General features: G+C 36.6%; 1 protein-coding gene across 6 annotated transcripts; it reads right to left on the bottom strand.

Moving 5' to 3' along the window:
• Positions 1-70496: 70496 nt before the first annotated feature.
• On the bottom strand, positions 70497-364836 carry LRFN5 (leucine rich repeat and fibronectin type III domain containing 5). 6 transcript variants are annotated; one of them, XM_056133639.1, is made up of 7 exons: positions 363324-364836; positions 253309-253411; positions 224768-224943; positions 87914-89318; positions 84544-85256; positions 77456-77499; positions 70497-70891 (listed from the first exon to the last, which is right to left on the bottom strand). In XM_056133639.1, the coding sequence occupies exons 4-7, from the start codon at positions 89296-89298 to the stop codon at positions 70874-70876; spliced, it is 2160 nt and encodes a 719-aa protein (XP_055989614.1). In that variant the 5' UTR covers positions 89299-89318; positions 224768-224943; positions 253309-253411; positions 363324-364836; the 3' UTR covers positions 70497-70873. The 6 variants fall into 6 exon arrangements, 5 of the variants coding, with proteins under 5 accessions (XP_055989614.1, XP_055989613.1, XP_055989618.1 ...); XM_056133638.1 differs by lacking the exon at positions 253309-253411; XM_056133643.1 differs by lacking the exons at positions 84544-85256; positions 253309-253411.
• Positions 364837-576716: the final 211880 nt, after the last annotated feature.

Raw genomic sequence — 576716 nt, forward strand, 5'->3', positions numbered from 1 at the left:
CAAGAAATCCCTTTAGATTTAATTGTTAAAATTTCGGAATTTCAAAATTGTGCAGCCACTACTACAGCCACACGACATCATATGTTATCATAACCAGCAATAGAAAAAGAATTGTCTACTGTTGTCTTTTCAGCAGATCTGAGTGTTGAGGTAAAAATCTCAAATAATAATGGTGGATCTGGTGTCAAAATATTGAATGTAATCAAAGTAGAGAGAGAGTAATGTTGAAATCATCTGTCCCACAGGTAGAGGGCGGGTGTGGGAGGGGGGTATACTGGGGTTTTTGGTGGTGGAGAATGGGCACTGGTGAAGGTACGGGTGTTTCATTGTATGACCGAGACTTAAACCTGAAAGCTTTGTAACTGCTGTCACGTTTATTCAATAAATAAAATTATAAAAAATGAAAAATAATAGACTTGACTTTCCAAATTCAGCTTTATTAGGAATAAACTTATTCTAATTGTACATCTATTTTTCTCTTAAAAATGGAATCTTTTGTATTCCTAAGACACTGATTTTTGATCATGATATAGCAGTCTTAAATATCTTTTAGTTTTAACATGACAAGCAGAGAGTGGTATTTTAGATGTTCTATAATATACTTTTCAATGTCATTAGCTATATATCTAAGAACATCATTTTATGCTATTATAAGTTTACATGACTAAGTTTACCTTTTGAATATAAATACACGAAGTAAAATCAAGGTCAAGAATAATGTGAAAATGAGACTCTTTAATATAAATAACATGCCAACAAAGTTTAAATTGAATTTTAAATAAATCAGCTTTTAGAAACAGCCCCGAGACAGCCGGTTTTCAACCCCTGAGCCGCGTGGGACGGGCACAGAGGCCCAGCTCTGGGCAACAAAGCTGAACGGCTCCAATTCCAACAGGTACAGCCCGCCCCCAAGGGCGTGGGTTCCTCTCTGGGCACGCGCAGCTAGAAACAGCCCCGAGACAGCCGGTTTTCAACCCCTGAGCCGCGTGGGACGGGCACAGAGGCCCAGCTCTGGGCAACAAAGCTGAACGGCTCCAATTCCAACAGGTACAGCCCGCCCCCAAGGGCGTGGGTTCCTCTCTGGGCACGCGCAGCTAGAAACAGCCCCGAGACAGCCGGTTTTCAACCCCTGAGCCGCGTGGGACGGGCACAGAGGCCCAGCTCTGGGCAACAAAGCTGAACGGCTCCAATTCCAACAGGTACAGCCCGCCCCCAAGGGCCTGGGTTCCTCTCTGGGCACGCGCAGCTAGAAACAGCCCCGAGACAGCCGGTTTTCAACCCCTGATCCGCGTGCGACGGGCACAGAGGCCCAGCTCTGGGCAACAAAGCTGAATGGCTCCAATTCCAAACAGGAGACATTCCCAACTCCTCGCCCAGTGCCAGGGACTCTTTCCGGAGCCGCGGCCGCTAACGCGGCCGCGAAATATTTTGCCACTACATATGCCATAGGAACCATAAGCTAACTTCTTAGATGGAAACTTCTCTATTTTAGCTCAGCCACTAGAAATACAGTTGCCAATAACTCATAAGCCTATCTTAACTCACACTGCATATCAAGCAGAATAGTAACACTGAACGTGAAGGACTAAACCACACCTCTCACAATGGTAAAGCAACGCAAAAGCCCACCAAACATTCATATTGAAGAGTCTAGCCCAGATGACACCAACAGTACTGTAGTGTTAGACAACCTCTCTGACAAGGAATTCAGAAGGGAGCTACTTAGGATGCTTAGGGAATTAAAAGAAACAATGGAAACCAATGCCAATAGAAGACAAGAGGATCTGAAGGCAGAAATGAGGAAAATGCAGTCAGAAATGTCAGACCTGAAAAATCTCGTAGGCGAATTGAAAAGCTCAGTGGAAGGCCTCAGCAGCAGAGTAAGAGCGGCTGAGAACAGAATCAGTGAGCTCGAAGATGAACTTCAGAGACTCTCCAGAAAAGAGCAGAAAATGGAAAAGAGACTCACAATTCGGGAACAGATGGCAAGAGAAGATCGTGATGAAGCCAAGAGGGGTAACATAAGAATTATTGGAGTCCCAGAGGGACAGGAAGAAAACCTCGATGAAGAAGAAACTGTCAAAGACATCATTGCTACAACATTTCCAGAGCTGAAGAAAACTTGTGACCACATTCAGGAGGCCCGAAGGGTACCAGCTAGAAGAAATCCGAATAAAAATACCCCAAGACACATTCTGATCAAAATGACCAAAACCTTAGACAGAGACAAAATTCTGAAAGCAGCAAGATCGAAGAAAGAAATCTCTTACAAAGGAGCATCCTTAAAATTCACAGCTGATTTTTCTGATGAAACCCTCATGGCCCGAAAACAGTGGTGGGACATAGTAAAAAAACTCAATGAAATAAATGCCTCCCCCAAAATACTTTTCCCAGCAAGACTCTCATTCATAATAGAAGGAACAACACACAGTTTCACAGACAAACAACAGCTCAGGAACTTCATAGACTCAAAACCATGGTTACAAGAACAACTAAATGGGCTACTTTAAGGCAAGAAAGGCCCCTCAAACACACCCAATTTTAACAGAACAATGGGACAAAATCCCATAACAATAATCTCTCTCAATGTCAATGGGCTAAACGCACCAATTAAAAGACATAGAGTGGCAGGATGGATTAGAAAATTGAACCCAACATTCTGCTGCCTGCAAGAAACGCATCTCAATAGTCAAAGCAAACACAGACTCAGAGTCAAAGGCTGGAAAACAATCCTACAGGCAAACAGCTCCCATAAAAAAGCTGGGGTAGCCATCCTTATATCAGACCACATTGATTTCAGAGTGAGGAAGGTCATAAGAGACAGTGAAGGCCATTACTTATTGATCAGAGGATCTGTACAACAGGAAGAACTTACAATAATAAATGTATATGCACCTAATGAGAGACCAGCAAAGTACTTAAAACAACTACTCATAGATTTGGAAAAAGACATCAATAGCAACACAATACTAGTGGGAGACTTCAACACTGCTTTGTCACCTCTTGATAGATCAACCAGACTCAAGCTTAGCAAGGACATACTTCATTTGAGGGAAACAATGGAAGAAAGGGACTTAGTAGATATATACAGGACACTTCATCCACAAAAAGCTGAATACACATTCTTCTCAAGCGTACATGGAACATTCTCCAAGATAGACCACATGCTGAGCCACAAAACATGCCTCCATAAAATTAAGAAGGTAGAGATTGTATCAACAATCTTCTCAGACCATAATGCGCTGAAATTAGAAGTAAATCACACAGAAAAACAGAAAACTAAATCAAACACCTGGAAATTAAACAGTGCACTATTGAACAACGAGTGGATTAGACAGGAAATCAAAGAGGAAATCAAAAGATTCCTAGAAACGAATGAAAATGAGAACACGAGTTACCAAAACTTATGGGACACAGCAAAGGCTGTGTTAAGAGGAAAGTTTATAGCTCTACAAGCATTCCTCAGGAAGGAGGAGCGAGCACACATAAGTAACCTAACCTCACAGCTTAAGAGCTTGGAGAAGGACCAAAAAAAGGAGCACAACCCGAACAGGAGAAAGGAAATAATAAAACTCAGAGCAGAGATTAACGAGATGGAAACCCAAAAAAGAATCTGAAAGATCAATGAAACCAAGAGCTGGTTCTTTGAGAAAATTAACAAGATCGATAAGCCTCTAGCAAAACTCACAAAGAAAGGGAGAGAGAAAACCCTAATAAACCGAATCAGAAATGAAAAGGGGGTCATTACAACAGAAACCACAGAAATTCAGAGGATCCTCAGGGAGTACTTTGAGAAGCTTTATGCCACGGAACATCAAAACCTCGAGGAAATGGATAAATTCCTAGACTCCTACAGACTCCCAAGGCTGAACCAAGAAGACCTGGAATACCTGAACAGACCTATCACCATCAAGGAAATTGAAATGGTAATAAAAAGTCTCCCCAAGCACAAAAGTCCTGGCCCGGATGGATTCACTAGTGAATTCTTCCAAATCTTTAAAGAGGACTTACTCCCAATACTCTTTAAGCTTTTCCACGAAATTGAAATATCAAAAACACTTCCAAACAGTTTCTACGAAGCAAATATCACACTGATACCAAAAGCAGACAGAGATACCACAAAGAAAGAGAATTACAGGCCGATATCCCTGATGAACACAGATGCAAAGATCCTCAACAAACTACTAGCAAATAGAATCCAACTACTCATCAAAAAGATCATACACCATGACCAAGTAGGATTCATCCCAGGGATGCAAGGATGGTTCAACATTCGGAAATCAATCAACATAATCCACCATATCAACAAAAGAAAAGATAAAAAGCATATGATCATATCAATAGATGCAGAGAAAGCATTTGATAAGATCCAGCACCCCTTTATGATGAAAACCCTAGCCAAAATGGGTATAGAGGGGACCTTCCTCAACATAATTAAAGCCATCTACCACAAGCCTACAGCAAGCATCATCCTCAATGGGGAAAAACTGAGAGCCTTCCCTCTAAGATCAGGGACGAGACAGGGATGCCCACTCTCTCCACTGCTGTTCAATATAGTACTGGAAGTACTTGCAATAGCGATTCGGCAGGAAAAAGATATTAAGGGCATTCAGGTAGGAAAGGAAGAAATCAAGCTCTCACTATTCGCAGATGATATGATACTCTACTTAGAGAACCCAATAACTTCCACCAAAAAACTCTTAGAAACAATAGACTCGTATAGTAAAGTTGCAGGTTATAAAATCAATACCCAAAAGTCCATGGCTTTCCTATACGCAAACAGTGAGAGAGAAGAAAGCAACATGAAAAAAACAATCCCATTCACAATTGTGCCCCAGAAAATCAAGTACCTAGGAATCAGCTTAACTAAGGAAGTAAAGGACCTGTACAAAGAAAACTACAAAACGCTACTTCAGGAAATAAAAGAGGACATGAGGAAATGGAAAGATATCCCCTGCTCATGGGTCGGGAGACTTAACATTGTCAAAATGGCAATACTACCGAAAGCATTGTATAAATTCAATGCAATCCCTATAAGGATACCCATGACATTCTTCAAAGAAATGGAGCAAACACTCTTGAAATTTATATGGAACAATAAGCCCCCACGAATAGCTAAAGCAATTCTTGGGAAAAAGAAAATGGGAGGAATCAACCTCCCGAACTTCAAACTGTACTACAAAGCAGTAATAATTAAAACAGCATGGTACTGGAACAAAGGCAGAACTGCAGACCAATGGAACAGGGTTGAATACACTGACATCTCTCCTCAATCATATGCTCATCTAATCTTTGATAAAGGTGCAAGTAATGTGAAGTGGAGTAAGGAAAGCCTCTTTAATAAATTGTGTTGGCATCACTGGACGGCTACATGCAAAAAAATAGGCTCAGAACTCTGCCTAACACCATGTACAAAAGTAAGATCAAAATGGATTAAAGACCTCAACATCAGACCAGAAACCATAAGGTACATTGAAGATAAAGTTGGCAAAACCCTCCATGACATTGAAGCTAATGGTATCTTCAAAGATGCCACGCCACTGGCCGAGCAAGTGAAAACAGAGATAGATAAATGGGACTATCTTAAACTAAGAAGCTTCTGCACCTCCAAAGAAACAGTGACCAAAATACAAAGACAGTCTACAGAATGGGAAAGGATATTCACCGAATACACATCTGACAAGGGGTTGATATCCAGGATATACAAAATACTGGTTAAACTCCACAAGAAGAAAACATCCAACCCCATCCAAAAATGGGGCAATGAAATGAACAGAAACTTTCTCAAAGAAGAAATCCGAATGGCAAAAAAGCACATGAGAAAATGCTCTACATCATTAATCATCAGGGAGATGCAGATCAAAACCACAATGAGATACCATCTCACACCTCAGAGACTGGCCCAAATTCAAAAGAACAAAAGCAACCGATGCTGGCGTGGATGTGGCGAGAAAGGGACACTCCTTCACTGTTGGTGGGAATGTCCACTGGTTCAGCCCTTCTGGAAAACAGTATGGACGATTCTCAAAAAATTAGAAATTGAGCTCCCGTTTGACCCAGCAATACCACTCCTGGGAATATATCCCAGAGAGGCAAAAATGTATAGTCGAAGTGACATCTGCACTTGTTTGTTCATTGCAGCCCTCTTTACAATAGCCAGAAACTGGAAGAAACCTGAATGCCCAAGAACAGATGACTGGTTAAAGAAACTTTGGTACATCTACACAATGGAGTACTATGTAGCTCTTAGAAAAGATGAAGTCATGAACTTTACATACAAGTGGTACAATATGGAAAGTATCATGCTAAGCGAAATGAGTCAGAAAGAGAGGGATAGACATAGAAAGATTGCATTCATCTGGGGGATATAAAGGAACAAAGTATGAGATTAATACCCAAGAATAGCTGAGATCAGCACCAGGAGGATTACTCCATAACTTAGAGGCCAGCCGGGTATCCTAGAGGAAAGGGCTATTCAGATAGAGAAGGGAGCACCAAATAAAGGATGTTTGGAGGATCCTCCCAGGAGGGGAGATGCATGTCGAAAGTAGACTATGGACTGAACATGTTTGCCACTCAATGCCTCTTTTGCAGACCACAACACCCAAAAGGAGAGAGAGGACACAGGGGATTGCCCTGCCACAGAGACAGGGGGGATGGGGGGATGGGGGTGGGAGGGATATTATCCATGGTGGTGGAAAATGGGCACTGGTGGAGGGATGGGTATCTGATCATTGTATAATTGAAACCAAAGCACAAAAAATTGTAAATCTACAACTTTAAAAAAAATAAAATAAAATAAAGGGGGGAAAAAAAAAAAAAGAAAAAAAAATCAGCTTTATACTAAGTTAGATAATGACAATTTACTAAATGTTATCAAAAGAGGCAGAGGTTATAGAGAAGGGTGGACCAAATGAAGAGTGGATATAAAAACTACTTACACAAGCTCAAGGTCTCAGGTTCTCTGAATATAGAAACCCTAAATTTTCATCTTTATATAGAGTGAGATTTTTTTATATATATGTGTATATATGTGTATATATAAATTCTTTCTATTTGTGTTTGTTGAGATGTATTCATAATATATATTCACAATTTTATGATAGCTCAATATTAAACTTTGGTGGTAGTTTTAGTAAGTCATATGCACAGATAGTAATGTCAAGCTAAACTTATGAAATTCTCTAGTATTCATAATCTATGATAAATCAATTGAATAATAAATAAACATATAAAATATGCACTCTAAAAGTAGACATTGCATCGAAAGTAATAAAGTATTTCTATGCTGTATTTTATTAGAACTGAGTTAGTTTTAAGGCTATAAGTAGGGAATTCAAGTAAAATTTCAAAAACATCACTCTGGACCCCAACACTACCAAAATTAAGCATATGGTAATCTCAGACATGGTATAAACAATATAACCCTTTATAAAAAATAATTTCACTGAAGCAAAAAAAATAATAATTTTTTATTATAATTATTATTCCTCTGACCTAGCCTTTATGGCACGAGTTTTAAAGCATTTAAAAATCTATGATAAAAAAATTTTACACTTAAAAATAGTTATTTAGGAAAAAAATAGAAATTGTATCCATCTCAGTGGTTAGGGACAATTTCCTGGCATGTACTGGGTCAAGTTCAAATCCTAGAACAGCATGCACCTCTAATACTGCCAGTTGTGGTACTAAAGTCACCACTGATAGAGTGGTGTCAATCCCTGGCATTGAGCAATATTGAAACAGTATCTACCTAGCATTGAAACACTATCTAGGCTGGTTCTTAGCATTAAAATACTGCCTAGCTGGCAAAGTATTCCCAGGAATGACCCTCAAAACTCTCTGACCACAACTTCGTAGAAGCCCTTCTTCCCTCCAAAAATAGAAAACTTTGTTAAAAACTGCAAAATTGTAGAACTGACTATAAACAAACGTTTTTACCATGATATAAATACTGTTCTGGTTCTGGAACAGTACAATACAGTACTGTTCCAGAACCAGCCACCACTCTCCACACGCACAAAGGTACCAGCAGAGGAACAAAGGCATGCGGGTCGCGGGGCTGAGATCTCCCAGCCTGCTCGGATCGGGGCTGAGTATCCTTCACCCAGATCCTCCAAATTCCAGTAGGCAGGGGTCACACCCAACAAATGGCCCCCTGATAAATACTGTTACATATATAACAATGCTAGAACAGATCAATTCAAAAAAGCATGTAGTTATGCCAGAAGCTATTTAATGACATCACATTTCTATGCAATACATTAGGTAAACTCCAGTTTGTAGTTTGGACTTCTGCATTAGTTACAGACATCCCAACTCTTCAGCTGCATTCTGTCCTTCAATTAAAATTCACTTTGACTGGGGGTATGGTGCTGCCAGCAGGTCAATCTGTACCTGTGAGGCGAGTGCATCAACAGTCTGATGGCACCGTCAGATTTCCAGATACCCCAAACTTGCTGCTGTGCCTTTGGCCAGACCCCAAAAACATGGGGCAAAGTTTACCATCCGGTCCCCCAAGCCTTCCTCCAAAGCAGAACATAATAATTTATTTTGCATTGCTTGTTATGAATGATCCAAAAACGTTTTCTTATAGAAAATGTGTGAAGATTGTTGTATTATCCTGGAGACATTAAGCCGTTGTATAGAGTATGAGATATCACACAGCCACATTCGCCATCACATGCTCCAGAAATTCTAAAACTTTAGGCTAATACAGCTAGAATTAAAATTTTAACTATATGGTGACTTTGGGATCCAGAGGAATCTCTTTGGTGTGTTGCTTTCTTTCTCTTCTGAATTCCGAGGTTTCTTTGTAAGTCTCTGAATCATGATTGTTAATTAGCTTAAATGACACCAAAGGCAGTTCAAAGGGCGTGACTGCCAGGTTACTGGAAGTGCAGAAAGATGGTGGAGAGATCACCTATTCCCAACTGGAGTGAGTCTGGAGATTATGGTCACAAGTCCCACATACCTGAGTTTTTCAGCAGATTCCCTCATGGATGAGGTTTGTCCAAGCATGTGGAGCCTTGAGGGTGCACAATGGTGACAGTTCTAGAGATTTTTGACTGCCAGAGTTCTTTGGGGGCAGGTGGCAGTGCTCACCTATCCTGTACGAGTTACTCTTGGTGAGATAGCCTGGCATGATGTCGTGTGGGATCTCTGCAGCATTTTGACTTGTAATTTTTCTCTAAAAAGAAGTTAGAAGTTCAGTGACTTATGACTACAGGGAATTTGATGAGTATTATGAACCCAAAGTAGGTTCATGTGTCTTACACTGAGGAGGAAAATTGGCATGATTATATAAATAGAAAAATGGAGACTAAAACAACCAATATGTCATGGGTAGTTTGCCAGGCTTTGCTATGCGGGTGAGATACTCTGGGTAGCTTGCTGGGCTCTTTGAGAGGGGTGGAGGAATCAAACCCGGCTTGACCGGGCTGGCTACATGCAAGGCAAACGCCCTTCCCACTGTGCTATCGCTCCAGCGATTTGAATAAAAATATTTAATGCCAGCTAAAAAGTTGTAAGTTCTATGAATTTTGAGGGCTGGAGCAATAGCACAGCGGGTAGGGCATTTGCCTTGCACACAGCCAACATGGCTGACCCAAGTTCGATTCCTCTGCCCCTCTTGGAGAGCCTGGCAAGCTACCAAGAGTATCTTGCCTGCAGGGCAAAGCCTGGCAAGCTACCCATGATGTATTCAATATACCAAACATAGTAACAAGTTTCACAATTTCACTGGGCCCGCTGGAGCAAATCAATGAACAATGGGAGTATAGTGATAGTGATGGTGATAGTGATGAATTTCAAAGGCATGGTCACAGAATTATGATCCAAAATCTTGACAGGCTCAGCTGATGAGACAAATTTGACAAGACACACTTGCTGGAGCTTGAGCGGGCCCAGTAACGTCTCCATTGGAGATTTTGTTGTTACTGTGTTTGGCATATGGAATACATCATGGGTGGCTTGCCAGGCTCTGCCATGCGGGCAAGATACTCTCGGTAGCTTGCCGGGCTCTCTGAGAGGGGCGGAGGAATCGAACTCGGGTGGGCCACGTTGGCTGCGTGCAAGGCAAACTCCCTACCACTGTGCTATCCCTCTAGACCTTAATCAAAATAATTATAAGTTCACAAGGGATATTATATCCAAAAACCTGACTGCACAAAAATGTTCAGATATAAGAGTGGTTTAGAAGCAGAAAGTTAGTTTAAAAAAAAAATTAAGAAGCTTAACGGTTTCAATGCACTATCACTGTCACTGTCACTGTCCTCCCATTGTTCATAGATTTGCTTAAGTGGGCTCAGTAACATCTCCATTTTGAGACTTGTTGTTACTGTGTTTGGTATATTGAATATGTCACCGGTAGTTTGCCAGGCTTTGTTGTGCACATTCACTCAATATTAATTTGCAATATTAGGCAATGTTTTGAGGAAGATTTTAAGACATTTTATCCTTTTCTTTCTTAATTATCTAAACTAGATATCTATAATTTTATACCATTTGTGGCCAAACCATAAGTAAATTGCTTTTAACTGCCAATCTGCCTTTTAAAATTATTTAAGACAAAAAGAATCCTTTTAGTTAAATATGATCAAATAAAATTATGTTTTTAAAATATTATAAATTATCAAAACCATGTACAAGTCTCACAATGTTACTGGGTCCACTCAAGCAAATCGATGAACAACGGGAGGACAGTGACAGTGATGTGTAGTTCTATTCTAAATCACAAGATATCTTTTGAATAGGTACTTGTATAACTTGAATAAGAACTACTGGGGTAAAAGTTGTAAAGAAGGCCAAAAAGAGTATAGGTGTCATGATATTTGCCTTACACATAGACAGCGTTAGTTCAATCCCTGACACCACATATGGTCCTTGAGCACTTTCCAAAAGTGATCCCTAAGCACAGAGCTAAGAGTAATCCTTGAGCATTCCAAGATGTGACCATAAAGGAAAAAGAAAGTAAATAAACAAAAATGCTAAGAAGCATATTTTTAATTTCTTATAAAGTGAACAGCTGAGGAGAAAGTACTTAGAAATCTTCTTATGTGTCAGGTGTTAATTGAATCACAAACTAATTAGCCCTTTGCTTATTTGCTTAATTATCTAAATTTTTTATAATTCAAAATAATTTTCTGTTGTATGGGTCTACAGGTGAAATTAGCCAGATGAAAGTGTAATGTGTCTCTGAACAATGGAAATAATCAATAATGGATATGGGGTGAAAAATCATTTGTTAATTTATTTCAACCAGGTCTCGTTAAATGGAGCTCTTAGTTTAGTTATAATAGATTCATGAAATCTTCAAAGAACCTCACCTTATGTTGGTATTTGAGCATAATTAAGAAAGGAAACATTACATTTTAAAGATGGTAATTTTGAATATATTTTAGTAGAATTTATTAAATTAACAAATGATTTTTCCCAGAACGAGCAGACGCCATTGGGCTACACTAGCACGTGATGGGGACAAATGGAGACATTATCGGAGCCCGCTTGAGCAAATTGATGAGTAACAGGATGTCAAATGATCAAGTGACATGTATTTATATAGAAATACATATATACATAATCATATATTTCTATGATAATATATATAGAAAATGTGATATAACTACAATATACAAGAATTTATAAACTACTAGATACTAAACTAAATGCTAGAATCATCAAGAAAAACCTTTTTTTCCCTCTAGAGAAATTCATATTCTCCTGTCAACATGTATCTCCCACCAACGCACATCTCTAAGTAAATGTTCTCTAAATAAAACTAATTTACTTCACTAAAAAAAAATCAGTAACAGTATTATAAGGTCTTTGCATAAAAGGATTATGCTATTTAAATAGTATTTTTAAAAAATCCATAGCAATCAAAGTTACCTATGCTATAATTATATAAAAGTACAGAAAATGAATAATGCTAGAGGGAGGGCAAGAGTCTGGAGCAGTTTGTAACTGTCTGCAGGGCTTTTGTTCCTGAGGATAGTCTGTCTTCCCAGGTGGTCTGGCCACCTCTCTAGGAAAGCCATCCTAGTACTTGACATGGAATTTTGCATTTCAATGGTTTCCTGGGCTCCTGAGATGGGTCTTTTGTGTCAAAGACCTTCATGCCTTCAGGCTGTTTTAAGTTTCAGATCTTGTTCTTCCCAACATGCATTATGGGTCTCTGATCTTTCTGCCTTCATCAGTAGCACTGCACTGCCCTCCTATTGTTCATAGATTTACTTGGCACCAGTAATGACTCCAATATGAGACTTGTTGTTACTGTTTTTGGCATATAGAATACACCATGGGGACCCTGCCAGGCTCTGCCATGTGGGCTGGATAATCTTTGTTGCTTGCTGGGCTCTCTGAGGGGGACGGAGGACTGGAACCCAGGTCTGCCACAATTCCTTGTAGCTTCATTTTAGCTGACTTAAATTTACATTTTAGACAACCCTACAAATTCTGACTCTCCATGAGCCTGAGTAGTTTACACTTTGCCAAGACCATGAATTCTGTCCAGCTCTTGGGCTCACAAGAGATCAAGGGATAATAGACAACAATACCCTGGGTCATAATAAAAAAAAATAATAATCTAAAAGCTCTAAATACATATAGGCTATTGCACTTTACACAAAGGGGCCTTTACTTTAACAGACATCTTTGGGAAAAAATATGAAAATTCTATAATACTTTGATAAAGATTCAGGCAGATAGGAAAGGGCCCCCAATGCAATGGAATTCCTGAGAAGTTTTAAAATCATTAGACCTGAGACTGGAAAAAGCCCACCTTGTGGACATAGGAACTAAGGTCTGATAATACTTCACCTGGTGCCAACAGAGCCAGAGAAGTCTGGACACCTCTCCAAGAGAAACTCTAGCAGGAACAAAGGCCAGGAAAGGAATTTCAAAGAGCATCCTTGACCACTGCCAACTCTACTGATGTTGGTGCGCCGCATGGGTGACCTATGTGAAGCGGGAGGAGAAAAATGGTCACTTTCACCCCATCCGTCTCCACCACCCAGGGCCCAGGACTACTGGGTTCTTGTCTCACCTTGCAGAAAGGAATTTTAGGAGTAGACAAGCAGTGAAATAAATAGATTTTATTTGGAGGGTGTTTTCAAGGCGTGGAGGGGGAGAGAGTGAGAGAGCAATGTACTCAAGAGAGAATGTGGGCTTCTCCAAGGGTAGAGAGAACCTCTACACACATCCCAGCATTAGACACGAAAGCGTGAAAGTACACATCTAAAGAGCAGAGATGTGGGCAACACATGTGCTCCGCTACCACAGGTGCTTGGATGCATGGGCACAAGCAGCACATGGGCTCAGGCAGCAAATGCACCCCCTACCTTTGTTCAAGGTGGCTTTTATAGGGTTTCTCCAACCTGCCCCCAGGTGTGCCCTTGCTAAGGAGGTTGGGAGGGGTGGGGTTGGGAAAGGTGATGGTCTTCTTTGAAATCCCTTTCCTGGCCTTTTGTTCCCACAGGAGCTTCTTTGGGTCTGTTGCTGAAGGCAGGTGAGGGTCTTATTAAGCCTTAGTTCCTGTTTTCCTATTTTCTGCAGGGCTGGCTTTTGCCATTGCCTTGGGAGGGGGCCTTCTCTGTCTACTGTCTACATCATTATTATCAAGTCTGTTTTCTGTATCCACAGGGTGGATCAGTTTTAGGATTTTCTTGCCAGAAGTTCTATTGACCTAATTTCATTGCCCAGGGCCTTTCCCTATCTATCTGCCTACATCACAACCTCTTTAGCAACAATCCTAGCAATACACTCTTGCTTAGGTAGAGCCTCAGGTGGGCCAGCTTGGAAAAAGCCCTATAATAGCCACCTTAAACAAAGGAAAACATGCATATGCTGGCCAGCCAATGTGCTCTTTGTGATCATGTGGCTGAGCACATGTGGTATCTGAACACACATCTTGCCTGCATCTCCTCTCTTGAGATGAGTACTAGGGTTTTCTCCATCCTTGGAGAAGCTCGCATTCTCTCTTGAATATGTTACTCTCACTTTTCTCTTCTTCCTTACCTTCCTCAAAACCTCCAAATAAAATGTTATCACATCACTGCTTGTACTTCTGAAATTCTTTTCTTGGAAAAAGTCAAAGTCCTGTAAGGGCTGGGTAAGGCCTAGGGCTGACTTTACTTTCTAGCTGAGAGCCTTCCCAGCTGAGTTCAGGGAGGCAAAGGTGGATAAGGAGAAAATGGCCATCTCTGTCATCTCTGTCTCACATAAGCCACCTGTGGGGGGCTCACCGACTTCAATTAAGTAACAAAGTTTTCCTATGAATAAAACACAGACCTTGCCATAACTAATTTAGTACTATACTAAGTTCTTCCCCTGCTGGGGAGTTTCTTTCTCTCCTACCTTCTTTCCAATATGCTTTTCTATTTTCTCATTTTCTAACTCTGAACATCTTTATTACTTGGAACTGTGGATGAACAGAGAGACCTGCCCTCACCGCTCACTCTTGCATCACTTCTCTTTCTCTCCCCTCACATCTTTCTAAATAAGATTTAGTTAAAACTGTCTTGCTCAGCTAGAAGAACACAAAGATCTATTTTTCTTCACTCTTTCACCTCCTCCTGAAACTCATTTCTGCTAGGGAAGGCAATGGACCTGGGATGTCTGTACTAAGGTTAGGGCTGACTTTCCTTTCATGCTGAGAGTAATTCTCACTCCAGCCTGAGTCTACAGTAGGCCACACAGAACATGACGACTTCAGATGCAGCCTCTGGAGCCATTGGCTTTAGGCTGCCTCAATGAGCTGGTGGGATATGAACCAGCTATATGTAGTTTTACCAATCCAGACCCAAGCCTGACATTTCTGCTCAAGGTAGATTGAGCAGAGAAGTGGAAAAACTATTTTCTGGAGGCTGTCTCCCTCAACTCCACATTTTACCAAGCCATCTGTCACAAAGGAATAGTTGTGCAATGAAACAGAATACTTACTGCAGAGCAGAAAACTTTTGGGTGGGACAAAATTGAAAAGGTTATTGAAATTGACAAAATTGAAAATGTAATTCTGCTGTTCCAGGTGCTTTTTGTCATTCATGTGAAATACAAATATTTGAGGTTTGACTTCATGGGACTCACCAGTACATTCGGATTTGCAGTTGAAATTTAAAACTATGTAAGTTATTATAACAAACCAAAGAAAGTTACTGAAAAATAAAAGACATGGACAGAAATGTGGCTCAGTGGTAGAACAAATACATGTGAGGTCCTGGCTTTAATACCAGGCACAGAAAAATAAAAATAAAAAAGAAAGAAAGAAAATGAAAAAAGATAGCCCTCTAACTAATATAAATTTACAAGCCCAAGCAAAGTTTATACTATTAAACATTTGCACAGATGGATTCTTAAGATTTGGCTTATTTTTGGCTCCTCTGCCAGGCATAGTGCTGCTATAATAATGATAATAAAGTACAAGTCTTTCTTTAAGTTGCAGATTAAAACAGATGATAAAAGAGGTCATTTGTTTTGCTTAGACACAGCTTTACTCTAGGGTTATCAGGGAGGGTACTGGCACTACATTACTATTAGAGTTATAACAAAGAAACATCATGAGCCATTTTGGAGGAATGGAGGAAATCCACTAAAAGTTTTTAGATAGCCTACGACAGAATTTCCACCAACATCACCTGTCCCCATCCCTCCAACCCCTGCCAATCTTTGCAGAAAGATAGACGAAGAGCATATATTATTCTTTTAGTACTAATTTATCCTAAAGCTTTTTCCAATCAACTTAATAATTTAGAAAATTTCTTTTTCAATCTATAATGATTAACTGGAAAGTGTCTTACTGACATAGAATTTGTCTGGGAATGTGCAAGCAAACAACACAATAAGAAACTCCATTAATATTCACTGAATATGTTACTTCATTTAAAAATCTTATAAGCTCTAAGTCTTAGAACATCTTTTGATGGACCTATAACCATATTTCAAAAAACAAATTCCCTTACTAACACAGGCACATTTTCTTCTACTTCTGTTTGTTTTGTTTTGTTTTGTGTGGGGGCCCTCCCAGTGGTGCTCTAGCCTTACTCCTGGCTCTGAACTCAGGTGTCACTTTTGGTAATGCTCAGGAGACAGTACATGGTGCCATGAATAGAACAGGTGGTAGAAACCTGCAGTTAAGCATACTATCTCTCCGACCCTTGTATTTGTATAGGCTTCTTTCTTTCTTTCTTTCTTTCTTTCTTTCTTTCTTTCTTTCTTTCTTTCTTTCTTTCTCCCTTCCTTTCTCTTTCTTCCTTCCTTCCTTCCTTCCCTCCCTCCCTCCCTCCCTCCCTCCCTCCCTCCTTTCTTCTCTCCCTCCCTCCTTTCCCTTCCCTTCCCTTCCCTTCCCTTCCCTTCCCTTCCCTTCCCTTCCCTTCCCTTCCCTTCCCTTCCCTTCCCTTCCCTTCCCTTCCCTTCCCTTCCCCTTCCTTCCTTCCTTCCTTCCTTCCTTCCTTCCTTCCTTCCTTCCTTTCTCCCTTCCTTTCTTTCTTTTTTTTTTTTGTCACTCTAAGTGGTAAAATTGTACTAAACACAAATTACAAAGCACAAATTTGTTCACTGATTGGGAAAGTGCATTTTACTACACAAATTAGATTGTGTATTAAGAACTTTATTTCACCCAACTGTAGTGTTAATTTAAGTTTGTATATGAATACAGCTGTTAAATAAAACCGACATGAATGTGTAGTGGAGAAACTTCAAAAGATCAATGAACTAAACAGAGAAAGTTCTGTCATGGAGTTATACTTTGGACAAGATTTGCGTAGTGCAAAATTACCAAACAGGTGGAAGTTAGAAGTCTAGATAGATGCAAATATTCAGTTATATAGTTGGTGTGCATATACTCACATATATATTGAACATAGTAATTGTTTATTTAGGTCATCAATTAATTTGGGGATTATTCACTTTTTTCTATATTAGAAATTCTTAAAGACACATATTTTTAGTTTTGTGTTTATTTTCTCAGGGTTACTCCTGACTCTTTGCTCAGAAATCACTTATGGAACTTCTCAGGGGGTCAGAAATGGTTTAGAAGAATCATGGATCACTTAAGAAATATGTGTAATACATGTCTCTAAATGTAAAAACATAAAGATTCATAGAAAAATTTTGAGCACATTTCAGTCTATTTTAGACATTTTAGTTCTCTTTTCCTTTAATAGACTATTAAAGGAATATTATTTCTCCAATAATACTGTTTTTGGTGATAATAAGTTAAGATAAATCATAATATTTTAGATAGTTGTAATGATAATGGGCTAGAGTGATAGCACGGCGGGTAGGGCTTTTGCCTTGCAAGTGTCCAACATAATGGGCTGGAGCGATCGTACAGCGGGTATGGTGTTTGCCTTGCAAGTGTCCAACATGGCCGATGCGAGTTCGATTTCTCCACCCCTCTCAGAGAGCCTGACAACCTACCAAGAGTATCTCACCCGCATGGCAAAGCTTGGCAAGGTACCTGTGACATATACGATGCCAAACATAGTAACGATTGTCACAATTGAGACGTTACTGGGCCTGCTCGAGCAAATCGATGAACAACGGGAGGACAGTGACAGTGATGATAATATAGTTTAGTAAGAAATTCATAGTAGTAAGTGGTTTCCAAGAAAAGTGCTATATCCACAGCCTCTTGACATATAACTCTGAACTTTATAAATAGTTCTTACGAATGGAATGCAAGTAGAAGTGACATGATTTATTTTCTAGTTTTAGATAAAGGTAGTTTATCCTTCTCTATGATTTTCTTTTTGCCTCCAAAGGCTAGAAACTTAAATAAAAAAGCCTTGTTAATTATAAAGCTAAGTCCAGATAATTTTTACATAAAGAAAAAGTGCCTGTTAAGTTAAAACAATTACATGAAATGCTTAAGTAAATAACAAAATTGGGGGGAGGACGTCAGAGAGATAGTATTATGGACAAAGCAATTGCTTTGTACACAGCTGACCCAAGTTTGACTGCAAGCACTACATTTGGTTCCTTGAGCACTGTTTGGAATGATTCCTTAACACAGAGCTAGGAGTAAGCCTTAGCACAGCTATATGCTTTCACGCAAAATAAAACAAACAAAAATTAGTCAATCACAAAATCTGATGAACTATTTGTTATAGAAACAAGCATTCTCCAAATCAATAATCTTGAATGGAATATAACCAAATATGTAGTATGCATAATTTAATTTCTTAGTCTCTAAAAAGTGCTATTTTCACATTTTTAACATGTATACAAAGTAGTTGGGAAAAGAATTTTAAATAGATCTAGCACTAAACAGTGTATAATGATTAAAAGCATATAAACTTAAAATAGATCCATAAAAATGTAAAATGTGAATGAAATGCTCTGTTGTTTTTTTTTTTCTCATCATATCATGATATACACAGAGAAAGGAGCCTAGGATACAATGTGTTCTCCAACATACATGTCTTCAAGTGATACATGCAGAATTAAGTTTTATAAAATTGCAATTATATTATCTAACTTGGGGAGATTTCTAATTATTTGTAAATTCTTCCTATTTGATCTTATAAATCAAAAGTTGATTTTATTTCTGGACACAACCGGCAATGTCAGGGGTTAATGATAACTATGCATTCAGAAATTACTCTTGGTATTGCTCCTGGGACAAAATGTGATGCTGAGGATTGAACCCTGGTCAGTTGTGTGCAAGGTAAATCTTTTACTCACTGTTCTATCACTCAAGCCTACAAAATCAAATCACTCAAATCACTCAAAATCTATCACTCATGCCTACAAAATCACTCAAGCCTACAAAATCACTCAAATCACTCAAAATCTATCACTCAAGCCTACAAAATCTATCACTCAAGCTCTTACAAAAGCACTCCATTAAGATAGTGTTCATCTTCTGATTATGTCAATATACTATCCATTAAAAAGACTTGAACCAGAGAGATAGTACAGGAGTTAAGGCACTTGCTTTGCACATGACTGATCTGGCTTCAATCCCATGAACTGCATTTAGTCTTTGGTATACCCCCACAGTGATCCCTGAATATAGAGAGTGGAATAAGCACAGAGCATTGACAGATGTAACCTCCCAACAAAAACAAACCAACAAAATTGATACATTTCCCCACCTAAAACTGCATAATAAAATTATAAAGTTTTGAAATACAATTAAAAATTTGTTTTGGGGAAATTTTAACCTCTAGTCATTTTTTAAATTATTTATATTATTTTAATTGAAAATCTGTATTATCTTATTTCCAATTACTTAAAACTACATTAGACAGGATTTCAACATCTCAAAAGAAATAAAATTGATGATATGTTTAGCACAAATTAAACTTGAGGAAGTTAAAATATTTATGAGAAGAAAAATATAGAACACAAAACTTTTCTTATGAATTTTATCAGTTAGAAAACAGGAAAAATTTTTTGTATTTATTTTTGGATTATTTCTATCATGTTTTGAAATTTTCTAAAGAAAATTTTTTTCACCTAATTTTATTTTTATGTTATAATCAAATAATTACTTTCAAAGTCATGAGGTAAGTTTTGAACATTTTATAGTCAAATAAAATTTGTTTCTTGGCTTCATGACTATAGTATAGAAATTTATGACTATAGTGAGTTAACCTGTCTACTGATTTGCTCTGAAGATTTCAAATTCAGAACTGTAACATCAGCTCTCACTGACTTCCCAATCATTTGACCCACCTTATTTCCTACGTGCCAGGCTCATTTTCAAGTGACCTACCCACATATAATATAGACCTTGAAATTGCACTTTTTCTTCCTCTCCAACTTGGAAGTCTCCCCACACCCCTCCTCCACCCTCCCCACACCTCTCCCATTCCCAAAACCATTGATTGTGGAGAAACCTGACTAATATATTAGTTATTTGAAAATATAAGTGAAAATATGCATGCATTTTAGCTGTTTCATTTTGAACTGTTTGGCAAGCCGACTCTCTCAGTATGCTTACTCTTTCAATATGCTATATATATATATATACACACACACATATACATATATGCTCATGCATTCAGGAATTACTCCTAGTGGTGCTCGGGGGACCATCTGAGATGCTGGAAATCGAACTCGGGTCCGTCATAAGGCAAGGCAAGGCAAGACAAGGCAAACACCTTACCTGCTGTGCTATCGCTCCAGCCCCTTTACTAGATATTTTTATAAAAATCTAGTCCCTTCCAATTAAAAGAGAAAGGGCAGAGTCAGGAAACACTTAGGTCCAAGGCTTATTGAAAATTCCACACATTCTTGGCTTGGACTCTTTAGTACCATACTGCAAGATAATGATCATTTGTTAGAAGTTTAATAAGAAAGTGCTTCCAGGAGAAATCAATGATGAACCACATAACAACATTGGGAAGGAGAAGAAACCAAATAAAGATGGAGTTTCAAAGTTAGGCTCACCTTTATACTCCAAGGGAACTTTAAAATGAAAATTATATTTCACTGTAATGCTGGCATTTTAGACTTTCACATCAGTCTACTAGTCAATTGTTGTTTAAGAGCTTCCTATGGTGATATAATTATTCCCCAGGAAATCTTATATTTTTACATGTAGGTAAAATAGTTAAATAGATCTTAGATGTTTCCTGAGAGTCACAGGTATAAATCTTAGAGCCAAAAAACAAAGAAGCCAACAGTGGATTTTTTAGCAAAAGAAAAATAAATTTAAAAATATCTGATGGCTTGTGAGCAGAAAACCAAGAGAATGTTTTATGCACATTACAGCTAAGAATCATTTGATCATAATAAGCATAGTACAAATCCATGAGACTGAATAATTGATACACTTTCATGTCTACAGTGAAATTCCACTCAGATTAGAAAAGTCTTCTTGGTGCCCCACGTTGTAATTCAGTGGCAGAGAGCCTGTCTAGAAGGTGTGAGGCCAGGAATTTGCTCCCAAGCCATACTATGGGGAATCACAATGCTCTGGGGAATCCTAGTGGTTATGCTGTTTCATGATTCCTGATAGTAGAACAGTGTTATTTCCATCAACCTGTAACTAAGGGTGTGTGGAGCATCAGAGCTAAAATATGCAATTCCCAGAAGGCACCGCAGCCAATTGTACAACCTCGAACCATTGCAACAGCAAAGAAAGGAAAGGGATGAAATTTAAAATTAAATGTTTTATTTTATGTAATTCTGAGTTAACAAGAATAGAGATGATAACTATAACTGTTGAAAGGCACCAATTTTCACATTTACAAGCACTCAGACATAGTAACTTAAAAATATGTCATGTGAATCTACCCTAAAAGTAGCACAAGTGGAATTCATTATTCAGGGATTACTTATAGTAATGAGATATGTTCTACTTCAGAATCCTGAGGAGGGGAAGATACCATTAAAGGCAACCAAGATTGGTCCTGCTAGATTTAATGGTTGCAATTAAAAAAAAAAAAACCTTAAACTAAAACATCGTAGCACTGTTGCACTGTCCTTCCATTGTTCATGGATTTGCTCAAGCTGGCTCCAGTCTCCATTGTGAGACTTGTTGTTACTGTTTTTAGCATATTGAATATGCCACAGGGCGCTTGCCAGGCTCTGCTGTGTGGGCTGGATACTCTCTGTAGCTTGCCGGGCTCTCCGAGAAGGATGGAGAAATAGAACCCCAGTCGGCTGCGTGTAAAGCAAACACCCTACCCGGGTGCTATTGCTCCAGCCCAAAAACATTGTAGATGTATCAAAACTTAGAACAAAAAGTGTTTATCAGTTCACAAAATAATAGACTTTATGTTTGCTCGAAGGCAGAAAAAGAATTTAGTACGTTAGCAATGGTTTGCACCAATGATTCTTTTGTGCTCAAAAGTTGTATAAAATTAACTTCTCATGAGCATCAATTTAGAAAACTTTTTCAAAATGATAGTCTATTAAATGTTTAATTTAAGTATAATTATTAAACAAACGTCTGTGTCTTTTTTTTTTAATAGTTTATTTCTTTATTGAATCACTGTGGGAAAAGTTACAGAGCTTTCGGGTTTAGGTCTCAGTCATGTAAGTATCAAACACATTTCCCTTTACCAATACTTATTTTTAACCGTGAACCCCAATAGAACCCCACCTCCCACCCCTCCCAATTCCTGTGAGGCAGATGAGTTCTAGTTAATACTCTATCTACTTTGACTAGATACATTGTTTCGATAGAGGATGCACAATGATTGTTTAGAGTTTACGACCCCCCCCCCCCCCAATCAGATATGCTGAAACAGCGTTGCGAAATGATTTGTTTTCTACAGCTTGGTTTAAGAATAAAATGATGTCGCGCGGCCGGGATTTCTGCTGTTTTACTTAATAACCCTGGAAGTATTTCTATTAAAAGTTAGATAGTTAAGAGATTGGTTTCTGTGCTCTGGAGTCGTGGCCGTGCCGGAGAGCCGCTCGTGGGGGGCAGCTGACGACCTCGGTCGGGCGTGAAGGATGGCCCATTCCGCCCCCCCTTCCCATGAGGCCCCTGCCGCCCCCCGCCCCCGGCTCAATCCTGCTGTCCTGTCCACAAGGCTCCCTTGCGGCCGCCATCTTTCTTTCCAGAGAGGAGCGGGCGAGCGGGACAACACCCTTTCCCCTCCGGGCAGGCTTGGTGGCGCGGTTTAACACATAGTCCATTTGCTTTTCTGCTCCAAGCGGCTGGTTCTCTGTGCTAAGTCCTTGTGCCTCTGGGGCCGTGGCCGTGCCCCAAACGTCTGTGTCTTAATGCACAGTAATTTCTTACATCCATCTTGTTAAAAGTATATGTATTTGCATATTACATCTTACTTTATATAATCATATAGTATACTACATGTTAATGTCCCTATAACATGATAATGCTACATAGATCTCTATATATAAAGCAAAATGGAAATGATAGAATTGGGTAACCAATGACAGGAGCACTCTATAATAATCAGACTATCCGTTTTTCTTTTATGTACAAAACATGCAATTAAGATATCTGAAATTTCATTAGTACGATTATTTTCATAATTAATTTTATTATTAGAAGTGAATCACAAAGCCTTTGTGGTCAGAATAAATTTGAAAATTATATCTCAGTGCTGATCAAATCCATTGACATGCTTACTCATGCTTCTCCTTAGATAAGACCATATGCTCCAGAAAATAAAAAATTAATGAGGTAATAAACAGTTTTCTCAAAGAGCATATAACTAATTACTAAAGTTCTTCTTAAATCAACTTTGGAAAAAAAGTGAAATATATGAATTAGAGAGCAAAAAAAAATGCTATTACACACCAGAGTGTACTAAAATAGTTCATTTCATGAATTTTTTTTGAAAATAGTATCCAGACAACTTACAAAGTTTGAATTCTAGCTTATAAAAGTTGTCTGGATACTATTTGGACTAAGATATTATATTACTCTCATGTAATACATGAAGCCAATTAAACCTGTAAACATTCAACCAGTTGAATCTGCTTTTTTTAACTTAACTTACAGGAGCACATGTCACACTTTCTCTAAAGATATGAAAATACATAGTCTTGGGTAAAGAAAGCAACTTTTATCTTGTAGACTGTTACAGGACAAATATGCTAGCTGACTCTGAGATTTGCTGGTTTTATGTTTTTATATTCTAAGATTCTTTAAACCTGTAGCAGAAAACTAATATAGAAACAATGTAAAAGGTATAATACAGATTAAAAATGCTAGCAACGGCTTCTTTTCTTTCTGCTGATGAGAAATCTTATTCACTAGCATGTATCACTTACAAAGGTAGAGATATTAGAGTTTAATTGCAAAATATGAAATTTAATATCCATTTTTGCCAGAGTTATGGTATTCTTCCTTTTTTCTTCTAAGAGAATTTTGGCTTACTTAGGTTTAAAATTAATTTAGTATGTATGTATTTTCAACTTGAACTAGTATATATGCATTTATATGTGTGTATATACTATACACTTACTGTTCATATGTTATACAAATGTATATACAAATATCTTGTCAGTTGTTATTCTATTTTTAAACATCAGCGGTCAATAAAATCATACTTAATACAGAATTTAATATCAGTCTTTAATATTATTGTTCTTATAATGTTCTAATGACTTTCTTCATCACTAATTAAACTACTCTAGAACATATTATTATATGTAGTGATAAGGAATGCTGGGAATCAAACTCGGGTTGGCCGTGTGCAAGGCAAATAGGCAAATGCCCTACCCACTGTGCTATCGCTCTAGCGCCCCCCCCCATTGCTAGTTTTTAAACTAATATATCTGTCCTTCAAATGATCATGTAGAACAGACTAATGTATGGAGATTAGCCAGAAGAATATTTTAATAGCTCAGATAAAATTATTGTTACTGACTCAAAAAGGATCATATGCAAAGATATGGATAAATGAAATTTCTTAGTGGTTTAGGACATAGAAGTATAAATTAGCCTCTGGAGGTTATGAGATATAGAGACATAAGTAGATAGATTAAGTAGTCAATACTATCAAAAGCTTTAAATTTATTGTGATTTGTTTGAATTAGGATGTTGAAGAAGGAATATTGTAGTGGCATATTCTTTTGTTATTTTATTTTAGGCACCATTATTTATAGTATTTTAATGATAGGGTTTTTATGCATGAAGAATTCTATCAAGGAAATTTCCACCAGAGTGTTCTATTCTTGACATTACTGTCTCAGTGCCCCTCCCTCAGTCCTATTCCCCCATTTCCCAAGCCACATTAATCTTCCTGTGAAAAATGAGTCCTCAGTTTCTGTTGCCTTTAGGCATTTGTTAATTTCTTACAATATTTCTTTATGTTTCAGGTATGAGGTGAATAATTGTGTATCTGTGTCTCTTTTAACTTCACTCAGTATGATACGCCCTAAATTCATTCATGTAGTGTGGAATTGCACGATTTTATCTTCTCTTAAAAAAAGTTACCTTGGGGGCTGGAGAGATAGCACAGCAGGTAGGGCGTTTGCCTTGCATGCAGCCGACCCGGGTTCGATTCCCAGCATCCTATATGGTCCCTGAGCACCACCAGGAATAACTCCTGAGTACAGAGCCAGGAGTAACCCCTGTGCATCTCTGGGTGTGACCTAAAAAGCAAAAAAAAAAAAAAAAGAAGTTACTTTAAAAAAAATTTTGGTCCCACCCAGCAATGCTCAAGGGATTATTCTTGTCTTTACATTTCTTCTGGTGGTCTTCAGGGGAGCATATGGGATATCAGGGATTTTACCTGGGTGGTAAGCCTTCAGGACAATCATGCTAACCCATGAACTATTATTTCGACCTTGATTTTATCTGCTTATACCCAAGTAATATACCATAATTCCTTTTCTGGTCATCTGTTTCTGAACACTTGAGTACTTCTGTATTTTGGTTATATATTAGTGCCTTATTAAACATAAGAAAGTGAATATTTTTTTCTGAAAAGTTTTTAGAACTTCAGGGTAGACACCAAGAAGTGAAATTTCTGTGCTTTTTGATTCAAGCTGTCTTAAGAATTAAACCATTATTTTTCTCTGCATAAATTACTTGTGAATAAAAAGTACTTTATTGTTAGGCAAAACAAGATAAAACAAAACAAGTTAATTAGAACATTTTAATCTACAGATAATAAAACCTTTAGACGTAAGTCGATGTGTGTCAGCAAAAAACGATTCAAAAGTAGGATTTACCTTGGATACCAATTAGAAAATGTGTTAGTCTAATTAGAGCTAGATGGAGATAAGACCTTTGTATACTTGATGCAACTTTAAGAAAAATCATGGACATTAACCTTGAAACTATGTATTTCATAGAGCTACAGCTCTATGTAGCTCTATAGCACTGTCCTCTCATTTTTCATTGATTTGCTCCAGTGGGCACCAGTAATGTCTCACAACAAATTGTGAGATTTGTTACTGTTTTTGGCATATCGAATATGTCACGAGGAGCTTGCCAGGCTTTGCTGTGCAGGCAAGATGCTATCAGTAGCTTGCCAGGCTCTCCAAAAGGGGCAGAAGAATCAAACCCAGGTTGGCCATGTGTAAAGCAAGCGCCCTACCCGCTGTGTGATTCTAATGATAGTAACAACTGCATCTTTCTTTTAGTAAAGTAAGAATTAGTTATAGTATGACCTCATGGTGATCAAGCATCTTTCATTTCATTTCTTTCAGTAATATAGACTTTTTTTGCCTCAGTATATAGCCTAGATTACACTATTGTAAGAACACATATTTGATAACTTGCACATAACAATCTTTGAATTATTTATTGGGATAAATAAAGGATTGGGGTGAGAAGAAAGAAGTCAATTCTCCCTTAAGTCACTTGCAAAGCATTAAGAGAAATAATATGTATAGTAAGTAACTAAAAGATAAATGTTTGTTCTTAATAAAAGAGAAAAAAATTATATGGGACTTTGAATGAGAAGGTACAAGCATATCAAGCCATGTAAAGGCCAGTGTTGGGAGCCTTGGAAAATAAAGAACATAATGCATTCAGAAAGATACCAAATGTTTTTAAGGAAACTCTATGGCCACAGTAATAAACCAGCAACAGTAACAGGAAACAAATCAAAACAAAAAGACAAACAGTGTGTGCTCTCAGTAATTTGTTTCTACTTATTCAGAGAAAGACACATTACAATTTGTAAACAAATTGGTGGTGTGAACATAAATGAGATCAGAGGACTTTGACAGAAAATGTTTCATGGAAAAATGAATAGAAAAGACAATCGAAGACTGTGGTTATGAGGTGAAAGGAAAGGTATTAACAGAGATGGAAAGTCCATAAAGAGGATTCGTATTCCAGGAATGGTGAGCATTTATATTTTTTAAAGGTATTTTGGAGGAAAAAGCAATAAAATACATATTTATTGCAACAAGGGGAAAGGTAGACAAAAGAGACAATGGAGATAAATAATAAAATTTTGGCTCCAAATGCAGTTGGCAACCTTGGTCGTTTCACAAACAAGTCAAGATTTGCTTGGCAACTAAATGCATGATGTATCAAAAGAAATCGAGAGAGAAGAAATGATGTCAGAAAAAATCCAAATGCATTTGCTGGTATAAAACTATATTCCATTTTTTTACCCCTTGAGAAATGAAGGACTTATTTCCCCATCTGCTAGGAGTGCAGCCAGCAGACAGCTCTCAGTTGTCAGACCCCTTTAGGGAATCCCCTGGCAAAAGGGAACTACTCTGCCAAATATAACACCCCCTTCCCAGAGTGGCATACATCCAGTAATTCTTGGCTTAGCTGTGGAGATCTCTGAAAGGTATGCCATCTTTAGGCTGCCTTGGTCAACTGGGTCTTTCTTTTTACTAAATTGCAGCATATTTCCTAAATTATACACTGCATCCTTTCTGTTCCTTTCACAGTTCATCTCAGAAAACTTGACAATATATCTCCTGCACAATAACCTTTGATCTGTAGTTGACTTCACAGGGAGCATATGTCATGAACTTTTTCTTTTTCTTTTTTTTTTTTCACATATGAGACTGTAAAAAAACTATTCTTTGAGTTCTCAACATTGCCTCTATGGCTATGATAACAAGGATTTGGCATTTGTGTTCCACTGTTGAATGCCTCTGCTTTTATATTGAATTGTTGCTACTATTTTGACTTCCATAACTGAGTACTTCCATGGGACACAGAGCTCCTAAAAAGCAAACAAACAAATAAAAAAATGCTAACAATTGCAACAAATATCTGTAATCATTGTTTTTTTCTCATTTTTAAAAATGAGTAGCTATTTTGCAAATATTTTTCTCATTTCAATTACTTTGGGTTATCTTTCCTTGCCACTGTCACTGTCACTGTGCTCCCATTGTTCATTGATTTGCTCGAGTGGGCCCAGTAACATCTCTATTGTGAGACTTCTTGTTACTGTGTTTGGCATATTGAATACTCTTGCTAGCTTGCCAGGTTCTCCGAGAGGGGCGGAGGAATTGAACCCGGCTCAGCCAAGCTGGCTGTGTGCAAGGCAAACGCCCTACCACTGTGCTATCACTCCAGCCATTTTTCCTTGCCAAGAGAAATTATTTAAGAGAATTTATTTGATAATTTAAAGTAATTTAGAAAAGAATGAGTTGAGCCCTCTTGTTTTTAATGCACCTTGATATAATCAACATCACCTCACCTCTAGGCTGGATAATCTTGTATACTAAATTATTCACTCTCGATCTCTTATCAATAAAATTCGAAGAGGAGTCACAGAGTGACAGGAGGTAGTCACAATGGAGAGTTTCCTCACATAGGGGTTGCCTCAACATGATGTTACTGGAAGCTAATTACCAACAAAATGATGACTAGAAAAATGCACAAGCTCTTGGCCAGTGTAGATACTATGATGCAACAGTCTCACTAAGAGTCAAGATGCATCTGAGATCCACTTAATCGATCTTCGTGTAAGCTGGTTCCTCACCACTCCTAGGTAAAGCAAGGTTGTGTTCTTCACAGGAAAAGGCCAAGTTAGTACTAACCTCCTTGTATCTCTCTCAAAAAAGATTTTCAGAACACAGTTATCTCTTGAATGGAATGCATGGCCTGCAGAGTTACTTTGGGAAAATGATTACATAGTAATCTTTTCAAAACTTCCTTAGCTTGAGATTCTTCTTATAGACAAGAGTCTTTGCCACAGCACTGTCTAGGGAAAGGATATTGAACTCTGATGTTCTCTTCATTTACAGAGTCCAGTAAGGACTTCTGTTTTGCTAACTTATTTCCTGATATCTTCTATTCTTTGGATTTGTGCTGGCAACTTTAGTGTTGACCTTGTGAGATGATAACTCATTTTGAAATCATTTCTTAATTTTCTAAGTAGCACTGTAGCACTGTCCTCCCGATGTCCATCAATTTGCTCTAGCAGACCCAGTAACGTCTCCATCGTGAGACTTGTTGTTACTGTGTTTGGTATATTGAATGTGTCAATGGTAGCTTGCCAGGCTTTGCCGTGAGGGCAAGATACTCTCGGTAGCTTGCTGGAGTCTTCGAAAGGGGTGGAGGAATCGAGCACGAACTAGCCAGGCCGGCTGTGCACAGTGCAAACGTCCTACTGCTGTATTTCTTTAAATTTTATGACTCATTGAAGTCAATAACAGGGAACCCTGTCTACTTTGCGAGTTAACTCTTCTTTCTCCAGTGATGATAAATTAGGCCCCCAGGAATTATGGAGAAGGGGGGTTCATTTGTTGATAATATGATTTATTCCATAAAAGGTTCATAGAAACTATCCTATTGCCTCAGTTTATAGTGTTAAATGACAACAAATTTTAACAAGTAGAGATGAACAAGTTAACATAACCCAATCAATCTACCTATGCACATTTTTTATTTTAATTTTTTCTATTTTGATTTAAAATCATTTTAATTTTTTAATTTTAATATTAGGAGGTCACTCCTGGCAGCACTTGTGGGGACCATGTGGTATTGATTAATCAGACTTGGGACTTCCTTGTACAATGCCTGTGCTCCAGCCCTTTGATCTAGTCCCCATAAGTCCCCATTATGCTCACTTTTTAAAATGGTATTTATTTTATGTGTTTGGCAACCTGCTTACAGTCATGCTTAAAATGCTATAATTTTCTGAATGTTTCATATTTTAAACACTTTTAAAATATAATTCTTATTATTAGGCGACATTTTCCTTGAGAGAGTAAAAAGATCAAGGTGAAACTTAATATGAATGATAAAGTAAGCATACCTGTGTTATTTGTTCTCCATATATTTAACAAGAAGCAGAGCTTTTAAGAAGTTAATTATTTTCTCATTTTCTTAGAAGAAAAGCCACATTGCTGAATAAATGAAAAATCACAAGCAAAGTTAAAGGTCACAACTTCTAACATTTAGTTCATTTGAATAAGAACACTTCAATTAAAGTCAGAATAGTTCAGACTTTTATCAGCATCAGAAAACATTAGTTTGAGACCAATCCACCGGGTTAAGAGTGGAAATCATAATTAACCAATTAAGTGCTCGTTCCAGGGATGTGCCCAGCTGAAATAAAAAAGCCAGGAAAGCCGTTTAATGAACTTTCCTTTTCTATTAGACTTATAATTTGATCTAATAGTTTTGAATGTATGCTAGGATACTTAACAGATAAAATGCTTTTGTTATATACACATTTAATGTGCCAAAGCAATAGCACAGAGGGGAAGGAATTTGTTTTGTTCACAGTTGAACTGAGTTCACTACTAGACACAACATATGGTGCCCCATGCCTTCCAGGAGTGATTCTTGAGGGCAGAACAAGGAATAATCCCTGAACACTGTTGGGAGTGTTGGCAAGAACACTGTCCTTGCCAAAATTAAAAAAAAAAGTTGTTATATTATATTATAGACTTTGTTTCTAAATGTATAAACATAATCTTTTAATTATGCATATATTTGCCTAAATAATCGCTTGTCACTTGTCATCACATTTATCATCGATTTGCTCGAGGAGGCACCAGTAACAACTCCATTTGTCCCTGTTCGATGCTAGCTTGGCCCAATGGCATATTGGGTGCTCTTTCAGGGTCTGGGGAATGAGGTGCGTTATTGTTACTGTTTTTGGCATATCAGATACGCCACGGGTAGCTTGTCAGGCTCTGCCGTGTGGGCTGGATATTCTCGGTAGTGTTCCAGGCTCTCCAAGAGCAATGGAGGCTTTTGGGGGACGGCCTCTAATCACTTTTATAGGTGTTCCCAGTCTATTGAATGCAAGTTTTTGGTCGACTGGTGAGCCATGTGCACCAGGAAAAACTGCATTGCTCTCTTCCAGGAGCTTCATTTTATAGTCTCTGGATTTAGGCCATTGATGAGATTACATGAAGCTGGGGGCATTTTGTGGGTGTGACTGCCAAGCTATTGGAAAAAAGAGATATGGGTGGAGGAGGTCCAGTCCTAATCCTAAATAATATATTTATTAAATTTTAATATATTTATCTGACACACTATTTCATCAGTAAAGAAGCGAACAGCACCCGGTCAAGACAAGGTCAGACCCAAATACCTGAATAACCTACCTTCAGTACTCATCAATAAACGGGCTCAGCTCTTCACACGCTACCTGCTGAATGAGTTTCCGTACCAATGGAAAACCAGCAGGACTGTACTACTATGCAAGAAGAAAGACATCCACGACATTGACAACTATTGTCCGATCTGCCTGTTGTCTGTCATCTACAAGCTGATCACTCGAGTCATCCTGAATAGGATTGGCACAACTCTGGATGAAGGACAACCACATGAGCAAGCTAGGTTCCACAAAAGATTAGGCAAGATCAACCATATCCACACGATAATCAAGCTTATTGAGGTTTCTCAGGAGTTCAAGATGCAGCTCTGTCTAATGTTCATTGATGTAAAGAAGGCCTTTGATTCTGTTGGGATGGAAGCAGTCATCGAAGCCCTAGCCAAACAGGGCATTCAAACTCAAAACATCAGGATCCTACATGAGCTGTATTATGGATTCACTACCAGGATCCCACCACTCTACAAAGAAGTGATCATCCATGTCAAGAGAGGGATTCGGCAGGGCGATACCATTTCACTGAAACTCCTCAGTGCCACCCTCGAGAACATCATGTGACAACTAGAATGGGAAGGAATGGGAGTGTAGGTAGATGGTCGGCAATGACACCACCTCTGCTTTGCTGACAACATTGTTCTAACATTAGCTAAGTGGCACAAATGCTGGCCAACTTTGACCATGAGTGTGGAAAGGTCAGACTACAGCTGAATCTCGCTAAGACAATGTTTACAAGAAATGGTCTCATTCCTGATGCTCCATTTATTCTCAATGGAACATACATCTCCAAATGAAACAGTTATGTGTACCTAGGTTGAGAAGTCAACATGATGAATGACCTGGCACCTGAGTTGTGCAGGAGGAAGAATGCAGCTTGGAACACCTTCAAGAACATTGAAGAAATAGCTAAAAGGATGAAGAACCTCCGGCTCCTGGCACATCCCTTCAATTCGACTGTTCTTCTTGTATTAACATACGCCTACAAAAACAGGATGAGAAAGCTATTTGGGTCTCCCAAAGAGGAACTGAAAGAGCTATCTTGAAGTATCATGTTTCACTCAAATGAGAGAAAGAATCCGGAGTTCCAACCTCTTTCCATGATGTCTCATTTGCCAAGGTGTCAAAAATCAGATGGGCTGGACACGTAATAAGATTTGGAGATGACCACTGAACTAGAGCCGTTACTGACTGAATTCCATGGGACGTAAAATGATGGCATGGCTGCCCACATATGAGATGGTCAGACATCTTCATCAAGACCCTGAATGATTGGTTTGAGGCTCTTCATGTTTCTAGAATGAGCCGATGCCATTGGGCTACACTAGCACTTGACAGGGACAGATGGAGACGTTAGTGGCACCCTTTTGAGCAAATCGATGAGTAATGGGATGTCAGGTGATCAAGTGATCAAGTGATTAAATTTTAAAAGAAAAAATTACTTTCCTACAATGTCATATATTAACAATGCTAAATTTTGAAAATGCATTTTTTAAATAATGTAGCAGTACTGCTATTTATTCAGTCATTGATTAGGCTGATTGAAGTGGGCAGAAACTCCACATTTTTTTTTCAAAATGTTAATTTTATTTTTATTATTATTATTATTGGACTGGAGTGATAGCACGGTGGGTAAGGCATTTGTCTTGCACGCAGCAAACCCGGGTTCAATTCTTCTGCCCCTCTCGGAGACCCTGGCAACCTACCAAAAGTATCCCGCCCCCACATTGTAGAGTCTGGCGTGCAACCAATGACTTATTCGATATGCCCAAAACAGTGACAACAAGTCTCACAATGGAGATGTTACTAGTACCTGCTTGAGCAAATTGATGAACACAGGAGGATACTACAGTGCTGTTATTATTATCATTGTTGTTGTTATTATTTATCACCGTGAAATACAGTTATAAAGCTTTCGTGTTTGAGTTTCAGTCATACAATGATTGATCACCAAACTCTCCACAAGTGCACATCTCCCACCACCAAGCTCCCCAGTATCCCCCTCCTATCCTACTCCTACCCCTGACTCTATGAGAGTCTATCTCCCCCATATTCTCTTTTGTATTGATTGTTATGAATAGTATAAGATGTCGAGGCCACACTCTCCTGGAATTGTAAAATTTTAGATGGTTAAGGTCTGGAGAAATCTCTGAAAGAGCTGCTCATTTCGGAGATTCTTTTGTGCATTGCTGGATCATGGCTATTTAGGAGCTTAAGTAGCAGGCAGGGGCAGTTTGTAGGCGTGACCTCTAGGGTCCTATGGGAAGCGGGGAGATGAGAGGGACTAGCTTATTCACTATTCCTTGAGGTCTGGAATTTGCTGTCACAAGCCCCATGTACCTGCACTTCTCATTGGGTTCTGGAAATTGACAGCTGCTGGGGTTCTTAAGGGGCAGGGAAGGGATGATGCCTGTCCTTGTCTGAGGCATCCAGGTGAAGTTCACTTGATCACTTGACTTTCCGTTAATCTTCAGTCTGCTAGAGCGGGCACCAGTAATGTCTCCATTTGTCCCTGTCACGTGCTTGTGTAGCCCAATGGTGTCTGTTCATTCTAGGAACACAAAGAACCTCAAGCTGATCGTTCAGGATCTTGATGAAGAGGTCTGACCATCTGGTAGGTGGGCAGCCATGGGGTCTTTTGATGTCCCATGGAATCCAGTCGGTAACAGCTCTAGTCCAGCGGTCGTAGCCAAATCTCATTACATATCCGGCTCATCTGATTTTTGACGCCTTGGCAAACGAAATAGTGTTCCTGATTCTTGATCCTTCACAGAGGTCAGAACTCTGGATTCTTTCTATCATTTGAGTGAAACATGATACTCCACTCTCTTTGAGTGAAACATGATACTCTCTTTGATTTCACTGTTCTTCCTGCATTAACATATGCCTCAGAGACCTGGGCCCTACACAAACAGGATGAGAAGGCTATTCAGGTCTCCCAAAGAAGAATTGAAAGAGCTATGCTTGGAATATCACGTTTCACTCAAATGAGAGAAAGAATCCGGAGTTCCAACAGGGGTCAACAATCAAGAATCAGGGATGCTGTCTCCTTTGCCAAGGTGTCAAAAATCAGATGGGCTGGTCATATAATGAGATTTAAAGATGACGGCTGGACTAGAGCTGTTACCAACTGGATTCCACAGGATGTCAAAAGAACCCATGGCTGCCCACCTACCAGATGGTCAGACTTCTTCATCAATATCAAGAATGATCGGATTGAGGTTCTTCATGTTCCTAGAGCAAACAGACTCCATTGGGCTACACTAGCACGCGACAGGAACAAATGGTGACGTTACTGGCGCCCGCTCGAGCAAATCGATGATTAACGGGAAGTTAAGTGATTTAAGTGACTAAGTGATGATACTCCAAGCATAGCTCTTTCGATTCCTTTTTGAGAGACCCAAATAGCGTTCTCATCCTGTTTGCACAGGGTCCAGGACTCTGAGGCATATGTTAATGCAGGAAGAACAGTGGAATCAAAGAGATGTGCCCTGATACGAAGTTTCTTTGTCCTCTTACCTATTTCTTTGACACTCTTGAAGGTGTTCCAAGCTGCAATCTTCCGCCTGCACAACTCAGGTGCCAGGTCATTCATCATGCTGACTTCTCAACCTAGGTACACATAAAAGTTGCATTCGGAGATGGTCATTCCATTGAGAGCGAATGGAGCTTCAGGAATGAGGCTGTTTCTCATAAGGATTGTCTTTGTAAGATTCAGCTGTAGTCCAACCTTTCCACACACATGGTCAAAGTCGGCCAGCATTTGTGCCACTTGGCTAATGTTTGGTGTTATTAGAACAATGTCATCAGCAAAGCAGAGGTGGTGTAGTTGCCAACCATCTATCTTCACTCCCATTCCTTCCCATTCCAGTCGTCACATGATGTTCTCGAGGGTGGCACTGAAGAGTTTCAGTGAAATGGTATCACCCTGCCGAACCACTCTCTTGACATCAATGATTGCTTCTTTGTAGAATGGTGAGATCCTGGTAGTGAATCCATAATACAGCTCACTTAGGATCCTGATATATTGAGTTTGAATGCTCTGATTAGCTAGGACTTCAATGACCGCTTCCTTCTCAACAGAATCAAAGGCCTTCTTTAAATCAATGAACATTAGACAGAGCGGTATCTTGAACTCCTGAGAAACCTCAATGAGCTTGGTTATCGTGTGGATATGGTCGATGGTGCTGAATCCTTTGTGGAACCCGGCTTGCTCACATGGTTGTCCTTCACCTAGTGTTCTGTCAATCCTATTTAGGATGACTCGAGTGAACAACTTGTAGATGACAGACAATAGGCAGATAGGGCAATTGTTGCCAAAGTCGTGGATGTCTCCCTTCTTGTACAGTAGTACAGTCCTGCTTTTTTTTTATTGGAATGGAACCTTGCATTCAGATAGGTAGCATGTGAAGAGATGAGCCAGCATAATGATGAGTACTGATGGCAGGTTCTTCAGGCGTTCAGGTCTGACCTTGTCTGGGCTGGGTACTGTTTTTTTTTTTTTTTTGCTTTTTTTGGGGGGGGGTCACACCCGGCAATGCACAGGGGTTATTCCTGGCTCTGCACTCAGTAATTACTCCTGGTGGTGCTCACGGCCCATATGCGATGCTGGGAATCGAACTCAGGTCGGCCTCATGCAAGGCAAATGCCCTATCTGCTGTGCTATTGCTCTAGCCCCCTGCTGTTTGTTTCTTTACTGACAAAATGGCATGTTGGATTTCGGAAGGGAGAACATTGGGAATGACATATCATTCCTGCAGAATTTGGTATGTGGGCAGGTGGACATGGCTATCGTAGAGATCTGAGTAGAAGTCATGGATAATCTTCTCCATTGCCGTTCTGGAAGATGTGATAGATCCATCAGGATGTCGGAGGGCAGTCGTCTTGGTCTTGTATTTGGCGAAGGACAGGCGGGCATTTCCCGGCTTCTGCCGCATCTACAAGCACTTCTGCTCTTCTCTCTTTGAGGTCTGACTTTATCACATCTTTGCACTGCTTTGTGAGCTCGGACATTCGCTTGTGGTTGCTTGAGGCTTGCGCCAAACCATGTTGGCAAATAAGCTCAAGAGTTTTTGAAGACAGGCATTTTTTTTGTGGCTATCTCTCTCTTGGCATTCCTCGCACAAACATGGAGGTGCTGAATCAGTCGAACCAGGTGAAATTGGCCTGTCTTAAAGTACAGAGGCATATCTGCAGAAAGCTGCTCTATTCGGAGATTCTTTTGTCTATCTCTGGATTATGGTTCTTGTTTCCATCTTTTCCAGAGAAATAAACTATTGCATATGCTCTGCAGGGCATGCCTCCTTGACCGCAGTGAGCTGCACTACCAGCTAACTGTGGCTTTTGAACTCTTTCATCATTTATAGGTCTCTGAAATAAGGCCAATGTGTACCTTGGTTGAGAACTCAACATGATGAATTACCTGGCACCTGAGATGAGCAGGAGGAGAGAGCGGCTTGGAATGCCTTCAAGAGTATTGAAGAAATAGCTAGAAGGATAAAGAATCTTCGGCTCTGGGCACATCTCTTTGACTCCACCATTCTTCCTGCATTGACATATGCCTCAGAGTCCTGGGCCCTACAAAAATAGTACGAGAACGCTATTCGGTTCTCTCAAAGAGGAATCGAAAGAGCTTTGCCTGGAATATCACACTTCACTCAAGTGAGAGAAAGAATCCGGAGTTCTGACCACCGTCAACGATCGAGGATCAGGGATACTGTCTTATTTGCCAAGGTGTTGAAAATCAGATGGGCTGGACACGTAATGAGATTTGGAGATAACCACTGGACTAGAGCTCTTACTGACTGAATTCCACGGGACGTCAAATAGATCATGAGGTGACCCATCAACAAGATGGTCACTCTACTTTATCAAGACCCTGAATAATCAATTTGAGGCTCTTCATGTTCCTGGAGTTAGCAGACACCATTGGGATACACTAGAATGTGACAGGGATGGATGGAGACGTTACTGGCACCCGCTTGAGCAAATCAATGAGTCAAGCAAATCAAGGATGTCAAGAGATCAAGTGATTATTTCGCATAAATGAAAAGTGAATATATATTAACTTGGGCTGTAGTGCTAGCACAGCGGGTAAGGCATTTGTCTTGTACCCAGCCGATCTGGGTTTGATTCCTCGGTCCCTCTCAGAGAGCACGGCAAACTACTGAAAGTATCTCACCCACACGATAAAGCCTGGCAAGCTCTCTGTGACATATTTACTATGCTAAAAACAGTAACAAGAAGTCTCAAAATTTGTTGGGAGACGTTACTGGTGCCCACTTGAGCAAATCCATGAACAATGGGAGGACCCAATACCAATATATTAAATCATAACTTCTAGCTCAAACCTACTAAAATTGTCAAATAATGCATTTAGAAAGCAAAATCTCTGTTGGGATAGTGAATTCTTGCTCTTCCCTCCCGGGTTCTTGGATTGTCAAATATCTAAAATACTGATCATAAAACGAACTAATAGAAGAGAAAGAAATGCAAAGAATATGAGGCCCCCCCCAAAAAAAGCTCAAAAATGACTATTGTCTTGTAAATTATCTTAATCTAAGGAAAAAAATAGATGTTGGCACTGTGGAGAAAATAAAGCAACTCATATGAAGATGATAAAGGAAAAGTTTGGTGAACAAATGGTCACTGCCCAATAAAAAATATTTCTTACAATTTCACCTAATGTTTCTCTCACTGATGCAGTTTTCCCCTCTATCATATACACACATATGATCCTTTAAATTTTCAAGAGAAGTGAAAATATCTACATCTACTAAATGACTTCAGAAATACACTAAACATACTTGCATTAATTTTCAACGTATTTCCATATCTATTAAATAATTTATTTTATAATGTATTTTGTTCCCCCTTGATACTCACTGAGAAAAATATTTTGCTAATATTTTTGAATAATTTTAGAAAATGGACAACATATATTTAAGTTAATGAAAGTGAATTTAAAATAAATATTAGAAAATCATAAGTAAGTTAACTTTTAACTTAAATTAAAATTATGTCTTACTTCAAGATACGTATATTTTATACATGCTTTCATTTCTTATTTTTATAAGCTGAAAATCTATGTTTCTTTCTTAAATATTTGCTTCTGCTAGATATTTGTATTCAATACACATAAATTAAAAATAAGATTAACTCAGTTTCTTGAAATACTTGAGTTTTGGTACCCACTTCTTTGGTTACTCATGGGATATAATTCCACTCCACAAACATCAGATGTCTCTGGAAAAGTTCACATTCAATCTCCCAGATCCCTGAAGCAGCAAAAATAGAAAGACTAAGGCACAAGATAGCCCACCTGGGGAGCAGTGAGGTTCTTTGGGTTGGTGTAGTTACAACCTGAATAATTGCAGGGTGTTTACTAGAAAAATTTAGTTTTCTAGATCTCTGGAGTCCTGAAATAAGCAATAGATCAGGCTAGCCACCAAAGAAAGAGCTCATATTACACAGCACTACATATGGTAAAGAAGGCAAAACAACCAAGAATAGGAATAAATCTCTTTTATGATCTCCTTAATGAAATCAAAGCAACATCTTCTGGTGCAAGACTCAGTGATCCACCTTGGGAGAAATGCACCTACACCAAATTTTTGAGGCATTGAAACAGCTCATGAATCTTTGGTTGAATGATACATGGCTCCTAAGTATACCATTGGGAGAAAGATAGTTCATCCAAGAGTCAAATGTTCTGCAGCATTATTTTTCAGTTGTGGAACCAAGTTGTTGTAGTTTATTCCTTCCGTGGTGGGTTTAAAACAAATTTGTCATGTGCTGAACGGCACATATGATCTTTGGGGACAGAAGAGGTATGATGAGAAGGGGAATTAAACAGAGAGGACAGATGAAAGGATAAGTAGCACTTGGAATTCCAGACATCTGACAAACCAAAAGAGGCTTTTCTTTTAGTAGTTTTCAAAGATTCTAGAATCTTGGAATCTGGTGTAGAGCTAACCTGATCTATTACTTATTTCAGGACTCCAGAGATCTAGAAAACTAAATTGTTCTCCTAGTAAACACCCTGCAATTATTCAGGTTGTAACTACACCAACCCAAGGAACCTCATTGCTCCCCGGGTGGGCTATTTTGTGCCTTAGTCTTTCTATTTTTGCTGCTTCAGGGATCTGGGAGATTGAATGTGAACTTTTCCACACTTCAGCCTTCACTTTTCTGATAGCTAGGAAGTCAAGTTGTCTTGGAGACTTTTACTTATCTTATGTCATGACAGAACTGCTTGGCTATGGCTCTTGGGTAAATCCTATCTGATCATCCAAGCTCCTTGGAGGGGGAAATGAGGGCAGAGGAAGAGTTTAGGCTTATTCCTGTGTTATCAGCAGATCTCAGTCAAGTCTCTGAGCAGGAATAGGGAAATAAATGACAAGATACACTTTGATCAATATATGTCCATCATATATGACTGTGATAGCACAGCGGTAGGGCGTTTGCCTTGCATGCAGCCAACATGGCCGACTCGAGTTCGATTCTTCCGCCCCTCTCAGAGAGCCCGGCAAGCTACCGAGAGTATCTTGCCCGCACGGCAGAGCCTGGCAAGCTCCCGGTGACGTATTCGATATGCCAAACACAGTAACAACAAGTCTCATGATGGAGACGTTACTGGGCCCGCTCGAGCAAATCCATGAACAATGGGAGGACCGTGACTGATATATGACTGAAAACAGGAGCAGGCCTAACAGAACTGGGATAGAAAAAAATACACAGCATCCTTGTTGTGGGAAAGGGGATTGGGAATGAAGGAAATTGAAGTGTCCAAATGAGCTGAGCTAGAGCCAGAGCTGAAATCAAAACTTGGTTATGTGACCCAGAAATAAACTATAGAAAGTTTCTCGGGGACCATATGCAGTGCCAGGGTTCGAACTGTGGTTGACTGAGTGCAGGGCAACCTCCCTGCCTGCTGACTCTCTCCAGTCCCTTATCTTACTATTATTTTTTTGAAGGTTATAAATATCATCTGCCTTTATATCAACTGGCTTTATTACTCCTTGGCCTGGAGTGGTAGCACAGCGGGTAGGGTGTTTGCCTTGCACGTGGCTGACCTGTGTTCGATTCTTCATCCCTCTAAGAGAGCCCAGCAAGATACCGAGAGTATCCCACCTGCACAGGGGGCAGAGCCTGGCAAGCTCCCTGTGGCATATTTGATATGCCAAAAACAGTAACAACAAGTCTCACAATGGAGACATTACTGGTGCCTGCTGGAGCAAATCGATGAACAACGGGAGAACAGTGCTACAGTGCTACAGTGACCCAGAAAATGAATTATCTAACTTTGCTACTGTATGAGTAAAAGGGATACTTTAAATACTTTTATTAGAAAACAGGTCTAATAAAGGGTTTAGCTTTATGAAATCAAAGAAACCAGCAATAATGTAATCTCTGGGGCCAGAGAACTAGCATACTGGACAAAGTTCAGGCCTTGCACAAGGCCAGCCATATGAATATCCTATATGGTCACCTTCAGGACTCATTCTTGAGCATTGGGCACTGCCAGGTGTGATTTGAAAAACACAAAACAAATTAAAAAAACAACAACCAAATGAAAGATGAAATTTTGTTGACAATCTAAAACAACTGCAAACCTAAGTATATAGTTCGATTTACTGGACAGAATGCAAAAGAGCACACCCAGCTGATACAAGATTGTTAATAGCACAGTTGTTCAGGAATTTTGTTGTTGTTGTTGTTTAGGAATTTTTAGAGGAGAATACAATATGCAAGGCCTTGTTGATTCCCCCAGAGTGCATATTCCTGAGCTGAGTATTAATCATCGAGGAATGACAGGTCACTTGCAATTTCTTTTGACACCAGCTCCAGTCAGAGAAAAAATTTCTGAGGGAGGATGCCTCTCTTTTATGTTAAGGCAGGATCACACCAATAGAGGAAGACACCCATCTACCATCTGCCTAGAAGTGACTCAGTCAATGATGAGGATGTGGAATGGTCCTGTGTTTGGTTCTGAAAACATCTTTGGAAACAGAAGTCAGGAAGAACCCACTTTTAAAACACAAATAAGCCAATTGTTCACCATATCTCAATTGGTGCTTTTGGAAAGTTTATTAAAAAAAAGGTTAAGAATATTATAAATAAATGCTACAAACAAAATTGTACTTATAATAGTTTTGTTACCATATTAAAATGCCTATTTTAATAAATATAGAAACACTAAAAATAAAAGAAAAAATATATAGTGCTTTATCAATGTTTGATGTTCAGTTGTATGGTATCATGATTTCTTTCAAATGATACTCTCATTTAAGAAATTCAGTTTTTATAAGGGGTTTATGTACAGTTGGGTTTCATTGAGGAATCATGCATCTAAAATTTATCTCATAGAGAATGATTGTTCTATAGGTGCTTAGAATTAAGCAGCTATGTATCCAATCAAAAAATGGAACAAGAAATTGGCAAGATAAAAATAATTTCAACTGAAATTGATCTCAATAATTGCATTTTGTTTTGACAATTGTGCGTCCTTTATAAGAAGACGAAACTCAACTACTGTAATTACACTAAATCAATTATAATGTGTAAGCACAGGAGAGATACTGAAGGCCCAATAAAATCAACAGAGAGATCTTATTATATCTTTCTTACTTTCAACTCCATGAGTGAGGCAAATGAAATACTAAATGCCTATTCTGCCTACTGATATAATTAGAAGATTTATTCAGAATTCCAGATATGTTAAAGTTAAGTGAAGTGAATATTTTTAAAAAGTCCAAGACAATAAATGAAGAATGAAAAGGATGAAAATTGATATATCTAATTTTCAGAATAGTAGGAAAAAAAGACTTCTGTGTAAAAGATTCTGGGGTGTAGCATCAGCAAGTAACAATGTGATTTTCAGAATCACTTATAACACTAATAACATTTATAGTCAAATTAAAATTACTTGATAACAGCTTTCAGGAGAAAATAAATCATAGAAGAAATGTAATTTAACTATATATGTGCATGATACTTCATCCTAGTTGGTAAGGGGAGAAGTTAAAGGAAGGCAAATAGTATTTATATTTCTTCTTTAGATATTCTATAGAAGCTTTGAATAGCTTGATCTTTGAGAATTGTATTATAATGATCAGATTTTCTAGACTAGGGACAGTTTCACTCAAGGAATATGACCTAGACCTTAGTTGTTCTTGTTAACAGTCAAATAGCTGAAGATGATTTTATCATTCTAGTAAAACTAAATAAGAATTTTTTCACATATCCTTTTCATCTATAGTCACAATGATGTCACTGGGGAGGGGGGTGAGGAGCCAGGGAGGTGGCAGTCACTATAAGTAGAGTTCTGCAATTCACCACATATTCCCGGGAAAATACCTGGGGATGTTAGGCCTAGAAAAATCTGCCACCAGCACCTGCACAATGTAGACTCTAAGGTTCCACCGTCTTGACAAGGCAACAATCAATTTACACTCGAGGTTCACTTGATCTGTATGGCATTGGGAACTAGTCCTCATCACATGATTGCTTGAAAACTGCACACTCAGGCTGGAACCAAGAATTTTGAGGCAAATGAAAGTCATGACTTTTACAGAAATTTTCTAGGTTCTTTCACTACTGTCACATAAAAAGATTACAGAAAGAGACAAATTCTAAAGTAAAATCTTTCATTGACTTTAACAGAAACTTCCCTGCTGAAGTAGCACATGATGTTTGCATAATGTACCTTCAATCTCTGGTGACCAATATGGCCTATAATATTTTGATACACTAATTACTATATGAAACTACAGGAGAAGATGAAATGTGCTACTAGGCCTCATTATATCACTACTTTATTGTAAAATGAAAAACTATCCTTTCTAACTATTAAAATTGCAACCTATAACCTAGGAGTTATAAATGAAGTCAATTGCATAGAAACTCAAACTGAAAGGTTTTCTTTTGATCCAAATCTTGGAGCATCAAGGTCAGAGACACAGCATACCAGCCATGATTCCATGGTCATAGAGAAAACATTGCACAATGGCAAACTAGAAGACTTCAGTCTAAAGCTCTTCACCTGAAATGTTCCCTTTAGGTCTAATAAGGATTATGAGAGGATATATTCATTCAGGGCCAGAGAGGTTGCTCAATGATCTCAGAAAATGCTTTGCATGTGGAAGGCCCTGTTCAATCCTACCACTCAAACATTTCCCTAGAGCACAGCCTTGAGAAACTCCCAAGCAAACATTGGGAGTAGCCTTTGAACATTGTTGAATGTCTTCCAAGAAATAGAAACAAACAAAAAATGAAGCTTGAAATGGTGTGGCAAATAGATAACACCTAAAAAGGTGAAGGTATCTTAACATTTTAAGTGCATGTCACATGCAAGTGTCTGGATACTTGCAAATGTCTATATTCCTTGCACGCATTTAAGATGCAAAAAGAGAAATTGCAGGAAATTAGAATACACATGGTCACTGTCACTGTCCTCCTGTTGTTCATTGATTTGCTGGAGTGGGCCCAGTAATGTCTCCATTGTGACAATTGTTACTGTGTTTGGCATATCCAATACGTTATGGGTAGCTTGCCAGGCTTTGCTGTGCCGGCGAGATACTCTCGGTAGCTTGCTGGGCTCTCCAAGAGGGGCAGAGGAATCAAACTCGGGTCGGCCATGTTAGCCGCTTGCAAGGCAAATGCCCTACCCGCTGTGCTATCGCTCCAGCCCTAGAAAACGCATATGCCAAATAACTCTATATGTATTGCTCTGTAATAAACAATGTACTCTCACTTTAATCTAGCGACTCACTGAGGCAAATACTCCTCTCAAACAAAAATGTGCTTTTCACAAACTTCATTTTATTACAAACTTCATTTTATCATACCTATAACCCCTTCTAACCTTTCTCTGCATGAAGTTTCAAAATTCCATTTTTCAGCTCATTCTACAGACGAGAATCATTTTTGTCTTCCTTTGTTGTGGCAGCCTAGTCCGGCCTTGAGATTTTATCGGCCTCTCCTTTCTCATCTTTCTCAATGCTGCCATATTGGTGACGCCTTCAGGGTCAGGGGAATGAGACCCATTGTAATTACTAGTTTTGGCATATGGAATACACAACGGATAGTCTCTGCCGTGCAGGCGGAATACTCTCGGTAGTTTGCCAGGCTCTCCGAGAGGGATAGAGGCTTTTGGGGTGGCCTCTAATCACCCTTGTAGGTGTTACCATGGCTCAAACCATATTTGAACCCTATCAAATATGGTACAGCAATTCTGGAAGATGGGTATTTAGTGTCTTATAATGTGTCAAGTGCTGCTTTGCGGCCGCGCAGTCCGGAAAGTGTCCTGGAGTGTGGCGGCAGCTGGATAGTGGAGGTAGTGGAGGTAGTGGAGGTCTGTGGTGAGGTATTTGTCTCGTACTGGTATGGGTATGGTGGGTCTTCTGTGCACAATCCAATCCCTGGGTCTCTGGTGGTTGGTGGAAGCAGAGAGGGCAGGGTAGGGTGGGGCTCCTGATTTTAATCTCTTTGTTACCTGTGGTTGGTGGGAGCAAGCAGAGAATCTCTGTTCCCTGGTCTGTTGAGCCTGAAGTCCAAGGTCTCAGAGTTCCGCTTGTCAAGAGCATCTAAGAAATAGCTATGAGGATGAAGAATCTCTGGCTCCAGGCACATCTCTTTGATTCCACTGTTCTTCCTGCATTAATGTACGCCTCAGAGACCTGGGCCCTACGCAAGCAGGATGAAAACGTTATTCGGTTCTCTCAAAGAGGAATTGAAAGAGCTATGCTTGGAGTATCACGTTTAACTCAAATGAGACAAAGAATCTGGAGTTTCGACCTCCATCGACGATCAAGAATCAGGGATGCTGTCTCGTTTGCCAAGGCATCAAAAATCAGATGGGCTGGTCATGTAATAAGATTTAGAGACGACCGCTGGACTAGAGCCATTACCGACTGGATTCCACGGGATGTCAAAAGACCTTGTGGCTGCCCAACTTTCCGGTAATTCTGAACTTTGTATTTATACTGCTTTGTATTTGAAGTGCTGTGTATTTGTACCTGTTTTTCTATTTCTCATAGCCTTTTTATATTTTACTATAGAACAATGTTCTTTGGTTAAACACAGAAAAATTATTAATGCTATGCTCCTAATATTTGGGAGTTGATTGACTGAAATAGATCTACTACTGGATATAATTACTTGATCATAATTACTTGACTAAGGCTTCAGTTGCTGTAGTTCCTACTACCCCAAAAGGGAGGTCCCTCCATGGGACTGGAATGGACCCAGGGCGAGTGGCAAAGCTACCCAGGAATCAAAATGGAATGTTCTAGAAAGCATAAATGCATGATTTTGATGCAAGCTATTATGACTTAAGAGACAGGACCCCCATGGGGAAGAATAAGCAGAACCGGCCTGAAGACTTAGTCTGGGATTTTCTGTCAAAGCCTTGCTTGCTCTTGGAGCCCAGAGAACTAAGTGTTAAAATTCATCCCAGAGAACTAAATGTTGGGATCTTTGTCTCTTTTACTGTGTTTCTCCAAACAACTGCAAGTATTAATAACTTAAACAACTAGAGGTAAAGATAAAAGCAGTGTAGATGTCCCTGGGAGAGAGTGTTTCCTTGAGTTAATCTCCCCAAGAGAATTTCCTCCACCAAAGGTTTATCTGTGCAAATCATCAATCACACGTATGTCCTTACCTCAACCCCCTTCAGATGTTCTATAAATATGCTTGCAGCTCTGCATTAAAAGTGTCATTTTCACCATCACGCTGTGGTCCCCCATCTCCCTATCTGTCTGCTGGGGAGGCCTGGAGAAGTAGGAAGCAGTTCTGGGCCACTGAATGCACACGCTTTGTAGCACCCCCACATTTTACTTTGTCAACTCACAGTTATAGCAATCAGATATTCATTAGTTTTCTTAGTTTTACAACTAAAAATGTGTATTTTCTGGCATATGTTCTCAGGACTGTCATTCTGTTAAAAGAAATGACTATTATATTCAACTAGATAATTGTTATGACCATATTTTGAACCTCATGGTCAGGGTTATTACTTACCAGACTTGAAAGGAAATATTATTTTCTAGTCTTCAAATGCATCTTTTCTTCAGCAAAATAAAGTATAGACCATTGTGTGAGTACAAGCAACACATCTGGGAACTTAAATAAGATAAAATCAGAATGGAACAAACTGCTTGGCACTGATATAACTTAAATTATAATAAGAATTTGATGAAAACCGTAAGGTTTCTTGCAGAGAACTTTAGAGATGTGAGATAAAGAGGTGATAACTATAAGTACTAGAAGCAAGATAAGGAAAAAGGATATGCCTCTTTATTGTCACAGTTCTCTTTTCTAAATTGGAAACAAATAGCAGCAAATAACATTCAAGGGGAAAAAAAGACATTTATTTTGAGTTCAATTCTTTTGACTACTATATTTGGCTTTCTTCTACAGCCCCTTAGAACTCAAAAAGGTTCCGGGGGTTCTACCTTTTCTCAAAAAATTTAACTCTTTAAGAACCTTTCTAAAATCTTATTTCTGATAAGGCCATTCACTTGCATCTGTTTCAGGTATATATTCAGAATCACTCAAGAATATATTATAGGGATACAAAGAAAAGATGCCAGGTATATAGTTCACAAGACTCCAGTGCAGAATATATGCTTTGCACACTAGAGGATTGGAATCAATCTGCAGTACCACATGGTCCAAAAAGAACAACTTCTGAGCACCAAACTGGCTCTAGCTCCTGAGCATACTCCGGTGAACTTTCACTTCTCCCCTTCAAAAAAAAGTGCTAAAAAAAAAGACAGTTGTATTTTACTCACATATAATTTAATTACTGTGTTTGGCATATCGAATACGTGACGGGGAGCTTGCCAGGCCCTGCCATGCGGGCGAGATACTCTCGGTAGCTTGCCGGGCTCTCCAATTGCAATGCATGGAAACGCATTCATTGTGAAGTCAAAAATAACAAAATATATTGAATACTAAAGGGAGTAGAAGGGTGTTCCTACTCAAAATATCTGTGTATATTTTCCTCTTTCTGATACCAATAAAATGTTTATCAAGTTATTCTATCTTTCTAACTATAACTATAATGACTATAACGGTAATGACTATAACGGTCCTCCCATTGATCATCAATTTTCTCGAGCGGGCCCAGTAACGTCTCCATTGGAGACTTTGTTGTTACTGTGTCTGGCATATCGAATACGTCACGGGAAACTTGCCAGGCTCTGCCGTGCGGGTGAGATACTCTCGGTCACTTGCCGGGCTCCCCGAGAGGGGCGGAGGAATCGAACTCGGGTCGGCCATGTTGGCCGCTTGTAAGGCAAACGCCCTACCGCTGTGCCATCTTTCTAACTATAAAATCAATATTAGAGTTATAATAGAGAAAAATAACCTGCTGGTTTTGTAATGAATTGGGTTCATTAAAAAATGTATATATTTACCAGTGGTATCAAGAGAAGTGTCAATATATAACTGATGGGAAATGCAAGGAAAAATACTGATTTATGGGACATCAAATGTAATGGCAGTTATTAAAGAAAGGATGAAATGAATAACAATTTAAAAATTATAACATTTGTTTTAAAAAATTTTTAGATATGCAAATTGAAATCATGCGTAGATAAAGAAATAATTAAGTGGAAAAAATCAAACAAATCAGCACTAGGAAACCCCCTAAGCAACTTTACAACTTTCTAGTAACATTTTACTATATATCAACTCCTTAGAACTAATCAACTAATACTTTTCCAGGAACATATTTATGAAATATATTTATAAACTCCATAGAGAAAGGAAAGAGAAAGGAGAATAAAGGTTGTTATTGTTCTGATAATATTTTATGGTCTATTTTCTAAAAATGAGAGCTCAAATAATCTGGAACAGAGTAATAAATTATAGTGGGGAAAGCTGTAGATAATCAACTTTTTAAATAAGGGAACAAATTAACAATTACTATATTTTCCCTTCCCTCATATCAGTAATATATTACTGACTTTGACCTGAGTTAGAAAATACATTATTTCTACTGCAATTGTTTCAGTTGCATACATATTAAATTATTTAAATCCCATTAGCTTTACTATCTCTTAAAAAGTAAAACTATAAGATCATTAGTGATGATAATTGGCATTACAATGTTTGACATTTTTTTCTATTTCCCTTTAAAATTAAATTTTAAATTTAGAGAAGAAAGCATGTAACATATATATTGGGTTATATATTTATGCTCTACATGTGACATTTTTATTATTATAATTATAGTAGTAGAAACAATGTGTTTTTATTAGTGATGAAAAATGGCAATGTGAAAAGAAATTTATAGTGGCATTTTAAACCTCATCATTATGACTAGCAAATGTAACTGACTTTGTTAATATAATATACATGGATGTTATTTAGGAAATAAGAAATAACTAAAATTTGGCACACTATATTTATGATTATGTACAGATAAAGAATTTTCCTAGAAAGATGTAGATAAAAACTGTTATGGAAAAGAAAAATTTTTTTGAAAAACTGAAGGACAATAATTATAGAATTTCCAACATTAACAGGCTGAAACTGTTGGCAAATTATGATTATCATAAGAAGCCACATATTTGCATTTCTTGACTATAATAGTTTTCCAATTTCCATCTGCCACACTGTTGAGAGCCTCATCTCCTGTTGTCATCCACAGTAAAGTAAGCCTGATTGCTCAGCACCAAGCTTTCACAAATTGAATCTCTGGGCCAAAACATTTGCTAATAATCACAGTTACAAATAAGGAATAATCAATATAGCCTACAATTGTTGCATTGCTTTTTCTGTTTTTGTTTTTTAAACCACTTTTATGATTATTTACTTTCTGTTGTAAAAAATGCAATCATTTCCTGGGACTTTCCCTCAAAAAATTAATTTTTGCTCTTAGAATGAAGTCAAAATTAATTTACTTTTGAATAGAATGTATAATCTTAACAGAATAAAAGGTATGATCTTGATACCAATGTGAAATCACATCTCATAGTCAAGATGTTAATACTGAATGAGAATCTCAAAAGTAAAATCCCAAATACCAAAAAACGTAGATTCCAGTCTTACCTGTGTCTACTGGTTTCAGTCAATTGAATATTTTTTCTTCTTTTAAATTTCCATTTTTTCTGTTTTCCTTTATAAAGCTTATTTTGCTCTACATAATATCAGCTTTATTCTTCTAACTGAATTTTATATGAGATCTGTCAACCATATTAAAAGCTCTGAGATGGATGTTAACTGAAAATCTATCCAATTTTCAGGGTCCATTCAATTAAAAGATAGCTGCTAGTAGTAAAGTGATTTAAAATTTGTCCCTAAAAAGACCATAGGAAGTACATGTTTACTCTTTGTTCCCTGATTGTACCAATATTGATAACATGCTGTTGTTAAGAGAACTTACATTATAGCGATAATATACTAACATATTTGAATAATATAAGCACCAGCTTCTAATTAATTACATAGTTGTACATAGGTGGACTTTTTCCTCATTATTTGTTCAAAAATGCTCTAAATTTTATCTCTATTTTTATGGGTATTACAAACTGAAATTTGTCATACAAATAGTAACTTGCTCACTTGCAATGACTTTCTTTCAATAAGAAATTTCAAAGATATGAGGAAACAAAGTAAAAGTTAATGCTGATGACCTTTTTTGAGCAGTATAATATCACTTAGAGGTAAATATAATCATACCAAACCAAAAACATAATATCTTTGAAAAAGATGTGCATGAGGTTATAGAGCAATGAAAATTAATTTCTTCAAAATTCCAGATATCTTTTATGATTCAATTAAATATCTTATAATTTTACCTTTCAGTACATCAGTAAGACTAAAATATAGTACTTGAAAGGAATTTTACAGCATTAGTTTATCCCAATGTATTCCCACAACAACTCCCCATTTTGATCTCAAAATATTTCCAGCATTATATTTACAAATGGAAATAAAACTTCAAATTTAAATTTGAGTCAAGCAGGCACAGACATCAGTTATACTCAAAAACTACTTATATTTGTATTGTTTAAAACTTAGAACTTATACAAGGCTTGTATTTAGTAAGATGACACTTCTGTTAGCACTTTGGTTGTCTAATTCTTTGTTGTGAACAAAACATTTGTTCAAACACAGATTTACTCTTTAGATCCTGAGGGTTTTTGTTTGTTTGCTTATGAAATATTTGTATGCAAAATTCAGATGCTTAAGAAATTAAAGTTCATTATTTATTTAGGTGTTTTTTTGGGGGGTTAAACCCAGTAAATGCTTAGGCTGACTCTTGCCTCTGCACTTTGGGGTCACTCCTGGTGGGGCTTTCAGGATTACCAGCAGTGCTAGGAGTCAAATCTGGATCTGCCTCATGCAATGCAAGCATTGAACCATTGTATTTTTTCTCTAGCTCCAGAAGTTACAGTTTATTATAAAGTGTAAGTAATGGGTCCAGATCCCTCCCTGATGTCTAGGTCTCTCCTTTACCAGTGTATGACATCACTTATCCTGTCCCCTGATCCCAGGGGCCAGATTACAGAATCCTGGTTTTGTCCCTGAATCACATACCTGCTTCCAGGCATATGATAAAACATTACTATCTTAACACTGTATCTTTGGGACAGCTTTGAGTGTGGAGAAACAAGGAAATATATGTTCCAAAGGTGAGGATAGGGTAGATGAACAACCGTATATTGCCTTGGATCCATTTACTTGGTCAGTTGATGGTTGCGTCCTCTTGATGTTTCATGTAACAACTAAAAGCTTATTAATACACGTATAATTTTACTTTCATCCTAATAAAATTTCCAGTTCGAATTTGAGTGTGCAAATTTCCCTACACCAACAAGCAATTCTCAGACTCCAGCAAGTCAGTACTTAATCTGACACAACCCATAGGTAATATGATTTTCTACAGACGAATTTTAGTAGCACTCAATTTCCCAAGGCTAACTTTCACTTCAAATGCTAAGTGAAAACCCAAAGTATGTTTTAACTATTTCTGACAGATGCTACAAATCAGAACCCTTCTTCAGATTTAATTGATTAGAACAGCTGATAGAATTCAGGAAACCCATTTACTCCCTAGTCTGTTACAATGTATTATAAATGATATAACTTATCAGTACCCAGACCAAAAATAAGCATAAAGAAAAGTGTACAGCAAGTGTAAGAAAATTTGATGACCTCTCCAGGAGCTACAATTCACCCTTAGCCAAATGTCACCAACAGCAAAGCACTCCAAAATCTTTTTGGTGGGAAGCTTTAATTTAGTTGCGATTGATTAACTCATTTATTGACCAGTTTAAACCAATTTGGTCTCTCCAGTGCTTCCCAAGTCTGAGTCTGTCTGGGTTTGGGGCAAAGGGACCTACCATAGTAGCCTTGAGTTACATTAGGGGACACTTCCTGCTGTTTGTTCCATTAAAGAAAAATAGGTTTCCAGTAGAGTGCTGAGTGAGTTTTTTTCTGTTTTTTGATTGTTGGTTTGTTTTCCTGTAAAAGTGGCTGGAGGCCAAAAACGTCCGGAAACTTCTGCTTGCCTCTCCCCCTCCATTGAGATCTAGAGCTTGAGCCTTCTAATCACAAGGTCCTTTTACTTAGCAAAGATCCCCATCCTTAACTAGGGTTAAAAACTTGTATTTCATTAACATAGCAATAAGCAATTTAATACTCTCAACACTTAGGAAATTCACATGTTGGGGATCTGAGAGCCAGGAACTTAGAATGGGTATCAAATATATAAGTAAAATGTATTTTGTTAGGAGTGGAGCGATAGCACAGCGGTAGGGTGTTTGCCTTGTGGGCAGCCAGCCCGGCCGAGCTGGATTCGATTCTTCCGCCCCTCTCAGAGAGCCTGGCAAGCAACCAAGAGTATCTCGCTTGCACCGCAAAGCCTGGCAAGCTCCCCGTGACGTATTCGATATGCCAAACACAGTAACAACAAAGTCTCAAAAATGGAGACATTACTGGGTCCACTCGAGCAAATTGATGAACAATGAGAGACAGCATTTTGTTCATCTTACTACAGTAGGGTCTTAGCACCAACAGGTGTGGTCCAAAAACCCAAACAAACAAAAATTAGAATTCTAGAAGAATTGTACTAAAAAATTGATATTAACCTAAATAATGTGGATTAAAATTATAAAAACATATGACATGTTTAGAAATAGACTAGAAATAGACTCAATGATAGACTAGAAATAGTCTAGAAATAGACTCAATGATTTGAATACAATGTCTGTCTGTCAAGGTGTTTGTTAGAGTATTGGTTTCACTGAACAAGGCAGGAAAGAAAGTAGGAGTTAGTCAACAAAGGTGCAAATGAGAAAATTTAAAACTCTTAAATATTAAAAATATGTTACTCTAGTGTATATTTAACATATATTTTAAAAAGAATGGATTTAAAAAGAGAAATAAACTTCTAAACAAAATATCAGTTAAAAGGAAATGTTAATGAGCTAGGAAAGGAATTTAAAACCACAGAAGCAGATAAAAGGATTATTCTACTATGGAGCCAGAGAATAGGGCACAGCAGTTAGAGCACTTGTCTTGCACCAGCAGGAGTGAGTCCAGTGACCCCTATACTTTGAGCCAGGAGTAAGGCCTGAGAATTTCTGGGTGTGACAGACACAAAACACAAAAACAAGGAGTACCCTGAAAGGAAGCAGACTACATATAATTTAAAAACTCTGATATGTCCAAAATATTGCAGGAACAGATAAAACAAATAGAAAGTTTAGAAAATACACCATTGCATTAATACTCTTAGAAGGGTTGAGATTCTTACCTACTTGCCTTTGGTGGCCTGCGGGACTTGGAGTAGAACTTAGATTGCTGGTCTGGAAGGTTAGCAAGGTAAGACTGGCCCTTAGTACAAATATCATTAACAAAAACCTACCAGTCGCACATGTTTTGCTCTCCAAGAAATAGTAGCACTCTGTCATTTTAATAAAGTTATATTCACCTTTGAGCATGATATTGCTTTTCCTTGTTATAGCACTGTAGCACTGTCCTCCTTGACATTGATTGTTGTTCATCGATTTGCTCAAGCAGGCACCAGTAACGTCTCCATTGTGAGACTTATTGTTACTGCTTTTGGCATATCGAATACGTCAAGGGTCACTTGCCAGGCTCTGCTGTGAGGGCGGGATACTCTTGGTAGCTTGTTGGGCTTTCCTAGAGGGACAGAGGAATCAAACCCAGGTCGGCCGCATGCAAGGCAAATGCCCTACCCTCTGTGCTATCACTCCAGCCTTGTTATAGTTTATAAAATATATTTATATATTATATATTTATATAATATCTATCATTATAGTTTATTTAATATATTTTTAAAACAAATAGATTTTATTTGGAGGATTTTTAAGGTGTGTGTGGGGGGGAGAGAGAGACAGAGTAGCGTACACAAGAGAGAACACAGGCTTCTCCAAGGATGGAGAGAGAGCCGCTACACAATCCTAGCATTAGACATGAAAGCATGAAAATACACATCTCAAGAGGGGAGATGCAGGCGACACATGTGCTTGGGCACCACATGTGCTCAGCCACATGGGCGTAAGCACACATGGGCTCAGGCAGCATTTGCACCTATTTAATATATTTTTATATCAGACACACACCCAGAGGTGCTTGGAGGTCAACTGAACACACCAGAGTTGGACAGGAACCATGAAAGCTACATTTACAAGTGCTTGTGGACCACACAGAGCTTGAACTAAGCTCAGGGTATCCTGACATCCTAGCTTAGACTCTCCTACTAGACCTATATAAACCCAGACCTATAGACAAATTTATAATTTTCAGAGCAATTCTGTTTTGCCAAATTCATATAATGTTAATATAGCAATTTATAGTTAGGAAAAGGATACTATTTTATATATAGAAATGTATATTCTTATATTGCATAGGGATTTGTTTAAAGTAAAATGATTCCCAAACAGATGAGTCTGTAATATAAATAAAAAAAAAATATTGGATAATTAGTTAATTAGTTCAGTTTAAAAAACATTCACTGAGTACCTAGAAAGTGTTGTATACATGCATGTTTCCTAACCCCTATCCATCAGCCTATGGCTAATTATAAGCAGTTTAATACCTCTAAATTAACATAACATCTGTTCGCCTTAGCAGATTGCTTAATATTTGTTGACTAATGAGTAGGTTAAGTTCAATTCAGCCTACCACTGGGATCTAATCTATATACAAGTAGCATTAGATCTAATTAAACACAATCTTTATAAGGCATGGATTTCAGTAAAACTTTTACCAGGTACTTTAATATCCTAAATGTTATCTATGGGTGCAGGGAAAGTCCAGGGTGTTTAATATCCTGTTTCTTGTGTGGGCTTAGTCTTCTGAATAGACAGGGGTGGCAACAAAAGTTGTTTTGCCTCATTTACTTCCGTATCCACTTTCAAATACAGATGATCTAGGTAGTCTATGTCTTACATTGTTATGAAAATTACAGTCTCATTATTATAGATTAAGCAACATTATGTTCCCTCCCATATAAAAAACTTGAACTAAAATGGAGCATTTGAAAGAACCATACAGATGCACTACTTCATTAGATTTGATGGATTATCCAAGTGTGTAAAGAGGACATTTGAAATTAACATCCTTACTTAACATTTCAACCCAATCCCATGAGTGCTAATGAAAATAAGGATCAACATATATCAATAATTATATAAATGTATTATTACTAAAAGATGAAAATAAAATGTAAAATAATTATGTCAACAATTAACATAGCTTTAAATATCTGTTCTCTAATATGCAGTTTATTTTATGCCAGTATAAAATTTTTCAAGCAAACTAGGAAAGAGATGCTGTGTCATCTTTTTTCTTACAGTGAGCTTAGTATTTCCAGCTCTCTTTAAAATGAAGCATTCTATTTTTAAATATAAAGACTTCAACTGTAGTTTAGTATGAATGTATTTATAAGTGATGCTTAAATAATTTAAGCCAAGTCAATTAGACCATTTTTGTGACTAAAATCAATTTTTATTTGTTGGATGAAGCAGCTACTTCTCTAATATACTTGGATTGTGCTTCCAAACCCCAAATGCTATCCCATGAGTTTGAAAACTATAAATTATTTTTCTAGTTCCACAAAAAAGTCATTGTTATATGGAGTAATGGTTATAAGGGAGAGTCAGAAATACTGAATTATATTATTCTGTATGTGAATAATTTTTAAGATGGGAAATGAGTCAAATAACTAAAGGCAAAATATATTTATATTTTAATATAGCACATAAAATATAGGGATATTTAAACATTTTCATTTGTAGAGTATCACATTGTGGAAAGTTGGAGGTAAAAGATGTAGTTATTATTAATCAAAATGCAAATAAAGGTGTCAGAGAGATAGTACAGCAGGTAGTGCACTTGCCTTGCACAGGTTTGATTCTTAATACCCATATAGTAACCCAAGCCTGCCAAAATGATTTCAATTTGCAGAAGCGGAAGTAAGTGATGATTACTTCTGTGTGGCACCAAAACCACACCAAACCAAACCAAATAAAAGTTTACAAGTGAATATATCCATTGGTATTTGACTGAGCACAGACTAAGCATTAGAAAAGAGAGATGGTGTTAAATTCATTACTATATCAATTCAGGGACCCAGCCCCGGCAGCCAACCTCCACTACCCAACCACTGCCACGCTCCAGGCCACTTTCTGGACTGCATGGCCACAAAGGAGACACATGACACATTATAAGACATTTCCTACCCATTTATGCCTCTTGAAGAACCTGGCAAGCTACCGAGAGTATCCTGCCTGCACGGGCAGAGACTGGCAAGCTCCCCATGGTGTATTTGATATGCCAAATAGAGTAACGATAATAAGTCTCATTCCTCTGACCCTGAAAGAGCCTCCAGTTGTTGGAAAAAAGACGAGTAAGAAGGAGCTGCTTAAAATTTCAGGGCTGGGAGGAATAGAGAAGCTATTGGTGCCCACTTGGGTAATTCAATGACCAATGGGATGACAGTGATACTATATCATTTCAGAATGGTCTCCTTTCATAGTCTCATTAACAGAATATTTGCCTTAATATGCTGTTGCTCGTAGGAAATTAAGCGTCACATTCTTATATAACTGGCTTCACCTCTAGACTAGGATTTCTTAATTTTTTTTCTCCTCTTGTGCTCCCTCCTACATTTTTTTCTTTCCTTTGGATCTTCCAGTACTTCCAGTACTGCCAGTTGGTCCCCTAGAAACTTTTTTTTTGGGGGGGGGGCACCTGGCGATGCAAGGGGTTACTCCTGGCTCTGCACTCAGGAGCTACTCCTGGCAGTGCTCAGGGGACCATATGGGATGCTGGGAATTGAACCCGGGTTGGCCACGTGCAAGGCAAATACCCTACCCACTGTGCTATCTCTCCAGCCCCCCTAGAAACTGTTTACTCTTCTTTTAGCCACACCCAAGGATGCTCAGTGGTTACTCCTGGCTCTGAACTAAGGAATTATTCCTGGTAGTGCATGTGTGTGTGTGGAGGGGGAGGGAGTAGATAGGATATGGGATTAAACCCAGTCAGCCACATGCAAAGCAAATGCCTTACCAGCTGTACTATTTCTCAGGCCCCGTAGTCTCTTAGGCTTTTGTTTTAGCGCCTCCCTCCCCAACGGTTTATACAATTTTCACTTGTGTATCACCTCAGAATATCTTGGGGTTCACAGGGAAGGATAGGGATCCTGACTGAGAAACACTTTCTAGGCTACTCAATATGTACTGTCTTTTATCAAACATTAAGTGCTTTCCATCTTTCATTCTAACACAGTTTCTAGTCTTAGATTTAGAAACATATCTGTACATTTTTATAATAGGTAAAGGTAAAGGTAAAGGCCCTCCCGTTGATCATCAATTTGCTCGAGCGGGCCCAGTAACGTCTCCATTAGAGACTTTGTTGTTACTGTGTCTGGCATATCGAATACTCTCAGTAGCTTGCCGGGCTCTCCGAGAGGGGCGGAGGAATAGAACTCAGGTCGGCATGTTGGCCGCTTGTAAGGCGAACACCCTACCGCTGTGCTATCGCTCCAGTCATCTTTTTTATTTACTAATTTCACCATTTAAGAACTTTCTTCAGTAGTCTACTCTACACTCTTCCTTAGATTTTGTATAAAATATGCAAATCTTTCCTTCACATGTATTCTTTTATTTTTCTTTCCTTTAGTATAATTTTCCTTCCCATCTAATCCCACTTCTTTGGACCTTTAGGATTTAGGATGTTTCAACTCATAATTTTTAACTTTAAAATGACCCAAAGTAATATAGATTCGATATACTTAGAATTTTGTTGTGTTTTAAGGGAAGGCCGCTCCCAGTGATGCTCAGGGGTTACTCTCAGTTCTCAGGAGTCAGTCCTAAAGGTGCCCCTGTGTGCTCTAATCAGTGCTCCATGTAAAGTACATACTTCTGGTCTATGCTTTCTTGCCCCAAACTTTGAATTTGATTCTTTCCTGATTTATCGAAAGGCAGGAAATTATTCTCTTACGATGCTCTGTAACAGTACAAAACATAGTACCCAGTTAAGATCACAAGAGTCAGTAAACTTCTGGCAACTATTTATTCTCCAATCTGGAGACAAGAGAGAAATGACTGACATGATTGCTGCAACATCCAAACTCACCAACAAATTTTACTTTAATGCTGCTTTCTCTATGTGTTTATGCTTAATAGCCATAAAGGCATTGAATTAGTTTCATGATATACTCAACATTTTATCAAATGGTTCTTGTGTTATAAATTTTTTCCCAATTTTTTTGGTTAGCGTGGGTGTCTAAGCACATTTAAGATATAATAAGCAAAGTTATGATTAGATTAGATTAAACTATGATAGGTTAGGTTGGTTTATATGACCACATTCTAACATTTATATTTTTTATGTGTAATGGTTTACTAGAAAGTAAATTGCAAATAAAGAAAGAACTGTATTTATATATTTAACTTCATAGTTCTGATTCCTAAGTATTCTCCCTGAGTTGTGTGTCTTTTGCTTAAAATTAGGTTTCTTCAGTTAAAAATTTTAGTTAAAATTGAATTTCTTTGCTTAAATTTAATTTATCTAATTTTATTAAAATGACCAAATTTTAACTAAAAGATCATCAATCTAATTTTAACTAAGATGATCAGTATTCTATGTTCATTTACTATTTCAAGGTAGAATTTGAATAAATTTATCATTTTTTTCTAACATAACTGGTTTATTTCATGTTTCTCTTGTGATGGACACTGGTGGAGTTGGGTTACTGTAATCATGAGACTCTACATTGACAATATTGCAAGTCACATTACCTCAAATAAAATTTAAAAGTTTTTTTGTTTGTTTGTTTGTTTTTAGTCAGATGGAAGCAAATTGTAAAGGTGGGAAGCATTGGCAGAGAGAAATGGAAAATGGTGAAGGAATCAGTGTTTAAAAATGGTATGCCTGAAGCCTATTCATGAAAAACTGAAATTTTATGGTGACTAAAAAAAAATTTTTTTTAAGATTTCTGAAACAAGTTATTTAAAGAGAGAATATAAATAAAATAATAACTATCTATTTCAACAATAGATGAAGAACAACATAAGCAACAAAAAGAGTTATTTTAAACACGTACTGTTTGTTAAATGGTTTGTGTTTGTTATTTAATGTTTTCACCATATCTCTGAAAGACATTATATTTATTCCTATTTTATGCTTAAGTAAGCAAAGGTTGAGCAACATTTCCAAGGTCCTATAGCCAGAAAATGGCACTAATAGGATTTGATTTACTCGTTGCACAGGTTATATATTTTTTAACATACCTGTTTGCTCCTCAAGCTATGCATTTTAGTGTATTTTGCATTTAACTCCATGTTATTATTTCAATAAAAAAGAATTGTAGAAACTAAAATATTTTTATACAGAGAGTGGTTTGTTTTGTAAATTAGGAAAATTATTAATATTAGCTGACTGTTCCTCGCTGGGATCCCTTGGAGGGGAGCGGGTTGAGCTTTCCTCCCCGCCCCGACCAGGGCTCCGGCAGCCGAAGACCTCCAGGACCAGCCACCACCATGCTGAGACCACTCTCCGCACACATGAAGGTACTGGCAGAGGGACAAAGCCACGCGGGTTCCGGGGCCGAGATCTCCAAGCCTACTCGAATTGGAGTCGAGCATCCTCCACCCAGATCCTCCAAATTCCAGTAGGCGGGGGTCACACCCACCAACTGGCCCCCTGGCGCCGTGTAATCCCATCAATGGCCAAGACTCAGAGACTATAAAATCCAGCTCCCGGGATCCGCGGCCGCGTGACATCTTATCAGGACATTTTTTTATGATATCTTATTATCTCATTCCTACTTTGGACAAACTTGCAGGCTATCGAATGTAGCCTGCCCACAGGGCAGAGTCTGGCAAACTCCCCGTGGTGTACCAAATATGCGGAATACCAGTAACAATGATGAGTCTCATTCTCCTAAAGAGCCTTGAATATAATCTCAGGGCTAGGATGAAAGAGACGTTACTGGGGCCTGCTCGAGGCAATCGACGAATAACAGGATGATGAATGAATGAATGAATGAATGAATATTAGCAAGCTTAGTAAGACAGAAACACTAAAGATTTGAAAAAGTAAGCACTAAAAAGAATGATATAGTCAACAAAAGAGGAACCTGAGGTAAACAAATGTCGTGTAATAAGAATAATTTTAAATGTTCTGAGTCAAAATTATGAAATACAGCTTAATACAAATTATAATTTGAAACTTGTATAAATTATATGACAAACACTATTTTGCATATCCAATGGTAGAAACCATATTTGTTTAACATTGTCATAAAACTATAGCTCGAGAAGAAGAATAAAGTTAAAAGAAAAAAATAACAAGATTTTCTAATTGTACAACAAAAATATTTCTCAGAATATTTATATTCAGTTCCTTGGAAGAAATAAGAAGTCTGCTTTACTTACTTAAAAAAATACCTAGACATTGAGGAGAGGGAGAGATAGTACAGCAGTTACTATAACCACTTACATATTGCCACTCTGGTTTGAAATCCTGACACCACATGTAGTCCCTTGAACACCATCAGGGCTCCTTCTAAGCAAAGCCAGTAATAGCTCCTAAGTCCTCCATTATGACACCCCCCCACCCCCCGCCTCAAACCACAGTAAGAGGAAAAAACTAACTAGATGACTGAAAATTCTTTACTTTATCTTGCCTCTAACTTCAAGGTTTCTTTGTAGTAGAATCCTCTTTTATAGATTACCAGTGATATTATTATGTTTCTCAATTCACCATATTTCATGTTAAATAGTTGACTTACATAGCACCCAACTGTTGCTTTTAGTATACAATTTGAGGGGCAGACTTTTTGGCTATAAAAATACAGAGTTTTAAAGTTTTATCAAAGGGGCTGGAGCGATAGCACAGCAGGTACGGCATTTGCCTTGTACATGGATGACCCAAGTTTGATTCCCCGCATCCCATATGGTCCCCCAAGCACCGCCAGGAGTAATTCCTGAGTGCACAGCCAGGAGTAATCCCCCAAAAAGCAAAAATATGAATAAAATAAAATAAAATAAAGTTTTATCAAACTGGAAAGACAATACAGGGATTTAGGTACATGCCTTGAATTCAGTTTACCATCTAATCCTGGGCACCACACGCACTGCTAGATGTGGCCCTGGAGGACCCTTGCACACTCCTCAGGGCCAAATACCTTCAACAGCATCGTTTCCTTGGACACTTGCTTTGAACAGCTGACTTATTTGGAGAAAAAATGTTGTGAAATGTCCCAAAGTCTTCTGAGCACTTATTGGGTGGATCCCAAATTAAAATAAAATCAAACAAAATAAAGTTCTACCTAATGGAACTATACTAGTTATATATCATCATCAATTTAAATAAAATAGTAGGGCAATTTTAACATTTTAATGACTTAATATGCTTTGGTATCATTAAAATATTTTATGAATTACTAATATTTACTTACTCATTTCCTCTATATAACAATAATATTTGGGCGGGCAGATTGATAGTACAGCATGGTAGTACCGTAGTACTACCGTAGTATCCTTGCCTGCATGTGAATGGCCTGGGTTTGATCCCCAGCATCCCATATGGTCCCACAAGAACCACCTGAAGTAATTTCTGAGTGCAGAGCCAGGAGCAATTCCTGAACATCATCAGGTATAACGACCTACCCCCATCAAAAAAAAAATTTACTACAACTAGAGGTCACATTTTGAGATCTGTATAAATATGAAATTCTATGGACTTGCCATATTTTTTTCAGAAAAGTTTAATATATTCCTGTCTTGTCAGCTATTGGTAAAAATAATTAGGGGTATTATATAATGAGCATCTTTCAATATAAGCTAAATATCATGTCTGTTTTGATACTAGTATTTTTAAGAACTTATTAGAATAATAAATTTATAAAATTAAACATTGTAACTAATTCAATGAAAATTTAATGAAAATTTAATACGTATGAAAATTAGTTAAAATCCTATGCCTAGAAATATTTCAGAGTTGTAGTCAAGGAGAACTGTTGTAGAGTAGAACAAGCCCTCAAACTGTGATTACATATAGAATGCTGAGATGGTATCATTAATCACAGTGGGATTTAATATTTTCAATTTTACTTTGAAAATAATATATATTTTAATGTAAATAATGTTGTAATGTAATGTTACCTTGATAGAAAAAATAATGAAAAAAATACTAGAAAAATATAATCAAGTACTTTTTAAGGAACGCACTGAACTTCTTAGGTAATGAAAGCAAGAAACATATAGGTGACTGTTACCAATTTTTATGTAATATTTATGTTGTATGATACTGCATCTTTGCATCTAACACCTATCAATCCTTGCAATAAAAACATTTTTTAAATACTTACTATTTTTGAACAAATACTCTTAACTTTAAAATTTAAACTTTCCTGCTAGTTTATTGTGACATTCAAGTAACTAGTTCTCAAAATGTCATTCTCCATCACTTATTATTAATAACTTGTGATAGTAGTAGGACGCAAAGTCTGAAATACTTCATTTCCACACAGATATACTTATCAGATAAGAAACATAATTTTTGAATTAATTATAAAGACCATTAATTTCTGATATAACTAAAAATATTTTGTATAATTTTAAGTGTAAAAACTAGTTCATTGAAAAGAAGGTTTATCTGTATTAAGTTATTTATTACTGAATTTAAAAAATATAGGAATATCATTAGGAAAAATGGGCCATAAAACTAGAATTCTGGATGAGTTAATTACATATTTCCAAATATCTGTTCAAAAGCAATGTTAGAATTCTGGTGTTTGGTTATTCTGGTGTTTGGACTTGGTTTACTATCTAAAAAATAAAGTGATCTTTTTAGATTACAAGATTAGAGATATTTAGGATAGAAAGGGTACATAAAAATAATCATGTCAAGTGTTAACTTTTCATCCTATTACAAATTATATTTTAAGAACATAAATAATTACCACAGTTCTTGGTGGCTGCTTATTCAATCATTTGCCAGTCAGACAATAGAAAAATGAGTGCTCAAATATCATCAGCATGAAATGATCGGGAAAATTTTCTATTATTAAGAGAAGCAAAGTAAAAGAAACAGATTTATCCCTTTTTTTATGGTAATCTCTTCTGATTAAACTAAGTAAAATTCCAATTAGTACTCATAAAGATAAGTAAAAAATATGAAGAAAAAATAAAGCTCATTACAATTGCCAAGGAAGTCTTGATTAATCCACTTGATCCAAACCCTTTAGTGCAGTGAAGCAAGCCATGTTATAGAAGGAAGTACTTTTGAGAAAAACCTTTGAACTTGAGTGAATAAATGTGATTGTAGAGGTTGTGACAAGTAAAAAATATTGTGTAAATGTGCAGAAAGTTGATAAAAAATAATTTCTTTTTACTAGAAAGAATAAGAGAATAGCAGTTAATAGCAGTTACTCAAGAACAGTAGCTTGAATTTTGCATTATATAACATATAGCTACATACATATCCCTAGTCTCAAAAATATAAATTTATGATTCTATCATAAAATTTGTGCATTATAAAAGGAAATAAGTCTTGTGCATGTCATCTTTTTCATCTGTTATTTACTGTAATTTAAAGTATCAAACTCAGAAATAGAAACCTTTTAATTTGTTTTTTTTCTCCAAGTACTATTTATGCTTATAGTACATTAGTATATCTTATACCAGATATTGCATTTTTATTCATATATTTACATCTGTAATAAGCTCTGAATTTAATAACAACATTATTTTTAACTTAGTAGATTGATTTGATATGCACATTGACTAAGGTTACTTATTTGTTATCTCAATCACCCAAAATATTAGGCATGTGATTCTAACAAAAATGCTATGGAAAATTAATATTTATTTAGTAAATGCAGCTTCATTAATATTTGTTAGTTAATTGTTTTTGCTAGTTATTTTATAATTTAATTACAGAGCACATTTCCACATTCTTCTTTCTTATTGCCAGTTCAAAATTATTTTGTTCTCTCTGCAAGATTATTGCATTATGTTTATGTATGAAATATGCATGACATATTCAAAACACTATAGAGAGCATTGTAGAAAATTTGAACTTGAATAAGACATATCACCTTATCTCAAAGCTATTACAGGTATGGGGGGAATACACACATTTCTATAAATAGAAGTTACAAAAAGCTGGACTATAGTTTGAGTTGATTATAGCTAAAGTAGTGAGGTTATTTTCAATTTGAAACCATAAGCACTTGTATTGTAATTTGGTAATATTGTAATTAATTTGGTAATATTGTAATTACCAAATTTCACTCATCTTAAATAACACTGTTTTCATATGAGAAGTCTGTGGGAAAAAGTTAGATATGAAGCAGAAGGAAGAACAACAACAACAAAAAAAGTTACATTGAAACTGGTCTTTCTGGCCTTAAGAATAGTGCTGAATGAATTTCTGCTGTTTATAAGCCATGGGTTTGTATATTTTGTTAAGAGTAGCTTAGATGGACTGATGCCAATTGTCTGCACATTTACCTATTAAACATTAATATTTTTGTGTTATTAAATAATTTATTTCTGTATCCTCGTAGGACATAATATAACACCTAGTGGAAGTAGTATAACACCTAGAAAAATTAAAACGTAAATGAATAGTTGAGAGTTAAAGAAGTTTGATAGAAGAAGTTAGACATTTTTGTAATTTTTCTTTGGGAAAAAATAGAGATTATATAGGGGATTAGAACATGTTCTCTGTGAACATTTTCTCACCAGTTCACTAAAATCTCATGAAATTTATGCAGAGTACTTTTTCTCATTTCAAGCATTAAATTGCATATATTATTAATATTAGACATAATTATATAATTATATCTTAATTATATAAATACACAATTCAGTGAATCATTTTGTATATTAAAATGGAAATGAAAAAATAATTGAACTTTATAATTTTCTTATTTCTGATCTTTTGTACATTTCACAGTCCCTAAGAGTCACAGATATACCCTATGTGAGTTCAGTCTTTGTAAGGACGTTGATGTTCCATTTTCTTACACAAACAACAAAAAACCAACTTACAACAGTTCTTTCAAGGTGTCCTTAAGAATAGTAATTGATCTGTATACAGGTTGAGGTAATAGATCTTTTTACACTTTTAACATATATTTACATATAAGTTATGGTATTAAGAATTACATATACATAGATGATGTATTGTAATTCCTTTGGAAAATTTCATAGTTTTATTTTTGTTGTATCTATTATCTTTTGTGTTTCAACAAAGATCCTTGAGGTAGACAGTTGCTTGCTAACCTCATTACTAACATGTAGAGAAATTTTTTTGTTTTGCAGGTGAGTTGTTGCTGTTACTGTGTCTGGCATATCGAATACGTCACGGGGAGCTTGCCAGGCTCTGCCGTGCGGGAGAGATACTCTCGGTAGCTTCTCCGAGAGTTGTTTAGGTACCATTTTGGTAATGTAGAAACACACTCCTACAGGTTGATAATATGTTAATGACAGAGAGACTGGCATACAGATTAGTTAAGAAGATTTAGGTAGCTGATGGGTCTAGGGTTGTAAAACTGGATTTTAGTTAGGAAAACAGAATGAAATATTGAGGTTAATAATGCAAGAGAAATTTTGTTACAAAGAAGAGAAATATATGTGATAAGTTTAAACCTACCAATTGAGACAGGTAAACTTAAATTAATTCAGTTAATAATCGTTATAATAAAATTTATTATTGATAATGAAATACTAAAACCAGTCTCTTCATTAAGAGACTAAAACCACTGTAATGTGTATAACTAACAATGACTCAACGTACATGAGTCAAAGAATTGAAGCTACACAATTCTGCACCAATATACTAACCCTAGCCCTTTCATAAACTACTTCAATGGTGAATATAAGTGATTTTATAAAAAATAAATTAGAGAACACTACACATGAATATATATATATATATCCTAAATATCCATGAAGAAACTGGATATTCCTAAAATGTACAAACTTTCTCTACTAACTCAAGAGAAAAATACAAGATCTCAACAGACATAATCCCATGAAGAAATCAAATCAATAATCCAAAATATCCCAACACATAAATTATAGGAACAAATAGTTTCTCTTGAAAATTGAAAAAAGAACACTTGGAATTTATATCAGTTTTTGGAGCTGGAGCAATAGCACAGCGGGTAGGGTGTTTGCCTTGCACGTGGCTGTCCCGGGTTTGATTCCCAGCATCCCATATGGTGCCCTGAGCACTGCCAGGAATAGTTCCTGAGTGCAGAGCCAGGAGTCACCCCTGAGCATCGCCGGGTATGACCCCAAAAGCAAAAATAAAACCCCCCAAAACAGAATTTGTATCAGTTTTTAAATTATTCAAAATAGAGAGAAAAAGAGGAACAAATCAATTCATTATGAAAGATCAGATACTAAAGTCAGAGAAAAATAATAGAAATAAACAAAATTGTATACTGAGAGTCACTGAGTATAGATACACAAAATTCCTTAACAAAATGCTGACATATTGAAATGATTATACACTGTGACAATGTAAGTCTTAGCTAATGATGTTAATGAAGGTAATATGCCTCATTAAAATCAAAAGTAAAAACAATGTATAATAATCATAATTAACACTAAGAAAAAATGGAAACCATAATACAACAGCCTTTATGATTGAAATAACAAAAACAGAAAACTAGGAACAGAGGTAATTCTTCAACATAAAAATGACTAGTTTTGTAAAACTCAGATCACATCATACTAATCTTGATACACTGAAAGATTTATCTGAGATAAAAGCAAAAAGAAGATGTTCATTTTCACCACTACTATTCAATAGTGTACTGAATTTTATAGTCAGAGAAATTAGATAATAAGAGAAATGAAGTATTCAATATTAAATTATATTAAATTAATCTAATAATAAATGATCTCTAATCACATAACCCATAATCTATGTATGAAAATCTCTGAGGATTCTCAAAAAATGCTACTAAATCTCTGAGGATTCTCAAAAAATGCCACTAATAAATAAATGTGGCCAAAATTCAGGGAGCTAATAAATAAATTTGACCAAAATTCAGGCTGGAAGATTCGCATCCAGAAATTCTATTTTTGTTATAGTATCAACAATGAAGAACTTAAAATGATAATTAAGAATATAGTTTCATTTTAAAGAGTATTAAGAAGCTTAAGTTCTTAGGAATAAATTTATTCAAGAAGGTATGTGTACTGAAAATTGAAAACATTCTTGAATTGAGGTTCCAGGTGAAAATAAAGTCACTCCAGGATCATGGATTGAATGCAATATTTTTATAATTATAAATATCAACCAATGTGATTTATGATTTCAATATAATTCCTAACAAGATACCATCTGCTATTCTTCAGATAGAAAAGACTTTCCTTAAGTTCATATGGAATTGTGGTCAGCACAAAATAGCCCTACTATCCTGAGAAAGAACATAAAGAATATACATCTTTTGGTTTCAAAAGTTCCAGGGCAAGATTAATGAAAATTGAATCAATAAAGGCAGGTAGACCTATGGAACAGAAGATGGAGTTTAGAAATAAACACATAATACAACTATTGCCAATTGATTTTGAAAAGTCTGCCAGCCAAAATGACTTTCCAAGTGAGGAAAAGAATGTTTTTCAATCGGTGGTGCCTGGATGATAGGATTTTCACATCTAAAAGAATAAATGCTGTGCCTTATCTCAAAACACATAAGCAATTACTCAAATGGATCAAACACCTGAATGTTAGAGCTAAAACCACAAAGCTCATAGAGGAAAACACATGTAAAAAAATATGTACCTGAATGAGAAAAGTACAACATAAAAGAAAAAAAACATAATTAGATTTCAAATATTTAAGCAGTTTGTTCATTAAAGGGCAACATAAAAAATGAAAGCAACTGACACAACAATTTATGAATAGTCTATAGTTTCAAGTAATATATTTCAGAATGATTGAATATCTTTAACAGATTGAGTACCTCTAATTTTATAACAAACTAAAATCTACATTAAAAATGGGCTAAGGACTTGAATTGACAATTTCCCCAAAGTGATATACAAATGACCAATAAGATTGTAAGCTCAGTCTTATTAGTGATTAGGGAAACGCAATTCAGTAATTCCGTAAAATAATTCAAACTTACAAGGTTGATTTTGTAGAAAACTAGAATTTTAAATGTGGAGAAATTAGTGTCCTTGCATACTTACAAAGTATTAGAGTAAATGTAAAATGATATGTTTGCAGTAAAAAATAGTTTGATATTACCAAAAATATTCAGCATTTTAGTAATACCAAATTACATCCTTAAGTTTATAGTCAAATGAACTAAAAACTGATGTGATGTAAACATATATTTATGGATATACTATGAACAAAACAAAAATTGTGTTAAAATGTTCCACATGTATAAAATAGAATACCATAATTTAACAATGAGAAATGTATATCTTAATGTGACACCTACAAAATTACACGTGAAGTGGCAAATATTTTTTTCTTTGTGTAAGTTATTAATTTAAGCAATAATAATTTCTTATAAATATTTGACTCTAGAAATTGCTGAATTTAAAATTGACTTTTAAGCTGTGCTTATGCAACATTAAAAACACTTATTTTTGCTATCTTTTGAAGATTATGGTGTAGTATACATACATAAATGTCAACATGTGTATATTTAGAGGGCAGCTGGTCACTTGCAATTATTTCATTGTTTTCAAAGCTTTTATTTATTTGATGATCATTAACCCTAATTAATTATAAGTATAGCACTTGACTCGAATAACACAGTAACAACAATTCTCACAATGGAGATGTTACTGGGACTGCTCGAGCAAAATCGATGAACATCGGGAGGACAGTGCTACGGTGCTTGCAGGACTGGAAACTAGTGTGCCTGGCAGGCTGAATAACACTAAAGCACTATCCTCCCATTGTTCATCAATTTGCTTGAGCTGGCCCAGTAATGTCTTTATTGTGAAACTTGTTGTTACTGTGTTTGGCATAACGAATACATGTCTGTAGCTTGCCAGGCTTTGCCCTGCGGGCGAGATACTCTTGGAAGCTAGTCAGGCTCTCCAAGACAGGGAGAGGAATCGATCCTGGCTCGGCTTGGTCTGCTGTGTAGGCCATGTGCTATTGCTCCAGCCCAATAAGTATACATCTAGTTTATTTTACTTTCATATTCTGTATAAGAAGCAAACATCTTCTCATAAAAACAGTTACTTATTGTACACTTACAATGTTGGATACTGTGTCATCTTTTTCATGAGTAAAAAAAAAATTAGAAAAGAGATAAAATATGTTTGAGTGTATAAGTCGGAGCTTTGGATTTAGGTTTAGCAGATAAAGTTGAAAACAGAATGTTTAAAATAATTATTTTAGTTTTAACACTAAAATGTGTTCATTACAAAACAGTAGCATGAGCATCCTAAAGATGTGATAAGATTAGGTTAAATTGTAATTAAGAAAAACAATAGCGGTCTAAGATGGCAGGATGACTGTCAAACAGAAGGCCTTTGAAGAAAGGTTAGTAGCTTTTACAAAGAGAGATTGTAAAGAACTTAGCTCTAGGGGCTGGAGAGATAGCACATAGCACAGTGGGTAATTTGCCTTGCACACAGCAGATCCAGGTTTGATTCCCAGCATCCCATAAGGTCCCCAGAGCACCACCAGGAGTAATTCCTGAGTGCAGAGCCAGGAGTAACCCCCGTGCATTGGCGGGTGTGAGCCAAAAAGAAAAAAAAAAGAACTTAGCTCTATACTGAGATCCAGGAAAGTTATTTGAGTTCTTAGAAGTTTATATTTAAGGAGAGTAGTTGGGTACAACAGAAACAGACTCCTCAAAACAAGATTTTTTGTTCAGTTTAGCTCTTTTTGACACCATAAACATTTATGTATGCATATACACAATTACAGAAAAATAAATGGTATTAACAAGAGAATGAAGTCAATAAGTCAGTCACAATTTAACTACATTTTAACACAATCCTGTTACTTTTCTCTCAATCATACATTGTGTGTGTGTGTGTGTGTGTGTGTGTGTGTGTGTTGAAGTGTGTGCACATATGTTTAAATGGTTATCTAGTGTGGTTGGGTTCAGCATAGATCCAAACTTCTGTCTGATGCTGATATTCTGTAACATTTCTTTGAAAAGTTTTATATTTATATTAGTTTAAAAGATGTGAAATGGTAAAGAAAAAGATCAGCTTATATTTATTAAAAGACAATAGGTCTTGATTTTTTCAGTTCTAAATAATTAAACAAGATTTTAAACTACATGTTGCTTTTAATCAATTGATAACCAATAGAACTAAAAAAAAAAACTTAACCTCTAATAATATTCCTCAAATCTGAAAGCAATTGCTAATAAAAATGCAATTTTTAATTTTTATTTTATCTTATTGCTTGTACTAAAGCAGCAATAAATTTTTGTGATAAGCGCCTGCTAGAGCAAATTGATGAGTAATGGGATGTGAAGTGATCAAGTGATCAAGAATATTTCCCTTATATAAATATAAAAATTTAGTGTGAATATCTGGTCAATTTTACTTAATTCAGTGGTTGTACTCTACAATCAGATATTAAATGTTAAGCTTTAATACTGCTGTAGATGTATATTAACATTTATTAATTAATATTTTATTTCTTTTTATGTTGCTAAATGATATCTTTATTTATACAGAATTATTCAAAATTAAAGACATAAACACTTAGATAAAATGTAAAAACTAAAATCATTAAAACATCTTTGCACTAGAATAAAAGGAAAGTAGCTGAATTAATTAGAATATGTCTACATTGAAGTTTTCTGAAGTTTCATTACATGATCACTCATCACTCTGTCTTAACACCGAGGCATAAAATTTCTATAAAGTTGTTTAAGTATCTGCACTGTTCTAAACAGAATTGGTTACACCTCAGTAAGAAGAAAAATACATTATTTTCTAAATTTGTGATCCTTGAAGGTTTTTACACTACATAAATGTGAAATAGTATTGTTGATCACTGCAATTATCATTTCACCATTCAATTGAAGTAGTTGATATTTTCAAAAATCAGACAATGTGCAAATTCTGTCATAATAAAACATTTATTTCTTAAAGTGATATAGATTATTCAAGATTCTACAGTCTTAAATCATGGATGGCAATGTAACATGGATTGATACAGAACTCGATACCAATGTAGGCTTTTTTTCTTTCCTTCTTTAAAAAAAAAAATAACAAACACTAGTAGGCCAGAAGAAAAAAAATGATTTTAAAAGGGTATGAACCATGTTCTGATGGAGCCAGTTCCGCCATCATCAGTAACAACTGCTTTAGCTCCAGTGATAGCTTCTTTCAGGACACCACTTCAACAATTATCCTTGTGAATTAAAACATTTTTAAATTTTATCCAGTAAAAATATCAGTGGCAACGTTTTTTTCAGGAGAAAGAAGTAGTGCTCTTCATATTAATTCCAGCCTCTGAAATTGAAGAAAAAAAAAGGGGGGGGGGGAGAAAAAAGAAAGAAAAAACTTAGTTAATGAGATCATTGTACAAGCAATCTTGCACTACTTGAACTTTAAATTTAGGCAGGAGTTTCATGCTATAGAATACATGTCATATCTCTGAAATCTATTTACATGTACACATCAGATCTTAAAACACTGACTGCTAACTTCAAATTGGTGAATATATATAAAGGAACAACGTTAAAAAGAAACATAAAAATTTAAGTAGATGTTCAAGTTGAATTGTGGCATGAAATTTTCATTTTTCACTAATTTTTATATTTATATCAATAGAAAAATAATATTAGTCATTAGTGCATTTCATTTAAGTTTTCACAAAAATTCAAATGAATTTTAAAAAATAGACATTTTACATCAAAGTCTTCATCATATTCTGATGATGTCTAATGATACTCTCCTGATTTTTACATGGTCAGTGGAGAATTTTTTAGAGTTTAATTATACATAGCAAAGGCTATTTTTTTTCATTAATTGCTTGTTCACCCACATGTGCAATGTGAAAATGGGCAAATTTATGAGTAGAGAATTTTTGAGAATATGAAAAATTATATATAATACTTAAATATGAAGCAAAATATTTTCATCCACTAGAGTTATTAGAATGCATAAACTTTGATATGCCTATAATTTCTATCTTGTAAAATATTATGGGAAATAATTTTTGAGAAACCTATGATTTTGTACACATAAAATATTTTCTTCTTCCCATTGCAGAACAACTGCATGTTTATAAGCTTGGGGGTTATAAAATATGTGGCAGAAATAAATAATAAAATATAAAGCACTGTGGCACTGTCCTGTTGTTCATCAGTTTGCTTGAGTGGGCCCAGTAAGTCTCCATTGTAAGACTTCTTGTTACTTTGTTTGACATATTGAATACGTCATGGGGAGCTTGCCAGACTTTGCTGTGAGGGTGAGATAGTTTCGGTAGCTTGCTGGGCTCTCCAAGAGGGGCAGAGGAATCGAACTCGGGTCGGCCATGTCGGGTGCGTGCAAGGCAAATGCTTTACCCACTGTGCTATAAAGTTTTAGTTAAATTTTTAGTTAATATTTTCGTTCAAACTGCTGATATGTTTGTTTAATCATTTTTATTTGTTTTTGGTCCATACCCAATGATAGTTGGGGCTTACTCCTGTCTCTCCACTTGGGGAATCAATTCTGGTGGGCTTGCAGACCATATGGCATGCAGAGGACCAAACCCAGCTAGGAAATGGCCCAGCCCAGTAGATCTTCTCGCTGGCCAAGTATTTGTTTATTCTTATGTGATAAAATTATTTATGAAAGTGTGGAAAATTCTAAGGATTATATTATGGTAGTCATAAACAATGTAGTAATACATAGTATAAATGTAACGCTAAATAGTATAGAAATATTAAAAGGCAGATCATATATGTGCTTTCTATTTATAAAAGTAGTTACATTTGAATGTACTCAAATAGAAGCACCTATCTATAATATGATACTTTCCCTGGAATATAACAAAAAAATGGCAAAATCACTTCACATTAAAATGTAATTCATCTAATTTAATCTCTTCTGAATTCATACTGTAGTTCATTTTTTTTTGTTGTTTGTTTTGGGGACACATCTAGTTATGCTTAGGGATTACTCCTGGCTCTGCACTGAGGAATTACTCCAGGTGGTGCTAGTAAGGTATTGGGATCTAACCCACTCCCTGTGTGCAAGGCAAACACTTTACAAATTGTACTATTACTCTGGCCCCAATATAGTTCATTTTTGTGAAATATATATGTGTACATATACATTTCATGTTTATATTCCCAAACAGAAAATATACCTGGAGAAAGATATAGTAAGTAGCATAACTAGTAATGTTATTTGTTCTACAAACTAACATATTCAAAAGAGTTTCAGATTTAATTTAACATCAAATAATAACAATATTAGCATAATAGAATTTCAGCTCCTATAAAAGCTGTTACTTCGGGGTATAGGAAATAAGAATTTCTAGTTTTGTGAAACTGCAGTGTAAAGATTTTCTGTTTTTAAATTACACTAACAACATGATGTCATATGATGCAGCACAATAAAATTTTATTTATTTAAGATAATCAAAACAAAACTTGACTATATCAACTAGGACAACTCTTACAATGATTTCATAAGACTAAAAGCATGAAAAATAAAGTTATAAAGTTATAATAACACCACAAAAATCAAAAAATAGATTATCATTTTTAAAATGTTAGAAAAACTAAAAATAATAAGCTGGGGGATAATTTAAAAATGATTGCAGAGCCATATGTAATCCCAGAGCATAGCCAGGTATGTTCTGGTATCCCCACACCACTCCCCCATGAAATAAAAAAAAATTCTAGGTATGTGTTTATTCTATTAGTATTTAAAAAATTGCTGAGGTCTATCTAATTAAATAGCATTACATTTATAGGTATAGCAATATTTTTAAATAAGCAAAGGCAGAAATCTCCATAGAAATTTATAAATACTTTTTGTATTGGTGGTGTGTTAGGGTTACACCTGGCAGTGATTAGGGCTTCTTCCTGCTATTGTGTTTATTAGGAATTACTTCTGGAGGTTCAGTGAACTATATAGGGCGCTGGGGTCAAGTCATGGTGAAAGAAAGGTAAATGTCTTGAGGTCTGAAATATCTCTCAGGTCCAAGATTTATAGATGCTTAAATTTGCAGAGTTCCCTATGTAGTTGACTATATAACCCTGTAAAAAATTCTAAACAGAAAAAGCTTAGCTATCATCTGATTTTGGTTTCATTAGGTGTACTATGAAGTAAAAATGAGTTTTGAGCACTTTATTTTCTATATTTTATTTTTCTTGTTGAGCACAGATTAGTTGTAAAACATTTAAAAATAGTAAAGAGTTGCTACACAAGTAAAAATATTTTTAGCTATGCTGCACCATGGATACAGGGAGCTTTTCTCTATTACTGCATTTGTTTTCTCTTGTTATTTGGCCATACCTGAAAGTGCTTGGGTCATCTGATTTGTTTTATATGCTTGGAATTTGCTACTGGTAGTGCTTGAGGAAACATGAAGTGCCACTGATCCAAACTCTGCCTCTTTATGCTTATTCTATTTGCAGCAGAAGGTTTTTTTTGGTTTGTTTTTTCTGTTTTTATTTTTTTTTCCAATTTTTTGCTTTTTGGGTTACAACCAGAGATGCACAGGGTTACTCTTGACTCTTGCACTCAGGAATTTCTCCTTGTGGTACTCAGGGGATCATATGGCATAATGGGATACTGGGAATCAAATCTGAGTCCGCTGTGTGCAAGGCAAATACCCTACTCGCTGTACTATCGCTCCAGTGTGCAGCAGAGTTTTTAATGTCAAAGTTTAAATTAAAAAATACTTTGGTACAAATAAAATAATCAGAAACTAAGCTTATTCAAATCAGAAAGTAATTATCTTAAAGTAATCATTGAATAAGCAATATTTCCAACCAAAATACTTGCTTTGAATAACCAACCAATATGTTTGGTTGGTTTGAACACAGCAAAAATGCTTTTTAATAAAATTTATTTAAGTAATTTTAGTGTAAATATGAAATAGTCAACAGTTCTATTTTAGCTATCAAAACATGGGTAATTATTTGTTTTAAACATAAAAATTTTTTTACTTTTGCTATAATTATTATTTTATTCATCCATTCTTTTTTCTACTACTCTCAGTTCACCACAGTGTGATTAGAATCTTAGACCTTTATTATAGGAAGATTGAATGTGGTGTATTTAACTACTTATGCTTCTTCTGTTTTCTATGCATATGCAGAAAGGAGTCTATGGAAGAAAACTAGCATACAGCATATTCTGACTAATGAGAATAAGATAAATGTACTAACTCTACTTTCAGGGGAAAAAAGATCATCGTAGCAGATACCTCACTATGATTAGCCACAAAAACCAAAGCTGAGAAGTGAGAAACTGTGAGCAGAACTGTCAGCACTCTGCCTCGCCTCATTCACACGTGGAGAGGTACTGCTCAAAGTGTGAAAGGCCACAAGAAGTCTGAGATCGCATGGACCAGCCTCTTCAAAGGTGCATCACTGTTCCTTGTGATGACAGCAGTACAAATGAGAGGTCTGTTACAGCGGAAATTATTCAGCAGACACCAAGAGCAGTTACACTAACATCCGATGGAGACTTAAATCTGTTAATAGGAATGTAGCAAGGAGATGGCTGATGAATGATGTACCACTAAATTTTGCCAAAATTATTCTTTTTTTCTTGGGATTTATCTTGCTAATGTTCATAGAAAAAATAGCAAAGTAATGAAAAAAAGTTTCTATGACAATGTGATAAAAGTAGTTTTTTACAGAGAACAAAGATTTAGCATGGCTTCTAAAGTAGCCTATTCCACACAGTATACTCTTCTTCCACTATGCAAATCTAATACAAAAGACACCCACTCATGCATTTGCTACCTATAGAAATGAAAAATCACTGACAAATTATGTACTAGATTATCAATATCTGTGTCTGAGTGGAAAATATGAATAATTTATGATAATTTATCTTTAGCATTATTTTTCAAAGTGCAAACACTACTAATAATTTTGGACACAAAATCCTAAAAGTCATACAGTTATCACATTAGCAGACCCTATAGTTTAGCTAGTAGACTACAGATGCCCATAAGGAGGAAATATGACTAGCTGGTGAATTACTAGTAATTGAAAATGACTGAATGATTCTCTTGCCTCCAATATTGTATTCCAATTTTGGGGTCACACATGTGGTATTTGGGGGCTACTCCAGGCTGGTGCTCAGCATTTGCTCCTAGCAGTTTTCAGGGGAAATTTAAATGACAGGATAGAAGCTAGGAGCTTCACAAATGAAGCAGCCACTTGAGCTTTTTGAGTTACTTCCCTGCTCCCTACTTCCAAATCTTGACAAGGCATTTAGCACTATCTTGGATCATACTTCTAAAAAGAGTAAACATCATCTTCCTTTTCTAAAGGTTTATAACTTTCAAATTTATAACCAAAGTAAATACCCAAGGATGAAAAAAATAGAGATCAGAGCTAGAGAGAGGGAAGAAGGTATGAAGAAAAAAGATGAAATAAATATGGAAAAGGGGGGCAAGAATAAGGGGCAGAGAGGGAGATATTAAAAATGAGAAACAGGGATGGAGGCGATTTACAAGAAAGACAAGCACACAAAGTCAGTTCTGTACACAAAATAGAACACAAAGCATGTGCCAGACACTGTGCTACTGATTGTTTCCAGAAAGCCATCTGTTCTATTTTTTCTTCAATATAGTGATGGAATTCTAAACTCAGTAAAGAACTTATATATTGAAAGACAATTTTTTTTGTTAATTGGGAAAAGGATTCAATTAGAGAAACCAGGAATCACTGTCCAAATTATTGTTGTCCTTTCAATAAGAAATGTTTTAAAAATCCAAGACCTTATTTTTACAACTATCAAATAAATCAATAGCCTTTTTAGAACTTTTTAAAGCAGTAGATTTTTTTTTTTTCTGTGCCAAACCTTAAGCAAATTGCTGGTGCTTCCAGCTGTTTGAACAGATTGCTAAAGTGCTATTCTGCTCTGGAAACACACTTTCTGATCCAATTAAAATACAGGCATCAAATACTCATTTGAAACTTAAAAAAAAAGTAATTGGTTGCTGACAAAAGGAATACCATGAATATTTCATGTGTAGTCTTCTGCTCCATTTTAAAGTGGTTTCATTCATTTTAGATGCTAAAACTCTACTATTCATCAACTTGCAATGAGGCATTATATGTCATCTCAGCGCATAGAGGTCATGGATAGGGTTGATACATTCTTTTGTTTTTGTTTTTTGGGTCATGCCTGGCAATGCACAGGGGTTACTCCTGGCTCTGCATTCAGGAATTACTCCTGGCGGTGCTCGGGGGACCATATGGGATGCTGGGAATCGAACCCGGGTTGGCTGCATGCAAGGCAAACACCCTACCCGCTGTGCTATTGCTCCATCCCCAGGGGTGGATACATTCTTATGGTAAGAGGCTATCTTCAAATTGTAAAAGTTGTGTACAACTTCATTACACCAGGCATGACCAAAAGAATGACTTCAAAGTCATGTCTATAATTAGTGTTACTAATATTTTTATAGTCTCTATCAGAAATGTTGAGTTAAACAGAAATCGGTCTAAATTTTACATTACAATTTATGTTTAACTGTACTTCAGGCTATAGCACTGGAAATTACCTTTCTTTCTTTTTTCCTTTTTTTTTAAATTTGGTTCTTGGGTCACACCTGGAGATGCTCAGGGGTTGCTCCTGGCTCTGTACTCAGGAGTTACTCCTGGAGGTGCTTGGGGGACCATATAGAATGCGAGGGATCAAACCCAGCTTGACTGCATGCAAGGCAAACACCCTACCCGCTGTACTATCACTCCGGTCCCTATAGCAATGGAAATTAAGTTTTCATGAAAAATTTAAGCTAGTAAGATTAGTCACAAAAAATTGAAATTATTTATTAAAAATTATAGCCACTTAAGTGCTGAGGTATGAGACAGGTAACAAGAATCTCACCTGTGTTTCCTGGACAATCGGGTCAACATTAGTCAGCAAAGCATCTGGGAATAAAATTTTCAATGTCATGAACAGTTCATTTTTTAAGAAACAGATCCTAAAATACTTCTCATGACCTCCAAATGATTTCTCTTAACAAAAATTGTATCTAGACTTTTAGGCTTGCTTTTCAAAATTGCCAGGTCTTAGGTTAATTGCAATTGACTTAATATTTTTTAATAGTTTATCATTCTCTATAGCTACTTCTTGATGATATATAATATTATAAAGGTAAAAATTTTAAATATTTCTTGAATTAGTAAAGGTAATTAATAAAGGAATTAATAAAATGAGCAATAATAAAGATAGAATATATTTTTCCTCCACATGTTTAGTAAGAGAATCTGACTTCCATTTACCTTCTAAAATGTGTATGTATGTGTGTGTGTGCATGTGTGTGTGTGTGTGTGTGTGTGTATGTGATACCTTCTGGTCTTTAGGGTCTCAGCACTCCCATCTCAGATTTGGGGTTCATCTTTGGTGGTATCTGGGGACTATGCAGTGTGAGCAATCCAACCTGGAGTTCCCATATGCAAAGCATATACTCACTCACATATACTCTAGCATCTTTGAGCCATCTCCCTGTCCCAAAGTTAAAATTTCAATGAATAGTTTACATTTGATTTATATAGAAAGATAAATAAAACAAGGCAAACAGAATTCAAGAAGGAAATTATTTTCACTAGATTCACCACACAGAAAATTAAATAACATTTATAATATAAAACATTGTTTAACCTCCAGATAATAGAACACTTTATCAAATGCCCAAGGTATTTATTTTTCAAGGGTAAACCTTGTACAAATAATAGTTATTCTAATTGTAAATATTCTATTTTAAAGTGACTATACATGTATGTTCAAATTGGCTACAAATATTTATTTTATAATTCTACATAACACATGTTCTCTCTTCAAAATGCCTTATTTCAAATCAAATACTTCCAATCATTATGAAGTGATATAATTATAAAAAGTAGGTGTTTTGGAAAAAAAACTGTTTTCAGGGTTCACAAATGTGAGTGTGATGATTATTAAAAATAAAATTTTTTTATAAACTCTAATGCAAATACTAATATAAATTTAAAGTGGTCGTCAGACGTTGTGCTGGAGCAATAGCGTAGCGGGTAGGGCATTTTTGCCTTGCAAACGGCCAACCCAGGTTCAATTCCTCTGCCTCTCTCGGAGAGCCCAGCAAGCTACCGAGAGTATACCACCCTCACAGCAAAGCCTGGCAAGCTACCCATGTCGTATTTGATATGCCAAAGACAGTAACAAGTCTCACAATGGAGACATTATTGGTGCCCGCTCGAGAAAATTGATGAACAATGGGAGGACAGTGACAGTGACAGTGTTAGATGTTATGTTTTACAAGAAATCAATATGCTTTGGGTATACAGAAAATCTAGAATATTTACTGTCATAGAGCCAACAAAGTATACATCATAAACTTTCCCTTAATATCACTACCAAGTGGATTATTCTGAAGTAAAATAGAAATATTTATCTTTTTTGGTTTTTAGAAAAGCTTAAACATACACCCACCTCCAAATACAAAAAGAAAAAGTTTTAATATCTTTACTCCAAACATATTTGAATGTCATTAAAAATGATAAATGTTATCTATCTAAAAATTAGATGTTATCTATCTAAAAATTATATGCAATTAAAAAATTGTACTGGTAGTTATGATTAGCATATCCAGAAAAACAAAATAACAAATTTCTTTTAAGTAATTTAAAATCTACTGCTGTATGATAAATAACAACTTTGCAGAGCTGTTCTGGATTTTGTCAGCTTATTTAACTCTAATTTTGCTCACCCGATTTAAATTTATGTTGCAGGACAAAATATTGTGATGGTATCTGATTAATTACATTAATAGCATCAATATACATATTATTATATACAGATATGCAGGTTTATACCATCTTTTTATTTTATTCAATGTTAACTTTTAATTTTGAATAGCTGAGCATAATCATATGACAATAGTATACAGATTATTTTTTGTATTTGCTATTTGTAACTATGATAAAGTTGTAAATGCATCAAGATCAGTTTAATGCAGCAATTTTAAACTTAAGAAATATTCCCAGTTGCAAACTGCTACTTCCTATGGTCCAGTTCTGATAATACCACATTTAAGGATAAGTAAATCACAATATGTTTAATCATTAATTTTACTACTTTTAAAAATAAGATATTTCTTTCTCATTAATTTAACGTTATCATACGTTATCTCATTAATTTAATGTTATTATTATTATCACCATTGCTAAGCAAGGAGAAGAAGAAAAATGTCTTTTTCCTGTCTATGTTGAAGCTCTTTCCTCAAAACATTTCTCACACTGATAGTGGAATCCACATGCACTGCTGAAGATACAGTACTTCTCCTCTGACACTGTCAAGGCTGAGCAAGAAAAAGCTTAGCCTTAAGTCTAATATCAATAAATATTGCTTTCTCCATAATATAAAATGTTACTGGAAGTTCAACATGCTTAGAAGAAAATGGGTGCATATTTGCTATCCTCTTTGAAAACATTTGCAGTTTCCCATTACAATTTTATTTATAACACAAACTTTGTGCCAGAGGATTTTGAATATTATTAGTATTAAAAAGAACTTTTCCTCCCTGAGGGTTTCAGCAGGTGGGGATATGGGGGAGGTAGGTATTTGGATCACACCAGGCAGTGTTTAGTGATCATTCCTGGTTCTATGCTCTAGTGACACTTTGTGATGCTTCTGTGGATTTGAATAGGGACAGACTCACCATTGTCTCATGCATAGCAAGTGCCTTACTTCTGTGCTATAAAGGCCTTTAAAGAGTGGGGGGCGGAGAGTGATGGGAGGGAACCTGGGACACTGGTGCTGGGAAATGTACACTGGTGGAGGGAAGGGTGTTAGAACACTGCATGAGTGAAGTCCAACCATGAACAGCATTGTAAAAAGAAATACATACATATATATATACATATATATATATATAAAGAGTGTTTTAAAGTTTATTATTGTGACTAAATAGGGTTAAATACTAAAACTTGGTAACCAAAAGGCAATTAGTTTATGTGAACATTAGGATATATTTCTATTAAATTTTTATTTTCATAAATTAAATGTTTAGCTTCTTTCCAATATTACAATTAAAGTAAGTTTAATTTGGAAATGTTTTATAAGTGTTTTAAAATGAAGTAGCATGTACTTCACACAGAAAAAAGATAAAAAGTGATCCCTGTAGACAAATAGGATGCATTAAAGTTATTTTTAACTCCTCAAATATCTTCTCCAAAAATATATATCTTCCATAACACAAGTTTTTTATATTTATAGGTGAATATAATACTAAAAAACTTACATTCAAAAAATAAGTAAAGTATATTAACCAAGCAGTTAAAATTGTTTTAAAGCATAAAATAACATAGTGTGGCTTAATCTCACTAATTACTTTAATGACTAGATAAACATCAGAAGGAGACAAACAATCACATCAATGATGCAACTTGGCATATGATGCATCTTAATGTATCTAATTAAAAGTATTGCATTCAACGTACATACCTCTGTGTTAATATATTTGGATACTGAAAAAACAATACTTGTCAAACCAAAGTTTGTATTATCAAAAGCAGCAACTGTGATGAACTATTAAATGCCTTTCCCTTGAAACACTCAGGTATAATTATTTTAAAGGTTTACTTTTATAATAGTTTGGCATTTTCAAATTGCAAGACAATTTTCCAATAAGAATAAAAATTAGCACATGAACACAAATATTTTAAATGTCTGGACTAAATATATTGTTTGTTATTTTTTCCATATTTAAAAAACTTAATCCATACTGTAAAATGGCTAAAAATAAAAGAAAAATAAGATGGTGATGCAAAAGTACAACCTATACATAGTCAACAGCAATAAACAGAAAACCATACACACATACATACTCACATACACAGCTGGTTAAATGAAAAATGCAATAAGTGACAGAAAAAAAAAAGCACAAGAGACAGAGTTTCTCACTTATAGTAATGTAATATTGGGATCACAATTCTCCACTGTGCTAAGTAATCAAACTTCTAATAATTTTCCTTCTCCCTGGTCTCATTTATTTATCTATTTATTCATCTAAATAATGATTCTGTTTTGAACAGTTACCCTATTAACTCAAACTCTCCACAGATTAATATTCCAGAATCTTCACATTGAAATTAGGCAAGAAATGAACATTTTTTTCATAAACTTTTAAACAAAATAGAAAACCATTTGAATCTCTTGATAACAATTTTTTTCATCTATCAAAATATAAACTCTTGGCAAGACAGAAACACAGACTCATTATCAATTTCAAAAACTAATGTTGAAGCATTTGGTTAATATACCTTGAAGTATATTGTGATAATAATAAAAATTTGAAGTTTCAGTGGTTTTAGTCAGACAACAATTTTCACACAATTAAATGCTATATAGTTTTAGATATTTATAATAAATGTAGTCTATTTAAAGTTCCATTAAAAACATAGGCATTTGAATTTAAAAATCAAAAAATGATTTTTAAAAATATAGACAACTGGAAAATACAAAGTAAATTCATTCATTAATTAGAAAAGATATGCTAAGGAAACACTTATATTTTATGATGCTAGAGTTTCATTGTTCAAAAACTTTCCTAATGACAGAAATTTCTTCCATTCTTTTAGTTTTGAAAGCATTTATATTTTTAAGGATCTTTCAAATACTGCATAAATAAATACGAGAGAAAGGAAAAGCACTGTTCTTTTGTTAATCAGCACCTCATGAAGCATTGTGTAATTGAGGTTTAAAAAAATGTTTAGCTAGTACTAGAGCATTACCATAGAAATGAAGCTGAAAGCACACTTCACTTTGAAAAATGCTTTTGATTTTATAAAATACTACCACACATGCAATCTCATTTATATTTTACAAGAACTATATACCCAGCTTATAGAGGCTGAATAGATTTTGGAAATGTGAAAGGCAAACTTCAGAAAGGGAAAAAGGGCAAAAAAGGGATTTAGGAACTAACAACTAAGTTAGTGAAAAAAAAAAAAAAAGCCCAAAAGACAGTGTTTTGCAAGACCGGTGTAGAAAGTGATCTCTAACTGCTTTAATCTTACTTAGTTTTGAACGTCAACATGATAAACCATGTATAATAAGATGTGCCTCTACCAAGTTATAAGGAACTGAACATTTTATACGTCTTTTTTAGGAAAAGGAAATTAAACAATTTTTGGCATACTTCCCCCCTGTTTTAAATGGCATTTCAAGAGATCTGGCATTACAAGAGATCTAACACAAGAGTTAGTAAACATTAATATGTTCAACTTATGGCAAAGAATCACTTTTGATAAATTATCTATGGTATGATTTTTTTTCATTATTGTTCATTTGGGGGCCACACCTGGCAATGCTCAGGCTTTCTTCTGTTTCTGTGCCATGTTTCAAGAGACCATCTGGGGATATTGAGGATCAAACCTGGGTCTGCCTCATGTAAAGCAAAGGCCTATCTTCTGTCCTATCATTTTGGCCCAATCTTATCACATTATGGATGAAATTTGGTGTGCAGTATTCCCATATGAGTCATTCTTAAAAACAAAAAACCTCAAGGCTCACCTTGTTTAAACTTCAATAAAACAATATCAAGGTAACAGATAATGTTGTAAGGTTCTCAGTAAGTAGATAAGAACATTTATCTATAGATTTTGATTTCAGTGAATGTCTAAAAATGCTATATTGTCAAATATTAAATAATATTAAATAATTAAATAATATTTCACAACAATACGTATTATTTTTTGACAATGAAACCATTACATGCAATGATTTCTAATTCAATTTCATTACAGGTTTTGGTTAAAGAAATAATGCATTTACTCTGAGACAAACATTCAAACTGAGAATTAAGAGTGCTGAGGGAAAAACAAAACCACTACCTGGTTAATGAGCAATGACTTTATATTGCTTTTATATGTAATTTTACTTGACAATAAAACTACTACACATCTCTTAGATAAAGGAAGTCTAGGAATTTCGATTGAATTTTAACTTGTTTTATACTTAATGCAAATTAAAAACATATCATTTGTTCCTTCAGGAAGTATGTAGTGTAGGAGTGCGAACACTGTTGGATAATATGAATATATGTAATATGATGTAAAACTGAAGTAGATTAATTTTCATAAATACAATGTCAACTGAATTTTCTTCCACTTCCTAGGGAAAAATTTTTGTCATAAATAAGAGAAAATTATAAAACCACTAAGGCACTTGAACCAATAATCTGTTTAGAAGGGTACTTGCTTTAACATTATTTAAATATACTTATTAAATATTTTAATTTAAATAATATAACAGAATTGTTCTCTACAATATTTGCCTAGAAATAAATCCCATTGTCATGGAAAGAAAATATACATTATACTTGTTAAAAATATCAATAATTTGTTGGCCCTGGAAAAAAATGGAAAAAATATTTATGCAAAATCTTTTTCTTTTTATTTTTTTGAGATCTGCAATTGCAGAACCTAGAAGCCAGTCTTAGATTAGGAGAAGGCACTGCTGTTATGCCATGCATTTTTCCCTACATCATTTTATATCTTAAACATATGTATATATAGGTGTATATATCTACATATATACACCTATATATGCACGTACACACATATGTATACATACACATCACATTGTACACTACACCATTTTGGCTCTATTAGCCTTATGTCAGAGAGACAAGCCTGAAATTCCAAATTTTACTTTCCTATGTCAGTTCTAAAATTATTTTTTTCATTAAAAAGAAATAATAATTTACACAGCACTTTCCAATATCCACTCAGAACTTGAATGAGCTATTTTTTCACTACGCTCATCAAAATTGTTGGAGTGAATTAACATCCCATTCATAGACATGCTTCTTTTAGAAAATAGTCCACTTGTGTTTGGTGAGTGAATAAAGCAATGGTATTTCTTTAATTCTCCATTCAGGGAATACCTGTGCCTTGCTCTGGATCTCTCAGCTGGCAAAGTGTAAAACTTACTTGGCTTTGAATGTGCTCTTTTAGATGTGGGCCCCTCTGTAACAGATTCAGGAGGTCGACTAGCTAACTGCAATGCAGTTGAATTGTTTCTGTTAGTGTTTTGGGACTCAATACTTGTGACAGCTTCATTCTGTGGTTCGGTACTTGGCTTTCCGCCAGTCTTTCTTTTCTGCTTTTGGGACACAGAAGTGCTTGAAGTCCAGGTAGGAGGCAAAGCAGAGGTAGTGGTAGAGGAGTCCTGACTTGAACAAGTTTCTGTAGATTGTATCACATTGTCATTGGCAACTTTACAACACTGGGCATTCTCTTCATGTCCCACCGCTTGCTTGGACACCGATTGGGGCAGTGTCACACTGCAGCCTTGGATCTGTGCCCCGTTAGTTTGTGAGTAGACGTTGCTGACCTTGGTGACTTTGTGCTGCCCATTATTATTACAAACCTTATACCGGATCATTAGAATAATGATGAAAACCAGCACAGACGCTACAATTATTCCACCAATAATAATAATCATGGTTCCACCCAAAAACTGGGACTGCATGAAATGGCATCGCACGTAATCCTGTTCCGTAGTAAACTGGATGCAACCCACAACTCTTGTGGCAGTGAGGGAAGTGATGCCATCATCATATATTGCCAAGACACACAAGTCATACATAGTTCCAGCAGCCAGGTTATTGACAAGAAAAGTTTTGCTCGTAGGAGGTATCATTCTGAAGGACAATGGAATTTGTGTTAATATTATAAGTGAAACAAAATATATGCACATAGAGAGTCATTCTTTCTTGAGTTCTGTTTCATTTTAGTATTCATTAAGATAAGCACATTCATAACAGATATGAAATATGGGAAATGATCTAATCTTATATTTAGCCTGTTAAAATAGCTAAAAGTCATTGTTGGTGTCTGCATTATATTAATGGTGCCTGCACAGTGCCTTGACAAGATTACTAATTACATTGCTTGGCAAAGCAGAACTCCTAATAAAAGCCACTGCTAAAAAATCATTTATGACAAATTGCTTTTGAAAGGTGTGACTGTGACATTATCTGACTACTAAACAAATCCATTTAGCACTTACAACACCTCTGTGACTAAAAGCCAATTTGAAGGAAGGGAAAACACCGACAATTACATTAGAAACCCAACTAGAAATACATTTCATAGTTTCCAAATCAGTTTTAAGCAGTTATGGAATGGTACCCAGTAAATATGCCTTTAATATCTAAATATTATTGCTAAGGTTAAATACTTTATTTATAGTCTTAGATATCTCATACCTTTAACAATTGGTTCCTAGCATTTTAATCTATGAATGCATATATTTATAAATGTATAACTAATGAAAGTGCATGAATATTATCATAGAAATCTGAACAAAGATGTTAACCAGAGCATAAATTGTACCTCCCTGATAAAATTTTATTTCATATATAGCACCTAAAATTGGATAAGAATTTGTAGAAATTTCTGAATAAATTATATTGTAAAATCTTCTGTGTATGCTAAGTTTCCACAAAGTTCCTTTTCTTAGAATGAACCAAATATAACCTAGACAATGATTTAATACAGAAAAAAATGCTCAAAAATTTATTTATTCCATGAATTTTGGTTTTAGGAATTTGGCAGTGCTTCTCTACTGTTCTATTTAAATAATATGATCTAAATATATCAAGGAGTATTTAAACTGGAATATGTACTGTGATTAAAATCCCAACCACTTAGCAAGTGCATGATCAATTTCAATACACTTTAATGAGCATCTTAATTCAATATTTCCAGTGGACAATATGAGGCATTGTTCACTATTCCACACATGGCAAAAATTAAGGTCATGGATTCAAGTAATTTCCTCAAGATCACATGAAATTTAACTGTTGTGGGAATTTAAAATCTGAGACTTTGAAAAATAAAAAGTAACATATTTCATAATTAATTTAAAGTATATGGATAAAATGGCTAATGGTGTGTGTGTATATATATATATACATATATATACCTGTAAATATATGTGATATAAAATATAAATATGGGATGGTATATATCATTGACAATAGGTTAATCATTGGCTATAGCCTTGATGAAGAGCTGATTTTTATCAGACAAGGCTACTTTGTGCCAATGTACATGTGTCAGAGTGTATATTCCCATACAATTGATGGTGGTAGGTATTTTAGAAACCTAGGTGGTAAATACATAGGTAGTAGGTATTTATATATATTTTTAAATACGAGAAAATTAAAATACATGCAATTTGAACCTTATTTAGGATTAATTACATAGCTATTTAGATTGTTTTTCTGTCACACTAGTCTGTGATTTTTTTTAAATTTCTCTCATTTCTATAAGTGAAAATCTGAGTGAAAATCAACTATCTTCCCAAGTTCACTTGTGTGTATATGGTCTAAATATATCTATTCCAGAAGAACAGAAAGAAAAAAAATGAACATCATAATTTTGTGTCATATAGAAAGAGTTGTCTACCAGAAGTAAAATTTTATGGAGGGATTAAATGTATATTTCCAACTGAATATTGGACAAGATGTGACCATAAATCAATGAGGCTGAATTTCAGAAAAACATACCAGAAATTCCTTAGTCAGATGCAAAATTCTACATCAATGTCCTTACCTGGAAATTATACAGTTAGCTCCAGTGATACGTTCACTGCTCAAAATATTTATAAAATTTCTTTTTTGGAACTCTCTTAAGAACCATTATATATGAGACAACACACACGCACATAAATCAATCACTCAAAAATCAGTCTCATTAGTTTATAGTTACATCCTATATTTTTGACCAAAAATGGCAATACCCATCTTGATCACCCACCTTATTCATAAGACTTGGCTCCAAGTGGCTTTTGCTTGTTTCCAAAATTCAAATTCACCCTCAAAAGACGAAGATTTGCCACCACTGAGGATATTCAAAATAGTATGACGAGGTTCTAAAGATAATTCCAAAAGTGCTTTGAGCAATGGCAGCATCATTGGGATAATGGTATAGCCTCCCAACGTGACTTCCTTGAAGGAAAGAACACTCATGTGGATGTGTAAGTTCTGGTATGTTTTTGAATTTTTTTAAATAAATCAATCTTGTTCTCTGATAGTCACATCTCTTAAATGAGGGGGGAAAAGTAAGCATAATATTAAATATAAGCTTGATCTCTCTAACAATATCACCATTTTCAATACTTCCCCACATGTATACACCTTTCATAAGCTTTGCATTAAGAACTGTTTTAAAAAAATGGAGTCTTGGATACAATACAGAGTAGCACCATCAATTTAGAAAAAATAAGCAGTACTTAAGCATGCTTTCTACTAAGATGCATGGGAAATACAAGACTTTGCTTACTTTTTCTTACCTGTAAACAAGGGTGTCATCATAAGTACCATTGTACTGGATCTGAAACATACGTATTCCGGGGATATTTCTTTGAAAATTAAATTTAAGTAGTGCCGTAGATGATGTTGCTTCTGCCACCACAATCTTATCTTGACTCATTTTAGTATCACCATTGCTGCTGCTTGCATTTGAACCTGACTTAGTAGAAGTAGAAATATCTGAAGAACCAGGGTCAGGCTCATGAATATGGTTTGTACTATTTAATATATGGGGGAGTTTAATTATATGAAGATCCACTGTTTGAGTGGCTTCCCCAGCAGGATTGGAAGCAATGCAGGTAAAAGCACCTGTATCTTTTACAGTTGTTATCATAATGTCGAGCGTTCCATTGTCATACACCAGAGATCTTGTTGCATTTGAAATAAGCTTTCCTTCTGGAGAAATCCAGTGAATTGCAGGCTCAGGATCTCCTCTGGCTTTGCACCTCAGTGTTGCCCTCTGACCTTCCAGGACTCTCATCTCATGTGTGTGCCGAGTAATGAGAGGAGGCTCACACAAAAACTCTTCCTCAGGAATTGACCAAAAATAGCGTCCGGTTAAAAGTGCTGGCGAAGCACACGTCTCTAAGTCATCTTCTCTGGACAGACGCCTCAACCACAACAACTCACAATTGCAATGCAAAGGGTTTCCACCAAAACTTAATGCAAATGTCGATGGGCTTATTATTCCTGAGGTCGCTAGTACCTGAGCTCGCTGAAAGAGAGGGTCAGGTGGTAGCTTCTGCAATTTATTTGATGTTACATCTAGTCGAGTCATCTTGTGCAAGTGGGAGAAGGTTCCTTTAGGAATGTTATCAATCATGTTGTGATCCAAACTGAGGGTGTGCAAGCTAACCATTTTCTCAACAGCATCCCAAGGAATTGTTTCTAAATTGTTATAGGACAAATCCAGCTCTTCAAGGGCAAATACATCATCAAATGCAGTTGAAGAAATCAAAGTCAGCTGATTGTTGTTCAATATCAAATGATGGAGATTGGAGAGTCCACTGAACATGTCATTTGTGATTTTAGTCAATCTGTTGCTATTCAAATGGAGTGCCCTCAAATTTCGCAAGTCAGCAAATGCATGAGGTGTAATGAAACTTATTGTATTCCGAGATAGAGTCAGATCCACCAAGCTAGTCATATTGGCGAAATCTTTCCTTTTAATGTTTGTAACAAAATTGTCTGCCAATCGCAGTTCTACAGTTCTTCTGTCAATGTTTGGTGGAACAAATAAAAGCCCTTTCTTGGCACATAGGGTTGCAAGATTCGGAGACAAAATCTGACAGACACAACGCTTTGGACAGATCTGAGCTTTCACAGCTATGCCAATGAAAAACAGATAAAAAAGAAATTTTTCCATTGTAGATCAGATGTAAGACCCTGTTAAGATAAGATACAAAATAAACTGTTAACATCCAAACCCTTGATGAGTATTTGTATTTTACTAAAATAATCATTTAATGCAAATAGGAATCCATAAACAGGTTACTTCTTAACAAACAAGCAAAAGAGGTCTACTTAAACTGGAGATTAATAGACAGTAGGATAAGTACATACAGACATGTTTGTATGTATGTATGTATGTATGTATGTATATATTATACACATACATATATACAAGCATACATATATTTATATGTTTTGCAGCTTCACATTTAAAGTCAAACTGAAAAACAAAGAAGTCAACAAGTTGTCAGAATTTTGTCAGTTAAGTGTTATTAAGTGTAAAAGAAGGCATGGGCATTCAGTCCCAGGGAGGCTGGGAATCCAGGCAAACATCCCCTAAACTTTGAAAGACATCTTGTTCTGCAAAAGAAAATTCAAAGCTTAATGAAATAGTTAAGGATTATAAAGTAGTTCTCTTTACTAGACTGAGTAGATATGAACACATATAAATGAGATATTTTTAACTGAGTTAACTGTAAGTTATAATATTTTGAAGTAACTAACTGATTAGATTTTACATATCTTTACAAACTTGGAGATAGACCACCACCACATCCTCACTGCAAACCTCATGCTCAAAGTTAGTAAGGCTGAACGTTTAGCAAAAATTAGTTGAACTCCTTACACAATTAACTATTTTACATGAAATCGTTTTTTAAAGATATTTCATGGAAAGAACTCACTAATATACTTGACATTGGGTTAAAAAGGATATTGTGGTCCTTTATCCTTTTTTTAGAATCTTAATATATTGATAAATTTCAAATTTCATTAAACATTTACAGTTTCACTTTTAGTTTTTAAGGCTTCTTTTCCCCCTTTTATGAGGGGTTCATACCTGGTGGTGCTCAGGGTATATTCCTGGTTCAGCACTCAGGGATAACTCCATGTGAAGTTTGGGGACCATATGGGATGCTGGGGATTAAACCTGGGTCAGTCATGTGCAAGGCAAGTGACTCAAACATTGTTTTATTTCTCTATTCACATCATTTTCAGTTTTATCTTAGATACATAGTTACGAACTAGTCCTAAAAATAAAAAATATGCTATATTTATGTGAACAAAAGTTCTTATTTAAAATTTTAAACAGGGAGAGGGCTAAATAAACATTGAAAACAAAGTTTATTAAATAGAAATAAGTGCAACATAAGAAATTACTATACATATAATGTATCCAACTTTTAATCCAGAATATCCTTAGAGGTTTGCTTTAATGTATTCCTATTTTCTGTTAGATAAAATATGATTAAAATTTATGCCTATTTTCTGCTATGTAAAATATGATTAAAATTTATGTCTATTTTCTGCTATGTAGAATGTGATTAAATATTATTCTCAACAAATGAAATATAATTTTACTTGTACAAAAAATATAAATGAACTCTGTGATTACTCATGGAGGCACAGTTGAAATCACAGGAAAGGGAAAGAAAACCTGTAAGGCAAAAACTGTCATCTTGATTGAAATAAATGACAGAGCAAAAAGGAGATTAAATTTATGGAACTGAGTTTTAAAATGGAAATGGATATCAGAATAAAGTACTCCAGTAAAATAGTTAGTAAAAGACAGGACAAAAATACAGTTAGTAATGAACAAGTGACTTAAATGAAGGAGGTAGAGCAATTAAAGAAGTTAAAAAAAATCTCAGTGGTTTGTGAAAAAAAATTAGGAAGTCAATTTTAGCTGGAATCTTCCATTCCATGTGTAGTATAGCTTACCATTACTGGCTAATGTACCTATTGGTTGCTTCAAAGTTCTTGTGACTATGAATGAAATTGCTGTGCATACTTACATGAAACCTTTTTTATAGATGCCAAGTTTAACTCTTTTTTTCAAATACTGAGAAGAGCAAAGCAGTAAGATTGTATTCATTTTTTGTTTTTAAGGAGAGGGAAAACTTTCTCCAGTGTGGTTGTGCTGTAATTCTCCCCAGCTCTATATAAATTCATTTTATTTCCTATGTTTTCAACACATGGTGTTATCATAAATATGTGAGATGTTCTTTATAACAGATGTGTCATTGTTTTCTATGGATGATACCAGTAGCTATCAAAAAAGAACAAGAACAATCCATGTTGGTGTGGCTGCTGGGAAAAAGGGACTCTCACTGCTGGTGGGAATACTGACTGGTTAGTGTTTTTGGAAAACAATATGGACATTTCTCCAAAGAGTAGCACTTAATACAGCAATTACAGCAATACAATCCAACTCCTGGGAAAATACTCCATAGGTCCCAAAACACAGTGCAAGAAAGGCATCTGCACTCCTATGTTCATTGCAGCCTATTCAAAATAGCTAAAATCTGGAAATGACCCAAATGTCCAAGAACAGATAATTGGATAAATAAACGATTGTGCACAATAGAATACTACTTGGCTGAAAGAAAAGATGAAGTCTTGCAATTTGCTGATACACAGATGAATCTGGGGAGAACCGTGGTAAGTAGAATGAGTCAGAGAGAGAGAGAGAGAGAGAGAGAGAGAGAGAGAGAGAAACACTGAATGATCTCACTCATATACAAAAGATAAATAAACATAGCATAGCAATAACTAACACCCAAAGACAATAGGAACAAATCGAAGGAGATAAGGGGGTGGAGGTATAGGTCAATCTTGGGACCACAAGAAAATGATAAAGGGGAATGGTTGCTCTGGACCAGGACTAGGTGCTAGAAGTAATATGCACAATACCCTATCAATGACAGTACTGTAAACCATGGTGCCTAAAAAGGGAAAAAATTTTAAAGTGCCTGTGATAGTGGCAGATTGAGGGGCAGGAGGAAAAACAGCAACATTGGTGGAGAGACGTGGACACTGATAAAGGGATTGGTGATGGAACATTGTACATTCAAACCTAAATTATGAATGAATGACTTTGTAATACATGGTGAGTCAACATTTTTAAATAATAAATAATACAAATTAAGAGATATAATGTGGAATATTTTCATACTTTTTAATACATTTCTGTCTATATTTGTTGTTGTAATTGGTTTTTAAAACTTTATTTTGCAACCATAACCAGGGACAATAGAAACAATTTCTCTTGACTCTGTGTTTAGGGGGGTTACTCCTGGCAGGCCTTAGGGGATCATATGGAGTGCTAGGAATTGAGTAGGGTCAGTCACGTGCAGTGGAAGTTTCTTAACCCCTGTGTTATCTCCCTGGACCATTTATATCTTCTTAAGTGATATGTAAGTCAAGGTCCTTGGCCCATTTTACATTCATGTCTATTTTTTACAATATTATACGGTTTCAGGGGTTCTTTGTATAATTTTTATAATCAACATTTATCACTTGTCTCTTTTTCAAATAAATTTTATCAGCATTTAGCTTGTCTTACCATTCTGTTAGTGTTTCCACTTGAAGAGATATGTTTAATGATAGTGTGTCTTACAGCTTATCACTTATTTATGGACCATATTTTAGGGTAAAAAGTAAAAAAGTAAAGGCCCTCCCGTTGATCGTCGATTTGCTCGAGCGGGCCCAGTAACGTCTCCATTGGAGACTTTGTTGTTACTGTGTCTGGCATATCGAATACTCTCGGTAGCTTGCCGGGCTCTCTGAGAGGGGCGGAGGAATCGAACTCGGGTCGGCCATGTTGGCTGCATGCAAGGCAAATGCCCTACCCACTGTGCTATCGCTCCAGCTCCAATATTTTAGGGTAGTATACAAAAAGACCATAACCATAACTTCGGTCACTTAGGCTTTCTATTATGGAATTTTATACATTACATTTGATTCTCCAATCCATTTGCATTACTTTTGTATGGGTTGTAAACTTATTCACATTCCTTTTAAAGCACAAGAATATCCAGTTATTCTAGCACCATTTGTTGAGTCTTTTCTCCATTGCATTTCCATCTACTTTGTCTAAGACTTTAACAATGTTCACAAGGATCTTTTTCTGAACACTATTCTACTCTATGATATATCTGTCCTTTCTTTCACTAATTTGTATTCTATTACTGTGACTCTATAGTAAGCTTTTCAGTCAAAGAACATGGGTCTACCCATTGTTTTTCTCCTTCAATATTGGGCTAAAATGACTGGCTTTTTTAAATCTTTTCATATGAACTTCAGAATTTGCTGATTATTTATATAGTGACTTTGAATCTTAGATTTTGCTATAGGAGCCATCTTATGTGTCTAATTGTTAGTACACCTGTTCTGTGAATTTAATTCCTGAGTTCACACATGCTAACATATAATCCTAGTAACAGTGCTTTTTCTGATCCCTGATATCACATAAAGACATGCAACATCTGGCATATTACAACCAAGTGTGTGACTGTCACACACTAACTGTTACAACTAACATTCACATTTCTTGCCCAAGTGAGCACTGCTATTTTAATGTGTGAGCACCTCAACAAATTATGAGACCTATCATAACAACAACAACCAAATTTCCACAACTCAGATCATCACAATAATGCAACAAGTAAAAGGAAAATAAATTTTGAAAACTTTTTTTTTAAAGAAGAGTTCACTTTGTGTATTTTAGACAGCAGATTTTACCTAAAAAGACTTACAAAATTGTGTTCCGGGAATCTTCCTTAAGATTTGCATCTCTTTGGGAGTTTAGTGCTATGAAAGTAAGGTATTGAGTAGGAAGTGTTCTATAACCTCAAGATTAGGTCTGTCTTTTAGTGAATTTATCTCTTTCAACTGTTAACTTGAAAAGCATTTCTCAACATTTTTCTTCCCCCTTGGATGAGATGGTTGGCTGACTAAACTATAATTGAATTCAGTTCTTTTAATGGCAAGATAGAACAGGTAGAATTAGTATTTCCTACAGTTGAGATAGAAAGTAATAAAACTGCAATGAATTAAGCTACTAGCTAAGAAGTACTAAGCACTTTATCACACTGGTTTTCAACTGTTTTCATACTAAATAGTGATTGGAATCTATTAATCCAACATATTCAAAAGAGTTATTCCTTCCACATACATTCGTGCCCTCACAACACCTCTCTATCACACACAAACAACCCACTGCCCCCCTTATCTAGGGACACATGAGGAGCAAAAAGTATTCCGGGGCTACTGCCAGTTGAGTGATTGGTTAGGGAAGGGTCACTCCAAGTGGAATGTCGGAGACCATTTGGTGCCTGAGATCAAACCCAGGTCTTCTGTATCTATAGAATGTTCTGTAGTCCACTGGGTTATCTTTTCCAGCCTACCCTCAGTTGGAAGCAGAAGGAAATATTCTCAGATATTGCGGTGATATCTGGTGAAGCCCTTAATAAAACTGGATTCTTCTATACTTTTTTTTTTAACTCCAGGTTTGTCTGCTCTCAGAGTCTAGCAATTCAACGTTACAGTCAAGGTTATGCTATCCTGGTATTGATTCCATTGTTGTTTCTATGCTGAGTCACTATTCTACTAAGCTCAGGCTTCCTGTATTTCCCATCTCTCTTTGGAGCAGTGATTTGCCCTGTGCTCTCCGTTCTGGACATATGAACAGATCAGTTCAGTTTCAGATCATTCAATACTATTCAAAGTTTTTACTGCAGTTATATGATGTAGAAACTTTCAAATTTCTTACATGCATTATAAGAAACAAGAAGTTTAACAGCATTTTAATAACAATATGTAGATTGTTATTTATAAATACAAAAATAAGAAACATTTTATGTAAAAAGTAGCTTCTCTTGTTTATACCCACTGGTGTTGATTGAGAGTCATGCTTTTTTTATTTTTTATTTTTTTAATGGGGGGACGTTGAAGGGATGTTTGGATCACAGTTGGCAATGCTCAGGGCTTACTCCTGATCTATGCTCAGGGATCATTCTTGGCAGTGCTCAGGACATGCTGAGGATTGAACGGGAGTGTGCAAGGACAGTGTTCTAAACTGTGTTCTACCTCTCTGGCCCCAAGGCATGGAACTTGTATCTAGAAAACAGAGATAAACTGAGAGCAGAAACTTTTTTTTTATATCTGTATATTTTAAGGCAACAAAAAATGAAGGAAGAAGAGGAAAACTTACATGGCAAGCCGCCCAGACTTTCTGCTTTAGAAGTCTGGGTAAGCAGAATAAATGAAAGAGTCACTCAGGGATTGTTTTGCTGTAAAAGATTGACAGAAATGAGGGAATATTCAGGCCCTTGACTCCCAAATAGATGTTTCTGATGTTCAACCTTAAAAAGTTTGAGTTGCTTTACTTTAGAGAAGTGAGGACATCATAAAGGGACTATTTCCCTTCACATAATGTTGAGTATCTCAGTCAGAGTCAGAAGAAAAACAATCCAGGATAATCTTAGATCACAGAGCAATCCCATTCACCACTTAAAGCCACAAGCAGAGTGGTAAAGCAGGGGCATCTTCATGTTTTGGAAATCAGATAATTCACCTGTGAAATAGAGATGGATCTCCAAAATCACCTTGGCAGTAAGATGCTAAGCCTTACTCAATAAGGACTGTCCACCATACTCTCAAACCATTGAAGTCAAGAAACTTGAATGAAGGTAGCAAATTTTAATAATTGTTCTTAACTGTTAATCTGAGTTTAATGGATTATAATAGAACCTCAGTTTGTATCACTGCATCCTGGAAGTCATCCATTAAAAATTATATGTATATATACATAATATTATATATAACATATATAATATATACATATATATTTGGGGGTTAGAGAAATAGTATAGGTGGTAGAGTACTTTCTTTGCATGTGGTCAACTAGGGTTTTATCCCCCGCACCCCATATGATGCCCTGAGCCTTGTCAGGATTGATCCCTGAGTGCAGAGCAAGGAGTAATCCCTGAGCACGATTGAGTCTGAACAAAAAATTAATCGACCTACCTATTACTACATTTTTATTGTAAATATGCTGCATATATGAAAAAAACACACAGGAATAAAGGGATGATGCAGGGAATAAGACACTTTCTCTGTACATGTTGAATCGTCATTGTTTGTAGCACAGCGGGTAGGGTGTTTGCCTTGCACGCAGTTGACCTGGCCCACCCAGGTTCGATTTCTCCACCCCTCTCGGAGAGCCCGGTAAGTTACTGAGAGTATCTAGCCCTCATAGCAAAGCCTGGCAAGCTACCTGTGACGTATTCAATGTGCCAAATACAGTAACAATGGTGTTACAATGGAGACGATACTGGGCCCGCTTGAACAAATCGATGAACAACGGGAGAACAGTGACAGTGACAGTGACCTGCATATGATCACTAGAGCACTGCCCCCAGGTGTCCTGCACAGAACCAAGAATGGGCACTGAGTAAAACACCACCCCAATTTAAAATAAATAAATATGTAAGAAAATGCAAGGAAAGAATATAAGAAAATGTTCAAAGAGTACAAAAAAGACATTAGAATGTCAGATAATATAAAAATATTCACAGTATCAAATTAACTGCAAATCTCAACCAATATTATCATTATCCTACCTTATTCAACTATCAAAATAAACATACCAATACAAATTCTTTTTTTTTTTTTTTTGCTTTTTGGGTCACACCAAAAAGCACAGGGGTTACTCTTTTTTTTTTTTTGTAGATTTACAATTTTTTTGTGCTTGGGTTTCGATTATACAATGATCAAATACCCATCCCTCCATCAGTGCCCATTTTCCACTACCGTGGATAATATCCCTCCCCCCCATCCCACCCTGCCTCTGTGGCAGGGCATTCCCTTCTGTTCTCTCTCTCCCCCTGGGTGCTGTGGTCTGCAAAAGAGGCATTGAGTGGCAAACATGCTCAGTCCATAGTCTACTTTCAAGATGCATCTCCCCTCCTGGGAGGATCCTCCAAACACACTTTGTTTGGTGCTCTCTTCTCTATCTGAGCTGCCCTTTCCCCTGGGCACAGGGGTTACTCTTGGCTTTGCACTCAGGAATGACTCCTGGTGGTGCTCAGGGGACCACCTGGGATGCTGGAAATCAAACCCAGGTTGGTCACATGCAAGGCAAATGCCTTCCCACTATACTATCCCAGCCCCACCAATACAATTTTTTGTGAGGATAAAAAAAGAAATAGAAAAAAAGAGAAATAGAATGCTTATCCACTGCTGGTGAAATCTCAAATTTTACAATATTTTCAAGAGTTGTTGAGAAGTTTTCTTCTAACATTAAACTTACTCCTACTTAGTAAGTTACACAGCAGTAATCTTTATATATTTATCCATAAAAAATTAAAATGCAGGTATTCAAAATCATATGTCCAGGAATGTTCAAAACACTTCTACTAATATTACTCAAAATAACATAACTTCGGTACAAGAGAGATAGTATAGTGACGAAGGTGCTTGCTTTACATACATTCAACTTGTGTTTGGTCTCTGGCACCTCAGATAAGCCCCAAGATCCAGGATTGACCACAAATACAAATACAAACACACAAGAATTGTAAAAGTTTTGAATCTGACACAACACAAATTCCTATCAATGGGAAAGTGATTAAGACATTGTACTATATTTGTACAACTAAGCAAGTTATAGTAAATAGTTACTGATATCACAGTAACATGGTTTTGTTATTGCTAGAATCTTCAAAAATATTTGAAGCCTTAATCCTAACTCATATGAATGTGACTTTATTTGGAAATATGGTCTTTGAGGATGATCATCCTCAATGACAAAGTGAGGTCATTGGCATAGGTTAATTTAGTATGATCATATCCTTGGAGCATCAGGAGAATTTAGACACAGAAACAGACATGCATATATGCAAGACAATGAGAATTATTCTTGATTAAAGAAATAGCTAAGGCTGCCAGAACCTAGGAGAGAAAAATTGAACATATTCTCTTTCACAATCCTCAGAGGAACCAATAAAAGAACCAAAGAAATTCCTCAAAGGAATCAAGCAGACACCTTGTATCTGGACTTTTCAATTGCAGAATTGCAGGGCAATACATTTCTGTTAAACCATCCAATTTGTGGTACTTTGTTATTGCAACTATAGCAAATTAATACAAATCTAAAAATCATTTTGCTAATCAGAGTAGTTCAGATTAAAAGATTGCATATTTCAATTTTCCAAACACATGTGCATTTAGAACAGGTGAATGCAGTCTTCATTGATAAGGTTGCCTAAACTGGGAAACAGTATAAGGAAATTTGGTGGATAATGAACATAATTCTAAACTTTCAAATTGTAATGTAATTTGTTAACTATATACTAATATTCAGTGTATTTTATTTATGCAAAGCTGACTTCAATGCATTGTTAAAATAAGAAATATGGACCCTCTATTATTTTTTCAATATTTATCTCAAGTGAAAAACATGTAGAGTGATACATTTTGGTAGCTAATGATAATCTAGACAAATTTTAGAAATATATAGCACAGTGGGTAGGGCATTTGCCTTGCACGCAGCCAACATGACCAACACAGGTTTGATTCCCAGCACCCCATATGGTACCCTGAGCACCGCTAGGAGCAATTCCTGAGTGCATGAGCCACAAGTAACCCCTGAGCATCGCTGGGTGTGACCCAAAAAGCAAAAAAAAAATCTGCTTTTAATGTCATGTATCTTTAAAAACTGTGATGATTTGGATTCCATTTCATAAATGGATTACTTTATCATAAGATAACATATATAGTTCCTGGTGTGATATCTCTGCTGACCAGATATTAGAAAGTAAGAGCATACTTAGAATTAAATGTGGATCACTTTCTTTAATTTATTTTATGACTCTTGTATGTAATGAAGAAATATACAAATTGTATTCATTGAACAATTTTTTCCTTTATTATCTTGCGAAAATTGGAAGTTTTAAAATTGGTAAAAGATGATAAGGAATAATATAAAGCAAAAGAAATACACTTCCTACAAGTTCATATTCTAATCCTGGGCATAGTTATTAGATTATAATAAAGGCCCTCCCATTGATCATCAATTTGCTCGAGCGGGCCCAGTAACGTCTCCATTGGAGATTTTGTTGTTACTGTGTTTGGCATATCGAATATGTCACGGGGAGCTTGCCAGGCTCTGCCGTGCAGGCGAGATACTCTCGGTAGCTTGCCGGGCTCTCCGAGAGGGGCGGAGGAATCAAACTCGGGTCAGCCATGTTGGCTGCGTGCAAGGCAAACGCCCTACCGCTGTGCTATCAGTTATTAGATTGGTGATGATTATTTGAATAAAATTAGTAAGACTTATAAAAGCAGAGTAGTAATCGTGTTTTGTTTGAATATGTGATTTAAAATATAAATATCATCAATCCCACCACCCTCATTCTTTTCTGGTTAAGTGGAACAATTTCTTTCCCTAGTAAACAGAAGCAACACAGATTCTAAAAATTAATCATAATATGAGATTAGGGTTGTATCTCAGTAAATAATGCTACAGATGCAACTTTGTAGATAATATTTACACTTTTTCAACACCATGTGTACTTTCAAAAAATTCCCTCAGACACAAAGTACCATGTTTACAAACAAAAAAGAAAACTGGAAAATGATTTTTAAATACTTTCTCCATCATTGTAGCCCATCACTGTTACATAGCATATGCTCGAGAGAATCAGTATCTATTTGTCAGCTAGAGTGGGGTATAAAAGCAAATTTAGATTTCACACCCAACTGGGACTATAATCTATTCTCTGCAGAAACCAATATGGTACCATTATATATGTTGGCATTAAAGGAAAGCCACTGGGCATCTCAGGAGCTGCAATATCATTTATCAGAGCTCTACTAATTCAATTAGAGTCCCATTTCTCGGAATAATGCTTGAGACATATGCTGATTAGCTGTTTTAGGATGTGTCAAATGAATGGTTTTATAAAAGAATATTCTATAATTATTTAAATAATGAAAAACTTTTGATAGCTTCACTTCAAATATTGTAGATTTTCTACTTAACACTTTTCTATATGCTATAATCATAGTATTACAACTCCATTCATCAGTAAAACACAAGCTGAGAATATTCTGTTTGGCTTTTTAAATTCATGCCTTAAAATATGATAATTGTAACCTAAAACAATTATCCTTTAGTCTTTGATTATTACAGTTGTATAAAATTCTAAATACATTTAACATCATAAATTTTAATTCACCAATGGATCAATTTACTCATCTTTAGCTCTTTAATGTCATGTATCTTTAAAAACTGTGATTTTTGCAGAATGTATTTAAAATTTTCATCGAATAAAAGGTATTTTGCTAGAGTCTAATGTATTCAGAAGACTGGGTTAGTACTAGGACAAGAATATTTACTATTATAAGAAAAACTGTTAAAAGTTTTAAGTTAACATACAGTTTGATATTTAAATTTACATTATTCTGATGATTCTGCAAAGTCATTCAGACTTTTGATCTCAACTATGTGTAGATACAATTACATTTAAATTCTTCATTATATATGTATACATAAACACATTATTTATGCTAAATTATTGCTGAGAGGTCAATTAATTAATCAAACCAACATTTCAAAATTTGGTACTATTTCTTAGAAAGAAACAAGCATGATAGAAACAATTATTTTAGCAATGAAGAAATGAAATCGAGGTATTTGTAACTGACACTTAAACCACTTTACTAAAATACAGTCCTTTACTAGATGGGGTTTTACAATGCTCTTTGTACAATGAATATATGCATATATATTTGTATTGATTTGCTTTCTAAAATTGATGTAAAAGTTATATTCAAAGATATTTTCCATATGTACAACATTTGACTTTGCTTTTTCTGTGTCGCACCCAGATGTGATCAGGGCTCACTCCAGCCTCAGTGCCCAGGTATCCCTGCTGGTAGTGCTCAGATGACTATATGCAGAATCTGGGATTGAACCAGAGCTGACTGCATGCAAGTCAAGTGCCACCTCTGTTATATTACCCCTTTGGCCCCAACTGCTTTAAGGTAGGGTGCTTACCTTGCACACAACTGACATAGGTGTGATCTCCAGCATTCCATATCGTCCTGTGAGCACTGCCAGGAGTAATTTCTGAGTGCAGAGCCAATAGCAATCCCTGAGAAATACTTAGTGTGACCCAATGATAGACCTTTACAAAACTTGCTACTAATAGAAAAATGATATGGATGTTTTATGAAATATCTGTATGTACCCCATTTAAAATGACACAATTCCATATAAAGGCATTATATGCTTCTATTTTATATGATATAAAATTTAAGTAATTCTAAATAATTCTTGATACATTGGGCTGTGGGCTGGAGTGATAGCACAGCAGTAGGGCTTTTGCCCTGTGTGCAGCCGGCCCAGCCCAGCCAGGTTCGATTCCTCCGCCCCTCTCGGAGATTCCAGCAAGCTACTGAGAGTATCTCACCCGCACGGCAAAGCCTGGCAAGCTACCAGTGATGTATTCAATATGCCAAACATAGTAACAACAAGTCTCATGATGGAGACATTACTAGTGCCTGTTTGAGCAAATCGATGAACAATGGGAGGACTGTGACCATGACCGTGACATTGGGCTGGAGCCATAGCACAGTGGATAGGATGCTTGCCTTGCACGTGGCTGACTTAGCTGACCCGAGTTCAACTCCTCCGCCCCTCTGGAGAGCCTGGCAAACTACTGAGTATGTCGCCTGCATGACAAAGTCTGGTAAGCTACCCATGACGTATTCAATATGCCAAAAACAGTAACAACAAGTCTCAAAATAGAGACATTACTGGCCCCACTTGAGCAAATCGATGAACAATAGGAGGATAGTGCTACAGTGCTACATTGAAAGTATGCAAAGATTATACTTTCATAAGATTAAATGAGGTTTGCTAATATTATTCACTGTGTTTTTTTTGGGGGGGGGGTTATACAGCACTCAGAAATAAAAATTGTTGATTTTCACACTGCCATGTTAACCCCTTATATTTCTCAAGTTGACTCCTTAAATTCAATCCCTTAAATAAACAAAATTTATTTACCCAGTACCTCTTCATAATAAGAATAAATTTAAGGGGAGCTTGTAGTTCTCTATGTTGGGAATTAAAGGTGACTTGGGCTCTAAATGGCATTTAATTACAGTCCTTTATTCAGTCAAAACATGACTGCTTACCCAAATACTTAGACGAAAAATCTAAGAATTCTTTTAAAAATACAAATTCTATCTCATAGAAAAGAAACAAATTTCTGTGTATGAAGAGTTTTATATATCATCTCACTGATCTGTGTTGATTTGTCTTTTTCTTAGCCACATAAAAATCTTATTTACAGAGACTCTATAATGTCATTGAGGCAAATACTACTAGCAGCCTTGAAGAACAATACACTCTGTCTTACAGAAAATTGCTTAGAGAGAGATAGCAGCCTCAAACAATCCAGTGCTATAATATCCTGTAAACTCCTAACAATTATAAGACTAAGTATTTTAAGTTGGGTCAGCAGCACAGGTGGCAAATATGTCTGAAATAAATCGTAGCTGATAGTGAGCCCCCCCTTATAGGTGTTCAAATATAGCTGAAGATTTGGAAAGGGGTTAAGATTAAATGTTCATAGAACTGAGCACACAGCAGCAAGGAAACTGGGCCAGCAGGCTCCACAACTCCCGGAGAATTCTCCTGGCCCTATACCAAGTCAATATCAAAAGTAGGTCCCAGATGGGGTAAGTGTTGTCTCCCCACCTTCTCCAGATGAAATCCCGGCGACCATGAGCTTCTATAAGCATGACTCTGGTATGCAGGTACCAGGACTATTCTTCTAAACCACACGGCCGCTTATGTAGCTGCACAACCTTTCCTGATGTACGAAGTGAGCAATGGAAAGTAAATGATCTAGTGTCTGTCCCTGAAAGGCAGGCTTGAACAGTCGTGTGAAAATCTGAGCAAAATATAATGCCCAACTGAAATGCATCTGGACTGTGTATTTAAGTACGGTGCTATGCCACCCTTGGAGTGGAAGGGTGTTTGTCCCTCTGCTATCCCCCCTTGCGACAACAGCATGGTGGCCTCCATCTTTTAGAGCCAAATGAACAGCCAGGTATGAGACTGCATTGACAAGGCATGCGGGGCTTCATGGGATGGAGGCTGGAAACAGCCCTGCTCCCCACCCTGACAAAGCCCTGGGTTGCCACCCACAAACGCCTCCTCCGGCTCCTGAACGACCATGATCCCAGAGGCACACAAACCAATCTCAGAACCCAGGGCCTTTTGGCAGAAATTCCTCTAGGCTTATTACTAAAATATCAGAAATCCACAATCGTGTGGCCACTATTGCAGCCACACGGCATCATATGTTCTTCATAATCATCAATAGAAAACAAATTATCTAATGATGTCTTTTTGGCAGGTCTGAATGTGGGGAAAATTCCAAATAATAATGTTGGGTTTTTTGTCATAATATTAAATATGATCAACATAGAGAGAGAATAAAGTGGAAATCTGCCACACAGGTGGGGGGAGGGGGATACACTGGGGTACTTGGTGGTGGAAAATATGAACTGGTGAAGGGACAGGTGTTTGATCATTGTATGACCGACTGAGACTTAAACCGAAAGACTTTGTGACTGTTCTCATGGTGATTCAATAAATAAAACTTTAAAAAATAATGTACGTAGACGTGTAAAATTACATTTAAATTTTCAACTAATAAAGAAAATAATATATCTAGTTGATGTAAGTTATGTGCGCAAGTAGATGGTAACTTTTTAGCAAAACTCTTATAACCCACAGTATGTTAAATTATAAATTATATTTTGTTTTTTATTGTGCCAGACACAGTGGTGTTCAGGGCTTAACTCAATATTCTGTGCTCAGGAATCACATGTGGCAGTGCTTAGAGGATTATATGTGGTATCAGGAATTGAATCTGGGTCAGCCATATGTAAGACATTTGCCTCACTGTCTGTATTATCTCTCCAGCTCATGTTAGGGACTTTAAAGGGGAAATGAAGTTAGAGATAACCAACTTCCATGTCTGATAAAGTCATTGAAAGTTTACACTGTGAAAAAGAACAGAGGAGGAAGGCTGAAAAAATCAGAGAATGGAAGAAGATTCTGTGAAAAATAGTTAATGTAGTTGGTGTTCATACCAATTCTAGAGCCATATAATTTACTGGGAATCTATCAGGTAAAGAGAAATTTATTTACTGTAATATTATAATGTGGTTCTACATCAACTTCAAATTGAAGACGTTTGTATCCCTGTGCCTCCCACAATATCTTTTGGAAAAGGCAAAATGGTCTTTTTCCTTCCTTCCTTCCTTCCTTCCTTCCTTCCTTCCTTCCTTCCTTCCTTCCTTTTCTTTGTCTTTTTCTCTCTTTCTCTCTCTTTCTTTCTTTCCTTCCTTCTTTCTTTTCAGGTAAAATGAACTCACATTCCATATCTGAGCTGGTATTGAATAAGGGAATAATTTCAGCAAACGTCTGAAGACATTATTAATTATGTAAAAGTCCAATCTGGATTTAATAGATAGGTTTCCCTTTTACTTCATCTGATTACAAGATGATCAAGTTTCAATGGACACATGAGAAAACAAAGGAAAAGAATATGCGTTACTGCAAATGTAAATGACAATGAAGTCCCAATACCACCATCACATAGTACTAAACAATCCCTATTTTCTTGCAATTTCTAAGAATATTGCATATCTCATCTCGGAATTCATTATGATTTTATGACAACTTGAAATGAAGTGTCATAGCAGAAGATTATATGTTCCTGATGTCTCAAACCTAGTAAATGATTGAGCTCCCTTTCCACATTTTTTTTCTTTTTTGTATTCTGAAAAATGAATCTCTGAGACTTTGTGATGTCATTCTATCCATTATGTTTGTTTCCCGATGGTGTTCAGCATTTCAAGTAACTAGACTCAGTAGTTATATTGGCACTACTATGCTGTTGCCATAGCAATTAAAATAGCACATTTGTGAAGCAATGTAAGCAGGATGATCAGCAGAGATGTTGTTTGACACATTCAAGCATCTAGAAAATCTGAATAACTCTGGGGGGAAAATGTAGTTTAGATTTTCTCATGACATTATTATGGGCATTAAGGTATCAAGTTATCACCAATGAAAATCAAAATGAAAATCTGAAAGATGTTAAGAGGTAAGATAGACATAGAACAGATGAAAAAATGTATTAACTGAGGGTTTAAATACTAAATATGTGTGTGGGTGGAAAGTTCCGGGAGTACTCCTACAGAAATATTTTGACAAACTAACACCATATGGAAGCTTTTAAATTACTGAAAGTGATTTCTTTCTCCATTCTGTGTTTGTGTCTTTTTTCCCTCCAACCTTATACCCTCTATTGTTCCTTCTCTTTCAGAAATACTCTCCTCTCTACACAATCTCCTTCCAATTTTACTGATAGTGTTTTACCCTATACAATATAATACTCACTTTGGCGTGGTGTTTTGCATATTACAAGTTAACAATTTCATGCAAAAATTTTATCATCCTTTATATAAACAATTATAAATTTACAAATGGCACAGAAATCTGGAATTTTTCCTTTTCAATGTTAAATTGGCAATTTGTGTGATTTACATTCATCTTTAAGAAGACAAAAATTATCATATCTACAACTGAGAATTTGATTTTATCTCTTTATTTTTTTGTTTGTTTTTGGGCCATACCCAGAAATGTTCAGCACTTACTCTTGGCTCTGAGCTAAGAGGAACCATATGGGGTGCTGGAGGTTGAACCTGAGTGAGATGCATGTGAGGCAAATACTACCTCTGTACTATAGCTCCAGCCCCTTGATTTTTTCATTAAACTTGATTTTGCTGCTACTCTAGTATTTCCCTCTAACATATTTCAAACTCTTTTCCTTGTTTTAAGAATGACTTGTTCAAGGAATTAATTTCTAAAATTTTTGGTTAAACGAGTATGGTGCCGCCAGCAGGTCAATCTGTCAATCTGTGAGGTGAGTGCATCAGCAGCCTTCAGGTGGCGCCTTCAGACTTCCAGATACCCAAAAATTGCTGCTGTGCCTTTGGCCAGACTCCAAAAACTTGGGGCAAAGTTTACCAAGAAAGTAAATAGCCAAAAGTTAGGTATGTGGGAGACACACCCACAAACAAACTCCAGCTCATCTATATAATTGGAGGCATGGCCTCTCTGGTTCCTGATTAAACTGCTTAACGGCCATGATGGGAGTGATGCTGGCCTTTTCCTCCTTGTGCCAATGAAACCCCAAGTAACCGCCGACGAATGGCCTCCTGGCTCCTGATCAAGCCGCTTGATGGCCATGACCCCAGAGACTCAGAAACAAATCTCAGAACCCAGCGGCTTTTGGTAGAAATGCATCCGGTCCCTGTAGTAGGATACTGGTGATGGGCCAACCCAGGTGGGAATAGGTTTTGTGCCTTGGCCTGTTCCCAAAGGTGTTTCGGTGGCTACCATCCTCCAAAGGCTATTGGACAGTCAGGTTTGGGTCCACAGTGACGAGAAATTTGGGGCCTCACAGGATGGGGGTGGAGCCGGCCCTTTCCTCCCCATCCCAACGAGACCCCGAGTTGCAGCCCACGAACAACCTCTCTGGCTCCTGATCAGGCTGCTTAATGGCCATGATCCCAGAAACTCAGAAACAAATCTTGGAACCCAGAGGCTTTTGGCAGAAATCCGCCTGGACCCTGCAGTAGGATACTGTTGCCAGGCCACCCCAGGAGGGAAAGGGTGCTGTCCCTCTGCCTGGACCCCCTTGGCGTTTCGGTGGCTGCTATCCTTCAAAAGCCATTGGACAGTCAGGTTTGGGCCCGCAGTGATGAGGCATTCGGGGGGCCTCACAGGATGGGGGTGGAGCCAGCCCTTTCCTCCCCGTCCCAACAAGACCCCGAGTCACTGCCCAAAAATGACCTCTTTGGCTCCTGATCAATCTGCTTAACGGCCATGACACAAGAGACTCAAGAATAAATCTCAGAACCCAGCAGGTTTGGGCAGAAATCCCTCCAGATTTAATTGTTAAAATTTCAGAATTTCCCAATCACGCAGCCACTATTGCAGCCGCTTGATATCATATGTTATTCATAACCAGCAATAGAAAACAAGTTGTCTACTGTTGTCTTTTTGGCAGATCTGAGTGTTGGAGTAAAATCCCAAATAATAATGGTGGGTCTGGTGTCAAAATATTGAATGTAATCATAATAGAGAGAGAGAGAAACTTGGAAATCATCTGCCCCACAGGTAGGGGAAGGGTGTGGGATGGGGGTAAACTGGGTTTTTTGGTGGTGGAGAATGGGCACTGGTGGAGGTATGGGTATTTCATTGCATGGCTGAGACTTAAACCCAAAAGCTTTGTAACTACTCTCATGGTGATTAAATAAGTAAGATTATAAAAAATGAAAAAAAATGTAAGATGGAGTTGATGCACAATTCAATCAGCTTAATCAATGGCTGAATAAATAGCAGTATTCCTACATAAAAAAATTATTGGTTAAATTTTTGTTATTTACTAAGTAAAATTCTTTAAGACTCCTTCCATTAAAATACAAATATATACAAAATATGTCCAAACTCTAATTCAGCCTAAGTCCTAGTTCTCCATTTTGTTTTTCTTTGAGAATGACTATGGCCACACCCAGCTATGCTCAGGGCTTATTTCTTCTTTCTGTTTCTGTGTCTAGTGTTCATTACTGACAGTGTTTAGGCAATCACATAATACCCAAGATTGAAGTGGAATCAGTTGCATTCAAGGCAAGTACTGTCTCTTAGTCCTGCCATTGTCCTTATTCTGTCTTTCACAAAACAGCCTAAATGGACCTTTTAAAATTTGAAGCCAAACAAAAACATGTTTTGGCTTTCCATCTCACATGGGGAAAATGTTTAATCCTTTTAATGTTGGCAAATTCCTGGTTATGTAAGAGTACCTAAAAGCCCCAAATTTCTCTCACTCAGTTGATTAAATGATTGTGTATCTCGCCCACATGGCAAAGTCTGGCAAGCTACCTGTGACATATTCGATTTGCCAAACACAGTAACAAGTGTCACAATGGATATGTTACTGGGCCCACTCGAGCAAACTGATGAACAATGGGAGGACAGTGTCAGTCACAGTGCCAGTGACCTTACTAAAATTAAAACCATATATAAGTAAAACTGAGGTTGTTCCCTTCCCCATTTGAGCCCTTCATTAGTAAGTGGCTGTGACAGTTATGATCTTGAGACCAAGGACAGGAGAATAAGAGAATGCATAGTCAACAACTTTTAAGATGCCGTAAAGTTGGACGAAATTGAAAGCTGTGACCATGACTACAGACAACTGAACCCCTCCCCAGTTTATGAGCTGGTTGGTAACACCTCCGATAGAGCTTCTGAGACCATCCACTCAAAAAGTGAGTAGACTTGGATTAGAGAGTTTGTTATCTTCTTTTCTCTATTTACTAGAAAATAATACATATTTTTCTTCCATAATTGACTTCAGGGGGATGAGGTGTGAGAGGTGTAGCATCATTACCCAATAAAGACTACTCTTGGCTCTGTTTAATCCAATCTTAGCAAACTTGGCACTTGCTATTTGTAGAACAAATGTATAAGCTATTGCACAAGACTGCATTCTCTCTTTTTTCTTTATGGATATCATCATTCATTTTAATGTATCTTTGTAGCTAAATGTCTTGATTCCAGATTTCTTTTGTTTAAAATGTAATTATTATAGCTTAGATCACATGGTTTACAGCAGTGTCAATGTTTATAGTTTTGCTATGCACTGTTGGCACACTTATTTACCAACAAAGTACATAGGAGATTTAATTTAAATGTCATCTTCAGCGTACTCTACTAACTTAAATTATATTTCCTCAGTTGCTTTGGTAACTGGTTGATTTTCTGGCTCCACCTAGTAAAATGTTAGTTTTATGACAGCAGGGATATTTTATCCACTCTGTTCAAAATCATTATATCCTCATTACCTAGAGGAAATTTTCACTAAAATGTCTATACATCAATTTTTTGAATAAATGGAAATTGAAGTCCAGCTATTACCACATGTCTGAGAAATTACTCAAAGAGCTTAATAACTCAGATATCAACAAAATATTATTTTTAAAGAAGTTATGCCCCCATCTTCCACTTCCTTTGTTTTAATTTGATGAGACAACCTGATATCACAAACTTAGCTGCAGTTCCTAGGGAGGACCATCACACAAACGCGACTGTGGTGATGCTCCCTCAGATAGCACACTTCTACTAGTAGTGCTCACATACACTTAGTTGTGGCACAGTGGGACACAACTTGCGTTTCTGTTTGTATAACATTTTGGCATATAGAGAGTGGTTTGGGATGGAACTTGAGGCTTCAGACCAGCAAGGTAAACATTCTGTCACTTGAGCTATATTCATGTGCCCTTGATTATAGTTGTTAAATTATGATTTCAGTGCAGACAGGAATGCAAAGAAGATATTCACAAATTAATAAAGAGAATAGATGTCCAGAGTTTTAAGACCTTTTTAAAAAAATTCTCAATATTGATAGTCAGTTTAAGTGTAAAACTGAAAATAAGATAAAAGTCCGAAATTGGTAGACTTTGGACAGAAGAGAAAAACTGATTAATTCCACATCTTTAAACTGTGAGAGAAGTGATAGATTAATAGCATCTACCAATCCTGTCACATATTTCTAAAGAAAATATTAGATAGCATTTATGCATTTTGCAAATGCTTCTGGTTTACAGTTTGTTTTACCTTCCATTACTCCACTGTGCTAGCCTGTCCCTGAAGGTACAAGAAGAAATTTTATTCACCTAAAATTTAAGTAAAATATTAAGAATAAAAGCAATGGCTCATTCTAGATGCTCATAACTGGAAGCAGCAGTGGTAAGAGTCATCATAGTGGCAGGTTATCAAGCAATAATAAAAGTAACTATGCAGAAAAGCCCATTATCAACTCAGAATGAGTTATAATATATCAATTTGGTGACTTTTTAATCAAGCTATGTGTTTGTTTCTGGCTCATAAAAACGTGGAACTTCTAAAATATAGTAGCTTAAATAACTGTATCATGAGAAAACAGATAAGCAACTATCTATATAGAACATATACTATTATATATCTTAGAATATGTATATGTGTATGCTTATATATGCATATAGATGATGGTTGGGAGCTACAAGTTGTCAATTCAATTACTATTCTTCTCTCTCTTTTTTTTTTTTTACAATTGAGCCTCATATTTTACCTGTTTTATTCTTTCAGAGTATGAAGCATTTATTTTCTAGCTTTCTATATGAAAGCATTTTCTATATGAAACATATATTTTCTATATGAAGCATTTATTTTCTCGCTTTCTATATCTCAGTGAGGTATAATCATGTAAGTTTCTTCTTTCCAAAGACAGATAAGTGAAATAATGACAAGAAAGAACTTTAGAGAGGGCTGCTAAAATAGAGATAACTGAGATGACTTGAACTCTACTCATATTTTTGTTCATCAGCCTTTTTTTGAACTATAATTTGGAAGTGTCTGGAACTTGAGCATTTAGATACGTAAGATAGTTGAAAATATGGGGCACAGAGTTGAACCTGCAGAGTTCATATGTCAGTCGTAGAAGATTCATATAATTAATTTGGTCGTGGTAAGCCCCTTGGTTACAGTTTAGCCACCTGCTATGAAAGGATGAAGTGACCACAACTTTTTAGCTGTAAAGACCAAGATCACCTTTACTCTGCGACAACCAAAATACTTAAACAAAAGTTTTTATGCTCTGAATTTTCATTTTCTCACATCTACACTGATTTCTATATCAGGGATAGTAACATCCTAAATTCAAAATATCTATTTTCTTGTAGAGTCAGGATATTAAATAGGGTGATGTGGGGACAAGAATGCAGCTCATCAGAAATTTCTGTTGGCTCTGCTTCCTCTCAGAAACCTCAGTTTTATCTCTGAAAAATAGCTTCTCCTTTCTGTTCACATAAAAGTGGCATGTTCATAAATTAGCACAGGTGACCTCTAAGATGGAAGAACAGTGTCGATGGAGGAATTCCTGATTACTATGGAGTTGTTCTACCAACTTGAACTTTCCTTTTAATGTATTTAAACTATTTTTCAAGTCTCTGTTATTCACAGCCAGACAAATAAATATCAGTTAGTTTAATTATAATAAAAAATTAAAGAAAATACACATATGCTAAGAATAACTGGAAATAAACCTGCCATGGCTTGAAATATTCATGTGTAGTGTATGTAAAGTATAAACTTGAGAGACAGAGCAGAGGGTGTGTGGTGATAGAAGCTAAGACACTTGTCTGCGTGCTGTGCTACCAACCAAGGTTCAATCCCTGGCACCATTTATGGTCCCCCAAGCACTACCAGGTATAATAACTCAGCATAAAACCTGAAATAAGCCCTTAGCACAATCAAGTGTGGTCCAAATCTCCAACCCCACCACCTCCAAACACATCAAAATACTTTTTAAATGTATTATCTAAGTTGAAGACATACTTTCTATAAAACAAAAATTGTTAAAACAAGATTAGATTTTTTTTAATACTAATTCACACTTGCTAACAGTAAGTCATATAAATATAAAAGTCATCTAGTATTTAAGAAATCATTTTGACAGGTATTGCTTTGGGCTATAATGCTTCCCACAAATTGTCAAAAACAAATGTTTTATGATGATCAAAGTGAGTAAACACACATAACATACATCTGCAATGTATCAGCAGGCTGGCACTATTCATTAAATCTCTGAGGCATATCTTGATAGTGTGTTAGTTAAGACAGTTCATTACTTCATGGAAATTTTTTTTTTAAATTAGGCATTGGATTATTGACAGATATTCTCTATGAAAACAAAATGTAAAAATAGTGTTCTGACTTGGTCATTGATTTAATACGTGGAATAAATCCAATTACTGAATTACTTCCTCAATTTTGGTCTGAGCAATTGACTGGAGAGAGATATTAAAGATCAGTGGTTTTCAAACATAATACTGTCAGCCGGTGGTTAAAAGTCACTGATACAGAAACAGAGCAGAGATAACGTTTTATAAAAAATAGTAAGTATGCTTAGGAAAAATTTATTTAGAGGGCATTACTGTTCTCTAAATCAGGGATGGATAACACAGAAAACACGATGTCACTCTCAAAGCCTGTGGGTATCTAATCCTTATAGGATATGATGAATCTGGTTGGTGTGCAGAAACAGAAATTTTTTATCTGAAATTGCTTGATAGAATTCTAGTTTCTGCATTGGGATCATATTTACTATTGGGATCATGTTTAGCTATTGTTTTACACAATAATGCTTTATTTGAATTTTTATTTATTTTCAAGTATCAGTTGTCAAAGCCTATGCTATATACAACTTTAAAAATGAGATCATCTTGTACCTAGTACTTGCTTTTAGGGTTTTGAGAGCAGTGCCAGACATCGAGTCCTGTAAAATAATCTATGCATTCTTTATAAATAAGTAAAAAACTTTCAGAAGCAAATTAAGAAATATGTAGCATGTCATAATTCTACTGCAGTATTGAAATGTATTTTTTCAAATTGAAGGGCTAGGAAATATGTGGTTTCTAGTCAAATCTCTACCTGAGAGTTAAACACAGACAATACTTTATACACTGTAGTGTTTAAAGACCTTAAGCAGATGAGTTAGGCAATATATGCCCAGACTCATTATATACATGGATATTATAAACTACCAAGTTTTTGGTGATATATCTCAACAATAAAAAAAATACACGTATACTACTTAAGCTTAAAAATGGAATATAATCTACTTATCTATCATTTCATACCAGGTTGTTTATGTGGTATATATGCACAGTGGACTATTAAAAGGAACAAAGAAAGCATTCAATTTGCTACAACTTGGTTGGAACTGGAAAATATATTAAGTGAATAAAGCCAGAAGTAGAAGGATAAGCACAGAATGATCTCACTTTACAGTAGTACACAGAATAACCAGATGAAGGTATACAATGTACTAATGGACCTTGCCTAGATCCTCTTAACCCTAGACATAGGGAAGAGAATAGGTAAGGAAAGAAATCAAGGATCATCAAGATTCTTCGAACTGCATATGGTCTCTTAAGCACCTCCAGGAGTGATCCTTTGAGTATAGAGCCAGGAGTAAGTCTTGAGCAAAATCAGGTGTGGTGCCAAAATAGCAAAACAAACAATACAAAGGAATTCCACTAAAAAAAATGAAGCATAAAGACCACCAAAGAAGATATACACAGATGGTTAACTTATTATCAGGAAAATGCAAAGCACAATGAATTAGCCAAAAACTGAGAGAATGGCTTATATCAAAAAAAATTATTCAGTGTTTGCTCAGTTTCACTCTGTGAGATCATTCAGAACAGAAACATTAAACAGTTTTTAAAATGGTATTAAAAACAATGTATGAAAGTTGTCAGAGATGTGGAGAAAAAAAATCCTCATTCATTATGGCTAGGAATATAAATTTGTACGCTCTGTAGCAAAAACAGTAGGGAGACTTATATAAAAAAATAAAATATACAACCATTATTATGGTTGAATAATTCCACTACAAGAGCACTAAACACTAAATTTAAATGATTTTAAAGACTGCACACCTCTATTTCGTGCGGCAAAATATATGATAATCAGCCTATGAAAACAACTAAATACCCAATGACAGAGGGATGAGTAAAGATTTAATAATGTACAAAATGGAAAACTGCTCAGTTATTAGAAAAGATAAAATATTTTATTCTGCTACAATATGGATAAATGTGGATTGTTTCAGAATAAGCAAAACAAGTCACTAAGAGAAAATGATCTCACAAAGCAAAACTGATCAAATATTGGATGATCTCACACAAATGTATATAAAGAAACAAAACAAGGGAACAGACACTACTCAATAAAATACCCTTCACACAGCTAAGAATTGAGGTTACCAAGAGTTTGAGGACAGTAGATTGAACAGGTTCAATGGACTGGTGGAGGGATATCGACACTTGGTGATGGATCTGGTGTCACAATAAAATATTCCCCAAACACATAACCACACCCTTATAAATCAAAGTCACCTCAATAAAAAAAAATAAGTAATATATAAATAAGGATATAAAAATTTAAAAACACATGAATTATTCAGATTATTTTTTCAGGCAGTATGATCAAGTTAGAAAGAAAAACATCCAAAAATATGCATCAGTATGGAAACTGACAGTAAATTCAAATAAGCATGGATAAAAACATAAATAATAATGAAAATTAGAAAAATAAATTATAATAAAAATTCTGCATGTCAAAGCTTGTAGGATATGGCTAAAATCAAAGAGGTACATGTATAGCCTACAAAATAAATGTTTGTGGGAGCCATGAAGCGCTAGTGTTAGGGTGAGGTATGTGCCTGACATGCGTTTGATTCCCAGAACTATCTGGTTCCCTGAGCAACACTGTATTTGGCCCTAGAAGCCCCCCATTTCCCAGGTGGCTTTTGTATCACCAGCAGCTCAGGCTCATAGTAGAACTGCATCTTAGAGCTTTTGCAGTGATCCATCAGCCCAGTTGGTTAAGAATTTCCAGTATGGTCCCAGGAAGTCCTGGGAACCACTTTGGAAGACTAACTAAATTAAAGTTACTTTGAATGAAAAAAGGAACTAAAAACAGTCAATTATAGATAAACTTCAGATGTTTCAAAAGTAGCACAGTGGATAGGGCGTTAGCTTTGCACACGGCTGACCTGGGTTTGATTCCTCCATCCTTCTTGGAGAGCCCGGTAAGCTACCGAGAGTATCCCATCCGCACAGCAGAGCCTGGCAACTTCCCCGTGGTGTATTTGATATGCCAAAAACAGTAAAAAGTTTCACAATGGAAACGTTACTGGTGCCCACTCAAGCAAATCGACGAACAACAGATTGACAGTGCTACAGTGCTACAGTTTTAAAAGTAAGAGCAAATGAAGCATACAAGGGAATTAAGAGGAAAATGATAAGGATGAAAGAGAAAATTACTGAAAATAGAAAATAAGTATATAATAGAAATATTGCACACACAAAAAATAATATTTAAAATAACTACTGAGGGCTATGGAGAGAGCTCAAGAAGGTGCTGGAAAGCCTCCTTTGTATAAGAGGCCTGGGTTTGATCGTTTGCAACACATAGTTTCCTGGTCATTGTTTGGGAGCGAACACAGAGCACTGAGTGAGCAGTAGTACTACAGTACCATGAAATTTGATCCGAAAAAAATAAATAAATAAAAATAAACTCCTGAATTGATTAACCACAGTCATGAATGATTAGGAAAAAAAAAGATTTCATTAGAAAGAATAAAGGTATTTAAAAATATATGGTAAAGGTAAAGGTAAAGGCCCTCCCGTTGATCGTCGATTTGCTCGAGCGGGCCCAGTAACGTCTCCATTGGAGACTTTGTTGTTACTGTGTCTGGCATATCGATAAAAATATATGAAGCTATTAAAATAAATAGGCCATCCATATTTGAAATCTTATCATTGCCAAATTTTTATAGGCATTAATATTCAAGTGTGGTATAAAATTATAAAATTTAAAACTTCAATTATTATTTATGAAGTGAAATTTATAATTAAAATACTTCTATAAGAAAATCATCAGGACAGATATTGCAATGATTAATATTTCCAAATAAGTAAAGAAGAAATAATAGCATTTGTACATGCTCTTTTAGAGAAAAAGAGAAATGAAATTCTCTCAACTCAAATTCTAAAGACATTATAACATTAATACTAGTTACTGGTGCCCACTAGAGCAAATCGATGAACAACGGGATGACAGTGCTACAGTACTACAGTGCAACTGATAAAGATGATATTGGAAGAAATTAAATACTATTCTCACTAAGGAAGACTAAGGTGGAGTATGCCTAACTCATCATATATAGAATAAAAATGCACAATGGTACCTTTGGCTACATTCAGAGATTAATTTAAACATTTTAAAAGTGATCTGATATTCATTACAGAGTATAGAATAAAATATGTGATCAAATAAACATATATAATAAAATATTATGATTAAAATAAATACTTGTTTCAGTTTTAAGAGGGTGAACATTTTAGACTTAAAATGGAAATACTTAGTCACAGAAATCCCATATTAGAGTTACTTTTCTTCATGAAAAAATATGAATGCCCAAGAATTCTTCATCCAGCAAGATTATCATTCCTATTTAAAGAATTATGAAGAACTTCAAGGAGAGGCAAAATCTTGCGATTTGGTGGACATTTTATTCTATGATACTTTTATATATTTTGTATTTACTAGTTCTATTACTGTTTTAATTTAGTTTACTTTTAACTCAATGTTCATTTTATACTTTTTGGTTTCATCAGATCATTTTTACAATATGATCTTAGCTATTTTCCTATTCCATCTTATTGAGAATAGTATACTTTTCCTTGTGACATTGTTAATTATTATTTGCAAATAATACTTTTATTGTTTTTTAATCTTACTGCATAAAGTATCTTTCTGTTTAGCATTATAAATTATTTTGCTGATATTAAGTTATATGTCTTTCTAAATTTCATTTGTTACTGTAATTTGTTTAGAAACACCCAACATTTACAGAGTTGGATTGCTTCTGTTCACTAATCATCCTTTCTCCTTCAGTACTGAAAGACTTCCTACCAAAGAACTGCCTGTCAGTCCAGGTGGTTCCATAAAAATGAGAAGTCAGAGTGTTCTGCCTTCCTGCCCTAGACATGCAGTGATCCTGAGTCAAATGAATCATGGCCTTAACTGTCTTGTCTTGGATGGAAATGAAAAGGAAACCCTTCCTTGTTTTATTTAATTTTTAAATAGTTTCTGCTACTTGGTAAACTGAAACAGAAATACTATGCTGTGACCAGTAAAAAAAAACAAAAAAAACAAACCTTTCATATCTTGGTGTAGGCAGCAACCAAGTATGCATGATGATAAAATGTTAGATGAGAAATAATTTTCTTCATAGTAACCTACTTTGTTAAATCCATTAATATTGAAAACCTATGTCTAGTTATCTGTTCTTATAAAAATGGAAATAATATATTAGACATATAAAAATAAAACTCTAGAATTGGGAAAGAAATCACATTTTTGCTTTCTAAAACTCTGTTGTGCTAAAATGTATTTATAACTTATTTTGCAAACAAAGCAAATTCATTATTAATTTTTTGTTGTTCATTATATTCTGTGTAAGTAATACAATGATTTCTAAATTAGGTGTTCCTTTAAATCTTTAAATTACAAAGAGACTTTGGTGTCTGTGTATTTCCTTGTTGAAAATAGGAATTGAGGATTTTATTTTATTTTATTTTATTTTCTAGACAGCTGGCATTGTGGCTAAGCTGGCAATGAGATCTAGCTGCACTGAGAGTTCTAGGATTCCAATTCCAGAATACTTAGCCAAGATTCAAACAAAAGAATGCAATTTGATTATGTATAATCCATGTATAATCCACTACTTTGTCTAACTATGAACCACTGGCTAGATTCAAACACAGTGTGAAATATAGGGTGGAGAAACTAATGTGAGAACTAGTTATATTATGAGAGAGACCTTGAAGTAAAGAGGTTCTTTGTATTTTATTTTTAAAAGTAAGAGTGGTAAACTGTAAAAGAAATAAAAATAAAATGTGTCATATTTACTAAGAGCACTACTGGAAAATTTCAGAGATATTAAAACTGGTATTTTTCTCTGTCCAGTAATTTATGTCAAAGTGGCCTCAAACTTCTTTTTTTTTTTAATGTAGGAGTACTGCTATTTATTCAGTCACTGATTAGGATGATTGAATTGGGCATGAATCCACCTTACTTTTTTTTCCCTTTTTTATAATTTTATTTATTGAATCACCCTGAGAGCAGTGACAAAGTTTTCAGGTTTAAGTCTCGGTCATAAAATGAATCACCCATACCTTCACCAGTGCCCATTCTCCACCCCCCAAAATCCCAGTTTACCCCCATCCCACACCGTTCCTCTACCTGTGGGGCAGATGATTTCCAAATTTCTCTCTCTCTACTTTGATTACATTCAATATTTTGACACCAGACCCACCATTATTATTTGGGATTTTACCCCAACACTCAGATCTGCCAAAAAGACAACAGCAGACAACTTGTTTTCTATTGCTGGTTATGAATAACATATGATGTCAAGCAGCTGCAGTAGTGGCTATGTGATTTTGAAATTCTGAAATTTAAACAATTAAATCTGGAGGGATTTCTGCCCAAACCTTCTGGGTTCTAAGATTTGTTCCTGAGTCTCTTGTGTCATGGCTGTAAAGCAGCTTGATCAGGAGCCAGAGAGGTCATTCTTGGGCAGTGACTTGGGGTCTTGTTGGGACGGCGGGGGAGGGGGGGAAGGGCCGGCTCCAACCCCATCCCATGAGGCCCTGCATGTGTCATCACTGAGGGCTCAAACCTGACTGTCCAATGGCCTCTAGAGGATGGAGGGCACCGAGCTACCAAAGGGGAGCAGGTGGAGGGACAGCACTCATTCCCCCCTGGGGTGGCCCGGCAACAGTAACCTACTGCAAGGTCCGGACTCATTTCTGCCAAAAGCTGCTGGGTTCCAAAATCTGTTACTGATTCTCTGGGATCATGGCCATCAAGTAGCTTTATGAGGGGCCAGAAAGGCTATTTGTGGGTGGCGTCTTGGGGTCTCATTCAGGCAGGGAAGAAAGGGCTGACTCCACCCCCATCCCAGGAGGTCCCCCTTGTCTCATCACTGCGAGCCCAAACCTGACTTCCCAGCGGTCCCTGGAGGATGGTGGCCATTAGGCCACCAGGGAGAACAGGCCAAGGCACAAAACCTATTCCCACCTGGGGTGGACAGTGCCGGTAACCTACTGCAGGACCAGACAATTTTCTGCTAAAAACTGCTGGATTCCAAGATTTGTTTCTGAGTCTCTGGGATCATGGCCGTTAAGCAGTTTCATCAGAACTCAGAGAGGCAATGTCTCCAGCTGAACCGGAGGTGGTTTGTGGGTGTGTCTCCCACATACCTAACCTTTGACTGTTTACTTTCTTGGTAAACTTTGCCCCAAGGTTTTGAGGTCTGGTCAAAGTCACAGCAGCAATTTGGGAGTATCTGGAAGTCTGAAGGCTCCATCAGGCTACTGATGCACTCGCCTCACAGACAGGTTGACCTGCTGGCGGCACCATACCCCCTCAAAATTCTTTAGATTTGGATAGCTGGATATCCTCTCTTGAATTAGATAATTTTTATTGAATATAGTTTTCAAGAATTTGAACTCATTTTAGTACTATCTCAATACTGCTGTAAGATGCAAATTGCTGAAAATTTTCCCTCTCTGTAGGTGCTCAATAGATTTTTTTTTGTGATTTTTGAAGGCAGAAGTTTGGTTACTATCTATACCTGATATTAAAATTAGAGAAAATGACATCACCAATCAGTCTATGAAATATTTCATTTCTCTCAAATGATTACCAACGCCTGTGATTTTACCTATAAAATTGTATTTGGAGAAAGGTAAATTTTATGAGAAGATTAATGGAAATTTATTACATTATAAGCAATAAAATTACTTGAAGCCACTCTATACAAGAGTGGTATGATTATAAAAATAAAATGAATTGATTTATTTAACTTGACTTCTCATGACACATGGCTGGTATGATCTCTTAATTCAGTGCTGCAGATGGTGGTTATTTGCTCAATTTTCAGGAACTCTAGAGCTGGTTCACCTCACAAAGATAGATTTAAATTGCCCACAAAGGGAATAATTGTAGCAAAGACATCCACAATTATACAAATCAGGTTTTATCCTCCACTTCCAAAAGCTGGATAGCTAGCTGCCAAAATATTATTAGTAAATAATCATTGTCTTAACTATATCGTCACTGAGACCACCAGGACCATTACTCTACACCAACATTTCTTAGGAAAATAGAGGTAGAAAGAAAACTAAGGAGAATAATATCAGAACGTTTGGGAAGCAAAAACTACTAAAACTATTAAAACACTTCCAGTGTGACTGGAATTATAGGAGAGCACAAAAAAGTGAAAAATGTATTTTTTCATGGAGAAATGTTTCTAATTAAAAATTAAGTACTTAAGTTTTGCATAATGGTGGAGAGTAAGAAATTTGTAGAAGACGGAGGAGATAAGACCAAAAATGAGTTTCTTTGAAGGGAAGTTTGGCTTTGAAGAAGAACATAAAAAATAAAGTTTAGAGACGCACTGAGGATCCAAGGACAGATTTTCACTTTGTTATTCTGCTTAAAATTTTTAGAACAGTGCAAGTCCATTCTAGACAAAAGAAAATGCTAAAGTAGAAAGAATGAATCTGTGACAGGAACGGACTTCAGAGAGTAAGACCTCTCTGAGGTCAACAGGTAATGAAACTAAAAGTATTATCTGATCAGAAACAGAAAATAAAGATGAATTATATGCAGAAGTTTTTGAAAAGTTTTACTTGGCAGCAGGAAGTTGAGAGTTTTTAATAACCTCTTTTTTTTTTAAAGAGTCACATATTCTACTGTCTTTCTTTGAAGGAATCACGCACTGGGAAATGCCTGACGCCAGAGAAAGGATTTAGAATAGCTCTTGAGGGTCGTGAGCCAGGTTGTTGCCCAAAGAACAGTTAAAAAAAATGAAAAATTATAGTCCTAATCTTGGACCTCTCCTCAGTTGCTTTTTCCAGTTATTCTTTCAGTTGACTCAAAGAGATGCTTGAAATGCAAAACAAACAAACCCATCTCTCAAAATAAAAATACTTGTAAATATAAATTTAAAAGTTAAAATATAAAACCTGCTTCAAATTTGTCTCTAAATTGTTTTATTGCTTTCTGACTTTCTGCTCTTGCCTTTTCTTAGTGAGTGAGACATCATCATCCAGTTCTTTCATTTCATCTCTGAAGAAATAGCCATTTTCCCCTTCTTTTGTGAAACTCATTTTTAATCTTGACGTTTCAAAGTTCCCATGTCCACAAGGTCCTTAATGACTTTATTGCTAAACATGACTTACTATCTCCTTTATCTTCAAATAGCACATTACCAAAACTAATGTTCTACTAGCACTCTAGCAAAAAAGAAATCTGTGAGAAAATATAATTATTTTTCTTATATTTATGTTTCTTTCCCAACTGTGAAATATTTATACATAGGGAGCGTATCTTATACACCTATGTTATCATAAATGTCCTCAATAGGTTTTACGATAGTATTTAGAATATAAGGGATGCACAAAAGACATTTTTAATAAATTTAAGAACAATGGATGTATTAAAAATGAGTATAATGTACCCAATAGTAGAGTTACAATAGAGAAATTAGAATTATAAAAAATAGTGACATCAACTATTAATAACTATTGGTTTCCTGGAAGTGAAAAAATAAATAATAAATGTACTGCAAACACAAAATCTACAATAAAAACAGTTCTAAGAACTATACAATTTCATTTAGTTCCCAAGTATTTTACTTTGTAGATAATATAAACAATGTTTTATTTCTGTTTCCACAAAAACAGTATAATTAAATGAGTTGAAATTGTGTTGTGGGAAGGGTTCTAAATTAAATTGTGTGGGCTCTAGTAAAACATTTTGTAGCTGAATGCATAGAGGATCTTAAACATTAAGATCTTTGCATATTAAATTTTATCAATAAAATTAGAATAACAATGATACATATCTCTATTATTTGTGAAAATAAAATATGAAAAGAATGTTGCATAAGTGAAATGAGATAGAAAGAGAGGAACGGACATAGAAAGTTTGCACTCATTGGTGGAATATAAAGTAACAGAATGGGAAACTAACACCCAAGAACAGTAGAGATAAGGACCAGGAAGATTACTCCACAGTTTAGAAGGCGGCCTTGCATGCTGGTGGAAAAGACAGCATAGAAAAAGGACCACAAAGTAAAGCGTGCTAGGAGGGCCTGCTCCTGATAGGAGATGCGGACTGAAAGTAGACTATAGACCGAAGATGATGGCCACTTAATACTTCCACTGCAAACCACAACACCCAAGGGAGAGAGAGAACAAAAGGGAATGCCCTGCCACAGAGGTGGGATGGGGTGGAGGGGACGGGGCGGGGGGGTGGTGGTAGGAGGTAAAGGGTAAAGGCCCTCCCGTTGATCGTCGATTTGCTCGAGCGGGCCCAGTAACGTCTCCATTGGAGACTTTGTTGTTACTGTGTCTGGCATATCGAATACTCTCGGGAGCTTGCCGGGCTCTCCGAGAGGGGCGGAGGAATCGAACTCGGGTCGGCCATGTTGGCCGCTTGTAAGGCAAACGCCCTACCCGCTGTGCTATCACTCCAGCCCTGGATGTGAGGGCGATCTGGCTGCGACATCTGTCACCCCATTGATCGCCAGGGTTGATTCGGCTGATCTGGCTGGCTAGGCGGGTGTCCCCTTCCTCCCTCACCGCTCCATGTGCGTCCCTCCCGAAGCTGCGCGCTCGGTCGAAGAGGACGGCCTTCCCCGATAGAGACGGACCGGTCTTCGGTCGAGGGTATACGAGTAGCTGCGCTCCCCTGCTAGAACCTCCAAACAAGCTCAAGGTGGTAGGAGAAATGCTGGAAACATCAGTAGTGGAAAATGGGGGCACTAGTGGAGGAATGGATACTCCATCATTGTATGACTTAAATGCAAGCACAAAAGCTTCTAAGTCTGTAACTGTACCCCACGGTGATTCACTAATAAAAAAAATTAAAAAAGAATGTTGCATATGGCAAATTTCCATATTCAGTAATATATACTTATTAATAATTTTGGAGAAGTTCAAAGCAGTATTTGTATATGTGCATATAAAAGTATGTCTTTAAATTGATTCAGAGAATTTGAAATGATGTCAAACAATCTTGAACACACTTTACAAGATTCTTTCTCCTCTTATACCTTTACTAGGGTAGTAACACCTTGAGGCAAAGTGCTGCTTACTCTTTACATTTTATTTCCAGCACCTTGAACAATAGAAATGGATCATGGGTAATCAAAAATCTTTGATAAATGCATGAATAGGTCAAAACCACACATTGGGTTTCTAAGGCTTGATTATGTGTTTATAAAAAGCAATTTTCATTATTTATTAGATATTTAGAGCACAAGGAAACAGAAAAATAGTGCTTTAATGAATACATTCTGTACTCTTCCACAAAATGATTACTGAGATTTGACTTTTTGATGATGATAAATAAAAATTTTAATTTCTGTGCCAATATGTCAGCAATCAGCAGAATATATTCATAGATGACAATTCACTTCACAGCAAAAAATTAATTGCCTAGAAATGCCAGAATATTCAGATAATAAGGAGGATAAAATATTATATTGATTTCTAAAACACTTATAAATAAAATAATTATTGGGAAAATTTAAGGTTATATGTACAAAGTTACTATAAACAAGAAAAATTTCTATAAGGATGCATAATTTTAGAAAATCAATCTTATTTCATTCTATTCTGAATGGGAGAACAGTTTTTTGTGCACTTTTTGTTTGGGTCTTGGTGAACAAAAACTGATTTAGCAATAGGTCTAATGAAATATTTATAGAAATGTTTATGCAGTTCTCTAATAGTCATCAGGAGTTTCTTAATGGATATGAATCCCTTTGGAGTTATAATTTCCAAAGTGGAGATATGTATGAGATGCTAAGTAGTTAAAATGTTTAGCTATAATTTAGCAGACAACCCTGCCCCACCCCTAACTCCAACCCCCCTACCCCAAACCCACTTCTGTATCTAGGACATTCTTGTACAACTGTGTGAAGAACACTGTCCTCAAGTCTTGCCTCAGGCTTGGAATAGCACAGATAGCAGAAGGAAAAATTATGCGAAGCTAAAATGTAGTTAGATAAGTTCAGCATTATTAAAATATCACACATTCCAAATTACCAAACAGTAGGTCTCATTATCTCCTTCCAGATATATAGTCTCATCACTCTACTGCTCACAAATCTCTCATTTTTCCTGGTATATTATGGAATAAATCTATGCTCAGCATGATATTCAAGGCCCTTCATAATCTGTCCATAATATTGTATGTGAATTATATTCTACTATATAACTTTACTCACCCTACATTTCAGCCAAATAAGCTTTACTACTTCTGTTCCTACATTTGCCTTTCCTGCAATCTCCATCTGAAATTCCCTTTGCACAGAATTTTGCCCATCAAAATTTCATTCATTGTAAGAGTTTAAGCAGAATGTATTTTCCTCCATAAAACCTTTCAAGATCACTGAGTTTAAAGCACACATCTTATCTATTTATTTATTTTTTGAGCTTTTATAGAATTTTATCTGTTTTACTCCTGGAGCATTTAATTAATTTGTGTCTGCAGTCAAGGATCTTTGCAGACAGACAACACCATGATTCTTGAAAATATATGCCAGTTTACTTTGTGAAATATTGTTTTATCAACTGGAGAACTAAATGTTCTAAGGGCACTGAATGTAAAACCAACATGATAATCAGACTTACCCCCACAAATAATAACTAAATTTTTATCCATATTGAATCCATCAGAAAAAATCAGAAAAAAAGAAACAATTTTCTTCCAAAATGAAAACTACCAATCTATAATATATGCATATTGAAATCTATTTTTTTCTCTAATCATCATTTTCCTCCAAGGCTTCTACTTTCTCAAGGAAATAATTTTACTAATCAGTGCCTATGGTTAATGATTGGGAATCAAGTTAGGCATTGGTTTCATGCTAGAATGCATTCAATTTAAAAAAAATTAGCATTTTTAAACTTTTCTCAAGTACAACAAATGCAGCAGTTTTTAATTTTTTAAATAAATATATAGAAAGGCCTATAAACTCCCTTAACTTAAACTTGCAATTCTCAGGAAATTCCCATGTTAAATAAGGGGATTTTAAATAAATAAACTGCTTTGTGGCATTTTGTACTTTTAGCCATCTAATCTGTCTATAAAAAATAAACTAAATATTTTATTTACAGTATTTTAAGTAACCCTTATTATGAGCAGCTACAGAAATGAAACAATTACCATAACTTTCCAAGTTAAATAGCTTTATCTATTTAATTCAAGTTCATTTATGAAAACAGTGCTTTTACATATTTAAAAAGATTTTTTTTCTGCAAAATTATGATTCCAATTGAGGAATCTTTGCATAAGTGTTTTATACTTATTCTAAATGCCATATGTAACATAATAAAAAGTCCAGCTTTTTCTCTTTGATTCATGCATTTAAATAGAAGTTTGGCTTTAGAACCAGTATATTTATGATGTATCTGCAAAAATCATATTAAATACCTTCCTTTTTTCTATTACTGTTTTTATAATAAAATTCCTATATTAGTATTCTAAGACTGCTTTCAAATGTCGGTAATAAGAATTTCTTTCAAGTTTCATTATTTTGCACAATTAACACACATGGTTATTCAGGTTTCATATTCACAGGTTGCTTATAATCATCAGGTATAATACAGTGGCTACAGTCCTAAAACTTTTTATTAGAGTACTTAAATTTCATACTGAAGTATTGTTATTACTGAGCCAGATAATTCTTCAATTGCAATTATTGTACTTGACTAAGACAGGCTGCTTTTATTATATATAGCTTTCAACAATGAATTTATTATTATGAATATTTGGTATAAAAAGAAGGAAAAGAAGAAAAGCTTTTATCCTTTTCTAAGAATATCTTTCTTTCCCATCCACTTGTTTACTATAAAAACATATTGCAACAGTAACACTTTTGTCTGAAATGCTGTAATAACAGTCATAATTCCTCTTCCAAGGTATTTCAAAAGTGGGCTCAGATATGGATATGGTGCTTTGTACATGTACCAAGACTTTTTCAAAATAATGGACTTTAAAAATGATAGTGATAATTGCAAAATGGTGATACTTTATGAGACTAATGTGGTACAAAATATAATGAAACTGAAATTACTGATTGAAATAATACTGGAAAATAAGGAAATAAAATACCAACAGTATCAAAGAAAAATTCAATTTTATTCCTTTAAATTTTTATTTAAATAAATAGTTAAATATGAATTATCATTGTTCCTTCTTTAAGAATATTAAATGCTTCTGTGTAGTCCCTAATATCTTACAATATTGAAAACTGTAAGACATTTTTCAAGGTTCAAATCCAGGGCTTTCTATATGCAACATCTACTCTTTACAAGTGTCTTTACGTTTTCAGTCCCATATGAGATTTAGAAGAACATGGCTGTAATAATAAATAACAGACCCCAATACTGAACCTTAAGAGACAGGTCTTTCAGAATTGAAAAAAAAATTAGATGGAAACATACTTTAAACAAGCACAGTTCAATCAGTTCCAAGTCTGATTTATGTGACTAGATTTATTCAACCAACACCTCAACTATATTCTCATCCTAGTTGTTACTTTTCTTTAAAATATCTTTTATTATTAAGATAACATGATTATAATAGTGTTAATATTTATGCTTTTGGTGTTCATAGTTACTGCACCTTTACTACCACAAAAATGCCTAAGATCCTCCACTACAATCCTTGTGTTACTTCTAGTATGACTCCATAATCTGTTACTTTTAATTATCACTAATTAGTCATACCTTTAATGAGCAACACAATATACATGTATCATGTCATATGTGATAGGTCAAGAACTCAAAATCAAACATAACTAGTTTTTCTTCCCTCATCACAAGTTCATATCTAATTTCTGAAAGGGATGGAAATATCATTCACGTAGCAAGCAAAACTACAAATAAATTATAACAAGCATACTTTTCTATGAAGTCTTTTAACAAAATTAGTTGATCACTACATAAAATATCAAATTTCTTAAGCATACTTAATATATTCACTTACCAAAGATGAATAAATAATTCAGAATTTATAAAGGGAGAAAGAAAGAACAATTAAATAAAGTTTGATTTATTTAATTGATGAATTAATTTTGAGCCAACACAAGAAAAAACAAAAGTGCCCAAACAACTGCACAGAGATGAGAACAAATCACTCTAGCTAGGGGAAACAGAAACAACACCATCGGAATGGGAATTTTTGAGGTGGCTCTTGAAAAATAGAAAGGAACTTATCACTGGGAATAGAAAAATCACAAATCATTCAAGAAAATGAGGTGGGAAGAAGGAGGTGAACTGATTCTTATTTTTCAAAGAGATACCAATAGAGAATCCTCTATAGGGGATTCAGAAAGGCATTCTTTCCTTCACCAGACATTCCTGACATTATTATTCAGGCTACATTGGAAATAAAGGCTACATAGGAAACATGTCAAATCAAACATGTCAGTACTTTAAAAGGAAACTTTTACAATAAGCCTTTGAAGTTTTGGGGGATAGGTGAAAATGGATATCTAGCGATAATATAACAAACTTTGGGAATTTGGGAATAGTTCACTTCTTCATTTTCTCATCTATGATAGAGGGTGAATAACTCTGAAGAAATAACATGCAAGAAGGAAAAACACAATCAATGAAATTTTTAATAAAGTGGGATAAAATAAGAAAGTAATAGTGAACACATAATGAAAAATAATTTGTGAGATATTAAGGATTTGTGTTCAATATTTAGAGCAAGGGAAATAGTATCTTATGAGTGATGTTATGAGCTTTTATAGACATGTTTTTTAACTTTTATGTGCAAATAGATATATATATGTATATATATATATGGGTAGCATCAGGCATATGAAGTTAAGCAGATTTATTTATGGTAGAATAATTAGAACTTTTTACTTTAACGTATTATAAATCAACACGAGCAAATATGACAGAATTTGAAAAAAAATTAAACATTTTTAGAAGGTGTATCTAGTTCACTTTCAAAGGAAAATCTGATAGTTTATTAATATCAGGGAGTCAGGATGGGAAGAGTTATAGGACCCAAAAAAAGGAGTAAGGAAATAATATTTCTTAGTTGTCTTTTGTTTTCATAAAATTTATAAAACGTTCTTATGGTCAGTTTTAATTTAAACTTTAATAATTGTGGTGCTGACCTCTAAAACAGTTTCCTTGCCTCTGTAAATTTTATTTTTATGAAATTAAATATTAAGTATATTCTTGTTTATAAGTAAAAAGTAAAGTAAAGGCCCTCTCGTTGATCATCAATTTGCTCGAGCGGGCCCAGTAACGTCTCCATTGGAGACTTTGTTGTTACTGTGTTTGGCATATCGAATACATCACGGGGAGCTTGCCAGGCTCTGCCATGCGGGCGAGATACTCTCGGTAGCTTGCCGGGCTCTCCAAGAGGGGCGGAGGAATCGAACTCGGGACGGCCATGTTGGCTGCATGCAAGGCAAACGCCCTACCGTTGTGCTTCTCTTTAAATACATTGTTTGTGAAATTAATCCATGTTGGTTTATACCATTCTAATTACTATACAGGTGGTATAGATGCAGCTCATTGGTAATGCATGTGTTTTGCACAGGTACAACATGCCTGAGAAAGAGTTCATAGCCAGCACCCTCTGGGTATAAGCTAACTACTCAGTTTTTCCAACACCAATTGATGAAAAGGCTTTCCTTGATCCTTCATGAAAATGTATATTATATGTTTTTATGTAATTTTGATATTGTTTATATTATATCACACAAAGTTTTATATTATGTATTAAAATTATATATAAATGATATAATTTAGAAAATATGTGTCTATTTATTTTCAATCTTTTTATTAATTGAATCACTATGAGATGAGCAGTTACAAAGCTATTTATGACTGGGTTTCAATCAGACAACATTTCAACACCTATCCCTTGACCAGTGTACATTGTACATTTCCCACCACAAATGCCCCCATTTTCCCTCCTGCCACCACCCTCTATAGCCTGCTTCTATGGCAGGCACTCCTACTCCTCTCTTTCTCCTCTCTCTCTCTCTCTTTCTCTCTCTCTCTGTATTATGGTTTGCAAGCAACTGTTTTAGCCTTTTTGGAAAACAATATGGGTATTCCTCAAAAAAACTAGAAATTGAGCTTCCATATAACCCAGCAATACCACTACTGGAAATATACCCCGGGAGCCAAAACACACAGCAGAAATGCCATCTGCATTTTCTATGTTCATTTCAGCACTATTCGAAATAGCCAGAATCTGAAAACAACCTGAGTGCCCAAGAACAGACTGGTTAAAAAGACTGTGGTACATCTACACATTGGAATACGATGGAAATATTAGAAAAAATGAGATCATGAAATTTACTTATGATGAACATGGAGAGTGTCATGCTAAGTGAAATGAGCCAGAAGGAGAGGGACAGTCATAGAATGATTGTACTCATTTGCGGAGTATAAAAAAACAAAACCACAAATATAGTTTGGGACGAATAACCATGGACAGTTATTCAGAAGGACAGAAGGATTGGGAAGACTGGCCCATTGTTGGAAGCATACCTCAAGTGCTGAGAGAGACAGCAGTTGGTATAGAGAAGAGACCACTGTGACAATGATAGTTGGAATGATCACTCTGGATAAGAGCTGAGAGCTGAAAGTAGATAAAGGACTAAACATGATAATTTCATTATTTGTTGCTATCTATCTCAACTGTAGCACTGTAGCACTGTCCTCCCATTGTTCATCGATTTGCTCGAGCTGGCCCAGTAATGTCTCCATTGTGAGACTTGTGACTGTGTTTGGCATGTTGAATATGTCACGGGGAGCTTGCCAGGCTTTGCTGGGCAGGCGAGATACTTGCGGTAGCTTGCTGGGTTCTCCGAGAGGGGCGGACGAGTTGAACCTGGGTCTGCCCGGTCGGCAGTGTGTAAGGCAAATGCCCTACCACTGTGCTATCGCTCCAGTCCACCTATCTCAACACTGATACAAATTCATTAACTAAGAATATGTGTGCACAACTATAATACAAATATATGTACATGTATATATACATAGTGGAAAATTACATAGCAGAAAGAAAAGATGAGATTTTGCAGTTTGATGAGATCTGGACGGAAATAAAAAAAATCAACTATTTACCAGCAGATTGCATCCATCTGTGTGATATGCAGAGAAATATACTGAGGGAATAGATCAAGTACTTGGTCTTTAATTACAGAACTGGGATCATCAAACTGCAAATAGGAAGAAGGAAAAAGCAGATGAGGGGTGTGCATAGACATGATGATGGAAGGACTCTAGCATGTTGGAAATAGTGACAGTGCTGCTATCCCTGCAGTGTTTGTTCATTAAAATAATGAAAAATCAACACTCTTGTAAATATGTTACATACAACACAGTAATTTTTTTGAAGTAGCAACAAAACCAAATGTCAAATATTAGGAATCAAGTTTCCCTGTTGGTTTTTAACTCCTTATGTGACAATGAAAGTCATGTTACTAATTAATCAAAAGTAACTTAAAGCATCAAGAACATAATTTGACTTTAATAAATTAATTTTCAATAACATTGAATTGCTTATATAACAATTTCCTTATATATGTATATGTACATATATTAAAAACCATATTTTAAATAATGTTGGAAGACTATACAGAAAAATTGTATTAATTATAATTATTCATATAAGCAATGTTTTGTTTAATAATTTTTAACATTGAATTTTAATTTTTTGTGTACTGTTAGTTACTGGTAAAACATAAATTGTTAATTATATGCAATAGTTTCATAGTTTAAAAACAAATTAATATGGTATGCTGGATCAGAACAAAGTTTTTTATATTCCTGTATGTTAGAATCATACGTGAGATTTGGAGTCACACCATTTTGCAAGTTAAAATGAGATGTAGAATAGTAGAAAATTAGAGAACACACACACACACAAACAGAAACACACACATACCACAATAATAGGGAATGGAGAGGTAATTCAGGAATTAAGGCCTTTGCCTTGCATGCAACCTATCCAAATTTGATTTCCAACATCACTTATGTATATTTTAAATTTATAATTACTTATTCATAAATAAAACCTGGGAATATGTGTTCAGAAAACAAACTGCAGAAAATTATCCAAAATAGCATAAATTCAAAAAATTATCATGCACATTATATATAAAGATCTGTAAATATCAATCAACAAAGACAAAAAGTTCATACATCATAAATATCCTATACAATCACTTCATTTAATGAAAATATCCGAGGTATAAATGACATAAAAATAAGTTCAAAATAATTTATAAAAGCAAAATACAATTTACAATAGTCAAGATCTGTAAACAACTTGAATAAACAAGAAAACATGACTAGATAAAGAAAATTATGGTACATATACACAGTGGAATACTTCTAAGACGTAAAAACTAATGAAATCATGTAATTTTCCTCTACGCAAATGAATGCATATAAACAAAATTATGGGAAATACCTGGCAGACCTGGGTTCGATTCCTCTGCCCCTCTTGGAGAACTTGGCAAGCTACTGAGAGTATCTCGCCCGCACGGCAAAGCCTGGCAAGCTTCCCATGACGTATTTGATATGCCAAAAACAGTAACAAAAAGTCTCACAATTTTTTGTGAGATATTACTGGTGCTCACTCAAGCAAATCGATGAACAATGGGAGGACAGGAGGAGAAGAAGGATGCTGAAAAAATCAGTCAAAAAGAGAGGGACAGATATAAAATGATCTTTTTTATATGTGGCATATTAAAACACTGTAAAGATGCAAAAGTGGTCAAGGACAACTGTTTTGGTGGGTTGGCCTACAGAACTGAGTTTATGTGAGTGTGGTGTTTTTGGGGGACAAGGCAGACAGGAAGGACACTGCTTTATGAAAAATAGCACTTTGATAGTGAGTGTGATCTTTAAAGGATATATTCAAGAAGCCTATCATTAACTATATTATAAATCATAGTCCTCAACATAATACAAAACTATTTCTCTTTTTAACGTACTATTTAAGTATGTTATGTAATTATGAGTAATAATGTCTAACTTTAATAACAAGCTCAAATTTATCTTAAAATGTGGAAAAGAAGCAGACATGAGATTGCTCCAGGTATTCATGTACCCTACAATTAAAAAGTTATATATTCATAAGAAGTAAGTTAATCTATCAACAAAAAAGACCTCAACAGGTATTTTTTTTTTTTTTTGCTTTTTGGGTCACACCCGGCGATGCACCCGTCTTTGCCTGGCTCATGCACTCAGGAATTACTCCTGGGAATGCTTGGGGGACCATATGAGATGCTGGGAATCGAACCTAGGTTGGCTGCGTGCAAGGCGAATGCCCTACCCACTGTGCTATTGCTCCAGCCCAAAATAAGAATCTTTAAAAGTAGCTTTATTCACAATAGCTCCAAACAAGAAAAAAAATCACAGGACAAGGAGAAGATAATTAATACACTGTTTTTGATTAATAGCACTGCGCTGTAGCACTGTCCTCCCGTTGTTCATCAGTTTGCTTGAGTGGGCACCAGTAACATCTCCATTGTGAGACTTGTTGATACTGTGTTTGGCATATCGAATACACCATGATAGCATAGCAGGTAAGGTATTTGCCTAGCATGTGGCTGACCCGGATTCAATTTCTCTGTCCCTCTCGGAGAGCCCGGCAAGCTACCAAGAATATCCCACCCATATGGCAGAGCATGGCAAGCTCTCCATGGCGTATTCAATATGCCAAAACAGCTTTTGATTAATATAATGTAATATTATAAAATAATACAAATAATGAATCATTGACTTATATAAGTGTCCAAAATACATCACTGAATAAAAAATAAAAGACACAAAACAATGCAAACCCTCTTATGCAAAATGGGTAGATACACATGTGCAGTATCTTTTCTTCTGATTCCTATACATACCAACAAAGAACATACACATATAAACCATAATTATTAATTTCTTGAAGTAGTTTTTTCAAAATCACTGACTTTAGAACTATTTGATGTTATTTAAAGAAATTCTCTTTCTTCATTCTTAAAATACATGCTTCCAGAAATTCCTTTTTCATTTTTGAATTTTCCAAAAAATGACACTGAGAAATAACACTCATATAAACTTTCTATGTTACCCTATGAAAGCTATTGAACTTGCACTGACATAGAGTTTCAGTTCTCCTAATTATTTGTTGAAGAATATAAATTATTTGTTTCTACATATTAGTTGCTATGAAATAAAGATTTCCATTTTTATATATACCTAAAGAATTGTTTTCATATATATGTATAAAGTATGATTGGTCAGCATTTCTGGAATTCATGCAGAATTCTTGGACATGAATATTTTGGAGTAAAACTTGAAATCTTATGACTAAAATAAGTAACATACTCATTTGTTGAGCATATCTTGATTATAAAAAATAAAAGTAAAATAGTCATCCCACTAAGTAGATTTTTATTTTAATTGATTACAAAATAATTCCATCTCTGACTTTGTACACAAAATAAATTACAATACTAGTAAATTTAATACCAAGAAAGGTTAATTATGTAAAAATTAAATAACAATATGTTCACTTATAATTAATTTTGTGGTCTTCGAGGCTGTGAAGGATATGACTATTTTAGTTCTCTCAGTTGGCTTATAAGAAAATAGGATGTTGAGGTTACAACTTTTTCTACTTAAAGAGTTAAAGGGGTAAGAGGTATTCATTATTGATGCATACAGAAAACATTTAGCTTGGAAGTGATAGACCAGAGTTCTTTAAGGGCTATTTTAAATTGCACTTCAGCACCAATAAAAGAGTTTACATTCTACATCCGTAGTTTTTGATGTTTTGTGCATATTATTTTACTGAAATATTTAAAAGGTATGATTAAATAATAATGGGATGTATTCCAAGGCGTCTTTGCCTGAATGTCTTTCTGTAATAGCTTATTTGGAAATAGCCATGAAAGAAATTTCACTGAGTATTAATATCTTTAACAGAACAAAGCAATTTAAAAATATTCAGTCATTAACCTACATAAAGTTTCTGAATTCTTCAGTGACATCAATACTTTCATACTGATAAGAAAAAAGGCATATAAGTATTTTGTAACTTCCTTTAAACTATACACTTAACTAACCAGTTTGATCCACTTTTTGTCTATTTTTTTGATATTGTAGATTATTTAATAGCTTAGACATTATCTGTAGCATGAGTAATCTCTTATTGTTAACACTTCCAACTTGCCTTTCATGGCTAATGCACATACTCTAATCACCCTTCTAAATAATCATGAAATTAAAACTAAAGATTGGCACTACATGGATGAATGTAGGAGAGGAGAAATTAAAAAGAAATAGAATGCCACAATAGTGTGTCTATTTATAGGAAGAACAGCATGCATATCTTGATTTGGTGACTCTTTGCCTGTTCCCCCTTTGTATTATCAAAGCTGAGAATATGTGCGCACAGCATGCTTTAGCATTACCTGCTGGTGAGGAATTGAATTAGCTGAAGCCAGGGGAGTTCAATTGAAAGACCTCAGCAAGGGTATAGCAGTAGTTTCACCAGAAATTTAGATAAGGAAGAAAAAGCTGATCTTTGTTAAGTTCCTTTCACAGAAATAGCTATGGTGAGTTGAACCCTTTCACACAAATTTTACAGCTATTGTTACTATCAAATAAAACATTGGATTCCTATTTTAGCCTGAATCTGTAATTCTTACAGAGTGCCTATGCCTGGCGACAAAGATTTGACCTTACTTGGGACAGAAGCACCAGAGAAAAAGCAAGATGACTGCAACCTGCGTAGCAAAAATGACTTAATAAGGACAATAGTGAATGTAAAGAGAGAGAGAGAGAGACAGACAGACAGACAGACAGAGAGAGAGAGAGAATGCTATTGGAGTCATTGCATTCTATTAAAAATGACATATTTCTTAACAGAAATTATTGTGTTTCATTTTACATGGAAAACACCATTCTTTATTTTTTTAAGGCAAGGAACTTGGCGAGGATATTGACTAAAATACTCAAAATTCGTTAGTTTTGCTGTCTTTTCAAATTTTTAATTTAAATAGAAAAGAGTCAGAACTGCAAATATAAAGCCTGGGAAAATGAAAATCATGGCTGCAGAACATTCTGACTTATTAATAAAATTAAAACAGCTGCTAAAATATGGAAATAATCAAGGGCATTTAGAGAATACTGGTATAATTCAACATTAAAACTTGAAGTTCCAGGAAAAAAGTTAAAAAATAACAAAAAACATAGTTCTTCAATAGCATGGTTCCACCGATGGGAGAAGAAGATATAATATTTTGAAAGTTGCTTTTCTTTTACTTGCCTTAAAACATAAAGGTTTCTGGTCATTTGTTTAATAGTAATAAACCAGGAAAACCCACATATTCACAGTCACATTTGTCTGTTAGAAGTCAACAAAACCCACAGGAAATCATATACAAGCTAATTTTACTCTCTTTACAAACATATTAAATATTAATTCATTTGTAACATACTTAATGTCTTTATAAGATCAGTGCTATGTTGTGCATGATTGAATTCTAATGAAATCCTATTTTCTATTTTTAATCTTATCTTTATTCCATTTCCTCTACTTTAATCTTATTTCTTATCTCATTATTTCTTCACTATATCTCACTTATCTTTTCACTTTAACCTTATTTCTTATCTTTATTTTCTCATTTCTTCTACTTCATCATAATAGTTTCTTTCAAAACACCAAGGAAAAGAACATAAAAAGGCACTAGACTTACATGCCTAGAAGGGTCAGACATCACTGTTCATATCCTCTTTTTAACCTACATTATTTATAATTCTTTTGAATTTATGTAAATTTTGTGTTACATTACTTGGAGATATAAATGCAGAGGTTAGGTATCAATTTCCAACTAAGTTGAATAGTGCTTACGGGTATTAGAATAGAGTGGTAAAGGAAAGAAAAAAGACCCTTTCACTCAGATTGTAGCTCTGCTAAAATATTGCCTCTTTCCTGCCAAGATATATATATATATATATATATATGTATATATGTATTTCTCTTGGGTAAATGGTGATATAGAAGTTTTGTCTATATCACAATTATAAACTCCTCTCCATGTGATACATAATCTTAAAATGTTATAAACTGATACATTATGTTATCTATAAAGAAAAGAAAGGTTTTCCTGGATATTTTTATCTGATCTTAATAAAAAAACATAAAATAGGTTAACATAGTTCTTTTTGATGTTTCCAGGACTTTCAAAAATGTGTTATTGCACTGTAAATGTACTATGATAAGAGTAATCCACCTTCTATTTTTCAATATTTTGATGTGCTTAAAAAACACAAAAAATACTTATCTGTTAGACATTATATCCTTTTCAGATGGTGCATGCTTATTTTATCAGATTTTACACATTGTTATCTCAGTGCATGTCAATGATCTGTATATGGTTATGCACAGATACACACAATTCCTACGTTTTAAATGCTGAGTGTATCTGTGAAATATTGGCCCATAGGACAAGATTTAATTAGAATTCTATTAGCATTTAGTTTTCATTAGTCTGTATTACAAGTTTCAAGACAACTATCATTTTATGAACTACCAGATAAATTGTTTTAGCTATTTTAAAGCAGCAACTCCTTAAACATAGCAATTCATCTGCATGACAAAGAGTTTGCACATGTAAGAATTAAATTTTTTAAGCAGGCCTCTGGCATAATTGAAAAAGAATTCCTGCTTGTTTTTACTGGCCTACTTCATTTAGAAAATACATGTAAGCTTATATTAGTCTTCAAAGTGGATTGTTACTTCTGTAATTTTCAAGTTGTTTTTACTTAATAAAATTTAGTTTTCTGAGTAATAACCTATCTTATTTCTGATTCTGCACTATAGTTCAACCTCTCAGGATTAGTTGAGAGGTCCATAGTGCAGATGAGTGAGGCCAGAAGTGCAGAGAAAGCTTATTTTATTGTCCTTTCCTACACCCTGGGGGAAAATATAGATTTCTCTTACGTACATGCTTTTCAAATACTAACTTGACTAATGGGGCCATTGATATACCCAAGATTTTCTTCAAAATGTTATTCTGTTGTTGTTGTTTAGAGAAGGGGGGTGGGGGGTTGGGTGGAGGCTGCATTTACCAGTGCTCAGGGTTCCTTTTTGGTTCTACTCTCAGGGATCACTCTAAACAGTGCTCAGGGTACTATAGGAGATGCCAGAGATTGGATCCCATTTGGTCACGTGCAAGGCAAACATGCCATCTGCTGTACTATCTCTCTGATACCCAATGTTGCTTCTTTACTGGGGTGTTGGGAAAACACTTAAAAGTTTTCTTAGAGCCTCCAAACTTCTTGTTCTCTGATTTAAGAAAGCAACAAATTGAGCCTTTTGTTTCCCCAGGATTACCTGTAGAAAATTTCTTCTCTTGGAGCAATCCTGTTAGGAGAACTGGCAAAATCACTTGTTTAGCACTCCTCTCAAGTATCCACTAGACCCAAAGAAAATTCAGTGTCCTGTCCTCTTTCAGTCAAATAGGGTCTACACATACTTCCCTTCTCTCTTCCCACTCTGTGTCTTGAGGCCTTCCCTCACTCTTTAGGAAGGCACAGTCTGAACAGAAAAATCACTAACTAGACATCTACCAAAGAGGAAAAGGACTATCAGACAAGAAATACATTAGAGCCAACCATGAAGGAAAAAAAAAAAACGGGGAAAGTTCTTTCTTTGTGCTCAGATGACCTGAATTTGATCCCAGGCACCATGTATGATCACCCACAAACCACCAGGTCTTATCCTTGAGCACAGAGCCAGGAAGAAGTAAGCCCTGAGCACTACTGAATATAGTCCCTCAAACAGGCAAAGTCAAAATGAACAAAAACAATTAACACGCAGTACATCTTAATCTTGAACATTGCATTATCATGTCAATTATAACTTAATTTTAAAAACCACTGAAAAATAAGGGAATAATGTCAATCTTAAAATATTCCAGTTTCTAGGTCTGTTTCTCAGTATAATAGTGTACTCATCATAACAAGTATAGAGTATGAAGAGTGAATACTATGTCTCATAAAAGTCAAGACTGTATTTGCAACCTGAGTAAGATCTGATCCCAGTCCATGCCATATGGTTTCAAAACATGAGTGTTATTACGTTTTTAATCTCACATTTCAAACCAAAAGCCCTCAAAATGTTGCTTCTAATATACTATGATGAATAAAATGTGTATGCACAAAAGACATGTTTCCATACACATGTTAATGCTGTATATATGTATATATACACACATATAAAATATGCTCATTTATATGGGCCTTCATTTTACTCCACACGTTCGTAATGTATGTTTTAATAATACAAGAATATTATCTAAACTTGCTGAGATTAGCCAAAAAAATTAAGAAAAATCTTTGCCAACAGTATTTATTAGAATAAAATTTCTTAAGTTTAAATTCTTAAAATTGTGACCCCTTTTTGCCTGAAAACGTAACATGGGCAAATGTGCAAGAAACAACACATTGCTCATTACACTTGGGATTTTGAATTAATGTTTGACGATGGTATGTTCAGAAGTTATGCTCTTGCCAAATTCTTTCTGATCTCCACATTCAAATGAGATACGACCCACAGTTTTAGAAGTTAGATGATGGAAAATACCAAAATTAATATTGACCTATGTGTTCCAGACATATTAATTTTCTAAAAATAATAAAGTAACAATTTTCACTTGAATAGAATGAGGAACTAAAACTAGAACTTGATTTCACTGAAATGTACACCAGTTTTTCTTCCCCCTACTTCAAATAAGATATTTCAATCCTTATAGAGTTGTCACATTATTATTGCGATAAAGTGAATTCTGAAGAGGAATAAAAAGCAATTTCCAAAGGTTAAAAAAAGCTTTTTAAAAAAAACTGATTAAAATTATTTTTTGATTACATACTATTTATGGATGACCCATTACTTTCATCTAGAATCATTACTTTAATATGAACTTTAAAATTTCTATCTACATTCCCCAAATCTTTTTCTTTCCACTTCATTTATTCACCCATTAGTTTTTAATGTTCCCCTGCCAATTCTTACCTCTATTTAAAGTTATGAGACCTATTTGACTTCAAACTACTTGACAGGTGTTCTACATTAGTACATAAGCATCTGCTTAAATTGCTTAGGCCAGAGGTTTATTTGAACTCCCTGTTTGCTGCCCAGCTTTGGGTCTATATAAAAAATAGGAAGGGCCTTCTGTTCCATTGTGTCACTGCAATACTGTAGACTACTGAAACATAGCAATGAATATTTATCACTATCCCTGTCTGCAAAAGTGGTATTCTATATGTTTAATAAGGTTATTCTCAATTCTCTTTCCTTCTCAACAGATACAAAAACTGGCACTGATTTTAGTTACTTTCTATATCTATACTTGATTTTGTCTCTGTTTTGTCTCTAAAATCACTATTTTAGGAAATAGCAGTAAACTGTCATGTTACCCCTGGTTACTAATATTTTTTTCCTAATAACATTTTAATCCAGAATTCTTCTGAAATCCACTGGAAACTCCTACATAGTTATTAATCTTTTAAGATAATTGTCTAGTAATTAGATAAAATATAAAGGATGTACTTATAAATATTAGAGTGAAATGTATATATATTATTCAATTTAATTTCTATAAAGAAAATATTGGTCAACTCAGCATAGATCAATTCTCCTAGGGTAAATTTTGGGTAAATTGCATAAAGTCTCTAGTAGTGTTGGATGAATAAAACCTCAGCTCTAGATCTGTACTAATACACTAATACAAAGATATAATAACAACTTCACCCTATTAGGTTGATAAGTGAACAAGTCAAAAGAAAATTTAAGAAACTCTTTCCCTGCAAAGAGGCTTAAGAAAATAGCAAGTGTAGGAGAGATACTGAAAAAGCTGGGGAAAAATGAATGCTAAACTAGACATGACCCAAAGTCAGTAATTGACAATATATGGCATGTTCAAAGAAGTGCATTAGATATTTTTAACCTGTTTGAAAATTATAAACATGGACAGATAAAAAATCTGCTATTAACATACCTTAGGAGTAATCCTGAAGGACATTATGAAGGTACATCTTAATTAATTGGAAAATTAAATTAATAGGAAAATATGTGTAGTAATAGACTAGCACTCTTGAATTTATTGGCATTTTCATGTCTATAATGACTCTAAAATAGCTTACACAGATGAAAAATGAAATGACATTTTCAAGACCTAGTTAAGATATTACCTAGTGTGGTTAAACCATTGGAAAATGGTGGTGGGAGTTGCGATATGAGTGAATTAATTAGGGTTAGATGAAGTATGTATGTGAGGTTCTCATGATGGGACAGCAGCCTTATAAAATGCAAATCAACAAATTTATATGTGAAAATACAATAAGAAAAGTCTGCTATCTGTAAATAAGCCAGCACTGTTTGGGTCTCTCAAGAGCCAAATTGGTCAGTACATAATAAACTTAGCACCTTTCAGGACTAAATGTGAAAAAAAAATGTCTGATGCTTAAATTACACAGTTTATTGTGTTTCCTTATGAAAGTTTGAACTAAACATGACAAAGGAAGAGGAAAGAAATGGAATCTGAAGAGTAAAAAAATTATAAATGACACTTTGGACCATATAGATAGAGAAAATAAGAACCATGGTAGTTTCATTGCCACAACAATAATAAAGCTAGTTACAGAATGTGTGTATGTGTGTATATATGAATATATGTAGCACTGTCCTCCCATTGTTCATCAATTTTCTCGAATGGGCACAGTAACGTCTCCACTTTGACACTTGTTGTTACTGTGTTTGGCATATTGAATACGTCACGGGTAGCTTGCCAGACTTTGCTGTGCAGACGAGATACTCTCGGTAGATACTTGCCAGGCTCTCTGAGAGGGGCGTAGGAACCGAACCTGGCTCAGCTGGGCTGGCTGTGAGCAAGGCAAATGCCCTACCGCTGTGCTATCGCTCCAGCATAGATGTAATATATATCATATAAAGTATAGGTTATATGTGTGAATGTGTTTAAGAAAAATATACTACTCATAACTACATAGTTCTTTTTTTGTTCTCTACTTCGTTTTAGAGTCCAAGTTGTATCACTGTAGCACTGTCCTCCCACTGTTCATCGATTTGCTCAAGCGGGCCCAGTAATGTCTCCATTGTGAGACTTGTTGTTATTGTGTTTGGCATATTGAATACGTCCCAGGTAGCTTGCCAGGCTTTGCCGTGTGGGTGAGATACCCTCGGTAGCTTGTCGGGCTCTCTGAGAGGGGCAGAGGAATCAAACCCGGGTTGGCTGGGCTGGCTGCGTGCAAGACAAACACCCTACCACTGTGCTAGGCTACAAGTTGATTAATATATAATTGTGTATACATTATATACAAATGAAAACACATGAGAATTTGGGCATATCTATATATCTGTGCAATTAGAATATAAAACATTATATTGTTACATGTTATGCATATGTTTATATAGAGAGTGTTAATATGTGTGTGTAAATATGTATGTGACCTCCACACAGCTCTTTTCCATCACACCATCTCCTATTCATAAAAAGTACTCTTGAAGGACTGGAGATATAGTACAGTAGATAGGACACTTTCTTAATACATGGTCAACAGGATTTGATCCCCAACATCCCATACAGTTCCCTGAGTACCACCCGGAATGATCCTTGAGTGAAGAGCCATATGCAAGCCTTGAGCACTGCTGGGTATAGCTCAAAAAGTAAATCTATCTATCTATCTATCTATCTATCTATCTATCTATCTATGTTAGAGATTTTTTTCTAATTCAATTTAAATTAACAGGTATCAAAGGAAACTGACAAAAATTACTCAATGACAGATAAGTAAATTTTTTTAATTCTTTTTTGATTAGGTAAGCATGTTCTCAAATTATGTGGAAAAGTTGCATAGCTTTTATTATCTCACAAATTTGATGAAAATGTGATTAAGGAATAAAGTAAATGCCAATGGTAGTCAGTAGTGTTGTGACATGTATAAATCTGTAAATTGGAGTTTTGTTCACTAAATTTTCTGGTATGAGGCTCTTACATTAGCAATTTGCATAGTATAGGGAAAATAAATGAAGTAATAGCTATTACTCTCTGAAGGTAGTTGCAATTAGGTGAGGGGATAGAAAACTCAAAGATTCTGGTACATTCATGTCATTACTTTTGTCACTGCATATCGAGCTTTTGCTAGGTTCAGGCAATGCTTTCCACAATCCACATCAGAAGAAGCACCCCCAGTACCTATAGATTTTGCGACTAATTTCCTTAGATACTCTGCCAAATCCATTTTCACTGACCTCCTGATCTCAGATTTTCTGCCTGTGCCAATGAGACAAGTGAGAGACATGAGACAAGTGAGAGACAACGATTATTCTTTGGCATTTCAAATTTCATTCCTGAATTTCACCTTTTTCTAATACATTATTTATTCCTCAGCACTCACTGTAGTTTTTTTTCTCCCTGATCATAAATTGACTGGTACAGCAGAATGGATATATAAGCTACAATAAAAGCTTTCATAAGTCTACATATCAAGTAACAGTAGGAATATAGTAAATAAACTATTAAGAATCATAAGGAAAAACTTATTAGATATTGAAATTGACATGTTTAGATTTTATATTTTAACATCATGTATGTGAAAATTCAGTTCAAAATTAAAGTCCATGAACATCACCATATATTGATTATATTTGCTTGAGAGGAAACTTTGTCAAATTTAATCAAATAAAGTATAAACCATATAACTCGATTGAAATTCAAAGTACAAAATAAGCAAATACCAAAAAATGTAAAATAAACATTTGGAATATAATAAATGCAATACATTTATTACATAAAATATAAGTTTTTTTAAAACATCTATAAGAAAAATACTTATCTAAAAGCTTATTTATATATTTAAGGATAGTGTAGAGATAACTAAAAAGTTCAAGCATTTTCATATTAATAACAAAGTTGATAATCTACAAATTTAATTCACTGTCCTCCCATTGATTTCCTCGAGCGGGCCCAGTAACATCCCAACTGTGACACTTGTTACTGTGTTTGGCATATTGAATATGTCACAGGTAACTTGTCAGACTTTGCCTTGCTGGAGAGATACTCTCAGTATACTCTCAGTAGTTTGCTGGGTTCTCCGAGAGGGGTGGAAAAATCGAAACTGGGTCTGCAGGGTCAGCCACGTGCAAGGCAAACGCCCTCCCCGCTGTGCTAAAAATATTTAAGTAACACATGAAATAGTTTATTTATTTATTTTGGATAGAACAGTGGGGAGGGTGTTTTCCTTGTAAGCAGTCAACCTGGTGGGCCCAGGTTTGATTCCTCTGCCCCTCTCGAAGAGCCTGGCAAGCTACTGAGAGTATCTTGCCCACACGGCAAAGCCTGGCAAGCTACCCATGACATATTTGATATGCAAACACAGTAACAAGTCTCACAATGGAGACGTTACTGAGCCCACTTGAGCAAATTGATGAACAATGGGAGGACAATGCTACAGTGCAGTGCAGGTTTTTGGGCTACATGTGGTAATGCTCAGAGGTAATTCCTGGCTGTGCTCTCTGAGATTACCCCTAAAGATGCTCAGGGGACTGTATGCGGTATTGGGGATTGAACCTGGGTCATCAAGGCATGCACCACACATGAAATATTTTATGTATTTTTTTAAATTTTGGAGAAAAATTTAGGAAATTAATAATGAAAGAATATAGAATCAGGGCTATAGAAATCATCAAGTGGGTATAATTCATGATTTGTATAAAACCTACCCAGGTTTGATCCCCAGTATCCCATATAGTGCCCTGCTAAGTGATGCCTGACGCAGAGCTAGCAGTAATCCTTGAGCATAGCCAATTGTGGCCCAAAACCAAAAATGCAAAAATAAAAAGATCCAAAATCATAAAATGCACTAGTTAAGGATGAAGACAAAAAAAAAAACAATAGCTTTGAAGCCATAGTCTTATTAGTAACAAAATAAACATACAAACACAACAATATTTTAGTGAACAAATGAATATAATCACTTAAAGAAAATTTAAGGTACTATGATGCATTTTAGATCACTAATATCATTAAAATTTCTGGAATGTGACAGTGAATATAATATTACTTAAAAAAAACATGCAGGACAAAACCAACAAGTAAATGATTATTAATAGCACTGAAAAAAATGTTGTAAACATTTCTTTTAAAAAGCACTAGCATTTACAAATTTTTTCACTTCTAAATGCAAAATATGGGGCTGGAGAGACAATACAAGCGGATAGGGCATTTGACTTGCACGCGGTTGAGCAGGGTTCGATTCCCAGCATCCCATATGGTACCCTGAGCACCATCAGGAGTAACTCCTGAGTGCAGAACCAGGAGTAACCCCTGTGCATTGCCGGGTATGACCCAAAAAGAAAAAGAATAATAAAAATAAAACGCAAAATATTTCAGTGTCCTTTATATTGCTCTGTAGTACAAAAACTAAAATACATAGTCTGCAAAACATGGTTATTTACCACTTGAAAATAGTTATTTTAAAAACATAAAATAAATACAAATCATACATGTGTAAGCACTTGACATTTTGACTATTATGGTCAACTGTGCTTAATCTAGAGGTCAAGGAAAGATTCTCAAAGGATTTGAGAAGCAATATGTAAAAAGTTCCCATATGGGAAAAGTGAAATTGAAAGGTGTTTACTAAGCAGTTAGTGCTGAAGGAAAATTGAGAATTTATTTAAATAAAATAGAAATTATGAAATTTAACAGAGAATGGTACTATCAAAACTGCCTTTGAAAAAAGTCACTACAGCTCAGTATAGAAAATGGACTGGGGAACTTGAGAGTGAGAAAAAATATTAGGAAGGCATTACAATAATCAAACTGAGAGCTTATCATGACATGAAATAAAGTATTATTTTCCCAATTTGAAATAGTTATAAAATCTATTTCTTCAGTACATTGTGCATTGTACTGGAAAAATAGTGATCAGGAAAATAAAAAAATGTGAGTATTGGTTCTGGAAGTAAAGAACACAGTTATCAAATTTGAACTCCCTGTTTCTGATTTGTGAAAATGAATGAAAGATGATGGGATGGCTATCTCTGAGAGAAGAAACAAGGGGAGATGATGTCGCTTGGTGGTATGATGGTGTAAAGAAATAAAGACACCATTTGTTACAGAGAGAAGGATGTTGCATGAATTTGATATTGTATATAAGTTGAACATACTTTTAAATAAATTTAAAGATAAAAAAGATGAAAAAGAAAATAGAAGAAGGAGAAGGAAGAAGGAGAAGAAAGAAGAAGAAGAAGAAGAAGAAGAAGAAGAAGAAGAAGAAGAAGAAGAAGAAGAAGAAGAAGAAGAAGAAGAAGAAGCATCTAGCAAAATGGGCCTGAACATCAGTGTAGAACACTAGGACAGAGAAAATTATTCTTGAAAAGTCATCATCAGTTCAATAATTAAAGTCTTAAAAGTAGAACAGACCGCCTAAGGGAAATGTATAGAATGATATTAGATAGTTAAATCCTTTATTCAGAGAATTTTGATATCTGAAGATATATGGAAATATGTCAAGATGATAGATGATATATTGCTTGCATGGCAGAGCCTGGTAAGTTATCCATGGTGTATTTGATATATCAAAACCAGTAAATACAATGGGTCTCATTCCCCTGACCCTGAAAGAGCCACCAAGATGGCAGCATAAAGAAGGATGAGGAAGAAGAGGCTGATAAAATCTCAAGGCCGAATTCAGGATGACACAATGAAGAAAGACAAAAATGACTGTCTACTTTCAATCCATGTACACTGGCTTCAGATGCATCCATCAAGGACCTGATGGTACAAGTGCGAAAGATCAAGTATGACATCATTGGTCTGACAGAGACAAGAAGGCAACAATCACATCATGCCAGTTTCGACACTGGGGAAGAACTGTTCCTCAGAATATGTGACAAAAGAGGCGTCGGAAGTGTCTGTGTCCTTGTCAACATGAACTTGTCCATGAGCATTGGTTCATTTGAATGCCTACAAACCTGAATAGGACAATTACACTTGAATAGATGTGGCTTACTGCCAGCAGTTTCTATCTACGCACCAACATCCAATTATTTTGAAGGAGAGATTGAGAAGTTCTACATGGAGCTGGAGAAGTTCTATAAAGAAGACCACACCTTCTACAAGATCATTGTTGGTGATTTTAATGCCAAGATCGGGCCGAGAAGATCAGCCAAGGAACTCCACCATGGCCTAGAATGGAACGAACAGGGTGAAAGACTGTCTAAGTTCATCATGTTGACCAAGACAATCCATGGTAACTCACAGTTCCAGAAGGCCAAATCTAATCATTGGACATGGTTGTCTCCCAATGGACGGTTCCACAATGAAATTGACCACATCATATTCAATGGATGGTTTTTCCTGAATGATGTTGCTATTGTCCCAAAATTCTAAATGGGATCAGACCACCATCTTCTTCCTGCAAAATTCTACTTCATGCAGAGGAGAGAAAGGGCTGCAAAGTTTAAGAAGAGAACTCCCAGAATAACCACCAACTGGGAGCTATTGTGGCAACATGGGAAGATGCCATTGTTGACAACATTGACAGGAATACAATCAACTGGTTCAGTACCTCCATGATTATGCAAGGAACACCAAGAGAGAGATAGCCACCAAAACAAACAAACAACAACAACAACAAAAAAAACGCCTGTTTTTTGAAAATTCTTGAGCGCATTTGCCAACATGGCTTGGTGCAAGCATCAGGCAACCACAAGCGAACATACAAGCTCGCAAAGCAGTGCAGAGAAGCAATCAAGGAAGACCTCAAAGAAAGAAGAGCAGCAGATGCGCCAGAAGCTGGGAAAAGCATTCTTAATGCCCGTCTATCCTTTGCCAACTACAAGACCAAGATGACTGTTCTCTGACGTCCTGATGAATCTATCACATCTTCCAGAAGGGCTGTGGAGAAGATTATCCATGACTTCTATTCGGATCTCTTCGATAGCCATGTCCACCTGCCCACATACCAAATTCCGCAGGATGGATATGTCGTTCCCAATGTTCTTCCTTCAAAAATCAAACATGCCATTTTGTCGGTAAAGAAGCAAACAGCACCTGGCCCAGAGAAGGTCAGACCCAAACACCTGAAGAACCTGCTGTCAGTACTCATCAATACACTAGCTTGGCTCTTCACATGCTACCTGTCTGAATGCAAGTTTTCATCCCAAAGGAAAACCAACAGGACTGTACTACTGTACAAGAAGGGAGGTACAGCCCGCCCCCAAGGGCCTGGGTTCCTCTCTGGGCACGCGCAGCTAGAAACAGCCCCGAGACAGCCGGTTTTCAACCCCTGAGCCGCGTGGGACGGGCACAGAGGCCCAGCTCTGGGCAACAAAGCTGAACGGCTCCAATTCCAACAGGTACAGCCCGCCCCCAAGGGCCTGGGTTCCTCTCTGGGCACACGCAGCTAGAAACAGCCCCGAGACAGCCGGTTTTCAACCCCTGAGCCGCGTGGGACGGGCACAGAGGCCCAGCTCTGGGCAACAAAGCTGAACGGCTCCAATTCCAAACAGGAGACATTCCCAACTCCTCGCCCAGTGCCAGGGACTCTTTCCGGAGCCGCGGCCGCTAATGTGGCCGCGAAATATTTTCCCACTACATATGCCATAGGAACCATAAGCTAACTTCTTAGATGGAAACTTCTCTATTTTAGCTCAGCCACTAGAAATACAGTTGCCAATAACTCATAAGCCTATCTTAACTCACACTGCATATCAAGCAGAATAGTAACACTGAACGTGAAGGACTAAACCACACCTCTCACAATGGTAAAGCAACGCAAAAGCCCACCAAACATTCATATTGAAGAGTCTAGCCCAGATGACACCAACAGTACTGTAGTGTTAGACAACCTCTCTGACAAGGAATTCAGAAGGGAGCTACTTAGGATGCTTAGGGAATTAAAGGAAACAATGGAAAGCAATGCCAATAGAAGACAAGAGGATCTGAAGGCAGAAATGAGGAAAATGCAATCAGAAATGTCAGACCTGAAAAATCTCGTAGGCGAATTGAAAAGCTCAGTGGAAGGCCTCAGCAGCAGAGTAACAGCGGCTGAGAACAGAATCAGTGAGCTCGAAGATGAAGTTCAGAGACTCTCCCGAAAAGAGCAGAAAATGGAAAAGAGACTCACAATTCGGGAACAGATGGCAAGAGAAGATCGTGATGAAGCCAAGAGGGGTAACATAAGAATTATTGGAGTCCCAGAGGGACAGGAAGAAAACCTCGATGAAGAAGAAACTGTCAAAGACATCATTGCTACAACATTTCCAGAGCTGAAGAAAACTTGTGACCACATTCAGGAGGCCCGAAGGGTACCAGCTAGAAGAAATCCGAATAAAAATACCCCAAGACACATTCTGATCAAAATGACCAAAACCTTAGACAGAGACAAAATTCTGAAAGCAGCAAGATCGAAGAAAGAAATCTCTTACAAAGGAGCATCCTTAAAATTCACAGCTGATTTTTCTGATGAAACCCTCATGGCCCGAAAACAGTGGTGGGACATAGTAAAAAAACTCAATGAAATAAATGCCTCCCCCAAAATACTTTTCCCAGCAAGACTCTCATTCATAATAGAAGGAACAACACACAGTTTCACAGACAAACAACAGCTCAGGAACTTCATAGACTCAAAACCATGGTTACAAGAACAACTAAATGGGCTACTTTAAGGCAAGAAAGGCCCCTCAAATACACCCAATTTTAACAGAACAATGGGACAAAATCCCATAACAATAATCTCTCTCAATGTCAATGGGCTAAACGCACCAATTAAAAGACATAGAGTGGCAGGATGGATTAGAAAATTGAACCCAACATTCTGCTGCCTGCAAGAAACGCATCTCAATAGTCAAAGCAAACACAGACTCAGAGTCAAAGGCTGGAAAACAATCCTACAGGCAAACAGCTCCCATAAAAAAGCTGGGGTAGCCATCCTTATATCAGACCACATTGATTTCAGAGTGAGGAAGGTCATAAGAGACAGTGAAGGCCATTACTTATTGATCAGAGGATCTGTACAACAGGAAGAACTTACAATAATAAATGTATATGCACCTAATGAGAGACCAGCAAAGTACTTAAAACAACTACTCATAGATTTGGAAAAAGACATCAATAGCAACACAATACTAGTGGGAGACTTCAACACTGCTTTGTCACCTCTTGATAGATCAACCAGACTCAAGCTTAGCAAGGACATACTTCATTTGAGGGAAACAATGGAAGAAAGGGACTTAGTAGATATATACAGGACACTTCATCCACAAAAAGCTGAATACACATTCTTCTCAAGCGTACATGGAACATTCTCCAAGATAGACCACATGCTGAGCCACAAAACATGCCTCCATAAAATTAAGAAGGTAGAGATTGTATCAACAATCTTCTCAGACCATAATGCGCTGAAATTAGAAGTAAATCACACACAAAAACAGAAAACTAAATCAAACACCTGGAAATTAAACAGTGCACTATTGAACAACGAGTGGATTAGACAGGAAATCAAAGAGGAAATCAAAAGATTCCTAGAAACGAATGAAAATGAGAACACGAGTTACCAAAACTTATGGGACACAGCAAAGGCTGTGTTAAGAGGAAAGTTTCTAGCTCTACAAGCATTCCTCAGGAAGGAGGAGCGAGCACACATAAGTAACCTAACCTCACAGCTTAAGAGCTTGGAGAAGGACCAAAAAAAGGAGCACAACCCGAACAGGAGAAAGGAAATAATAAAACTCAGAGCAGAGATTAACGAGATGGAAACCCAAAAAACAATCCGAAAGATCAATGAAACCAAGAGCTGGTTCTTTGAGAAAATTAACAAGATCGATAAGCCTCTAGCAAAACTCACAAAGAAAGGGAGAGAGAAAACCCTAATAAACCGAATCAGAAATGAAAAGGGGGTCATTACAACAGAAACCACAGAAATTCAGAGGATCCTCAGGGAGTACTTTGAGAAGCTTTATGCCACGGAACATCAAAACCTCGAGGAAATGGATAAATTCCTAGACTCCTACAGACTCCCAAGGCTGAACCAAGAAGACCTGGAATACCTGAACAGACCTATCACCATCAAGGAAATTGAAATGGTAATAAAAAGTCTCCCCAAGCACAAAAGTCCTGGCCCGGATGGATTCACTAGTGAATTCTTCCAAATCTTTAAAGAGGACTTACTCCCAATACTCTTTAAGCTTTTCCACGAAATTGAAATATCAAAAACACTTCCAAACAGTTTCTACGAAGCAAATATCACACTGATACCAAAAGCAGACAGAGATACCACAAAGAGAATTACAGGCCGATATCCCTGATGAACACAGATGCAAAGATCCTCAACAAACTACTAGCAAATAGAATCCAACTACTCATCAAAAAGATCATACACCATGACCAAGTAGGATTCATCCCAGGGATGCAAGGATGGTTCAACATTCGGAAATCAATCAACATAATCCACCATATCAACAAAAGAAAAGATAAAAAGCATATGATCATATCAATAGATGCAGAGAAAGCATTTGATAAGATCCAGCACCCCTTTATGATGAAAACCCTAGCCAAAATGGGTATAGAGGGGACCTTCCTCAACATAATTAAAGCCATCTACCACAAGCCTACAGCAAGCATCATCCTCAATCGGGAAAAACTGAGAGCCTTCCCTCTAAGATCAGGGACGAGACAGGGATGCCCACTCTCTCCACTGCTGTTCAATATAGTACTGGAAGTACTTGCAATAGCGATTAGGCAGGAAAAAGATATTAAGGGCATTCAGGTAGGAAAGGAAGAAATCAAGCTCTCACTATTCGCAGATGATATGATACTCTACTTAGAGAACCCAATAACTTCCACCAAAAAACTCTTAGAAACAATAGACTCGTATAGTAAAGTTGCAGGTTATAAAATCAATACCCAAAAGTCCATGGCTTTCCTATACGCAAACAGTGAGAGAGAAGAAAGCAACATGAAAAAAACAATCCCATTCACAATTGTGCCCCAGAAAATCAAGTACCTAGGAATCAGCTTAACTAAGGAAGTAAAGGACCTGTACAAAGAAAACTACAAAACGCTACTTCAGGAAATAAAAGAGGACATGAGGAAATGGAAAGATATCCCCTGCTCATGGGTCGGGAGACTTAACATTGTCAAAATGGCAATACTACCGAAAGCATTGTATAAATTCAATGCAATCCCTATAAGGATACCCATGACATTCTTCAAAGAAATGGAGCAAACACTCTTGAAATTTATATGGAACAATAAGCCCCCACGAATAGCTAAAGCAATTCTTGGGAAAAAGAAAATGGGAGGAATCAACCTCCCGAACTTCAAACTGTACTAGAAAGCAGTAATAATTAAAACAGCATGGTACTGGAACAAAGGCAGAACTGCAGACCAATGGAACAGGGTTGAATACACTGACATCTCTCCTCAATCATATGCTCATCTAATCTTTGATAAAGGTGCAAGTAATGTGAAGTGGAGTAAGGAAAGCCTCTTTAATAAATTGTGTTGGCATCACTGGACGGCTACATGCAAAAAAAAATAGGCTCAGAACTCTGCCTAACACCATGTACAAAAGTAAGATCAAAATGGATTAAAGACCTCAACATCAGACCAGAAACCATAAGGTACATTGAAGATAAAGTTGGCAAAACCCTCCATGACATTGAAGCTAATGGTATCTTCAAAGATGCCACGCCACTGGCCGAGCAAGTGAAAACAGAGATAGATAAATGGGACTATCTTAAACTAAGAAGCTTCTGCACCTCCAAAGAAACAGTGACCAAAATACAAAGACAGTCTACAGAATGGGAAAGGATATTCACCGAATACACATCTGACAAGGGGTTGATATCCAGGATATACAAAATACTGGTTAAACTCCACAAGAAGAAAACATCCAACCCCATCCAAAAATGGGGCAATGAAATGAACAGAAACTTTCTCAAAGAAGAAATCCGAATGGCAAAAAAGCACATGAGAAAATGCTCTACATCATTAATCATCAGGGAGATGCAGATCAAAACCACAATGAGATACCATCTCACACCTCAGAGACTGGCCCAAATTCAAAAGAACAAAAGCAACCGATGCTGGCGTGGATGTGGCGAGAAAGGGACACTCCTTCACTGTTGGTGGGAATGTCCAGTGGTTCAGCCCTTCTGGAAAACAGTATGGACGATTCTCAAAAAATTAGAAATTGAGCTCCCATTTGACCCAGCAATACCACTCCTGGGAATATATCCCAGAGAGGCAAAAATGTATAGTCGAAGTGACATCTGCACTTGTTTGTTCATTGCAGCCCTCTTTACAATAGCCAGAAACTGGAAGAAACCTGAATGCCCAAGAACAGATGACTGGTTAAAGAAACTTTGGTACATCTACACAATGGAGTACTATGTAGCTCTTAGAAAAGATGAAGTCATGAAATTTACATACAAGTGGTACAATATGGAAAGTATCATGCTAAGCGAAATGAGTCAGAAAGAGAGGGATAGACATAGAAAGATTGCATTCATCTGGGGGATATAAAGTAACAAAGTATGAGATTAATACCCAAGAATAGCTGAGATCAGCACCAGGAGGATTACTCCATAACTTAGAGGCCAGCCGGGTATCCTAGAGGAAAGGGCTATTCAGATAGAGAAGGGAGCACCAAATAAAGGATGTTTGGAGGATCCTCCCAGGAGGGGAGATGCATGTCGAAAGTAGACTATGGACTGAACATGTTTGCCACTCAATGCCTCTTTTGCAGACCACAACACCCAAAAGGAGAGAGAGAACACAGGGGATTGCCCTGCCACAGAGACGGGGGGATGGGGGGATGGGGGTGGGAGGGATATTATCCATGGTGGTGGAAAATGGGCACTGGTGGAGGGATGGGTATCTGATCATTGTATAATTGAAACCAAAGCACAAAAAATTGTAAATCTACAACTTTAAAAAAAATAAAATAAAATAAAGGGGAAAAAAAAAAGAAAAAAAATAATGAAGTTCCCTCCAGTCCCAGACCTAAAAAAAAAAAAAAAAAAAAGAAGGGAGACATCCACGACATTGGCAACTATCACCTGATCTGCCTATTGTCTGTCATCTACAAGCTTTTCACTTGTCATCCTGACTAGGATTGCAGAACACTAGATGAAGGACAACCATGCGAGCAAGCTGGGTTCTCGAAAAGATTCAGCACAATTGACCATATCCACACGATAACCAAGCTCATAGAGTTTCTCGGAAGTTCAAGATACCACTCTGTCTAACATTCATTGATTTAAAGAAGGCCTTTTATTCTGTTGAGATGGAAGCGGTCATCGAAGCCCTAGCCAAACAGGGCATTCAAATTCAATACATCAGGATCCTTCGTGAGCTGTATTACAGATTCACTACCAGGATCTCACCATTCTACAAAGAAGTGATCATCCATGTCAAGAGAGGGGTTCAGCAGGGTTATACCATTTCACCAAAACTCTTCAGTGCCACCCTTGAGAACATCATGTGACGACTGCAATGGGAAGAAATGGTAGTGAAGATAGACTGTAGGCAACTCTACCACCTCCACTTTGCTGATGACATTGTTCTATTAACACCAAACATTAGCCAAGTGGCACAAATGCTGGTGAGTCTGACCTTTCCACACTCATACAACCATGAGTATGGAAAGGTCAGACTACAGCTGAATCTAACAAAGACAATGTTTATGAGAAACTGTCTCATTCCTGAAGTTCCATTCACTCTCAACAGAAGGAATATCATCTTTGAATGCAACAGTTATGTGTACCTAGGTTGAGAAGTCAACATGACGAATGATCTGGCACCTGAATTGCACAGGAGAAAGAGAGCGGCTAGGAATTCCTTCAAGATCATTTAAGAAATAGCTAAGAGGATGAAGAACTTCCGACTCTTGGCACATCTCTTTGATTCCACTCTTCTTCCTGCATTAACATACGCCTCAGAGACCTGCGCCCTATGAAAACAGGATGAGAATGCTATTCGAGTCACCCCAAGAGAAATTGAAAGAGCTGTGCTTGGAGTTTCACGCATCACTCAAATGACAGAAACAATTTGGAGTCCAGATCTCCGTTTATAGTCAAGAATCAGGGACACGGTCTCATTTGCCAAAACGTCAAAAAAAATGGGCTGGACATGTAATGAGATTTGGAGACAACCTCTGGACTAGAGCCATTACCATGGGATGTCAAAAGATCGTATGGCGGCCCACCTATGAGATGGTCAGACTTCTTCATCAACATCCTGAACAATTGCTTTGAGGCTCTTCGTGTTCCTAGAATGAACAGACACTATTGGGCTCACTGGCATGTGACAGAGATGAATGGAGATGTTACTGGTGCCCGCTCAAGCAAATCGATGAGTAACAGAATGTCAAGTGATCAAGATGATAGAGAAGAACAAGACACAGCAGGGAACCAAGATTGTCTAGCGACATGGAAGCCAAAGAAGAAAACTGATTGAAGGAAGGGTTGCTTAACAAAGATAAGTGTTGATGGGGGCTGAAGGAATGGGAAAACCAAAGTTGGTCTGTTCTATAATTTCCTAAAGGAAGGCAATTTTAGTAAAGCGATAAGAACAAAAGTAAATTTTAGTTCATTGTGGATTAATAATAGTAAGAAAATTATTTTAAGAATCTGGGTTATGAGCGGCAGGACACTTTGTGTGATGAAAAGGCAAGGGATATAATAAATATAAGCAAATATATTCCTGATAAAGTACACATCATGATGAATATTTATCTAGTAAAATTTACTAGAGAATCATGACTGCATTCAAGAGATTAATTATACTTAAATTTGATGTACAAGATCACTGTATCACTGTGATACAGTACAAGATACAGAAGAAAAAAAATCTAATCAATTATTGGTAAATGGACAGTTTCCTGGAAGGAAATAGTTCTTTCTTATGTCAAAGGAATAAACAAGAAGAATCTATGCATATATAATGTAGATTATGCAAGTTCTCTTGTGAATTTTTTTTCTATGAAAGAATATCTGCCAAATGACTGGACTGGGAACAAGAGAAGCATGTTAATCAGGTAAATATAGTATCAGCGGGAAATGCTTATAATTTGTCTAAATTGCTAATCGTGAATATTATATGAAGTAAACTATAATATTTCTATAAAATATATTTAAAATAAATCAATGGATAGATACAGTCTATGAATGTAAATATTCATGATCTCAGTGCCTTTTTTGTCAATATAGAAAATTAATTCAGTTCTCTTTGAAAATTCATTTCTCTGTTTTGTTTTTGTATATTTTAGATTATATAACACAATAAGTTTATATTCAAAGAAGTAATATCTTTCATCAAGGGGTGAAGAGTATAGTGGAAGGAGGGAAAGTATATTAAACATGCAATTATATAAGCTATTACTACAAAGAAACTTTGCAGAATGCTTTATGATATAATAATATCACTGTCACTGTCACTGTCCTCCTGTTGTTCATTGATTTGCTCGAGCGGGCCCAGTAACATCTCTATTGTGAGACTTGTTACTGTGTTTGGCATATCGATCACATCATGGGTAGCTTGCCAGTCTTTGCCGTGCGGGCAAGATACTCTCGGTAGCTTGCTGGGCTCTCTGAGAGGGGTGAAGGAATCAAACTTGAGAACATTTTTTTTGGCTTTTTGGGTCACACCCGGCGATCCACAGGGGTTATTCCTGGCTCTACACTCAGGAATCACCCCTGGCGGTGCTCAGGGGACCATATGGGATGCTGGGAATTGAACTCAGGTCGGCCGCTTGCAAGGCAAACACCCTATCAGCTGTGCTATTGCTCCAGCCCCAACTCGAGAACTTATTAAGGAAGTAAAATTTAAACAAAATTTTGGTAATGGCATATGGCTAAGTATTAAAACATGAAAGAAATGTATGAGAAGAAGGGGAAGAACATTACAAGATAAGAGAACATGTGTAAGATCTCATTGTAAGGAAATGCTTGCAGCTTTAGAACATTTTGAAAAGTGTTACTAATTCAGTGGTTGTTAGAAATAGGATGAAATTATGTTATAGTTTCTAAAAGGTGTCTAGAGACCAGAAAAAGTAGTTCATTATAGCGATTTTCAACTCTGAATAAATCCAATAGTTAATTTAGGACTGGAGATAAACACAGCATTACAATAAACAAGGAGAGAAAAAGTAGAGTTTGAACAATCTTTTTTGATAGTAAATCTTGAGATTAAATTAAAGGATTGAGAATTAAGTACAGAGTCAAAACTGTAGTATAGAGGTTAAGCAAATTGCTTTGTATGCAAGCCACTCTTGTTCAATCCCTGGAACTAAAACCTGGCTCCAGACCATATCCCATAGTACTGGCTGGGCAGAGAATCTGGAATACCCTGAACACAGTGGCTTATGGGACCAAAATGGTGTGTGTAGGGTAAGGAGAGAGAGAGAGAGAGAGAGAGAGAGAGAGAGAGAGAGAGAGAGAGAGAGAGAGAGAGAGAGAGAGAGAGAGAGAGAGAAAGAGAGAGAATTTTGTAGAATCTATAGAATTTATTGATTTATTACATTAGATTGAGTAAAGAATTACTTCCCATTTCTGATTTGGGAAACTAAATATGTTGAAAAACGTGAGAATATGTGAGAGCTTTAAAAGAAACGTGAGAATTTTAAAAGAAATACATGAGCTCAAGTTGAACATGCTCACTTAAAATAATTCATAATATTCTTTGAGCAGGTTGATTTTATTGAGTGAATTAATATTTTAGAATGACATAAAACTAAAATAAAATCTGTACTTAGGTAAAAATAAATAGAAGGAACCATATTACTTTCAGAATTGTGAGTGGAAGTGTTTGCACCCACACCTGGCAGTTCTCATCTACTCCTGGCTCAGTCTTCAGAGATAACTCTTGGCAGAAGTCAGAGGACCATTTGTTATGCCAGGGCTCAAAGTTGGATTGCCTGCCTGTAATAAAAGTACCTTAACCTCTTCACTCTCTCTTTTCACCCAAATGCTTCATTTTCTATCAGATATATGAATAATAATAATGTTTTACTGTCATAAGTTTATTACTGATGGTAGCTAAACTATTTCCCTTTGTTTTGCTAAAATATCATAGTGAAACATTATCACTTCTTTTAGTTACCATAGGCAGATATAATTCACTAAGGACATAAATCAACTATCAACATTAAGCAGAACATTGAAGCAAGGGAAGACATGTGTAAATGTAATATGTCATGATGATTGAAAAGAATACCAGACACAGTAGGGAAACCAAGATTTTCTGGCAACATGGAAACCAAAGAATTACACTGCTTGAAGGAAGGGATGCTTAACAAAGCCAAGTGTTGATGGGGGCTCAAGGAATGGGAAAACCAAAATAGGTCTGTTCTATAAGTTCCCACAGGACTGCAATTTTAGTAAAGTGATAAGAATTTTAAAGGCTATAGCTAAAAATTTTTATGAAAATCAAGTAAAGAAAACTGATATGGATGATAATGTCTTATATTTTTCTTTTACTGCTCCAGTAGGAAAATGAAAAATAATTGATATACGGGTAATTAAATTATTGATATGTTAGAAAATTATTAATGGAAATAAAATGTCAAAAAATGGTTCTAAATTTTAGGTTTTAAATTATATTATAAGAAAACTTAAATATAACTAGAAAAAAATAATTTCCAAAGCACTCAGGATTTGATCTGAAAACAATTTAGAATTAAATACTGCTAAAATTATGAGGGAGGAGTGACTAGTGAAAAATGACATAATTTTTTTCATTCTTAGCGGGTAGGGCGTACGCCTTACAAGCGGCCAACATGGCCAACCCGAGTTTGATTCCTCCGCCCCTCTCGGAGAGCCCGGCAAGCTACCAAGAGTATTGGATATGCCAGACACAGTAACAACAAAGTCTCCAATGGAGACGTTACTGGGCCCGCTCGAGCAAATCAACGATCAACGGGAGGGCCTTTACCTTTACCTTTACCTTTTAATAATTTTATTTATTGAATCAGCATGAGAGCAGTTACAAAGCTTTTGGGTTTAAGTCTCAGTCATACAATGAAACAACCGTACCTTCACCAGTGCCCATTTTCCACCACCAAAAACCCCGGTATAACCCCCTTCTCACAGCCTCCCCCTACCTTTGGGGCTGATGATTTCCACATTACTCTCTCTCTACTTTGATTATATTCAATATTTTGACACCAGACCCACCATTATTATTGAGGTTTTACTCCAATATTCAGATTTTCTGAAAAGGCAACAGTAGACAATTTGTTTTCTATTGCTAGTTATGAATAACATATGAAGTTGCATGGCCAGAGTAGTGGCCACGTGATTTTGAAATTCTGAAATTTTAACAATTAAATCTGGAGGGATTTCTTCCAAAAGATGCTGGGTTATGAGATTTGTTCCTGAGTCTCTGGGATCATGGCTATTAAGGAGCTTGATCAGGAGCCAGAGAGGCCGTTTGTGGGCAACTATTCAGGATCTTGTTGGGGCAGGAAGAAAAGGACCATCCTTTTCTTCCTGCGAGGCCCCATGTGTCTCTTTACTGTGGGCCCAATACTGACTGTCCATCCTCTGGACGATGGTGGCCACTGAGTCCCCAAGGGGGAGAAGGTGGAGGGACAGTACCCTTTTTTCCCGGGGATGGCCTGGCTCCAGTAACCTACTGCGGGGACAGGACACATTTCTGCCAAAAGCCACTGGATTCTGAGATTTGTTTCTGAATTTCTGGGATCATGGCCATTAAGAAGCTTAATCAGGAACCACAGAGGCCGTTTGTGGGCGGTGACTCGGGGGGTCTCATTGGGGTGGGGAGGAAAGATTGTTGCTGCCATAGGTAAATCTGTACCTGTGCAGCTAGTGCATCAGCAACCTGGTGGTGCCTTCAGACTTCCTGATACCCCAAAATTGCTGCTGTTCTTTTAACCAAACCCCAAAAACTTGGGGCAAAGTTTATCAAAAAAGTAAATGGCCCAAAGTTAGGTATGTGGAAGACACACCCCCAAACCACCTCTGACTCAGCTATATAATTGGAGGCAAGGCCTCTCTGGTTCCTGATCAAACTGCTTAACAGCCATGATCCCAGAGACTCAAAGACAAATTTCAGAACCCAGCCGCTTTTGACAGAGATGTGTCTAGTCTCAGCAATGAGTTACCAGCGCTGGATCACCCCAGGGGATAAAGGGTGTTGTCCCTCGACCTGTTCCCCCTTGGCGGCTCGTTGGTCGCCATCTTCCAGAGGCCATTGGACAGTCAGTTTTGAGCCTGCAGTGAAGATACACATGGGGCCTCACTGTATGGGGCTGGAGCAGGCCCTTTCCTCCCCACCCCAATGAGACCCCAAGTTGCCATCCACGAACGGCCTCTCTGGTTCCTGATCAAGCTGCTTATCGACCATGATCCCAGAGACTCAGAAACAAATCTCGGAACCCAGCAGCTTTTGGCAGAAATGCGTCTGGTCCCTGCAGTAGGTTTTTTCATTCTTTCAAATCTCATTTCAATACAATTTACTTCTATTGCTTTTCAATGTATCTGGCTTGATATTTTCTGGTGCTTATGTATAACTATGTTTTCCAAATACAACTGCTTCCAAGTAAAAATCTAATAACCTTTGAGATGTTTCTATTTGTATTCTCATGCATTTTAAAAAACACATGCATATATTCTAGTGTTTCCCACAATTTATATCTCCACAGATATTAGAATAAATATAAGACATCATTTTTGTGCAGCCAAGAAATGAAATTGCCATCATAATCATATCTTTTAAATTCTCTCTTTTATTTTATCTGCTTACAAAATATTAGTATGATAACATAAAAAGCAACTTATAAAACAACATTAAATTGCCATAAATGTGAGAAGTAATAGACGTTGTACAACTTTACACTAAAAAACTAGATATCAATCTTAATTTATATTTCATAAAAAGTATGGTTTTTGGTGTTTAAACATATTTTTCTTTCAGAATTGAGAATTAGGTAAAGTGAATTCATGTATTGGGAATTTTCATGTATTTATGAGATCTTAGAAAATTAGCTTTGCAAAAATTAGCGTGAATTAGGAAAATTAAATTTCAACAGTGCAGTATGTTGGAGAGGTAGGATAGAGTTTAAGGCATTTGCCTTGCATGCAGCTGTGGCTGTGACGATGGTTCAAATCCTGTAACTGCATAAGGTCCCCTGAGGACTGAGCCAGGAATAGCCCCTGAACACAAAGCCAGGTTCAACCCCGCACATTTCCAGGTGTATCCCCACCACGCACTAAAAACGCACTGATAGTTCATTCCATTCTATAAATCTTTATAGTTATATGTCATTGCCAATATAGTTAGTATTATTTCCCCCATTTTATATATGAGGACAATATAATTATTTCAAAAACATATTTAAAAGCTTTTATCTAGTGACTTACGGGTAAAAGATTCAAACCCTAGCACACAAGATCCAAATTTGTGGTTTTAATCATCATTTCACAATGTTTTGCAGTTTAATAATTAAAAAAATCTACTAAATTTAGTATTTAATAGTCAACATCAAATATTCTTGGATCTATGCTAGATCTAACTATAGACTGAGCATCATTTATGATGTGAGATGGGCAGTTATTGAAATAGATGGGTTACTAAATTTGAAAGCAAGCACTTCTCAAATGGACACAGAAGAAGTCTGGTGTGCACTGGAAAACAGAGTATTCTTGCTTACTTAGGTGGAAAAACATTCCAAACTAAAGTTACAACATAAAAATATCTCAAGAAGTTAAATGCAAGCATGACATTTTAAGAGCAACAAAAAGTTAACTATGATTAGAATTTCATGTGAAAAGAAAATATTGAGATTATTTTAAAAGGGGAGAAGTGACCCTTAAGTTTTCCATATAATGTTCATCAATGCAAGGACAGACTTCTGGAAGGTTATAGATTAAATGGTCAGAGTTAATCTGAAAATCAATTCTTTTTCGACACTCTTGCCTTACAAAACTCTTCTACAATGATAGCAAAGAAAAAACACAATGAAGTAATATATAATAAAAATAATTGAAGAGACAGGGACTCAAGGTATCTTAACACATTGGCATGGTTGAAAATAGAGATAGATACAATAGACTTAAAGAGGAAGAGAAAACAGTTAATGTGTCATCAAAAAAAAAAGAACTTTTTGACTCAATGGAAAATTACCTGCAAGGAAGGGGAAGAACATAAAAAGCCACAAGTTTTCATTAACAGTCTATTATTAATAGTAAAGGTTACTAAATATCTAGTTAAAATCAGTGGAATGAATTACCAAACACATTTTTTCTCATCTCAGGATAGAAAAACCTTTGTGTTTTGCTTAAATTGACCCACAAACCAATATTTGAAAACAATTAGAAAAAGAATTTTTTTTTAGAAAATGAAAACTAAATTAACATAATAAATTAAAATCAAAATAACCAAGTAAAAGACATATGAAAGTAGGATGTAAAATATAGTTTTATATAATGTTCACATCCAGAAAGTAAAATAAAGTGACAATTAATGAAAAGTAAGAGGGGGGGAAAAAGTAGAATATTATGATCCAGAGAGCCAATAAGTAATATAGTTTCATGAAGTAAGAAATAGAGGAATTGTAAGATTGCATTCCTATTCTTATTAGTTCTGAGAAAATGAGTTACCTTTGCATAGTCCTAAAAATATTAATCTTGATCAGGAAAAATATCTTAAATATCTTAATGCACTTGGTTAGCATGTGGGAAGCTGGAGTTACATCCTGGTGTTTCAAAGTGACTTTAACTGTATTGAATTAGGGAACTATTATATCCTATTACAACTTCACTTTGAATTTCCTACCATATAACAAAAAATAAATAAAATGAATGAAATTAAAAAGTTTACTACTTGAAATTCTATGTAAAGAATTAAAAAGAAATAAAAATAATAATATTTATTGGGTTCTTACTATATCATGACTTTTTTTGGTGAAATCATGCAATTCTATAAAACAGTCTTACTAGAAAAATAAATTAGAAGGTTATTTCAATTATCTTGTGACAGATAACAGATGTTTGAATTAGACTAAGTGAAGAGGGAGATGATTTTTTGACATCTATTTTGTAGGCGTATTTCATAATGTGTCATGGTAGATTAGACAGTAGAACGGGGGGGGGTGTAAAAGATATCTTATTGTTTTGAGTTGAACAACAATTCACATCTCAAGTTTCAATGATTTTTCAGGCTATTCATAATATATTTCCAGAATAATTTGCAAAGATCATGAAAATATTTAAATATTTTTAAATTGATTTCTTACTAAATTTAATCACAGATCTCCTATCTGGGCAAACCCTAGTAATTGAATCCTGATTCCAAGAATAACATTTCTGAAATCAGATGGATTTCTGTTACTCAGTTGTGACAATATGAGAGTGAAAAAAGAAAGTTTCTCATAACATGATGAACTTAGGACTTATAAGGAAGGAATAGGGATGGACAACAATATATCGATAGGCTGAATTGGTTATTCTTTCTTTAAATGGAACTGAATTATATGGTTCTTTTAAATGCATAAACTTTCCACAGCAAGAAATTACGGGGGGGGGGGGGGGAGTGGAAACTGGATATAATTAATCTTTGTGGATAAGGTCATCTGGAGCCAAATTGACTGCCATATCCTTATTCAAACCAAAAGCACAACTGATTTTTCATGTTGGAACTGAAGAGAAATCTTGTGATATAACTGAGGTAAGAGTCAGGACATAATGGTAAGAGCCAAAGATAAAGAAATTTGTCATTCTTTCATTTGCAAATGGGATACTGGTATTATAACTGTCGTTTTTAGAACTCTTGCAAAGGTCAAAGGAAGAAAAGTGTTTGAATGTGAATTCACTTCCTTCAAGTATGCTTTGCGGAGCACTAGGTGGAACCTGATGTCAAGTAACCTGCAGACTACCCATTCAGAAATAAGATGAATACAATGGGCAAAACCTTTAATGGGAGCCCAAGAGCAAAGAGCACAACAAAGACTTAAGTATTGAATATGTTTTCTGGGGCCAGAGCAGTAGTACAGTGGGTAGGTATTTTGCTTTGCAAGTGATGAACTTGGGTTCGATCCCTGGCACTCCATATAGTTCCCAGAGTCCTGCCAGAAGTGATCCTTGAGCACAAAGTCAGGAGTAAGCCCTGTGCATCACTGTGCCTTCTTCCCACTCAAAACACAAACAAAAACAACTCCTTTATGACCTGTTCTTCACTGAAAGAATTGTTTAATTTGTCATCAGAGTTTAGCATGTAGTGAAATTTAAGATAGAAGGTGATCCATCTTCTAATAAAAAAGGAAGGAGGGATTTTGCCCTTCATTCTAAATCATAGAATCTGAAAAAAAAAGAAAGAAAAGCAAACAAAAAAAGAGAACTAGACCACCGTGGACTAGATTACAATTTCCCAAGAAACAAAGATGCGGATCATACAAAATAGAAGAATAACAAACCTCTCGACTGACTATAAAACTGAGGGCATCAAGCAGTGGACTGAGGAGACGGAGGGAGAAGGAAGAAGCAGGCTCATTAGGACCATGATTGTGGGGCTCCAACACTTGGGGATTAGTGGAGGTGCAATAACTTTGGGCAACAAAAGTATAAGCATCAACACAATGGAAGCATTTACTTCAACAACAATAAAAATAAAAAAAAAACAGTATTTAGATAACATTTTTAAAAAATAGTCTAAGAATCCACCAATTTTATTTGATAAAATTTATTAACTCTTCAGCATAGTAAAATAACTTAAAGCCAAAAAATGTATATTATATTCTCTGTTAAAAAATAAATAATACGAGCATGAGAACACTAAATCTTTCTTAAGTTGTGATGATTGCCACAATTACAATGTGGCAAAGGAACTTGATGAGTAAAATCACTGTGCCTTTGATTAAGAGTAGGTGATAGAGAGGTGTCGTGCCTTCAAATGCAAGCAGTGTATATTAGGGAGGATAGTACCTATAAAAACAAAATGTCAAGAACATTATGTAAGGAATGAAAATGCACGGTTTATGGAAAAATAATAAATGAATATGGACCAGTTTAGCCATGCCACTGGTTTATTTGTCACTGAGTTATCTTTGGCACATGTTCACTTTCAAAACTTTAACTCTCACAGTTCTAGAGGCCACTCCAATAAATTCAACAATACCCCTAACAACCAAGTAAATCATCATAATTGAGATGTTTGTGTCACTGGTTCTTTAACCAAAGCACTGCTAGGAATGATGCCTGAGCACAGAACCAAGTGTAAAGCCTGAGTACCAAAGAGTGTTGCTTAGTTATCCTCCCATCAAAGTGAAAAACAGAGACTCTCTTTTTTCACTTTACATTACTGTATTGATATTTATTAATAATTATTCAAGTAATCAGGGTTGGAGCAATAGCACAGCGGGTAGGGCATTTGCCTTGCATGAGGCCGACCTATGTTTGATTCCTCCGTCCCTCTCAGAGAGCCCAGCATGCTACCAAGAGTATCCTGGCTACACAGCAGAGCCTGGCAAGCTCCCTATGGCATATTCAATATGCGAAAAACAGTTACAACAAGTCTTACAATGGAGATGTTACTGGTGCCTGCTCGAGCAAATTGATGAACAATGGGAGGACAGTGCCACAGTGCTACAGTGCTATCCAAGTACTCTACTTTGCCAAATATCTATCATATTGTTTAAACAATGGCCACAATTCTCTTGTAAAAGTTTGGCTTTGGTTTTCCAGTATTAAACCCTTCATTTTAAAAAAAGTAATTCTCGGCCATCTTGACAGCATTTAGCCGAAGAGAAGGACTACATGGAGGGCGGGATCCACAGATCCCGAAGGAAAAAAAAAAAAAAACAGGTTCCAAAAAGAGCCGAGATCATCGGGAAGTCCCAGATGGGGTAGGTACCGCATCCCGCCTCCCCCAGATGGAACCCCGGTGACCAGAAACCTCTACAAGCACAGCTCGAGTATGCGGGAACTACGACTTTTCCTCAAAAATGCCGGGACTACACCTCCCAGGTAACCTCAGATTCCGGAAGTCACGCCCACAGCCCGCCCCCCAGCGCCATCTTGACAGCATTTAGCCGAAGAGAAGGACTACATGGAGGGCGGGATCCACAGATCCCGAAGGAAAAAAAAAAAAAACAGGTTCCAAAAAGAGCCGAGATCATCGGGAAGTCCCAGATGGGGTAGGTACCGCATCCCACCTCCCCCAGATGGAACCCCGGTGACCAGAAACCTCTACAAGCACAGCTCGAGTATGCGGGAACTACGACTTTTCCTCAAAAATGCCGGGACTACACCTCCCAGGTAACCTCAGATTCCGGAAGTCACGCCCACAGCCCGCCCCCCAGCGCCATCTTGACAGCATTTAGCCGAAGAGAAGGACTACATGGAGGGCGGGATCCACAGATCCCGAAGGAAAAAAAAAAAAAACAGGTTCCAAAAAGAGCCGAGATCATCGGGAAGTCCCAGATGGGGTAGGTACCGCATCCCACCTCCCCCAGATGGAACCCCGGTGACCAGAAACCTCTACAAGCACAGCTCGAGTATGCGGGAACTATGACTTTTCCTCAAAACCGCGCGGCCGCATAAGCGGCCGCGCGACATCTCTCTATGTACAAAGTGATTCATGGGAAGTAAACCACCTAACGTTTCTCTCTGAAAATCATAGTTAAGCTTTGAGCACGGCCACAGCCCCAGAAACACAAGTACTTAATGCATAACCCAGCAGCTTGGAGCAGAAAAGTGAACGGGTTTTGTGTTAACCCAGGCCATCAAGTCTGCCAGAGGGGAAAGGGTGTTGGTCCCTTCCGCCCTCCTCCCTCTGGAAAGAAAGGTGGCGGCCACATGGGAGCCTTGTGGACAGCAGGCATGAGCCGGGGGAGTGGGGGCGACTAAAACCTCATGGGACGGGGGGCGTTCCGGTCCGTCCTTCACGCCCTACCGAGGCCACCAGTTGCCCCCCACGAGCGGCTCTCCAGCACGCCCACAGCCCCAGAAGCACAAGGACTTAATGCAGAACCCAGCAGCTTGGAGCAGAAAAGTAAAAGGACTATGCGTTAATCCAGGCCATCATGTCTGCCCGGAGGGGAAAGGGTGTTGGTCCCTTCCGCCCTCCTCCCTCTGGAAAGAAAGGTGGCGGCCACATGGGAGCCTAGTGGACAGCAGGTATGAGCCGGGGGTGTGGGGGCGACTAAAACCTCATGGGAAGGGGGGCGTTCCGGTCCGTCCTTCACGCCCTACCGAGGTCACCAGTCACCCCCCACGAGCGGCTCTCCAGCACGGCCACAGCCCCAGAAGCAAAAGGAATTAATGCAGAACCCAGCAGCTTGGAGCAGAAAAGTGAAAGGACTATGCGTTAATCCAGGCCATCAAGTCTGCCAGAGGGGAAAGGGTGTTGGTCCCTTCCGCCCTCCTCCCTCTGGAAAGAAAGATGGCGGCCACATGGGAGCCTTGTGGACAGCAGGCATGAGCCGGGGGAGCGGGGGCGACTAAAACCTCATGGGAAGGAGGGCGTTCCGGTCCGTCCTTCACACCCTACCGAGGCCACCAGTTGCCCCCCAGGAGCGGCTCTCCAGCACGGCCACAGCCCCAGAAGCACAAGGACTTAATGCAGAACCCAGCAGCTTGGAGCAGAAAAGTGAACGGACTATGCGTTAATCCAGGCCATCAAGTCTGCCAGAGGGGAAAGGGTGTTGCCCCATTCGCCCTCTCTTCTCTGGAAAGAAAGATGGCGGCCGCATGGGAGCCTTGTGGACAGCAGGTATGAGCCGGGGGTGTGGGGGAGACTAAAACCTCATGGGAAGGAGGGCGTTCCGGTCCGTCCTTCACGCCCTACCGAGGTCACCAGTTGCCCCCCACGAACGGCTCTCCAGCATGGCCACGACTCCAGAGCACAGAAACCAATTTCTTAACTATCTGACTTTCAGTATAAATACTTCCAGGGTCAATAAGTAAAATAGCAGAAATCCAAAACCAACATTTAATTCTTGAACCCAGCTGTAGAAAGCAAATCACGTCACAATGCTTTTTCAGCATGTCTGATTTGGGGGGGGGGGTAAACTCTAAATAATAGTGGTGAATCTTTTATTGAAACAATGAATCTAATCAAAGCAGATAGAGTGTTAACTAGAATTCATCTGCCCCACAGGGAATGGGAGGGGTGGGGGGTGGGGTTTTATTGGGGTTCTTCATGGTAAAAAAAAAAGTATTGGTAAAGGGAAATGTGTTTGATATTTGCATGACTGAGACCTAAACCTGAAAGCTTTGTAACCTTTCCCAAGGTGATTCAATAAATAAAAAAAAAAAATTAAAAAAAAAAAAAGTAATTCTCAATATATATTTTTAAAGTTTTTCTATAAGGAATTATTTTAAATACTTTAGACCTCATATTTAAAAAAAGCATTTAAAATAATTTTTTATATATAGATATGTGTGTATGTATATAAATCACACAATATAAATTATCCTCTTAAGTGTACAATACAAGCTTTTATAGTATGTTAACATAATTGTTCAAATGCAACCACAATCAAATATTAGAACATTTTTATGACTTAACCAAAGGAAAAGCCCATTTTTACTTTACTTCTCCAAAGTAATCCCATTCCCTTAAACAACTATTAATCTACTTTTATCCTTTGCAAATATGTCTGTTTTGAACATAATGGAGTAATATAGTAGGCACTCTTTTCTTACTCACTTATTTTTATTAGCATAATGAAAGTACATTCATTTGTAGCACTTGTTGCTTCATTCACTTTTTTGAATAAATTTAAATTGCATAGATATGTAACATTTTGTTAATATATTCAGCACTTGGTGGACATCTCTGTGGTTTTTACTTTTGCTATTATGAATAAAGCTACAATAAGCATTTAAGTACTTGATTTTTATTATGTAAAATTCTCATTTTTCTGGTTATTTATACAGTTAGATATAGGATTACTGGGTCACATATAATGATATGTTTAACATTTTAAGAACCTACAAAACTATTTTTCAAAGTAGCTAAAATGTTTTATGCTCTTATTAGCATTGTATGAGGATTCTAATTTTTCCATGGTTATACCAATATTTGTTGTTGCCTGTCTTTTTATTGTAGCTACCCCAGTGAATATACACAGAGATATTTCGTTGTAGTTTAGGATATGCATCTCTCCAATGACAAATCAGAGATCATCATTTTATATGAGTACTGGCATTTCATATGTCTCCTATGGAAAAATGCTTATACAAAATTTTGCATATATATTTTTTAAATTACTAGGGTATATGAATTACAACACAATTTAAAGTCATCACTGTAAAAACTGGCTAGAAAGAGTTAAGATTTCCTCAATGATATGCAAAAGTAAAATGTACTAAGATAAATATTTCAGTGACTGTATACTTCACAGGAAGAAATTGCAGATTTATTCTGCTCTACCTATTTACACTCCTACCCCAGCAAAATACTAATAATACCCTAATAAATAACTCTTTTTTATTTTCCTTTTTGGGTCACACCTGGTGATGCAGAGGGGTTACTCTTGGCTCTGCAGTCAGGAATTACTCCTGGCGGTACTCATGGAACCATATGGGATGCTGGGAATCAAACCCTGGTCAGCCTTGTGCAAGGCAAGTCTATTAAATAATTCACTGAAAACTTTTCTCTGAATTGCCTCAAACCAAGATTATTTGGACATATCTTGGTGATTCATAATTTGATAATTTGAAGTAGTTCTGAGCAACAAAAATGCCTTAAGAAATTGTACCAGATCATTTAGTCCTTATTATGTTCCTTCAGTTCTGTCTACTCCATCATTCAATTTGAATAAAATTTGATGCAAGTTTTTCTTAAGAAAGCCTAAGAACTTTCAATGATACAAACTTGTGAAATTGATGTAGCTACCTTTTATATATTTTATCATGTTATAACATATACAAAAAATTAAAAATCTATGACACTCCAGGCAATTTTCACTTTCATTAATTTACCAATCTTGCTGATATTTTTCCCTATAGAAAATGTTTAAATAAAAGAAAGAGAGAAAGAGAGAGACATCCAATTGTTCAAAATATGTTCAGCTGAATACTCCAATTCAAAGCCTTGTTTCAGAGAAAAAGCAGGCATGTAATTTTTTAGTAATCCATTATTTTAAAATTTAAATTTAAGATACAGATGCTATTTATTGTTTTTCTTCTGTAGCTAATCTTAGTAATATTACCTCCATCTGTTCCTGATTCACATTGATCTCCCATCCTCCCTTCATCCACGGTAAAATTATTACCACTACTAACAGCCTAAAAACATTTTTAATATGAGTGATAGCTAATATAATGATGAGTTCTGGAATAAATGAACTGACACTTCAAAAAAAGAGAACGCATGATTCTATTCTGAATGTTTGTTAGTTGTAGAGTTAATGTTAATTTCTATTCACAGCACTATAAAGGCAATAAAAATGAGGAAATAAATCAAGACAATAAGGTATTCATTTAATAAATATTTTTGAGACATCATTATGTGTCGGCTACTGTTCTAAGTATATTACTGAAAATGATATTATAAAACAACAGAATTTAAAGTGTTCACATACAAGTGCTTTATTCACTGAATTGAATTAGCCTTTAGAATCTGATTTCTTCATCATGCAGTTTGACAAACATACATAAAGCTTGTAAACTGTATTTCCATTCGTTATCTTTAAAATCAATAAAAGTATTGAAATGAGTTATATTTCTTGGGCTAATTCATATATACTTGAGTGTATTATTTTAATAAAGTTTTATGTGCAAAGAATTGCATATCTTTTAGAAGCAACAATTTCTTTAAAGTAAGTATTGTTTTCTTGCTTGCCTGTTCGATTCTTTTATGAGCGTAATTTAATTAACTTAAAATATTCACTTCCTCATAATATAGAATAAAACACATATGTATCTTTATGTAGGATATGTAAGAGTCATAAAGTCCTCTTACCAACCCCATTGAACAAAACAAGAAAAATTATGCAAAAACAATTGAGTGATATAAAATTATCTGCAATAATAAGCAATTCCCCCTTTTTTTCTGATTTCTATTCCATCTCATTGCCAACTAAAAACTTGCTCTTTTTAGATAGCATCTGATTTCATGCACTTGATTAAACAACTTAAACTGAGAAGATGACATATTTGAATTCTAAGAATATAGGCAAAAACGACAAAAAAAACCCACCCCACATTGTTGATTCTGATTATCAATTTTCCTGGGACATTTAATGATAATTTTTTTTAAAACCGAAGCCAAGATTCTTATTTGAAACTATAACTTAGGGATCTGAAAACTCTAGTCTAGGAAAATTTTGTCCTAGTTTATTAAATTATACGAGTGGTTAAGGTCATAAGTTTTTTGCGTTTTAAAGCAGTGGAGGGATGACTCAAAAGAACTGGAATGACACATAAAATCTGTCTGAAAATCTTCTCATCTTACCCTCATTTCATCTCATCTCATTTCTCTACCCCAAGACATACACAGTTTCCTTTTGGGGGGGGTTTAAAACCCATTTTCACTTTGCCTCTAATATTTTAGGAAGGTTCTTTCAATTCCTTATTTTCTCTGTTTCACAGCAGGCATCACCATTTGGGATGTCAAGGACCTGGCAAGTGAGACACTAGACTGTCCCCCCACGCTTTGGCAATGCTGCTTTCCTCCTGCAGTGTTTGGAGTATCCTCTCATTATTTTGTAGAGCATAAATTTATGCAGTCACTACGAATCCTTCCAAATTGGCATGGTGAGATAAAACTTATTTACCATTTCCATCACACTCTGTATGTGGCTTCAAGTGCCCCAATAGCCAAGATGATGAGGACATGCTGCGAGCTCTAAACTCCTCAAGGACTTGTCATGAAGAGGAGAAACAGGACTGGGAGAAAAATAGAGAATTGGAACAATACTGATAGAGCAGAGGGAGTTTATCTCTGGCGTGACCGTCAGTAGTAGAGGAACATTTTGAAGTGTAAGAACAAGGGCTCTTGTCTGGTAAGATGTACAGGGCTTGCTTCCTTGTAAGTCAGAAAAAGAAAGTTTTATTGTGTTAAGGAATATAAATTTCAGGACGAAAGAAAGGCCAAGGAAAAGACAACAGCTTTGTTGCAGGATTGTGCCACCAATAAGCCTTTATTATCAGTGTATAGAAATACCTAATCTCATAATTTTTTGAGGGAGGACTTTTGTTCTATTTTCATATGCTAAGACTAAGTTCTTAATATGTTTGTGAAGTCAGGTTAATATCACCAATATTCCCATAGGCATATTATTTAGTGTTCATATTTGACTCAACATTGACTTAACTGACAATGTTAAGTATATTGATAATACCATTGTACGTAAAAATATTGATCATATTACAATGATTAGACTACATATGTTTTGTATAAATATACATAATATATCTGTATATATATGTATAATGACTCATAAAACCACTGTGCTTAAAATTTTTTCTGTTCATAATCTTGATATTTAGAGCAAGCATTATTTAGAGGGGAAATCTGCCTCTCCTTATGTAGTTCCTTAGAAAATTAGTGAATGTTCAGTTTTTCTTTGAATTTACAATATAATATTTTCCTTAGGGTCATCTTTTATAAATTATGAGAGACATCGCATGTAAATGGTTTTGTTTTGCTATTTACTGATCTTTAATTAGTTGTTATTTTTAATGCTAATTTGGAATCTTAGAAGTCTTTTGGGAAACAGAATTTACAGTTTCCATTGTAGATTCTCTTACATAATAAGTCCAGTAAGTGAATAAGGAATGGTCATATTGAATTTAAGGAATTTATTCATTTTTATTAAAAATGCTATTGAAATATGACTATTTTATAACAGCATATAAATTTCAGGAGCATAACATTATAATATTCCATGTTACTACTGTTGAAATTAACTTTCATCTTTCACAAATTAAACTAGACTTTTTTTTACCTGATTGACCCTCTCTTCTTACCTCTCCACCACTATAGTCTTCAAGTTTGTTTACTTGATGTTTCTATCTGAAATCATAGATTATTTCTTTTTCTCCATCTGACCTTTTTTACTTAATATAATTGCCTCAACCTACATCTATGTTGTTTAAAATGACAATATTTTTAGGGCTGGAGAGACAGTGTAGGAGATAAGGCACTTGCATTATATGGTGATAATTCCAAATCTCTGCACCTCATATGTTCCCCTGAGCATTACCAAGGGACATTCCTAGGATCAGAGTCAGGAATAGTCTGAACGCTACCAAGTATGGTCCAAAACCCGCTTACAATGACAGGATTTCATCTTTTAATAACAAAAAAGCATTTCTTTGTGTTTACGTGCCTCATATTCTTTATTTTCTTATTCACTGATGGAAATTTAGGTTATTTTTAAATATTGGCTAGTATAAGCAATGATACAATAAACATAAGAATGCATATCACTTTGAATTAGTAGTTTTATATTCTTCAGACAATTACTTAGAAGTAAAATAAATGCTCTAATAACATTTCTATGCTTAGTTTTTGAGAAATATCCACAATTTTTACATAGTAGCTGAAACAATTTACAATTCTACCAATAGTGAATAAAGGTTCTCTTCTCATCATAACCTGTGCAGAACTTGTTAAGATTTTTATTCTTGTCTTCTTGATAGAAGTTATTTCATAGGTATTAATTGTTATCTACTATGGTTTTGACTTGTTCACCTAATAATTACTGATGAATATTTTTTCATCTGCTCACTGCCTACCCTAATGTATTCTTTTTAAAAACTTATCTGTAGAGTCTTCTATCATCTTAAAATTGTGTGTTTCTTATTTTACATTTAAGTCTTATTAATCAAATTATTTTTTATTTAAGACACTTCTCATTTCAAACTTTTCCACACAGATGTACATTTTTCCAATACCATTTGTTGAAGAAATATTCCTTTCTTCATTCAAAGTGCATAAATCCTTTGTCGTAGACTAGTTTTCTACAAATATTTGTATCTGAGAAACTGTCGATTCTTTTTTATTGATTTATGTGTCTATTGTATTTCAAATCCATACTTTTTAATTACTGTAACTTTGTACTATAGCTTGTAGCTAGGGGACATATATATTTTTTATTAATTTTTTTCCTCAGTACTGCCTTGGTGATTCAGTCCATGTAAAATTTAGAATCTTTTGGCTCTAATTTTGTGCAAAATGCCATTAGAATTTAGATAAAGATTACACTGAATCTGTATATTGTTTTAGATCACACAGCCATTTAAATGATGCTGATTTTTTAAATACATGCACAGTAGTATATGCTGCCATTTACTTTGCATTTTCCATTTTGTTCAACAGTTTCATAATTCTTATTGTCCATGTATTACACATCCTTAAAAGGTAAAGGTAAAGGCCCTCCCGTTGATCGTCGATTTGCTCGAGCGGGCCCAGTAACGTCTCCATTGGAGACTTTGTTGTTACTGTGTCTGGCATATCGAATACTCTCGGTAGCTTGCCGGGCTCTCCGAGAGGGGCGGAGGAATCGAACTCGGGTCGGCCATGTTGGCTGCTTGTAAGGCGAACGCCATACCCGCTGTGCTATCACTCCAGCCCTTGTATGTATGTATGTATGTATGTATGTATGTATGTATGTATTTATTTATGCTTTTTGGGTCATATCCAGCAATGCACAGGGGTTACTCCTAGTTCATGCACTCAGAAATTACTCCTGGCAGTGCTTGAGGGACCATATGTGTGCCCAGCATGCGGATGACCTCAAGTCATCTCCCTACGTACCACTGAGACAGTTCAGTCACAACCCTAGGCTGAAGCAAAAGGCTGAACTACAGGCTGGGACCGAGAATCACCAGGACTAGTCTTGTAGTTAAATTTATCCTAGATAATTTTTATTTTTGATGTAATTGCAAACAGAATAGCTTTTCTGATATCGAACAAAAGTAGAAAAGAATAATACCCCCCCACCTCCCAAAAACCCAAAACTTATTTAGGTTTTACAAGTAATAATGGAACTCTGAAGAATTTTCTAAAAAAATCCTAAAGACTAGAAAATTGTAATCCTCAGGAATTCCTTTGAGAAGCTTTATACTATGAAACAAGAAAGCCTTGAGGAAATAGATAAATCCCTGGATTCCTATAGACTCCCAAGCCTGAACCAAGAAGACCTGGAATATCTGAACAGACCTATCACCGTCAATGAAATTGAAATGGTAATAAAAAGTCTCCCGAAGCACACAAGTTCTGGCCCAGATGGATTCACTAGTGAATTCTTCCAAATCTTTAAAGAGGTCTTACTCCCAATCCTCTTTAAGATTTTCCAGGAAATTGAAGTATCAGAAACACTTCCAAACAGCTTCTACGAAGCAAATATCACCCTGATACCAAAAGCAAACAGATACTACAAAGAAAGAGAATTAACGGCTGACATCCCTGATGAACACAGATGCAAAGATCCTCAACAAACTATTAGCAAATAGAATCCAGCGACTCATCAAAAGGATAATACACTATGACCAAGTAGGATTTATCCCAGGGATGCAAGGATGGTTTAACATTCAGAAATCTATCAATATAATCCATCATATCAACAAAAGAAAAGATAAAAACCATATGATCAAATCAGTAGATGCAGAGAAAGCATTTGACAAGATCCAGTACCCATTTATGATAAAAACTCTCAGCAAAATAGGAATTTTCACCAAAGGAACTTTCCTCAATACAGTCAAAGCCATCTACCATAAGCCCATGGCAAGTATCATTCTCAATGGGGAACAACTAAAAACCTTCCCTCTAATATTGGGCACAAGACAAGGTTGCCCACTTTCACCATCATATTCATTATAGTACTGGAAGTCCTGGCCATTGCAGTTAGGCAAGAGAAAGGTATCAAGGGCATACAAAGAAATTAAGAGGTCAAGCTATCACTATTTGCAGACAATATGATACTATACTTAGAAAACCCAAAAGACTCTACAGAAAAGCTCGTAGAAACAATAGGTCGGTTTAGTAAAGTGGCAGGCTACAAAATCAACACCCAAAAGTCCATGGCTTTCTTATATACAAATAACAAAAGAGAAGAAAGAGACATTAAAAAAAAAATAATCCCATTCACAATGGTACCTCAGAAAGTCATGTACCTTAGAATCAGCTTAACCAAAGAGGTGAAGGACCTATGCAAGGACATTTTCAAAACACTACTTCAAGAAATAAAGGACACTAGGAAATGGAGACACATCCCATGCTCATGGATAGGGAGGATTAACATTATAAAAACAACAATACTGCCCAAAGCACTATACAAATTTAATGCGGTCCCTATCAGGATACCCATTACATTTTTCAAAGAAGTAGACAAAACACTCCTGAAATTCATATGGAACAATAAACCCCCACTAATAGCTAAAGCAATCCTTGGGAAAAAGAAGATGGGTGGCATCACCATCCCCAACTTCAAACTCTACTATAAAGCAGTAGTTATTAAAAGAGCATGATACTGGGCTAGAAATAGACCTCCAGACCAATGGAACAGTTGAATATTCTGTCACAGATCCCCAAATATAAAACCACTTAATCTTTGACAAAGAAGCAAGAAATGTGAAGTGAAACCAGGAAAATCTCTTCAACAAGTGGTGCTGGGAAAACTGGATAGCTACCTGCAAAAAAATGAATCCTGACCTCTGTATAATGCCAGGCACAAAAGTCTGATCAAAGTGGAATAAAAACCTCAATATCAGACATGAATCCATAAGGTACATAGAGGAAAATGTAGGCAGAACTCTCCACAACATTGAAGCTAAAAGCATCTTTAAGGATGAAACACCACTGACCATGCAAGTGGAAGCAAACATAAACAAATGTGACTACATCAAACTAAGAAGCTTCTGCACTTCAAAAGAAGCAGTGATAAAAATACAGAAAAAGCCTACAGAATGGGAAAGAATATTGATCCAAGACCCATCTGCTAAGGGATTAATATCCAGGATATACAAGACACTAGTAGAATTGTACAAGAAAAAAACCTCCAACCCTATCAAAAATGGGGAGAAGAAATGAACAGAAGTTTCCTAAAAAAGAAATACAAATGGCCAAAAGGCACATGAAAAAATGCTCCACATTGCTAGCCATCAGGGAGATGTAAATCAAAACAACAATGAGATATCATCTCATACATACCATAGAGACTGGCACACATTCAAAAGAACAAAAGCAACCAGTGCTGGCTTGGATGTGGGGAAAAAGGGATGCTCTTTCACTGTTGGTGGGAATGCCACTAGTCCAGCCATTTTGGAAAACAATGTGGACAGTCCTTCAAAACTAGAAATTGACCTTCCATAGGACCCTGCAATACCACTACTGGGAATGTATCCCTAGGATGCAAAAAAGCACAGTAGAAATGACATCTGTACCTGCATGTTCATTGTAACACTGTTCACAATACCTAAAATCTGGAAACAACCAAAGTGCCCTAGAACAGATGACTTGTTAAAAAAACTTTGGTACATCTACAAAATGGAATACTATGCAGCTGTCAGGAGAGATGATGTCATGAAATTTGTGTATAAGTGGATAGACATGGAGAGTATCATGCTAAGTGAAATGAGTCAGAAAGAGAGGGACAGACATAGAAGGATTTCACTGATTTGTGGAGTATAAAACAACATAACATTAGGTTGACACCTAAGGATAGTAGATACACGGGACAGGAAGACTGTTCCATAGCTGGAAGCCTGCCTCATGAGCAAAGGGGAGAAGGCAGATGGAATAGAGAAGGGATCACCAAGAAAATGCTGGTTGGAGGAACCAGTTGGGACGGGAGATATGTTGAAAGTAGATAAAGAACCAAACATGATAACCTCTCATGTATTGCAAACCATAATGCCCAAAAGTAGAAAGAGAGTGTGGGGCGGAGGAATCGAACTCAGGTCAGTCATGATGGCTGCATGCAAGGCAAACGCCCTACCGCTGTGCTATCGCCCCTCTTGGAGAGCCCAGCAAGCTACCGAGAATATCTCGCCTGCATGGCAGAGCCTGGCAAGCTACCCATGACATATTCCATATGCCAAACACAGTAACAACAAGTCTCATGATGGAGACGTTACTGGGCCCGCTCCAGCAAGTTGATGAACAATGGGAGGACCATGAATTAAACTTTCTTAAGTTAACTTAATGTTAGTCATTCGAATGAATCAATGTTTATGGCCAAGTTTATGTTGACAAGGACACCGACACCACCAACACCTCTTTTGTCGCATGTTCCTAGGAACAGATCTTCCCGAGTGTCAAAAACAGCGTGATGTGATTGACGCCTTCCTGTCTCAGTCAGACCAATGATGTACTTGATCTTTTGCACTTGCACCATCAGATCCTCAATGGATTCACCCAATGCCAGAGTACGTGCGTTGAAAGTACAGACAGTCATTTTTGTCCTTCTTTGTTTTTGCAGCCTAGTCGGCCCTGAGATTTTATGAGCCTTTCCTTCCTAATCCTTCTTAATACTGCCATATTTCAGGTTCAGGAGAATGAGACCCATTGTATTTACTGGTTTTGGTATATCAAATACTCCACGGATAGCTTGCCAGACTCTGCCGTGTGGGTGGAACAGTCTCGTAGCTTGCCAGGCTCTTCGAAAGGGTTAGAGGCTTTAGGGTGGCCTCTAATCACTCTTACAGGTGTTCCCATGCTTCAAACCATATTTCAACGCATTCAAATATGGTGCAGTAATCTTGTATTAAGTGCTTTATGATGTGACGTGTGGCCGTGTCCTGGAGGGCTTCCACAGCTGGGTAGGTAGTGGAAGTAATGGAGGTCTGCCGGGCTGCTGGGAGCAGGCAGAGGATCTCTGCTCCCGGGTCCTTTGAGTCTGGAGTCCGAGGTCACAGAGTTCCGCTTCCCTGGCTCTCTGGGACTTCACTCATGTGTGAGTCCGGGCCTGAGTGTCCGGAAAGTGTCCTGGAGGGCATCCGAGGTTGGGTAGTGGAGGTAGTGGAGGTAACTCCCAACAGCCCGGCAGACCTCATTACCTCCATAGGACTAAAATTGGTATTAAAAGAAATACTGTCAATGATCTAACAAATAGGGGTCAGAGTGATAGTACAGGGGTGAGGGCAATTACCTTTCAACCTGGATTTGGTCCTGGGCATCCCATATGGTCCCCTGAGCACTGCCAGGACTGATTCCTGGGTGCAGAGCCAGAAGCAACTCCTGAGCATAGCTGGGTGTGACCATCCCCCTAAAAAGAATCTAACAAATAATGGAAAGTGAAGAAATTATTTATTTTCTCCTTTCTACTCTCATAGCCTGAAACATTACTTTTATATTAAAAGTGATGTTTGATTATAAACACCACCTAACATTTTAAAAATGTAAAACAACAAAGATAAAACAGAAGCAATAGTTAATACTTCCCCAGAATCCATTTCAAGTGCACACGATTAGGAACCACTTACATTTACCTCCACACCAACTCACATAAATTATATTAGGGCGAGAAAAATATTACAGTGGGTAGGACTTTTGCCTTGATGAAGCTGGCCTGAGTTTGATCCTCAGCATCCCAATATGGCTCCCATAGCTCACCAGTAGTGATCCCTCACTCCAGAGGCAGGAATAAGCTCTGAGCACAGGTAGGTGTAGCTGCCCCTCCCCCCACCCAAAGAAAACCAATAATGCATTCACTTCTAAAGAAATGTACATATGAGAGAGAGAGAAACACCTCTGAAGCTATCAGCAGAAAACACATATTAACAAACAGGAAAGAAAGAGTGGCTACAGAAAATACAGTATGCGTAAAGTTGCAGTATGGTAGAAGTTGCAGGAGAGCGGGTCTAATAACTAAGGTTAAAGCACGTAGTCTTTGGCTAAGAAAGTGTTGAATTCATATTAGAAATATAAAGCACACTGGAAAAGTAGCAAAATATTAAATATTGAATTTATAAGAGAGGATAATCTCAGAGTTATTATTTATTCATAATGATTTCCCCCCTCTTATAAAACACATACACATACACCACACACACACACACACACACACACACACACACACAGACACACTACCCTTGTACATATATTGTCAGGTAGCAATTCAATTGCCCTGGCCGGGGTGGGGAGGCGCAAATGTAAAGCTTTTCCTTTTAAAAAGATATTTAGCTTCCTTAGAAGTTTTAGAATACTTTTGTGGTTATTCAGGAAAAAAGGATCTTAATGTTTTCATATTTTGTTGTCCCTTGGCTTAATGCAGCATTCAACAATTTATCTGATCACCCTCAAGCTAAATTCACTAATCAATAAGCTTCGCTTTTTGCAGTGTTCCCAATTGGGTTTATGCTCCATTTTAAAATTTGAACAGACAATTAAGTTTTCTGGGTGATGTAGGAAAATCAGAGATCAAGATAAAATAAACATTAGGTTAAAAGAAGTAGTATAACAGCAATAAAAAAAAGGTGATCCATCATATGAAAACCTCAATTAGTAACCTCAAGAGATTAAAATAGCTATTATGTGGACACAAATTAATATATTATAAATGAACTATCAGAGACAATAATCAGCATATACAATAGGTTCAAATAAAGAAAAGTCAATAAGATTATGTAATAAAGTGAATAAACTGAACAATTTGGGGATTAAACATAGATAATATGATAAAAGTTGCAAGAGATATAAAAGATTAATACAAAATTTAAACCTCTAACAAGACAGAGTTTAAGAAAAGAGCAGTGAATTAATTATTAAAACTTCATGCGAGAGAATTTCCACTGCTTAGGATCATATTTCTGCTTAAAAGAGCTTGCTGAATATCCAAGATATATATCTCTAGACCTGATTACTAGGAAATCATCAGCCTTCTTTCCCACTCTCTGTTTTCGAGCAGGAATTTTGCCAACTCTGCTCACTGCTGTGTCTGAGTAGACACAATGAAATGTAGTCAGCACTTACTAACTATTTATTGGATGAATAAATAAATTAAACAGCCCTTAAAGCTTCTAGAGGAGGGGAAAAGAGATGAAAAAACGAAGACTTGCCACATGGGTATTAGAATTTGATATGCACCACTAGTGCCGGCAAGAAGTAGAACAAGGCCTTAAGCTAACCCACAAATTGAGAGTATTTTCAGACATCAGGGAACTCACCAAGATTTCTTCCCTAAAACCTTTCTCTGGAAGTATTTAAAATTTGCTGTAATAAACTGAGTAAACCATGTAAGAGTAAAAGTTATGGTCCAAGAAATAAACTGATCCATTGTTCCAACCAGATGAGTGACTAGCAGAGGTTCCAAGGCAATGTACGCAGCAGGCCTAGGAAGGAATTAGTTCAGGATAAAGCACGCTGTAGATATGTCCAAGTGAAAATCATCTGTGAAAAAATTTTGATAATCAGAAATAACTTGGAAATATTAGAATCTATTTTTTTATTTAAAAAGATTAATAAGAAGATTGGGTAAAATAGGAAGTCCACAGTAAATGCAAACACCATAAACTTTAAATCTGACAAAAATTAATTATATGGCATATTAAGAACAGCATTTAGAGTAAAATGTATTGTAAAAAAGACAAATAAATACCTCTAATATATTACATTCTCGATTAATAGATAAGTGGAAGATCCACTTAATTTATAAATTCTACTTAAATTTTTAACTGTAAAATTTTCCTTTCCAGAGAAAAACATTGACATTTACATTACATTTAAATACAGAATTTTCTGATAGGATTAAAATGTCATCAGAATAAGTATTTTTGAAGATAGAATGGTGATCATAAGATTCAACAATAAATAAAAATTTATCCCAATATCCCAAATCTTAATATGAAATGTTTTAAATTATCACAAAACAGCATAGTTAAGGTGTTACATTCATTAAACCATGGCACTTGGGAAAGTTTAGTACTGTAAAAATAACCTAGCATTGCTATGTATTTTATGTAATCCCTAAAAATTAATTTCCAGAAGGTTAAATATAATTTTTAATAAAAAATACTAAAAATGTATCATTTAATTTGCTGCACATCTAAAATGAGGTAGATAAAAACCTCTATGAAGACTATTGGAAATAATAACAACATTCACACATAAGGCAATTCTATTAATAAATTTAAACAAAATTTAATCTTTCAAAGGGTACCAAAATAGGAAAAATAGTAATAATAAAAATTTTATCGGAATTGAATGACTTAAGGCATAGAAAAATACTTTGAAATTATCTTCAAAATCTAATTAAAATATTTGGCAGTATCTCTCTTTATTGAAAATTTATGAAGAAAGAAATGGGACAGTTAGTTGCTCATTAGGTTCTTAACTAGGTCACTATGATCAACAAAGGTTGTGTTGAATTCTACTATCTATAGATAGAGTTACAGGATTAATCCTCCTTTATATTAGTCAAAAATTATCCAAAGAATTAATCTCCAATGAAGTAATATGAAATACAAATTTATTGTATGCTAAAGTATTCATGAGTAAAATATGAGAGAGAGAGAGAGAGAGGAGAGGAGAAAGCACAAAGAATAAATTTTTGAAGATAAAAATAGATAACAATGGGGCTGGAGTAATAGCACAGCGGGTAAGGGATTTGCCTTGCACATGGCTGAACCGAGTTCAATTCCCAGCATCCCATATGGTCCCCCGAGCCCTGCCAGTGATAATTTCTGAGTGCATGAACCAGGAGTAACTCCTGTGTATCGCTGGGTGTGAACCAAAAAAGAAAAAAAACACAAATAACAAAAATACTACCCAGGCATTAAAAAAGTATACTTTTGATGAATATTGATGAATATTAGTATTGAGAAATGTTCATGATAAGGTTAAATTAATGAGCTCATATAAAATATAACTCCAATATATTTATTTATCATCATTCAGTAAAGTTGTAAATTTACATAATATTAGATAATCATGCTAGCAGTCATTTTTAACAGTTTTTTTCATGTGAGTAATAAGTTTATTAATAGTTATTGTCTTCATGTTTTGTATAACCACACTTATTCCAATCAGAAAAATATTTTGAGAAAATTTATCAGTCATATTAAATATTATGTTCTAGGTAGGGATTATGACTACTTCAGTATTATTAACCAAATCTTTAAACACAGGAAGGGAAAACGGCCATCTATAGGGCATGAATGATGTACAGAAATATGAGCAAACTGAAAATCTCAGAGCATAGAATTTGAAGTCCCCTGAAGGCTCTAAAGAGCAAATATTTTTCTGTGAGGCCATGACTTGAATAAATTGTCACGCTAGAAGAACAATAGTAACAGAGATACAAGCAAACTGCAGACAATACCATCTAGGACTATAAGAATTGATACTCAGTGGGCTGAATGTGTTGCTTATTTGCAGGAAACTCAAGTTTAATCCCTGGCAGCACTGTTCTCCTGAGGACTGCTGGGAGATATATCTGAGCACACTACCAGGAAGAGCCCCCAAACACCTCTGGTTGTGCCTCCTACCCCAAAACACAATTAAAAAAAAAAGCAATGATAAATTGATAAATTTACAGCCTGGCAAGCGACCGAGAGTATCTTGCCCACACGGTAGAGCCCGGCAAGCTACCCGTGATGTATTGGATATGCCAAACACAGTAACAACAAAGTCTCCAATGACAATGTTACTGGGCCCGCTTGAGCAAATCGATGAACAATGGAAGGACAGTGACAGTGAAATTTACACTAGGGAGTGTATATAGGAAGTAAGGCAAATGACTTGTATATAATTGACCACAGATTGATTTCTGGCACTACACAGTCTTCTGAGCATGGCAATTTGTAGATGCGGAGGTTCCTCAGATACATGGGATGCACTGGAGGCCCTTAGTTCTGCCAGAGACTGGAGGAAACCCCAACACTGTAAGGCTCTGGTAGTACCTCATCCTTGGAGTCTTGAACTGGCCCACTTGGTAAGGAATGTTCCACAGATGTCCTAAGCACCATTAGGAATCCCCCCAAAACGAATCGAATGGTCAAGTTCGTGGAAGTGAGAATGTTTAAGGTGATCACTATATCACTGCATCAGTGTCATTTTGTTGTTCATAGATTTACTCAAACGGGTGTCAGTAATGTCTCCATTTATCCCCAGCCCTGAGATCTTAGCAGCCTCTCCTTACTTGTCCTTCCCAACGTTGCCATATTGGAGGCTCTTTCAGGGTCAGGAGAATAAGACCCATTGTTCTTACTGTTTCTGGCATATCGAATACACCACGGGTAGCTTGCTCTGTCGTGCAGGCGGGATACTCTAGGTAGCTTACTGGGTTCTTAACACACACACACACACACACACACACACACACACACACACACACACATATATGTATCTCTCTATGATTTGTTGCATACTGTTTGAACCCCATCAAATATGGTGTGGTATGTGGTACTTATGGAAAATGGGTAGGTAGTGTCTTATGATGGGTCCAGGAATATGTTCACTCATGCATGAGGCTCGGCTGGGTCCCTTGGGACCGGGGGGCTCTCATCTGCCCCCTCTGGGGTGTCCCGAGTGAAAATAGCCTGGCACAGAGTCTGGTGGAATGATTATCAGGGCCTCATTTTATGCTCATTTTATGTTTAAGGTGATAAAGTTAATAAAGTGCTGAGAATTTAGTTATGAAAATGGATGGTGAGAAGAGCTATAAAGGTAGTCAATTTTTAACCCTTATTCATTTCTAAACATCTTGAATCTGAAGAGCTTTGAGATGTTCAAGATGTTAGGTTTAAATATAATAGGAAACAATTGAATATATGTTGAAGAATTTAGAAGCATTTTCTGCTAAAGCATTACTGATATGCTTTAGTGCCTGATCCATGTAATTCTTTGGCAGATAATTGTTAAGCAGTCTGATAATCTAGTCTTATTTTTTTCTCTAGGAGTGGGGTGATTAATCTAATGTTCAGTGATTTCTAGTCAATATTATAGTCTTAACACATTGTAGTAACATTCATCCAGCTTCAGGAATTTCAGGAATCCTAATAAAGAATATATATATATATATATTAAATAAAGGCCACCCCTATCAATCCTCAGGAATCATGCAATTTCAGGGATCAAACTCAAAGCATTGCACAATCTAGAACTTTGCTCTACCAGTTTCATTATTTCCCTGAACAATAAATTTTGCACAATAAATTGTAGTATCACTATGAGGAACAAGTGGTTCTGTGTCAGAGTTGTTATGTAGATAAAATTGTTGTCCACTGAATAAATATTTAAATATCAGAAGCAAAAATAACAAAAAAAATCAGAATGCAAACTTTTTTTCTGTTAAAATTAGATTCCCAAACTCACAAAATTATAAGATTTTTTTTCACAGTTATTTCAAGAATAAAATTAATTAACATGCGTAGAATTTATGCATTTTTTAGTGTGCAGTAAGAAGTTTATCTCTGTGTGCTTGGTTTGTCTTATTAATACGTATCACATTTTCAGCAAAAGTATAATAATTTTATATACTACCCTACAGGACTACCATTGTTAAAGAAGTGTATTAATTTTTAACAATGTCATGAATTGTTAGATGCCATGAATTTAAAGACTCAGCAGTAATGACTTCATACTGGATAAATGACATTCAGAAGGTTTATCTAGCACATATTTTCAGTACAGCCTCACCTTTAAAGAAAGCATAGCACACATATATCATCCCTTTCAGGAATATGGCCTGGAAATTGAGACAGAATAAGCTGTTAAGGAGAAACATAGTATAATAAAGGTACTTCTATCAGTAATTCAGTAATAAGTCTTAGGTAAAACTGGGTTTACTTGAACTGTTAACAGAAAATATATTTAAAATTAGATAACTGAGTCAAAGTGAGCAATCTAAGTATTAATTAGCCTTGAAACTTCTATTTTCATAATTGAGTAAATACTTGAGGCAAAATTAACTGATATAAACATTCATATTATGTGATAATATAAATAGGAAAAGTTTAATTATTATTTCTATAAAACCTACTGATTTCACATTATTATTGAACAGAATGGTCACTTCTTTAAAAAGTCCACTGTGTATATGAGACAGATAGATAACTATACCTGAAGTCTTTTTTCTGCTGTTGACTGATCATCTGCATTTCTAAAGAAGATGATGTTTATCAGCCCTGAAATCACATTACCTTCTATTATAATTATTTTTATTATTACTTGTTTTTTATTACCTGCTTGTTGTGTCACACCCTACCATACTCAGGACGTATTCCTACCTGTGCACTCAGGAATGACCCAGGAGGTGCTCAGGAGACAATATGCTATTTTGGGGACTGGCAAATTGGCACATTGGCACATATTGAACAAGTCTACCTAATAGTATAATAATATGATTTCAAAATATACAGAACAAAATTTGTTAATATATACAAATATGTACATCAATCCAAAGCTATTCTTAAAATTTTTGACACATCTTTCCATATTATTGATAGGATATGAAGAAAAATTCAAAAACACATTGATTTACTTACATAACAAAGAGGTGATTCTATTGTCTATACATTGAGTATAATATTCAATAGTAAGTTACATAGTTATATCATGAAATGTGTCTTTTAGCTAAACGAGTATTTAAAAATATAAGCCTTATAACTTAAAAACTAAACCTTAAATTTAATTCAAACAAAAACAAAATTAACCATCTTAGGCAATTAGAAAATATGAATCTAAGTAAATCATAGGTAGTTCCAGAGAGATAGCTCAACAAGCTATGCATAAGCTTTTCATAGTTCTTCTCCTAACATGAGCAAGTGCTCTGAAAACCAAGGGAGTGGTCCTTAAGCCATAAGTAGGTCCTAGAAGAAGCAGTAACACTGCTCCCACCTGTGATGAAGTAAGCTGACTGACATATCCTCTCCTATATAAAACAACAAGAAAGACAGACAAAATACAATGCAACATTGTTTGTATAATGGACAATAGGTATCTCATAAATATAACTGCTGAAAGAAATAACAACCATAGAACAATTCATAATTTCCCTGCATGTTGTGTCTGAAGGTAGTTTCCAGGTTTCACTGCAGAAAAGAGGGAATTAAAAGAAGCTGGCAATTTTCTTAATGTGTGCAGGGATTAGAGTTCATATAGATCAAGTGAAGCAAACATATGAATATAATAGAGAAGAGGAAATGCATGAGAGAACTCCAGAGATCTGCATGTTGATCCCTTTGAATCTAACAACCAAAAATATAAAATTCATTGCCTTTATTATCTGTTTAAAAATCATCAAGAATTCAATGAAGCAAGAAAACGACCCAGAGGTAGGAAACCGCAATTAACAGAAAATCAAAGAGATAATTAAGATAACAAAGCTATTAAGATATCTTTGAAGACTACCTGTAATCACAAAAAGTAAGAGGAAAAGCAACCATGAGAAGAAAATGGATGATACAAAAAATCAACCACAGGAAACATCTAAATAGAAAAAAATGCAATATCATGCATGAAAAACAAACAGCAATATAGCAAGAAGATTACACACTGAAGAAGTAAATGAAAATAAATGTGGCCTGTGAGAATACCAAGCGATGTAATGTATATGCAGCTTGATTTCTAGAAAAGTTGCAGAGTAATAAAAGTTGTAGAGGCAATCAAGGCTTACATATTTCCAAAAACAATTAAAAACTAAAAGCAATAGATGGCATATGTTCACTACAAGCAGAAGAAATCTAAAAATGCTTCACCAAGAAACAGTTCATGCAATGTTTTGCAAAACACAGGAAAGAAAAACTCAAATAAAAAAATATGTACATTGGATACAGAACATAGGTGACAACAATGCTTGCCATTTCAAAGTTTGTGGACGAGGAGAATAGAGAGATACATTTAAGACACTAGAAGGAAAAAAAAAGGTATGTTAAAAAATTGAATTAACAAATACTTGAAGAATAGATAAATCTAAAGAATTTAGCAACTAAATTATAGCCCTACAGGCATTAAGAAGAGTAATTGAAAGAATGTGACCAGAGAAAAGAAGACACACAAGTGATAAAAATGTTTGCAATTTATAGAAAATATTCAATAAACAGGCAGAGAGGGAGTACTGAGGATAGGACACCTTTCTTGCATGTGATCAGCCAGGATTCATTCTCAGCATTACATCATATGGTTGCCTGAGCACATCCAGGGGGTGACCCCAAAGCAAAAATCAATCAAGAAAAATTCAAGTATTAAATAATACATTAAGAAATAAGGGAAAAATAAACCAGGAATCATATAACCAAAAAGAAAAGTTTAAAGATGGGAACCAAGATATATTATTAATCACAAGAATATAAATGAACTGTGTGTATAATCAAATTAAAACACAGAAATTATTAAATTGAACATAAAAACAAGACCGAACAATTTTCCTCTTGAAAGTCACTTAAAATTTTAAATGCAAATAAATTAATAGTGAAGAAAACAGTTGTGATTTAAATGATTACCCAAAGAAAGCTAAATGTTTATAAAAATTACATAAAGTGTTTCAAAGCAAACACAAAAGAGATTAAGAGGAAAACTTTAACAAATATATATATTTTTTTCCCAGAAATTTTGACAATACTAAATGTCTATTGAAATATTTACAAAGCTGGGATCAGCAAAAGTACAGTGAGTATGATGCTTGCTGTGTACTTGTTGACCTGGGTTCGATCCCTGGGATTCCTTAAGGTCCCCTGAGCAATTACAGGATGACAGGAGTCATCCCTGAGGGCAAAGTCATGAGTAAGTCCCGAACATGGCCAAATGTGGCCCAAACCACCCTCCCCCCACAAAAATATTTACAAAGCTTCATGTACTAAAAAATAAATACAGAATGAAAATATTTTTAATTAAAAAATCTAAAAATATTCAGCAACCAAATGACAATAAAAGATATAGTAAGGACCTTTATAGGAAGCACATTAACATAGGATCAAAAATGGAGATTTTCTTTTTTGTACATAGGGATTACTCCTGGCTCTGCACTCAGGAGTTACTCCTGGTGGTGCTCAGGGTACCATATGGGATGCTGGGAATCGAACCCCGGTTGGCTGCGTGCAAGGTAAACACCCTACCCGCTGTGCTATTGCTCCAGCCCCTGGAGTTTTTTTTAAAAAGCAAAAGACAAAACTTAAACAACTACTGTGTTTATGAAAACTGCAGTCATGAAATTCAGGAAATTTTGAAATAACTACAATGATGGAGGGTTAACGTTATCAAATATCAAAACTTGTTGTAAAGTTTCATTATTTATGACAAGTTGCTATACATAAAATTCATAACTATCTTCATTCACTGTTATACTACGCTACATTTATTATACAGCAATTCCATGGATACATTTAAAAGTTCAGAGTATAGCAGAGGGATGAGGAAACTTTTTACTAATATTTCAAATAGATATTAATATGAAAAATTAATCTATGCCAAGTATAAACACCAACAAAAATAATTTTTTAAAATAACTAATAAATAGAAAAATTATATAAGTATGAAATAATCTAAAAATAACACAAAACATATACATTATTTGGAAACTGTAGATCTCTTATTATACATAAACTAAAATCAGTAAGATGATTTAGGAAACAATATGAATTGCACTGCATTAAATATAAACTCTTGTGTTTTTCAAAATCTACCATTATGAAAGTAAAAGAGCATAAATTCATGACAAAATATAGCATTTATAATATACAATTGGAAAAATAATATTAAATGTAATATATAAAGTCCTGTTGGATAAAGGAGACACCAGATTGAATATGCAAATCTAAAAACATATAAAAATTCAATTAGTCAAAACACAAACTAAATCCTCTAAACCACCAACCAAAAAGACTACATTTAGAAACACTGATAGAAAAAGACAAGTATTGTATGGACTTAATAACAATATAATAAAAGTTATTAAAATCATAGACACAGGTGAGCAGAATTGTAAATACTAAGAGTGAGAAATGGAAGAAACAGTGTTGCTCAAAGGATAAATATCACCTATGGGTTAATTCTGAGAAAATTAGAAGCATCTCCATGATGATGGTTGTTGGGTAACATTGGGTTGTACTTGCTCCTCCCACAGGGAGCTTAGGTTTATTGAGTTACTCCCATAACAGTGTGCCTGGGGCACACTCAATTCCATCAGGCATTAATAATCTTATATTTCTTTTCTCTTTCCTTTATGTCCAATGCATGGTTTATTTAGCAGTGTCCTTTTTTTTATAGACTTGGGAAACAGTTGATGCTATGCTTTGTAACATGGGAGTTAATTGACTCCAAATAATATTTACTCCCGGCATCTGTTTTATATTTATCTGACATAAGCCTCAGTTGTTCTTCCTTCTTAACACTCCCAAAATGAGAGTCCCAGCAAGGGATAAGGATGGATTCAGGGCAAGCTGTAAACAACCCTGTCATCGGAAAGGGACAAGCTAAATGCCATAAGAAGTTTGTATATATATATAAATATATATATGAAGTTATTATATATATAACAAGTTATTATAATTTATTATAATATACTAAGTTAAAAGAGTATGGTCACAGAACAAAATCTGTCATAACGCAGAAAGAAGTAACTGAATAAGTATCCTGCTGGAGTTAGGAAAGACTAACCTGGCCTAAGGACTGTAGCCTGGGATAGATAGCGAGATGTCCTCAGGAAGAGCCAACCTTTAAGCTTAGTGTATCTTACTGTGTTCATACAAAATGACTAGAGATATTATAAGAAGTAAATTCACTATGATTGTTTAAATGTATTACTAGCTGAGGAAAGGAGAAAGCAATATACCCCAGATGGAATCCCACCCTTGAGTAGATCTCCTAGTAATCTAGAGTGCTGAGCCCTCAAGTGGTAATCCTGAGCTGTCCTTGAGTTAATCTAGAACTTCCCCTGAAGGAGTGGCTTTACCTCTGTTTGTTGTTATGACAAGGTTCAACTCCACTTATGTGTACCCCACCCTTCATGATTTCTATGTAACTATGCTGTAATAGGATAGATGGGACTACCATGAGGAAAAGGAGAGAAAGTATTATGCTGCAAGAAAAGAGGTTGAACTAGACTGGGAAGAAAGGAGGAGAAAGTACTATGGTGTAAGGGGAGAGACCGAACTAAGAACTACATTGGTGAAGAGAGAAATTGATTACCAACTAGCCTAGGATCCAGTTCCTCTATTCTTCCAGTTCTTTGTCCGTCCACTATTGTAGGCCTATGAGGGGAATGGTTCTCAGCAACCAAACACTCTTTACATGCGCCCATGCTTTTTTGAAACTCACATTGGTTAAAATGTTTATATTGCATTTGTATAGATTACTGAAATATACATATATCTCTATTTCTAATTTTTTCCCCCACGTAATAATATCAACAAAAAAAATCAGGATAAAGAGTATGTGTGCTGAAATATTACATTAAGTAATCTGATTACAAACTCTTAGAAATGGACATGTGTACATATTAAACTATACACCCTACAATTATAAATTGATACCTGTTAATCATGTACCAAAAAACAGGGGTAAAGAATAGACTAAACAACTTGGAAGTTGTAAATCTTTATAGTAAGAAAAGCTGAACAAATAAAAAAATCTGTGAGTTTTTTCATAAATCACCACAAACTTTGGTCCCTGTACCACAGGAAAACAATCAGACCATGAAATATGGACATTCAGGTTAATCTCAAACACAGCTGATAGCTGCACATCTGGGTAAAATCTTCTAAAGCCATAAAATGAGTGGAATAATTTAATGGGAAGCTTGACAAATAGTGGGACAATGAGAATGACAGTGAGAAGTTCCTAAAGGCTGCATTATTAAGGGCTACAACTTTTACTTCCACAAACCCAAAATGATCTCAGAAGTAGACAACAAAATAAAGCCTGCCAGTGGAATTGGAAAAATGAGCCTTCTGAAACACATACAGATTATTCTCCATTACAAAGTTTTCAAAGGAACAATTTTTATGAGAGTCATGACTGCCTCTTTTCCTTAGTTTTCCAATCACATGGGCTACCTCAATCTTTTCTAATTAACCTTATAGAGAGGAAAAAAGAGGACAATACAGTGACAGCTCTTAAATTCATATCTAGAAGTCACCTATAAGCAGATGCAGTCATAAGGTTAGAGAAGACTTCTTTCCTCAATTGTTATCACCACAAGCTCCAGTGTAATGAGTACTTTGCACTATAAATGAGTAGATTCTGAAATAGCTATAATACATAAAAACTCTCTGTGAAAAGTATTACAATAAATGTAAATTTATGAGGGAAGGAAAAAACAAGGACGCTAAAAGAAACTGAACTTCTGGCACCTATAATATAAGCTATTTAGCCGAACTACAAAACTACAAAACCAAGATGACTGCCCTCCGACATCATGATGGATCTATCACATCTTCCAGAAGGGCAATGGAGAAGATTACTCATGACTTCTACTCAGATCTCTTTAATAGCCACATCCACTTGCCCACATACCACATACCACATGATGGATATGTCGTTCCCAATGTTCTCCCTTCCGAAATCCAACATGCCATCTTGTCGGTAAAGAAACAAAGAGCACCTGGCCCAGACAAGATCAGACCTGAACACCTGAAGAACTTACCATCAGTACTCATCAATACATTGGCTCGACTCTTCACACGCTACCTGTCTGAATGCAAGGTTCCATCCCAATGGAAAACCAGCAAGACTGTACTACTATACAAGAAAGGAGACATCCACGACATTGGCAACTATCGCCCAATCTGCCTATTGTCTGTCATCTACAAACTATTCACTCGAGTCATCCTGAACAGGATTAGCAGAACACTAGATGAAGGACAACCATGTGAACAAGCTGGATTCCGAAAAGGATTCAGTACCATCGACCATATCCACACAATAACCAAGCTCATTGAGGTATCTCGGGAGTTCAAGATGCCGCTCTGTCTAACGTTCATTGATTTAAAGAAGGCCTTTGATTCTGTTGAGACGGAAGCGGTCATGGAAGCCCTAGCCAATCAGGGCGTACAAACTCAATACATCAGGATCCTTCGTGAGCTCTATTGTGGATTCACTACCAAGATCTCACCATTCTACAAAGAAGTAATCATCCATATCAAGAGAGGGGTTCGGCAGGGTGATACCATTTCACCAAAACTCTTCAGTGCCACCCTCGAGAACATCATGCGACGACTGGAATGGGAAAACATGGGAGTGAAGATAGATGGTCGGCAACTACACCACCTCTGCTTTGCTGATGACATCGTTCTAATAACACCAAACATCAACCAAGCGGCACAAATGCTGAACGACTTTGACCGTGAATGTGGAAAGGTCGGACTACAGCTGAATCTTACGAAGACAATGTTTATGAGAAACAGCCTTGTTCCTGATGCTCCATTCGCTCTCAACGGAACCACCATCTCCGAATGCAACAGTTATATATACCTAGGTCGAGAAATCAACATGATGAATAACCTGGCACCTGAATTGCGCAGGAGGAAGAGAGCGGCTTGGAATGCCTTCAAGAATGTTGAAGAAATAACTAAAAGGACAAAGAACCTCCAGCTACGAGCACATCTCTTTGATTCCACTATTCTTCCTGCATTAACATATGCCTCAGAGACCTGGACCCTACGAAAACAGGATGAGAACACTATTCGGGTCTCTCAAAGAGGAATCGAAAGAACTATGCTTGGAATATCACGATTCACTCAAATGAGAGATAGAATCCGGAGTTCTGATCTTCGTCAACGCTCAAGAATCAGGGACGCTGTCTCATTTGCCAAGACATCAAAAATCAGATGGGCTGGACACGTAATGAGGTTTACAGACAACTGCTGGACTAGAGCCATTACTGATTGGATTCCACGAGACATCAAAAGATCACGTGGACGCCCACCTATAAGATGGTCAGACTTCTTCGTCAAGACCCTAAATGATCGGTTTGAGGCTCTACATGTTCCTAAAACGAACAGATACCATTGGGCTACGCTAGCACGCAACCGGGATGAATGGAGACGTTACTGGTACCCGCTCGAATAAATCGATGAATAACGGGGATTAAGTGATTAAGTGATTTAGCCGAACATAATTCACATAAATCCCCATATTAATAAAAACTATCTATTTAAGTCCTACTATATAGAACCACACATTCAAAGTTTAATAAAAAAATTATAAAACAGGGAAAAATGCAAGAAAAATACAGACAGAATTGGCCAAGCAAGCATCAGTTCAAGACTCAGATATTCTAACTATCAAGTAGGGAATTTTAAATTATTAGGATTAATTTATTAAGATCCGCAAAAACAGAAGTAGATAATATACAAAAAAGATCAGTAATGTAAGTAGACAGCAACTTTGAGGGGGAAAATAACATCAAAAACAAATTAAAAATATAAAAGCATAAGGATATGAAAAATCTCCAAATAGCAGACTGCACAGAGTCAAGAAAGGATCATTAAGTCTGAAGACATGTTAATAGAATGTCTCCCAACTGAATGGGGAGAGGAGAGAAACACATAATTAGATTATCAAGGGGACTAGAAATAATGTAGAAAAATTAATGTTAAATAATAATTGTTGAAAATTTTCTAAAATAAAATAAGAACTATAAAATTATAGATCCAGGAAGCTAAGAGAATAACATACAAGCAAAAAAAATAACTGAGCACTATAATATGGCTTATTATTGTACTTTGCTATCAAATTTAAACTACAATAAGCCAAAGATAATGGGAAAATCTTGAAAAAATGGAAGGAGAAGAGTGATTTTACAAAGAGTAGGACAGAGACTAGTATTGAACTTGACTTCTCATCTGAAACCATGTAACAAAATGAAAGTGGGTTAAACTACATAAAGTGTCAAAAGGAAAAAAAAACCTGAGTTCTATATATAGTAAGTTTTTTTCAGAAATAAGGAAGAAAACTACTTTTTAAACAGAAAATAAATACTAATGATATTCATCACAGGCAAAAGTGTTATTAAGTAAATATCAAATAGTGATATGCACAAAAGTTTTGTTTATAGAAATCTGTAGCATGAACTCCACGTGTTAGAAAAAAGATACAAAAGCAATAAGATTCTACCTTAGGTGATGACAGGTGAACACTTACCAAATTAAATAAAATTAAATATTAAAATAAAATATGATATAGTAAATTAAAATAGGAAAGTAAAAACAATCTAAATCTTGATCCTTGAAAAGATCAGCATGATAGAGCCAAATATCTAAAGCTCAGGGTTAATAACACTGAAATTGCAAGACTAGCTTATTAATCAAATTTAAAAAGGTACCTGTCAGAATAGAGTCTGGAGCTGGGGTAGGTATTTAGGAGAGGGAATCTAGGAAGACAGGTGAAGGGAATTGACAGGAGTGACAGGATGGTGATGGAAAATTGTATGTCAAAAACCCAACTATTAATAATTTTGTAATTCTTGGTCATTTAATAAAATAAAATTTTAAAAATTAGAAAAAATGAACAGTATAATTGATAGATTTCTTGTCAGACAAATAAAGAAAACATCACTAATTCAACAAATATGAATAAGGAAATACTATTCTCTATGATCATAAATTTGATCATTTGGATAAATTACTTGAAGATACCAGCTTCGAGAATTCATAGCAGAAGAAACAAATATCAGAATATGCCTTTATTCTTAAAATGCCAAATCAACTAAGTAAAAATGAAAAATAAGATTGAAAAGAACCAAGCTGACTCTTTTATTCTACCAAAGAAATAAAGTTAAAATGTCACTCACTCCATAGAAACTCTTGAAGAAAAGAGAAATAGAGGTAGCATTACTTCATGAACTGTATATTGTTGGTATTGGCCTAACCAGTAAATAAATTAAAAGAAAAGAAAACTCTAGTCCAATAAATAATCTTAACATTGTTGAACAAATTCTTGATAAAATATTAGCAAATTAAGTCCAAATATATATGTATACAAATACATATAAACACAGTTGTAATTTTATTGAATAAAATTAATAATGTGGAAGTAGTGTCCACAAACTTGGCCAAGAGCATTGATTCATTCGAATGCCTAACAACCCGAATCGGACGTTTACATTTGAATAGATGTGGCTCACTGCCTGCAGTTTCTATCTTCGTTGTCTACGCACCAACATCTCATTATGATGAAAGAGAAATTGAGAAGTTCTACAGGAGCTAGAGAAGTTCTATAAAGAAGACCACACCTTCTACAAGACCATTGTGGGTGATTTTAATGCCAAGATAGGACCGAGAAGATCAGCTGAAGAACTTCACATCGGGACCCATGGCCTAGAATGGAACGAACAGGGTGAGAGACTGTCTGAGTTCATCAAGTTGACCAAGACCATTCATGGTAACTCACAGTTCCAGGAGGCAGAATCTAAACGATGGACATGGGAGTCTCCCGGTGGACGATTCCACAACGAAATAGACCACATCATATTCAATCGACGGTTTTGCCTGACTGATGTCGCTGTTGTCCCAAAATTTCGAACGGGATCAGACCACCGTCTCCTTCGTGCAAAATTCTACTTCACAGAGCGGGGAGAAAGGGCTGTAAAGTTCAAAAAGAGAACTCCCAGAATGACCACCAAAAGGGAACTCTTTGGTACTATTGCGGCAACATGGGAAGATGCCATTGTTGACAACGTTGATGAGGAATATGATCGACTGGTTCAGCACCTCCATGAATGTGCGAGGAACGCCAAGAGAGAGATAGCCACAAAAAATCGCCTATCTTCGAAAACTCTTGAGCTAATTCGCCAGCGTGGTTTGGCGCATGCCTCAGGCAACCGCAAGCTAACGTCCGAGCTCGCAAAGCAGTGCAGAGATGCGATCAAGGAAGACCTCAAAGAGAGAAGAGCAGAAGTACTGGTAGATGCGGCAGAAGCTGGGAAAAGTATTCGTAACGCCCGCCTGTCCTTCGCCAACTATAAGACCAAGATGACGGCCCTCCGACGTCCTGATGGATCCATCACATCCTCCAGAACGGCAATGGAGAAGATTATCCATGACTTCTACTCAAATCTCTTCGATAGCCATGTCCACTTGCCGACATACCAAATTCCACAGGATGGATATGTCATTCCCAACGTTCTCCCTTCCGAAATCCGACACCCCATTTCGTCCGTAAAGAAACAAACAGCACCCGGCCCAGATAAGGTCAGACCTGAACACCTGAAGAACCTGCCGTCAGTACTCATCAATACACTGGCTCGGCTCTTCACTTGCTACCTGTCTAAATGCAAGGTTCCGTCCCAGTGGAAAACCAGCAGGACCGTACTACTGTTCAAGAAGGGAGACATCCATGACAATGGCAACTATCGCCCGATCTGCCTATTGTCTGTCATCTACAAGTTGTTCACTCGAATCATCCTAAATAGGATTGGCAGAACACTAGATAAAGGACAACCATGAGAGCAAGCAGGGTTCTGCAAAGGATTCAGCACCATCGACCATATCCACACAATAACCAAGCTCATTGAGGTTTCTCGGGAGTTCAAGATGCCGCTCTGTTTTACGTTCATTGATTTAAAGAAGGCCTTTGATTCTGTTGAGACGGAAGCAGTCATGGAAGCCCTAGCCAATCAGGGAATTCAAGCCCAATACATCAGGATCTTCTGTGAGCTGTATTGCGGATTCACTACCAGGATCTCACCATTCTACAAAGAAGTGATCGTTGATGTCAAGAGAGGGGTGCGGCAGGGTGATACCATTTCACCGAAACTCTTCAGTGCCACCCTCGAGAACATCATGCGACGACTGGAATGGGAAGGAATGGGAGTGAAGATAGATGGTCGGCAACTACACCACCTCCGCTTTGCTGATGACATTGTTTTAATAACACCAAACATCAGCCAAGCGGCACAAATGCTGGCCGACTTTGACCGTGAGTGTGGAAAGGTAGGACTACAGCTGAATCTTACGAAGACAATGTTTATGAGAAACAGCCTTGTTCCTGACGCCCCATTCACTCTCAATGGAACGACCATCTCCGAATGCAACAGCTATGTGTACCTAGGTCGAGAGGTCAACATGACAAATGACCTGGCACCCGAGCTGCGCAGGAGGAAGAGAGCGGCTTGGAACGCCTTCAAGAACGTCGAAGAAATAGCTAAGAAGACGAAGAACCTCCGGCTCCGGGCACATCTCTTTGATTCCACTGTTCTTCCTGCATTAACATATGCCTCAGAGACCTGGGCCCTACGCAAACAAGATGAGAACGCTATTCAGGTCTCCCAAAGAAGAATAGAAAGAGCTATATTTGGAATATCACGTTTCACTCAAATGAGAGAAAGAATCCGGAGTTCTGATATCCGTCGACGATCAAGGATCAGGGACGCTGTCTCATTTGCCAAGGTGTCGAAAATCAGATGGGCTGGTCACGTAATGAGATTTAAAGACGACCATTGGACTAGAGCTGTTACTGACTGGATTCCACGGGATGTCAAAAGACCGCGTGGCCGCCCACCTACCAGATGGTCAGACTTCTTCGTCAAGATCATGAACGATCGGTTTGAGGCCCTTCATGTTCCCGGAGCGAACAGATGCCATTGGGCTACACTAGCACGCGACAGGGACAAATGGAGACGTTACTGGCGCCCGCTCGAGCAAATCGACGACTAACGGGAAGTTAAGTGATTAAGTGAATAATAAATAATAAATAAATATAAAATTATATATTTTATATTTAGGATATGATTATGAATGTAAACAATAATAAATAAAAATAAAAATTCCTGGAACACAGGGCTGGAGCATTGTACAGCGGGTAGGGCATTTGCCTTGCACGCGGCCAGCCCAGGTTTGATTTGCAGCAACTCATATGGTCTCCCGAGCACTGCCCGGAGTAATTCCTTACTGAAAAGCCAGGAGTAACCCCTGTGCATTGCTGGATGTGACCCAAAAGGAAAAAGAAAATTCCTGGTACATCAAGCTAGTTAAAAAACTGAATATTTAATATTCTATCACATAAAAAAATCATAGTGAAAAATATGTAAAATTAAGGCATCAGGAGGTACTAGTGCACTTAGGGTGAATGCCTGGCATGTAAGTTACTTTGCTTTGACTTCCTGCACCACATGGTTCCCAGGTGTCTCCAAATACCTTGTCCAATCACTGCCAAGTGTTCTGGCTATTCTGGGCACAGCAGAGCCTAGACAACATAGCATTATCAGGTCCTTGCTATGGATGGATGGGCTTGTTGTCAGAGAATTGTGGTGAAGACTCTAATATTGAGCAGATCACTTGGGAGTCCCTTACCCCATTCTCTGATAATCCCCAAAGTTGTTTATAATTGATAGATAAAAAGCACTTGGTAAAATTTAGCACTATTCTTAATGAAAATTCTAAGCAAATACATAAGTTTGTCAACTTGTTAATGAACATCTAAAAAAGCCTATAACTAATATATTGAATGACATTCAACTAGATATCTTACCTTTAAGACTTAGAACAATGAAAATATGTTTTTCATTCACCACTACTATTCAACTAACAGATATTGCTAGTGCAATAATGCAAGAAAATAAAATAAAAATTATGCTAATTTGTGGCCAGAGATATACAGGGTGAGGTGCTTACATGTCACATGGCCCACACTAGTTTCATCCTTGGCACTACGTATGATCTCCTAAGTACCACCAGGAATGATCGATTAGCCCAGAACTAGGAGTAAGCACTGAGTAAAACCAGCTATGGCCCAAGTCCCTACTTCCAAAACACTTTGCAAATTGATAAATTAGAAAAACTATCTCTGTCATAGAAAGTATAATTGGTCTTACATTTTAAAAGAATTCAGGGAATTAAAAAAATACCTCCTAAAATTCAAGGGAACCCAGAACAGAGATCTTCTACCCCCAATCTCTATGAAGATTCAGGGATAACACCCATAAGCCACACCCTGTTGGCACCAGGTAATCTCCTCATCAGCCACCCTACAGAAGTTAGTATTCTCCTCCCAGACAGGAGTATAAAATGAGGCTCCTAGAACCATGCCACCAGAGTCCACGCCAAATTGTGGGGTGGGTGAGAGCCCCCCCACCCCAAGGGACCCAGCACTGGCAGCGGACCTCCACTACCCAACCATTGCCACGCTCTAGGCCGCTTTCCTGACACATTATAAGACTCTTCCTACCCATTTTCCTCAATTACTGCACCATATCTGATGGGATTCAAACAGTAGGCAACAAATCATAGAGAAAATTAGCACTGTAGTAGCACTGTCCTCCCGCTGTTCATTGATTTGCTCGAGCGGGCCCAGTAACGTCTCTATGGTGAAACTTGTTGTTATTGTGTTTGGTATACTGAATATGTCATGGGTAACCTGCCAGACATTGCCGTGCGGGTGAGATACTCTCAGTAGCTTGCCGGGCTCTCCAAGAGGGGTGGAGGAATTAAACCAGGCTCTGTTGGGCCGGCTGCGCACAAGGCAAACACCCTACCGCTGTGTTATCGTTCCACCCATAAAGAAAATATATATAAATATATACCTCTCAGAGAGCTCAGCAAGCTGCAGAGAGTATCCCACCTGCATGAGCAGAGCCTGACACGTTCCCTGTGGTGTATTCAATATGCCAAATATAATAACGACAACAGGTCTCATTTCTCTGACTCTGAAAGAGTCTCCAGTCGTTGCAAAAAGATGACTAAGAAGAGGATGCTGAAATCTCAGGGATGGGAGAAATAAAGACATTACTGGTGCCCACTCAAGTAATTCGACAATCAACTTGATGACAATGATACAGTGATAACTCCTAGAATTAAACAGTAATTACAAAAAAAAGAAACTTATTCAAGATATGTAAATACAAATCTGTCCACATGTGCAACAGTATACTTCATTTGCAATGTGTTTGAATTTAAAAGTATCAAAAATCCATAAAAACAAAATCTTAAGAAATTCAAGTACATTAATGAAGAGATAACTATGTAACAATGATTATCAATAGCTATATGCAAGAGAAAGCAAAACGTAATGCAAAAAAAAAACAAAGTAAAAGTAATAGCAAATTCAGTATTAACCTATTTCTGTGAACTTCAAAACTGACAAAATGACATTGGCTATAGAAAAATCTATAAAAAGTAAAATTATATAAGAAAAATATTATGAAATCTATATCATTACATAGAGGACTAGGACAATATTCAACTTCTTGAACTGAGTGGTAGTTTCACAGCTATATATATTAAAATTGCTAAATGTAATCTGCTTGGGGGCTAATTAGCTAGCTCATAGGGCTGAAACATATGCTTTGTGTGAATGAAGCTGAATTCCATCCTCAATACTACATGGCCTTCAAAACACCAATCAGTATGGCCTTTGTACTACCAGTTTCTGCTGGATCACCTCAACATCTCAGGTCTCAGCCAGCATCATATGAGTGAGCCTAAGCACAGATCTGTCTCACCCAATTGGCTAAGTATTTGTGGTTGTGGCCCCTAGGTCTCATGCTCTTTGCCAGAGAGGCCTAAAACTCTAAATATGTGTTATGAAACTTCCTAAATTAAATATTACAATAAAATAAGAACCTGCGCAGATAGGGGACTTGCCTTCTGGGAAGCCGATTCTAGTTCCACCCCCAGCATATCATATGATCCCCCAAGGACTGACAGGAGTGACTCCTGAGTGCAGAGCCAGGAGGAAGTCTTGAGCATTTTCAGATGTGGACCCAAACCAAAATAAAATAAAAATTATTAAAAAAAAACAGCACCAGTTAAGCATAAAATCATAATCATAATGATGACAATAATAATAAAAATTAGCCACTGGGAGTAAATTCCATATATAAAAACCAAAGAGGATCCCATAGACTGGTAGATGAAAAAGCAAAAGATTTTATCTATGAAACTCCCTAAAAGATTTGAATTTTTGAAAATTATTACAAATACAGAGCTTTCCAAACTTTCTGTTTTCAGAAAAAAAAATCCCTCAACAACCAACTTGAAATTTACTTTCTTTAAGCAAACAGGAAAAACAGCGTTCCCTTCCCCACCACCACAATGCACCCAGGGTTACTCATTTTCACCCTCAGTAGCTCACGGGTGTTTCATCTTCCTATTTAAAAACACACTGCCCTAAATGAACTTAAGTAAACTGATTCATTCATTTTCTAGATGGGCTTAGATAAATTAAAACATTTTGGAAACTTATCTTTCTGATTTAAATTTCAAAAATGCTGTTTTAATTTCCTTTCTGATTATATGGGCTGGAGCGATAGCACAGTGGTAGGGCGTTACAAGCGCCTTACAAGTGGCCAACATGGCTGACCCGAATTCAATTCCTCCGCCCCTCTTGAAGAGCCCGGTAAGCTACCGAGAGTATCTTGCCCGCCTGGCAGAGCCTGGCAAGCTACCCGTGACGTACTCGATATGACAAACACATTAACAACAAGTCTCATTATGGAGATGTTACTGGGCCCGCTCGAGCAAATCAATGAACAACGGGAGGACCATGATCATGACCGATCTGATTATATGACTGTTTATTGGCTTATTTATTTTTTAAGTACATCTTCTGTTTAATTCTAAATTCTCACTATGATTCTGATCACATGTAACCAACTATAACCATTTGTATTTAAGTATGCCAAAATCACGCTTTTGCAGAGAAATTGGAGAATGTTGTTCTGGAACCGGAGGAAATTCTATTTTAAATAGATATAATCAAAGCAAAAAAGACTCAAAGCACAATTCTAACTTTTCTACACCAAAGTATAAAAGGAATTCATGAATTTTCTTGAATACATTTTAGTTTAAATTACAATGAAAATGAAAAATAAGATCATTTTCAAAGACAGTCAAAAACTTGTTTAGGGCTTGATTAGCTCCACCATCAAGATTCATTAAAAATTAACTTTGAAGGTCCAGAATTTGGCTAAGATTTAGAGTGCAGGTCTTGCATGTGTGAAGCTCTAGGTTGGATTGCCAATAGTAATAATAACAATGTGGTTTATTAAAACAGAAAATGCATAATATGCATTACTAAAAAACTGATTTAAAATAGGGCATTTAATTTTATAGTGCGAAAGTGTATATGCATATTTCAAACTGGTACTTACTTTAAATGTTAAATGATTTAATATAAATATCATGCACTACAGCAAAAATTAAAAGTAGTTTCTTTAAAGAAAAATTCAAAATAACCAAGGTTTCAATTTGCATTCAATATTAGAACAGATATCCTCACCATTAAATATGAAAGCAAAATAGTTTTATAATTATAGTTTTATAGAATTATAAATAAAATTATGTAATTTGAGGAACATTGATTGCCTCGAGCAGGCCCCAGTCACATCTCCTTCGTCCTAGCCCTGAGATTTTTTAAAAAGTGCCATTTGAAGAACAATAAAACTACTAAAACTAGTGCAATAGTTACCAGAAATAGTAGTGAAAAAATAACCATTTTTATTAATACTAAATAAATTTTTAACAATGAACATTCTAAATGTAATTTCATACAAAGATAAGAAAAACATAAATATATATAATAGTATATGTATTAGATTGACTAAAATACCTGAAAAGAATTATTGATAGATATACCAAGCATTTTTTAATTAAAAAATAAAATATTTACTCTCAAACTAAAATGAAAATTACATGCCTTCAATATAAAGTGAGAACATAATTTTTCCCAAAATACTTTATTTCAAATATAAAAACAGAAAAATAGATCAATATGTCATCATCAGTAAATTTTATAGCAGAAATGGAAGGACTATATTAATTTAATTTACAATCTATGAGAATAATGGAATTACGTTGTATTATTTACACAGAAATACTAAATAGAGCAATGAGATAAAAAACTAATCAAGAAAAATATTTATGTATATAAAAATAATATTTTACAGAGTTAGAATCTCAAATCAATGTGATAAGCATAGATTATTAGATAAACAATGTTAAAACAATTGATTATCAATATGGAAAAATGAATCAATTCAACTTTATTCGAAATAAATTTGAAATGTATTATTTGAAATGGTTTTCCATTAATTGTACTTTAAATTTCATTCTATTCTATACGATATGTAAAACTAAATTTATAATTTTAACAAACAAATAGGAAAATATTTTTATTTCTTCAGTAGTGGAAAATAATAGCTTAATTACCTCACACATACACATATCCAAAAGATACACACACATACAAAAGAAACAACTAGTAATTTTAAAACATCAAACTTTTTTTTAATTTTCTTATTTTTTATCTCTTGTTTTGTTTTTTGTTTTTTGGGTCACACCCAGCAATGCACAGGGGTTACTCCTGGCTTTGCACTCAGGAATTATTCCTGGCGGTGCTCGGGGGACCATATGGGATGCTGGGAATTGAACCTGAGTCAGCTGTGGGCAAGGCAAATGCCCTACCCACTGTACTATCGCTCCAGCCCCTTATTTTTTATCTTTTGGAATTTGGAGAGATAATAAGCAGATAGGGTGGGTGCTTTTGTCCAGGGCTGACTTTGGTTTCAGCCTGGGCATCCCCATGACCCCTTGAGGAAATCAGAGTGATCCCTGAACACAGAGACAGGAGTAAGTCCTGAACACCACTAGACGTGGCCATCAAACAAACAAAAAGCCAAAATAAAATTATTTTATCTGGGTAACAGTTCCCTTTCTTTGGTGTGAATTTGGGGTCCGTAACACGATTCCTGCTTGTAAAAACATAACATACTTCTTTGGTCACTTTAAGGCCTCAAGTTTAAATCAAATTCTGAATATCAAATTTTGAAAGGCTGATGAAAACTTTATGCTGATGACAGTACAGCACACTGAACTAATGCATCCATACTATATATACAATATTAAATGTGTCATTTATATTTAAGTGTTATCTCCAGATTACTTGTGTTGGATATTCTTGCATGATTTAGCTTAGTAAGTTCAGAATGTTTGTAGAACCACATGCAATCAGACCCAGAAATATTCTTAGCTACCACCAAATAATGGGGAAATTAGTAATCAATCCTCTACTATTTTCTGAAACAACATACATGTTTTCATTCATGTCACCAATTGGGGAAGGATCCTTTAATGAAAGTGCCATTTTTCCCTGTTCAGAAAGGAAATGGTTGAGTATGTTTTCTAAGAGATCTGCACAGGGTCAAAATAATTCCACAACCCTACTCCGTAAAAGGAATACAATGTAAATTATCTACATTATTCTAATTCCCTTCTCATTGCCAAAGATTTGGTTCTAATACTGAGACATAAATATATGTTTAATATGCCTTGTGGATATTAGTCTCTAGTCTGACTTTAAAATATTGTTTATTGGTATTTTTTGTCACATTTGGCTATTTTCAGAACTTATTTCAGTAACTCAGCACCTTCGAATTACTCCTAGAAGTGCTGGGATTTAATCAGTTGCTAGGATTAAACTTAGGGTGAATGCACACAAGACAAGCACCTTATCCTCTGTACCTCTTAGGACCAAGAAAACCATTATTTATATCTCAATCTCTGTACCAATATGGGTGTCATTAATGAATATGATATATAGTTAAGTTGAAAGTACTAAACATTGAATGATTGGAGTACATATGTGATCCTGAAAACTTATAGATAACTAGAATGCATATGAATTTTAAAACTACCATAATCTGGTTATATAAATTCAACTTAAGATAAAGTTCAGACAAAAAAACCTTTCATCAAAGGAAATCTAAAGCACTAATTCATGCAATATTCTTAATTTTAGTAGTAATAAAACAAATTCAAATTAATGAAAGAATGAAGAAACATTTCATACCAAACACGGTGATTCCAAGGTTACCTACATTGTAATATTTAACATATATATATATGAATCTTGTTTTAAATCTGAAACAGAAAAAATTCATCAACAAAAATTTGAAAATAAAATATAAAAAATACTTATGAAATATAAAGCTTATTTTAAATTTGAAAGAAGGTTGAACAATAACATTTTGGAAATATTCATACTATTTTCTTTTGGAACCTTGTTTCTTTCTAAGCCAGTTTAAGGTTCATAGAAAAATTAAGAAAAGTTAAAGATATTTTTTATATGCCCCTGTCCTATACTTGGGCTGGAGTGATAGAACAGTGGGTAGGGCATTTGCCTTGCACGCAGCTGACCCAGTTGGCCCAGGTTCGATTACTCTGCCCCTCTTGGAAAGCCCAGCAAGCTACCGAGGGTATCTCGCCTGAAAGGCAAAGCCTAGCAAGCTCCCCGTGAAGTATTCGATATGCCAAACACAGTAACCAGTCTCACAATGGAGGCGTTACTGGGCCTGCTCGAGCAAATTGAACAATGGGAGAACAGTGCTACAGTCCTATACTTGCATAGACTGACTATTATTAGCATCTCTGACCAGAACTGAAAATTTATTACAATAAATGAGACAGCATCACCACAAGTTCTTTCTTGGTCTAAATTATAGCATATTCTGAGTGTTTTTAAACCAGTGTATAATGAGATGTATTCATCAATGTAGAAAACAGAGAGTATTTTCAGAGCTCTAAAAATAATTTGTATTCATTCTCTTCTCCACCCCTATTCCCATGGAAACCAAATGGACAATTTACTGTATTCATAGTTTTGCCTTTCAAGAAGGTCATGTAATTGAAAACATACAGTATTCTAAACTTTTAGGCTGGATTATTTTACTTATTAAGTATTTGAGTTTCCCTATATCTGTCATGCATTGGTAACTCATTTGTTTATACCACTGGAAATAATTGTCAGGGTATAATATAGTTTATTTATCCATTAACCTACTGAAATACATCTTGGTTGCTTCCAAGTATGGAAAATATAAATAAAGCTGCTCTAAACATCTCTGCGTCTATAATTTTAGCCTTTGGTTAAATACCAAAGGTTCTGATTGCTCAATATATAGCAAGTTTACATATGAGGAATAATCTTATTTTTCACTTTGCACTTCCCCAGTGATATAGTATTCTAAACAGTATTTTTTCATGTGCACTGTTGCCATTTCTATGTCTCCTTAGTGCAATACCTGTTAAGGTTGTTGACTAGTGTTAAAGGATTTTTGGCTGTTTCGAATGTTGAGTTTTAAGAGTTCTCTATATATACATATATATGTATGTAAATATATATATATGGATAGCATTTATAAGATATGCTTTTGAATATATTTTCTCTCAAACTGTGGCTTATTTTATTTTCTTGACACTGCCTTTCACAGAGCAGAAGCTTTTGTTCTGAATGAAGTACAGTTTATAAATTAATTATACCAATTATATTTATATAATATGGATAATGACTTGAGTGTTGTATATGAAAAAAAAGGCAATATCATACCCAAGGTTTGATATTGTGTTTCTTCTGCCTTCTTTTCTAAGAGTATAGAATTTCATTTCAAATTTAGGCAACTAATTCAAATCACTTTGAGTTTTTTTTTCTTTTAACTTTCTTTCCCTTTGTTTTGTTCTTTTGTTTTAAGGGTCACATCTGGTAGTACTTATGGCTTAGGCTATGCCATCAGGGATCTATCCTGGCAGGCCTCAGGGCACCATATGTAATGCTGGAAAACAAACCCGGGTAGGCTGCATGCAAGGTAAGTGCTCTGTGCATGGTACTGTCTCTCCAACCTTCCCTTGGTTGTTATTGCTGTAATATTCCAAGAACTCACAACTGTTCCTCTATTCCTCCTCAGGATTTTCAGTGCATTGTCATTCCTATTTTTTCTTAGACGGCTGATAGAGATTATTTTATTTTTAAATTTATGTCATTTTAATTTTATCAACTTTTTATTGTTGTCATAATATAATTTAATCATGATCACGATCATCCTGTTGTTCGTCAATTGTCTCAAGCAGGCACCAGTAACGTCTCCTTTCTACCTAGCACTGAGATTTTAAAAGAGCCATTTCAATGCTCTTTCAGGATTAGGAGAATGAGCCCCATCATTGTTACTGGTATTTGGCATATACACGGGAAGTTTGCCAGACTCTGCCGTGCAGGCAGGATACTTTTTTTTGCCAGGTTCTCCAAAGGAAAGATAATAAGATATTGCGCCACTTCCGGGAGCTGGGTTTTATTGTCTCTGCGTCTTGGCCATTGATGGGACCAACCTGGCACTGTCAGCAGCTGGTGGGTGTGATGCCTACCTATTGAAAGATGAGGGGGTCTGGGTGGAGAAGGCCCAGTCCCAATCTGAATAGGCTTGGAGACCTCAGTCCAAGGACCCGCATGCCTGGGTTCCTCTGCCAATTCTTTCATGCATGAGGCCCGTCCGTACGTGTGGAGAGTGGTCCCAGCATGGCCATGGCTGGCTCCAGAGGTCCTCAGCTCCTGGGGCTCTGCTCAGGTCGGAGAGAGGGGAGAGAAACTCAACCCTCCCCCCTCCAAGGGGCCCTGGTGAGGACAGCCAGGCGCAGGGGCAGGAGACTACCATAATATAATATGTCACTGTCGCTGTCCTCCGGTTGTTCATCGATTTGCTCGAGCAGGCCCAGTAATGTCTCCATTGGAGACTTTTGTTGTTACTGTGTTTGGCATATCGAATACCTCACGGGTAGCTTGCCAGGCTCTGCCATGCGAGCAAGATATTTTAGTTCTGGTACATCATAGATCATACAATTGACTGGAGTGAGCTGCAGTTGCATATTTGGTTGCAAAGGTAGATATAAGGGAACACATTCAAAGATAAGGATTACATTCTCGCAGTGCCAAACCCATGCTCTCACACAAGCAAGGTTGGTTATTTATCTCTAGGGGATCTGAGTTCATTTTAGCATGTCAAGATTCTTTTTTTTTTGTTTTGTTTGTTTTAGTAAATGGATGTGAAGTTGTTTAATCATTGTTTATAAGAATAGACTACCTTTCCTACACCTTCACTGCTTTTCAAAGATAAACTTACTGTATTTTCAAAAGTCCATTTTTGGTTTGTCTATTCTCTCATCTAGTTGTGTATTATTTTGTTCATATTAATATTGTGCTGGGCTGGAGCAATAGTACAGCGATAGGGCGTTTGCCTTGCAGGCGGACAGCCCAGCCGGCTCAGGTTTTATTCTTGTGCCCCTCTTGGAGAGCCCAGCAAGCTACCGGAAGAGTATCTCACCTGCATGGCAAAGCCTGACAAGCTACCTGGTGACGTATTCGATATGCCAAACACCAAGTCTCATAATGGAGACGTTACTGGACCCGCTCCAGCAAATTGGTGAGCAATGGGAGGACCATGCTATTGTTGTGCTGAAGCAAGTCTTGAAGTCTTAAAGTTAGGAAGTGCCAGGTCATCAATTTGATTCTTCCTCAATGTGATAGTTTTTCTGGCTCCTTTCTGTATAAACTTTAGAATCAGTGTGTCAATATCCAGAACATAACATGCTTGGGTTTTCATTGAAATTGCTTTGAATCAACAGATCAAGTCGGCAAGAAATGGCATGTTATAAACATTAAATCTTTCTTTCTGTGACATGGAATAACTATTCAGTCATATTTATAATGTTTTATGTTATATTGCTTGAGATCCTTTTATAATCTCCAGAGGTATCATTTTAGATGATTAGATATTTAGGTTTATAATACAATTTAATAATTTTGTGTAATTTTAATCAAAGTTCTTTTGAGGTTTATACTTATTTTCAATTACACACTTTCATTTATTGAAGTGATTTAAAAATGTTGGTCAATTTGCATATTATTTCTGCATGTCTCAATTTTCAAGGAATTATATCATACTAAAGTGCCCCAAATATGAAAAAGGAAAGCAAGACATAAATTTCTGTAACTATTTTTCCTAAGGATTTTTAGTGTGTTGAAGTTGTCATTCTTATTTTTTTATACAGCTGATAAAGATTATTTTATTTTTAAGTTTCTGTTAATTTTAATGACTTATTTTTATTGTGTTATTATTTATAAGAGTATAATATAAATATTTTCATTACAGTTAATATTAAAACACCAATCCCACCACTATGCACCTTCCCACCATCGTAAGAGGAAAGTGTGTAAAGTTGTTGTATTTCATCCTGGAGCCATTTAAGCCCTTGTATAAGAGATTACAAACAAGTATGCTAAACCCACACATATCTGTACTACTTTTGGTAATTCAGTGGACTAGATTATAAGAGGTCACGTGGCTGCAAATGCAGCTGCTAGTTCCAGGACTTTCTATGTTGCTCTCTTCCAGGAGCTTTATTTCATAGTCTCTGGGTCTTGGCCATTGATGAGACTATATGGCACCTATAAGTGAACGTATTCCAGGACACATCATAAGACACTCCCTACCCATTTTCGATAATTACCACACAGCACTTGATGGGGTTCAGATAGTAGGCAACAAATCATAGAGGGAAATATATATATATATATATATATATATGTGTGTGTGTGTGTGTGTGTATGTGTGTGTGTGTGTGTGTACACACTTGAGTATACACACAAGTCTCTTGTCTCCCCACTAACATCATCTTGGCTTCAATTCTGCAGCAGCATCTCAAGGAACCCGAAGTGTGCCAGCTAAAAAAGAACCTAACAAAAACACTCCAAGATATATCATAGTTAGTATGATTGATGCCGTGAATTGAAAAAAAATTACTGCAAGTAGCAAGGTCAAAGAAGAAAAACACATACAAAGGACCACCCCTTAGATTCACAGCAGACCTATCAGAGGAAACCCTCCAAGCCAGAAGGCAATGGTGGGATATAGTGAAAAAACTCACTGAAATGAATACTCTATCTGGCTAAACTCTCACTCAAACTCTAAGGAACAGTACACTATTTTCTAGATAAACAGCAGCTCAGGAACTTCATAGACTCAAAACAAAACCTAAAAAAAGGGCTAAAGGGGCTACTATAAGATAAGACAAGCCCTACAAGCACAACAGACCCTTACAGAAAGATGAACAAAACCCCATAACAATAATCTCTCTCAACGTCAATGGTCAAAACTCACCAAGTAAGAGACACAGAGTGGAAAAATGGATTCAGAGACAGAACCCAACATTCTGATGCCTATAAGAAACTCATCTCAACAGTCAGAGCAAGCACAGATTTAAAATTAAAGGATGGAAAACAATCCTGCAAGCAAACAGCTCCCTCAAAAATGTTGGGGTGGCCATACTAGTATTCGACAACATCAATTTCAGGTTAGGGCTGGAGTGATAGCATGGCGGTAGGGCGGTTGCCTTGCACGCAGCCAACATGGCCGACCTGAGTTCGATTCCTCCACCCCTCTCGGAGAGCCCGGCAAGCTACTGAGAGTATCTGGCCTGCACGTAGGGCCTGGCAAGCTCCCCGTGACGTATTCGATATGCCAAACACAGTAACAACAAAGTCTCCAACGGAGATGTTACTGGGCCCGCTCGAGCAAATCGACGAACAACGGGAGGGCCTTTGCCTTTGCCTTTGCCTTTGCCAATTTCAGGTTGAAAAAGAGAAGGGACAGTGAAGACCATTTTCTCTTCATCAAGGGATACACACAACAGGAAGAAATCTCACTCTTAAATGTATATGCACCTAATGAGGGAACAGCTAAATATTTGAAACAACTGCTAACAGATTTTAATGAGGACATTGCTAGCAACACAATAGTAGCCGAAGACTTCTACATCTCCTTATCACCTCTGGCTAGATCAACACAAACAAAACTCAGCAAGGAAACATTGCCTTTGATGAAAGAAATAGAAGAGAGAGGGCATATAGACCTATACAGGGCTTTACATCCCAAAAAGAAAGAATACACATTCTTCTCCAGTGCACACGGAACATTTTCCCAAAAAGGCCATGTGCTAGGACACAAAACATACCTTAATAGAATCAGGAAGATAGAAATAGTATCAACAATCTTTTCAGACCACGATGCACTGAGATTAGAAGTGAATCAGACACAGACACGGAGAAGCAAACCAAACACCTGTAAATTAAACAACTCAATGTTGAACAATGAGTGGGTCAGGAAGGAAGTCAAGTATGAAATCAAGATACCTGGAAGCAAATGAGAATGAAGGCATGAGCTACCAGAACCTATGGGATTCAGCTAAAGCCATGTTAAGGGGAAAATTTATAGCTCTGCAAGCATTTCTCAGGAAGGAAGAAAGGGCCCACATAAACAACTTGACTTCACAGCTCAAGATCTTAGAAAAGGATCAACAAATGGAGCCCAAATCAGGGAGAAGGAAAGAGATCATAAAATTTAGAGCAGAAATCAATAACATGGAAACCAAAAAAACAATCTGAAAGATCAATGAAACCAAGAGCTGGTTCTTCAAAAAAATAAAGATAGATAAACCACTAGCAAGACTCACAAAGAAAGAGAGAGAGAGAGAGCCTTAATAAACCAAATCAGAAATAAGAAGGGGGATATCACATCAGAAACCAAAGAAATTCAAAAGATCATCAGAGAATACTTTGAGAGTCTGTATGCCATGAAACAAGAGAACCTAGAAGAAATGGATAAATTTCTGGATTTCTATCATCTCCCAAGGCTGAATCAAGAAGATCTAGAGTACAAGAATAGACCTATTAACATCAAGGAAATTGAAACTGTAATCAAAAGTCTTCCCAAAAACAAAACCCCATGTCCAGATGGATTCACTAACAAATTTTTCCAAACATTTAAAGAGGACCTATTGCCAGTTCTTCTCGAGCATTTCCAGGAAATTGAAGAAACAGAAACTCTCCCAAACAGCTTCTATGAAGTCCATATCTTTATATACAAACAGGAAACAAAGACACCACAAGAAAAGAAAACTACAGGCAGATCTCCCTGATGAAAAGAGATGTGGAAATTCTAAACAAAATACAAGCAAATAGAATTTAACAACTCATCAAAAAGATCATACACTATGACCAAGTGGGAATCATCCTGGGATGCAAGTTAACATTAGGAAATCAACCAATATAATCCATCATATCAAAAAAAGGAAAAGATAAAAGCCATATGATCATATCAATAAATGCAGAGAAAGCATTTGACAAGATTCAGCACCCATTTATGATGAAAACCTTCACCAAAATGGGTATACAGCGGACTGTCCTCAATATAGTTAAAGCCATTGGCAATACTTCCCAATGTTTATGAGAAACGGTCCTGTTCCTGACGTTCCATTCACTCTCAACAGGATGAACATCTCGAATGCAAAAGTTATGAGTACCTAGGTCAAGAAGTCAAACATGACGAAAGATCTGGCACATGAACTGCACAGGAGGAAGAGAGCAGCTTGGAACACCTTCAAGTACTTTGAAGAAATAGCTAAGGGGACGAAGAACCTCCGGCTCCAGGCACATCTCTTCGATACCACTGGTTTTCCTGCATTATCATACATCTCAGAGATGAGAACAATATTTGGGTCTACGAAAACAAGATGAGAACACTATTCGGGTCTCCCAAAGAGGAAATGAAAGAGCTATGCTTGCAGTATCACACTTCACTCAAATGAGAGAAAGAATCTGGAGTTCTGACCTCCATTGACGGTCAAGAATCAGGGACACTGTCTCATTTGCCAAAGTATCAAAAATCAGATGGGCTGAACATGAAATGTGATTTGGAGACACTGCTGGACTAGAGCCATTACGGACTGGATTCCACTGGATGTCAAAAGATCGCATGGCTGCCCACCTATTAGATGGTCAGACTTCTTCGTCAAGACCCTGAATGATCGATTTGAGGCTCTTCGTGTTCCTAGAATGAGGAGACACAATTGGACTACATTAGCACACAACAGGGACGAATGGAGACATTACTGGTGCCTCCTCGAGCAAATCAATGAGTAACGGGATGTCAAGTGATCAAATTAAAGCCATCTACCACAAGCCTACAGCAAGCATCATCGTCAATGGGGAAAAACTGAGAGCCTTCCCTCTAAGATCAGGGATGCGACAAGCATGCCCACTCTCTCCACTGCTGTTCAATATAGTACTGGAAGTACTTGTAATAGAGGTTAGGCAAGTAAACAATATTAGGGGCATTCAGGTAGGAAAAGAAGAAATCAAGCTCTCACTATTCACAGATGATATGGTACGATACTTAGAGAACCCTAAAACCTCTAAAAAGAAACTAGAAACAATAGACTTGTATAGTAAAGTTGCAGGCTATAAAATCAATACCCAAAAGTCCATGGCTTTCCTATGCGCAAATAGTGAGAGAGAAGAAATTGACATGAAGAAAACAATCCCATTCACAGCTGTGCCCCAGAAAATCAAGTACCTAGGAATCAGTTTAACTAAGGAAGTAAAGGACCTGTACAAAGAAAACTACAAAACACTACATCAGGAAATAAAAGATGACACAAGAAAATGGAAAGACATCCCCTGCTCATGGATTGGGAGAATTAACATTGTCAAAATGGCAATATTTCCCAAAGCATTGTACAAATTCAATGTGATCCCTATAACGATACCCATGACATTCTTTAAAGAAATGGAGCAAACACTGCTAAAATCCATATGGAACAATAAGCCACCAGGAATAGCTAAAGCAATTCTTGGGAAAAATAAAATGGGATTAATTAACCACCCTAACTTCAAACTCTACTACAAAGCAGTAATAATTTAAACAGCATGGTACTTGAACAAAGACAGAGCTGCTGACCAATGGAACAGGGTTGAATATACTGATATTTCCCCCCCAAACATATGATCATCTAATCTTTGATAAGGGAGCAAGATATGTGAAGTGGAACAAGAAAATCCTCTAACAAATTGTGCAGGCAAAACTGGATGGCTACATGCAAAAAAATGGGCTCAGATCTCTGCCTAACACCATGTACAAAAGTAAGATCAAAATGGATTAAAGACCTCAACATCAGACCAGAATCCATAAGGTATATTGAAGACAAAGTTGACAAAACCCTCCAAGACATTGAAGCTAATGGTATCTTCAAAGATGTCATGCTACTGGCCAAGCAAGTGAAAACAGAGATAGACAAATGGGACTATCTTAAACTAAGAAGCTTCTGCACCTCCAAAGAAACAGTGACCAAAATACTAAGACAGTCTACAGAATGAGAAAGGATATTTGCCCAATACACATCTGACCAGGGGTTGATATCAAGGATATACAAAGTTCTGTTTGAACTCCACAAGAAGAAAACATCAAACCCCATCAAAAAATGGGGCGATGAACAGAATCTTTTTCAAAGAAGAAATCTGAATGGAAAAAAGGCACATGAGGAAATGCTCTGCATCATTACTCATCAGGGAGATGCAGATCAAAACAACAATGGATACAATCTCACACTACAGGGACTGGCCCATACCCAAATGAACAAAAGCAACCAGTGTTCGAGCAGATGTGGCGAGAAGGGACCCTCCTTCACTGCTGGCAGGCATGTCAACTGCTTCAGCCCTTTTGGAAAATAGTATGAATGATTCTCAAAAAATTAGAAACTGAGCTCCCCTTTGACCCAGCAATACCACTCCTGGGAATATATCTCAGAGAGGCAAAAAAGTATATTCAAACTGATATCAGCACTTCTATGTTCATTGCTGCACTATTCACAATAGCCAGAATCTGGAAACAACCTGAGGACCCGAGTACAGATGACTGGTTAAAGAAACTGGTACATCTACACAATGGAGTACTATGTAGCTGTTAGAAAAGATGAAGTCATGAAATTTACATACAGGTGGTAATACATGGAAAGTATCATGCTAAGCGAAATGAGTCAGACAGAACAAACATAGAAAGGGCAAACATAGAAAGATTGCATTCATTTGGGGAACATAAAGTAAGAAAATAGGAGACAAACACCCAGGAATAACCGAGATAAATACCAGGAGGTTCACTTTATGGCTTGGAGGCCAGCTACACATGCTAGGGGAAAAAACAGCTCAGATAGAGAAGGGAGCACCAAATAGAGGGTGTTGCGAGGATCCTCCCAGGATGGGAGATGCATGCTGAAAGTAGACTATAGACCGAACATGATTGCCACTCAATGCCTCTTTGGCAAACCACAGCACCCAAAAGGAGAGAGAGAACAAAAGGCAATGCCCTGCCACAGAGGCAGTGTGGGATGGGGGTTGGGGGATGGGAGGGATACTGGGATCCGTGGTGGTGGAGAATGGGCATGGTGAAAGGATAGGTACACAATCATTGTATAATTGAAACCCAAGTACAAAAATTTGTACGTTTACAATTGTACCTTAAGGTGTTTCACTAATAAAAATTAAATAAAAAAATAAGGTGATTAACTGATATTTGTTTCTTAAGTAAATATTTTGTATTAAAGCAAACTGTCAATGTGAGCAAATATTTATTTTCTTCATTTGAAGCAGACTAAAATTAGAGTTTTTCATCTAGTAGGCTATCTTATAGACTGAAGTTACTAATCTATTATTAGGTACTCTGATATCTGAGCATAACTGGAGAAATGTTCCAAGACACAAATGAATGAAAATCTATTTAATTAAAATAAATATCTATTTCTACAGGACAGATTTGATAACTATGAAATCTGAAGTAAGAGAGAGCAAATACTTACTTGATCACAATAGTCAGTAATTAGTATAAAATAAAATTGGGTAATGATGAGCTATATTAGATTTGATGGATGTTAGATCATTTCTTAATATTTCCTTTAATATGTTCCTGTCTATCATTACTTTTCACGCTTTTTAATTCCAACCCTTTTACATGATCACCCATATAAACTTCACAAGGATTTTATTATGTTTATTATATTTTATAATATTTAGTAAAATATTGCTAAACATTATAATGACTCTCTATATACCCTTAACATTTTATTCATACATTACAATAGAAGTCAAAATTAAGAATTGTTAAATGTCTACTGGACACACAATTATATGAAAATTGTTCTGCAATCTACTTTTCATACTGTAATATCTCCTAGAGCAACCATATGGATAAAATTCATGACTGTCTTAGTCTTACTCTCATTTTGCTGCTAATGGCTACACAAAGAACCATTCTTTAGTTAAATATGATTTAAGAATATGTGGATTCTATTGTTTCATTTCAAGGTACATTTAAAATATTGTAAAAAGTAATAATATTACCTTGATAAAACAAATTATGTTAAAATTGCATATAATGTTATTTGTTGGTATTTCCTTTTTGCTTCTTTAATAATACAGACTTTTTATTATGATAGTTTATTCTCATTAATAATAAATGCATGTTTTCAGTTATGAACTATTTTTGTGTAGGAATCATCATTGCAATAGATATTAAAATAATCTTATAATATTCTCTGCAATGGAACTCTATCTTCAGCACATAAGTAAATAAGTAGTTATTAAAGATTATTTGTTTTCCATATATTAAACATTTTAAGGATTCAGGATTTCATATTGTAATTCACATCTGCATGGATCAGAGCTTAGGGAAAGATTACCATTTGAGACATCTATGAATTCCCTACTATATTTTCCAGTTCAAATGAAATGCTTTCTTTTTTTCTTCCTAAACTTGATCACTTCCATACCACTGAGTTTCTTAAACATTCTAGATGTTAAATGCTTTCATATTGTCACAATATTTATAAAATAAATGTACTATTTTTCTAAGTTAAATCTATGCTTTTTTATATTAATTTTCAGTTAGTAATGTCATGTCTATATTTTTTTATTTTTTCACTTTTACTTTTACATGTAGCTCTAACAATAACTGTTATTGTTTTTCCCTTTCATATTATTGACCATATTTCATGTTTATACACAGTTTCTTCCAGTCTATGAGTTTCTTAGTAAAAACATGGGTTTTTCTCTACAATAAGTCTTCTGATTGATTGTCATGGTTTGGCATGTTTTAGTGTAGCCCACATTGTATTTTTAAAATGATAAGCGGCACCTCAGTTTATCCAGAGAATTATGTGTCTGATAATGCTAAAATATCTTGATTGCATAGCGCACAGAGGCATAAGGGAGATTAAATTCATGGTCAGTATAATAGGTAACCCATAATGAATATTGAGATAATATCATTGGTTGAGTACACATACAAATTAGATGTTTTCGATGTGTTTCAGAGCCAATGCTGTGCAATTAATATTGTTATCATGACTCTCATGTCGGTTACCAGGAGTATTCTATACATGATATTGGTCTCTTGTAGTCCTAAATGTAAAGTTATCTTTATCTCCTGAAGCAATATAGGTTTCCATTTCTCTTCCCAGGACACTTTGTATTAACAAGTATATAGTAACAGAACCAACACTAGCTATTGGCAAGGAGAACAAAATTCTTCCTACTTTATGTATTGCAAACTAAAATACTTGCAATTTTGGTGTCCATGCTGAAGTCTTTGGGAGAACTGTGCATTATTTCTCCACTTATAGCTTTTTTCTTTGTTTAGTTTGGAGTTTTGGGCCACCTCTGGATGTGTTTAGGGTTAACACCTGGATCAGGGATCATATCTGGTGGTGCCAGGAATTAAATCCATATAAGCCATATGCAAGCAGGGCAAGCAACTTAATAGCTGTACTATCAATTTAGCTGAAAACTTCTGGAATTTTTATATAAATCAATACATTCACAGTAATAGTCCAACTATTAACTAAATCTATCTCTGAGACTGAGAAATTGGACTTTCAATAATAAGTGTGTTTTCATAAACTTAAATGCGAGTAATCTCTTGCCATTGAATTCACTGTTTGCTGCTTTTCATCAATATTTATTTTATGGTAGTTAATCTGAATGCCCTTTCTTATCCTATTGATCTATGATTATTATTTAGACAAAAATTCATAAAAGCAAAGAGTATCAATATATTGGAAAATAAGGCCTTGAATGGTGCCAAAATAGAAGGCAGATTAAGGCCACTGATAAAATAAACATTCACTGTGAATGTTTATTGATTCACACAGACCAGAACTTTGACAACAGGAAAATACAAATACAAAAATAGAGATCTGATTATTAATTAATAATAATTAACTGCTGTGTAACCCCATCAATGGTCAAGATCCAGAGACTATAAAATCAAGTTCCCAGAAGTGCGACTGCATTTGCGGCTGCGCGACCTCTTATTGTCTAGTTCTCACTCTCAGAGAACTGGGCAGGCTACTAAGAGTATCCTGCCTACATATATGCCTGACTGGGATCACCTGTAAAGGTGACTATAGGCTTCCCCAAAAGCCTTCATCCGTCTTGGAGAGCCCGGCAAGCTACCGAGAGTATTCTGCCTGCACGGCAGAGCCTGGCAAGCTACCCGTGGTGTACTCAATATGCAAAAAAAAGTAACGATGATGGTCCTCGTTCTCCTGACACTGAAAGAGCCCCTAATATGTCATCGGGCCACACTAGCATGTGACACGGATGTAGATGTTACTGGCACCCACTCAAGCAAATCAATGAACAACAGGGTGATAGTGATAGTGATAGTGAATAATTTATAAAGTTATATAGTTGCTTTGAAATAGGCTCTCTTCTATTTACTAAATAATGACTTTAATTTAACATCCATATTTAAGCAGACATTCATATTTAACATTTTTCATTATAATAGAAATAAAACAAGTTCATGCCACTTCTAACAATGCTCTCAGTTCTACAAATACAAAGGTTTGACTCTTACTAGTAAAAAATACAGAAAAAATATCATTGGAGTTTTAGAGAAAAATTATTTCTGTGAGTCTTCAACAAAGTGAGGCAGATAGGCATTATATAAACAGTATTTGCAGGGACAATATCTTGTTTCTGCTACCATATTGTTTCTATGATACTCCAGTTGATTTCAGATTTTTTTTTTGCCTTCTAAAAAAATACATGTTCAGAGTGGAATGAATGCAGGGAGGGCCCCATGTTCATGCCATGGAGCTTAAAAAATAGACAGATTGTCTTAATGTTGAGCAAAATGGACATGAATCATAACTGTGTTCATAAACTGGAAGGAAAATTAACATTATTCAGATGACTGCACAAAGACATAAAATTATAATGAATCATATATAGGAAGTGCCATTATATGATGTTACCTATGTTAAGAAGAGATGATTAAAGGCAAGGGGTATTGCCCAGTTTTAGAGCGCTTGTCTTGCATGAAGAGGACCTGAATTCAACTAAATCCCCAACCTTCCATCCCCCACGAACAAAGAGGATATAATCAGATTATATAAAAAAAAAAGATAGGAAGATGTAATGACTCATTATGGAAAATAAGAGTTGGGGGTAAAATGATTCATTAGGGAAAATCATATATGAAATATCTTGATGGGGGCCAGGGTTTAATGGCAAGGAAAAATTGAATGCCTCAATGAATGAAATGGAGAAAAGGAGAGGCACATGAAATGGCATGCATTGCAAAAAATAAAATATATTAACAACTGTTACTACATTAAATTAAAATATTCTGCACAGCAAAATAAACTCAAGCTATAGCAAGAAATCTCACAGAATGGGAGAAAATATTTTCACACAATGTAATAGATAAGGCGTTAATATCTAAGGCCTATAAAGTCCTCAATATCAACCAAAAGTTGATTAGGGAAATGAAAATCAAAACAATGTCACTGAAACATCATCTCTAATCAGTGAGAATGGAAAAGAAGTCTGGAAACAACCAGTGTTGTCATAAGAAACCCCATTCAACTGTTGTTGGAAATGTCATCTGGTTCAACCTCTATGGAAGAAATATGGATAGCTTTCAAAAAATAGGAATAGAACTCTCATATGATCCAAGCATACCATTTCTTGGTATCTACTCCAAAAGACAGTAACAATTATTTAAAAGAATATTTGCACAGCTACATTCACAATAGTGTTTAATTCAATAATAAAGATATTCAAATAATCTAAATGCTCACTTATAGATGAATGGATCAAGAAGTAGTGATATATATACATACATACATATATATGTGTATATATATATATACACAATGTAATATTATTCAGGTCTAAGAAAGGACAATAGAATAGGGCTGGAGCAATAGCATAGAGGGTAGGGCGTTTGCCTTGCATGCGACTGACCAGGATTCTATTCCCATCATCCCATGTGGTCCCCCAAGCACCGCCAGGAGTAATTACTGAGTGCAGAGCCAGGAGTAACCCTTGAGCATTGCTGGGTGTGACTCAAAAAGAAAAAAAAGAAAGGACAATAATCCTGATATTTTCTATCAGTTATTTGGATGGAACTGGAGAAAATCATGCAGAGTGAGGTCAATTAGAAGGAAAGTGATAGATGTAGAGTGATCTTTCTCATATGTGGGACTTACAGACACATAATGAGGCAAGAAAGTGCTAAAGGCAACAGAACAAGAGGGTAGATCCATAAAACATTGTGTGGAGGGGAAGGGTGTAGATTAAAGGAAAAGACTCTGGGAACTTATTGGGGGGATGGGTGCATTATGGGGAGTTGGGACCCTGTAAGAATAATAAACACTTGAAGCCACCGTTAACTGCACTGCAACTTACAATATTTTAATCAACAAAGATATGAAATAAATAATAAAAAGTATTCAACCACATAGAGAAGACAAACTAAGAAAATAAATTTTGTCTAATTTAAAAACAACAGTACTTAGAGAGGTAGTACTTTTTTTTTCCTTTTTGGGTCTCACCCAGCAATGCTCAGGGGTTACTCCTGGCTTTGCATTCAGGAATTACTCCTGAAAGTGCTTGGGGGACCATATGGGATACCAGGGATCGAACCCAGGTTGGCTGCGTGCAAGGCAAACACCCTACCTGCTATGCTATCACTCCGGCTCCCTAGAAAGGTAGTACATTTTATACAATTTTCTTGCTACCTATGGGGGATGGATCGAGTATGTGCATAGCACCTATCATAACAGGAAAAATGAAATGACAACATACTTCTTACTGTCTAATATACAGTAATGTAATACTAAATTCAATAACAACATATACTGTACTTGGGAAAATGAACAAAACCCTGGTTTGAGGCATGTTCAGTTTAAGGCACTCATGTAGGTATGCCCACTAAAACTTGGATAATAAGGAAAAAAATCATTGAGATTTTTGAGATTTTTGAGAAGTGCCACATAGGGTAAATGAATTGAGCATTAACTCAGGACATTCATTTTCAGTATATAATTTTTTTCTGTTTATCCAGGTTAATTAAGTAATATCTTTTGGCCTTGATTATAATTATTAATAAATGAGAAGATATTTTAATTCACTAAATATTGTGATTTACACTAGGGAATCTATGTCACACTTTTATACTAGGGAATCATTATTGTATTTGTCATTAAATGCATTCCCTTTTAAAAAATTTTTCATAAAAATCAAATGTTCTATTTAGAAGCATTGTGATGCTTCTGTTCTTTGAAAATGTTTAATTTTCCCTTTATAAGATAAATGCTAAAGGTAAAGGTAAAGGCCCTCCCGTTGATCGTCGATTTGCTCGAGCGGGCCCAGTAACGTCTCCATTGGAGACTTTGTTGTTACTGTGTCTGGCATATCGAATACTCTTGGTAGCTTGCCGGGCTCTCCGAGAGGGGCGGAGGAATCGAACTCGGGTCGGCCATGTTGGCCGCGTGTAAGGCGAACGCCCTACCCGCTGTGCTATCGCTCCAGCCCAGAAATAATGTCTCCTTTTGACTGTACATTTCCAAGTTACTGAGTCTAATTCATATAAACTTTTCAGCCCTGGAAATAGGTCTATTAATATTTATTTTTATAAATAGAATGATAATTTTCTATCTTTATTTTTGGGTTCAAATATTTGGGGATACTTTCAAGTTCAAGGAACAGGAAAATATACTCTTTAGTTGAGGAAATATACAAACATTTTAAACTACTGTAAATTGCTGGTATAAAGATAAGATAAATTAATGTTTAGTGAAGAGTACTGGGATGTGTCAAAATAGTATTATATCATTTAATTGTTAAACAACAATCTATGTTATCATAGCTAACAACTTTACTTATTTTAAAGTATTTAAATTTTGAATAATAATGTCATTAAAGTGTCAATCTTTAAAAAAACATGTAAGTTTTGTAAAATGACTATTATTTCTGTTCTGTGTGCAGAAAATTATCTTTATAAATATTAAGATATATTTACAATATGCATCTAGGTATAGATATCTCTTGTTCAAACTTTTTATTATTTGATGTTTAAAATGATCACTGCTTTAGTCAAACAAGAAAGAATAACAGGAACAAACAGACTATCATGTAGGTCAAAGCTAACTGGAAGTGCCACATAGAAAAAAACAAAGCTCATAATAAACACCACGTCTACTGTTCAACTCTAATAGCTAATGGATATTCCATTGCCTCATTATTTTACTACATTTTCATTCATTACTTCCTCTAAGCAATTTTTAAGTATTCATACAATTTTGTAAAATGATTTTAATGGATGTGCCATGAATTTTCAATGTGCTATTTGAAATTTGAGGAACCTAATTAGGGATATATTTATTTTCTCTTTTTTAGGGTGATTAATTCAATATAAGACTTTTAGCCAAATGTTACTCCAAAAGGGAAAAAGAGATAGAAAGGGAAAAGGAGGTTCTACTTCTATAGTCTAATGGACTGATAATTAAGGGGGTCAATGAATTGAGCATTAACTCAGGACATTCATTTTCAGTATATATTTTTTTTCTGTTTATCCAGGTTAATTAAGTAAAATCTTTTGGCCTTGATTATAATTATTAATAAATGAGAAGATATTTTAATTCACTAAATATTGTGATTTACACTAGGGAATCTATGTCACACTTTTACACTAGGGAATCATTATTGTATTTGTCATTAAATGTATTCCCTTTTAAAAAATTTTTCATAAAATCAAATGTTCTATTTAGAAAAGTCAGCCTTGTTTGTGGAAACAGAAAACTATTATCGAATGAATTATTTAGACATATAAAATATCTAAAGTCTTGTGATATTGCTTTTGAGACAAACCCTATAAATTCTATCTCTACAAAGTGTATAAATTCAGGAGCCAGAGCAGTACTAGAGAGGGTACAGTTTCTTCCATGCAGCTGACCAGGGATCAATCCCAGATGCCCCCCCCCCTTTGGTCCCTAGAGCCCGCCAGAAGTGATCCCTGAACGCAGAGACAGGATTAAGCCCTGAGAATCATTGGTGTGGCCCAAATACCACCCCCCATGTTTATTAAAGCATGTGAAATCACCTAAAGTTTAGACAAAATCTTCCAGTTCTCTCAATAAAGTAAAAGATGAAAACACACACTGTCCTCCCGTTGTTCATCGTTTTGCTCGAGCGGGCCCAGTAAAGTCTCCATTTTGAGACTTGCTGTTACTGTGTTTGGCATATTCAATATATACAGGGGAGTTTGCCGTGCAGGCGAGATACTCTCAGTAGCTTGCCAGGCTCTCCAAGAGGGGCGGAGGAATTGAACCAGGAGTTTGCCATGCGCAAGGCAAACGCCCTACTGCTGTGCTATCGCTCCAGCCCAAAAGATGAAAAATTAGAATGTACTTCTGAAGTTACTCTATTTGATAAAAGTTCAAGGACCAGATATAGACTAATTCTTAATATAAATGAGCAAATCCTGAACAATAGGATTACTAGTAAATAACATGGATAAAATATTACATTTAAAACTTTTATAACTTATCTTGCATCCTAACAGACCCATAATTTTGTGCTACAATTATATCTATAAAGAATTAATCAAAAGATAATGTATAATATATTTCCCTTTGTATTAGATTAAGCCCTTATATATTTGTCACCCTAGCAACAACATACTGGCTACTAGTTTTAAAATGCATGCAGTGAGAACACCATAATTTAAAAGTAAATTCTTATACCGTATCTATATTCTTTAAGAACCTAAACATTTCTGTTATTCATATACTGAAGCTATAGTACATTACAAACAAATAATTAAGATTACTTCTACTTTTTGTCTCCTACCTATTGTGTCCAAGGAAATTTCAATTGCCAATTCCCTGGTAATCAATAGACAATCAGAGTATATGAAACTTTTGTTCTTGTAAGTATTTACTCATAAGAAATTTTGGTGTCATGTCATTGTGATACAAAGATACCCAATGGGCAGCAAAAATGCTTATACCACATATTTTCAATAATGAAAAAAATAATCAAATTTAGAACAAGTAAACTATAAAATGACAAGATATAAAGTTTTTAAGTATAAACCAAGAAATTCTGAATTTATTCAAAATACTAGCTTTACTTATTCAAATCCTATTACCAAATTTATTCTGTAATTAGAAAGTCCAAGGACAATTTGTAGGAAGACAAATACAGTGTCTGGAAATCTGTTTTTGGTGGTGTGCAGTGTGATTTTTTTATACAGGAGTATTGTTTTCATTTTTATAATCTACATGTTCACTAAATTAAATTCAATTTTGCAATAAAATAACTTGTATTCATTTTTTTAGTTTGCATAATTATAGGATGTCACTAACTTTCAAACACAGAAAAAGCCGTTCCAAAAAATGCCAACAAATCAGGAAGAATACTACTTCCAGTACTGCCTCATACTCTTTGATCAGTACTGATTGTTGCAGTCATGGTAAAACACTTGATTTTCAAGAACAGAAAGAACAAGGATTTTAATCCATCAGTCAAGGAACTCAACAAAATATTCAGTCATTTTGAAAGTGTTTACATATGTGTAAATATTTTAATTAATCACTTCTTCATTTATGCTTCAAAATTGCAAATAAAAATAACTTAAGGTAATACACATGAAACAAAATTTTTAAAAATCAGAAAATTTCATACTTGAATAGGTTATCAACATTGAAAGTGGTCACTTTTGTATTCCGGAAAGCTATATTTCAAAAAAAGAAACAAAACAATCAAAACAATCATCGATGAATAATGCTAATTTTAGTTTGCATATTCATTTGAAAGATTTCTCATTAGTCTGCCCACATGTTTTTAGACCCATTGGAAAAAAATCAAACATGAAGGCAATTAACTTACTTCTGGAGCCTGAAGAGTTCCTCACTGCTGTGAAGGAGTCAGCACTCTGCCTGGCTGCTACAGAAGTCGGACAGGGTGAAAGCATCTCCAAAGCTGATTATAAGGATGGTGTCAGAAGTAAGGATGCTCAGCTACTACATTTCTTCTCAACACCTGTCTGAATGGCTACAGGGACTCTTCAAAAGGAGAGAAGCATAAAAAAAGTGTATCAAAATATGCTTAATTCGTACCTTTGAATACAGTTACTGCTAACTCTGTGGTAATCTCCAAGTATATCAGGAACATCACTAAATATAATTTAAATAAATTTGCATGATTATTTCTATTGCAATATGAAATATGCTTTTATTCCAATAGATTTGTCAGCAATCTGTTTTTTCTTCTCTCTCTCTATCACTCTCTCTCTTTTGGTTTTCATTGTTTGTTTTCTGTTTTGAGGGGCATACCTGGCTATGCTTAGGGCTTACTCCTGGCTCTGAGTTCAGGGATCACCCATAGTGGTACTCAGTGGATCACATTAGGTGCTGGGATTGATCTGTGTCAGCCAAGTGCAAGGTAAACCTATGCACTGTATGATCTCACTGACCTATTTTCACTTTTTGAAGAGTTTTGTGTCTTGTGATTGTGGATAGTTTTACCAGTTAAAAACTAGTAACTAGGGGCTGGAGAGATAGCACAGTGAGTAGGACGTTTGCCTTGCATGCGGCTGACCCGGGTTCGATTCCCACCATCCCATATGGTTCCCTGAGCACCATCAGGAGTAACTCCTGAGTGCAGAGCCAGGAGTAACCCCTATGCATCGCCAGGTGTGACCCAAAAAGCAAAAAAATAAAAAATAAAAACAAAAACAAAACAAACTAGTAACTAATTATCTTTGCAAAGTTAGTTAACTTTCAAAAATATCTAATATTTCAAAATATATAAGGCAACATTCGTTGACTTATACAAATGTAACTTAAAGTCTCAAGTCATACTATATTTTCTGTAGCAGAGAATCTATTTTGATTTCAACAAAAAACATATATGCTACTTATATTTTGGATAGTGTCATAAATTGTTCATGTCTATTCACTAATTCTTGTTTTGCTATTTAATCTAAAGTATTATTTATTTATCGGTACAAAACACAATATTTAACATTGTCTCCTAAGATTTCTATGAATACCAATAGCTATGCAGCCATTAAAATTTTTTATTGAGAACCAAATTTGAGTGTTTTAAAAATAATAAACTGCACTTTAGTCAGTGACTTATCTTTAAACTCAAAAGTGAGTAATAAAACCATCTCAATGAATGGCAATAAAAAAAGGATCACACAACAAAACTTTGAGCTTAATTTGTTTCTATTGTCCCTATTTGTAAAAATTTATAAATTATATAAATTCAGAACTAGGATGGATACTTGGTCTTAGCTAAAAAGAAATCTTTAGCCAGTGCTTAAGTTAATAACAAATTTAGAGTGATTAAAAATATGTATAGATTAATGATAATGTATAAAAGAGCTGATTTACTAATTTTTATAAATCTCTAAAATAATTCTACATAGTTTTAAAGAACTTGTATTTATTTTTTTTTTAACTATTTAGTTTTGTTCTCGAGTCACACACAGCAACTCTCAAGGATTACTGCTGGCTCTATGTTCAGGAACCACCCCTGATGTTTCTCATATGGTTGCAGGGGAACTAATTCAGGTTGGCCCATGTGCAAGGCAGGCACCCTACCTGCTGTACTATTTCTACAACACCAAGAATTTATTATCATTTTTAAATAAAGATGTTTATTACAGATTTTGGCATAACTCAAACCACATAAACCAGTACACAAATGGAAATCAATCATATGCCAACCATCTTTAGGTAGCCATTTTTTCCCATTTATTTGCTTTCATTCATGTTTTAAGTTATTTTTACATCAATATGTGCATGATAAAAATTCAAGAGACTAAAAATCAAATCTATTTTTGTGGCAGGACGTATAATCCTCAGAACCATTTTACACATGAGAACAACTTCTCTGAAATATTTCTGCATATGAAATTATGTGTATGGAGCTTTTAAATAAATAAGAATACTGTGCCTTGTTTTCCCCTTCTTATATCATTTAATATGCTAAGGAGCATTTCATATCCGTCATCTGTCATCAATTTTACTCATTCTACCAGTTGAGTGTTCATGCTACATATTGCTCCTAATGTGTCTCCATAAGTAAATGTGAAAGTTTCCATAGAGTTATCAAAAATTACATATTCAATATTGTTATGCAGGTATCTTGCACACATACATGTGATTAGATATGCAATCAATTTCTAGAAGTAAAATGTTTCAGTGGAGCATCTCATTATTTTTTATTACTTTGAAATTCTCATTACATTGCCCACTTTATAATAAAGGGATACCTAACTTTATAATTTTTTTTTTATAGGAAGAGGGGTTTGGACCATATCCAGTAAGTGCTCAGAACTTAATGCTGACTCTATGCTCAGGGATTACTCCTGGGAATATTTTGGAGAAGCATATATTGTGTTGGGAATTGAATCTTATGCAAGGCAAGCGCCTCGCTACCCTGAATATATCTCTGAACCTACAATTTAGTTTATATTACTGTATGATGATATCAAAACATATATATTACCAAGCACTTTTTTAACAAAAATAGCACTGATTTAACACTTTTTCAATGCATTCATTTTAGCTTGAAGAACATAGTAACTGCTCAAATACTATTTATATTCAAATTCCCAAGAGAAAGTTATTTTATGTGTGGTTGCATCATTTATTAATGAGAACATTTCTTTTTTTTGGTTATATTTTATTAAGCACTTACAAGGTTTTAGCTAACAGAGAAAGCCATGAAATATCTAAGTGAACTTTCCTAAAAACTAAATGGGGTAAAAATAAGCATTCATATATACCAATATAAAAAACAGGTATAAAGAAAAGTCAACACTCTTTGGGCAATTTCTTATCAATAGCATCTAGTTAATCTGATGCATGCACACAGGGTCATCATCTTCCAAATCAATATTCTTATATATTATGATGTAAAAAAATATAGGAAATCATTAGAGCATTCTACAGTAAAAACTGTCCCCATTAGAGTACTATCTTTAAAGTCTGTGTATTCTGATCCACAAGATAGGAGAGTTTGCAATGAGATTCTAATACTGTAATTTTCCACTGTCATGTTTAAAATATTTCCTTGTTCTTGAGAGGACGCTGAAAAAAATATAAGACATATGATTTCATTTCTTCCATGTTGTCATTACGTTGGTTTTCTTTTGCAGTCAGAAAAGTTGGCAGCTATTATTTTCTAGTACATGGTTTCCCAAGATATACAGTTTTTAGTAATTACATGCATTTCAGCACTAAAATCTGAAATTGTTTGGAAAACAAGGGCAAAACTCTGCAATTTGTGTCTTTGTAAAACAGAAGCATAGCCTCTCTTATCAAATAATGGTACTTTCCCTCCTTGATACATGATCATTGATTATCATTCATTTGTTGTCTCAATTTAGATTAGGAATCTGACTATTAGTAATGACATACCCTTAAAGCCACAAACTTGAATATAAATCAAAACAATAATATGTATGGCTTACTTGATTTTTAAATTCCTATTTTATTTCTATTTTGTTGGGGTTTATTTATTTTGTATTTTTTGTGTCCCAGGAATCACTCCCTGTAACACTTGACCCAACAATACAGTAGAGAGGATGGATCATGGTAACGCTGAAAATTGAAGCTGTGTCTCCGCCACAATGTTGGGCCCTTCAGAAATGTTGGGGCCACGTAGTGCCTGATGTTGAACTCAGTCTTTTATATGTCAGGTATGCACTCTATTCCTTGGCACTACCTCACCAGATCTTAACTTTCACTTTAAATAAATAAATGGGCTGGAGCAATAGTACAGCAACTAGGGCACAGGTCTTTCGTTCAGCTAACCCTAATTCTGTCACCAAGTCCTGCCAGGAACAATTACTGAGTGCAGAGCCAGGAGTAGACCGTGAGCATCATGGGGGTGTGGCCCCCAAAACTAAAAATCAAACAAATGCAAATGTAGTAAAAATATTGTTATTTCAAGGCATAATATGTCTGAAAGTGCCTGTCATGCTTTATTAATGCATATATGCAATAATTTTACTTTCTCCAGGAAGTTCTTTTCAGGATTCCCTATATTTTAACATGTTTGAACACTAATGAAACCCTTGAAATATTTAAAATCCCTCTTAACATAACCCTATGTATTCCCTTCAATTTCAATATCCACAGAATTTGAATAAGTAGTATGAATCTACCAAGTAGTATCATTGGATCATTACCCTCCTTCCTTCAGTTTTATATCTAAATGGTACGAGATAAAAAGAATGAGATACATAATATCAAATATAAAGATATCAGACTTTATGTTCACCTGTACTAAAAATGTTTAAAATTTAATATTTCAGCATTGGGATGTTTGAGCTACATGATACAAAAAGCTAGCTATTTTAAATATATGGATAAGTGAATCATATGATTTCACTGCACTTCATCCAATCTTATTTAATATTCATGTATTATATTGTTTGATGTAATATGGTCGAGATTTTTAATGAAATACTACAAAAATGAGGGAATAACAAATGCTACTTTATTAAGACAAAGAGGTTGAAAAGTTGGAAATGAAATGCAGAATAATTGGAAATTATTTTAAATTAATACATTTTTTGCACAAATATTCAGAAAAGTTCATATAAATACTATTACTAAATGCTTGCCTCATCACTAGTATTGCTAAACTTAATTTAAAAATTAAATTAGAGGCACTGATTGAAAATAAAAATGCATCTTTGCTAGTTTATATAAATGTAGTATCATATACTCAGCTATAGAAAAATGTTTATAAATTATTATACACTTCTTGGATCATATGATATATAAATTAATGCACCACTAGTGCATTTATTGCTTAATGTAAATGTCACATTGTAAATGAGAACAACTAATCATCCCTTTCCTCTAATAGCAAGAGTTCAGCAGTTAAATAAAACATAAATCTTGGTGACCTAAAAATTTTATTACTGCATTTGTAATTTCCCATTAACAGCTCAAGAAAATAACTTTAAGTAATGCTGTATTTTAGTAAGATACAACCCAAGGTGAAAATTTTTTGGGGATTTGAGAGTGGATAGTATTTTGGGTTTTACCTTGTAAGGAACAACCTCATTCACTAGTTTTAATGGTAAGTTAAAATAATGGAATTTTCATCATTAAAGCATACTAAATTAATAATCAATTTATTGCTCAAGCGGGCCCAGTAACGTCTCCATTGGAGACTTTGTTGTTACTGTGTCTGGCATATCGAATACTCTCGGTAGCTTGCTGGGCTCTCCGAGAGGGGCGGAGGAATCGAACTCGGGTCGGCCATGTTGGCCGCGTGTAAGGCGAACGCCCTACCCACTATGCTATCGCTCCAGCCCTAAAATGCATGATCACAGTATGAGTCCAATTTTTAAAATACTATTTAGTAGATGGTTTTTACTGAATTCTTATACCAAAATAAAGAACTTTCACATAGAAATCAATGAAGATATTACAGCAAGGAGTATTTTTCTTTATATAACCAACATTTCTTTAATAACAGGACCAAAACACTAAAAATTATAGAAAGAATATTTTAACATATAAATGTTTTACAATTAAATTGTTCTGCTAAAATTATCTTAAAATTTCTAAAACTTCAAAGTTCTAGAAGCATTTTCTTTTCCAAATGACAACCTTCAACTACAGAACTTTATTCTTTGGTAAAGGAAGAAAACTTGTTTCACTTCTTCCTAAGCTACCACAGCTTTGACAGTACAAACATTGCAGAAAAATGCTCAGGTCACACTATATTGATAACAGTATAATGCCCATAAGTAGAGAGAGAGAGAGTAAGAGGGAAACTGTAATAGCTGCTACATGTATACACTGCTGGTAAGAGAATATGAAGACAAGGTGGTAAAACATGGGACTAGAGACAGTACAAAACTCCAGCCCTAAATATGACAGGGCCCCTTCCTCAGAGTACTTCTGGGTTGTACTTTCAAGTAGCAATGGCTCTCACAGAACCACTCCGATGAAATTTCAGAACTGCCTTCCACACACTTCATGTCCCTGCCCCACGTTTTTTGCAGACTTGAGCCTTTGAAGACACACTATTCATCACTGTCAGAGCAAAAGAAGTACCAAGTGCTTAATTGAAACAGTACAAGTAAAAGAAATTTACCTGTATCTACATATCATGTGTTCTTCTCTGTTCTTCTATTATTTCATTTATTCTTCCTTCCTTCTGTCACTCCCTCTCTATTTTCAGTGACTCTATGAATTACATAAGTCCTTTTTTTCTCCTTGTTTTAAACCAATACATTACATATATCATTACTGTGTAATTTATAGGTCATACTTAAGCACACATTTGTGTAAGAATAGAATATGTGCTGAGAAACTGTAAGTTGCAAAAATAAATGCTATGCACTTTATATAAATCAGATAACTTTTGATTTTGATTTAACCCATTTATCAATCTATTTCACTTAATATTTTTTACCTCTTCAGTACACCAGTAAATTTTATGTCAGGATGAGACGCCAGTTGTTTGAGATAAGTGCACACTTGATATGGTTCTTACAGTAAACATCACAGCTGATTATCAGTTCCATATAATGCTCCATGTCAGTACCTGCTTAGATATTTTATATCTATTTGATTCCTGATCATTTTGTTCCACAATGAATCCATTTTTAAGACCCTTTACATATGCCAGTTTACTCTCACCAAGCCTGTCTCCCTCGCTTGTACTTTTCTCCCTCCTTCTCTGATTTTCCTTTCTCTTTCAGTCCTCCCTCTTTCTTCCTGTCTCTCCCCTTTCATTAATTTCCTAGACTTTATAAAATCTGAAAATGTTTTGTAAAAAATAATATTGTACACTACCTGAATATAACATTTTTAAACACATAAAATTTTAACACAATACAGCACATCTGCATAGGATATTAGGTACACATACTTTATGTTCATAGAAATAAAATATATTTGCTTGCATGGAACATATACATTAAGGCACTATATAAAATATAGAATGTAATGCTAAACATCTATATTTATACATTATATAATAAATTATTATTTGAAAATCACTGAAGAGCACTGGTGTGTTCAGATAAAACATACACTGATTGCAGTTTTTAGTTTTCTGTATATGTTGGGAATTGAAACCAATGTCTCCAACATATAAACTATATTCCTGATCTAAAGCATATTTCTCAATCTTAGTTTGACTATGGTCCCCTTCATACTTTGTTTCTTTATTCTGCCACCACCCCATCTTTGTAGATCATCCAGTCTCATACCATGCATCCCATTTGCATGATTTCCACCTGACATCTTCTTGGAATATCTTGGGGGTGACTTAATTCTTGGCTCAGAAACATTTGTTTAGAGCATATGTTTTAGACAGTGAGTTGGGAATAATCCTGTGAGCCAGGATAACTGTTATATTATAAATTATTTTAGATGGGTGAATAAAGATTTGGGTACGATCACAAGCAATCAAAGGATTCATGAAGACTGTGAGTTGAAAACATGACAAACATGCTGAAAGGTATATGGGTATAGAAAATATCTAAAGGAACAATAAGGACCTTCAACGGTTTAAGACATCTTTCTTGCATAAGGTTGACTCAGTTTGATCGTGCTCTATGGAATACTCTCAGAGAGTTAACAGAACTGACTAGAGAACAGACAGGAGTAGGCCTTTAGCCACCAGATGGGGCCCAACACTGCCCCGTTACAAAAGAATAAGGACTGCTTTTAAGCAGGGGACACCTAACGCCACATTTTCTATAATAGGAAAGTATATGGAAATGAAAGAGATGGGTACCTTTACATTAAAGAAATGATGAAAATTACTGGGAAAAATTCTATAATATTGTATTAAGAAGTTAAACGTATAAAAGGTATAAGTAAGGACATAGAACCATGGATGAATATAAAATAGTGTTTGCGACGCACTTTGAGACACATTATTTTATTAGAAAATAACCCTGCTGTCCTTGGTATTTTCTTGTTCAGCATTTTAACATTGACTTGCAAGAGGACAAAAGAAAATGTGCTTATTAAGTCTGTGAATCTAACTGACACAAAATTGGGATTTAAAAATGTCTCCATAGATTTAATGGAGAGGCCAAGATTGTAAAGTTGAAATGAGATGGGTAAAGATGCTTAGAATCAGAAACCAAACTATTAAGGCTCAATAGAAGAGATATATACTCAAAGGTAGTGTACAGGAAATATACTTCAATTGTTCATTTTCTCCATGATCATAAGGGTCATAATTTTCAGGGATGAAATGTACCATATATTAATAAAAGTAAAGACTACCCTTGAGGTCAGATGTTAGTACAGCTGGTAAATTGTTTGACTTGCACATGATCAACTGGGTTTAATCCCTGGCATCCCAAATAGTACCCTGAGCACACAAGGAGTGATCCCTGAGCACAGAGCAAAGAGTAAGTTCTGAGCACCACTGGGGATGAGTGACCCAAAAAAACAAAAAATAAAAAAATAACACACAGAAGAAAAGTTTTACAATTATCATTAATTATTTGGTACTCGTAAAGCCACATATGGAATACAGCGTATCTCTTTCTAAATTCTAGTGAAACATGCTGTGAAACCGACACCCAAACGGAGGGTGACCACTTCCAACCCCTGCTAATTTTTAAAATATTTTTAAATGCTACACTTGAATTACATCAAGTTGGAAAGAGCTAGATTTAAAAAAATGTTTTCACTTACATTTTTAAAGTGGAGATGTTAGACCCAGAGGTCATGAAACCGAATAAAGGATAAGAGTTGCATGAAGACTTGATTCCTACAATAAGACTACACATTTTGAATAGTCCTGCATTAGTATATATGTTTGGAGGCAGTGAATTCATACTGTGAAAATGAGTCTCATTTTATCTAGATATCAAAGATAACATTCTCATGTAGGACTTAAGGTTAGTAGAGATGGCCTTGAGGATACTTTGGAATGCTAATAATCTACCTGCAAGCTACTAATAATGCAGTCAGATTTAGGTTGGCATTTCTTCAAAGACAAAATGACTTTCCTGTATCATCAAAATGTAGCACCACATCAAGAGACTTCTTTCAAAGTGATGAAATGAATAGATACATGTAAACATCATCATGAATTTATAATATAATAAACATTTCAGACTCAATATGAATGTGAAATAAGGAACAAAAGAAAAATAAATAAATATAAGGAAATTTACCTGTTTCTTTTGCATATTTAAGAGAACAAATGAAATATTATTCAAACAATTATATGGGAATTATATAAATGTTTCAATTATTTTTCAACAGATCTTAACTCATAATTTTGGTATTTTAACAAGAAAACTGTAATGTTGTTTATAACTTTTTTTTTGCCTTTTGGGTCACACCAGGCAATGCACAGGGGTTACTCCTGGCTCTGCACTCAGGAGTTACTCCTGGTGGTGCTCAGGGGACCATATTCCCATATGCTGAGAATTGAACACTGTCAGCCGCATGCAAGGCAAAAGCCCTACCCGCTGGGCTATCTCCCCAGCCCCAGTTGTTTATAACTTTATAACTTTATAAAATAATGGTGTACATGTGAATTTTACTGTAAGTTCTCTTGATACTATGATTTTAAGTCTCTGAGTAAGGGTATATTTGATGTTTAATAAAGTCACTGCATGTACTAGCTAAATTGGCATAGGTGTAACTGTACCCAGAAAAGATAAAAATGAATGTTAATATTTTATTTGTGTACATTACTTTTTTCAAAATTTTTCTTGGAAACGATAGTACAGGGCTTAAGAGTGAAGAGATAGTACAGAGGTGGACAATCCTGGTTTAATTTTTGTATTTCATATTAATTACCCACACCACCAGAAGTAAACTCTGAGCACATTACCCAAGTAAGCCTTAAAAACAGATGGGTGTGGCCCAACTAAAATTAAAAGCAATCAAAGTAACTTTTCTTCACACTTTATTTAGTATGGCTTTCAGTAACAGTCTTATGAGGCAAGAACCATTTCTATTGATATTATTTCCAAGGCCAAATACAAGCCAATTGCATGCACTGATCCAGATATTTGGTAGCAGGGAGAGAACAGAATAGAATCTTTGATTTTTTTCATTTCTATTTTTGTCCTGTGGTTCTACCTCTCAGTACTGGGAGATACTTCTATCTCAGAGCTCAGGGATTGCTCCCAGAACTGTTTGGGAAAACCTTATGGTGCCATGGAGTTTCTATATACAATATAGGTTCCTATATAATGGGCTCCAGCCCACTAAACTATCTTTCTGCCCCTGAATCTCTGATTTCTTGTATATCATTTTCCACTCAACTGTTTTCTAAATTAATGGAAAATTTCCTCAAACACAGAAAACTTCAATATATTCATATCAAAAAAATAAAGCCCAGAGCTTTATGAAGAATTGAAGCAACAAGAATAAGTAAATTAGAATTAGTGAATAAGAATTAGTAAAATTAGTAAATCATTAATGAGCACTTTTTAATCAATTTTTTAAAAAAGTTATATAGCCAATTGCAGAAACAACAAACCTACAGGATGAAATGGCAACACAGCTCCTTAATTACAAAATATTCTTGAATGTCAAGGACTAAAGTCTCCCATCCAAAAACACAAAGTTGCAGAATGAATAAGGAAACAAATCCATCCATTTTCTGCTAAAATAAGACACATCTAAAGTCACAGGATAGACACACGATCAGAGTGAAAGTGTAGAAAACACTTATAGAAGCCAATGGAAACCAAAAACAGCTGGGATGGCCAAACTTGTATCAAACCAAACATTCAATCTAAAGAAACTAGAGACATGGATGAGAGCTATTTATTGATCGAGTGAAAAATAAACCAAGAAGTACTAACTCTAATCAACATATACACACCAAATATTGGGTCAGCAAAGTTTTTAAGTCTTTTGCTTAGAAACATAGGAAAACACATGAATGGAAACATAATAGTAGTGGGAGACTTCACCAAACCACTGTGACACCCAGAGAGACCTACTAAACAGAATATGAGTAAAGACACAGAAGGCTAAATGTCCAAGTCACTCAATCAATGATATTTTGGTGACAAAACCGTGAACATACAAAACAGGAAAAAGAGGTCAGATCATAAAGCACATAAAATAGGGGAACTGGTCCCTCCACCAATGAACTCTAGGGGAAAATTATTGGCACTTTTAAGGATGGTCATATTGAGGTAACCATAATACTTCCCTAATGTATAACAGTCTTTTTTAATCCCTGCTTCCACCCTGCTTCCTTGTTTTTGATGGTAATATTTTTGTGGTATAATTACAAGGGATTACATATGTTACAATTTTGATGCAATTTTAGCTGTGGTCTTCACCAGAGTTGGTGCATTTGGTTGTGGTACTTAGACTCGACCACAGTACCTAGCAAGGGTTTGTATATCTCTAGCAGTGGTGCTTATACAATGATAAACAGGGCTCATACTCTTAGTTGAGGACCAAATTACGAAGATTGTGGTACTCACAAAGGTGGGGAGGGGTTACTCACACAGTGCTCATACCTCCTGATATGGGTACTCACAGAACATTTTTAGTAATGTTATATATTTTGTAGGAATTATGCAAACATACCCATGTTAGGTCAGGAATCATTTTCGAGGACTGGGATTAATAATGAGAAAGTTTCAGACTGAAACGGCAGAGATGCCTGACCTATAATGAGCATATGTGAGAAGCCAAGGATTTGAATGCATGGCCAGAATTTCCTAACCTATGTGTGGGACATTCTGGTCGATGAAATGAGATAAGTGGGGAGGTCACTGTCCTCCCGTTGTTCATCGATTTGCTTGAGCGGGCCCAATAACGTCTCCATCATGAGACTTTGTTGTTACTGTGTTTGGCATATCGAATACGTCACGGGTAGCTTGCCAGGCTTTGCCGTGCGGGGGACATACTCTTGGTAGCTTGCTGGGTTCTCCGAGAGGGGTGGAGGAATCAAACTTGGGTCGGCTGCGCTCCAGCCCAAGTGTGTGTGTGGGGGGGTACTATGGATGAATATTAGTTAACTTAAACCCATGTCTAGATGATTGCAGAGCAGGCAGTCTAAACCAGTGCACTATCTCTCTGAGCCCTTACAGTTGTCGAGCCAATGTTACCTCAAAAAAATTTTTAGCTATCAAAGATCTAAAAATTGCTTTGTAAACCCAAGTCACAAAATGGTTAATTCTATTTCTTTTTTTTTAAAGGGGGCAATATCCAATGGGAGGAAGGGCCCCTCTTTCCCATGTAAGTCTCAGAGGCTGCCACACCCAACCTGCATCATATTAAGGACCCACAAATACTTCCTTCCTGACCTTCTGCTGGTGCTCCACCATCCCAGGTGAAGCTGCTTCTGGCTGATATTACTTCAGAATGGGAGGCAGAGCCTTTCTCCACCAGCTGTGTCCCAGCATTTCGACTCCCAACCTGTGTCATAGAAAGGGCCCACATCAAAGCTCCTGAAACATGTGGTCACATGATAGATCTACTCAACAAATTACATGTAGCACATAGGTATTCCTCCTATCATTCCTTAAGGACAGATAACAACCTCTAGCTAATGTCTCACCACATTCCCAGGGCTTAACTACAAAAGATCACCCCCAGAACTACTAGAATACTAGAAAATCAATGGGAAAAACATATTAAAACCCACCAAGATCAATGAGTGAGAATAGTAGCACAGAGGACATAAACAATACCAGTAAATCCTCAGACATGGTCTTTAATGACACTGGATGAGGATGTTCATGAGTTCAAACAAGAGCACAGGTAAAAAGTAGCAAAGCACAAAAAAAGTATGAGAGCCCACCAGAACAAATCTCAAATGAGATCATCTAGTAAGAAAACTTTCTTGGCACCCATCCCACAGCTGAGATCTCTGGGAAAGTCTCGAAGGTACAGAGAGGTAAACCCTCTCCCACCTAAAGAAAGCTGAGCTGCCATTCCCACACCCCCAAGCTGCCATCATGCCTCCAACAAGACCATCACTTAAATAATCTGGATTTTCTGGAGCACCTGGCTGTGTTTGCAGCAATGCAACATCCGCCAAATCTACAACACTTATACCCCAACAGTAGCATATCAGTTGGATGAAAATGTAACGTTAACCAACAAAAAACTTTAAAACAGAGGCTGAAGTGTTAATAAAGCAGGTTGAGTGCTTGCTTTTTGCGTGTTCCATCGGGGTTCGATCCCCAGCATCCCATACAGTATTCTGAGCACCACCAGTAGTAATTCCTCAGTGCAGAGCCAGGATTAATCTCTTAGCATCACGAGGTGTGACCCAAAAAGAAAAAAAAATTAAATAAAAGGCTTAACTTACAATAATAACCCTCAGACAAGGATTTAATATATCCATGGTAAGATACAAACAATTTCCACAAATTGCCTTATACGGAAATTTTTTTTAGCACTCTTTTAGCCATTTGATGGTAACAAGCGATATAAGATAAATTTTTGTGGGTTTGCTATGAGGACATACCTGAGGGGTAGTTGGAAAAATGGAGGCAATGGTGGAGGGAAGTTGACAGTGGTGGTGGGATTGGGATAATGAATCTTTGAAAACCAAACTACAGTGTTCAAACAAAGTGATAGGGGTGGGGGTTTGTGTAGTATAGTATGAAAGTCGAAATGAAAAAGCTATTAGTCAGAAATGGCAGAAATGAAGAATATGGTCATGATACAAAAAATTTAGTAGAAGCTCTGAAGAGCAGAATAAAAGAAACTGAGCAAAGGATTGAAGAATTCCAATATTACAAGAAACAAAACACTAGGAAACATCAGAAAGTGGAAAATAGTCTGAAAAAAAAATGAGCAACATACTGAAAACCTATGGGAGGAATAATGTAAGAATCATCGAAGTCCTTGAAGAACAGGAAGGAAAATGTGAACAGTAGAAAGAAATCATTGATAATAACTTCCCAGATTTGAGGATGACAGCCATTAAAATTCAAGAGACTCAAAGTGTCCCGGTGAAAAATAGACCCAGTTGAAAAAATTCAAAATATTACACTCAAAATGAGTATATCTAAAGATAGAGACAGAAAATTGAAAGTAACAAGACCAAAAAAGGAACTTAAATACAAAGAAAATCCCAAAAGATATACAGCAGATCTATTAAATGAGACTGTACAAACCAGAAGAATGTGGATAGATACAGCACAAAACCTCAATGAAATGAACACCTCAGCAAGATACTCTGTCCAGCTACATTATTATGCAGATTTGAAGGAAATATTCAGAAAGCTATGGATAGGCAACAGCTCAGAGAATTAATAACATTGAAACCAGTTTTTCAAGAAGCATTAAAAAAGCTCTTTCAAAGGACAGGACAAGATTCCCATCATATGATTATGGAACTCACTAATACTCACTAATATTGTATATGTTTGTCCTCTACTAGGTTGAGATAAGTTTTAAAAGATCATCACAAATTGAATTTCATTGATTTACCTTTGGATAATTCTATTTGCTATTCTTTTAAGGTTTTTTGATCAAGTAATATGAAATAAATTTATTGAATACTGCCAAAGGGACAGGTTGAAGCATGACAGACAAAGATAGTGGGATTTTTGTTGCAACATTATATGCCTGAAACAATTCTATTATGGAAATCTTTGTAAAAAAGTCATGGTATCTTAATTTTTTTTAAAAAAATGAGAAAAAGGGGAAAAATATAAGTTTTGATTTGTTTTAATAAAAAATAGAAAAAACATATACTTAATATGTAAAAGTTCATGTATCCAATGAGGTTATCATTTTTGAGATTGTTTTGTTAAAATATATTCTATTTGTTAATTATTATAATAATTTAACTGCAACACATTAACTTTAGGATTAAAATATTTTCATATGAGCAATTAAATCTCTTTTATTTAATCTCTTCACCATCCTAATTATGTTTGTACAAAGTCCTTACTACCTTTATCAAAATTTAGTACATCATTCTTACCTGCAATGAATACAATAGAGCTTCATAAATAGAATCTGTATTATTATCTTATCATTATAGATATATATATCCTACATATTTTTATTTTGCAACCACAGCAATGATGATCTCTATAAAGTGCAAATCAAATTATGTGTCACATACAAAATTCTAGAATGATATACAAGGCTCATAAACATATGGCTTCTACCATTCTTTATGCCCTAAGTTTCTATGTATGCCACAGACTTTCAAATACAACTTTAAAATCTTAAATTATACTTGCAAAGCTACAAACCAATTTTCTTTTTGCATATTTGAACACTTTGCAAGTTTCATCTTTAATGGGGAATTTCTTTTCATTCTTCTCCTTTGCCAAGCTATCTGATAAAGCCTAGTTAATTGTTTAATAGTAAGAGGGAAAAAATTAAGTGTTAAACAGTTAAAATTACATTAACATTATTATGATATACAAGGACCAATGCAGAAATTAAAACTGATTCAGGTAAAGATGATTTAGTTAGAAGATTTTCATGTCCTATGACATAGAATTTAGAGTAGCAGGAGAATAATGAATCTCGGTACAGATCTGTCTTATGTCCAGACAGTATAACACTAGCAAAGAGGAATGTGTGAAATTTTGACTCTCTCACTTACTAACTATAATTATGGGAAAATTTCTATCTCATATATTTTACAGGAGAATCAGTAAGAATGTGCAAAAGGAGAATTAACACACAGGGTTGGAATATAGTTGGCAGTCAAAAAACTTCTCTTTAAAAACAACAAATTTGTTAAAATTTCAAATAAATTTTAAAGTGGGAAATGAGATAATATGTTGAATACAAGCTTATGGAAAAAAACCCTCTGACTTTATATATACTAGAAATATACTATACAAAAAATTTGCAAAATACAATGACAAAGACCTGTATGTGCTCAGATACTGGTCATAGATGTGATTCTTTCACACTTTGCTACTGTCCAGAAAATTAATTAACTTTTAAAGTCATTAAATAATGTAAATATAAAAATAAGTGACTGGATTTTATAAAAATAAGTCTTTTCTCTGTTTGAAACTATACCAAGATATCAAATACCATTTTTCTCAAAGTACTAAGTATACTAGGTATTATTTAGTTACTACAAGACACAACTAGAGAAATTACTACAAGTTAGAGAAATCACTAATCTGATAATTTCAATGAAAATAGATTTGCAATAAATTTATAAATAATCAGTAAAGAAAAAGTTAACTTCCAATTGTGTGTTTATTTGTAAAAATTCATATCTTTTTCAAAAATACCATTTTGGAGAGTTTAATGAAAAATACAGGTAAAATTTATTCATTATGTATATATTTCTGATGGTGAATCAAGGAAAAGAAAATAACTTTAAAGCAGAAAAAATTATGCAAGAGTTTACCATCATAGTATATGGTCATCAAAATTAAAAGCATATCATATTATTAGTAAAGGTAAAGGCCCTCCCGTTGTTCGTCGATTTGCTCAAGCGGGCCCAGTAACGTCTCCATTGGAGACTTTGTTGTTACTGTGTCTGGCATATCGAATACGTCACGGGGAGCTTGCCAAGCTCTGCCGTGCAGGCAAGATACTCTCAGTAGCTTGCCGGGCTCTCCAAGAGGGGTGGAGGAATCGAGCTTGGGTTGGCCATATTGGCTGCGTGCAAGACAAATTTATTTTTAGTGTTTTAAAAAACAGAATGTTGTTTTTTAAAATCCTTAAGTGACTAAGAGATAGTTCAAGTAATAAAGCACATATATGCTAGTATTTGTCAGAGCCTGAGTTCTAAGCCCAGCACCATACCATGTAGTTTGACTGTGGTTATCCTCAAGCACTGCCACTCTTCTGCACCATCACAATGAAGTGTTACACCTGCACCACCTGGATAAGAACCACTGGAAGTGGCCTCTAGTCATCCTCCCAGCATTTCCCAGTGTAGGTTAACTACAAGATAGAGAAATCACTAAATGCTAGTTATGTTATAATGACAGGCCTCTTTACAGTAAGTCAACAATTAACTGGTATTCCTCAGACATAAGTCACATTTTAGTTTCCATATGCCACAAACTTAATACTTAAGTTTTTTTGTCTTTCTACTTACTGACATATGAAGACCATATCTATCATTCTATTAGAATTCAACAGACCATTCCATTCTTATGAGCCATTAAAACATCTTGTAAATTTGTAAACTTTGCTAAAAGTAAATTTAAAAATGATAAAAAAATTGAACAGAATAGAGACAGACATAGTCGTTATCTTTAATAATTGTCAAAATATTGGCCAGTAATGAGCATTTTCATTTTTAAGTTTTAAAGATTAGCATTTTATGGCATCTATGCAATAAAAAGATTTAAAAGACATCCATTTAAGACAATTATCACCATATATGGTTTTATTTATATCCATAATATGAAAATGAATGATATAAATGCTTTGAATCCCTCTTTTAAATTTTGTTGTGGGAAGCAAAGTCCAGAAATGTTCAGTTCTTACTCCTACCTCTGTGCTCAGTGATCACTCCTGGCAAAGCTCTGGGGACCATATGTGATTCTGGGGATCAAATCCAGGTATGCTATGTGCAAAGCAAGGATACTAACCCCTATATTATTTCTCCTTTCCCCATGTAGAGTGAACCCCCACATTTAAAAAAATATTAAATAGTAATAGCCATGTCATGTGTAAATAATTATGTGCTGGGCTGAAAGTGAATTTTTGAGGCCAAAATAAATTGATCTCTAGAATTGTTTTTTAGCAAATTTATTTTTGAAAGTTCTCACAAAACAACATACTTATCAATTTTTGATGGGGTCATTAAAATTAAAGTTGCCATTTTTATCAAAATGATAAAAATGTCTCTCATCTAAAATGCTCAGACATTCAACTGAGTTAAGAACATTAGAACCAAGAGACTCATAAAATTTTTTGGCTTCACGATGAATACTGCTATAAAATTTGGAAAATTTCCCAATCTTATGCAGTAAACTTGGTGGATTTTCTTAATCATAAAGAATTAAAGAGAAAGTTACACATCTAGAACAATACAATTCCTCTGTAACTAAAGATAGTATTAAAGTTTATTAATCTACTTTCTAAGAAAAATGAGTTTTAATTAAAACAAAAACATTGATCAGGATCATATTCTATCTTTCATTCATATTTCACATAATAAAATACACATAGGTAATGAGTTTATATTTGTTTCATTTTTATAGTTGAATGTTGGAATATAATTTTTTGAAAGGGTAAATGTGTTTTTCATTCTTTGTGAGTCTTTGATTTCATTAAGTTGATCTATTTATATAAGGCTAGACACTGTGAGATCTTTTGCTGAGTGATTATATTTGGGCTTTTATTTTCCTCTGGATATAGATTCTTTTTTGTTTAGTCTGAACTCTCAAAGAAGTAGTTACAGTATTTTATTTGTGTTTTCTTCAAAAAATAAGCAACACAAACTAATTTTGTCTGCATGTCCTTTTAGTGTTAGCTGACCCTGCAAGTTTACCCAATAAATGGGATTAATGGCAGATTGCCCAGTAAGGTACAGCTCTTTAAATTTTATAAAATCCACACACAGAGGAGTAATACTGCTGACATCATCACCAGAATCTCTCCATTAAAGGATAACTGACCTGAAAATAAGGATAGGTTTGTATAACTGCATCATCAAACACAAATAGAAGTTCTGCTTAAGACAAAAAAAAAAAGAAAGAAAAGAAACCTCCTTAGAGATAGTTAATGTGAATAAAGCTAAAAGAAAGATAAAGATGAATTTTAAAAAGATAATGAATTTCTTAGGAAGAATATATTAAACAAAAACAACAAAAACAACAGAAATGGAAATAGATCCAAATTGACCTAACTTGTTTTCTTATAGTAGACTCTCCATATTTCCAATAAACATTAAATAATACAAGCAGTGCATTCCAAAGCATTGAAGGGGACAATGGAAAATTCTGTATGTTTTTTACAACAGATGTCTTAGGCGAAAAAACTATACCACTGGAGAGATGGTATAATGATAGGGTGTTAGCCTTACACATGGCTGACCAATGTTAGATCACCTGCACCATATAAGTTCCCTCAAGCCCCACCAGGATCTCTGAGTTCAGAGTCAGGAGTATGTCCTGAGAACTGCTAGGTGTGGCCACAAAACCAATAAATAAAAATGAACAAACAGTGCCTTACTATCTAAATAAAAGTATTTAGAATTAACCTCTAAAGCAAAGGTTGGGTAGACTTCAAAATATATATAATTCAATATATATATATAGCTTCAATATGTATGTAACTATTTATTCATTTATTATTATCTTTCCCTTTTCAGTATTCACTCTAATACCACTACTAGAAAGTAATTTATATCCTGAAATCTTTTAAGTCATGCTGCAAATGGCCAGTCTGGTAAGACAGAATAGTTGCTCCTATAATTGATCGCACATCCATACTTTACACACTCCCACACACATGCCCAACAACTCAACACTTTCACAGCTGGAATGTTTTAGGCATATAGAGAATAAAAAGACTTTGACTTAAAGTCTCTTGTGCAGCCAAAGGTATTGTCAGTACAAAAATTCATATTTTTCAGATTTCAAATCTGCATATTTGAAAATTTTTTATTCTTCAAAGTATTTTTATGTTGTTAATTGTTTTTGCCATGCTGTTTAACTTTGTATGCTTTTCCTCAATTACTAATTTTACATTCCTACAATATTTCTGTACTAAATGCTATGTAAGGCTAATTGTTACCAATAAACAGTTCACCATTTTAACATAAAATTAACTTTTAAATTATCTTCATTGATAATTTCATTAAGTTTTACAAAATGCTATGTTACTATGACCCTGTTCTGGAATTACTTTCACATAAGCATAAGTTATACAAAAAAAGGTGGGGAAAAAGCCAAAGAAATAATATCACATAAAAATAATTATTCTATACATACAGTTACAGTATTTTATTTATTTTCATATGGGCTGGAGCGATAGCACAGCAGTAGGGCGTTTGCCTTACAAGCGGCCAACATGGTCGACCCGAGTTCGATTCCTCCGCCCCTCTCGGAGAGCCCGGCAAGCTACCGAGAGTATCTCGCCCGCACGGCAGAGCCTGGCAAGGTACCCATGTTGTATTCAATATGCCAAACACAGTAACAAGAAATCTCATGATGGAGACGTTACTGGGCCTGCTCGAGGAAATCAATGAACAATGGGAGGACAGTGATCGTGATTTATTTTCATGATGCCAAATGAATATGCTGCTATAACAAACACCATTTGTACTCATATAATATTTTACTAAGATTTATATTATTCATGTTACTACATTCTTATATTTATTAATTTTGTTTACCCATACTATAATTATATGGGATAAACTCTATAAGCTTAAGAAGTAAAACTAAAAGTTTTATAACAGAATAATTTGAGAGAAGAATATGGCAAGTCAAGGTTTGAAGAATATTTTAAAGGTAAGTGACTTATGCCTATGAGAGCCATTAAAATATAAGAGCAAAACAAAAACTGAACCTTTCTTTAGGTGCAAAGAAAGTATGGCTAAGAAGAGTGACAGTAACTGTTCATATGCAATTATGGGAGCACACAGAACTTTAATTTTAGCAACATAGTATCTCCATTGAAATAAATAAGCTATAGGTTTGCTTGTCGATAGTACTTCTAGAATGTTCCTGAAAGGTTACAGGTGTGTTACTTGCTCTAAGACATATAAGCAAGAAAAAGTGTATTTCTTACTTAACAAAGATTGAATTTTGCTAAACTTGCATGCCTAAGAAAGGGAAATTTGGTTGAAAGAAATACGGGAAGAAAAAAATAAGAAACCTTCTAGGAAAGAAAAGCGATTATAAAGACTTCATGTATAATTTTGAACAATCAAGTCAATAAAGTAACATACTCAGGGGCAAAGATCATGAAAACAGTAAGTGAGGAAAATCAAAACCGTGCATCACCCTTTGTGTCTAAATGGGGACAGTCTTAGCCAACAAGTCAAGCTATTTAAGTAATGCTGTACTTTTTATAAAACTCATTATATTATGATCATCAATCATTTCATCACTAGTTTTATAAGAGTGTTTTTAAAATAACTAGGTAAAAGCACAACCAAATAAATAATTTATGAGAAATTTCAACCAAATGTATCTTAATTTTTTTAGCATATAAGCAGTTAATACATCAAAGAATAACATTTTATAATGTTTATTTGCCCAACATAAGAAAAAGGATAATATTATATGAGAGTTCAGAGTAGTGAAATTATTACATAAAATAAAAACATATTGATAGCATACAGAAACCTGGATGCCCTTGAAATAAATTTTGATTACCTGGAAGATCTTAAAGAATATTTTAATTAGGGCTTATATATAGTGTTTTTGTCTCCCATGTAAGAAGTTTACGTTTCATTCCCAGCAACTCATGGTCCACAAGAATGACCTGAGTGACTCACTATCCATGAGCCAAAAGCAACCAACAAGTATCTCCAATTGTGGCCCTTAAAACTAATAAACAAAAAAACAAATTGAAAAATAAATATATTCACTGGGAATTATTTGAAAAAAAAAGTTTCAGTAAAAATCATACAGGTAGGTGTTGATTTATAGTAATTTAATAATATACAGATGCATGACAAATTGAATAGGTTAAAAGATAAATAGGAATATATATTCAAAATGTTGTGCTCCTAAAAGTATATAACAAAAACTCAGGAATTAAGGATGATTTCTGGGTGTTTATTTTGAAACAGCTAGCTAAATCCCGTGTGTGAAGTAGTGGAAAGTATCTGGTATGGGTTTGAAAAGATGAGAAGTTATCTCATTAGAATTAACATAATGAAATACAGAAATGATGCTATGTGATATGTAGAAATAAAGTTGGCAAATATAGATCAGTCAGATATCAAGTACAAACAGTGCATGAATTCAAGTAAACAAATTGAAAGCTGAAAACATGAACATAAGCATTAGGCTGCTCACTTGGCTATCCTAATTTCTTATCGTGACTTTGTTTCTTAATATTCCCCAGATATAAATACTATACATTAGCCAAAAAAAATAAATAAAAAACAAATTAAAGGACAAATATATTCACAGGGAGCTAAATGTTTTAGTGGTGCTACAATAAAAATAAGTTGAAAGGAGTCAGATAGTACAGTAGATAATGCCCTTGCCTTGTATGGGCCATCCCAGTTCGATTCCTGCTATATCATAGGGTTCTCCCAGTACTGCGTGCAGAGCCAGGAGCTACCCCTGAGAATCCCCGAATGTGACCCAAGCCTGCTCTAGATATAAATAAATAAATAAATAAATAAATAAATAAATTGTTTGTGGCTTTGGAGAGATGACATAAGAACTGACAACACTATAGTTTATGAACAAGATAAGTCTATAGATGAAAAAACACTGATCACATTTATCACATTTCTAAATTTAATTAATGATAAATTATACTGTATACTGTTACTACATCCCAGTTAATATGTTTTTAATTTTAAATTTCTTAGCCTTGTTTACTTTGATCATATGTATTCTAATAGGAAGAACAACTATATATTATATTTTTAAGGTATGCATATTTGTTTCCTAAAAGTAAAAGACAAAACTACTTTATACTATTTTCTATTTAAAATATTCTGTAATTTAACTTTTTTGTACTTTTAATTTTAACTTCACATAAATATATGAGTATTGTTCAAAAATTTTAGTACAAATTATTTCAGTCTTCATTGCAACACATTAGAACATAGAATTGGTTTCATAGGATTTTAATTTGCAATTTGATGGATACAAGAGTCATATTCCAAACTTAAAAGCTGTCTAAATTTTGTTAAATATGACAGATTAAGCATGAGTTTCAATGTTTGGAAAAATCATCTAAATAAGTCATTAAAAACCCATTTATTATATTGTATTGAAAGGGTTGCCATTAGTATATTTTTTTTAATTGCAATGAGAACATTTTGGATGAGATATGTTTTCCAAACAGATTTCTAAATATACAGTATAATATTATTATCTCTAGACAAAATGTTGTATAGCATATCTATAAAACTTATTCCTAGTCTCTAAGTGAAATTTTACAACTCAGTTGTTTCATGCCCAAACTTCCCAACTGACAACAATCGCTCTTTTTTTCTTTAAGTTTGACTTTTTTTAGATACATTATGAAAATTTAACCAAACAGTATCTGTTTGTCTATAATAGATTATTTCAGTTAGCATAATGTCCTCAGGCAGGTGACCTTTTTGTTGTACTTTACTGAAAACTTTAGAAAGTTTTTTAAAAATTTTCTGTTTGCATATGGGAATTCCTTAAAAAACTAGAAATTGAACTTCCATATGACCCAGCAATAACACTTCTGGGAATATATTCCGAGGGTTCAAAAAATTGCAGTAGAAATGACATCTGCACTTGTATATTCATTGCAGCACTATTCACAATAGACAGAATCTGGAAACAACCCAAGTGCTTGAGAACAGAGGACTGGGTAAGGAAACTTTGGTACATCTACACAATGGAATAATATGCAGCTATCAGGAAAGATATATAATGCAATTTGCTTATAAGTGGATGATCATGGAGAGTATTATGTTAAGTGAACTGAGTCAGAAACAGAGGAACAAGCATAGAATGACTGGACTCATTTGTGGAATATAAAATAACATAATATGAGACTGACACCCAAGGACAATAGAGACAAGGGCAGGAATATTGCTCCATAGCTGGAAGCCTGCATCATGGGTTGGGGAAGAAGACAGCTGGTATAGAAAAGTCAATGATGGTTGGAGAGATTGTTCAAGATGGGTGATGTCTGCTGAAAGATGATAAAGGACCAAACGTGATAGACTCGCAGTATTTATATTGATAATAGTATAATGTCCAAAATGTAGAGAGAGTAAGAGGGAAATTGTCTGCCATAGAAACAGGGGGAGGGTTAAGATGGTGGGGGGAGTGTATACTGGGGACATTGGTGGTGGAAGATGTGCACTGGTGGAGGGATGGGTGTTTGATCATTGTATGACTAAAACTCAAACATGAAATCTTTATAACTGTATCTCACGGTGACTCAATAAAAAAAATCTCTGCTTGTTTAATTTATTTCTACTCTGCCTTATCTTCCAATGCTCTAAAATATAAAGTACTAAAATCAATAAGGACAAAATGATTTAACAATTTTAGATTTGTTAGAAACAAAAAAGTTGTTGTTAAAGAAAATAAAGTTAATATTTTCTTTATTAAAGGTAAACTAAAGGTTATAAGATTACTAAGTGCGTTAAGTGGTTTCATGATTAAAATATTAGTGAGGAATAAAGGTTGTATGTGGGTGACTTGGAATAATGGCTCTAATAATAATAGGATAATTTCACCAGTAATTTCTTAAAATAGACATATGTATAATAGATATAAAACATCACACAATATGAATATTAAAAATATGCTATCCTCTTGAAGCATTTTCACATTATAAAAATTATATGTTTAAAAAGTAATCAATCTAAAATAATAACATATAAAAATTCACTACTTTTATTGAAATGGAAAGACTTAAACTGAATAAAAATAAATAAGTTTATAGCTGCCTTTTAAATGACATGAATGTTCAAAGTTAAGGAAAGAGTAAATAATGATAAGAAAAAAGTCCTGACTATACTGATTCTCTTTGTTTTTGTTTTTCTTTAGAGGTGCTCAGGGCTTACTTCTGTCTTTGCACTCAGGCATCATTTCTGCAGGCACACATGATCCCATATGTGGTGCCAGGAATCAAACTCTGATTGGTCACATGCAAGGCAAATGCCTGACCCCCGTTTACTATAGCTGGTACTCAAAGTGTCTTTGGTTTTTATACGATAACTTAAGGCAGAATACTCTGCCAGCTTTCAATTCTGGGATTCCTGGGGAAAAGCAGTTCAGAAAGGTCATTGCAGTTTTCCTCCTCTCCTTACCTTATTGCTGCGTTTTTAAGAACACACTGGATATCAGGGACCAAACTTGTTGCACCATGCAGGTTAGGCAGGGTTCTGTTTACTGGACACAAACTGCCACTCCAGTGCAAACGCAACCCAACCCTGCTCTCCACCCTGCAATGAAAATGTCACTGGATTCCAGGTTCATTGATACACTGTTCTAGCTTGCTCAGCTCAATCCTCAGGCTGCTTCCCCTGGAGGCTATAGAAGGACTTCTGAAACAGCCAACCCCTCAGTCCTGCCTGCTCTGCCTACTGCAAGAAGAGTTGCAGGAGCTTTTTTTTATTTTTTTTTTCTATTTTTGTTTTTGTTTGTTTGGGTTTTTTGGGGGGAATGGGGATGACAGTGGACTGTGCTCAGGGATCATGTCTGGTGGGCATTATGGGACCACATGTAGCACCAAGAATCTAACCCAACTATTGCAGCTTTCTAGCCTAAGAGACTCTTTCTAATCATAAAAGTTATCTGATTTTACATGTTTCAAGGGCCTCATAGTGATCACCTGATTAGTCTTATAGGAGTAGTGGGATGCCAGTCATTAAGAGTTGCTGTTGGTTCAGTCACTAACAAGACTAGTGGGGTTATTTTGACTGGCATATATTAATCAGTACTAGGATGTAGAGCATTGACCAATCATCTACACTTTAGGCCACAAACACAAAGCACTCGGGAAGAAATGAGAATTAAGAAAATCAACTATTATGTTTATTCAACATGGAAAGAGCTCCCACCCTAGAAGTGGCAAAATAAGTAATGAAACATTTAAATTTCAAAAATCATGCATTTTGTGTTATGATTTAAATAACGTACAATACTGTAAAATATAGCCCTAAGTGGGTAGAAAATTAGCATTTGCCTATTTTTAATAAAAGACACATTTCTCTGCCTTTTCTGATCTACTTTGAATAAATCAAAGGAAAGATACATAACCTGACAGTAAATGATATGGTTCACTAATTTCAGGAAGCTTTATACTCACTTTTAAAAATAATTCATTTTACTAGTAATGTTTCAAAGAGCAACACTAAGTAAGAAGAACATATCCTAGACTTATATCACATAACCATATACCTGTGAACTTTCTTTCTTAATTTAATTTTATTTTTATTAAGTTGTTCACAATATTTAATTACATTTAATATTTGAATATCTATCCCGCCACTATAAAACCTTCCAACATCATATTTTGGAAGTTTCCATCCCAAACCCCAACCACTGCCCCAAACACTACAAAATTATTTTGTATTGTTTGTTATGAATAAACCACTTAAAGTGTTCCACAAAAGTATCCTTACAGGAAAGTGTGTGAAGATTGTTGTATTTCACCCAGGGACCATTAAGTCCTATAAAAGAGTCTCCTGCCCACTGCCAGGCTGTCTTCACTGGGGCCCTTCAGAGGGGGGCAGGTTGAGTTTCCCTCCCTGCCCCAAGCAGAGCCCTGGCAGCCGCAAAACTCTGGTACCCAGCCACAACCATGCTCAAGACCACTCTCCACATGCTCGGACGAGCCTCACGCATGAAAGAACTGGCAGAGGAACCCAGGGGCTAAGATCCCCAAGCCTACACAGATCGGGGTTGGGCCTCCTCCACCCAGATCCCCCATTTTCCAGTAGCGAGGCAGTTACACCCACAAACTACCCTAAGCACCATAAAATCTCATCAACAATCAAGATCCAGAGACTATAAAACAAAACTCCCAGAAGTGCATGGCCACATATGCGGCCGTTCGACCTCTAATAGTCTGGGTCTCCTTCTCAGAGAACCCAGCAAGCTACCAAGAGTATCATGCCCGCACAGCAGAGTCTGGCAAGCTCCTGTGGCATATTTAATATGTCAAAAACACTAACAATGATGTGTATTATTTCCCTGACCCTGAAAGAGCCTCCAATGCGGCACCGTTGGGAAGGACGAGTAAGGAGAGGCTGCTAGAATCTCAGGGCTAGGACATATGCAGACATTACTGGTGTCCACTGGAGCAAATCAATGAATAACAAGACTACAGTGATACAGTGATAAAAGATTACTAACATGTTGTTAAAGGTTGAGCATTTTGTGCAAAAATATATTTCCCTCTAAGATTAGTTGCCTTGTCCTTTAATTCCCATCAAATGTTGTGTGCTACTCCTGGAATATTTAGTGCTATGAGGTATGAGATGTCAGTTCAGGAGTAGGTTAACTCATGGCTGAGGTTAAGCCCAAATGGAGAGCTGCCGGGAGCATGTCAGTGGTTGAGTTCTGGAGGTTTTCAGCTGTTGGAGCTGGGTTCTTTGGGGCAGGTAGGGGCCTCACCCGATGCCCTCCAGGATACGCCAAGTGAAAAATCCTAGCCCAGGGTGCGTTGACATGACTATAGTGTGTCGTTTTTATGCTCTCTTCTGAGAAATTTATAATAAGTCTCTGTATCATGGCCGTTGATGAGATTATCTAGTACCAGCCAGAGGTGGCTGTCGGCGTGACTGTCAAGTTGCTGGAAACAGGGGAGAAAGGGGGGAGGTCACCCATTCCTGGTTCTGTTGAACCTGGAGTTTTTAGTACTTGTGAACTTTCTGTCAGGTATTTAAGTTCAATAAAGCAGTATGGAATTTATTTCTAACAGAAGAGGACTTTGAGGTTTTTAATAGAGGGGCAAATTGTTTCACAAGGTCTGAGACAAAAATCTAAGACCATGGTTAGATCTTAGTATCTCTTTTCAACATCTGAATTACAACCTGTCTCCATTTCCTCCGCTTCTAAAAGGTGTCAGTGGGCACTTCCTTCTCAGTTTTAGAAGACATCATCAAGTTCTCTAACAACACAAAAGTGAAAAAAAGCACCTCCTGTTCCATAGCCAAAAGATGGAACATGGATACAGCACTTACAATATTAGTGATCTAAAGCCAATTTAGGAACTTTAGGTCTATCATCCACTTCTTGAATAGAAAAGAATTTTGAGACCAAAGAAAGCTTTGCAGAAAGACTTTTTCAGCAATTTAAAGAAATATTGTTGTGTTATCACCTTTTATATTTCATACAAAAGAGACTGTGATTCTCTTTCCTAAAATAAGTGGGAATCATCAGGGATTTTTCCAAGAGATTGATGCTTGCCTCTTAGAGGTTATAGAGGAAATTCACATAGATACTCAACTACAGCTTAGAAAACTAAATGTCAGAGATTATATGACCTGTATTATGTTTAGGAACATAGCAATGATAGAGGACTATACTTCAACCAATGATGAGTCTAAAGTCTGTATTTTTAGCTGATGAGATGTGAAACCCTGGGTATCATGTGGCTAGACATGTGACATCTATGTGAGGCGATTACAACTATGAAAACTGATGCCTTTTAAGCTTAGAAAGAAGCTCTTTGGTTTATTTCAGTTTTCTTCCAAATAGGCAAGAGATGAACATCAGGAAATTGAACAAGTATCATACATAGCAGTCCAGAAGAAATACTTAATCTCTGAAAAATGAAAAATCACTATCTTTAATTAATTTCTAAAGTATCTCACAAGAAAAGCTGGCTTACAAAATTCACCAATTCCAGGAAGCACTGATACCAGAGAGCATCAGTCCAAACAGTGAACAGTTTCCTTGTCTCTAAGTCATTTTCTTTCCAAATTCTAACCTCACTGCAAACCAGGAAAAAAATGAAAAAGGAAAAAAGGAGAAAAGCAAATGAGAAAAAAAAAAAAACATGCTGAAAGTAGACTATAGACCAAACATGATTGCCACTCTATGCCTCTCTTGCAAACCACAGGACCCAAAAGGAGAGAGAGAACAAAAGGGAATGCCCTGCCACAGAGGCAGGGTGGGATGGATGGGCTGGGGGGTGGGGGGGGGATGGGAGGGATGCTGGGACCCCTGGTGGTGAAGGATGGGCGCTGGTGGAGGGATGGGTACTTGATAATCGTATAGCTGAAAATCAAGCACAAAAATTTGTAAGTCTATAACTGTACCTTGTGGTGTTTCACTAATAAAAAATAATAAAAAATAAAAAATGAAAAAAAACTCAATCCCCACTCTGCCTTTCAACTGTTTTGGGTCTGAAACAGTACTGAGTTTTAAAAGAAGATATCATTAAACTTCAAGAAAAAGTAATTGAAAAATATGAGAATAGGGTATTTAATTTCTAACATTTTTGTAACCGTAAATAAAGGAATCTAAAAAAATGTGTAATATCTAACAGTGACTGAAAACATTGTAAAATTTGTCATTCAAGAAGAGATCAACATAGCTCACTTTGGAATAGTAGGAGATAGTAGGAGAAAGTAAATATATATATATACATATATATATATATTTGCTTTTGGGTCACATCTGGCATTGCACAGGGGTTACTCCTGGCTCATGCAACAGGAATTACTCCCAGCGGTGTTTGGGGGACCATATGGGATGTTGGGAATCGAACCTGGCTTGGCCGCGTGCAAGGCAAACACCCTACCCACTGTGCTATTGCTCCAGCCCTGAAAGTAGTTATTTTTTAATAAGTGAGTATGTCTGAGCAGGGCTGGAGCAATAGCACAGTGGTAGGGCGTTTGCCTTGTGCACAGCTGGCCCGGCCGAGCCGGGTTCAATTCCTCCGCCCCTCTCAGAGAGCCCGGCAAGCTACCGAGAGTATCTTGCCTGCATGGCAAAGCTTGGCAAGCTACCCATGACATATTTGATATGCCCAACACAGTAACAACAAGTGTCACAATGAAGATATTACTGGGACCACTTGAGCAAATCGATGAACAACGGGAGGACAGTGCTACAGTGCTATGTTTGAGCACTGCTTTTGTAGCAAAATGGTATCATACATCAGAATACTAATAAAAGCAAGCTCATAATTTATCAAATTCTCTTAATATTATATAATAGTAAAACTTTTCTGCATTGAGACTGAAGCTAAAAAGCAAAAGAACTCTACAAAGTAAAAATTATAAATATTTGAGTTAAATTTTTGGTGCTTACATGTTCCAGTTTTTCAGTTTTCAATATACTCATTTAAACTTATTCCCTCAAATTTTTCATGTATAAATAGGATAAATATTCTTTCACTTAATCTCATTTTTCTTTTCTCAATAAGACATTATTTTGTTTCATAGAGGGTTTTGACATTATCAGAAGACAGTTTTAAGTTTAAAAACAGGTAGGTATTACTAGTATGTAGAAGTAAAGACCAAAATTGTGCTAAACAAAGTACAGTTCACAGACGAGTCCCCTCCAACAAAGACTTACCTTACCTAAAAAATTAATGCTGCTGAGGTCAAGAGAATATGCTTTTAAGCAATGCCTATTAGGGATATAAAATATGTAAAATGTCAAACTCTGGAGTTGACATGGAAAAGACAATTACTGAAGGCTAATGTAACCCTTAAAATGGATCTGTCTACAAATAATGGAAAAATTCAACATAAGTGACCTGAAGAATTTGAAAAATACAAGCGGCAGGGGCTACAAACCAGAACTAGATCACAGCTAAGGGGTCAATGTTAAAATGAAGCATCAGGGAAACCTATGATTGATAAATGGGTTAGTAGAGAGGATGCTTGTAGATTTCTCCCATAGCCAAGCATCCACAGTTCTGGAGACTGAAAATCTTAGTCCTCAGTAGGAACCTCTCTTCTTCCCACTTCTCAGCACTGGTACCAGAGGTCCAGTCATTAAAACAGGTGCAGAAGTGTCAGTTGAAAAGCAATACATATGCCAATAACCTGTGCAAACAAACTAAAATGAGACCCTCCAGATGATATTGCTAATTTAAATTGCTAATTTAAAGCTTATATATCACAGGAAGGAACAAAAGCATGGAGCTTCAAACAAAACAAGGACATAAATGAGTATACAAATTACAGAACCAAACAAAAGCTCAGAGATAATTTAAATGCAATGAAACTAGATAACTTATATAAAGAATTCAGATTGATAGTTCTAATGATGATTATTGATACATGAACAGCAAATTATAATCAAAATAGTAAATACAATATAGAAAAGATACAAAATGCTTCATATATAAATAATATAAACAAAGAACATAATAGCTGAACTAAAAGGGACATGATCTATGTATTCAATTGTAGACCAGAAGTAGCAGCTCACAGAATCAGCAAGCAAAACTATGAAGCACTGGGGGGAAAAAAAGAGACAAGCAAAAATGTTAATGAATTATAAAAAAATATTGCCATGTGGAATTAACCTTGAGAATAACGATACCTACACTGTAGCAGTCCAAAATGGGTGACTGGAAGAAATAAAAAATTAAAAAAAAACTTACTTGAAGAAATAATAGTCCAGGATGTCACTAACTTGAGGAAGACAAAGGGCATTCAGATATGAGGCTCAAAGAATTACAAACAAAATAAACCCAAACAAATAGATACTAAACACACAATTTAAATATTTGAAACTATATGAGAAACACTTTAAAGCATGTACAGAAAAAATAATATTAGGAAGAATCCTTATAAGGTTATCCATAGATTTCTCAAAAGAACCCATGAGCCAGAATGAAATATCATGATACATTTAAAATGCTGAGAGTAAGAGGATTTTTCAATGAAGAATCTTCTAGCCTGATAGATCATCACTAAGAATTGAAAGAGGGGTAAAGTATTTTTCTAAAATCATAAATTTAAGGAATTGACCCTCAAAAAATACTAAAAAGACTCCAGTGAAATGAAATAAAAAACTAAATGAATAAGTTCTACCTCTCTCAAAATGTCACATCAGTTTTGGACTTAAAAGAAAATAAGTTAAAATGTGGAGGATTAGAATGACTTCAAGATTAATCTGTCTGATGGTTTATAGTTATACAACTTTAAGATAAATGTCATAATAATCTCCAAACAAAAACCCATTAAAAACATAAATAATAGAAATATTTTAAAGATGACACCAAAGGAAGATACTAAGACATAAGAGAATGCGAGTACAAAAAATAAAGAAAAATAATTACAATTTAAAACAACAAAATAACAATAAATTCTCAGGTTTCAGTAATTATCCTAAATGTTAGTGGTCCGAATTCACCACTAAGTAGCCACTAAGTAGCTGAATGGATCATAAATAAATAAATTCAACTTTTTTGTTTTTGACAGAAAACTACCAATGAATAAAACAGGGTCAAAATAAAAAATAAATATATTTTTAATAAAACATTTATTTTCTCATAGTCTTTTTAATTTGTTTAATTTTGTTTTCTTTTTCAACCACACAAGGTTGTTGCTCAGGGTAACTCCTGGCGTGGCACTCAGGTATCACTCTGGGCAGTGCTCAGGGGACCACCTGGGATGTCAGGGATTGAACCTGGGTCAGTTGATTGCAAGTCAAGTGCCTTACCCACTTTAGTATCTCTCTGGCTCCAAATTAAAAGTTTTTTAAACTATCCTACAAGCAAACAACAATCTAATTTTTTAAAGGAGGGGTAAGCAAATTTATACCTATCTGGTAAAATATATTTCCAGTATAACAAATAGTATTGATACAAGCATAGACATTTATAATGAATAAAAGCTTTAACAGTAAAAATATGTAGTGTTTATTAATATGTATTTACCAAATGATGGATCATCAAAATACACAAAGAAATTACTAATAGCAGTAAAGAATAATGTTAACATCACACAGTAATAGGAAGATATATTAACACCAAACTTGTGATCATGAAAAGATGAATCGTAGAATAGGGAAAAAACTGGGTCAGAGATAGAATGTTCTAATGACAGAGAAAAGAAACAAAGAGAAAAACAAAATAATATCAAATATCTGGTCTTAGTGGAACCCCTCTTTGATTTTTAAACAAACCATTGAAAAATAATAATTGCACTAAATATAGTCAGGAAAATAAATGCTTTATTTTCTCTTATTTTTCATTATACTTTAATATATAATTTCATTCCTTGTGAATATATTACTTGTGATTATGAGGGTCCTGGAAATCTTTCAACCCCTCTGTATTCTTCCCCCTCCCATCATATTTTATATAACATAATTGTCTGGGGGAATTTGAGAGAAGTGATCATACACTGTGAAAGTGAAAATTTCTAAAATATCATGATGATATTTAGTGTATTCGATAGCTAAATTTAAATTTCATTGTTTTTTGCATTTTGAAAAATAGCAGGAAACTCTTAATCTAAATAAAATTCCTATTAGAGCATACATCAAGGGGCCGGAGCAATAGTACAGCGTGTAGGGCTTTGCCTTGCATGCGGCCAACCCGGGTTCGATTCTCGGCATCCCATATGGTCCCCCAAGCACCGCCAGGAGTAATTTCTGAGTGCAGAACCAGAAATAACCCCTGAGCATCGCTGAGTGTGACCCAAAAAGAAAAAAAAAATGAGTATGCATCAAGAATTCACTATGGTGAAGGGAGTAGTTTAGTCTGAAATCATTAACCAGGAATTGTCTACAAATAATGTACACTGTAAGTTTAGTAACAATTTTTGTGTGTTAATTTTGTATCATGTATTACAGTCTTGCCTGTGGGAACATAAATTAATAACATATAGATCCTTTTATAATAAAAGTCATGATTCAACAAAAATCCTTGGGGAGAATCATGATTCAGTTTTGTTGGGCAATGAAGAGAAAGAGAAAGTTCCAAAGTGCATATTATCTAAAAATAAAGTGATTGTGACTCTCAATCTCCTGTTCCATTACAAAGGTCATCCATATAGATAGACCATGATACTGAGTCTTATACTTTCCATACTATTATATCATTGATTTTTCATCTTTATGCACTTACAGTTCATTTTCACTACCATATCTTACATTTAACATGCATAAATATGTCAAAATTTACATATTCATTACTCTGTGGACATTTGAATTATTTCTGACTTTTAGTCATTACTAGAAATGTAGTCATGAATATTCTTGTCTCCTCCTAGGTATCGAGTAGATTTTTCAGAAATTATATTCCTATAGTAGAAATGTCAGTTTATAAAACATGGGCATATTCAAATTTAAGACAATGACAAAATGTTTCACAAAGAAATTGCACCAATTTCCCTCTAACCAGAAGGCAAAACTACAATATGGTCTTGAACACGATAACAACTTGACTTATTGATATTTTGGAGTTTGCAAATAGAGGCACCTCTGTCACAAAAAGTTTTCTTTTTTTGTGTGTGTGGGATTGTTTATAGTTCTCTATTATATTTCATTAAACTTTGTTTTTGGAGAGAAGTACACTCAATTGCGTTGCAGCGCTTGCTTCTGACTCTGAGCTCAGAGATCACTCCTCGCAGATCAAGTATACTCCAGGAATCATATGGAGTGCTGGGAACCATATGGAGCACTAAAAATAGATCCTAAGTTAGTTGCATGCAAGGCAAGCATTTTTTCCAGGTTCCACTGGACTTGTTTTTTATTACCCCAGTGTTAATTCAACATTGTATTAATCACTTAAATAATATGATAAATGTTGTCATTTGGTAGTGGATCACCTAATATGGTCATTTGGAAGAAGAGTCAGGGTAGGACTTCCTAGAAATACTTTAGAATAGTTATTCCAGGGAGGTAGTTTCATGCTTGAATCTAGCAATACAATGCCGGTTCAGGTTCAGCATTACTGGGGGTAACCAAGGCCACCACAATAGTGCTGTCTGTCTGTGTGGAACATTCCAGTGTTATAAGCAGGTTGAAATCAGAAGTATAAATTCTAGAGAAGTCAGTGATATGCAACCCAGTGATGTAAGAAGTGTAGTTGTTTTTGGAACTTGTTAGACAAGGTTTAAACGAAGATTTCTCATCAGAATATTAAACCTACAGAGAAATTGAAATCTAAATTTCTTACTGGAAGAACATTAATGGTTATTAACAGTTGAAATTTTTTTGGACTTCAGAATCTTTACCTAGGAAGAGCTGCAGAACTAGACCCTGAAATTAAAGTGAAATAAAATTCAGAGAATGCAAGGCTTTAGTTACAAGCCTCAGGCAATTTTAATGAGGAATTTAGCTGTTTTTCAAACAACAGAGGAAAAGAAGCCATCAAAATAAAGTTTTCTTATGTTTCCATAAACATTGACAGTTCAAGTGTTTTCATGTGCTAATATCAAAGTTTAAACTTGAGACTTCCAAACTATCTTAGTAAGTCAGAAAGGACATCAGAAGACTGGCGTGTCCCCCCCTCCCCCTGCTTTTTGGGTCACACCAGGCAATGCACAGGGTTTACTCCTGGCTCATGCACTCAGGAATTAATCCTGGTGGTGGTTGGGGGACCATATACAATGGGGGGTATCGAACCTGGGTCAGCCCCATGCAAGGCAAACACCCTAACAGCTGTGCTATCGCTCCAACTTTCTACCCATTTTCCATAATTAATTACCACATCATGTTTGATGGGGTTCAGACAGTAGGCAACGCCTTTAGAGAGAAATATATATATTTATTTATATATGTATAAATATATATATATGCTTCTCTATATATTTATATATGCCTCTCTATATTATATATATATATATATATATATATATATATATATATATGCCTCTTGGAGAGCCTGGCAGGCTACCGAGAGTGTCCCACCCACACAGACAGAGCATGGCAAGCTCCCTGTGGCATGTTCAATGTGACAAAAACAGTAACTATAACAGGTCTCATTCCCCTGACCCTGAAAGAGCCTCTAATCATTGGGAAAGACGAGTTAGGAGAGTAGGAGAGGCTGGTAAAATATCAGGGCTGGGATGAATAGTGACATTACTGGCGACCACGCGAGTAAATCGAGGAACAGCAGGATTACAGTGAAACAGTGATTTAGTGAATAGGCCTTGGATTATCCTGTCTATATTATTTTTACAATTTTCAAGTTTAAATCTATTAAATAGATTGATTTTAAATGACATTGATGGTACAGATAACTTTTATGAGATGATAAGTAGAAATAAAACACAAAATTTATATTGTTTTAGAGTAAATTATAATAATTGAAGAAATATTTCATCCTTCTTAAAAAACAAAAGGTACTGTACAAAATGGGATACAGAATGTGTGTAGACAGAAAAATACTGAACATATATTAGATTCTCATTAGACACTATTTTTAATGTCTATCAATAAGTCATTTATTTTATATACCAGATTCCACTATCTTTTGTGCATTTTTTCAAATCCTCAATTTTACTAATTCTTTAGTTAACTGGTTGTTGACGTCATTTTAAAATATGACAACCATGAATATGATTCTTTTCTGAATTACTCTTAACTTGCTCTTGTTTCATTCATAGAGATTTTTATTCTCATGTATTTTCTAATATTTTCTGTTGAGTTTGTGTTACTTAAAAGACATCTATGAAACCATTTGAGTCCTGTATGGAAGTAAGATTTCTTTAGACAAAAAGTATCATTATTTTTTGCACATTATTTATACACATTATTAACCAGGAACTCAATTTGAAATATTTTATAGTTTAATATTTGCTTAAAACATAATTTACTATAAATCCAGATCAAAAATCTATTCTATAATATGATTTTCAATTCAAAGTTTGAAATTCTCAGGAACTTCTATATCAATCACCCACAGTCCTAATACTAAGCTAAAGGTAGAAAAATTTGCTTGTTTTTATCCTATTATGTCTGAAAAAACCTATCCTATTTTTATCATTTCACTGAGCGAAAGACTCATCACTAAGCCGCTCTCTAGGATTTTGGATTAAGATGTACATCTTTTTATCAGTGACTACATCTAAAATATGCCCTGGTTTTATCTCCATTTCCCAGTAATATATGCATCCATCAAAGAATGAAAGCTGCACTTCTCTCAGGCACTAGCAAACTTATAATTTCCTTACCTCTACAGACCCCTATTTTCACTTCATTTTAATGCTTTAGTCAATAACTATTAGTTTTCTGAGAGGATTTTTATATACATATGTAAAATACGTTTTGTATTTAGCCAGCATTTGTTGTTACCACAATAGGTTTGTTGAGGTATCTTCTGATAGTAACTGTCTTCACTTCTAACAGAAACCAAGTCATTAACACATTTTAATAACTTTCCCAATTATTAATTTTAGTAGCACTGTAGCTTTGTTCTTCCATTGTTCATCGATTTGCTCGAACGGGCACCAGTGACGTCTTCATTGTGAGACTTGTTACTGTTTTTGGCATATCAAATATGCCACGGGGAGCTTGCCAGGCTCTGCCCTGCAGGTAGGAGATTCTCAGTAGCTTGCTGGGCTTTCAGAGAGGGACAGAGGAATCGAACCAGGGTCAGCTACATGCAAGGCAAACACCCTACCCGCTGTGCTATCGCTCCAGCCCATTAATTTTAGTACTTTTTAAAATCAAGCCATGAAACTATAGACTACAGATAAATGTAAAATCCCAATAAAAATACATCTTGAAACTGGAGAGATAATACAGTGCATAGGGGGCTTGCCTTGATGCGACAAACTGGTTTTGATCTCTGGCACCCCACATAGTCCATTGAGACACACCACATGTATTCCTTGAGTACAGAGCCAGGCATAAGCCCTGAGCACTGCCAGGTGTGTTCCAAAGACAAACAAAAGAATGCATTTTATGATATATTCTTTTTGTTGATAATGATAAAAAAGCAAACTGATGTTACTTTTAGAAAACCAATACCTTATTTTGTCATCCACACATGTTGTTAGAAGAAAATAATAGACTGAGTATACATTTGGCATAATAAAACCACATTAACTTTTTCAAGAAATTCAGAAAATTAGCACTAATTTCTTCCTGAGACTTAGCCCAGGAATAATTTGCTGAAAATTCAGAAATATGCACGCAATAAAAATTCCTTAATATTAGGTTCTTTCAAAGTAATTGGGAACTGAAGCTATTGATCTAATAGTAGCACTGTAGCACTGTCCTCCTATTGTTCATTGATTTGTTCGAGCAGGCACCAGTAACGTCTCCATTGTGAGACTTGTTACTGTTTTTGGCATATCCAATACACCACAGGGGGCTTGCCAGGCTCTGCCATGTGGGCAGGATACTCTCTGTAGCTTGCTTGTCGAACTCTCCGAGAGGGATGGAGGAATTGAACCGAGGTCGACCTTGTGCAAGGCAAACACCCTACCCACTGTTCTATCGCTCTAGGGCAATCTAATAGTATTCAGAATTATTTCAAATATCAACACTAATGTTTTGATAATGTATGGATTCCATATAACTTCTAACTAGATAGTATGCAATGCATATATATATATTTTTTAAATGATTTTCTTTAAAAGTAAAATCTTTTAAATCCCATAATACCATGCTAATAATAAATCTATTAAAAAATTTTAAATTTTGTCTTAGAATAGCCCTGATATTTGAGTTACAAATTATGAAATATACTGTCGTTTAAAACTACAATTCTGTATTCTTTCACAATATTTGAGCTTATAATACATAATAATATCCACAAAGGCTTCAGTTAAGTTTAGTCCCAAAAGTAGAAACCTCAATTCAAATCTGAGTTTTCAATATTAGTTTATTTTTTCTAGATTGTTGCTCATTTCTTAAGTATTATTCAGTTTATCAAACAATGTGAAAAATGACTATTAAAAGTGATTCCAAGTCTAGAAAAATGATATTCCAGGTCTAGATCTGAAAAAAAGGCCAGATGAGTTCATATGACACATAATTAAGGAAGACTTTTTTTTTTTTGGCCTTTTGGGTCACACCTGGCTATGCACAGGGGTTACTCCTGGCTCTGCACTCAGGAATTACCCCTGGCGGTGCTCAGGGGACCATATAGGATGCTGGAATCGAAACCGGGTTGGCCACGTGCAAGGCAAATGCCCTACCCGCTGTGCTATTGCTCCAGCCCCATAAGCAAGGGCCCTCCCGTTGATCGTCGATTTGCTCGAGCGGGCCCAGTAACGTCTCCATTGGAGACTTTGTTGTTACTGTGTCTGGCATATCGAATACTCTCGGTAGCTTACCGGGCTCTCTGAGAGGGGTGGAGGAATCGAACTCAGGTCGGCCATGTTGGCCACGTGTAAGGCAAACGCCGCCCTACCCGCTGTGCTATCGCTCTGGCCATAAGCAAGGAAGACTCTTAAAAATAAATTGGTAAAAGGTAAAAGGTAAAGGCCCTCCCGTTGATCGTCGATTTGCTCGAGCGGGCCCAGTAACGTCTCCATTGGAGACTTTGTTGTTACTGTGTCTGGCATATCGAATACTCTCGGTAGCTTGCCGGGCTCTCCGAGAGGGGCGGAGGAATCGAACTCGGGTCGGCCATGTTGGCCGCTTGTAAGGCGAACGCCCTACCCGCTGTGCTATCACTCCAGCCCAAAAATAAATTGAAATAATTGAAATAAGAAGCACTAAATAAAGCTTATCCTTCTCAAGGATGGTACAAGCGCGAATGATCAAGTACGACATCATTGGTCTGACCGAGACAAGAAGGCACGAATCTCACCATGCCGTTTTCGACACTTGAGAAGAATTGTTCCTCGGAACATGCGATAAAAGAGGTGTTGGAGGCATCGGTGTCCTTGTCAACACAAACTTGGCCAAGAGCATTGATTCATTCGAATGCCTAACAACCCGAATCGGACATTTACATTTGAATAGATGTGGCTCACTGCCTGCAGTTTCTATCTTCCTTGTCTACGCACCAACATCTCATTATGATGAAAGAGAAATTGAGAAGTTCTACATGGAGCTAGAGAAGTTCTATAAAGAAGACCACACCTTCTACAAGACCATTGTGGGTGATTTTAATGCCAAGATAGGACCTAGAAGATCAGCTGAAGAACTTCACATCGGGACCCATGGCCTAGAATGGAACGAACAGGGTGAGAGACTGTCTGAGTTCATCAAGTCGACCAAGACCATTCATGGTAACTCACAGTTCCAGAAGGCAGAATCTAAACGATGGACATGGGAGTCTCCCGGTGGACGATTCCACAACGAAATAGACCACATCATATTCAATCGACGGTTTTGCCTGACTGATGTGGCTGTTGTCCCAAAATTTCGAACGGGATTGGACCACCATCTCCTTCGTGCAAAATTCTACTTCACAGAGCGGGGAGAAAGGACTGCAAAGTTCAAAAAGAGAACTCCCAGAATGACCACCAACTGGGAACTCTTTGGTACTATTGCGGCAACATGGGAAGATGCCATTGTTGACAACATTGACGAGGAATACGATCGACTGGTTCAGCACCTCCATGAATGTGCGAGGAAAGCCAAGAGAGAGATAGCCAAAAAAAATCGCCTATCTTCGAAAACTCTTGAGCTAATTTGCCAGCGTGGTTTGGCGCATGCCTCAGGCAACCGCAAGCTAATGTCCGAGCTCGCAAAGCAGTGCAGAAATGCGATCAAGGAAGACCTCAAAGAGAGAAGAGCAGAAGTACTGGTAGATGCGGCAGAAGCCGGGAAAAGTATTCGTAACGCCCGCCTGTCCTTCGTCAACTATAAGACCAAGATGACTGCCCTCCGACGTCCTGATGGATCCATCACATCCTCCAGAACGGCAATGGAGAAGATTATCCATGACTTCTACTCAATTCTCTTCGATAGCCATGTCCACTTGCTGACATACCAAATTCCACAGGATGGATATGACATCCCCAACGTTCTCCCTTCCGAAATCCGACACGCCATTTCGTTGGTAAAGAAACAAACAGCACCCGGCCCAGATAAGGTCAGACCTGAACACCTGAAGAACCTGCCGTCAGTACTCATCAATACACTGGCTCGGCTCTTCACTTGCTACCTGTCTGAATGCAAGGTTCCGACCCAATGGAAAACCAGCAGGACCGTACTACTGTTCAAGAAGGGAGACATCCATGACATTGGCAACTATCGCCCGATCTGCCTATTGTCTGTCATCTACAAGTTGTTCACTCGAGTCATCCTAAATAGGATTGGCAGAACACTAGATTAAGGACAACCATGCGAGCAAGCCGGGTTCCGCAAAGGATTCAGCACCATCGACCATATCCACACGATAACCAAGCTCATTGAGGTTTCTCGGGAGTTCAAGATGCCGCTCTGTCTAACGTTCATTGATTTAAAGAAGGCCTTTGATTCTGTTGAGACGGAAGTGGTCATTGAAGCCCTAGCCAATCAGGGCGTACAAACTCAATACATCAGTATCCTCCGTGAGCTGTATTGCGGATTCACTACCAGGATCTCACCATTCTACGAAGTGATCATTGATGTCAAGAGAGGGGTTCGGCCTGGTGATACCATTTCACCGAAACTCTTCAGTGCCACCCTCGAGAACATCATGCGACGACTGGAATGGGAAGGAATGGGAGTGAAGATAGATGGTCGGCAACTACACCACCTCCGCTTTGCTGATAACATTGTTTTAATAATAACACCAAACATCAGCTAAGCGGCACAAATGCTGGCTGACTTTTACCGTGAGTGTGGAAAGGTAGGACTACAGCTGAATCTTATGAAGACAATGTTTATGAGAAACAGCCTTGTTCCTGACGCCCCATTCGCTCTCAATGGAACGACCATCTCCGAATGCAACAGCTATGTCTACCTAGGTCGAGAGGTCAACATGACAAATGACCTGGCACCCGAGCTGCGCAGGAGGAAGAGAGCGGCTTGGAACGCCTTCAAGAACGTCGAAGAAATAGCTAAGAGGACGAAGAACCTCCGGCTCCAGGCACATCTCTTTGATTCCACTGTTCTTCCTGCATTAACATATGCCTCAGAGACCTGGGCCCTAGCAAACAAGATGAGAAAGCTATTCAGGTCTCCCAAAGAAGAATAGAAAGAGCTATGCTTGGAATATCACGTTTCACTCAAATGAGAGAACGAATCCGGAGTTCTGACATCTATCGACGATCAAGGATCAGGGACGCTGTCTCATTTGCCAAGGTGTCGAAAATCAGATGGGCTGGTCACGTAATGAGATTTAAAGACGACCGTTGGACTAGAGCTGTTACTGACTGGATTCCACGGGATGTCAAAAGACCGCGTGGCCGTCCACCTACCAGATGGTCAGACTTCTTCGTCAAGATCATGAACGATCAGTTTGAGGCCCTTCATGTTCCCGGAGTGAACAGATGCCATTGGGCTACACTAGCACGCGACAAGGACAAATGGAGACGTTACTGGCACCCGCTCGAGCAAATCGACGACTAATGGGAAGTTAAGTGATTAAGTGAAATAAAGCTTATACTAACCAATTTTAGATAATTTAATTATGCGGTAGTCAATAAACAATCAAACCAATCAATAAAAAATGTATTTGTGGGGTGATATGGGGTGCTTAGGGTGCAGGAATCCATCTATGAGGTATATCCTGGGCAAGGGAGCTCCTGAATGAGAAGAGATGGACACACGTCTGGGATGGGGAACATGCGACCAGCTTTATTGTCTGCAAGGCATTTATATACCTTAAGGTGGCGCTTGCGAAACAGAATGGGCTGATCTCTGTTGTGGCTAATGGTCAGTTGAAAGTCAAGATAGCCGTATAAGGATTGGAGAGTTACAAAGAGGCTAGCCAGATTACATCATTCAAGGGCCGCGTGGTGGGATGCCATGTGCTTGTGAGGAATGTACAGACTCACAAAGCCAAGATGGAGACCTCTGGCTACCCACATGTATTGATTATAGATGGAGTATTTTAGCAAACCAAAAAATATAGAAGTTTTATAAATAAAAGAAAGAAAAAAGTGTCCATCTTGCTTTTTTTTCTCAACAGAAATTGTGCCTAAGTAAAGCAGACAGTGAGATTATTTTGATTTCCAGAATATTTTCAATTAATTACTAAAAAGCGGTAGAACTTTCTTCATAGACATAACATCACCATATTGCAAACCTTCATAAAATAATAAATTTTAATAATGAGGAGCAAATTATTAATGAACAGTTGTTAAGTAACTGTGTAGCAGAAGTGTCACATTCATAGTACTATAAAGAAATTTAAGCCTTTTGCACTTCCTGATTTAAAAAACACAACAAAGAATATCAAACTTATATATTTGCTGGAATATAGCTCAGAGGATTAGTTTGCATACTTTGTATTCAGTAGGCCCACTTTAATTTTAGCACAATAGGGTCCCCCAAGAACTACCAGAAGCAACCTCCAACACTATGCTGGGAAAACACACACCCACACAAACACACACACATACATGAATTTAAACCTTATGAAGCCGTACTTAAGTGTAAAATCTTATCACGCCGAAGGTTGTATGTTCACGGGCTCACTGGATGGCACTGTCTCACCGCCTGCGTTCGGTGCTCTTGAGCCACTGTGTGTGGCCTGGATCAGAACGGCTGTTGGCCAAGGGCAGACGGAAGAAGAAACGAGGGCCAGGCCGGTCTATATCAATAGTAGTTTATTCCAATCCTCTTCACTCCTGTCTTTCTCTGCCTCCTTCTCTCCTGGGCCTCAATCTTGGAACCTCTCTCCTTCTGGCTCTGACTCTGGATCTCTGGAGCCCGAGCTCTCTCGCTTCTGACTCTTTTTCCGAGTTTACGTCTTAGTTTATATAGCAGTCACATAAGGCGGTGACATAAAGGTGGGTTGTATACTGATGAATCAACAAAGAGAGGTAAGACCACTCCTCCAGGAGATTAACTCAAGGATAAAATCTCATCTACAGAGATTACTTCAGATTACTAGGAGATCCACCCAAGGGTGGGATCCCAACAAGGGTGTGTTCTTCCCTCAGTTAGTAATCTACTTAAATAGTTGTAATAAATCTACTTCTAATATTTCTAGCAATGTCATTCTGTATGAGCACAGTAAGAGATATAAATTTAGTTTGGTTCTTTCTGAGAACATCTCACTATACATTTCGCAGTCCTCAGGCCAGGTTAATCTTCCTAGCTCCAGCAGGGTCCTAGTTTCGTCGTTACTTACTTTTGGATCATGATAGCACTTGTCCATTTTCATGCCCTCAACTTATAGTTGAGTATCGTGGCTCTTTGGCCTGGCCCATTTCGATGCCAAGGTAGCTCACTGCTTGCCCTGGGTCCATTCAGTCCCTCGTCGGGACCCTGCTTTTGGGGTGCTTGGAGCTAAGGGCAACTGAGTCAAGAAATCAGATGCCCAGGAGTAAATATTATTTGGAGTCAATCAACTCCCAAGTTACAAAGCATAATATTAACTGTCTTCCTGTGTCCACACAGAAAGGACATTGCTTACAATACAAGTTCAATGTTCTTAGATGGGTGTGACCTGACAAACCTAAGCTACCTGGGGAAGGACAAAAGAGTGTTTCCTACACTTAAGTACTAAAATTATTTTTGAAAAATATGTGAAAATGTTGCACTTAACAATATCTATTGTGTGTGTATCTACAAGAAACTGCATAAGAGTCTTCAGTGAATTCATTGCAGGGAGAAAAGACAAATCCGTAGATTAGATAGTATCCAAGAAATATCAACTAATTTCCATTGTTAGAACTCATTTCAATCTTGATTAGAAAAAATTAATTGTAAAATATCTTATGAGAAAATATGGAAATTTTAATTCTGATTGAATATTTGATTATATAATTAAAATAATGATAATTTTTAATATATCATAATAATACAGTGAATCAGCTTAACTAAAATGTTCTTACCATTTAGCAATGTCTGATCAAACATTAATCAAATAATATGGGTTGAAACTAACTTTTTTTGAGTTGATGTTCATGCGGCTGGAGATAGAGCAGGATTTAAGATGCATGCCTTGCATGTGGTCAACACTGGTATAATTCCTGGCATCACATGGTCCCCTGAGCAGTAAACAGTGCAACACAGGAGGTCCCTAAGCACTGTTAGAGTGGACCAGAGAAACTAAAACACCAGAGTGTGAACAGAATCACACCTGGGGCTCTCACAGTGAACTACCAGTCCAGCTAGCTAAGATTAGCCAGGATAGGTACCAAAGAGATAATACAGTGGGAAGAAGGGTGAGAGTTTTGCACATAAGCAACCCATGTTTGGTTCCTGGCACCCGAATAGTCCTCTGAAACCTAAAGGAGTAATTCCTAAATTCTGAGCACTGCAAAGTGTGATCAAAACACAACAAAATAAAGTCTGGAGAGTTCCTTGGCCTCCTAAAAACATTATGAAAAACCCCACCCCCCAAAAAAATTGAGATTCAAGAAAGAGACTAGGCAGATGAATGAAAGATGTTTAGCCACATGAGGATATTTATCAAAGGTGAAATTATTATATTTTTCTATTTGTTTTGTTGGGCCTTCCAAGCAGGGAAGGGTGCAGGAGACATTCATTATTGAAAGTAAACAGCACTGGACAATTCAACGTTAGGGCCTGAAGATGTGGGACTGTTTAATCATACACTATAAATATGTTATCCTATTGTTTTAAATTGAAATGATACATGGGAAGTTTAAAACATGGTGCTATGGATAACCTGGGGTCATATGAAGTTAAAAACAAGGCACAATAGATTACCTGAGTTCCCAACATATAATGATGTTAATAAAGAAGAATAAACAAGGGAAGCAAAAAATAAATTTAAAATTTTATAGTTATGCACAAAAAAAGAGGACTTCCATGATCTTATCACTGTTTTGTATAATTCTATGTGTGTTGTGTGTGTGTGTGTGTGTGGTGGGGGGGGGGGTGATATTTAGGAAATATAGCCAAAATACTAATGGGAATTTCAGAATGATTACAAAAGATATTTTATAAAACAAAATAATATGTATTAATTCTACACAAGTTCCTTTAGCCTTAAATTTTATTAGTTGTATTACTAAATAATTAAAATATGTGCCTTAAGTATCTCAAGACTTTTCATAATTTGGAACATAATACTTTGAGAACCAGAATCTTATGGCATTAATATTTATGTAAGAGCATGTTTGTAGTCTCCAAGAAAGCCACTGAAGTCACAGCTGCTACTTATAGAAGTGTGGTAAACTGTTTTGCTTTCTGATTTTTATTAATTTATCTTCATGTTTTAACCTAATAGATTTTTAGACTCATTTGCAATTATATTAGTTAATTTATAAGAAAAATTGCTTCATTCTCTTTTTGAAAAATGATATATTTTACTGCTTTAAAATATTTCTGGAAAAATGCAAGCGAACTAGTCAGGCCACATAATAACTTATCCATATAATTAATGGATGATGCATATAGCTGGCTGTCTTATATATATTTCCTTAAAAAATATGTTTCACATTTATCTTTCATTCTATAACAGCAATTTAATCAAGGGATAGAAATCAGAAAACTAGTTACTTACAATAACCTAATTTCTTCAAAGATGGATCATATATTCAAGCTAACATAATAGATACCATCTTTCATCTCCCAAACTATTTTTAGAAAGATAATAACTGCCTATTTTGTACATAACCTATGAACTAACTGGAAAGTAGTTTAATCCTTCACATTCACTGTTGGTAACAAAGGACAGACGATGTTAGAAGCAGATCTTAAATACCAACTAAGAAAAATTTGGAACGACTGTTTATAAACCTAGAAAGCAAGCTTACAAATTAATAACGTTTAAAGTACAAAAGAAAGGATTCTAATAGATTCTAATAACTTTTAGTATACTTTATGATAAGAAAGGGAAATGGTATAACTGTAAGTTTGGAAGATGGAAGTGAAGTCCACATATTAACAAAACACAAACCATATGATACCTGATACAAAGTACTAAAAAACTTTTATCACTGTTAAGAAAACATGGTTAAAATAGTGTTAATGTTTATGCTCTCACACTATGTTTAAAGCAATTTATGTTCTAAATTGTTATTGTGCCTCCTTTGCCACTAGAGTGCCAAAAAGATTCCATCATTTTCCTATGTCTCTTTCATACTTTCTCTCCTTTTCTTTTCACTTCCTCCCATCATCATCAATTAATAAGCATTTTATTTTGCAAAGTCAAGGATTTGTTTTCATTCCGTACTGTCTAATTCCTTGCTTTTTCCCCCTTTATATATTACATATGAGGTCACCCAGTACTTTTCCTCCTCTTTGGTTTCCATTAATACAAAACTATTTAATGTGTCAACAAGGTTGTTTACAGAAAATGTTAATATATGTAGATGGCTCTCCAAAACAGAAGTAAATATCAGCTAATCAGTTAAGAACCCAAATAGAGAAGGGAGCAATAGTACAGTAGGTAAGGAGTTTGCCACGGGGCTGACCCAGTTGGATCCCCACCATCCCATTTAGTCCTCCAAGCACCACCAGGAATAATTCCTGAGTGCAGAACAAGGATTAACCCCCTTGCATCGCAGAGTGTGACCCAGAAAGAAAAAAAAATATAGAACCCAAGTAGAACAAAAATGTTAGTGGAAGAAGACAATATTCACTATCCTTGTGTGAATTGAAATATAAATCTTCTCAGATATAACATTCTTGGCGTTAGGGCTTTGCGATTCAGGGAAGGATTTATTCCACCACCACCATCTTATTTTTCACAAATTTTGTGTTAGACTGAACTACCTGATGACAAACTTTTCAATTTTTATAACCATGAGGAGCAATTCCCATAATAATTTTCAACTCCTATATTTTTAGGTCAACTTAATCCAGTTTCTCTTTAGAACCTAAGTAAATATAAAACCATAACTTAAAAGTAAAACTGATCCAATGAAAATTTTAAGAAAAACCAGAGCCTTGAATTAGCGAGATGATATAGGGATTTAGGTGCTGTCCTTGCATGCATAGACTCTGGTTTGATTCCAGTGCCACATACAATCAATTGCCCAAGCATCTCTGGGAGTTATCATTGAACACAGAGTCGAGAGTATGTTATGAGCTCTCCCCAATAATGAGAGCCTAAATGATTTAATCTACTCTTATATCAAGAAGAATTGAAACTCTTTCCAATCAAAAATATTTTAAAGATTTTGAAGATTTTAAGGAGCATAGAAATCATCTGATTGATTTAAATATAATGCGATAGCACTGTAGCACTGTAGCACTGTCCTCCCATTGTTCATTGATTTCCTCGAGCGGGCCCAGTAACATCTTCATTGTGAGATTGTTGTTACTGTGTTTGGCATATCAAATATGTCACGGGTAGCTTGCCAGGCTTTGCCATGCGGACGAGATACTCTCTGTAGCTTGCTGAGTTCTCCGAGAGGGGCAGACGAATAGAACTAGGGTCCGCCGGGTTGGCCACGTGCAAAGCAAATGCCCTACCTGCTGTGCTGTCATTCCACATTGTATAATGCAATATAGATATCTAAAATATTTTGTGCTGATTTCTAGAAAGAAGATTATAAATGGAAAAGCACATGTTAGAATTTATATGTGACTGAATTCAATAACGAAGGATATAAAAAAAATTCCTTTTCATGAAGAAAGGTATTTTGTGAAAGTGTAAAGAAAGCTTCCTCTAGTTCAGGTGATGCTAATCTTTTTCTGAAGACTTGATATGCTGATAACAATTTCAACAGAATTTCATTACCTTAAGGACCAAATTGATGCCAAATGCCTCTGAGTACCTCTTTTCAGTGTAATAAAATCACCTTAAGTTCAGTGGTTGAAACAACTTGGAACTTAACAGGTTTGATGTCTCATTTTTCCATATCTCTGTGAATCATCTATTACCAGACTTTAATTTTGACTAAATAAATAGCTGTGTAGGCTACTTTTTATGACACAGTAAACACATATCATACTGATAATATGTGTGTAACTCTTTCATTTTTTTTTGGAAATTATGTCACTGTCACTGTCCTCCCATTTTTCATAGATTTGCTCAAGTGGGCCCAGTAACGTCTCCACTGTGACACTTGTTACTGTGTTTAGCATATCTTATTATCAAAATGATATTATTTATTCTTAGTTTCAAGAAATTCAAGAAATGATAATGAAAACAAAGAATAAACAATTTGACATCAAGTTGAAAAGATTTTACATTGCAAATGAAATTCAAGGTAAAATAAAAAGACTTGCTCCTGAATAGGAGAAAATATTTACACACAGTATTTCAGACAGATAGCCTAATATGTGACATATAAAACACTGGACAGTATCAAGAACAAAAACTCCATCTCAAAAAACAACATGTCAAAATCTAATAAGTCTATCACAAAAAGTGGAGAATGAGATTAACAGGCATTTCCCTTAGGATGACCTACAAAGTAGGTTATGAAAAAATGTTACACAAAAGAGAATTATCTAATCTAAAAGACTGCAAACAATCTTTAGTGGCAGGAATGTTGTAAAAAAAAAACAGAAAAACTCACCCATTTGCTATTGGTAGGAATATCTTCTAGTTTAGCCTCTACAGAAAAAAGTATAGAGACTTCTCAGAAAACTCAGAACAGAGCTTCCATACAATGCAGGATTCCACTCTTGGCATCTAACCCAAGAACACAAAACATTAACTTGAAAAAAAAATATATAGGCCTATCCTAATTGCAGTACTATTTGTAGTAGCCAAGATTGGAAAATGATCACAATGACCAATAACAGACAGTCTCTAGTTTGAATCTGACATGACATGCCATACACCTGCCAGAGTATATCATAGAAAGAGTATATCATAGAAAGAAACTGTGACATACAGATATTGGTGCGCTACTCAGTTATAAGAAAAGTAAATTAGCTATGGTATATAACTATACAAAAATGAAAATTTACAGTATGAACAATGACAAATTCTTGGCTGTTGTTTTTTAAACTGAGATTACCAAATGTAGGAAGGAGGTGGGGGGAGTATAAATAAGACTGCGCCTGAGGATGTTGGGTAACTTTGGTGGTGGTGTAGGTGCAGTAACTTTGTGCATCAAAGCCATACACATTAATACTATGTAGATATTTTACATAAAAAGAAATAATTTTAATTAGAAATTCATAATACAAGCTCCATTCAGTTCCAAGAGATTAAAGGTTTCCTAGAAAAACCCAATTTGGTAACACTGTATTTTCCAGTAATAATGAAAGATTTTTAAAAAGATGTTCAGCCTTATTACCATGGAGAATAAATTCATGTCATCATCAACACTTAGAATAACTATAAGCATAGACAAACATGAATACTGAAAGTAAAATAAAAGTTTGTACTAAGGAGGGTTAAATTTCAAAATTTAGCACTTCTCATGTATTAAAATATTTAAAAATGTGTATTTCCTCTAGCCTTGGAGAATAAAACAGTATTAATCATCCACACTTAGCCAGACATAAGTAAATGGAAGTTACCTTCCCAAGTTAAGTGTCTTTCTTTCCTCAGAGCAAAGTATTGGCCTTTCTTCAGAGAGAAAACTTAAAATTAAGCAGTACAAAGCACTTCAACATGAGTAACACTCTATACTGATACACCAAGTCTAATTCAAGCAAGAATTGTGAACTTTGAAAAACTGGTGAGTGGCTTAGACAATTTGCACTATTTGCCAAAATATATAAAGAATGTATATCTACCATATTAATTAAAAATCAGAGACTGGAGAGATAGGTTAGTGGTCAAAAGTGTGCATGACCGGCATGTGTCAAGTCTCTAATTTGAATCTGACATGACATGCCATACACCTGCCAACACCACCAGGTCATCCATATAAGCACCTGAGCATCACTGGAGCCAAACAGCACCAGGAATTAAACCTTCTAGTCTAACTTACCAAGTACCATGGGACGGAGGGAGGGAGGGAGGGAGGGAGGAAGGGAGGGAGGGAGGGAGGGAGGGAGGGAGGGAAGGAGGAAGAAAGTGAAGGTGAGAGGGAGGGAGCAGGAGGGAGGAGGAAGGAAGGGAGGGGGGAAGGAAGTGATGGAGGGAGGGAGGGAGGGAAAGAGGGAGGGAGGGAGGGAGGGAGGGAGGAAGGGAGGGAGGGAGGGAGGGAGGGAGGGAGGGAGACATGAAAATCACTGTCACTGTCCTCTTGTTCATCGATTTGATCAAGTGAGTCCAGTCACATAGTGAGACTTTTTGTTACTGTGTTTGGCATATCTAATATATCACGGGTAGCTTGCCAGGCTTTGCTGTGTAGGGGCAATACTCTCAGTAGCTTGCTGGGCTCTCTGAGAAAGGCAGAGGAATCGAACTCCAGTCCACCTGGTCAGTGGAGTGCAAGGGAAATGCCCTACCTGCTGTGCTATTGCTCCAGCAGGTCAAAATTCTCCAATGAATAAATTTGATACTCTGGGTAAACTTTTTTTAAAGCCATGCTGATAAAAGCATATTATACCAATTGTAGCATCATCTTTGGAGAAGGAAGTGAAATTTGCAAAGACTTTTACCAGGAAATAATCATCAAAGATAGGACATTTACTTTGGGAAAATGTGCACAGTTTTTAGATAAGTATTTATAAATAATCACTCTCCCAAAGGAAAGAGGACAAGGAACAAAAACTGCTGTGTTCTACATCCCTTTTAAAAATGAAAACACTTAGTACGTAAAGAACTCTGTCTTACTGTCATTGCACTGAAAGCCATCCTGTTTAATAGAAGCACCATGGTCAAAAAGTAAAATGAGAAAGCTGGTTAAAATAGATTGCAATAATTTATGCAATTTTTGTAGACAAAATGCTTTCATTTCATGGTCCTTGAAAATTAGTCTTTGGGGAAAATAGGGGAAAAGTCAAGTATTAGAATGAAAGAATGTTTTGGTCCAAAGAGGAGGTATTTTTTGAAGCAAACATCATTCCTATTAAATTTCTCATTATCACAAGAGTGTAGGGTGTATAAGTGCATGGTCCATAATAATATATCACTACTCATTGAACTGGAAAGATAGTATAAGTGTAAGGTGTTTGCTTTGCACTTGTTTGACTCCAGTTCAATCCCCAGCAGTGCATATGGCTCCCAAACCACCAGGAATGGTTCCTGAGCACAACTGGGTGTGGCTCCAAAACAACAAGCATTATTGTCCGTTATTCATATTATAAAGTTTGGAAGAAATTAATTGAAGTAATAATAGTAGTCTAGTTGCTAACTGGGGCTGGAGCGATAACACAGCACTTAGGGCGTTTGCCTTGCGTATGGCTGATCTGGCTGACCTGATTCGATTCCTCTGGCCCTCTCGGGGAGCCGGGCAAGCTACCATGAGTATCTTGCCCACACAGCAAAGCCTGGCAAGCTACCCGTGACATATTTGATAAGCCAAACACAGTAACAAGTCTCACAAAAGAGACGTTACTGGCACGCTCAAACAAATTAATGAACAACAAGAGGACAGTGACAGTGACAGTTGCTAATTAACCAAATAAAAATACCTTATTTGCACTTAGTTTTTATAGCTATACTGCAATCTTAGTCTTAATTTATTTGCTCATATACTTTACATTTTTACTTATACATAAGTTGTAGAGTATAGGATTTACACATACATATGAACATAGTTTTAATTTTTAAACATGGATTTTCACTTATACCCTTTCTTAAATCTTATCACTGTCATCCCGTTTTTCATCGATTTTTTCGAGCAGGCACTAGTAGCATCTCCATTCATCCTAGCCCTGAGATTTTAGCAAGTGCCACATTGGAGGCTCTTTCAGGGTCAGGGAATGAGACCCATTATTGTTACTGGGTTTTGACTTATCGAATACACCACAGGGAGCTTGCCAGACTCTGTTGTGCAGGCAGGATGCTGGGTTCTCTTAGAGTGATAACTACACAGTAAGAGGTTTCCCTTCCGGGAGCTTGGTTTTATAGTCTCTGGATCTTGGCCGTTGATGGGATTACATGGCACCAGGGACAGTTGGTGGATGTAACTGTCTAGCTACTGGAAAATGGAGGATCTGGGTGGAGGAGGCCCAGTCCCAATCCAAGCAGGCTTGGAGATCTCAGCCCAAGGTCCCACACACCTTTTATCAGCAGGTTTAAATAATCTTCTAATAAGTCAGAAAGTGACGCAAGGGTCCCAGAGTTTGAAAAAACAGTGAACAGTTTTTAAAAAATAGTGAATTAGAATCTAAATATGCATCGAACTGCTTTAGCCTTAGGGAAGAGATTGCTTCGCCTAGCTACTTCTCCTTCTCAAATAAAAAAATAGGAAATGTATACATTTACGTATGTTGTATATCTACTTGCCTCCAGGAATAGTAGCAAATAATAATGAATAATAATGTGATAATGCTTATAAAACACAGAGAACACTTGAATAAAAGTTAGTCAATTTATATGCAGACTGCTATTAAATGTATATGGTATTTTGTCAGCTTTTCTCAAATTAACTTAGAATGTGAAGTATATATAAGGCGTGAGACTTACTCTGTTCCCCAAGTCAACCCACCTCCCTCACAATCTATCTTCATCCTTTTATGTATTTAGTCAATTTGATACCTTCACTGCAAGGTACCTCAAATGTCTCCTCTGTTTTCTGCTATAATTTTTGCAAGCTACAGCTAAACTCTAGTTATAAAACTGATTTGAATAAACAGCATTATTAGGTAACATTTAAAATCAACTACCACCAGCATTTTATCAACTTTTCCCACTTATTTGATTTAGCAGGAATGGTATAATTTCCTACCAATGATAGCCATCTTACCCAAGTGCTTATTATATGTGATCATACATTGTCTCTCCTGTTCTTGGTTTTGCAAGAGAAGATATTGAGGCTTGTTTCTTGCTATCTATCTCATTCTTCATACAAAATAATGGCAATATATTGCGCAATGGAAATAAGAGAAACTTCATATAGGTGTTATATCGAGAAAGTTTAACTTTTCTGATATAGATGCAGTGTATGAACTCTAATTTTCCTAGGTTTACTGATATGTGTTTACAAGGTAGAGCCAAGCTGATAATTATAAACAAAAATTTTATTTTGATTATGTCTCATCTTATCACATAACAAAAATTTTCAACTACATAGTCAGTATGGAGTCTTCAAAATAAGTTGAATATTCTTGAGCATGTCTGTTCTTCCTCACAGTGCCATTCAGCTGCTTGATTTAACTAACTGCTTAGTCAATTGAGTTTAAAAGTACAAAGTATTTTAGAATGCACTTTATGAATTAGTAAATCATAGTTGGGTTGAGTTTCTGTTTTTCTAAAATACCCCTAGATACTGCTGAGACTGTTCGTCCTTGGACCATATTTGAGAGATCACAGACTTTCAGCTTAGTGTGACCACTCAGCTTTTTCCTGTAATTGTTATAGTACAACCACCATCACCCTGAACTTTCTCAATATCATATCATGGGCTTGTTCTTTCTCAAAATGTTGCAAAAACTTATTTCATATCCCAGTTCTTGCTTCCCTAAGCAGTCATTATTTATTGCAGCAGCATTCTACACCCATTAATACACACAATCCATGCTACTTAGCCAGAGTTCTATCAATCACATAGAAATTACCACAAGGTTAGTTAAGATTTTTGATAATATCATATTTGCCTGGCATCATCTTTTGTTTTATAATACATGCACTTTCAATAGAATTCTTAACCCTTCTTATTAATTACCTTCTATAATACTGCCAAAATGCATATCCCTTGCCTGAACGTTTGTAGTAATGTGTAATTTAAATGGAAGACAGTATCTCTTTAGCTTACAATAGTTACTTTCAAGAGTTGTTAAAAAGATATATACACATGCTTATTCACAGTGTGCACAATAAATGTCCCAGTGTGAGCATATTACAATATATAATGTCTCTTACTGTCTGTCAACACTTAGTAAGCAGTGGAATAAATCACGCTCATGGTCACGGTCCTCCCATTGTTTATGAATTTTCTTGAGCAGACCCAGTAACGTCTCCATCGTGAGATTTGTTACTGTGTTTGGCATATCGAATACATCACGGGTAGCTTGTCAGGCTTTGCCGGGCAGATGAGATACTCTCAGTAGCTTGTTGGGCTCTCCGAGAGGGGCGGAGGAATCGAACTCAGGTCAGCCATGTTGGCCGGGTGCAAGGCAAACACTCTACCCTCTGTGCTATCGCTCCAGTCCAGTGGAATAAATAAGAATCCAAAATGCATTTCTCTTACCTTAGTTTTGGTAAAACAGTAGTGGCTAATTAGTGATTCCTAAATTTAAAAAGTATCTTTTTATCTACTCACTGAGTACTTGGATTGTTTCCATATCATGACTATTATAAAGAACACTGCAATAAAAATGCTATTATAAAGAGCATGCCATAAACATGGAAGTGTATGTACATTTTTGGATTACAGTTTCTGTGTTCTTTGACTAGATCTCTGGTAAGAAATTGCTTATTATAAAAGTATATCTTTTGTCTATTTTTATCTTTTAAAGTTTAATATTTTAATGCATAATGTTTCCATACTGTTTTCCGTGAAATCTGAACCAATGCAATCCCATTTATCCATAAAGAAAACAATAAAATCTTGCTCTTTTCACTAACATGGATGGAACTGGATGGTATAATGCTAAGTGAAGTAAAGTGTAAAGAGAAAGACAAATATCCATTATCCTCATTCATGTGTGAGAAAAGCAAGCACTGTAGCACTGTAGCACTCTCCTCCCATTGTTTGTCTATTTGCTCATCGATTTGCACGAGTGGGCACCAGTAACATTGCAACTGTGAGACTTGTTACTGTTTTTGGCATATCTAATATGCCACGGGTAGATTGCCAGGCTCTGCCTTGAGGGCAGAATACTCTCAGTAGCTTTCTGGGCTCTCAAAGAGGCACGGAGGAATCAAACCTGGGTCAGAAAAAAGCAAACAAAAATAAAAACAGGAGCTGACACCACACAACTGAAATTACTAGAAATGAGTCAAGGAAGGGACTGACGGAGGGAGGTAGACAATGGACTGTGATGGAGAGGCTGACACTTTGGTTGTATTTCATTTGCAGTAACATATTTTGAAAAGGCATAAAATTACACCCTTAAAAGTGTAAAACTGTAAATTAAACTAATGTTATGTCAATACATATAAAACAAAATAAAATGTGTTTGTTCTTACATCCAAAATATATTTATAAATAGCAGAAATAAAAAGAGGGGACTAATAGATGAAAATTGCTCTCCACATATAAGAAACATCTCGAAGGACTTAGAATCAAAATTATTTTACCTTTTTGCTTTGTTAAATTTGAGCAAAAACCCCATGCATAAAACTTTAACTTGTAAACTTATGCCCCTATTGCCAAAATCATTGCAACCTTTATTACTCTGAAAAACAAGTGAGAAAAATAAAATTATATTGTTATACAAACTGTTGTTTAGGAGATCAGTTTGTACAACAAACGATTTACCCACTTGATTAAAAACCAAAACCTTTAAATTAGAAAAACTTGATCACTTGAAGATTTGACATACAGTTACTCATTGATTTGCTCGAACAGGCGCCAGTAACATCTCCATCCATTCCTGTTGCATACTAGTGTAGCCCAGTGGTATCTGCTCGTTCTAGGAACACGAAGAGCCTCAACCTGATTGTCCAGGGTTTTAAGTAAGAAGTCTGACCATCTCATAGGTGGGAGGCCACACAATCTTTTGACATCCTATGGAATCCAGTCAGTAATACCTCTGGTCCAGCGGTTATCTCCAAATCTCATTACGTATCCAGCCCATCTGATTTTCGATGCCTTGGAAAACGAGACAGCATCCCTGAATCTTGATCGATGACAGAGGTCGGAAGTCCGGGTTGTTTCTCTCACTTGAATAAAGCGTGATACTTCAAGCATAGCACTATCAATTCCTCATTGGGAAACCCGAATATCATTCTCATCCTGTTTTCCAAGGATGTAGGTCTCTGAGGCATATATTAATGCAGGAAGAACAGTGGAATCGACGAGATGTGTCTGGAGCTGGAGTTTCTTCATCCTCTTAGCTATTTCTTCAATGCTCTTGAAGGCATTCCAAGCCACTCTCTTCCTCCTGCTCAACTCAGGTGCCAGGTCATTCGTCATGATGACGTCTCGATTTAGGTAAACATAACTGCTGCATTTGGAGATGTTCGTTCCTTTGAGAGTGAATGGATGTGAGGAACAAGATCGTTTCTCATAAACATTGTCTTCATGAAATTCAGCTCTAGTCCAACATTCCCAAACTCATGGTCGAAGTTGACCAGCACTTGTGCGGCTTGGCTAATGTTTGATGTTATTAGAACGATGTCTTTGGCGAAGCGGAGGTCGTGTAGTTGCTGAGCATCTACCTTCACTCCCATTCTTTCCCATTCCAGTCTTTGCATGATGTTCTTGAGGTTGGCACTTAAGAGTTTCAGTGAAATGGTATCACCCTGCTTAACCCCTCTCTTGATATGGAAGATTCTTCCTTGTAGAATGGTGAGATTCTGGAAGATCTATATCTGTAATATAGATCACGGAGAAACCTGAGGTACTGAGCTTGAATGCCTGTTTGGCTAGGGCTTCCATGACCACTTCAGTCTCAACAGAATCAAATTCCTTTTTTAAATCAATGAATGTTAGACAGAGCAGCAACTTGAACTCCCAAGAAACCTCAATGAACTTGGTTATCACGTGGATATGGTCGATCACACTTAATCCTTTTCACAGCTTGGCTTGCTCGCATAATTGTCCTTCATCTAGTGTTCTGCCAATTCTATTCAGGATGATTCAAGTGAACAACTTGTAGACATCAGACAACAGGCAGATTGGGTGATAGTTTCCTATGTCATGAATGTCTCCCTTCTTGTACAGTAATACAGTCCTGCTGGTTTTCCGTTGGGACGGAACCTTGCATTCAGAAAGGTTGCATGTGAAGAGCTGAGCCAGTGTATTGATGAGTACTGATGGCAGGTTCTTCAGGTAGTTCTGACCTTGTCTGGGCCAGGTGCTGTTCGTTTCTTTACTGACTAAACGGCATGTCGAATTTTGGAAGAGAGAAAGTTGGGAACGACATATCCATCCTGAAGAATTTGGTATGTGGGCAGGTGGATGTGGCTATCAAAGAGATCCGGGTAGAAGTCATGGATAATCTTCTCCATTGCCTTCTGGAAGATGTGATTGATCCATCAGGATGTAGGAGGGAAGTCATCTTGGTCTTGTAATTGGCAAAGAACAGGCGAGTTTTGCAAATGCTTTTCCTGAATTCTACAGCTTCAGCCAGCACTGCTGCTCTTCTCTCTTTGAGGTCTTCTTTGATAGCTTCTCTGCACTGCTTTGCAAGCTCGGACGTTCACTTGTGGTTGCCTGAGTCTTGCGCCAAGCCATGTTGGAGAATGAGCTCAAGAGTTCTCGAACACAGGTGTCTTTTTTGTGGCTGTCTCTTGGCGTTACTTGCACAATCATGGAGGTGCTGAACCAGTATATCGTACTCCTTGTGAATGTTGTCAACGATGGCACTTTCCCATGTTGCTGCAATAATGCCAAAGAGCTCCCAGTTGGTGGTTGTTCTGGGAGTTCTCTTCTTAAACTTTGCAGCCCTTTCTCCCTGCTCTGTAAAGTAGAATTTTCCACAAAGGAGACGGTGTGGTTCGATCCCATTTGGAATTTTGGGACAACAGTGACATCGGTCAGGCAAAACCTTCGATTGAATATGATGCAGTCTATTTTGTTGTGGAACCATCCACCGGGAGACTCCCATTTCCAATGTTTAGATTCGGCCTTCTGGAACTGTGAGTTACCATGGAAGGTCTTGGTCGACATGATGAACTCAGATAGTCATTTGCCCTGTTTGTTCCATTCTAGGCCATCTGTCCCGATGTGGAGTTCTTTGGCTGATCTTCTTGGTCCTATCTTGGCATTAAACTCACCCACAATGATCTTGTAGAAGGTGTGTTCTTCTTTATAGAATTTCTCCAGCTCCATGTAGAACTTCTCAATTTCTCCTTCATCATAATTGGATGTTGGTGCATAGAGAACGAAGATAGAAACTGCTGGCAGTGTGCCAGATCTATTCAAGTGTAAATGTCCAATTCGGGTTGTTAGGCATTCAAATGAATCAATGCTCATGGCCAAGTTCGTGTTGGCAAGGACACCAACACCTCCGATGCCTCTTTTATCACATGTACTGAGGAACAATTATTCTCCAGTGTCGAAAATGGCGTGATGTGATTGGTGTCTTCTTGTCTCGGTCAGACCCCAATGATGTTGTACTTGATCTTTTGCGGTTGTACCTTCAGGTCCTTGATGGATGCATTCGATGCTAGTGTACATGCATTGAAAGTACAGACGATCATTTTTGTCTTCCTTTGTTTTGGCAGCCTAGATCGGCCTTGAGATTTTATCAGCCTCTCCTTTCTCATTCTTCTCAATGCTGCCATATTGGTGATACCTTCAGGGTCAGGCGAATGAGACCCTTTGTAATTACTCTAGTACCTCCACTACCCAGCCGCCGCCATACTCCAGGATGCTTTCTGGACCGCACAGCCAGGACACATTATAAGACACTTAATATCCATCTTCCAGAATTGCCGTACCTTATTTGATAGGGTTCAAATATGGTTTGAACCATGGGAACACTTACAAGGGCAATGAGAGGCCGCCCAAAAAACCTCTATCCCTCTCGGAGAGCCTAGCAAGCTACTGAGAGTATTCCACCCACACAGCAGAGCCTCACAAGCTATCCATTGTGTATTTGATATGCCAAAACCAGTAATTTCAAATCATAGCTATCTGTATTTCTTCTCTACCAGATTGTTAGCCACTTCCATACAATTCTTACTCTTCTTTAGAATGATATCTGAGATACTACCAACCAAGCCCAGTTACAAGTCCCTCTGTACACATACTCTTCTACTTCTCCATGGTCTTACCATGGCTACAATATGAGTGGAGAAAGCATCTATAGCATTCACTATTTCCCCAAGACTATTTATTTACAAGCAAACGTAATTTCAATGTTGCTTTGAAAATTATTCAGTAATGTCTGTCTTATTAGATTACTTTTTTGGTAACAAAATTCTCTTTTTCACATACTTGACAATATCCCTATTACTTATCTAGGATAATGTACTGATAGATTTGTCACCTTCAATATACTATTCATCAATGAGACGAGCAAAAATGGCTCTATTCCTTTTTACATAATTTACGCATAACTTTAGTGCTTGTGTTTTATTTATTCTCTTTAATATTACTTCTTTCAATTTCAGTATTGCTTTTATCTCTAGATAAAGTATACGCCACTTTCTGATTACCAGACTGTGTCAACTTGGTATCACATTCTCTATAAAGTTCCACTCTATGTAATATTACTGTCACATAAAAAGGCAAGGAAATATATTCATAAATTATGTAATGTTTTCCATGACAATTATCAAGTAGCCTTATTGCACTCTACAGCAAATTCCAAATCTAATAAATATCTAGTTTAGTAGATTCTGTTTTTAAAAGCTGAGCCAATTTTTTCCCCAAATAATCTTATCTTAAAGAACAAGGAAACTTTTTTTAAACTTTTCCTGTCATATTATGTTAAACATTGTCCTATCTCTTCTTACACTTTTCCTCATCTTTATATGGTGCAACTAAGAAGAAAACTTGTTCTCTAAGTTAATTTTCAACAAAGCATTTTTCTACTTGTACCAAACAACTTAGCTCTAGTTCCTTATCGCTATACAGTCCCCATACCAGCAGTGTTTTATCAACTAAAAGCTAACTTAAAAAGAAAAAACTTAAGTTCCTACCTCAAAGGTGCACTCAGTTAAAATTTCCATTTTAAGAAAATCTTCTATGTAATTTAGTGTCCAATAGTGTTTGAGAAAAACTATTGTAGTTCTCATTCTGTGGTAGTTAATATGGAAAAATATGTCTGGAAATTTGTTATTTAGTTTTCCTGTTTTTATTTTCTCTACTTCTCCCCAATTTATATTTTAATAAATGTATTGACTTCTCCATTAATTTTCTAAAAAACAAATTTGCTCCTCTACTTTTGATCAGGATGCTTCTGATTAGTACTGAATGCTCAACTAGTACTTTGTACTCACACTATGATTGCAGACCTTTTACTATTTATTCACATATTAATCCTATACAGATGATTACTATCTATCTGTAGTATACAGATGATGTATTGTCAATTATCTCTTAATTTGTAAATTGTAGCAGTTAGCATCAATAATGCCAGTACCTAAAGAGTCCTGGAGATCAGCAGTACAACTCTTTTGGTTTTTTGGCACAAAGCACACCCTTACATATTTGCTAAATTGACAGGAGAAAAAGACACGAAGAGAAGACTGATTTCAAAAAGTAGTGATTATCTCTCAATAATTAAGGACTGAAATTCAGTGGCTAAAATCCTCCCTAGTTCTCCCTGTACTTAATTTTGTTTGATACTCTTGCTCTATTTGTGAATCCTATTGCCCTGATCTCAGCCTTCATTGAAAAAAGAGAACTATTTGGGAAGCTCTTAAATTTTCCAAAGTCAAATCTAAAGACTGATTTGGTCTAGGAGATAGCATGTTTGATACGATTTCTAAAGGCTTCCCCAGAAAATACACACAGGCAAGATTAAGAACCAGACCACTCCACAATAGGCAGAAAAATTACTTTACTTTTAAAAAATATTTCACCTTTTAAAGCTTCTAGATAAATTGAATGAAGTTGCATAAGGATCATACTTTTACAAAATGATTCCACAGCACTAGACATAGTTAGTCATAAAATTAAACATAAAATTCAAAGGGAAAGGTTTCAAATTGAAACTTTCTGGTTTCTCCTATAATCTGACCCCTTTAAAGTTTTCTTGGGGAGCTCTGCCAAGATCTTTATATCATCTTTCTTAAAATCAACCACCCTTTATTTTTTCAATAAAAAAATATTGGACATTATGGAATATCTATATTCAACTGAAATACTATGCTTGAGTCCCACATATTAAACATATTTTAAGATAAAAGTCATTAAAATGGGTTTATTTAGTGAAGCTGAATAAATACTTCTGAAGGAAATACTTCTGAATGAAATTCACACATTCCAAATGCTCCAAATTCTAGTATTTTCGAGTTTTAATGATACTAAAGTAATCCACAAATCACAGTGAGAACTTTTAGAATTTCAGGAACACATAAACAGAATGCATTATAAACAGAAAGGTATTACGGTCTCCCAAATGATATAACTATTTTAAAGTTTGGTCCCTAAGATAAATATATAAGATATAAAATATTTGTACTTTCATGAATGTAACTATTTTTGAAAGAGGGATGAGGAACTATGCATTAGGTGAAATCAGATAACAGAACAAGACCTCTACTACTAACATGTAGTTGATTAAAAGATAAGTGAAATGTACAATTGGTGCTGTTAGGTTTCTAGTTGAAGTACATAAAAATCTTTATCCCCTCAAAGAAGACATATAAATTGTGAAATGAAGGAAGGAAAGAATTTTGGTTAAAAACCTAAAGAGGAGTAAGGAAGCAGAACAGTGATGTGACTCTAAGGATGAAGAAAATAAAAACAGCTAACATTTGTAATGTACTCAACAACTGCTGAACACATTTCTGCAAAAAGAAAAGTTTTAAGGCTGGTGAAATGGCACAGCAGGCAGAGTGCTCTCCTTGCATTTGGCTTATGTGGGTTTGGTCTCAGCATCCCATATGGTCCCTTGAGCACCACTAAGAGTGGTCCTTAAATGTAGGGCTAGGAATAAACCCTGAGCACTGCTGGGTGTGCCCTATACCCCCCAAAATGTTTTATATTTGTTAGCTTTATTCAATTTTAAAATTTTATAGAGTATTTGCCACAATTTTACACATATTCTATTGCATCTAAAAATAAATACTTGCTTATGATAACTAATAACCTGAGCGTTAAATTATCTCTCTCCAACTTCTGGATAAAGTGCAATTAAGAATAAAGAAAATAGGGGCTGGAGCAATAGCACAGCGGGTAGGGTGTTTGCCTTGCAGGTGGCTAACCCAAGTTTGATTCCCACCATCCCATATGGTCCCCTGAGCACCACCAGGGGTAGTTCCTGAGTGGAGAGCCAGGAGTGACCCCTGAGCATTGCCAGATGTGACCCCAAAAGAAAAAAATAGAGAAAATTAATGCCACATACTTTGGACATGTTTACATGCTGAGTATGTGCAAGAGGTACTGAATTTTAAAAATGATTGCTTAATGAGAGACAAGGGTGAACAAACAGAAAAGCTAAATAGAACAAATAGGAAAGTTAAAGCAGCTGGTAAATAATATTTAAGAATTGTGAATAAGAAAAGTACTAGGAGTTGGAAAAAAGTATTTAAGAACAAAATGCCAGTCAATTTAAATCATCATTACGCTAAAAGAACTAAAAGTTTTCTTGAAAATAATTGTTAAATGCCAGGAAAAAATTCCATATTCTCATTTTAGACATTTATTTCATAAAATAATTTCTTTTAAAATTATGACTCTTGATAATAGCAATCTCTTAACTTTGTTAAATATTATAGACATTGCTTTTATAGTATTCACATAATATTTTGTAGCAAAGGATGACCTTTACAGGAGCAATAATAAATTTAAGGAAAATTAGGTATTAATATTTCTCAGTTCAAAATATTCTTGTTCCATTTTGCTAACATTTTTGTCCTTGAAGAAGAGACAGTTCAAGGTTTTTACAAACTAATAAAATGGAAGCCTTTAAAGCTGTAATAGAGCCCATAAGAAATGATAGTGCAATGTAATAGAATTCATCCTCATTAAAGAACTACTGGCTAAAAGAAAATAGAAAACCCAGTCAATTTCTCCTACTACCTTGCTTTCTGACATTATGCAAATGTAATCTTTTTGGGTCTTATTTTCCTATCTGCAAAAATAAAAATGAAGAATAAATTTCAAGTTTATTCCAGTAAGAAATTATGACTTTATAATTCAATGAAATAAAACCAAAAAAGACATTCAAAATAGTAAGTTTCAGACTCCCGAAGTTTAGTTTTCCTATGGAATCTCAATATGCATTCTTTCAGAGGCTATTTAGTCGTGTGTACATACAAGTATAGTCGTTTAATGGTATATTATATAATGGTGATATGTTTTGCACCATAACAGCGTGTTTAATTGTTTGATATTTGGTAGAAGGTCAGAGACATTCACACAATATCTGTTGGTATTTGGGGATAAAACTCAGAGCACCCACATGCAAAGCATTTGTTCCACTCCTTTGAGCTACCTCCCTGGCTCCAGAAACTTGATTATTTTACTAAATAATATACCCCAGACCAGAGATATAGTACAGAGAATAAGGCACTTGTTTTTCTTGTGGACTATTTGGCCTCAATTTTGGGCATCCCATATGATCCCTTGAATCACAGTAAGAGTGATTCCTGAACTAAGAACCAGAGTAAGCCCTAATCATGTTGAGTGTGACTCAAACACCAAAAAAAAAAAAAAAATTAAATTTGAAAATCTAAAAAAAAAATTTGAAGGGTTATTCTTGTTGGGGCCAAAGAGATGGGTATAGAGGTTGCCTGCTACAACTTCAACTACAACCCTGTTCTGATCTCCAACACCACAAAAGGTCCTACAAGAACCGCCCAAGATTGAGAACTGAAGACACAACCAGGAAGAGTCCTGAACACCGCTGAATGTGGGCCAAATACCAGAAAAATAAAATGCCAATAAATACAGCATGGTTAAAATTTCTAACCTCTATTGAGAGCTTCCTCGTATCTTTTTTAAAATTAGGAGAGGTGAAACACTTTCCATTGTATTCATACACCTTAATTTGTTTATCAAATTTTATGGAAATTTAAGCTATTTGTTTTAGTAAAACCATTTTATTTAGGGAAAAATGAGGAGTGGGTAGAGAGAGAGAAGGTGAGAGAATGAGGGTGAAAGTGACAGAAAATAATGAATTCAAGAGAAAATGTCAGCTTTTCCAGAAGAGAGAGAGCCCCTGAAAGTAGAATAATTACAAATTAGAATGGGGATGCACTACACTGTTTCTTTCACTACTTTCCTTCAAAACACAGTGCATATTAGTTGTTAATAATGTATATGGCACCATGTGACTGAAATAGATACCTAGGAGAAAAATATGGCTCAATTAAAGTATATGTATACATTCAATACTCCTAGTTCTGAAAAAAAATGTTCAGCACAAAGATATCTAAGAGTCATTTCAGCATCTTAACTAAATGATAATCTGCTATATATTTCTCCAACACTGTTTATAAACTAGTTGTTCGACTGTATCAACAAAATTATATACTTCTATTAGAGAGCTGCCAAGATTATTCATCCTGGATTCCACATTTTCTTCTGTATAATGCAAAACTGCTAATATTATATAAGCACATATGTGCATATATAACATGACATTTATGCGTATACATATATCTATATATTTTATTTGCACCTTAGAAGAATGCTTAGTAGAAAAAAAACCAAATCGAGCTGAACAAAGTCAACAGTACTGAATTACTATAAGTGCAAGGTGCCATTTGTTTATTTATTATTCAGGAAATCCAATTTTTATATAAACACTGCTTTGCACATAGCAAAGATGCAAACTATAAAATATACATTTCAAATATGAGGCATTAATTTTAGCATTTAAACATAATTGCATGAAAAATAATTCTCTTATAAACTACTTTAAAAATTATCTTGAGGGACTGGAGAGATGACACAGAGGTTAGGGCACTGGCCTTGCATGCACTGGACAGTGGTTCATTCCCCAGCACCACTTATGGTCCTCTTGAACCTGCCTGGTGTGGCCCAAACACAAAGGCAAACACAAGAAGTTACCTGAGGCTTAAGGAAATTATTCTGTGTGAAAATTCTAAAGCTTTAGGGGAAGCAGAAAAGTCCCAAAGAAGATGTGTGATTGAAAAAAGTTTTCAAACAACCATCATAGTAGCCCCTGATAACCCAAGATTTAAAGCAGATAGAAACATGAGGCTAAATGGGTGGCGGAATGTGTAGGAGAAAGAGAATAAGAAAACATTTATTTGCACACAGTTAAAGATTAGGAAACTCTAAATAAAAATTGAACCTTAAATATAAATTCAAGTTCTTGAAATTGGATGGATCATCTGTCAATGTCACTGTCACCCTATTGTTCATCGATTTGCTCGAGAGGGCCCAGTAACATTGTGAGACTTGTTACTGTGTTTGGCATATGGAATAGGTCACAGGAAGCTTGCCAGTCTTTTCTCTGAGGGTGAGATACTCTCAGTAGCTTGCCGGGCTCTCCGAGAGGGGTGGGAAAATTGAACTTGAGTCGGCCATCTTGGCTGTGTGCAAGGCAAAAACCCTACCTGCTGTGCTATCGCTCCAGCCCATCATACTGTCTCATTTTCATATTTCCTTATAAAATATTTTCATCTTAATTATAAAAAATTTTAAAAATAGCTCTGTGATATTTTAGCATATAACAAAAATGATCTAAATAAAATGAACGTTTTAATTGAATCATTTGGTGTGAACTGCTGTAAAAATTTTACTAACGACTAATTCCTGAAGTAAATCAAATAGTTCAAGCATCATTTTATAAATAGCTCTTGCATTCTCATTCATTTTTTTCTCACAGAAGGAAATGAGCTAGTGACTGTGATTTACCCTGTTTTATATAAAGAATTTAAAGGAATGAAATAACTTGCCCAAGCTTCTACATACAGGAATGACCATCTTTGCACATTAACAAAATTTAAAACGACAGTTTCATCACCAGATTTGGCAAACAGGGATCTGGGCTAGACTGCAGAAACTAGCTATCAAGCTCTAATGAGACAGCCAGGATGTCCACTGCCCATCATTGAAAGAAAGTCGCAAGTTCTAGAATCACAAATTACCAATTAAAAATAGGTAAAAGTGTCAGCAGTCATGTTCAGTAGTTATCAGTTTAAGTCAGAACTGAAAGAAATAAGATCTAGTTCCAATTTAATGAAGTTTCAGAGAAACCATGATCCAAATACAAAAAGCAAATAGAGACATGGGACCAAAGAGTTTTCGAGATCTACTTAGTCAAAATGTGGTCACACCAGGGGAAATTACATGCTCAAATTTGAAAATGAGAAGAAGTTAATTAGCTCTAATAAAATACCAGATATACACAGATTCATAGTAATGCCATGGACACAGATATCTCGCATATTTTAAGCTTTTAAAACAATAAACATCACTCTCCATTGTAGTGGCTACATAATCCATTTAAACTTAAATAAGGGGCTAGAAGGATAGCACAGTGGGTAGGGCATTTTCCTTGCACGGGGTCAACCCGGGTTTGGTTCCCAGAATTCCATATGGTTCCCCTGAGCTCCATCAGGAGTAATTCCTGAGTGCATGAGTCAGAAGTAATCCCTGTGCATTGCTAGGTGTAACACCCAAAAAAGAAAAAAAATTAAACAAAATTGAATTAAGATTAAACAAAGTTTTTTCATCTCACTTTTCACATTTCAAGTACAAGCTAGAGATACATTAGATAGATTTTAGTGCTAAATAAACATGTGGATATGACAACTGGATCCAACAGCTCTAATAGGGTTTAAGAACTCACTGAAAATATACTTGGTTGATTATAGTGAATTCAGTTCTTCACCATAGTTACAACTTTACTATTGAGTTAAAAATTGACTCTAACCAAATCTGCTTTATTTGGAAGTAATCAAAAAAATTAGGTTTTTAGTAAAAAACATGAATAAGGACTGAGTGACCAATTGAATACTGAAAATTATTAAAAATATTGAAAATTGTAATTACAGTATAATTCATCTCTAAATTAGCCATCATTTGTTTACTTACTATCCACTGAATCCCTATGTAATAAATGTCTGATAGTTTTTACAAAGAACCTATTCATCCACGGGAAGGTTTTAACAAGGAGCAAGATTTTTTTTCTCAGTATTTTTGGGGTTTTTTTTTTTGGCTGTACTATGTATGGGCCATAGAAATTAAAAGTTCAGAAGAACTAAACAACTATATGCAATTATATAACAACTTCTTCATTAGTTGAAAATAAAGTCCACTAATTCATTTTTCTCCTCATTAACAGGTTTATTCTTGGTTTAAAAAGTCTTCAGGAACTATAGATGAAAAATGCAAAATTCATAGCAAAAATCTTTTGCTATTTAGCAGAAATAGTGGAAAATATTTGAAATATTCACAAAAGAAAAGTAATACTACTGTAGCTTACTTTTGTTGGTTAGTATAGTCCAGAATAGAATATTTTAAACATGTTTCTATTTCTGAATAGTAGGACAAATATCTTGTATTATGTCTAGAATTCTTTGAGTTTAAAAAAACATTAAACTCATTCAAATGAAATTTTAACAAAGTGAAAAAATGGAGAACACATTAAATGCATCACTGATTAATTTTCTTTCAACGTGCGTAAAGACATCTGGATAAAATGACTTTAAAACCCCTGGAATATATGACTTGTGTAACTTGCTAGCTCTTTACAATTAATGTTAGTAATATAAAAGTTCTCTTTTTTTGACAGTTTTCAACATTTTTATTTTTTTTTTAATTTTTATTAGTGAAACACCATGAGATGCAGTTGTAGACTTACAAATCTTTGTGCTTGGGTTTCAGTTATACAATGATCAAATACCCATCCCTCCACCAGTGCCCATTCTCCACCACCACTGATCCCAGTATTCCTCTCAACCCCCATCCCAAATGGTTTTTTTTTTTAATTTTTGCTTTTTGGGTCACACCCGGTGATGCTCAGGGGTTACTCCTGGCTCATGCACTCAGGAATTGCTCCTGGCGGTGCTCAGGGGACCATATGGCATGCTGGGAATCGAACTGTGTCAGCCATGTTGGCTGCATGCAGGGCAAACCCCCTACCCACTGTGCTATTGCTCCAGCCCCCGCCCCCTAAATATTTTCTTATATGAGCAAAACAAAATGAAAACTAAATGTCAAATGAAATGGTCTCTGAAGACATCTCCTATGTAAAACAAATATCACTAACATATATGCTTAAGCATATTTAATAATAGCTAAAATATATACCTAGATAATGTAATTGGCAACTTCGATTTTATTAAATTCAGTCGCAATAGAAATATAAAACATTTGTAAAAAACTGACTCAACATGGTATGAGTTTAGATTTCTAACAAAAAAATAAATACATCATCAAAGAAAGCATGTTTGGCTATTTAAGAGTACTTATCACTTATAGCTTTTAAAACCTCAAGAGCAATGATTAGGGCATGTGCCTTGTATTGCTTTAGACCATCTGGTCTCCAAACCACTATGGGTATAACTCTAAAGGCCATCCCAAATCTTAGCATGAGCCCTGGAGGCCCCCAAATACTTCCTAGGTGGCACCTGTAGTCCCAGGTACTACAGGGTCCAGAGAGCACCGCATCCTCAGTTCTTGGAACTGAACAGAATCTGATTAACAAAATATCTCCATAACTGACCCCTGGAACTCCTGAGAACCATTGGGGAGATCCAAAAGGGGGGAGAGGGCAGACTTGAACGGGAAATTATTTTTTCAAAGTATATCAGTGTCCTCTATAAGATTTTTCTGTTTCATCTTAGAACTCTTTGTTTTTGCAATTGAAAGTGCAGACACAGAGATAGGACAGGGTTAAAGTTCCTTTGTATCTCATGGACCCTGAGTGGAATCCCTGGCACCACATATAGTATGTGAGCTCTACCAGGAGTTACTCTCAAACACAGACCCTGAACTAATCCTGAGCACTACGGAATGTGGCCCCTGCACCCCCACCCCACACACACATAAATAAATGCATACACATAGTCTGTATTGGAAAATCCACGCTAAAAAAAGGCAGAAGAAATGTGTAGTAACAGCTTAACTTTTGTGTGCTAAAAAATGTTAAATAACTCTTCCCTTATGTGATACTTTTATTGTAAATGTGCTTTTCATTTCTCATTCCTGTAAAATATATGCCACCACATAACAATTTACACTATCACAGGACCTAGTGAGTTCTAGAAGAATATTTTAATGTAGATTTTGAAAAATGACTGGACTATGGACTAGAGATTTCCAAGTAGTATCGCATACTTCTCTTAGCCTCGTGAAGCTTCCTTGCAAAAATATTGGAACCAGAAAGAATAAAAATTTTGAGGCCACTGGTTCTCTAAAAGTCAGAAAAGGATATAAAATTTTATTTATTTATGTATTTATTTATTTTGTAATTTTTATACATTTTATTTTCATAAAGCAGTTCACAATTCCAGATAATATTCAAACATGTATAACACCAGCAAAAATCTTCCAACCACAATAAGAGGGAAGTGTGTGAAGGTCAAGGATATAAAATTTTAGAATATATTATTTACATGAGCTGGAGCGATAGCACAGAGGTAGGGCATTTGCCTTATAAGCAGCCAACATGGCTGACCCGAGTTCGATTCCTCTGTCCCACTTGGAGAGCCTGGCAAGCTACCGAGAGTATCTCGCCCGCACTTCAGAGCCTGGAAAGCTGCCCGTGACATTTTCGATATGCAAAACACAGTAACAACAAGTCTCACAATGGAGACGTTACTGGGCCTGCTCAAGCAAATCGATGAACAACAGGAGGACTGTGACCGTGATTATTTACATAGGACAAATAAATATTTTTAAAAAAATAAGCATAAGTATATAAATCATAATTGTTACTTTCTTCTTATAAAGAAGCAAGGCCTGTAACAAATCATCATGTGCAGACCAGATAGCTGAAATATAATAATGGTACCTAAGTATTTGGCAGTTTCCCTGCAGATGGAATTCCTAACATCACACAAAACTTGTCTTCTCAAGTATTAATTTGTGTGAACCATATCTCAATTCAATCAATATCAGAAGTTTTAGAGAAAGAAGCCAAAGAATTTTTAAAAGACTGCCTCATAGTTTAAAAAATATATTATGTTGATTGTCAGGACTGGGCCTCCTCCACCCAGATCTCCCATCTTCCAGTAGGTAGGCATCACATCCACCAACTACCCCCGCTCCTGGCTGAACTCGCCGGGGCCCCTTGGAGGGGGTCGGGTTGAGCTTCCCTCCCCACCCCGAACAGAACCCCGGCAGCCGATGACCTCCAGAACCAGCCACAACCATGCTGAGACCACTCTCCACACACATGAAGATACCAGCAGAGGAACAAAGGCACGATTGCATAATGTGCACATTGCATAATTATTTCTGAAGGCTGTCTCATATGTCATTGGATTAAAGAAGACATTCTAGAATGTTTTGGTGCTAATGACTCCTAAGTCAACGAAGAATTTACTTCAGGGTTGGAGAGATATTGAAGTTGATAACTTGCTTGCTGTGCAGAGATGGACCAAGGCTTGAATTGTGGCACCCAATATGGTCACCCAAACCCCACCAACAGTGATCCTTGAGTGCAAAGCCTGGAATAAGCCCAGAGGATCCCTGGGTGTGACCTTTTTCCCCAGATCCCACCCATCACCAACACACACACACAAACACACACACACACACACACACACACACACACACACACACACACCAGATTTTACTTAGCTCTCAATTTACATGTTTCAATTTACTAACCTTACCAGTAAATGGGCTGGAGCAATAGCACAGCGGGTAGGGCTTTTGCCTTGCACGTGGCCGACCAGGCCGACCCAAGTTCTATTCCTCCGCCCCTCTCGGAAAGCCCAGCACACTACCGAGAGTATCTTGTCTGCATGGCAAAACTTGGCAAGCTACCCGTGACATATTTGATATGCCCAACACAGTAACAACAAGTCTCACAATGGAGACGTTACTGGGCCTGCTTGAACATATCAATGAACAATGGGAGCGCAGTGCTACAGTGCTACCAGTAAATACCACCAAAAATGTTTCTAATAGGCAATCCATAGATTGAGCACCACAACAGTTTTTAAACACTGAGAAGTATGTTTCGTGCACCCCCACAACCTGAATGTAGGCAAGCTTGACAACTGAGAAAGTGCAGCCTCGTGAACTCATAAAGAACTACATCCAAAGTATCAAAAGTATGAAAGCTCTGCAAATGAAGTGCAAGCATAAAAGTCAATTATTAAGTGTGATCTCAGTCATCACAACAGAAATACCAAAAAAAGGGGGGGAAGTTGAGAAGGGAATAGGAAACACAACACAAAACACATAAACAGCTGAAATTGCTTTAAATGTTTTTGGTATTTTCCTGCCTTTTACAGTTGGATGAATAGAATTAATTGTGCCTTTTAAAATATGGTTTATTGAGCAAAAGATATTGCAGGTGCAGTTGTGGATAAGACACTTGTCTCGAACACAGCCAACTCCCTGCACAATAAATACTACTCCGAGCACTAACAAAAGTAATCCCTGAGAATAGAATCAGGAGTAAATCCAGAGCACTACTGGTTTAGTACAAATAAATAAATAAATATATAAGGAGATAAAAATGATTGCTTATTTTATACCATTTTAACATTAAGCTAAAATTGTAACAGCATTCACATAAAATTTAGAACCTGCCTATGAGAGAGAATCTTATTGTAATTTTCACTCCTGTTGTCTCACCTACAGTTGATTTGCAAACACATTTAAGGCGAGCTTAATTTTTTAGTTACTTTTCTGAAACTGAGGGTGAGATGAAGGGGGATATTTTCACAGCTTTTACAACACTCAGGATTATTATGCTGGAGCCAGAGAGCAAAAGAAACAGAAAACGTTTTATCATTTTTGATGAACATGCTCACAATTCCAACCCAAGCTGAAACTATTTTTGGTGTTCAATGTGTATTGATCAAGTTATGTCCTCCCACATGTTTTGCATTTCCAGAGAACAGATTTTTAAATTTTATATTATCTCATCTTAATATTTAAACATAATCTCTGTTCAAACTAGATTGCATATATATTACTACCTCCTACCCCTCCCGGAACTGACAACACTTCCCACATTTTCTAACGCCAAGTCTATAGTTCTGCAGTATTCTTGTTTTTAGGAAGGACACTTAAGAACACAATAAGATATGGATGCACAGATTACTAGGCTGCAGTGTCATTCTAGAAGATGAGAAAAGGGGTTAAATCTTTTGTCATTGTTATTTTGGTCACACCCAGTGGCATTCAGAGGTTTCCAGAGGCTTGATACTGAAGAGATCACACTTCACTGGAGATTGAACTCAGGGTCAGCATGCAAAGCATGTGCGCCAGTCCACTGAGCTACCTCCCAAGCACAAAATGAATACTTCTTATAAGTATTTTCTTTACATGCATAATGTTCCCTGAAAGCAAAAAAAAATCAAAACTATACAATAAAACCCTTCTTATTTATGCTAGCTAGATCCTGCTAGGCACACTGCCATCTCTCTCCTTACACAAAAAAATTCATGGGACCTATAGAACCTAGAAAGATTATTTTCTCACTAAAAAGATAATGCAAACTATTTGCCTGCTATCTGGTTTTGGATTCCCATGAGGGTATGCATTACTTCTCCAAGTTCTCTTTCCTTTGAGAAACAGGAATTTCTGGCTGCCTTTCCTGTCAGCATCAGACATCTACCTAGTCACATAAAGAATTCAAGTGACAGGCTGATGCTATAGTATAGCAGGGAGGGTGTTTGCCTTGCACTGCCCCAGCTCGATGCGCAACATACCATATAGTCCCCCAAACACCGTCATGAGTGATTCCTGAATGCAGAACCAAGAGGAATGTTTGGGCATGGCTGGCTGTGCCCCTCCCCCGCAAAAAAATTTAAAAAAAAATGCAAGTGAGCGAGTCCTTTCTGACCAAAAAGCATTCATAGTCTATCAGAGCTCTCAGATATATCTGCATCACTCTTTCAGGCCAATAATAAAATCCAATCCTGGTTTTTCACTCAATAGTGCAGTGATTTGACTATCCTTTAGCCAAAAAACTCATCAATATTTTCAAATAAATAATTCTATTTTTAGATGAGAAGATCTTCTAAGTTTGGCAAGTTACTCAATATCCATTAACCTCAGGTCTCTTATCTCTTGGAAGAGAATGATGTTACTGAACTTTTATTCTTCTAGGAGAATGAAATTTAACTGTAAAAAAAATCCACATAACTTGCATATCATAGTCATGAAATGCTATCCATTTGTGGTAGCACAGGTATCACTCAATTTAGAAAATCACATTATACAAGTTCAGTTTTACAAAAGACTTAGGGTTGTAGAGTCAGGGTGGATAGGGTTTTGGAAACTATGACTTTAAGAGAAACAACACATAACCAAAGAAGGTCTTATAGTTTAGATAGACATCTGCTGGAGTTTTTTATTTTTTTCTCACCAAGTCATAAGTAAATGATGCTATTTGAAAATCTGTGTAGCTATTCTAACTAATGGAAAGGAATACAAGGAAGATTTGCACTTTTATAACATGCAGCATTTTTTTTTTTTTGTGGCAGCTGTAAAAGAGCAATATGCATCCAGGCAGGGAGAGAAGCACCACCAGACTCCTTCCTTGGGAGCAGCTTTATCCAGGGTGTGTATGTATTTAATTATTCCTGCTTTTACTAGATGTCAGTTTTTGTTTATTTTTCCCCTAACCAGGGACCCCATACCATGTTAACTTTTGTCAGAATCTCCTTGGTCCTTATAGTGACACCAGGAATTAAAATTCATGGCTCATCCTTGTCCTAGGTCATTTTTTAAATATCATGAAACCATCTTATAGGCCCTATGCTAGTGTTCTTTTAGTTCTTATGTGCTTTTGGTTTTGATTTAGTACTTTGGAAGACAGGGAACGCTGAACAGTTTTCCATATAAGTCAATGATTTTTTTTTCTGTCCCATGTCAGTTTACCTAAAATTTTTAAAAAGAACATTCTACTTTTAGATAGTGAAGGAAACCTGTAGTAGGAGTAGGTGTAGGAGTAGTAAACTGTTATTCTGACTCATATGGCATTTCTCCCTCCGCATAAGGTACAACTTCATAATATCTGTGAAACAACTCTAACAACTAAAGACAAGTCAAGAATACGTTAGGGCTGATTGTGCTGTGGCATTTTAGGTAAGCTAGACACCTATTTCCCCAAATTCCCTTTCTTTGTTAACCAAAAGAAGTTGAACCCAATCTAGAAAGCATGATTAATTGCCATAATTTCTAGGAAGTCTCCTTATACACAGATATGATAACAGAGAGAAGGAGAGAGGGAGAGAGAAACGCCCTGAGCATTCTGGGTAGTTTGCCGTTGTATGTTCAATGTACGGCTCTTTTGCCTAAACATTAACCCTTCCTAATGTAACTCTCAACCCAGAGTAAATTTCAACAACAAGCACAAAAATATAACAATGAAACAAAGATGTTTATATATGTAACATTATGAGTATTAAGGGATTTAGGTTACAGGTTACATTATAATCCATCATAGAAATTATAACATAAAATTGTGGAAGGAGAAGGAGAAATAAATTTCTGGAAGGAGAGTTGGTGATATTAACCAACAAATCCATGAATCCAACTATAGTTGCCTAAGAGTGGCCTCAGAATGAATTTTTGAGGAAATCTTGTAGGAATTGATCATTTTCAGTAACAAAATTTGTTTTAAAAGTGCACAATACATAGAAAGTAGTTAATATTGCACAAATAATGTCTTTTTAATGAACTTAGATTTACCTCTAAATAAATAGGTCAAAATTTCTTTATGTCACTAATTTTGCTTTTGAGAATGTACTTCAAATATTATTTAAATTAAAACACTTAAATTTACTGATAACTAGTGGTTTTAACTCTTGTATATAATAGGTCAACATATTAATAAATTGGCATATATTTAAACTCCCAGAATTCAAAAGTCATTTGGTAATGAGGCATATAAGCCAAATTATTTTCTGAGTTTCCAATAAGAAAATAACATAGTTAAGATCTCTGATGTACTTCTTGCTTATTCAAGCAAAGTATGGAAAAAACAAAAACAAAAAACCCCACCATATCCCTGTTTTACTGAAAACAAAAACACATACATAAACAAAATCATTTCTTGGCCTAATTATCTTCCTAATTATTCTCTTTTTCTGTCTTCATTTCATAAAAAATCATGTCCACAGCCTCTGTTCTACATGCTACTTAATGTGCCCTTACCACATACTGAAATATATCTCTTTCGTTCACTGGTTCTCAAGTATCAGTGTGAAATACAATATCCTAGATTTATTAAATCAAGAACCTTGAGCTATATACCCCAGATATTCTAATTTAGTGGTCCCAAATTGGAAGATAGGGTATGAATATTTATCAACACTCCTAAGCAATTCTCACGTAGGTGGTAAGAAGTAATGTCATGAATAACTAACAACCAGATTCAGAAGAGATTCCTCAGTGCTTATTCACAGTTGGCCTTTCTGCAATATTTGCTATTCATAATGATGCCACCGTGAAATTTCATCTTCCCAGATGCTTACAAAGTTCTTGAAAAATCTGGTTCATTTACCAGGGAGTTTGTGAAAGTGACTTACAGATCACATCATCTACCATATTTGCTTAACAGTCTGAAGCTTTAGTAATCCTCAGACCTCTTCGCAACATCTTTCAATGATTCTCTTGCTTTCTCCATAGTTATAATCCTGGCCACTATTAAAATAAATAATATAAATAATCATGAGTATTTACTGACTATTGATGAATGCCACTAAGAATATGCATTAACTCCAGTAGCAATGTCAAAAGCTGTTCTTTTCCTTAACACAGGTATCTGTTGTTTAGGCTCAGAGCCCCACTCCTCTCTCCCTGCTGAGATAGCTAATACTGCTTCCACATTCTACATCTATCACAAGACTCTTTTTTACTGATGAGTTAACTTACTCTCCAGTACTGAATGTTAATTCCCTATGACAGAGATCTGATAACACTGAGAGGCTGTTTTGCAAACATGTTATACCTCATACCCTGAGACTTCTCAATTGGTCAGTTTCTCATCGACCCCGGATGAAAGACTTTTTTTTCTTAGCTAATTTATGTGATTTATCATTACTTATTGAACTCTTCAACCTTTCCAGAAATATTTAGAAATTATTCCACAAAATGTGATTCTTTGATCACTTATTATCAAATCACTTTGTAGGTGATTGTAAAAAAGAAATCTTGCTTAGATTATTTGAGACTGTCAGGATGTTTATTATGACACACACTTTATGTGATATTACGGATAATATGACTTGAAATATGTCCTTGATTGGAAAAAATTCCTATGGAAACTGAAGAAAATTTTTTCTAACACATCTAAAATTTATGTGACCTTATGTACCTCAGAAATGAATGAGCAACAACAATCTCAACCAATATAATTATGAAAGAGATTAAAATTCAATGAATCCAATAGTGGAGCTAGAGTTATTCTTCTTTATGGGGTTAGGGGCACAATTGGCAGTGCCCTGGGATTAACTCCTTACTCTGTGTTCAGGGATCATGCCTACCCCTACAGGGACCATATGCAGTATTATAGATCAAACCAGGGTTAGATGCATGCATGGTAAGTGCCTTAATAACTGTACTATCGCTCTGGCCCCACTAGACCTACATTATTGATTAGACAACAATAATGGTTTTTCACACTTTTAAAAAGTAGCCTAATCAATTTCTCATACTCATTAATATAAGGAGAAATATGCCTACAATGTTTAAAGAATATAATCCTTAAACTACTAAATGCACCAGACTCACTTGGGTGATCTGATTAATACTGTCAATTCTCAGTCACAACCAGTATACCCTGAATCAACCAGCAATAAATACTTCTATAAGTCATCCAGGTGACTTAAACACCTAAAATTTAAATAAATAATTTTATATACACAATCCTTGTAGTTAAATTACAAAAAACATATTTCTTCTATTTCTAAAAAGAATAACACAAATTCTTATGCTAATAAGGATTATGAGCACACACTAAAATATCTGCACAGTGATTTGAACTAGAATAGCATAATTTATGAGTTTGAAAATAGGAGGTTTTAACATGTGGGCCCGTATCCAGTTGTAATCTATCATATAACTATTGCTTTGCAAGTGTTTGAACATATGAACCAACATTCTCAGTTAAAATAGAAACACTGAATAGAATTTAAGAGATGACCACAAAAGAAATAAAAACCTAAGAGTATATATATATATATATATATATATATATATATATATATATAGGGTTGGAGTAATAGTACAATGAATAAGACATTTGCCTTGCAGGGGGCATACCTGGCTTCAATACCTGGCCCCCTGAGCACTGTCAGGAGCAATTTCTGAGTGCAGAGACAGGAGTAACTATTGAAGATTTCCAGGTGTCGCCCCAAAGCTAAAAATTAAATAAATAAATAAATAAATAATATGGAAAGATAATAATAAATTAGAGAGGCAAGCAGCAAGCAAAAAGAGCAACTGGAGAATGGAGGAATGAATTATACAGTTTATGAACTACACTTTTGCTAAATTAGGTAAGATAGCTTTAATGCCAAAATGTAGGATTAGGAATCATCAGACTCATTTTTTTAATTATTTTTTTTTACTTTATTTAAACACTGTGGTTTACAAAGTTGTTCATACGACAGTTTTTACCGGCATTTAACATTCTGATACCAATGCAATGTAACGTTTTCTTCACCGTTTACCCATTTTCCCAACCACTCGCCAAGCTTGCCTCCTTAGCAGGCACAAAACAAATTTTTATATATTACTTGTTAATTTTTATATGTTACTTGTTACTAAATGTTAATTTAACAAGATTTTTTTTAAAAATCACAAAGAAAATCAGATTTCCCTTTTCCAAATACTAACTTGTTCCAGGACACTGCATTTTTCTATCTACCCTAGTACATTTTGGGTAACGTTGTATGTTCAAATACTCAATAAATTATAAAAAGAAAAATAAGATAAATACAACAATATGAAAATAGTTGTTAAATAACTTACTTTCTTATATTCAGAACTTTATCTTTATTTGTGCTGTCATTCCAAGCATAAAAGAATCTTAAAGTCAGTGGTAGTAAATTCTATTTCTAATTTATATTCTCCTATTTAACTTTTAATCTTACCTTTTATAATATATTTATTTTATGTATTTTTACTAAAAATTTACCATCTTTTATATTTGTGTGAGATACTGAAATTACCTTCTGCCTGTTAAAATGTCATAAAGTCAAGTAAGTGTAAGGTGTGAATCTGAATGTGAAAAATCTTTTTATTTCCTCTATCTTGCAACTAAATAATTGACCCAAGACTGAGAATAGGAGAGAACTGATTGTCTGTTTGTGTGCATGTAAGCATAAGGCAAACTAGTCCAAAGCACACATTCCCCTATACCTAATGTAATTTTCTAATATTTTTCCATATTCATTTTTGTATCGGACTCATTTTTTATGTATTAAAAATTTTCATATGATCAGTCATGAATGTGCTTTTACATAGCACAGCGGTAGGGTATTTGCCTTCCACATGGCCAACTCGGGTGATTCTGGTTCGATTCCTCCATCCCTCTCAGGGAGCCCGGCAAGAAACCGAGAGTATCTCGCCCGCATGGCGAAGTCTGGCAAGCTACCCGTGATGTATTCGATATGCCAAACACAGTAACAACAAGTCTCACAATGGAGATGTTATTGGGCTTGCTAGAGTAAACCGATAAACAACAGGAGGACAGTATTACAGTACATTCATGAATATATCATGTCCAAGGATATAGCTAATGCTACGCTACTTGTAAATAAAAATTTTCCAGCTTTTAATTGTTTTTTAATTTACTATTCAGTTTTTTATATAGGAGCCACACACAGCAGATGGTGCTTAGGGGTTAACACTAAGCCCCACTGATCCAGGTCTATTTATAATACCCTTTTATAATTCTATGAATAAAATTCTAGTCTCTATTCATTGGAAAATTAGTTTGATGTTATCTCAAGGTTAAACTTCTCTTGGGCCTACAGTCCTATACCCTGACTTAGGTATATTTTAACAAGATAAAGGTGTATTACAGGATACATAGATGAGTCTTAAAAAGTTTATAACAGCATTTGTATTTATATAAGTTTTTCACATATTAGAAATGAATTCCATGCAACATAATAAAAGAAAAATGTTTTTTAAAATATAGCAAACTGAAAGAACTTTCAAGAGAGTAAAAAAGTGAATGACTAAATAATCAATAAATTATTATTCAACACTTTCCCTGGACAAAGTTCATGTATTAATTATGTTGTGATTAAAGGAAGATATTATAAATGCCAATCACCCACTTTACAGACTGTATCAAGTAAAATTATAGTTTAATTTTCCTCTTTTTTATAATTCTATGAATAAGTATTCCAGTGTGTTCATTGGAAAATTAGTCTGGTGAAACTCAAGGTGAAATTTCTCTGACAAATTTGTTTCCAATAGTTTGTTCAACTAAGAAATACAAATGTCTGTTGTTTGCATTGGATTGAAAATTATTTATAGATTCCCTATGGTATGACTGGCTGTAAAAGTGACTTAAAGGATATAAGGTTTTTAGCTATAGGGTTTAAGAAAACCACTTTTAAAATTCTTTTAATTTAGAGGTATGGGGCACAAATGTGGGTAGAACGGCAGGAGTGGAGAAATTCTTTTCACACATAAAAGTGTCATTTTTTCCCAGATTCTGGCTGTTGTAAACAGTGCTGCAATGAACAAACAAGTGCAGATGTCACTTCAACTATACTTTTTTGCCTGTCTGGAATATATTCCCATGAATAGTATTCCTGGGTCAAAAGGGAGCTCAATTTTTAATTTTTTGAGAATCGTCCATACTGTTTTCCAAAAGAGCTGAACCAGTCGGCATTCCCACCAGCAGTGAAGGAGGATCCCTTTTTCGTCACATCCGCACCAACAGTGGTTGCTTTTGTTCTTTTGGATGTGGGCCAGTCTCTGTGGTGTGAGATTATATCTCATTGTTGTTTTGATGTGCATCTCCCTGATGATTAATGATGTAGAGCATTTTCTAATGTGCCTTTTTGCCATTCGGATTTCTTTTTTGAGAAAGTTTCTGTTCATTTCATTGTCCCATTTTTTAATGGGGTTGGATGCTTTCTTCTTGTGGAGTTCTACCAGTACTTTGTATATCCTTGATATTAAACCCCTTATTGGATGGATATTGGGCGGTGAGTACCCGAGAACAGATGACTGGTTAAAGAAATTCTGGTTCATCTACACAATGGAGTACTATGTATCTGTTAGAAAAGATGATGTCATGAAATTTACATACAAGTGGTACTACAAGGAAAGTATCACGCTAAGCGAAACGAGTCAGAAAGAGAGGGACAGACATAGAAAGGTTGCAATCATCTGGGGAACATAAAGTAACAAAATAGGAGACTAACAACCAACAATAGCCGAGATAAGTACCAAGAGGTTCACTCCGTGGCTTGGAGGCCAGCCACACATGCTAGGGGAAAAGACAGCTCAGATAGAGAAGGGAGCACCAAATAAAGGGTATTGGGAGGATCCTCCCAGGATTGGAGATGCATGCTGAAAGTAGACCATATACCAAACACGATTGCCACTGAATTCCTCTTTTGCAAACCACTGCACCAAAAAGGAGAGAGAGAACAAAACAATGCCCTGCCACAGAGGCAGGATAGAATGGGGGGGATGGGGGGTGGAAGGGGTACTGGGATCAGTGGTGGTGGAAAATGGGCACTGGTGGAGGGATGGGTACGCGATCATTGTATAACTGAAATCCAAGCACAAAATTGTGTAAGTCTACAACTGTACCTTAAGGTGTTTCACTAATGAAAATTTTTAAAAAATAAATAAAAGTGTAGTCTTAATTTTTTTTACTATTTTAAGTGTTATAAGCATTTAAACTGTTGTATATATGCATTTAATGATAGAAGCTTGAAAAATGTGGATAGAAGTTAGTGAGGTTTTTATTTTTTTTTCTCAAAAGTTGGTTTTCAACATCCTCTTTTATCTTACTAAAGCAATTCTTATTCCTATTCCTCTAAGCAAGAAAGCAAAAATATTCCTGGTATCAAATACAATTAGGGTTCATTAATAATATTTTTAACAAAGAGTAAAAATTTGAGGAAATTTTATTTATAGCTAGTCCAAGATTTTATAACAATGTTTTTATTATGTATTGGTTTATTTAGGGGTGGATATACCCAGTGGCGCTCAGGGGTCCCCCTCAGCATGGTGTGGTCAGGGGAGGGAGACCAAAAGATAATTCCCAGTAGTGCTCTCAATGGATCACATGATGCCGGGATTAAACTTGGGTTCCAGCATGCAAACCAGAAAATTCTTTCCTTTGCACCAACTCCCTTACCCATAATAGCACTGTAGCATTTTCCTCCCATTGTTCATTGATTTGCTTAAGCGGGCACCAGTAACTTCTGCTTTTTGAGACTTGTTACTGTTTTGAATATTTAATATGCCATGGGGAGCTTTCCAGGCTCTGCCTTGCTGACAGGGTACTCTTGGTAGCTTACCAGGCTCTCTGAGAGCAGCAGAGGAATTGAATCCGGGTCAACTGCCTGCAAAGCAAATGCCCTACTTGTTGTGCTATCGCTCCAGCCCATAATAATGTTTTAAAACAATCACGGATATATATGTGAATTTTCTTTAACCATATCATCACAAACTTGCCTAAGAAGTGATAGCTATATATTTAAATGCCTTTAAATAATACATCTTTCATATTTTGAAGGTATCCATTAATATCAAAGGGAGAGACACACAACTCGATGAATGAGAATAGATTTTTAAAAAAAGTCTACACAGAGAAATATCTATAACTAGCAAAATAATAAAAATTATGAAAAAATAAGATGTGCTACGGATTTATAACACAATGAATATACAGATTTCCTGCCACACTCTCCTCTAACATCATTCTATGGTCTCACTAATGACCTAACAATGAAAATATGATGATAAAAATCTGTGGTCTGTGTCCCTTGATTCTTTCCTCAGTTGTATTAATGACCAAAATTTACTACTTCCCCTAAAACAGAATAATTCCTCTTGAAGTTCCAACAATTATGACACTGGGTTTGCAGAATATTATATATGCTCCACGGCATAAGTCCCTGTCAAGTTGAATAACTCAGACATATGTTCTAAACTACCCCTTGTCACATGCCCTTCTAGAGCCCAATATTCATACTTACTGGAATATGTGGGCTCATTAAATCATTTTTAAAATGGTTCAATAGAGCGGTTCAGGTCTCAATAAATTTCAAACTGGGAAATATAAAAAACAAATCTCACCAATAAAAACATTCAAATATTACTAAACAAGAATAAAACTCAGGGTGAATGACTAATGTGTTCAAATTCATTTCTTTTATGCCTTTAAGTGGCTAGGATTAGCATCAAGAGCCTTCTCAGAGTGTAGGCAACAATAAAAACTGCAATAACTCATACTTTGTAGTGACTTTCATTTTTGAATCTGGATATTCTTTAATTTTCATAGTAGCCTTGGGAAGTAAACATCATTATCCTCATTTCAGAGGAGATGAAATTGAGAGATTAGTAATTTGCCTATAGCTACACAGTAAGTGAACTATATGCTGATTTCAGTCCCAGGAAATGGCACTAAGTCTACCATATTACTAAAATTCTTATTTATTTATTTTACATTTCTAAAGTTTATATCGATAGATAGTTTGTACTTGAAAGAAACATCGTTTAGGTAACTGTCAGATTAAAATGTGTAAGTATGTATAAGGTAATAATGTGAAAACAGGCTCAAAGATACAAGATTGGAAAATAATTCAGGTGTATTAAAAATAAAAAAGAGTTGATATTTGTTAATTGTCATAGGTGAGGTACTATTCTAATTTTCATATAAATTAACTCTTCAGCCAGCTCCAAAATCAGAGGTCAAAATGGCTAGATCCTGATTCCTTTAATTCTGCAACCCATATCTAACCAACTATCAAATTTGTGGTTAATAGCTTCAAAATAGACCTACAGTCGATAATAATATTTGAACAAAGATCTGCTTTCCCTAACCTTTTCAGTAACCTGCCCCACGCTATTATTTTTTTTCTTCCTAGTCCTGTCCTCTCCAGTTTATTTCTAACCCAGTAGTCAGAAAAATCTCATTAAACAATAAGTTATATGTTGTCACTATTAGTATGGTAACGATCTAATAGTTTAGTATATTGCATTTAAAACAAGTTTTCAGAAAGTTCTGGTCTCAACCATGACACTAAACCAGTCAGTCATCTGCTGCAGTCTCACTAAGCTAGGTCGCTGTTCAAATGTTATAATCACTTAAGATTTCTCCAAACCTATCATATAACATAGCAAAACTCCCCACAGCTGCCCACTTTGAGCCATCTTTACTTTTTCCCTAAAACCCATCAGCTATTTTATATGTGCTTTATACGTTTATTTGGGTGAAAGAAGTTTATCTTCACCGTTAACAATGAAAAGAGACAGAGACAGATTTTGTTTGTGTTGAAAATAGCTATAAGACAGATTCTGTTTGCTACATACTTTAGATGTTCAATAAAAACATGTTGGACAAAAGAATGACTTAACAATTCAGTGAGGTAAGTTCTATTCCTTTTAAAAAATAAGAGGCATAGGCGTAGAGATACAATAACTTACTACAAATTACAAAAAGCTTGAATAAAATGGTGTTTCGCTAATAAGAATTTAAAAAAATAAAATAAATAAAACAGATGCACCAGCAAAAAAAAAAAAAAATCTGTGCAATGCATTTGTCCAAACACTGAACTACAAGGCTTTCTAAATATACTCCCGTAACCTAAAATCTCCTGGACTCCCACAGCAAAAGTATACTGATAATGTACTGTTCTTGTTTATTTTCTTTAGTCTTTATATAATTGTCTTTTAAAAATGCCATTACCGCCAGTATTCAGAACTTGGTTTCTAAACACAGTCACTAATAACTGGAGTTCTGAGAGATATGTAGTTGGCTAATAATGAGACTGTGAGAGAGTAAACAAAAAATTTTGTGTTAGAAAGTAAATAAATTCTAGCAAACTGATGGGACTATGTGCAAAGGTCATATACACTTGGTAACTACCATAAACAGACGTCATTCATTATTGTCTCTTCTAATCAATTCCGCAAAATAGGCATATTAGTCTAGTGTGCAGCAATTCATCTGACGTGCCATAGAAGCTGCCACGTTGTCTTTTTCCAATGAACTAACAAGAATTGGAATTACAATAAATTCAGGAATTCACACTGAAAATCATAAATCAAAGCAGTAAAGAAAGAAAAAGGAAAAAGAGGAGAAGAAAGAAGAAGAATGAAGAGGAAAAATGAGGGTTGTGGGAGAAGCTGACTTAGGAATAATCAAACTTTATGAAAATAACTTTGTCACAACCTTTTAATACTTATTTCAGGCAATCTTCATTGATCTAATGAAATGTTGTTAGAAAGCAGTATTTTCTCTTATTTATAAAACTTCACTATACCTCTGAATAATGACAAAGGGAAAAAGACAGATTTTCAATGGAGAAGTCAGATACTACTGAATTTATGTAATGATCGGTGACATCATGAATAATGAATAATGGAAAACACTAATATAATTGATATTACAGGACATTGAAGTCAGTGATAAATCTAAATGATTAGACAAATTTAAACTGAGAAATTTATACAAAGCACTGGCTTGGACTCTTCAAACTTATCAAGGCATTTAAAAAAGCATTTTCAAAGTAAAAGTGATCCTGGCAACTAACACAATGCATGATTCTTTTTTAAATTCTAGTGTGACTAAAAATTGGCTATAGGGGCCAGGGAGATGGCTCAGCTGTCATGATGTGTGTGCTCCCAGACCCATATTCAAACTCACGTACATTGGGCACCAGAGCACTCACCAAATGTAATCCTTGATGTTTCCAAACACTACAAGCAATGATACTGAGAATCTCCCAAACACTAATGGTCCATGACAGTGAAGGGTCTGAGTAGAGTCACATCCTCACTGTGAGCACTAAACTGCCCCACACTTTTTCACTCATGGCCAAGTAGCATCTGCAGTTCCCCTGTGTGCTACTTGGGAGACCACCATCTGCCCCTCAAAACAAAAATAGCCATAAATAATATTTCTTCGAAGAAATAGATAAGAGGACAAAGAACCTCCAAGTACATCTCTTTGATTCCACTGTTCTTCCTGCATTAACATATGCCTCAGAGACCTGGGCCCTATGAAAACAGGATGAGACCGCTATTTGGGTCACCCAAAGAGAAAATGAAAGAGCTCTGCTTGGAGCATCACGTTTCACTCAAGTGAGAGAAAGAATCTGGAGTTCCGACCTCCGTCAATGTTCAAGAATCAGGAATGCTATCTCATTTGCCAATGCGTCGAAAATCAGATGGGCTGGACACATAATTAGATTTGAAGACTACCGCTGGACTAGAGTCATTACGGACTGGATTCCATAGGACGTCAAAAGACCATGTGGCCGCCCACATACCAGATGGTCAGACTTCTTCGTCAAGACCCTAAACGATTGGTTTGAGGCTCTTCGTGTTCCTAGAATGAACAGATGCCATTGGGCTACACTAGCACGCGACAGGGACAAATGGAGACATTACTGGCGCCTGCTCAAGCAAATCAATGGTTAATGGGAAGTCAAGTGATCAAATAATATTGTAAGGCAATTGGGTAATATATACCTTAAGAAGCAGTATCATATTTGTGTACACATTTACTGCATTGTATTATGGCATTACTTTTTTATATTGGCAATTATATATATTCATAGGAGACATATATCAAAGTATGGAGGTCACTTTGGGTCATGATACTGCCACATCTTCTCTGAATCAGCAACAGATTTATATCTGTAAACTTAGATCTATCTCCTTATGAAAGAAAGAGGAAATTGATGTAACAAAATATCAACAGTACTGTAACTAGACAATGATTTATTAGGAATTTATTAGGAACTTTACTTCATTTTTACATGGATTTTACTAATCAAATCTTAATACATAAAAGCTGTCAATGAAAATGGTTAAATATGAAAATTACATAATAACAAAGTATAACTTATGTCAAATCTTTTTTTTCTCCTTCTTGGAGTCTCCTAAATGTTCTGAGGTTATGAATTGGGTGACAAGTAAATTTGTGGGTAGATTTCTTCTTGGGAAGATTAATATTATCTTTTAAAGCATATAATAACTATTTACTTTAATTTCAGACACAAATTTAGAGGTAAGATTTTGTTTGATTTAAAAATATCTATTTAAACCCAGTTCTCCCAACAGTAAATTGTTGTAACAGTTTATTTTTCCATCAAATATTCCTCTATTCTCCCTTAAAAAAATTGCAATATATCACAAAAAATCAAATGAGAACCTGAGCGATTGTGCATACAGTGTGGCACTTGCCTTACACACAACTGTAGCATCTACAATCCTGGTTCAAATTCCCAGCACCACCATATGGCCTGGAACACCACCAGTAATCACTCCTGAAATCAGAATTAGGAATTTCCCTGAGCACTGCTGAGTGTGTATACCAAACAAAAAATGTTTACATATTAAAATTAAAATTCGAGCATTTTGTTTCTCCTCCATAGATAATTAAACTAACCAAAATAAATTCTTTCTTTTCCAGAACATAGAATGATTGTTGCGAAGCAACTACTTTGTCAGAGAATTATATTTCCCAGATTTCTTTTATTATGCTCCTCCCTGTACCTCACTGAGTTTATATGTCTACTCCCCGGAAAATAAGCAGTCCCATTCAGGATGAAAATTTTAAGCAGCAGATTTACAATCACCCCCAAACTGACAATATTCTTTGGGCAGCTGAAGGCTGTTCAAGTAGCAGAGAAATTTGAGAAGACCTCATGTGAAATGAAGAGCAAAAAGAGGCAAAAAGAACAATCTGTGAATCAAAAGTTAGAAGACCCCACAGACCTCCGGATTGAATGTGAGCAATGATATTTTGGTTAGTATAAAATTTTGAGATTATAATTTGTTTTTGCATGTATTATTTTCACTATCACATTCAGAACTCAATTTTCAGCAAATTTCCCTAAGAACACATCAGTAGCTTAGGTCTTTCTGTTACGAACTGCTTTCAACACTGTCTTCCCTCTGGATAATACTCACCAGTATTAATATTAATATCAATAATTAATATTTTATTCATATTTTTGTTTTTTGTTTACCCTCTGAAGTAGCCTATAAACTTTATAAAGTCAGGAGTTGTCTTTTCCCAAAACCTTGCCTTGTGATGTAGTCATACAAATTATAAATTAATGAGTGCTCTTGACTTACTTGACATTTCTATCTATTTCAGAATAGGAAGACAAATTGGAGCGGAAAATCAACAAGAAATTTTTGAGGGTAACTTCTTATTCTTAGAAAAATATAGAGCAAAAGTGACAATATTTATAAGCCACTGATTAAATATTTTGGATACAAATTCATTCCTATGTACTGCCAATCAGTTCAAGATTATCTCTTCTCCCAACTATTTAGGTAATAATGAGACTCACCTTACAATAGGAAAATCTATTGCCTCTCATAATGGTCTTATTCTTATCCTATTTCAAAAATAAAACATAAATACCTAAGACTAAGCCTTATTGTTCTAGTTAATATAGTTATCCTCCAACGCAGTGTATGTAAGATTCTGACTGTCTAATCTCATGAGGATCATCATATGCTTTACGAGTTGCTTCAAACAAACTATAGAGAAAAAAAGTCCACTCAGTTTATAACAAGAGCAGTTATTAAGGAAAACAAATCTGTACCCCGAACCAGTGGTCACTTTGTCGGGTTACAATCAAAGAAAAGCAAATGGAGTTGTGGGTGCTAGATATAGATCTCAGTAAAAATAGTGAAGAAAAAAGTGCTAAGTAGATGTCACTTGAAAATATTCCACTGGACAAAAAAATATTCTCATGATTGTAATAAAAATGAAAGAATGACTTTTTGAAAAGATATAAACCATAGTTATAGCTCTCATGTTTTTAACTGCATCTCTTCTCTTAAAAATAAAATTTCTTTCAAGTGTATAATATCATATTTTCTAGTTCATCTCTCTTCAGTTGTCCTCAGCCTCTGACATTCTCCTTAGCATTTTCCTCATGTAGAGATGATTTTCATTCAGTTTATTGCAGTCATACCCCAAACTTGTGCTCTGATTATTTTCACTATTTTAGAAGTCAGAAAACTGATCCATCTAACATGACAACCTCTCATTTCCATAATATGCTGTCTCTGTAGTCATTTTTCCACCTTTTACCATCAATGCCTATGATCCAACACAGATCCTGTCATCACTGAAAACTATGTCTACTAACAGATTATCTGCTCTAACACTTCCAAGTCAAATATACTAAAACCATTCCTTAAACTTTCTGATTTTTGTATCCTCTCTACCATGTCTGATTACAGTAATTGTAATAATAATGATTATTATCATCACCTCATTTATATTTTCAGATTCCTCATTCACTGCCACAACTCAACAGCTAAGCAGTAAGATTTTTTTATACACATACTGAATTGTTTTGTTAATCTGTGTCCTTGCAGATATCAACCTGGTTGTTGATCATCACAGATTCATCCAATAATAACAAACACATGTTTATGACCATAAAGTCAAGAACTTCTTTACCTATCAAGAATATCCAATTACTTATACACTGCATTAATAAGTTCATGTCATCGTGGTTATGCCTAGATTCCCCAAGCCTTATCTTCTTGGTTCTCTACCATTTTTTCATATTACATTTTCTCTTCCAAATTGTATATAATGCCTGAATCTTTTATTAACTGGCTTGCATACTTATTTAATCTTTTTCCATTTAAGAGTGAAGCCTCTGAAGGTAATTTTCTTTGTTTGTCATTATCTCAAATAACTAAGACAATACCTGGTCCATTCTATAATCACTTGTTAACTGACTCATTGATTTAGCAATTATATATTACAAAACCAAAGGCATTTTGGCCGAGAATCTTTACTTACATTTCACACTTCTGTGCTTCTAGGAATAGCGGAATAGCATAGAAATTACAATTTATAAACAACCCACTCTAAAAAATGACATAGAAAGTGTTTTAATCTCCTATTTCCAAGCAATTTTCTGCATATTTCTTAGTATATTATCATGGCAGTTACAATAGCACTAAATATTTATTTATTTATTCCTCTCTATGTCCAGCTGTTACTTTAATTTGTGTTCTCTCAAAATTCATCACTACTAGAGCCACATATTGTGACTACATTTGGAGATGGAGCAGAAGAGTCATAAAAAGATAAAATATTAAAATAGTTATTTCAACTAATAACTATTAGTAGTTATTAAAGGTGGCAATTGATACTCTCTGACTGGGCTCCTTCTAAGATATAAAGGCTAAAACATAGATGCACATATGAACATAAGCCTAAAAGAGAAGTTCAGAAGAAACCCAGCCTTTGACCTTGGAGATGGGACAGAGGAATCATAAAGATAATAATTTTAAAATAAATAGAGTTATTAGGCTGGTAATTAATACTCTCTGACTTGAGTCCTTCTGGGATATAAAGGCTAAGACTTATAAATATAAGCCTAAAAGAGAATCTCAGAAGAAACCCAACCCTTGACCTCAGACATATATAATTGTGAGAAAACGAATTTATGGTGTTTAAGGCAACCAATCTGTGCTACTTTGAGGGGAAGCTCTAAGCATTTGAGGACTGCTATCAGTAATATAATATGCCTAGATTTGTAACATCTGTTTCTTGATGACACCTTTTTTAATTAACTACATTCAACAAAGATAGTAAGATTCACACACCTTAGTATGTGGATACTATTTTTATTCTTTCCAAAGAATGTCATATTCTAACACTATATCTCAGACTGCCTGGTTAGACATCTTTAAAAAGAAATAGCTAATGAGACATGAATTAAATTTTTGCACTAAAAACTCCATCACTGGCAGTGCAAACAATGCATTAGAGTATGTGGAACTCTAATGCACCGTTTTTATCTTTTGATATTTCAAGTGCTTTGTGTAAATATAAATGTCAAAATTTTATCTTGTTCTATTGATCTTTTGGTAGTACAGCTAGGAACTTCCTATTCAAGATACATCTTTAGTTTATGTCACAGATTTCCACAAGGAACATTTCAAAAGCACAACTGGAGAGTGTTCTACTCTTAAATTTACTTTTTTACCACAAAAAGGTCTCCAAGATTAGAAAACTATCATTTCTGGTAAGCTGAGTGACTCTATAGTATTGTAGTATGACTTGAACATTTTTGTATTTCCACTAAGAAAAGCTCAAATTGCTGTGGTCATTGAGGATTCATGAGAGTGCTTTGATAGCAAATAACTTACATAATGTGCTCTCTTACCCATGAGTTGAGCAAAGAATGGATTTGCTGTCTTCACATCTAAATAATTTGAGACCATGTTCATAAATGGTTTCATCTTTTTGTAATGGCAAATTGATCTATGGAATGAAGTACAAAGAATAAAATAAAAATAACTTAAAGGACCCGTAGCATTTTTTAATACTGTCTTTCATTCTGGTCATACATACCAAAATAATCTATCTCCATATCTTGCTACCTTTCTCTTTTCGATATAAATCTACTATACATACAATTTGTCACATTTACTTAAGAACAGAGTTTGGAAAAGCTGAATTAAGTATTTCATGATCGGTTTTGTGTGTATGTATATATAGCAGAGTACTTTATCTTATCCAAGATTGATATACTTTACATACCTTAAGCATATACTTATATAAACATATATATGGTACTTCACTCTTATATTTTATAAATGTTCTCATTTAAATCCATGTAAATATGTATCTTTAGTTATGTTCTTATTATTAAAATTTTAAACATATTATCCAGAATCCAGCTCAAGAGTCTTATCAATGTATGCCTTGGCCAGGAGTTCATGTACATTTCTATTTGCTCACAGATTTCTCACCAATGGGATAAATGAATTTAGCTATGTGTTCACTTTTATTACTTTGACAAATTCATCTATTTTTGTTTCCTTGTGTTTTGTTGTCACACCTACCTCTACTAAGGGCTTACTCCTGCCAATGCACTCAAGATTCACTCCTGGTGATCTCAGGGATAATACATAGGGCATCAGGGATCAAAACAAATTCCAGTCACTTATGAGACAAGTGCCTTACCCACTGTACTATCACTCTGGCCCCAAATTAATCTTTTTTAAATTGTCTAATCAAGTTTATTCTATTATTTTTTTAATTTTTTAATTGTTTGATGTCCTGTGATTTACAATACTGTTAATGATAAGTTCCCATGCACATAATTCCAACACCACATCCATCACAAGTGTACCTATCTTCTTCCCCGAAGGATTGCGACTACCCCTCATTTCAAACTCCCGAAACTCAGTTCTTCGGATCAGTTCTCCCATTGTGTTGACTTAAGCACTTTATCTATCTCTTTCCTCTGACTGAGTTTACTCAACATGATGAGGTATTATCATGCAGCTCTTAAAAAAAACAAAATCATGCAATTTGCCACTGCATGGATGGAACAAATTAGTCCTTTTTATATTGTCATATTTCTAATTTTATCTTTATATAATGGCAAGCTAATTGTGACATATTCTATATGCCAAAAACAGTAACAAGTCTCACAATGGAGACGTTACTGGTACCCATTCGAGCAAATGAATGAACAACGGGAGGACAGTGCTACAGAGCTAGAATGTATATTATTGTATATATATATATTGTTAAATATACATTTAATAATAACATAATAAAATATATTTAAATGCATGCATATATTATTATGTTTATAGAACTTAAATATTTTAATTTAAATATCTATAAATATATATAGTTATAGTAGGCATTTGCCTTTAATTTATTCGCTGTATATGTTTTACTAGAATCAATTTATTAATGTTGTTTTTATTTTATTATAAATAAAGATGTTTACATAATTAAATATTTTAGTATTGTGTAATGATTTTGTCTTTGAGCACTGTCTCTGGATCACTGTCATCCCGTTGTTCATCGATTTGCTCTAGCGGGCCCAGTAACGTCTCCATTGTGACAATTGCTACTGTGTTTGGCACATCAAATATGCCACGGGAAGTTTGCCAGGCTTTGTCGGCGGGCAAGATACTCTCAGTAGCTTGCTGGGCTTTCCAGAGGGGCAGAGGAATCGAACTCGGGTCGGCCATGTTGGCCACTTGCAAGGCAAATGCTTACCCACTGTGCTGTCGCTCCAGCCCGTCTTTGAGCACATAAGTGCCATTTTTTTAAGTTTTGTACACCTTGTCTTATTCCAATAGTTTAATAGTAAAATATTTAATGTTGGTTATTTAATTGATCTATTTTGATAAGTATCTAACCTTAAAATATTTTTCCACTTAAAATTGCTTTAACATTATTCATTGTTATCTATTATTCTCAAAATTTCAAAAATTCCAGATTTACAGGTTTTGTGGTGAGAAAAAAAAATCCTCATTCACTGTTGGTGGGAATTCCATCTGGTTCTACTTCTATGGAATTTGATATGAATAGATCTCAAAAAAGTTAAGAATATAACTCCCCTCTGACCCTGCAATACCACTTCTTAACATTTACACCTTAAAAACAAAAACACCAGTTGACAAGAATGTATGCACACCTATGTTCATTTAAGTGCTTAGTACAATAGGAAAATATGAGAATAATCCATCCTTGACACCTATACCTTAAAAACAAAAACATTAGTTCACAAGAATATTTTATTTTTATGTTTATTTAAGGGCTTATGTTTATTTAAGGGCTCAGTACAGCAGCCAAAATATGGAGACACTCCAAATGCTCTACTATGAATGTTTGGATCAAAAAGTTGTGTTATATATATACACAATAGAGTACTATGTAGCTATTGAAGCCATACGATACTCCACGGTCTTTTTTCTTGCATGTGGTTCAACTGGGTTCAATTCCTGAAATCCCACGTGGGCTCCTGACCACTACCAGAATAATCCTTGAGTGCAGAGCTAGGAATAACCTTTGAACATTGCTTAGTGTGACCCCAAAAAACAAACAATCAAACAAACAAAAGAATGTACTTGTAAGAAAGAAATAATTCACACAATTTGCCATAACATAGATTGAATAAGAGGCCATTATGTTGAATAAAGTCATTCTGAAGGAAATAGACACAGAATAAGCTCTCTTATATATGCAATTTAAAGATTCAAAGTTTCTTCAATATCAAACAGTGGCAATTTTAATTCCAGAATCTTGTCTATTATGGTTACAACACTAGTTATTACATTGTTTATTGAAATAATAAAGGATGTGGTGACTCCCCAGTATTCATAATGCTCACAATAGCTTGAAAATTGCCTTCAAAATTGTATTCCGATTCTTTAAAAATTGACAGTCCTACGCAAAGATGTAGAAAGACATAGAGTCAGTCATATAGATTCACATAATATACCAAATTCTTTCTATTATCGTATGTACTTTTATTTGTCTACATAATCTATTTCCTTTGAAATTACCTGATATAGATATTGTTGTTCCTAGTAAAATTTTTCATTATTTTCTTTATTTTTTCTGTCCATGACTTTTAATTCCCATTTAAAAATTGTATGCATCAATTCACTTCAAAATTTATCTGAATGACCCTAAATCTTGTATTCAGGCTTTGAACTGTCCTCTTATTTCTGTTTTAAATTCAGAACATAGATCTGATCCCAGTCAGAACTCAAAATCAACATGTCCAAACCTGAATTAATTCTCAAGCCAGTCTTTATTACCCCTTTTAAAGTCACAATTACATTGTTAATTAGGTTTTAGTTTGCAAAAACCTTTAACACCTCCACCTAATCATTCTTTTTCTCCACACTTTTTATTTGCCATTGCCTGTGTATTATTCTTCATCTTCCTCATCTTGTATACTACAAGTTTCCTGATGTACCTACATTGCATCTCTTATATATTGCTATCCTTATTGAATTCTTCGTCATGTTTCTTCCTGCCTAATTTACTCCCATCATAAAATATTTATAGAATAATGCTCTGGCTCCTTTGCCTGGCATTTGACACTGATTTACTTTCCTACACAAGCAAGAGCCAGGATCTATAGTCTGGAACTAGAGTCTGGGCACCAAGACCAGATATTGACATGTGTCATCTTTTGATAATGTGGTATTATAACTAGTGAGTATTGAAAGCATATTAGTTTTCTCAGAATTAAATTCTTTATATGTTACTCATATGCATAATTTAAGAAACAGGATGAGAAGATTACCGGTAATAAAACCAACAGTATAAACACCTGTAAATTCTGACGATGCAGATCTCAAAGGATTCACTTCCTGAAATGATTTTTGAACTATAAATCAGTTGTCTGTAGGGATTCATGCCTTTGTCTAGACATTACTATTCAAAACGATTTCACTATTTTTTTCCTGGACCAAAGAGATAGTAGGGGGACGAGGGTGATTTTCTTGAATACAACTGGTCTGGGTTCAATCCCTGGCACTATAGATGAACCCCACCAGGACTGATCCCTGAGCACAGAGCCAGAAGCAAGCTCTGAGCACTACTGGGCATAATCCAAAAATAACAAAAACAAACAAACAAAAAAACAGTAAAAGTAAACTAATTATATTTTTTTATTTGAGTCTGGGTTTTTGTGTCACAGCCAGTTATACTCAGGTGATACTCCTGGCTCTGCATTCAGGAATTATTACTGGTAGTAGTCAGGGGACTATAAATGGTGCTGGAATTGAACCCAGCTTAGTGCATGCAAGGCAAATGTCCTACCTGCTGTATTATCATTGTCCCTAATTATTGTTTGTTATCCTTTCTATATGTGTTAATATAATAATACTGTTAAAAAATGTACAGTGGTTGAAGAGACTGTACAGATTTTTGTCTTGCATCTCCTTGGTTCAAATCCCCAGCAGTGCATATGGTCCCACAAACATCACCAGGAATTACTCCGGAGCACAGAACCAGGAATAAGCTCTGAGCACTGCAGTATGTGCCCTGAAACAAAATTAAATAAAAGACATTCACAGGAAAGCATACATAAGAAAAACATCATTTCTCACAGATCACAGATCACAGATCATCCTGTTATTCGTCGATTCCCTCGAGCAGGCCCCAGTAACGTCTCCTTCATCCTAGCCCTGAGATTATATTCAAGGCTCTTTAGGAGAATGAGACCCATTATTGTTACTGGCATTTGGCATATTGGGTATGCCACGGGGAGCTTGCCAGACTCTGCCGTGTGGGCAGGTTACATTTGGTAGCCTGCCAGTTTGTCCAAAGTAGGAATGAGATAATAAGATGTCATAATAAGATGTCGGTTCCAGGAGCTGGTTTTTATAGTCTCTGAGTCTTGGCCACTGATGGGATTACATGGAGCCAAGGGGCCAGTTGGTGGGTGTGACCCCCGCCTACTGGAATTTGGAGGATCTGGGTGGAGGATGCTCGACTCCAATCAGAGTAGGCTTGGAGATCTAGGCCCCAGAACCCACGTGGCTTTGTCCCTCTGCCGGTACCTTCAGGTGTGCGGAGAGTGGTCTCAGCATGGTGGTGGCTGATCCTGGAGGTCTTCGGCTGCCAGGGCCCTGGTCAGGGCAGGGAGGAAAGCTCAAACCTCTCCCCTCCAAGGGGCGCCGGCGAGGAATAGCCAGGCACAGGGGCAGGAGACTGCCATCATTTCTCAGATAATTAAAAAACAAAAGAAACTGAACAACCAACAGAAAATATTTGGAACATACCTAAATCAATGTTTAAATAATGGTGATTTTAAGTATGATGGAAATCTTAAATTCATACATTAAATAACTGAAATATCAAACTCATTCTAGTAATTTCATAGGACTTTTAGGATCCCAAACTATCAGTCATCTTAAAATCCTCAAAAGTTTGCCAAAATAATACAATCAACTGAAAAGCGTCAAAACCAAAACACTACTTTTAGTTTTGACAATGGTTATAGACAGAAAAGGTATTCTAATCTCATTTCTATTTTTTACATTTTTAATACACTTCATACCACTACCTATTACATAGGCAACTTGCTAAACTTTGCATCATCAGCAGCAGTGGTTCCAAGTAGTAAGAATAAAATTGATATATTTAGTGAAGAATTCACGTTGACAGGGTAACAACTAAGAAATAACAAAGTGAATTGTTCCATTCCATGTTAGACCAGAGAACAGTAACAGAGAAGGTAATATGTCCTCCTTTACATGGAAAAATGAGAACAAATGGTCATCCAAAATTTAAGGCAGAATGTTAAAGATTATATGTAAATAGCAAAAAACTTCAGCAAGATGTACATGTCCCTGTAGGGAAAAAAAAGACACTGAACAGGGAATTTTGTTTGTAAAAGAATGGAAAATGGTATATGAAATATACCATTTTTAATGCATACTCCTGGTCTAAAGTGTGGAACTATAATCTTAAATATAGCCAATGGCTCAAAGTTTATTTTCAAATATGAAAACATTTAGAGACTAAGTTTGCTATCATAGAGTATCAGAGAATGGAATTTGGGGAGGTGGTTTAGTTTCAAAACTACATTTATAAGAAAAAATATATTGTTTGAAATATAATGTGTCTTCAACCTCAGTATACTTATACCAAATGTATGACTCTAATCATTCTAATATGTACCCAACATTTCATTAGTTTTAATTCTTTATTTCCCATTTGGTCATATTCATTCATTCAAAAAACTATGAAAAATATAATTTAATGAACAATGTTTAAAATTCCTATCAATATATTTTCCTTTTATGAAGAAATCACAAAATCAATGCTTGTGTGTTATTGTATTAGTTCACCAACATTCATCTGGGGAATTAAAACTACATGTGATTTTTCTAAGTACTTGATGTAGTTCTTAAATTACAAATGAGTTGAAAAGTATTTTTAATACTGCACTTAAATTGTGCTTACCTCACAATGATTACATAAGGCCCTAGATTGATATTTGTTACTTTGGCTAAATTACATGGTGACAATGAAGTAACACCATACAATGATAAAATGTACTTGAAGTTTTGGATGGTTTAGTCCAACTTAGTATGTTTCTCTAATTGTTACTTATCAGAAAAATACCTACATCCTGTTATGCACAAGTCTGTATAAGACAATAGGCTATCATATCCAGTATTTACTCCAGAATTCAAGATGATAAAGGAAAAATAATCTCTTCACATGTAGCAGCAAACAGTTGCCCATAAAGTAAAATGTCTTTTTGTCAATCCATACCAGCAGCCCTCATTTGATCCAGGTCATGAGAAATGCAGAAGCAGGAGACAAGGCTAATGGCCTGGAGTCTCTGCCAGTTTTTCATAATACTTCACGTCTCTTGGCAGACAGCCTGCTTCAACCTTAGAATGAAAGAAACTAAATATCAATGAGGAGGAAGCACCTGCCTCAACCAGTGAATTTGACCTACACATTACCTCAATCTGCATAGCAACTTTCTTTCAAAGCTCTAGTCGCATATACTGCCTCACCTATTTCTGTAACATCCATTGAGGTAGTCAAAAACTAATGTTATCACCGTTTTCCAAATGGAAAATAGGAAGTGTAGAGGGCTGATATGCAAAGTCCGAGGCAACCTAGAATTCAGGTTGTAACATAAGCACTCTTTCACTCTAGAATCTATTTTCTGCATAGGTAGACTAGTAAGGTGTACTTGGCAGCAAGAAAGATGATTCAGCTTTCAAATCTTTTTCAACACATTTTTGCAGGACTAAGTGGAACGTGATGCTTATGTTTTCCTAATATTAAAACCTAATTCAAATAGTGTGAAATAAGGCCTTACATGTGTTTTCATACTGGAAATTATTTTTGTATCTCTATTAAGCAACAAATCAATAAAAACACATAAGAGGAATCTGTTTTTAGAAAGAGAATATGGTTTAGGGTCAATTTCAATAACTGCAAGGTATTACAGAAATGCACTTACAGTGATCAATATACATTTTTCTTACTCAAGAGGCTCTTATGCTGATGTGCTCATATTCAACAAGGGGAAATGTGTTGCACAATGAAAACAAAAGAAATTGCTTGACTTATGTGACTGCAGTAATGCTTCAAATATTCCATCTCTGATATTTCAGGGCAGTACAATTATCATTCACCTTATAAAATATAGTAATTCCAAATCAAAAAGTCTATCAAATTATGCACAATTTAGTTGACTATCTGATTTGGAACACTGTGCATCTGTAACTAGCACAATGGAACTAAAAATATGTATTTAAAGAGCAAGTTGGTGTTAATTTCCTAAGTAAAAAAAGAATCGACCTGAAAGTCTATAGAAAAATAGCACCATGCTAACAATACTGACATTTACAGCAAATGAAAAATCAGCAAATATATTATTACATATGATGTTTTATACTGTAGGGGAAAATATATTGCCATAAAATATCTTACATTTATAATTAAAATTAGCCAAAAATATTACTTTTTTTCTAACCAATAAACAATTAATTCAAAGTAGTGCAGACCAAATTTTTAAAGATAATAAAATATAGATACAAATTTATTATTTAATCCATTTTTGAAAATCATAAGCAAATGCCTTGCCATTTTCCTGGAGTGCTCTAATGTAACACTTAGTTGCAGTGTATAGTTAATATTTCATATGACCCATCAACTGTCCTTTTATGACCTTCAGAATAACGTTTTCAAATGCCCTTCAAAGAAATAAATCATCCTGTCTTCAGGAATGATCAAATATATCTCAAGTTACTGTATTGTGGTTTTACATTAAGAAAAGTATTTCTACCAGTGGTTCAAGTAATTTGCACTTGAGAGAGAGAGTGTGTGTGGTTTCTTTCATTTTTATTCCTTGTCTACTCAGCCATTCTCTTCTTTGAAAAAAACTGAAAAATTCTTTGTGCCATTTCTTCAAATAACTGTCCTTGAAATTATAACACCAGGGAATACAGTTATAGTTTCTAGCATAATATACCCTATGTAATCGATAGTTTAGATAGCTGTTTAGATCTGCTATGCTTTATCTTTTGCTTATATAGACAAAGATAAACTGGGTCATTTGCAGAATCCTATGTGTATGTAAGACAGAGTTGTGAAATCTTGAAATATAAAGCAAAGTATAATAAAACTAGAAAATACATTGCTTGTGACCTTTTTACTTGGTCTCATATGTCTGTTGTACATGGTAGGTACTTGTACTATAGCTTAAACAATAAAATTCAGACTTATCTAATTATAATACCCAAATACAAGATAATCAGTGAGGGTGATGTATAAGTTTAATAAAGAATGAAGTGACCTACTTATGTTGATGCTGAAGATATTTAATTTTTCATGACTGCTCCACATGAATCTGTCTCCACAGTATCCTAATCTTCCCTGTGAACTGCTCCTTCAAAGATAGAGTCAAAGATATAAGTGAAATATAAAATAAAGATCATGAAGGAAAGAGTGAAACACAGTTTTAGTTGTTCACCTGGCAACTATTTTTCTACTTTGTTAGTAATTCCTTGATATAGTAACTAAATTTAGACATTCTTATCTGACGTGTTCATTCCTTCTAGATTTTTAATCCAACTTTACCTATAATTTTTTTTCCTCAAACCAGTACCATGCACTTGCTGGCCCAAGTTTTCATACAATTATTTCACAAATTAAAAAGCAAAAAAACTCAAGTTAAATGATAATATTGAATAATGTTACAATGTTATATAAGTCTATAATCAAGCGAAAGTCAGAACCCAGTTTCTGGAAGTGTTTCTTTCTACACAAGGCATTCAACCAACAGCAGAAAAAGAAAACAAAACACAAGTGGCTCTATCCAAAATCTCAGAGTTACCTCATTCGTCTGAGCTGAGAAATTAAACTGCTTGTTACCTACATAGATAGAATATTTTCCTGTTGCTGCATCTATTTAGGGTACCAGAGTTTTGTTGTGGGGAAGCATCCAGTAAGAAGTGCCTGCCATAAGAAAAAGATATTAAGGGCATCCAGATAGGGAAAGAAGAAATTAAGCTCTCACTATTCGCAGATGACATGATACTATACTTAGAGAACCCTAAAACCTCTACCAAGAAACTCCTAGAAACAATAGGCTTGTATAGTAAAGTGGCAGGCTATAAAATCAATACCCAAAAATCCATGGCATTCCTATACGCAAATAGTGAAAGAGAAGCAAGTGACATCAAGAAAACAATCCCATTCACAATTGTGCCCCAGAAAATCAAGTATCTAGGAATCAGCTTAACTAAGGAAGTAAAGGACCTGTACAAGGAAAACTACAAAACGCTACTTCAGGAAATAAAAGAGGACACGAGGAAATGGAAAAATATCCCCTGTTCATGGATGGGGAGAATCAACATCATCAAAATGGCAATACTTCCCAAAGCACTGTACAAATTCAATGCAATCCCTATAAGGATACCCATGACATTCTTCAAAGAAATGGAGCAAACACTCCTGAAATTTATATGGAACAATAAGCCCCCACGAATAGCTAAAGCAATTCTTGGGAAAAAGAAAATGGGAGGAATCAACCTCCCTAACTTCAAACTCTACTACAAGGCAGTAATAATTAAAACAGCATGGTACTGGAACAAAAACAGAGCTGCAGACCAATGGAACAGAGTTGAATATACTGACATTTCCTCCCAAACATATAATCATCTAATTTTTGATAAGGGGGCAAGAAAAGTGAAATGGAGCAGGGAAAGCCTCTTCAACAAACTGTGCTGGCAAAATTGGACGGCTACATGCAAAAAAGTGGGCTCAGATCTCTGCCTAACACCATGCACAAAAGTAAGATCAAAATGGATTTATGACCTCAACATCAGACCAGAATCCATAATGTTTATTGAAGACAAAGTCGGCAAAACTCTCCATGATATTGAAGCTAATGGTATCTTCAAAGATGTCACGCCACTGGCCGAGCAAGTGAAAACAGAGATAGACAAATGGGACTATCTTAAACTAAGAAGCTTCTGCACCTCCAAAGAAACAGTGACCAAAATACAAAGACAGCCTACAGAATGGGAAAGGATATTCACCAAGTACACATCCGACAAGGGGTTGATATCAAGGATATACAAGGTACTGGTTAAACTCCACAAGAAGAAATCACCCAACCCCATCAAAAAATGGGGTGAGGAAATGAACAGAAACTTTCGCAAAGAAGAAATTCGAATGGCAAAAAGGCACATGAGAAAATGCTCTACATCACTAATCATCAGAGAGATGCAGATCAAAACCACAATGAGATATCATTTCACACCACAGAGACTGGCCCACATCCACAAGAACAAAAGCAACCAGTGCTGGCGCGGATGTGGCGAGAAAGGGACCCTCCTTCACTGCTGGTGGGAATGCCGGCTGGTCCAACCCTTTTGGAAAACAGTATGGACGACTCTCAAAAAATTAGAATTTGATCTGCCATTTGACCCAGCTATAGCACTCCTGGGAATATATCCCAGAGAGGCAAAAAGGTATAGTCGAAGTGACATCTGCAATTGTTTGTTCATTGCAGCACTCTTTACAATAGCCAGAATCTGGAAAAAACCTGAGTGCCCAAGAACAGATGACTGGTTAAAGAAACTTTGGTACATTTACACAATGGAGTACTATGTAGCTGTTAGAAAAGATGAAGTTATGAAATTTACATACAAGTGGTACTACATGGAAAGTATCATGTTAAGCGAAATGAGTCAGAAAGAGCGGGATAGACAGAGAAAGATTGCATTCATCTGGGGAACATAAAGCAACAAAAAGGGAGAGTGACACACAGGAATGGCTGAGATTAGTACCAGGAATTTTGCTCCATGAATGGAAGGCCAGCCACAGGCTCTAGGTGAAAAGGAAGCTCAGATAGAGAAGAGAGTACCAAATGAAGGGTGTTGTGAGGGCCCTCCCAGGGTGGGAGAAGCATGCTAAAAGTAGTCGATAGACCAAACATGATTGCCACTCAAAGCCTCTCTTGCAAAACACAGTACCCAAAAGAAGAGAGAGAGAACAAGGGGGAATACCCTGCCACAGAGGCAGGATGGGACGGGGGGGGGGGCGATGAGGGTGGGGGGGATGCTGGGACCCATGGGGATGGATGACGGGCACTGGTGGAGGTATGGGGACTTGATCATTGTATAACTGAATCCCAAGCACAAAATTTGTAAGCCTATAACTGTACCTCATGGTTTTTCACTAATAAAAAAAATTTAAAAAAAAAAAACCTCAAAAAAAAAAAAGTGCCTGCCATAGACACAGGTTGAGGGGAGAATGGTGGGAAGGAAACTGGGAACATTGGTGGTGGGAAATGTACACTGGTGAAGGGATGGTGTTCAAACACTATATTGACTAAATCTCGATCACGGTGAGCTTTGTAACTCTGATTTCACGGTGATTCAATTAAAAAAAATAATAATGTGAAAAAAAAAAGACGAAGAGTTGCTATTGCAGAGATGTTGGTGCAATAGGCAAGAGTACATCTGGAAATTAGCAAAATCCAGAGAGTTGTATAGAAAACAGAAACTGGATTTAAAGCAAACTATCTAGGATTCCTTCACCAAGACAAATAGAAGTACAAGATAGAACTCTTAGTAGGTGATAGTGGAAAAAAAGTTGATAGAAAAAAAATTCAAGGTATTGATGTAACTTTCCCAATTGGACCTACCTACAAATTTCCTAAAGACTCCCTTGAATATGATCTAAATGTTGAAAGGTTCCTAAAAATTCCTTAAATGTGGCCATCTCTTTGTGTTTAACAAACTCTTATGATTTTAAAGTAAAAGTGTCATGAAAACAAATTTCTAAATTCTAACGAAAATATACTCTAATTTGCTGAAATTAATGGGCCAGATGTTGTTTTCACTTCTAATACTGACTCCTTGCTCTAGGAGTAAGTAACTCACACTAAGAAAATTTTCACAGCCTTTTCTCCAATTTTGCTTCCAGTATTTTTCATTTACATCAGATTAATTAATTAATATCTATTCATACATATATGCCTTAAATTCAAGAAAATATAATGACTTCTATCAACATTTAATATATATAAATACTACTAGTTTATAAGCACCATCTCAAATACATCTTTCTTATTTTTCTGGATTATTAACTAAATATTTTTCTCTCATATAATATCATAGCATAGAAATCGAATATTGCATATTCATATTCTACTTTGATTTGTAGAATTTGTAGATTGTGATAATTCCCAGACACATTGTTTCCATATCTTATTTATTCTTCAGTCACTCACATCACACTACATATTATAACTAATTTTCTGTGTGGATGTGTGTCTGGTTGGGAGATGCTGAGGATGGATCCTAGTACCACTGAGTTACATTCCCAGCCCTCTGTACCTGATTTTTTTTTCACTCACATTATACCTTAGCACACTCTTAAGCTGCATAGTATATTCTGAGACACAGGAATTTCAGTGCACAAGAAAAATCTTTCTAAGTTCATTGCACAAGAAAAAAACTTTCTAAGTTCTAAAATCATTAATATAGGAACATGATAATCTTTATAAAATCACATAAAGTATTAGCTTTTATACTTGTCACTTGGGACCAACTTGTAATCACTAGTAAATTGTGTGTTAAAGGGACAATAGTAATGCACTTGTAAGGTTATACACCATATTTAGGGAACAATTAATGGAAGTTTCATTCAACTTATGTAGAAATGTAAAAGAACAAGCCTTACTTTCAAGCCTTTCTCAAAATGTCAAAAAACAATCAAAACTAAAAATTTTTCAAATAAAAATGGACCCATATTCCATAGCATAGAATAAATTATAGCACTATGATTTAATTTAACCCACTTCTCTCAGGTATATACTGAAATATATAGTTCTTAGAGTCAATCCAGTATAGAAAATCATACACTAAAACAGTTATACAACGTATTGAGACTTTTATGTATACAAAAAAGTTTTATAAAGGATTGCAAATTTCTTTTTTGCCTCCAAAATTATATGCTTCTACTATTTTATTTCAGCCTTTCAGTAGAGATGTCTTAAATATAACTAATAGCATGCTGTATGAGCTTTCTCTGAATTAAGCTATTTGCCTTTATGTTTTCTCAAACAACTTGAGACTTCATAGGGATAAAATGCATTAGACAAAGGGATATCGCTGAATGAGGTCATTTATGGAAGAATATCCCAATATAGTGACGCTTTCTTGGTATTACTCAGAAACAAATATAACCTCCGTTCTAGGAGGGGGTTCTGAAAGATCTAATTTCAGAAAGTTAGAATCACCAGTGATTCATTACAGATCTAAACTTGAGTGAGTGTAGTGTATCTCATTATACTTGAATATTTTTGCTTTGCTTTATTGAGAAACATTACAGAGCACTCCTGAAATATAATAATATCCAGAGACCATGGAAAAGAGTAAAAACCAGTGGGAATAACTTAAGTCAAAGGCAAGGCAAGATAATCTTAACTATACAATGATAATTCAGTAGAAATGAGTTTGTAAGTTGAGACGCCCTGCAGAGCATTGCCATTCTTTTTTTTCCCCACATTTTTATCCCTAATTAGGTCTAATTGGCACTGAAAATTTCACTTGTATTGCAGGTATAAGACATCAGAGGAGCAATAGCACAGTGGTAGGGCATTTGCCTTGCACGCAGCCAACATGGCCGACCCGATTTCGATTCCTCCGCCCCTCTCGGAGAGCCCGGCAAGCTACCGAGAGTATCTCGCCCGCACAGCAGAGCCTGGCAAGCTACCTGTGATGTCTTGGATATACCAAACACAGTAACAACAAAAGTCTCCAATGGAAATGTTACTGGGCCTACTCGAGCAAATCGATGAACAACTGGAGGACAGTGACAGTGACAGTGACATACATACTATACATACAGACATACACTGGGAATACAGCAGTCTATGTGATTATAGCTGTCTATGTAATTATTTTAGAGTTCACATACCTAGCTTAGGAATTCATGTATCCAGCATAATTATTTTAGGAGTCTATATACATAGTTTTATTCTATTTTTAATTTTTTACTTAACCATATAGAGGACAAAATCAGGAAAAAACTTTTTTTGCATATTTTTTAAAAAATGAAACAAAGAATTTCTTAATACTGATTATGCTATCACATATTTTTGTCATGATGGTAATATTTTTTTATGAATTTGAACAAAATCCCAAAACTCATCTGCAGTATGTATCAGCAAATACTAATGTCAAGTCTTTTTGCAGCTAATATCCATAGGATTTTTCTCTAGGAACATTTAGGTCCATGCTGAATCAAAAATTGAAATTAAAAGTACTAAAATAGGAACCAGAGAGATAGTACAGTGGTTAGTACACAGGTCTTGCATTCAGATGATCCAGGTTCAATTCCTGCATTTGATTTTCAGAGCACAGAGTCAGGATTAAGCCCTGTGAGCAATCAAGTATGACAAAACCCCACCCCCACCCTCCCCAAAGTATGAAGACATTAGAAAATAAAAATAAATATTTAAATATGAAAAAATAAACAAATTACTATTATCCTCTAAAGGAACACAAAAGATTATAATCTCTAGCATAAAAGAAATGAAAAAAATTAAACAATGCTCTTAATTAAAACTTAGTTTTGCCACAATTTACCATATATAGACTTGAGCTATAGTATTATATATAGCACTGTAATGCCCTACCCACTGTGCTATCGCTCCAGTCCAGTATTGCATATATTTTGGTAATATATGCTTTCTCTCTGTCAATTAAATAACAATCTGAAAATATACATAAACTAGACATAATAATTCTATTATTTACACCCTATATGATGTTTCTATATGATGTTTTATTTTTAGCCTCTATATAGAGTGATAGCACAACGGTAGGGCATTTTCCTTGCATGCGGCTGGCCAGCCAAACCAGGTTCTATTTCTCCGCCCTTCTCAGAGAGCCCAGCAAGATACCATGAGTATTTTGCCCGCATGGCAAAGCCTGGCAAGCTACCCGTGACATATTCGATATGCCAAACACAGTAACTAGTCTCACAATGGACACGTTACTGGGTCCACTCGAGCAAATCAATGAACAACGGGAGGACAGTGACAGTGTAGTGCTATGCTTAAAATTGTCACTTTATTCATTTTTATTCTGAATACAAGACTAAAACCTTGAGTCTATTAGCTTTATTTTACAGATAAGACACTGAAGTTGAGAGAGTCTTCATTATATCCCAATGTAACAGAATCTGAAATGACGTCAGAGTACAAATTCCTTTGTCAATTATAAAATAAGAAAATTCTGATAAAATGGATTCAAATCCATGGTTTTAACACTTAATCTTTATAATATTATGAACTTATTGTTTATAAAATATGAGGATTTTTAAAAGTGAAAGAGCATCAACTTTTTCCTTAAAAGAGAATTAGTAAATATAAAGGGGAAAGCATTGTCTATTTTTCTGCCATCAACTTTCTGTAGTATTTATTCTGGTCATTTTCCCCTTCTTTAAGAATACTGGTAGAAGCTATATTTTCTTATAACCCATATTCTCTGTTATTTAAGTTTCTCATGTGGTAAATTGTAACAAAAACAATGCCTACTTCTTAAGGTTGTCATGAGGTTTGAATATGGATAAAGGAAGTGAGAGAGACCAGCACACTTACCCTGGCATAGGGTAATATTGCTATAGTTGTAACTATTGTTTAACAACAATAACCAAGACTTATCTTGGCTTCATTGATGAAGAAAGTCTCTAAAATGCTTTACACTGTCTTATACTTATCTTAAACACTGTAGCACTGTAGCACTGTCCTCCCATTGTTCATCCATTTGCTTGGGCATCAGTAACATTTCACAACAAATTGTGAGACTTGTTGTTACTGTTTTTGGCATATCAAATATCAAATGCCAAACACAGTAACTAGTCTTGGGGAGCTTGCCAGGCTTTGCCTTGGGGGTGAGATACTTTCAGCAGCTTGCTGGACTCTCAGAGAGGGGTGAAGGAATCAAACCCGGGTCAGGCAAGGCAAATGCTACCGCTCCAGCTTCTTCTTCCCCATCCCAAATCCATGGGGCTCTGAAAGGCTAAGGTGTATCTTAAACACGTTAACTATAAAATTACCCTCGAATCTAGTAACTCCCAACACCAAATGTAAAGAAAATCTATTGCCACCAAAATCCTGGTTCAAGCCACCAAATCTTGATGGACATGACCTCTGGTGCTCATTGTCATTTGTGTCTGTGGTGTCTATTCTAAAGCAGCAACCTGCTAGTTGCTTTGTAATATAAAATATCTCATGTCATGTCTCTATTCAAACCCTTTGTGACATCCTATCCCTTTCATATTGAAAGGACCAGTCCTTAAGGCTTACTTAACTTCTCTCTCTCCGTTGAGTGACTTCCCTTCACCTGCTCCTCTTTAGCCACAAGTGAATTTGGGCTATTTTATAAAAACATAGAACTTGAACTCACTCTTCCCTCTCAGTTTCTGATATTGTTCCCTCATCTGAAAGGACGTTTAATTCTAATCACCCTTAAAATATCAGCCCTCCCTCTCCAACTTCACACCCCATATGGCACTTTTAATGTTTTTCCTCATAGCTCTTATCATCACCTAATATTAATTAATTAATTGATCTAGCACCCCTGACTAAAGGAAAAACTCATTATAATAAGGACTTTGACATTTACATTCATAGTACTCTTGACTAATGCCTACAGAAAAATATTTGTTGAATAAATCGATCAAACAAGGCTTCCTTCAGGCTTTCTTGTTTCTGAAATAGGCTTTGAAAAATTCGTTACATTTGAACAGTTCGGAATCATGTAGAAGCCGGTGTGACAAGAAGAATAAGCCCAAGGAAGCTCACAGAGATAGGGTAAGGAGAGGCTGTCGAGTTCATGAAAGCCAAATATTCTGGTTTATTATTGCACGCTGTATGAACAAGGGTATAGTCATAGTTGAGACTGGAGCCTGGATCTTATTGGGGTTTGGAGGGCCATGAATGTCAGGGAGCAAATTGGAGTTAAATTTAATAAGCAGGAAAGACCTCTAGAGACTTCTGAGTAGGGAAATTCCATGAGTGAAGCACTTTTGGAAGATTTATCTTACTGGACTATACAGAATAGATTAGAAGAAGGAATTCTCTAAGTAGAGAGTCTAGAGCTTTATATAAACCATTCTAATCCAATTCACCCTAATATTTGATAAGTCTGGAAACACCTTCAGATTTTAATTTCAAGTCTTCTAGCTAAGGTCAGTGAGAAGGAAAAATCATTACTATGAAAGATACAGAGGCCAAATGGTAAAGATATGCCAAACACAGTAACAACAAAGTCTCCAATGGAGACGTTACTGGGCCCACTCGAGCAAATCGACGATCAATGGGAGGGCCTTTATCTTTACCTTTAACAAAGATATCAAGGGAAAAATGCCCTCCAAATATTGAACATGATATAAACTACTTTTTAAATGATGAAAAAAAGCTGCAGTAGATAAATGTTTACCTAATGGCTAATGGCTGGGGATGTAGCATACTGAATAACTAAAATATTTGTAAATAGAAAATTATCAAGCTTTACTTATGCATTATTAGAAGTATATAACATGGAAAATTACTGTTATAAAAACTAATATCACCTTTTATTACTGTACATCTGAATTTGAATTAGGCACAAGTAATTGAGAACTATACTATATAATTTATAATTTACAAAAAGGAAGTAGAATTTATGAGTTCTAAGAAAACAACATGAACTTTTATTGAGCAAATAGGAATGATATAATTTAAATAGTGATATTTCCTTGCAAATAGGAATAATATAATTTAAATAGTGATATTTCCTTAAAGCTATGTATGCCTCAGAAATTTTCTGCAGAGATGACTTTAAAAAATTAATAATTCAAAATATAATTATGAAAAAATAAAAATTTATAGCATTTTCTCAATTTATATAATTCAATGGTGAATTCAGTTAAACTGATTCAAATCACAGAAAATCTTTTCTTTAATTTTTTTATGGTGTATATATAGATCATTCTTTGTTACCCCAGTATTTTTAAAAAGAAACTTGAATACTTTTTTATAGAAAAATCTTTATTTTTAATGTCAATAGTTTGGGGGAAAGTCACAGAGAAAACTGTCATTTCTTTTTTACCATTCCATAGCCATTATCATACACAATGGCTATATTTTAGCAATTTAATAATTTTATTGGAAAATTTCAAAAATTATTATAGACTTTCAAATAAAAATACATTTAAATTGATTCAAATATATCAAAAACCCTAGCCTCTGTCCAATGAAAATGATAAATGATTTACTGTTTTCACTATAACAAATAGTAATCAAAGCAAATTGACAAATAAAAATACAACATGTCTTTTTCTCTTTTGTACATGATACAAAGTAGTCATGACAGAGAAAAGTTAGTCTTTAGAAAAAAATAACTTTGTTAAATGATCCTGAAACTTCTGGCAACTTTTTTCTCCCACTGTATTTAAACACCATGATTTACAAAGTTGATCATGAGAATTCGTTGCAGGCATTCAATATTCAAACACCAACCCCACTATTACTTCTTACCTTCTCTCCACCACTGTCTTCATTTTCCCAACCATTGCTCAAACCTGTCCCCAAAGCAGGCCCACAATAATCTATTTTATATTGCTCTGTACCAGGAAATGGCAAACTGAATGATCAAAAAATACTTCACTAAAAGAAAATTTGTGAAAATTGTTGTATCTCACTAGGGAGATTAAGTCCTTGACTGAACTGTTCTTGCAAGTTAAGCCTTCTGTTTTAATGTTTTTGTTAGTTGAGATTAGTTTGCTTCTAAATTACATTCCCATTCAATCTGGTGTGTTTCTACTGAGATGTTAGTATTGTAGAGTTTGGAGATGCCCCTACAGAAAATTCAGAATATTAGAATATTTAACTGGGCAGTCCAGCCAGAGTCATGAAAGCAGCTGTTGGGGTGTGAGTGCAGCTCCCAGGGCTTTGTTGTGTAGGAACTTGTCCTAACCTTCTTCCAAGATCTCCCCAAACGTCTTACCTGGCATTGGGTATCCAATAATTTTTGTAGCTAGTTCATCTCTTTCAAGATTTACTCATATGTGTCTGGAACAGGACCTGTAGATGAGCTTACAAGGCAGTGGTGGGATGGGGTGTGGCTGCCAGGGCTTCTAGAAGTATCGGAGTTTGGCAGTCACCTAACCGACTCCAAGAAGGCTTGGCATTTTCAGGCAAAAAAAAAAACCTGTGTACCTGAAATTTTCAGCAGGCTAACCTTTCTATGGAACTCAGTCATGAGGTGGTGTGGTGGCAACTTTTAAAGTTATTCTGTACAGAAAAACAGGAACCAACCGTTAGCCTCTCTAAAATGTAAGATATAAGGGTAGGACGGGGCCAAAAAAATTGTAAGAATAAATACATCTGTGATGCATCAGAGTAGCACATCCCAACAGGAGAATTTTTAAATTCTGGTGAATAAATAACTTGAGGATGATGAAAAAAACAGTATTTCAGACAGAAGGAAGTGTAGAATCAAAAACAAAGAAATAAAGAAATATGGTAAGGGAATTGAAAATACTAATTTTGGTACGCGATTTTTATTTCTTTTTACCCAATCAGGAAATCCTATTCAAAGACATGAAACAGTGTTTGAGTAATCTAAATAAAGTGCAACAAGATCTGAATATGTGACTATGTTAAAGAGAGTGAGTGAAATAAAGTAATGAAATGATTTACAAATGAATAATATATGTCTTTTGAGGCTGTAAAGCAACATAGAACACAAAGAAGTAAGCATAAACTTGATGAAACAGTAAAATCTAGGCACAGGAATAAATTATGTGATGGTATACCATAAGAAAACAACCACTGAGAAATTATCTTTCGATTCCTGGTTAAGAATTGTTTAAATAAATTTCAATGTGGTAGCTGAGCCAGAGCAGTCTTGCTTTATTTAAAACAAAAAATTAGGGAAATCTTCAGACCTCTCAGGAAAACCTGCAGAATTCAGTTTTTAAGTAAGGAGACACGTAGCATTTAAGCATACTCATATTTTAGACCTCTTTTTAAAAAAGAATCACTAATGATGAATCTAGGTTACTCTTTGATTATTTTAATTTTTAATATATGTTTTCACATTATTATCTTTTAAATATTGCATTTTACAGTAGTAATGATGTCTTATTTTGTAATTGCAGAATTGAATTAGAATTTACAAGTAGAAACAGCAACATAGTTATACAATAAGCTATTCCAGCACATGCCATCATGCACCCATAGAAAGCAAGAACTTACAGGTAAGTTCTTTACCAGGTAAAGGTGAGCATGACCCTAATGAAAATGCTGGCACTCCTTTCTAGAACACAAAGACTTCCTGGGAACAACAATGCTCGCATATGTCAACCAATAATATCTTTACTGCTAATATTACATATACAAGAGTTGTTCATCAAATAGAACATAGGAATTCATAACTTTTCCCCCAGCACTACATACATTGAACATCACAATAATCCCATTTATTTTGTTTACCTTTAGTCTTCTTTCACTAAGTCTGATACATGTGTACAGTTATCAATAAATATGTGATTAACAGTTCATTTAGATAAAGAAGGAGCACCTGAAAATAGCAAAACTAACCAAGAAATAAAAATCATTTTATCCACCATGGTACATGATTTGACTAATATTTTGTTGAGAAGAACTGTTATATTTTTAAGAAGAAATAAGGGGATAAAAAGAAAATTAAACTTTAAGGTCGATAGTTAGGTAGTCAATGTTGAGAGACCAGACAGTTTCACCACTGTTAGAAAAGTCTTTGTGTAGTACATATAGACCTTTACTGCAACTAATAAAAATTAACTCAACTACTTTGAATTAAGATTTGTCAAATTGCATTGAAACTCTGAAAGGTTAACAAGATGTGAAAAAAAAGTTACAGTTAATATTATTATTCTGAGAAAAGATGAGTAAGAAAAAGCTGCTAAAATCTCAAGGTTGGGAGGAACAGATGTTACTGGTGCCCGCTCGAGTAAATTGATGAAAAATGGAATGTCAGTGATACAGTGATACAGTGATTCTGAGAAATTATTTAGTTGCATAAATGGTAATTTTGCATTTAATTACTTTCACAGAAAAAATGGGCATATGTGTGTGCATAAGTTCAAGTGACACACAAAAAGGCTATAAGCCTTTAGGTTTCTGTGATTACAAGATGATTTAATGAAACAAAAAGTGTCATTACAAGATAATATTTACTTAATGAACTAATGTGACATTATTTACTCCATTTTCTCTACTTAATGCTAGTATAGATGAATAGACACATCAATATAAAGACAACCACATCTTGGGGCATTCTGTCAATTTCTTTATCATCATTAACATACACATAAATGGATCATAAATAAAGTTCTACAAGAATTGGCATATTTCTCTAAAGGGGCATTAAAAAATGCACTTTGGAATCAAAACATAAGACAGGGGTTAAGATGTGTGTCTTGTATATGGCTGACCCCAATACAATCAACTCTTACCATATATCTCATAAAATTTCTGGGACTACAGAACCCAAGCAACATATGAGAATCACTTGGATTGGGGAGGTTAAAAATTACCTTGGAGAATTTTTTTTCTGGGGAATTTGAGGGATACCAAGCAGTAGCAGTGCTCAGGGCTTACTCCTGGTTTTACACTTGGGGATCACTCCTGGCAGGTTTGGGGCTCCTAATGGAGTTCTAACAATCAAATTTCAGTCGAATATCAGCAAGGCAAGCAGGCTACACTATCTCTCCAGTCCCTGAATGACATTTTTTTAAGCCTTATTTTTGTGTTAATTTTCTGTTCTCTTTTTCTTGCTCTTTATCCCAAAATTTAACTCTGGGTAGAAAGAATGGGAAGATAAAAGGTTCTGGAATTCGTGGCAAAGGTTCCACAACTCTGTTGTTATACTGAAATCCACAACAATGTATATTATAAAAGGGTGATTCTTTTGCATGATACATATGTTGTAAAGCTGAAAGTAAATTTAAAAAAGTAACTTTCTTAAAGTTTTGCTGCAAAATTAAATGTGAAACAAAAGTCATTGTTTTATGCTACTAACCAGTATTATTTGCAAATGTGCAGAAGGAAGAAAAGATTTGCCTATTTTTATAGGAATATTCCTAACCACAATTATAATTTGTTTTAAATATAAGATTTATATTTTCAAAACCATTTTCAAAACTTCATTCTCCCATATAAAATCCAAATGAGGGGGATTAGGAGATAGTTCAGTGGTTAAAATTCTTGCCGTGCTAGAATTTAGTCTGTGAGTTCAATTGCCACCCATATGCACCCAGAGAGATTCTGACAGACTGTCTGAGATCCCCATGGAGAGGGGTGGGGAGATGGTTATGTGAATAAAGTGCATGCCTTGCAAGTGTGAGGCTGTGAAATGAATTCCCAAATAGATCTGCTGTCAGTGAGCCCAAGCCCTGCAAAAGATTTACAGTCGCACCGCAACCAAGTACGTATATTGGACAGGACTCCCTATGAGCACTGCAAACACAATGTTGAAGAGCACAACCACAAAAAACTGTGCTGTACTATGAGGTCTGCATCCAAGCGGGGAAGGAGAATAGATAACCCTGCCGGGGTAGGTGGCTCACTGATACTTCACCAACAGCAAGAGCAATACAAGGAGAAGAAAGTACCAAACAAAAACTTTGACCTTCATTAGTCTGACACATAATGTGAGGTAAAGATAGTACAATAAAGAGAATCTGTATCTCTCTCCTCCCAGTAATTCTACAGCCAAACTTGCCCAACAATCTGCACTAAAACCAACCTCTGATAGTGTGGAATATAATGGTATTACTTTTGTCATTGTCAATTTTCTAGACTGGTTGCCTGTCAGATATAGTCACCTGTATCATTTTATTTTATTTTACTGATTTGTTAAAATTAAAAATAAAAAGGTGAAAATGTTAAATTTATTTTCAAATTACATAGAAAAAGGTCAGTTTTCTTTATCAATCAAGAGAGTTGACATTTTTTAACTTGACAAAGCCATCACTTAACTATATTGCAAAATATTTTTTTAAATATTTGATACAAAGAAGCACAAAACACTGAAAACATTTATTTCTAGCAATATGAAGCTATGAACTATGTTTGAACTCATGAAGTATCCTTGATCATGGAAGTCAAAAGTTTCTTATTTTTACATAAATTAAATATATCAGGCTTTGTAGATTTTCTCCAAAAAATTTCAGGAGTCAGAGTGGTAGTACAGCAGTTAAGGCACTCGCCTTGCCGGTACTTAACCTGGGTTGATCTCTGACATAAAATATAACCCCCCAAATCCCAGCAAATCCTGGAGTGATCCTTGAGCACAGAGCCAGGAGTAAGCCCTGAGCATAGTTGGGCATGGACCAAGAAGAGTAAAAAATATTTTTAAAAAATTTAATATGAGGAATAAAAGAACCACAAAGCAAATGAATATTTTTAATATTTTATATAGTAGTGAATTTCCAACTCAAAGTCAGAAGTCTGATTTTTTTTTGCAGTTAAAACATCATTTTTGACAAGCTTAGTTGCTGAACTTCTGCAATTAATTTACAGTAAGTAAAGTTATAAATTATAGTTAATGCTTTTGTTAACCCACAATTAATGATATTAATTTTAAACGACAGTAGCCACTCAATATCTATGAGCACTCATTTAATTGCATTTCTTAAATAATAATAATGATTATAAAATGTTATATTTAGGCTTTTTGTCATAATCAATGACAAAATCTTTACAAAGTAAAAAATCTCAAGCTCAGAATATGTATAAAACTGAAAATTACTTGACTCTCCCATGTCCAGGAGAGACATGAACTTTTTATGTATGTACGCATTCTTTCAAAGAGCAATAATTCGTAAAGAGAAATTTCTGCTGACAATGTACAGTTTTGTGTGAGTTTTTTGCACAGAATATAATATAATCGCACTGAAGCACTGCAGCACTGTCCTCCTGTTGTTCGTCAATTTGCTGGAGGGGGCACCAGTAAGGTCTCTATTGTGAGATTTGTTACTGTTTGGGGCATATCAAATATGTCACAGTAGCTTGCTAGTCTTTGCTGTGTGGGCAGGATATTCTCGGTAGCTTGCTGGGCTCTCTGAGAGGAGCGGAGGAATCAAACCCAGGTCGGCTGTGTGCAAGGCAAACACCCTACCCACTGTGCTATCATAATTTTATTTCCCTTAAAAACAAATACAAATCTACTTCATTTATTTAAAGAGTAACACAAATTAAGAAACATGACCATTATTAATGAATTATTAGATTGTAAATTTTCTTTCTTTTTCTTTTTTTTCTTTTTTTTCCTCAACTTTGAGTCCTACCTAGCAGTGCTCAGGGTTTACTTCTGGCTCTGCGCTCAGTGATCACTCCTGGCAGGGTTCAGAGCACCATATATGGTGCCAGGAATCAAACCCATACCAGCAGTATGCAAGGCAAGTGCCTTACTTACTAAACTATCTCTTTTGCTCAAGACAGTCTTTTGTAAAATGTTCTTACATTAGAAATCATAATCCAAAAAATGTTTTGTATTTATCAAAAAAAACGTACTTATGATATAAATTTCCCAGTCATGCTTGAGTCTATTAATATCAAACAGTGTTGGAGCACAATACAAAGTTCTTTATTTTTAAAAGAAAACACTAAACCTCTCTGCTTCATTAAGGTACCTCTAAACATCCATCACTTAATCATGATGGAAATAAGGAAATCTATATATTAGAAAATACAAATGAATAATGTGTTACTTGATTTTAGCTTTGATTATCTTTAAGTAGCAAGCACAATTTTAAATAAGTGAGGAAAAAGGAATACTGACAACATTAAATGAATACTCTAAACTGTGAGCTGGCATCAGCTTCTTTCAGAGTTCACAGTTGTCATTGCTAGAAATCCTGTATGTTATTAATTAGCCCTAGAATATAACGATAGCTATCCAAACACAAAACACTAATCCAAAATCATATATGCATCCCAGTGTTAACTAAATTGTTATTTAAAATAACTAATAAATGAAAGCAGTGCAAGTACCCAAGAAAAATTAGTGGAAAAAGAATTTATAGTATACATAAAGGAATACCACTAGCAATAGGAAGGTATAAAAACTATTTTCTTTTGCTATAGTACATATGAAACTGAAGATAAGTTAAATGTACCAGAAGAAAAAAGACAAATATTAGATGATCTCACTCATTTGTTATTTATACAAAAACAAAGTAAGGTAGTAGTGATGTCCTGTTGGATAACAGTGGGTTGTCCTGACTCCCCCTGCAGGGAGCCTAAGTTTATTGAGCCACACCTACAACTGTGCCCTAGAGACACAACAAATTCCATCAAGCACTACTAATTCTATATTGCTTTTCTCTTTTCTTTATGTCATTTGCATGGTTAATTTAACAATGCCCTTTTTGTATAGACACAGGAAGATAGTTAAAGCTATGCCTTGTAACATGGGAATTAATTGATTCCAAAATAATATTTAATCCTGGGCATCCATATTTACTTAACTTAAGCCTCAGTTTCCCTTACTTCCTAGCCTCCAAAAGCAGAGTTCTGACGAAGGAATGGATAGACCCAAGGAAAGCTGTAAGCAAGCTTGGCATCCAAAGGAGACAAGCTAAGCGCCATAAGTATAATAAGTTAAGAGCATGGACATGGACACACTCTGTCATGACCCAAAAAGAAGTAACTGAATAAGGACTCTGCTGGGGTTAAGAAAGACTAACCGGGCATGAGGACTGTAGTCTGGAATACATAGCGAGATGTCCTCAGGAAGAGTCAAGATTTAAGCTGAATTTATCTCTTATTGTGTTCATAGATAATGACTAGAAATATTATAAGAAGTAAATTTACTATGATTGTTTAAATGGATTACTAGCTGAGGAAAGGAGAAACCAGTACACCTTGGATGGAAACCCGCCCTTGAGAGGATCTCCTAGTATTCTGGAGTAATCTTCTCAAATGAGATTTTGTCCTTGAGTTAATCTCCTGAAGGAGTGACTTTACCTTTGTTTGTTGTTTTGATAATGTTCAAACCCACCTTTGTATATACCCACCCTTCATGATTTCTATATAACTATGATGTAAGGGGTAAGGGGACTAAACAGTTGGGGACTAGAAAGGCAAGGACTAGAAAGCCAACAACTAGGAGGATGACAATGGAAACTTTGGAGATGTTGGAGACTTTGGGACTTTGGAACTTGAAGGAGGTCTAGATGATAACAATGACTGGTAGTAGAGGACTTTGAGGTATATGTGGAGACTAGGATGATGAAACTGTGATGACTGGGACTACAACCAAAATGATAACTAAGACTGGGTATGTGGAGGAGGAGAGAGAAATAAACTGTCTACTGACCAGCCTGGGCCCTGGTTCCTGTTTCTCTGTTCCCCCATCCTTCCTTTGTCCATCTGCTGCCATTGTCAGGCATGGAGAGGTGACTCTCTACCAGCTAACCCTCAAGTCCCCTGTGAGCCCACACCTTTTCCTTGGAAACTTCACAATGTCTAATGAAAACAAACTTTCAGATGCTGGAAACAGAACTGAGAATACCTTGGTCAACAAGGCTTTAACAAGCTGAAAAGTTAGGTGGAGTCCAGTGGATGATGTTATAAGAATATTGGCATTTTGGTGGTGGAAGTAATCTGGTAAGGTAATATCCAAAAAAATATATGACCATTTATAGTCTTGAAAACTAATCTTATTGCAATACATTTTAAAAGAAAAGAAACGAAATAATACTAAGAATAAAATACTAACAACAAGTATTCTTATAGTTGCTTCAATAAAAATTAATCTTCTTGGCTGGGGCTGGAGCAAAAGTACAGTGGTTAGGATGCTTGCTTGCATCACAATCCCGGTTCCATCCCCAGCAACTCATATGGCCCCCCAAGCACAAACAAGAGTCATTTTTGGATGCAAAACCAAGAGTAACCCCTGAGTATCACCAGGTGTGTCTCCAAAATATAAATTTAGTAAAATAAAATTTTTGGTGTCTAAGAGACTATGACAGTGCAAAGAGTAAGGTGCTAGCCATCCACATGGCTAACCCTGAAATCAGTCATCAGCACTGCATATGGTTCGGAATCTCCAGGGATCACTTCTCAGCACAGAGCCAGGTTCTGAATACCCAGTGTTGTGACCCAACCACTTTCCTCCCAAAACTTAACTGGTAATTATTGAAATTATTACAGTTTTAAAACATTTAAGACAAAGAGAAAAACTGAAAATCAGGAATGAAATCCAAACAAAAGAATCATAGAATGGTTCAAGGAAAAAGGTGAATTTGGTGAGTGTGTGAACTGTGACAGAGCTACTATTAGAAGAAAAGAAAAGAAAAAAAGAAAAGAAAAGATAAGAAAAAAAGAAATAGTACTAAGAACAAAATATTTCTTTTCTTTTCTTTTTACTATTACAATTTAAGGATTTGCTTCCTTTACTTGTGCTTTGCTGTTCCATTAGTTGGACTCTGTACTCCAATTTAGCTGCCTGGCGTTGATGTAGAGTAATATTATTTCATAATTCAACCCCTGCTTAATCAAAATGTCACTTTAGTCTGTCACTGGTTATATTCAGGGTTACCTCAATTAAAAATGAGTTTTCAGAGCACTTTGCAGATTGGATGTGGCATCATACAATGAGTGCTCTACTCAAATTGAAAAAGACAAAGGGTGCTATTTTTATAACTCTTGCTATATTCTATTTTTGCTGATAACCTTCCAGCTCAACGTTTTTCTCCTGTGCATAATCATCTGAAGAGGCTGCAAATGATATATTACATTACAGTATATTCTCCTTGCTCACAATTACTAACAATGGTACTATTGATGACTTTAATTAGATGATAGCAATGATTCCTTCACAAAAGAACTAAATGCAAGGAAACTAGCCAGTCATTCAAATGTCAGTCCACACTATCTGATTGAAAGCATAGTGTCTTAAGTCATACTTAAAATATTGAATTTCTAAAATATGTGAACTAGTAAAACATATGGGTTATGTGCTGCTCATATTAAAGTTAGAGCCAGCAGAATAGAAATCTTTCATATGGATAGCTGATGCTCTAGATAGTTGACATCTAAATACGTCAAAGTTCAGGAAGTATCCTCCTTGTTAATTCGGGAACTTATGGTTGCATTAGTAATTGATTAAAATGGTTACATTACACTAGAGGAAACAGGAAAATTGGCTTACCACACTGCATTATTTTCTTCAGAGGTTGCCACCAACATCCTCCCAATAAGGCATTCAGAATTGTGCTTTCACCACTTAGTAAATGTTAGAGTACTATGACCATAAATGGATTCTTGAAATGAAGCTATCATGATTCTGTTTCAATTGTACTGTGAATTAAAATGGAAGTAAATATCCATCTTTTAGAAGAATGGAAGATACCTTAAGAAGACTGCCTAGTGTAATTAAAATATAATAAACATATAAGTTGGTGCTGTCACTTGAGGCTTGAGGCCAAAATACCTTCTTAAAAGTGTATTCATAAATTGTATAATAAAGTCACTGAAATTGACTATCAAACCCATTTAATATAGATCAAGCATATACATAGGTAGTTGTGTTATGCTGGAATTGCCTGTAAAACCCAGTCTGATTACTTTTCTGAAGTGCCTCTTAATAAGAATTTAAACATGCAGTTTTTTCAAAATCCCAACAGGTTTTAATTTTATCTCTTTTATTTGTCAAATTGAAGTTTCCCTACTTAATGACTGTAGGAATGGTGGGGTCCTGAGGGAAAACTATAAGCCTTTAGGAGAATGGAAGTCTCACCTTTAGTAGCTGACTGAGTCCACAATGAAGCACAAACTCTCTAAACTGACCCAGTTCATTTCTCCTGATCCTTCCAACCATCTATTATGTCCTTCCTTTAACTGAAACTAATAATGTAAACAGAAAAAATTATCTATCTGATTTAAAACTGAGTTCACTATTATCACCAAAATTTTTAATAAACAACAGAAATTTCAAAAGGATACTAAGCAAATCAAGAATTATCCATCCCAAAGCAAACAAAAAAGAAAAAACAATGTATGACCTCAAGAAATGAGTGAATATAATGGAGAATCCTCTATATCAAAAGGTAGAAAAACAGATCATGAAATCCAAAGCTACAAGAATTATTCAACAGTTGTATAATACCTATTTTATAAGGAGAAAAACTCCTTCAGACTTTTAAAAATTGCTTTTCGATATATAAAATTATTTTATACCTTATTCAAAAATAAATGATATTTTATATAAATATTTAGGTTAGAATTTTTCACAATGAATTGCCGCATAACTACAAGCAGTTACAATATACAGAATTTATACAAATAAAGCTCTTTATATTGAATAATAAATATGCTTATGTAGATGAGCATATATAAAAGCCTGGATATATAAATGCATGAAGAGCCTTTCACTGTTCTATTAGAGAAAGATGAAGTTTGGTTTATGCAAATGTCACTAGTATTATTTAACATAACAATAGATACAATTTTTCATTGTAACCAGTTACACTCACCCTTTTCGAAGATTTACAGTAAAACTATTTTAAATTTAAATTTGTTTCCTCCGACTATCAAATCTTACTAAGATATCTTAAAGTTGTAAACACTGATGATCAAAACAACAAATTAAGATTTAACTAATGCCACCCTATATTGGCTTCTGAACTTCATATATAAGATAGACGAGTGGCATTTCAGAAGAAATCCCAAAATTATATATTTAAAAAAAAGTGAAAGGAATGAAAGAAGTACAGAGGATAGATCAGAGGAAAACAGATAAACCAAACAGTGATTTTACTCTTAACCAACTTTGGAGATGTTAACAGATCACAAAAGGAGAGCTGAAAAAGAATCAAGTAGAGGGCCTTTATTTCCTCTCTCAGGAAGCAACATCTCTCCCTCCCTTTTTCTTTCTCTAGCCCTTCTCTCACTGCCTCCCCTTCTCGATCTTTTTTTCCTCTTTCTTTGGTCTTAGTATGTGACCTTATGAACCACCCAAACAAAATGTGTGACAGGAATCAAAAGAGGAAGTAAATTGAAAATATAATGTCACTTTTTTCAACTATTTTAACCCTAAATCAATCAGCAATTGAAAAAAAATCTGCATTAGGTTGTCCATTATATAATCTTAAGAAACTTCCTTGAAGTTATCAATTTTGATTTTTCTACTTGCATCTAAGACTCCTAGGAAATATGGCTCTAGTTTCCAGTCTTAAGTCAGGTGCTAAACTAAAATTTTATGCTAGGGGTTGTTGATTATATAATATGAACTCTAAAAGGCCTCAATTTGTGTCACTCATTTGCACATTAACTACTAGCATGTCTCAACTCTTCATTCTACAATGTAATCAATATATAATTTCAACACACTCTTGCAAATCATATCTTTAAACTGTTATTATAGGATAAATTCAGGAAGAAAGAATTCTAATTGCATTTTCACCCACTTTCATGGATTTTCTCCATACAAAAATCACTGACACCACAATATCTATTACCCCATTTAAGAAAGGTTTGCATTACATATTTTTATAAGTACTGGTATGAGTGGAAGTAAAAGATGGACGCAGAATTAATACTGGCAAACTGTTCTGGGAGAAAATAATGTTTTTCTTAGTATATCCCTACCCCAGAAGATAAACACAAGTAATGTACATGTAGGCTTGACCCTTTTATATCAGAGGATTAGTTCTCAAGGGAACTGACTGACCATCTGGTGTCCACTTGTTTGCACCCTCCCATCTTCAAGAAAGAGAACTGTCTGTTCTTTTCACATATAAACTGCTTCTTGAAACCATGAAAGCAAGATGGTCCTTAAACTTGAATCCACTGTCATCAAGCTTGCAGGTTTGCTGCCAGTAAAGCTCTTTCTCTATTATCTTGTCTCTTGATTGATTGGTGCCATCGAGCGGCAGTGGAATAGGACCTCCAAGGTTACACTTTGAACCAGTTTGAAAGAGCTGATAGTTTCAGTGTCCAGTACACACTGCAGCTCAATTGTACCTCTAAAGAGGAGATGTGTTGACAAAATAGACTGGAAACAATCTTGAGAATGACACTACATTATTTTTCAAGGATTGATTTTTCATGCTTCATGAATTTCCAAATGTTAGAAATCTTACATAGAACCAAAATAAATTAGTTACTATAAACTACTTTATATGATAATAAATGGCAATATACTTGTTGTGTTAGATAAAAATGTTTTAGTGCTATATAACGGCATTCTAAGACTGATATTTGTTAATGAATACATAGCAAAGTTTAAATATCTCTTAATGTACATTTTGTACCAAGTATTGTTTAACTGAATTTTTTTTCCTTCAAAATAGTTCTTGGGTGGCCAGAGCAATATTACAGCAGTTAGGGAGCTTGTTTTGCATGCTACCGACCCACGGTTTGATCACAGCATCTCATGTGGTCCCCCAAGCCCACCAGAAATGTTCCCTGAGTGCAGAGCTGTGATACCTCAAGGTGTGACCCAAAAACAAAATTGAAAAAAGGGTTACAATTATCCTTGAATCTGCTTCTTCCTTTAATGGAATACCTCGAGACAAGTATTGCATTTTCCACTGCTATGTTACATACAACAACCGAAATAAGAGAACGTTGATTTCGCCAACAGTTTTAAAATTTGGTTTATGAATATTCATATTTAATTGTGTAATTTTGATTTATTTGAAATTATAAATTCTATAATCATACATTCATATGACTACTTAAATATTTTAATTTTAAATTAAACAAAACATTCTCAAAGAAGTTTGAATTGTTAAAGTAAATAAAAATAAAAAACAAAATATGGAAATTAATAGGACCAGAAACTCAATTTTGCAAAACAAGAAGATGTGTATGTTGCTCCTTTTTTCCTAAAATGATTGAAGGTGTAAATAATAATAAAAGAAACATATTTGCTACAATGATAGTACATAACAAGTATCCTTTCAAGAAGCCTCACTACATTTTTGCCCTTGTTTTACATGTTTTCTTCTAAAACTTCCTCAATTTAGATGTTTATAACTCCAAAAAAATAACATGAATAACTTTAAAATGCTAACCATGCCTATTAACTGAAAAAAAGTTATTATTTCCAGTTTTCTAGCCTAAAAATCATATATTATTTAATGTGATAATTTTAAAATATTATCTTAGTTTTGGGGGCTAGAGCAAAGTACAGCAGCTACTGTACTTTGCCTTGCATGTGGCCAACGCAGGTTCAATCCCTGGTATCCAATATGATTCCCCTGAGCAATGACAGGAGTAATTCCTGAGTAGATAGTCACAAGTCAGTGAGAAGTCAGACCTGAACATCGCCGGGTGTGATCTCCACTCAAAATACCAACAAACAAATATTATCTTAGTTTAACAATAGTTGGCTATTACACAGGGAAATCCCCTTCAACAGATAGTGCTGGGAAAACTGGACAGCTACCTGCAAAAAAAAAAAAATGAACTCTAACCTCTAATGCCAGGCACAAAAGTCAGATCAAAGTGGATTAATGACTTCAATGAATCCATGAGGTACATTGAGAAAAACGTAGGCAGAACCCTCCATGACATTGAAGCTAAAAACCTCTTTAAAACACCACTTTGAAACATGACTGACTAAGCAGGTGGAAACAAACATAAACAAATGGAACTACATTAAACTCAAAAGCTTCTGCACCTCAAAAGAAACAGTGACCAAAATACAGAGAAAGCCCATGGATTGGAAAAAATATTTACCCAATATTCATCTGACAAGGGGTTAATATCCAGGGTATACAAAACACTAGAATTGTACAAGAAATAAAACCTTCAACCCCATCAAAAAATGGGGAGAAGAAATCAACAGAAGTTTCCTCAAAAAAGAAATATAAATGGCCAAAAGGCACATAAGAAAATAATCTATATTGCTAATCATCAGGGAAATGCAAATCAAAACAATTAGATATCATCTCACATCACAGAGATTGGCACACATCAAAATGAACAAGAACTACTAGTGCTGGTACAGATGTGGGGAGAAAGAGACTTTCTTTCATTTTTGGTGGGAATGTTGACTGGTTGAGCCTTTTTGGAAAACAATATGGGCATCCCTTCAAAAACTAGAAATTGAGCTTCCATATGATCTAACAATACAGTTTTTGGAATAGATCCCGAGGGTGCAAAGAGCACAGTAGGAATGACAACTGCTCCTGTATGTTCACTGTAGCATTGTTGATAATAGCCAGAATCTGAAAACAACTCCATACCCCAGAGCAGAAGACTGGTTAAAAAAACTTGGTACATCTACACAATGGAAAACTATGCAGCTGTTAGGAAAGATGAAGTCATGCAGTTTGCTTGTAAGTGGATGGTCATGGAGAGTATCATGCTAAGTGAATGGGGTCAGAAAGAGAGGGACAGACAGAGAATGACTACACTCATATGTGAAATATTAAATATCATATTGGGCTGGAGCGATAGCACAGCGGGTAGGGCGTTTGCCTTACACGTGGCCAACATGGCCGACCCGAGTTCGATTCCTCCGCCCCTCTCGGAGAGCCCGGCAAGCTACCGAGAGTATTCGATATGCCAGATACAGTAACAACAAAGTCTCCAATGGAGACGTTACTGGGCCCGCTCGAGCAAATCGACGAACAACGGGAGGGCCTTTACCTTTTTAAATATCATATTATGAGACTAGTACCCAAGAACAGTAAAGACAGGGTTAGGAGTATTGCTCCATGGTTGAAAGCCTGCCTCATGAGCTGGGCGAGAAGGCAGCTAGGATAGAGAAGAAATCACTAAGTCAATGATGGTTGGCGGGATCGCTCAAGATGAGAGATGTGTGCTGAAAATATATAAAGAACCAATCATGATGATCTCTCATTATCTGTATTGTAAACCATAATGCCCATATGTAGAGAGAGAGTAAAAGGAAAACTGCCTGCCAAAGAGGCAGGGGGAGGAGTGGAACAGGGGTGGGGGAGGGGTGCGTGTAGAGATGTTGGGGACATTTGTGGTGGAAAATGTACACTGGTGGAGGGATGGGTGTTTGATCATTGTATGATTAAAACTCAAACATAAAAACTTAGTTAAGTGTAGCACACATTAATTCAATTTTTAAAAAGGATATAAAAATATACTTAGTTATTCCAGCTCTTAAGAACATTCAACTTTAAAGAAAAATAGAATTTTCAAGTTTCTGCATTAATTTGGGAAGAAAGGCATTGCCTTAATATTGTCTTAGGAGATTTTTTCAATGTTGTAATTTAAAAAGAGATTTTTAATCAATCAGCTCCAGTCCAATACAATACTATGATGTTTGAGAAAAAAGAAAAATTTCCTATACTTTTCAAAGGCAAATGTATATAAAATTGACAATTTAATATATATGATTACATAAATTTTTGAAAAATGTGTGATTACTATTGCATGCAGTTTTTATTTTCTTATTTTTAATATATTATGACAATAATGTAATAACCAAAATCACAATACTTTTTAGTGGTATTTGTACATTCCATTATTTATCAATCAATGTCTAAAGTGCTGGGGATGTATTACCTCACGTACTCCTTTCAACAAGTCTTTGAAATATCAGTGTTAATCCCATTTTACAGATGAGGAATGTTCATTTATTATTTTAAGAAATCCAATTTTATGTGTACACAATAGATTGTATGCATACATAGTTAATTTAGAATTTGCTAGTAGAATTTCAAATGGTTATTTTTATTCAAATATATGCTATCTATCTAAGGTTAACCTCGAAAATTACTAGGAATTAATAGAAATTCCTCCGCCCCTCTCGGAGAGCCCGGCAAGCTACCGAGAGTATTCAATATGCCAGACACAGTAACAACAAAGTCTCCAATGGAGACGTTACTGGGCCCGCTCGAGCAAATAGAAATAAAATTCAAAATTATAATTCGACACTAAGCATATTTCAGGATGACTTTAAAATTCATCATTATATTCATCAAATATCAGGTCAATGTAACATGCATTCCCACACACCCCCTCACAAATATATGTCTATTACTGGAAGTAAGAGTAGTTAATTTGTCTACTTTCATTTTATTGTTGTGTATTTTTTCAAATAAAAATAATTTTAATTAGAAAGTTAAAAACATTATAATTGTACTGCCCTGTGGCCTATATTCTGCACCTTATTTCACCCAAAATAGTATGTCAAACTCTTGTAGTGTAAGTTTGATACATAAATAAGAACATTATGAAATAAAATGAGGTATAAATGAAGTCTTAGAGTAAAGTAATTGTGCAATCTCAATTTAATTTATGGAAGAAATGTAGAGTAAATATAAATAACTAGGACATAATTAGAACGAGAAATGAATCTTGGATAAGTGACAAAAATGTCACTCTGAACCAAACCAAGCACAAGTAAAACTTGTATATACAATTTTAAATTCTCCCTTGAGATTAGGTATATGGAATTATACTTAGAGATATAGAACAAGCAACCTTTCAGGGAAACCTTATTTATGCTTGACCAAGCTTTAGTGATGAGTACAGGAGGAAGTATACTAAACAAAATTAAGTAATCATTCTCAACTATATCAGTAAACATCTTAAGAAAAATATTTTGAGGGAATTTGAAACAGTTATGAATGAAGAAACACTTTTAAAGATTTGAGAAAGAGACAATTTCTTCAAAACTCCCTGGATGTTTTTGGAATGAAGGTCAAGTGTGAGAGGATATTCTTTACCTGAACAACACCCTGGGTTGGATCCCTAACACTATACAGACTTCTTAAACCAGCACCATTGAGCATTTGGTCTCTACAAAAATAAATAAAATTTCATGTGTGGAGGGGAAGCATGTTTAAATATAGTATATATTTAAATATTTATGGATCTTAGAACATTACTTTAAATTATTTTGAGCATGATGGTTGGCTATGTACCATTATGCAAGAGGTAAATCTTTGTTCTCCATTCCTATCCCATTACATAATGATTTAGTCACACTTACTTTATTTGCTTATGTCATATGTGTCATTGACTATAATTACCCAGAAGTTTACTACATGTCTGGATGGTACAGGATGCCCACGTATACCTGTCTTGCCATTGATGCTGAGTGTCATCTGGGAAAGTCATACTTCCTCACATGATGTTAACAGTTTTATAGGCGAAGAGTAGAGGCTACACCATGTCTCTAAGATTTGACTTGGAAGACTCAGGCATTATTTTTGACACATCTATTGTTCAAAATAAGTCACAAGGACATTACAGATCATTGAATGGGAAGGCCTGCCATTTGTTTGTTTTAGGATCACACCTAGTGATGCTCAGAGTTACTCATGGCTTTGGGTTCAGGGTTTACTCCTATGCAGTGCTTTAGGGGGTGTATGTGATACTGGAGATCAAACCAAGTGCCTTACCTCCCATACAATCTCTCAGGCCCTGTAGCACTGTCCTCCCATTGTTCATCGATTTGCTCAAGCCAGCACCAATAACATCTCTATTGTGAGACTTGTTGTTACTTAATCACTTGATCACTTGACTTCCTGTTAATCTTCAATTTGCTCGAGCGGGCGCCAGTAACGTCTCCAACAAATTCTACTTCATTGTTGTTACTGTTTTTGGCATATCGAATATGCCACGGGGAGCTTGCCAGACTCTGCTGTGTCGGTGAGATACTCTTGGTAGCCTGCCAAGCTCTCTGAGAGGGACAGAAGAATCGAACCCGGGTCGGCTGCAGCCTGCTTTTTGAAATTTTGCTTTAGTTTGATTTTGGGCCACACCAGGTCATGTTCAGAAGTTACTCCAGTCTCTGCACTGAGGAATTATTTGTGGTGGTGCTTCGGGACCATATGGGATGCCAAGGATGGAACATGGGTCTGTCAAAAGCAAGCACCTTACCCATTGTACTATCACTCCAACTCCAAAGAAGGTTAGAATAAATTCTAGATAGAACACATCACTAGGCTTAATCTAAAAATAGTTGATTGTGTCAAAAAATATATCTAGTAAAAAAGAGTGACAGTTTCATTATCAGGGTCCTCTGACCTTGAAATAGCAACTCAGAAATCTAGATTCAATCTGATGAAATCAGTTTGTCATTTGATATCTTCCTGGCCTTATCCCAAATGTAAGTAGGGGTAAAGTCCAACGCACTCACTAAGAACTGCAGCAGAAGCAGCAGTTGGCGCAAATAACATGGCAAAAAGATGAGCAAAATACAGAGCTCAACACAATTAGACAATACAAAGGCTTTGTTGTTTTTGTTTGTTTTGAGGCCACGCAACATGGTGCTCAAGGCTTACTCCTAGCTCTAAATTCAAGGATCACTTCTGGTAGGGTTTAGGAACCAGAAAAGCCTGGGATGGAAACCAGGTCACTGAATCCCAGGCTAAAGCCCTGCTCCCTGGACTATCTCTCTGGCCTCCAGACAATACAACGATTTTAATGACAGTCATTTCCAAGTTCCACCTAACCCTTAACATTTCAGAATTCTCTGATTCTTCTCAACAAAGAAGAGTGATTAAGGGAACAATTGTTTATTAACTACTTAAGCTAAGCAAGCCAATTTACTATGACTGTAACTGTTCTGCAGGTGGGAATTTAGAATTGAGAGTAAATCATCCAAAACTGTCAAATTTAAAATAAAAAAAAATTCTTAGTCATGGATAAGTGTATTCTCCAGTATCCCCCAAATCAGGATCAGACACTTTGTTTTCAATACAAGTAAACAGCTGTAGAATTCCCTATTGTATATCCATAAAATCTTTCATAAACTCCAGGTATAAACACAGGAAATCATAAAGAACTACAAAGAAAAAAAATTGACTAAAAGGTAAATTCAGATGTTGGCTTTGAATAGTAATTCTTGATAAAGGATAAAAATATTTATTGATAACCAACACAGCTAATTGGCACAGGAGGAAAAATAAGTCTCTTTAGAGTTCATTTTATATATATATATATAAATATATACCAAGGCTATATTATAAGTATATATGATAGTATTCTTTATAATATGGTATTATTTAATTATTATATAGCCTGGCATTATGTTATGAAAGATATAGCATCATAATTTCATAGTATTATAACTTAGTATAACTATTATAGTATCATACATTTCCTTAAAATCTTAAATATTTGGGTTTTAATTCTAGTCGTAACAGCCATCAGTTGTATAATCAAGGGCAAACACATTAATTAACCACACTCAGGTTCAACATGTTCCCTTTGAAAACTAAATACACTCATACCCAAGCATGCTACAGAGCATGAATTAGTGGAAAGCAAAAAGTATATTCTCAGAAAATGCTGCTATTTCTACAACTGCTACTTCTGGTGACCATCATCTGTTATTACCTAGAGCATATTATCATCTTCTAGTGCTTTCCCACAAAATACCTTGAGAAAACCTCATGCATTTCTCTGTGTAGATGATCTTGGAATTTTACTTGTTTTCATTGTTTTGTCTAGAAAGATAATCTATGGCTCCCATCCTTGTATTAGTAAATTTCAGTGAGTTAGTAAGAAAAACAGGGCCACCAAAAAATGTGAACTATATGAAAACATAATAAACAGTACATGGTCCAGTGGGTAAGATACTTGCTTTCCTTGCACGTGGCAGACCTAGGATGAGTCTACAGCATCTACTATATCCCTTTCAAATGTCAGTAAGGATTCCTGAGAGCAAAACCAGGAGTAAGTCCTGGTAATATCTGGCTGTGGTCCAAAAGGTAAAACACCACCCCCTACCCGCCCCCCCCCATATAAGAAAAAACACACACTAAAGATAGAATGATGAAAAAAGTTAGGAAAAATTTAGTATCAGTAGAAACTGCCCTAAATATAAAAGTATTTGACTACTTTAATAGTAAAGTAAAGTAAAGGCCCTCCCGTTGATCATCAATTTGCTAGAGCGGGCCCAGTAACGTCTCCATTGGAGACTTTGTTGTTACTGTGTCTGGCATATCGAATACTCTCGGTAGCTTGCCGGGCTCTCCGAGAGGGGCGGAGGAATCGAACTCGGGTCGGCCATGTTGGCTGCGTGCAAGGCAAACGCCCTACCCGCTGTGCTATCGCTCCAGCTTTACCTTTACTACTTTAATAATTACAAGTAAATTACAAGTAAATGTACTACTCCAGGGTCTTTCTGAATATGTAACACAAATCTGATACGGGGAGGTTGGTGACATTGTCAAGAGGCCAATGGTCAGTTTTACATAGTATGGAAGAGGTAGCACAAATTAACTTGATACATATTCTAGAAACCAATAGCAAGAATATTTGAGGATAAATTAAAAGGAGAAGATGAGAGAAACTCATCCACACTGATTTAGCCTATGGTTGCGCCTCTCTATGTTCTTCACTCTAGAAAACACCTTCACAAGAGCAGTCTGTTTCTGTTTTTTGTGTTTATGTCTCACCATAGAAGTATTTAACCATGCAGTAAATGTTGAATAAATGTTTGCTAAAGGAATCAAAGTAAGGGCTTCCAGTCACTTTTGTTCAAATAGGGAAACTTGAGACAGCCAGTCCAATTCTCTTCAGGTTAAAGTGAAATCAACTCTTTTTATCTTGCTCCATTTCATAGATTTTTGCATTTCTTATGAATAACATCACATTATAATTGATGCTACTTTTCTCTCAATATTGATAGGAAAAGTATTTGACTACTTTAATAATTACAAGTAAATTATAGAATAGAATGTACTAGTAGAATCTTAATAGAATGTGATATCAAAAATCTCAGCTTTTTATCTATACTCAGAAAGATAACCACTTTTAATCTTGTAACCAAACTTTGACTAATGAGTTATAGCACCTTATAGGTACATGTTAAGAAGTTCATGACCCACCTAGGTTCAAAAGGAAACAAACATTGTTCAAATAGCAGTATCTGACAGAAGTACAAGATGGAGGTTATAGCATAAACCTGCTTCTTTATTTCAAACTCCAGGAAACCTTGTCAATTCTACTTACTGGTTAGCTCAAGTGATTTGCTGAAGTAGTGTGCATCAGCAAAAAATAAATAAATAAAAAATTTAAAAATATAAAAATAAATAAATACACTCAAAATGAGTCAGTCTAGAAGAAAGTGATGAGAAACATTTATTATGATAGTTAACGCATAACACTTATTGAACACTAAAGGTAAAAAACAAAACCTTTAAAATTATGAAACACACCTGATTTCAGTCAAGTCTATAGTTTAATCATGAGCAGAGCAAGTATGAGTTGAAAATCACAAAGAACTCAGATTAAATATTTGTGTTATAATGTCACTGAAAGTTCTGTACATTGTGTCCCTTCCTACCATATTAAAATTACTTAGAAGCCATTGGAAGCCAGATTTTTGGCTCAAACCAAGAGAATAAATTGTATAATACACCTATACAAAAACTAGGGAGATCTACTTTAGCTGGGTTCATTTTTGAATAACTGAAGGTACTCAATCTTTGTTTATATGAAAACATGGCAGAAATGTTTTAATTGAATATATGTCAAAATGACTCGTTTAATATGCAAGACTTCTAAGGGGTGATAGCAATTTAGATTTGAAATGTCTACATAAGCATAGGGCTGGAGTGATAAAACAGCAGGTAGGGTGTTTGCCTTGCATGCAGCAGACATGGCCAACCCGAGTTTGATTCCTTGGCTCCTTTCGGAGAGCCTGGCAAGGTACTGAGAGTATCTTGCCCTCACTGCAAATCCTGGCAAGCTACCCGTGGTGTATTCTATATACTAAACACAGTAACAAGTCTCACAATGTTACTGGGCCCGTTTGAGCAAATCAATGAACAACAGGAGGATAGTGAGAGTGATATAAGCATGAACTTTCCAGTGCACTAGATCCTATAGCCAACAATTTCTTAAGTGAAATCAGATGTACTGCCTGATATCATTTTGCTTCTGAACTATATGTCTCTTGGTGTGGAACTATATGGCCCTTGGAGTTCTAGCATTTCTTGGAACTGAGGTCTATGGTTTCAAACACACACTCTGATAGCATTCTATTACCACTTCCTTTACTTTCTCCCTCACTCTCAAAATAGTGAATGAAAGAATGAATGATGATGATAATGATGATGAGTGTGTTGGCGGCAGCTAAGTGTCTAACAAGATGACTGAAATCTGCAAATAACCCTATGGCCTAGATTTTCTTAGCTTAAATGTATAGTTGAGAACATTAGAACTTAGAGAGCTGATAACTTACTCAAAAATACACAGGCCTGAAACTTGGGTTTGTGAAATACCATGCTTCAACAACTGCACAATGCGGACTTCTCAAACTTTTTTTTTTTATAATTTCCTCTCTGTCCCCTACTACAAAACATAAAATTCAAATTAAAATAAAAATAGCAGTTCCTTTACAGCTTATGTCTTTGTTTATATTTACTATGTTTACTATGTTACTAAGAAAGTAAATTCCTTCGTTTGTCTAAGCACCAAATATCTACTTATAAGATGTTAACTTGCCTGACATTTAAGTCAATATCCTACTTGTCTTTTAATAATCTCAAATTTTTTGTAAAGATAGTGATATTTCTACTAAATGAAGTGTTTCAAGTGAAAATATCAGTTAATGTTAGTGATATATCAATATCTCTCTGTAGAATAAAGCATATGCAGTATTCAATGTAGTGTTCATATACTATATATATATATGTACTCAGTTTTAAATCATCATATAAATTACTAAGCACTGATATAATATATAATCACTAAAAAAATCACATAAACCATTTAATTACTTCATTTTATACTATGGGGGAACATTGTGTTAATTTATAAGAAAATACCAGTCTGAACTTCCAAAGAAGAGAAAGTTAGTTTTTATGTTTACAGAATCGATAGACTCCCACTATTATAACTTTATTGCAAATATTCTATCATTAATATCCTCCCACTCACATTCATGTAAACTCACTTTGAGACATGAAAGAGAAATCAACATGAAAAATGTAATCCAAAGACAAAATGGTATGCAAATTTCAGAACTCCAGAATTTCCTCAAAAGAATTTCACAGAGCAAAGTGAAAATAGAATAACAAGAACAATATTGTTTTGGCTTCTATCCCTGATTAAATGGACTACTTCTAATTGAGTATATGTTAAAGTAATTAGAACTTATTTCAGTCTTTTTGTTTTTTAAGAATTCAGAAAACACTTCTAGAGTTGATTAAAAAAAAGATTCTTGGGACTGGAGTAATAGCACAGCGGGTAGAGCGTTTGCCTTGCACGCGGCCTACCTGGGTTCAATTCCCAGCATCCCATATGGTCCCCCAAGTACCGCCAGGAGTGATTCCTCCCCTGAGCACCAACTGGTTTGATCTCCCCTCAAAAAATAAGCAAAAAGAAAGATTCTTAAACTTTATTTATTTCTAGAACCCTTTGTATTGTAAAAGCTAAAATAGATTAATATTCAAACAATTATTCTTCAAAAGGATTATAATGTCAAGTTCAAAAAATGCACTAGAAGATATTCAGATATTCAAAGGAGTAAGTGGTATATACTCTCTCACAAAGAAAAAAATTGCATGAGACCCAAGACTAAACATACTTCTTTTATAAGAACTTTGTAATTAATAAACATAAACAATATTTAAGAAATCTCTCAAATGAAGTATTCAGTCTAAATGACAAAGTCTTTTCAAGTGACTTATTTGGTGTTGGTAGCATATTAGAGCATTTATATAACCATGTAAATTTCACTGCAATTTTCTGTCATTTATGAACCATATTCATAATTAATACTAAATCATGTCACATTTCAATAAAAACATTCAGTCGGAATACTATAATAAAAAGCTTAAAATAACATAAACTATCTCTGAATTAAATTCTGAAATTTCTATCTCCTGCTATAGGAAATTTGTATTTTTATCACAACGCACAATTTGTGTTTACCATAAAAATGTAGTTCACCCCTAGTAGAATAGCTTCAATAATTATAAACATAATACTCCTTAATTTCACCATGCACACACTATGTAATGGGTAAATTATACTGCCTGAGGTTTTAAATAGTCCTCAATGATTGAAAGATGCCAGTGGAATAAAAATGTGGACTATAGAAATAGAAGTAGCTTCATCCTTAAGGTTTAATGAATAAGGCAATACAATGCACATGTGTGTCAGTGGAATGATTTAGCAAAATTATCTACTAGTCATGTATCCTAGGGGTCACAGAGCACCTATTTTTAAAATAAAATTTATCTTTATTTTTCAGCAAAATATAAAAAACAAAACACTAAATGTAAGGCCAAAATGTTACATTTATCCCTTAAGAAAAAGTAAAATCATGAGTTAATATCTCACTCAACTAATCCTTTAAAGTGTCAATAGTTTTCTTTATCTGATCTCAAAATTGGAGAAAAAATACAGGTTAATGTTCTTCCTTATTAAATTTTTTCTCTTAAAATAACTGAGTGGTTATAATATGAATCTACTGCATAGTATTTTTATGTATAGGTTGAAATATTGTTAGATATCTGTGAGCATCTCATTCCAACTGCATAACAACACAGCAATAGTATCAGCAGAATGCAAGATCCTAATTTCACCAGTTAGAAAACTCAGCAAAACTACCAAGCTAAAAGTGCTTCAAGCAGCAAGAGGAATCAGAACCCTGGCTAAAATGAACAAAGGGAAAGGATGGTCATTCATGAGGAAAAAAAGTAAAAAACTAATGTAACATATGGTGATCATTTAAACACTGATGTCATAAACAGGAACTGCTTTTACTCTGAAAATGCATTTGATGACAGAGAAGCAAAAATAATGGAATAAGGTAAAAGGGTGGGGCAATTATCCCTTAAGAAACCACAGTTCTTGCTAGCCTCTCTTGAGGGAAAAAAAAAAAAAAACCAGAAAACCACCTCTGGCTGGTGTCACAGATAAATCTAGATGAATCATCTCAAAACACATTAAGCACAGGAATCCCATTTTTGAGAAAGGTGTTTGTGTGCGAGTGTGTGTGTATATGTATGTATGCATGTGTATGTATGTGTGTGTGTGTTTGTGGTATTCATACATGTGATACTGAGAAAGGTGTGCAGGGCACAGCAGATTGGTATTGCTCAAGGTCATTTTCCTCATGAACAGAGAAAAGAAAAAATGACAAAATGAAAGAGACTGAGTAACAGGAGTGAAGTGACAACTTCTTTCCACTTGCCTTTCTGATCACATCTGTCACATGGAGTGTCCAGACTTTCCTATTGTTCTGCCCTCCTGAGAGTCACCAAAAGAGGGCTTAATTTATGGAAAGAAGGGAAATTTCCTATCAATACCTGATAATCTTAATCCTGTAGTGTTTACCAGGTACACAGGACTGGGCTCTCCAAGCTGTTTTGCATATTCTATCTCTTTTGTCAGGGGAGAGGAGATGGCTGGCAATTTTTTAAAATGAATTTCCATATATAAAGTTATATGCTAGAAGACCTATTCCCTGTAATATCTTATGCAATAAATAGCATTTTAAACATGGATCATACCAAGTTGTATGTTTTTGCTTCTTAGTACTCAATATCCCTGGATAAGGTCAAAGGACAAGACTTGGTGGGAAAAAGATAGGAGGAAGTGATATCAGGATGGAGATGGGAAAAATATTATTTTCTTAAGAATATATCCTCCACCACCATCCCATCATTTTTAGGCATTCTATTCACAAAGATGTCTTATTTTCTTACAAATGTCATGAGTCTGATGCAATTTCTGTTGCAATAATATTCTAAAGGTAAAAAATTAGGGGACAGGGAAATGTCCTTGTCAGATTTTTGGCACACATTCATTAGTTTTCTAAGATTTTCAGAGTGATGCAGGAAGTACAAATCATCTGAAAATGGAAATAAAAGATAAAAGAAAAGGCTTTCTCTGTATTTTATCCAAAAATTCCAAACTATTTTTAAGTTCTTATGCAGGGAGTAGCCCCCTTTGGAGTCCTCAGTGGTGTTGGTGGTGTGTCTTTTGGTTAAAATCCAGTTACCCTCTGCATCCTTTCTTGATTCTTCCTAGAGCTCCAGTTAGAGCAATTCTGCCTCAAGAGTGCCCTCTTCTTCCCATCTGGGGGAGGAGGAGGGTGGGGCGTTGTGAAGGATTGGGAGGCTGTCCTTATAGTGATATTCCAGCTGGAGGTAAAACAGGAGTATAAATGACCTGATTAGGAGAGCAAGAGGAGAAAGAAGAAAGAATAGAAATCCAGGGAAAACAGTTTCAGATTTTGAAGCCTGAAAATTCACGCAGCATTGGAATATCAAGATAATTTTGCAGTCAGCTTTCCACCTCTGTTCCTGAATATTCATTTACAAGGGAGGGGTGGGGTTTGGAGGATGGGTTGGAAGGCACAGGAAGTCGGGCAGGACACCACCGCCCTCCACGGTCTCTCCACCTCCTTCCTTTCATATTCAGGCGGCCACCTCAGCCATGACGCGCCTGCTGTCTGCCAGGGGGCCTGCTGAGCCCTCCTGCCCCGCCTCAGGAAAGTGTCAACGCGGCCCTGGCAGCTGCAGTGGTGGAGCCCAGCCCCCAAGCCCGCTGCATCCACGGCCTTGTAGCACCACCAGCCTGCGAAGGCTGCAGCAGCAGCCGAGCCCAGACTGGAGAGGAGTTGGGGACATCAACGCGCAGGGACTGCACGAGCAGCTAGCTAGTGGACAGCTTGTAGTCTGCAAATGCCATCATATGGATATCTATAGAAACGCAGCAAACGGAGAGAAAGCAGGCAGCGCCCCTACACTTTCTAAGCAGCTGTAGCAAAAGAGAAACCCCAAGATTAGTCCCAGTAGCGCTTCTCAGAACAGAGTGCCTGGCTGGAGTGCTGGGCCCTGGTCAAATCCTCTGCTGGGTGCAGCCAGAGTGAGCTCCCAAAGGCGGGAGACAAAGGAGCACTCCTTAGCTGAATTATTCAGACCATCTTCACTATCAAATAAAACATTGATGAGACTACTTTGCAAGTGCTCTATCTTGTTAATCCTAATGCTTTCTAGAGGGAGGGAAATTTTTAGAAGGGGATGCTGAGGCATTGGACAAGGAAAATAAGAGAAATAATATGTGAGGGTATGGTGTTGGGGAAGTTAACTAAATTTGATCAGTCTCAACTGGCCCTAGGAATCTCCATTTTAATATATCAAACCCAATATGCAAATTAGGCAGTTGCATACCCACCCTACTCTAAGAATGAAGGCTCTTTTCAGAATTTCTCTATATTCATTTAATACAGAGACAAACAAACCAAAGGAAAAAGAGAGAGAAAAGAATAGAAAAGAACACACAGAAATCCAAGCCCCTCTTCCAAGACCAAGACAATACAGCTGGGATAGTGTTGAGGATGGTGGGATGGTGGTTATGGTTTTATCCATACTCCTCTAGATGTAAAAATGACTTCTTTTATGAGTCTATTTTACTACAAAAAAAAAAAAAAGCAAACCCTCGCCGTTGAACACCATATTTCAAACACACACTCCTGATGATAAATCCCTTCCATGCAATGCAAGTTCCAAGAAAACTCCATTTCAGATTAAAGTCTTCAGATGCGTAATTTACAACTACTAAAGGATCTGGCAAGCTCTTTAACAATAAGAAAAGGAAAACAACCTAGCACCAGAGGTAGAGAAGGGTCAAAATGATCCTTGGCTGAAATGATGGGTGGAAACCAAACACCCTCATGCACTCCCCAATCTAGGGAGGCTTGGATACCAAATGGTCCGTGGCAACCATAGCCTGAAGGAAACACAAGATTTTAATCTCTGGCATTTTAAGGCAGGTTGAACATGCTTAGCTTTCAAAACAAAGCCAGTTTTTTTTTTTAACCCACATCACTTAGGGTGGAGCATATCCATATTCCCTTAGCGTTCACTGCCAGATTAAGTGCTCTGGTATACATTTAGAGTCCACCTCTTTGAAATTATATTAGAACATTGCAGAGCACCCACGGATACCCAGCCTTTTCTAATGATTTTCGAAACATTAATAAGTAAAGTAGCCTGCAATGCAGATAAGACACAAGAAACAAGATCAGAAGGAAACTGGGTGAGGCGGCAAACGTTTGCAGTTACCTGGTGCCTCTAGAGGAAAAGGCGGTCGTAGGAGGACTTTCTGCCCGCAGGTACAATCCCGGCAAGGTGGCTCCAGGTGGCTTTCACAGTCGTATGCGGGTCTTGCTTGTCACTTCGCTGCCCTTTGCCATAGCTCAACACCCGCATCCTAGGGAGTCCGAAAGGCGGCTTCTGCCACTGCTGCCGCTGCCCGCAGGTCGCACTGGGTGGGGGATCCGCGGAGATCGCCCCATGAAACCCGCGTTTCTAAGCCCGGGGAGCGGGCAGAGGCAGGGCGGCCGCGCACGCACACATAGACACACACTCAAACACACTCACACTAGCACCCAGGCGCGCGCGCGCTCACATTCACACTTGCACACGCACACCTAGCACAGCACGGGGAGGGAGCAGCAAAGGAGGGGACTTCTCAGGATCGGCTTCGATGCCCACCGGACCCCAGGCAGCCAAGAGAGCGGTTTGGCATAGCCGCTAGATCACGTTTCCTTCAAGTTCTCCTCCAACCCCAATCCAAATCCATGTATCTCAGGAGCTGGTGACATTTTGGAGGGGAAAGAAACGGGAAGGGGCTGAGGAAGACTCGGGGATTTTGTGAAGCAGTCTGAAAAAACAATCCTCGTTACCTTGTTTGCATAGCAAACCAGCTGGAAGGGCTGAACTTTTAGCTTCAAAAGATGTGGGCAGAAATGATAATATCCTCTCGCCAAGATAGGAAGGTATAGATGCACAAAACCAGGACAGCTTGCAAGACCCTCTGGTGACCTTGTGATGTACCTGGAAGCAGGTTAACACTGGCGCTTTCCAAACCTGTGAGTAAAGTGATCCACACACATGGATTCAGTCAGACAGACGCTCCGAATCCAGCTGGGAAAATGGGTCTGGGCGTCCTCCGCGCTCTGGAAGAACCCAAGCATCCAGGGGCACCGCCGAGTTTACACATTTGCTTCTGGGCAGTTGGATAAAAGACAGCCAAATGCATCAGACACTCGCGCGCGCGCACACACACATACACTCGCGCAGGCACACACACGCGCAGCTAGTTGGAGAGTGGCTTCCAAAATACAGAGGCCAAGAGAACTAAAAACGGTAGATAAGATCCAGCATCTTTCGGGAAAACGGAAGGGACACAGGGAATTTTACGAATATCGTCCCAGAGCTTTCATTCTTGCTGTCCTCTGAGTGTGTGTTTGTGTTTCCAGAGAGGTTTTGTGGGTCTGCCTCACCCCCGTCCAGCTGAGCTTTTCTCTCGGTAAGGGTCGTGCTCTCAGCCTAGAGCTCCACCAAATCAAGCATCCTACGGGAACAGGCAGCAGCGGAGCCATTCACATCCTCCGGGGAAGAAGGGACAACACGCGCAAACACACGCACACACCCGCGCACGCACAGAGTCCCCAGTCCGGGCCGCCCTGCACACGCTTGCCACCTCCCAACGCGCCGCTGCACACAACGCCCCGCCCGCGGCCCGCGGCGCCCCGGGGAGTCCGAGGCTCAGGCTGCGATCGTCTCCCGCAAGGGACGGACTGGCCACTCCGGGAAGCGGCGGCGGCGTGTGTGGGATCCTGCAGCCACCCGACCGGGAGGAGCAGCGCCCTGCGCTGCAGCATGGAAGAGGCGGCGACGGCGGCGGCTGCGGGCGCGTGGCCGCGTGGCCGTGGGCCCGGCCCTCGCCGCAGTGACGGGAACTACAGCACCGCCCCAGATCCCCCCCAGAGTCAGGGGGAACCCCGGCGGGGCCCACCAAGGATCGCCGGCCTGTGAACCCGAATCGTTCGCAGCAGATTTACCCAGTGCTCCCGGAGAGAGCCCGCGAAGCTCCTGCGAATCCTCCCGGCAGGGGAGGCGCGGGAGGTGGGAGGCTGGGGCGGGAGGAGGAGTAAAACTGGAGAAAGAAGGAGAACTTCTAGGGGCGTCCCCGATCTCTTGCGATGGGAGCAACTTGCAGACCTCGTCGAGGGTGATGGCATAAAGGGTGTCACCGGGTCGGGCTACTACTAATGGCGATGAGAAAAGTCATTAGCTGTGCACGCGGGATAAAGCTGAGATGCAGCCAACTTGAGGGCTGTCACCTGCCGCCGGCTCCCAGGGTCCCATTATCGGAGATAGTGATCTGCTTACTAATTAGATGAGAGCAAGCAGGCACCAAGGGGAGGGGGAAAAAACACGTTTATATTTAAGAAACGAACCAGCTCGTCTTCAGACATTGAGAGCGATCTCCCAATATGCCAGAAAGCATGAGCAGAAAGCAAGCTCATAACCCATAGCCATCATACTCCAAGCAGGACCACTAGAGTCCCTGGGACAGAGACCATTTCTGAAGCTGGAAAAGAGAAGAGAGGGCTTCCAGTATCTCCAATCCCACCGCCCAAGGGAGAGCTCGGCTGTTTTTTTTCTCTACCAGTCACACTCCCCTGCCCCCAATTTCTCTCCTAGATTTCATCCCTATTCCCTTCAGTTCAGAAAAGGCTTCTTCCTCCAGGGACCCCCAGAGTTATGACACTCGGTTCATTTATGTTAGAGAGTGTGCACCCTCTCTCTGTTCTTGGATTGGTTCACCAGCACTTGGCCTTCGGCCTTAGGAGCATCTCCATTCAACTTCGACCCCCGTGGTCCTGGCACCCGGGTGACGACAGGGAATGGAAGAACTGGGAGGAGGGTGAAGATTTGGTGGCCGCGAAAGGAAGCTGGTGCGACAGGCCTGGGGAGTGGGGGAAGGATGGGCGGTGGTGGTGGTGGGGGGGTCTATCTGGCAGAGCCACGTGCTAATATTTCTTGTGCAGTGGCGTCCTTAAACCGGCTGCTCTCGCATTTTGCTACCCCGAGAGCTCTCGCAGGCATCGCCAGCGCCCAGAGATACAGAGGCGAGTTCCTTCTCCCGCACACACACCCGCTCGCTCCAGCGCGCACACACGTGCGTTCCCGCGTAAGCGGGACCCACCCGGACCCACCCCAGCGCCTCTTTCCGGGAAGAGCCCGAGGGGTGGGGTGCTGCAGATGGAAACTGCTCACAATCTCCTCCTTCTCAGCTTCCCCCTCCACGCCCCGGCTCTGGTCCAATCGCGGGTTTAGGAATTCGCTCCACCTTTCTGGTGGCTTTGTTCCGAGGGATCGTTAGTCGGGCGCTGCAGTTCAGGCGGCGCCTGCTCTCTCCAAGTCCCCTCCAGGGCTGCGGGAGGGACGTGGGGGTGGAGCTCGGTGGCGCCCCAGAGGCGCTGGGACAGCCGAGTCCTCTGGCTGGAGGGTCAAACTTGGGGCTGAGGGTGACGGTGCGGCGATCCATCTTAGAAAGAAACCCCAAAGGAACCCGGCGCACCAATGCATCAGGGAACACCAAAGTAGTCGCAAAGTCGCCACTAAAACCATCAGAGCTCGCCTCCTCGGTGATTTTCTGACCCCCAAAGTGAAAAATGAGGTTTCCCAGACGACCACGACGTGAGCCTGCTGAGTAAGAGTCCAGAAACTCCGGGAGGAGCAGAGAAAGAAAGAGAGCGAGCGAACGGTGCCAGTCTTCATCCACTTTCCACGTTATCGCTTCCGGACCTTCGCTGCAGGTGAAGGTGGTGTTAGTGGCTCCAGCGCCAATGAAGCAGGTGCTGCAAGCACTGCCCTGGCTCTCGGGCGCGAGGTTGACACCTTTTCTTTCTGTGCTACCTGCATCGCCTCTCTTTCTGGTTGAACTAAGTAGCAGAAATAGCTACGGTCCAGGAGACTTGCAGCTCTCTCTAGGGTCCAAAGTAGAGCTAGACACTGAATGAGAAAGCCAGAGACCTTGAGCATCGCTGGACGAAATAATTTTTTTCTAACTAACTTAACCTCTCAAGAAGTAATTACTTGTTTTCCTAGTGCCTGGACCGAGGTGAGGAGTGGGCATACTTTACCTGCTGTCAAACAACCAGAGTTGATATCAGGCAAAGCTTAACCACTCTCCTAGATGCCTTTCAGAAAAGGTGTATGTGGTGTTTGCTTGAGCAGAATGAAATCAATGTGCGTGTTTTTTTTTGTTTTTTTGTTTGTTTTGTTTTGGTTTGGTTTTGGTTTTACTATAAGTAATGATGGCTAACTTTTCAGTATTCTTTTTTATTGTAATCCCTAGAAGGTAGTTTAAACTTCTTGCACATGGTGTTTTTATTTTTGTTGCTGTTGCTCTTTCCTCTACTTTCTCCTTGGCATCTCCAGAAAGCACTTTAGTAAAGCCAAGCACAGTTGTTTGCTTCCTTCCCTCTTTCCCAGCAATTTGAGTTTGTCGGTTGGGCGGAAGACCAGAATTTTATATTTTGCATGTTTTTCTGTAGAAGATGGCAAGATTTTTAAATAAGGAAGTATATTATTCTCTCCCGAAAAATCTCAAACCTAACAGAAGGTGGTTTCGGGAGTTTTGTTTGTTTGTTTTAAAATTTCATTTCCTCCAAAGGTAGGAGGGAAGAAGGCCTCTAAAAACAGGGAAATTGGTAATTTCAAATTGCTACTATATAATTATTGTTGGAGTTAACCAACTCTCAAATAAGCATTCTTCTTTAGGGTGGAGGGGTGCCAGGGTAATGTTATATTTCTAAAAGTCCTAACCAATTCCTTGTAAAATAAGATGCCTGTGCTCATTAGCATCTAAAGATAACTAAAATTAATTTAAATTAAAAAATTATATTTTAGTGTTCAATTATGTTTGCCTTATTGATTTTCTTATTTCTGAAACATTTAGCCAAATCACTTTTAAAGTTATAAATTATATCATACTTCTCTCCTTCTTACATATAAACACATTTACATTTACATAAGTTAAGACCTATTGTTCATTTTAACAATACTTTTTAGTAGTTTATAATTTTAGACAATTCACAGCATTATGAATATTTTTCATTTAAAATTATGAATACCTGAAAGCATCACCATTCTCTAGATTTTATTTAGCATTTGAGTTTTTTGAAAATAATGAAAAAAATCCTGATTTACTATATATTTAAGGTCTTTAACACTTAGTATGATTAATCCATAAATTTTCTCTATTCTTTGGATTGACGTCTGAGATAAACTAACATTTTGGATAACTTGCTTTATGTATACTTTAATGAGTACCTTTCTATACACATTTATAAATTTCTAGAATCTATTGGGAAGGAGCTTTGATGGTTTTTCTTTTCTTGCTTTTTATTTTAAGTAATATTAAATTCACTGTTAAAATTTAAAAAGTATAGCACTAAAGGAGTAATGTTTTAAACCAATTTATACAAAATAATTAAATTAAACATCAAGATATTTTAAAAAGTCATTATTATAGTTGTGTCCTATAAAGTTTTGAGATCTGAAGAAAAACATTTCTGCTTATCTTAGAAGCATCTATCTATCTATAAGGTCCTAAGGTACTGATGGTGTTTACAATTATATCTTAACCAAAAACATAATTCAGCTGAACTCTAAACAGAGTTGGAAACCCGTTTACCAGTTTCTCCTTCATAAGTAAGCAAATTTTCATTTCTCCACTTTGGAACTCTCTCCAAAGTCAAATTTGTTTATAATTTAGCTTGTCTCAAAACACAAAAGAACTGTTTTTATTTTTTTTATTTCTCATTTCAGCTTGAGTAGGAAGTTTTCTTCTTTTTAAAAATGAGTAGTAATCATTTTCAATATTACTAATATTAGTGTTTAGGCATACAATGTTACTGCACCTCATCCACCACCAGAGTGTCCGTATCCCTTTTGTTCTCATCTATTCTGAATTACTATTTTATTTAAAAAAAATTAAAGAATGTATCATGGTGTTTTTACTGATCTTGTGAAAAATATCCATTTCCCTCTCTTACTATACCTTTGTGATATTTTTTAACCTCTAAAGGTCAAGAAGATGATGACAGCACACTATATCCTCTATATTGCTGAGATTTATCTTTTCAAAACTGTAACTACCACTAAAGAGCCAAGGAATCTTGCTGGAAACACTGATTTCTTTTAAAGGTGTTTTTGAATTTTATATAATGATTATTTTTAAGATAGTACTGAAGTCAGGAACATTTTTTAATTAATGAAGGAGTACTGCTATTTATTCAGCCATTGATTAAGCTGATTGAATTGGGCATGAACTCCATCCAAGTCAGGAACTTTTTGAAAGAGCTTAAAGTGAAGTTATATTTCAGCGTTAAACATTATTGGTTAGACAGTGCAATATATATATATGTATATATATGTGTGTGTGTTTAATATTGCAAGTAATGTGCAAACTCTATTCTAATATGTTAGACAAAATTTATATGACATATTTTTTCTTCTCTTACTTGCTTACACCCTGGTATCAGTTCCCTGTGATTGTCTAGTTCTCCCAGGTGGTTATCCAAAAGTTTCAAGTACAGCAACTTGCACAGGAATATCTATATTAACCATAGAAGAATGGTACAATATTGTGGTTTATCATTCTCTGCTCTTAATTATCTCCATGTAGTCACATAAAAGATATCTAATTAGCTTTTAAAGAGAAAGCAGTAATATTAAGTCAACTCAAACCAAAGTGTCAAATACTAGCAACTTACCCTCTTCCTGAATGTGAAGTTCATAAAAGTAGAATTTCTGGCAAACTTTCTCTCTATAAATATACCTGTAAGTATGTATGTACTTATGTATGTATATATATATATATATATATATATAAAAGCTTCTGTTTCACATATATACATTTGAAACAGAATCACCTAATCTTTAAATTGCTTTCATGATTACATGTTAATTATGGTACAGCTTTTTGCATTCCACATTTTGTTATTTTGGTAATACTATTAAATAATTACCCCAAACCTATTTTTAATCTTGAAAGAAATGTTTATAAAGTCTACATTATGATCTATCAAGTACACTAGGAACATATTTTTTTAATCTTAAAATTCACATTATATAGTTATCTAAAAGAAATGAATGTACATTACTATCTTAGACCTATGAGCAGTGGTTGGCGGACCAAATGCTATTAGCTCGAAGTAATAAGCTGTTGAAAGTTTGGAAACTGAACTTCTTCAAAATATGTATCTTATTCTCAGGTCTAAAAACGCCTAGGAGGCTTTTGAGTTTCAGTTTTGTTTTTACAAATTGTTTTCTACTGTTTATTTATTGCCCAAATATGTCTCTGAATTTCACTTAAGTGACCACAAGTCGGCAGTGGTGTGTCACACTCACGTGGTTGAGACCACAAGGTGTGACTATCGTTATAGCTACATTGATTTAGAACTCCGAATTTCTGTTTATTTTATGAGATATGTGTTCATTAAAATAATGATGAATAATTTTCCCTACATGGAAAGAAGTTATATATATTTGAACAATACTTTCTTAATATAAAAACCAAGGTATGGTATAAACAGAGGTCATTTCTTCTATTCAGTTCTATTTTTGACTATAATCTCTTTAGGATAGTAAGCTACTTTTTATTCTTTTACATATGTTTTATATTTATAGTCATATGGGTCTTCGACCAACTTTGGATTCTCAACTAATTTAATATTAAAGTTCCTCTAGATTTATTTCTAAGCTATTGAGAAAGCAAATTCTATGATGAAAGCAAACCTTTTATATTATTTCTATGATGACACCAAAGACTTTTCTCTGCAAAATGTTCATTTTTCACCTTTTTATATTGCTTATTCCATAGAAATTCACTGACAGTATTATAGCTTGTCTTGAAGTAGGAATTATGGAAAAAAAGCATAATGAAAGATAGGCCTTACTAAGATGTTCAGAACAAAAGCTAGAGTGAGCACAAGAATTAAAGAGTTTACCCTGAACATAGCCAACCCTTGTACTACGTATCATCCGGCTGAGCACATCCAGCAATGGACCCTGAGCACAGAGCCACAAATAATTCCTGAGCACTATGTTGTTACCCCTAATCAAAACACAAACAAAAAGTAAGCTGTTCTGACAATGATTCCCCAAGGTTCTGCCTTTTTAACATGTGTATTATTTCAAGTGGATGACAAGAAACCACTCCCTTAACTAACTAGAAGAATAAAAATTGTGGCTATTACTGAGGAATATTACTAATAGGGTTTTTACTAGAAATTTACTTTCTACTGTACCACTGTCCTGTCCTCTCGTTGTTCATCAATTTGCTCAAGCAGGCACAAGTAATGTCTCCTTTTCTACTAGAGAAACTTATTGATATGACAGGGCAGAAACCTAATTGGGGAGTATCTAGGCTTCATCATGAGTCACCCTTTCCTTGGCATGTAAGTTTCTATTCTCTCTTCTACAAGCCCCAGCCCCTATTCAAATACCTATTTCAGGAAATACACCTGCATTAAGCCTCACTGACTTTGGAGTTCACATCTCAGAAAAATAGATAAATAGATAGATAGATAGATAGATAGATAGAGATAAATATCATATATATATATAAAATATGGTAGCATTGTAGCACTGCCTTCCCATTGTTCATTGGTTTGCTCCAACGGGCACCAGTAACGTCTCCATTGTGAGACTTGTTACTGTTTTTGGCATATCGAATACATCACGGGTAGCTTGCCAGGCTTTGCCGTGTGGGCGGGATTCTCTCTGTAGCTTGCCAGGCTCTCCAAGAGGAACAGAGTAATCAAACTTGTGCAAGGCAAACACCCTACCCACTGTGCTATCACTCCAACCCATATATAATAATTACATATATATATGTATACATGTGTATATATAATTAAACTCAAGGCAACTAAAGGAAAGAGAGAGAGAGAGAGAGAGAGAGAGGGAAAAAAGGAAAGTGCCTGCATAAAGGCAGGCTGAGGAGGTGGGGAGTAGCAAGAGGGAAACTGAGGATATTGGTGGTAGAAAATATACACTCGTGGAGAGATGGATGTTGGAACATTGCATGATTGAAACTCAACCATGAATATCTTTTTAACTGTGTATCTCAGGGTGATTGAATAAAAAGTAAAATAAAAATGAGGCTGAGTGGGGCTTCACTGGCAATTTTCCACAGGTCGAGACCAGGTTTCCAAATGTGATCTGAAGGTTCTTTTTGGGCCCACTCATGGGCCAAAAAATATGAGAGTCCAGCTTCTCCCAAGTGAGAAGTGGCCTTAAACTCTCTGAATTACAAACCTCAGAATAGTCTGTTAATTTTACCTAAAAATTCAGAGTCCCAAATTTTTATGAGGGCATCAAGAGAAGTGAAAATTTCCAAAAGGCTTTAATAGAAGACCCCTTCCCACCCACCCCCAAAGTAAAATAGATTATTTAAGTGTCCTTAAAAATTAGAGTTGCTATGTCATTTAAAACATTTAAAAGATTCATATTAAGAAGCAAGCAAAACATTAAGGATGTAAGAGTCACTTAAAGAGTCACAAAAATATCTGATAATTTCCTAGTGGGAACACTTATGAAAATCTTTTTGACCACTATTGATGGTAATGACCTTGAAAGATTAAAATATCTTGTTCTTTGGGATTTTTTATTGTGTTCAAGGGACAACTTAGTATCGTTAGAAATTAAGCATTCATTGGTATAACTACAAATTTTCATTTCTTATTTCTCTCTCTGTCTCTGTCTCTGTCTCTGTCTCTGTCTCTCTCTGTCTCTCTCTCTCTCTCTCTCTCTCTCTCTCTCTCTCTCTCTCTCTCTCTCTCTCTTTCTCTCTCTCCAATGTCTTTTCTCTAGTTTTGTGATCAGGGAAGTGTAAAAACTTTTTTTTCCCAAAGCAGCTTTCTTGGCATCATCTAAGCTACATACATATAAAGAAAGTCATTCCAAGATATGTAGATGAATAAATATACTGATCTTTTGATGTTACTTTTTAGGTGACAAATTCTATTTCAGAAATTAAAAAATATCAGCTATTAAAAAATGTCTTCTATTTTACAAATTTAGTTTTTACAGAGCCACAGTTGTAACTCCAGATTCAAGTCCAAATCCACCTACCTTAATCATTCCAAAGACTGCCATTCAATTTAAACATATGTATGTCTTGTGAACTATTCACAAAACCTTTTCCTTTGGAAATATTTGTTACTTTCTTAGTACTACATGATGTAAGTTTCTTTCTGCCCAAGGGAATGGCAATTATTCAAAAGGTCAGCTCATAAAAATGCTTAAGTGTACTCTGCTAACTGTTACTAGAAGTCTCCATTAGTGTATATATATTGTTTGTGTCACCCATGTATATTTATATGTATATGCAAAATTTTACCTCTGGATATTATTATCAGAAATTAATTTTTAATTAACTTAAAGATTCATGGGGTCAGAGAGATAAAGAGTTAAAGAAGAACAGTCTTCTTGAGGTGAGGGGAACTGTACATACCAGATTGCAAACCTCCAATGTAAAGAATCCTCATCTCATGCCTTTTGAAAGCAGTTTTTTAAAGTAGGTCTTCCTAAACTGTCCCAGCTTGGACCATACCACTGGGTATTATGGAAGGTGAATTCCTTAAGTTCCTTATACTCTTTATACTCTTATTTTACACTCTTTTCTTACACCTTTAGGTTTACCACCCTTCTCTGAGTGTTGTCACATTTTTTTCTATCTCCTGAGTGCCAATATTTGCATCTCATAAGGGCATGGCCTTCAGGCCCTTGGACTACTTCAGATCTGTGAGTAGGCAGCTTCCAGAAAAGCTTTTTACAGTTGCTTCTTTCCCTACTTACCTGACTACCACAATAGGAAGTTATTAGAAGTTTGGGGAGATAATCAAGAAATTTAGATGCCTTCAAGCAGGAGAGCACTGTAGCACTGACCTCCCATTGTTCATCGATTTGTTCAAGCGGGTGGGCCCAGTAATGTCTCCATTGTGAGACTTGTTGTTACTGTGTGTGGCATATTGAATACATCATGGCTAGCTTGCCAGGCTTTGCCATGAGGGCGAGATACTCTCAGTAGCTTGCTGGGCTCTCTGAGAGGGGTAGAGGAATCAAATCCGGGTTGCCTGGTCAGCTGCGTGCAAGGCAAATGCCCTACCCACTGTGCTATCGCTCCAGCCCTCAAGCAGGATATAATTTAATAAATCTGTTATAAGGTTTAAAAAATGCAAGCTTAAATAGTAGTGTACTTATTAAAGATTAAATCTCAATTTTATCTGTTCAGGGGATAAAGTTGCAAGCTCTTGATGATATTTTCAAAGACTTAGACTTTCATACTAAAATGAGCAAATTGCTCATCAACATCATTCCAGAAAATCCCTTGTCAAATTTAAAATGTTAAAAGTAATATGTGTACAATGGTCATAGTTATTTGAATGTGAAAAACATGCTATTTGTGAAAAATTCACAAAGGTAGGGGATGAAGTAATAGTACATGCCTTGCTTGTTTCCTAGAATCACATATGGTCCCCAAGCCAGCCACTAGTGATATCAAAGTTAAGAGCCAGAAGTAAGCTTTGGATGTGACTGGATATGACACGAACAAGCAAAGTATTTCATACTCGTTTAGCAAATGTCCAGGTCAAGTAAAAATTTTATTCTTTGAAAACTAATTTTACCTTCCTTGAAAATATTTTTCTGTTTCATGAGAAGTAAACATATGGTCACTTTGTTTTGACTTTGAGTATCAAAACTCCCATTGGGATTCATTTGCTATTTCTTGTTCTAGTGCAGTCTATCTGTTCCATAGTGTTCAATAAGAAGTAAATGCTCAAAGGCAGCAGTAATGAGTGACTCAAGAGAGTAAAGCCTGGACTTGAACAAGTTGCTAAATTTTGGGAGAAAAAGTACCTGACATCAATCTATCACATCCCCAGTGTACCTACATACCTCTGTAAATTCTGTGCACCAAACTATTTATTTCACTAAGTGATGACTCCTTTTTTCTTCTAAGAGTTGTGAATACAAAATACTTTATATTTTGTCTTATTTTAAATTTAACATTCTTGGATTTCAAAAACAATTTAGTAAAATAGTGTAAATCAGGTTCATAAAATAAAAGTTTATAGCTTTAGAGAAAAAATATTTTGTAATTTCAAGCAATTCCATATTTTCCTGCTGTTTTAGTGTTAAATAGAACCATATGCAGAAAAATCATGTGGGGCAGACCATTTAATGCATAACATTTTATAAACACATTTATGACTTTTTTTCTAAGCTGGTAATTGTGAATTCTGAATGGAACAGAATACCTGACTTTAAGTAGCTGCAGTTCACCAGGAATAAGAAATTCTTTATTTTTAGTGGGCATGATGAAAAGCAATTGATATTTTTGTTCTTTTTTTCCCAGTATTGTTTCTATTTGAGATTTTAACAGCAGGAACTAATCAGTAAATGCTATTGAAAGACCATATAATAGAACTTCTCTGTAAATGAATCAATACTTTTCTAATTATCAGAAATTATATCTGACTTACTCAAACTTAATACCAGGTCACTGACACTTATAACTAATCAATATATAGTTCCTATATTTTTATGTGTATATTACTTTAGGAAAAATACTTTAAGTGTGCAGGAAATACTGTTTCTCTGGATATATTCACAAACAACTAGACAAAGTCTACTCAAAGTAATTTCACATGGTGCTATTATAAAACATTCAGTATTGTTGATCATTAGAGTCCCTGTCAAACAAAATGTTCAAAAGATATCATTGTTGATGTGATTGGGGAATTATTTTTACTCATTGAACTATGTCTTTGATATAACATTAAAAGATAATTTTTAAAATATTGTTTTAAATTTGGTAAACTTTTGGACACATACATATCAACTAAATCTATAATTTTACCTTGCTTTATCTATAATTATATTTTTATTTATATGATAATAATGTGGATTATTATACTTTTAAATTACTTTTAGGCTGTATTACAATTTTGGTTTACTGTAGATTAGAAGGTCTGGGAAAATAATGTGTTAATGAGCCTAAAACAACTTTGAAGATTGAGAAATTTTAATTCACAATGGAGACGTCACTGGGCCCGCTTGAGCAAATAGATGAACAATGGGGGGACAATGCTACAGTGCTAAAGTAATTCATATATTGTGTAAAATTATTTCATAAAAAATGTAATGCAGGTGAATTATCAAGAATTTTAGAAAAAAATCATTCTACCTGAGGATTATAGGATTTTTAATTGAATGATTTGCACAATCTTTAATAAAACACAGTTCAAGTTGCTTTCTATTTAAAATTTAAAATAAAGAATAAATGTTCATTTATTCAATTACGTGCTGGAGCGATAGCACAGAGGTAGGGCATTTGCCTTGGGCACAGCTGGCCCGGCCAAGCCGGGTTCGATTCCTCCGTCCCTCTTGGAGAACTTGGCAAGTCACCAAGAGTATCTAGCCCATAGGGCAAAGCCTGGCAAGCTACCCATGACGTATTCCATATGCCAAACACAGTAACAGCAAGTCTCACAATGGAGATGTTACTGGGCCCGCTCGAGCAAATCGATGAACAACGGGAGGACAGTGCTACAGTGCTATTCAAGTAAGTTTGTAAAACATGAATATTGTGATAAACTTATTAACATATAAAACATTATGAAAAATTGTGGAAGTAGAAACATCACTTTTTTTGTGTATGGTTGTTTCAATCTCTGCTAAGAAATCACTCCCACTTGTGGTTGGGAACCAATACAAGATGCTGGCAATTAAACTGGCTGGCCAGGCACAAGGCCTGCCTTATCTGCTTGCTATACTCTCTCTCTAGCTCCAACACATTGCTTTTGAAATCATATAAGAAGACATGTAAAATTTTTCTTGTTTCAAACATAGCTATAAGCCTGGTATATCATTTAAGATCGATTTTAAGTATCCTACTTATTGAGATAGTTTCAGTGATTTGTAAAGATTTTTGTATCCTTAAAAGAGCAGGGGAAATAATGCCTAGTTTCAAAAAAGGTGCATGAGTAAGGTTTCTCTGCAAGACTTAAGGAAAGAAAACAATAGTAAATTAGAATTTAAGTGCTATCAATAACACTTATCAAAAGAATAATTACAGCTTTATTCTTTAAGTCTGTAAGATGAGGGAGCTATTGCATTAGGCAAAATACTGCCCAGTTCTCTTCCTCCTAGTATTTTCCTTTTATAGAAGCCATTTGTAGTTGTAAATGATGAAACAAATTTTACAAATGACACTTTTTTCCCAGGTATTATTTATTTATTTATTATTATTAGTGAAACACCATGAGGTACATTTGTAGATTTACAATTTTTTTGTGCTTGGGTTTCGATTATACAATGATCAAATACCCATCCCTCCACCAGTGCCCATTTTCCACCACCATGGATAATATCCCTCCCACTCCCATCCTTCCCATCCCACCCTGCCTCTGTGGCAGGGAAATCCCTTGTGTCAAATGACACTTTAATTAATGATAGATATTTCTATCACTATCACTAGCACCCTGTTGTTCATCATTTGTTCGAGCCAATGACGTATCCATTCGTCCCTGTCACATGCTAGTGTAGCCCAATGGCATATTGGGGACTCTTTCAGGGTCAGGGGAATGAGGACCCTCATTGTTACTGTTTTTGACACATCGAGTATGCCACGGGTAGCTTGCTAGGTCTGCTTTCAGGTGAGATACTCTCTGCAGCTTGCCGGGCTCTCCTAGAGAGATGGAGGTTTTGGGGACAGCCTCTAATCACCTTTACAGGTGTTCCCTGTCAGGTATATATGTGGGAAGGCTACTTTCAGTAGCCTGTCAGGTTCTCTGAGAGTGAGAACTAGAGAATAAGAGGTCATGTGGCCACAAATGCACTTCCCGGAGCTTGGTTTTATAGTATCTAGATCCTGGCCGTTGATGGGGTTACATGGCAGTTGGTGTGTGTAAGTGTCTAGCTACTGGAAGATGGGGAATCTGGGTGGACGAGGCCCAGTCCCAAACCAAGCAGGCTTAGAGATCTCAGCCCCGGGTCCCGCACACCTGGGTTCCTCTGCTGGTTCCTTCATGCATGAGGCTCATCTGAGTGTGTGGAGAGTGCTCTCAGCATGGCTGTGGCTGAATCCCGGAGGTCTTCAGCTGCTAGGTCTCTGCGTGGGGCGGAGAGGAAAACTTTTAAAAATATTTAAATATTTATTTATTTATTAAATATTTTATAAAATTAAATATTTATTAAATATTTATTTTAAAATTATTTATTATTAAATATAGATATTTAAATATTTAAATTCTTCTATAATATTGATATGTCTGTACTAATCAGTATTCCAGTTCTAGACTAACTCCAGTAATTGGAAATTCATTTGAACAGCATCAAAACACATTTCTTAAAAAATGCTATGTTAACGTTTAGTTATCCTTCCTCTTGAAATGCTCATAGTTCCACCAAATCTCTTAATCCCTGCTAAAGCTAAGAGGGAAGAAGAGGATGGATTAAAAATTTAACCTTTAGTGAATCCAGGTCAGGAAAACTTAAGTAGAATTTCTTAAGACTTTAATCCAACACTTGAAATGTTGAGAAGTAGAAAAATATCAGGATTACATAAATTATAAATAAAGGAATTATTTTTTCTTCGATTTTTATACATTTTATTTTCTTAATGTAGTTCACAATAGTTCATTACAGATAATATTCAAACACCCAGCCCACTAGAGAACATCTTCCCATCACAATAAGGGAAAGTGTGTGTAGAGTGTTGTATTTCATTCTGGGGCCATTTAAGCCTGTATGCAAGATAATACAAGCAAGTATGTTAAATCCAAACAAATGTGTGCTACTTTAGGTACATATGTGGGCTAGAGTATAAGAGGTCCAGAAAACACTGTATAACTCTCTTCTGGGAGATTTATTTTATAGTCTCTGGATCTTGGTCGTTGATGAGATTACATCAGGGCAATTTGTTGTGATTGTCAAGGCACTGGAAAATCGGGGAGCTGGATGGAGGGGCCCTAGTCCTAATATTAGCAGGCTTGGGGATCTCAGGCACAGGTCCTGCATTCCTGGGTTCCTCTGCTGGTTCAATAAAGGAATTCTTAACAGGTTGAAAACCTGCAAATGAGGATTCAACAATATCATACATTTTGAGTGTTCATTAAAGAAAATAGAAAAGAAGAAAAATAATTGCAGTTTCTACCATCAGTCAGAATCAGATTCAGGGAAAATTTATTTGACTTATATTTATTTCAGTGTTTAATGTAAAATGTAGCAATAATATATACTTAATGGTCCTTTTTTTTTCCTTTTTGGGTCACACCCGGCGATGCTCAGGGGTTACTCCTGGCTCATGCACTCAGGAATCACTCCTGGCGGTGCTTGGGGAACCATATGGGATGCTGGGAATCGAACCTGTATCTGCCATGTTGGCTGCGTGCAAGGCAAATGCCCCACCCACTGTGCTATCACTCCAGCCCCCTAATGGTCCTTTTTGTTTTTGTATTTTTGCACCACACTGAGTGCTCTGGACTTACTCCTGCTAATGCTTTGTAAACCGTATGGAGTACCTGCAATCAAACTTGGGTTGGCCCCATGCAAGGAAAGAGATTTAATCTCTGTGTTATCTTTCTGGCCCATGCCTAAAGTTCAGTTAATATTACATCACGGGACCTAAAAGTTCCGAGGCACTGTTAATATTTTGGGTAGATACAGTCATTTTCATTCTATATTTTAAGTACACAATGTAAGTTAGAGTTAGGGGTTAGCTATGGATGTTATGAATATATATATATATATATATATACTTCATATCAGAATTTTTATTTTTTATTTTTTTGCTTTTTGGGTCACACCCGGCGCTACACTCAGGAGTTACCCTTGGTGGTGCTCAGGGGACCATATGGGATGCTGGGTATCGAACCTGGGTTGGCCACGTGCAAGGCAAATGCCCTACCCACTGTGCTATTGCTCCAGTCCCAGGATTTTAATTTTTTTATGGAACCTCAAAATACTTTAAACTACAATGGGATTCTCTCTCTCTCTCTCTCTCTCTCTCTCTCTCTCTCTCTCTCTCTCTCTCTCTTTCTTTTAAGTGAAGCAAAACAGATTTCTTTGAAAAAAAGAAATTTTCTTAGAGTAGTATGAGGGGAAAGAGAGAGGGAGGTGGGAGGGAGGAAGAGACAGAGAAAAAGACAGTGTAAGGGGGAAAGAGAGAGAGAGAGAGAGAGAGACATTCAAGAGAGAACACACAGATTTCATTAGAGGTAAAAAAAGCTCTTATTTTTATTGTATAAGTAAGGCAATTAGTAAAAAATGGTTAGGCTATATCATGGTTCTCTGGAAATAATATGTTTATTCTCAGAGGCAGGACTGAAATGAGGATACATATTTCTAGGTTCAGATCATTAGGTATCACCTCTTAAAATTTGAAAGCTATCACAAAAAATGCAGTCATATCCATTATTAATTACTCAACATACCAAGACTAAAATAAGACTTCAGAGAGTAAATCAAGAAAAGACAGAAAAGAAAATCTTTCTTATGGGAAAAAGATTTTCCCATAAGTCATTAAATCTACCTTAAAAATAGATAAAGGAAAAAAAAGCCCAGAGATTTGAAGGGAAGAGCAATTAGCTCAAAGCCACAAGAAAAAAAAAAGTCATTTTTTATTTGTTTATTTTCAAAGCAATCAAATCAGTTTCTGAAATAGCTTTTCCATTTTCTCCTTCTTAGTGAAAACAAACATTACACAAATCCCCATGTGATGGGAATGCTGAACTAACTTTTCCAAGCAAATATGTTTTGCCCACAAACCAAGAGCCTTTGAATGGTGCACTTAATTTATTTTTAAAAATATGAATCTTTTCTTACTAATACAAGTTATAAGTCTTTTGGTTAAACATTTTTCAATTGTTTCACATTAATTATAAACTCAAATCATGTTTAGAATTAATAAATATTATGTATATTACTGGTAGTTTTCTAAATCATGTGAATATGGAGATCTATGATATATATAGGATTTTATTTTACTTTTTACATTTATGTCACATTTTTTATTAAGGTATCATAATTTGCAATACAGTTAATGAGATTAATGCATATGTCATTCTACCAGATACCCACCACCAGAGTGACTAATTCCCTCCACCAATCTCCCAAATACCCCACCTATCCAATCTCCACTACAAGTACTTTAGATCAGTTCTCCAGTTCCATTGTGTTTGGCCATTTGTTGCTCCCTTACTGTGTATCTCTCTATTTTTTTCAGAGATTCTGCTCTTAGTGGCCTAGTTTTTTAATTTGGAACCTCTTATTTACTTATTGTTTAATTTCTAAGTAAGATTTTTCCCTACACTTCTGTTTGTGATTAATTTCCATTTTTAAACCATTGTGGTCTGAGGATAGTTGATAAGCTTTTTAGAGATATGTTTTGTGACATGGCATTTACTTTGTCTTGAAGAACCTCTTGTGTTCACTGTGAAGACCACATGCTCAAATTTTGGGGTTAGGAGGACCTATATGGTATATGCTTGCATGTTCTTTTTAAAGGCTAGTATTTTCTTATTGAGTTTTTATGTAATCATTTTAGCCGTAATGAAAGAGAAGTCTCCTAATACTATTGTGTTGTTGCAATATCTTCCTTTATGTCTATTAGCAGTTGTTTGAAATGTTCTGATGGCCCATTATTAGTTGGACTGTGTTTTATTTTTGTTGTTGTATTTATCCCTTGATCATGATTACATGACCATCCTGTCCCTTATAGTTTTTTCAAATGTAATGTCTATCTTGTCTGAAACAAGAATGGCCACCCTAGCATTTACAAAGGAATTATTTTCCTTTAAGATTGTTGTACGGTTTTTGACTTTCAGCCTGTGTTTATCCTCAGTGTTCAGATGCTTTCTTGTAGTCAGCAAACAATTCCTTTCGGTTCTCTGATCTATTCTGTCACTCTGTATCTCTTGATTGGTAAACTTAAGGCCAGTGATGTTAGTGGGAGTATTGAAATGAAGGAACTTACTGCCATCATCTTGTAGAAGTTTCACATGCTTCTGAATTTTGTTTTATATTCTAAGGAAGGGCTGGAGCGATAGCATAGCAGTAGGGCGTTTGCCTTGTGCACAGCCAGCCCGGTCAAGCTGGGTTCAATTCCTCCGCCCCTCTTGGAGAGCCCAGCAAGCTACTGAGAGTATCTTGCCCGCATGGCAAAGCCTGGCAAGCTAACCGTGACATATTCAATATGTCAAACACAGTAACAAGTGTGTCTCACGATGGAGATGTTACTGGGCCCGCTTGAGCAAATCGATGAATAACGGGAGGACTGTGACCGTGATTCTAAGGAAATTCCTTTTATGCTCTTTGCAAGACTCGTTTTAAGGCTGTGTACTCCTTAAGTTTTTGATCATTCATGAAACTTTGTATAATTCCTTTGTATCATTTAGATTGTATCATTTAGATTTTTATCATTTAGATTATGAACGATAGTCTAACTAGAGCATTCTTGGTGAGGCATCCATTTCACTAAGTTTTGGTTTTTTAAAAAAATGATTTATCCCGCCATTCTGATATAAATATTATGTAATGTCTCTGTATGTTAGTTCTTTCATGATTATATTGCTTTCAGCATACTCTGTTTCCTATCTATGTCACTCAGATTGCAATGTGTTTATAATTTTTTCTATTTGTGATTATATTCACTGGGATCCTGGAGGCCTCTTAGATCTGGTTGCATATGCTCCTCAGTTCTGAAAAGCTTGATTACTTCTTAAATCTAAATCCATACATTGTCTGAAATACCATTTCCTTACACTATATTGTATTTAAATGAATGACTTGTATCTCCAAATAATGCCGTGACTTCTACTGACCCAATTTTTAATTATTTTTCTGAAAACATCTTTTTTTAGACTCCACATTAAGGTAACAGCACTAGAGAAGCCAGTCCAGTTTCAATTACTTGAGAATGACAGTTTATACTTTAACAATATGATTTTTACTTTAAAGACAAATCATTCACCAAGACAGCTCAAACAAACAGATAAACAAAAATATTTCAAGGATGCTCACTTCAGAATATTTTTGTTTTCTTTTTTTCAAACCCATTGTCTCCATAATATTTTTTGATAGAGGATAAAATTCTCAGAGGAAGGACCACAGAACAGTTTACTGCACAGATGAGGGTATCTCTGTGCTCCAAGCTGTAGTCTAGTAGGAAATTAGGTAATAAATGTAGACATATATCAGTGGATCTGACAATGGCCTGGTCCAGAAATTTGATCACACTTTACACATTGCAAATTACACACCCAAGAGACCCAGAACAAATATGATAAAGAAAAGTCATTACTCAATAAATTATCAATAGTATCATAAATATGGGCATCCCTGAAGATAGAAATTTTTCATGGACTCTATACTAAAATGTTTACCTGAAAAACACTCTTAGGAGAAGTTAAATTTTAGAAAATGGGGCCCAAAAGGAAAGAAAAGGCAGAGGTTATAAAGGAAAAGAGTATCTTCATATATATATATATATATATATATATATATACACATATATAATAAAGTTTATATGTATCTATATACTCCATACATGTATAAACTTAACTATATACCCTTTACATGGATCGATATATGCACAGCAGAGCCTGGCAAACTACCTGGGCATATTCGATATGCCGAAAACAGTAACAATAACTGATCTCGTTGCCCTGACCCTGAAAGAGCCTTCAATACAGCAGCATTGGGAAAGACGAGTAAGGAGAGGTTGCTAAAATCTCAGGGCTGGGGAGAATGGAGACACTATTCTTTCCCATTCCAGTCGTCCCATGATGTTCTTGAGGGTGGCAATGAAGAGTTTCGGTGAAATGGTATCACCCTGCCGAACCCCTCTCTTGACATCAATGATTACTTCTTTGTAGAATGGTGAGATCTTGGTAGTGAATCTGTAATACAACTCACAGACGATCCTGATGTATTGAGTTTGAATGCTCTAATTGGCTAGGGCTTTAATGACCGCTTCCATCTCAACAGAATCAAAGGCCTTCTTTAAATCAATGAACGTTAGACAGAGCAGCATCTTGAACTCCCGAGAAACCTCAATGAGCTTGGTTATAGTGTGGATATGGTCGATGTTGCTGAATCCTTTGCGTAACCCATCTTGCTCACATGGTTGTCCTTCATCTAGTGTTCTGCCAGTCCTATTCAGGATGACTCGAGTGAACAACTTGTAGACGACAGACAATAGGCAGATCAGGCGATAGTTGCCAATGTCATGGATGTCTCCTTTCTTGTACAGTAGTACTGTCCTGCTGGTTTTCTACTGGGATGGAATCTTGCATTCAGATCGGTAGCTTGTGAAGTGCCAAGCCAGCGTATTGATGAGTACTGATGGTAGGTTCTTCAGGTGTTCAGGTCTGACCTTGTCTGGGCCAGGTGCTGTTCATTTCTTTACTGACGAAATGGCGTGTCGGATTTCAGAAGGAAGAACATTGTGAATGACATATCCATCCTGTGGAATTTGTGTGTCGGCAGGTTGAAATGGCTATCAAAGAGATATGAGTAGAAGTCATGGATAATCTTCTCCATTGCCCTTCTGGAAGATGTGATAGATCCATTAGGACGTCGGAAGGTAGTCATCTTGGATTCGTAGTTGGTGAGTCTTGTAGTTGCTGAACCAGTCGATAGTATTCCTCATCTATGTTGTCAACAATGGCATCTTCCCACGATGCAGCATTATTGCCAAAGAGCTCCCAGTTGTTGGTCTTTCTGGGCGTTCTCTTCTTAAACTTTGCAGCCCATTCTCCCTGCTCTGTGAAGTAGAATTTTGCACGAAGGAGACGGTGGTCCTCCACTACCTCTACTACATCACTACCCAGCTGCTGCCACACTCCAAGATGCTTTCCAGACGCTTGAGCCCAGACTCGCATACAACTGAAGTCCCACAGAACAAGATAAGCAGAACTTTGAGACCTTGGACTCCAGGCTTAATGGACCTGGGGACAGAGATTCTCTGCTTCCTCCCACCAACCACAGGTAAGGAAGGGATTAAAATCTGGAGTCCCACCCTACCCTGCCCTGTCTGCTTCCACCAACCTCCAGAGACCCAGGGATTGGGTTGCCCATGGAAGACCCACCCTACTCTTACTGGTACCAGATAAATACCTCACCAGCAGACCTCCACTACCTTCACTACCTACACTACCCAGCCGCCGCCACTCTCTGGACAGTGCGGCCGCTTCCCAGCCACGTGACACATTATAAGATACTTAATATCCATCTTCCAGAACCATGGGAACACCTACATGTGCGATTAGAGGCTGCTCCAAAAGCCTCTATCTCTCTCAAAGTGCCTGGCAAGCTACCGAGACTATTCCGCCCACATGGCAGAGCTTTGCAAGCTATCTGTTGTGTATTTGATATGCCAAAAACAGTAAATACAATGGGTCTCAGTCCCCTGACCCTGAAGGCAACACCAATATGGCAGCATTGAGAAGGATGAGAAAAGAGAGGCTGATAAAATCTCAAAGCCGAACTAGGCTGCCAAAACGAAGGAAGACAAAAATGATTGTCTGTACTTTCTATGCATACGCTAGCATAGGATGCATCCATCGAGGACCTGATGGTACAAGTGTGAAAGATCAAGTAGGCCATCATTGGTCTGATCGAGACAAGAAGGCACCAATCACATCATGCCATTTTTGACACTTGAAGATGAATTTTTCCTCAGAACATGCAATAAAAGAGGCATTGGAGGCATCAGTGTCCTTGTCAAGTTGTCAACACGAACTTGGCCTTGAGCATTGATTCATTCGAATGCCTATCAACTCGAATCAGATGTTTACACTTGAATAGATATGGCTCACTGCTGGCAGTTTCTATCTTTGTTGTCTATGCACCAACATCCAGTTATGATGAAGGAGAAATCGAGAAGTTCTACATGGACCTGGAGAAGTTCTATAAAAAGACCACACCTTCTACAAGATCATTGTGGGTGATTTTAATGCCAAGATAGGACCGAGAAGATCAGCCAAAGAACTCCACATTGGGACCCATGGCCTAGAATGGAAAGAACAGGGTGAGAGGCTGTCTGAGTTCATCATGTCGACCAAGACCATCCATAGTAACTCAACAGTTCCAGAAGGTCGAATCTAAACGTTGGACATGGGAGTCTCTGGGTGGACAGTTCCACAACGAAATAGACCCTATCATATTCAATCGACGGTTTTGCCTGACCAATGTCACTTTTGTCCCAAAATTCCATATATTTATATATTTAAATATATTTATTTATTTAAATTTCTTTCCATCCAATGACTTTGGGCTCTACCAGTATAGAAATTTTAGTGCTCAGTAGAGAAATTCATGTGCTGACTCTCTGTGCCTCTTAGTGCAACAGCTTGCTAATTGGGGTTAAAGAATTCCTCCTAAGGGAAAATAACCTGATTCTTTATACTCTTGGATCAGGGGGAACTGCAAACAGAAGATATTCCTCCTCATAGTTTCCAGCTTTCATTATCATTGATATTAAACATTAGGGAAACAATACAGACAATAACTTCAATTCTTATTTTTTAAGAATGAAAGTTTGGGTTATCTTATTTCCAACCTAAGTATAAAATTTGTGATCTAAAGTATAAAATGAGTACAGAAATTTTGAACATCTGTTAAATAAATAAAAATAAGTTTTTATGTTTTAAATAATTTTGTTTTCCTTGTTAGAGGGGAGTTTTAGACACACTCTGCGGTGCTTGATGAGGCATGCCATTCTGGTTAACAAATCTAGGGCTCCCACATGTCTTCCAGCCCTTTCAACTATCTCCCTGGCCCTCTATATTTTTCTTATGATTTTTCCACCTTTCCCCCCCTTATTTTTCCAACATTCAGCTCCTGGAGGTTTTCTTTATAGTCTGTGCAACAATATATATATATATGTATAATTTTACATAAAGTTCAGTATATGATTCTGAAGAAATTTCATCCAAGCTTTGGCTATTTTTAAGGCAAGAGAAGTGGTTTTTAGTTTTATTTAAAAGTATTCAGCCTAGGGGCTGGAGCAATAGCATAGCTGGTAGGGCATTTGCCTTACATGCGGCAGACCTGGGTTTGATTCCCAGCATCCCATATGGTCCTCTGAGCACTGCCAGGAGTAATTCCTGAGTACAGAGCCAGGAGTAACCCCTGTGCATTGCCAGGTATGACCCAAAAAGTAAACTAAATAAATAAATAAAAATAAAAGTATTTAGCTTAAACTTCAGTAAAGTGATAATTATCTTATTACTGTTTTATGATTGAAAAAATTGTTATATCTAAAATACAATATAATTTAGATTGTTTTAATACTTATTTCCGATTGTGGTGATTAATAATGCAGGGGTATATTATTTTATATCTGCAATAGTAGTTATTTGAAAATGAATTCTCTGTTATTTAAAGCTAAGAATTTATTGCTCTGTCATCATTAGTGATATAAATTTTCTGTGAGGCTTTTCAGACAGTACAGTGCAAATATGCTGATAGTCATTGTTATTACCCCTATTTATTAAAAAACAAAGGTTGTTAGAATATCACAAATGCAATAATTAAACATTGTTGTCATCTATTCTCTATAAAATGTAGAACATAGATTATATGTAGTGAAAGGAAATTTTGTTCACCTCTGCTAAATATTCATCAGCATCTTATTTTATTCCATTCCTGTCTGTTTCAGTTTTTCCTAATTCCCACTTTTAATGTTTTCTGATCATTAAAATTTCTACCAGTCACTTGTTGAAGAAGATACTTGTTTTCTAACAAGCAACAGGTCAAAATAAAATTATTAAAAATTAATTTTGATGTTTATGTTTAGGCAGATATTTATTTCTATCATGAATCCTGAAGCATAAAATTGGAGATATTAATGTACACTTGGAATATCCCTCTTTTTAAGAAATTTTATTTCTTTATTTTTTGTTGTGTTTGGGTCACACATTGCAGTGCTCCCGGTTTACTCCTGGCTCTGTAATCAGGAAATATTCTTGGCAGAGGATATCCCTCTTAATGCAACATTTCTAGATCTAGCACATTTTTTAATTTATGTAATAGTTTGTAAATAGTTTTTAAAAAGCATACATTAAGATCAGGATGTAGCTCGAATTGAGCAAGTACTAACATGTGGGAGCTCCTGACTTCCAGCTAGACACCACAGAGATCTTTCCCAACCCATCACCACTGGTTGTAGAACTGATAACCTATGAACACCAGCCCACCAGCCCATGAGCACTACACCATCATGGTAGCAGTGCAAGATCAAGTATAATGGAATTGGTCTAAAAGTCCCTTCAGTAATATTTGGGTAAGTTGGGATAGGGGTGAAGCAAGTTCATTAAAAAAGAAGAGAAAGAATTAAAAAATATATGTGATGGCCTGGATAGATAAGTCACTTGGGTAACGTGATTGTCTTGAATGTGACAGTTCAAGGTTTGATCTCCAGCACATCATATGGTTCCTCGAGCCCACCAAAAGTGATTTTGTAAGTGTAGAACCAGGAGTAAACCTCGAGAACAGCTGGTAGTGTGCACCCCCACCAAAAAAAAATTAAAAACTTTCATAAAGTTCAGGAACAGAAACATAGCACAGGGGTTGAGGCTTACCTTGCATGCAGTCAACCTTGGTAGGATGTCTGGCACTATATATGGTCTCCTGATTACAGAACCAGAAGTAACCCCTGAGTACAGCTGATGTAACTCCAAAAATAATAAAAAAAAACAAATATAGTTCTCAATACTAAATAAATATTCAAAGAGGTGGAACGTGAGCATCCATCAATCTGGCTTTATAAATTTTGTAGTTTCATTTATATATTTTTCTAATAAGATATTTCTTAGAAAATGCTATAGAATTCATGGGCATTCAATTTATGAAAGGACAGTTTTTTCATAGAATTCATAATATAATTTGTCTGTAAGCATAAAAATACTTTATGTATTTTTAATTTATTTATTTTTAACATTTTTTGTTTTTTTTCTTTTGCTTTTTTGGGTCACATCTGCGATACACAGGGGTTACTCCTGGCTCTGCACTCAGGAGTTACTCCTGGGGTGCTCGGGGGACCATATGAGATGCTGGGAATCGAACCCAGGTTGGCCACGTACAAGGCAAATGCCCTACCAGTTGTGCTGTTGCTCCAGCCCCTATGTATTTTTATAATAGGAGACTCACCAGGAATATATATATTATGAAATAAATAGCAATTGTAGATTTTCATAACAAATACATCTTTTTAAATATGGAAACCACAGCTAAATACCAGGTACATTCTGTAGAAAATGTATAAACTGATATTCTAAAATTACTCATTCTCTTAATCTCAGCTGAGAGAATTTTTAATTTAGGAAAACTTATTTCAAAATTATGTGTAAGATTATACATTTAGATACCTGCAGTGAACCCAGCATTTTGGGAAAATAAAGGAAGAGTTGAATCAACAGTAACTTTTCTATTTAAAGGGACAAACTGGAATAGGTGAATAAATGAGGAAATTCTGTTAGAAATGAAAGAAGTGGGTTCCTGAAGCTGAGAAAATCAAGTAATACTTTTGGGGCAGTTACCATGCGCCAAATGTTATTAAGCATAAAGGAATTATTCTCAGATTGAAGTCAGAAGGTTGATGTGACTCACATCCTCTTGGGAATTAGACAGTAATTGAATCAGAAAAATCACCTGTTATGTTCACCTGTGAAGCACATACGTTCAAGTGACACATACACATTAAGAAATCATCTAGCATTGGAAGGCAGAAGTGTCAAGCTTATGCAAGTTCTAAAGCTCTCCGCCAGCTTTATCTTATCAAACAGAACCCTGACTTTCTTTTCTTCCTTGAAAAATATGTACCTCTGTTAGGATTTAACTTGAGAGAGTTTATGATAAACACCAGTGCATTTATGTCTTTGAATAACATAAGGAACTGTTGAGATGTTTTTAGATAGTGATGCACATCTTCAGTGCCAGCTCAAGGTATATGACAGTTTTCTTTGATAGATTTTGGGTTCTGATTCCATTTTTTATTCTTTTGGCTCCCCCCTCCCCCCCCCCCACACACACAACCACCTTTAATCTTAATGGCAAAACCAAAAGCATCTTACTGGATTTATAGAAAAAGAGAGTATGATAAGCACATAAACTTCACAATAATCTAAAATTTTCTAGTCAGAAATTATGAATTTTTTGGTGCATTTCTTATCTGGCCTTGCTACAAAATTGTTGAAACTTTTAAAATTTCTGTATTTTGGAACATGACCTAGTAAAGATTAGAGGTCAAAGTCTTTCAGTTGAAGCATTAGGAACTAGAAAAATTTATGTATAAAACAATATTTATTGACTACCACATAGTGCATATCAAAGTGAGGTTAATTGTGATTTTATGCTGGGTAGTTGCATAGGCATATGAAGAATGTCCTAAAAGAGAGGAAAGCATGAGCAAAGTGAAAACGCTACCGTATAGTCTTGTACTGTTATTCTCAAAAGTTAGGACTTTATTTCTGAAAATCCTGTGTTCCCCCGCCACCTTTTTGTTATTTTACCAGAAATAATTTTATAAAGAGGGGTCCCTTTTTCCATAAAATAGAGATATATTAATCATGTATAAACTAATTGATGTATAATGTATGTATTATGCTTAATATACAGTTACATATAATACATCCTAAATGAAAGTTAACCCTTGTTTTCTTGTTTGAATGAACCAAAAAGAAAGGACAGGATAAGGAAAAAGCCACTTACAATTTTATTTCTTTCACAGAACAAAGGATATGATTTAATAATTGTTCATAGCTGTAATTTATTTCCAAACTTCAAAAATATGTTTCTTTAATGGTAAGATATCACATAACACTGGGAAAGAAATACAGAGATGTTCATATTTAGCCAATTATAGTAGTAGGAAGAATTTGATTTCAATAATTATCTTAAAATCTTATTTCCTTTGGGCTGGAGAGCCAGTATGCAAGGTGCTTTCCTAGCATGCAGCTAGTGTCAGTTCAATTCTCTACATACCATATGGTCCCCCAAGCATTGCCAGGAGTAATCCATGAGTGCAGAAACAGGAGTAAGTCCTGAGCGTTGCCAGGTGTGGTCGTCAAAATCAAACAAAAAAGTTGTTTCCATTCTTGGTGAAAGATGTAATGTCACCATTAGAAAATTATAAATACTGTGCCCAAGTACCTTGCAAGTGTCACATTTCATTTGTGAAATCCAGTCTGGGATCTCTGTTGACACTGGCAGGCAGTTTTAATGAAAATCATCTCCCAAGCAGCTGCAACTTCCACTTCAGTTTTAGTCACAGCAGCTCTCCTGATTAGCCTCTGCAGGAGCTGCCACAAGACTGAACCTAAATCTGCTCCCCAGAGTCACAGACATGCGCAACACAAGGCCAGGAGTTATCAAAATTCATAAGCACAATGGTGATAACGTTTCAGTTTGACATAATTATTTTTTATGCTCAGAATAGTCATAGATGGTCACATAAATAGGTACTGTCTATGGATTTTAAGCATAAGGTTATTAATTTGCTACTATGTGATTTTCCCCCACTAATGATATATGAGGTACAGAGCATGCAGAGCTAAAATAACAGCAGAAATCATAGCTACCTAAGGTTTTATTCTAATCTTTTGTATTTAATCACATACACTTGCACTTTTGACTTGCTGTAGATCTTCTGTATAACTCAACAGGTGCAGTATCTACATAGTTCTCTCCAATACTTACGCAGAAAGGACACAGCATGGTGCTTAGGTTTTATTTAGAATAAATTTTATCATCAGAGTCTAATTAAACAGTTCTGATGCTGACAAAAGTTATCATGAAAGTGCAGATTTTTATTACTATCTTTTTAAGTTTGTGCTTGATTCATTCTGATTTAATTTGCTATATGGACTTAGATTCTGACAGACCAAGAAGAAATAGTTTATTCATACATTTCTGAGAATGAATATGCATATTTATGTATATAATGCGTGCACTCAGCCCATAAGGTAGTCAGGGTCCTCAAGGGATCTAATGCAATTTGGGGATTTTTTTTTTAAAATTGAATCACAGTGAGATACACAGTTTAAAGTTGTTCATAATTGGGTTCATACACAGTTACAGTTGCTCGTCATTCAGTCATTTAATGTTCCAACACCAGTCCCTTAACTAGTGTACATTTTCCACCACCAATTTTCCCCCCACTCCCTGCCTGCTTCTGTGGCAGGCACTTGTCTTTCTTTCTCTCTCTCTCAGTTTTTTTTAGAAGCAGCAATCACACAAGGAAATTACAGCAGTCGAATATTTAAGGAAGCCAAAGGAAATTAGAATCGTGGCTTGAAATGGGTAGAAAAGTCCCGTGGAAGAGGTAGAATATTCATTAAACAGAAAAAAAATAATCTAATTTGGATGGCAAGGTCAAGAAAAAAAAGGAAGAAGTGGTATAAAGGTATAAAGTGGTGTAAATGTATATAACATGGTAAAGAATTCCCTGTGAGTCTCAAATAATAAGTTTTAAAAAGTACTCTGTCTGTTTTTACTACTTCCCTCTCCCCTCCACCCCAATGCACACACGTTGGTGGAAAAGGGAAAGATTACTATATAACAGAAGGAATTAGTGGTTTATAGACCCCAGGTCTGAGATTGTCCAAAGGTTTAGCATGGAATGAAGTTAAATAATAATAGAAGTTGGTATTTATTCAAGGATTGTATTCATTTTAAGAGAAAGCAGTAAAAGGAAAAAATGTAGAGTGCTATGTTGTTTTATAAATTATAAGTGTAGGCTATCTCTCTCTAAATATATACACACACATGTGTGTAGGGCTGGAGCTATAGCACAGTGGGTAGAGCATTTGCCTTGTAAGCAGCCAATATGGCCGACCCGAGTTCAATTCCTCCACCCCTCTTGGAGAGCCCAGCAAGCTACCAAAAGTATCCCTCCCACATGGCAAAGCCTGGCAAGCTACGCATGACGTATTGGATATGCCACACACAGTAACAATTGTCACTATGGAGACATTACTGGGTCCTCTCGAGCAAATCGATGAACAATGGGAGGACAGTGACAGTGTGTGTGTGTGTGTGTGTGTGTGTGTGTGTGTGTGTGTAGAGAGAGAGAGAGAGAGAGAACTGTAGCACTGTCTTCTTGTTCATTGATTTGCTCAAGCAGGTCCAGTAACGTCTCCATTGTGAGACTTGTTATTGTGTTTGGCATATCCAATACATCATGGGTAGCTTGCCAGGATTTGCTGTGTGGTCAAGATACTCTCAGTAGCTTTCTGGGCTCTCCTAGAAAGGTGGATGAATTGAACCCAGATAGTCCAGGTCAGCCATGTGCAAGGCAAAAGCCCTAACAGCTTTTCTATCGCCCCTGGACAGTGATATATATATATATATATATATATATATATATATATTTTATGGAAGTGATATACATATATACATATATATGTGTATATATATATATATATGGAAGGGGACTGAGGAAGAACAAAGAGAAAAAAGAAAAAAAGAGTATCAGTAGACTTGGAGCAATATAGGGAGCAGAAGGCTGGTATGGCTCCTGAGCCCTTTTAGAAACTTTGAAGTAATCCACATTATCAGTTCATGCTGCTATGTGGGGTCACTGTCAGGGGTTTTAGGTTTTAGTAGGAATGGGGTCTTTTGTGTACTTCCCCTCACAAAATTCATTAATTACAGATAGAGTTACTGCAATTGAACACAATACCACATTGAACACATACAATATAAAAATAACTCAAATTACACTTAAAATCATTGGTAAGAAAAGACATTTGCCTTGATATCACGATCACGAAAATCCTGTTGTCTGTCGATTGCCTCCAGCAGGCCCCAGTAAAGTCTCCTTCGTCCTAGCCCTGAGATTTTAAAAAGTGCCATATTCAAGGCTCTTTCAGGGTTAGGAGAATGAGAACCATCATTGTTACTGGTATTTGGCATATTGGGTACGCCATGGGGAGTTTGCCAGACTCTGCCGTGTGGGCAGGTAACATTCGGTAACCTGGCAGGTTGTCCAAAGTATATGCCTTGATATACGGAGACATATTTCAGGATTCAAGCCATATAAGCTAGTAATCTTATCAAGAAAGGAGCTCCATATCCTCTAATCTGATTGGTTTTCTTCCAATAACAAATTAATTTCATAGCTTCTCTAATAAGACTGAACTGTTTTGATGGGTATAGACTATGGATAGTGGGGACATTTACTAAACAGGAAGAGGACTGAACTTGAGAAACAGTTTGCAAATCTAGAAGAAACTTTAAAAGTGTTCAATTGATTAATAATATAAAATAACATTTAGAATTATATGATATAAACAAGCAGGAATTTATGATGCCTAATGTGTAGTTTCAGCAGTATTAAAAGGAGGAAAGAAGAAGAGAAGATGAATGATGAGGTAATTAATCCAGGAAGTATAAATTCGCATAATATGAGTCTGCTAATAGAATACAAATTTAAAAATACCAGACCATTTCATAGAGAATGAAGGTTAAGATAAAATGTCAATGAAAAATCTAGAATATAATGCAATAAATTAAAAACTCTGTGAGATGAACTACAAAGGATAGGAAAATTCTACTGCAATAAATAACTTAGCAGATGTGAAGGGGGTGCGTTGAGAGAGTGTTAATATGAAGTAGGGTCTCAAATTGCAGCCCTTTCTCCCCGCTCTGTGAAGTAGAATTTTTGCATGAAGGAGATGATAGTCTGACCCCTTTTGGAATTTTGGGACAACAGCGACATCCATCAGGCAAACCCGTCAATTAAATATGATGTCCATTTCGTTGTGGAACCGTCCACCAGGAGACTCCCATGTCCAACGTTTAGATTCGGCCACTGGAACAAACTGTGAGTTACCATGGATGGTCTTGGTCGACATGATGAACTCAGACAGTCTCTCACCCTGTTTGTTCCATTCTAGGCCATGAGTCCCGATGTGGAGTTCTTTGGCTAATCTTCTCGGTCCTATCTTGGCATTTAAATCACCGACAATGATCTTGTAGAAGGTGTGGTCTTTTTATAGAACTTCTCCAGCTCCGTGTAGAACTTCTCTATTTCTCCTTCATCATAACTGGATGTTGGTGCATAGACAACGAAGATAGAAACTGCCGGCAGTGAGACACATCTATTCAAGTGTAAACATTCCATTGGGGTTGTTAGGCAGTCGAATGAATCGATACTCATGGCCAAGTTCGTGTTGACAAGGACACTGACGCCGCCAATGCTTCTTTTATCGCATGTTCCGAGGAACAGTTCTTCTCCAGTGTCGAAAATGGTGTGATGTGATTGGTGCCTTCTTGTCTCGGTCAGACCAATGATGTCGTACTTGATCATTCGCGCTTGTACCATCAGGTCCTTGATGGATGCATCTGATGCTAGCGTACGTGCATTGAAAGTACAATCACTTTTGTCTTCCTTCGTTTTGGCAGCCTAGTTCAGCCTTGAAATTTTATTAGCCTCTCCTTCCTCAACCTTCTCAACGCTGCAATATTGGTGATGCCTTCAGAGTCAGGGGAAAGAGACCCATTGTAATTACTGGTTTTGGCATATCCAATACACAACGGATAGATTGCGAGGCTCTGCCATGTGGATGGAATACTCTCGGTAGCTTGCCAGGCCCTCTTAGAGGGATAGAGGCTTTTGGGGCAGTCTCTAGTCGGCCTTGTAGGTGTTCCCATGGTTCAAACCATATTTGAACCCTATAAAATATGGTGCAACAAATCTGGAAGATAGGTACTAAGTGTCATATAATGTGTCTGGAAAGTGTCCTGGAGTGTAGAAGTGGCTGGGTAGTGGAGGTAGTGGAGGTCTGCTGGTGAGGTATTTATGTCGTACCAGTAGGGAATAGGGTGGGTCTTCCATAGGCAATCCAATCCCTGGGTCTCTGGTGCTTGGTGGAAGCAGACAGGGCAGGGTAGGGTGGGACTCCTGGTTTTAATCCCTTCATCACCTGTGATTGGTGGGAGCTAGCAGAGACTCTCTGTCCCCGAGTACATTGAGCCTGGAGTCCAAGGTCTCAGAGTTCCGCTTATCTTGTTCTGTGGAGCTTCAGTCGTGTGCAAGTCTTGGCCTGAACATCCGAAAAGCGTCCTGGAACCTGATGGTGGCTGGGTAGAGGAGGTAGTGGTACTTCACAGTGCAGGGAGAAAGGGCTACAAAGTTTAAGAAGAGAACTCCCAGAATGACCACCAACTGGGAGCTCTTTGACACTATTGCTGCAACATGGGAAGATGCCTTTGTTGACAACATTGACGAGGAATACAATCGACTGGTTTAGCACATCCATGATTGTGTGAGGAATGCTGAGAGATAGCCACAAAAAAAAAGCCTGTCTTCGAAAACTCTTGAACTTATTTGCCAACGTGGTTTATGCGTATGCCTCAAGCAACCGCAAGCGAACGTCCAAGCTCAAAAAGCACTGCAGAGATGTGATCAAGGAAAACTTCAAAGAGAGAAGAGCAGCAGTGCTGGCAGATGCGGCAGAAACTGGGAAAAGCATTCATAATGCCTGCTTGTCCTTCACCAACTACAAGACCAAGATGACTGCCCTCCAATGTCCTGATGTATCTATTACATCTTCCAGAAGGGCAATGAATGCTTTTCCCACCTTCAAGATGCTGCTCTGTCTAACGTTCATTGATTTAAAGAAAGCATTTGATTCTGTTGACACGGAAGTGGTATTTGAAGCCCTAGCCAATCAGTGCATTCAAACTCAATACATCATGATGCTCCGTGAGCTGTATTACGGATTCACTACCAGGTTCTCACCATTCTACAAAGAAGTAATCATTGATGTCAAGAGAGGGGTTCGGCAGGGTGATACCATTTCACTGAAACTCTTCAGTGCCACCCTCGAGAACACCATGCGATGACTAGAATAGGAAGGAATGTGAGTAAAGATAGATGGTCAGCAACTACACCACCTCCTCTTTGCTTATGACATTGTTTTAATAACACCAAACATTAGCCAAGCAGCATAAATACTGGCTGACTTCGACCGTGAGTGTGGAAAGTTTGGACTACAGCTGAATCTTACAAAGACAATGTTTATGAGAAACAGTCTCGTTCCTGACGCTCCATTTGCTCTCAACGGAACGACCATCTCTGAATGCAACAGTTATGTGTACCTAGGTCGAGTAGTCAACATGACAAATGACCTGGCACCCGAGCTGCGCAGGAGGAAGAGAGCAGCTTGGAACGCCTTCAAGAGCATAGAAGAAATAGCTAAGAGGACAAAGAACCACTGGCTCTGGGCACATCTCTTTGATTCCACTGTTTTTCCTGCATTAACATATGCCTCAGAGACCTGGGCCCTATGCAAACAGGATGAGAATGCTATTTGGGTCTCCCAAAGAGGAATAGAAAGAGCTATGCTTGGAGTATCACGTTTCACTCAAATGAAACAAAGAATCCAGAATTCTGACCTTCATCGATGATCAAGAATCAGGGACGCTGCCTCATTTGCCGAGGTGTGAAAAATCAGATGAGCTGGACACGTAATGAGATTTGGAGTTGACCGCTGGACTAGAGCCGTTTCCAACTGGATTCCACGGGACATCAAAATACTGCGTGGCCCCCACCTGCCAGATGGTCAGACTTCATCATTAAGATCCTGAATGATCAGTTTGAGGCTCTTCGTGTTCCTAGAACAAACAGACGCCACTGGGCTACTCTAGCATGCAACAGGGACAAATGGAGATGTTACTGGCACTCGCTCAAGCAAATCGACGATTAACGGGAAGTCAAGTGATCAAGTGAGGGTCTCAAATTAGTGAAAGATATTAAAATGTTACATAAACAATTTATTGAGCTTATAGGATCACCCAAATCTGTCCTAGAAACTAATATTAAAAAATAATTCAAAAAATCTTTCAGTTATATGAAACTAAGGATGGGTCAGTAAAGCATGATGTGGTAGAGATACAAAGTATGGTGAGGGTTATTGGAGATATCTGATAATGTCTACAGTTGGGAAGGGGGTCATGTCAGATTTCTGGAGATAAATAGGATCTTCATGGACTACTTGTCCTTGAAGGTTGAGAATGCTAATTTTTGATAAATATCTATGTTTCCATAACCTAGCTTTCAGAATTTCAAAATCACCAAGAGAATTATTTAAGTTAGGTGAGTTATAGTGAAACTTTATCCTGTACTCTTACCCTAAAAAATAAATCTTTTCTTTGGAATAATCTCATTTTCAATAGTGCTTTGATTATAGTTTTTCTACCAGGTTTAATCTCATGGCTGATGATATTCATTCAATCCACAAAGATGAATATATGTGACCATTCACTTATATTCCCGTTGAGTATCAAAGATCAAATTTCTATACATGAACTTTCTAAATAATTAGCCATAATAAAAGAAGGAAAATAAACAGAGAAGCAGTAAGCTATGTCAGATGATTTTAAAAGCATAATTTATCGCCCTTTTAACTAGGGTTATTGGGTTCATATGGGAACTTTCACTCAAAATAACTGCTTTATCAAAAATCTAGGCTCAAAACAAAGTTCCAAAAAGGTACAATCTTTCCTATATAAGTTACTCCATAGGCAAAGATCAACAGCACAACTACTCAAAGGAATATTGAGTAACTTTGTCCTTCTCGGCAAGCTACGGAGAGTATTCGATATGCAAAACACAGTAACAACAAAGTCTCCAATGGAGACGTTACTGGGCCCGCTCAAGCAAATCGACGATCAACGGGAGGGCCTTTACCTTTACCTTTATATGTATATGTGGACTGGAGCAATAGCACAGCGGGTAGGGCATTTGCCTTGCATGCCACCTACCCGGGTTAGATTGCTCTGTCCCTCTCTCAGAGAGCCAGCAAGCTACTGAGAGTATCCTGCCCACACGGCAGAGCCTGGCAAGCTCCTTGTGGCATTTTCGATATGCCAAAAACAGTAACAATAATTCTCAGAATAGATATATTACTGGTGCCCGCTCGAGTAAATCCATGAACAATGGGAGGACAATGATACTATATGAATATATGTATACATATACACACATGCACACACAAAGTAGCAAGGGAAACATATTTCTAAAAGATTCTTTACTCAAAGGGTAGGGATAGATATTATGATTAGCAAGATGAATTTTTATAAAAAAATCATAAATGATCTTCATAAAGATGAAGTGCGTAAGGCATGATCACTTCAGCAAAGGTGATATTGAACTATAACCCCCCAAATCAACACTAATACTTGATTACTGCAACTGAAGGATAACAATGAATTTGATCATAAACTATGAGCAAGAATGTAGTACTAGCATTGAGCTCAAAATCACAACAGGACACTGTGTTCCTTTCTACTAACCATTTTCAGAGTCATAAATACACATTATAAAAAGTGATAATATGGGACTAGACAGGTAACTCAAATGGCTGAGTGCATACTTTGTGGTAAGACTGAATTTTATATACAGCACCATAAGGTTGAGGTCATATGAGTACTGCTAGACATGATTCCTTGGAGAGGTCACAGTAACCCATGAGTTCTGGCAGGTGTGGTCACAAATCCTGTATGGAGCCAAATGGACCAATAAGATAACTGAAGTGGTGAAGCACACAACAAGCATGTGTGAGGAGTCAAGTTCAATCCCCACAACTACTTGGCATATATGTGTCTGGTTAGTGCACTGATAGACCCTGAGCAATGCCGAGAACTGTTGGGGTAGCCCCTAGTGAGAAATGCTAACAGATATACTTTTGTTTTAAATATCCCATTAAATCTCAGGAAAAACTTGAATACTTATTCCTAGATGTGAATACTTATAATTTAATTTTGCTTTCTAGCAAAATTTAAATATAAAAATAAGAATTAAATGAGGCCAGAGCAATAGTACTGCAGGGAAGGAAATTTGCCTTGCATGCAGCTGACCCAAGTTCTATTTCCAGCATCCTATAGATACTCTGAATACTGCTAAGGGTAATTTCTGAATGAAGAGCTAGGATTCCCCCCTGAGCATCTCTCGCTGTGACCTCCAAAGGAAAAAAAATAGAATTAGGTAAGGAATATAATATTATATTATATATTATTATTAATATATTATATTATATAGTATTCTATAAAAATATAATAGAATATAATTTTCTGTATACCAAAGTTCTGTTTGAAATCTTGATATTTTTACTCAATTTCTTTACAAGGACCCATGGAGATACTATGAGGATTCCCATTTAGCATTTGGGAAAAGGTATCAGAGAGATAAAATAACTTGCCCAGGTCAAGGGCTCATGGTTTGAGTACAAACTTCACATTTAGGAGACTCAAGTTTTAATTCCAGACACAGTGTTGTATCCTGACTACCACACGAATAGGCCTCTGAGCACAGACTTGGGAGTGTAGCCTCTAAGTAGTGATGTGTGTAGACCTCCAGACAATAAATACCCTGTCTACTTTGGGAGCTGTTTTGGAGGTTCTAGCAAGGTAGCGGAACTTCTCGTATACTCTCTGTTTATATCCAAGAAAGGCCTTCCTCTTTGACAAACCAAGTGCGCAGCTTGGAGAGGGAGGCACAAGAGACTCTGAGGGAGGAAGAGAATACCCGGCTCTGCGTGCCAGATTAATCGAATCAACCCTGATGACTAATGGGGTGACATGTTGCAGCCAGATCTCCTCACATCGGTAACCTGTCCACTTTGGGCTTAACATCTGAACCAAACCAAATGCCAGAAATTTTCATAAACATCATATTTCATATTTCTTGTTTAAGAAAATGTGCACTACATTTTAAGTCACTATATAATGAGATTTTCCAATACAGCTTTAAGAACATAGAGAACATCACATTTTGATAAATGTATGGAATGAACTTAAACATTGAGGCCAGAAATGAGACTCTCCTCTCCAGAAAATTTAATTTTCTTAACACTGTGATAAACATATTTAAAAATATGTTTGTTATTATGAATCCTTTGTGGAATAAAGTAGATGCTATGATGTTGTTTTGGGTATTGTGGTGTTTAGAAAAAACATAACAGCTTTCACATTTAATTTTAATAAAAATATATTTATAAATATAGGTATTTAATTACATTCAATCAATTAGCATAGCAACATAGCTTTATAAAATTTTATAACTAAATCAAATAGTTTAAAATGATGTAAATTCAATCTAACAGAGTATTATGACATGAAAAAAATTAAGTAGAAAAATTTATGAGTTGAAGGTAATTTTTTGAGCTCCCATAACTGCAATCATAATTTTAAATGTCTCTGAACTTAGAAGGCATGACTAACATTTTGATTTTTAATGTAAACTTTTATGTTAAGAATGCAAATTTATGTGTTTTATTTCTTATCTTATTTTAGCATAGAAAAAACAGAGAATACTTTCATCTTGGAATTTAAAAAAGGCATTTATCTTCCTCAAAAGTATCTCACTCATTTGAGGCAGAAAGTTCCGGCATGAAAGAATAATTGCCTGAAAATTTGTGAAAAAATTCCCTGACTGAAAAGAAACAGTGAGATTATAATGATTTGTTGTTATTTTAAAGTATTGCCTTTTCTGTTGGAAAATAATATCTGAGGCTAAGACTACATCATTAGTTTAGTTATCCAACAATATCCTATTTATCCATGTTTTTTCACTTACAAATTTTTAGCGTAAGTAAAAATTACTGACTGCCATCCTCTTACTACATCAAATATTTTTACCTAATTTGGTTAATCGGTGATAACGGTGGATCCAGAGATATCTTGATGGAAGTAAAAAATTATCCTTACAAAATTTTTGTTCTTTCAGTCACTCTTTCTTCAATATGTTATTTTTATCTTTCTTTACTAGATGATAGAAATACCAAGTAATAACTCTTATATGAAGGGGTTTTAGATTCTAGTAAAGGAAAAACATACTAGTACCATATTAAAATTCCACAGAGAGCATACCATTCACTACAACTGAGAGTAAAGTTCTTAGGGGACGTAGAGGTGATAAAGTTAGTCAGTTTGACTGATGGGCAATTAAAATCTGGCAGATTTAGATGGTGATGCAATGGTGAGAAAAAAGGCTCCTCTGTGATGAAAAAGCTACATTATGACCAAAAGACAAGAGACCAAATACAATGTGGAAAAAGACTAAGACTATAATTGTATTCGTGGTAGTAAAGGTATAGTAAGAAGTGAACACTTGGAATAATGATCATCTTCTGAGTATTTTCTGATCTTGTCTTTATTTGTGTTGTTATAAATGTTATTCTGACATAGAAGAAGCAAACCTAATCTGACAATACTGTCCTTAAATAGTTAGAAATAACAGGTATTATTTTTGTCAAGCATTCCCTTTCCATGTCCCCTTAAATTAAATTATGTTTTCTAAGAGTCATTTGGTCACAGTAAACAAACGACTGCTAAAAAATGGCTAAGTTTGTGCTTGAGAATCATCACTCAACCAACAGGATGATATAACAAAAGTTAGATAATAGCTTATCTTGGTAGAAACATAATTGGTTAAGAATATTTCAGTGACAATGGGTTATTATAGATAATAAGCACTAAAGTCAAACAGACCTAGACTAGAGTCTTAGTTCCAATAATTTAGCAAGTAATCTGCCACATTACATATAAGAATTATGATAACAGGATAATAGGACTTATTTCTTATTGTAATGTCAAATAAAAATAAAATGAGTAGACTGCAAAGTTTTGGAAAAAAGCAAGGTGATCTCTTTAATCCCTGAACTATCTTTCTGGTCCCAAGCAGAAGTATCTTTAGAGAAAATAACTGAGGAAATACAAAAGACCAATCTTTTTAGAGCTATTTCTCTATATAAATACACATATTTACATATTTTCGGACTTAGATTTTATAAAGAAAGGAATTTTTAAAAAGCTTCAGGTGTCAGAGCAGTGGTACAGCAGATTGGGCAATTGCCTTGCACATGCAGATCATTGCACCCCATATGGACCCCTGAGCACCAACAGAAGTGATCTCTGAGAGCAGAGCTGGAGATAAAAATAAAAAAGCTTCAGTAGAATTTTTCTATTTACCTCTGATTTTTCTTCTAAAAATATTATCATTTTCTATTAGTTCTGAGAGAGAGCAATTAGTGATAAAATTGTATCTTTATATCCAGTTTTGATTCTGAGATTGTTTTCATTGCAGCATGAAAATAATTTAATTATTTAGCTTCTGTTATTGGATTCCTCTTTCATTTGTCTCTGGATGTCTGTTTAAGATATAAAATATTGCAAAGTTTAGAAGAGCCTAATTATGTTGTAAATATCTCTTTATAAGTTCAAAGTTTTTGAGACTTCCTCTGTGATATTTATGTAAAGTACAGGAAAAAATAAATGTAAATATCATTTTATAGCTAATTTTCTATTCTTATTTACCTATTCCCTTTGCAGCCCCATTAGTAGCTGCTCTTTAGCCTCCAAGTAAGCAATCTTCAGTAGACATCTCTTACAAAGTCAATCTCTCATTTCTGTGGCCTCTTCAGTAAATATATCTTGTCTTACTGATCCCTGGGTTGTTTAGTAGCTAATAATTATTATTCTTTAAGACTTTCTTGAAAAACCCACCTCTTGTATTTGTCAAAAGCTATGGCTTGGGTTCTTTCAATGATATGACTCTGATTTTAACTTCAATTTCATGGTTTGTGTGGTTGCGGATATTTCCTATATTGCACACACAAAACTTCAGTAATTAATCAATGTCAAGTCTCTAAGGACTATTTTAAGTGTTGCAAAACTCGATGACCAAAGCCTGAATCGGTTGTAATATCAAAGGAAATAACGTCACAGTTAAAATGGAAAGATAAAAAAATGTGGAGAAAAAGGAAGTTTACAAGTTGTTCACAATAATTCATTACATTCAATATTTCAACACCAATCCCACCATCGTTACACCTTCCCACCACCATTATTTCAAATTTTCCCACCACCATCCAAGCTTTCCCCAAAAGCAGATCCTAAATAATTTATTTTGTATTGATTATTACAATAATCCACTAAAATAATATAATATAATAATCCAATAAAAAGACCCAAAAAACTTTCTTTAGAGGAAAGTGTGTGAAGATTGTTGTATCTCACCCTGGAGCCATTAAGCACTTGTATTACTAGCATGTTGTTACAGGTTGAGCTTCATGTGCTAATATTTATTTTTTTGATTGAAATTCTACTTTACACCCCATCCAGTGTGGTGTACTACTCCTTGATCATCAGTGGTGAGAGTATGACATGTCCAAGGAATTCTAAAATTTTAAATAGGATGATAAAGCTGGAGCTAAATTTTTATTTTTATTTTTGGTTTTTTACAGCACACCTGGCAATGTTAAGGGGTTACTCCTAGCCATTTACTCAGGAATTACTCCTTGTATTGCTCAGGATACCATAGGGGAAACCAGGTCAGTCGCATACAAAGCAAACACCCTTCCCACTGGACTATCACTACAACTGCAGGAGTTAAATTTTTAACTGGACCGGTGACTTTGAGGTCTGGAGGCATCTCTGCAGCTTATTGTTCTCTTCACATACTTATTTGTGAGTCTCTGGATCATGGCCATTAATGAGCTTATATGGGGCCAGAGGGCAACAGTTTCTGGGCATGACTGCCAGGCTCCAGGAAGAAAAGGGAGATGGAAAGAGAGATTGACCATTTCTGATTCTGTGAGATCCTTGAGATTTTGGTCACAAAACCCACATACTTGAGTATTTCAGCAGATTTATTCTCATAGATGAGGCTTGTTCTGAGCTCCTTCTGTTTTTCTTAGAAATTATAGACTTTGCTTCTAAGGTTTCTGACAATTTTAATCTTGACTGACAGTTTGTAGAATTTGTTTGGTGTGCCCAGTACATATCGTTATATTAACACCATAAGTTGCTTTCAAATGCCTCATCATTCAACTGTGCTTACTTTTTATGTGCCTGAACAAAAGTACTTAAAGTGCATTAAAAACCACATTTTCAAGGGTTTTTATTTTAAATTTATTTGTAAATCAAGAATTTCTGGCATCATATTATGAGCAGTTGGATTGAAGTAACATATCATGTTTCATTAAAATCAGATACAATTATGTCAATGGCCATAGTAAGTCAAGTCATATTTATGAGTCTAATCACATTAGAAAATACATTATCCTATTGCAATAGACAAGCTAAGAAGGATTATATTTTTTTGTCCTCCGTTAATAGAATCTGCCACGCTTTAAATGATTATAGTATTTTATATTAAAATGTATATACAAAAAAGTAAAATTCTTTAAACAATAATTTGGAACTTGGCTTGATTTAATAGTCTAAAAACTGTAGAAGTTCAGGATTACATATTTTCAAATGTATCTATTTTAGGCACCTTTAGTCTTGTTTAATTTTTCTCAACCAAAGTAGCATTACTTAGCAGTCATTCCAGTTAAATATCATGGTACTTTGATAAGTTTTTATACATAGACCAGTTTCATTGACTGATAGAGAAACTGGGTCCTTAGAAAAAAGAACCAGTGTTATCACAGCAATTATATATGAAAATTATTTTATCAATCACTGCTCAAAGATACTGATATCCCTTAACAGGGATAATCCTAAGGCAGGAAATGGGGACAAATATATACTTCCAGGATTATTTTTCACAGATTTTGTTACATGAGGATCTCATCATCGCTATGCATTTTCTGTTTAGAATAGTGCATATGGTGCAGATAAGAAATAAGACCTAGGAACTGGAGTGATAGCACAGCGGCTAGAGCGTTTACCCGGGTTCGATTCCCAGCATCCCATATGAGCACCGCCAGGAGTAATTACTGAGCGCATGAGCCCGGAGTAACCCCTTGTGCAAAGCCGGGGGTGACGCAAAAAGAAAAAAAAAGAAATATGACCTGAACCCAGAGTGATTCACAGTGAATACACTGAGTTTATGAACTCAACAAATGGTTATTTCCCCAATCTTTTAGGGTACGTCTGGAAAAAGAATTGTTGTTTATTAGCATAATCCCATATTTAATTCTTAGTTTTTGGAGCAATGACTAAAGTAGTAGAGAAGGCTAAACAGGAATCCTTTGAAATTGATCACCCTTACCCAAATCAAAATACTAAATGAAGTCAATATTGTATCCTAAAGAGGATGAAAGAAATTGTGCCGCCCATAAAGACCGAAATTGTGGAGGGATAATTGTTCTAATACTCGATCTCATTTAACTCACCAATCTGTGCCCTACAATAAAATAAGGAAGATTCTGGAGGGTGTCAGGTACTGTAAACTCAACCAAGCCTAGTTCTAATTTTACTGTTATATTTGGCTTATTTTGTAAGATAAGAGAAACACAACCTTGGGTATATGTTATTTATGTCTTGTTCTAAATACCAAAAGAAATTAAAAATAAAAAATAATACATATGGATACAGCCGAAGAGAAGGGCCACATGGAGGGAGGGATCCACAGCTCCCGGAGGGGAAAAAAAAAGAAAAAAAATACAGTTTCCAAAAAGAGCCGAGATCATCGGGAAGTCCCAGATGGGGTAGGTACCGCATCCCGCCTCCCCCAGATGGAACCCCGGTGACCAGAAGCCTCTACAAGCACAGCTCGAGTATGCGGGAAGTAGGACTTTTCCTCAAAACCGCGTGGCCGCTTACGCTGCCGCGTGACATCTCTCTATATACAAAGTGATCAATGGGAAGTAAACCACCCGACGTTTCTCCCTGAAAATCAGAGTTAAGATTGGAGAACGGCAACAGCCCCAGAAACACAAGGACTTTAATGCAGAACCCAGCAGCTTGGAGCAGAAAAGTGAACAGACTATGCGTTGATCCAGTCCATCATGTCTGCCCGGAGGGGAAGGGGTGTTGCCCCATTCGTCCTCTCTTCTCTGGAAAGAAGGATGGCGGTCGCATGGGAGCCTTGTGGACAGCAGGTATGAGCCAGGGTGTGGGGGCGACTAAAACCTCATGGGAAGGGGGGCGTTCCGGTCCGTCCTTCAAGCCCTACTGAGGTCACCAGTTGCCCCCCACGAGCGGCTCTCCAGCACGGCCACAGTCCCAGAAGCACAAGGACTTAATGCAGAACCCAGCAGCTTGGAGCAGAAAAGTGAACGGACTATGCGTTGATCCAGGCCATCAAGTCTGCCGGAGGGGAAAGGGTGTTGCCCCATTCGCCCTCTTTTCTCTGGAAAGAAGGATGACGGTCGCATGGGAGCCTTGAGGACAGCAGGTATGAGCCGGGGGTGTGGGGGCGACTAGAACCTCATGGGAGGAGGGACGTTCCGGTCTGTCCTTCACGCCCTACCGAGGTCACCAGTTGCCCCCCACGAGTGGCTCTCCAGCACGGCCACAGCCCCAGAAGCACAAGGACTTAATGCAGAACCCAGCAGCTTGGAGCAGAAAAGTGAACGGACTATGAGTTAATCCAGGCCATCAAGTCTGCTGGAGGGGAAAGGGTGTTTCCCCATTCGCCCTCTCTTCTCTGGAAAGAAGGATGGCGGCCGCATGGGAGCATTGTGGACAGCAGGTATGAGCCGGGGGTGTGGGGGCGACTAAAACCTCATGGGGGGGGGGGTTCCGGTCCGTCCTTCACGCTCTACCGAGGCCACCAGTTGCCCCCCACGAGCGGCTCCCAGCACGGCCAAAGCCCCAGAAGCACAAGGACTTAATGCAGAACCCAGCATCTTGGAGCAGAAAAGTGAAAGGACTATGCGTTAATCCAGGCCCTCATGTCTGCCCGGAGGGGAAAGGGTGTTGCCCCATTTGCCTTCTCTTCTCTGGAAAGAAAGATGGCGGCCACATGGGAGCCTTGTGGAGAACAGGTATGAGCCGGGGGTGTGGGGGTGACTAAAACCTCATGGGAAGGGGGGCGTTCCGGTCCGTCCTTCACGCCCTACTGTGGTCACCAGTTGCCCCCTGCGAGCGGCTCTCCAGCACGGCCACAGCCCCAGAAGCACAAGGACTTAATGCAGAACCCAGCAGCTTGGAGCAGAAAAATGAATGGACTATGCGTTAATCCAGGCCACCATGTCTGTCCGGAGGGGAAAGGGTGTTGCTCCATTCTCCCTTTCCACTCTGGAAAGAAAGATGGCGGCCACATGGGAGCCTTGTGGACAGCAGGTATGAGCCGGGGGTGTGGGGGCGACTAAAACCTCATGGGAAGGGGGGCGTTTCGGTCCGCCCTTCACGTCCTACCAAGGCCACCAGTTGCCCCCCTCGAGCGGCTCTCCAGCACGGCCACGACTCCAGAGCACAGAAACCAATTTCTTAACTATCTGACTTTCAGTAGAAATACTTCCAGGGTCAATAAGTAAAATAGCAGAAATCCAAAACCAACATTTAATTCTTGAACTCAGCTGTAGAAAGCAAATCACTTCACAATGCTTCTTCAGCATGTCTGATTTGGGGGGGGGGGGTAAACTCTAAATAATAGTGGTGAATCTTTTATTGAAACAGTGAATCTAATCAAAGCAGATAGAGTGTTAACTAGAATTCATCTGCCTCACAGGGACTGGGAGGGGTGGGGGATGGGGTTTATTGGGGTTCTTCATGGTAAAAAATAAGTACTGGTAAAGGGAAATGTGTTTGATATTTGCATGACTGAGACCTAAACCTGAAAGCTTTGTAACCTTTCCCACAGTGATTCAATAAATAAATAAAAATAATAATAATACATATGTCTTGTTTTAAATACCAGAAAAAATTAAAATAAATAAATTAATTAAAATAAATTAAAAAAACAAAGTAGCATTTAAAATTCCCAATTATTTACTCTGGGCCCAACAATAGTTAAATATTCAAATATTTTCATGTATTGTTAAATAATATGAACATTTTAGATATTGTTAGCATTTTTAACAAATTAAGTATATTCAAAGCCAAATTCAACATTTTATTTGATATGCATAAGGTTTAAAATTATAAAACATTTCGTTCGATATATATATTTACTGCCTACAATATGACAGTTATTGGTTTCAGTTCAAATAAGAATAATGAGGAAAATATCTTTAAAAAAGTCTTGTTGTTTTTGGGTCACACCTAGGTGTGCTCAGGACACAAGCCTGACTCTGAACTCAGGAATTGTTCCTGTCAGGCATTAGAGGACCATATGGGTTGCTGGGGATCAAACCTGGGTCTGCTGCATGCAAAGCAAGCACCTTACCTGTTGCTGTAATAATTCTCAGGTTGCTCTAAAGATACTTTAAATTTTTACCTTTCATGTCGCCAAGGGCTGGAGCGATAGCACAGCGGTAGGGCGTTCGCCTTACAAGTGGCCAACATGGCCGACCCGAGTTCGATTCCTCCGCCCCTCTCAGAGAGCCCGGCAAGCTACCGAGAGTATTCGATATGCCAGACACAGTAACAACAAAGTCTCCAATGGAGACGTTACTGGGCCCGCTCGAGCAAATCGATGATCAACGGGAGGGCCTTTACCTTTACCATTACCATGTCGCCAAACTAGAATTGATCTCTGCATCATGTAGCCCTACTATAAATGATCCCTGGGTGAAGAGTGAACCCTGAGAACTGACAGATGTGCCCCTCCTCCCAAGATTCTTTTAAAAGAATTCAATTAAAAATAAAAATGTTTGTGAAAGACAAACACGTTCTGCATGTTATACCAGGCTCCATCATGCCTTAAATTCAATGCAATCCCATAATATTTTTGTTGCATATTTGTTTATTGTTTCTACTAAATTTGGTTCCATTAAATTCCTTCATAAAATAACATATTTGTAACATATTTGCTTCTTTTGTTTCACATTTTTATAATGCCTGCTCTTACACAGATCAAAATAGCTCTTGGAAAACTTTCCCCATATTCACTCCCCATTGTATTTTCGCCAACCTTTTAATCTCCAAATGCAGTTTTAGTTTTCTGACATTCCATAAGGTACATTTGCAACAAAAGTGGCAAGAAAAATCTCCTTAGGTCCTCAGTCCTAGTTCTGCCTTATCTCCAACTTTTGCAACCTTGGTAATGTTTTGAAGTACATTATAACTTGAGAATAATATTTTTTTTTTGGAAGCTTTTCGTAGAGATGCCAAAGAGTTGACAGACCCTGATTCATGAATTGCTTCAAAACATGCTCCATCATAATCGGAAATCCTGTAGGTAGTGCTGCACAAGACCATTAGAATTTGGACCTCTGTATCTCTTAGTATGAATGCCTACACAAATACATTTCTTTTCTCTGAGTTTGAAATGATCAGTGATGGATACTTGTGTCTCACCTATTAACTCAACTCAATTCTAAGCTGCCAGTGGACCTTTATGTGACTCTGGATTTAGTCTTTGGGCTTATCCGCAACTCCCAGTGTTTTCTCTGTCAGCAGACTGGGTCCTCTAATACCTAAAGAGCCAAAAGACATGTGAATATTGAGCTGGAGAGATAGTACATCTGGTAAAGTATTTGTTTGCCTGTGCGTTTTTGTAGTAATGCTGATAGTGCTCATTCTATGGATGGACTATGTTCTAACACTTGAATATTATCTCCATCCAAGACTTATTTTTTTTTAAGAAAGGATAACCAAATTGCAAAGGTTTATCAATGGGATTCTGATGAGTGAGTAAAAAAAATTAGATAGCTGATTAAGAAATACTTTTTCCTAACAGTGAACTCATTCTTGGAATGGTATCTTAAAGAGTAGTTTCATGCTGGTACTGACTGTTAAGTTTGGAGAAGCTGAGAGAAAGAAAGAGATTTGAGTAAATTTGGTCAAGTCAAATATCAGGTATTTTGTGCACATTTGTCAGTGGAGATAACAGAATGAGTATTGGGTGTTCTGTGTCTGGCCTAGTCATGGGAAGACAGGAAGGCATTCATAAGGATTATTTAAACTTTACAGAGTGATTCTACAAAGTGCTGTTTTGCTTTTATACAGAAAACAAAAGGTTGAGTTTTTCTTAATAGTTGTAACCGGGAAAGTAAGATTTAATACTGTTATAAGAATTATCTCTTTCTCCTACACCCCCCCAAAAAGTGTTAATTCCTTTGAAAACTCACACCTCTTTCATGAGGACTTCCAGATATGCCAAGCTACTCTATTTATATTACTTTAACAAATTACAAATTATATTATTAAATTGAAATTGTGTCTTGACATCATTTGTCTTTCATGACCACTCAAATACAATGATTCTTAGAGAAAGTTTTCTAAGGTTCTGAGAAAAGATTAGAAGAACCTTAGAAAAACTTTTTTTTTCCTTGTATTCCTTCTCTCAGGGTAGAAGAACATAATGAATTTCAGCAGAACCTGATAAGATGAATGCTTCATGTGTTCACTTATCATTTCCTTGTAAGTGTATAGGTACTAGAATAAGAACAAAAGCCCATTTCTATTTCTATGTAAGAGACCTTAGTTACAGTACTTCTTTGTGCTAAAGCTTTCTTACCTATAAAATAGGGATAAAAAGTATTAAATTTCACAAAATTTTGTATAAATTCCTTGTGTTCAAAGATCTATAGACAGAATTTTTATCATTAACTTTAAACTGTTTTAACAACTAATTATAAAAACAGCAATGTTACTTTCATGATTATCAGATGATACACAGACTTTCATTCATTTGTATTTATAAAATCTGTTTAAGAATATTCTATTCAAGTTTAGAAAATTAGTCCTAATATTACTCTAAAAGATATCTTCTTTTTGAGGTTTTGCATATTTTTATAATTTATTTTTAATTTATCATGTAATGCCACAATATCACTCAATATGTAATAAGTCATAATATAAAAATCCCTTTATTCCTGGGATTAGACTGAAGAGCTGTTTCTCTGTATTTTCTCACAGATTGTCCTTTAGAAATCTACCTGGTCATTTATCCACAAGAAAACTGACTCCTGAGCATTCCTTTCTCAGAGCACTCCATTACAAAATACTTGACAACTCCTTTGTTTCATTTTTCATTTTTCAGCCTCAGTTTCCTGATCATGATTATCATGTTTATTTTAACCTAAGAATTCTGCATAGGAAATCATATATACTTACTTACGGAATCTACTGTGAATAAAATGAACAAGTAATACTAAAATGGAGAAAGAGTAAGCCAGAATTCTTTAAATTCTCTGCATTATAGGTCAGAGAACATGTAGATAACAAATAATTCCCTTATCTATTATAGGTCAGAGAATGTAAACAACAAAGTCATATATAATGCCATTATCTAACAGAACTATGAAAAACTTTAGGGAAGCTTTTGTGGCCCCTATGGGGTACAAAAAAGAGACGCAAAAAAGACCTATAAATACAAAACCAGAAGATATTTAAGTCAATTCTATTTTTTTTAAGTTTTATAAATCTTTTCACTATACTTTTAATAGTTCTTTCCCAGAAATTATATACCAGAAGAACCAAATCTGAGATTTTGCCTTCAAAAGGTTTATTTTATGAATCATTATTAGTGGAAACAGCAAAGCAATGAAGGTCTTTGCATATTTTTTTCTTTAGGAAATTATTTTCTGATAACTTCCAAATGATTTTTTTCTAATATTTCCTTCAAAGTTTGCATTTTCAATTTGTTATATATAGAAAGTTTAGTGAAGAGGACCTACACCTTGATATTTGTATATTTTGTTTAAAGAGTCCTCTATGATTTATATAATTTGTTGTTTGGACCAAGTGCTAGGGGAGGCTACTCCCCACTCTATATTAAGGGGTCACTCTTGGCGGTTCTCAGGAGACCAGATGGTGTTGGAGATAAGGCCTGGTCTTGCAGTCTATGAATTCACTGTTCGTGTTGAGCGATCTCCAAGACCCTAAAGACTCGCAGGATGCTGTCTTTATGTCTTGTCTCTCTCTTTCTTTTATCACACCTGGCTATATATTCAGGGTTTACTCCTCCTGGCTCTGTACTGGGAATCAGAGGTGGTGCTGGTATTTGAACCTAAATTAGCTGTGTGACTTCTTTACTCTGTTTTTGGCCACACCCGGTGGAGCTCAGGCTTCTAAATCATAGAGGACTCTCTGCTCTGAGATCACTCCTGATGGGTTTGGAGGAACATATGGAGTGCCTAGGTTCAAACCCAGGCTGGTTACATGCAAAGACTGCCTGCTGCACTATCGCTATAACTCGCATGTCTTATTTATTTCTAACACCTGTCTTTTGATATCAGAAGTCTGGGTTTATCATTCCTATTTATAGAGAAAATAACTGACTCAGAAAAGTACACTGTCAGATTTACAATGTTTAACAAAGTGCAAGAACAGAAAGTCAGAGGCATATACACAAAAGAATTCCGTTCTACTTGCTTTTTTAAGACTAAAAACAGAGAAAATAATTTACACTTTTTTTTTACTCCCCTATCGATCTACTGAACTGCATTTCTTATTTATCAGGTGGAATATAGAGGTAGACACAAACACATTACTTAGTTACACTTTCTTGCCCTGCCTATATGTTAAACTCAATAACAATTCTCCTAACAAAATCGGAAGGTTGGTATTTGAATACAAGGTAGACATTTAAAATATTCATCTCATTAAATTGAAAACATTGAAAAAGTTTCTCTGAAATTGGTTAAAATTATATGTGACTATAGGTAGGTCTCAAAAATATTTGCTACTAAATAGCATGAACTTGAACTATATATATGTATATATATATATAATCACTTTACATTTCTATGGCTCATTACTAAATATTTCCTTATTTTATACTTGATTGTTATGATGAGAATTCTAATGAATTTTTCAACCTCACAAATATATAAAGTGATTTCTGTGTGTTTTTAAAACCTCTTATCATAGGAGTTTGTTGAAAAATATAATTCTAAGAGAAATTCCCCCTCCCCCAAAGAATTATTGTTCCAAATGAAAGAGGTTATGTCAGGTTCCTATAATGTTCACACTACTGTAAAGGACTTTGTCCAAAGTTTTATAAAACTGTTTTTTTTTAATGAGTAATTGAGAATCTATTGAGAAAAGGGTCATTTGTGTTTCCCTTTTCAGAATTAGTCATATTTTAAATGCGGCTTCAGTCTATTTTGTTGCAATAACTTTCAAGCATAAGAATAATATTATTGTAAATACAGTGAATAATGACATGCCCTCAATAAAAGATAAAGATATATAAAACTCAAAGAAAAACACACACACACACACACACATATAGATACACACTCATATATATACACACACATGTGTATGCCTATATTACGTATTCAGAGTTCTTGTTTTTTGTTCAATAAATCTTTCTTTGTTGGCTTTTTACAAAGTGAAATATATATATATACATTTACAAATGCATTATATATATATATACTTTCATATGTATAGATATTTGTCACTCTCACTGTCACTGTCCTCCCGTTATTCATCGATTTGCTCAAGCGGGGCCCAGTAACATCTCCATTTTGAGACTTGTTGTTACTGTGTTTGGCATATTGAATATGTCACGGGTAGCTTGTCAGGCTTTGCCGTTTGGGCAAAATACTCTTGGTAGCTTGCTGGGCTCTCTGAGAGGGGTGGAGGAACCGAACCCAGCTCGGCTGGGCCAGCCTCATGCAAGGCAAATGCCCTACCACTGTGCTATCTCTCCAGCCCATACATATGTGTATATATACATAAATGTGTATATATATGCATGAATGTCTATATATATATACATATACACATATCACTCTACAGTTAACTTTCATAAGAAAATATCTCTCTGACTTGACTTTTTTCCTTGTAAATATATAGTTCTAACAGAATTGTCTGTTGTATTTCAAATTTTGGTGATATTTTTTCTTTGTGTTATGTATGGATTCCTGTCCGCTTCCTATCTTGAAAAGTATAGTGTTTAGAATTCAGCAACTAACTTTTCCTATGCATCCTCACTTTTTTGATAATCTTATCACATAGCTTTAAATACCATGTACCCCAAACTCCCAAGTTCAGAATTCTAGCCTGAATTTCAGCAAAACATATCCTATTGTCCAATACAGATTTTAAATACATGTTTCTGGCTGTGCATATTTTTCCCTCATACACACACAAAATTTCATGTTCAACAACTCTTTATCATGCAGTGTTTGCAGTTTTCTCTATTAAAGAAACTGTAACTCTTAAAGTAGCTCAGATAGCATGCCCCCCCCACACACATAAATTGATTACCAAGCCTGCAACATACATCTTTAAAGCTTATGTTAAGTCTGACCATTTCTACAATATACACTGCCACTAATTTGATCCAAAGTGCTATTTTTCTCCTTTTTCCTGCCCTTTACCTAAGGCTAAAAGCACAACACAATATGGTCCAATTATAGTATATGTTGGAAATTGTCACTTCTGTCCTCCAAATCTCATAATGGCTTCCAATTTCTCTCAGATGGAGAGCCATTTTGATTTAGAATATCTGTCTCCTGCAATCTTCCCTTGTTTCCATGAGTTCTAGGATGCTGGACTAATGACCAAGTATCTATTTAGCTCCCACAATATTATCAGTTATTTTCAGAGACTATAGACAAAGCAGTAAATAATACATGTGGTTTTCTTGCTTTCCTTCAAACATGGTACACTTTGCCAGTAGCCTTTGTGTTTTACTAGTTCTTCCTGAAACATCTTCACCAGCAATGCACATGATGGCTCCTTTTTTTTTTTTAATCTCAGCTCTCTGTTGCATGAAAGATTTTATTGAGCTTGCTTCTTTCTTTCTATTTCATTGGAGTGTGCCTTACAATTTTAATCTTTTTATTCTTCTTACCACTATCACTCAATTGTGTGCCTTATATTTTATTTTTCATGTGTACTTATTTCCATACATTAGGATTGATTATTTTATGATAAAAATACAATAGAAGAGAGAAAAAAGAATGACAATTCAATTTTTAAAGATAGCATATCAGTAATAGAGATAAAAATTTAAGGGTGTATTATTAGATTGCTTTTCATTTAAAGAAAGACCATCCTTATACAAATTTCCCAAATATTTAGAAAACAGAATATAGTATTTTTTATTTGAGTTTATTTGTACACAAGAATGTTTCATTAGCAAAGGAGTTTTAGTTGGCTTTTAAAGGAGTGATAGCAAAGAGTGGTGAATAAAATATTTCTGATATTTGATTATCAAAATATAATTGAAATTCAAGCATAGCCTATTCTGCCAATATATTATCTAAGCTGATTAAGAGTTGGAGTCTTTGCTGGAAGGGTCCAAATGGCTCTCTACTCTGTTTGTGCACAATAGCCAACCTTAATCTTGTTGGCTGTATTTAACACTCCAGAAAATTCCCTAGTACATTAATAAAGTCAGAGTCTTAATTTTCATGTGTTTATATTTTGCTTGACTTATTGCACTATGTCATAAATATCTTTTAATTTTTAAGTTTGTTATTATAAGTAGCTGTATTTTTCATTAGGAAAATATAAAGTAGAAACAACTAGAGGAATAGATTTCTTCTAAGACTAGCATTCAGCAAGGTTTCCATTTCAATGGATGTGTCTGAGTTATACTTTGATAACCAATCAGGAATGTAAGTTATGACTTTGGAACTTCAGAATTTAGCCATTTTTGTTGTGTTGATACATGAATAACATGTGATTATTGTTTAATGATATATAAAAATAAGGTTAAAACTACACTTATAAAATAAATAATAAATCAATGTGCTTATATAGTATATGATGGAATAAAATGTACAATTTTAATAAAAGCATTGAAGAACTTTCAAACTATGCTCTTATTATATATTTAAATCTTCCAAAATTTACTCTAAAACTATGATGATAATGAATTTTCACTATTTATTTTACCCAGTTATTGAATATATTACTGTTTTTGTTTCCTTACATTTTTCTGTCCTTCAAATGTTTAATCATTTCATTACTACTCTGCAGAATGGTAACTGATTTTGCTTCCTATGTTCTTCTTTTCAAAATTATTTTACTGTTGGTGATAGCTTCTAAAAAATTATACTGATATCCTTTCTTTACACAAATTGCAATTTAATCTGAATTAGGTAAGCTAAGATTTTAGCAAGTCTTCTACCCCCCACAAGATAGTATGCTCCTTGGTGAAAAGAGTGATCTTTTATATCTTCTAATATCTGCATAAGAGGTACTCTACCACAGTTGATTTTGTTTCTCAGAGGACTTCTGGCAATGTTTGGGACATTTCTGGTATTTATGTTCATAATTTGGGATGAGACAGGTATGGTGAATAGAAGCTAATGACAGTGCTAGATATTTATATGTTGCTACTAGCACAACAAAGAATTATCTGGTCTCAAATGCAAATGTTATGCTCAATAAACCCCATTTTAGTACACACTCATATACAGCTTGCTTTGAATTTCTACACACATATAATATATTTGGTTATTTGTAAAAACTAAATATTTTTTAAATAACAAAATTATGTTTATGTCATGTTAAGTTTAAATTTTTAATTGTAAGCCTCTTCATTTTATTGTATAGTAAAAGTAAAGTAAAGGCCCTCTCGTTGTTCATCGATTTGCTCGAGTGGGCCCAATAACGTCTCCATTGGAGACTTTGTTGTTACTGTGTTTGGCATATCGAATACGTCACGGGGAGCTTGCCAGGCCCTGCCATGCGGGCGAGATACTCTCGGTAGCTTGCCGGGCTCTCCGAGAGGGGCGGAGGAATCGAACTCGGGTCGGCCATGTTGGCTGCGTGCAAGGCAAACGCCCTACCGCTGTGCTATCGCTCCAGCCCCATTTTATTGTATATGAAAAGGAAAGCTTTCATTTTCTTTTGCTTTATCACTCAACAGCTTAGTAAAGAAAACAAACAAAAACTGAAGAAATATTACACAGCATTGTATTGCATAAACATATGGATTACTTTTTTGTGTGTATGTGTGTGTGTGTGTGTGTGTGTGTGTGTGTACATATGCATATATGCCGTGGGGAGAGAGAACAAGAGTGAGAGAGAGGTGAGAGACGAAGATACAGAGAGACAATATGTTTTTTCTGTGACATTTTGGACTTCATCCCCCTCCTTGTAGTTCTATCATAAGAGACAAACATCAGCCTCATTTTCTTTTTATTCTACATATTTTTGTTTCTTATATATTAACCATACATTCAGATTTATACAGCATTAAAATTGTTCATTAAAGTAAATTTATAAAATGTTTTTAAAAAGACTTGCAGAATAACAAAGAAACAAGATAGAGCAAGAAGACTGTTGGAAAGAGATCTTAGATACAGGGAAGAAGAAAATTTTCATTATTGCCCTTCCCATCTTTCTTGCTTCTCCAAGGTCTATCTGCACACCTATATTGTTACCCTCAAACTTTTTAATTTCACTGTTCTACATTTCTTGAATAAAGAGTTTTCTTCCTGCCCCCATTTTGATTTTACTTGTACTTTGAATCTTGAAACATCTATTCTGCTTATTAGAATAGTGGGTTTATTTTTCTTAATTGTCAGACTTCAGTGTTATTCTCAACTACTCTTTTAAGAGAATTTCCCTATTGTCCAGTTTCTCAAAGGAGTTTTCACTGTCTTTAAGCTCTCCCTTAGCATTACAATATGCTTTTTTTTTTATTAACAGATCATTCAAAACACTGTGCTCTAATTGTTTTCTTGTTGATCCTCTTCATGAGGAGTGTTTTCTCTTCAGGAATGAGGTAATTACTTTCAGAATAAACAAAAAGGAATAATTAAGAATACATCACTTGTATCACTTGTCATCCAATTGCTTATCTATTTGCTAGAGGTGGTACCAGTAATGTCTCCATTCGTCCCTGTCCTGTGCTTGTGTAGCCCAATGGCATCTGCTCACTCCAGGAATATGAAGTGAGGTCCATTATTGTTATTGTTTTTGGCATATCAAATATGCCATGGGTAGCTCTGCTATGCAGGTGGAATACTCTTGGTAATTTGCAGGGACCTCTGAGAGGGACAGAGGAATTGAATCTGGGTTGGCCACGTGCAAGGTAAATGCCCTACCCACTGTGCTATCACTCCACCAAGGAGGAATACATGTATAAAGTAATAGAATTGTTGGTCTTTGAACTTGCATTTGCCAGGAAGTTACTCCACCCTTATATTCATTCAAATATTGAAAAAATGCCGTCGTGTTTATTATTTTCTATATAATGATACTTTCTGTTTACTCTGTATTTGGTTTCTACTTGAAAGAAATATAGTAAAATTTTTTAATTCCTTATATCACAGTATTTCTGTGAAGTGAGTTAATAAAAAAGCTCTATTTCATCAATGAAAACAATTACCCAGAAAATTTATGTGAAATGTGAGCTATAATGAAATTGTATAAATTGAAAGGTGAGCTGATTCTCCATAGTTTCATTCTTATAAAATGTTTTTATTAATCATAATACCAAAAAATTCATGGGTACTCAGTTATCATGGGTACTCAGTTACCTAGAGGTCTCTTACTTTGTTCTGCAAAAATATTTTTTAAAAAACAACTCCCATAGAAAATATTTTATATTCAGTGATTGAAACTCTTGTAGAATGATAAAATAGAATAATTGTAAAGATGAGCTTATCCAAGGTGGTTTGCAACAACACTAAGGTTGCTCAGCACTGCATGGTAAACAATGCTTGAGATTTATGTCAAGGGAACATTATAGTACAATGGGTTAAATATTGTTTTGGTGGTCTAAACAGCTTGACTACTCAAAAGAGGTTTCTTTTCCTACATTTGAATAAGAAACAGGGTTCATTTGAAGGATAAATCGCTTCCACTGCCCTCTTTAAGCTCCATGCTTCTAATAGACGCCATAGTAAAGATTTTTTTTTATTATTCTTTGTTTTTATCCTCTATATTTAAACATCACTTAATCACTTTAACTTGACATTCATTACTTATCGAGTTGCTTGGGTGGGTGCCAGTAACGTCTCCATTCGTCCCTTTCGCATGCCAGTGTAGCCCAATGGCATCTCCTCACTCCAGGAACACAAGGAGCCTCAAACCAATCATTCAAAGTCTTGATGAAGAAGTCTGACCATCTCGTAGTTGAGCAGTCATTCAATCTTTTAACATCCTGTGGAATCCAGTCGGTAATGGCTCTAGTCCAGCGGTTGTCTCCAAATTGCATTACGCGTCCAGTCCATCTGATTTTCAACACCCTGGCAAACGAGACAGCGCCCCTGATTTTTGATCATCGATGGAGGTCAGAACTCCAGATTCTTTCTCCAACTTGAATGAAGCGTGATACTCCAAGCATAGATCTTTCAATACCTCTTTGGGAGACCTGAATAGCACTCTCATCCTGTTTTCATAGGGCCCAGGTCTCTGAGGCGTATGTAAATGAAGGAAGAACAGTGGAATCAAAGAGATGTGCCCGGAGCCGGAGGTTCTTCATCCTCTTAGCTATTTCTTTGATGCTATTGAAGGTGTTCCAAGCTGCTCTCTTTCTCCTGTGCAACTCAGGTGCCAAGTCATTCATTATGTTGACTTATTGACCTAGGTACACATAACTATTGCATTCAGAGATGGTCGTTCTAGTGAGAGTGAATGGAACGTCAGGAACAAGACTGTTTCTCATGAGCATTGTCTTTGTGAGATTCAGCTGTAGTCTGACCCTTCCAAACTCATGGTCGAACTTAGCCAATGTTTGGTGTTATTAGAACAATGTCATCAGGAAAGCGGAGGTGGTGTGATTGTTGACCGTCTATCTTCCCTCCCATTCCTTCCCATTCCAGTCATTGCATGATGATCTCGAGGGCGGCACTGAAGAGTTTGAGATGGTATCACCTGCTGAACCCCTCTCTTGACATGGATGATCACTTCCTTGTAGAATGGTGAGAACCTGGTAGTGAATCCGTAATACAGCTCATGGAGGATCCGGATGTATTGAGTATGAATGCCCTGATTGGTTAGGACTTCGATGACCACTTCTGTCTAAACAGAATCAAAGGCCTTTAAATTAATGAACGTTAGACAGAGCAGCATTTTGAACTCCCGAGAAACCTCAATGAGCTTGGTTATCGTGTGGATATGGTCAATTGTGCTGAGTCCTTTGCAGAACCCTCCTTGCTCTCATGGTTGTCTTTCATCTAGTGTTCTGCCAATCCTATTCAGAATGACTCGAGTGAACAGCTTGTAGACAACAGAGAACAGACAGATCAGGTGATAGTTGCCAATGTCGTGGATGTCTCCCTTCTTGTACAGTAGTACAGTCCTGCTGGTTTTCCATTGGGACAAAACCTTGCATTTAGACAGGTAGCATATGAAGAGCCAAGACAATGATTGACGAGAACTGATGGCAGGTTCTTCAGGTGTTCGGGTGTGACCTTGTCTGGGCCGGGTGCTGTTGGCTTTTTTACCAATGAGATAGCATGTCAGATTTTGGAAGGAAGAACACTGGGAACAACATATCCATGTGGAATTTGGTATTTGGGCAGGTGGGCATGGCTATCGAAAAGATCAGAGTAGAATTCATTGATAATCTTCTCCATCGCTCTTCTGGAAGATGTGATATATCCATTAGGACGTCGGACGGCAGTCATCTTGGTCCTGTACTTGGCAAAGGACAGGCAGGTGTTGCGAATCCTTTTCCCAGCTTCTGCCACATCTGCTAGCACTGCTGCTCTTCTCTCTTTGAGGTCTTCCTTGTTTGCTCTTCTGCATTGCTTTGTGAGCTCAGACGTTCGCTGTGGTTGCCTGAGGCTTACGCCAAGCCACATTGGCGAATGAGCTCAAGAGTTTTCGAAGACAGGCATTTTTTGTGGTTATCTCTCTCAGCGTTCCTTGCACAACCATGGAGGTGCTGAACCAGTCGATTGTATTCTTCATCACTGTTGTCAATGATAGCATCTTCCCATCTTTGGCACTATTCCAGCAACATTTAAACATCATTATTTACACAGTTGTTCATAATTCAGTTGTTAAAGAAATTCAATGTTCCACACTAATCCCACCACCGGTGTAACCTTCCTTTAACATTGCCCCCATTTTCCCAACTGTCACAAGCCTGCCCGCTTAGCAGGTACAAAATAATTTATTTTATAATTGTTAGAACTGAATAATTAATGGAATGCAAAAATTTTTCAGTAAAAGAAAATTTGTTTAAATTGTTGTATCTCACCATCGGGTCATAAATCCTTATCTGTAAATGAAGCTAGTTTTTTGCTAGTTGAACTTTCTGAGTTTATTCTGCATTGTTGGCCTCTATGTTCCTGTCACATCTAATGTAGTTGCTCCTACTGGAATGCCAGTATCATAGAATGACCTGAAAGAATGACCTGACTAAAAACAGGTGAAGCAAAAGGATAGTGCTGAGAGAGAGCTCCAGAAACTCTAGGATATGTAGAGGGTGTTTACTTCACTGGTTGTAGGATGTGGGTGTGGCTGCCCGGGCTCTCCAAAATATGTAGGCTAGGGGAGATTACCCATACTCACTCCAAGAAGACCCCAGATTTCTCAATCTGAAAACTGGTGTACATTATTTTGTCAGTTTGGCATCTCTACAGAGATTAGCCATGAAGCATTTAAGTTAGGCTATTGGTGTTTGTAGCAGCTGTGGGGTCTGGGTGTTTCTCTAGGAGTTTGGCAGGACAGAGATTTGGCCCATCCCCCTCCCAAGTGTGCCTATGAATTTTTGTAGCTTGGCTTGCATCTCTTCCTTAATTTAATAGTGATTCCGTAAAACTGGCAATGACTGAGCTTACTGGGCAACAGTTGTGGGATGCAGCTATCCATGGTAAATATTTAAAATTAAAATCAGAGAAGTCCAAAGTGAGAACTACAGAAATGTTGTGAAACTACAAGTTGAGTTGTGTAATTAATGAAGAATCATGCCACTTTATGGATACTTTCAGCTCACAGTATCTCCTCACAATACCCAAGGGAGGCTTCCTATGAAGAAGGCATGCTCTAAGAGTTGCATTGTTGAGTTCTCTGGGATTAATGGGAATCATCCACAATGGTCCAATCACTAAAGCATATTCTAGTAAAACCATCAAAATCTGAACTTTTGCTCTTGAAGGCAAAAGCAGTTCATGCATGAACAAAAAGTAGATAAATGGTGAAGAAATCCATCTGATTTTGAGTTAGAAAACAAGAAAACATTTGTATCAGAATAAGTGGGGTTAGCATTTATTCATATTTTTACTCTAAACTGAGGCTCTGGGTGCTGAAAAGTACAATGTTGTCAAAGAGGCAATACTCTAACTACATTCCCTGAATGTATTTCCTTAGATTGCATTTCTAATAAATGTTGACTAGACCTGGTTTGTTCTAGGAATAAACAAATCTGGGGTCAGATTTTTGATGTGGTATAGAGCAGAATGACCTGAAACAATTACTCAATGCAAAATGGGTGAAATAAGAGAATCATGATGAGAGCAGAGCTGAATTAGCCTTATCAGAAAAAATAAAGTCTTCAATGTAATGTTAAAATTGATGATTTCCTAGAGTTTTCTAAACTATAATGAGAAATATCATAGGGTTTCTCAATTTCAAAAAACAATAGCTTCCTGGGGTCAGAGCAATAGCCCAGCAGTTTAGTTCCTTGCCTTGAACTGGGTCAAACCTAGTTTGATCCTTGATATCCCATATTGTCTCACGAATACTACCTGAAGTGATTCCTGAGCACAGAGTTAAGAGTAAACCCTTAACAATTACCTAGTGTGACCCCAAATGCCAAAACAAACAAAAACAAAGTATAGCTTTCTGAATACAAAAATAAGGACACAAGAGCAAAGCTTTTAACAATTTGAAGATGGTAGTTTTTTTTCCATACAAAGAAATATAATGACATTCATAATTTCCAGATCCAGCATGTCATTACCCCAATTCACACAAAATAAAATTATAAGAACTGAAAATCAACAACTTTTCTTGAGTCGATTAGAAAACTAATATTTCTGCACAAAACAGCATTCTAAAGCTCAAGAGACAGGTAAGTTAGAGAGGCATAGTTTAAATATATTTTCCTAAAAAAGTAGAGACATATTCTTAGAGACTGTGGTTAGAGTAGCAGTCTGGGACCTTTGCATTTGCCTGAACTTTCTCTTTAGAAACATTCTCATGGCTAGCGCCTCACAAATACAACTTTTGATTCTGACTGTGGGAAGTGAAATCATTGCGTAGATCATCCATGGTGTTCTATACAATTAGGCCTACCTTCCACTGGAAATAGTTTACAGAGGCCTATCTCACATGGGTGAAGAAATTTTAACTGACTTCAATCTTTTCTAGGCTTACTGTTTCACCTATGGTGAAAGAAGTCAGGCCCATAACAAATATTTTTGAAGGACACAACCAAGAGAAATGACACGATATCATTGCTTTGGTATTAAATACTTTGAGAAGGTATGAAATTTACCCCTAAAACATATACAGTCATGTTAACTATTGTTATTTCAATTAAAAAAAATACTGCCACAAAGGCTGAGCTCTAATCATGAGGATACAAAAAGCTTTCTCCGCCCCTCATTTCACTTAGCATGATAATCTCCATGACTATCCACTTATAAGAAAATTTCATGACTTCATTTCCTAATAGCTGCATAGTATTCCGTTGTGTAGCTGTACCAAAGTTTCTTTAACCAGTTGTCTGTTCTCGGGAACTTGGGTTGTTTCCTGATTCTGGCTATTGTGAACAGTGCTGCAATGGACGTACAGGTGCAGATGTCATTCCTTTTGTGTTCTTTTGAACCCTCGGGATATATTCCCAGAAGTGGTATTGCTGGATCATATGGAAGCTCAATTTCTAGTTTTTGAAGGAATGCCCATATTGTTTTCCAAAAGGGCTGGACCAGTCGGCATTCCCACCAACAATGAAAGAGAGTCCCTTTCTCCCCACATCCACGCCAGCACTGGTTGTTCATGTTCTTTTTGATGAATGCCAGTCTCTGTGGTGTGAGATGATATCTAATTGTTTTGATTTGCATTTCCCTGATGATTGGCAATATAGATCATTTTCTCATGTGCCTTTTGTAATTTGTATTTCTTTTTGAGGGAGCTTCTGTTCATTTTTTCTCCCCATTTATGATGGGGTTGGAGGTTTTTTCTTGTACAATTCTACTACACTCATTTGTGGAATATAATGTAGCATAATATGAGACTGACACCCAAAGACAGTAGACACAAGGGCCAAGAATATTTGTCCATAGTTGGAAGCCTGCCTCATGAGCTGGGGGAGAAGGCAGCTGGAATAGAGAAGGGATCACTAAGTCAATCATGGTTGGAGGGATTGTTTGGGATGTGAACTGAAAGTAGATAAAAGACCAAATGTGATAGCCTCTAAGTATGTATATTGCAAACATTATGCCCCAAAGTAGAGAGAGAGTATGGGGGAAATTGTCTGCCACTGAGGCAGCGGGAAGGTTGGGTTGGGAGGAGGGAATACTGAGGACATTGGTGGTGGAAAATGTGCACTAGTGGAAGATGGGTGTTCTATTATTGTAGACTAAATCTCGAACAGGTAAGCTTTGTAACTATTTCACAATAAAAAAATTGAAATTATATATTCTAAAACTTAATGTTATAATTACTTGTCTCCTCCAAATAGACATACCTGACATAAATTTGATAGAGCAATCTTGGAGTTGCTCTTAGACAGTGCAATTGTTTAAAACATTTTGAAATATCAACAATATTGTGGTTATTTCTACCTCAGATAAGCTTCAGTATTTAATTACTTTGAGTAGCACTGTAGCACTGTCCTCCTGTTGTTCATCGATTTGCTCGATGTGGGCACCAGTATCGTCTCACAATGAATTGTGAGACTAGTTGTTACTGTTTTTGGCATATCGAATACACCACGGGTAGCTTGCCAGGCTTTGCTGTGTGGGCAAGATACTCTCGGTAGCTTGCGAAGTTCTCTGAGAGGGGCGGAAGAATCAAACCCTGGTCGGCCTCATGCAAGACAAAATGCCCTATCCATTGTGCTATCCCTCCAGCCCATTATTTTGAGTACTAAATTAATAATTAATTGCATTTAGACCCAAGACTCCTACTAGAGCCAATATTTTAGTGTTGCATAAAATATATTGTATTGCTTTGTTGCTCTGATATTTCCTTATTTGGCTGCTCATACTATCAATAATTACAGGACTCTTCTGATTCTCAAGGAATGGGAAGAGTTAGAGATGTGAGAGTGATCGCTTGACATCCCGTTACTCATTGATTTGCTCGAGCAAGCACCAGTAACATCTCCATTTGTCCCTGTCGCATGCTAGTGTAGCCCAATTGCATCTGCTAATTCTAGGAAAACAAAGAGCCTCAAACTGATCATTCAGGGTCTAGATGAAGAAGTCTGACCATCTTGTAGGATGGCAGCCATAGGATCTTTTGACGTTCTGTGGAATCCAGTCGGTAATGGCTCTAGTCCAGCGGTCATCTCCAAATCTCATTACATGTCCATCCCATCTGATTATCAACGCGTTGGCAAATGAGATAGCATCCCTGATTCTTGATCATCGACGGAGATCGGAACTCCGGATTCTTTCTCTCATTTGAGTGAAGTGGTTTACTCCAGGCATAGCTCTTTCAATTCCTCTTTGGGAGACCCAAATAGTGTTCTCATCCAGAGATATAAGATTAAAAAGCCACAATATTTTTTTTCTTTTTTTGGTCACACCAGGTGATGCTCAGGGGTTACTCTTGGCTCTGCACTCAGGTGCACTCAGGAATTATTCCTACTGGTACTTGGTGGACCATATAGGATGCCGGGGAAAGAACCCTGATGGGTCCAAGTCCCTACCTGCTATACTATTGCTCTGGCCCAGGTTTGTGTGTGGGGGGGAGGGAGGAGTCACAATTCTTGCCCCATGTCAAAGTTTACACCTGTAATCTAGTTTTTTTAAAAAAGTGTATATGTGACCCTATGATACATGAATGATTCTTTAGAAATTTCCAAAGTCACAATGAAAGCAACTCAACAAACTTTTTGAACTGACCAAAAAGGTTTAACTATGTCCATTCACTGCAAATCTTTTTAATATTTTTGACTTCATAGTATTGGGATCTATGCAAGTGATATAATGAAAAGTGAGTCTGAACAAACCTTTTATTTTGGGAAATATAAGCAAAACTTTGAAGCTAAAAGGAGAATGTGGATAGCATACATGTAATATACTTGTTTTCACTCAAAAGTAACCCATTTCCCAAGTCAAATATCTCTCCTCCAACTGTTATTAAGGTTAGTGCTTACAGAAAATTCTTTTCATAATGCTAAGATGGGCAGTTTTTTCTAGTAAGATTATATCTTATTAGACATAGAAATATTATTTATGGCTAGAGTTTCTATAGGTTTAAAGTAATATTCCTCTTTTGTTTGTTATGTGGATCCAGGTACTACAAATCCCTAGCACCAGCTACTTTTATTTATTAGTAGGTCTAGCTTTAATTAAATACATAGCAAATTTGCAAAAATTAAGTGCTTTAATATTCTTGAGACAATAAAAGAAATATTATTTTCTATTAAACTTAGATTTATTATATCCTTTTTGCTTGAAAATATTTTTGTATAGTTATAGTACTTCTGTGTAAGAAGGAACATCATGATCTAATAATAGTGAAAAGAATGACTACCGTATAGATATTTCTGTTTATCATAAAATTATGTATTTGGATTAATAGTTGAATAAAATTGCATCTAATTGGGCTAACAATCTTTTATTATAGTGAAATAATAGCTGGTAGATTTACACAAGTAGCAACATTTCCAAAATACATTGCTTTTAATTTTATACAGATATTTTATGAAATGGTAAATTCACTTTCATTTCTGCTTCTATTTTTATTATATATTCTTTAGTATACTGCTTGAATAAACCACAAAATGCATTTGTTTTCTATTATCTCTGCTTTCCTGATGTTAGTTCTAATATCTTACCTATCTACATGTTGATAATTTAAGCCTTCTGGTAACACTGTTGGTATTTGAGGAATAAATAATTGTTTTTTTGCCATACTCGTTAATGCTCAGGAATTATTGTTGACTGAGAATTCAGAAATTACTCCTGGTGGTGCTCAGAGAAGTCAGGGTCTCATCTCTAACTGTCATTCTTACAGTACTTTAATTCCTAGTGCCTGTTTTCAACTAATCCTTGTCTCTGAAATGTTCATGACACCACACTCCCCTGAATTTCATGTCTCTAAAATCTTATTGTTTCCCTGTGTGACTTTCCTAAGATAGACTTTCCTAAATATAACTAAGAAACATTTGTTTTTATTTCCTATATATTCTCTCTCTCTCTCTCTCTCTCTCTCTCTCTCTCTCTCTCTCTCTGTGTCTCTCGGTGAGGGGAGAGGTAGTATATAGGCCAGACCAAACAGTGCTCAGAAACTATTTCTTGCTCAGTGTGACCCTTATTTGGAGAACATATGTAGTGCTAGGGACTGAATGCAGGCTGCACATAAGCATGGCAAGTAATATACTCCCAGTAGTATTTCACTGGCCCTGTTGCTCTTGTTTCTAGCTCCTACTTTTCTATATAGAGGGCTCATCTTTTCCTAAATCTTTCCTCATCTTTATAAGTAACTAAATTATTTATTTTAAGCTCCTGATATCTCTTCTAAATTTTGCTTTGGTTTGTTTTGAGGCCATGCACCATGGGCATGCCCCAGGGGCTTACTCCTGGCTCTCGGCTCAGAGATCACTCATAATGGCCTTGGGGGATCATATATGATGCCAGGGATCAAAACCAGGTTGGCTGTGTGCAAGGCAAGCACCTCGCCTTCTGTAGCTCTGATCCTCCCATCTTTTCTAAATTGTACTTATGTTTCTAAATGTTTTCACCGGGATTCTTTTTGCATATTCCTTATGATAGTAAAACATCTTTACTATTTCCTTTTCAAAATTGATGTTCTTGAAATATTATATCTACTACTTTAATTACCATCTATTCAGTAATTCCTTCCAAATATGTCAGCTGCATTTTATGCTTACATTTATGCTTATGTCTTCTGTTTTTTTGGTCAATAACAGCATAATAAATCATTATAAAACTATTCATATAGAGCTTGTCAAATGAAACAAGTTTTTCTTGCTGTGCTTGAAACAGAAACTAGCTAAAACTTTTAAAAATTTCTACAGTTTTATTTGAAATAATCTCCACTAAAATAAGGGAACAAATGGACATACATGTAGAAAGCATATTTGAAAGCAAAAAATATTTGCCAGTGAAAAGTTTCTGAGAGGTAAGGAAAGTAAAGAACTTAAATTGTTGTTTTAAGACATTATGACTTACAGAAATAGCTAAATCAAGATAGTAAAATAAAAGATCAACTTAAAAGTTTGTGCTTCTAATAGCAATTGGTAAATTAGTTGCTAAGTATACATCTTTAAGAATATAAAGTAACAGAATGGGAGCCGAACAGCCAAGAATAGTAGAGATAAGTACCAGGAGGTCCGGTCCATGACTTGGAATCTGGCAGCACATGCTAGGGAAAGAGGCAGCTCAGAGAAGGGAACACCAAGTAAAGGGTGTTCACTTCACTGAAGGATTCACTCGAGATGTGTGATTTGTGCTGAAAATAGACTATAGACAGAACACGGATGGCCACTCAATACCTCTATTGCAAATCACAACACCCTAAAGGAAAGAAGAAAGCAAAAGGAAATGCGCTGCCACAGAGGTGGAGTGGGGTGGGGGGGTGATAAAGTGGGGGATGAGAGGGCTACTGGGTTCATTGGTGGTGTAGAATGGTGGAGCGATGGGTACTTAATCATTGTATAACTGAAACCAAGGCATGAAAGTTTGTAAGTCTACAACTGTACCTTGTGGTGTTTCATTAATTAACAAAAAAAAAAAAGGAATACTATTTCAACTGAATCTGTGCATTTGTGCGAAAGGATAAGATATTAATACATAAGTTTAAGAAAGAAAATATTTTAGAGGATTGTATCTTTGTGATAGAGATTATCTGATTGTGTTATATATTTTTAATGAATTGAGACAATGGAATAATTCGAAGTACCCATCCCACTCCCAGTGTCCATTCTCCACCACCAATGCTCAGAGTATCCCTCCCGCCACCCCCCATCCCTCCCCCACCTCTGTGGCAGGCATATTCCCTTTTACTCTCTGTCTCCTTTTGAGTGTTATGGTTTGCAATACAGGTATCGTACTTACATGGCCATAATGTTCGGTCTATAGTCTACTTTTCAGCATCCATCTCCCATGCGAGCAAGCCCTCCAAGCATCCTTTGCTTGGTGGTCCGTTCTCTATCTTAGCTGCCTTTCCCTCCAGCATGTGGAGCCATCTTCCAAGCCGTGGAAAAATACTCCTGGTGAAAGACACTTAAATGTAGTATTTGTGTGAAATATATTAATATAATTACAATCTCAATATTTTATCTTTTAGCATAAAATTGAAGTGTCATAGTATTGGCTCTTCCTTCTCCATTAACACGTTATTTTACATTAAGTTGTGGTATATATTTACTTATTTATTCATTTTTGAAGACTGAGTCACACTGAGCAATGTTCATGGTTTAGCCTTGGTTCTGTGTTCAAGGATCACTCCTTGTCGAACTCAAGGGATCATATGCAGTTCTGGTGATCAAAATGGAGTAACTGCATATAATATTTTCCCACATATTAGTGACCTTGATGAAAGTTCTTTTATAATGTATCAAGTTGTTTTTCTCATTGTAATCTACACTCATCTTTTATGTAGTGGAGCTTTTGTTTTGAAGCCATACCTAGTGGTACTCAGGGCTTATATCCTACCTCTCTATTCAGTGATCATTCCTGGCAGGTCTTGGAGTAATATCTAAAGTGCAAGGGATTGAACCCAGTTTAGTTGGATGCAAGGCAAGCACCCTGCCCACTGGACTATCTTTCTAGTCTCTAGTCATCAATATTTTTTCTTTTTGGGTCAAACTTAGGGATGCACAAGGATGACTTCTGGCTCATGCACTCAGGAATTACTCCTGGCAGTGCTCAGGGGACCATATGGGTTTCTGGGAATCCAACCTGGGTTGGCCGAGTGCAAGGCAAACACCCTACACACTGTGTTATGACTCCAGCCCCCATCATAAACTTCTTGACAAGGTCACAATACAGTTTTTAATAACAGGTAAAAATTCTCTCTTATTCGTTTTATCTATAAAACCTTGTTAATTTTTAAAAAGTGATGAATGCTTTTGTTTTGGGTCATATTTTGAGGTATTCCGGGGCTTACTCCTCTCTGTGCTCAGGAATCACTCCTAGCAGGGCTCCAGAGACCATACACTATGGGTGCTGGGGCCAAAACTGTGGTCAGACACATGCAAGTTAAGTGTCTTACAACTCTATTATTTTTCTGACCCTGAATTTGTATTTATATCTGGGAAAAATGTTCTGTTTTCATTCTTTTTGCTTCCATTTCTTTGCATTTGAAATCAGTACATGCCTATTTATTTTTCCTCATAGATTTGTAGGCTGAACTTTTGTCTTTTCTATTATAGTCACCTTAAAAGTCAGTATACTCAATCTTTTAAAAAGTAAAAAGCAAAGCAGTATTTATTTTAATAGTGTGATGGTATTTTCTTTCCTATATCAAGAAATCATATATAAAGGATTGTAGAAAATGTGGAATGTAATATTTTCTTTGGGGACATATTGAGGGATTTTAGTAGAAGAGTGGTCATTGTTTCATTTGAAAAGTGAATTCTTGAACTTTTAAAATTGATGATAGCAGCTATGAACAGTATATTGTGAGTAAAACAGATTCCATTTCAGTGCCTATAAAAGTGAAAAATATTCCCAACCGCAGGCATACATATTTTCTTTGCTTTGATTCATTGAAAGCTGGTGTGTGTGTTTACATATGTGTGTATGTGAGAGAGAAAGAGAGAGATAGAGAGAGTGAAAATGAGAGAGAAATGTAGTTATAATATCAAGAATATAAGCCTTTGCAACCAATTTTAGGTGATTTTTTTCTATGAAATTTTTATTTATTATCTGTTTCATTATATGCAGAATAAATCAGATATTACTAAGGAGCCAGTGAGATAGTACAGTGGGTAAGTACCATTGGAATACCACCATGAGTGATCCCAGAATGCAAAGCCAGAAGTAAGTCCTAAAGCATCAGACACCTAAAACAAACAACAAAATAGTTTAATCAAGGATAATTAATGAACTAATTTAATAATTCATGGGGACTACAAAACGGACTATAATTATAATTTCAGAATTTCATTATTTTCTGTAAAATTTTTGTTGCATATATTGTTTTGATAACTTTTTACAGAGCTATCTATAATAAATATATATTAACTTTACAGAAAGAAAAATGCTTTTATTTTAATTATAATATATTTATCTGTTAAATATATCTAAGTAGGTATCTACTTACAAAGTAAATTTTTCTTGAGAAATCACTGTCACTGTCATCCCATTGTTCATCGATTTGCTCGAGAGGGTCCAGTAACGTCTTCATTGTGACAATTGTTACCGTGTTTGGCATATCAAATATGTCATGAGTAGATTGCCAGGCTTTGCCTTGCAGGTGAGATACTCTTGGTAGCTTGCCGGGCTCTCCTAGAGGGGTGGAGAAATTGAGCTCTGGTCGGCCATGTTGGCTGCATGCAAGGCAAATGCCCTACCTGCTCTGCTATTGCTCCAGCCCTCTTGAGAAATATTTCTCTGAATTTATTTTGAAAGTGTTGTTTATTTTATCTATCTACACTTCTCTTTCGTTATCTTTATATAATTTTCGAATTGTTTTTAAGTTTCCCTGTGAAAAATAATGTTTTTCTGAAGAGTATAAAAAGTGTACTCAGGGGTATGGTGCAGCTAGCAGGTAAATCTGTACCTGTGAGGCGAGTGCGTCAGCAGCCTGATGGTACCGTTAGACTTTCAGATACCCTCAAATTGTTCCTGTGTCTTTGGCCAAACCCCAAAAACTTGGGGCAAAGTTTACCGAGAAAGTAAACAGTCAAAATTTAGGTATATGAGAGACACACACACAAACCAACTCCAGCTCAGCTATATAATTGGAGGCATGGCCTTTCTGGATTTTGATCGAACTGCTTAATGGCCATGATCCCAGAGACTCAGAAATGAATCTCGGAACCCAAAGGCTTTTGGCAGAAATGCACCCTGTTCCTGCAGTAGGTTACTGGCGCTGGGCCACTCCAGGTGGGAAGAGGTTTCATGCCTATCCCTGTTCCCCTTGACGGCCCGGTGACCGCCATCCTCCAGAGGCCACTGGACAGTCAAGTGTGGGCCTGCAGTGACAAGACAGTGAGCCTCACCAGATGGGGGTGGAACAGGTCCTTTCTTCCCCATCCCTGCGAAACCCTGAGTCGTTGCCTACAAATGGCCTCTCTGGCTCCGGATTAACAGTCATGATCCCAGAGACTCAGAAACAAATCTTGCAACCCAGTGGCTTTTGGAAGAAATGCATCTGGACTGAATACAAGGTGGCCAACACCTCGGAGCTTATTGAAAAGCCATGTATGAGCCTGTGGTGACAGGGTAACTGCATTCTCATGGGAAGGGGGGCGGTACCGGCTTGTCCTTCACGCCCTACCGAGGTCACAAATTGCCCCACCATGAGCGGCTCTCCTGCACGGCCATGGTGGTCCAGAGGCAAAAGAACTTAATCCAGAGCCTGGCAGTTTGTGGCAGAAAAGTGAATGGACCATGCGTTAAACTATGGCGCCATGCCTTCCGGGGAGGGAAAGGGTGTTGCTCCCTTTTCCTCCCCGGCAGCAGGGTGGCCACTGCCTCAGAGCTTGTTGGAATGCCAGGTATGAGCAAGCGGTGATGGGGCAACTGCGGTCTCATGGGAAGGGGTGTGGTACTGGCTTGTCCTTCACGCTCAACCAAGGTCATGAGTTGCCCCCCACAAACAGCTCTCTGGCAGATCCATGGTTCCAGAGGCGAAAGGATTTAATCCAGAGCCTGGAAGCTTGCGGCAGAAAAGTGAATGGACCAAGCATTAAACCGTGTCACCATGCTTCCCCAGGAGGGAAACAGTATTGCTCCCTTCCGCCTTTTTCCTCCCCGACAGCAAGGTGGCCACCGCCTCAGAGCTTATAGGAAAACCAGGTATGAGCTGGCAATGATGGACAACTGCAGTCTCATGGGAAGGGAGCAGTACTGGCTCGTCCTTCACGCCCTATCGAGGTCACGAGTTGCCTCCCACGAGCGACTCTCTGGCACAGTCATAACACCAGACACACAGAAACCAATCTCATAATTATTTGGCTTTTTGCAGAAATCCAAAATCGTGGCTGCATGACATTATATAATCTCATAACCAGCTATAGAAAACAAAGTATTTCACAATGCCTTTACAGCAATTCTGATTGTTGGGGGAGAAATTCTAAACAATAATGGTTCATCTTTTGTCAAAATAATGAATGTAATCAATGTAGAGAAAAGTTAAGTGGAAATCATCTGCCTCACAGTCATTGGGAGGGGGAGGAAGGGGGTATATTGGGTTCTTGGTGGTGAAAAATGAGTACTGGTGAAGGGAGAGGTGTTTGATCATTTTGTGACCGAGTCTTAAACCTGAAAGCTTAGTAACTTTTCCCACAGTGATTCAATAAATAAATAAAGGAACAAAAAAATAAATAAAATTATGGAAAGAAAAGTAAGGTGGAGTTTATGCCCAATTCAATCAGCTAATCAGTGGCTGAATAAATAGCAGTACTCCTACATAAAAAAATTTTTAAAAAGTGTACTCATTTTAATAATAAATATGGATTTTAGGGTATATTATAGTGTGTACTTTGATGTTCATATGTAATTAAATAATAGAAAACAGATTGCTTCCCGCCTCCCCATATTCTTAATGTGCTTTACCATACATGTGGGCTGAAAAAATAGTATAGCAGACAAGGTGTTTGCCTTACACACGGCTGGCTTGGTTTCAGTTTCCAGCACTACATATTGTCTGCCCTGCCCTGCCAGGGATGATTGCTGAACTCAGAGCCAGGAACAAGCCCTGAAAACACTTGGGTGTAACCCAAAGCAATACTCCCAGAAAAAAAAAGTCCCAAGTGCCTTTAAATATAATCCTTCTTTTTCTTTTTCTTATATTAAGTTTCCTAAAAAGTATTGTATAGTTTACGGCTATGCATTAGATAGATGCATACTTCCATACTTTTCAAAATATGCTCCATCTCTGGGCACAAGGTTAACAATTGCTGAATGAATCTGAAGAAATTGGGTATGACAATAATTCACTACAAAAATGTGAAGGCAAGCAATCAGATAGAAAAATATCAAGATATTATTTTCAGGATAATACTGTTAAGACTTAGGCAAGAAAATTTAGCAATAGCAGCTTCATTTCAGAAGTCATGAGTGGCATAAATAACTTAGATCACTAGAAGAGTTACCTTATTAGAAGCAAAAAGTATCGAATAGATTATCTAGTTAGCACTTTTTTAGATGAGAAAATTGAACTTGAAAGGTTATACAGATGAATGAAAGGTCATATAACTAATTATTGACTATTCTGGGCGATTATTCACATACTCCTGATTTCTTGCTCCTTTAAATTATATAATAATTACATTAGCTTAAAATTTAACTGTGACTTTTTCACATTGAGGAAGTGGAAAATGATGCAATTAAATTCACAATAATTTATGTGGGCTGGTTTATGGTTTATTTTCTAGCATAGTTACAACCTGATAGGGACATCAACAATAAATATTACAGATTAAATTTTCAATTTCTCATCCTGTGATTCTTTTCCTATTCAGAATCATTTTGTACTTTGAAAAGTAGTTTGTTATTGCATGTGTGCTAGCTCTGACTGGATAAACCCTAAGGAAAGCAAAAATTGCAAAAGGTATAAAAATATATCAATGAATACACACTAAAACATAACAAAATGAAACTTACTAAAGAAATGTGAAGTACTTATTCTAACTCTACTAAATGTAAAAGCAGTCTAGAAAATGGAGCAACAAAACTATAAAATTTTGGTGAAGAGTTTTTATTAGTTTTATCAAAAAAGGCTCAGTAATATGCTAATAATATGTTGATTATGATAAAGTATTAAATTGTGATAATTCTTATATTCTTTTTTTCATAATTTTATTTATTTATTTTTCTTCTTATATTTATTTATTGAATCACTGTGGGAAAAGTTCAAAAGCTTTCAGGTTCAAATCTCAGTCGTACAATCATCAAGCACCTTTTCACTTCACAAGTACTCATTTTTCACCACCAAGAACCCCAATATGCCCCACTTCCCACCCCTCCCAATGCCTGTGAGGCAGATGATTTAACTCTTCTCGACATTGATTACATTCATTATTTCGACAAAAGATGCACCATTATTGTTTAGAATTTTCCCCCTCCAACAATCAGAATTGCTGTAAAGGCATTGTGAAATACTTTGTTTTCTATAGCTGGCATGAGAATCATATAATGTCATATAATGATTTTGGATTTCTGCAAAGATCCGTATAATTACGAGATTGGTTTCTGTGTGTCAGGTGTTATGGCTGTGCCGCAGAGTCACTATGGGGGCAAATTGTGACCTCGGTAGGGCATGAAGGATGAGCCGGTACTGCCCCCCATTTCCCATGAGACTGCAGTTGCCCTGTCACCATGGGCTCATACCTGACATTCCAACAAGCTCTGAGGCGGCGGCCACTCTGCTGCCGGGGAGGAAAAAGGCGGAAGGGAGCAGCACCCTTTACCTCCTGGGAAGGCATGGCACTGTAGTTTAATGCATGGTCCATTAACTTTTCTGCCGCAAGCTGCCGGGCTCTGGATTAAGTTATTTTGCCTCTGGAGCCATGGCTGTGCCAGAGAGCCGCTCGTGAGGGGCAACTTTTGACCTCAGTAGGACGTAAAGGACCAGCCAGTACTGTCCCCCTACTTATAAGACCACAGTTACCGCCAGGTCATACCTGGCTTTTCAATAACCTCTGAGGTGGCTGCTACCTTTTATGTGGTTCGGATGCATTTTTGCCAAAAGCCTCTGGGTTCCGAGATTTGTTTCTGAGTCTCTGGGATCATGGCCATTAAGCAGTTTGATCAGGAACCAGAGAGGCCATGCCTCCAATTATATAGCTGAGCTGGAGGTGGTTTGTGAGTGTGTCTCCCACATACCTAACTTTTGGCCATTTACTTTCTTGGTAAACTTTGCCCCAGGTTTTTGGGGTCTGGCCAAAGGCACAGCAGCGATTTTGGAGTATCTGGAAGTCTGACGGTGCCATCAGGCTGCTGATGTACTCACCTCAGATTGACCATCTGGCAGCACCATACCCCCTCCCAGATAATTCTTATATTCTTACCAACATTTAAAAACAAATTAAAAATATGTAATCACTAAGACTTTGTTCACTGATGTTTAAGCATTATTCTATAATTTTAATTTATTTTTCCTTTTCATTATGTACTGCTATTTCTCATAATGTCTTTTCTAAAAGATAAAATTAAGTCAAGGTACCAAAAACATACTTTTCTAATATATAGATGCAGCAGGAAATAAGTGAAAAAGAGACAGCTCTTAGTTTTGATGTTCAAAATAGATGCTGTTGACCTAAGATACAATATTTTTTAAAATGTGATAATGGAAATATCTTTTTCTCACTGTATCACTGTCATCCTGTTTTTCATCTATTGCCTTGAGCAAGCCCCAGTAATGTCTCCTTTGTCTTAGCCCTGAGATTTTAAAAAGTGCCACATTGGAGGATCTTTCAGGGTCAGTAGAATGAGACCCATCATTGTTACTGGTTTTTGGCATATTGAATACACCACAGGGAGTTTTCCAGACTCTGCCATGTGGGAAGGATACTTTTGGTTGTCTGCCAGGTTCTCCAGATTTAAAACTAGATAATAAGATGTTGTGTGGCCGCTAATGCGGCCACACGCTTCCCAAAGCAGGGTTTTATAGTCTCTGGGTCCCAGCCATTGGCGGGACCACACGGCACCGGGGTCAGTTGGTGAGTGCAATGCCCACACACTGGAAGATGGGGGTTCTGGGCGGAGGTGGCCCCAGCCCCAATCTGAGCAGGCCTGGAGATTCACGCCCCGGGTCCCGCACACCTGGGTTCTTCCGCCAGTTCCCGCATGCTTGAGACCCGTCTGAACATGTGGAGAGTGGTCTCAAGCATGGCCGTTGCTGGAACCGGAGCTGCCGAGACTCTGCTAAGGGTGGGGAGGGAAACTCAACCCACCCTCCTCCAAGGGGCCCCAGTCAGGACAGCTAGGCACGAAGGCAGGAGATTCTGCGCTATTCTCTTCTGGGAGCAGGGTTTTATCTTTTTCTCATCAGACAAAAAATTGTCTCAGGTTTGTTGGAGAAAAAGCAATACTGAAATATTATTGATTGAACTGTACCCCTCAAAACTCAAATGCTGACATCTTAAACCCTAGTATTTGAGAATCTGAGATTTATTGGAATAAGATCATCAAAGAAATAATTTAAATAAACTGAGGTCCTATGAATGTGTTCTAATCAGACGTAATTGGTACCTTTATAAGAGTACTGACTAGGACATACATGCATGAAAAAATACCATTTGAAGAAATGTAGATTAAAAAAAATATTCATCCAATAGTCAAGGAGAGTATGTGCAGAAGAAACAAACGCACACTTTGATCTCAGACCTCTGACCTTTAGAAGTTTGAGAAAATAAATTTATATGAGTTAAACCCCCCAGACTATGGTAGTTCGTGTAGAAATCTTACAAAACAGTAAGATGCTCCTGTGGGTCTTGTAATAGAAAGAGTATTCTACTCTGCTATCCTCTCACCGGTATTAGTCCTATTGGTACAAAGATTTTGACACTCAAAGAAATGCCTCATATTCCTTTTTGAGAGGCTAGATATACAAACTTTGGAGCCCATCATTCAAATTTAATCTAATCTGAAGAGGTGGTTATTTCTAGTCTGTCTCAGTAAGCATAGATACTTTTTAGAAAATAGCTGGTAAGTAAGAAATGTGTCTTTTGTAGTGATGACTAAAAGGTACTATACTAGTGAATTCTGTAGAATAATTAAGCATACCTTAAATTTTCAATGTTAGTGCAATAGCTGATTTTCCCGTGCTTGTGGCTTGTTCAGAATTGTATGAAAGATTTGCATACAAAACTCAGAAGATTGCAAGTTATTTTATAGTACAGAAAAGGTAGATGGTACCAGGTCTCTTCCCAGATATTCAGACCTTCTCTCATCAGGTCCTGTCCCTGATGCTGCCCTGTAGGGTGAATGATTTTCTTGTCTAGTGCCATGCAGTCTATTCGCCCTCCGTAAATGATGGCCAGGTCTTGTCTATTATTGCACATGGGTGAGAGTACTGTGCTTAGTACTTTGTCACTCGTAGGCATCTGAGCCCTGCCTGTACCTGCCCCTATCTGACCCTGAATGGTACTGGGCTACACATCAAGGTGTGCCACACTACCTGCTCTGGAGATGCAGGAGAGAGTCCAGAGAGCTTCAGTGAAAAGAGGTGGGTAGGGTGGCCTGGGGACTTCTTTCATTGCTGCCAAAGCCCACCCATTCCATCCCATTCTACATTCTGATTGGCTACCTGTTTCATGGGTAGAGATTTCTGGCGCTCCACACTTCAGCTCCTGCTGTATCAGTCAAAATTTTCCATTAAGATGAAGTAGATACATAGTAGAAAGCAAACACCAAACCAGACAGATATGAAAAGTATTCTGAGTCAAATCCATATGTAGAACAACAGGAAAAACAGGAGGAAAGAAAGGGGCAGAAATAACAAGAAAAAAATAAAACCACAGAAACACAGGCAGTCATAATTCTACTCTTAATCCATGAGAAGAAGCAAAGCTGATGTGCTAAGCAACATCACAAATGGAATCATTTTAGTGAGTCACAATATTCAAAGTTGTCAATAAAGTAGTTGACACTACTTCCACTACCCAGCCGTCGCCACACTCCAGGACGCTTTCCGGACCCGCGTGGCAGCTCCAGCCGAGACCCATGCACGACTGAAGACCCACAGAACAAGATAAGCGGAACTCTCTGAGACCTTGGACTTCAGGCTCGGCGGACACAGGGATAGAGCTTCTCTGCTTGCTCCCACCACCACAGGTGACAAAGGGATTCTAATCAGGAGCCCCACCCTACCCTGTCCTGTCTGCTTCCATCAACCACCCAGGGATCGAATTGCGCACAGGAGACCCACCCTACCCAGATAAATACCCCACTGGCAGACTTCCACTCTTGACACTACTTCCACTACCCAGCCGTCGCCACACTCCAGGATGCTTTCCGGACCCGCGTGGCCGCAAGCGGCCGTGCAACACATCATAAGACACTAAATACCCTTTTTCCGGAATTGTTGTACCATATTTGATAGGGTTCAAATATGGTAACACCTACACGGGTGATTAGAGGTCACCCCAAAAGCCTCTATCCCTCTCGGAAAGACTGGCAAGCTACCGAGAGTATTCCGCCCGCACGGAAGAGCCTGGTAAGCTATTCGCTGTGTATTCTATATGCCAAAACCAGTAACTACAACTGGTCTCATTCACCTGACCCTGAAGGCTTCACAGACATGGCAGCACTGAGAAGGATGAGAAAGGAGAGGCCGACAAAATCTCAAGGCCGACCTAGGCTGCCACAACGAAGGAAGACAAAAATGATCGTCTGTACTTTCAATGCACGTACACTAGCATCAGATGCATCCATCGAGGACCTGATGGTACAAGCGCAAATGATCAAGTACGACATCATTGGTCTGACCGAGACAAGAAGGCACGAATCTCACCATGCCGTTTTCGACACTGGAGAAGAACTGTTCCTCGGAACATGCGATAAAAGAGGTGTTGGAGGTGTCGGTGTCCTTGTCAACACAAATTTGGCCAAGAGCATTGATTCATTCGAATGCCTAACAACTCGAATCAGACGTTTACATTTGAATAGATGTGGCTCACTGCCTGCAGTTTCTATCTTCGTTGTCTACGCACCAACATCTCATTATGATGAAAGAGAAATCGAGAAGTTCTACATGGAGCTAGAGAAGTTCTATAAAGAAGACCACACCTTCTACAAGATCATTGTGGGTGATTTTAATGCCAAGATAGGATCGAGAAGATCAGCTGAAGGACTTCACATCGGGACCCATGGCCTAGAATGGAACGAACAGGGTGAGAGACTGTCTGAGTTCATCATGTCGACCAAGACCATTCATGGTAACTCACAGTTCCAGAAGGCAGAATCTAAACGATGGACAAGGGAGTCTCCTGGTGGACGATTCCAAAACGAAATAGACCACATCATATTCAATCGACGGTTTTGCCTGACTGCTGTCGCTGTTGTCCCAAAATTTCGAACAGGATCGGACCACCGTCTCCTTCGTGCAAAATTCTACTTCACAGAGTGGGGAGAAAGGGCTGCAAAGTTCAAAAAGAGAACTCCCAGAATGACCACCAACTGGGAACTCTTTGGTACTATTGCGGCAACATGGGAAGATGCCATTGTTGACAACATTGATTAGGAATACGATTCACTGGTTCAGCACCTCCATGAATGTGCGAGGAATGCCAAGAGAGAGATAGCCACAAAAAATCGCCTATCTTCGAAAACTCTTGAGCTAATTCGCAAGCGTGGTTAGGCGCATGCCTCAGGTAACCACAAGCTAACGTCCGAGCTTGCAAAGCAGTGCAGAGATGCGATCAAGGAAGACCTCAAAAAGAGAAGAGCAGAAGTACTGGTAGATGCGGCAGAAGCCGGGAAAAGTATTCGTAACGCCCGCCTGTCCTCGCCAACTATAAGACCAAGATGACTGCCCTCCAACGTCCTGATGGATCCATCACGTCCTCCAGAACAGCAATGGAGAAAATTATCCATGACTTCTACTCAAATCTCTTCGATAGCCATGTCCACTTGCCGACATACCATGTCCACTTGCCGACATACCAAATTCCACAGGATGGATATATCGTCCCCAACGTTCTCCCTTCCAAAATCCGACATGCCATTTCGTTGGTAAAGAAACAAACAGCACCCGGCCCAGACAAGGTCAGACCAGAACACCTGAAGAACCTTCCGTCAGTACTCATCAATACACTGGCTTGGCTCTTCACTCGCTACCTGTCTGAATGCAAGATTCCGTCCCAATGGAAAACCAGCGGGACCGTACTACTGTTCAAGAAGGGAGACATCCATGACATTGGCAACTATCGCCCGATCTGCCTATTGTCTGTCATCTACAAGTTGTTCACTTGAGTCATCCTAAGTAGGATTGGCAGAACACTAGATGAAGGACAACCATGCGAGCAAGCAGAGTTCCGCAAAGGATTCAGCACCATCGACCATATCCACACAATAACCAAGCTTATCGAGGTTTCTCGGGAGTTCAAGATGTCGCTCTGTTTAACGTTCATTGATTTAAAGAAGGCCTTTGATTCTGTTGAAATGGAAGCGGTCATTGAAGCCCTAGCCAATCAGGGCATTCAAGCCCAATACATCAGGATCCTCCGTGAGCTGTATTGCGGATTCACTACCAGGATCTCATCTTTCCACAAGGAAGTGATCGTTGATGTCAAGAGAGGGGTGCGGCAGGGTGATACCATTTCACCGAAACTCTTCAGTGCCACCCTCGAGAACATCATGCGATGACTGGAATGGGAAGGAATGGGAGTGAAGATAGATGGTCGGCAACTATACCACCTCCGCTTTGCTGATGACATTGTTTTAATAACACCAAACATCAGCCAAGCGGCACAAATGCTGGCAGACTTTGACCATGAGTGTGGAAAGGTAGGACTACAGTTGAATCTTACGAAGACAATGTTTATGAGAAACAGCCTCGTTCCTGACGCCCCATTCGCTCTCAATGGAACGACCATCTCCGAATGTAACAGCTATGTCTACCTAGGTCGAGAGGTCAACATGACAAATGACCTGGCACCCGAGCTGAGCAGGAGGAAGAGAGCGGCTTGGAACGCCTTCAAGAACGTCAAAGAAATAGCTAAGAGGACGAAGAACCTCCGGCTCCGGGCACATCTCTTTGATTCCACTGTTCTTCCTGCATTAACATATGCCTCAGAAACCTGGGCCCCACGCAAACAAGATGAGAACGCTATTCAGGTCTCCCAAAGAAGAATAGAAAGAGCTATGCTTGGAATATCACGTTTCACTCAAATGAGAGAACGAATCCGGAGTTCTGACATCCGTCGACGATCAAGGATCAGGGACGCTGTCTCATTTGCCAAGGTGTCGAAAATCAGATGGGCTGGTCACGTAATGAGATTTAAAGAAGACCGCTGGACTAGAGCTGTTTCCGACTGGATTCCACGGGATGTCAAAAGACCGCGTGGCCGCCCACCTTCCAGATGGTCAGACTTCTTCGTCAAGATCATGAACGATCAGGTTGAGGCCCTTCATGTTCCCGGAGCGAAGAGATGCCATTGGGCTACACTAGCACGCGACAGGGACAAATGGAGACGTTACTGGCACCCGCTCGAGCAAATCGACGACTAACGGGAAGTTAAGTGATTAAGTGATTAAGTCAATAAACAAGAAGCGAGCATTATTAGTGACCTTACAGTAAGGTTTTCCATTGAATTTGAGATTTATCAGTGTATTTGAGTTCCAATTGAAAAAAAAATGTAGCACTGTACTGTAGCACTGTCCTACCGTTGTTCATCAATTTGCTCGAGCAGGCACCAGTAACATCTCCGTTGAGAGACTTTTTATTACTGTTTTTGGCATATCGGATACACCTCACATAGTTTGCCAGACTCTGCCATGTGGGCAGGATAGTCTCGGTATGTTGCCGGGCTCTCCATGAGGGACAGAGCAATTGAACATGGGTCAACCCCGTGTAAGACAAACACCCTACCCGCTGTGCTATCACTCCAGCCCTTGAAAAAGAAAAAGAAAAAGAAAAATAACAGATTAAGGACATAGCTCAAAGTGCTGTAGTATATGTTTTTCAGATTAAAGATCCAAGTTCAATTCCTGGCACATCATGTTACCCTAGATCCGCTAGAAGTTATTGCTAGCACTATGCTGGGAGTAAGTAGTCTCTGTAACATGCTAGGGTGGTCTCAGAAAAAGGAATACTTTAACTCTTATTGAGACTAAAAATGGATATGTTTTTCATAAAGGATTACAAGGAGAGGGAAAAACAGACAAGATTTTCAGGATTTCAAATGTATTTGAAAGTCAATCATTTCCATCATTTGAAGAACTGAACTTTTCCTTGCTTCTTCCCGCCCACACATTTATTTTTTTCCTTTTTAAAATAGTGAGCTGTCTTAATAGATAAGGGCAAACAAAGAACTTCAAACTAGCCTGAGAAGAATTTGAAGTTTCATTTTGATTTAATCGAAAGTGTGGTGCCAGATAACCATTCTAGTTTTGCCTTTACAAAGAAATTTTCACTAAGGTGTCCTGGATTTTATTAAACTGAATAAATTGGTTGAATTAGTGATTCTCACTTTGTAGTCCCTAGAAACTCAAAGATCTTCAGATATTAAAATGGAGCTATGGGAAAAGAGTGTAGAAGGAGATTTTCCATTTCTTGGTTTACCAGATCCAAAACAGCAACAATTATAAATTTTATTCATTGTCTTCCTCGTAATAAACCCTCAAATATTGAATATAAATTTCATATTTAATTTTTATTCTAATAAATTGTGAGCTGGAACAATAGCATAAAGGGTAGGGCATTTGCCTTGCATTAGGCCAACCCAGGTTTGATTCCTTCACCCCTATTGGAGAGCCTGGCAAGCTACCGAGAGTATCCTGCCCACAAGGCAGAGCCTGGCAAACTACCTGTGATGTATTCGATATGCCAAAAACAATAAAAACAAGTCTCACAATTTGTTGTGAGACGTTACTGGTGCCCACTCGAGCAAATAGATGAACAATGGGAAGATAGAGCTACAGTGCAATAATAAATTGTATGTTAATTTTATAGAAAAATAATTATAAAACTATGTAAAGGTGAAAATACAAATCACAGAATTTTAACAAAAATAATCAGTTATTTTACTATATTTTTATTATTGTCATTTATTCTCTTTTTTCAGTATGTTTTTACTTGCATTTATGCTTTATAATAGCAGAGGCATGATTTACATACCATTTGTTTCTGGCATCTTACTTATGACTTGTTAGTGACTGCATTATATTTCTGTGAATTGATACAGACAAAACTATCTCCATACTATTAGATATTTAAGTTAGCTCTATTTGGAAAATGTTTCAAAACCCATCATTTTGTAAAATATTTGTATTCACTTTTTTTTTAAATAAATTCCTGAAGTTTAGTTGGTTAGTCAATAGATTTAGGGCAGAATTTTCCTATATAGCTTATATTCTAAAAATACACCAATTTGCTTTGTACTATAAGTGATAGAATTTGATTCAACTAACCCATGCTAGGTATTTATCTAAAGATTGGAAAACACTAATTGAAAGAAGTATGTGCACTCTCATTATTATGAAGAATTGTTTGTTTATAGTAGCAAAGGATAGAAGAAATATAAGAATTATAAAAGCCCATTACAGATGAGCATATAAAGATGGAATATATATTGTATATGTATATGTGTATATATATATGTATATATATGCACAATGTCATTTTACCAACTATTTACAAAGATGAAAATCTGGAGGCGATTGCACATAGATGTCAAGTAGAAAAAGACATATTACAAGTCTTTGTTCACATGTGGTAAAGAAACAAAACAAATGAGCAAATAAAGTCTTACATGGTACCAACGAGTTAGTAGTTACCAGAAGAGAAGAGAGAAGAATGTGGACAATTTGAGTGAAAGTGATCAAGTGTAAAGTGAGAGATAGAAATTAACTTTTAATGTCAAGACATTATGTACTGTACACAATTGTTGTGTAAGCCTCTATACTTGATGTTTCTTTGAAATCAACTTTAAATTAAATTTTTTTCTAATTAAAGATACACAGCACTACTATTATGATTCAGGGTTTCACACATAATCTCATGCTATCTCTAAATTTAGGGTGTACAGAACTGCAGTGATAATTTTTAATGATATATATTGACATTTCCCAAGGAATCAAAAATCAAATCAAATCATCCTGTTAATCGTCGATTGCCTCAAGCAGGCCCCAGTAACGTCTCCTTCATCCTAGGCCTGAGATTATATTCAAGGCTTTTTAGGAGAATGAGACCCATCATTGTTACTGGTATTTGGCATATTGGGTACGCCACGGGGAGTTTACCAGACTCTGCCGTGTGGGCAGGCTACATTCGGTAGCCTGCCAGTTTGTCCAAAGGAATACTCTGTAGAATATTATATTAAATATAATATATAATGTAATATATAATATTATATATTATATTATTTGATTTATTTTATTTGGGGGGCACACCCAGCAATGCTCATGGGTTACTTCTGGCTTTGCACTCAGGAAAGATTTCTGGCAGTGCTTGGAGGACCACATGGGATGCTGGGGATTGAACTCAAGTTGGCCACATGGAAAGCATGTGCTGTACTCCATTTGTACTGCTGTACTCTATTTTGGCCATAAGAATTCTTCTTAACTTAGACTAGCTTACTACTGAAAGATTTCATCATAAAATTTTCTTTGTGTTTCTATACTAATAATTCTGAGATTACTTGCTTTCACTTTAACCAAATTTGAGAAATAGCTCTCTATCAGACTGAAGGTAGCATCGTGGATGTGGCCCAGTGTTCTGACATGTGCTTTGTATGTGAAAGGCCATGGGACTGATTCACAGTACCCACCCTACACCCTCAAAAAAGGAGAAATAATTGGATGCTAATTCACATTACAACACGTCATCTATAAGTATTGCTTCTCACAGTCAATTTTTAAATTTTTTTGAGTAAATGCAGTTTCAAGATTACATTTTGATGAATTCTTCAAACATAGCTCTTTGCAGTTAAATTAACTTTTTTTAATTGTTAAAAAAAACGGGGGGTCTGTGCAGACATCCCTGATTGCAAAGGGAGTTGGAGCTTAACCTAGGAAACATTATTTGATGAGTAAGAAACTCTTCAAAGAACATATTTTTTCTTAAATTTTCTTGCCAAGTACTTGTTGGTGTAGGAAAAGGTTAGGCTGTTCTGACTTGTGTTTATTTATAATCTGGTTTTGCTTTTTCACTATTTGTAGATCTTTGTTGTCACAAATTGGTACTTGGAAAATTCTAAACTAATTTTTATATGTTCTCAGCTTCTTCAGGTCAAGAATATTTATTTTGTTTTATCTTAGAATACTGCTTTAAGTTTCCAATCTTCATTGTTTCAGATCTTGATATACTTAAAATAATTCAGAGTCCATTTTTTTTCTCCATCATACATTTACCTTCTTACTCATCTTTTTTTTTCCTTTTACTCTTTCCTTCTATGTTCCAAGAAAAGGAAAACTTCTAAATCTTACTTCTTCATAATTACTCCAGAGGCATTTCAAACCTTGTGACTCCAGGGCAGCACTTAATTCTCACTATCAAGTGTGTGTATGCTCGTTTCTTTCTACCTTGTTTTCTCTTGGTACATGTCAACTTTTCATTTTGGAAAAATTAAATCTGTATGTCCTTTATCCCCTATTTTTGTTCCTTATAGCACAGCGGGTAGGGCGTTCGCCTTACAAGCGGCCAACATGGCCGACCCGAGTTCGATTCCTCCGCCCCTCTCGGAGAGCCCGGCAAGCTACCGAGAGTATTTGATATGCCAGACACAGTAACAACAAAGTCTCCAATGGAGACGTTACTGGGCCCGCTCGAGCAAATCGACGATCAACGGGAGGGCCTTTACCTTTACCTTTACCTTTGTTCCTTATAAATTGAGAACACTTTCCTTCTAGTAAGAACAAAAATATACTGTTCTGTATGCTCACTTTTAAAAAAATTACACAGCTATTATGTTTCATATGAATGTGATGCCATCATTTAAAAAATCTGTTGTAATAAAGATAAATTAAAATATTTTGAAGTGTCAAGGTTTTTGACATTATGACTATTATATAAATTCAGGGGGAGGTGGAAGGGCAACACCTATTCCCTCCCCGGGAGGCATGGCACCATAGTTTAAAACATGGTCCATTCACTTTTCTGCTGCAAGCTGCCGGGCTCTGAATTAAGTCCTTTTGCCTCTGGAACCATGGCCGTGCCGGAGAGATGCTCATGGTGGGGCAACTTGCGACCTCGGTAAGGCATGAAGGACAAGCCAGTACCGCCCCCCTTCCCATGAGAATGCAGTTGCCCCGTTACCACCGGCTCATACCTGGTTTTCCAATAAGCTCTGAAGCGGTAGCCACCTTGTATGCGGTCCAGATGCATTTCTGCCAAAAGCTGCTGGGTTGCGATATTTGTTTCTGAGTTTCGGGGATCATGGCCTTAATTAGCTTGATCAGGAGCCAGAGAGCCCATTTGTAGGCAACGACTCGGGGTCTCACAGGGATGTGGAAGAAAGGGCAGTTTCACCCCCATCTGGTGAGGCCCCATGTGTCTTGACACTGCAGGCCCAAACCTGACCGTCTAGTGGCCTCTGGAGGAAGGTGGTTACTGGGCTGCCAAAGGGAACAGGCCAAGGCATGAAACCTATTCCCACCTGGAGTGGCCCAGCGCCAGTAACCTATTGCAAGAACAGGACGCATTTCTGCCAAAAGCCTTTAGGTTCCGAGATTCGTTTCTGAGTCTCTGGGATCATGGCTGTTAAGCAGTTTGATCAGAAACCAGGAGGCCATGTCTCCAATTATATAGCTGAGCCAGAGGTGGTTTGTAGGTGTGTCTCCCACATACCTAACTTTTGGCTGCTTACTTTCTTGGTAAACTTTGCCCCAAGTTTTTAGGGTCTGACCAAAGGCACAGCAGCCATTTTGGGGTATCTGAATGTCTGACGGTGCCATCAGGCTGCCGATGCACTCGCCTCATAGGTGCAGATTGACCTGCTGGGAGCACCATAGCCCCAGGATCATACTTTTTATTTCTGGATCTTCATACCTAACTATTCTGTCCAATAATAATTCAAGTTTATGTTTTTTTCCTATAGAATCTTACAGTGTCTTCCCAGACACATTCTTTAAAAGAGTATTCATATATCACATTCTTAATATGGGATTTTCTAACTACCCAATTCAACTGTCAATCATCTTTGTTAAAGAAACTCTAAATTTAGCCTCTGCTCATTTTTTCAAATATATCTTGCCTTATTTTGTTATTTCTCCTAAAGGAATGTTAAGTTCTAGTGTCCAATCTACTGTTTATTGCTGCGTTTTCTATATATAAACTCAAGCATTTAACTCAATAAGTAGTTTTCCCAGAAATAAAATGAATGCAGTTATCACTGTTATCACTTAAACTTAAAGAAAACTGAGACTTAGAATTACAATGAACAATTAAACTCTGATTTCAGCATAGGTTAGTTTGATTGCAAAGATCAGGCTTTTAGCTCCTAGTCAACTTTGTAGTTAATAATGGTTTAAGCCAGTGTTTCTCAACCTTTAATTTACAATGACTTTTTTAAATCTTATTTTCTTTTTTGTATTCTTTTACTATGAGCTAGCTCCCAAGTCTTATGTTTTGGCCCTTTCACATGACTGCCATCTGTAACCCTTTGGAGTATCCTGAAGATCCAGTTGAGAAATATTAAAATACTCTTTTTAGTTACCTGTATACACACACACACACACACACACACACACACACATATATACATACAAACACCAACACACAGATAGATAGAGTCTTAAATAAGTCTTAAATAAGTCTTAAATATATAGATATATACATCAATTACAGAATATGTCTTTAAATAACACAAGATATTTTCTTCAGGAAAAGAAAGATAAAATTCAGTGTAAGCAAAGAGAAAAAAAACAGAGTGCCAGTTTGTGAACCTGATTTTGAAATTAGCTACTAAACTTCCTTCTAAATTTGAATTTTTCTATTGGAGTTTGCATCTGAAGGTCATAAAAAATGTACATATTTAGTGGTTTGATTAATACCAATCACAACATACTCCACTGGGAAGCCTACATAGTGTTGAGATTCAAAAGCTATAAAGAGTGAAAGTGAAATCAAGTGATTTTTAGGTATATGGAAAAATAATACTTCTCTTCATTTTGAGTCTATTTACAAATTTTGTACTAAAACTTTTAAATTTTAAAATGTATACCACTGGTACAACAAAAATAAACTTCAGAAATACATATTTTAATATAACAAAATACTTTGCTGAAATTAAAAACATTTATTACTTGGGCATATTGTTCAGTGGTTAAACCCATACTCTCAGTGAAAGATCTGTGAGGTCTGTATATGACTAAAATCTGGCTAACTAGTTTGGACACCTACTTATTGCTTAAATCTCTTGCAGCTTATTTATATATATTTATCCTCATAATTTAATGAATCAGGAATTTTAAAAAAGGGCTAAACGACTAAATTATCCATCTCCATGTGACATTGGACGTGATTTCTTGCTGACTTGGTGAACATCTGCTCTTGTCTTGCAAAACTAAATTGGTTTCCTTCATATGCTGAATGCTGATATGATAATGACTGACCCCTCTCCCTTTCCATGAACCTTTAGGTTCTTCCCACATGGGCTCCAAAGCTGATAGAATTCATACATTATAACCACACTGGATCCTAGTGATGAGTTTTGGTGAAGTACTTAACCTTTCCAAACTCCAAACCCTAAATCTCCTCATTTTGAATCTCCTCATATAGGTAAGACTAATAATCATACTAATCACATTGGAGTATTACAAATGGAAATTCCATAAATAAAAAAATTAACATGATTCCTTTTGCATAAATAACTAAACCTATAAATTAATTTTTGATGTGAACTTTAAAACAAGAATACTTTGCTCAGGGTAAAGGAAAGAGAAAGGTATTCTGGGCATAATGACTATTTTGAGCCCAAATTACTCACATGGAAATAAGATAGAAAGAAAACACTTATTATTTGCAAGAAACAAAATATGGGGTATGATGTTAAAAGATTGTGAAACACTAAAGAGATAATACAAGGTTTTCTTGTTCATGGTAGATCCTGACATGATCCATATGAACCTCTGACTACTGCCATTAGTTCTGCCTAAGCACAGAACCAGGAATAAGCCCTGATCACAGTCCTGATCACAGATGGGAACAACTCAAAACAAACATTTTTAAATGCGTCCAAAGTAATAGTACAGCAGATAGGATGCTTGCATTACACACAGTTGACCTGGGTCCTACTCCCACCACCACATATAGTCCTGATTCCCCAAAGAATAATCTCTAAGCACAGAGCCATGAGTAAACCATGAGCACCATTGAGTGTGGCAACTCCAAAATTAAAAACAAAACAAAATAAAACAAAACTATGGGATGTGAGTGTCATATAATTACAGGCCTTGAATTAGTAAAAGATAGTATAACTTTATTGATAGTAGCAGCAAATAATTTTATTTATTTATTTATTTATTTATTTATTTATTAGGGCTGGAGTTATAGCACAGTGAAAAGGGAGTTTGTCTTGCACATGGCCAACCCAAGTTGGATTCTTTTGTCCCACTCGGAGAGCCCAGCAAGCTACCGAGAGTATCCTGCCCACATGGCAGAGTCTAGCAAGCTCCCCATGGCGTATTTGATATGCCAAAAACAGTAACAACAGGTCTCACAATGGAGACGTTTCTGGTGCCCGCTCAAGCAACTCGATGAACAACAGGAGGACAGTGCTACAGTACTTTATTTATTTATTAGGGCTGGAGTGATAGCACAGTGGGTAGGGCACTTGCCTTACATGTGGCTGACTTGGGTTCAATTCCTCCATTTCTCTTGGAGAGCCCAGCAAGCTACCAAGAGTGTCTCGCCCACCTGGCAGAGCCTGGCAAGCTCCCTATGGCATACTCGATATGGCAAAATCAGTAATACAGGTCTCACAATGGAGATGTTACTGGTGCCCCCTTGAAAAACAAAGATCGATGAACAAATCAATGAACAACATCAAATCGATGAAAAGGAGAACAGTGCTACAGTGCAGTGCTATTTATTATTTTATTTTTATTATTTTATTATTATTTAAACCACCATAAGGTACAGTTACAAAGTTTTCCTGTTTGAGTTTCAGTCATACAATGATCAATCACCCAACCAGTCCACATCTTCCACCACCAAGGTCTCCAGCATCCCACCACCTATCCCACCCTCCCCCAGCCTCTATGGCAGACAAGCTCTCCCATACTCTCTTTTGTATTGCTTGTTACAAGTCGTGTAAGATGCTGTGTGGCCGCAAAAGTGACCGCATGCTCCTGGAATCTAAAATTTTAGGTAATTCACTATCACTGTCTTCCCATTGTTCACCTATTTGCTCAAGTGGGCCCAGTAACATTGTGAGACTTGTTACTGTGTTTGGCATATCTAATACGTCACGGGTAGCTTGCCAGGCTTTGCCGTGCGGGTGAGATAGTCTCAGTAGCTTGATGGGCACTCTGAGAGGGGCGGAGGAATCCAACTCGGGTCGGCCATGTTGGCTGAGTGCAAGGCAAATGCCCTACCTGCTGTGCTATCATAATTAGGGTCTGGGAAATCTCTGCAGTGAGCTGCTTGGTTCAGTTTCTTTTGTGTGTCTCTGGATCATGGCCATTAAGTAGTTTAAAAGCAGCTGGAGACTGTTTGTAGGCGTGACCTCCAAGGTCCCATGGGGAGTGTTGGGGAGAGGGAAGAGAGGGACTGGCCCATCCCCTATCCCTTGAAGCCTGGAGTTTTTGATCACTGAACGTGAGCACATACCTGCCCCTGTCTAAGGGACCCGGGTGAAATCGGCCTGGCTTAAAGTCCAAAGGCATCTCTGCAGCCAGCTGCTTGGTTTGGAGATTCTTTTGTGTGTCTCTGGATCATGACCCTTGCTTTCATCTTTTCCGGAGAAATAAACTATTGCCATATGCCCTACTGGGCGCACTCACGCTCCTGCATTCTGCTGCACCTCTGGCCCTGCCTGTGGCTTTTGATCTCTTTTAAGATTTATGGGTCTCTGAAATAAGGCCAATAAATGAGCTTGTATAGCTGAGCCAGAGGTTATTTATGGGTGTCACTCCCACATACCTAACTTTTGGCCATTTAATTTCTTGGTAAATTTGTCCCCCAAGTTGTGGGGTCCAGCCAAAGGCACAGCAGAAATTTTGGAGTATCTGGAAATTTGAAGGCACCATTAGACTTCTGATGAACTTGCCTGGCAGATATAGGTTGATCTGCTGGGTGTACCATACCCCAGCAGCAAATAATTTTAATCAAAATTAAAATCATGTTACTTCATGATTTTCATGTAATCAAATGAAGTCTTCCTTCAAATTTAAAAACAGAATTACCTTCTCTTATTCATCTCACTTTTGTCAAATGTTATGGTTCCCCCCCCACCCCAAGTGTTGTTGCAATGTCCAGGGACTGATTGAATATTTAGGGTTGTAGTGCCCACATATACTTTGTTGCAGTGTACTGGAGAACACAATTTCTGGCAAGAAGCATCATGATAACTGTGATGCAGAGACTGCACTTGGTGATGTAGTGTGTGCTGGGGATTAAAATTGCAGTTCATCAAAAAAGCACATGAGAAAATGCTCTACATCATTAATCATCAGGGAGATGCAGATCAAAACCACAATGAGATACCATCTCACACCTCAGAGACTGGCCCACATTCAAAAGAACAAAAGCAACCGATGCTGGCGTGGATGTGGCGAGAAAGGGACACTCCTTCACTGTTGGTGGGAATGTCCACTGGTTCAGCCCTTCTGGAAAACAGTATGGACGATTCTCAAAAAATTAGAAATTGAGCTCCCATTTGACCCAGCAATACCACTCCTGGGAATATATCCCAGAGAGGCAAAAATGTATAGTCGAAGTGACATCTGCACTTGTTTGTTCATTGCAGCACTCTTTACAATAGCCAGAAACTGGAAGAAACCTGAATGCCCAAGAACAGATGACTGGTTAAAGAAACTTTGGTACATCTACACAATGGAGTACTATGTAGCTCTTAGAAAAGATGAAGTCATGAAATTTACATACAAGTGGTACAATATGGAAAGTATCATGCTAAGCGAAATGAGTCAGAAAGAGAGGGATAGACATAGAAAGATTGCATTCATCTGGGGGATATAAAGTAACAAAGTATGAGATTAATACCCAAGAATAGCTGAGATCAGCACCAGGAGGATTACTCCATAACTTAGAGGCCAGCCGGGTATCCTAGAGGAAAGGGCTGTTCAGATAGAGAAGGGAGCACCAAATAAAGGATGTTTGGAGGATCCTCCCAGGAGGGGAGATGCATGTCGAAAGTAGACTATGGACTGAACATGTTTGCCACTCAATGCCTCTTTTGCAGACCACAACACCCAAAAGGAGAGAGAGAACACAGGGGATTTCCCTGCCACAGAGACAGGGGGGATGTGGGGATGGGGGTGGGAGGGATATTATCCATGGTGGTGGAAAATGGGCACTGGTGGAGGGATGGGTATCTAATCATTGTATAATTGAAACCAAAGCACAAAAAATTGTAAATCTACAACTTTAAAAAAAATAAAATAAAATAAAGGGAAAAAAAAAATTGCAGTTCATGTCAGCATAGCAGGTATTCCATCACTAAACCACTTCCGGGAGTTGAACAGTTGATATTTTATTTATATGTCAGGATATGAATTAACACCTCATGAAATAATATTCTAAAACCATTACCAGGTCACTGACTTTGATATAATTTCTCCAAAATTGCATTCTGTAAAGAGTTGCGTTTACAGCTATAAAAAATTGGTTATCTTATTTTAATAAAGACATAGTAATCTTGCTTTAAGAAAGAAAGTTATCTAAATACTAGATCTCATTAGTCAGTGGAGATGTTTTATATAAACCAAAGGAAATTGCTAATACAACTTTATAATTGAAATTTCATACTATTGGAAGATGGTTGCAATTAAATAAAATGATTTTGGAGTCTTCAAAAAAAAGCTATGCTGATATGTAGTTTAGCATGGAATTAGTAGTTCAGTTTTATCTTGAATTCTGTAATGTTACTAATTCTATTCAGTCATTTAACACAAATTTTATTTTGTTATACTGTTCCTTTCACTGGGTATAAAATTATAGGAGATTCTTTTGACCTATGGTTCTTTTAAATATTGCAATTTATTTCTCTGTGGTTTATGCATTTAAATCTTTTTTGTATATCCACTATATGAGCATTACCTGTTCTATGCTCAAGTTTCTGAATAAAGAAAAAGTATAATTTTGTTCTAAAATTATAATGCCTCTAAAATACATATTTCATACAAAAAGCATATTGTTAAACATGTACACATGCAGATACACAGTTATAATAATTGGTAATCTTTCATAATTGCGAAATATAGATTTTAGTGTGAATATTATACTTTTTGATTCTTATAATAATAAAAATGTAGATAATTAAATATGCAAATGTTAAAAGCATTTTTAATATCACAACATATTCTTGGCTATAAAAATAGTTTAAATATTTCCATGTCCCAAGTGTTCATTGATGGGTAAGTGGACTAAGAAAAGGTTGTATATTTAGATATATGTGTATATGTGTATGCAAATAAGCATATAGTATAATGTGAAAGATATTACATAAAACATTTATCACAGTCATTTTAACATATATGATTATTTATTCAGGCATAAAATAGAAGGAAGTTTTGCCATTTTCAGTATCATGGATCAATGTGTGCTAAGTGAAATTTGAGACAGACCAATATTGTATGATTTCATTATACATGTGGAATATATGTATATGTATATGTGGAATATTGATGAAAACAAAGAAAGAAAGATAAAGTGCACATACTGGTCTTTGCCAGAAGTGGGAGATGGGAATAAGCAAAGTGGGTAAAGTTTGTTGAAATATCTAGACCTGTAACTTTAGGCTAAACTATGAAAAAGCAACCATATCAGGTGACTACAGTTAATAAAATTCTATTGTATATTTTTGCACATTTGAAATTTGCTAAAAATGTATACCTTAAAAGTTTTATCACCAGGAAATAATTTCTAATTATATATAGTGCTAAATACTAGAATTAGTTATCACATAGTAAATTATACAGATATAAAATTATTGTATACTTGAAATGAATGCTTCTGAAAAACCATATAAAATTCTCTAAGAAAATAAGTTGTTTGTTACATAATTCATAAACTTTCATAATTATTGAAATTAATGTCTAACAATTTTCAAATGAAAAATAAAAGAAATATAGAATAATTAGATCTTACGGAAAATTTGCATATTAAAATATCATTTATTGCTCATAGTTTAACTTATTATAAAGAAGTTAAATGCTAAAATCATTATGCTGCCATATTTCAGAAATTCTTTGTTTCAAACTTATTTCCAGTAATCCCATGTACTTTTTGGAAAGCTGTTAATTTTTCTCTGCAATCACAACACAGCATAAAATGCCATCAACCCTGACAAAGACCAAAATTAAAATTATAATAGATATTATGTGAGTGTCAAGCACAAATCAGGATTTATTTCACTTTATAATAAGCAGAGACAGCTCTAAGGGGAATGGAGAAGAAAACCATTAAGACCTTATGTCTCCATATGTGTGGGAGGAAGTTTTAAAGGAAGAGGTTAGCTCTTGAGAAGACCAGGGTGGAGTTTTGGTATAAAATGGAACATTTAGAGCCTAATATACTAGCTTTGAGTGTCCACTAACACCAAGGCATAATACTTCCTTTGCTGTGGCATGATCCTTAGGTTTTGCTCTCAATCATCGAGGGACTCTTGAATTAATAGCAAACTGCTGTTCAAAGGTTTATATAATAGATATAGTTTCACCTAAACTAGCACAAACAACCATTATTTTCCATGACCCATTTTTTTCCTTTTTCCCTTTAGCAGGGTTTTAAAGAAATGTTTGATATCTCTTATAGAGTATGATAGTCTCCAAGCTTTGAGTTATAAGTTATCTGTCTCTGTAGCATTGCAGTCTTCTGACCCCAAGCTTATAAATTGGGAAAGCAATCTAAAAAGTTTTAAAATTGAGAAATGTGCAGAAATAAAAGATTTGGGCCAAAAATAAGTTTACTAATCTTATCACCTGTTATATTTAGTTTTAGATAGTGTATTTTTTACCATATTCTGCAAAGCATTTTTGGCAATACAGGCAAAACCTTATTTAAAAGTAAATATATGGAAATAAAGGGAAAATTTCAAAGACACAAGTTTTCTTATATATATATAGATGTATTATATAGTTATTTAAAAGTTATAAAGAAAGAATGTTTACTTGAAAAATTACTGGCCTGACATTATGACATGCCCAGAATTTCTTTTTCTCTTGGTGGAGAAAGGACACAAATGGCTATATTTAAATTCTCCTTTAGATCGTCAAATACCCTTAGTACTTCATGAAAGCTTTAACTGTCATCCTTTCTCTTCTTTGTCTTCTGTGTCAAGGTAATCATACTAGTTCATTTGTTGTGTGTGTGGGGGGGGGTGGATGGTGAATGTCAGGTGCCCTCTAGGTATGCTCAGATGCTATTCTTGGATCTGGGCTTGGGGGTGGCTCCTGAAAAGGCTCATGATCATTTTTGGTGCCAGGAATCACTGACTGCACACAAGCTAAGAGCCTTCATCCCTGTACTATCTCTGCAGCCCTATCATGCTAATTTATGAAATACCTAATCTGCTAATATTATGAGCTTACAGAAGCAATTTATTTGTAGTAACTTTCTCTTCTTGCCCACTAGGGAATTAGCCCTGATTGAGTATACATTTTCCTATTTATGTGCCTAGAAATTTCAAAATCTTATTTCAATGACATTATTTTCCAAAGAAGACATGTAATAATTTGATCAGAAGATTCTCATTTAATCATTTTTGCTTGATTGATCTTTTATTTATCCCTACTTTCCCTCAAATTTTTCACGTTATTTAATATTTGCAGACATCTAAACTTTTCTTTAAAAAATTTATTCATAGTGTTTTTCAATTCACTCAAATAAAAATATTTATTGTTTATTTGTGGTTTGGGGATCACATTTGGTGGTTCTCAGAGTCTTATCTGGACTCAGTAGTTAGGAGCATTTTACAACGGAGTTTGAGGGAGTCCAGAGCTTGGGGATCAAATCCGGGGCTCTGGCATGCCAAAATGCACACCTTCACTTTGAGGTATTTTCTCAGTCAAATTTATTTTATTTTTATTTTTCAAAAATCCCAAATGGTCTCAGGGTACCTGCAGAGTCTCCTGGAGCTTCTCAGTGAACTGGCTTTGTAGTTCATAGGGCCCAGTGAATGTGATTTTTTTGCTTTTGCTTTTTTGGTGACATCCAGCAGTGCTAAGGGCTTATTCCTGGCCCTACCTTCAGGATCACTCCTACGCTCAGGGATCACCAATGGTGATACTCAGGAGACCATACAGGATGCTGAAGATCAAACTCAGGTAGGCCACATGCATGGTAAGAACTCCACACTTTGTATTATTGCTGCAGCCCCTATGATGTAGTTTTCTTTAGGCCTAGCATTGCTGGAACCACTTAGGCAACTCCAGCGGTGCTTGAGGACTTCCAGGGACATATTCAATAATGATTGAGGGACTGAATGGTGCCAGGGCTAATAGAAGTTGGGGATCTGAAGAATAGAACAGTGGGTAGGGCATTTGCCTTGCATGCAGCAGATCCAGGTTTGATCCCCAGCATCCAATAGAATCCAACATTGACAGATATAGCCCCAAATTTTCCCTCCCTCCCCCATCAAATACAAAAACAACAACAAAACCCTTAAAAAATGAGTTGGCCACATGCAAGATATGAGCCTTAACTTTTGTACTATCTCTCTGGACCCCAAATTATTTTTTTCTTTTTCTTATATAAAAAATCTGAGCAAGTTTATCACTGTTAAGATTCAGTAAATAAGATCTAGCCATGATTATCATGAAATTTAATACATATCTTAATTTTTATTCTATTTTTTCATATCACATAATCATTGCCAAAGTGTTGAGAATGTTATATGTTTTCGTGCATTCTAATAAGAAAGTTACATAGCATAATGATGAATAAAAAGTGCAAAAATATGATATACTATCATCCAGGGAAATACCTCAAATAATATGAAAGTGATAATAACCTGGGTATAAGCTGGTAAAGAAGTTAAATAGAGCAGAAAATCTTAGTGGGTGAAGGATAACTCAAATTAGTGAACTGACTTCCTAGCCATGTTTAGTAGAATTAGACCTGATGGTGGAAACCAAATCCATAGTAGCACTTTCAATGTTAAACATTACTAAATATGTAAGTGAATGCTATTTCTGTTTGAATAATTGAAATTTGATTTCTAAGCAGTTCAAGTAGAATAGAATGCAGCAATAAAATGTGTTTCTAGTATATTTTGCATTATACTTTATTGCTATAATACACACATAGCTCTATGATGTTGTTACACTATTTTATCATGACTATACATCCATATTATATCATACAAAATTATAAATAAGTCATTTAAAATGCAGTAGATAGAAAATCAAGTATCTTAATGAAAGTGAGCTGTAGTCCTACTAACATTAGGTGTGGGTATATTATATTCACTTTATACTATTAAAATATAAGTTATATACTTGGAGACAATTGCATTTTGGCCATGTTAAAAGGTAAAATTGAGTCTGATTGATAACATTACTTACTACGCAGAAATCAAGAAAAACTGCAAGATGCTTTGGGCATTTGAATGTATAAACTTCATATGAACTTTGGCAAATTAATATTTTGAAGATGTTTGAATCGTGGTATTTAATGCTGTTAAAGTTAATTGTTTCATTAGAAATTATTTTTAAAAGGAAGACTCTTGCATTTAGTTTTAATCATTTCTGCACAATTCCCTTTTAATGTCTCTATTTGAAAATGAGCTAAACTTATTTTTCTAAATTCAAATCACACATCTAATTAACACTTCTTTAAAAGTGAAGCCAAAATAGAAAATAACCTTCATTCTTATGTATACAAGAGGTCCTGGTTTCTATTTTACCTAAGTTTTCTTTTAGCACTATGTAATCTAGTCCACATTTGAAAGGTTATTAGCTTACTTGATGCCAAAAGGTCATCCATATTAGTAGTAATTGCTTTTTATAAATATTGCTCATTATGCAAATGCATTATTTACAAGCATCATTAAGCCAAAGTGGATTTGAGAACTTGGGTAATAGGATCTCTACATTTATTATGAGGCAAAATATTTGACAATAGATAATTTAGGAGTTCATCTTAGATATTAGAAAATATTTTAGAATATGAAAAATTTGGAATGTTACGTGGCTCATAACACGCAGGTCATAGCTGGAACACAGAAACAAAAAAATAAACAAGATTATATCTTGAGTTTGAGACATTTGTATTAAGCTAAGTCAGAATAATATTGTAAAGGTAAAGGTAAAGGCCCTCGCGTTGATCGTCGATTTGCTCGAGCGGGCCCAGTAACGTCTCCATTGGAGACTTTGTTGTTACTGTGTCTGGCATATCGAATACTCTCGGTAGCTTGCTGGGCTCTCCGAGAGGGGCGGAGGAATCGAACTCGGGTCGGCCATGTTGGCCGCTTGTAAGGCGAACGCCCTACCCGCTGTGCTATCGCTCCAGCCCAGTATTGTAATGACTAACCAAATCTGATATGATCCCATATATACAGACAATTTTGTTAAAGCTAACACCAAAAGATTCTGGAATTGCAGAGTACCAGCAGCAATACTGTTTTCAGGTTTTACAAACAGAAAATTTTACTTTGTTATTTAAAGATAAATTCGTTTCTGCCTACTTTAATTTGTTTTTGCTTTGGGACAGAAACTAGTTATCCCAGGGTTTTTTCCTGGATCTGTCTTAAGGGATTCCTCCTGCTGATCTGGGGAACTATATGGGGTATTAAGGATTGAATGCAGGTCAACCTCATGGAAAGCAAGTGTCCTACCTTCTGTACTACCTTACCAGATCCTCCCCACTTTTATTTTTTTCTCAATGCAATACATCAAATCTATAGCCTCACACATTCAAGACAAATAAGAGGTCTGTCCTCTATTTCTGAAGTCATCTGAGTTCTACCTAGTTTAGATTGGAAAAGTTATTTTGATGTATGGCACAATGATAAAAGCTAAATTGTCTTTCTTAATGCTGTACATTTGCTGAGGGTGTAATTTTTAGGTGCTCTTAGCACACGTTAAAAAATGGAAACTGAGAAAGCACATTTAGTAGGTTTTTGTATGCTATACATTTTGCTGTGTATGTAGGTCAAAATCATTGAGTATTTTAACAATATAGTTATTGAAATAATAGAAAGTCATTTAGGGAGAGAGTGCAGAGATAAATAAGAAAGCCTACCACTATTGAATTGAGACCAATGTGGGGCTGAATGGTGACAGATATTCATTCATTATTTCTTTTTAACTATCACTATTTAAATGCTAGTAATATCAATGGAGATAGAAAAATGATCAAGACATTGTCTTTAATTTGTTGGCCCTTACATTATAATCAGAAAGACTCCGAAACTTTGATCTTAAGTCATAAATAAAATCTATTCAAAGGGATAATGTTAGACACTTGGGGAAGTAGTTTTTTCAATCATTATTTTTTAAAATTGAATCACTGTTAGATAAAGTTACAAAGCTTTCATGATCGGGTTTAGTCATACAATGTTCCAACACCCACAACACCCATCCTTCCACCAGTGTATTTTCCCACCACCACTATCCCCCATATCCTCTCCTGCAACCCTTGAGACAGGTTTCCAACCATGGACCATTTGTCCTGGCCCTTGTTTCTATTGTCCTTAGGTGTTAGTCTCATACTATAATACATATATTATATATACAATATACACACTGATATATATTTGTGGTATATAATATATGGGGCTGGAGTGATAGCACAGAGGGTAAGGCATTTGCCTTGCATGTGGCCGACATGGCTGACCCGGGTTCAATTCCTCCATCCCTCTCAGAGAGCCCAGCAAGCTACTGAGAGTATCTTGCCTGCACAGCAAAGCCTGGCAAGCTCCCCGTGAGGTATTCAATGTGCCAAAAACAGTAACAACAAGTCTCACAATTTGCTGTGAGACATTACTGGTGACTGCTCGAGCAAATCAATGAACAATGCCCATATTTTTTCCAAAAAGGCTGGACCAGTTGGCATTCCTATAATAATGAAGGAGAATCTTTTTTTCCCCACGTTCCCACCAGCACTGGTTTGTTTCTATTCTTTTCGATGTGTGCCAGTCTCTGTGGTATAAAATGATATCTCATTGTTGTTTTGATTTGCATCTCCCTGATGATGTAGAGCATTTTTCATGCACTCTTTGACTATTTATATTTCTTCTTTGAGTAAGTTTCTGTTCATTTCTTCTCCAAATTTTTTTATGGGGTTAGAAATTTTTTTCTTAGAAAGTTCTACCAGTGCTTTATAATCTTGGATGTTAACCACTTATCTGATGGGTATTGATTGGGTAAATAATTTTCCCATTCCATGGGTTGTCTCTGTGTCTTGCTCACTTTTTTTAAGGTGCAGAAACTTCTTAGTTTTATGTAATTCCATTTGTTGATCTTTGGTTCTACTTGCTTGGTCAGTGGTGTGGATACTAATTTATTCAGGATTGCTGGGGAAGTTGGGAAGTACTGTACTTACTTTATTCAATACAATCAATCTCTGCCCCAACTAATAGTGCTGTGAGCTGCTACATATCAAGAAGTTCAATTGATAGTGAGTTTTATATATAAAGGTAAAGGTAAAGGCCCTCCCGTTGATCGTCGATTTGCTCGAGCGGGCCCAGTAATGTCTCCATTGGAGACTTTGTTGTTACTGTGTCTGGCATATCGAATACTCTCGGTAGCTTGCCGGGCTCTCCGAGAGGGGCGGAGGAATCGAACTCGGGTCGGCCATGTTGGCCACGTGTAAGGCGAACGCCCTACCCGCTGTGCTATCGCTCCAGCCCCCCTTTTTTTTTATATATAAATATACTTTTATTTTTTAAGGTTTTTTTTCTTTGCAGCAGTAGCTGTTTATATTCTACTACATTACTGCTTCCAAAATTCCTATGGTACAGCTATCAAATTCCATGGGAACTGTGTGGGAGAACTTCATGATCAACTGCATATTTTATAATATGTTTAAATTTTGCATTTTGGAAAATGTATTGCAGTACTCATAGACCAATGGTTTTTCTTTCTATTTATTTTTTTTTGGTTGGTGGTTGACTCATTTTAGTAACTTGTTTCAATTTTATTTTTATTTTTTTAGCTAAAACTCTTTTTTAGTATTTATATTGGTTTTATTTTTTAAACATTTTTATTGAATCACTGTAATATAGACCCTTACAAAGCTTTTATATTTATGACTGGAGTTCAGTCATACAGTATACCAATGACTCCACTGCTGTACAATTCCCAGCACCGGTGTCCCCAATTTCCCTCCCTCATCATTCCCTACCCCCTGCTTGCCTCTATGGCAGGTGTATTTCTCTCTTTCTCTCTCTCTCTCTCTCTCTCTCTCTCTCTCTCTCTCGGCATTGTGGAGGTAGAAACTCTTTTTAATCTGGTGTTTTATGGTTTAGTTCTTTTGTTTTGTTCTTTGTTTATTTGCTTTAGAGGTGTTTCCCTGTCACTGACTAGTGCAGTGGTCACCTGGTAAATGACCAAGAATTATCTTCAAACACATGGAATCAGGAGAACTTTCGCTATTTTTGATCTTTGTCAATAGACTTAATTATAGTTGAGAGCACACCTCTAAGTATTTTCAAATCTAAAATGATTTTTCTTTTCTGTTGGATCTCTTTTTTGTTTCTTCTGCACACAAGTGTAATGTTTTGGCCAGACAGTCAGGAGAGAAAATATCAGACCCACTGCAGTGTCCGTTGGATTATACCTAGCCTCAAAGTCAGCCAGAACACCTAACTCTTCTGTAATTTTTTCATATGAAAGTTTTTATTAATAACTGTTAAAATTTCCCTGTTTAGTCCTACAAGTTTATTCTCTCACTGCAAACTGTTAAATTTCAAGTAAATTGCATTTCTTTACCAGATAATGTAAATTTCTACATCAACAATGTTGTTAGTTTTCAAAACTGCTTATACTTCTTTAGAATAATTTTAAATTTTTAATAAAATAGGAAAAATAATGTAGTTAGTGTACTATCACTTATTAAAAAATTATGACCTAAATATTTCCTAAAAGTATCAAATAGGGGCTTCACATGGAGATAGGTGTGAGAAAAATTCTTGGCCAGTTATGATTTATAAAATGCCTACAGACAGAAGACTCATTCAACTATGGCAATATCCAGGTAGTAAATGACAGACTTTTAAATTATAGTTGTAGCAATGGGAATGAAAATCATCTATGTGACAGGATCTGAAAATGAGGGGGACCGAGGCTACTGAATTTGATTTTGGAATTTTTATCATAGGAAAAGAGTAAAATCATACATCAAAAGAGAATTCAAGAAAAAGTGCATCAGAGGAAGACAATACATTATCTTTCAGGCATGTTAAATTTCAGATTTTAAAAGGAAGAAAATTCAGATGGTAAAGTCTAGTAGGCATTGAAAAATACAGCACAGACATATGGCAAAAGTAATAGCTGAGACCTATGGAACCTTCCTGGAAGGAAGAGGGTGCTCTGAAGGTGGGGCTATGGTTAAAACAGTGTATGCATAAAAAATATTGATAGTATTCTAAATTACAGTAGCACTGTAGCACTGTCCTCCCGTTGTTCATCAAATTGATCAAGCAGGCCTAGTAAAGTCTTCATTTTGAGACTTGTTGTTACTGTGTTTGGCATATTGGATACAGCACGGGTTGCTTGCCATGCTTTGCCGTGCAGGCAAGATACTCTCAGTAGTTTGCCGGGCTCTCCAAAGAGGGGTGGAGGAATCGAACCCAGCTAGGCCAGGCTAGCTGCACGCAATGCAAACACCCTACCACTGTGCTATTGCTCCAGCCCGTAAATTACAGTAGTAAATTACAGTATCTCAATAAAATGTTTTTAAAAAGCAAGTATTAAAACTAAGACTGAGAAATCATTTCATAATTGTAATCATTTAATGTAAGGGAGAAAATTGGTTTAATAAAATTGTAGCTATAGGCATAGGTATATAAAAAGAGATGTAATATCTAGTTTTACATACTCTAATATATTCTTAACCTCATATCTTTCTTATGAACAGTATATGATAACTGTGAGCTAGCAAGATGATAAACCACTTACAAAGATCTAATAGAGTGAGAGACAGAGGGAGAGAGAGATCAAAAACAGAAAGTAGGGTTCTTGGTAAGTAAAAGCAAAAGATAAAAAGTCTCCATGAAGGCAGGAGGGGAGGAAGAGTCTTCATCAAAGGAAATAGAAAAGATAATGATCAAGGAGGTAGAAATAAAATACGGTAATACAATTTTCTGAAAATAAATGTAAATGACACTTGAAAAGAGTCTGTTACCCAAACCCCACTTCTCCCCACCCCTCTTCAAAAGAGTGAGAGGAGAGAGAGAGAGAATGTGTGGGAGAGGGAGACAGAGAGGGAGCCAGCCTTACTATGCCCAAAGCTACAGAGATGTGGCAAGCAGCATAACTGAGAATAGTCTTTTAGTCATTAGGTTGTCATAGGAGATCTTGCCCACATAAATCCCAGGGATCCTAAATTTGCGATGGATGAAAATTTAGCAAAATTTTTTTTTCTACAGAAAGAACATGTTCTATCTAATTATATCTATGCAAAATCTTGATGTATTAGTGCTCAGTCTTTTGATAATACAGAAGAATTGAAAATATTTTTTACTGCATTTATCCAATACATACAGGAATCATACAATAATTATATCAATGACTATTTTTGTGAGATTGGCGTTCATTTTTTTTTAATTTCAAAAAGGTATTTTTTGGGGGATATTTTTGTTCTTTGTTTTGGGCCACACCTGATGGTGCTCAGGTTTATTCCTGATTCTACTCTCTGGAATCACTCTGAGCAGGCTCGGGGGATTCCTTGTGGTGCTGGGAATTGAACCTGGTTTGGCTTCATGCAAAACTACCTGCTGTACTATTGTTATTGTTCCAGCCCAAGATGGCTATTTTAAAAAGGGCTATTGAATACTAATTACATAACCAGCTGAACTTAATACTTATATGCATTTTGTAATATATGTATTCTATTTCTCTGAATTAAAGATTGAATTAGAGAGATAAAGCCAAAATATGATACTACTACTAATATCATATAAATAATGAATGAATATATAGGTTTGTGAGCATTACCAACTAGTGGAGTTGGTTATCACTCCACTAATATATAGCCGAGAAGACCATAGGATATATATATCAGTAAATGCTCATACACACATACAAAGTTCATACATAGGACAATTTTATCTATTTCTATTTCCAGCACCATAATTCACATTCTTTGAATACACTACCTGTAGTTTTCCTTTCCTATTGATCTCTCTTCCCTTACTATTAATTTAATTTCTCCCATTTGACACAATAAGTATAAACATTGAGTACATCGTGTTGTTAAATAGAAGAGAAAAGCAAGTATATTTGATGTTGTATATACCTAGAATCTAAAAAAGTTAATTGGGCTTGGGAAAATAGCTTAAGGATTGAATTGCTTATCTTAAACATATGATGCCCTAAGTTTGATTCAAAGTGCTGCATACACTTAACTTCCCTCACCTATCACCACTAGCTCTGATTACCTGTACCTAGCAGCCTTGGTGGTTTCCAAAGCCATTGAATCAGACTATCATCACATTTTTGGACTACGTATTGAACTATCTGATCTTTCTGCTTAGCATCACTGAACATGGATCCACATGGAATACCTGGGCATTACTCATTATTCATGATTAGATTAGGGGTAATGAACTATTGGCCTAATGTGTTTGGGTGTTTGGGCTGCCCTCGTGAGAGTTCTATATGAGTCTAAGATGAAGATGTGGGTCCTATGGGATATGAAAGAGGAGATTAACTGGCGGCCAAGTTAGTGGTTACCTGTTTGAAAATCACGTCCACCACTGGTCTGAATCGAGTGTGGGAGTAGCCAGATATTACTCATTACAGGCTCTGATCAGAGTTGGTTACTATGTGTGTGTGAGTGTGAGTGTGTGTGTGTGTGTTTGTGTACCTTCCACAGTTTTTCCTCTCCCCAATTTAAAAATCGTATTACTGCTTCAGGACCTGGTTTGCAGGAGAGAAGGAGATACCCACACTCCAAGGGAACTGAGCACTCGTGGTACAATTTTCTGCTCTAAAAAAAGCAGCAGATTTTTGTGTACTGATTTTGGAACTACTCTATTTCTATACTGGCATGTTATTTCTAGGAGCTCTTTAGTGGAATATTTATTTGCATACTTCATATGCATGTGTATATATACATATGCATCTATATACATATACATATATACACCTATATGCATATATGGAATATATATAAATTATATATAATTATGATATTATCTGAAAATAATTATAGTTTACTTCTTTTCCTACATGGATCATTTTTATTTCTTTTTCTTGTCTTCAGTGAAGATTTGTATGTTTACATTGAATAGTAGCAAGGAGACTATGCATGCATTCTTGCCTTATACCTGATCATAGAGGGAAGGTGTATAGTTTTTAGACATTGTGATGTTGGCAATGTGTATGTTGTAAACGGCCATTGCTAACTTTAGAAATATCCTAACATCCCACTTTTGCTGATCTTTTTTAAGAAATATAAACTGATGCTGAATTTTGTCAAACTCTTTCCCAACATCAACTAATATGATCGTATGATTTATTTTTTTAATTCATACATTTTTAAAAAAATTATTAGTGAAACACCATGAGGTAGAGTTGTAGACTTATATATTTTTGTGCTTGGGTTTCAATTATACAATGATTGAATACCAATCCCTTCACCAATGCACATTTTCTACCACCACGGATCCCAGTATCCCCCCCACTCCCATCTCCCCATCCCACCCTACCTCTGTGGCAGGGCATTTCCTTTCGGCATTCCCACCAGCAGTGAAGGAGGATCCCTTTCTCACCACATTCGCACCAGCACCGGTTGCTTTTGTTCTTTAGGATGTGGACCAGTATCTGTGGTGTGAAATGATATCTCATTGTGGTTTTGATCTGCATCTCCCTGATGAGTAATGATGTAGAGCATTTTCTCATGTGCCTTTTAGCCATTTGGATTTGTTTTTGCTAAAGTTTCTGTTCATTTCATCATCCCATTTTTTATGGGGTTGGATGTTTTCTTCTTGTGGAGTTCAAACAGTACCTTGTATATCCTTGATATCAACTTGTTGTCGGATGTGTATTGGGCTAATATCCTTTCCCATTCTGTAGACTGTCTTTGTATTTTGGTCACTGTTTCTTTCGAGGTGCAGAAGCTTCTTAGTTTAAGATAGTCCAATTTGTCTATCTCTGTTTTCACTTGCTTGGCAAGAGGCGTGACATCTTTGAAGATATGGTTAGCTGCAGTGTCATGGAGGGTTTTGCCAACTTTGTCTTCAATGTGCCTTATGGATTCCGGTCTGATGTTGAGGTATTTAATCCATTTTGATCTTTATTTTGTACATGGTATTAAGCAGAGATCTGAGCCCACTTTTTTGCATGTAGCCATCAGTTTAGCCAGCACAATTTGTTAAAGAGGCTTTCCTTGCCCCACTTCACATTTCTTGCTCCCTTGTCAAAGATTAGATGATCATATGTTTTCGGGAAGATCTCTATATTCAATCCTGTTCCATTGGCCTGCAGCTCTGCCTTTGTTCAGTACCATGCTGTTTTAGTTATCACTGCTTTGTAGTAGAGTTTGAAGTTAGGGAGGTTGATCCATGCCATTTTTTCCCCCAAGAATTGCTTTAGGTATTCATGGAGGCTGATTGTTCCATATGAATTTCATGAGTGTTTGCTCCATTTCTTTGAAGAATGTCATGGGTATCATTATAGGAATCGCATTGAATTTGTACAATGCTTTGGGAAGTATTGCCATTTTGACAATGTTAATTCTCCCAAGCCATGAGCAGGGGATATCTTTCCATTTTCTCGTGTCCTCTTTTATTTCCTGAAGTAGCATTTTCTAGTTTTCTTTGTACAGGTCCTTTACTTCCTTAGTTAAGCTAATTCCTACGTAGTTGATTCTATGGGCACAATTGTGAACGGGATTGTTTTCTTCATGTCACTTTCTTCTCTTTCATTATTTGTGTATAGGAAAGCCATAGACTTTTGCGTATTGATTTTATAACCTGCAACTTTACTATACAAGTCTATTGTTTCTAGGATTTCCTTGGTAGAGTTTTTAGAGTTCTCTTAGTAAGTATCATATTATCTGGGAATAATGAGAGCTTAATTTCTTCCTTTCCAACCTGGATGCCCTTAATATATTTTACTTGCCTAATCGCTATTGCAAGTACTTCCAGTACTATACTGAACAGCAGTGGAGAGAGTGGCCATCTTTGTCTTGTCCCTGATCTTAGAGGGAAGACTCTCAGTTTTTTCCCCATTGAGGGTGATGCTTGCTGTAGCTTGTGCTAGATGGCTTTAACTATATTGAGAGAAGTTCCCTCTATCCCCACTTTGGCATGCGTTTTCATCTTAAACAGGTTCTGGATCTTGTCAAATGCTTTCTCTGCATCTACTGATATGATCATATGGTTTTTATCTTTTCTTTTATTGATATGATGGATTATGTTGATTGGTTTCCACATGTTAAACCATCCTTGAATCCCCGGGATGAATCCCACTTGGTCATTGTGTATGATCTCTTTGATGAGTCGTTGGTTATTTTTGCTAATAGTTTGTTGAGGATCTTTGCATCTGTGTTTATCAGAGATATTGGTCTGTAATTCTCTTTCTTTTTGGTGTTTCTGTCTGCTTTTGGTTTCAGGGTGATATTTGCTTCATAGAAACTTCTCGGAAATGTTTTTGATGTTTCAATTTCTTGGAAAAGCTTGAAGAGGATTGGGAGTAATTACTCTTTAAAGATACTTAAAAATTCTGGAAGAATTCACTAGTGAATCCATCTGAACCAGGACTTTTGTGCTTGGGGAGACTTTTTATTACCGTTTCAATTCCCTTTATGGTGACAGATCTGTTCAGGTATTCTATGTCTTCTTTGTTCAGCCTTGGGAGGCTATAGGAATCTAGGAATTTGTCCATTTTCTCAAAATTTTTGTGTTCCGTGGCCTAAAGCTTCTCAAGGTACTCCCTGAGGATCCTTTGAATTTCTGTAGTTTCTGTTGTATTGACCCCCTTTTCCTTTCTGATTCAGTTTATTAGGGTTTTCTCTCTTCCTTTCTTTGTGAGTTTTGCTAGAGGCTTATTGATCTTGTTAATTTTATCTAAGAACCAGCTCTTGGTTTTATTGATCATTCGGATTGTTTTTTAGGTGTCCATCTCATTAATCTCTGCTCTGAGTTTTATTATTTCCTTCCTCCTGTTCGGATTAGGCTCCTTTTGTTGGTCCTTCTCCAAGCTCTTAGGCTGTGAGGTTAGGTTACTTATGTGGGCTAACTCCTCCTTCCTAAGAAATGCTTGTATAGCTATAAACTTTCCTCTTAACACAGCTTTTGCTGTGTCCCATAAGTTGTAGCAACTGGTGTCCTCATTTTCATTCGTTTCCAGGAATCTTTTGATTTTCTCTTTGATTTCCTTTCTAAGCCACTCGTTGTCCAACAGTGAACTGTTTAATTTCAGGTGTTTGATTTAGTTTTCTGTTTGTGTGTGATTTACTTCTAATTTCAGTTTATTGTGGTCTGAGAAGATTATTGATACAATCTCTATCTTTTTAATTTTATGGGGGTATGTTTTGTGGCTCAGCATGTGGTCTATCTTGGAGAATCTTCCATGCACACTTGAGAGGAATGTGTATTCAGCTTTTTGAGGATCAACTATCCTTTATACAGCTACTAAGTCCTTTTCTTCCATTTTTTTTCCCTCAGATGAAGTATGTCCTTGCTATGCTTGAGTTTGGTTGATGTATCAAGAGATGATAATGTGATGTTGAAGTCTCCCTCTAGTATTGTGTTGCTATATATTTCTTTCTGCCAGTCGATGAGTGGTTGTTTTAAGTCCTTTGCCGGCCTCTCAGGAGGTGCATATAAATTTAGTATTGTAAATACTTCCTGATGTACAAATCCCTTGATCAATAAGAAATGGCCTTCACTGTCTCTTGTGAACTTCTTCAGTCTACAATCAATGTGGTCAGATACTAGGATGGCTACCCCAGCTTTTTATGGGAGTTGTTTGCCTTGAGGATTGTTTTCCATCCTTTAATTCTGAGCCTGTGTTTGTTTTGACTATTGAGATGTGTTTCTTGGAGGCAGCAAAATGTTGGGTTCAATTTTCTAATCCATCCTGCCACTCTGTATCTTTTACTTGGCATGTTTAGCCCGTTGCCATTGAGAGAGATTGTTGTTATGGGGTTTTATCCCATTTTTCTGTTGAAGTTTGGTGTATTTTAGGGACCTGTCTTGTCTTAAAATAGCCCATTTAGATGCTCTCCAGATGTTATGATTTTAGAATTTTTCTTTTGCATATAGGCTGCATTTCATTAATTTTCATATATATAAACATCTTTGTGTCCCTTGGCTTAATCCTACTGCTTTATAACATATAAATTTTTAGATATTTTGAATTTCATCAGTTACTATTTTCTTGAGAGTTAGTGTAGCAATATTTGCCAAAATTTGAAATTTTCTAGTAACATCTAGATTTGGGAGTAACATCTAGAGTCTACTGCCCCCACACCTGGCTGTCTTCGCTGGGGCCCCTTGGAGGGGAGCTGGTTGAGTTTCCCTCCCCACCCCGACCAGGGCTCCAGCAGTCGAAGACCTCCAAAACCAGCCACCACCATGCTGAGACTACTCTCTGCACACATGAAAGTACCAGCAGAGGAACAAAGGCATGCGGGTCCAGGGACTGACATCTCCAAGCCTACTCGGATCGGGGCTGAGCATCCTCCACCCAGATCCTCCAAATTCTAGTAGGCGGGGGTCACACCCACCAACTGGCTCCCTGGCGCCATGTAATCCCATCAACGGCCAAGACTCAGAGATTATAAAACCGAACTCCCGGAAGAGAACAGCGCAGAGTCTCCTGCCCCCGCGCCTGGCTGTCCTCGCCAGAGCCCCTTGGAGGGGATCAGACTGAGTTTCCCTCCCCACCCCAACCAGGGCTCCAGCAGCCGAAGACCTCCAGAACCAGCCACCACCATGCTGAGACCACTCTCCGCACACATGAAGGTACCAGCAGAGGAACAAAGGCATTCACGGCTGCGCGACATCTTATTATCTCATTCCTACTTTGGACAAACTGGCAGGCTAATGAATGTAACCTGTCCACATGGCAGAGTCTGGCCAACTCCCCGTGGTGTACCCAATATGCCAAATACCAGTAACAATGATGGGTCTCATTCTCCTAACTCTGAAAGAGCCTTGAATATGGCACTTTTTAAAAAATCTCAGGGCTAGGACGAAGGAGACGTTACTGGGGCCTGCTCGAGGCAATCAACGAATAACAGGATGGTCGTGATCATGATCTAGATTTTATTATCATCTCTGTGTTCCATAATTGGGTGATGTTGGATTCACAGAAGCTGTTAGTAAAGATTTCTGTTTCCTCTAAGTTTTGCAAGTGTCCAAGGAATATAAGTAGTTAATCTTTTTTTGAAGAGTCGTTAGGTCTTACTAGCATATCCATCTGGACCAGGGCCTTTGTTCTAGAGAAAATTTTTAATTACAGTTTCAATTTCCTTACTTGAGAATAGTCTGTTCATGTTTTCTAGTTGCTTCTGATACAGTCTTGAGAAATTATGGTTCTAAGTTTTTATTTTATATAAGTTCTTCAAGTTAATAATATAGAGTTGCTCATGATAATCTCTAATAATATTTTTTTGTATTTCAAAGGTAGATATTGCAATTTTCTCCTATACATCTTGGTCTAGTTTATTTGGTTTCTCTCAATTTGTTCTCATTGCTGAGCTAAGTGTCTGTAAGTCTTTTTATTTATTGAAGAACTATCTCCTGGTTTCATTCACTCTTTTGTATTATCATGTTGATTTCTCTATCATTAATTTATGCTCTAAATTTTTATAATTTCCCTTACTCTATTGATTTTTGAATTTATTTGTTCTTTTAATAATTTCTCCAGCTGTGTGGCTAGGTGATTGATTTTATCTTGTATTTCAGAAGGTAGGTTTAAACTTAGAATTTACTATTTGTCCTTTTAACTGAATTTTGTGGTCAAATAACACTAAAAGTAACCACAGTTCAATTTAAAATGAATTAGTCACTCTTCCTCTTTATCCCCCAAGCTGTGCTGGTCTTCTCCCAAACCCAGGCCAGTTTATCAGCTGATATTCAAACCTAGGACTTGGATTTCTCCCTGTAAGCCCCTCAGGCATTCTCTCGAACATTGGGAGAAAAGCAGCCCTGAACCTCTGCCTCTTCCTCTTCCTCTCCCAAGCTGTGCTGGCCTTCTCCCCCACCCAGTCTTTACTCTCCACACACACACCAGGTACCCGTGGGGGTGTGGCCTTTTCAAAAGTGGGCGTGGTTTCTGTAGAAGTGGGCCTGGCCTAATTTTCAGCAGGCCAATGCTCACGCAGCCATAGGTGGTTTAGCCATACCAAGGAACCTAGTCCCCATAACTACAAACCAATATGAAGAAACAACACAAATGCCCACCACATGGGGAGGATTACAAAAAGAATCCAGAAGCCTCTGTAAGTGCTGCTCACCTAAGGGACCTCTCTGACAAGGAATTCAGATATGAAGTCATGAAGATGTTCACTGAACTCAGTGAAACAGTCAGACAGATATCCAGTAACATGACAAAAACTATCAACAAATTACGAGAAATGACAGCAGAAATGTCACGATTAAAAGATTCTATAGATGAAATGAAAAACTCAGTCTCTTCCCTGAACAATAGAATGACTGCAGCTGAAGAGAGAATCAGTGAGCTGGAAGATCAGCTGCACCAAGCCAACAGGCAACAACAAGCAATGGCAAGGGACCTCAAAATAGCTCTAGAGCGAATCAGAGTCCTAGGAGATGATTCCAAATGGAACAACATTAGAATCATTGGAGTATCAGAAGCTCAGGGAAACAATCCCAATGAAAAACGCATGGTTAAACAAATCATTGCTGAAAAATTGCCAGAGCTCAACAATGCAGCCATTCCGATTTAAGGAGCCCAAAGGGTGCCAGCTAAAAGAGACCCTAACAAAAAAACTCCAAGACATATCATAGTTAAAATGATCAATGCCGCCGATAGAGATACAATACTTCAAGCAGCAAGGTCAAAGAAGGAAATAACATACAAAGGAGCACCCCTTAGATTCACAGCAGACCTATCAGAGGAAACCCTCCAAGTCCGAAGGCAATGGATGGAAATTGTGAAAAAACTCACTGAAATGAATGCTTCACCAAGAATACTCTATTCAGCTAAAATCTCACTCAAAATTGAAGGAACAGTACACTCTTTTCTAGATAAACAACAGATCAGGAACTTCATAGACTCAAAACCAAACCTAAAAGAAAGACTAAAGGAGCTACTATAAGACAAGACAAACCTTACAAGCACAACAGACTCTCACAGAAAACCCCATAACAACAATCTATCTCAATGTCAATGGTCTAAATTCACCAATTAGGAGACACAGAGTGACAAAATGGATTCAGAGATGGAACCCAACATCCTGCTGCCTACAAGAAACTCATCTCAACAGTCAGAGCAAACACAGACTCAAAGTTAAAGGATGGAAAACAATCCTGCAAGCAAACAGCTCCTTCAAAAAATGCTGGGGTGGACATACTAGTATCCGACAACATTAATTTCACGTTGAAAAAGATTAGAAGGGACAGAGAAGGCCACTTTCTCTTCATCAAGGGATATGTACAACAGGAAGAAATCACACTCTTAAATGTATACGCACCTAATGAGGGAACAGCTAAATTTTTAAAACACCTGCCGACGTATCTTAAGGAGGACATTGCTAGCATAACAATAGTAGCTGGAGACTTCAACATCGCCTTATCACCCCTGAATATATCAAAAAGAACAAAACTCAGAAAGGAAACATTGGCTTTGAAAGAAGAAATAGAAGAGAAAGGGCTTATAGACCTGTACAGGGCTTTACACCCCCAAAAGAAAGAATACACATTCTTCTCCAGTGCACATGGAACATTTTCCAAAACAGACCATGTGCTAGGCCACAAAACATACCTCTATAGATTTAGGAAGATAGAAATAGTATCAACCATCTTTTCAGACCATGATACACTAAGAATAGAAGTGAATTACACACAGACACGGAGAACCAAATCAAACACCTGGAAATTAAACAACTCAATGCTGAACAATGAGTGGATAAGGAAGGAAGTCAAGGACGAAATCAAAAGATACTTGGAAACAAATGAGAATGAAGACACAAGCTACCAGAACTTATGGGATGCAGCTAAAGCCATATTAAGGGGAAAATTTATAGCTCTGTAAGCATCTGTCAGGACAGAAGAAAGGATGCACATAAACAACTTGATTTCACAGATCAAGATCTTAGAAAAGGATCAAGAGAAGGAGCCCGAATCAGGCAGAAGGAAAGAGATAATAAAACTTAGAGCAGAAATCAACGTCATGGAAACCAAAGAAACAATCCGAAAGATCAATGAAATGAAGAGTTGGTTCATCGAGAAAATAATAAGATAGATAAACCACTAGCAACACTCACAAAGAAACAGAGAGAGAGAGAGAGAGCTCTATTAAATTGAGTAAGAAATAAGAATGGGGATATCACAATAGAAACCAAAGAAATTCAAAAGATCATCAGAAACTACTTCGAAAGTCTGTATGCCACGAAACAAGAGAACCTCGAAGAAATGGATAAATTTCTGGATTCCTATAATCTCCCAAAGATGAATCAAGAAGACATAGAATATCTGAATAGACCTACTAACATCAAGAAAATTTAAATTTTAGTCAAAAGTCTTCCCAAAAACAAAAGTCCAGGTACAATTGGATTCACTAGCGCATTTTTACAAACATTTAAAGAGGACCTATTGACAGCTCTGCTCGATTTTTTTCAGGAAATTGAAAAAACAGAAACTTTCTCAAATAGTAACTATGAAGCCCGTATCTCTCTAAAACCAAAAGGAAACAAAAACACCACAAGAAAAAAAAAAATACAGGCCAATATCCCTGATGAACACGAATGCAAAGATTCTTAACAAAATACTAGCAAAGAGAATTCAACAACTCATCAAAAAGATCATACACCGTGACCAAGTGGGATTAATCCCAGGGATGCAAGGATGGTTTTTCGTTTGGAAATCAGTTAACATAATCCATCATATCAATAAAAGAGAAGATAAAAACATATGATCATATCAATAGATGCAGAGAAAGCATTTGACAAGATGCAGCACGTTTTTATGATGAAAACCCTCACCAAAATGGGGACAGAGGGGACTTTACTCAATATAGTTAAGGCCATCTACCACAAGCCTACAGCAACCATCATCCTCAATGGGGAAAAACTGAGAGCCTTCCCCCTAAGATCAGGGATGAGACAAGGATGCCCACTCTCTCCACTACTGTTCAATATATTACTGGATTTATTTCCAATAGTGATTAGGCAAGAAAAAGATATTAGGGGCATACGGGTAGGAAAGGAAAAAATCAAGCTCTCACTATTTGAAGATGATATGATACTTAGAGAACCATAAAATCTCTACTAAGAAACTCCTAGAAACAATAGACTTGTATAGTAAAGTTGCAGGATATAAAATCAATACCGAAAAGTCCATGGCTTTTATATGCAAATAGTGAAAGAGAAGAAAGTGACATGAAGAAAACAATCCCGTTCAAAATTGTGCCCCAGACAATCAAGTATCTAGGAATCATCTTAGCTTAGGAAGTAAAGAACCTGTACAAATAAAACTACAAAACACTACTTCAGAAAATAAAAGAGGACACAAGGAAATGGAAAAATATCCCCTGTTATTGGATGGGGATTGTGTGACAATACTTCCCAAAGCACTGTGCAAATTCTATGTGTTCCCTATTACTATTCCTATGACATTCTTCAATGAACTGGAGCAAAAACTCCTGAAATTTATATGGAACAATAAGCCCCCACGAATAGCTAAAGCAATTCTTTGGAAAAATAAAATGGGAAGAATCAACCTCCCTAACTTTAAACTCAACTACACAACAGTAATAAGTAAAACAGCATGGTACTTGAACAAAAGCAGAGCTGTAGACCAATGGAACAGGGTTGAATATACTGACATCTTCCTCCCCAAGCACATGATCATCTAATCTTCGATAAGGGGGCAAGAAAATTGAAGTGGAGCAAGGAAAGCCTCTTTAACAAATTGTGCTGGCAAAACTGGACGGCTACATGCTAAAAAGTGGGTTCAGATCTCTGCCTAATACCCTGTACAAAAGTGAGGTCAAAATGGATTAAAGACCTCAACATCAGACCGGAATCCAACAGATTCTTTGAAGACAAAGTTGGTCAAACCCTCCATGATATTGAAGCTAATGGTATCTTCAAAGATGTCATGCCACTGGCCAAGCTAGTGAAAACAGAGATAGACAAATGGGACTATAAACAAAGAAACTTCTGTACCTCAAAAGAAACAGTGACCAAAATACAAAGACAGTCTACATAATGGGAAAGGATATTCGTCAAATACACATCTGACAAGGGGTTGATATCAAGGATATACAAGGTACTGAAGGTACTGTTTGAACTCCACAATAAGAAAACATCCAACCCCATCAAAAATGGGGCGACAAAATGAACAGAAATTTTCTCAAAGAAGAAATCTAAATGGCAAAAAGTCACATGAGAAAATACTCTACATCATTAATCCTCAGGGAGATTTAGATCAAAACAACAATGAGATATCATTTCACACCACAGACACTGGGCCACATCTAAAAGAATAAAAGCAACTAGTGCTTGTGCAGATGTGGCGAGAAAGGGACCCTCCATCACTGCTGGTGGGAATGCCGACTGGTTCAGCCCTTTTGGAACACAGTATGGACGATTCTCACAAAATTAAAAATTGAGCTCCCATTTGACCCAGCAATACCACTCCTGGGAATATATCCCAGAGAGGCAGAAAAGTATAGTCAAACTGACATCCTCACTCATTTGTTCATTGCAGCACTCTTTACAATAGCCAGGATCTGGAAAAAATCTGAGTGGCCAAGAACAGATGACTGGTTAAAGAAACTTTGGTACATTTACACAATGGAGTACTATGTAGCTGTTAGAAAAGATGACGTCATGAAATTGACATACAAGTGGTACTGCATGGAAAGTATCATGTTAAGTAAAATTAGTCAGAAAGAAAGGGATCTACATAGAAATATTGCATTCATCTGGGGAACATAAAGTAACAAAATTGGACACTAACACCCTACAATGGTCTAAATTAGTACCAGGAGGTTTGATCCATGACTTGGAGGCCAGCCACACATGCTAGGGGAAAAGGGAGCTCAGATAGAGAAAGGAGCACCAAATAAAGGGTTTGGGAGGATCCTCCCAGGTTGCGAGAAGCTTGCTGAAATTAGACTATAGACGAAACATGATTACCACTGAATGCCTCTTTTGCAAACCACAGCACCCAATTGTACCTTTTGGAGATAGAGAACAAAAGGGAATGCCCTGTCATAGAGGCAGGGTGGGATGAGGGGGATGGGTGGTGGGAGGGATACTGGGACCCATGGTGGTGGAAAATGGGCACTGGTGGAAGGATGGGTATTTGATCATTGTATAATTGAATCCCAAGCACAAAAATTTGTAAGTCTACAACTGTACCTCATGGTGTTTCACTAATAAAAATTAAAACAAATATATAAAATGAATTACTCACAATATACATTTTTAAAATTACTGATATAGTAAAAAATAACTGTGGCCTATCTGCATCTCCCCAGTTTAATCATTTTGATTGAAGATGTATATATGGTTTACAATAATCATCATATTTTTTTATTTATTTACAGAAATCCAACTAATTACAATAGAAATTACACATGAAATTTCATAATATTTCGAGTATTATTTGGATATCATAATAAAAATCCATCTAACGTATTATCTAAGTAATGGATAAAGTTACCAGCAACAAATTAAGAATAAGGTGATCTAAGTTTTTGTAGTGTTCTAATACCAGAGCTGTGATCACCTACATAATATTAGCTTGACTGAGTGCTAATAGAATTTCACAAAGAAAGCAGATTCTGCCTTTCTATGCCAAGAAATTTGTTAATGAAATTCACTAAAGAACTAGTGCTTTGTAATAAAGGAAAATCTTCATATGAAGCACCTGGGTCCAAATCTAGTTTGATCGCCAGGTTTGATTAAGGTAGTTAGTTGAATGGGTGGATAAAATCAACACAGAATAGAATATGAGCAGGTGTGAGCTTATTCCCTTTTCATACTCAATATATACAAATTTTCAGTAAAAATAAAGTTTGAAAAATAAAGTTTGAGAATTGATGCATCCTTTAGATTTTAAGATATAAGTAATATTCCAAATCAATCAAATGGTTTGACTATATACATATATATGTTATATATGTATATATATACATTATAATCTTTCATATTAGGATTTTTTTGTTTTAAAAATTCTTAGGGATGAGTACGTCCTAAATTATCCGGCTTGGAAGTCCCAGAGTTCTCCCTTTGCCCAATCACCAATGCTTAGGAACTCCATAAATAAATGTCTGATAAAATGTTACTTCACTTGATCACTTGATCACTTGACATCCCATTACTCATAGATTTGCTCGAGTGGGCTCCAGTAATGTCACCCTTCGTCCCTGTCGTGTGCCAATGTAGTTCAATGGCATCTGCTTGCTCAAGGAAGACAACAGCATCAAACTGATCATTCAGGGTCTTGATGAAGAAGTCTGACCATCTATAGGTGGGCGGCCATGTGATCTTTTGATGTCCTGGGGAATCCAGTCAGTAATGGCTCTAGTCCTGCAGTCGTCTCCAAATCTTATTACGTGTCCAGCCCATCTGATTTTCGACTCCTTGGCAAAAGAGACAGCATCCCTGATTCTTGACCACCGATGGAGGTCGGAACTCCAGAATCTTTCTCTCATTTGAGTGAAACGTGATACTCCAAGCATAGCTCTTTCTATTCCTCTTTGGGAGACCTGAATAGCATTCTCATCTTGTTTTCATAAGGCACCGGTCTCTGAGGCATGTTTTAATGCAGGAAGAACAGTGGAATCCAAGAGATGTGCCCAGAGCCAGAGGTTCTTCATCTTCTTAGCTATTTCTTGGACAATCTTGGAGGCGTTCCAAGCTGCTCTCTTCCTCCTGCTCAACTCAGGTGCCAGGTCAATTGTCATGTTGACTTCTCGACCTAGGTACACATAACTGTTGCATTTAGAGATATTCATCCTATTGAGAGGGAATGGAACATCAGGAACAAGACCGTTTCTCATAAACATTGTCTTTGTGAGATTCAGCTATAGTCCGACCTTTCCACACTCACGGTTGAAGTCGGCAAGCATTTGTGGCACTTGGTTGATGTTTGGTGTTATAAGAATGATGCTATCAGCGAAGTGGAGGTGATGTAGTTGCTGACCGTCTATCTTCACTCCCATTTCCTTCCCATTCCAGTAGTGGCATGATGTTCTTGAGGGTGGCACTGAAGAGTTTCAGTGAAATCGCATCACCCTGCTGAACCCCTCTCTTGACGTCAATGATCATCTCCCCGTAGAATGGTGAGAATCTGGTAGTGAATCCGAAATACAGCTCAAGGAGGATCCTGATGTATTGACTTTGAATGCCCTATTTGGCTAGGGCCACAATGACTGCTTCAGTCTTACCAGAATCAAAGGCCTTCTTTAAATCAATGAACATTAGACAGAGCAGCATCTTGAACTCCTGAGAAACCTCAATGAGCTTGGTTATTGTGTGGATATATTCAATTGTGCTAAATCCTTTTTGGAAACTGGCTTGCTCACATGGTTGTCCTTCATCTAGTGTTCTGCCAATCCTATTCATGATGACTCGAGTGAACAGCTTGTAGACGACAGACAACAGGCAGATGAGGCAATAATTCCCAATGTTGTGGATATCTCCCTTCTTGTACAATAGTACAGTCCTGCTGGTTTCCCACTGGGATGGAAACTTGCATTCAGACAGGTAGTGTATGAAGAGCTGAGCAAATGTATTGATGAATACTTATGGCAGGTTCTTCAGGTGTTCGGGTCTGACCTTGTCTGGGCTGGGTGCTGGTCGCTTCTTTACTGATGAAATGGCGTGTAGGATTTCAGAAGAGAGAACTTTGGGAATGACATATCCATCTTGTAGAATTTGGTATTTGGGCAGGTGGATGTGGATATCAAAGAGATCTGAGTAGAAGTCATGGATAATCTTCTCCATTGACCTTCTGGAAGATGTGATAGATCCATCAGGACGTCAGAGGGCAGTTATCTTCCTCTTGTAGTTGGCGAAGAACAGGCAGGCATTGCGAGTGCTTTTCCCAGCTCTGGCGCATCTGCCAGCACTGCTGCCCTACTCATTTTGAGGTCTTCCTTTATTGCTTCTCTGCACTGCTTTGTTATCTCGACATTCGCTTCAGGCTGCCTGAGGCTTGCGCCAAGCCAAGTTGGCAAATGAGAGTTTTTGAAGATAGGTGTTTTTTGGGGGTTATCTCTCTGTAGGAGTTCTTCGCACAATCATGGAGGTGCTGAACCAGTCAATCATAGTCTTCCTCAATGTTGTCAACAACATCATCTTCCCACATTGCACCAATAGTGCCAAAGTGCTCCTAGTTGGTGGTCGAACTAGGAATTCTCTTCTTAAACTTTGCCAATCCTTTCTTCCGGCTCTGTGAAGTAGAATTTTGCTGAAGGAGATGGTGGTCTAATCCCCTTTGGAATTTTGGGACAACAGTGACGTTGGTCAGGCAAAACCATTAGTTGAATCTGATGTGGACAATTTCGTTGTGGAACTGTCCACCAGGAGACTCCCATGTCCAAAGTTTAGATTAAGCCTTCTGGAATTGTGAGTTGTCATGGATAGTTTTGTCAACATGATGAACACAGTCTCTCACCGTGTTCGTTCCATTCTAGGCCATGGGTACTGATGTGGAGTTCTTTGGCTGATCTTCTCTGTCCTATCACCACAATGATCGTGTAGAAGGTGTGTTATTCTACATAGAACTTCTCCAGCTCCCTGTAGAACCTCTAAATTACTCCTTCATCATAATTGGATGTTGGTGCATAGACAACGAAGATAAAACTGCTGGCAATGAGCCACATCTATTCAAGTGTAATCATCAGATTCGGTTTGTTAGGCATTCAAATGAATCAATGTTGATGGACAAGTTTGTGTTGACAAGGACACCAACATCACCAACGCCTCTTTTGTCGCATGTTCCGAGGAACAGTTCTTACCCCATTTTGAAAACAGTATGATGTGATTGATGCCTTCTCATCTCGGTCAGAGCAATGATGTCGTACTTGATCTTTTGCTCTTGCGCCATCAGGTCCTCGATGGATGCATCTGTTGCCAGCGTTACTAATTATTGTTAAATCTAGATTTATGTTAATATTTCCCTATAATTTATCCATTCGTTTTGAATTTTGTTGTGGGGGTTAAACTCAGCAATATAACTGCTAATCACTGCAAAACTAGTTCTTCAGTCCCCACCTAGCGTGCGTCACAGACAATAGGACAACACTCAATGACTGTCCAAATAACAACTTTGCCTGAGCAGGTCTTTTCGCTTGCCTTTTGATTAGAGTATTGATTTTCACCTAGCTGCCTACTTGTGCACCTTTTAAAGCTCTTTATTTTTTAAGTTAGCAGGTATATTAGGAACAAAGACTGAAGTATTTAAATAGCTCTGGCCATATGGTGATCAATAATCAGCAAGTACCTTTAATGTATGTAAAGTCATGGTAACCTCCTATTCCATTCTAGCAGGACATTTTGGGCTTTCGTGCTTGTGTTAAACCCTCATTGTTTAAAACTAAGCTAAACTTGTTCAAACTTGTCCCCACCTGAGGTTTTTATTTTCATCAAAAATATGATCCTAAAACAGGTCAGGAGGACTAGTCAATGGTTGGTTCAAAGTGTAGGAGACAGTATGTAGTTAAGATAGAGGAGGGTCCGATACGATAATACTAGTTGGAAATAATCACTCTGGGCAAAATCTGAGTGTTGAAAACAGATTAAAGGATAGAGATGATAATCTTTCAGCATCTGCATCACAAACCATAATACCTAAAATGAGGGAGAGAAAGAGAAAGAACAAGAGAGAGAAGAGATGTGCCTTCCATAGAGGCAGACTGGGGTGGGCAGTGGCTTGAAGGGGTGGGAGGGAACCAGGGGACACTAGTGATGGGAAATTACATTCATGGAAGGAAGGGCGTTGTAACATTTTATGGCTGAAATGTAATCATGAACAATTTTGTAATGTTCTACCTCACAGTGATTCAATAAAAATAAATAAAAAGGTAAAGGTAAAGGCTCTCCCGTTGATTGTCGATTTGCTCGAGCGGGCCCAGTAACGTCTCCATTGGAAACTTTGTTGTTACTGTGTTTGGCATATCGAATACTCTCGGTAGCTTGCCGGGCTCTCCGAGAGGGGCGGAGGAATTGAACTCGGGTCGGCCATGTTGGCCGCTTGTAAGGCGAACGCCCTACCCGCTGTTACTTTACTTACTTATAAAAATAAATAAATAAATAAAAATTTTTAAATGTGATCTTAGTGCTCAATTAAATTTATAGAAAGCAGGAGAACCACTAGATGTCAGGTACTTAAATATATGAGATTACTTCTTTATAATAAGCAATTACACATTATTATTCATTTCTTAATTTACAGATAATAAACTAAAGGACAATGAGTGTTAGATACATTTCAGATTCATATGTCTAAAAGCGATAATGTTCAATCAGATTCTATTTATAAAACTATGTTCCTTCCTTCCCACTAGACTAAGCAATATGAAAATCTATTTTTAAAAACTCAGTAATAGGGCCTGAGGGAGAGAGGACCGGATGTGAGTTGCTTGACTTATGGCCATGAGTCATAAGAACATTGTTCATAAGGACAGAGATTTGTCCCTGTTCAAATCTCTGCACCACATATGTCCCCTGAGCACCAGCACATCACTTGTGAGGAAGAGACAGGAATATCCCCTGAGTACTGCAGAGTGTTTTTTCCCACAAAAAAACACATCAATGCAAATATTTTCTCGATGGCATTAGAATTGTGTATGTGATTATCTGTATATACATAATATCATCTCACTTGAATTTTAAAATAATTTTGCATTATGGTAAAGTTATTGGCTTGTCAATGTTATAATTCACTTCTTTTCTTTATTGGTGTAGAGGAAGTTGGGCTACATTCAGCAGTGCTCAGGGCTTTCTTCTGGCTTTACACTCAGAAATTACTCACGGTGGTGCTCAGAGTACCATGGGGGATGGTGGGCTGAAACCATGAGTTGCATGCAAGGTAAATACCCTAAACACTGTACTATCACTCTGTTCCTTAATGTGTTTACTGTTATGTGCTGAAAAAACTGGACTCAGGACTCAAACTCAGGGAAATAGCTACCTAGATACATGTTTTCTCAACATCAGAGTTGCTCACAGAAATCCATAAATATACAAGTGCTCGCCCCCCAGTGAGAATGATTTCTCCCCGAAGTCAGTCACCCACACTGAAGAGGAGGTAAAATTCATATTGTTGATTTCATCAAATAGCAGTAACAACTTAGGAGCAAAACAGGTCAATGACTGAGGTTAATAGTAGTATAAGAATTAGAATTCTCTAAACCAAGTCATTTTTCAACTTAATAATATTATGTCAAATAAAATATTCAATTTTATTTGAATTACTGTACTTGTTTTGAAACCATATACAATTTTTAAAAGATTTTATTATTGAATCATTGTGAGATAGATCTTTACAAATCTGTTCATAATTAAGATTAAGTCATACAGTGTTCCAACACCCATCCCTCCACCATTCTACATTTCCCAGCACCAGTGCCACAGTTTCCCTCCCATTATCCTTCCCCACCCCCCACCTCTATGGCAGGCAGGTACTTTGCTTCTCTCTCTCTTTCTCCTTCTCTTTCTCTCTTTCTCTCTGTGTGTGTCTCTCTCTGTCTTTGTCTCTGTCTCTGTCTCTCTCTGCCTCAGTCTCTTTTTCCTTTGGGGTTTTGTGGTTTGCAGTATAGATACTGAAAGGTTATCATGTATATCCCTTTACTTACTTTTAATACTCAGTTCCTGTCCAGCATGATAATTTCCATCTATTATTGTCATTCCTGTTTCTTATCTATCTTACCTACCTTCCACCCCAAGACACACTTGTAATTTATTCCAACCACTGACCAGTTCTTCTAGACCCTATTTTCCCTGACCATGGATATTTTTTTCTACTATATATTTTTATATACTATAAACCACAAATGAATGCAATAATTCTATATCTATACCTTTCTGACTCATTTCACTCAGCATGCTACCCTCAAGACCATCCCATTTATAGGTAAATTTTGACTTTATAGGTAAAAATGACTTCATTTTTCTGAACAGCTGAGTAATATTCCATTGTGTAGATGTGTCATAGTATCTTTATCCATTCATCTGTTCTCTGGCACTCAGGTTGTTTCCAGATTCTTGCTATTGTGAATAGTGCTGCAATGAACATAGAGTGCAGATAGTGTTTCTGCTGTGTGCTTTTGGGCCCCCAGGGTATATTCGCAGAAGTGGTATTGCTGGGTCAAATGGGAGTTCAGTTTCTAATTTTTTGAAGAATGTCCATATTGTTTTCCATAAAGCCTGGACGAGTTGACATTCCCACCAACAATGAGTGAGAGTTCCTTTCTCACCCCATCAGTGCCAGCACTCATTCTTTTCAGTATATGCCCATCTCTTTGTTGTGAGATAATGTCATTGTCATTTTGATATGCATCTCCCTGATGATTAGCATTGAAAAGCATTTTTCATATGACTTTTGGAATTTAAATCTCTTCTTTGAGAAAGTTTCTGTTCATTCCTTCATTCCTTCTCCTCATTTTTTGATGGAGTTGGATTTTTTTTTTTTTTGTAAAGTTCAACCAGTGCCTTGTATATCTTTGATATTAACCTCTTACTAGAAGGGTTTTTGGCAAATAACCTTTCCCATTTTGAAGGCTGTCTTTGCATATACAATTTTTTTGCAGAAAATCTACAATTCCCTGAATAATGTTGCTTATAAAGCTGAACTCATTATTCAAATTTTATAGAGAATAAGTACATAATTTTTAGTGTACTTGTATAAATATAATCTCAGTTACCCACAATATTTTTTTCCACTTTGTATTTTCATGAGTGTAAGTCAACTCCATATTCAGTGAGATAGAATTGTGAAACAGCTCCTCTTTATAAGATGTGATTCTTACATCTAAGAGAAAAGAATAAGTTAGTTCATCATTTGTGAAAAATGATGACGTTTAATAGTTTCCTCTTGCACTTAGAAAATATAATGCCTAGTAATATTCAGTTTGTGAAACCAAGTGTTATTGCCAAGGCTAATGTCAATGTGTGGATGTTGATAATTATCCTACAGCAGGCATTGCAACTGCCTATTTCCTTACTGCAAGAAGAAATAAGTACTTAAATACCTGTGTTTAATAAGAACTGCATATAGTATATCATTCAAATCAGAAAGTCACACAATTAGCTTTTTAATATATATAATAATCATGGGCTGGAGTGATAGCACAGTGGGTAGGGTGTTTGCCTTGCATTTGGCGGACCCGGGTTCAAATCCTCTACCCCTCTTGGAGAGCCTGACAAGCTACCGAGAGTATCCTGCCTACACAGCAAAGCCTGGCAAGCTACCTGTGATGTATTCAAGCTACCTGTGATGTATTCAATATGCCAAACAACAGTAACAAGTCTCACAATGGAGAAGTTACTGGTGCCCGCTTGAGCAAATCGATGAACAATGGGAGAACAGTGCTGCAGTGCTATAATAATCATAGTTTTTTTTTATAGATACTTTATTTTATAGAACAAAGTTCATGGTAATACATGTACATCAATTGCTTTTTGACCTATTGTTATTGTGACAACTTGGACAGATTTAGAATTTCAATTACATAATATAAATACTCATGTTTAATTATAAAGTCTGATGCTTTTAGTCTTTAATGAATCACTTACTATTTATGCTTTGGCAGAAACCATATTTGTAAATTCATCTGACATTAAAGAAGATGTTTAGAAAACAATAAGTGGTTAATATGACAGCTCTTTTCACAGTTTGCTAATTTAACAAAGGTTCTATTTTTGTCAAAATAGCCAACCATGCCTGAAGACATTACCAAATAATTAATTTGAGGTTTTCTATTTTCTTGACTGTTACTGTCTAAATGCTGTACACCAGACCTATGAATATGATGCATATAAATAAAGTTTGAAAAGACTAACCATCCTTTTCAAGAAGCTAATCTCTTGATGAAGCCCTGAATGACCAAGTATATAGGAGTCATGAGATTAGAAATCGGACATAATGAAAGTCAGTACAATATCATTTTCTTTCATACATGATAAATATTTTGCAATATTGGAACGAAAATGTTGTTCCCATCTTCTCCATTTCCCTGCAGCCGTCTGGTATATTCAGGAATAATTAGTAAACTCCCTTCACTTGTACCTTCTCTGCTTCTCACATATTACAATTTACATGCATCTTAAGGGTGGTCTAGAGGTTGCTAGGTAAATTCAGCTAATTAGGTATAAAGATGGAAAAAATGTAGACAGCATAGTGATGAGTTGCCAATATAGGGGAGAAACATCAATTTTTATTTCTTTCTTCTCTTCTTGTGGACAAAGATGCCATAATTGAATAGTTAGAAGCATGGATACTCAATTCAGACTGGGTTTGAATTACAGTCTAAATATTCGTCATTGGGTAAATATTTGTCATTGTCCAACTTACTCATTGCGTCCCATATTGTATTTTCAAAAAGCAGAAGTAATAGAATTTATTTAAAATTAAGAGAATTTTTAGCCAGAGAGACAACACAGGGTCTCCATGGCTGGTACCAGTGGATCCCTTGGCATATGGTCCACCAAGTAGCTCCAGGAATGATCCCTGAACATAGGGCCGAAAGTACTGCTAGGTATGGCCCCAAATCCACCCCACCTCAACCAAAAGAAAATATTTTATATATCTATGTGAGTATATGGTTTAGAATTATTTCTGTATATAGTTGATACTACCTTTCTTTAAAAAGTAATAGTAGTTATTATAATTGTAAGGGATCCATATCAAAAAACAGTATATTAATCATACTAATTAAATAATCACACATTAAATAATTGTAAATTTGTGTAATAGTTTAAAGAAGTAATAAGAAGAAGAGCAACAGTAATATAGTATTACTACTACTAATAGTAATAATAATAAAATTTATCATGGTTATTATGAAACAGAGTAACAACTGGAATTCTGGTTTTGGAGATTCTAGTTTGAGATATTGCTGATTACTGGACACTGCTGCCAGAGTAAGACAAGAACCTTAATCTCTGCACTATCTGTCCAGCTCTTCTGATCATGTTCTTTACATGAGGTCCTCTCTTTTGTCCTACTTGACTGTTCTCCCAACATGGTGACTAGGGTTATCCAACAGGGAGCAGACCAATAATAGAACCCATGATGAATTTCATGATCTCATGTTGGGAACAATATCCTTTTATGATTTGCTCTGTGTTCCATTGTTCACTCATTCCAGCTCTGTGTTAATGTGTATGAAGGCAAAAACAGCAGGATATGCCCTTCAAAGAGTCTTTTTGGGATTGACTAACACCCTAATCAACTTAAAATGGGAGTTAGGAATTATTCAGTAAAAATAAATTGAATTAGTCTAACTGAATTTGGAAAACTACCAGGATGCTCATGTTAGGTGCAGCTGTTTTGTCCATAGTGTTTATAAAATGAATTTTAATCATAATTAAAGTGCTGCTGTGCTGATTAGTCATATAGATCAAAGAAAATTAGGTAAAATATTTGAATATTTAGCTATATCAGGCAATAATAACCTAATACTGCCAACTTTGCAACTGGAATTGTTTCTATACAGGAATTAAATACATGAGCCAGAGTACTGTCAGTCACTCAAGGCTGTTCATTGATTCGCTCAAGCGGGCCCTGTAACATCTCCATTGTGAGTCTTGTTACTGTTTTTGGCATATCAAATACCCCATGGAGAGTTTGCCAGGCTCTACCATGTGGGCACCATACTCTCAGTAGCTTTCCGGGCTCTCCGAGAGGAACGGAGCAATCGAACCAGGGTCCCTGGGTTGGCCACATGCAAGGCAAACACCCTACCTGCTGTGCTATCACTCCAGAGTGATATATTTATATATTATGGAAAAATATAAGATCTTATTATTAAGTATGATGTTTTTGATGTATTTATATTTTTGACTTTTTGGGTCAAGACCCGGCAATTCTCAGGGGACCAACTGTGGTGCTGGGGATTAGACCCGGGTCAAGCTTGTGCAAGGCAAGTACCCTCCCCATTGTACCACTTTTGGTTAGAAGCATGATATTTCTGCCTGTCTTCTGAAACATTTTTATTTCGGAACTACATTGTGCTATCTACCTGTATTTTGAAGCATTTTTATTTTGGAACTGGTGATGTTTTCATTAATTTGTGACTTCATTATCTCCTTTAAATATTTTTCTATTTGACTTTTTGTTAACTGTCCTTAGAATACTTAACTGAAATATTTAGTTAACATTAATAAAAATGTTAGCAGAAGCATTTTATTATTAAATATGCAGTTCTATGTATCATTTTAAAATGTATCATTTTAAAATGAAAATATTATTGGGGCTGGAGCAATAGCACAGCGGTTAGGGCCTTTGCCTTACACACAGCCTACCCGGGTTCTATTCCCAGCATGCCATATGGTCCTCTGAGCACTGCCAGGGGCAATTCCTGAGTGCAGAGCCAGAAGTAACCCCTGTGCATTGCCAGGTGTGACACAAAAAGAAAAAAAAAAAAAGAACAAAACGAAAAGAAAAACAAAAAAAAAATTAGCTTACTATTAGTTTAGAGTATTGTTTACATTTTGGGAGTATGTCTTCACAACTTGTGTATATACATAAACCTTGGATCATCCATGACCAGCTGTTTACTGGTTTTCTTTTTTCAGATTGACAATATCTTACCATTTATTTCTTTGTTTTGAAGCTTACTAGTGGCTTTTGCTTACTCAGGAACCAATATGAGTGATACTTAATACCAGACTCTGACATTTTAGTGCTTAGGCCTGGCATTGCATTACTACTCCATCCCAGTAATGCTGGGGGACATGGTGACCCATCAGGCCTCAAGTGCTCATAAACTGTCAGAGATCAACAATTGTTTGAGTTATTACTCAACAATTGAGTTATTACTTCCCCAATTTACTATACCTACTAAAAATATTGAATGGGTTCTTAAACTGTATAATGTACACATACAAACTCATCCTAGACAAACATGTATCAAATAGTTTATATATATATATATATATATATATATATTGCATCAGGGAATTTTAGATGCAAACATGATTTTTGAGAAACCAAAGGAAGAAGATAAACAGACATACTTATTGTAATACACTGGATAATTTGCAATTGATTTATATTCTATTTTTCAACAATAATCTCCTGAATTGTAACTGAAAGAATATAGACACACATATATGTATATATTACATATCTATTATATATTAATATCTATATATGGGTGTTGTATATGCATATTTGCATACAGGTATAAGTATATATATGCATATATATGTATATATTTATCACTATCACTGTCCTCCAGTTGTTTATTGATTTTCTCGAGTGGGCCCAGTAATGTCTCCATTGTGAGACTTTGTTGTTATTGTGTTTGGCATATTGAATACGTCACGGGTAGCTTGCCAGGCTTTGCAGTGCGGGCGAGATCCTCTCGGTAGCTTTCCAGGCTCTCCAAGAGGGGCGGAGGAATCGAACTCGTGTTGGCCATGTTGGCTGCGTGCAAGGCAAATGCCCTACCCACTGCGCTATTGCTCCAGCCCTGTATACGTTTATAATATATATAATACACACCTCACATATAAAATATGGACCAGGGTGATAGCTCAAAGGACAGGAGGTCATGTTTTGTGGGACGCCTGTTGGAGGCTTGGATTCTATCCCCAGCCCTGTATGGCTTCTAGACACCCAAGGAGTGAAACCCCAGCATCTATAGGCATAGACTCTGAAAACTGCCAGGAGTGGCCATCCCAAAACTACCTACATACCTAACTAAATTAATTCAAATGTTAACATCTGGGTGTTTTTAAACAAATGACCAGAAAAAAAAAACATCCAATTTATGGAAGAAAATTTTGCAAGCTGTATTCAAAGTATTAAGTCTCATCTTTTAATCAGAAACTGAGTTCTTAGATTTCTTGGGTTTATTAGAATATTCTTGCTGTTACAGCTTCTTGTGCTTTTTGTTGTTGTTGTTGTTGTTGTTTTGGCATTTTTGCTTCATGCTTGGTGATGCTCAATGGTTACTCCTACTTCTGCATTTAGGAATTACTCCTGACTGTGCTTGGGGGTTCATATGGTATATGGGGGATCTAACCCAGGTCTGCAGCACGCAAGGCAAACACCCTCCCACTGTACTGTCATTCCAGCCCCACAGCTTGCTTGTTGAGATCATTATCTGTTTTTGTTTTTGTTTTTAACCCAGGTAGGCTTTAAACATTCCTGAAATGATTTGGGTTAAATGTATATTCTGAAAATTAGAAAAAAAAAGAAAAGAATTACCCTACCTCTTCCCCCTCCCAGTTAAGTTTATTGGGGTGGATGGAACTTGTAACTATAGGGCAATAAATATTCCCAAATACATCTTTGTAAAGAGTTAGTTTTATGGAAGAGGTGTGAGGCAGAGTGTATTATGTAAATATCTTTTACATTTTTTTATGTAAATATCTTTAAAAAGATATATTTTTAAAAACATTTTTAAAAATATTTGCATAAAACTTCTCTTAAGTGAGGCCCCCTCACTAAAGCCAAGGAAGACCTCAACTCTTAACTGTCTTTAATGAATAGGAGAAAGTTTAAATCTGCACTGCCACCACCTGTGTCTTCCTTGGTAACCTTTGTTAGCAATGAACTGATCCTCCAAGGGAACAACCTTTGTAATAGATAAATTTATTTATAGATGGCTGCTGGAGATAATAGTCATTTTCTTAGCTTTGCAGGCTCTCTCCCATGAGTACAAAAGGTACATTTGCTAGTAATTTCTCCATAATTTTCCTTTTAATAATCTACTGATGCTGCTTCTCCCAGAAGGAATCATAAAATGAGGCCCCCATAACCATGCCACTGGACTCCACGCCAGGCTGTTTTCACTCAGGGCACCCCAGAGCAGGGCCGTTTCTAGGACAGATTCTCATTTAGCAGGTCGACCCACCCTAGAACGGAATCCCCTGGGTGTGTTTCTCCTCTCCTTGTCCAACAAACATATAAGCATTCATAATATAAATCATTTTGTATGGACACAGTAAGAAATACATTAAGCTTATAGAATTGCTCTCCTAGGTCCATCTCGGTCTCAGACTACAATGATCAGGCCAGATAGTCTTTCCTATCCCTAGCAGGGTCCTAGTCTCGTCATTACTTTTGGATCATGACAGCATTTGTCCATGATCAAGCTCTTAACTTATAGTTAAGAATCGTGGCACTTTGGCTTGGCACATTTCGATGCCAGGGTAGCTCACAGCTTGCCCTGGGTCCGTTCAGTCCCTCATTGGGAACCTGCTTTAGGGGTGCTAGGAACTAAGAGCGACTGAAGCTTAAGTTGAGAAAACAGATGCCCGGAAGTGAATAATATTCAAAGCCGATTAAATCCCAAGTTACAAAAGCATAATATTAACTGTCTTCCTGTAGCTATATAAAAAGGACATTGCTTTAAAGTAAACTATTCAAAAATATAAGGGGAGGAGAAAGGCAATATTAGCTTACAAGTTCAGTGTCCTAAAAGGATCTGACCTTACATATTAACAGAGTCTGATTAGGGGGTAAAGCTGATTAACTGGTTGGGGAAAGAGCATAAAGAAGTGGTTACAGATAAGCAAAGGAATGGGAGTGACTCGGGAGCACTGTGATGGGTGTAACCTGATAAACCTAAGCTCCTTGTGGCAAGTGAGGAGGGACAAATCAAATGTTATCCTACACTAGGGTTAGAAAAGACTAATATGGCCTGAGCACTGTAGTTTGAGATCTATAGTGAGATGCCCCCAGGAGAGCCATCCTATAAGCTTACTGTGTTTATACAAAATGACTAATATTATCAAGGAGATTTAAGATGAATGTTTAAATGATTGTTGGAAAAAGGAAAGGAGAAACGCACCCATAGATGGTATTTCGCTCTTAGGAGGGTCTTCTTGCTGAATGAATCTATCCTAGAAGAAGCTTCCCCTGAGAAAGGGACCTTACATCCATTGATTATATGACCACACTTAGGTGTAATTGCTTCTAGAACCCCTGATGATGGAGAATATAACTAGACTGTAAGAGCCAGCAGGGGAGGAGAAGAATGTAGAGGAGAAAAATGCAGGAGCAGTGTCTGAGGTAAAGGAATCAAAGAAAATTGGGGGATCAGGAAGGATCAAGGGGAATGCAGGAGAAGGAAAAGAGATTTGGAGAAGGAGAGTTAGAGGAAAATGGAGACAAGATTGGAACAAACTGCAATTGATACCTACTAGCCTGGCCGTCATTTTGTTTCCTCCTTCCTATGCCCTTGGCATTAGCAGTCCCAGGTGGGACTGAGATCTCTGAACGTAGGCGGCAAGAGAGAAACACGAACTTCTTATTCATTATATAAATACACAATAATATACATGATAAATTGCTTCTCTTCTTTATTCTATCTATAATTTTTTAGGATTTTCTAAAGATTATTGTGCTTTGAATTATTAAATTTTACTTGTTAAACTTTAGATTATAGGCAATACTAAAATGAATTCCATATTCTTTGATTTCAAAAATAAAAATTTCTATAATATTTATTCCAGAAATCTTCAGTACATTGTGCAAATGAATTTATAGTTTGCACCAATTATCCATAAATTTGTCTGGTGTCAGCTGTAAATAAAGCCTTGATCATAGAAAAGACAGCTACCACAATTCTATTGTGGTATGACTAATTCAAATTTATTCATATCATTAATATGACCACAATATTTAATAGATATTTCTAATATTAGGATATTGGGATACTTCCAGTATCCCAATATTTCTTTCAATATTTAGCTTATGTGTACTGTTTATAAATTTGTCTTCTTAAGTAAAAACCTTTTTAAGTTTGCTTAATTGGTGTGCTAGCTGTAAAATGGAGTAAGTTGAGTAAAAATTAGAAACAATTTTGATCTGCAGATAGAGTACAAGGGGTTAGGTGTTTGTTTTGTAAGCTTCCAACACAATTTTTATTGCCAACAGTAAGTATGATTCCCTGAACATCAGCACAAGTGAACCCAAGCACAGAGCTAGACTAAACTACACCTAAACTACATTAATTGGTAAACCACAAACTCACACCCCTCCCGAAATTATCAAGAATTTTTTTCACTACTCATTTTATATTCACACTGTGTTTATTTAATTTTCTTGCCTTGTTCGTTTAAATATACTAATATCTTAATTTAAGGCATTCAAATATGAAGTGAGTATAGAGTTGTAGGCACAATAGAAACGCTCTGAATTTTGATGGTGTCAACTATGCAAAGGCAAAAAAAAAGCTCAAAATTTAGATAATACAAATTTAAATCATTACAGATGGCAGCAGAGTTATGAGAGAAAAACAGGGAGTACCAATTTAGATGTAGGAATATGGGAAGTTTTCTAAACTGACTTAAAATCAGCTTGTCTGCCAAGCAAACAGCCAAGGGAGAAGCGTTGTAATAATAGCATGGTTGTATAATCTTTGAATATGACGAGTTTGACTGTATGGTAGTAAGTTAGGCAATACAGGTGTAGAAAGAGGTAGAGGAGATAGGCTAAAGGTTAATCAGGTTAAGAAATTTACATATAAGTCTGCTGTAAGTATTCAAACTGTTTTCTCAAGAACTGTGGGAAGCAATTTAAAGATTTCAAACAGTTTCATAACATTATATTTTTCTTTTCAAAAATTCACTTTTTCCAGATAATTGAGAAAATATTCACTTGCCATATTTGACAAAGGACTAATATGTAAAATATATAAACAAAAACAAAGCAAAAAACCTCACAAACAAACCTTCCAAAAACTGTGTTGAAATTAAAAGAAACAATGGAAACCAATGCCAATAGAAGACAAGAGGATCTGAAGGCAGAAATGAGGAAAATGCAATCAGAAATGTCAGACCTGAAAAATCTCATAGGCGAATTGAAAAGCTCAGTGGAAGGCCTCAGCAGCAGAGTAACAGCTGCTGAGAACAGAATCAGTGAGCTCGAAGATGAAGTTCAGAGACTCTCCAGAAAAGAGCAGAAAATGGAAAAGAGACTCACATTTCGGGAACAGATGGCAAGAGAAGATCGTGATGAAGCCAAGAGGGGTAACATAAGAATTATTGGAGTCCCAGAGGTACAGGAAGAAAACCTCGATGAAGAAGAAACTGTCAAAGAAATCATTGCTACAACATTTCCAGAGCTGAAGAAAACTTGTGACCACATTCAGGAGGCCCGAAGGGTACCAGCTAGAAGAAATCCGAATAAAAATACCCCAAGACACATTCTGATCAAAATGACCAAAACCTTAGACAGAGACAAAATTCTGAAAGCAGCAAGATCGAAGAAAGAAATCTCTTACAAAGGAGCATCCTTAAAATTCACAGCTGATTTTTCTGATGAAACCCTCATGGCCCGAAAACAGTGGTGGGACATAGTAAAAAAACTCAATGAAATAAATGCCTCCCCAAAAATACTTTACCCAGCAAGACTCTCATTCATAATAGAAGGAACAACACACAGTTTCACAGACAAACAACAGCTCAGGAACTTCATAGACTCAAAACCATGGTTACAAGAACAACTAAATGGGCTACTTTAAGGCAAGAAAGGCCCCTCAAATACACCAAATTTTAACAGAACAATGGGACAAAATCCCATAACAATAATCTCTCTCAATGTCAATGGGCTAAAAGCACCAATTAAAAGACATAGAGTGGCAGGATGGATTAGAAAATTGAACCCAACATTCTGTTGCCTGCAAGAAACGCATCTCAATAGTCAAAGCAAACACAGACTCAGAGTCAAAGGCTGGAAAACAATCCTACAGGCAAACAGCTCCCATAAAAAAGCTGGGGTATCCATCCTTATATCAGACCACATCAATTTCAGAGTGAGGAAGGTCATAAGAGACAGTGAAGGCCATTTCTTATTGATCAAAGGATCTGTACAACAGGAAGAACTTACAATAATAAATGTATATGCACCTAATGAGAGACCAGCAAAATACTTAAAACAACTACTCATAGATTTGGAAAAAGACATCAATAGCAACACAATACTAGTGGGAGACTTCAACACTGCTTTGTCACCTCTTGATAGATCAACCAGACTCAAGCTTAGCAAGGACATACTTCATTTGAGGGAAACAATGGAAGAAAGGGACTTAGTAGATATATACAGGACACTTCATCCACAAAAAGCTGAATACACATTCTTCTCAAGCGTACATGGAACATTCTCCAAGATAGACCACATGCTGAGCCACAAAACATGCCTCCATAAAATTAAGAAGGTAGAGATTGTATCAACAATCTTCTCAGACCATAATGCGCTGAAATTAGAAGTAAATCACACACAAAAACAGAAAACTAAATCAAACACCTGGAAATTAAACAGTGCACTATTGAACAACGAGTGGATTAGACAGGAAATCAAAGAGGAAATCAAAAGATTCCTAGAAACGAATGAAAATGAGAACACGAGTTACCAAAACTTATGGGACACAGCAAAGGCTGTGTTAAGAGGAAAGTTTATAGCTCTACAAGCATTCCTCAGGAAGGAGGAGCGAGCACACATAAGTAACCTAACCTCACAGCTTAAGAGCTTGGAGAAGGACCAAAAAAAGGAGCACAACCCGAACAGGAGAAAGGAAATAATAAAACTCAGAGCAGAGATTAACGAGAAGGAAACCCAAAAAACAATCCGAAAGATCAATGAAACCAAAAGCTGGTTCTTCGAGAAAATTAACAAGATTGATAAGCCTCTAGCAAAACTCACAAAGAAAGGGAGAGAGAAAACCCTAATAAACCGAATCAGAAATGAAAAGGGGGTCATTACAACAGAAACCACAGAAATTCAGAGGATCCTCAGGGAGTACTTTGAAAAGCTTTATGCCACGGAACATCAAAACCTCGAGGAAATGGATAAATTCCTAGACTCCTACAGACTCCCAAGGCTGAACCAAGAAGACCTGGAATACCTGAACAGACCTATCACCATCAAGGAAATTGAAATGGTAATAAAAAGTCTCCCCAAGCACAAAAGTCCTGGCCCGGATGGATTCACTAGTGAATTCTTCCAAATCTTTAAAGAAGACTTACTCCCGATGCTCTTTAAGCTTTTCCACGAAATTGAAATATCAAAAACACTTCTGAACAGTTTCTACGAAGCAAATATCACACTGATACCAAAAGCAGACAGAGATACCACAAAGAAAGAGAATTACAGTCCGATATCCCTGATGAACACAGATGCAAAGATCCTCAACAAACTACTAGCAAATAGAATCCAACTACTCATCAAAAAGATCATACACCATGACCAAGTAGGATTCATCCCAGGGATGCAAGGATGGTTTAACATTCGGAAATCAATCAACATAATCCACCATATCAACAAAAGAAAAGATAAAAAGCATACGATCATATCAATAGATGCAGAGAAAGCATTTGATAAGATCCAGCACCCCTTTATGATGAAAACCCTAGCCAAAATGGGTATAGAGGGGACCTTCCTCAACATAATTAAAGCCATCTACCACAAGCCTACAGCAAGCATCATCCTCAATGGGGAAAAACTGAGAGCCTTCCCTCTAAGATCAGGGACGAGACAGGGATGCCCACTCTCTCCACTGCTGTTCAATATAGTACTGGAAGTACTTGCAATAGCGATTAGGCAGGAAAAAGATATTAAGGGCATTCAGGTAGGAAAGGAAGAAATCAAGCTCTCACTATTCGCAGATGATATGATACTCTACTTAGAGAACCCAATAACTTCCACCAAAAAACTCCTAGAAACAATAGACTCGTATAGTAAAGTTGCAGGTTATAAAATCAATACCCAAAAGTCCATGGCTTTCCTATACGCAAACAGTGAGAGAGAAGAAAGGAACATGAAAAAAACAATCCCGTTCACAATTGTGCCCCAGAAAATCAAGTACCTAGGAATCAGCTTAACTAAGGAAGTAAAGGACCTGTACAAAGAAAACTACAAAACGCTACTTCAGGAAATAAAAGAGGACATGAGGAAATGGAAAGATATCCCCTGCTCATGGGTCGGGAGACTTAACATTGTCAAAATGGCAATACTACCAAAAGCATTGTATAAATTCAATGCAATCCCTATAAGGATACCCATGACATTCTTCAAAGAAATGGAGCAAACACTCCTGAAATTTATAGGGAACAATAAGCCCCCACGAATAGCTAAAGCAATTCTTGGGAAAAAGAAAATGGGAGGAATCAACCTCCCGAACTTCAAACTGTACTACAAAGCAGTAATAATTAAAACAGCATGGTACTGGAACAAAGGCAGAACTGCAGACCAATGGAACAGGGTTGAATACACTGACATCTCCCCTCAATCATATGCTCATCTAATCTTTGATAAAGGTGCAAGTAATGTGAAGTGGAGTAAGGAAAGCCTCTTTAATAAATTGTGTTGGCATCACTGGACGGCTACATGCAAAAAAATCGGCTCAGAACTCTGCCTAACACCATGTACAAAAGTAAGATCAAAATGGATTAAAGACCTCAACATCAGACCAGAAACCATAAGGTACATTGAAGATAAAGTTGGCAAAACCCTCCATGACATTGAAGCTAATGGTATCTTCAAAGATGCCACGCCACTGGCCGAGCAAGTGAAAACAGAGATAGATAAATGGGACTATCTTAAACTAAGAAGCTTCTGCACCTCCAAAGAAACAGTGACCAAAATACAAAGACAGTCTACAGAATGGGAAAGGATATTCACCTAATACACATCTGACAAGGGGTTGATATCCAGGATATACAAAATACTGGTTAAACTCCACAAGAAGAAAACATCCAACCCCATCCAAAAATGGGGCAATGAAATGAACAGAAACTTTCTCAAAGAAGAAATCCGAATGGCAAAAAAGCACATGAGAAAATGCTCTACATCATTAATCATCAGGGAGATGCAGATCAAAACCACAATGAGGTACCATCTCACACCTCAGAGACTAGCCCACATTCAAAAGAACAAAAGCAACCGATGCTGGCGTGGATGTGGCGAGAAAGGGACACTCCTTCACTGTTGGTGGGAATGTCCACTGGTTCAGCCCTTCTGGAAAACAGTATGGACGATTCTCAAAAAATTAGAAATTGAGCTCCCATTTGACCCAGCGATACCACTCCTGGGAATATATCCCAGAGAGGCAAAAATGTATAGTCGAAGTGACATCTGCACTTGTTTGTTCATTGCAGCACTCTTTACAATAGCCAGAAACTGGAAGAAACCTGAGTGCCCAAGAACAGATGACTGGTTAAAGAAACTTTGGTACATCTACACAATGGAGTACTATGTAGCTCTTAGAAAAGATGAAGTCATGAAATTTACATACAAGTGGTACAATATGGAAAGTATCATGCTAAGCGAAATGAGTCAGAAAGAGAGGGATAGACATAGAAAGATTGCATTCATCTGGGGGATATAAAGTAACAAAGTAAGAGATTAATACCCAAGAATAGCTGAGATCAGCACCAGGATGATTACTCCATAACTTAGAGGCCAGCCGGGTATCCTAGAGGAAAGGGCAGTTCAGAGAGAGAAGGGAGCACCAAATAAAGGATGTTTGGAGGATCCTCCCAGGAGGGGAGATGCATGTGGAAAGTAGACTATGGACTGAACATGTTTGCCATTCAATGCCTCTTTTGCAGACCACAACACCCAAAAGGAGAGAGAGAACACAGGGGATTTCCCTGCCACAGAGACAGGGGGGATGGGGGGATGGGGGTTGGAGGGATATTATCCATGGTGGTGGAAAATGGGCACTGGTGGAGGGATGGGTATCTGATCATTGTATAATTGAAACCAAAGCACAAAAAATTGTAAATCTACAACTTTAAAAAAAAATAAAATATAATAAAGGGAAAAATAAATAAATAAATCACTGTAAAAAAAATTAATATACAAAAAAAAAACTGTGTTGAAGATCTAAAAATATTTTTCACCAAAGATGATAGATATGGCCAAAAGGTAAAAGAGAAATGCACATGATCATTATTATGGAAATACAAATCAAAATAGCAACAACACATGCCGGCCATCTTCTATTTGTGAGAACACAAAGGCCATTAATGATAGTTGTTTGCAGTGCTTTGGTGAAAAGGAACCCTAATTTACTATTGGTGAACATATAAATTGATCTAATCTCCCTGAAATGCAGTGTCGAATTTCTAAAAAACTGGGGGTGAGGTGTGACAATGTGCAGGAGAGATAGTAAAGCAGGTAGGGTGTTTGCCTTGCACACAGACAACCTGGGTTCTATCCCTGGCATCCCAAGTAGTACCTGAAGCCTACCAGAAATGCTCCGTGTATGAAGAGCCAGGAGTAAGTCCTGAGAACCTTTGGGTGTGGGCTGAAAAAAAAAAAAGAAAGAAAACATTAAACACCCTACTACATAATTATATACTCCTAGATATCTATTTGAAGAACACAAAGATTAATTCAGAAGATATGCACACCTATGTTGACTGTAGAACTCTACACAAAACAGAATACTGGAAACAGCATATATATAAAATGAAATACTGGCAAGCTCTAAGAAAAAATTAATTTTTCCTTTTATTGCATGACTATAACTGGAGTGGGTCATACATAGAGACTAAAACCAAAAGGAGTAAGACAAATACTATATAATCTCACTCTTGTTTGTAGGGAAAGTAGGGAAGAGCTGGGGAGGAAATTCAGCAGTAGAACACTTTTTTTGCATGTATAAATTCTATTTATGAAATCCTAAAGTGAAAAAAAAGAAAACAAAGATAAGAATGAAGATAAGACCATGTCTAATGAAATTAAATTATTAGACTTTGACTGCAGAATTAAGGTTACAAAGAGAGAAAGGAGGGAGTAGGCTGAAGGCGTCCAATTTGTCCTCTGGATTCTGGTAAAAAAATATTAGCACAATGGTGGGTGGAAAGCATGGTGTGCTAATATCATAACCCTAAACTATAAGTATTTACATGGTTATAATGCAATGCTACTTAATTTAAATTAATTTAGTACTTTTTTAAACTTAAAAAACATTTATTCTAATGTTAAATGAATTTATCAAGAGAAAAATGAGACTGAAAATAGTAAAGCCACTTAGCAGACATTTACTACAGACCAGATAGGTGGTGAGAGTGAGAGATTAATCACTGTCACTGTCCTCCCATTGTTATTCGATTTGCTTGAGAGCGTCCAGTAACATTGAGAGACTTGTTACTACTGTGTTTGGCATATCCAGTGATTCTATATTACTAGTAATGGAAATTAACAAAATGAACACATTTAGCCGTGGATCTCGTAATACTGAGATATCAAACCTCTTTGATATGACTTGACTTAATGGGGAATAGGTATAGTTAAATAAAGAATATAAATAAGCACTATTGTAACTAGAAGAAGAGGATGCTTATAACTCACCTATAATTCACTTCTTTCTTACAAATGATTATAATTGTGTATTTATTAAAAAATTTAATAACATAACATATGCCAGTTATTTTGCTAAGTATTAATGATAAAAACAAAATATAATGTGATCCATGTTTCAAAAACCATAATTATTCTATAAGAGAGATTGACAATTCATGTGCAAGCAATATTTCACTCAGGAATATTTATTAAGCAACTCAAGCATATTTATTAGCAAAACAAATCTACTGATGTATAAAATAATAACACCATATGTCCTTGTTGGTTTTAGAAATTCAAAGATCAGTTCATATTTAAAAGTATGTAATATATTAGAAGAGAAAAAATATAATAGTTGTAGTGGGAGTCTAGAAAGGATTCCAATAAAATGTTATGTTCTTTCATGACTAGAAGTCAATAAAAATAAATTTTTTCTTACTTGTTAAGATCTACTAAAAATCCATGACATATTTCATTTTTAATAAGGAAATCATGGAAGTATTTAGTTTAGAATTAGGAGAAAGCAAATTATTCCCATTGTCTTACTTCTTTTTAGTATAATATTAGACATCCTGACCAAGAGAAGGAGATGAAACAAGAGATCCAGTCGCACTAAAATGAGAAAACAAAAAGTAGGATTCAATACCATTCTGTATAAGATTTTGCTAAAGATTTTGATGTAACATAAAACACCAAGACACTTGCACTTAACATAAAATGTTTGCTTCTTAGTAATATAATACTGGATTCTGTAGCACTGTAGCAATGTCCTTCGGTTGTTTATCAATTTGCTCGAGCAGGCACCAGTACCGTCATCATTGTGAGACTTGTTACTGTTTTTGGCATATCAAATACGCCACAGGGAGCTTGTCAGGGTCTGCTGTATGGGCGGGATACTTTCAGTCGCTTGCCGGGATCTCCTAGAGAGACAGAGGAATCGAACCCGGGTTGGCCTCATGCGAGGCAAATGCCCTACAGCTGTGCTATTGCTCTAGCCCCAGTATTGGATTCAGCATGTCAAAAACTGTAGCAAATCTGATAATTTACTCTTGCAAACTGTAAATTAGCCTAATGCAGAAGCAATAATGGTCTCATTACCTATGCAATGAGAAGCATTCATATCATGGTTCCATTGTTAAAATTATTCAATTCTCTCAAAACTGCTTGAGAAGAGCAAGGTTACATCTCACACCCCTACATTTCTAGAGAGGGCCACAGAGTTTAGGTATCAGAATTCTTATACGAGAGAGTAAGCATGCATGCTCTTTATACTATCTCCATAATTTCTGTTATAGAGAGTCCCTTGAAAAGGAAGTTCAGTTAAAGGGAGTCACTTCTTGTGCATGTAAAATGGGCAGGAACCCAGAAACCAATGGAGACACACAGCAAAACCTATATCTTCATCCCCTCTTTCACAATATCTACCATCACTCATCTAAAATCTTGTCAACAAGTTAGGGAAAGAAAAGAAATGTGGAGAAATAACACCTTTTCTAGATGTTTCTTATCAGAAATAGCAAGCAATGTTTTCTCTTATAGTAGAATAGCCCAAAATGAAGTATATGGACAATTTCGTAAAGGTAAAGGTAAAGATAAAGGTCCTCCCGTTGATCGTCGATTTGCTCGAGCGGGCCCAGTAACGTCTCCATTGGAGACTTTGTTGTTACTGTGTCTGGCATTTCGAATACTCTCGGTAGCTTGCCGGGCTTTCCCGAGAGGGGCGGAGGAATCGAACTCAGGTCGGCCATGTTGGCCGCTTGTAAGGCGAACGCCCTACCCGCTGTGCTATCGCTCCAGGACAATTTCGTAGATGTACTATATTCATTATAATTCCACAAGAGGTTCCCAAAATTATTTAGTCTTTTTAGAAAAATAATTACTCATTGCCCCTGACACCCTCTCTCCCCCAAGAAATCTATCAACTTTACATAAATAAACAGAAAATGCACCCCTTCCCAAACAATAGCCTGTTATGTTTCAGCACCTCATCCAGAAAAAGGACATTGTTGCTCACATTACAAAACAATGACCACCAACACAGTGGTATTGGTGTTAGAAAAAAATACTTCAATGATATTTTTACAAACATAATTAGCTTTTAATTATTAATGATATTTACAAAGGTCAATCAAGATACCCATAAAAAGTAAGACTGTTATTATATTTTATGAGATGTAATCAGATAGTCAGTCACAGTCACAATCACAGTCCTCCCATTGTTCATCGATTTGCTCTAGCAGGCCCAGTAACGTCTTCATTGTGAGACTTGATGTTAATTTGTTTGGCATATCAAATATGTCACGGGGAGCTTGCCAGGCTTTGCCGTACAGGTTCGATACTCTCAGTAGCTTGCCGGGCTCTCTGAGAGGGGCAGAGGAATCAAACTCAGGTCAGCCATCTTGGCTGCGTGCAAGGCAAACGCCCTACTGCTGTGCCATTGTTCCAGCCCATCAGATAGTCATACCTGTTGAAAACCTAAAATGAACACATTATACACAAAAAAAACCTGTGTGTGCATAGAAACTTGGTTGTGGCAAGGGAACAAGGAAAGGACAGTCTATTTATGAAATAATACTGAGAAAAAAAACGTAGAAAAAAATGGAAAAAAAAACTCTTGGGGAAAAGTTTTAATTGTTTTAAATCTTTTAAAAATTTTATTTATTTATTTTTGCTTTTAGAATTCAATAATATTTTGAATGCTTTTCTCCAGAAGTCATCACAAAGACACTGAAAACATAGGCTACAAAAGAGGAAAAATATTTTCAAGCATGAAATCAATAAAATTTTCCTAGTTGAAAATATAAATAACTCATGAATCAAAAGAAAAGTATAAACTAATCACCAAGATAGTAAACCAGAGTCATTAAAGGCATTTTATTAGTTAATGAAATAGCGCTTAATGCATGGTAATAAGTTATAAATAAATACAATAATTCTATTCTACAGTTCAGATTGACAACAATTTTAGTTTTAAAATACCAAGTGTTGGTGATCATATAATGTAAAGGGAATTCATTTAATGAATAAATGAGCTAAATTAAGACAAATTATTCAAAAGATGGCAAATTGAATTGAAGTGTTTTATTGTTTCTTGCATTATCTTGTGGAGGTTAACTATCAGTTAATAATAGACTGATAAATACAGGTAGTGATTGCAAAAGTTATCATTAAAATAAATTGTAAATGTTCATGTTGGACATGATATAACATTGGGGGGAAAGTCTAAGAAAAATATTGAATAAAATAAAGCAATAAAAATGGGAAACTTAAAACAGGTAAAAAAATAGCAAATAACAATATGGTAGACTTAAACCCCAATATATCAGTTTGTATATATACACCATGACTTCTTAATTCACTCATTCATATGTGGATACTTGGGTTGTTTCCATATCTTGACTATTGTATTAAGTGCCATCCTTTTGGATAATGTTTTTCTTGTGTGTGTATTTTTTGAAGATAAGAAGTTTTATTTCTGGGTAATAAGGGAGTTCTATTTTGATTTTTTGGAAAAATATTCCTATTGCATTCTTTATAGACTGAACCATTATGGAAAGATACATTCCTACCAAGTTTCTCTCTCACTAGTTCCAATGAAAAACAAACATCTCTCATATGCAAGACTTAGTAACAAAGGGCAATGGTAACAAAACACAGAGTTGATTCACACAATTTTTGAGTTAGGATGCAGGGTTTTTTGAAACACCTACAGGCCAAGTCATAGTCTAATAGGTAGGGTAGCTTACCTTGTAGTGGCTGACAAGATTCTATTCCTGGTACTACATATGGTCTCCTGAACCCTGCCAACAGTGATCGCGAGGTATAGAGCCAGAAGTAAGTTCTGAGTACCACTGAATCTGCCCCCCCCCCGAAATGAAAAATTTTTAAAAGACAAGGGGTCTTGGGGTTCTTGGTGGAGGGAAGAGGGCACACTGGTGTGGTGTGGTGTTGGAATTATGCATGAGAAACCAATTAATGGTACTGTAAGGGCTGCAGATATAATACAGTAGGTAGGACACTTGCCTTTATGCAGTCAATCTGGGTTCAATCACCAGCATTCTATATGGTTTTCCAAGCCCTCCAGGACTACTCCTGAGCATAGAGCTAGGAGTAACTACTGATTGCTACCAGGTGTGGGCCCAAAATAAAGCAAAAAAAAAAATTCACCACATCATAAATTATAGAATCTCAATACATATACATATATATATCACTAATATATCCATGATTAAATTGTATAGAAATTGTTGAAAAGAGATTTTAATGACAAACTTTGTAAAAACAATTTTTAAAATCATTAATGCATACTGGATAGGGTAGTTTGCAGATTTATACAACGGTAGTCATTTTCTTTCTACCTTCCCAATTTTACTTAAATAGGGTTTCTTTTAATGGTGATAGTGCTACAATTAAAGATAGACTTTCTCTTCCAAATAATGGGAAAATTTTCTGACATCCAGTAAAATTTCTGATAGAAATTTCAATGGTGACAAACATTTTGTAAAATAATTTTTTTAGAGTCAAGACATTATTAAAAAGGGAAAAACATTATGGACTAACATAATGTAAAATCCTGGTAATTAAACAATGTAATTATGTAAAGACAAAAATCTTAAAATAGACAATTACAGTGAAAGTCCTAGGCCTACTGCATTCCCTTTTGAAGAAATCTCAGAACACCACCACCACAGCAGCAGAAGCAACATTTATTGCTGTTATACAGAGAAGACACATGCACATCTGGGCTTTATATTTATGAAAATGCTCTAGTAAAGAGAGCTGGAGAAAGGCAATGGTGTTAGTGTAATTATACAATTGAACTATAAACAATAGCATTTAGACATAGAAAGTTTAATGCTTCTCTAGGTAGGACACTATATTTGAAACACATTGGAAAACTCTAGAATTAATGAGTGAAAATGACAATGTAGAAGCCAAAGAGATAGTAAGATTAAGGTGCGTGGGCCAACCTGGGATCAATCCCTGGCATCCCCTCTGCACTGCTAGGGATAAACCCTGATCACAGATCCAGGAGTAAGCTCTGAGTTTAACTCCCAAACTGAAATGAGTAAGTACATAAAAAATTGTATGTAACAGTAAATAAGCATGTTCAAGAGGTCAATAAACAAAGAAAAACACAGAACACTATTTGACATCAAGAGAATTTAAATAAACATTAAAATTATTAGTTATATAACTAATATGCATTATTAGTTATATGCATACATATATGTATATATGTATATATATAAATTGTGTGTTATGCATTTGTAGCATACTTTATGACTCTTTTGTTGTTTTTGTTTGTTTTTGGGGTCACACCTTGCGATGCACAGGGGTTACTCCTGGCTCATGTACTCACTAATTACTCCTGGTGGTGCTCAGGAGATCATATGGGATGCTGGGAATTAAACCCAGGTCAGCCTCGTGCAAGGCAAACACCCTACCCACTGTACTATTGCTCCAACTGCACTTTATCACTCTTAACTGTCCCAAGTATTTTCCCTTTGACCATGGTGGATCAAGTAGGTAACAGTAGAACTCTTCTGTTCCTTTGCTTCCTATATTGCATAAGTCACCACAACACTTTGTTGGTTTGCAAGACTCATCTGACTTAAGAGCATAATTCACTACTTAGCTATGAACTTATGTCTTTTGGTGGTAGATATTTATCTCACCTTCAACACTTTAATTTAGGAAGATAATAAATACTATAATACTTTCTCCAGCTCTGATTGAGAAAATCTTCTTGAAAGTAAGATTAGCTCAAACACCTATTTGTATTTTAATATTCACTAATATTTTTAAACATGTGTCATTCTAACTTTAGCAAGTACATTATTAAAATATATCATGGATTATTTTAAATAAAATTGCAAATCTGACAGTTTTCTATATTTTCATAGTTAAAAAGAGTACTCTTTGGTACTTTCTATTTTATTTTCTCATGGGTGCTACATTGAATTTCCAAGTATTAAGCCAGATGGCTGGTAAAAAGAATTTATTACCAAATTTAACTAGTGTATTTTGCAGAAGTCTTTCAATTTATGCATGGGAACTTTATGAAGTGTCTTTTCTCTATAACCCTATGTAAATCAGCACCAACCCTGAGGCAAAAAAGTTTGATGAAAGGTTAGCCACACTTAAAATGCATCAGTCTTATAGAAAAATACCCAAGCACAAAGGGAAGCCATAGCACCGATCTATATTCATTCCTTCAACTGGAATTCCTGTACTACTAGTTGATATCCTAGTCATGGATAGGGAAAATGCGAAAAATAAAACTAAGAAACCTATCCTGGTATATAGTTAGAAGAGTTTGTAGATTGAGAGAAACTTAAGTAATAATAATCTTATAAGAACTTATTCTTTATCTCAAATGACACATGCACACACATATATGTATTATATATATATGCATATATGTGTGTGTATCTGTGTGTGGTAACGTGGATAGATAGTAGTTAGACAGTAATTAGTCTCTTTAAGTAGTTAGCCTCTTTAAGTAGTTTTGCCAGTTTCAAGAACCAGGCTTTTTGATAGTAAAAGGCAATACCATTATTAGCAACGACTTTTCTTTTTTTTTTTTTTCTTTTTTATTAGTGAAACGACATGAGGTACAGTTGTAGATTTACAAATTTTTGTGCTTGGATCTCGGTCATACCACGATCAAATACCCATCCCTCCACCAGTGCCCATTTTCCACCACCAGGATAATATCCCTCCCCCCCCAACCTCCCATCCCCCCATCCCCCCCTGCCACTGTGGCAGGGCATTCCCCCCTGTTCTCTCTCTCCTCCTGGGCGCTGTGATCAGCCAAAGAGGCATTGAGTGGCGAACATGTTCAGTCCAGTCTACTTTCAACCTGCATCTCCCCTCCTGGGAGGATCCTCCAAACACCCTCCACTTGGTGTTCCCCTTTCTATCTGAATTGTCCTTTCCCCTAGAATACCCAGCTGGCCTCTAAGTTATGGAGTAATTCTCCTGGTGTTGCTCTCAGCTATTCTTGGGTATTAATCTCATATTTTATTATTTTATATCCCCCAGATGAATGCTATCTTTCTATGTCTATCCCTCTCTTTCTGACTCATTTCGCTTAGCATGATACTTTCCATATTGTACCACTTGTATGTAAAGTTCATGACTTCATCTTTTCTAAGAGCCACATAGTACTCCATTGTGTAGATGTACCAAAGTTTCTTTAACCAGTCATCTGTTCTTGGGCACTCAGGTCTCTTCCAGTTTCTGGCTACTGTAAAGAGTGCTGCAATGAACAAACAAGTGCAGATGTCACTTCGGCTACACATTTTTGCCTCTCTGGGATATATTCCCAGGAGTGGTATCGCTGGGTCAAATGGGAGCTCAATTTCTAATTTTTTGAGGAACGTCCATACTGTTTTCCAGAAGGACTGAACCAGTGGACATTCCCACCAACAGTGAAGGAGTGTCCCTTTCTCGCCACATCCACGCCAGCATCGGTTGCTTTTGTTCTTTTGAATGTGGGCCAGTCTCTGAGGTGTGAGATGGTATCTCATTGTGGTTTTGATCTGCATCTCCCTGATGATTAATGATGTAGAGCATTTTCTCATGTGCTTTTTTGCCATTCGGATTTCTTCTTTGAGAAAGTTTCTGTTCATTTCATTGCCCCATTTTTTGATGGGGTTGGATGTTTTCTTCTTGTGGACTTCAACCAGTATTTTGTATATCCTTGATATCAATCCCTTGTCAGATGTGTATTCGGCGAATATTCTTTCCCATTCTGTAGGCTGTCTTTGTATTTTGGTCACTGTTTCTTTGGAGGTACAGAAGCTTCTTAGTTTAAGATAGTCCCATTTATCTATCTCTGTTTTCACTTGCTCAGCCAGTGGCGTGTCATCTTTGAACATACCATTAGCCTCAATGTCATGGAGGGTTTTGCCAACTTTGTCTTCAATGTATCTTATGGTTTCTGGTCTGATGTTGAGGTCTTTAATCCATTTTGATCTTACCTTTGTACATGGTGTTAGGCAGAGTTCTGAGCCCATTTTTTTGCATGTAGCCGTCCAGTGATGCCAGCACAATTTGTTAAAGAGGCTTTCCTTACTCCACTTCACATTTCTTGCACCTTTATCAAAGATTAGATGACCATATGATTGGGGGGTGATGTCAGTGTATTCAACTCTGTTCCATTGGTCTGCAGTTCTGCCTTTGTTCCAGTACCATGCTGTTTTGATTATTACCGCTTTGTGGTAAAGTTTGAAGTTCGGGAGGTTGATTCCTCCCATTTTCTTTTTCCCCAGAATTGCTTTAGCTATTCGTGGGGGTTTATTGTTCCATATAAATTTCAGGAGTGTTTTCTCCATTTCTTGAAGAACGTCATGGGTATCCTTATAGGGATTGCATTGAATTTGTACAGTGCTTTCGGTAGTATTGCCATTTTGACAATGTTCAGTCTTCCGACCCATGAGCAGGGGATGTCTTTCCATTTCCTCATGTCCTCTTTTATTTCCTGAAGTAGCGTTTTGTAGTTTTCTTTGTACAGGTCCTTTACTTCCTTAGTTAGGCTGATTCCTAGGTACTTGATTTTCTGGGGCACAATTGTGAACGGGATTGATTTTTTCATGTAGCTTTCCTCTCTCTCACTGTTTGCATATAGGAAAGCCATGGACTTTTGGGTATTGATTTTATAACCTGCAACTTTACTATACGAGTCTATTGTTTCTAGGAGTTTTTTGGTGGAAGTTATTGGGTTCTCTAAGTAGAGTATCATATCATCTGCGAATAGTGAGAGCTTGATTTCTTCCTTTCCTACCTGAATGCCCTTAATATCTTTTTCCTGCCTAATCGCTATTGCAAGTACTTCCAGTACTATATTGAACAGCAGTGGAGAGAGTGGGCATCCCTGTCTCGTCCCTGATCTTAGAGGGAAGGCTCTCAGTTTTTCCCCATTGAGGATGATGCTTGCTGTAGGCTTGTGGTAGATGGCTTTAACTATGTTGAGGAAAGTCCCCTCTATGCCCATTTTGGCTAGGGTTTTCATCATAAAGGGGTGCTGGATCTTGTCAAATGCTTTCTCTGCATCTATTGATATGATCATATGCGTTTTATCTTTTCTTTTGTTGATATGATGGATTATGTTGATTGATTTCCGAATGTTGAACCATCCTTGCATCCCTGGGATGAATCCTACTTGGTCATGGTGTATGATCTTTTTGATGAGTAGTTGGATTCTATTTGCTAGTAGTTTGTTGAGGATCTTTGCATCTGTGTTCATCAGGGATATCGGCCTGTAGTTCTCTTTCTTTGTGTTATCTCTGTCTGCTTTTGGTATCAGTGTGATATTTGCTTCATAGAAACTGTTCGGAAGTGTGTTTGATATTTCAATTTCATGGAAAAGCTTAAAGAGGATTGGGAGTAAGTCTTCTTTAAAGATTTGGTAGAATTCACTGGTGAATCCATCCGGGCCAGGGCTTTTGTGCTTGGGGAGACTTTTTATTACCATTTCAATTTCCTTGATGGCGATAGGTCTGTTCAGGTATTCCAGGTCTTCTTGGTTCAGCCTTGGGAGTCTGTAGGAGTCTAGGAATTTATCCATTTCCTCGAGGTTTTGATGTTCTGTGGCATAAAGCTTTTCAAAGTACTCCCTGAGGATCCTTTGAATTTCTGTAGTTTCTGTTGCAATGACCCCCTTTTCATTTCTGATTCGGTTTTTTAGGGTTTTCTCTCTCCCTTTCTTTGTGAGTTTTGCTAGGGGCTTATCGATTTTTTTAATTTTCTCAAAGAACCAGCTCTTGGTTTCATTGATCTTTCGGATTGTTTTCTGGGTTTCCATCTCGTTAATCTCTGCTCTGAGTTTTATTATTTCCTTCCTCCTGTTAGGGTTGTGCTCCTTTTGTTGGTCCTTCTCCAAGTTCTTAAGCTGTGAGGTTAGTTTATTTATGTGGGCTCGCTCCTCCTTCCTGAGGAATGCTTGTAGAGCTATAAACTTTCCTCTTAAGACTGCTTTTGCTGTGTCCCATAGGTTTTGGTAACTCGTGTCCTCATTTTCATTCGTTTCTAGGAATCTTTTGATTTCCTCTTTAATTTCCTGTCTAAGCCACTCGTTGTTTAATAGCGCACTGTTTAATTTCCATGTGTTTAATTTAGTTTTCTGTTTTTGTGTGTGATTTACTTCTAATTTCAGCGCATTATGGTCTGAGAAGATTGTTGATATAATCTCTATCTTCTTAATTTTATGGAGGCATGTTTTGTGGCACAGCATGTGGTCTATCTTGGAGAACGTTCCATGTACGCTTGAGAAGAATGTGTATTGAGCTTTTTGTGGATGAAGTGTCCTGTATATATCTACTAAGCCCCTTTCTTCCATTGTTTCCCTCAGATGAAGTATGTCCTCGCTAAGCTTGAGTCTGGTTGATCTATCAAGAGGTGACAAAGCGGTGTTGAGGTCTCCCACTAGTATTGTGTTGCTATCGATGTCTTTTTCCAAATCTATGAGTAATTGTTTTAAGTACTTTGCTGGTCTCTCATTAGGTGCATATACATTTATTATTGTAAGTTCTTCCTGTTGTACAGATCCTTTGGTCAATAGGAAATGGCCTTCACTGTCTCTTATGACCTTCTTCACTCTGAAATCGATGTGGTCTGATATTAGGATAGCTACCCCAGCTTTTTTCTGGGAGCTGTTTGCCTGTAGGATTGTTTTCCAGCCTTTGACTCAGTCTGTGTTTGCTTTGACTATTGAGATGTGTTTCTTGCAGGCAGCAGAATGTTGGGTTCAATTTTCTAATCCATCCTGCCACTCTATGTCTTTTAATTGGTGCGTTTAGCCCATTGACATTGAGAGAGATTATTGTTATGGGATTTTGTCCCATTGTTCTGTTAAAGTTTGGTGTATTTGAGGGGCCTTTCTTGCCTTAAAGTAGCCCATTTAGTTGTTCTTGTAACCATGGTTTTGAGTCTATGAAGTTCCTGAGCTGTTGTTTGTCCGTGAAACTGTGTGTTGTTCCTTCTATTATGAATGAGAGTCTCGCTGGGTAAAGTATTTTTGGGGAGGCATTTATTTCATTGAGTTTTTTCACTATGTCCCACCACTGTTTTCGGGCCCTGAGGGTTTCATCAGAAAAATCAGCAGTGAATTTTAAGGATGCTCCTTTGTAAGAGATTTCTTTCTTCGATCTTGCTGCTTTCAGAATTTTGTCTCTGTCTGAAGTTTTGGTCATTTTGATCAGGATGTGTCTTGTGGTATTTTTATTCGGATTTCTTCTAGCCGGTACCCTTCGGGCCTCCTGGATGTGGTCGCAAGTTTTCTTCAGCTCTGGAAACGCTGTAGCAATGATTTCTTTGACAGTTTCTTCTTCATCAAGGTTTTCTTCCCGTCCCTCTGGGACTCCAATAATTCTTATGTTACCCCTCTTGGCTTCATCACGATCTTCTCTTGCCATCTGTTCTCGAACTGTGAGTCTCTTTTCCATTTTCTGCTATTTTCTGACAAGACTCTGAACTTGATCTTTGAGCTCACTGATTCTGTTCTCAGCCGCTGTTACTCTGCTGCTGAGGCCTTCCACTGAGGTTTTCAATTCGGCTACCAGGTTTTTCAGGTCCGACATTTCTGATTGCATTTTCCTCATTTCTGCCTTCAAATCCTCTTGTCTTTTATTGGCATTGGTTTCCATTGTTTCTTTTAGTTCCCTAAGCATCCTGAGTAACTCCATTCTGAATTCCTTGTCAGAGAGGTTGTCTATCGCTATAGTACTGTTGGTGTCGTCTGGGCTAGCCTCGTGAATAAGAAAGTTTGGTGGGCTTTTGCGTTGCTTTACCATTGTGACCAGTGTGGTTTGGTCCGTCACACTCGCTGCTACTGTTCTAGTTGAGTGAGGAGAGGCTGCCAGGAGCCGTCCAGCTTTGTTGCTGCTAGATGCACCTCTTTACCTTTCTGAGTCTGACCTTCTTCTCAATCAGGCGTTATTCTTTGTTTTATAACTGACATTGAGTGAAACTTTTGGAGGCGTTACTATTTACTACTGAACTTGTATAGCTGTTTTCGAACTGAACTTTTGTTGGAAATGGAGTAGGCGAGTGGGATTTTGTTGAATTGTAGTAGAAGAGGTGAGAAATTTTGTTTGGTATTAGGTAACAAGTTGATGAAAAGGATGAAAGGATGCAGGTCCAAGTTGATTGACGTGAGTGATATACCCGCCCGCCCGGAAGTAGGCCACGCCCACTTTTAGGCCACGCCCCCTTCTTAGTGGCCACACCCCTAGACAATCCCAGGCCAATCCCTCCCAGGATCCTGGGATCAGCGCTGTTCTCCGGCTGGGCTCGCTCTGCGGGCCCCGTGTCCGGGTTCAGGGGCGGGGCTCCGCTCGGGTCCTCCAACCCACCTGGATGGGAGGGGCCGGTGTGCTGCCGGGCGCGCTGCTCCTGATCTGGACGCGCGCTGGGGCTTGGGCTCGCTGGGGGTCCTCGCTCTCCTCCCTCCCTTCTCCGGCTGGGCTCCAGCAACGACTTTTCTTTTACCAACTTTCCTTATATTCATTCACCCCTCAAATTAATATTTATATCAACAGTGTTATGAATGTTTTTCTAAAATGCATCTCTTTTCAATTTTCATTATATTGAAAGGTGAAGCATTAAAATATGAGGAATTGATCACATGAAAGTTTACTCTTCCAGTTATTTTCATTCATACACATTAAGAACATCATGAGATAAATATCTTAATAATCAAGTATAAATTTGTCATTTTGGTGATGATATTGTGAACCAATATTATTTGTCCAGGTTTTTTTTTTTAGTGTAATTTAAAATCTTACTTTTGGTAGCAGTTTTTCTTTTTTCTTTTTTTCTTTTTTTTTTTTTTTTTTGCTATTAGAATACTAAAGCGCATCTTTTGATCTGCAGATGCTGCTACAAGTCATTAATTCAGGTTTAGCTTGGAACTATTTTTTGTTTATTTTTCAGAAATTAGTTCATAAAGCAGAAGGCTTTAGGAATGAGCATATGTTACTTCATGCATGCTAATAACGTGTCAGTGAGAATATTCTAATAGTAGATAACAGAAAATGACTCAGGATGAATCAAAATGATCAGGATACTAGGAATTAAACAATTTCTTCTTCAGGTCTGAAAATATACAGTGATGAGAATAATCCAGAAAAATCCATGAAAGCAAGATTATGATAAACATTTTCTTTCACATTGATACAGGAGAAAACAGATGTAAATATTGCCCGTCTTTTGACCAAAATATTTGACTTTTAAATGTTAAGGAGGGAGATTATTTGGTCCTTTTGGAAACACAGTGAGTGACAGTTTGACTATAGCACTGAGAATTGTGAAAGGTGGTAATTCAGGTGTATCTGCACTGTAGCACTGTTCATCAATCTGCTTAAGTGGGCACCAATAACATCTCCATTGTGAGACTTCTTGTTACTGTTTTTGGTATATCGAATATGCCACAGGGAGCTTGCCAGGCTCTGTCGTTTGGGCGGGATACTCTTGGTAGCTTGCCAGGCTCTCCAAGAGGGACAGAGGAATCGAACCTGCGTCGACCATGTGCAAGGCAAACGCCCTATCAGCTGTGCTATTGCTCCAGCCCAGGTTTTTCTAAACCAAAGAAGCTGGAGTGGTATAATCAGTGAGGTCTTGGTATCACTTCTGGTTTTTGCTACTGGTTTTTGATGTTAGTTAATTACATCAGCCCAACATTGAAAACACTCAATAAACTGTGCTATTCTCTTAAGTCCCTGTGTTATTTCTAGTGCATTTTGTGTTAGATTAGGTGTAGTGTCTGATATTTAAACAACTCAATCCACACACACAAGAAATCTGATCGATTTCACCTTGCATCCACAACTAGTGACTGAATGTTTCAATTTCAGATTATATCCTGTCACTCCAGTAATTTCTTAGTTTTATAGCTTCCTGAAATTTACTGCCAACGGACCATCTACCTGACTGCCTTGGTCATTTGTTATGATTTTTAAGATCTTAAAAGGAAGTTTGTACATAAAATGTCTGTTAATAATTCTTTGTGTCTTAGAATTCTCTGGAATTATTTTTAAAAGGTAATATTAAATTCTTACAATTATTAAATACCATTAGATAAAATCTTTACTATTTTGAAAATACTATTATCAATTTTGTGGTTTATTTTTTTTAAATATTCTATATTTACATTAATATTCTATGGTTAACCTGTAGATAGATATAGAAAGACTCACAAAAGTTGGGTATGAATAGAGTGTTCATTTTCCACAAATTTTCAGAATCACGTTAGTTTACAAAGCTATCTCCTTTAATATATTTAAAATTATGTGCTTTATTAAAAATTTTAAGTTATGCAATTTCATAAGAAGCACTTTTATGTATAAATATTTAATATTTTAGCTTTATTTCTTATGTGAATATTTTGGTTTTATTTGTTAATATTTTATTTTAACAGTTTTTCTAATGGTTTATATTAATGTTTTTTCACTATACATTGGTCTTCAATTTTTTTCATAACCTTTAATGGGTTGATTTTTGCAAAGAAAAATTTCAAATTATTACTTTATATAATTCTGAACAGAAAGGACAGGGCTGCCATTTATTTCTTGAATTACAACATCTAAAATATTACAGAAGCACCAAAATAGCCCAGTAATGGCACTTACAGGGTTCATAAAAGCCTAATAACTATGGTTCATGCACTTTGAATTTTCAATTTTTCTCTGAGAAATTGAGGTCTGCTCGATGGTGTGTATTGAATTGAATTTTTCTGCTTGCTATCAGGTATATCTAATTTTTGTTTTTTAAAAATACCCTTTGGCGACATGATTATTAAACATAAGTAAATTCCAAGAGATTGATTTAAAAATTTAAAAGGTTCTTATGTAAAATTATTCAAATAAATAAAATAAAGGCTCCGTTTAAAATATGAGAAAATAAATCCTTTTTATGCTTTAAGAAGAAATAAGCACTGTGTTTCTAAAATAAAGCTAGCATACACTAAAAATTCTAAGTATCAGAATTTTTCTGTTTTGCCATTCAAAGCAGTTCAATTTCATGATTTGTTAACCAGAAACTTGGTAGTAACATTATGGTATACATTTAATACAGAATAATATTAATAATTCATTAATGAAGTTCTAATCACCAGAGCTGTTTTCTAATATTCATATATTGTTTTTAAGACTTCAAAAATAATTGTCATTTATATCAAATCACATCAAGAATTAATGCCTAATTTCTGTTAAACATCTCCCAAAAGTGGGATTTAAAGTAGTTGTCCCTAGGTTCACTAGTTAGGACTAGGAAATAATGCAGGAAAAGACAAGACTTTCCTGTCTTCTAAAGGAAGATCATTTTGCCTAAACAAATTTTGCCTTTTAATTGTTAGTTTTTAAAAGTCTTTAGTCTTCCCTAAAAGTTTTTCTGTTTATAGAAAGTGTAACAATTTGTACTTGAAGTAACTTTCTACTTGCTAGAGGGGATGTGCCTAACTCATGAATCATTTTATAAAGTCAATTAAGACTTTTCAATTTAGGATATGGAGAGATAGTGCAGTGGGTATGGAACTTTGCTGACAAGCAGCTAATCCGGGTTTAATTTCCAGCACCTGATCTGCTTCCCGGAGCCCTGTGAGAAGTGACCTCTGAGTGCAGTCTTGAAGTAAGCTTTGAGAACTACTGGGTGTGGCTACAAACCAAAACCAATCTTAAAAAAAAAAACTCTAAATTTATTCTTATGATTTTAATAAATTACTTATTTCTTATTTTTCAAAATCTCTTAAAAACATGGTTGATCACTCGATCACTTGACTTCCCATTAATCGTCGATTTGCTCGAGGGGCGCCAGTCTCCATTTATCCCTGTCACATGCTAGTTCAGCCCAATGACGTCTGTTCGTTCTAGGAAAACGAAGAGCCTCAAACTGATCGTTCAGGATCTTGATAAAGAAGTCTGACCATCTGGTAGGTGGGTGGCCACGCAGTCTTTTGACGTCCCGTGGAATCCAGTCGGTAATGGCTCTAGTCCAGCGGTGGTCTCCAAATCTCATTACGTGTCCAGCCCATCTAATTTTTGACGCTTTGGCAAACGAGACAGCATCCCTGATTCTTGACCATTGATGGAGGTTGGAACTCCGGATTCTTTCTCTCACTTGAGTAAAGCATGATACTCCAAGCATAACTCTTTCGATTCGACCCGAATAGAGTTCTCATCCTGCTTTTGTAGGGCCCAGGTCTCTGAGGCATAGGTTAATGCAGGAAGAACAGTGGAATCTAAGAGGTGTGCCTGGAGCCGGGGGTTTTCCATCCTCTTAGCTATTTCTTCAACGCTCTTGAAGACGTTCCAAGCCACTCTCTTCCTCCTGCACAACTCAGGTGCTAGGTCATTTGTCATGTTGACTTCTTGACCTAGGTACATAACTGTTGCATTCAGAGATGTTCGTTCTATTGAGAGTGAATGGAGTGTCAGGAACGAGACCATTTCTCAAAAACATTATCTTCATGAGATTCAGTTGTAGTCTGACCATTGCACACTCACGGTCTAAGTCGGCCAGCATTTGTGCCGCTTGGCTAATGTTTTGTGTTATAAGAACGATGTCATCAGCAAAGCAGAGGTGGTGTAGCTGCCGACCATCTATCTTCACTCCCATTCCTTCCAATTCCAGTCATCACATGATGTTCTCGAGGGTGGCACTGAAGAGTTCCGGTGAAATGGTGTCACCCTGCCGAACCCCAGGGATTGGATTGCCCATAGAAGACCCACCCTAACCCTACCAGTACCAGATAAATACCTCACCAGCAGACCTCCACTACCTACACTACCTCCACTATCCAGCCGCCACTATGCTCCAGGACGCTTTCCATTATAAGACACTTAATATCCATCTTCCAGAATTGCCGTACCATATTTGATAGGGTTCAAATGTGGTTTGAACCATGGGAACACTTACAAGGGTGATTAGAGGCCGCCCCAAAAGCCTCTATCCCTCTCAGAGAGCCTGGTAAGCTACCGTGAGTATTCCGCCCACACGACAGAGTCTCACAAGCTAAAAACATGGTTAAGGGTTGCAAAACTTGCTGCCTTAATACGTCTTTTTGGCATAAAAATTATTTTAAACTGATTACTTTTGGGAACCAACAGACACAGCAATAGTTCTGAAAACCCAGCAGAAACAATCATTTTGTAACAGATATTAACAATTATCATGGAAATCTCCAATACTAAGCATGTTTCTTCTGCCGTACTGGGAAAAAGAAAACAATTGAGTCTTTAGAAACATGCTTTAATATAGAAAACTGAGATCTGAATTAAGTCTGCACAACTACCAAAATCTTATTCCTTGCACTATACTTGGTAACATTTTATTATTTACTTCTCTCTCCCCCAGATCTTCTTTAGCTGGAATGACATTTAATTAGGTAGCTGGGCCATGTGGCTAAGCAACTAGGTTTTTCTGAGTATATTCCATAATCATAGGAAGTGTACATGTTATAAAGTTTTTTTTCTTGTTAATCAGTTTTTCTTACAGTAGATCACTGCCAAGAACCTAGAGAGTAGAAAAAAAATCTCAATCTTATTTTCAAAGATTGGTTGGTATCAACCATGGTATATGCTTTTAGCACTGCTTTAGCCTAAGAAGAGAAATTGAGGGTAACCCTGGGGACACTTCCTCTTTCTCCTGCCTTCTGTTCTTGAAACCAAACTTGCTCCATGTCCATTTGTGCTTCAGCTTGCCTTTCTGTGCCCACTATGTGTTCTTCACTCCTTGTACACTCTCATCCTTTATCTGAACCCACAAGATCTTACACTGCTCAGATGGCTCTCCCCTCTTGGTGTGATGGGATCCTAGATTTACTCCCAATAGTCATATGTAGAAATCATCAAAAGACAGTGATAGTTGCCAGAAATCAGTAGTCGTAACGCTAGCCTGATATGGGAAAAGAAGCGCTGAGTCACTATGTAAAATTTGATCTTTAACACCCATAAAATATCAGGAATGATGTGAAAAGGGAGGAATTCATTCATGTCAACCTATGAGAAAAAAGTCCATATAAGTCCTTGGGTACATAAGAACTTTCAATGTTGCCCAAAGATGGCCTAAGTGCAACAGTCCTTTCAATGTACATTAAATTGACCAAATCATTAGGATAAGGATTAAAATATATTGAAGAAAAATTCATTGAAAATATTAAAGAATTAATTGAAAAAGAATTAAAGGAACTAATTACTGTGGCAGCATTCAGCAGTAGAATGAAATGAGTCAGAAATTGAACATCAGTGACCTGGAGAAAAAAAACATATTACATAACATCATTTATTAAGAGATAATAGAAAAGAGTTTTTTAAAATTAAAGAAAATTTAATGTACAATAGCAAGAAGAACATCCTCAAATAAGAGGGCAAGTAGAAGGTGAATAATGGCTGGCAAACAAGGTAAGAATGAGAACTTCCTCAGACTGAGGATCCGGCTTGAAAAGAATTCTGGCACCCACTGGCTTGAAACCCACCTTTCAAAATAAGTGCTTGACACATTCTCTTTCTTTATAAAAACTGGACGTATGTGTGACCTGTGCAGACAGACAAAATGGTCACTGTGAGAACTGAGTCTGGCATCTTTCAGTCTAGCCAATCTGTTGCTAATAAGGATATTTATTGATCAGTCACTGTATATATCACATTTGATCCTGAAGCAACAGTATAACTAGATATTTGTGCTCGCTACTATTGACTAGACCATGGTGCTTTGCTTCATTATAGGATTTATATTATGATATTTTTGGAAAGACTTATATAATTCTTACAAGTGTCATTTTGTTTCATTTGCTAAACAGAAGTAAATAGGATTATATGGAGTGGTTTATACTAAACCTCAATTACCAGGAAGATACTTATGCAATTTTTTTCTTCCAGAAGTAGAGTCAATCAGGAATTACTGCAAGGGTGTGAGGGATGGAGGGTAGTTAAGATAGAGGAGGGTTCATTATGACAATATTAGTTAGAAACGATCACTCTGGGCAAAAACTGAGTGTTGAAAGCAGGTAAAGGAATAAACATAATAACCTTTCAGCATTAGTATTGGAAACTATAATATCTAAAATAAGTGAGAGAAAAGGAGAGAGAAGAGAAGTGCCATAGAGGCAGGTGGGGCTGGGGGTGACTTAAAGCGGTGGGAGGGAAACTGGGAACACTGGTGCTGGGAAATTCCACTGGTGGAGGCATGGATATTGGAACATTGTATGACTGAAATACAATCATGAACAGCTTTGTAATGCTCTCACAGTGATTCAGTAACAAATAAATAAATAAATAAATAAAATCATTCAGGAACCTACCAGAGAAACATTAGTTAAATAATCTGCCTATTAAAACTCTTACTATAACCCATAAAGAAAATACTAAGGAAATAGCCAAAACACTTTAAAAAACAACAACAACAACAACAACAACAACAACTATGTAGCACTGTAGCACTGTCCTTCAGTTTTTCATCCATTTATTCGAGCAGACACCAGTAACATCTCCATTGTGAGACTTGTTGTTACTGTTTTTGGCATATCAGATTACTATAATTTCCCAGCACCAGTATCCCCAGTTTCTTTCCCACCCCTTCAAGTCACCCCTCAGCCACGCCTGCCACTATGGCACCACCCTTTTCTCTCTTTCTCTGGCTCATTTTAGACATTATTGTTTGCAATACAGATCCGTGAGCTGTATTGCAGATTCACTACCAGGATCTCACCATTCTACAAAGAAGTGATCATTGATGTCAAGAGAGGGGCGCGGCAGGGTGATATCATTTCACCGAAACTCTTCAGTGCCACCCTCGAGAACATCATGCAACGACTGCAATGGGAAGGAATGGGAGTGAAGATAGATGGTCGGCAACTACATCACCTCCGCTTTGCTGATAACATTGTTTTAATAACACCAAACATCAGCCAAGCGGCACAAATGCTGGCCGACTTTGACCGTGAGTGTGGAAAGGTAGGACTACAGCTGAATCTTACGAAGACAATGTTTATGAGAAACAGCCTTGTTCCTGACGCCCCATTCACTCTCAATGGAACGACCATCTCCGAATGCAACAGCTATGTGTACCTAGGTCGAGAGGTCAACATGACAAATGACCTGGCACCCGAACTGCGCAGGAGGAAGAGAGCGGCTTGGAACGCCTTCAAGAACGTCGAAGAAATAGCTAAGAGGACGAAGAACCTCCATCTCCAGGCACATCTCTTTGATTCCACTGTTCTTCCTGCATTAACATATGCCTCAGAGACCTGGGCCCTACGCAAACAGGATGAATAGAAAGAGCTATGCTCGGAATATCACGTTTCACTCAAATGAGAGAAAGAATCCGGAGTTCTGACCTCCGGCGACGATCAAGAATCAGGGACGCTGTCTCATTTGCCAAGGTGTCAAAAATCAGATGGGCTGGTCACATAACGAGATTTAAAGACGACCGCTGGACTAGAGCTGTTACTGACTGGATTCCACGGGATGTCAAAAGACCGTGTGGCCGCCCACCTACCAGATGGTCAGACTTCTTTGTGAAGATCATAAGCGATCGGTTTGAGGCTCTTCATGTTCCCAGAGCGAACAGATGCCATTGGGCTACACTAGCACGCGACAGGGCAAATGGAGACGTTACTGACGCCCGCTCAAGCAAATCGACGACTAACGGGATGTTAAGTGATTAAGAGATACAGATGTGGGCGGGATACTCTTGGTAGCTTGCCAGGCTCTCCAAGAGGGGTGGAGGAATCGAACCAGAGTTGGCCGTGTGCAAGGCAAATGCCCTACCTGCTGTGCTATCGCTCCAGCCCTTTTTAAAACTATCACTGTCACTGTCCTCCCGTTGTTTATCAATTTGCTCGAGTGGGCCCAGTAACGTCTCCATTGTGAGAATTGTTGTTACTGTGTTTGGCATATGGAATACGTCACAAGGAGTTTGCCAGGCTTTGCCGTGCAGGCGAGATACTCTTGGTAGCTTGCCAGGCTCTCGGAGAGGGGCGGAGGATCGAACTCGGGTCGGCCATGTCAGCCGCATACAAGGCAAACGCTCTACCAGCTGTGCTATCGCTTCAGCCCACTTTAAGACTATACCATTTTTTAATTCTTCCTTATGGGGCCATACACAGTAGTGCTGGGCAGTATTCTTGGATCAGTGCCTGACACTCACTCCTGCTGGCACTCAAGAGACCCTGTTTTGTCCAGGATTGAACCCAGGGCTTCTGATGCAAAACATTTTCTCTAGTCAGTTATCTACCTACTCTGACTTATTTTTTAATAGACATTATTTAGCTTAGTGTAAGTAGGAATTGTGAAATACAATTAACTATAAAGTTAGGTTTCTTATTTTGGGGGTTGACTGACCTTTCATAACATAATTTACACAGTTTGGGAAGCCTTTAAAACTCTCAGCAGATTTTTATGTGCATGTACATTTTTTTCTTAAGACAGAATCCATAATCACCTGAAATGCTGAGAACACAGTTTTCTAAGCTAATGATCCCTGGAGTCAAAGGAAAAATAAGGAAGTTTTGTGATTATAGAGATAAAGTAGAAAATAGTTCAGACTGATTGTAGACAAATTTTAGTTATATAAGAACCAAACATTTTCCTATACCCAATACCATACCTAAATGCCATAGACATTCTCAGATTATCAATAATTCTGTAAGAGACAATCTAAGAAATGTGATTTCCAGCTGACCCAGAAAGCTAAAAGGCTGGCAATAAAAGGCTATTTACCCCTACTCTGCCCTAGAAATATAAACTGTGTAACTGCTAAGTAGCTGCATTGGTGCTTGAGGACCAATTAATCAAAAAACAGTGGCTTTTGGAGAAAGAACTTTATTAGACAACAAGATCAATATTTGGAAGATGGCAAAATTATCCTCAAATTAACTTTTATGTAGCACTGTAGCACTGTCCTCCCGTTGTTCACCAATTTGCTTGAGCGGGGACCAGTAATGTCTTCATAGTGAGACTTGTTACTGTTTTGGGCATATCAAATACATCACAGGTAGCTTGCCAGGCTTAGCCATGCGGGCAGGATTCTCTTGGTAGCTTTCCGGGCTCTCCAAGAGGGATGGAGGAATCAAACCCAGGTTGGCTGCATGCAAGGCAAACATCCTACTGGCTGTGCCATCGTTCTGCCCAACTATTATTTATAAAAAGCATTTTTTAATTAGTAAAAGAAAATAGGAAAACACATGTTTTAGAAAGGGTTGGTGTTTGGTGGCAATCTTGTGGGCACCAGAATGAGCAATAAATCGCCTCACAGGTTTGTCCTCTGGGTCATATTCTGTCTTCTCTGCAGGCCTGAACAAACAAGTGTTAGGCTTTTGGACAAAGGAAAACTGAGGACAAGTCGTGCTCATATCTTTAGTCTTTGGAGCAATGACAATTGTTTTCATCTAAAATTGATCTCTAGGTCAGTTTTAATTCCACCAACTGTTCCCAAAGCTGAGCTGTTTCAAGTACTCAGTCTTAGAAAAAAATAATGATTTTTTAAAGCCAATGGACTGTGTATATGACTGAATCCAATTAGGGTTGCTATTTAAACATTTTAAATCCTTATAGGCAGAGATCCATACATCTTGTGACAACCAAAGGCAAACTTCATATGAATGTAACTTTGTTTATTAAAAACTGCCACCTCCCAAGAGCAGTCTGCCTCTCAGTGTCCCCTAGCTTTTTATGAATGTTGAAGCCTGTTTTTTAGGTTATGTGTGTGTGCCTGTGTGTCTGTGTGTCTGTGTGTTTTGGGGTTCACACCCAGCTTTGCTAAAAGATTACTCCTGGCATTCTTCTCAGGGATCAGTCCTGGTGTATTTCAGGAGACCATATGATTTCACCAGGAATCATAGTTGTGTGAATGGCAAGTGCTCTACTTCTGTACTATTGCTCCAATCCCCTGGGAGCCTGTTTTAAACCTCACTTGGGAAACTCCCAAAAATATAAACTAGTAAAGGTGAAGGTAAAGGCCCTCACGTTGAGCGTCGATTTGCTCGAGCGGGCCCAGTAACGTCTCCATTGGAGACTTTGTTGTTACTGTGTTTAGCATATCGAATACATCATGGGGAGCTTGCCGGGCTCTGCCATGCGGGCGAGATACTCTCGGCAACCAGGCTCTCCGAGAGGGGTGGAGGTATCGAACTCGGGTCGACCATGTTGGCCGCTTGTAAGGCAAACGCCCTACCGCTGTGCTACCGCTCCAGCCTAAACTAGTAATGCTGTATATTTTTCTAGTAAGTATCCTGTAAGTTGATTATATTAATAAAGCAATAAGGGCAGGAACAATAATGCAGCAGATAGAGTGTTTGCCTAGCATGTAGCCAACCTAGGCTTGATCCCTGATATTCCATATGATCCCTGAGTACGTCAGAAGTGATCCCTGAGTAAAGAGCTAAGAGTAAGACCTGAACTCCAACCACCCCCTGCACCAGAAAATAAGACTGATATAGCAACAGCAAAATCTTAATTTTTCTGTTTCCAATTTTACCACCAAGCTAGGAGATATTTGTCTATTCACACCACAGAGGTAGAAAATTTGAAAAAAAAATTCTTCAGAATACAACCCTCCTCTACACTAAACCATCTGCCTCTGGGTGTTTTCCATTCCAAATGGGACAAATTTAAATCTTTCGATATATCTTACACATCACATCTGCAGGTGAGTCACACCCACATTTATCTCCCTAATACATTATTCTTCAGTCCTAGTAGCATTTTCCAGATTCTAGAACTATTCACATTTGTTCTTTACATCATCTATTTCGTCTTACTGAAATGGTACTGCTCTAGATTTTTACATGGCTTACTTGCTGTGTTCAGGTCTTTCTTGGAACATATACTAGGAAAGGCTTTTATTTTTCCCCATCAAATGCAAAGTAGTCTTGTCTTCTTTATGGTTGCACTCTAAATGATTCATTTATTAATCATTCTTACATTAAAATACTTAATGACATTAATTAATTATATATAATATAATTATATGTGCAATAACAGGAATATTATTTGACTAAAATTTAGGAATAGAAAGAAGTCCATAGATACATTTGAGGCCACTTTTGTCTTGCTGGCCTGTAAACAATGCCGAGGATCCTTAGTTCATATTAGAAGAATTACAGAGCTAGGGAAGCAAAAGAGGGAGTCAGAATGTATGAAGGGACTATGACTAATTGTCCCATGCTTCGGCAGATATTTGAGGGGAGGATATGTAAAAGTAGAATCTATACATATTATAAACACACACAAAATTAAAGAATATAACAGAGCCTGACTTATATATCTTTGTAGCCCAGAATATTTTAAGACCTATACTTGTGAAGTAGGTAGTCAGGAGGAATGCCTTAGCAACGAGTTCAGGGAAGAAAAATGTTTTTTTAAAAATGAATTGAAAAGCAGCCTACTCTTCCCAGAACAGCCACAACACTCATATGAGTCAACCTAGACTTAAGACGAGTCTGAGACTCCTACTCAAAATGACCCAAAACTCAGCCCAAACTCAAGGACTAATTTTTCTTAGGAGACTATTTGGCAGGAATAAAGATTCTTAAGACTCCAAATACAGAAGATCACTAGAATTCAAAATCCTTTCTCCTTGGTAAAAAAAGAAATAAAATAAAAACTCTGTCTTGATAGAAAAGTCCCATTTTTTGAAATTCCTATAAAATCAGCTTCCCAAAGGAGTGTGGGCATTCGGCTCTTCATTGTGTATCTCAGGACCATTATTTTTTCCTCATAGCACTCCACTTTGGGGTTCCTAATGTCCTTCTTTAGGGAGCATACCCTTTTACTTTTGGAACTTTCAGAATTTTCTTATACTCTTAAATGACATAAAAAAGGCACAAAAAAGTTGATAGCAACTTTTATATTTCAAATTAAAAGTTTCTGCACAATGAAAAGTTAATTGGAAAGCAAAAAAGACATCTTAGTAAATGGAAGAATATATTTGCTCACCAGAGATATAATGATGGAATTATATTTAAAATGTAAGAAAGACTCATAAAAAGAAACAACTGAAAAAAGAAATTGCCATGTCACAAAATAGACAAAATATCAATAGATGCTTCTTTGAAGAAGATATACAGAGAGACATTATTCACTTAGAAATATTTATCATCATGTATTATCAGAGAAATACAAATGAAAGGTACAGCAAAGTAGACCCTCACATCTATAAGAATGGTCAATGAACAAAAACAGGTGTTGATGAAAACGTAGAAAAGAAGAAACCCTTATTGCATTGTTGATAAAAATATAAACTGATCTAGCTTTTTTGGGTATTTAGTATGGAAATTTCTCAATGTCTCAAGATGCTAAGAATATTTTTACCCTAAGAGCCACTTCCTACTTATCTATCTAAAGAATGTAAGAACCCTAAATCAATTGCTTTATACACTCAAGTTTACTGCAGTACTATTTATAATAGGATAGGGAAACAACATGGATGTCCTACAACTAATCTGTAAAGAAAGATGTAGCACATAGAAATAATTATATATTAATCAAAATACAAAACATTTTCATAAAAATACAAAATATTGGCATTTATGACAATTTAGGTATAGCTAGTTAAGATAAACAAGATAAGTGACAGTTAATGGATATTTGATTATGAGAGTAATATGTGAAATATGAGGAAATAAAGTCATGTAACAGAAAATGCCAATCAGAAAATAAACCATGCAATCCAGGCACTGAACTGAGGTTGCTATAGGGGAAAGTTGCCAAAGTAAGGGACTTTGGAGTCCAATATTGGAGGAACTTTGGCACTTTGGTGATGGGGTAGCCAGACAACTTACTTTTGAAAAAGGTGTGGAAAAGCACTCCTAGAACATATTACAAACCCATATAACTTCATTAAATATTAGTGAATAAATAATTTTTTTTAAAAAATTCTGTACAAAGTGCCTATTTTCCTTTTTACCCACACTAGAGCAATTCCATTTAAAATTATTATTATCTATTGTAGAAACACCTTTAAAATACTACAATTGCTAGCCAAATCAATAGTACATGTTGCCTTGCACATACAGTTAGATCCCCTGAAAAACTTTTGTAAAACATAAAGCATATATGAGGGGTCGGAGCAACAGTATTGCAGAAAGGGTGTTTGCCTTTCACGCAGCTACCCTAGGATTAATGTTCAGCCTACTAATGGTCCCCAAAGCACTGCCAGGAATGATTCCCAAGTGCAGAGCCAGGACTAAGACCAGAGCATCATCCAGTCTGATCCCAAAGGCCAAAAAATACAAAACACATGTGGAAATATTTCCACTAAAATATTTCAATAGGTCCTTATAATTATAATGGAAATGAAACAGTACTGTTTGAAACTGTTATCACTGATATTTCAATAGTAGTTGAGAATTGAAAAATGTTTTTAACTTTTTGCCTTGTAGACATCTCTTTTAAACTTAGTAGAAGACTGTAGTCAAATAAATTTTAATTTCTTGCAAATATATTTTATAGCATAGTATACAACATAGTTTTCATTACAAACAGAACTTAAAATGTCTTTTCTAATAATTTAAATCATAATTGATTTTGCAAGACATTCCTCAAGGCTGATTAACTAGATGAGAAAATATATTCATGACCATCACTAGTTAATACAATGAAATTTTATCTTATTCAGGAAAAAGTTTAATGTGGCACTCAGTCTATTTGTATCTTTTCTTGATTCAGGGAACAAGGATTTCTTCCATTTGAAATTCTGTAATACTATAAGGTTAGATTTTTTTGTTGTTTGTGGAGGGCATACCTGTGATACTCAGGGGTTACTCCTAGCTTCCATACAGGAACCACTTCTAATGGTGTTCCAGGGACCATATGGGATACTGGTGATAGAACCGAGGTCAGAAATATGTAAGACAAGCACTTATCAACTGTACTATCTCTCCAGTCCCTGTATGGTTAGATAATTTTGATGGACAACTTCCTGGGTCAAACATAAGAAATTATAAGTAGAGGACTTGCAATCATTATTTATATTAATCTGCAATAATCATACACATTGCATTTATTTATTTATTCAGCATCACCGAGGTAGGCAACAACTGGAGATGCTCAGGTTTTTTTCTTGTCTATCCTGAGATTCTTGGCATCATCACATGTGCTGTCAGGTTTGAACTGAGATCTGCTGTATCCAAGGCAAAGGGAAAAGTATGTCGTTTAAAACCTGAAGTTGAACAAAAATTAGAGTATTCGAAAAATGTGAAGGTCAATGTGTGCTAGAATAGGCCAAGCTCACATTTTCATAAGTTTTGAGTGAATTCAAGAGTATATACACATTTTTATAAAATCATATTTAAGACATAAGATTATTTTTCATAGATTTTTATATTACTATATATTTCATTTGTATGATAAGTGATAGAATTACATTGGTAATTACTTAAGTATATGCCTTTGGAGTTTGCTATACTTGTCAATCTCATCTATCATATATGTTTTCATTGGCAAAGAAAAAGGGTGAAAGCAGAATATCATCTTTCTGATCATGTTTTGTCTTTCTGCTGAGATTTTGAAGCTATGCATTTCAACTTTTTGTTTCAAGTCTTACTATTTTTAGAAAATACACTTAAGGCCAAAGAATTTATCCTCTAAAAGTTGTTCTTTTTATGAAGAGCTTGTTTCTCTACTTAGAAGAAAGTTTTATTTTACCTGGATATTTTGATATTTTCCCCTAGAGTTTTGGTGTCTACTTAGTTTATTTACTAGAATTTTTTGTCTAAAAAAAGAAATTTGATTATTTTATTTCCACATAAATCATCACTTTTACTTTCTACTTATTTTGATATTCAGCTGCAAGGTAAACTCCTCGTCTAAATTTCAGTTTACTACATATATAATTTTAGTTACTTGCAAGAAATTCTGTCTTTGGTCATTTGTTGTCAAGTAAATCAACAGAATAGGTTTCACATCCTTTGAGTCTCAGAAAGCTTTCTGTTACTTTGCTACATAAAAGAGAAAAATAGTATTTGCAACAAACAGATATAGTGAATGCACTTGACTAACTGTACTTCTGAACAAAAAATAATCTTTGATTACTACCACATACCTTTGGAACGAATAATTTAGTACTGGGCTGGAGCGGTAGCACAGCGAGTAGGGCATTTGCCTTGCATGGGGCAGACACGGCCAACTTGAGTTCGATTCCTCTGCCCCTCTTGGAGAGCAGGGCAAGCTACTGAGATTATCTCGCCTGCTCAGCAAAGCCTGGCAAGCTACCCATGACATATTCCATATGCCAAACACAGTAACACGTCTCACAATGTTACTGGACCTGTTCGAGCAAATCATGAACAAAGGGAGGACAGTGAATTTAGTATCTGTAATTAGCTCATTCTTGAACCTGTGGTTTATAAGCAATACGTATTGCTTCTTTGTGTAACTTTGTATTATACTTCATGACATAAGTATTAAACCCATTTCAGCTTTCATGTGTATAGAGTTTCCAGTTTTTGTTTTCTCATCTGGTCTATAATTTTTTATAATTCTTTTCTTGTCTCAAATTTTCAGGTTTATTTTTGGATAATGTATTGCATGATACTTTACCATTGCATTGCAAAGGTTTATTCCTTATGTGTGTCCTACATTTCTTTTAGGGCAATAGCCTTTCAAATATCTTACATATAATTATTGACTGTTGAACAATGGAATATAGCTAATAGAACACTTGACAGGTTTCAAATATAAGAACACATATTTATACTTCTATGAAATACATATTTACGCATGCACACAAAAGGAAATTGAAAGATTTCAACTATGAGGCATGTTTATGCTCTTATGAAATAATGATATTATGCGTATAAAGAAAATGCCTCTATAAATTCTCTTGTTTGTTAAAGGCAATATTGAGCAGTTCTCAGGGTCTCTATCCCTGCTCTGTGCTCAGGGATAACTCCTGGTGACACCTGGGATTGAACTCAGGCCTTAGACAAGCAATGCAGCACTTTAGCCCATTGAGCTCTCTCTATGGCCCCTACTTTTATTAATATATACCCTTTTTCTACTTTTACATAGATTTAATGATGTTATTCATTACTTATGCTAAAATTCAAAGGGTTCTTAAACAACTATAATTTGAATTATAATCTGAATTTGAATCAGTCACTTTCATGGAAAGCAATATCCTTAATCCCTGTACTATCTCTACTGCCTTGTGTGTATATAATTTTATTAGTTTAAAGTATTTACAATTAAAGTATAAAGGTTTCATAAGTACTAAAATACTAAAATTAAATATGCAACTTAAATTATTGAACATTTAATCATTCTTGAAAAAAATATTTTCTTCTTTTCAGTATCTTTTCAGTATCTTTCCTACCCCAGTACAAAAGAATCTTTCAGTATCTTTCCAACTCCAGTCGCAATGCAACAGATACATTGCTGCTGGATATTGGAGTTGTTTCAGTATCATATTTTATGAATATAATGATTACAAAGAGCGCCTTTTAAAATATTTTGTTTTTTGCTTAATCATGCACTCTTTTTAAAGATAACTAATTTATTTCTGCCTCTATCTTTTCACCCAACAAATTAGCATAAATATCTTGACACTTACCTCAAATTTTACTTTCTAAAAATAGACTTCCTGGATTCCTAATCACTTTTTTTTCTTTTAAGAGCATTCTTAGTCCTTTTTTAAAAAAGAGTCTATTTTAAGTATTAAAAACAAAGTTATGAAGATGTCTAAGTTCCTGCATATTTTTCCCTGCTTTGCTTAAATTTCCAGCCTATGTGTGCAGTTAGAAAAACAAATAAACTTTGTTACTTTAAGACTTACTTTTCTTATGTTATTTTTTAGGCCTAGAACTCTGACCATTCCTCATCAGTTTTATTTGACTGAAATTTCAAAGTCATACCTACACATTCAATTCCCAGGAATGATTTCTTTGTCCTTGTATGACTCAAATTGTGCTAGATACTTTCTCTTATCAGTCAACAACTTCTCACTTAGTATAAATAATCCCATCTGAGCATTTGTCACATTGCACTATACTTGCTTACTTCTTTGTCTCCTCTATAATAATAAAGCTTTACTATAAAAAAAAAAAGTTCTGCTACTGCTAGATGCATAAATGTCTAAAACAATTCTGTATAATAACCACAAATGTTGAAAGCAGTTAAAATATATATATGTATATATATTTTAGTGAAAGATTAATTGCAATCTATTTAATAAGTAGATTTTTGTTTTACTATTCATAATTTATTTTTAATCCTATGACTTTGAAATTTCTTTAGAGTCAAGAAAAGCTTTTCTAAATTTAATTTATCATTCCTAATATCACATAGTACTCGATTGATAACTTTTGGATTTAATTTACATTCATAGAGTTCAAAATAAGACTTGTGTGGTTATGGAAACACCTTAACAATATTTTAAAATCTAACAATATGATCAGTGCTTTTAAAGTAGATATCCAAGAATATGTTTTAATTGCTTGGTTGCCACCTAAACAGCTGATTTAGAAAATATTCTTTATGACTCATATTTCTTTTAATACTAAAAGACCAGTTTGTGAGGAAAAGCTAAAATTTCACCCCGTCATGGACTCTTAAAGCTGGAACCATGACACTGGGTCTCTGTGTTGGTCCATAATTACCAGACTCTCTAATATTTTCAAGAATGAATATATTAAGAAATAAAGATGCTCAGACTTAGAGCTGGAAAAGAAAGGTTTATTAAGTAGAAGAGAAAAGAAATGGAACCTCCCACCTCAGGAAAAACTTAATATAGGACTTAAGTTAACATGGATTTTTATGCCTATGGTATTGTGGGTTTTTAATAAGAAAAGAAAAGTGTGTGTGTGTGTGTGTGTGTGTGTGTGTGTGTGTGTGTACAGAGAATATAAAGAAGTTAAAGATAAGGAAAGCTCTTTGTGTGTGTGTTGGCCATTTTAAATGAAAAATGGGCTCTTTACATTTTTTTACAGATTGTCAAGAATGTTACAGAGACTGCTAAAATCAATGTGGTCTGACTGTTTGCCTTAGATATTCCCATTATCTTAGCCTTCTGAATTTGTGAAGTTGGACAGATGTTAAGTTGCTGTTTAACTGTAAGCACTGCACTGTAGCACTGTCTTCCCATTTTTCATCAATTTGCTCAAGAGGGCCCAGTAATGTCTCCATTGTAAGACTTGTTGTTACTGTGGTTGGCATCTCGAATACATCACGGGTAGCTTGCCAGGCTTTGCCATGCAGGCAAGATACTCTCAGTAGTTTGCCGGGCTCTCCAAGAGGGGCGGAGGAATTGAACTCCGGACAGCCGGGTTGACCGCATGCAGGGCAAACACCCTACCGGCTGTGCTATCGTTCCAGCACCCCATATAGGCTAAAATGATAAAAAAAAATAAAATAAAAATAAAATGATGCCTGGAATAGAACCTTTAAAATGCATTCGACCATCAGACTTATGAACGTGACTAATAATTTCAAAATTTGCAGCACTTTTTAGTCTATATCTTCTTATGACTTAATTCTAATTGTTTTTTCTTGATTATTACTGACAATCTATATTTTTACTGTTCAAGTATATCTTCAATTCCAGTTAATGTATGTATAATAAAATAACAGTAATTCTGAAATAATTCAATCCAAATTTGTATTAAGAAAATAAACTATAAAGTAATATTAGGGCCAAAAGAATAGTACAGAGGTTTAGATGATTGCCTCGCATGCAACCAAACCTGTGGTACTCAACCCTGAGTACCACCTGGAGTGATTCCTCAGCACAGAGCAAAGAATGAGTCCTAAGCATAATACAGACATACCAAAAGAAGCCCTAATGATTATATTTAATAATTACTGGGCACTTACAGTGCTGCCAAGTATGATAAATTAATTCACCTTTATGTTAGCTCTATAAAAAACTATCACGCCTATTAAAAATATGAAGAAAGGGAGCTACAGTTTAACTGTTAGTAGGTACCAAAGCTAGAATCCAAACCTAGGCAGTCTGATTCCTAGGCCTAGAGTTCTTAAGCTTAGTTGCTAGAAGATCTACACTGGTTTAGTCTTAAGATAAAGTTACAAATACAATATGTCAGCTACGTAGACATAAGAACTTCACTAATTACAGGATAGGATATAAGGGTGTTGACTATAAAATTCAACATTGTTTGAAATTTTTCATAATGTTCAGAAAAAGAAACATTTATTAAGTGTTTTTTTTTTTGCTTTTTTTTGGGTCACACCCAGTGATGTACAGAAGTTACTCTTGGCTCTGCACTTAGGAATCATCCCTGGCGGTGCTCAGGAGACCATATGGAATGCTGGGAATCGAACCTGTATTGACCGCGTGCAAGGCAAACGCCCTACCTGCTGCGTTATTACTCCAGCCCCTTATTAAGTGGTATTTAAAGATATTATACCTGAGCTCAGAGAGATATTACAGGGGTTAATGGGCTATCCTTACATGCCACTTAACCTATTTCAACCACCAGCACCTCCTATGATCCAAGCAACACCAGGAGTGACCACTGGGCAGAGTCAAGAGAGGCCTGTAAGCACTACAAGATTGTCCCAACAACAAAACGGAGAGGACAGAGGATAGAGGAGGGAGAAGGAGATAGGGTAGAGGGGAAAGAAAGAGAATTATAGCACCCCCAAAAAGTTCCAAAAGTATATGTGAGAACATGAGGGTTCGGAAGATGGTTCAAATGACTGGAGTGCATGAAAGGCAGGTAGACACCTCAAGTTTGATCCCTCAGTTCAGCATGGGTTCCCCTCGTTCTATTTAGAAACACCACCCCCAAAATAAGTGTGAGTTACTTCAATTCCACAAGACGTATTTATTTTTTGTTTGGAGACTACCCTAGGCTGTCCTTGTGGTTTACTCCTGGCTCTTTGCTCAGAGATTACTATATAGGGTGTTGGGGATCAAACTGGGTGAACTGCATTGCAAAGCAAGTGCCCTATTCCATGTATTATTTCTTTGACCAAAGTACTATTTTATTCTTAATTTTCCCCTGCCAAGGACACTACAGAACTTGGGACAGCCAAGACTGTCTCAGCACGTGGGTAGAAATAGGGACTAATGTCAGGCTGCCAATCTGGTGTGAGTACTTCCTAAGTCACTGAGTCATCTACTCTGTCCTTTCTTGTTGAGAAGCCCTACAGAAGATCTGGAATTTCAACTCACATCCTTATACTTGTGGTGCTTTAAGCCACTGAACCATTTTCTGAATTCTGGCAGCGTTATTTTAATGTCTATAAGGAAGTAGTAGCCACCAGACTTGAGCACTTGGACTGAAATATGGGACATGGGAGTTATGAGTTGCTATAGTTTTCCTTTTATTGAACTGCAATTAATTACCTCATATTTTTAGTGTAGATATTTTAGATATTAAATAGCTTAATCACATCACATGGAGCAAGAAAATAAATCTTCATATTTCCTTCAAGACTAGATGGAAGTATCCATATTAAAAAATTAAAAAAGGGAAAATAACATTAAAATTACAATCAAAAGGAGGAAAAAAGAAATGGATGCTGAAAGAAATTAAGCCACTGTAATTACTAAGGTTGATCATTTAGTTTAAAAAAACTGTAAAGAGACAAGAAATTCTCTGGAAATGTAGATTTAAGACACCAACAGTCAAAATACGGGACTGCTTATGACAATTGGCAAGGGGAAGCTGAGGTTTCTTCTTTCACTCCTGCCTTTAATTTGTCCGTGTTTGTGTGAAAGGCACTGGGCAGGCCTCTAGCTTTGGAGACTCCCCTTCCTACTTTTGCAGTTAGGAAAAACCCAAAATTTCATCTCCAGCTCTTTGCCTTGTGCCTTTGTGATAGACCCATTTGTTTGCAGGGAAGTAAAGAGGCATGGGGCTTTACCATGTGGAGTATGGTGAACTTGCCTGTCATTTGTCCCCAAGTTTGTGAGGAAAAACAATCCCCCTCCTCTTCTGTGGCATATTCAATCTCACCCAGTTGGGGTGAAAGGCATTGAGTCAGGCCTGTGACTTGTGCCTCCGAGTAGGCACAATGAGGGCTTGTGGGGAAGTCCATGCACAGGACCTCAAAGGTTCTGGTTGGGCCAGCTGAGTGCCTCTCCCGATTTTGGTAGGAAAACCCAGAAATTTCATCACCAGTTCCTTGTCTTGTGCACTTGAGTCATACTAGAGTATTAAGTTAAACTGAAAATATAAAACAAACTTTTAGTGAATCATTATGCAGGGATAAAATGGTGCATATAAGCATGCAATAAGTATTTGATAAACAGATGTTTCCTCACATAAGAAAGTGATCATTCTGTATTTGTCCTCCCTCTGACTTTACTCAACAAAATACTCTCTCATTATATTCACTTAACAGCAAATTGCATGGATTTATCTTTTCTTATAACTTAATAGCATTCCGTTTATATAGCTTGCATACACTCATCTGTTCTTGATCTACCAAGTATAAAACTGCTATAAATATGGTCCAGACAGAGTACAATGGGTATAGGGCTTGCCTTGCATGTGGCTGGCTTGCATTTTATCCCTACTATCCACATGGTGCCCGGGACAGCCAAAAATGATTTTTGAGTGTAGAACTAGAAATAAAGTCTTAAGCACTGCCATGGACAGATCCAAAACAAGAAGGAAGAAAGGAAGTAAGGAAGGAAGGAAGGAAGGAAGGAAGGAAGGAAGGAAGGAAGGAAGGAAGAAGGGAGGGAGGGAGGGAGGAAGGAAGGAAGGAAGGAAGGAAGAAAGGAAGAAGGAAGGAAGGGAGGAAGGAAGGAAGGAAGGAAGGAAGGAAGAACAAGAGAGAAAAAGAGAAAGAGAGGAGAGAAAGAGAAGAGAGAAAGATAGAGAGGAGAGAGAGAAAAAAAGAAGAAAGAAAGAATGAGAGAAAAAGAAAGAGAGAAAGAGAGAGGAGAGAAAGAGTGAAAAAATAAAGAAGAAAGAAAGAAAGATAGAAAGAAAGAAAGAAAGAAAGAAAGAAAGAAAGAAAGAAAGAAAGAAAGAAAACTATTTCTTTGAAGAATTTAATGGGTATCTTTATAGGGATTGCACTGAATATGTATAATGCTTTAGGGAGTATTGCCATTTTGACAATGTTAATTCTTCCTATCCATGAGCAGGGGATATGTTTCCATTTCCTTGTGTCCTCTTTTATTTCATGAAGTAGCGTTTTGTAGTTTCCATTGTAGAGGTCCTTTACCTCTTTAGTTAGGCTGATTCTGAGGTATTTGATTTTCTGGGGCACAGTTGTGAACTGGATTGTTTTCTTCATGTCACTTTCCTCTGTCTCATTATTTGCTTATAGGAAGGCCATGGATTTTTGGGCATTAATTTTATAACCTGCGACTTTACTGTACAAGTCTATTGTTTCTAGGAGTTTCTTGGTAGAGGATTTAGGGTTCTCGAGATATAATATCATATCATCTGCGAATACTGAAACCTTGATTTCTACCTTTCCTATCTGGATACCTTTAATGTCTTTTTCTTGCCTAATTGCTATTGCAAGTACTTCCAGTACTATATTGAACAGAAGTGGTGATAGTGGGCATACTTGTCTTGTCCCTGGTCTTAGAGGGAAGGCCCTTAGTTTTTCCCCATTGAAGATAATGCTTCCATGGGTTTGTCTTAGATGGCTTTGACTATCTTGAGGAAAGTTCCTTCAAGACCCATTTTGGTGAGAGTTTTCATCATAAATGGGTGATGTATCTTGTCAAAAGCTTTCCTGTATCTATTGATATAATCATATGGTTTTTATCTTTACTTTTGTTGATATGATGGATTATGTTGATTGATTTCCGGAAGTTAAACCATCCTTGTATTCCCGGGATGAATCCTACTTGGTTGTGGTATATGATCTTTTTGATGAGTTTTTGGATTCTTTTTGCTAATATTTTGTTGAGGATCTTTGCATCCGTGTTCATCAGGGATATTGGCCTATAGTTTTCTTTGTTGGCGGTGTGTTTGTTTGCTTTTGGTAATAGGGAGATATGTGCCTCATAGAAACTGTTTGGGAGAGTTCCTGGTTTTTCAATTTCCTGGAAATTCTGGAGGAGAACTGGCAAAAGGTCTGTTTTAAATGTTTGGAAGAATTTACTAGTGAATCCATCTGGGCCTGGGCTTTTGTTTTTGGAAAGACTTTTGATTACTGATTCAATTTCCTTAATATGAATGTGTCTATTCAGGTATCCCAAACCTTCTTGGTTCAATCTTGGGACATTATAGGAATCCAGGAATTTATACATTTATTCTAGATTCTCTTGTTTCATGGCATACAGACTCTTCAAGTAGTCTCTGATCATCTTTTGAATTTCACTGGTTTCTGTTGTGATGTCCCCTTTTTAATTTCTGATTCGGTTTATTAGGGTTCTTTTTCTCTCTTTCTTTGGGAGTCTTGCTAATGGTTTATCAATCTTGTTTAGTTTTTCAAAGAACAAGCTCTTGGTTTCATTGACCTTTCAGATTGTTTTTTGGGTTTCCATGTCGTTAATTTTTGCTCTAAGTTTTATTGTTTCTTTCCTTCGAAAATTCTGGGTTCCTTTTGTTGGTCTTTTTCTAAGACATTAAGCTGTGTGGTTATATTATCTATGTAGGCCCTTTCTTCTTTCCTTAGGAACGCTTACAATGCTATAAATTTTCCTCTTAGCACAGCTTTAGTTGCATCCCATAGGCTCCGGTAGCTGGTGTCTTCATTCTCATTTATTTCCAGGTATCTTAATTTCGTCCTTGACTTATTTCCTGACCCATTCGTTGTTTAACATTGAGTTGTTTAATTTCCAGGTGTTTGATTTGTTTCTCGATATCTTTGTGTGATTCGCTTCTATATTCACCGCATCGTGATCTGAAAAGATTGTTGATAGTACTTCTATCTTCCTGATTCTATTGAGGTATGTTTTGTGGCCTAGCACATGGTCTATTTTGGAAAATGTTCTGTGTGCACTGGAGAAGAATGTGTATTCTTTCTTTTTGAGGTGTAAAGCCCTGTATAGTTATATTAGCCCCCTCTCATCTATTTCTTCATTCAAAGATAATGTTTCTTTGTTGAGTTTTGTTCTTTAGATCTATCCAGAGGTGATAAGGCAATGTTGAAGTCTCTGAATACTATTGTGTTGCTAGCAATGTCCTCCTAAAAATCTGTTAGCAGTTGTTTTAAGTATTTAGCTGTTCCCTCTTTAGGTCCATATACATTTAAGAGTGTTATTTCTTCCTGTTGTACATATCCCTTGATAAATGGAAAATGGCCTTGGCTGTCCCTTTTAATCTTTTTCAACTTGAAATTGATGTCAGATATTAGTATGGCCACCCCAGTTTTTTTGAGGGAGCTGTTTGCTTGTAAGATTGTTTTCCATCCTTTTACTTTGAGTCTGTGTTTGCTCTGATTGTTCAGATGACTTTCTTGTAGACAGCATAATGAACAACAAATGCCCACAAATAGCTAAAGCAATTCTTGGGAAAAAGACATGGGGAGGCATTACCCTCCCCAACCTCAAAATCTACTACAAAGTGGTAATAATTAAAACAGCGTGGTAATGGAACAAAGGCAGGTCCGCAGACAAAGGAACAGGGTGAAATATCCGTACACACAAGCCCAAATGTATGAACATCTAATCTTTGATAAAGGAGCAAGAAATGTGAAATGCAGCAAGGAAAGCCCCCTCAACAAATGGTGCTGGCATAACTGGACAACCACATGCAAAAAATGGGCTCAGACCTAGACCTAAGACCGTACACAAAAGTCAGACCAAAATGGATTAAAAATCTCAACATCAAACCAAAATCCATAAGATACATTGAAGACAAGGTCGGCAAAACCCTCCACGATATTGAGGCTAACGGTATCTTAAAAGTTGACACTCCACTGACAATCCAAGTGGAAACCGATAAACAAATGGGACTGTCTTAAATTAAGAAGCTTTTGCACCTCAAACGATATAAGGACCACAATACAAAGACAATCTACAGAATGGGAATGGATATTCACCCAATACCCATCTGATAAAGGGTTGATATCAAGGATGTACAAGGCACTGGTTGAACTCTACAAGAAGAAAACATCCATCCCCATCAAAAAACGGGGTGATGAAATAAACAGAAACTTTCTCAAAGAAGAAATCCGAATGGCTAAAAGGCACATGAGAAAATGTTCTACATCACTAATCATCAGGGAGATGCAGATCAAAACAACAATGAGATATCATCTCACTCCACAGAGACTGGCCCACATCCAAAAGAACAAAGGCAACTGGTGTTGGCATGGATGTGGAGAGAAAAGGACCCTCCTTCACTGCCTGTGGAAATGTCAACTGGTTCAGCCCTTTTGGAAAACAGTATGGACGATTCTCAAAAAATTAGAAATTGAGCTCCCTTTTGACCCAGCAATACCACTCTCGGGAATATATCCTGGAGAGGCAAAAAAGTATAGGTGAAATGACATCTGTACTTCTATGGTCATTGCTGCACTGTTCACAATAACCAAAATCTGGAAAAAAACCCAGTCCCCAAGAAAAGATGACTGGTTAAAGAAACTTTGATACATTTACACAGTGGAGTGCTATGGAGCTGTTAGAAAAGATGAAGTCATGAAATTTACATGCAAGTGGTTCTACATGGAAAGTATCATGCTAAGTGAAATGAGAGAGAAAAAGAGAGATATACACAGAAAGTTTGCATTCATCTGGGGTATATAAAGTAACAAAATAAGAGACTAACATCCAAAATTAGTCGAGATAAGTACCAGGAGGTTCACTCCATGACTTGAAGGCCAGCCACACATCTAGGGGAAAGGGCAGCTCAGACAGAGCAGGAAACACCAAGTAAAGGGCGTTGTGAGGATCCTCCCAGGATGGGAGGTGCATGTTGAAAGTAGACTATAGACGGAACATGATTGCCACTTAATGCCTCTTTGACAAACCTCAGCAACCAAAAGGAGAGAGAGAACAAAAGGGTTGCCCTGCCACAGAGGTAAGATGGGATGGGGGGGGGATGGGAGGTATACTGGGGTCATTTGGGATGGAAAATGGGCACTGGTGGAGGGATGGGTACTTGATCATTGTATAACTGAAACCCAAGCACAAAAATTTGTAATGTCCACAACTGAACCCCATTGAGTTTCACTGTCACTGTCACTATCACCGTCCTCCTGTTGTTCATCGATTTGCTCAAGAGGGCCCAGTAATGTCTCCATTAAAAAGAAAGAAAAAAATAAAGATAGAGAGAAAGAAATAAAGAATGAAAGAAAGAAAGAAAGAAAGAAAGAAAGAAAGAAAGAAAGGAAGAAAGAAAGAATGAAAGAAAATTTGTTATGAATATAGGAGCACAAAATTCTTTTCTAAAATAGCATTTTGGGATTCTTCAGGCACATGTCAAATAGTACAATTTCTAGGCCCTAAAACTACAAACAATTTTAACATTATCAGTTACTTATTTGTATAAAACAAACATATAAGAGTCATTGAAAAATATCCATAATAGTTCAAATAGTGTAAAGAGAAAGAAAATTATCAATATATTTTTTGTAAAGAGTTACTCTGAAGGATAACTTAAATATCAACATGTGATTTTAATTTGTGTACTAATTTCTCTGAGATCATAAAATCCTAGTAATATATATGTAATATATATATATATACACACACACATACATATGCATATTGCTCTCACTATCACTGTCCTCCCATTGTTCATTGATTTGCTGGAGCAGGCCCAGTAATGTCTCCATTGTGACAATTATTATTGTGTTTGGCATATCGAATACATCACCGGTAGCTTGTCAGGCTTTGCCGTGTGGGCAAGTTACTATTGGTAGCTTGCTGGGCTCTCCGAGAGGAGCGGAGGAATTGAACTCAGGTCAGCCATGTTGGCTGCTTGCAAGGCAAACTCTACCTGCTGTGCTATGGTTCCAGCCCACATATGCATGTATATATAATATATACATTTTCACATATATGAATATGTTTCAATTTATTTATTTCTAATTGAGAAATTTAAAGAACTGTGCCAGTGAGATATTTACTAAGATGTTTTCCAAAGTATTTGGAAGTCTTAAAATTAAAAATTTCATCTTAAGACAAATTGTATTGTCTAGGTACAGCTTTAATGATTTCTTTCTAGGAGAAATTACAAAATTATCATTTTTTTGTCAAGGATTAAATATATTCTTTTATATCTCTAAAGCCTGGTCCCTGTGGACAAAGACAATTGAATATAGTTAAAAAAGAAGCAGCTTTTAATTTATTTTCAGCTGGCAACCACAAGAATGGGTTTCATCTCTTATTTATTTTTATTTAATCTAGAGGCTGATGGCTCCCTGGTGAGAGGATAATATGAATTCAGCAACCAGGACATTATTTCAACATTTTTATATGCCATATTAAGTTTCTATATAACATTCCCTTGTGTCAGACAGAAGATAGAATAAAGAGAATTTGTTGTTAATTTTTTTCAGAATGATTTTTGAGTATTCATTTGTTCTTTAGGTAGATTGGGGGCTCCAAGATGACCTCAAAATATAACCAACCAAATATTATATGTAGCATAGATATTGCACTTCCAAGCAATGGGTTGTATATAGAATGATACAGGTATGTTTATTACATTCCCTGATAGCAGCAAGTATCAAAAGAACTTTTAGATGTTTCTAAAATCAACAACTTTACATCTTGCTTTTTCCTCAATGATATCATCTTTATTTATTCATCTTCAACTACAATGGGCATATTTTAGTAAACTAGTAGTATGTAGAACTAATCTTTGATTGCAGTAATTTTCTTGTTCCTCATTCCACTATGCAATCTACAAATAAATACCATATTTCTAAACAAATTAGCAAAATAGATTATAGTGCTAGTAAATTATAAAATTGGACTATAAGTGGCCTAATAACTGGAGAATCCAGCATAATGCCCTGAAATATTTTTGCTTTTGTGATTCTATCTTTTATGTTAATGGAAGTTGACAGTTATTATTGATAGATGATTTAGAATAAGCATATGTAATTCAAAATTATTATACCTGATGCAAAATAATTTAGTCATTATGAAGTAACAAAATTGTTCGTATTGGGTTTCAGTATTACAAAGTTTCAACATCAATCCCTTTACAAATGTTCATTTCCTTCCACCATACTCCCCACTCCATTCATTTCCCACATACAAGTTTGCCTTGTATTGTGTCATTTTTCATTCATGCTTGATTACATTGAGTTGTAAATAAATAACAGCAAATGACTTTGAACAGATATATTTGTCTTAAGAGTAAAAACAGGGGCTGGAAAGATAGCACAGTTGATAGGGTGTTTGCCTTGTATGTGCCTGACCCAGGTTCGATTCCCAGCATCCCATATGGTCCCTACAGCACCGCCAGGAGTAATTCCTGAGTGCATGAGCCAGAAGTAACCCCTGTGCATTGCTGAGTGTGACCCAGAAAGCAAAGAAAAACAAAAGAAAAAAAGAGTAAAAACAACATTTAATTTAATTTTAAAAGGATAGCACAGGGGTAGGGCATTTACCTTGCACGTGGCCGGTGCGGCTGACCTGGGTTTGATTCCTCCACCCCTCTCGGAGAGTCTGGCAAGCTGCTGAGAGTATCTCACCTACACAGCAAAGCCTGGCAAGTTACCTGTGATATATTCAATATGCTATACACAGTAACAAGTCTCACAGTGGAGACTTTACTGGGCCCTCTTGAGCAAATCCACGAACAACGGGAGTACAGTGCTATACAGTATTCTATTTAAAAATCATTAATACAAAAGTGAGATTAGCTAAGGTATATATAAATTTCAGAGCATAGAATATAATAAATATTGAGGCATTGCTAAAAGTAAAAAACATAAGCACAAAAACCTTATTAGAATGCATTCATTTTATGTGGGGAAAACAAGAATACTATATCAAATACTTTATTTTTATAGAAGACTAGGTTTTTGCTTTTGGTGGGAGTGGCTGGGGCGTTCACACCTGGCGATACTCAGGGGGTTCTCCTGGCACTGTACTTAGATTACTTTGGGCAGTACTCCAGGAAACAGAAGAGATACTGGAGACGGAAGACAGGTCTGTTGCATGCAAAACAAGCACCCTACTGCTATACTATCTTTACAGCCCCTACATGACTAGTTTTAGACTACTTACATATATTGATAAATTTATTATAGTCAAAAAGTTATTTTATAGATATTTTACTTAAAGGCAAATATGTAGTGTTATTTTGGCTGAATCTCTTGTATAATTTATTATTGTTTGTATAAAAATCACACTGAAGGAAGGATGGAAATGATAAAAATAAAAAATTTCTAGCTGGGTTTTGATTACAATAAATGAAAAGATGAATTTTATTACTATTTATTTTCATAGATTCACAATATGAATTGCGTACAACTGAGATAAATTGGCTAAACTTATAATGAAACTATGCAATAAACTCTGATTTTACCATAATAACTTTGTTTCATCTTCTAATTAAAAGCATATAGTTTTCAGATATTCTCTCATATGTAGCTATTTACTTTAGAGTATTTTTAAGGTGTTATCTGTGACCAAAAAAATGCAATATTAATTTGTTAAGCTATTTAAAATCAAGCACTTATGGTAAATATTATCAAATATTATCTCAATTCTGAATAAGAATTATATTAAGTGAGCAAATAGCTAGTGAACAATCTACCATTATTTTGTAGTTCTTACTGATTTTTTTTTTGCTTTTTGGGTTACACCCGGCGATGCTCAGGGGTTACTCCTGGCTCATGCACTCAGGAATTACTCCTGGCGGTGCTCGGGGGACCATATGGGATGATGGGAATCAAACCAGGGTTGGCCATGTTGGCTGCGTGCAAGGCAAATGCCCTACCCACTGTGCTATTGCTCCAGCCCCTGCTTACTGATTTTTGAAGTAAAAAACTAAATAAATTTGTAAGATGCTTATGTCATTTATAAAAGAGAGAATTTGGGCATGTCTTCATCTGGCCCATATAAAACTTTTCACATAATACAAATAATTGAACTTATTCTATATCATAGTTGCTTTCATCTATATCACCTGTCATCCTTTGTTCATCAATTTGCTCGAGGAGGCACCAGTAACGTCTCCATTCATCTCTGTTGCGTGCTAGTGTAACCCAATGGTGTCTGCTCGCTCCAGGAACATGATGATCATCAAACCATTAGTTCAAGGTCTTGATGAAGAAATTTGACCATTTCATAGGTAGGCATCCAGGCATTCTTTTGGTGTTCCGTGGAATCCAGATGGCAATAGCTCTAGTCCAGCGGTTGTCTCCATATCGCATTACGTGTTTGGCACATCTGATTTTCTATACCTTGGCAAACGAGACAGCATCCCTGATTTTTGATCATTGACGGAGGTTGAAACTCCAGATTCCTTCTCTCACTCGAGACAAGTGTGATACTCCAAGCATGGGTCTTTCAATTCCTTTTTGGGAGACCCAAATAGCATTCTCATCCTGTTTTCGTAGGGCCCAGGTATGTGAGGCATATGTTAGTGCAGGAAGAATGGTGGAGTCGAAGAGATGTGCCTGGACCTGGAGGTTCTTCAACCTCTTAACAACTTCTTTGACACTCCTGAAGGCATTCCATGCTGCTTTCTTCCTCGTGCACAGCTCTGGTGCCATGTCATTCATCATGTTAAGTTCTTGACCTAGGTACACGTAACTGCTGCATTAGGAGATGTTTGATCTATTGAGAACAAATGGAACATCAGGAACTAATCTGTTTCTCATGAACATTGCCTTCATGAGATACAGCTGCATTCCAACCTTTCCACACTCACAGTCCAACTTGGCCAGCATTTGTGACACTTGGCTATTAGTGTTATTAGAACAATGTCATTGGCGAAGCAGAGGTGGTGTAGTTGCTGACTGTCTATCTTCAGTCTCATTCCTTTCCATTCCAGTCATCACATGAAGTTCTCAAGGGTGGCACTGAAGAGTTTCAGTGAAATGGTATCACTATGCCGAACCCCTCTCATGATATGGATGAACACTTCCTTGTAGAGTGGTGAGATCCTGGTAGTGAATCCATCACACAGCTGGAGGAGGAACCTGATGTATTGAGTTTGAATGCCCTGTTTGGCTAGGGCTTCGAATATTCAAACGAGAACTTTGATGGCCGAAGTGGAGAAGGTTTCCATGTGAAGTTACATTAATGCATATCATTCATGTGCCCCAAACTTATGACAGTATTACTTCACAACAAGGTTTTACTGACTTTCACTTCAAAGCTGTCATCTCATTATCTGTATATTTATTTACACAATATGCATATTATACATGTATACATATTATGTATTTGTATACATATGTGTGTATACACATATAATATGTAATAATTTATTGGAAATGAGTTAATAAATCAATGAGACAGTTTCTAAATTTAGCAGGCATACACATCAATCAAAGAATTGAAATGTTGAGTCTCAGAGTTCTGTTTTTTTTGTTCTAGGTAGGGACTCAAGAATTTGTATTTTTAATGTTTCAAGTTAGGCTGGAGCTATAGTACAGTGGGTAGGGCATTTGCCTTGCAAGTGGTCAACATGGCCGACCAGAGTTCAATTCCTCTGCCCCTCTCAGAGAGCCCGACAAGCTACCGAGAGTATCTTGCCTGCACAGCAAAACCTGGCAAGCTACCCGTGATGTATTCGATATGCCAAACACAGTAACAAGTCTCACGATGGAGATGTTACTGGGCCGCTCGAGCAAATCGATGAATAACGGGAGGAACATGACCATGATTTTAATGTTTCAAGTTGATGCTGATAGTCTATTATGGAATTCAGTTTATTTTTTGAGGATCAAATGAAATATTTATTCTTTTTGGGGGGGATTCAGTCTTTTACCTTACAAAGTGTTCATCAATTTTTATACAGGTTTTTGCATTTTGATCAGAATGAAGACTACAATATTCTGAATTCAGTTTTACTCTTGTTTGTATCCCAAAAAGACACAATGTGATCAAGTCTCTTCTGCTATACCATTTAGGCTGTTACTGCTGAAATCAGTACCATTTTGTTCTTCTAATGAAAATAGATAATTTTCTTTATTTTCCTCATAGCTAAGTATGATTTCCAATTCAAGACTTAATTGCTAAGAGAAAATATCTTCCTATCACATTTAGTTACTATTTTTTTCACTATTTTTTTTTTTTTGGAATGGAGGTCGGTCACATCTAGTGATGCTCAGGTCAGTCATACCTGGCTCCATACTCTGAAATTAAGGTAAAGGTAAAGGTAAAGGCCCTCCCGTTGATCGTCGATTTGCTCGAGCGGGCCCAGTAACGTCTCCATTGGAGACTTTGTTGTTACTGTGTCTGGCATATCGAATACTCTCGGTAGCTTGCCGGGCTGAAATTAAGTAAAAGTAAAAGTAAAGGCCCTCCCGTTGATCATCGATTTGCTCGAGCGGGCCCAGTAGTGTCTCCATTGGAGACTTTGTTGTTACTGTGTCTGGCATATCCAATACGTCACGGGGAGCTTGCCAGGCCCTGCCATGCGTGCGAGATACTCTCGGTAGCTTGCCGGGTTCTCTGAGAGATGGCAGAGGAATCGAACTCGGGTTGGCCAGGTTGGCCACATGCAAGGCAAATGCCCTACCGCTGTGCTATCGCTCCAGCCCCAATAATACTCCGAAATTATTTTTGTCAATACTCTGGGGACTATATGGGATGCTGGAGATGGAACCCAGGTTGGCTGCATGCAAAGTAAGTGACCTACTTGCAGCAGTTTTTCCAGGCCCTAGAAAACTAGAATTAGGGATTATCTAAATTCTTCTGTGTACTTAAACATGTATTTATATATATGTATGTATGTATGCACATACATATAGTCATGTAATATATCATATATAATATATGTATGTATATACATTTACACATATATTGCATGCATATATGTATATGTGTACTTATATACAACACATACAACTTTTCTTTGCCCAGCATAGCATTATTAAATTTCTTCATGCTTTTTGCCATTACCTAATATCCACTTATTTTTCTTTTCCCATAGTGTCAATCATTATTGCCATTTGAATAACTATAGTGGATTCTTTTCACAAAAATCAACTTGATCCAATGTGCATAATTTGAAACCAATAGATAAATTAATTCATAAAGATTAGCCTTTGAATCCTCAAATTGTAATTCTTTAGCATGGCTTAGGATAATGAAGTACCAAGGTTATTCAAAAGAGCATTTAATATATCAAGTAAAAGCAGGAAGTCATTATATCTCAGATTTCGCTATTAAGTCAAAGTCATAGGTGTAATGAATATATCATGATCACGATCATCCTGTTTTTCGTCGATTGCCTTGAGCAGGCACCAGTAACATCTCCTTCCTCCTAGCCCTGAGATTTTAAAGTGCCATATTCAAGGTTCTTTCAGGGCTAGGAGAATGAGACCCATCATTGTTACTGGTATTTGGCATATTGGGTATGCCACGGGGAGTTTGCCAGACTCTGCCGAGTTGGTAGGTTACATTCGGTAGCCTGCCAGGTTGCCCAAAAGAATGAAATAATAAGATGTCTCCTCTTCCGCGAGCTGGGTTTTGTAGTCTCTGGGTCTTGGCTGTTGATGGGATTACACGGTACCAGGGGGTCAGGTGGTGGGTGTGACCCCTGCCTACTGGAAGATGGAGGGTCTGGGTGGAGGATGCTCAGTCCCGATCCGAGCAGGCTTGGAGATCTCAGCCCCAGGACTCGCATGCCTTTGTTCCTCTGCTGATACCTCCATGCGTGTGGAGAGTAATCTCAACATGGTTGTGGCTGGTTCTGGAGGTCTTCGGCTGCCGGAGCTCTGCTTGGGGTGGGAGGAGACTCCTGGTGCCGTGTAAATCCCATCAATGGCCAAGACCCAGAGACTACAAAACCCAGCTCCCAGAAGAGAACAGCTCAGTCTCCTGCCCCATGCCTGGCTGTCCTTGCCGGGGCCCCTTGGAAGGGGACAGGTTGAGTTTCCCACCCTGCCCCAAGCAGAGCTCTGGCAGCCCAAGACCTCTAGAACCAGCCACAACTATGCTGAGAATACTCTCCACATGCATGAAGGTACCAGCAGAGTAACAAAGGCATGTGGGTCCCGGGGCTGAGATCTCCAAGCCTGCTCGGATCGGTGCTGAGCATCCTCCACCCAGATCCTCCATCTTCCACTAGGCAGGGGTCACACCCTATGAATATATAAATAAATAAATAAATAAATAAATATTGGTAATTTAACAAAAGTTGATAACATAGTCTTTGAGATAATATACTTTATCACAAGCAATTGAGATTTTAATGATTAAATTTTTAGTCTACCTTTGCTTAGTTTATTATGGGTTAATACTAAATTTAAGACTTTGTAGCTATTGGAATTTATTAGGTTGTTCAAGAAAAAATATAGTTTAAAAAATAATGAGAAATAATCCATGAAATGGAATAAATTATTTGAAAGAAATTTGTCATATAAATTACGACTTTGAAATTATTTTTTCTACAGAGAAGTGAAATTATTTATCAAAAACTTAGAAGAAAGTGTATTTTCTAAATGAAGGCATACGTGTCCTTTTATACTTTTATCCTTAGAATTTTTTATAGTTGTGCAGATAACTAAACCAAACGATACTTTTTAGAGATACATATTGATTGGTAGAAATTAAATGTTAGAGACTAATTTAAAGCCATCTCTTTCATCTGATTTTTTGTGATTTCTATAAAAGGACTACCATAGCAGGACTGTGGTATTTGCAGAATATAACTGTGCTGGAAAGGTTCTGTTTGTTAAAATTGCTAAGAGAAGAGCAGTTGTTAGATTAACGATGATGAAAAAGTAATTTTGAGGATATAAGAAGAGCAAAATAATGATAAAAATTAATTAATCAAAGGATATATATTCTAATAGCTTCTAGTCAATTTATATAACCAAATTAGAACAAATATATGTATATATATTTATGTTGTATATATATTTGAGCTAAGTTTCTATCTATTAAACTCACTACATTGTTGTTTTTATGATGAATATTACTTAAGATAAGGGAATATTGGAATCTTAATAATTTTTGTAGCCACTTTATCAATTCTTATTTCTTGATTGCAACAAAAATGGAAGTACTTGAAAATGGCAATTGTGATACTTAATAGTTTCATTGATATTTAAATTGAGTAAATATTACATTACTTTAGTATTCTAAATAATGCCAAATTAAATCTGGATTTTCTCTGCATTAACTTTCTAACTTTGGGTCAAACATAGCATATGTGTCTAGTTGAGGATAAATCCCATGGAGATGGTGGGAGATATATGGAACATAAACAAGAAAAACTATAGTATGTATCTACCAATTTCATTTTATTATTGATTCAAGGCCTTTACCCTAGAGTATTAACTTTTGTCAATTCCAGCTTGTGCTTTGTAAAACAAGCAAACTTTTGTGACTTGAAAGTTCTGGGCAAAGCTCCATATGTTTGTAGCATATGGGACAGGACATGTGCATAATTTGTTATTGCATACTTTTAAATTCAACCTATTTACCTTGGAAGCCACAAGAAACTATTGAATCATCACTTGAATAAACTAAAATGAGTTCCATGTTAAATCTATGGATTATAGAATGGTGAAAAGCTTAAGGAGAGAAACACATGAGGCAGAAAAGAAATAGGACCAACTCTTCTCTATACTATCTGACTCATTGGCTTTTAGAAAATAATGTGTGAATTATATATTCTATAATGATTTCTTAATTGTAGGTAAACTTCCAGTTCTTTACATCTTCATCTATAAAAATGGTACAAAGATAGAGTTCTATAGAGTTCTGGAGAGAAATATAAAGACTGGTTGAAATATTGCAAATTGCAGTGAAGTCCTTGTTAACAATTAGCATAAATATAAACTCTTATTAAGGGAATGTCAAATCTATCTTATTTATTTATTTTTTCTTCCATTATGCCTTGCTCATCCTGTTGTTCATCCCGTCGATTAACAAGTGGATGACAGTGCTACAATATAGTGCCCTTATACCAGTAATATACTTTATGAGAACTTTAAAATCTAGGAATTCAAGTTCTCTAATTTTGTTCTTTTTTATAGTTGTTTATACTTTTTTGCATCCTGTATCTTTTATATACATTTTAATATCAAAAAATATCTGTCGTGACTTTGATAGAGGCTTCATGACACTTTGGGCAAAGAGTCACAATTTTAATAATATTGACTTTTCAATCGATGAACATAGAATCGTTAACCATATAATATTTTCAAGCAGGTAGGGAGTCTGCCTTGCACGCAGCCAACATGGCCGACCCGAGTTCGATTCCTCCGCCCCTCTCGGAGAGCCCGGCAAGCTACCGAGAGTATTCGATATGCCAGACACAGTAACAACAAAGTCTCCAATGGAGACGTTACTGGGCCCGCTCGAGTAAATCGATGATCAACGGGAGGGCCTTTACTTTACTTTACTTTACTTTTTATTTTACTTCTAGCAATATTTGGCAGTTTTTCATATATAAACCTTCAATTTTTTTGTATAATAAACTTATTTATAATGGACGCTTACATGTATTCTATTAGATTTACTATGTACAGAATTGTTATTTATAAATAAAAAACAGTTTGCCCTTTATAATAGGCAACATTTTTATTATTTTGGCTGATTTCGCAGAATATAATCATTATGATGTAAATTAAAATGGTGACAGGGGCCTTCTTGACATTTTCTTAGACTTAGGATGTAAGTATTCATGAGGTGAACTGTTAACAAAAATGTGGTGGTTTTTTGGTAACATCTTCTAGTATATTGAGGAAGCTTCATTCTATTTCTAGTCTGTTTAGATTTCTTTCCCATTGCAAATCAATAAAGATTGTCAGCAGGCAAGTTTTCATGAATTTCTTCAGTACATGATCCCATCAGCACTATCAGGAAAGAACACTGAGCAATGCTGAGTGTGGCTTAAAAACTGAAAAAAAAAATAAACAAACATGAGGCTCTGATTATGTGAAACATAATCAAAAGCGAGCCTCACATTCATTATTTTGCTTTTAAAAATCAGTAAAACTTTTCAAACAACTGTAATTAATTAGTAATGCCTACGGATATTTTCTACAATTTAATAAATTAGACTTTCTGGGAAATATTCAGTTTGAGCTAAATCATGTATGTAGCTACTTGGACTGAAAGCCTAAAGCTGTTATACAAATTAGTTATCCAAAAAGCCAAGTAGCTATCTTTTAAAGAATCTTTCTATTTACTGTTATTATTTTTGGTTTTAGCTTAAGTTTGAGGTCTTCATAATGAAAAGACTGTTTCCAGTAACAATTAGCTTTGTGCTTCATTTTTCATGTTCAATAGAAAACAAGATGAAAAATAAAAAATGATGTAAACAAAGAAAGGTAAATGAAGTTAACATCCTTTAATAAAATAGCTTTCCTGCTTAAACTATGATGGGCCTTTATTTGAAAATGGGAATCTTGTTATATACTTGGTCATGAGATTAATTAGGTAGATGAGAGGGTAAGATAGAAAGTTTTCATATAAGTTTGATGTGAAGATGTGGAGAGTTGAAGCTACACAAATGGCGTGTGGAAATTGAGGAACTAAGATACTATTGATAAAGGAAAAGGGAACAAAAGAATAAGGATATTTTGACAGACTGAAAGAATGAACCTGTAAAATTGTTACCAAAATTCTTTGAGAATGTTCTTATGTCCAATAGAAGTTTTAAAATTCTTTTCCACAATTTCATTGATTTTAAGAGAATTCTCCCGAAGAATCTTGCCCATTTCAGTTTGAGGATCAATACTACAGGCTGCTTGTGAAAAGTAGTAGCTATGAGTAGTGTGGTGTCGAACATGACATGCTTTCTGAAATTCCTAGATTTCATTGAGTTTTGTGTTCTGTGGCTAAGATTCAAAACTTTAAATTGTTTCCAGAATTTGAATAGTATCAGTACAAGGTAGGGAATACTGATGTTATGACTGATGTAACTTTGGTGTTCTTGTCCATTGAAAGAACTTTTATTGCCGCTGAAACTTCAGCTTGCAATAAATTTGGAAGCGCATGCAAGTAATGTAAACTAGAGACAAGGGGGGATGCATCAACTAAAAAGTCACACTATAACAGTAGTTAACAATGCACAGTTAAATCAGACATTAAAGATTACTTTTATTTTATAAAATTGAGCACCATTTGTATGTAGTAATTGAGAAGAAAATAATCTTTGATGAGCCCTAAATATATGTCACCTTGACCATCTGTGTTCTGCTTCCCTCAATCAGGAGTGAGAAAATATTTCTTGTCAGGTTTTCAAATTTTGATCCCTAGTCACTTAGCAACACTTTAGATTTTTTATCATTAGTGAGTATGAGCCAGCTGGTTTTCAGTTAGGTCATTGAAATGAAACAATTTGGATACTGTTTATGGAGAAGAAAAAGCCAGTGACAGATCATTTCAGTTTACGAGACTTTCCCAAAAGAAACCTGAGTAGATTCAGAACGATATTAAAAATCTTTAAAAGCTCACATTTATGAATTACCTTTAAGCATATATTAAAAATAATATTTAAAAATCATGCCCTTGTTGGTTGAAGAAAGTTGACACTGAATGCCTGATATTTAGATATAAATTTATAAATTTATAAATGTTACAAATATTAAAATTTTTAAAAAATTGCTCCCTGATAATGTTTTTTTACAATGTTTTTCTGTGGCTTTATTGAGATACAATATATATATATATCATACAATTTTCCTGTTTAGAGTACAATTCAGGGCTAGGGAGAGGACGTGATGGTTGTAAACTACTTGGCAGGTATGAGCTCAATTCTCAGTGCTGCTGAATGTGCCTACCGGGTTCCTGACTGTAAAATGGAGTGAGTGCAATCTGTAGTCCACCATAGCGAGGTGTGTGCAAGCACCAAAAATAAAGATATGCAGGCTTTGTGACCAGAATGGTGTAGATATATCAGCACCACAGTGACCCCAAATGAGCACTGCAGCCAGAATATGTGTGAACAACTGAGTTCAAAGCCCAGTGAGCAAGCACTAAAACTGAACTGTGCAACCCCTGGGAAGCACCAGGTGTGAGTGTGTGCGCACTGCAACCAAGCACATGTGCCGCCCCTTCTCCTCAGTCATTTCAACAACAAAGGAGAACAAGGAAAAAATTAAGAATACAAGTCAGTAGTCCTCGGTACATTTACAATTGCACAGTCACAGTCTTCTGTCTTAGAACATTGTCATCACCTTAGAAAGAAACCCTACATACTTTTTTTTAATTAAAAAAATTTTAATAAGATGGCGGCCGCACGGGAGCCTTGTGGACAGCAGGTTTGAGCCGGGGGTGGGGGGCAGCGGGGGCCTCATGGGAAGGGGGGCGTTCTGGGCCGTCCTTCACGCCCGACCGAGGTCACCAGCTGCCCCCCACGAGCGGCTCTCCGGCACGGCCACGGCCCCGGAAGCACAAGGACTTAGCACAGAGAACCAGCCGCTTGGAGCAGAAAAGCAAATGGACTATGTGTTAAACCGCGCCACCAAGCCTGCCCGGAGGGGAAAGGGTGTTGTCCCGCTCGCCCACTCCTCTCTGGAAAGAAAGATGGCGGCCGCACGGGAGCCTTGTGGACAGCAGGTTTGAGCCGGGGGCGGGGGGTAGCAGGGGCCTCATAAGGGGGGCGTTCTGGGCCATCCTTCACGCCCAACCGAGGTCACCAGCTGCCCCCCACGAGCGGCTCTCCGGCACGGCCACGACTCCAGAGCACAGAAACCAATCTCTTAACTATCTAACTTTTAATAGAAATACTTCCAGGGTTAATAAGTGAAACAGCAGAAATCCAAAACTGCGCAGACGGCTGTAGAAAGCAAATCATTTCACAACACTGTTTCAGCATATCTGATTGGGGGGGGGGTTGTAAACTCTAAACAATAATTGTGTATCTTCTATGGAAACAATGTATCTAGTCAAAGTAGATAGAATATTAACTAGAACTCATCTGCCTCACAGGAATTGGGAGGGGTGGGATGTGGGGTTCTATTGGGGTTCACGGTTAAAAATAAGTATTGGTAAAGGGAAATGTGTTTGATACTTACATGACTGAGACCTAAACCTGAAAGCTCTGTAACTTTTCCCACAGTGATTCAATAAAGAAATAAAATATTAAAAAAAATTTTAATAGTGAGACATCATGAGGTACAGTTGCAGACTTACACATTTTTGTGCTTGGGTTTCAATTATACAATGATCAAATACCCATCCCTCCACCTGTGCCCATTTCCCACCACCATGGATCCCAGTATCCCTCCCATATCCCATCTCCCCCATCCCACCCTGCCTCTGTGGCAGGGCATTCCCTTTTGTTCTCTCTCTCTTATTGGGTGTTGTGGTTTGCAAAAGAGGCAATGGGTGACAATCATGTTTAGTCTATAATCTACTTTCTGCATGCTTCTCCCATCCTGGGAGGATCCTCCCAACACCTTTATTTGGTGTTCCCTTCTTTATCTGAGCTCCCTTTTCCCCTAGTATGTGTGGTTGGCCTCCAAGCCATGGAGTAAAATTCCTGGTACTAATCTTGGCCATTCTTGGGTGTTAGTCTCCTATTTTGTTACTTTATGTTTCCCAGATGAATGCAATCTTTCTATGTCTATCCCTTTCTTTCTGAGTCATTTCGCTTAACATGATACTTTCCATGTAGTACCACTTTTATGTAAATTTCATTACTTCATCCTTTCTAACAGCTAAATAGTACTCCATTGTGTAGATGTACCAAAATTTCTTTAACCAGTCATCTGTTCTTGGGCACTCAGGTTTTTTTTTCCAGATTCTGGCTATTGTAAAGAGTTCTGCAATAAACAGACAATTGCAGATGTCTTCAACTATACTTTTTTGCCTCTCTGGGATATATTCCCAGGAGTGGTATTGCTGGATCAAATGGGAACCCAATTTTTAATTTTTTGAGAATCGTCCATACTGTTTTCCAAAAGGGCTGAACCAGTCAGCATTCCCATCAACAGTGAAGGAGTGTCCCTTACTCACCACATCCGCGCCAGCACCGGTTGCTTTTGTTCTTGTGGATATGGGCCAGTCTCTGTGGTGTGAAGTGATATCTCATTGTGGTTTTGATCTGCATTTCCCTGATGATTAATGATGTGGAGTATTTTCTCATGTGCCTTTTAGCCATTTGGATTTCTTCTTTGTGAAAGTTTCTATTCATTTCATCTCCCCATTTTTTGATGGGATTGAATGTTTTCTTTTTGTGGAGTTCAACCAGTAGTTTCTATATCCTTGAAATTAATCCCTTATCAGATGTGTATTAGGGGCATCCAGGAAGGAAAGGAAGAAATCAAGCTCTCCCTATTCGCAGATGATATGATACTATACTTAGAGAATCCTAAAACCTCTACCAAGAAACTTCTAGAAATAATAGGCTTGTATAGTAAAGTTGCAGGCTATAAAATCAATACCCAAAAGTCCATGGCTTTCCTACATGCAAATAGTGAAAGAGAAGAAAGTGACATGAAGAAAACAATCCCATTTACAATTGTGCACCAGAAAATCAAGTACCTAGGAGTAACCTTAACTAAGGAAGTAAAGGACCTGTACAAAGAAAACTACAAAACATAACTTCAAGAACTAAAATAGGATACGTGGAAATGGAAAAATATCCCCTGTTCATGGATCGGGAGAATTAACATTGTCAAAATGGCAATACTTTCCAAAGCACTGTATAAATTCAACGCAATCCCTATTAGGATACCCATGACATTCTTCAAAGTAGTGGAGCAAACACTCCTGAAATTTATTTGGAAAAATAAGCCCCCACGAATAGCTAAAGCAATTCTTGGGAAAAAGAAAATGGGAGGAATCAACCTCCCTAACTTCAAACTCTACTACAAGGCAGTAATAATTAAAACATCATGGTGCTGGTACAAAGGCAGAGCTGTAGACCAATGGAACAGGGTTGAATATACTGACATCTCCCCCTAAGCATACGAACATCTAATCTTCGGTAAGGGGGCAAGAAAAGTGAAGTGGAGCAGGGAAAGCCTCTTTAACAAATTGTGCTGGCAAAACTGGACAGCTACATGCAAAAAAATGGGCTCAGATCTCTGCCTAACTCCAAGTACAAAAGTAAGATCTAAGTGGATTAAAGACTTCAACATCAGACCGGAATCTATAAGGTACATTGAGGAAAAAGTTGGCAAAACCCTCTATAACATAAAAGCTAATGGTGTCTTCAAAGATGTCACACTGCTGGCCAAGCAAGTGAAAACAGAGATAGACAAATGGGACTATCTTAAACTAAGAAGCTTCTGAACCTCAAAAGAAACAGTGACCAAAATACAAAGCCAGTCTACAGAATGGGAAAGGATATTCGCCTGATAATGTTTTTAATAGATATAGTGGATGGAAAAATAAAAATGGTCTTTTTCTAATTATATTGTTCCTAATTGACATGAACATAATTGTGCATTAGGAATAACTCAAGCATTCCACAGTGCCATAATAGAGTAAATGCTATGTGCTTTGTTAGAGTTGATCATTATCCTCCATTTACATAGACATTTTGATTTAAAACTAGGTCAATTATATATGTTGAACTCGTTTCTTTGTTTCTTTTTTACATCTTTATTTTGGGGCACCACAACCGGCAGTATTCAGAGTTTACTCTTGACTTTGTGTTCTGCAATCACTCCTGGCATAGCTTGGAGTAGCATATGGAATGTCAGAGACTGAATGCTGGTTGGTTGTATGCAAGACGAATCTCCTACCCTCTATGCTATCTCTCCGACTCAACCCTTGTCTTTATAATAATGCTTTTTTGAGTCGTTGCCACACACAACCCTGCTCTTACCATACTCCTCTGTTCTTGAGGAAAAAAACAATGCTGTGTCTCTTCTCTCTGTTCTCACTTAATTTTTTCATTGTCACTGTCACTATCCTCCCGTTTTTCATCGATTTGCCCTAGCGGGCCCAGTAACGTCTCTATTTTGAGACTTGTTGTTACTGTGTTTGGCATATTGAATATGTCACGGGTAGCTTGCCAGGTTCTTTTTTTAGATACTATCAAGTAGTCCTGTGTGTCCTGGAACCATCTAACTCCAAAGGAGAATTTGTCTGATTTTTCCAATTTTCTATTATTTTGCTATTTAAAAAACTTTGTTTTGGTTCCTGAGTCACACCCAGCTGTGTTAAGGGCTTGCTCTAGTTCTGAGTTCAGGGATCAGGATTAGCTGTGCTTGGGGAGGGTTTATGAAGGCCAGGGATAAAATAGGGGTGAGTTGCATTCAAGGTAAGTACCTAAATCCTGTAGTTTTCAGCACCGTATTTAGCAACTTTTGTCAATGAGTGAATATATATAACTATTTTGAATATTATCAAAACTCTTTGAGAATTTCCTATTCTTTAATTCAATTTATTTATTTTTAGTCTGTTATTTTATTTATTTATTTTTGGGGGGATCACAGATACAGTGTTCAGTGCTTATTCCTAGTTTGTGGTCAAGGACCACTCCTGGTGGAACTTGGAGAATCATATGTGATACTAGACAACTCCAGGTTGACTGGATGCAAGGTAAGTGCTTAACCCATTGTATTATCTTTCTAGCCCCAATTTTTTTATTTGATTAATATCTTATAAAATTTCCACCCAGCTTTCCCCCTGTTGCTGTTGTTATTGTCATGATGATCAGATGGATTGCATATATGCTTGTTTGCAGTGTGGTACTCAGGCATTTTTGTTGTGGTATTCATTGGGGGAGGGGCTTGCATATCAGGTTGTGGTCTTCACACACCATCATTGCTGGCTGACCGCCACAGTTCTTTAGTTGTAGTATTTGCACATGTTCTTGCCAGGGATCTTCCTCTTTCTTAGTGGTACTTGTGGACAATCTGGTGGAAGTACTTACTGCAGGTCACACCTTGTCATTGTTGTGCCTACACAGAGGACTATGAGGGGTCTATTTCTTGGCCACAGTACGTGCTTTTCTGGTTTGGTACTTATTGCAGAGTCATTCTTCAGTTGCTGTGCCCACATCTACCTGACTTTAGTGACGCTGAAAAGTTCTTCTGGCTACAGGACTGTAAATAGCAGAGGATCCAGGTACAAGGAGGACTCTTGAGATAGCAAACGGAATATGTGGTGGCAAGAGTGATACAGGTTTAACTTTAAACCTTGTAAGACAGTTGCTAAAAGCCACTGAGATATTTTGAGACATAATCTGGGCACCTACTACCTGTTTTTTATTCAATACATTTCTTTATAAGAATCATTGTAGGCCTTTTAATCAAATATCTAAACTTAGAGTTTTATTTTCATATTAGATAGCACAGCGGGTAGGGCGTTCGCCTTACAAGCGGCCAACATGGCCGACCCGAGTTCGATTCCTCCGCCCCTCTCGGAGAGCCCGGCAAGCTACCGAGAGTATTCGATATGCCAGACACAGTAACAACAAAGTCTCCAATGGAGACGTTACTGGGCCCGCTCGAGATAAATAATAAGAAACAGATAAAACCCAAATGAAAACTGACTTTTGTTGCTATAATTTGCCTTAAACTAAAAGTCATTATGCCTTGTCAGTTTTATGATTTATAATTTATCAGTTTTATAAATATAAGTTATCCATCATAGACTTATGGAATGTTTTGCATATTGCACGGCACAAGTTCTTTAACAAAATATCATACTTTAAAAGACTTTAATCACTTAATCACTTAACTTCCCCTTAATCATCGATTTGCTCGAGTGGGCGCCAGTGACGTCTCCATTTGTTCTTGTCGCTTGCTAGTGTAGCCCAATGGCATCTGTTCGCTCTAGGAACATGAAGAGCCTCAAAATGATCGTTTATGATCTTGATGAAGAAGTCTGACCATCTGGTAGGTGGGCGGCCACGCAGTCTTTTGACATCCCATGGAATCCAGTCAGTAACAGCTCTAGTTCAGCGGTCATCTTTAAATTTCATTACGTGACCAGCCCATCTGATTTTTGACACCTTGGCAAACGAGACAGTGTCCCTGATTCTTGATCGTTGACGGATGTCGGGACTCCAGATTCTTTCTCTCATTTGAGTGAAACGTGATATTCCAAGCATAGCTCTTTTAATTCTTCTTTGGGAGACCTGAATAGTGTTCTCATTCTGTTTGCATAGGGCCCAGGTCTCTGAGGCATAAGTTTATGCAGTAAGAACAGTGGAATCAAAGAGATGTGCCCAGAGTCGGAGGATCTTCGTCCTCTTAACTATTTCTTTGATGTTCTTGAAGGCATTCCAAGTCGCTCTCTTTCTCCTGCACAGCTCGGGTGCCAGGTCATTTGTCATTTTGACTTCTCGACCTAAGTACAAATAGCTGTTACATTCGGAGATGGTCGTTCCGTTGAGAGCAAATGGGGCATCAGGAAAGAGGCTGTTTCTCGTAAACATTGTCTTCATAAGATTCAGCTTTAGTCCTACCTTTCCACACTCACGGTCAAAGTCGGCCAGCATTTGTGCCACTTGGCTGATGTTTGGTGTTATTAAAACTGGTGTTATTATTATGTCATCAGCAAGGCGGAGGTGGTGTAGTGTTTGACCATCTATCTTCACTCCCATTCCTTCCCATTACAGTTGTCGCATAATGTTCTCGAGTGTGGCACTGAAGTGTTTCGGTGAAATGGTATCACCCTGCCGAACCCCTCTCTTGACATCGATGATTAATTCTTTGTAGAATGGTGAGATCCTAGTAGTGAATCCGCAATACAGCTCACGGAGGATCTTGATGTATTGGGCTTGAATGCCCTGATTGGCTAGGGCTTCAATGACCGCTTCCGTCTCAACAGAATCAAAGGTCTTCTTTAAATCAATGAACGTTAGACTGAGTGGCATCTTGAACTCCCAAGAAACCTCAATGAGCTTGGTTATTGTGTGGATATGGTCGATTGTACTGAATTCTTTGTGGAACCCGGCTTGCTCGCATGGTTGTCCTTCATCTAGTATTCTGCCAATTCTATTTAGGATGACTCGAGTGAACAACTTGTAGATGACAGACAATAGGCAGATCGGGCGATAGTTGCCAATGTCATGGATGTCTCCCTTTTGAACAGTAGTACGGTCCTGCTGGTTTTCCACTGGGACGGAACCTTGCATTCAGACAGGTAGCGTGTGAAGAGTTGAGCCAGTGTATTGATGAGTACTGATGGCAGGTTCTTCAGGTCTGACCTTGTCTGGGCCAGGTGCTGTTCCTTTCTTTACAGACGAAATGGCGTGTCAGATTTCAGAAAGGAGAAAGTTGGGAACGACATATCCATCCTGTGGAATTTGGTGTGTTGGCAAGTGGACATGGCTATCGAAAAGATTTGAGTAGAAGTCATGGATAATATTCTCCATTGCCATTCTGGATGATGTGATAGATCCATCAGGACGTAGGAAGACAGTCATCTTGGTCTTGTAGTTGGCGAAGGAAAGGCAGGCGTTACGTATACTTTTCCAGGCTTCTGCCACATCTATCAGCACTTCTGCTCTTCTCTCTTTGAGGTCTTCCTTGATCGCATCTCTGCACTGCTTTGCGAGCTCGGACTTTAGCTGGCGGTTGCCTGAGGCATGCGCCAAACCACGTTGGCGAATAAGCTCAAAAGTTTTCGAAGACAGGCTTTTTTTTTTTTTAATTAATTTATTTATTTTTTTACAGTTGTAGATTTACAATTCTTTTTGTGCTTGGGTTTCAATTATACAATGATCAGATACCCATCCCTCCACCAGTGCCCGTTTTTCACCACCATGGATAATATCCCTCCCACCCCCATCCCCCCACCCCCCCCGCCTCTGTGGCAGGACAATCCCCTGTGTTCTCTCTCTCCGTTTGGGTGTCGTGGTCTGCAAAAGAGGCATTGAGTGGCAAACATGTTCAGTCCATAGTCTACTTTCGACATGCATCTCCCCTCCTGGGAGGATCCTCCAAACATCCTTTATTTGGTGCTCCCTTCTCTATCTGAACTGCCCTTTCCTCTAGGATACCCGGCTGGCCTCTAAGTTATGGAGTAATCCTCCTGGTGCTGATCTCAGCTATTCTTCGGTATTAATCTCATACTTTGTTACTTTATATCCCCCAGATGAATGCAATCTTTCTATGTCTATCCCTCTCTTTCTGACTCATTTCGCTTAGCATGATACTTTCCATATTGTACCACTTGTATGTAAATTTCATGACTTCATCTTTTCTAACAGCTACATAGTACTCCATTATGTAGATGTACCAAAGTTTCTTTAACCAGTCATCTGTTCTTGGGCATTCAGGTTTCTTCCAGTTTCTGGCTATTGTAAAGAGTGCTGCAATGAACAAACAAGTGCAGATGTCACTTCGACTATACATTTTTGCTTCTCTGGGATATATTCCCAGGAGTGGTATTGCTGGGTCAAATGGGAGCTCAATTTCTAATTTTTTGAGAATCGTCCATACTGTTGTCCAGAAGGGCTGAACCAGTGGACATTCCCACCAACAGTGAAGGAGTGTCCCTTTCTCGCCACATCCACGCCAGCATTGGTTGCTTTTGTTCTTTTGAATGTGGGCCAGTCTCTGAGGTGTGAGATGGTATCTCATTGTGGTTTTGATCTGCATCTCTCTGATGATTAATGATGTAGAGCATTTTCTCATGTGCTTTTTTGCCATTCGGATTTCTTCTTTGAGAAAGTTTCTGTTTATTTCATTGCCCCATTTTTGGATGGGATTGGATGTTTTCTTCTTGTGGAGTTTAACCAGTATTTTGTATATCCTGGATATCAACCCCTTGTCAGATGTGTATTCGGCGAATATCCTTTCCCATTCTGTAGACTGTCTTTGTATTTTGGTCACTGTTTCTTTGGAGGTGCAGAAGCTTCTTAGTTTAAGATAGTCCCATTTACCTATCTCTGTTTTCACTTGCTTGGCCAGTGGCGTGGCATCTTTGAAGATACCATTAGCTTCAATATCATGGAGGGTTTTGCCAACTTTATTTTCAATGTACCTTATGGTTTCTGGTCTGATGTTGAGGTCTTTAATCCATTTTGATCTTACTTTTGTACATGGTGTTAGGCATAGTTCTGAGCCTATTTTTTTGCATGTAGCCGTCCAATGATGCCAACATAATTTATTAAAGAGGCTTTCCTTACTCCACTTCACATTTCTTGCACCTTTATCAAAGATTAGATGATCATATGATTGAGGGGAGATGTCAGTGTATTCAACCCTGTTCCATTGGTCTGCAGTTCTGCCTTTGTTCCAGTACCATGCTGTTTTAATTATTACTGCTTTGTAGTACAGTTTGAAGTTCGGGAGGTTGATTCCCCCCATTTTCTTTTTCCCAAGAATTGCTTTAGCTATTCGTAGGGGCTTATTGTTCCATATAAATTTCAGGAGTGTTTGCTCCATTTCTTTGAAGAATGTCATGGGTATCCTTATAGGGATTGCATTGAATTTATACAATGCTTTCGGTAGTATTGCCATTTTGACAATGTTAAGTCTCCCGACCCATGAGCAGGGGATATCTTTCCATTTCCTCATGTCCTCTTTTATTTTCTGAAGTAGCGTTTTGTAGTTTTCTTTGTACAGGTCCTTTACTTCCTTAGTTAAGCTGATTCCTAGGTACTTGATTTTCTGGGGCACAATTGTGAACGGGATTGTTTTTTTCATGTTGCTTTCTTCTCTCTCACTGTTTGCGTATAGGAAAGCCATGGACTTTTGGGTATTGATTTTATAACCTGCAACTTTACTATACGAGTCTATTGTTTCTAGGAGTTTTTTGGTGGAGGTTATTGGGTTCTCTAAGTAGAGTATCATATCATCTGCGAATAGTGAGAGCTTGATTTCTTCCTTTCTTACCTGAATGCCCTTAATATCTTTTTCTTGCCTAATCGCTATTGCAAGTACTTCCAGTACTATATTGAACAGAAGTGGAGAGAGTGGGCATCTCTGTCTCGTCCCTGATCTTAGAGGGAAGGCTCTCAGTTTTTCCCCATTGAGGATGATGCTTGCTGCAGGCTTGTGGTAGATGGCTTTAATTATGTTGAGGAAGGTCCCCTCTATACCCATTTTGGCTAGGGTTTTCATCATAAAGGGGTGCTGGATCTTGTCAAATGCTTTCTCTGCATCTATTGATATAATCATATGCTTTTTTTCTTTTCTTTTGTTGATATGATGGATTATGTTGATTGATTTTCGAATGTTAAACCATCCTTGCATCCCTGGGATGAATCCTACTTGGTCATGGTGTATGATCTTTTTGATGAGTAGTTGGATTCTATTTGCTAGTAGTTTGTTGAGGATCTTTGCATCTGTGTTCATCAGGGATATCGGCCTGTAATTCTCTTTCTTTGTGGTATCTCTGTCTGCTTTTGGTATCAGTGTGATATTCGCTTCGTAGAAACTGTTCGGAAGTGTTTTTGATATTCCAATTTCGTGGAAAAGCTTAAAGAGCATTGGGAGTAAGTCCTCTTTAAAGATTTGGAAGAATTCACTAGTGAATCCATCCGGGCCAGGACTTTTGTGCTTGGGGAGACTTTTTATTACCAGTTCAATTTCCTTGATGGTGATAGGTCTGTTCAGGTATTCCAGGTCTTCTTGGTTCAGCCTTGGGAGTCTGTAGGAGTCTAGGAATTTATCCATTTCCTCGAGGTTTTGATGTTCCGTGGCATAAAGCTTCTCAAAGTACTCCCTGAGGATCCTCTGAATTTCTGTGGTTTCTGTTGTAATGACCCCCTTTTCATTTCTGATTCGGTTTATTAGGGTTTTCTCTCTCCCTTTCTTTGTGAGTTTTGCTAGCGGCTTATCGATCTTGTTAATTTTCTCAAAGAACCAGCTTTTGGTTTCATTGATCTTTCGGATTGTTTTTTGGGTTTCCATCTCATTAATCTCTGCTCTGAGTTTTATTATTTCCTTTCTCCTGTTCGGGTTGTGCTCCTTTTTTTGGTCCTTCTCCAAGCTCTTAAGCTGTGAGGTTAGGTTACTTATGTGTGTTCGCTGCTCCTTCGAAGACAGGCTTTTTTTGTGGCTCTCTCTCTCTTAGCGTTCTTTGCACAATCATGGAGGTGCTGAACCAGTCCATTGTATGCCTCGTCAATGTTGTCAACAATGGCATCTTCCCATGTTGCCACAATAGTGCCTAAGAGCTCCCAGTTGGTTTTGTTTCTGGGAGTTCTTTTCTTAAACTTTGCAGCCCTTTCTCCCCACTCTGTGAAGTAGAATTTTGCACGAAGGAGATGGTGGTCCAATCCCATTCGTAATTTTGGGACAACAGCGACATCAGTCAGGCAAAACTGTTGATTGAATATGATGTAGTCTATTTCGTTGTGGAATTGTCCACCGGGAGACTCCCATGTCCAACGTTTAAATTCGGCCTTCTGGAACTGTGAGTTACCATGGATGGTCTTGGACGACATGATGAACTCAGACAGTCTCTCACCCTGTTCGTTCCATTCTAGGCCATGGGTCTCGATGTGTAGTTCTTCAGCTGATATTCTTGGTGCTATCTTGGCATTAAAATCACCCACAATGATCTTGAAGGTGTGATCTTCTTTATAGAACTTCTCCAGCTCCATGTAGAACTTCTCAATTTCTCTTTCATCATAATGAGATATTGGTGCATAGACAACGAAGATAGAAACCGCCGGCAGTGAGCCACATCTATTCAAATGTAAACATTCGATTCGGGTTGTTAGGCATTCAAATGAATCAATGCTCATGGCCAAGTTTGTGTTGACAAGGACACCAAAGCCTCCGACACCTCTTTTATCACATGTTCCAAGGAACAATTCTTCTCCAGTGTCGAAAACGGCATGGTGATATTCCTGCCTTCTTGTCTCGGTCAGACCAATGATGTCGTACTTCATCTTTCGCGCTTGTACCATCAGGTCCTGGATGGATGCATCTGATGCTAGCGTACGTGCATTGAAAGTACAGACGATCATTTTTGTCTTCCTTCCTTGTGGCAGCCTAGGTCGGCCTTGAGGTTTTATCGGCCTCTCCTTTCTCATCCTTCTCAGTGCTGCCATGTTGGTGAGGCCTTCAGGGTCAGGTGAATGAGACCCATTGCAATTACTGGTTTTGGCATATCGAATACACAACAGATAGCTTGCCAGGGTCTGCCGTGCGGGCGGAATACTCTCGGTAGCTTGCCAGTCTTTCCGAGAGGGATAAGGCTTTTTGGGAGACCTCTAATCACCCTCATACTTGTTACCATATTTGAACCCTATCAAATATGTTACGGCAATTCCGAATGATGGGTATTTAGTGTCTTATGAGGTCCGCAAAGCATCTTGGAGTATGGCAGCAGCTGGGTAGTGGAGGTAGTGTCGGTAGTGGAAGTCTGCCAGTGGGGTAGTTATCTGGTCCTGGTAGGGTAGGGTGGGTCTTCTGTGCGCAATCCGATCCCTGGGTCTCTGGTGGTTGGTGGGAGCAGACAGGGCAGGGTAGGGTGGGGCTCCTGATTGTAATCCCTTTGTCACCTGTGGTTGGTGGGAGCAAGCAGAGAATCTCTGTCCCTGGGTCCGTTGAGCCTGGAGTCCAAGGTCTCAGAGAGTTCCACTTATCTTGTTCTGTGGGTCTTCAGTCATGCGTGAGTCTCAGGCAGAGCTGCCACGCGGGTCCGCAAATCGTCCTGGAGTTTGGCGGCGGCTGGGTAGTGGAGGTAGTGTCGGTGATTTTAAGAGTTATTAATAAACTTACTATTGTTTTTCAAAATATTTTGACCACTTGACATCCCGTTACTCATCGATTTGCTCAAGCAAGCGCCAGTAGCCCAATGGCGTCTGCTCGTTTTAGGAACATGAACAGCCTCAAACCCACTGGTCAGGGTGTTGACGAAGTCTGACCGTCTCATAGGTGGGTGGCCATGTGATCTTTTGACGTCCCATGGAATTCAGTCAGTAGCTGCTCTAGTCCAGCAGTCGTCTGCAAATCTCATTATGTGTCCAGCCCATATGATTTTCAATGCCTTGGTAAACGAGACAGTGTCCCTGATTCTTGACGGAGATCGGAACTTCGGATTCTTTCTCTCATTTGAGTGAAGCGTGATAACCAAGCATAGCTCTTTCGATTCTCTTTGGGAAACCTGGATAGAATTTTCATAGGGCCCAGATCTCTGAGGCATATGTTAATGCAGGAAGAACAGTGGAATCGAAGAGATGTGCCCAGAGCTGGAGGTTCTTCATTCTCTTAGCTATTTCTTTGATGTTCTTGAAGGTGTTCCAAGCTGCTCTCTTCCTCCTGCGCTACTCAGGTTCCAGGTTATTCGTCATCATGATTTCTCGACCTGGTACACATAACTGTTGCATTCGGAGATGTTCATCCCATTGACAGCAAATGGAATGTCAGGAACGAGACCATTTCTCATAAACATTGTCTTTGTGACATTCAGCTGTGGTCCGACCTTACCACACTCACGGTCGATGTTGGCCAGCATTTGTGCCACTTGGCTGATGTTTGGTGTTATAAGAATGATGTCATCAGTGAAGTGGAGGTGGTGTAATTGCTGACAGTCTATCTTCACTCCCATTCCTTCCCATTCCAGTAGTCACATGATGTTCTTGAGGGTGGCACTGAAGAGTTTCGGTGAAATAGTATCACTCTGCTGAACCCCTCTCTTGAAGTCAATGATCACCTCCCTGTAGAATGGTGAGATCCTGATAGTGAATCCGCAACATAGTTCATAGAGGATTCTGATGTACTGACTTTGAATGCCCTGTTTGGCTAGGGATTCAATGACTGCTTCAGTCTCAATAGAATCAAAGGTCTTCTTTAATGAATCAAAATATTTTAGTCAATAAATTTATTCATTAAGTTTTCAGAGTTAGCCTTTGGTCTATTTCCACCTTTAACTTAATTTTATCTAAATTTCAGTATAATATTGCTCAATTACCACACTAAGTCTAATGGAAAAAATTTATAATACAGTGGAATAATTTCTGACTTATAATTAGGAATAAACTCATATTCCAGATTTTAATTTTAATTGTGTCTGAATGTTACTTAGTTTTAAAAGCAAACAATAAATAAAGTTATTCAGAATTAAATGACTTCATGAGTTGTGCTTTGATTAATTGATTATATATATTTCTGCCTTTTTTTCTACTAAAAATGTCATACGGCTTATAAAGTCATTGATCACTTGATCACTTGATATCCCATTACTCATTGATTTGCTCGAGCGGGCACCAGCAACGTCTCCATTCTGTGTCTGTCTCGTATTAGTGTAGGCCAATGGCGTCTGCTCACTCCAGGAACATGAAGAGCCTCAAACTGATCTTTCTGGATCTCGATGAATATGTCTGACTCTCTCGTAGGTGGACAGTCACACAATATTTTGATGTTCCATAGAATCCAGTTGTTAATGACCCTAGCCAGCTGTCCTCTTCAAATCATATTACGTGTCCAGTCCATCTAATTTTTGATGCCTTGGCAAATGAGAAAGCATCCTTGATTCTTGATCTTTGATGGAGCTTGGAACTCTGGATTCTTTCTCTCATTTGAGTGAAGCATGGTACTCCAAGCATAGATCTTTCGATTCGTCTTTGGGAGACCCGAATAGCGTTCTCATCCTGTTTTTGTAGGGTCCAGGTCTCTGAGGCATATGTTAATGCAGGAAGAACAGTGAAATCGAAGAGATATGTCTGGAGCCAGAGTTTCTTTGTCTCTTAGCTAGTTCTTCAATGCTCTTGAAGGCATTCCAAGCCACTCTCTTCCTCCTGCACACTCAGATGCCAGGTCATTCATAATCATGACTTCTCAACTTAGGTACACATAACTGTTGCATTCTGAGATGTTTGTTCCATTGAGAGGGATGGAACATCAGGAATGAGACCATTTTTCATAAACATCGTCTTTGTGAAATACATCTGTAGTTTGACCTTTTCACAGTCACATTAAAAGTCAACCAATATTTGTGTTGCTTGGCTAATGTTTAGTGTTATTAGAAGGGAAGTCATCAGCAAAGAGAAGGTGATGTAGTTGCTGACTGTCTATCTTCACTCGCATTCCTTCCCATTCCAGACATCGAATGAAGTTCTCAAGGGTGGCACTGAAGAGTTTCGGTGAAATGTTATCACCCTGCTGAACCCCTCTCTTGACATGGATGATCACTTCCTTGTTGAATGGTGAGATCCTGTTAGTGAATTCGTAATACAGCTCATGTAGGATCCTGATGCATTGAGTTTGAACGCTCTGTTTAGCTTGGGCTTTGATGACCACTTCAGTCTCAACAGAATCAAAGGCCATCTTAAATCAATGAACGTTAGACAAAGCTGCATCTTGAACTTCCATGAAACCTTATTGAGCTTGGTTATTATGTGTATATGGTTGACCATGCTGAATCCTTTTCAGAACCCAACTTGCTCGCATGGTTGGCCTTCATCTAGTGTTCTGTCAATCCTATTTAAGATGATTTGAGTGAACAGCTTGTAGTTGACAGACAACAGGCAGATTGGGCGATAGTTGCCAATGTCATGGATGTCTCCCTTGTACAGTAGTACAGTCCTGCTGGTTTTCCATTGGGATGGAACCTTGCATTCAGACATGCAGCGTGTGAAGAGCTGAGCCAGTGTATTGATGAGTACTGATGGCAGGTTGGTTCTTCAGATGTTTGGGTTTGACTTTGTCTGGGCCGGGTGCTTTTTGCTTCTTTACTGACGAAATGGCATGTCAGATTTTGGAAGGAAGAACGTTAGAAACAATGTATTCATCCTGCAGAATTTGATATGTGGGCAGGTGGATGTGGCTATCAAAGAGATCCTAATAAAAGTCATGGATAATCTTCTCCATTGCCCTTCTGGAACATGTGATAGATCCATCAGAACGTCAAAGGGCAGTCATCTTGGTATTATAGTTGGCAGACAGGCAGGCATTGTGAATGCTTTTCCCAACTACTGCCGCATCTGCCAGCACTGCTGCTTTTCTCTCTTTGAGGTATTCCTTTATTGCTTCTCTGCACTGTTTTGCAAGCTCGGATGTTTGCTTGTAGTTGCCTAAGGCTTGCGCCAAGTCACAATTGGCGAATGATCTCAAGAGATTTTGAAGACAGGCATCTTTTGTGGCTATCTCTCTCAGCATTCCTTGGACAATCATCGAGGTTCTGAACCAGTCGATGGTATTCTTGGTCAATGTTGTCAATGATGGCATCTTCCCATGTTGCCACAATAGTGCCAAAGAGCTCCCATTTGGTGGTCATTCTGGGAGTTCTCTTTTTAAACTTTGAATCCCTTTCTCCCCGCTCCATGAAGTATAATTTTGCACAAAGGAGAGAGTAGTCCAATCCTGTTTGGAACTTTGGAACAACAAGACTTCAGTCAGGCAAAACTGTTGATTGAATATGATGTGGTCAATTTCACTGTGGACTGTCCACCGGGAGACAACCATGTCCAACGATCAGATTTGACCTTTTGGAACTGTGAGTTGCCATGGATGGTCTTGGTCGAAATGATGAACTCAGACAGTCTCTCACCCTGTTCATTTCATAATAGGCCATGGTTCCCAATGTGGAGTTCTTCAGCTGATCTTCTCAGTCCTATCTTGTCATTAAAATCATTGACAATGATCTTGTAGAAGGTGTGGTCTTCTTTATAGAACTTCTCCAGCTCCGTGTATAACCTCTCAATTTCTTCTTCCTCAAAATTGGATTTTGATGCGTAGACAAGGAAGATAGAAACTGCCGGCAGTGACACACATCTATTCAAGTGGAACCATCCAATTCACTTTGTTAGGCATTCAAATGAGTCAATGCTCATGGCCAATTTCATGTTGACAAGGACACAGACACCACCGATGCCTCTTTTGTCACATGTTCTGAGGAATCGTTCTTCTCCAATGCCAAAAATGGTGTGATGTGATTGATGCCTTCTCGTCTCAGTCAGACCAATGATGTCGTACTTGATCTTTCATGCTTGCACCATCAGGTCCTTGATGGATGCATCTGATGCCAGCATCAATAGTGCCAAAGAGTACGTGCATTGAAAGTACAGACAGTAATTTTTATCCTTCTTCGTTTTGGTAGTCTAGTTAGGCCCTGAGATTTTATCAGCATCTCCTTCCTCATCCTTCTTAATGCTGCCATATTGATGGCTCTTTCAAGGTCAGGGGAATGAGACCATTTTCTTTACTGGGTTTGGCATATCGAATAGACTGTGGATAGTTTTCCAGGCTCTGCCGCGCGGGTGGGATACTCTTTGTAGCTTGTCAGGCTCTCCTAAAAGGATAGAGGCTTTTAGGGAGGCCTCTAATCATCCTTGCAGGTGTTCCCATGGTTCAAAGCATATTTGAATCCCATCAAATATGGTGGGGTAATCTTGAAAGATGGGTATTAAGTGCCTTATGATGGCCGTATGGCCCGGAAAGCAGCCTGGAGTGTGGCTGTGACTGGGTAGTGGAAATAGTCGAGGTAGTGGAGGTCTGCCAATGAGGTATTTATCGGGTATTGGTAGGGTGGGGCTCCTGGGTGTAATCCCTAGGTCACTGGAGATTGGTGGGAGCAGACAGAAGATCTCTGTTTCCGGATCCTGTTGACCCTGGTCCAAGATCTTAGAGTTCCGCTTACCTGGTTCTGTGGGTCTAGTCTCGTGTGTGAGTCTCGGCCTGAATGTCCAGAAAGCAGTCTGGAATGTGGTGGCAGCTGGGTAGTGGAGGTAGTGGGGGTTATAAAGTATTTAGAATAAATACTTTATGTCTACATGGCATATTTAGAATAAATTGAAAGTTAAGTGAAAAAAGTTTGAAAGCATGATAATAGTGAAATAGAAATAGAGTAAAATAAGAAATGTAGAAAAGAACATACATTTTCTCTAGTTTAATTTAAACCTGTCATCTTTCAAGAATTTTATTTTAAAATAGAGAAACTATTACTCACATAATTTATTACATTCATACCATAAAGGTAAATTAATTTTTGAGAACAGTTATATATCTAGGTACTACAATAATTTTTCTTCAAAGTAATCAGTATTCAGTATGTTATGACATAATGAACAAAAATGCTCAGCAATATCTTTATAATATACTCAATAAAATTATCGTAGGTGTATTTCTTTCAGTATAAGCAGGTATATTTACTTTAAATGACAGTTAAAATTTAGGAAATGACATCATTCATTTTAAAGATCTGTGTCATATAAATTTCTGTGTTTCCCTATTTAATTGGTAAAATATAGAATGGATATTTTCTTTTACACAATTTGTCCCGCTGAACATTCAGCTTTCCATGCTCCTCTTTCCATGTTCTTTCTGTAAGGAAGTCAAAGTCCCACCCTGTTACTCCTTCCAATTTAACAAGCAGGATCTCCCGTAGATGTAGCATCCTTTCCCCTGATAGTTACCGTAATTTAGAAACAAGTCACTTGTTCTCAGCATGCTCAATATGAAATGATGACATAGATCAAAGATCAGTAACTTGTTTTGTAAAGGACCAGATGGTGTTATTTTCAACTTCCTGGGCCCTACTGTCTTTGTTACAGCTATTCAACTGCCACTGAAGGGTGAAAACAATCAGAGACAAAACCAAATGTACATGGCTATATTCCAATAAAACTTTACTTTCAAAATATAAAGCAAATTATATTTACTATGGGTAGAATAACAGTTTTTTCCTTCCTTCATAGCCTCAGGTAGTTTAGGTTTATTGGGTTGCTCCCATCACAGTGCTCCCATCCCTCTGTGTTTATTTGTAACTTCTTTCTTTGTTCTCTATTGATTTGTATATATTATTTTACTCTTCTCCTTAAAGTCCTTTGCATAGTTTATTTAGAACAACGTCCTTTTTGTATGAACACAAGAAGACACTAAATGCTATACTTTTGTAATATGGGAGTTTATTGACTCTTAGTGATATTTACTTCCTGGGCATCTGTTCTCTCACCTAAGCCTCAGCTGCCCTTACTTCCTAGCACCCCAAAAAATAGGTTCCGATGAGGGACTGGATGGAACCAGAGTAAGCTATGTGCTATCCTGGCAACGAGATGGGCCTGGCCAAGATGCCATAATGCTTAACTATGAGTTAAGAGCTTGGTCATGGACAAATGCTGTCGTGATCCAAAAAGTAATAACTAGATTCAGATCCTGGTAGGATTAGGAAAGATTAACCTGGCCTGAGCTCTGTAGTCTGAGTCTGTGGCAAGATGTTCCCAGGAGAGCTGCCCTACAAGCCTCAATGTATCTCTTACTGTGTCCATAGAAAAGTAACTAGTATTAAGATGTTGATAGAGTTATTGGACTGAGGAATGGAGAACAACACCTTAAGAAATAAGGGCTTTGGAATACCTCTTAGGTAGTGTTCCTTTGAACCTGGTAGGCGCTCAGGAAGTGCTTTCTTATCTTGATTTGGCTACCTGATTGGGTGCAGTGTCAGCCAAGAGTATGGGAGAGTTGGAGTGACAAGAGAGCTGGAGAGAGGGAGATTGCTGGAGAAAGTCAAAAAAATCAGGACAGCAAGATGGAGCGCAGAGAGACTAGCAAGGAGGACAGAGAGAGAAGGATGTAGAAGAAGAATACAGGAGCATGCATGTGGAGAGAGAGAGAGCCCAGGTTGTAAGATGGAGTGGGGAGAGATAAGTGGGAGAGACAAGAGGAGATGGGAAGAAGGGGCAGTGTGAGACTAGAATGGGGGCTCAGAGAGACTGAGGCAGGCGCGTGAGGAGAACGGAATAAATAGCATCTGATCAATCAACTGGCTTGGCCCTCATCTCCTCCTCCATCTTCCCCATGAATGTGCTGCCCCAAGCAGGGCAAGCGGTCTGGGGGGTGGTGGGGGCCCAGACCAGAACCTGAGCGGCTAGAGGAAGAGTCGTTGGGGCCTCCCCCTGGCCACCCCCAGAGATACTATACAACTCTGTACCAGTTTTCTCATTTCAACATGGGCACAGACTAATGAAAGTCTCTCGAGAAAAGTGAGATGGACATAGAAACCATAGTTTCATAGCTATTGTCTGAAAGCAGAGGTACTTGAACTAGTTTATCTGGCAAGTGGTGACTCTCAGGGAAGCTTTTCTTTTGGTTAATTTTTTCCATTAACATGTTGTAAAGACTGACAAGAGTGTTCTTTCTGTGAACTCCACAATTTAGTTTTTTGGTGATGGCAATGCAATGTGTGTGTGTGTGTGTGTGTGTGTGTGTGTGTGTGTGTGTAGGTGTTGTGGTTGGCGTGAGATATATGTGACTGAATTTTTTTCTTAGTAATTCTGTGTTGAAATGTTAAAGTTGTTTTCCAGCCAGCATTAGATCTATGTCAAACTGGCTCTACAAATTAAATTTTAGGACTATTTGTAATATTTGAAGATGGACATCTTACCTAGATGTTATATTTGCATCTGAACATAATAAGATTTTCTCACTTTTAGGTACTCCATATGCTCTCATTCAACTTAACCTTTATTATACAAATACACTTACAACCCAGTTACTAGAAAATTGAATATTAAACCTGAAATTACTGTGACTATCTAAAAATCAAGTTTTTGTTTGTTTGTTTGTGTGTGTGTGAATTGACTGGATTATTTGTTGAAAATTAGTTGCTCTTTTCACAGTGTTACATCCTTTAGGAATATGGATTGTTCCAGGATATAATCAAGGACACCAGAAAATAAAAATGTAGTGCATATGTTTTATATAATATTATTATTACCTTTATTATCTGACATTTTATTTAATTGCAGGTTTAAAACCCGAAAAAAAAACACATTTTACATCACTAAGTGTATGTAAACACACAATTGAGCAGACAATAAAGCTGAAGTTTATTACTCTCATGGTATTGTGATGGTTTAGTTTTAGATAAAAGACAAGTTTCCTCACTAACAAAGATGCTTTGTCCTTTAATCTTAGGCAATGTTAAGGAGTAATCATAAAAAAAACTTAATGTTTAGATGATTGTTTTGACTTTGTTCAAGTTTATGAAAGAATAAGTAATTGACACTATACACTTCCTTCCCACTCAATACTGTTGAAATAGATTTATTCAGAAACATTTTAAAAATCTTTATATTTCTGTAGATGAATTTAGGGCCTCACACATGCGAGAAAAATGTTCACCATTGAGCTATATTCCTAATCCCAGAAATGAGCTATATTCCTAGCCCCAGAAATGTTTTTAAGTGAAGAGTAAACTAATATAATCTGAGCCTAAACAAATTCCACACAAATTATACATCTAGAGGGCATATATAATATAACTTCAGCTAACAATATTTTACAATAATAATTTTTGATTTAAAATTAGGAAATAAAAATCATCAAATACAAATGAGATAACCTACTATAACAAAATAATATTTATGGATCAATTAAATATTTTAAAGACTTATTTAACATATTTTAAAATCATATTTGCCCTGCTATAACTATTCAGTTGCCATTGATAGACCAAGAACAGAAACTAAAACAAGTGGGCATGTCATTTGGTTATGGGAAAATAGAAAGTTTAATTTTGAACATAGGAAATAAATTTGTAGCCTTGTTTAAGAAAATTTTAATGTACATACATTAGTTTTGCATTCATATTACTTCTCTTTCTAGAAAATAATATTTTGTTATTATCCCAAGTAATCAAACTTTAAAGTGAAGGGATCAGGTTTTAAACCTGCCACACCTGCTACGATGGAAGTTCAGAGATGTTTTTAATGCTAACCTTTATAGTTTCAGTAATTCATAGAAAAACTCTCAGAATTCATTAAAGTGATTATGGTCATGGATATATAATATATATATATACATATATATATTAATGAATAAGTGAATGGTAATGAAGAGTATCATGTTAAGTGAAATGAGTCAGAAAGAGAGGGAAAGATATAGAATGACAGCACTCATTTGTGGAATAATATGAGACTGACACCCAAGGACAGTAGACACAAGGGCCAGGAATATTGCTCCATAGTTGGAAGCCTGCATTATGAGCTGGGGATGAAGGCAGCTGGAACAGAGAAGGTATCATTAAGTCAATGATGGTTGGAGGGATCGTTCAAGATGGGAGATGTGTGCTGTCATATATATATGTATATATATATATTTTAATGAATCACAGTGAGATACCGTTACAAAGCTTTCATGTTTGAGTTTCAGTCATACATTGTTCGAACACCCATTACTCCAGTAGTTCACATTTTCCACCACCAATGTCCCCAGTATCCGTTCCTCTCCATCCAAACACTCCCCCTGCAGACAATTTCCCAAATATTCTCTCTCTTTACTTTTGGGCTTTATAGTTTGCTATATAAATACTGAGAGGCTATCACGTTTTGTCTTTTATCTACTTTCAGCACACATCTCCCATCTTGAACGATCCCTCCAACCATCATTGACTTAATGATACCTTCTCTGTTCCAGCTGCCTTCATCCCCAGCTCATAATGCAGGCTTCCAACTATGGAGCAATATTCCTGGCCCTTGTGTCTACTGTCCTTGGGTGTCAGTCTCATATTATTCCACAAATGAGTGCTGTCATTCTATATCTTTCCCTCTCTTTCTGACTCATTTCACTTAACATGATACTCTTCATTACCATTCACTTATAAGAAAATTTCATAACTTCATCTTTTCTATTAGATGCATAGTATTCCATTGTGTAGAGGTACCAAAGTTTCTTTAACCGGTTTTCTGTTTCTCAGGCACTCAGGTTGTTTCTAGATTCTGGCTATTGTGAAAAGTGCTACAATGAACATACAGGTGCAGATGTCATATCTACTGTGCTCTTTTGCACCCTCGGGATATATTCCAAGAAATGGTATTGCAGGGTCATATGGAAGCTTAATTTCTAGTCTTTTAAGGAATGCCCATAATGTTTTCCAAAAAGGCTGGACCAGTTGACATTCCCACCAACAATGAAAGAGAGTCCTTTTCTCCCCAAATCTGTGCCAGCATTGGTTATTCATGTTATTTTTGATGTATATCAGTCTCTGTAGTGTGAGATGTTATCTCATTGTTGTTTTGATTTGCATCTCCCTATGATTAGCATTATAGAGCATTTTTTCATGTGTCTTGTGGCTATTTGTATATCTTTTTTGAAGATACTTCTGTTGTTTTATTCTCCCCATTTTTTTTTGATGGGATT

The sequence above is a fragment of the Sorex fumeus genome, unplaced genomic scaffold (genome assembly GCF_029834395.1).
Source record: "Sorex fumeus unplaced genomic scaffold, SorFum_2.1 ptg000098l, whole genome shotgun sequence".
NCBI classification, from domain to species: domain Eukaryota; kingdom Metazoa; phylum Chordata; class Mammalia; order Eulipotyphla; family Soricidae; genus Sorex; species Sorex fumeus.

Bases quoted from the DNA above. Each gene is read 5' to 3' on its own strand.
- LRFN5 (XM_056133638.1), bottom strand. From the start codon at position 89,298: ATGGAAAAATTTCTTTTTTATCTGTTTTTCATTGGCATAGCTGTGAAA. The intron at 85,257-87,913 runs GTAAGAAAAAGT...ATTGTCCTTCAG, and splicing joins GATGACACCCTTGTTTACAG to AATGATACCTCCTACGAGCA. The intron at 77,500-84,543 runs GTAAGTTTTACA...TTTTATTCCCAG, and splicing joins AAGAGCACATTCAAAGCCAA to ATGCTTTGCTGACTAATGTT.